Below are 523,222 nucleotides of genomic sequence, written 5' to 3'. Positions count from 1 at the left end.
ACACAAAATAATTTAACTGCTTGTGAGGAATACAGAGGAAAAAAATAAGTTGAGGAGGTAGAAAAATGGTAGCTAAATCTTGAAAAAAATTTTGTCAGGGTACACCAAGAATGCCCCCTCTTTCCTGAGTCAGCTCCTTTTCAGCAGGTGATGATTCTCACCTTCATTTAGTTCCCTGCTGACAAAGCACTATATGCAATGACCCTGATTGTGGAACAGCCATACAATCTCCTCCGGCTGAAACAACAGCTCCTTGTCTGGGATCAATGGACATCTAGAGCTGCTTGAAGGCACTGCACAGTAAATTCTCACACGTGCCGTAGGTCAGAGTTACCGCACACACACTGACTGTGTGAGTTGTACAGGTGAAGAAGATTCAGCCCATCTGGCACACAGAGCCATGTCCGTCTCGGATTTCGGAGATGGAAATGTGGAACCAACCCCCGGCAATATCCTCACACAGAGCCTTCAGTCATCCAGTCTGGAAATGTGTATATTATACAAAGACATCCAGGAACCAATGTTTCACTTGTTTCAAAATTCTATTTCAAAGTAAGTTTTCAAAATCAAGCAATGAGAAGCCAAGAACTTTTCTTAAACTCTTAAAGACCAAACGTGCAGAGGACTATTAATTTCTCTACTAACTTCATGCTTCAGGTGCCAGCACCACCTTTCAAGCCTCGGTTTTGTGCATGTCTGTGCTTATCTTGCCTGTAGCATTGACAGAAAGAAGTAAAACTATTTACCATTGGGTCTTAGTATCCCTAAAGGAAAATATAAACTTGATTGCTTACAGGAAGGGGGCTTAAACAACAATTAACTCAGACTAAAATGTGTGTGCTGACTAGGTCTTTTGTAGCAATATTTGTCTCCACTGTTTTGTATTGCACCGAATATACAATTTCAATAATTTGTTCCAAAACATGTTAGATTTGTTTCTTCTAGGTACATAGCAAGTTTACAGCTCCGTTGAATGAATGTATCTAGCTGTCCTTGCCTGTATTTGACTATGTCCAGCTGAGCAGTGGCACCGTACAGCTCTCAGTTGGATAAATACGCTAAGGGAGACGCCTAGCGTAAAACGATGTTCATAGCATCTTTAGCTGCTCATTCCAGTATCATTGCTGTGGAGTTCTTTTTCTGCTAGAATTAAAAAGCAGACACGCGCAGATGTATGCAACATTCATTCAGCACATTTCCACACATTTCACAGTGAATGGACAGTTCAAAAAAGGCTCCATTTAACACGTGCAATAATACCACATGAGCGAATACTGTGTGCTAGGAATGGTGAATAGCAATAGGATAACAGCAATAAAAGCAATATTCTTACCTGGGTAAGAATTCTATGGTTAATGTAAATATTGCTTAATATGATTAGTGGACTGCACACAGTCAGGGTCTGATCATACTACACCTGCTGTTGCTGCCGCTGCTGAAGATTATACATGTGCTGATGAGAAAATTACACAAAGCACCATTAGGCAAGTGTATCGCCCTCATTGAAGTAAATAAAACATGAAGCACATGTCATCGTGCCTTGCTGAAGGGAGCCATGTGAACCAGGTGCAGTTACAATTTGATGCAAGTCATGACTCTCACACTGCAGCAGCTGCTCTGCTTTCAGGGGGGGAACTTGCCAAAGATAGTCATCAAATTGGGTTTCCCTTGTAGCTGTGATTTTCTCAAAGGTGCCAACAGTGTGTACCGCTGCCTGGCACTACCTTCCTCAGAGTGGCACCCAAACACAGTCACAGATCATTAGATCCAGGTGTATCTATGGACTAGCTGTAGAGGCATTTTATTTCTCCCCTTCTAGACGCTATAATTTTTTCCTCTTTCTCCCCAAACTCTAACAAAGGCTTTGACATTTAGCTTAAGTATGCAGGTATTTGAAAGTTTTCCTTTTCTTCAGTAGGGAAAACAGTAGGAGCTACAGTTTGTACATCACAGCTTATCTTCTCAGGCAGCTTCCTGTCTGAAAGACCTGGGAGAAGGCAATACCCAAGAAGCACCAGCCTGACAAATACAGGAAGCCTCAGAAAACTGGCACCAGTGTTTGAAAGGGAAAAGGACATCGCCAGAGGAAGGCAGCCAGGATGATAAAACAGTCCTACCTTTGGCAAGCTCCGGTGGTAAAGTCCAGGCACCAACAACCTTCACATTTTTTGCCATGAAATGTAAGGTGCAAAGACAGCACCCAGGAGGGAGGCAAGGGCCAGATCTCCTGTTCAGTCTTCATGTTCTGGGTATGGGGCTTAACAGCAGCCCAGACTCTCCAGTTCTGTTAGAAAGCCACTTACTCTGATAAGGTTTACAATCCTGGACAAAGAGGGGGTAAAACCTATGCTCATCATGGAATTGGCCGGTGTGACTACATAACTGTTTGCCAAATTTAAAGTCAAAGACTTTGAGACTAAGTAAGGCCAAAAACATATTTTGACAAAATCTGTGTTGATTGCTTGAAAGCTTCAAATAATAATCTCCTGACATCTGTAAACAAGTCTTCCGCTGAGGCTGGTGCAGCTGAGACTGGTTTCTTCCCTGTGTCCCTGGCTAAATCTAGGATGATTAGCTTAAATCTGAATGGAGAAAGGATGTGAGAAATAAATTATTGGCTCTAATGGAAGTGCAAGTGATTTTCATGAGATACTGAAGAGTTTCCAACTGGATTCTTTGCTGAACTAATGAGGCCTTGGCAGCTATCTGCATAACAATTAGTACACCTCCAAAGCATGATTTAGAAGCAGTCATCTTGCCTTTAGTAAATTTTTTAGCTCAGCTACTCAGGAGCAATACTGATCTAGCTTACTAAGGAGATGAGTGCAATCTTAAAGAAAATTTGGTCTGAAAGCCAAGAGTCAAAGAATGACAATCTTCAAAGCTGGAGAAAAAATAGGAGGAAAAAAGAATACTTTCAAATGTCAAATCAGTTGAAGATTTGACAGATTTCTCTGACTGTAAAAGCAACTGTTGAAGTGGATGAAGTGACTCAGGAGTCAGTCGAACAGCTGACATTTTTTTCAGAGGCCAGTGTCAGTGAAGGTGCGATTAATTGCAGCTAACATCTCTCTAAAATAGAGGTTTCAGGTCTAAGCCAAACATGAGCCTCTGCAGTTAATGGAGGGAACAATTACCTCCAAGGTGTGATGCACCTCATCTGTGTAATGGTTACTGACACAATATAACACTTATTTTTTCCAGTGAAGACAGAGGAAGAATTTTCTAATCATCCTCTTCCATCCTTCTCCCCTCTGCATTGCCAGTCTGTATTCCCACCCCAGCTTTAACAGGTTTCTGCTTCATCCAGTGAAGCAGCATAAAACCTTTCTCTCACCTTCCCCATTGAAAGTACTGTGGTTTCTTGGTTTGTCTGTAGGAGCATCCTATTCCCAACTTGTCACTGAAGAAAATATATTGGGTAATTATATCTCTCCCATCTCAGAATATTGTTAATGGGAAATGCCTCTTTTTCTTCATTTACTACAGAGGGAACCTAAATGAATAGATCAGATAAGAAACCTGAATTTTAGATGCTACATAATGCAACAATCTATCTGACGAGCACAAACATTTACCACCGAGACAGTAACTGCCAAAGGTTAGTGCACAGAAGCTAAGCAAACTCTCTGACTGTATGAAGTGAATGGGCAATAACTGAGGCAGAGAACTATGTCTGCATGTTGTCTGTAGCATAGATGATATTGAATCAACAACTGCTAGGATGTAATTCTAGGAAATTGCATGCTACCTGGCCATAAAACCATCTGGTGATACATATTTTGTTGGTTTCAAGAGACCAGAACATTAAAGATCAGAGGGATCACACCGGCTGAAACCAGGGCTAGGAGCCTTGTAATCCAACTCCAAAGAGCGGAAGGTGGGGCAAGCGTTGCAGTGAGCTCTCCCCCACCCCCATAACTGTCTTCCAGCTTCCAGCAACTTGGAGCTTCCTTGGAAGCTTCTTGAACCAAAAACAGGTGTCATTGTATTTAGCAGCCCTTGATGAGTTTCTCTTGCATGAATTTTTCTAGGGGCTGTTTTCAGCAACTACCCATTCTGCAGTGGAGTTTCACAGTTTACTTACACATGGTGCAAAGAAGTGTTTCCTTTTGTTTTGAACTCACTTTTTTTTTTTCCTAATTAATTTGGTGCCCTCTGGTTGCTCTACTGGGACAGACATTAAACAATCATCCTCTCTCTGCCTTCCCATGCCACTCATGGGCTTTTATCATGCCCTTATCTTCTCTCTGCATCTTCCTTGAGTCATCAGTCTTCCGATGTGGGATAACTGGTAAGAATTAAAAATAAAACAGAAGTCCTGGGTTACTCTGCAACCTACATTCCTTGTAGAGAAGCCATTTGGGAATCTTTGATCACATTTGCTGCCTTGCCATGAATCTTTTCCTATTCTGCTACATAAGTCTTCAGATGGGAGTACTAAAGGAGCCTGTATAGTCTGAAGGCACACTGAGATTTGTATAATAGCATAGTGATATTTTCTGATTGCTCATTATCTCTTTCTCTATAACATCTAATACCATTTATTATAACTCTCAGATCTCTTTCCTGAGTGGCAATTGGTAAGACAACCCACAACTTTATACCTGAAGTTAGCAGTGCTTTCCCCTGTGTGCATCATTTTACATTTATCAAAACTAACTTTCATCTGCCATTTTAACAGCCAGTCACTGAGTCCCATGAAGTCCTTCTGCAGTTCTTGCAGACAGCCCTGATTTATTTTTTATTATTTACTACCCTGATTTATTAACATCAATAAACTTTTTCTCCTTGTCAGTCACATCTTTTTCCAGATCACTTACGAATATGTTATACAGTGCAGATCCCTGCAGGACTTCACTAGTGACTCCACGGTGAAAACTAACCTTTTACTTCAACCTCCTCTTTTCTAACTTTTCTCCAATTATTTATCCAAGCAAAAGGAATGACAGGATTCCTATACAATTTTGATGACTTTTTAATTTTTTTTTTTTAAGCTATTTAGTCAATTATCTTAAATTGCTAAAGAGCAATTTCCAACTGTAGTAGAATTTGAGGTTTTATATACAAAGTTGTTTGGGGTTTTTATTTTACCTCTTCCCTCCTCCAGAGAAGTTTCACATCCCCTCTCAAATCTGAGAGCTGCTGGTAGAGGGGGTTCAGATGATCTACTCAAGGCTGTTGCTACTTACACCTCTCAAGACTGAATTTCTTCTGGGCATGCATATATGGAAAGCAATATGGAAAGGAAGATTTGTTAAAAAAAGGAAAACCATGTAGTAAACAAAATAGCTCCCTATATTTTACATACATTTTTCTTTGTGTAATGGGCATTTCCCTCTTTCTTTTATTTACAAAGCAACACTAACAACAAAACCGCAACAAGCAGAGCTTAGTCTTACTAACAGACTGAAAGAGACATATGGCCAAAAGAACAAAGACATTATTTCATTAAAACTTGAGCAAAACAAATGTTTATATTGCCAAAAAAAGATTCAATTTACTTCAATCACTTGCCTGGTGCCTTCTAACAATTGCTTTGAGAAGAACTAATAGGAATGACAAAAAACCGCAACCACCACATTTACCTCCTAAGACCGTAACACACTGTTAGCAACCTGCTTACTGTGCCCGGTGGCTCCTCAGCCCGGCGGGCACATTATTTCCCCTTTGCCGTTGTCACCTGGTGGTTTGGAGCCACCCTCGGGGCATGCCATGCTCCCCAAGGAGTTGTCCTGCTTCCTCTGCTGAGCCCCTGAAGCAGCGCTGCTTCTGGAGATGCTCTGCTTGCTGCACACACGCACTTCCTTACTGCACGCATATATGGCTACAGCGTCTGTGCAATGTTTAATCCTCCCTTCTATCCCGTATACTCGCCCTGAGGCCAAACACTGTCTGTTTTCCCATAGAGCTGCAGTCACTCTATTTTATATCTTTAAGCTAAAGAATTAGTGATGCTTCAAAGAAAATCAAAAGCAAGTGAGCAGGATCTGTGTCTGGAGAACTATTTGCTCATGAAATGGCGATCCAATGCTGTATTTTACATCTAGATCCCCAAATCCTCTAAAAAGACAAATGCAAACCTTGTCTGAAATCCATTCCCTGACCGTTTGAAGCACCACCTGCCTCTTGCTAAAAGAAAACACTCCAGAAATCAACTTCATACTGAAAACGTTAACCATATCTAGGCAGGATAAATTAATTTTACCAAAATTCGTAGCAGATGGCACATAACATCACAAATCATTCTGCAGAAAGTTTACCAGTATAAAACTAGATACAATAGCAAATTATGACAGAAACCCTTCATGTACAGATTTTAAGATGCTATAAAAAAAGGTGACAAAATTACACTTATGCAATCAGCATATGACTAACTCTGCTTTTTTAGCACTTTTAAAGTGCTATTATTTATTAAGTACTGATTATCTCTTAAAGGTACAATCACAGATCAAAACTTCATTACTTCATTGCAATGTATGGTACTCAAAAATAGAAGAAATGATTGCCATCTATAACCCAAGGTACACAACCGCACACCTGGATTTATGATGCATGCCCCTGGCTTCACTGGGGAGTCCATGCCATCGTAAGCTGGCCATGCACAGAAATACCCTATGGAACTGAGATCTTACAGACAGATTTTCTAGGATATTCAGGTGCCTATAAGTAGAGGCAAGATCCAAGGACTAGATCCCAAAGGCATCACGGGAGCAAGGAAAATCCTTCCTTTTAACCATTTAAGATCAAAAATGAGATTTTTTTCAGGATAATCCCTCAGACATCAATAACCCTGAGGGTACCGACATTTACCAGTGCCTCAGTTTCCACGAAGATGTTTCTGGAAGCCTGCTCTTCCTGACAGCGCCCTTTCTCATCTCACCTTGTTTCACCCTCCCTGGTGACCCCAAATCCCAACCAGAGAAGCTCCCACATCACCCGCTTCCCCAGAAGAGGCAAGTGGCCACTGCAGTCCCGTGTTCATACCCACTTCGTGTGACCCTTTAGCCCTTGTGTAACTAGAGTTGCGGGCGTGGCATGATTTACCCTGTACTACTATCACACAGCCCAGCAAATGGATGGTTGGATCAAACAACTCGTCCTGCTTGACTAAAGCATTTCTGCTGTGGACAACTGCTCTATATGTTACAAAGATGCTTGTTTAATAGCCTGGCATGCGATCAGTAAATGCAAAGGGGATGGGAACAGGCAGTTGATGAAAGTTTGGGTGCAAAGTCAGGTTGGGGATGACAATTTCAGGAGGGCTGACCACAACTTTATCAATGCCATGAATCAAGTTACAAAATATGAATTCTTAAATTGATAAATTACAATTTAACGGGCTGCAGCAAGCCAAGAGGTCAGGACGGTCTGGGTCATCTCCAAGGGTGGGTTTGACACTCTATGCCCTTTAATTTGCCAATTCTAAAAAGATTTCTGTGCCTTTCTGTAGTTCCCCGAAAAGTGTCCCTTATTGACTGATTTCCTGTTTGCAGTTTTAAAACACAATCTAAACAGCCAGGTCTGTGATTTTTTTGTTTCAAATATTCCTATCATTTCTGGGGGTGATTTTGACTGGTAAGTTCTTTGTAGATGCAGACTACATATCTACTTCCTAGCTAGAGTGGAGCCATATAACAAACTTAGTTCTGCCCATCTTTACTCCAACGTAATTTCTAATACTTGCAGAACAAAGTCCTGGAAAATGTGAGAATGAGATTAAAGGACAGTTCAATCTGATGAAGTCCAAAATTTCAAAGTAGGACTGTGGAGGGAACCGTAATTTGGAGAGATGGTACCATTTGGTGTATCAGCATTATTTATAATTGAGAAGATTGGGAAGCAGCAGAAAAAAGGGCTCAGTTTAAATGCATGAGGACAGCATCCACATTCATTAATCCATTTCCCCAGTGACTCAGGTGGAAAACTGTTTTATGCATTTTGCTGCCACTCCACATAACAACTTCTGAAAAATATAAGCAGCAGCCTGGCTCTTTGTCATGCATTTGTAATAGCGGATGGATTTTTTAAGGCAGTGCACACTTTTCAGTTTTTCCTTTGGGGTAAGAGATAAGCAGGTACAAGCAGGATAAGCAGTTAGAAGCATCCTGTGTACTGCGAGACGGACATTGCTGCTTTCACATCCTTAAACATGCAAAATCCCAGGAATCTGACATGGGTGACTGCCACCACTTTAAGTCACTTCATCACAGGATTTTAAAGGATACAGGTTAAAAAAAAAAAAGACAAATGCTGGTGCCAGAAAAGTACAGGCATGTAGGGAATCATGCCAAATTATACTGCCTATAGTGCAGAGAGAGGAAAAAAAAAATCTGCCTGGACATTGCTGTATCCTTCAGCATTACCCCATGAGTGGCTGCCCACACACACATTCATTCTGAGGGTATTCAAGCCAGCAATTACTTGAGCATTGGAAAAAAGACCACTACGTGCTGTGCTCTGCTGCAGGATCCCAGGGTGCTCCCCAGTCCTTACAGCGTGTCCCAGCAACGCTGCGCTTTGCAGCTGAACTTTCTCAGTAATATAACAGACATAACACAACAACATGCTCCAGCATGTGTGCCTGAGCGAACTGCTGATGCCATTTCATCCTCAGTTCATTAAGCTGCTTCCCATATAGTCATCATTCAGTTCAACAACAGAGATTACAAATAGCTGTAGGTAACACAGATTTCTCTTTCTCTGTTTCTCATTGAATGGTCTGGGTTGCTGCAGCAGCTACTATGTGTGATAAGCAAACCTGTTCATCTATCTTGGACATGACTATTCAAAATACATGGTCACCACTGGAAAAAGACCTCCTCCAATACTTGACAAAGGCAGAGAATAAGTTATTATACATTGCTATTCCAGTATGTAGACTTGATATTTATCAGAAGCCTTGCTGCAATCATTCTAGAGCTCCAGCTTGCCTCAAGAGGATCAGGTTTGGCAAGGAGACCTCCTCTAGAAAGCAAGAAGGTCCAGAAATATTTACCTGAGTCACTCAGCAAACAGTTGTGGTGGATTAAGACCTCCCTGTAACTACTGCTCATACTCCCTCCCAGGCCGCAGCAGAGTCAATGGTCATTACTGCCACAGGGGCTCCAGTTCACAGCCCAGAATCCGAGCAAAGATCCACCTTCTGCAGCAGCCCAGTGGTTGCAAAGCTCTTGGCCCAGGATATCCACGCAGCCTGGTGAGGAGGCTTTCGTGGGCTGTAAGTCCTAACCCTGCCTATTCTGCACAATGGGAAGTATGCCGCCTTTGTGACCAAAATACATGTCTCATCACACACGGGACACACATGAAAGTCAGGATGAGCCTATTGCTCCCATCACATGCCCGAGCATACACAAGTGGTCTTTTCACAGGACTGAATGTGCTGTCATTGCAGGATGGAGAACACCAGCAGTTTAGCTATTTACCAGCTGCGCTTCCAACCATGTGACCAAAAAGATCCCACAGAGCCCTTCAGAAAAAGGGGATCATATGCCACACAATTCATCTGCCCCACAACCTGGGGAAAAGGGAAGCAGGAAGCTGATTTAGGGGCAAATTAAATGTCTGAGAAGCCAAAGCGAGCTCACTAAAGCAGGAAGGACAACCTGGTTTAGTCTGTGCAGTGGAGCAGCTCAAACATGCACTGAAGACACCGTGCCCCAAAAAAACCCTCTTCTCTCCTAATCAAAGCACTCCCTTCGATATAGGCAGAAAAGGGCACTGACTCGTCTTCGCTCATCAAGAGTGAGTGCTGTAAGTGATAACCTATTTAATAAAAGGGGAACAACTTCACACGCACCCTTCTACTTTGTAAATGAAGTGTTTATTCCTGCTTAGACCATGAAATGCAGGGCTCAGGCACATGAAAGAAAGAAAAACCTTGACTAGGGGAAGACACTATATTCCAATCCAGATTAAGACATCTAAGTAAGACATGTTCTTCATCAAGTTCTTCTTGCTATTTAAGCAGAGCCCTGCTTTGCATAATGAATTCCCAGACATCACACTGGGACCCAGGTGCCTCTCTGTATGTTGTGAATTTCCTGTATTTACAGCATTCTGTAAAGTTAGGCAATGCACTTGGCACTGGGGATCCCTAACCCCCCCTTGTGGCTCTGTAGTCTGATTCTCAAATATATTTAAACACCTAATCCCTCTGGAGAATTTAAGCCTTCGTCTGCTGTAGGATTTTGAAAAGTGCCTAACTCCTATAGATTTCAATGCTTTAAATAGTACAGTTGATTTTTTTAAAAGTCATATATTTAAAATTCTGCACTGCAACATTTTAGAGAAACGGGGGGGGGGGGGGTGTTAAATCCTACATTCTTTAGAAAAACTGTCCCTTAAATTTCAGAACTTTTTTTGGGAAAAAAAAAAAATCAGGCCTCGTCCTGCACTTCCTAATTTTTTTATCCAGACTAGAAAGATTTTTGCCATGATTAGAACTACTACTGGGCCAAAAACAGATTTACCATTTCCAAATACTCACCAGTGACAGCTGAGTAGCATAATGATGCTTTATCCCATGTTAGTGACAAAATAAATTGCTTTTCCAGCACACACACAGAGCTTTATAAAAAGAATAATCCCACTGGAAAAAGGATTCCTCAGCTTTGAATTCCCGCACTCAAAAGGGCCTCAGCTGAGGCAGCCTTCTCTGGAGAAGTCAGAGGGAGTGAAACCTCATGCAGGTGTAGAGCATCACTTGAAGGTAGGCACTTCTATTCAGACCAAAAGAAAATAGATCATAGCACTCATGTCCAAGTGCTGCTGAATTATCTCTAATTTTATAAGTACTGGTGCATTATACTTTCTGCTGGATCAGTGTTATGCTTATAAACTCCAATTTTCAGGCTACAGCTATTTGAGTCACATTTGGCTGGGATGTACAGCATATGCTTTCAATATGGATTGGATTTTTTTTTTCCATTCTCTTACCAATTGATTCATTTTGTTTAATTGCAGTGGGAGAATTACAAGTGTCAAAATTAATCCAGAAGCTCTACTCCCCACTTCCAGCTCTAAATTAGAGCCCAGGTCTGCCGGTCTGCCACGCAGAACAGCACTGACATCAGCTCAGGACCTGGCTGAGTCCTGCCTGAGCATGTATGTCATCAGAAAATTTTGAATTATCCGGGCAGAAAACCCCACTGCGTGTAGTCCTTGGAGTGGAGCCCACTGGTTTGGGACTGCACTGGCCCATGGGATTTAAGGAAGAAATTTTTTTTTATGATGAGGGTGGTGAAACACTGGCACAGGTTGCCCAGAGAGGTGGTGGATGCCCCATCCCTGGAAAGATTCAAGGTCAGGTTGGACGGGGCTCTGAGCAACCTGATCTAGTTGAAGATGTCCCTGCCCACGGCAGGGGGGTTGGACTAGATGACCTTTAAAGGTCCCTTCCAACCCAAACTATTCTATGATTCTACACGATGTATTGGGTGTTGCAGGTCTCCTGGGATATTTTAAAAGGCAGCACGGGGGTATTCCAAGCAGACTGAAATGCTACAGTTTGAAATCCCCGTCCCAGGTGTACATTCACTACAGGGTGACAGCGGGGAAGACCATGTTGTGTGAAGCAGCTCAGCAACTTCATGTTGTGTGTGATGGAAGGCTCAGCCAAGCTCCAGGACTGTTCAATGTTGGAGCAATGCTCGTTTGCTGCTGTAATTTTTACAATGCAGGCAGCTCTCAGATAACCCATATTTTCAACTGGGTTATACACTACTTTTCTCTTTTTCTAAAGGAAACAAGAAACAGGAACCTAAAAGCATTCATAAAACACAAAATATTTTCCAGGCACATTTCTTTCTGGAATTAGAGGAAGAAGAGTTGTAGGTGTTGCTCACAACTTTTGCCCAAGCGACCTTCAAGATCAGAATCAAACAAAGCTCTTCATGTCCATAAAACACGCAGAACGTCACCCTTGCAGAGCTACTGTCTGCCACGAGCCTTTAAGTTCTCTAGTGAAGCTCCCAAGCTTTCCAAAACAGTTGCCTGGAGCAATATGATAATAAAGCTACTGTGGAAAGGCTTTGCCAGAGACACTATGGACATTTACACCCAACATACCAGGATTATTTATAATAAAAATTAATTGGGGGTTGAAGAGTCAGTCAAGCATAGGGTGACCAATCTCCAGACAAAGTTGTCCTATGTCAGCTTACATAAATAATCTGGTAATACTTATATATTGTTTCTCTTCCTTCCCACAAATCACTATAATCATAAAGAAGGAACTCCTTCCCTCTATTTTTAAGCCTTGAACTTGCTAAAACTTGCATATGTAAGTATGCCTGTGCATAGATATTTCCACTGGTTCAAAAGGATGTAAAAATAAACTTGGTTGCATCTTACTCTAAGATCTTACACACAGTGATTTCTTTTTAACGATTCGAAGATTTGTTTTTAAAAAGTGGATGGTTTTATCATATGCTCAGCAAAATTTTCTCTCTTACTATACTCTACTTTTAAATATACAGATGGGCAAAGTTTGAAAAAAACAATTCGGCTCCAGCGCAAGATATCTTCAAGAATTCCTTGCACCTACTACCTATCCTGGTATTCAGTAAGAGCTGGTTGGCATTCAAGACCATCAAAAAATCACTGCAGTTATTGTGAGCATAATTTCAAGCTCCTAGTTCTGGAAATCACGGCCAAATAAAACACAAAACGTGATTGTACTTGATATTCCATAGTGTGTGAACAGAGTGTGGGCCCTGGCTCTCAAGCACGCTGCAAGCTGTGTGAACCGCTGTACCCATTATAATTGCAATAAAAAGCAATTTTCCACAGCACTTTTCATTTAAAGAAAAATTCCTCTCAAAAGGGGTTTTTGGGGGGCGGCGCAGCAAATCTCCCAGGGATTGCTGAGCTGAAAGGGTCAACCCACGAAGCTTCTGCCACAGGAGCAGGAAGGCAGAGCTGGTGGGGAGGGCGCTTGGCAGCCTTCAGGGCTGGGGCAGCACCTTAGACCCAGGCTCCCTGCAGTTAAGCCTCAGTATTAGCTAGGCTAGTCCTTATTTAAGCTTGAGTACTAAAGCTGTGCCCCTGCCCTTGTTTACCCTCAGCAGCAGTAGCCCCTTCCTTTTGAAAGGAAAGGAACAGTTTCGGATACCAGAGGATTTGGAGCAGAGGATCTGGATATTTTAATGTTGTTCAGGCTTCAGTCATCATGAATATCACTTTACAGCTTGGCGCATAAACAGTCCATTTCTGAGGCATGAGAAAATGAATATATTGTAACTATATTCTAGGCCTTCTGGCCCAAATCTGTTCCTGGTGAAACTCCAGGGGTTTCAGTGGAGTTGCGGCAAGAATAAATTTAGCTGTCTAGCTGTACTTTAGAATACAGTATTTCTGATTAAAGGAGAGTTTACGTGAAGATAAAGATTTGTTTCCATACACATTAAACCAAAATGGCATTCAAACTTATTCATGTAACCAAGTGCATTGTTTATAAACAATAAAACTTTTTATAGATGGAAAAAATGGGGAATAAAAAGCAGTAATAAAAATAGGACTATTCATTTTATAAATAGGAATGTAAGGAAGTATGGTATTGCTGAAATGATGTATTAAAGCAAGACTATACACCAAAATATATACATTTTTTTCTGATAGTCCTTGTCTTCCACAGAAAAGAGAGAGGTGGGGACATGGGTTGTGGGAGGCAGACATGGTCAGGAGACCCCTCAGAGCAGACTACTTCTGCTTGAGAAGACTAATTTCACAAGCACTTTTTTAAAAGGAGCTTTCACTGTCCTGCTTATTAGGAAGTTTAGAAATAACAAGTTTCACATTTCAAAGTTCAGTAATTTTTGCATTTCACCCAGGCGATAAACATGTGAGAAATTTGTACCCTGTGAAAAATGTGCATTTCAGGCACTGGTAGGATACAGCTGTCTCGGCCCTTGTTTACTTGGTTTCTCCTCTACTTCACGCTCGGCATGGGGGATTTTAGAGTTATTAAACTTTTTCCCAGTTGCCCAGAGTCACCATCCTTTTACTCCATACTGAGCAGCCGCGTATATAACCGTGTGACAGCAACTGCCCTCCCAGCTTTCAGTGCTTACCCTTCTGGCTTCGGCAGGCCCTTTTTCCTGTCACCAGGTGCATCTTCCAAAGGGAATTCCCAATTTATAAGACAGTCACTTTTCCCAGGACTTGGTGTTAAGCCACCCACATTTCCAGCAATCGAACAGTTTCAGACTACCAAGGTGTCCCCTTTCCCACTGCATGGGATGTGTCTTCCTTGGCCAGTCCCATGACAGGAACGAACTCCTACAGTACCCTGTGACCAGGTAGACAGTCTTATAGAGTTTGCAAGGAAGACGACAGTGGATGCTTAAACTCAGGGTGAGGCCCCAAAAAATCCCCATTTAATCGTGCAGGGATTATGAGCTCAAATCTTACTATTTTAGGTGCTCCTCAAGTCTTCATTACTGAGGTCCTGCAAGTGCCCAGGAGGAGGGTGCTCATCCGTTTGCATAAGCTTTGCAGCTACGCAAACCACCCACACATTTGGGAGCTCACAGCATTGTATATACCTGAGAAGAAGAGGCCTGAAGGACTCCCAGCTGCTTATTTTGGACACAACTTTAATGAAACATAGGAGTCATAGGGCCAGAACAACAGCCTTTGATGGGCATACACACAGGTGAGAAAGGAGTTTGGTGGTCTGCTCCTAGTAACAGGTTGATACTATCCAACGAAGAGAGAATAACAACTGTGAGGACCAGAGCAAAGGCACCCACCTCCCAGATGCCTGACTGACTCTACGCTAGCCACCTCTGAGGGGTTTTAATGTTTTTAAAGCTACTTTTTCAAGTCACTGAGATAACGCAGTTAAATCTAAGAAAGAATTTTTGCTGTGATATCTATTGTCTACAAAGCTGTTTACCACAAGTCTACACGTAAGCCTTAACTTTGAGGAAGAGATTTCAGATGTATACTTCGGATACATCTTTATCATGGCCAGCAGAGACATTTTCTTCTCTGCTTTTCAAAGCACTCAGGCAGCGAGTTTCAGAATTGCACTGTTAGCTCAATTTGAAGATGCTCCAAAACAGCAATTGTAGAAATAAATACTTTTCAAAATGGAAATACTGTTTGTCTTTCTATTTCCTCAAAGCATTACAAAATGGACAGGAAAAAAACAAACCTCATATTTTCTCATGCTAGTAAAAAAAAAAAGAAACCCACGACATCTTGCATATATGGTTACTTAAAACATGGAAATGAGGGGAACAGAACTGTTCTTCAGCAGATTCAAATACTTCCATTTACAAAAAAAGGAACCTCTTGCTGGAGCAGTGGTGCATTTGCTAATGAGGCGTTTGCACTGAGCTATACACGGGTGTAATTGAAGTTATAGTCATTGTTTGCTCACCATTAATTAAGGAGTTAGTGATTTACTCATTTAATAAATTCTGTGGAATCAAACAATCAAAGCCAATGGGCTGAATTCAAACTTGATTTAATCCACATTTTGGATCCCTATAACGTATAACAGGCACACCAGCTTGAGTTTTATATTCCAGCCAGACCTTTGCTGTCTTCCTGAGTCCCTGCTAGGTAGCTGAGTCCCACCGCAAGCAGTAGGATTTGGCACTGTAGAAAAAAAATCAGAACTAAAGGTTTTAGAGCTTTTTTGTGGGATTTAATTTTTGCTTAGCATACATGTTATATGGACTTTTAAAACAGAAAATATTATCAGTTCAAAAGCATGTATTCATAGAAGAAGATCAGAGAAATAAAGAGAAAACCCACACTTTTTTTCCTCTGCTGCTACTCCAGCTTTGAAGGCCTCTCAGAGAATATCAGATTCAAATGCACTTGATTCAATTCAGACACTGAACTACTTTTCTGATCTCTCACTGGACTTGCTGACCCTCAGATATCATGCCCACTATCACCTCCTTCAAGCACAGCTGAGCAACGCCTTTGGCATCATAGCCACCAACATCTTCCAGCAGATTGCCAGGCAGTCCATAAATGTTACTAAGGCTCAAATCGAAACCAGACTCCAGGACTGGATGGTGCGTATCGGCTGGTCTGGGGAGCAGAAAGCAGAAGACCCCTGAGAAAGTAGCTGGACTCTGCAGTACAGTGGGTTTGGCATGAGGTCCGTCAGCATCCGGGATGCATAACCTCCTGCAGGAAGGCAAGCGGAGCACCTGCCGAATGAAGAGAAAATGTATCACACTGTGTTTGGGAAGGGGAGTAACTCCCTCAGGCCAGCCCTGGTCTGGTGGATGGGTTTATCTCTTGGACTGAATGGAGAGAACAGCATGAGATGTAGTGAGGGCAAAGAAGGCCGCTAGCGAAGCCTAAGCTAATACTCAACCGAAAACTGAAATAAAGCACAAGAAAAACAGCTCTGCAGTCTCTTTTTCACTCATTCCACTAATCCAGTTGGCTGCAGGAGGAGCCTGGCCCTGGTGCCCCAGGGCAGCACGTGGACAGATGCGCTGCTTGCCCCCCTCCACATTTGGGGGTGAACTCCTCCATCCCTCACACAGGGTCAAATTAGCCAGCAGGATCCCAGCCCAGTCTCCAGCTGGCCAAGCTCATTAGGTCTTTAGTTGCCAGGAAGGCAGTTGTGGCCAGCTGTAAGGCTGATACCCCGTGCAGAGCCTGCCAAAGGTCAGCAGTCATCAGCTGGCCAGCTGCGGGTCCTCCTGCGGGACCCCAAGGTCCGGCTGAGAGGAGTAAGGAGAAGTGATGAGCGAGTCAAGAGCTCTGCAGAGGAGGAGGAGGAGGGGAGGGAGCAGGTCTGGGGTGGGGAGAAGTCGGCTGCCTGCTGTGGGTAAGTCTGACTGCTCCTGACAAACAGGCTGAGCTGGGAAGGCAAAGATGCTGAATTTCCCCCAAAATGCAGCCATGAATTTGGGGTGTTCCTAGACATATTTTGACAAACAGTATGAATTAAGACCCCTTCATCCTCCAAGAACTAATTACTAAAAGTTTATCGCTTTTAAGCCTTACCACAGGAGAAGAAAGAGGTTGATCTTTTCCTACAGAGAAAATGAGTGGTTTTCCACACAAGCAGCTCAGAAATACAAACATAGAGCAAGCAGGACTTTTGTCCTGATGTTGCATTTAAGAGATCTTTGCTAAGTTCCTATGTCAGTTTTGTAATGTACAGTGGGCCTTTTGATCTGAGATTAAAATATGTATTTCACTGAAGATCTCCGTTTGGTTTCTTAACAAAAGATAAAAGATACAAGAAGACCTTCACACACACACACAAAAAGCACGGCTGCCTCCCTCGGTCAGAATATAAGCCAAGAAAGCATGATTTTCAGAGGTGAAATTAAAATAAAAAATTAATTTTGTTTTTAAAATTGCACAGAATTATGCTTTTCATTGCAGTGAGTGATAGTCAGAAAACTTGCAGCTTCTGTGTTGTTATTCTGACACCATGAGGCATCCCTCCACCTGCCTGCCTGCCTGCGAGATCACTGCATGCCATTAGAGAGCCTGCAGCACTCAGCCAGGTAGTAGGAGTTGAGAGAGGTGGAGCTCAGGTTGTCTAGACTATCATCTTCTCGTGTATTTGTGGGCACAGCCTTCCTTAAATGAACGTGATTCACATAGAATACAAATCTTTCTTTTCAGTTACACTTATTATTATTACTGAATATGCAAAATCTGATAGTGTATCTCCCAAAACAGCAGCCTTTTACACCTTGTTCTTCCCAATTCGTGGGCTAAAGGTGGTTTCACAGTGCTAACTTCCACTCCTTCCGAGGATTACAGCACAGTGTGGCTCACAGGAGCTTTGTTTATAGATGTCCTGTAATTAAGAGCTTGTTTTCTTGGTGTGTATAACAAAACCCTCAGGTTGTAATCTAGTCTAGTAGGACTGAGGAGGCTGTGGACAAACATCCCACAGACGGGATACTTCTCCTCACTCTCCGAAAAGCTACTTCTCAGAAGTATTGACCTTTTTGCAACTCTTAAAATGTCTGCCAGCCAAAGAGAGGTGTACATTACCAACATGTGATTTGCTAGTGTTACTCTGCATACTTCACAGGCGATCGCTTGCCAAGGTCAGCACAGTGCAGAATGAAATGCTGAAAGTTCTCCAACTTAGGTCATTTTAAACCATCATTTAAAATGATCTGCACTGTATTAGATCCTGGCCATAAGCAGTATCCTTGGGACGGTATTTTGGTTGAGAGGAGTGAGCACTGCAGCACTGCAGCAATGTGTGAGAAATCATGAATAAAACCAGTGACGTTCAGAGTCTTGCGTAAGGATTTCTATGAACAGAAGGCTCAGGAAGTGATTGCCCGTAACCAAGAAAGGCTGTGTTAAGTTAAGGCACTTGCATACTCCTAAAGCATCTGTAATGACAAGAGTGTGCGAATACCTTGTTTGTACCTCTGCATGATCTCAATCCAGGGTTTTCAAACCACTTTTTCTACTCTATGACTACTTGGAACCTATCTATATATACAGAAAGCCCATTCTGGAAAAAGCTCCTCCTGAATTACTCTGCGGGAAAGAAAACACTTACCTCAAGGTTACACAGCAAGGGCAGAAAGTGATTTTGAAGGGAGCCGCGCAGGAGGGGGCAGGCTGGCCTTGCCCTGTGTCAGAAGCACAGCTGCCTGCTGCCCAGCTGAGCGGCTCAGGCAGGTAGGTGCCACCTCCCTTTCTCTGCAGCCCTTTTGGGGGGACACAGCCCCTCGGTGTGCTGCGAGGACAGGGCCATCCCTAAGCTAGGCTTCCTTCATCCTCAGTTCAGAGATGCTGCCAGGGAGCAGTCAGGTGGTAACTTTTGGTGCCATGACTAAGCTGGGCTGGGTTCTAGTGAAAGATTTATCAGAGGTGAAATACCACTTCCAGGCCCCTTGGCCCCCCAGTGCTAATGACATAAACACAAATGGCAAATAAGTCCTTATCCCACACTAGTGAGGTGTATATCCCTTCCCACTCAGAGTGTTATCATAGCAGACATTTCTGGATGCACTGAAGGAGCCCATCTCCCCATTTCATCTCTGTCTTTTTGGGGGGGCTCGAAAAGTTTTGGATTACAACTAGAGCAGTGCAAAGGGCTGGAAATTTTTCATGGTAGAAAGACTTAGATTTAGTGCCTGGAAGGAAATACTTGTTAACTCTGAAACTCATGAAGACTTGATCTGGCTGTTTCTAAACCCCTGTAAAAAGAGTAATGAATTTTCATCCTGGCTGGTGGGACCGAAGTCGTTAGGAGCAAATAGATCTATATTGCCTTCTGAATACTGTGAAAAGTACCTTGTGGATTGTGAAAGAGATATTTGTGGTTCGTTCTTGCAAACTTTACTAAATTTATCTCTGCCAGAGCACTGAGAGTGGCTGAGAGTAAAATTCCCCGACCGAGTATCAGAGCTAGATCATACAGTTGTTTTACAGAGGAGAGTCACCGTGCAATCTTAGGGCCAAATCCTGGAATACGTCTTCAGTCTTCATACCCAGGGAAAGAAACAAGGGCTTTGCTGGGGGCGGGGGAGGTGTGGAGAAAAGAAAAAAAAAAGGAAGACAACTATGAAATATTACTTTTACTCTTGCAGAAAATAAAGGAAATTCTGCCCATAGCAGCACAGGAGTGGAGGGAGAATTTGACCCTCCACGTTTTTGTTCCTCCATCAGCCGTCTCAGAATAATACCCGCCAGTGATGGGAGAAACAAGCCCCCAGGCCCCAGCCCGGCAAGACGCTCCATCTCCCGGCCCAGGACCGCCGTGACGAGGCAGGTCCCCATGCAGGCAGGAGCCGGGGGTGACCGAGTCTGGGCTGGGGCCGAACACGGATGCTGGCGGGTACCCCGCAGCCGGGTCTCGCTGCCCTCCCCGGTACCAGGGAATGCACTTAAAGAACCAGCAGGCCAGACAGCTCTCTTAACAGCACGTTTTATTTGCAGCGGGGTTTCCAGGGTAGCGCGTGTGTCCCGAGCCCCAGGGTCTGTCTGCCCCGGGGGGAGCCCGGGCCGGGGCCCGGCGGGGCGCTTCGCCCCCAGCCCCGGAGGGAGGCGGCGGGCCAAGCGGCGCTGGGGCTGCCCCTCTCGCCCGAGAAGCGTTTGCTGGACGCGGCTGGGCGAGGGGGACGGCCCCGGGGGGAGGGCAGCGGCCCCGGGGAGAGGGCAGCGGCCCCGGAGGCGGCGGCAGGCGCGGGGTGCCGGCCCCCCCGGGCCCCTCATAACGCCTGGTAGGTCCGTCGGGGCGGCGGCGTCCCGGGCGTTCCCGGCCCCGAGTCGATGCTGGCGCTGGGCGAGAGGGAGTCGGCGTCGCGGAGGGGCAGCCCCTGCTCCTCCGCCGGGGAGAGGCGGTCCACGATGCTGGAGAGGCAGTCCAGGCTGGACAGGGCGCTGCTCTGCTCGGCGGCATACCCTGCGGCCGGGGTGGGGGGGAGGGATATGGCAGCGCGTTACAGCGAGGTCCCGCGCTGCCCTCCCCAAGTGCCGAGGGGAGCGGGCCGGCCCCCCCGGACCCCGCCTCCACCCACCGCGCCCGCGGCTGCCGGCGGGTCGGGCTTACCGTGAGCCATCTCGGAGCAGTAGACGGCGTCGAAGCTGCTGCCTCTCGCCGACCAGACGGGGCTGCCGCAGTCGGCCTGCAAGACAGCGAGGGGCGAGTTGCCGGCCCGGTCGCCGCCGCCCCCCCGGGGGCCAGTGGGACGCTTCCCCGGAGGGAAAGCGCCTTAAAGGCCGGTGGGGAGGGTGCTCCGGCGCCCGCGGGGGAGTGGGGCAGCAGCTCCCCGGCCAGGCTGCCACTGGGCAGCGCCTTCCCCTTCTCCCCCCGCCCCACGCCTCACCCCTCTGCTGCGCCGCGCTAGGCTGGGCGGGGAGGGGAAGACGAGCCCTCGGGGGCTGGGGAGCTTGCTGGGTGCCCTCTGGCAGCGTTACCGTCCCCCCATGCATTCCCGGAAAGCCCATGTGCATGCTCAGCGTTAAATCTGAGAAGGGGCCTGTTTTAACCCAAACCGTCCGCCTTTTCCTGATGTCCGGCTGCATTCGGCCCGTCTCACACCCACGGGACAGGTCCCACGACGCTGGGCCGAGAGGGACCTGCCCGCGGGCCTTCCTGGGGTCCCCACAGCCCCATCGCTCCTGCCCCTCTCTTACCATCCCATCGGAGCAGCTGGAAGTGGGGCTGGTCGGTTCGGAGCAGCTCTGTCCCGGCAGGTGATAGTAGTTTTCTACTTGTTCCCTCAAGAGCTCCTGGAGGCTTTCGATGTATCTGATGGCGTTTCTCAGGATCTCTACTTTGGGGAGTCTTTGGTTGGGGTTGGCAGTGGTGCATCTCTTCAGGGTCTCAAACGCCTGGTTCACTTTCTTCAGCCTCCTCCTCTCCCTCATGGTGGCCGCCTTCCGCCGGTCCATTGTGGTGGATTTTCTCTTGCAGGCTTTGCAAGCCCACATGAGGCAGTGGCCGGCCTGGTGGTGGCCAGTGGGAGCTCGGACATGCTCCTCTTCCTCGGAGCAGGCGGGCTCGGGGGGCTCGTGGGCGCCGAAGGGAGGCAGGTCCCTGGGCTCGAAATCCTCGGGGAACTCGCCCTCCGGGGAGGAGAGGCAGGAGCTGTCATAGAAGAGCTCGGAGGGGGAGAACTGGCAGCTGTCCATCACCTCCATCCCTGCAGCGGAGGCGTCAGTGTGGGGCGGCAGCCACCGGCTCTCGGCGAGGCGCTCTGCAGCGCGCTGGGGCAATTTCCTCAGTAATTAGCGACCTGAGACGAAGTGTCCTTCGGCTGATGCGGGGGGCCCTTATATATACATGTAAAGGGAGGCTGGTCCGCGGCGGCCAGTCTTTATTAGCATATCCCACCACATCCCCTGCCGGGGGCTGTCTGGGCAAGCCCCCTCCAGCCTCCAGGAGACAATTTGCTCCGCACCGCTCCTTTGGAGAGCGGTGAGCTGGGCACTTCTCTAATGCACGACCTCCCAAGAACCGGTTGCGACCTCTCCGAAGTTTAAACCAAGTCTGGGAATTTGCAGTTGTGGTATGGCAAGAGAAAGAGGGGCAGTGGACGCTCGCGAACCGCTGACATTTCCTGCAGAGCCGTTCCTCGTCCCTACGTTCCCATCTCCATCGCACGCTGCAGCGGGAGGGACGCTGGCTTTCCCCGGGGGGGAATTAACGTAGACACACACACACACACCCCCTAGCACCTACAGTGTCTACTTGCGTATCTTCACTCCCCACAGCCCGTGGTCCAGGTCTAACCTGAAACAATTTATCCCTCTTTTCAGACCTAAGATTCGTTCGTTTATCTTGGGGAGAGCTTTGTCCTGTAATTAAAGCTGTGGCACCAACCGTTTAAATTTACAAACTAGAGGACAAAAATGCACAGCTTCGTGTGGCCAGGAGAGACGAGGAGGGGGGAAGCCCAGATTTTAGTGCTGTCGGATCGGGTGGCAGGGAAAGGTACTCACGAAAGAAAAGTGTACGTATTTGCTCCGAGACAAATCCCCTTCCCATTCTTTCTCCTACTCGTGTGACCTGGTGCTGCTAGAGACACAACAGTCGAGCAGTGCCTTGGGCTTGCTAATTTTCTGCTTTCAGGCAAACTTGTACCGTTACAGATGCGTCCCAGCTGCCAGTGCAACAAACCCCTCCTGGAAGTGTAAAATGTCTAACCCCGCAATCCCTAAGTAACTTTACACAAGTCGGGGACAAAAGCTTTGCAGAGCTCCAGCCGCAGCAGTAGCTGAGCGGAGCGGTGCAAGGGTCATTAGAGTGGTAATGAAGCCATTTAACAGGCATTTGCTAACGCGCAGGAATCCTTTGGTTTCATCCAGGTGGCTTTTGTAGTTGAGGAAAATATTATGAGAAGGCAAAGGAAACCTTCCCTACCTGGGAATAAAATTATGTGACCTAGGTTAAACTCAAACGGAGAGCAAGTGACCCAGCCGCGGTTCAAACGCTACGGAGCCGGTCTGTGTGCCCAGGAAAAAGGCGTCTTCAGTTAGCCTTTCTTCAGGAAGAGGTAACGCGGAGGGCATGTCGATCCGGTTGTCTCAAGGAGCCGCTCTTCAAGTGAGCAAGGCGGGTAGGGAACACCTCCTTAGAGAGGTGTCTTGCACAAGCGCACACCGCTGGAAAGCCTTGCGATCCGCCCGGGCGAGGCGGAGAGCGGTCGGGAGCTGCGGCCGGGGCAGGGGCTGCGGCTGGATAGACCCCATCTGCTCCCTGTCGTGTGTGTGTCCGTGTGTGTTCCCTCCCCCCCCCAAAAAAAAAAAAAAAAAAAAGCAGATTTCCACTCTTAGGCTAAAATTTTTCCTGAAGAAAACATGCACAGCACACACCCTTCTTCCTACGAGCGGATACATAATTGTCCAAAGGCTGGGGAAGGCTACATCTGCACTGCTTCGGTTTATTTGGGGCCATAAACGGGGGGAGCCCCCTTTGAAATGAATACTGTAGGAAAAGCAGAAAGTTGATAAAGGAGTAAAGTTACAGAAAGGGGAAAGCTCAGAATTTCAGGTTTCTGCCGCTCCGAGCTGCAGGTTGCTGTTTAGTTGGGCCACATCTGAAACACGGCAGTTCCCTGTTGTTTTCCTAAGAAACCGTCCCTCAGAAGGGCTTCTGCTCGGCAGTAACTTGAACTCTTCACTGGGCTGCGGCGTGCACAGACACAATTTGTTTTACCACGTTTGCGCTGGCTAAAATAGACCTGTTTACAGATTTAGGCTTTGTGCACAAATAAACTTCATCTTTAAAGTGCCGGTAGCAGTTCTGTTCGCCGTTAGGGGCTTTATCTCCAAGCGTGCACCGTGGACCTCCCGGTGCACAATGCCAACCCTCCGGGTCCCGCTCTCCTGGCGTGCAGAGCTTTAGCTCGCAGCTTTAACTCCCAATCCAGCGGGGCTGGGGTTGTTAAGAAACATGTCTTTTCCCAAAAGTATTTGAGGAGCTAGGAGAATTTGTTTCCTTTTTCCTTGAATATTTTGGGGGAAGGGGAAGAAAGGATGGAAGAGCCGGTCGCTCAGGAAGAAAAAAATCTGTAATTAGTATCCCTTAAGAGCCCCCGGCTCCTCTGGTAAAGTGATCTCAAAACAAATTTGCAAAAGTGCAGTAGGCGAGTGGAACTAAAGAAAGGGGAGAGAAAACACAAACTACAAGGTTGGCTAATGAGGCTGCTGGGGAGGACGGGGCGCGGGGGGGCGCGGATAGTGCTGCATTTCAGGAGACGGGAGGCTCAAGTCCGGAAAGCGGGAACAGCCTGAGCACCAGGCACTGTCTGCTGTTTTGGACGGGCAGGGAGAAAATGGTGAACGTGTCAGGACCTCTTTAAATGGTGTTCCTCACCCCAACCCTCTCCGCTCCGCAGCAATTGCCGTGCCGCACCTATTTCTGGAGGGATTCAATCCCATGTGGGGACCGCTTGCGGAGCGCGCAATCTTTTTCCAAGCCCCATGCCTTTCTATTTAAACAAAGAAAACCCGACCGAAACCATAAGTCACCGGGCCGGGAGGGGGGCGGGGGGAGAGGTGTTTGGGACCCACCTGAGCGCGCCCCGTCGTGCCCGCCCCCGGCCCTGCGGAGCGCCCTCAGCGAGCACCCCGCACCTCTTCAAAGCACTGCGCCGTGCCCCCGCAGACCGCCGGCCTCGCCGGGGTGAACGCCCGGGCCCCGGTGCGGGACAGCGACCGGCAGCGAGAGCGTTATTTAGGGGTGTATTTTATTTAATGGTGCGTGCGGGGACGGCGACGCCCGACACAAGGGGAGCAGCAGCCGCGTCGCTCCGTGCCGCCTTCGCCCCCCGCCTCTCCCCTCCCGCGGCCGGTGGGTGCCGGTGCCGGCGGCGAGGGCTCCCCTGCACCGCCCCGCCAGCAAAACTGTTTCCCAGTTGGGCTGTTGTGGCCGGGCGCTTCCAGCCGTGTGAGAAACGTTTGGTTCCCCCCAGCGCTGGGAACCGTGCGCACCTAAGTAAACACATTAGTACCTGCCAGAGGGATTTGTATAAAGACAGCTGAAGAAGGCATTGGCCTCTGCTGGCACTCTGGGACTCCCAAGAGAGATCAAAGGGACACGAGGGGGTTTTTAGCAGCCTTGAGACTGGGAAAAGTTGCTAGTTCCTGCTATCGGAGGGACGTCCCAGCGAGCACATGGTTCAATTATTCAACCTCCTCCCTCCCCTGCCCCCCACTCCCCAGCTCATTCTCCACAGAAAGGTGGAAGCTCTGGAAAAATCGTGCGGGTTCCCCAAGGCAGCAGCGATCCAAGCAGGAGTTTTCCCCGTGGAAATAGCTGCTGCGTCGGCGCCTGCCCGCCTTGCCTTCGACCTCAGAAAATAAAGCCCGCTGCCGGCTGCCCTCCTCCCTCTCCGGGTTGCGGGCGGTGTTACGGAGGAGAATAAAGATGCACGATAAAAACCAAGGCTTTAAACACTCGGTCGCGTCGCTTCAGAGGAGAGCGGTGACAAGGCAGCGGCACTGCAGACACCCCGTCTCCCCTCACCCATCGCTTCCCCGTGTGCAGCCGGCACAGCGGGGCGCTCCCGGCCCCGCAGGCAGCTGGGGCGGGCGGCGGTGCGCTGCCGCGCCGGGCCGGGCACCCCCGCGCCGCTGCGGCGGCCGCCCCTCACCGCGGGCCGCCGGTGCTCCCGCAGCCCTGCTCTCCTCGGGGAGCGAGCAGGTGGCTTCCTGGCGGAGCGGAGCAGGTAGAGGCGAGGGAGGCCGGTGTTTATCACGGGCTTTCCTGGAGCAGCGCTCCAGCCCGCGTCTATCGTGTTAAATAAACTGCAGCGGGAAGGAGGGAGCGGCGGGGGGGGGGGGGGGGGGCACTTGCATTCGTGTAAAAACTTCGATGACTTTTGTGCGCGGCCCCTCCGGAAAAAGACTTGATTAAATCACAAACCTCTTGTCCTTACCCAGTTATTACCCTTTGATTTGTGATTCCAGGGGCCTGTTTGCTTTGGCTCGGGACTTAGGCAAAGATTATCGTTATTAATATCAAACACAAACATTTTAATTGCAAACACACTGAGGACCTTCACTGGGAAGCCCGGCACGTCAGCCGCAGCCGCGGGGGTCACGGAGAGTCTCTTCGGGAGGTATTTTCTTTATTTAATGAAAAAAAACCTTCCTTTAGGCAAACTTACTCCAAACAATCGCTCAAGTTACCCTGCTGCTGGAGGAGACCCTGCCGTGGGGGTCCTGCCGGGCGGACGGGCCAGTTCGTTGAGGTTAATGCTGGGCTGAGGGCAAACCTGGCAGTAGGCTGGAGGGGTGTTGGCGTGACACTGTGGTTTCGGGGGTGCTTCAACACCGCTCCTCCCCTGCTGCCTGCGGCAAGCGGGTCCTGCGGGGCTTGGTTCGACCGGTGCCGCATCGGTAGTGAGCTGCGTGTAGCCCTTCTCTCTGACCCGGCGGGGGTCGGAACGAATTATTGAGGAAGGCGACGAGCTGCTAACCCGATCTGAACTACTCTGTCGCTGATCAAGTCCCTTCGCTACAGAAGCAAACTGTAACACCTTCGCTCTTTCGCTAAAATGCAGAGATTGCACGTAAAGACCCGCGTTCTCCGAAGCGCCGCTTTCTGAAGCGCCCCAGAGTTCCCTGAGGCAAAGGGGTTTATTTGAAACGAGAAAAAGGGGGAAACTGTCGAATCACTACGTGCCCACCACACTGTGCCGCCGCAATTACTCCTTACAGCAGAGCATCTCAGCAGAGAGCTTTTAGAGCCAGTACTTAACCGTTTTAAAACCCGGGCTGGCCACGGCGGCACAAAAAGGGAGAGCGGACGGCACCGCGACGAGAGCCAGCTCTCAGGGCAGTCTCTCGCAAGAGGCTCCCCTTCAGACGGACGTACCCGTGCCGGTGCCGGCCGAGAAGGGCGAGACCTTCCAGAAACGTGGCTGTGACCTTTCAAAAAACAAAAACAAAAAATAAATCAAGGGTTAAAGCTGACGAGGAGAGCGCCCGCGAGCAGAGCTGAAGTAGCGTCCCTTTGCTTTTGTCAGCTCTGGCGAGCCCCGCGTGTGCGTAGGGCAGAGCCGTGCCCTTTCCTGACGGTCGCCCCTTCCCGGGGTATAAACAATCCGTTACAAACCGTAACGCTCCGACTGTGAGCAGCTCCACTCCACCATCCTCGGAGAGGCTGTGTTTTTTCACATCACTGAGTGAAAGGCTTCATATGTTGTTACCCCCCCCCCCCAACCCCTTTTCGGCCGCTTAACTCTTTCCTCCCTGAGGGACCCCATTCTCTTCTCCCTCAGGCTCCAGGAAGTCAAGGGGAGTTACCTTTCCTGGGAAGAAATCACGGCCCCACAGCCCCCAAGGGAGCGGGCTCCTGTCACGGCCTTTTGCTGCCCCGTTAGGGTAGCAGGCCCATCAGTTTTGCCGCAGACAAGGCCCGGGTTCAAGTCCTCCGGTGCCGAGAGGAAAAGGTGAGAGGCGCTGAGCCTCTCTCTTCTCAAGGACCGGGGGGGCTCTTTGCGCTTCCCCTTTCTAAGCTCACCCACCATGTGCAGGACAAGGCCCAAGAAGCGTCCCTTGCCTGGCGAGCTACGCAACTGGCACTGTCGGACATTTTAGGGAAGCAGCACCGCTTTCCAGGGGCGGACGCGCTTTCCACAAGCTCAGCGAGGAAACGGGCCGCGGAGCGCTGCGGGCGGCCGGACAGGCTGCGGGGTCCTGCCCGGGCACCCACCCGTGCCTGCCCGGCGTCCCTTGGGAGCAAACGGGGGAGGCGGGTAATTAACACCGCGGGCGCGGTCCTAGGTTAGGAGGGACGCTCCTTAGAGGAGAAAACGAAGGAAAAATCTGTCCTGAGAGCTGCCTCCGGTCACACGGGTCGTGTCTCGGCTACGTATGTCTGACTCCTCGGGGCTTCATCTCGCTGAAGTCAGTGGCGGGTTTTAACTCCGGGATCGAGTTATTATTTAATTACGAGGGGAGGGAAGCACTGTAACACAAAGAGCTTTATTTTACAATCCAAGAAATCCGTCTGTTCTTATATACAATATCACATTCCATCATTTAAATATATATTTGTTATGTTTACAAAAGAAAAGACAGTACTAAAATTATTTACAGGAACGAAACGAGGCGGGAACTCTTTAAATACGACTAACACGAAATGCAACCAACAGCTTCACTCAGACAGGAATGAACTTTCCGGTGAGTCTCAGACAAAGCGGATCACCGGTACACAGGTAAGTATCTTAAATTAAAAAAAAAAAAAAAAAAAAAAAGAAAGAAAAAGAGGAGGGGTGGTCTATGCAACACAATTTAAAGAAAACAAAACTCGGGGAAAAAAAGGAGGAAAGAAAAAGGGGGAAAGTCTGTTTGGCTCGAGTCAGTGGGAGCCATTTTCCTTGGTGTAGGTGTACCTTGACTCGACCTTAACAAGGCCCCTGCCTGGGCTTTCCACTGTGTTAATTTGCTTCATTACTTAGTTTAGAGGGAAGGGGGTGGGGGCTCCATCTCCGTTAAATATACTACCAGAGCAACCGGATTTATTTCTCCACCACTTCCTCCACGCTGGGCAGTTTGGGCTCGTCGGAAGAAATACTGTCCACTATGGAAGAGAGACAGCGAAGGCTGCTGGAGGCCGACGACTCGGCGATGGAGCCTCCTGCTCAACGAGAGAAAAGGGATTAAAGAGCAAACCGCTCCTCCTCGCCGCGCCTGAGGCGCAGGGCTCGCAGCAGGCGGAGAGCCCGGGCGCAGGAGGGTGAGAGACCGTTGGGGGCCGCGGCCGTTTGGGCCGCGACCGTTTGGTTCGCGACCGTGAGGGGCTGCGACCGTTAGGGCAAGGGAAGGGCGCGCGGCAGCGGGGGCGGCGGGTGAGCACGGCCCGGCGGCGGCGGCGGCGGCAGCTCCGCCGCGCGTACGGAGGGCGGCGGCCGCGGTGCGAGTTACCTTCCTTGGGGCTGACTCCTAGGGCTCGGGAATGGTCAGAAACGCTTTGCCAGTCGGAGCTGCAGGTGCTCAGGAAGTCTGAACTGGGGATCTGCGGCACACACACGGGGGCGGGAGGGGGGAGACACGGGGAGAGGAGGGGTATTAGTAAAGTGGACCGCGGCTCCCCGGGGCCGGCCGGCTGCCCGCTGGAGGCCCGAGGAGCTCGCACGTTCCTCGAGGAGCCCCCTCCGCGCCCGCCAGCCTGCCCGGCCGCCCGGGCCGCCGCAGAGGCCGTGCCGAGGAGGAGGAGGGGAGGGGACGGGCACGGCGGTTTCGCAGCTGGATGCCGGGGCGGCGGGAGGAATCAAGCGGCGGTGCTTACATTTCCCTGCTTGGGGCTGAAGCTGAAGGGGTCCCCCCCGATCTCCTGCATTTTCTCCTGCTGATCCAGCCTGTGCAAGAGGTCCTGCAGCCTCTCGATGTAGCTGATGGCGCTCCTCAGGATCTCCACCTTGGGCAGCCTCTGGTTGGGGTTCGCCACAGTCCGCCTTTTCAGAGCCTCGAAGGCTTCGTTGATCTTCTTCAGTCTCCTCCTCTCCCGCAGGGTGGCTGCTTTCCGTCTGTCCGTGGGGGCCGACTTTCTCTTACAAGTTTTACAAGCCCAGATCAAACACTGGCCGGGGCAGTGAGGGGGTTGTAGTCCCGGGGGTGCCAGCACATGCTCCTCTCCACTGCTGTCACTGCCGGCCTCTGGCGGCATTTGGTCCTGACAGGGGGACAAGGTGCCATCGCTGCCTGGGTACAGTGGGGATCCCTCTGCCATCTCCAGCTGCTGCAGGGCTCCATTCTCCCCGTCCAAGTAGAAGAAATAGGAGCCAGTTTCAAAAAGGTCCATCATCATGCTGTCCCTCGGCCTCTCTGCCTGCTTGAGTTGGGTGGCAGGCTCAAAAACACCCCGAGGAACAACCCAGATGGAATTTAATTAGTGCAGTGACATAAGTCCCCCCTGCTTTATATAGGAGCTGCTGAAACCCTACCCAACTTTTAGCTGTCGCGGTGCATCACCCTCCAAAACTGATTCCAGCCAGTCTCCTGGGCGCTGTCCTGAGAACATCTCCTATTTAGAAGGGGGAGGGGGGGCACGAGGGGAGGGAGGCAAATTAGGAAAAAAAAAACAAAAAAAAACCAAAAAGGGAAACAAACGAAAAATAAAATTACAACCCAACTTCCCCCCCACCCCGAAATAATCCCGTGAGCTCGGGGTGCAGCGAAGGGACGCGAGGTGGGGGCTCGGGAGCCGCGTCCGGGCGCGGCGGGCGGCCCCGTCCCCGCTGCCGAGCCCGCGGGGGCACGGCTGGAGGACAAAGGCGCGGGGCTTCACAGGGAGCCCTCCCTCTGCCCACCCCTCACACCCCCCAGCGCACGCTCCTTGCCCCGGTGCTAAGTATAGATCTATAAGGAGAGATTTCAAAGGCAGCCATCACTCTCCAAATAGACGGGTTAATATTTTCAGAAGAAGCCCCTGCTATTCCCCGCCCCCCCCCTTGAAGCATGCCATTCCTGTGACCCAAGCCACCCGGGCCAGCCCAAGGTTAGGAGCCAAGCTTACTGTTCCTCCACACACAGCGGTAAGGCTATCAAGGCAGAGCCTTGCTGTGGTGCTGAAGCACCCACAGTTATTGCACCTCGGCTTAATCTTTTAATCTGAACTTTCCCACGTTGCCTGTGAGGTGACAGGAGTGATTCCAGGTGACTGGGTTACAGTCTGATGGGGCTCTCCGGACAGCCCCTGTCCTTGATGTTGTTTAGGGCAAGCAAGCCCAGGCATCTGGTGTAACTGCAGTTTAATCCCTCAGGTCTGGCAAGATATATAGAGCTTCCTAGCCCCTGAGACAGAAATGGAGCTTGTGATCACTGTTAGCCTATACTGTAATGTCACATCATGTCTAGGTATCTCTTACACCAAGAAAGAGAAGGTATGGGAAAATGGCCTGTTTGCCTCTTTCCCCGGACTGCCTTGTGTCCCTTAAATCCCATGTAATTTCTCTCTGCTTATGTAAAAATATATATGTGTGTATATGCATATATATGTTTCCATATCTACAGACACACACACATATGTATGTATATTTATGTGGATAAGTAAGTATATTTCTGTGTGTATACATATGTGTGTATACATGTGTACACAACTGTACGTGTGTATACATGTGTATACACACATATGTGTATGCTTTTTCATAGAAACCCACAATAATATACGAAGCGTGGATGAAGCCCCCGGAATACCACAAGATCTCTCAAACGTAGCTTCTAACTTCATTCTTTCTGAAGGGAACCATGGCATTTTTGCTCATTTCTTAAAAGCGACAATGAAATTGATCATTGACGTGACTGTTTTTCCAAAACAAGATTTTGACCAAATCAAGTGTTGTTGGAATGGATCTCATTTCTGCTTTAATGAGGCAGAACAGTATCCAGTTTTGGATGAGACAGAGAAATTCAGACTGTTCTCAGCGAAACAAATTTTGATACTAATATTCCAGCACTGAGGTTTTTTTCCTCTTCAGATTAAAGAAAGGGTAGTCTTGCAGTTAAGGAGCTGAACATAAGACACAGTTTCTCAGTTTCCATGCTCTGCAACTTGCTTTCTGTTTGACCTTTGACCAGTCACTTAATTTCCCTGTGATTCAATTTTCTACCTTTAAAAAGGGATGTAATGTTGACCTTTACCCATCCCTTGTGTTTCTCATTTAATTTGCTGACGATCCAGGGAGGAGTGTTACATGCTTTGGAGTCCTACAGCGATGTTTGTCCCATACCGTTAGTGAATGTAGTAATAAAAAAAGAAAAATCGTAAGTCTGCTGATTATTTAAAACATTTTCACATTTACTACAGTCATTTTTTCTTTTAATCTTTAGTTTCTTCACTACTGCTCTGGGAATGTTTGGAACAAGACAGAGACGAGATCAATCTACTGGTAAGGTGCACAAATGAAAATTTAGTTTAACAACAAACAAATTGTTGTTGTCCTTTCAAGAGTTTTAACTGGACTTAGGGAGTTGGGAAACTGGAAGTTTAGGAGCCAGATGCTCCTTCTGCTGTCAACAGATTTTTTTTTTTTTTAAACAGGAAACAAAATAAGTTCTTTTTTTCCAGCACTTAGTGCTAGAGTAAACAGATCTGGTTCCTCACAGTAATGTGGGCACAGCATAGTTAGCCCTTTATTGAGCAAAACTCCTATCAACTGTAACTGAATTTGAATTTGAATGAAGTCGTCCAATTTCCCCATCACATAAGCAAATTGAATTTTGCTGTAGCCATCGCATCTCCCATTCCAGCTCCTTGGTGAACATAACACAGCTAGCAAACAACCCTAGCAGATTTGAACAAAACATCCTCAGTCATGTTCTCCATTACAAAAGTGGACCAAGTGGAGGATTCAGAAGTTGGTGCTGGTCTTTTTTCTCTTCGTGCCTTGCATTCCAGATCATGTTAGAAATAAGCACAAAGACATAAGAGGAAGTAAAAGCACGTGAATAAGAACAACTGCACATAGAATTGGAAGGAGGATCACTGCTGAACTCTGCTTGTAACTTCAGTCGGCTTGATAGCTCCTTACAGAAAAACTCACTCTCAGTCTGTGAAGCCAGTTCTTTATTGAATTGTTACTGCTTCCACCAGAATACTGTGGTACTCTACTGAAAATCTACTTTCAGTATATTTACACAAGTAAAATATGAGAGGTACTGTATTTCACTGGTCTACCAGGTCTGTTATCCTACCAAAGAAGTATTTCAGTAAGTCAGTGAGTGGTAAATTCAGTATGTGGTCAGCTTGACCCAAATCCAAGAAAGAAGCACTGCATTTTAAGTCACAGCTGATCTCCAGAACTTCAATCCCTCCAAATTCACTTTTCCACATAAACTTTTCTGGATAATTGTGGTTGAATAATGAGCCTGCAACGGCCCAGGTCACTCTCGACACCTTATGGTTTAAGCAGAAGTTCAGAATTATAGAGAAGTATTTTGTCATCTAGGACCCACATAGCACTGCATACCACTCCAAATACCTCCTTTTTCTCCTTCACTCTCCTCAAGATTCTTCTAGCCACAGGCATTGTGTATTTTTAGTCTTTGACCTCTTTGACACTTCTTTGCAGCGGCATCGGTCATCAGTGGGGATCAGGCACATCCACTCCTATGTGGCACTCTGAAAGGGCACCTGGGCGAAGGTGAAATTTTCAGCCTGTCTTTGTTATAGTCCTATTCAACTCGTACAATACCCGCCTTGATTTGAGAGATGGTTAGATACCTTGGCTACCAGGTAGTGTGTTAAGTTGCTTCTTGCAGATTTCTGAAGTGCAGGTTACCAGCATAGGCCCAGCTGTGGGCATACTGGGGTTCTCGGAGTTTGTTTGCACTTCAGATATGGAAATTTTTCTGTTCACGTTCCCACTCTCCTTTTTTTCCTTTTCCACTCACGTTCAACAGCATCTTTCTTAGCAGAAACTTTCCCTTTCAACATATTTTATTGTTAATACGCAATGCTGTTCTTCTGCCTTTATTCATCTTTTTCAAACAGTTTATATTCCTCAAAACTTGTGTTTCACCAAGTTTCTGAAATCCCTCTAACATTTGACTTGATATCTTCTACTGATATTTCTAACGTCCTTTTTTTGTGGGAACAATAGCACCTCCTTTTAAAATGTTAGCATTTTTCATCTAATTTCTCAACAGAAAAAAATTATACACTGTCCCCATTATAGTCTCAAGGCAACCACTTAGAGTACCTCTTTGCTACAGAAGTCTAGGCTCTTACTCCTGTCCTGTCCTCTGTCAATTCCAATTCACACAGAAGACCTTCTCACCTGAGTTTGGTAGTGTATTCAGGTAAGGTAGGTGGCATGTCTGGGGATATGTGTTAACGACCATGTTTTGTTGTCACTTGTAATCTGTATGTTACACAGTTAGGACACCAGTCTAAGCTATTAGAGAGTTAATTGTCTGCCATTTCTCCTGATGTGTCAAGAGGTGCACTCAAATACTAACCTAGGATGTGTTTCCATTCTCATTTTAATTTGTCAGGAATGCCCTTGTGGAGCAAATCTCCGAATAGCTCCCGCTTACTGCATTTTTGATACTTGTTACAGGGTGTGTCATCTGGGTTCTGTTCAGGAGAAACTAAGCTAGAAGGCACCCTGAAATGTGAAGTGGATGCTAGGTCTTCAGCACTGCCAGTTTCCACAGATCTGCTCCTGATGCACCTGTATTATCTGCTAATGTATTCATAGTCACAGTTCATTGGGAAGAACTAGAGAAAACCTTGACATGTTGCTGCACTATGAGATTTGCTGCTGAAATAGTCTATTATGCCAAGGATTGCAAAAGCTAAGGGGTATGAGAGACTTCATCTTTCCCTTCAGAAGGAAATTTTAAGCAGATGGAAGGACTGAGATATCTTTACTTTTTAAACATGTTTGAAATGACTGAGGGATATGGAAACTGTAAGGGGAAAGTTGGTGCACAAAAGATAGGTAATCTGGTAAAGAACATGTATCTATCCCTGAACCTACAACTTACTACAGAAATGTTTGGTGAACAGAGGTTAGAGATTTTCCATGAGTTTTCTTGAAAGTCTGGGCAGTGGAGGCTACGGGGGACCAGCATTTCTTATGCTGACAATGACCTATAGGAAATTTAAGCAAAAGAACTTTACTGACATTCATGGAAGAATAATTCCTGCTACCGGAACAGAGCATATGGAACTTCATGGCTTGTGGTATGTAGGAGCACTTCTTTGCTGAACTTCATTATTTCTTCTTGCCTTAAAATGCCTGAATTTCACAGAGGTCTGCAGGGGTAACACGGACCAGCTTTAATTCTTGATTTTCATTTATATATGTTGTTAGACTACCAGCTGACTTTTGCTTACCTAGACTCTGTTGTTTACTTGACCGTATTCAAATTCTGCTTGTCCATGGAAATGATATTATTTGCATATCCACATTGTCACACGCACTCTCACTGGAGATTTAGGAACTGATTAGTGGAAGTGCGTGTACTGTGCATGCCAGTGCTTGTGTAGAAGTATGTGCCATTTCAGAGAATTTAAAAGCATGTGGGAGCAACCATCCCTCAAATGCAAGTTTGGCAAGTGGAGTAGTGAATGGTATAGTATATGCTCTGGAGCTGGGAAGCCAGAAAGGTAGAAACCTGGAAAAGACAGCTTCGTATAATTTTACGGTCTTTGTAGGGGAAGATTTAAAAATTCTTATTCGCAGATGCCTTTGCTGTATAGCTGTTCCAAGTTATTGCTGTTTTCCTTTGACTGGATATGGACTTTAGTGTTCATATCAGTTACAGTCCTGTTAGTATCTGAGAGGTGCAACCTTGCTAACTAAACAGACTTCTCTAGTTCAATATGGTAAGGTAGGATTTCATTACAGCTCTCATGTTAGGCAGTTATGAGACACAGTTCTAAATGGCAGATGCTTTAATGCCTGTGTCAGGGTCTACGGTGACAAATAGTCACCACTGCACAAACACATTTATTTTACTACAAGACGTTTTCCTGGGGAGGAGGGAGTGCCAATCAGAAACCGGAGGCCCGTTGCGCTGTTGCTGGCTGGGGCAAGCATTTTCCATGGTTCTATCCACAAGCAGGCATTCCTTGCAGGGAAAAAGGTAGTAATAATGACAGATGTCTTCTACTTGTGATTAGGCAAAAAATGGGGGACGTGAAATGCGACACAAGTACAAGACACATCATGTGCCATACAATCATATTTTTGCCATCACATTTTTTGTAATTACATGAAAGGCCATTTTTACAGTCATATACTTATTTGTCTGTTTACACTACAAACTCTTGGAAGCGTAAAGTGCATTTTCACACTACGTAGTTTCAGAACATGACGACTGTGACATCTAAACCCAATCTTAGTCAAAAAGGCAATAGTTAAACCATAGTTGCTACTACTAATTAAAATAAATAAATATTCATTTTAATTCTGCAAGTGAAAGGAAGGAAAGGGTGGGTGGAGAGCTAGTTTCTGCATCCAACACTCAGGCTAATCACATCCCTGCTGTCTATGGACAGAAAGAGCTTAGTGCTCAGACTGTGGAAAAATGACAGCTTACTTTTCTGGGGCTCACAAGGGATTTTTGCAAAGCCATGGATCTTCATGGAAAACTAGGATGATAGTGGCTTGGAAGTAGAAACTGTGAAGATACAGTGAAGTAATGGCTGTAGACAACTCCCTCCTCAGCAATAACATAGGGATTGTTTAAGACAGCACATCACAAAATCATGAAATGATTATGCCGAATGATCGCTGTTTATACATAAATTGTATTCAACTGTTTCATCATCCATTGCCAAATATTCTTTTGGTTTCCTGGTGTTAGCTCTCTGACATATGGGCGTACCAGTTTAATGAGCCATTTGATTACAGATACATAACATTGGATGATTAAGATAAAGATAATAAGCTGTAGTCAAATGCAGGCATTACTTGGTCTTGACTTATTTCCTGGTGCTGCATCAATTCAGTCCTCAATTATTCCATGCACATGTGGATTTAAAATGCAGAAACAACTCAAATGGGAATCTCTTGAGATATTACTGTTGCCAAAATGTAACTACAATATTGGAAGTAATGCAACCATGTCATAGCCCTATAGAATTCCCTGTTCCTCATGAGATTTTATATATCTTCTCTGTTGAATATAATTTCAAAATTTGTTCATTTTATTTTCAGTATTCTTCTGCCTTTGTGGACAATCAATTTAGCTCATAATTTTGAAGAAGTGTTGATTTCACCATGATTTGTACTTTGTACATTTTATGTGATTTGTACTTCAAGGTTTTGTTCTCCATGTGTCATCGTTACCTCTTGCTTTCTGCATCCTACGTTGCTCTTAATTGAACAAATAAAGCTTGTATCATGTACTTTGTTATGACTTGCTTGAGAACCTTTGGGTGGCATGCCATCAATCTTTTACAGTGTATGGTAAATACAGAATGTTGTTTTTGCTGTCCTGTCATATTTTCTGCTTTAGCAGAGATAATTGCTATGTCCTAAGTGTTTTCCTCCAAGTTCTTCCTTAGGTACAATGATTAGCTTTGCTGAGTCAGTCTCAGCTTTGAAAAGCGTGTATGCACCATCTTAATTTCCATAAATATGTTCCTGACTGATTTGAATGTAATGTTCACAACATGTACTTTGGGTAGTCTGATATGTGACCATTCCCCTGCCAAGCATCAGTCAGATTCCTTTCTTTGTGTAGCTTTTCACAAGTCTCTTGTTTGCTGTATATCCATAATCCCTGGGCTTTATTGGGCTTTAATGCAAAAAAAAAAAAAAAAAGGTTTTGTACATTCATTCTTAACAACATTTCCTATTTTCTCCCTCTTTTTCTGCATTGTAGCAAGAAAAAAATGTTTTCACAGATCTACCTTTCTTTATCCCTTAAGAATACACTGATCTTCAAATATTTTCATTTTCATTCTAACTTCTTCTTACCATCTCCACTTGGTTTGGGCTGGTGCACTAGTTGGTGTATTTTGGGGCCCTTTTGTGTCACTTACAGTTTCCTGCATCTGCGGGCTTCCTCTAATCATTGAAAGACAAATGTACTTCCATCCCTTCCTGGTGATAACCTAGTCAGTTGTCCACCTGGAAAATACCTCAAAAGTCCTTGAAGTTTTATCTCCCATCAAATACAGGGATGAAGTGCTCAAGGTGCCACACTGCTGTCCACTAAATCTGTCATCTGTATTTTCTGAGAAAGGCCCATATCAGACGTTTCAGTGGAAGATACAGGATGCTCTGAAGAGGTTGCAACAGAGAAGTTTCTTCCTAATCCCTTCAGTTACAGTCGTGTGAGCCTTCAAACATGACAGCCTGTATCACCTTCAAACTTTAAAAATAAATTCTGTATAATGTATCTGGGACTAGAGGAAATGTTAATACAGAATCCCCATGTATCTTATCTCCATGGGCTTTCAAAAGGAAAATAGCTGCTGCTTTTGAAAAATAGAAGCCATTGAGAGAAAGTCTTCCGGAAAGAAATTTGCACTGTATTAAATAGCAATAATGACCTTGAATCCGACATATATTGTATCATGTTGTTATCGGAACCTGTTGCACAGCTGCAAAACTGTTTTAGGCTGTGAAGGACATTCTGTTATTCGCTGTGTGTCATTTAAGGTACATGCTTGTAAACAAGGTTGGTTACCTGTGATCTGTCAGTACAAGAAATAACAGCAGTCCATTTTGTACGCCTTCAGCTCTCTGTTCTGTTCATTTCACATAATTTCACTTAATAACTTCTCTATGTTTATATACGAAGATTTCACTTGCTTTGAGTGGCTGAGCCTTTCCTGAAGGTTCAAAAATGTGTTCTTTAAAGTATACTGGGATCTAGATGTTGTAACATGGTCTCTTGAACGTGCCAGGGGTATGTGGCACAAAGAAAATCTGCAAATTTGTTGTCTGAGATTTTTGAAATAAGTAAATGGCTCTGACCATTTACTGTACCATGTTAAAACACCCTTGCGATGTTCCAAAAGTACACAGGAGTCTTACGGTCATCCTAAAAGAGAACATGACATTTCTCAAGGTATAGAAAGAACCTTGGCTGAGCTGACACTCTTCCTTCCCCATGCAATTCATCTGGCACATAGGACACAAGACAGGAATGAAAAGGGGATAGTATTCAGAAATTCTGTGTGACAAAATGGGTCTTACCCTTCTCATTCTAGCTAGATTTCACAAAAGCATGCTCAAAAAATGCTTGCATTTCATTTTTCACCAGACCACTCTGCAGAACATTTCAGAGAAACTGCATAGACTAAAAGATTGCCAGATGCCCTCTCTGCCTGCAAAAATCATCAAAAATAAGGCTTCAACTGAATTGATGTAAGTGCTTGGATTCTTGGAGAAAGTGTACTAATTATGCTTTTTGGGGAAATGATTTGATAATTAAACACTGAGGAAAAGTTTAGAAGAAAGAAACACAATCTATTCTGATTAGATAAATAATCCCTTGAAAAGCACTCTTAGATCTGTATTCTGAAACTGGTAACTGGACAACATATAACTATGTTTAGACTTAGAGAAAATAGTGAGAAAATATCTTTGTTGTGAAGTGTGAAACAGCTGGCTTATAACAGAATCTGTTGACCTGCAGTGTCATTATTTGGAAACAACATTTGTGTATTACAGCAGCCTAATAGAAATGTTTGGCTGGAAGTGCTAAGCATTACAATTATTACTTTGAAGTATTATTGATTACTATAATAACTGAAAAATAGAACAGACAGAACTAATTGTGCACCAGCAGTTCCTAAATAAACTCCAAATGACAAATAATAAAATAATTTTATTTTGCTAGGTCCATACATAGTAGCGTAGTCACGTTCTGTTCAATGGGAGCCGCTGAGTGCTTTGGACTTCTAAAAAGCTCAGTGTTTAAATGAGATCATAGAATCATAGAATCATAGAATCATTGAGGTTGGAAAAGACCTCTAAGATCATCGAGTCCAACCGTCAACCCAACACCACCATGCCCACTAAACCATGTCCCTAAGCGCCTCATCTACACGTCTTTTAAATACCTCCAGGGATGGGGACTCCACCACTTCCCTGGGCAGCCTGTTCCAATGTTTCACCACTCTTTCAGTAAAGAAATTTTTCCTGTGCCCCTGTACTCGGCCCTGGTGAGGCCGCACCTCGAATACTGTGTTCAGTTTTGGGCCCCTCACTACAAGAAGGATGTTGAGGTGCTGGAGCGTGTCCAGAGAAGGGCAACGAGGCTGGTGAGGGGTCTGGAGAGCAAGTCTGATGAGGAGCGGCTGAGGGAACTGGGGTTGTTTAGCCTGGAGAAAAGGAGGCTGAGGGGAGACCTCATCGCTCTCTACAACTACCTGAAAGGAGGTTGTAGCGAGGTGGGTGTTGGTCTTTTCTCCGAAGTAACAAGCAATAGGACGAGAGGAAATGGCCTCAAGTTGCGGCAGGGGAGGTTTAGATTGGATGTAAGGAAAAATTTCTTTAATCACAGATTATAAATGTCATTTTATGAGAATACAACTAATTGTAAAAACTTTATGTTGGAACTACTGCCTTCAGCTTCGGACAGCCATAGTGGAACAGCATTAGCTTTTCAGTAATGTCTGCAGGTGGTTTCTGAAACCAGATGGTATACGAAAAGGGAGGAGTTAAAACCAGATGAGTTCAGAGCATGGCATTCGCCAATTCATGTAACTGCACCTTATCTTTCTTTTCCTTCAGAACTGGTTACTTGCAGCCATGTTAATTAGAAAGCTGCAAATTCAATAGTGAGCAGAAGTAATGAGAGCAGTTGTGCCTACAGCAGGGAGGCAGTCTTCAGGGTACAAGTCTAATCGCAGGTTGCTTTCTTCTTGCATTCACATTGTTGTCATCAGGAAACCATGTCTTGCTTTGAGGAATCAGGATCTGTTGAATTAAGTAAAAGATATGCAAGACAGAACTTACATTTCAGAACTGATTACCGGTCTGCAAACTACTACAGGAAAAGAAGTAGTCAAACTGAACTGGTCAGCATAATCAGGAATATGACTATCACTGATAAAGTCGTTGGTGCAAACACTGAAAACTCAACCACATTAACATTCACTGGACAATACAAAATCATCCAAATTTCCGCTTTGGCTGTGAAGGACAGCATCAGTGGTTTTTGTATCAATTTAAAGATTCTGAGTGGTGTTTCTACAAGGTCAGTTGAGCCCACTCTACAATATGAAACTGAATCACCTAACAAAGTTTCTCATCTGCAAGTATCAAACAAGTATTTAACAACAGGATAAAGAAACTTTGTCATATTTGGAAGATACACAGTGAAGAATATAAAGGCTCTGAAATGTTTACAAGAATGGTCATTAGCAGTGACATGGGTAAGAGAGAAGTTGTCTCTGATGCTGATTGTCCCTGAAGATTCAATCTTTCATCATCTTTCAAGCTGCGAAGTCTATCCTGCACAATCTACTAACCTTCAAGGACATTATGGTAAAGGAACTGACATTACGAGAAGCCTTAGATGAACTTTTACTACAGTTCTTTCCAAGGAAATCACTTTTCATTATTACAAGAGAATTAGAAATCAGCATCCAAGATATCAGTGTCATTAGTGAAGAATTACCAAGAAAGATTGCCAACTAATTAATAACTAATTAATTGAAATTGCTTTTGGAGAAGAGAGCCCTCTGAAGGTTCTGGATCATCAGTGTTGCTCCATTTGGATCCAAAAGTCATGTCGATTTACAGAAAGACTTGGTGTCTCTCTCTCTCTCTCTCTCTCTTTTGTCTTGAGCCAGCTGATGCTAGGCCTGAGTATTTAATGGAACAAGGAGTTATTAAATGGTCACACAATTGGCACCATCTTTACAAACTGTATTATTCATTATACTGGCTAAAAGGTAGTGTGTGAGCACACTCAAGCAGCACCAATGCCTTGTGGCTGCTTATATTTAGCTGTCTTTCCAGGTAGAGGATGTGTCTTTGTAGAAGTTGATTTTACACAGGCAGCAGCCACAGTTTATAAACAAAGAGTCTGCAGATGCTCAGATTATCACCTCTCATTGGGGAGTTTCTCAGTCAAGCATCTCAAATTTGACATTTCCATGGTTCCAGGAATTTTGTAACACTTCACATAAACTATTTTCCAGAATTCCAACTGTTCAGTACTGTGATTATGTCCTGATGCTGGGTTCAATTAGCAGTGAACTTGCTTAGTGGTTTGGGGAAGTTTTGAGCCGCTCGCAAAGTCATATATCTGAAGTAAGATAAGAAAATATGAGACTGGAAAAAAGTAATGTCACTTTCTTGAGATGTATGACATTCTCTGACAGAACATAAATGTGTCTTCCCAGTGTCCCAGAACTGAAATTCAAGCAAGAATTTGATGATCAATAGAGAAACTGCCTAAAGTGATCAAACAATTTTTTCCTCATCAACATGTGCTATCTAATAAAAAAGAAATAGTAACTGTGTTTTTATTTCTGAAAAAAGTCACCGAGTCATCTTAGTCACACACAGCACATTCAAGAACTGCATGCATACATGTACAGACCAACATGAAAGTTACATTTGAGTTACATGCCTGTAACTCAAACTGACACCAGAATGCGGAAAGTTGTAAATAAGACTAAAGTTAGTCAAACTACTTAATGTGACTTTTCAAGAGCCCAAAAATTTCCGAGTAAGCCATGATCTAGAATGGTCTTATCAACTGTACCAGGCCCTTGCAAGGAATTAGCTTTCTGACTGTGATAGCTTTTGGTTTGAAATACCTTGAGATTATTTTCCTCACAAATATCTGAGGTAGTAACATGAATTCTTCATCACTTGTTTGCAACTTAGCAGTATCAGACAACAGAATTGATTTGTGTCTGATGAGTCCAAGTTATACCAACAGCTTTTTCATTTGAGCTGTCATTGCACGCTGCTGATCCCAACAAGCAGTCATGCCGAACTGTGGTGAAGACAACCGGAAATGCACTACAGATATTCTTGAAAGAGATCACATGATAATACTTGTCAAGTTCTCACCGTCCCGCATAGCACTCCTTGTCCAGTTTACTAGCATCAGTTCAGCAAGATGGTATCTTAGTTCAGATCTTTATGATCTTAAGTCTGTTGTACCTGAGGCAATGCAGTACTAGCAGGAACAGATCAGATTAATCTCAGCCATCCTTATGTTCCTTTTTGCCGTAAGAATTCATATGTGATCGAAACTATTGAGCTGAACCAAATGGCTTCCTTCAACAATTATCAGAGTCATCAGACCTGTCTTATATACGGTCTATGTCCACCATTCACATACTTGTTCTTTGACACAGTAAGCTTACAGAAGTAGTAATGGATTAGTGTAAGTGACTCTTCCAACTTCTAGTACAATGGAAAAAAATGTCACATGTAAGAAATATATAATATGTGAGAAATTCCCTGCTGGGTCAGCCCAGTAGTCCATCTAGCAGAATATCCTGACAAGCACATATGAGCCTGGCCACTTCTGGTCATCCATTCCCTTTGTACTTCCTCAGTATCAAGAACTGTCTAATCAGGGATATTATAGGGCACATCCCTGCCTAGTTCTGCTAATATCTGTTTACAGACATGTTGCCATGAATTTATCTAATCCCTTTCTGAACATCCCAATAGTGTCTCGCCTCCCAAAGTATTTTTTGTAATTACTTACATCTGATAGTGTTTGCAGGATCAGGTCCCAAAGGACAGGCCAGTGAAGGGAAACCCAGATAGATAATCCTTCTTGGACTAACCATGAGAAGGGTCTCAGAGCTGCCAAGAGACATCAGGAAATGCATAGGTTAGCACGTGCCAATTAGCAGTAGTGCCATCAAGGGCCTGATTCCACATGGGACTTAAGTGTCTGTGCCCCACTTTGGGTGCCTACATTCATAACATAGATTTTCAGGCCTTGCTGCAAAACCTTAGGGATGTCTGAAAAGTATTTTCTTCAGCCACGTTTTTCTTCAGTAAATTTCCAGAGGTATCTAAACTTCATCTTCTGGACATATGCAGGAATCCCTCACCGTTGGCACAGCAAAGCAGCTAGGTGCATTATTTTTAATGGGCTTCTGCCTGGCATGTTGACAGGACCTAGAACAGATCTACCCAGAACACACTTTCTAGATTGGACCTTGAACACAGCTTAGGCAGGGGCGTTTTATGTAGCAGTTCAGGACTCACCAGAATGTCATTCTTCTTGACGAGACTGTACCTACCTCTTAGTGAAACCATAAGATAAATGGCGATCTTGGCAGAACAAGACCCTGAGTAACCTGATCAAACTTTGAAGTTGGCCCTGGGCTAGATGACTTCCACAGGTCCTTTCCAGCCTACATTATTCTAATGTTCTGTTCTAAATCTGAGGAAGAGCAGTCATGAACAAGATAGGGGAAAAACAAAAGAAGACAGAACTAAGGCTGGACACTAAGAAAGAACTAAGAAAGGACAGCATAGACATGTTAGGACAAAATCAGAAAGGCAAAGGACAAAGAAAGGAATCATTATCAAAAGGCATAAAAAGTAAGAAGAAACTTTCATTAAGTATTGCAATAGCAAGAGAACTAAGGGAGCCTGACCGGAGAGAAAGCCCTTAACAGATGATGCTGTGCTTAATGCCTCTGTCAATTCAAATTATAATGAAAAGATGAAGTGCATTTAGCTGGTTAACACAATTATTAGCACTAGTAACAAAAGGAGAAAGAGTCAGGACAGGACAGGAAAACCAAGAGGTAAAATAATTAGATTAACTTACATGTTGAAACTGGTCTGGCCTCAGTCTACTTAGAGAACTGGCTGAACCGCTCTCAGTGCCGTTTCCTGATATCTTTGAGAACTTGTGGAGGATGAGTGAGATTGCAGAAGAGTAGAGATTGGAAATGTAATGCATATCCTTAAACAGAAGGAAAGAGGGACTTGTAGATGAGGAGTTCAACCTAACTTTCTGTGAAAATACTGGAAAATGATACAACATTTGTGTGCACCTGGAAGAATACAAAGGTGTGAATAATGCCAACATGGAGTATTCTTGTTCCTGCTAAAAAATCTTCAGGAATAAGCTGGGCCAAATCAATTTATTGTCCTGCCATAACAGGAGAACAATTATGGTGGTTATGGGATAAGCGGAAGTCACTTATTTGATTTTAATGAAGTTTTTTTATACAGCTTTACCTGACATCCTCATATGAAGACTAGGAGAATGAAACTCCTATGGGTATTCAACTCCTTGGAAACTCATCAAAGAACTCTCAAATGAGGGACTTCCCAGGGTTCTACTCTGGGAACTCATGTTTTAATTAATAACTCGGATGATGGAATAGGGGATATGCTTATCAAGTTTGCAGATATCACAGAGATGGTGTGAATTATCAGCTTGTTGGAGGACACGCTTAGATTTCAAACTGATTGTGATGAATAGAAATATGGTCTTTAACAGGTTTAAATTTGACAAGGACAAGGGCACCAATAAGCACTTAGGCAAGCCAGATCACTGCAGAAATACAAACTGAGTAACTAGGTAGGTGGTAATTCTACAAAAGAAGGAAACTGATGGTTACAGTGAATCGTGAGATGAACATATGTCATGCTGTTGAGAAAAAAACCCACACATCCTACTAGGACATACAGACAGGAAGGAGGCACATGAGGTAGTCCTTCCGTCCTGTTCTAGGCTGGTAAGACTTCAGCTGTAATTCTGTGTCCATTTTCAGATACTGCACTGCATCTCAAAACAGATACAGCTGGTACAACTAGAGAAAACACAGAATGCTAACAAGAATGATGAGAGGCTTAGAAACATTGTCAAAGTAAATGTTGAATGAATGTGGTGGTATAGACTAGAGAATAGAAAAGTCAAGAAAAAGTGCTGGCAGTGATCAAGCAAACAAGTAAGCAATTGCTGCAAGGAGGAACAGAGTAAAGTGATGCTGGTGATTATGTGGATAGAAAAAAACCCATGAAATTAGTTATAACAAGGCAGATTTAGGTAAGTCTCCTGATGGAAGGAAAAACACCAGACTGGCTTAGCTGCAGAGCAGCAGCTATGTAAACCTCCGTTAAGAGCGATGTAGCCTTCAAGCAAAATATGACAGACTATGGGACTTCCTAAGACTTTTTTTCCCTTATTTTGCTATGAACTATGCTGTCATTGTTCCCTATTAGAAAGAATTCTACTTTGTTTGGGATAACTGCGGAGAATTAAGGATGGAAAAAAGAAAGGCAGTCTAGGTATCAGAGCTCTTGCAGGGAGGAAGAAGATCCAGCCAGGCTCCTGTAATTTTTTTTTTGATACTGTACTTGGGTGTTTGAACAGCTGCCTTCCACATTTCATGTGAGAGCCTGCCCCCCTCAGGCTACATCCCTTTCTGAATGAATATTTGAATATTCTTGAAAGTGGCACTACTGGGGCAAGACAGATAGTGCACATGTAATTCCCTGGCAGCCTTAGGCCAGGGATCAACATACTTGCCTGAGATGTGGTAAACAAGGATAAACAGATCCCTGTTCTGAATCAAGCAGAGGATGAAAATAAATCAGTGTCTCCTACATGTTATTTGAGTGCTTAAAATACAAGCCTAGAGATTTACTCCTGGATTCTTTTTAGAAGGGGAAATAAGAATTGGCAATTCCAATTGAATTAGACAAGAATTAAATGATAATTAGATGATGATTCCCTAACAGGAGAGCGCGACAATCATACAGCTGTGTGGGCACGTACATTTTGCCATGTTTTATCTGCATCGTCAGCCCTTGTTTTCTCCTAAGTCCCATTCATGATTTCTGAGAGTGCCTTTCTTAAGTGGCTGTTTTTCTACATGCTTTGAGTTTGGGCACTTGTCAGCTAAGGAGTCTGCTGAACAACAGGATGTCCAAGAGTTAAGCACTGTAACACTTAAATGTCCTTGAAATTCTCTAGCACAAGCCAACTCCTATTGTATGTCATTACTCCTTTCTCAATAGCTCTCTCTGACCTTCAGACACACACACAGAAAAAAAAAACAACTTCACACACAAAAGGGCTTCAGGGAATATGGAGTGGATTGTAATCTGTCTGGTCTGTACACAGAAAACTTTCTGTGCCCAAGAGCCACAAGTGTTTCTAGTATACAGACAAGCAGGAGAAGAGCATACATTTGGAAAGGCTCGCATGCAGATGGCATTGATTGCCCTGTGATCTCACTGCTCCATTGTGAAACAGGACTGGGCTGAGTGTCTGGGCTGTTTTGATGATGTTGGCCTCAACAGCATCCGCGGGCTCACTTCTGCCCAGAGTCAGGGGTTTTGATTACCCAGCAATGCCAGCAGACCCTCATTGCCAGTCATGAGATATTTCTTTGGCATGGAAATTTTATTTGAATTGTGTGTAAGCTGTGTGCAACACAAGGCTAGCCTCTGCTGAAATATAAAGCTTAAAATTATTTTTGCAGTCCTTCTCTAAGAAGAACTATACATAGTTCTTCTACAGTATATACTCTAATTTCCTAAATGTGATTGAAAATATTCTATATAGATCATAAAGATTTATTTTAAAATAGTAATAGAAGTCTTGTTTCATTTCATTTGTAATCTCTTAGAAACAAAACCATAAGGGCTTGCTCAGAGATTTGCTTCTTTGGAAAGATGAACTTTTTACCAAAGTTCATCAAAATCCTGAACTCTGACTTATGTTTGGAATGTCTTTCTCTGGAAAAAAGAAAACACATCATATGATGTTGCATATCAGTAGAATATAGTATTTCCATATTTTATTAATACACTATTCTTTTCTCCTAAGCATTTTCATACATGCTGTTTCAAATGTTGTTCACAATGGATTTTTGTTAAGTACAAGGTTCTTTTCATACAGATATTGGCTCTATTAACATGGTTTCTTCAAGCTCATGTCTAAGTTTTAAATCCTTCTGGAATTGACACCAACTGTCCATTTTGACACTTGTTCATTAGTTTTCTCTCAATGGAAGCATTCTCCTTCTTTCAGCTGTCGTAGCAATTTTGTATTTCACGAAGTCTCCTTACAAGACCCTGCTGAACATTTTTCCTGGTTTTGGAGAACCAGATAATATGAGAGCCCAAAGTATTTCACAGCTCCATTAAAGCAACTTGCCACTTGTTCCAGTGCACATTCAAAAAAGGAAAGCTTCAGTCTGACCCCTTGCATGTTCTTCTTTTTAAATCAGAATAAATTACTTCTGTAGATCAAGACTTAATGGTCATAATTATTAATCCAAGTCGTGCTTCCCTTTGCTAACCTGAAGCAAGCTAGTCACACCTGACCTGACCAATTCAGATGTGCCTTTACTTTCAAGAGCTTGAATATCTGCTTGTGCATGCATGTGTGATAAAGGATGTGTGGATGTGGTATATCATAAGAGCAATCACAAGTTAGGAAAAATGTTGGCATCTTAAGTTAATTCTTGTCATTCTTCTATTATTCCAGACACAGAGCCAAGAGATTTTTGCCCATAGACTGAATAAGAAGGAAGATGCCTTTTGTGACAAATTCCTGCTGTGCTCCTGGGGTGCTCATCTGGAACCTTTCCAGAAAGATGAAGTTAGCTCTCTGCAAATGTTCTCTTAGCTAATGCCCTCCGTATTGAGAGCCACTGCCTACCGCTTGTTCTTTCTTGTCAAGATGAGAGAACCGAAGGGATGATGAAGGCAAAGCAAAGCACGAGCATTGTGTGGCAGCAATGCTGTCCATAGTGGCTCTTGACAATCTACTGGCCATTTGTTTGTTTTGGGATGACGTTGATAGGAGAAAGAATTTATTACTTTGAAAGTATTCTTAGTTGTGATAGGAGTGTGTAAAGACATTTTGGGAGAAACTGCTTTCCCCACAGAGCTTCCAAATATAAATAGATACGACACATAAATGCTAGGAAAAAAGGTGTAATACAATTTTTTTTTTTTTTTTTTTTTTGACATAGGGGGTTGAGATACACAGAAATGAAGTGATTTGTTTCAGGCATGCAAAGTTTGTGAAAACTTGGAACTAAGCACAGCTTTTCTCCCACACTAGCACAGGACCATCTTTCTCTGACTGCCAGTTGGCTCTGGTAGTGATGTCAGGGATCCCTTCTGGTTTCAGAGAGAGCACACCAGTATGCAGGAGAGGAATGTTTGTCTCATTAAATTTTGTACAGAGTTAGTATCGCTGACACAATTAATCTCCATTAACCAGCAACCTGATACATCCCCAAAACCTGCTTAGGAGTGCTAGTCAAGGATAAGAAGAATTGGAAGGGCAAAAAGAATGGGAAAATCAAGAAGTGATAAATGTATCTGCCTTCTTAAGCATTCAGTCACATTCTTAGTGTATGGTATATTTAGTAGATATGTTCTTAACGTAATGGCCACCCCACAGGAAGTAGGTGTATTTTTGAGGAATTGAAATAATATGGCCGTTACTATAGAACATTTTTTATCAAAGCATCCTCCTTTTGGCTGTTTTATCAGGTCAGCTCAGGATTTCCCTAAGAAAACCTGTAACTATTCCAAAGTCAGTATTTCAAAATTCCCATTTGGAAAGAGAAAAAAGAGATATAAATAAAAGAAACATGTCAAAACTTTGAATGCGAACCATGAAGAAGACAGTATGTCTTTGTAAGCTTAAGGCACTATTAATACCAATTAAATGAGAGGTTTTGCTTCTCAGTGTCCTAAGCAGCAAAGATGAGTTCCTGTGACTTACTCTTCTCTGCATAGGGATTTGAACCAGGAATTACGTGACTTATTTGCATAGATGCTCCATTTCCTACTGAAGTAAAACTAAATTGTACATTTGGTACAAAGGGTATATTTTGTTTAGAGGCTCTTCTCTGCTGAAATTTACAGAATACGATATTTGGCAGGTAGTTGAGTTGTCTAAACTCCTATAGCCAAAGCAGAGAGACACAAAGTAAATTCACTTCTGTATAGGTGTGCCTCTCTTAGACATCTGCTCTAGATCTGGCATGAACTGTCCTCTCTGTATGTCCATGTCTCCCCATTGAAAATAATAGAAGATGGTTGGCTTAAACTGTATATGTAACTATTATATAACTAAAACTAGGCAAGATTAATTCAACTCTAACATAGAGGAAGATTTAGAGTGCTGAACTAGGTATCATCATCAAGGTATTACGCCAAAGAAGAACATAAGACAAATCACAGATAATCAGTGATCTTTAGTGTTCAAGGTATAATGTCCAGATTGGAAAGGGGTATCTGTTTGCCTTATTGCACTAGGTATAGAATTTTAGCTAGTTGCATGATGATAAGTAAAGTTTTCAGTGACAATGCTAGCTCTGAATTTTCTTATCTATCCTTAGCAGAGAAAAGTTCAGATTAAAATCCTACATATAAATGTCAGTCAGCTTTGGGAACATTTTCTGGACTCCCTGCCTTGGGACAGTGCCTTGTCAGGTAACTGTCGTGTTCTCAAAAGGGAGTAAGATTACAGGCTAGGCAGCCAGTCTCCTCAGGTCAATTCCTTGCCCATGCCTGGAGTGCAGTATTATGTCATTGCAGCTCATTTAAGAATTCTTTGCACAATAGGCAAGCCCAGATTCACACAATTTGTATTGTCTCTGTAACACTAACACAGAATTAGTAGAATTCCATAAGAAAAGTCATTAAATGGACCTATCATGAATGCCAACAGAAGATTGGTAAATAAAAAGGCACAGAACTGTTTCATGCTGGATTCTGAGAAAGGGATTATCAATATATTAATCAAATTAAAAGTGGATAAATGCTATTTATCTGCAGTTATCCCCAACTGGTGAGCACACGCAGACAGCAGACGGAGGGAGAGAGAGACACGTACAGGTTTAATTACTTTTGTGCTTATGCCTCCGTTAGTGGAAGAAAATCCTCTTCCCTGTCTATGCTCTGTCTGCCCATGTTCTACACTTGTGGTGCCAAAATATTTCTTTATATATTTAAGATTAGTTAAAGAATTGACTAAATAGAGTCCTTTGGTTCCTAGCACTAACTTGAATCACAAAAGTTGTTACTCGCTGTCATAATAGGTGTTTCCTGTGGTTTGGTTTTTCAGGTGAGCTGGGGACATTTTATGGTAAAGCTTATTTAAGTGTGTTCCTGCATGGATGGCAAGAGTGCCCTGTATCTTGCAGTACTCAGCTCAAAGGTTGTGTTATGTTGTCCCAAATATGCTCTGTGTGTTCGAGGACACACTTCCTGCTCAGCAGGCTTCATGGAATGCAACTGTGAATGGCAGAGCTTTAGTGGCATATTAGGTTTCCAGTATCCAAGTATTCTTTTTATATCATCCAGATCTCCATCTCCTGCAAAATATTTTAGGAACATCATTGTAAAACTTCCTTCAGCTCCTTATTGACTGTAAAGAGTACTGGAATGGTTTATTCATGATCCACCCAGTGGATGGCTGGGTGCAGCTGTCATCCTACAAAAAGATCGCCTTGGTAACACCAATCAACAAGCAGAGTAAGATGATCCAAATATAACAGAAACCTTCTAAATGTTGCCTTTCAACTGAAATACAGAGGCACAACTTCATCCCAAACTTTGCCTGATGAAGTAGGATCTGTGAAATGTCTCATAGACATTGGTATTCAGTGCTGAAAAGCCATTGATTTTCAGTTTCCCTTACATAGTGGAATCTGAGAAAGGGCCTACATGATAAGGGAGCTGTGAGAAGAAATAATTAAAATAAGTAATTAGTTCAGCATCGTTTAGGAAAAGTTATTGGGAAAAGAGAATCGCCATGCAAAATATCAAACGTTGGATCCATCTTGCTGTCTTCAGCTGACACTGAACAATGACCAGTGCTAAAATTTATATCAGAATTTACTACAGCAGTAGGGGGAACTTCTGGATAGGAAGCCAGTTTATCCTTACAATTGCATACGGTGCCTATGCTGCACAGACATGCAACTGATACCACAGTTCAGCTCTGAGATCAGCACAAAAGTAGGTTTGCACTTGTCTCATACCTCGTAACCATAGCCACATAGAGGACAGGGCAGAAACTGTGTTCTGGGCAAGAGCCAGTGCAAAAATGCAGCTGATATTCCGTGATGTCATCTGGAAATCAACTCGCAGGGAAAGGGACAGACAGAAGGTTTGAAGTAAGACCACTACACACCTTACCTGAGAATGATGTATGCCTGTAGATCATGCCCGCAGTATTTGAATTCAGATGGTCCATATTACCGTTTACAATTCCTTCTAATACAGTCACATATCGACATGCAATACAGCATTAGAAAACAGAACAAAACATGAAGAACAGTATCGGGAGGACTGTTTTCAGCACCATACATAGGGTGGTGACACAACAGTCATGGAAAAATGGTGAAACAGTGGATCACCTTTCAGTACATTTTCTATGACTCAGTTCCTTAAAATCACAGATGACAAGGGTATGTCCAACACTATGTGTCAACGGTTTCCAGTTACAGTCTACTGCACTCAATGCATTGCAAGTTTTGCAGCACTGGATGGGCACGTAGCTTAATTATAAAACAACCCTGAATTCATTATTACCATATGTATATCCCCTAAAACAGAGAGCTAATGGGATACTTTTCATAGTTCTTAAAACAAAAATTAATTTGGATCTGTCTATTTTTATCGTTTATTTCCATGGATAGACAATGATCTTGGGTAATGCTTAATATACATGTAATACATACTCTGAAACCGCTACTTTTCAAGTTTTATTTTAACTTGCTGTCAAAATATTTTCAGAAAAAGATCTCTTCCGCCCACAGACCTCACAGGACATTGTGTCCCGAATCTCTGCAAACTCATGTCCACATCTAGGAGGCTTTGGAATTTCTGTATGCAACCAGGAAAGCACATTGTCACGTTACCTTAGTATGAAATATGAGCGATTCATTGCTCTTTGCTGCTTTGTCTTAGCAACTGCATATGAGCATCCTTTGTATTGCAGCAGTACACAGATGGTATTACACAGATTAACAGACGTTATTAATCTTTCACATAATGATATGAAATTAAATTACTGAATAGCTCCATGTATACAGTAAAAGAACAAGTTTGAATGCACAATTATTTTTATCAGCTCCTTTAACAGTATAAAAAAGTGCTTTAAATTCAACATGAATGTGATGCTCTGCTGTCTTTCTATTACTTTTGTAAATAGTTTTTGAGAGCACTGACAGTAGCCTCTTCTAATGATATCCAGCAGAACTGGCTATAAATATATATATAAAGACTGTTTCTTCTATGTATGGAGATATATCAGTCTCTATAGAAATTGCCCGAATAATTTAATACAGTATGACCTAATTTCAATACAATTGTAATCATCCTATAGAATTTGTGTATTCTTCTCCAGTTTTTATTCATTCAGTTTCTAATTTTGATAGAGTATACTCTTGCTATATTAGTAGCAGCAAGAATCTGTAGAAAATTGAGTGGCAAAATTAAAAATGAAAATGGTGTGCTGTGTTATATATATTCTTAAAATAGCAATTGGACAAATTCTGCTTGTCTCCAGATCTCCAGTTCTGTCAGTAGCACCAGCATAGGTGCCACTGCATAAAGGAAGGAGGGCTAGAAGACAAGAGACTATGTGGAAATTCTTTCTTCACGACTGAACAGAGGTCTGGGGGATCTCCTGATATACAGATGCTCCCCTATCCCTGTAAATCATTGGCAGGCACACGAGAAGGTCAGTGAACTACTGCTGTATTTATACTGAAAACCAGTTCTTGGAGAGAATTGCTTGGAGATATTTCTTTCCCTGACCATGTATCTTACAAGTTGTGGCCAGTTTACGCTGAATATTGGCTTTTACCCTAAAGACAATACAAAATGTGTCCAGGTAGCACGTATGAGATTGCTTACATCAAATTGTACAACAAACCACTTTAATTACTTTTCAGTTTTTCACTTTGCCTCTACAGGAAAGAGAGTCACATTTTCTAGTATCTTACTAAGTTGTCAAACAAGCATGCTACTGAATATCGTGTTTGACCACAGGCAGGTCCCCTAAAGGAGGATGTAGGAATCTTCATCGTGAAGTATTTTATAAAAGAAAACACTTAAGCACATTTGGAACTTCTGGAGTTCATCTGTAAGTTGCATAAGGCTTCTTAGCTTTTTCCTCCAATCGAAAGAGGAATGACACACATACAGATATTCCACCATTGTGGATATAAGATTATACAAGATTATGACTCTATAATGTCAATTTATCACAGTGCTGCATGTACTGCTACCAAGTACAAATACAGATCATGAAAAACATCTGTAAGTCCCTATAAGCAATTTGTCAGAATACTTTAAAGTACATGTATAATAAATGAAGAACACATGTTTCATAGGAACCAAATGAAACTAGAGCTGTACCGAATGCTTTGCCAGAGACTTGAACAGCTGTGGACATCACCTCTCTCTCCCTCTATCCAGCTTTAAAAGGCATTGTTTTCCTTTTAGCCTGACAGGTGATGTTTACAATACCGTCAGTCTTCCTGAAAGACAGAGTGCCCAAAATATCTCTGTAGACCATTTCCATCTCCTTAAATGCTGTCTTTTGATTTTCATTTTAGATATTTGGCACTTTCTGCTAAATTACAAAGGGTCCTCACTGCACCATCCTTGCCAGCTTCTAGAAAGACATCAAATACCTACCGTCATTTACTTATGAAAAAATACCAGGTTACATACTGTATAGCATCCTCTGTCTGGTAGCTGCAGTTAAGAGATGGAAAAGCTTTGTTCATTTACTATTCTGTTCAGAGGGCGCGCGCACAAACACACCCACACACATATGTCTGTCAAGGTTCTAAAGAGGTTTGTCTGACTTTCCTGAGCTTGATGCCTCAACAAGGCTATGGATTTCTTCCGTCTGAACAGAGTATAAGACGGCAACTCCAAAGTCTCTTTGCATCTTTGCATATTACGTTTTGCATCTCAGATTAAGGTCACAGCTTTAATACTATTCAGAATGATACATTTCTTTACACAGAGAAAAACTTAGCAACCCCCCCCCCCGCAATAATATCAATTGAATGCTGTCACTTCCATGTAAAACCTGGGCACGCAGTTTAATTCTCTCTCTATAGTCTTCCTACTCCACCAGTTTTTGCTTTGCTTCTCAGGTAACAGCTTCCTGCTTCTCTCATTCCTGTTTCAGATTTATTTCTGATAATGATAAGCAGTGGGAGTGGAAGACGTTTTCTTTTATTACATCTCCAAATACTAGTTCCCATACTTTTCAGTGTCTACAATGATTCGCCAAACCTGAGAAAGGAGCAACAACTTTTTTACTTGACAACTCTGTTATAAAATATAGTTATTAAATTTTGTGTAACCTTTCAAAATACTGAACAGTGTTATATTCGAGAAATGTGAATGAATTATAAACATTCTATTACTCAAGTCAATCTGACATGCATTACAATATATAATAAATTTATAGTTTTACTTTGTTTTACCTGCTTTAAAAAGTAGCAGGAATGTAAAATACTTTCTTCAGCACTGAACATATGCAATCACCATTGTATATTTAAAAAAACAACCCACTGATTATGATAGCTTAAATAGCCCCAAGTGTCCCTGAAGAGCTACTGTGTGCTGTGTAAAAGCTGAATAATCCTCCCCATGTCAGAAGGTGACTCTTCAGCTGTTCAGGATCGTGAGCTGATATGCTACCACTCGTAAAAAAAGATTCAAAACCCAAGAACATACATTTAGGTAAAGATCACTGCGATGGTATTGGAATTAATCTGCAAGAGCTGACAACACTGAAACCAATCTAGCAAGAATGATTCAAAGAACTGTAGCTTTTACTTAAAACCAAAACACAAAGAACACAGCAAATTCACACCAAAATAAGTTCAATGGGAATATGAAATTTTTACATCCTATTTGGCTCATTTTTCTTCTTTTACAAAGATAACTGGAAAAAAGGAATATGTTCAAACACACTTTCTATTTAAATACATACTGAATGCAGTATTCCTATAACACCAGAAGTGCAGTCTGTGCAAAAGTACTCCAAATCATTATTGCTCAGTGATCTGAATAAAATACTTTAACATATTTATGAAGGCACATTGATAGAAGAAAAGCTGTTTCAATCATCTGTGTTTGTTTTAATCATCGAAATAGGGGAATTCACTTTGGCCCCTGTGCTTAGAAAAATATGACTTTGACTTTCAAAATCGCATTAGCTTTAATATTTAGTCTCAGTATTTACATGGTAGTTTCTTCCCATTCAAGCTCCACATCACCTACAAAAGAAACAGATACATTACATTAACCTGCCTTGTAAACAAACAGTAACTAATGGCAGATAACTCTTTCGGCTGAATTTAAAAGATATTGCAGGGAAAAAAGTGGAAAGCTTGAGCAACGACTATTACCATGAGGGAGACTAAAGGGCAGCAAAATGCTAGAAAATTACACTTCTGAAGCCAAAAAATGCATGTCAAAGTATTTGTTTCTGCTTCTTAGTCTGGACAAGTCAATGCACCTGCTAGGAAAAAATAATATTTGAGACAATCTGTACCTCCTTACCTTCCATGGCATCCAGAGAGTCCATCTTTTGCAGTGCCGAATAATTTACAAAACATATGGGCTGACTACTTCCCTTGCTTGTCAACAGATCCAATACACATTGATGCAAAAATATATATTGCGCCTGTAAGATGTGAATTTAAAGATGCTTGATTAGAAGAAAAATGTAATTCCAATACCAAAAAACTTTTTAATTTTTTATATAACATTTAGATGTTCTCAAAGTAACTGCAGTTTAACTCAGCAACCTCAGCATTTCATATATGCCTGATGTGATTTCATTCATTATGAGGCATAATGCATTAAAATTTGTCAAAACATGTTAATTCTTATGCCCAGCAAGATATATGAAATTAGATGAATCACAACTGAGACTAATAGGCTGTTCCACAATTTTCTGTAAAGGTTTCTTCTACGAAAAGTTGTTTAATTACTTTTTGCCACTAGATTCAGACTGAAGAAACTGAACCACATGAATGTAATATTTAGATGAGAAAATCTCCCTCTTTCTAGCATAGAGAAAACCAGCAGGGTGCACTCAAATGCAAAAGTTCAAGTAAATCTACATGTTCTAGGAGCATGCACCATTGCTAAGAGCAAAAAGACACATTATTTTTAGTGATACTTCTTAGATTGTAGCATCATTTTTAACAGACTATAATGCAAAGAGTGGGCAACTAAAGTTAATCTGACACTTCCAAGGACATAAAGTAACTCTGGGTAATGATTGCTGAAAAGAGAGAAAAATTTAAAAAAGGCAATGTAAGAATGAAATAAAGAATGAAATAAAAGAATGAAAACAGACAGAAAGAAAATAAATGGATTAAGCATATCTTCACATAGGAGAAATACTGTGTATGTAGACGCAGAAAATGAGCCAGATCACAGATTCATTTGGGTTGGAAGGGGCCTCTTGAGATCACCTAGTGCAACTCCCACTGCTCAAGCTGGGTCAGCTAAAGCACGTTGCCCAGGACCTTGTCCAGACGGGTTTTGAACATCTCCACAGATGGAGATGACCAAAATAATTTTAATTTCCTTGACTTTTGCACGGATAAATACATTAGTGTACTTTTTCTGCTCAATAATTGCTATTTTGTTTCAGAACTGCCATCAGTTTTCAATTCAAGTGTCTCAGATTTATAAGAGAACTTTGTTTACATGGATATGTTTTAGGGTCACAGCTCCAGAGCCATGGGTAATTAAAACAGACTTTCACAGGCCCCTGGAGTACACAGTACCATTACACTTTTCAATAGCTTGCTTACTGAAGCAATAGCATGGCATTATTTCAAACTAGCCTTTGTACTTGTCTTGGCAAGATTATAAACTTTAACAGATCCACTGGACAAATATGGATTTCTAGAATGAAGGTCTTAAGTTTCAGTGGAGTTTAGATTGGCTGCTCCAATTCAGAAGGTTTCTGAATTTCAGAAGACTCTGAAAGCTCCATAATCTCTCGTGTTCATACAGCTACTTGTGAGCATGTAGCAATGAAAATCTTTCTGGGTTTGCCAGGGGAGAGTGAAGCAGGATACCTGGGGAATGTATGTGTGACAAATTATTTTCCCAGTTACAGTTAATGACATTCTTAATTATTTGAAAGTCTTTTTATGGTTGGAAGTGGGAGAGAGAATAAAAAAGTTCACTAAAGATTAGGTTATGCACTTCACCAGTAGTCCAAGGGCAGGCCTTGGTAATGTACAGGCCTCCAGGCAGAGTACCAGGATATTGAAATTATATCTACATCAGGGAATTAAAGTGTCCGGGTACATCGCCAGCCGGTGCAACTTGATCATCCAAACTACTTCAAATTGTTTGGATAGTCCCTCGCATAGTTTTGATCCACGTGAACCAGCACTATCTCAAATAATTTCCAGGTGTGTTTCAGGAGTTACTACAGACTATGGGTCAATCCCTATAGAGAACTTGGATGCAGCTGTCTTTTGTGAAGAGAGTGGTAACTGCAGAGGTGTTTAATTGCACAGATGTGGGCCATTCTGTGCCCATTGGCTACAGTAACAGAGAGTGACTCTGTTGGCAAAAGGAGAACTATTTTGAAGCTATAATCAAGCAAAAAACAGCTCTGAGAGCAACCAGGTTTTATTTATTTTACTCATAGATCTCACAGACAGTTTGACTGAGGGATCTCTAAACTGAGTTCTGGGAAGGAATTGCTCCTCTTCATATCTTCTGTGCTGATCACATAAAATCTGAATTATAGACTACTAAACAGTGTTTTATAACAGAACTGTCAGAATAGCTTGACTACTGAATCCGCCATAAAACTTTACAAGATTTCGTTCTCTTTGGGCAAGTTTTAGTGCTGATCTGCATTTTGTAGTCCTGCAAACATGAGCTAGAAATGGCCTGGACAGAGAACAACCTGTCTCAGGATTTTGCAGCTAGTATATAGATCAATACTTGATCTGTTTGGAAATCAGAACTATGAGACCATCGTTTTCTATTGCGTTTTGGCACATTTTTTTCTAGCCTCTGCCAAAATATGCAAATGAAGAAGTACGCAAAAATAATACACATTTTAAAAATGTACACTGATCTTATAAAATGTCTTACTGTTTTAAGATTTTATTTTGGGGGGCGTCCCTTTAATTTGTCTTCCAGCCTTTGCCTTATTTTCAGATGATTCTATTTCTAGTCAAAAGTGTAAAACAACAACCAAAAAAAGTATTTCCAGAATTCATCATCACAGGAAAGTCCTGGCAATTGTTTAGCTGCATCAAGACTTCAAAAGGAAAAATTGAAAGCAATTGGTAATCAGACAGCACCTTACAAGAAACAGCATGACACAGTATCACCAGAAGGTCTCAAAAAATCTGAAGTGCAGTTGCTGAAGAGAGGTTAACCTCGCTTTGTACATTCTGACACACTTTTCGTATATTCTGACATGATATAGAACAGCAGAATTGCATTCCTAATGGAACAAGTCTCCTTACACTAAAATCAGTTTGAATCCATCAGTCATGTGGAAGTTCATCCTGAAACTGCTCGCCCGTACTCAAAGGCTTCAGGCAGCAGCCTTGGGTTAGATCTGGCCTACAGGAGACTTACGGCCAGAAGCCTTATGCAAATAGAGCTGGATTTCCATTCCACTGGGTGTTTAGGATTAGCTTTAAATTCTGCTATCCTTTAAAAATACCCAGATCTCCAGGTACAGCAGAGGTCTTCCTTACTAGCTGGTCATCACTAACTTATATCCATACTCAATAAGTCTGCCAGAAATGCACCTTTTTAGACCCAAACCCCACCATTGCCTTGATTTTGCAAACTCTGAAGTCTGTGCTTAATTCTATCCATATGTGTTATTTTATTTGAAGCAATTTAAAAAGAATCAAGGAATCATTAATGAGGTCAAAGGTAAGTGAATATTGAAAAGTTTGGAGGACCTTGCTACATATACATACACAAAAAAATACGGTTAAGTAGTAAATAAAGTCAAATTAAGTAGTGCACGAGCAAATCCATTTTTTATTTAACAACTGTTCTCCACCCAAAACTGGAAATGAACTTTCCCAAAGTCTGAGAAATTATGATTTAGGTTCTAAACACTAAATACCTCAGCAGTCTTTTCAGCACTTGTCAAGACTTTGCTGGCCAAATATACTTAAATAGACAAAAAGAATACATTTGCACAATGCTTGAAATCCAAATAAAAGCAGGATTTGGTAGAAAATGTATTAGGCGGATGATTGTTATGAGTTTTCTAGTCTTGTTTTGTAGGAGATCAGATGACTAACTTTTTAACAACAGGAAAACAGAATAGATAAATATATAAATCTTACCAGATTCTGTACCATACACATTCTTTCACTTCTTAACTCAGCTACGAGTCCATAGATATCCACAAAATCATGGTCATTTACATGTTGGGTTAAATGGTCAAGTGCAATATAAACACCTGTTCTTCCAACACCAGCACTGCAAACATAATATACAAGATAAAATAAAGTTTTTATGTTAATTTTTTTAGTATAAAATATTTTCTTAGAATATTCTGGTTAAATTAAGTTTATTGTGAATAGAAAACTTTGGAAAAAAATCAATCTTTTTCAGTATTTACTTTTGTGTGTGTGTGTCTCCTTGCTGAATGGGATCAAGTGAAATCTAGATTTGAGCCACGTTCTGATTTTGATTTTACAAGGGGTTGCATGGGACAAATGAGATATAATTAAACCAAACCTGTATAAGTGGAAAAATGGTCCCACAGCTTTTCTGTGAATTTTCTGGAGCTCACTAATTCAAAGAAAAAAAAATCACAAGATTTTGTGAAATCACACCTGGATTCTGTGATGCTTTTGGTATTTGAGACAAAACAACATGGGATCTAGCAAAACATTGAAAAGAAAACACTTTTAAAAGGAGGATGTGTGTGCAAGGCATGCTGGTAGCTAGTGTTGTTTTATTTCAAGGTTTGAAAACAAATAGGATTTTCTCAAAATCACTATCAGACTTCTCTGCAATTAGTGTAATAAATGCAGAGTATATCACTGCAGATAATCAGGAATTGTATAGAAAAACTCTCTTGAACCTGCAAGATCTAATGAGCAGAAAGTAATGAATAAGCTTTCTGGATATGAGAACACATACTGCTGCTTTATAACACCGGGAATTTGAGCACAGGTGGCGTATCTGGCCCATGCTGGCCCCTTTATGTATCTGTGTTGTGAAAAGGGGACAGGATTCATTGCAGAGGGGCCCCAGAGCACAGAAGCATCCTCAAAACATGAAGACCATGTAGTTCTCTCCTGTAACAGTCTCTCTGGCCCCTGCAGTAGAGGGAAATGTCAAACTGCCAATGACAATGATATCAAATAAAATGAGGCTTTATCACCCATTGTGGGTGGCACCTGTAGGACACTGAGGACAAACAGAAAGGGCTCCCATGCATGATAACTGGACAGTTAGGGAAGAGATTTGTGGCACCAAACCCAGCTTTTCCTTCCGCATATTCCCAGACTCACACTGAGTGAGAATGAGGCAAAGAATCAATCGCAGGCCTCTGAGATGGCTATTTTGGAGCCTGCCCACTCATTTGGTGGGAACGCTGACCTGCATACGAAATTCAGACACACTCACCACCTTCCTGAAGACTTAGCCTTCCCCACACACTTACTCTTTGAAATAGCTGTTTAAGAGTGTTGAGTATGAAATCAATGGGAACTATGACAGCTGAACACCTCTAACCACCATACCATTTATTTAAGAGCCTAAATATAGATTTTAGCTGTTTACAGGCATCCAAGCTTGAAATCTCGCATATGCAAACCCTTATTCCTATTTGTCATTGTCTGTGGCTCCCAAATAGTTTCTTCCTCTTGATATGTGGCATGTACATTTTAAATACAATTTTTAATACTTATTTCTTAAGAAGAGCTATAATTATAATAGAAGTAATTAAAACCAACACGTCAGTTGCTATTCCTCTTCTTACGATAAAGAGGAAAATTGAGATAAATCCAGCAATACCTTACGGTAATTGTTGAAGTAACTATTTCACTGACATTACCTCAATGGGATTTCCAAGAACGGAAGATCAGACACACTTTGGCATTTTACGTCCTAGAAAGGACTATGGGCACTGCTAGAGAAACCTTCACTGCTGTCCATACTAGAGCCATACCTGTGCACTCAGTTTTCATCGTTCTTCTTCTGGCAACTTCCCTGAGAATTAATATGCGCTTCAAATTATAAGATACTAAATAATGATTTGGTGAATATGCTTACCTGCAGTGAACCACCATCGGTGTATTATCATGTGCTCGACTTGCACGGATAAGTTTTACAAAATGGATAATTGGTGCAGTAGTTTCAGGGACTCCATGTTCTGGCCAAGAAGTAAAGTTACACTGCCGCACCATCATGCAGTCTCCATGCTGAAAAATATAAAATAAGGCAGTTTTTGCAGAAGAAATGTGACAGAAGATCCAGTAAGCTACATGTAAACTTCTCAGCAATTTCACGTAAAAAAGAAAGGTAGAATAGCCTAATAATTATAAGATGTACTTGTGCCAAGGGATAATTTGTTGCGCACAGATCTTACGGCAGGTTTTTTGAGAGAGATGGCATCAAGTCCATCTTTCAGGAAGTACTAATGACTTCAGCAGTCACTCTCCACTTGACTTCAGTCACTGTATCAATGTAATTTGTAGATTACAGGTTGAAGTTTCTATAGCTCATTTAGAAGTTTAGTGAACTGGGCTGACAAACTTATTTAGGGAAAAGCAACCATTCTAAGACTGATCTAATGTAGTCGAGGCAAACACACATATGCTGGTAAACACAAACATATTTTCTAAGTGTTTGATGTCCTCTCAATCAGAGCAGCAGCAATAGTAACTCAAAGAAAAGAGCTGGTTATGATCTGATATCTAAATTAACTATGAAGGACATAAGAATAAAAGCACAGGATCATGCCAAAGGCCTGTCTAGACCAATATCCTGTTTCCAACAGTAGTCAAGGGAAGTTCATAGGGAAAATTATAAAACATGACAACAATGTATCTGTAGTTCCACAGAATATCCTTTCCATTCCTAATAGTTTGTTACTTATGAACTGCCTCAGTCAGAGATGGTATCTTGAAATTTAATAGTACTTGTCAGAATTTTCTTATACTAATTTCTCCAGATCTTATGAAGTCCTGTAAGTTTTTGGCATTCACAATATCTTGCACCAAGGAGTACCACAGTTTAATCAACTGCTGTGTAATGAACCAGTTCCAACTTTTTAATTTATTTTTAAACAACCACTTGCTCTTTTCATATTGCAAGAAACACTGAACAACTGTGAACAATTATGTGTAGCAACTACTTTGGGTCTATGTTTTTAAAATTGATCAACATAAAACCAAAAGAGAAGTGACCTTGGATGCAATATGGCAATAACTGTGAATGATTTCCCTCACATATGCTTTTTACCTTCACTGGAAGATCATCAAGAATCCATCCATTTGTGAATGGACGATGAAGTACAATCTTAAAGCCAGCAATATGGCACATTTAATGACATGCTTATAAAGGACATAGCTTCTTGTGCAGGGTAGTTCAGCTATAGTAAATGGATCACTTAGTCAATTCAGGTTATGTTTTCTTTTCTTTTCTTTTCAGCCTCACCCCGGTGAACATAGGTGACCGCATTTTGCTGGCATGCATTTTTACTCTAAATAGTCCCTTTTCCAGTCTTGTTTACTTTATGTCTTATTTTAGCTTAAAAAAGTTTATCTTCTCTCACTCATTTTAAAATGTTGAATCGTCCGGTACTATGTGCACAACATATCCTTACGGGGTGACCCCTGAGACAATCCCCTAACTGCTGTGTTCCTTTTGTGGCATGTACATGCCACAGGATGGTAATGCATGTATTTGGATAGCCGAGTTCAGGTCCTAGGATCTGGCTGCACCGCATACAACACAGGTCAATGTCGGGAGTGCAAGAAGGCTGACTTCACCTTGGGTCATTATGCCCAGATTGCTTTCTGAGCCCACCTGCTGGTCTGACTTAACGCTGGGTGATAATTTTTCCAAAGAGTGGAAACTATAGTTGTGGATCGTGACAAAGATGAACATCTATGCTGTACTTCCCACCCCCCTTCCCAGCACAAAGAGTGGGAGTAATACTGATGATTCTCATTTATATTGAATGAATCTCCTGGGGGTGGAGGCCAATACAACTGGTGGTACAATGAAAAACAGCTGCACTGCACCAGAGAATCTTGCCCTTTAATCTGAGAGGGATACATTCAAAGGGATTTGTCTGATCCCAGAATGGTTAGGATTAATCCTTTCTAGAAGAGACAACTGAGGTGTCCAAATAGAAACTTCACCTCCCACCAGACCAGAGGTTCAGTAACCTTGATAGGCCCTTCATAGCATGTCAGCCACATATCTGAGCAATTTGTGACAGAAACTGGAGAAAATTCTCAGAAAAAAACCCCAACACCCAGGAATGAAAACAAAATGCAGGAAAAGCAGGCAGTACAATGCATATGCATTAAAAGAGTAAAAGAATAATACTGAGGGATAGTTGGGTGGGATGGAGCACATCTGGTGTTCTTTGAGGTGTTGGATGGGTTTTATTAAATCAGCTTCCAGTTCTGGCTTACCCTTTCAATTTTTAGATCTCTGATGGTCCAGTCTATTTGAATATCTTCCATCAATTTAGTAATCACTATATCCCCAAACACTGTAACTGGTTTATTATCTTCTGGCCAGTACTGATGACATCTTATCTGCAGGGAGATGATTACTGATTAACAATGATCATATTATAATCTTGACAGAAGCTACATACAGAATTTCCAATTATATCAAATGCTGTTAATTGGTACACTGGCAACTTACCCGTCCTTTTTCAAAACATTGTGTAAGCATCACAAGTGTTTTTGCTCTCGTCTCCCACACCATTCTCCAGAAATCGCCCACTGTTCCTGGTAATGGACCCTGAGTTGCAATAAACTCATTTGGACATAAATAACCCTAAGAAAAAGAAAATATTTAATACATAATGGCTGGCAAGGAAAAAAACAGTTTGCATGTGACTCATGGTTGTGCCTGTAGCTATCATGCCTAAGGCTAGAACCTTGTCAGACATACTAAACGAATTGGCATAGGCCTGGCTGACCATTGCATGGCAGATGGCCTTGGAAACCTAAGGAAGTAATGGTATTTTTTCCACTGTGCAGATCAGTTATGAACCAATGCTCTAATAAAGTTTGGGAAATGCCATCCTAATAGAAATGCATTTGGCAGAGAAATTACAGGGACAGCAGGTCAGTAATTCCCATTTAAAAATATCTAAGCCTTCATATCTGTAGATCCAGCCAGAGGCCACCAAGAACTGTGTCAGGAGGAGGCCAACAAAGTAGAATTAAATAGGGCTAAGGAGCAGCGGAGCCAGGGAAACAACTAAGGAATGGTCTGAGAGCTAGTGCAAGCTATACACCACACTGATGACCTTGTCCTTCCAGTGATCGTCAGGGATCTGCTGTAACTTAGGGATGGAGCTTACTCAAACAAATGATCTCTGATAAAAGGTCTTTGAGAAACCTACTGTAGGGGTTGACTTCTATTTTAGTGTTGGCTTCTGCCGTTTAGTTCATTTATAAATTAATGTAAAACCTGTGGGGAAGGAAGTTTGTTGAAAAAAACCTGTGTAAATGTTGTCGGTGCATGGGTTCTCATGGATCTGTTTCCTCAAAGAAACTAAGCGTACCCGACAGGAACTCTTATGTACTACAGAAAGTCTAAAATAACAATAGCAATAATAGCAATAAATTTATGCTGTAGAGCTAGCAGTCTATAATATCACAGAGTTCTGCTTATTGCTCAAAACCACTGACACAGTGGTTTATAGCACCACCGAAGCTCCTTGTTGGAATTATAGCCCTGTAATTCACATCTGCCTGTTACTTACTCCATCTACAATATACAGAACAGGTGGCAGTGAGAAACTATGTTAATCCTCCCTAGTTTAAGAGTGAGGTGAGAAACTATAATTCAGGGATGCAAAGCTCACAGTTCAGTTACTGACTTTGTAAACTTGTCTTGTTTAACCAATGAAAATAAAAGTAGCGGCCAAGTTCCCATTTGTTAAAACTATATACAAGACCTCTCTTTCCCTCTCTTTATATGTATGCATATGTATATACACCTAGATAAATAGGCATGTAAACACACACAGAGATATTGTATATTTACAGCTATGAGCATTTATATATTTACACATCCACAAATACGGCAAGTGGGAGCATATAAAGGGCAAAGCTTTATCCCTGAGAAATGGTAACATTACGGTTGTCTGTTCACTGATGAACGGTGACCTGAAGCGAGATGCCTGTATGCAGTAAAGACAGGCAAAATCTCAGCAGGGAACACTCTCTGCAGCTGGCTTTTGCTGCAGCTTTTTGGAAGTTGCTGTTAGTGTTCCCTGCCTAAGCCTCGGCGTGTCAGCTAGTGGCAGGAAGGGTAAAGACGAGGCCATGCTCCAAGCTGTCTGGTCTCCTTCTCAGTGGTTCTGTGTTTAGCCCCAGCATCAAGTAACAATGTGGCATGGCTCTTCCTACCTGCTAACTGTCAGAATGAGGACATTCCATATAAAGGGAATAAACAGCTTTTGCTAATGAGAGAGGAAGATGCTCTCAGCTCTATTGCTCATTCTCTGTGAATGTCTCTTAGTTACCTGGAAATAACTATTTCTGCTTGCCATTGTGTCATCTGTTTAGACTACAGTCTGCATGTCTTGCTATGTGTTTGAATAATGCTTAGTGCAAATCAAGTCTTGACCTCATGTGAGACCACCAGCCACTGCTACAACAAATTAAATGCATGATTATTAGTCACACTTTGAGCTTCAACAGGACAAAAATGAGATGAAAATATAGATGAAGAATTTACTGAGAATACAATTAGAAAATGGAAGGTCTAGGAAGAAAGCCAAGGATGAGAAATATAATACTAGTTTCTTCTTCAGGAAGCCTATTTGCATTTTCCTCCATCATAACTTTCACAAAATAATAAGGGGCATACCAATCCCGCTCACCAAAACTATTAGCCATTTCTATGAAACTTTTCAGTTCAGTCATCTTTACATTGTCCTATTCATATACAATAGCTCCAACTCCTGAATCAAGACACCAAATAACGCCTGTCTAAACAATTGACCTCAGTGGGAGTTTCACTATTATCTTTAATGATAATGGTACGAGACAATTTATAGAAAGTAATTTGCTGGACGCAGTTTTGATTATTACTGAAAATCATTGCTTAGCAATGAAAATGGGTTAATTTATATTTTTAGCTAGTCATGTTCGATGCCACTGGAGTCACTTGAACAATGCCATGGCAACAGTAGCTGTTGTGAATGAAAGAAAAATTAGAATCCTGTTCTTCTTGCAAGTTATTTTTTGACTCTCTCTTCTACCAGAAAACAAATATAGTAAAAATGTGAGACACTTTCTACTTACAGACATGTAGCTGGCATTAATGTAGTCAGATCCAGGAATACCAGCATCAGGCATCAGCTTTACTCTGTTGTTATTATCTATCATGGAAATAATAGATAACATAGTTAACTAAAAGATTGTTCAAAAACCATAGACGCATGTAAGAAGTGTTCCTGGAGTGCTAAGAAATCAAAAGTACTGTTATTGTTGCTAATCTAACAATACTTGACATAGTAGAACACTAATTACAAAGGGAATTTAACCAATTTCCATTACTGTATGGTCATCCTTTAATGTTCCAGACATATTTTAATATAATACTTCTTAATTAAAATGGTGAACGTGCCGAAACCTCCAATTTGATGTATGTACCGGAGGATACTCTGCCTAAAGGTAGTCCGTGTCCTTTAAGCCGTGTTGTTCTAGCACAGACAACTTCCGTGTGAATCAGACAGCAGGGTCAGGGGTCTGACAGTCCTTCCTATATACTTGCTGTCCAGGTCACAGATTTGTGCCAGACCCTGGCACTTTTATATACTTTTACTTCTTTTACATAAGGTAAGCTCATTATTACAGAAAAAAAATAATGATTGAGGGTTTCTGATTGGGGCCCATGGTGTGTATGCAGGAATGACAAAAACCAGGAAAGATGTCATATGTGAATAAGTAAATGCTGAAAGCAAACATTCCAAATTTTGATGTTTGGTCCTCAACTTCGTGAAAAAAATTCCAATACAAGTTAAAGATTTATGAAACTCATCTGTTTATATTTCATTGTATGTTATGAATATCAATTTTTAGTGACTGTAACTTAGAGTATGTCTTGAACAAGGCAGTAGATAGCAGGAACAGCTGCTCTGAAAAGTTAATAGCACAGAATGTAGCATTATTAACCAAGGAATGCCATGCTCCCCATCTCACATCACAGCTAATGCCTAAAATAATAATGACATTTCTTGTCTTATTAACTGAAAAATGAAGCAGTGTTGAGTACAGAGAGACAGACTCCTGTCTCCTGTGATAAAATCTAGCCTTGGCTTATAAGTTATCATACAGTCACTCTGATCTTCTGTGGAACCTTTGCTGCACATGTACACATATCCACAAGAAAGCATACCCAGGCTCCTGAGGTAGCTGAATGCACAAACATGTGGATTTTATATGTTTAAAAAAATTACTTCTCACTAAAGGGGAAAAAACCAAGGAAGAATGTTAAAGAGTTTGCTACATGGCTTGAATTACAAAGCTAAGAAACTACTGAGGCTACAGTTTCTTGCACCTGCATATTAAAGCTTGTGAGAGCAAGTTGAAAGCTACTTGCAAATAAAACTGTCTTTAAAAAAACACAATGAAAAGACAGATTGCTTGACAGAAAATTATTTCATAATGTGGACATGATTGTTCTGCCGTTTCAAAGACAGATCAAACAAAAATACAGTTGCATTCCAAATATATGCTGCACTATTGAAGGTAGAGAGCAAAACGGAGGAGTTGATTGGTAAACACACATACATGGCTTTATGTTTGGGAAACGATTCTTAGACCTGTTCCAAGGCAGATCAGCATCAGTTGAAGCAAGGTCTTCAAGAAACTTGGGAAGTTCCTGTAGAGGAATAAATGTTTGTTGGCAAACCTTTGCATTTCACCTTCAGTGAATATAAAAAATCACACAATCACTCCAGTAAGAAGAAGAATTCTTTAGTTCTGCAACAGCGTGCACTTCTAGGAACAGCTGGAAGCATTACAGAGCATTCCACCTCGCTGTCAACCCCAGTTACACCAGCAACATTAGATGCAGCGCTGCAGACAATGCTGTCAAGTTGAACAATTAAAGCTTACATGAACTTTCACCTTTACAAGTCTGGATAAAGCCAGCCTATCACCTTTTGTAGTTCTTTTCTGTCTTTTCATGAAGTCACATGCTTGGTTACCGTGCCCTACTGACTCAGCCTTATTCTTGAATAATGCCTTTTCCTGACTCCTGTAGCTTGGGAGAGTTCTTGCCACAGCATGAGAACTGATGAGAATTTAATTAAGTTGAGACAACTGGCAATTAGCTATTGTTCACAGGACTGTTTGTGAAAGGGGTGGGAAGAGTTATTTTGGGTTGTACTGCAGTCTCATAACTGGTCATTAGTTCTATTACTGAAGGGCAGAGATGGATAAATAATTCATATTGAGGAACTTATTTGATGGGGGTGTTTATGTACATAAATAGGTATAATTTCCAAAGCTGAGTAAAAGAGTGGAGACAACTTCATAACTTGTTAATGGAGAAAACGTATTCATGTGATGATCTCGTAATGGTGATAAGAGAATAGAAAACTCTTAGAAAAGCCAGAATTCAGCCAGAATTTCTAAGTTAATAACTACATTACCTGTAATAGATTTTCCCTTTGTTTGACAAATGTTATATGCAAGTCTATTTCAACATCTAAGATACAAATGAAGAGATCTACCTATTGCTTTGAAAGAGTACAATACAAAATTTTGCCGCTTGTGCTGAGTAATCCCTTCAAATTTGTCTTTTAATATTAACAGTTACTCTCCACATGGGCTAATTCCAAAAGTGGGGCAGATAGCCCTACTATCAGATTCAATGTTAATTATTTTCAAGTGCTCTTTTCCCAGGTATTTGAGACAGTTTGTCTTCTATAAATAAAATCTAATGGGCAACTATTAGCAAATTAATAAATCAATAAATGAAAGAGGTAACGAAAAATGGAAAAAGCAGGAGTGTTTTTTATTCCAGTGTTTTTCTTTCATTGCTAATTCAAATATTTTGTCAGCTTTATTTGATGGGTTCAGATATTAAGAATAATTTAACATGAGCATTAGCAAAATGGGATAATTTAAAAACTGATGTAATAAACCAAGTCAGTAAATCATCTAATCTGATATCCTATTTTGTACAATGGATAATGTCTGACATAGAAAATAGAGCTCAAAACCCTTGAACTGTATTATATGCAATATTATCCCATAAGAAATTTGTTTCTTTCACCATCTGACAAAAATCCTATGGCCTGAAGTATGAGGACTACTATAGTTATATCCTCAATAATATAACTGCAGGTGCTTCTGTACGGAAGGGGAAAGATGGTTTCACAATGAAAGCAAAGGACTTTCAGACAAGGGACCTGACTTCTCTTCCTAGCTCTGACACCTATTTCCTTGGGGAAAGAATTAGGGGAAGAATTGCAGAGAACAACTAGATGCTCATCTCCCTTTGAAAATTAACAAGGGACTAGACCCCATCCACACCCTTCAAAATCTCTCTAAATATCTATGTTTCCTAGGGATGAAAAGTCTATCATTATGCACCTTCTAAAAAGAAAGTTTCTGACTTAAAATCACCTTACAAAGAATGGCTGACTTTACTTTTATATCTGTACGTTAAAGAATTAAAAAACATGGTTAACAAACATGAAGTAAATACAAAACTAAATGAAGGACTGTAACACACTGTAGAAAAATATCTTTAAAGGCACTCATTATTTTAAAATCTTGCCTTTGAATCAACCTCTGCCATAATCAAAGCACATTTCTTTTACCTATTCAGTTGCATCTGCCTTTTGCCTCATTAATCCCTTAGAGAAGTAAAGCCCCAATCCTACAACTGAACCTGGAGAAAGATCCATGTTCTCAGACAGAGTGCTGTGCATTCCTGCCAGGATTTGATAATAACAGTAAAACACAGCTAAGGGTGGAGCTGTTAAAATTCCTCTCATTCAGAAAGCTGAAACTCTCCCACAAAAGTACTGTCATTGAATTTTGCATGAAGGGGGAACATAGACAAAACGTCTATGGCATTTTGCAGGTGTTACGGGCCATGGGATCCCGTATCATGTGCATGTCATGTGAACTTTAACTTGCCTCATTTGCCTCACTCTTCTGAGTCTTGGCTTGCCAGTTAACTAGTATAGAAGTAGTTGTACAGTACTTTGTAGTAGAGAGGAAATAGAGAATCAGATTATGTTATTTTTGTAATGATGCTTCCATATCTGAACAAGTGCCCAAAAGCCTTATACCAATTCTTTGCAGCAGTATGGATTTCAGTCTAAATGATTATTTTCAGAACTGGGGGAAGACTGTTTGGATTCCCAGATTCAATAACAATTTGCTACAGAAACCATATTTCTTTGCAGACTCATAAAACTTTGAAATAATTAATTTGCATTTTGTTTACTGTAGTACTTTTATGGTACTGTGGTGACATTTGGAGGTATTTTACTTTCTTGTTCATGAACAGAACTTATCGTAAAACACTTACAGAAGTATTTCTGTTTCAGTAATTTGCCACTTACTAGAAAAACTTGATTTCCCAGAGGTACTGAGAGATACATGAATCATCTGGAAAGCTGGAAGTTTGAATATCAGCTAGGTGGTGCCCACCATCAGTTACTGTGGCTCCCTATGGTTTCTTTAAGCTTCTCTTTTCTGACAAGACATGGATCCAGATCCATTCCGACGTCTAGATTCTCTTCTCATCACATTTACACACAGGCCATGTTCACGTGTGGACCGAGATTGAACCCTGGAGATGTCCAGGCACAGCAGCGTGGTCAATCCAGCAAATTAGCTGAGACCAGGAATGTCCCTGGATTCCAAGACTAAGTGAAATGGAAAGAGCCACATTTATGCTAGAAAACTCCAAAACAGGTTTGCTGTCTACAAACTGCCTATTGTAAATGATCCCTAGACTACTTTACCTACCAAGACATATCTTGGAATTGTCCAGGAAGACTGCTAGCTGAAACAGTCCAAATTCAAGGCAGGGAATATACTAACAGTTTATTAGTGTAAATCATATCATATTCTCATGTCCAGTTCCTGGTATACTTGAATTTACTAGTACAGAGACGGCCAGAGAGCCCAAGCAAGCTCAGCACCATGCTTTTAGTTATGTGCTTCAGATATAACGGTCCATGGGTTTATACCTTGAGCTCCTCTCTCCTACACACGTCGTAGGAGCCTTGAGTCATTTATGTGAAAATAAAATGATGAATGTGGATGGAAACAATGCAGGTCACAAGGTCTGCTTGTTGTGTGTGTTGCCTGTTTCTGTGCATTGTCACTTCTGATGTCATTTCAAGCGCATTGTCAATCCTATTATTCATCTGATAAGACAGGTGCTACACTTACTATAGATATACTCTCAATCAGGGACTGGACCTACCCTCCAATTTTGCCTGCCCTTGGACAAGTCAGCCGGGAAGGTGTCACTACACCCTGAAACATGGAAGCTGAAGTTCAGAGAGAGAAAAAAAAGGAAGCCCAAATGACATATAAAACTGTTGATTATAAGTTGACTATATAATTTAGTTGAATGAGGCCTCAGCTACTTGTATTTCTCTAAATTTGAAATGGATTGTCAAGATTTTGATTTGATAAAACACTATTGTTTAAGTTTTAAGGCATTACAATGCTGTAAGGCTTACCCAATGTGGGTCACACCTAAAGAAAGTAATTCAAGAAACTTTCCAGTGGTGAACGTTAATATGTGAAAACGTTATTGCTAGTAAAACTTTTCATCTGTTCAGTCATGCATAATATAACTATAATCACTCTTGTTCAAGTGAAATAACACTTCTACTCTTGGAAAAAAAGTTCTCCTTGCTTTATTGCTTGGAGAATTTTATGGTGCTTTTTATTATTAAATCCAGACCAATTTTACCTAAGGAGCATAACAAAAAAGCTGTAGGAAATACCATTAATCTTTTCACACTTTTGTTGGTTTTCCCTCAGAGACTGAAATATTGTAATCTAGCAGAAGAAAAGGCAATTGTTGAGTCTTCATTTTTGTTAATCCAACTGGTAAGCAATTCATGGTAAATCTATAAATCCAAAATAATAAAGTCACTGGAGACTGACAAATTATTTTTGTGAGGGCAAATGACTGTATGTGTTAAAAATGATGATGATAAAGATTCTGAAATAACAAGAAGAGAAGATATTGTTGGGGAAAAAAAATATGATACCCGTAAAAATGTTACTTAATGAAAATAGTGAAAACTTTGAGATTCAAATTTGAAAGTATATATGCATTATATTATATGTAATGTGTATTTTGAAAGCTGGTCTCTTTTCAGAAAGAAAGACAGGCTTACTGAGTTCATCTACTCACATAAGGAGATGGAGGCTATTCACGTGGAGGCTATTCTCAAGAGCATGACCAGTATGACCTATTATTTGTAAAGGAGCAAAAAACAAAGTACCACGCACAAACTTTTTACTTTTTGCACTGAAACCTATGAAAGAAAAACATTTCTGAGTTCCATGGCAGTATGACTGGGGCCTGAACATTTCACAGAATGAATGTCAGCTGTGCTTTTGGGGTCATCATCACTCAGGAAAATGAACTTATTTAAAGCAGTTAAATATACCTGTATATATGTTAGAAAACTATTTCTAAATAAACTGTTCTCAGGTGAACTACATATGCATTGCTACGTATGTAGAAGCATAAATATTATGGTGTTCTTGCAAAGATCGGAGTCTAAAGAAGATCATCTTTTGCTGACACTTAAGTGAATAATTCTGATCAGGTTGCAGTGTAGCCTGCAGAATCCAAATCAGTGTAATATTACTTTCTAAACAATCAACCTGGTAATTGGGTATTGATTATCAAGGCCACAGTCCTTCACGGCCTTGCCTGCTTAAAATGGACATGAAATGTGACACATGAAACGACTGAAGGCCTTGCGATGTTGTGACAACTGCTAGCAACATACCGAAAATTCTTGCTGAAACTTTAGGTTGTTGTTTGTGCAAAGCTCTTCAACATGTTGTAGGAAGGATTTCTTGCTTATTGGCCTGAAAGTAATGACAGAAGAATTAGAAACCTACAGGGAATTTCTTTGTCATTCTTTGTATTCTTATTTAACTGCAGTTTATTAATAATGTTTTTCAGTTCAATAGAATGATAGTTATAGACAGAAAATTATAAATTGCTTACAGCATGCTTATCTGGTTTGTTTTCAGTCACTTACTTAAATTAGAAGAATTTTCTCCCCCTGTTCCCCCTCACCAAATTTTTAATGTTGCTAATGTTAACAGTTCTGTTGGGTAGGGTTGTTTTTACAGGTAACAGCATTCCAAGGCGAAGTTTTAACATTAATGGAAATTTGTAAAATTATCATTGCATTCTAAAGTACATAATACTTCTTTGTCGCACAGAAAACATTTTATACATTGCAAGGTTTTAGACATATAAAATATTGCAGTGACCTCATTCTCATAATGACATGGTTTTTAAACCCCGAGGAGTTTAAATATCCCTGTATTACTTCCCAAGCTAAAACACAGACATGCAGGCTTCACCCCAGAGAGAGAGAAAGCATTTCTCCAGTTACCATGCAATTAGTCATGCTTTTATGATTTATACGCAGCTTGGCGTTTTTTTCTAATAAACATAGAGGAGGGAACCACACATTGAGACTCACCGATGACCACAATATAAAAATCTTTAATCAACTTACTTGATGGATTTTCTATAACTAAGTAACCTGCAACAGAGATTTTTGTTAAATGTAGCATGCTGAGAGTTAACCAGTATTGTGCATGTTAATAGGTTTTAGATGAAATACTGAAGTAACTAAAGAACCAGATTTATTTCTCTCATGGATTCAAATACTATTATATGTCAGATATCTTGGGTGATTGTAATGCTTAGTTTTTATCTCAGGTATTGGCAGATATGGATATGGTAGTTACAGTTTCTATAATTCTCTTCAGATCACTTTACAGTGCTCTGGGCTCGTATGACCCTGGGAAATCCATACTTCCAGCACACCACTTCATATGCATTGACAGGCTTCATTTTACACCATGTACTCAGTATCATTCTTCTAAGGGCCATTTCAGAGCATAAGGATAGGATTCATCTGACTGAATACAGACACCTATTTCTGAGCTAGTCACTCTAGATTCTTTTTATAATCAATGAAGATAAATAGGTGTGATTTCATCTCATTTTAAGCAGATAGCTAAAATGTCACAGATGAATCATGCTATTGGTGTGCCTCTACAGAAACCAAACAGCTATGACTGTTTTTCTAAAGATTTAAAAAATGAGTGCCTGTTTTCGTGCTCATTTTTACATGTTCACTGCTGTTTCTGGTGCGTGGTGATTTTAAAAACTGTGCTACGTATTAAATCTTTAACTTGATCCCACAGCAGGTTTCATGAAGATGTTACATGAGCATCTATACTCAGGGGACTTTCAGATGGCCTTGAAACTTGGTCATCATCATCACCTCTGAACCCATTTTAAGAGTGTCTCAGCATTATGGATTTAGAAGCCAAACTTTGGGCACTCAGACTCACAAAACTTTTCTAAAAGACCAAGCCAAAAAGTTTGAAGTAATGTAGTTTAAAAGATAACTTGCCCCTTTAAAAAAGCTCTAAATATACCTTTTATGTGTCTGTCTCTCCAAAAATCATACATTCTTACATAAAAATATTACAAAAACTATTCTATTACACAAATACAAATGTCTACTGCTGCCATAATTTTAGTAGAAAAGACAACAATTTGCTTTAAAAATACTTTGGTTTATGAAATTATTCTTAAATATTTAAATTTTAAATTAGATAATAAAATGAGATTAATACAATTGTTGAATCATTTATTATTAAGCATCAGAGAAGTTAATTTCAAAGCTACTAAAGATGCCTTTGTGGTACATTCTTTGTTATGACAGTTCTCTTCAAACAAAGCAAACTGGCTATGAAAGACTTGGGTCAGTCTCACTGGAGTAAAAAGAAGTGTAAGAATTCACAGAAAAAGGCTCAAACTCAAAATGCTTACTAGGGCAACTGAAGGAGAGCTTTAGAATGAAAAAGAAAAAAAGGCGGCAATAAGACAACAAAGCACGCAACTCTATTTATTCAGAATGCTGAAACATCTAGCTAGTGCTTATTGTATCACGTTGTTTGCGTTACACGGCAGATGAAACTACCTTCTAGTAATACTGGCAACATCATAGAGCTAAAGTTTCCTGAAGAAAAAGTATTCTTAATAGCTGTGCCAATGTACTGCATGCAAATAGATTTGTCTTTGAGCAGAAAGCAAACTTTTTTTAGGCCTTTCTTCAGGACAAAATTATAAGCAGTCTCTGCAAAGAAATTATACTTGTTTTTCCTTTGAATTCACCTACCTCCACCATACAACAACAGAAAAAAGGTTGTCTCCCAGTTGACACCCCAGTAATTTTTTGAATACTGGTGGCTTTCCTCCTCTCGAACTGACAGCAATTAGGGGCTTACTGCACTGTAGTTTGGTCATTAGGGAATAAAAATTACATCTATGCTGCACATAAGCAACCTGGGTATGTCATTTAGTGGTTCAGTGCTGAAGGTACGTGGATCCAACAGCAAAGAACATAGGAGACAAGCGGCACCATTAACAATCTTATTCAACAATATTTGCTTTTTTTATTTTCACTCAAAGGAGGAAAGTAAAGCACTGAAATAGCACAGGAAACGAACTAAATATTTAGTGTTATGTACGTTGCTTTCTAGTTCATTTTTAATATTAGTAACAGGTGATTTTTTTAAGGCATAACCATATATTACCTTTCACAAGCAGTAAACATTTTTAAAGTAAGGCACCTACAGTTTGACACTTTAACCTATCTGTGGGCATTTAACTGAACAACTTGATTTTTAGAACTACTGAACTCTCACAGCTGTTGGTAGCAAGTGCACATTGCAGTGGCTTGGCAGCTCAGAAAATAAGATGATTTAATTTATATGCTTATATGTGAATTAATGTCTAACTTGAAGACTGTGGCAAAGAGGTTGGCTTTGCTGTGTAAGAATCTTCAGAAGGGATGAATATTGTCTGCTCACTATAGACTTACAGCTATGCTCAGTTTTAGCATCCTCAGGCTTCAAAAATCAGTACTGCATCCAAGTCTCTTGACTTGGAATATGTAATAATAATCTTACAGTATTTCATCAATAAACAAATACTAATCTACCTGTAATCTTGTTCTCCACATTTCCCAGTCTTTTGTATAAAACATAAGAATATAGATATCATTAGATCTTGATGAGCACAATTTACAATCAAACCATGAAGTTGCAAATTTCCCTATTTCAGCTGGACAATTCCAGATTCCCACTTGTCTGACTTTGAAACTAGGAAAGAAAAACATTCTCTAAGATAAAGAATGCTTTATTGCCTTAAATCTGATTTTCTTTTAAAACAGTGTATTGTTTCATGTGTGGGATTTTTTTGAAGTCTATCAAAAATCTGAATCCCACTCAGATTACTTATGATAGAGCTAGAAAGAAGCCATTTATTTGTGTTGGCAGTGGTAACTGAAGACCATATTGTCACACAGACTCGGCTTTCTCTCTGGGTCAATCATCTGAAATCCATAGGGAATTAAAACTTCGTCCAAATAGAAAACAACAGAAATGAGTATGTAGGCAAAAGGCTTAACTCATAAGCACCATTGACACTTCCTAGGAACAACGGAGGAACTAATTTTTAGCAAGTTAATTGAAAGCAATATGGAGCTTAACCCTTCCTAAATATTAAAGGCCTAAGGAAAGAGAACACATGGCCATTTCTTCCATTGTACCAGGACATGTACATTCATAAACCTTGTACTCCTGGGATACAAAGCTCAGGAAGCCTATTTTTGATAGCTGATTACTAAAGGGAAACTTGCTGAAGAAAAAGGCAAGGCAGCTATCCATGCCTATCCCCACTCAAAGTAAGAAGAAACAGGCTGGTCTAGAGAAAGTAATGTGTGTGCAGAAGTGTTACCTTGAATATAGACACCTTCTGAATGCACAACACATAGGAAAGGTGAGACCAGACAAGAATTTTATATACAATACTTTTCCATAAAGAGTTCTAATTGCCTGGTATTTGCAAGGGTTACAGTGCCTATAATTCAGAAATATTTCTTCTGAATCTGTGCCCCGTTTGCTTGACAAGCTGTCTCACATGGAAAGAAACAAAACCCTCAAAACATCCACCACAATGTGTAACTTTTCAAGGAAAGATTTTAAGAAACGGGTCCTACATGTCTTTATCCTTGCTGCAGAAACCACTGTGAAAGTAGGGTGCCAAAGAAGTTCTTTCCCAGGTGAGCATCTGGAACAGGGAAGAGTTACTTGTCTCTCACCAAACCCCGTGTGCCCTGAAAACTTATTGGCAGAGACTATTCACAGCAGATGAATGTCTGCTTTGAAAAGTAACCTGGCAAACCCTACGGACATGTTACAAAAAGTAAGCTATGAGAGGCCCCAGTATACGTATATTCAGCGTGCTTAATGAGCCAATGTTTAATCCAGTTTAGACTGATGGGCTACATATGTTTCAAACAAGGGTTGTTTTTCTCTGTTATTGCCTGGTTCATACCATCTCCACCATCATGGAGATCAATGTATGTCCCAAACATTCAAAGTTAGCATTTTGGCTTCATAAAGAGGATCTCATTTTCCAGTGAATTCAGTAGGACGTAATTCCCTGCGTGCCCTCTGAAGCTACATCCCATTAATCAATTGCCTAACAAAGACTTGCTGAGAGATTGTGTATATGTATTAGCCAGTATTAGTAATTTTCAGACACTGAAGTTTTTCAAGTAAAATTTTTTTATGCTGTCCATTATGTTAAAAAATTACTACTGGGAACTGGGATTTGCCATGAATTTCCTGATTTGAAAAAAATGTTGACCCTAAAAAAAGCTTCAAAATTGGCAAAATGGGGTACTTGGCACTTTTAAATTTGGTGTTTTTTCTACTTAAACTGACTTTTGTAATGCAAATAATTCATACTAAAAAAGTTATAAAAATGTGTGAAATAAAATGTTTTGGTTAACCTACACTGAACATCGGCTGAGTTTTGGTTCATTGAACTTTTCAAGCTTTTGAATTTTTGATCTGCTAAGAATGATAAAAAATATTTCCAGTCATATTCTTACAGAAAAGAAAAAACTTCTTCTATTTCTTTTTCTCTCTCCTGTGATACCAGCTGCACAAATTTTCTGAGAATATGAGTCACGATCATAGGCCACTAAATATGAGAGAATGTCTGAAGAGACAATGTACGAGAGAGTCAAGAAGGATCTCATGGAGCAGGCTAGGGTAACTTGATTCTGTGCATGAACTGTGTTGGCTGCAAGTCCATGCCTTTACTGATTTACAGTAGCTAACATGACAAATAACATACTGGCTGAGAAATGACAAAACAGTCGGTTTCCAAAGCATCTCCTTCAAATGAGCACTGAATGGGATGATTAATAGGTACAGAAAAAAAATCTATACTGCTCTTTTATCACCTAAGATTTTCACACAAACTCCCCATCACCCTTTCAGGTAGAAAGGGCAGTAAATCAGCTGAAATCTCGTCCAATTAAGGATCCCACAGTATATTTACTGACTTCCAGTGGAAAAGATGGCATGAATCTGGTCCTAAGGAACTCTCAGTTAGTGCCTGCACTTCAAATTTCAACAATTTGTCGTAATGTCCAACAAAGGACCTGGGCAAGGAGCCTGCTGTAGCTTCAGTGCAGCTACTGTGTGAAAAATAATAATCCAAAATTTAACAGCTGCATCATCTACCTTACAAGAATGGCAGAAGAACAGAGTCTTTGCTTTTGGCCATTAAAGGAGTGGGGAAGGAGGAAAGAGAAAAATACAGATGGAAGGACATGACAAACTGCAAACCAAAATGTGAGACTGACTCATTAAAATAAAGGTGATGTAACTAAAACTGCTGAAGCACTGTTCAGTAAAGGCCTTGCTGTGCATAAATGACATAATGAAGTGCACGTAAGTATGAAATATTATAGTTTGCAATTGCCCTGTAGAGTTTGAGACTGTACAAATCCAAACTACACATAATTTAGACAAAAAAGTGGCAGAATAGTTGTCTGCAAACTGATAAAGGATTTGACTGCGCAGATGTGTTGCTGAGATTGTAGTGGCGTAGTACAAAACAGCTGCAGTGTGAGTACAAAAGGCAGTTGAGAAAAAAAGAGAACTTCTCTTAAGTACATACATTCTAACTGCCGAAGGAAAGAAACAGCATGTTTCTTATGTCACATTTGCACTACATTTGCTTTGAGGATAGGTTGTAGGTATCAGTGCTATATTGTCATAATGTGTTGTAATGTAAAAATTGCCCTGATTTATTTCAAAATAGTTGTGGAACTGTTGTACCTTAACATTAGGGACTAAAAATAAACATGATTTCATCATGACAAATACCACTGTTTGTCATTAGTATAGCTGCAAAGATTGACATTTCATTTTGATTAACTATATCATTCAATATAGTATGGTAGCACACAGGTTAAGAGAACAGAATGGAAAACACACCATGTTGCTTCAATTATACAAAAACTTACTGGATGACAAATATCTCCTTGCGTCTAAAGAAAAATGAAGAGTATCTGGAAGTAAAATCCATTAACACTTTAGTATATAAACAAAATTAGTACTATTCTTATTCAGCTAACATTTTGGAAACAAGGCCATTTTGAAGATCCATCAAGATCATTTATACGAGTCACAGTTATCACAGTGCATTGGCAATGGTTCTATCTTCAGAGAATGTTTTCCACTGTTATTAGCAGGTACTAAACAACGCTATCTGAATGACATGTGCCCCACACAGAACATACCACATCCATTACGTCGATGATTTCCAGATGATTCATAGTATGTTTTCTCATCTGTTACAAGCAGCCGTTCCTGCGTGCACTATTTTGAACAGGTTTGTACATGGAATCAACTTACTCTGTACCACACACGTGACATATACACACTCAAACAAAACAGGTCAACAGCTACAACTTTTCATCTTCCTAGTCTGCAACAGTAGGATGCCTGACTGCTAGGGCAAGACTATTTTAGGCTTCTCATCTTTAAGGAGACTGCCTACCACAGTGTTTCATCCGTGACACAGCAGGGAAAATACAGGCAGGTAAAGAATGTTCACCAAACATTTCTAACTCAGTTGGATGTCACATATTATTGAGAATCATCATTATATTTATTCAGTGAATAATATCCGTATTTCTGGCAGTCAGAAAGAGCAGTTTTCCTTCTGATAAATATCTGTGACAAGATTCTTTGTCGGACAGAAAATATGAATAGCCTGGAATTGCTGCCTACACCTTAAAGGAGCAGATATCAGGATAGCCAGTGTGCTGAGCTCCACAGAAACCCAGATGTTATGCAAATCCCTTTGTGAAAAAAATGCTTTCCAAATGTCAATTAAACAATGACAGATTTGTTCTTGAATTAGTTGACCGGGACTTCTGGGATTTTGACTCTTTCAAAATGCTTATGCAGGTTTGCAGTCTACACAAAACACTGGGCCATCAAAAAACTCAGAAATTCTGCATGTTTAAAAATATGTAGCCCTTTTTTTGCTAACACAATTAAACAGTGATTTGCACTTAGATCTTTATCTTGTTGTAAAAAGAGCTGAAGATTAAGTGATTTTCTAAAAGCTAGTGAGAAGTGTCTTGAGGATGGAGGTCATTCTTTGAAAGAGGATCTCAGTGACCTGTGTAAATAAGAACACCACAAACACTTCCAAACAAGCAAAGGTCAGAAAGGGGTCATGGCTACAGCCCCTTTGGACTACTGTTTTGCCTAAGGAGTACGCTTACCGTGTAAATCTCTCATCCTTCAGCTCCAGGTCTGCCACTGTGATCAACTGATCCAGTTTGAACTTAGTGTCAATAATTTCAGCATCTCGTGGGGAGTACGTGCCTCCCTCTTTTTGCTTTTGCCGAATCCTAAACAGAAAATAATACTGAAAAATAAACGTGCAAAAGATTTAAAGACACGTATGTCAATACTTTGATTAGATAGGGTGAAATTGAAAAATGGTTGCCAGAAATCCTTCCTTGGCCTTTATTCTGCCCTCCCTTCCAATAGTGTAATTTAGTCAAATCCAGCACTTATGTTGTCAAAAATTCATATGGAAAGAATCGAGCTGGTATATTCTTTTAGTTTTCCTACACAAATTCTTTGGCAATGCCTGAATGATGCAGCTGAGGAAGAACAGAACTTCTGATGAATGAGCAAATTAACATCATGTATGCAGTATCCAGTCTGCTGCTTTACATGGGCATTTTGTTCACAATTTGAATTTAGAGGTCGAATTCTCTTTCACGTGAGACTTCAATGTATTTAATTGATAAATGTATTAGTAAGAAAGAAAACAGAATTTAGAGTATTTACTTCATATCAAGCTGTCAATAGGGTTAGCCATCACACTAACTTCAGCCAGCTGACACTCTGATCTGTATCCTCAAGTCAACAGAGAAGTGGCTCTGAAAGGGTAGGATAGGCTACTGCTCTGATTTACCCTCTGGAGAAGTTGTTTTTTCTCCTTCATCTATGGAGGTTACCCTCACTAGACTAAAGTTAGCCTTTGTGAGTCCCTCCCTAAGTTTCTACAAAAAAGAAAAAAAAAAAAGAAAATGCAATAAATTTTGAAATGACAGATTGGTTCCATTTATAGGACTGTTTCAACTCTTCTTTAAAACATTTTTGAGTGCTTGCAAGCATGGTATGGCAAGGATACATAAATCTCACCTTGCAAAAGCATATACTGCAGCCACCAAAAGAACAACTGAAAGTATACACAAAGTAACAGCAAGGATAACTTCTACAGATCTTCCTGACAGTCCTTCACCTGCAAGAGAAAGTAGAAATCTAATATTTCATAGATTCATTACAATTTTTACATTTCTGACAGGGTGAAATCAGGGAGCGATGACAGACAGATACTTTTCTCTTTGTACAACTGCATCCAGCTGCTCAGAAAGAAAAATATAACAAAACCAGAAAAAATTTATTTAAAGGTTCCTAAGCACTGCTGATCTATGTAATACATAATGCTAATAGTATACGTCTACAGCTATATGTGCAGCCATCCCCTGGTGCTTTTCCATTTTACCTGCTAAACAGGTTAAGGTAGGTCTACGCTGCAGTAACGTAAGTCTGAACACTAGCCTGGGCTGAGCTCCTGCTTCAGCTTCTGTGCAGCCGAGAACAGGCACACTGCTCTGTCAGCTAGGAATAATAAAACTGCAGAAGTGGAAAAGGAAGACCCACAACTCTAAAGCTATGAGGCTTGCAGCCATCACTCACATGCCCAAAATAAAAGATGATTTTTGGAGATACTCTCCTCAGGGTGCTGAAGGAACCCACCTAGTGATCGGATCTGAACTTTCTGGATTAATCTGCCTCACTGACCATTAACTCATGCTCTGTATTTATGCGGGAATTGGTGATATTGTTAGGAATAACCACCAGGAGGTCAAAAGTAATCATAAAGGCCTTTATGATAAAAAGGTAAAGGTGCTGGTATTCTAATCGGCCCTTCCAGGTGAGAATAAAGGCTCATTCAGAGACTGATAAACCATTTAGATTAGTAGTTTCTAGACCTCTTTTTGAACCTTCTTGGTGCTAAATTTCTGAGACTCATTTAAGTTCCCACCCTTCCTGGTAATCTTGTCCCTATCTCAAAAATCTCAGCCTCCTTTTTCCTTAGGAACACAGTGAAAATAAGAAAAGCAAGGGATTACTACTGCTGGTATTCTTCACCTACGCTGGTATTCAGCTCCACTTTATGATCCACTGTAGAAAACCTAGCTCCTGTCCAGCCTCCAGGAAGGACAGAAAATATACTGCTTCCTGCCATATGAAACTGTGTGTCCTCCCAAGGACACACCGGGAAGCACTGAAGTCTTGGCTTCATTTCTCTCAAAAGGCCCTGATTTTTGAATTAGAGAGTATATTGTAGATGATCTGTACTGCATGTACATTGGAGAACATGATTAAAATTCAAAATTATCCTGATTTAGCTGAAAAAATGATCTTAAAACAGTAGGATACAATTTTGTAAGATCAAGTTCTACACGTAGGCAGGAATAATCAGCTATAATAATATAGCTTATTAAACAGTAGGTTAGGTAGCGATTTATCAGAAGAAAGCGTGAGATTGTTGTAGACCACAAACAACATCAGTAAGTGTTATCATGCCTACATAAAATGATAGACATAATCTTGTGATACACAGAATGAAGTACAGTTTCCAAAACACCTGAAATAATTCTTCCACTGCATTAGTAAAGTCTCAGGTGCAACACTGGACACTACAAGGTAAGAACAATTTTGGCCAGGGGAAGACAATAGAGAAGAAAAGCAAGTATATAGAAGACTGTTGCAAAGAGAAAAGGAATGAAAAAGTCCCTGCCACTCACTGATTTCTGTGACAAGGTACAAATCTTTGTAATGTGGAAGAAGAACAGAAGAATTTCCAGAGGAACCTCTACAACAGTTCTATCTATTTTCCACCAAACAGTGAAGTCAATGTTAAACCCTACGGTTAACCAGTCCAAGCACTGCCAATGTTATTAAACAAAACAGTGCTGGCAGAATGCCCACCAAGAATAAAAAAATACATTTTCTCCTACTTCTTTGCAACAGGGAAGGACTACATGTCTGTAGAGATGATGATAGGCAAGGGGAAGGAGACAAAACAGAAGATTTGGCATAGTAAGAAAAATAGGTATTATAAAACTAGTATGCAGTCCTGACATCATGTTGTGTAATTCTGAGGAGCTGCCACTCAATACATGATGATAACAAACTGCAATAATAAAATATCATAAGGTAGGTTTCTATGCAAAAGGCAGTGTCAGGAAACCCCATTTTGATTATTCCTGTCTCATCAGCTTTGTATTTCACATGGAAAAAGTCTACACTTACACAGGACTACCAGCTGCCCCACAATGATTTGCTGAACTAGCTATCAGAGTTTATGAAAAGGCTATAAGCTGCCTTGATGTATTAGAAGTTTAAGCAGTATTTGTCACCGCATCTTAATTATCTCATGGAAAAATCCTGACCTTTCATTGCAGTATGGACGTTACTTTTGCAATGTCAGTCACGGGTTATGAGGAAGAAACTCCGCTTCTCCAGCTCAAGTGGAGAGTTGTGGTACTCCAAGTATGATTGAGTGGGAGCGTCATATTAAAATGTATCCTTTACTATAATTAAAAAATCATTATTGCAGCTGTGTATTCCAATAATTTCTGCTTCAGTGTTCCTCCCTAGCAAAATTCCTATTGTTTAACAAGAACATCTGATGTCTGTCACAGAGAACTCTCTCATAGGTTTTCCATATTGTTTTCTGCTTCAAACATATTTATCATGCAGTATTAAATTTCACAGATAACAAGGTTAGCTTTCTGGTTTTCCAGATGAAAGACCTACCTATTCTATAAGTAGATTCAGAATCCAAAATAATCTAGTCATGAATACCTCTGCCAAAATTCAAATTAGTCTTTTATCTACTAAAATGAAAATGTCGTGTTGGAAAAACACAAATTTCAGTGATTATTACAAAAGAAGATCATTAATTTAAAATGAAATTGCAATTCTGATCTCAGGCAGCATAATTTTTTTCTGAAAAGATACTATTGTTACAAGTGGAATAGAAGTCATCGGTCACAAAGATACCTAACAGCTACTGATCTTTTTGGTATGCTTTCTGGGTTACGCTTCCAGAGCAAGTCTGAAGTTCATATAACCAAAGCATCTTCTATAAGGAAACACTTTGGCAAGGTTCCTCAGGTTATGTGTCTCAAGAGAAAAGGTGTCTGAAAAAATCTATCTTCCTTTGTTCACCTAAGATGACATTGGTAATGGCATTGCCAGTGCTGCATCTTCAAAGCCACTCAACTGCAGTACCTGCATCACTTGTGATATATCAATTTGATGTTGATTTCACAACATTTGTAAGGAAGCATAGAAGAACCTTTTAATTATCTGTTCCACTTTCAGTTTTTTTCTTGTTGGATAGGCTCTGAAATTTAGAAGTTAAGGCCAGACAAGAGTTTGCTGTAGTGTCCATTTTAAAAGCAGTGCTTGATGTTAAACTTTAGCACAGAAGGTGCTGGATGGGTATGAGGAGCCAAGGATATCTGAGGAATTTATCAGCTCTGTTTTTTTTCCTATTGCATTTTATTCAGCATACAAACAGATCTTGCTTCTTTATAATCTACACCAAAGGACAATGTGTCACAAGTTTTCAGTAGCAATACAGAAGTGAATGAACTACACTATCTGCCTGCCACTAAAGCATGATTTCTTTGAGCATTGCAGACTTTTCTGCTAGAGAGGAGAAAGTTGCCCAGAGGATTGGATACAGTTGGAGTCATTTCCAGTAGACTTGTTTTGCCTGATTGGACACACTGTCTTTCCCTTACTGGGCAAACTATTTGCTTCATTGGCTTAGAACTTTTAAACTCAGAACATATAAAGACAACTTCTGTGTTGCACTTTCCAAAACATTCAGGGCTAGAGAAATAGTGCCAGATCCTTTCAGAACATTCAGGTAGCGAATTAGCATTTCAGGATCTTCAGTATCAGATCATGTAACAAATTTCTAACATGGATTAGATGAATAAGGGAGCTCATATCACAGAAGATGAATGCCAAATGAAAAATATGTGCCCACTAAAATTCTTCTGGGTACTCATCCAGTTGTCTTGGGATCCCTTTTCAGTAAGTCAGGGCTAATGCTTAGCTAAGTAAGTTTTGGCTTACCAATATATTAAAAGAACTTACAGATCTTATTGCTATCTGCTACGAGAGTCTTCAGTCCCAATTTTGGGGGTAGATTAGCACTGCCATGGAGGAATTTATGCTGGATTTGAGACCCCATAACAGCTGGCCTATTGGCCAATGACATCAGAACCAGATGGATTCTATTAGACAATATTAATTTATTAATTAATATGGAGCTTTGTCTATATCTAAAGGACGAAGGGTTAAAGGGTCATATCCTCAGATGAGCTGCCACTAGAAGGAATGATCTGCAGCCAAGAGGTTTCCTACACTAGGCTCACTGGAATAGCTCTACATGCAACAAAGAGGGAAACTGCACAAACACTATAGCTTCTAGCAGTTCACCGAGCAAGATGAGGTATCCTGGTAAAACGGTATTTTTATTGGCATAACTGAATCTCTGCTAATGAACTTCATCAATACTGCTTCCTCATTTAACAGTCCAGGCTGAGGTAAGACCTCTTGACAACCTCAAAAGGACATACGAGGGAATGGATATGTTTCCTCAGCCATTCTGGTTAAGCTAGGTCCAACAGAAATAGAGATTATTTACTTCAGGGAAACCACTCTACTAAAAAGAGACATGGAATCGTCTAGATTCTCTGGAAATAGAGAAATACTTTAGTAAATGACACTCTCCTTACCTAGTGTTTTGACAGGGTCAGAATAGTCAGAATCTGTAAACTGTCCTTTAACGTTAGTTGCTCTGAACTTAAATCTGTGAAATAAAACCAAGAAAACTAATTAAATAAAAGTTTATGTGCATTTTCTTAAATACTATTTCACTTAGAAACTAAAAACTATTTTTCAGTTTTAGTATAATATAAGCTGGAATCATTATTCACCTGCTAAAGTGATGTTACGACAGACATCAAGGACTCAGTGTCAATACCTTAAATGTATAATCAAACTATATGAAATACTTATCTTGAATTTGGGCTTATTTAATTTAAGAAGGCAGTAAGCATCTTTTGTTACCTGAAAGATTTAAAAAAAATTTGTTTCCCATATTTATGCTCAGCCAAAAAATTTAAAATTAGAGACACATGAAGATCATTTCAATCTCCACCTTTTCATAATTGAACTACACATTTTGTATGTTTATATAAATGTATATTTCACTTGAAGCTTTCTCTTGGACAAACAGAGAGATAAATGTACTTACAGGTACTGCTTTCTTGGCTTCAGTGGGCCATTACATATTTTGTCTTGACTGCCTGGTATCGTACATGTAGTATCAGCACCTATGACATATACCTCTTCTTTGCCACTCAGATCTTCTTTTCCTTCTATACATGGTGGGTTTGGAAACCCTTCATTTGTAAAATACGGCCTCGGTCTGTTGAAGTAGGCATCATACCACTTAGTAACATTCCCATCATGCTGAGCTATTGTCAAGAAAAGAAATAATCAGAAACAATTTACATTCTAACCAGACTGTAATTAAAGAAGTTAAATAGGAAATTAATTTTTTTAAAAGCTTAGCATGCTATCGGTGCCATTTACACAACTAAGTCTATAACTGTATTTGCACTTGAACCCAAATTTCCTTATTAACCATACGATCTATATTTTGCTAACTCTGAGTAAGTCAACTGAATCACAACTAGAAAATTTCAGGGGCAGTCTCGCACATGAGCTCTGCCTGTAGAGGAGATCACTTGTGCAAGCCACTTGACTTTGAAACTGAGCATGGCTAGCAAAGACAGTAAAAAGTGTTTACTCTACAGACAATAAAGGCTGTTTCATAAATGAAATTACTAGATTTCTGTAAGTGGACAGTACCCAGCAACTCAGGAGAAAAATCTTCAAAATGTTGCTTAACATGGTATTTGCGTATCTATCAGTTTAAGAGAATCTTCACAGCAATAGCTATGAAGTAAAAGTCTATAGGATTAGTGTTAAAATGCAAAATTCAGAAGAAGGTGAGAGGCTTAATGTGAATTCACTTAATGTGAATGCTTTGCTTCTACACTTTGAAAGTAAGCAAAACAAGGGAATTAAATACCTGGAATTTGTCCTTCTTAGGTAAAGTAAGCCTGACCATATGATGTCCTATCATGAAACTCCCACTCACAATGGTAGGCAGTTACTCAAAAGAGTATCATGGCACTGTTCATATGAGTAAAATGTTCATCAGTCCGTACAAGAGAATACACATTCTAACCCACAGTCTACAGAAGGGATTTATATAAATCCTTCTGCCCCCGTTATGAAATGGCAATATCAACTGCACATGACTGCATTCTTTTACAGGCAACACTAATAGCAACAGAAGAAAAACCTTGCCAAAAAAGTTTCAGCTTTATTTACCTTTCACAACTCCCAAATTTTTTTTTTTTTCAAAGAAATAGGAAATAAAGAAAATATAATGATAACAATAGGGCCAGAATAATATCGGTGACTTCAAAGGGCACAGATGACTCTTCGTTGGCAAGTGTTCCCAAAATCCAGTACCCAGCCCACAAGTATTGTGAAAGATACTTTGCTCTTAGTACTAATGTCACAGCTAAAGTGACTTTGTTAGCTGTTTTCTAACATGAAATTACTGAGACCCAAGAAAAGAAATAAAAGAGAAAAGAAAAACGGCCTGAAAATAAAGAAATAAAAAAACCTGAAAACAATTTTCAAGAGAACTTATAAAATTCTACCTCCGGCTTCCACAACAAGAACTTGTATCTTCTTGATAGGGCCATGATCATCACTGTAATAACATATTGGCATTCTGATCGTAATTGTTGTAGCTGTGACGAGTAACGCCCCATTGGTATCATAAACTGGTGCTGGTTTCTTTTTAGGCCGCGGTGGTTCTGTTTTTAAACAAAGATATACCACAGAGTTTTGTTTTAAAATGTTTTCACTACAAGTACTTTGTTCAGGCATATAGCTGTGTTATGCAAGACAAATCTTGAGCGTATTTTCAGGGACAACTTAATGTTCTACTTAATGCCTTAAGCCTCTAAAAACTGTATTCTGATAAATGCCTCTGCATATCAGTTTTCGGTTAAAAGAGAAAACAATAAAAAGACGGAGTCTTAGTTTCTCAATGAATTTCAACCAATTATTGTATTTATTTCCACAACTCTGATACTGTATATTTAGCTATACCTCTGTGATATTCTTCTAAGCTGTTCACTGATGGTAACTAAAATACTGAAGTCAATGTGATTACTTCACTGAGTCTGCACATGGTTTACAGTATCATTCAGATATGAATAGCAAATGATCAGCGATACGCAGCAATATTAACCACTGCAATTCAAGGCTATCAGTTATGTGTTCCTGCTCCTACATTATGCGGCCTCTAAATAATAGACGAAGGCGCACAGCTCTGTACTCACAGGTAGAACAGCAATTTCTTCAGCATTTATAGAGATTTCAACTAAAGGGGACTTTATGAGACATACCTTTGATATCCATGGTTATTTTCAATTGAATTTTTGGCCCTGCACCAGCACCATTAATTGCATACACCTTAAAAAAAACAAACACTTATTTTAATGAGTATTAGTAATAGCTTCAAATTGGCCAAATCTGGATATATTTGAAGAAACAACAAATGCTGAAACACTCCTTTTATGTCATTCACACTTTGCTAGAACTTCGTATTTCTTTACAATCCTCAGTACAGTAACACTTTATCGCTTGTAATGTAGCTCTTACAAAAAGGAGAAAAACAAGCCCACTTAAACAGTTATGTCGCCTCCTCTCATGTCCTAGTCTCTGATTATTTGAAAGGACTTGATGCACATACTTCTAGCAAGCTCCCCTTGCAGAATTGGACCTTTAATCGGAGCCAAATGAGCAATGTAAGTGATGGAATTAAGAGAGAGATTTTGTCTTGTACCTGTGACGATATGTCACAGGCTGCTTTGCTAGCACGTGAACTGGTGGTCCAGAGTACAAAGCTAACCGCTAATGATGTCTCCTGCTCCCACTCACTCCACCCTCTTCATTGCTGCCCTCGTTCCTCAGACTTGTCTCTCTTCTAACATTCTCAGCATGAAATGCTCATATTTCATAATGAATTAAATATTCATATTCATATTCATATTCAGCCTAGGTTTATGTTCCCTGTTCAGACTAATCTCTCACTCATATCAAAGAAAAAATCCAAAGAAAAGGTATCAGTTCTTACGCTGACATTATAGGTATGTCCTCCTTTTAGTCCTTCTATCATGGCAGTGACTGACTGATCTGTTTTATCGATGACACTGAGGTTGTGGATCCGGATAGCAGCGGGGTCATCTTCATTGTAAACCATAGCTTGATACACCTGAATATTTCCATTTGGTTCAGATGGGGGCACAAATGTTACTTGGAACTTTGTTACTTCGTCTGGTATCTTCTGAAACGTTATGTTGTTGGGTGGGTCTTCAGGCACTGAAATAAATATTTCAATGATCCACTTAAATCAGTTTACTACTATTACTATTAGAGTAAAACCTGAAAAATTACAAATTATTTTTTCACACATCAGTATTATTTCATTGGTATTTTCTGTTTTTACTAAAAACTTCTCAAATACTTATTGCATACGTAAATATTTATAAAGACAATAAAAAGTTAAATATTTAGTGAAATACTATTCTTAAAGATAGCATTTAATGCTACAAATATTAAAAATAATTATTAGATAACCCTCAGCAGTTTTGACTCAGAAAAGTTTCTTCTGATTTTCTACTCAGAAAGCCTGAGGGCATAATTATACCTTGAAATACATCTGGGATAAACAAATCTTTGCATGGGCTGACAAGCAAGAAGCAAGTGTTAGTCTTGAATATCCCTTTCTGAAAGCCCTCTGTCAACAGCAAGCTCCCTCCCAATGTATAAACAAGCCACTGTGCTCCTGAGAGTCTCTGCTTATCACAGCTAACTCTTTAGGAAAAAACTCCACTAGCCAATGCCCAGACACAAACACAACATGCATTTTTCCCAAAGACAGTTTTTTGTCAAACGCTTATTCCAGTAGCTTATTCTCAAGACAACAAAGGTATAAATCATTTTCCCAATGTTCCTATCTGAAAGAAAAGGCTGTAACATTCTTTCCAGGCAGCTAAATATTTATTGCTCTACCTGAGCAGACAAGTATGTAGCGTGACCTCTAAATAGTGAAATCAAGCAACTGAAGGTAAACACATTCCCTCAGCCAAGGATTTAGATGCAGTTGTCATACCTTCCAGGTTTTTTACACCAGCCAACAAATGCTTACTCAGGCTTCTCTGGAGTAAGTCTATGTAAACTGGTCCTTACTCAGCCATATGCTAGACTGTACAAACCAGATGAGACAAGATGAGACGGAAAAAATAACTGTTCTTCTCTAAGGTTACTGCACCTCGTAATGTGTGACATTTTTACATAAGAGAAAGGACTACCAAAAAAGATAGCTCACAGGACAGACCCAGCTACTACCTGATTTAATCTTCATTCATTTTTCCACATTAAAAGACCCTATCAGCCTCCAGGGATATAAAAAGGTCATGAAAACCTTAGAATTTAATGTATTAAAGGCATTAGAAAGATACATATATATATATACACACACACTCATATCATATCATATCATTAGGGACATTGGCTTTTCATACATCAAAGGAAAGATAAATGATAAATACAATCAGTGTGTAGTATGTCTAAATCTGAAATTAACCTGAGTATATAGCTAAAAAAGCTGACCTGCAGCTAACCTCACTAGAGATAAAGCAATTGTAGTTTATACACAGTTGATAATTAGTTTGAATGAAACAAAACTTCAATATCTTTTCAGAAAACATTTTTTGTCGGTTGGTTTGTTTGTTTGTTTAAATATCCTTAGTGAACAATTCAAAACCAGGAAAGAGAGTAGACAGAGCATAACCAGGAACTATGTATGTAAAGCTAGGACTATATCTCCCCCATGCACATCTGTTTATATTTTCCTAAGCAAATGCTATCTACTTTTCTGTAACATAGCCTCTCGGTGTCATGAGGTCCTCAGACAGTTCTTCACTCTCATCTCTCAGTTTTATTTCTCTGAGTAACTTAATAGCATCAGCAACTTTTGTCACCTTAGTATCTACCTCATTCTCCAGATTGTTTTCAAGCTGGGGAACAGCTGACTCAAGCATAGATCCCTGTGGGTCTTCACTAGCAACCTCCTTCCACTCAGAATACACAGATTATGTCAAGTCAGTACAGGTACCCTTTTTTAACATTAGGATTCACTTCACTTAATTTTTATATGTTTAAATTTTGCATCAAGACCAAGGATGTTGTATAGAGTTTTCAATAGTCTCTTAAGGGAAACGGGCACCTCCACAGGGGAGAGTCATCCCTTCCTAAGACAGGTATCTTACATATACATGCCAATAGAGATAGGACCTCTCTTCATTGACTATAGAAGTAATCTAGATGGCTGTGTTCCACACATCCATATTTTAGATGAAGCAAGTTAAGATCTCTGCATTACTGAAGGTAAATCTTAGTATTATTATCACCATCACTTTTTTTGTTGATTGCCACCTTTTTAAATATTAAAGAAAAAATATTGTGAGAACAAATCTGCATTAAAAGTGCACCATGTGTTCAAAACTCTCATTTATTTGTCAGATGAAAGAAAATCTGCAAAGTTTCATTCATATAAAGTAGAGAAAAATACAAACCTGCTTCAAAAGTGGAGACAATTACCGGAGAACTAGCCTTGCCTTCAATGAGTGCAGCATTAACATCCCCCGTAAAGGCAATGATTACTACAGAATACCTTGTAAATGCTTTCAAATCAGAAATTTCTAAGACTTTGCCCTCATCATTTGTCTTCAGAAATTGAGCTTTATAATTGTCATTATCTACCTGTAAAAGAATAATAATAAAAAACCCCCGATTACAAGACTTGAAACAGCCAAAAGCAGGACATTATTATTTCAACACCTTATTTAACTTTTATGTTTCCACTTTTCTAACCATTTACATAGAAGGGTTCACAAGAAGTCTCTAGCTACCAAGACTAGAAGGCTGCACAGGGGAGTACACTCCTGTCTCACCCATGTGTTGCCTCTTTAGCACTTCACGTAGTATGGGATTAAGGAAATGGGCTGTTTGCTTGGTGCTGTCTTCCACCAAGCAAACATGAAACTATTGGTAGAAACTGGGCCAGGGAGCTGCAGCGACCTGAAATCAGAATCAAACTAGGCAGAGATCCAGAAGATGAGCAGATATATAGTTAGGAATACAAAAACAAAAAGAAAATTGGGCAGCAATATATAATGTTGATATGACTGCAGAAAGTGCAGTTCCTCTTGGGATATATTAATAGAAGCACTACTTATAAGACAGTGGGGAGGGAGTAATTCTCTCACTAGAAAAGCTGGAAAGCAGAAATAATTGGGGTTCAATCTAGAAAAGGGAGGATGGTGGAAGACATAGTAATAATTTCAAAATATAAAAAAGGATGTTACTAAATTGAAGATAATCCATTGTTTCTAGTGTTCATTAAAACACAAATAGAAATTTTATTTGCACCAAAAAAAGATTAGAATTAAGTATCACAAAACCTGCAATGATATACCTAAATATGTAAGTAAAACTATGACTCTAAGTTTAGTTAAGAACTAGAACAGTCTATCGAGGGTTGCTGAGCATTTTTCAGCACTGGACATTTTTAAGAACAGGATAATGAATCATTTGTGAGGAAGACTCTAGGTACACTTGTTTCTGTGTTAGAGCAGGATAAGGGCTGGATTACTTCTTGGGATCCCTATCATCCCTACATCTCAAATAATCTGTGGTTCTGTAGAAAAATCTACAGTGTTGGGCTTTATATCCAATTAATCAATTCTAATGTTAGCTTAAAAAAGGAGAAAAAGGAAAAAATGGGAGCTTTTCTAGTGTTTGATCAAGTATCATTTACAAAATTCTTTTTATGTCTATTCCGACTACCTCAGTTAATGATGTTTTCATTATTGTTTCTTCAGTGTGTAATTTGAAAAGAGGATTAGGTAGCTGTACAGTAGTTTTCCCACTGGATGAAGTCTGTATTAAATGCAGCTGCTAAAACATTAGAATAGTTCAGGCATACCTTTTATTTGACAGATATGCATCTATCCCCACTGAGAATTAACCTGAACTAAACTTTCTGATGGACTAAACAGACATTCATTTCCTGGGATGGCCATGAAGAGTTGAAACACTTTTTCCCATTTGGCTATCAAAAATCTGGCATAGAAATATTTATACAAGAGCTAAAACACAATCACAGTACTACATCATTAAATTTATTTCTATTCTTCCTGAAGTTTAATGGTTCAGTTCCATCTTCCTTACTCATTTTCAGTAATATTTTATTCAGGACTACTTCTAATTATAGTAGGCAGCAGGACAAACTAAAATATGACTTGAAGGAATAGTAACGAGGGAGTACTTTTTAGTTTTTCTGATCTATAAAACTGCAAGGAACATCCTAGCAATTTAAACAGAACCCTAATACATTCACTAATAAATACTAATTACTACCTTTTAAGAATAAAGACATCACAGAGTAGAAATCTGAAATTATTCTGTTCTGGGAGCCTACTTTTATAAATCCTTAAAGATACTCAGTTGAGAACTAAAATGAGTAAAGATATACATATAGGAAGTTTGTGGAATTTGGAGTCTTCATAAAAATTTTCCCACTGGGACAATAAAATATACACTCAAATTTTTACTGAAAAAAGATTGTGACAGCTTTATTGGCCTTTAAGAAGGAATAGCCTTGTCTACTAAGACGATTATCTACAGAACTGACCCCTGTAGTTACTGATCATTAGACAGACAACATCTGATTACAAGGAATCCCTAAACATAAAGCTAGATATCTGAAATATATTTGAAAAAACCCGGCTTCATAAAAACAAAACCAAAGCCCTCCAAACTGAACATTTAAAACAGGTTTTTATGTTCCTTTTGAGTGCTGGCAGGCTCACATGAAACATTCCATAGTTCATCTTACTTTAGGAATTCTACTGTAACTTACATTAATAAGGTATTTATAACATTTTCATACTGTAGAATAAGATGACACCCTGTTTATAATTTAGTAACTATCAGACAGAGGAGAAATTGTTTAAATACAAATTGATTAAATATTACACACAAAAAAATCAAGCTTTGAAAATTGAATTTGGAAATTTTATCAAAAGAATGAAAATAATTTTTTTCTGTTGATGCACTATAATGCTGTTTAGTCAAAAGTGACAGGAACTTTTCACGAGGAAAAAGCCTTCTCTAACTTTAGTAAAGGAGAAATAAAAATTGTTATGTAGTTTCTAGCGACCTACCCAATGGGCCAAGGAACCATTCCTTCCCTGTTAGTATTCCCCTTGTTATTGTACATCATCCTGTCATACTGCTGCTGTGTAAGTGTGTTCAGAACTTAACAGATTGCACTCTACATACTGTACAATGAAGTTAGAGGAAGAGAAAATAGCAGGGCTACACATTACTCTCTTGTAACTTTACTGAGGAGCTTAAAAACATTTGGTATTTTTTTACTGATCTTCTTAGCAATTTTGATTGCACAAAAATCTCAGCATTAATATTTTAGCATATCTGTAATTCTTATGACCAATTCAGAAACATTGAAAATATACACATAATAGTCTTACTCTCTTCTCAGAAAATTGAAAGAACTTTCTATTTAAAGTCTTTAAATAGTCTGAAGTAGTCTTTAATTTTTTTTCCTATTATCTCACAGACTGACTCAGGATTTCTGAAGCTGCAAACAGCACGTTTTCCTGGGTAATTACCCAGTCTGGTAAACTGCTTCCCTTTTTCCCTGATAGCCCTGTCTGTACAATTTCTGGAAGAAGAGGGAACCTATATCCTACTTAAAACTTCTCATGTGCTCGAACTTAGAAAGTTTCATATCTTGCCACAGGGCAGGAAATGAGGTTTATTAATGGTTGTTTTAAGGAGTATTATAAGGGTAGTAGAGGATGAAAAGAGAAAGGCCACTAGAGCTTTTCTCTTATGTCAGCCTTTTTTTGCTTATAAAGATCAAGGAGAAAGAAGTGTTATTGCTGTGCTACCAAAATACAGCTAATCTGATGGACAGAGAACCAAGTGGAAAGTGGGAAATTTAGTTTGACTTTAAAGTTTGCCCTCTGATGCGCTGTGTAACTTTGTACAAGTCACTTCCTTTTGCTAGGCTCTCCACTCTGGTTTGTAAAATCATGACAATGAACTTTTTCTTCCTTTGAAGAAAAAAAAAAGTCATTATTATTTTTACTGGTAAACAGCATCATTATGGTTAGAAGGAGGTACACCTCCACAAAGCTCAGCTACTGTTTTCCTGTATACATTTATAGCTACACTTTTTTTTTCTCCAAGACCTCTTATTAGCACACATTTTTTAATACCAAGTAATCTTCTTATCTCCCATTAAGAAATTTATAAATGTGCAATTAATTCTTATGTGGAGTTTATGTGGAAATAGACGCAGTCATATTGTTTTTCAATCCAGTTTATGTCTGTCCTGCAATTTCTTTAAGAACATCTGCTGTGGTATTTATATCACCAAACTTCTGTATTACTACCAACAATAAAACAGAGTTGCCTTACTGAGGTAATGTCTATGAGGTAGCATGTTGGTCCAGTAATGATGACAGGTTCACTCCAGCTGATATTAATACTGTGAGGAGATGTAGCTAAAACAGTCACACTTTCTGGAGGACCGTCTGGAGCTGTAGAAAAAAATATGTACGTGAAACCTGGCCAAAGAAGTTCACAACAAATAACCGAGTAATTGTAGTAGCCAGTAGAGATTATTTTTCAATTTGAAAATAAAACTTTTTCACACATTTACCATTATACACTGCTTAAATAACTATAACATTTTTTCTTTCTCATATATAAAGCATGCAGTGTGATTTAGAAACACATCTTTCATTGCAATTACAACTTTTCTAGAGTATGAACTGCCTATAACTTCATCTTAAATTGAAATTATAGGGTTTTTAATGACAAGTTATTTATATGTATTTTACATGACACAAGCAAAATATATACAACTATTTAGACAAATAGACAAGGATAATATATTCATTTATGTCACACAAATCAAAGAACAAGAAATTGTGAAAACACAAGGTCTTCTGCATGCTAGAAAAAATTTCCAGCAATGTTGGAAAGTACTAGTACAAATAATTTTATACCTAAAAAAAATATTTCCTAGGTTTCATTTTAACTTATTCTTAACAAGTTGAGAAACTCTGAAAAACACATATGAAAAAGGGATAGGAATTGTAAGCGGGCAAGAATGTTCACATTAAGAAATGGGATTTTCCTAAAATTTCCTTTTGTCAAGGTGATATATGAATTAACCTAGTTATTTCTTATTCATGAATAAGAAATTAATGAAATCATAATAACAACACAGCAGTTCTCAGTAAGTGGTATTACTTTTTCATAATGGCCATGGTAAATTTCAGCAAAATAAAATTTGGAATAGAAGTGACACCAGATTTGTAAATAATGCCAGAACTTGGCTCCATGGTGCCTTTTTTTGGGTCTACTTTTTTTGCAAAAAAAGACAACTGTGATACGTATCAGCGAACAGCCTGTGATAGAAGCAACAACACATTTGTACATATTTCCAGAACTTTGCTTCATGGTGCCTTTTTTTTTAATCTACCACAAAAAAATACAACTATGATAACACGTCTCAGTGAACAGTCTGTTATAAAAAACGATAAAAGTGATCATATCTATCCTAATCAGAAGATGTAGTCTCTTTTCTCAAACATGATTAATGCAGGAATATGTATTTTTTCACCATTAATCATAAGGTAAGAGGGCTTAATGAGGAAAATTGGAGTGTATACAAGGCTACTTAGTTTGTCAGGTAGAAAACAGGTTAGGAAAAGGAAAAATAGCATGGAAGGAGGTATGTAGCTGTTGAAATTATGTGTGAAAGATTAATGAGGAGAAATCATAAAATTTTGCACCGTGAAGGTGAAAATTTTGCACCATGGCTGCAGAATAAAACAGGAAGATTTGGGAGTTGATAAGGTGCTACGAAGAGTTTAGGGTGTTGGATATAAGAGGTAGATTGCTGTGCTGGGATTAGCAGGAATATACTAGACTTTGTAGGCAGGATCAAATTCAACCATTGGAAGCAGTCCCCAAAAATACTGAATAGCATGGCACAACTGAATGAAGAGTGTAACTGAATGAACTATGAAAGCACATGAGGGGTGGTGAAAGAGGAGACGGCTCAGAGAAGGCTGGCTGTCGAGTGGGGTGCTAGAACAGATACAACAAAATACAAGGGCAAACATAGTCCCTAAGAACTAGAATTAGCGCAAATTAAGCTTATTTTGCAGGTAACGTGTGTCAGACTTGTTGCTCAAACAGTGTCTTTTAGTGTGAACAATGCTTCCATTAACTATGGCAGTGATATTCCTTTATCACCAGCTGAAATTTCTGAAAAACAGCATAAAATTATATATATAGCTTCTCCAGCCTTAGTTTCCAAACCAACCAAGTTTCCAAAGACAATTTTCCATTACTTTTTTATAGCATTAATGGAGCGTTTAGTCTCTCAGTATTTTTTTTAGAGGCCAATTTAGGTTTACACATTAGACAATGATGGTGTGAAATAATTTTAAAGCATAATTTAATCTACAAATTATCCAACCTGAAGTTATTTATATGGTTAATTTCCATACGCAGTTTATCTTTGATACATTTTTAGGTCTTTGCAAGAAAATTCTAATTGAGTATGCTGTATTTAAGATACTTATCTAAAATAAATCTAAGCTTTAATACCTGGTTTATTTTCATCCTGAAAAGTACAATATCAGACATTAACTGAATGATACTGAAATTTAGGAATATTTTCTGAAATAACCTGTATAATTAGAAAGAAAACTAGCAAATGAAATGTGTCTAACGTCTCATGTCTTACAAAAACCATCTTTTTAAAACCTGTGTTTGCTTCAGTGGGTAACTGCCACGTTCTGATTTAGGTTTGTTTGTGAAATGAATCTAGTCAATACGAGGCCGTGATATCACTATACCCTTTCTCTTATAAATCACAGCAATTTACTCAGTCGAAATGACCTAGTCTTATTCTCTCATTCCCCCATAATCCAATCACTTCCTCTCATAAGCACTTTTCTCCTGGTTTTCACAATAATGCATTTTCTGTAACTAATAACCATCATTTCCTGATTATCATGCTTCTATCCTTGCACAGGAATGTGGGTCTTATGGAGGTCAGGGTCATCTTTCCCATCCATCTGTGTCCTGATGCTAAGGCAGCAGTTAAGTGTGTTAGCTTGAAGATAAGTCTGGATAGCCCATCATTTAGCATAATCCTCAAATATAAGACTGAATACTCCAGTCTTCTAACAGAAAGTCATGCTTGCCAGTTGGGTTAAGACCAGCCCTTTTCTCTTCTTCCCAACAAAAATTAAGTGTGAGGTTCAGTTATTTCATTTTATAATCACCTAGGTTACTTTTACCATTATTTAAACATTTATATCTTATATTAGGCCATATTTACTTTCCAATATTTAGTTCTGAGAGAATGAAAGGAACAAAGGAAAACAACCTCCCTCAGGCAAAACCTGCCAGAAGAAAGGGCAGACAACAACAGATGCAATATTATGGCTTTTCACCACACAGAAACATTTCTTTAAGTATACCAAGCACCTGGGTATCAGCAGGGATTGGGAAAGAAGGTGCTGAAAAGAGAAGCATAACCCTCTGCCCCATGCGTCTATGTCCTAGCTTTCATGGGACATTCGAACGTCTGGGATTTTCCTTTCTATCTCAGTATAGACTGGCATTAGGAGATCTGGCAGTTTACCAAACAGCACTGCATTGTGTAACTGTACGAGATCCAAAAGGAGGTCAGTGATCTCACTGCCATTCATTTGCCACCTAACACTGACCCTCCAAAGTGATTTTCCTCTTAGAAAGCACAAGTTTGGCCAATCTTATTCTCCTTATAAATGTAAAAGTGAAACTCAGGGTAAGTGCAGGTATGAGGGAACAAAGTTTCCCTCGCTATGGAAAACATTTCTTGCCCTTTCCCTTACTGTGACACAACACTGTGATCTTCTGTACTGGTAACTATATAAATCTAGGTTATGTTGAAAATATTTCATCTTGCAGAGTAGATTTGGCTCTTGGGTAATCCATCAACTAAGTAATAACAGTGCCATCAAACTACTTTATGAGACAGTAGGACAATTCCTGCGAGGATAATCTGCAAGACAGAAGGCTGAATAGTTTATCTGTGTGATGTGAGAACTGGACTGTACTGAACAACTTCCAACATTTTCCACGGAGTAACGCTATAGCCACCTTCAGTACAGAACGCAGCCATTGCTTTTTGTTTGAAACTTGCAAATGAGTTAAAGAATCTTAAAAAGAATTCCTGTAGCCTTAAATTTATCTTCAATGAACAACTGAAATAAATAGCTAAGATCCCCACCTTAGTCACTGGATATTCAGAACTAGGAGGTATTTCTGCTTTAGCACAACAGACAAATCCTCAGCAATTGTAAAGAATACGTAGGGTTTCTGTTATGTAATTTTTGCGGTTGTTGAAGCTTCATTGCTTTATATTCTGGGAACTGATTCTAACAGTTTTCAGCTTAAATGCAGTAACTTCCTGAATATGTGTATAATAACTATAGTATTTTCTTTAGGCTTGAGAGAAACAAAGATTTCTGAGAACCCAATTATTTCTGAAGAAAAATAATTTGACTATTATTTCACAACCAAGGTAACTTTCCTTTTGGCAGAAGCAATGTCTTACAGAGGCATTTCTTGAAAATCAGAAACAGCGGCTAACTTCTGCCCTCAAATCTGCAAACACAACTCCCATTGATTTTATGGGCTAAGTACTCAGGCTATTTTACATAGCAGCTAAGCACCCTTAAGCCCTAACAGACCATGTATATTGGCTGTGTACCAGCAGGCTAATCCAGAGGATGCTTGACCCAGTCCACGAAGGAAAGGAGAGGGGGATCGACACCTGTTCTCTGGATGCACTCCACAAGGCTGCCCAGAGTGCCGGCTCAGTTTTTTGTGCATCCCGAATTTCTCTTCCCTGCTACAGGCAGTGCCCTTTGCAAAAGAAGGAGGGGGACTAAGGTTTTTTAGACTGTTTAACAATATTTCTAAAGACTAGTCTTTGGAAAGCGTGAGGTCAGGTAGCTAGAGACCTGCCCTTGCCAAAGACCAGCCGCTGCTCAGGGAGGCTCTTGGTGCTGCTGAAGCACGCTGGAGCTGCCAGCTGGCTACCCAGCTGTGACGTGTAGCGTTCCTCTTTTTTTCCTCCTCAGCTGATTGCCATTACCCCAGGAAAAAGACCAGCACCCAGCCATGATATCTGGAATAGTGCCCATGCTTCCTTGACTCCACGGCGGTGTATTTCATAGGCAGCTCATCTCTTGATGTGTCACTGATTTAGCTCACAGGAACTCTGTTGCTGCTCACTTCCCTCACCACAGACGCAGGCCAGGAGCCCCAGACACTTGGGCTGGAAGAACTGGCGGAACTTTTTTAACTTCTACCCCACCACCGTTTGTTAAACTAGCTAATAGAGCACACAGAGGACCTACTGCTGAGAACGACACTGTACTGGCATGGAAAGGGCTTGTGCAGTCTAATGAGATTTTTTTGTACTTTTAACTACCATCTCCTCAGCGGGACCGATAAGAAACTAGTTCTCTCTTAAACTAAATTATCACTGTCCAGAGAGAAAATGATAAAGAGGATCCTAACTTTATGTGATTATATGTGTTTTGATTATCTGCCTCTCTGTCCAGTTTAAATCCCTAACTTTCCTAAAGTCAGCAACAATTTTTTGAAGATAAGTATTTGCATATGTCAGCAGCTGAGATCTATCCATCTAATAGTAAGAAATCTCCCCGGAGCTGTTGGCTCAAGAGTTGCACAAATTCCGTTAGCTATTTTCTGCTCCATCTGGGGTTATATGGTTTTTTGATTTTTTTCTCCACTTTCATTTAAAATATTGCATTAATTTACAGGCATAGCATCCCCATAAGAACCACTGGGACAAAGAAAGTAAGTGCACATGAGAATGACTCTGCAGCTGATTCCAGTACTTCCCCAGTCCAAAGGACTGCTTCTGTGCTTTATGTGAAAAACGGGCTGTTGTGATGTTCACTATCACGGTGTCCAAATCTCTTTGCCCTTTGGGGCTTAGAATTTCTCTACTGCAATTTCTCATCTGCAAATGAAGACGACAATATTTCCTTACCTAGCAGGAAAATTGTGAGGTATTTAAGGATAGATGGCTGTATTACTGTACAGAGAGTGCACAGACACTATGAGGAGCATTATATAAAAGCCTCCTGGATTCACATCACATGACTGTAGAAACATAAATGGAACAAAATAAGTATGTGGGCCATTGCATAGTCCTTGGTACACAGCTGTTTAAGTCCTTGGAATCTCTATTATGGTTACTTTGGAAGGGGAAAGGAGTGAAGAAGCTGTGATTTAGTCAGGTCACTCACGGTGGTTCTCAGTTGTTCTACACAGGCCAGAGGCCGGATCTCAGATGTACCCTGACCTAGGCTGGCTGCGGACTGGGAAGGGAGGTCATATGTCAACATGACAACTTCCTAAATAATTTACGTTTCACGTCCCGTTCTCTCAAATATCTAGTGACAACTAACTCTTCTCTTACCTGGAAACTGAAATCCTCAGCTGAGGCATGACAGTCCTAATATGTCATGGCAGTCCTGTAGGTGTTACATGGCTGCTCTGATTTGTTATCTCTTTAGGTGGATATGGTATTGGAAAGAAATCCGAATTCCTCTGAAACTACTGCTTAAATTCTATTGTCAGGAACGTACAGCAGAATTTCAGGAAAGTGTTATGACATTAGAGAACAGACTTTTAGTCAAAGAATTAAAAAAAGGACTACTTTTCATTGACACACCCGACTTGTGGAGATGGATTGAAAATGGCTTATCAACCCAAAGTAGCCAAAATTCAGACTTACCAATTCTAGATGTGGAGTAGGGCTGAGGAATGAAATTGCTGTTGGGTAAGCAGTAAATATAGTAGAGCATCCAAAAGGCATTAAAATCCAAAATAGTGTCAAGTATGCATACCTACCACATGATTTATATCATGATATTTCATATGTGAAGAGTTGCAATAAATATTGTAGGTCTATGAAGAAATAACTTCTACCAAGTGTTCTTGCTTATTTAGGTGAACATCACATTGTTAAAGCATTATGACACATGGCAAACATCCTTACTTACAGCCAGGAAGTGTTTGTGTAGAAATCCAAGGTGAAGAACTGCCATAACCAACATTCGTACTTGCAGCAACTGCAAATCTGTACCATCTGTATTTTTTCAGTCCATACACTGTCTCTTCCATCCAGTCATCCACCACATTTTCATATAAATATTGATGCATCTCATATTCAATACATTCCTTAGTTTCCCAGTCACTGCAGTGGATGGACTGTAGCTGTGTGGTAATCTTGTAGTTTTGAAAGTAGCCAAGGACAGATTTCGGTGATCTCCAATTTAAGGTCACGCTTGTTGATTGCACATTGGAAAAAACAATACCCCTGGGAGCACTAGGAACTACAAATTAAAACACTTGTAAGATATCTTCATTTGAATGAAAAGTGATTGCAACTATAACCCTTTTATCCAGTGTTGAAAAAATATTTTAATAAACATGCCTAAAGACCAAGATTCAATTTCATATGGTTAATAAGGAGTAATTCCATAGGTGTAAATCACACTGTACATACATAGGTGGCGTACATTTACTATAGCTTTTGAAATAAAGAAAAATACTTTTAGGTGTGGCATGCAGGGGCAACTTTGAGAGGTGTGACATTGCTGTTGCTACATTTGGGGCTATGTCACAACTGGGGGAGGGAATATCAAGCAAAGTTATTTTTGGCCTACCCATAGCATCTTTTACTGCTGTTGCTAACTGGAATTCCTCACCTCTCACTTAGAAATACTCATTTGACTCCCTCTCTCTTGGTAACATATGAAATCCTCAAGCAAAACCTCAAGGTTTCATAAGTGTCCTGTTTCAAGTTCTGAATGGAAAGTATCCATACATGCAATATGTTTGTCTATCATAAGTGCTTTACAGCTGTTCAGTAAACAACAAATTAAAAGAATGCCAACAGGAGAAGCTAAATAATATGGCAATACAAAGTAAAAAAAGAAACGTCCCATAAATTTGCTTCCATGTATTTATATACATACATATATGTGGGTATACACAGGTTATATTCATGTGCATGGAGACAGTAATGGTGCATGGATGTACATACATACACACACACACATGCACACACATTTACCCATATCTATATTAAGCCAACAGTGTACTCCCAGCTCTCGCAGACTGGATACAACATATGGTTTTGTGCTATATCACATAGTCATACAGTAAGCTAATATTATCTCTAAGACTCTGTAAGATAATACTAATACTCTCTGTAGCAAAAACTGTGCAGAGAAATCAGCTCAGAAATCATTTTGTGCACTCCGCTTTAAAGAGTGTTTTAGAGTCTTTGGGGGAAGAAGTATCGCTGGTAAAAGAAAAACACAATACATCCTCAAACTGAAACTGAAGAAGCCCCAAGGCTTACATAAAGAATAAAAGGATCCCAGACCAACGTTACTGGGGAAGAAAGAGTTTTTTTCAGCCTTGTGGGAATATCTGATCTCTGCTTTCATCTGCAACAATCTGTTCATAAAAATCATCATAATATAACAAGCTGAAGCGTCTCCACTAAATATGAGTATTTAACAAGAAATGTAGATTCTGAGTCAAACCAAGCTGTGACGATGAAAAGGCTGAGAAATTCAAATCCCTTCAAATGAGCCCAAAGCAGGTGGAGCCTGCAGGAGAGGGGTCAGCCACAGGAACCGTGGGCGAGCTTCCCCTGTCCTTCCGCTCAGCTCTCACGCACGCGTACACAACAATCGCAGCATGCAATAGCCCCATACACTCCCACCCTGCTCCACACTGAGGAGTCTGTCTCCAAGACAGTCTGCAGACATATTGCTCTCCAAGAGCAAACTGTCTAAGAAAAAAAATCTTCGCTAGAGACAACTTTCATACTCCATACTATCAAAATTAAAGTTGTTTTGCTCTGTTGCTGTTAGCATGAAGAGAAGTACAGCAAGAAGTAAATAAAAACAAAACAGGCAGTAACCTTCTTGCTTGATCACAGTTTTGGAGATGTAATACTCAGTTTGCCCACTTTCAAAAAAATAAACACTGCAATATTTTCATAATAGCTCTATAAACTGTATTTGCTACTTGTGTAAATTACAAGAAATGGCTTAGTTTGACCATTAGTTAACAGAAAATAAATGTTCAATGGTTACTATAAAAAATCTGTATTTTTCCTTAAAAAATTCTCTATTGTAATATAAGTTATTAATATCTGTTAAGATACTGCAAAGAATATGAATCGTACACACTCAATTATTATGATGATAAGATGTGGGATAGAATGGATAAAATTATTTCAGTGAAATAAAAGTTACCACCCAGTCTCACCCTGAACTTGAATTAAAGTATTTTTAAGATCCAGTATTATATATTCCAGGAATTAAAAAATTAAGAGTCAGCAATTCCAAAGACATCAGAACAGATAAAAATGAAAAGAATTTAAGAAAACTCAATTCTCCTCCTTCTCACTCAGAGGGGATTACTCTTTTTTAGATAAGGAATATGACCTCACCTTCCCAGGCACATGACTCCAGGAACTCTTGCTGCGACAGGAACAGCCAGCATTGGCAGGTTTGGAATAAAAGTGTGAAAGTATGCAACATGGAGATGGAAACAACTGGCTCTAATGCCTCTTAGTCTACCATTACTAACTTCCATCTGCTGAAAACTGACTATTGGACTATACTCCAATTTAAATGAAAGACTGGATCAAATACTGAAACAGGGGCTTGGAATAAAGTAGATAGTAACTGGTTGCTTGCTGGGTGCCAAGAGGAAGGTGGAAATATATACCTTCACTTGCTCAAATGTGCAGCCGGTGGAGCCATGGCTGGCACAACTGCAGTCTCTGCACCTAAAACAAGACAGGTTAAAGAGGCTAGTCACAGGCAGAAAGAGCAGTGCCCATGTTCTAGCCAGCACGGTGGGCTTTTCTTCTCAAGGAGAGTATCCTGTTCCCTCAGTTTTAACGTGGATGATGCCATCAAAAAGAATTGAGAGCTAGCAATGTTGCAGTAAAGATGGAAAAGACGCTTGGCAGTTTCACAGAACTAGAAATGATATCAGGAAAAATAACAGTGGCTCTGATTTGTGGGCTTTCACACAGAACAACAAAAGTCTTATGCCAGCCTCCATGAGCTCTCCTTGTATTTGGTAGAAAGAGACAAACTCCCAGAGAGCAGTGGAAAGAACGGGGTGCAGGAAAATGATGTTTCTCTTTCCATCTGTCCCCTAGAGAAGTGTCCTTTTTCCCGCTGACTACAGAGGGAACCCATGCAAATAATTCTCACAAGGCTGAAGATAGTCTCTGTGATCATCCCAGTGAGTAATATTACATCAAAACCACCATTTCGAAAGATAAGCTTGCAGGTATCAAGATAATAGACAGATTAGACAAGTACTTCTCTCCCACAAGTTTTTACTTCTATTTCATGTCATCATTTTTCCAGTTTACTAAGACCCATATACGCAAAGTATTTCTAACCTACAAAAGAAAGGGTCAGTCAGCTGGTGTGGGAAAATTTTCTCCGTCAGTGCCTAGACAGATATTTAAAATGGAATCAGAGCCTTAAATATTAGTCAGTTTAAAATCCAGTCCATTTTATCTCATTGCTTACATAGACAAATCAAATGTAAATGTAATCCCTCATTAGAACAAATGAAAAGATGTGATCTGAATCCAGAGCAAATCAGAGGTTTTCTCTGAGGGCCACAGTGAGGAGCAGTGACACCCAGTGGCACAGTGTCTCTTCACTTGATGATTGTGTTCAACGAGACAATTTCAAGACAACTATGCTATTGGGTTACAGATACAAAGAGGATTACAATTACTCTAGCATGGAGAATCAGATTTCCATTCCTCAAGAATGACTAAAATCCCCCCAACTTTTTCTGTCCACAGATGGTACTGATTTGAACAAACCATTCCATGCTTCCTAGAGTAATCATGCAGCTTGTTTAAATTTTCTAAACATGACTCAACTATGATGAAGTGATCACTGTTCACACTAAAACCAATTAAAGCCAAAAATTGCATCTTTGTCAATTATTCTTTCAGATTAAATTTGAACTGTAACAAAGACTTAAGTATCTGCTCTTATACACTGCTGCTTTGATATGTGCCTAACAGGAACTTTATTATTATTCCTGGTTTCCAGAAAGGTGCACTTAAAGAAAAGGCATGAAAAAGGCTGTGTTTGTGGTGGCGTAGGACACTAATTGTCTAGGACTGTGCTCTGATTAGCTAGATGGCATTCTAGTGCTAAACCCACATTTAAATTTCCCAGGAATCGTGGGTAGAGCCCCTTAAGTCTCATCATCATATATCTGACAGTCTTTCCCTATTGAATTATATTGCATTTGCTATAATTCAGCTAGCTCTGGGAGTAGGGAGTTTTTCAAAGTCTGAAATTTTTGGTGCAATGTCCTCTATCGTTTTCCATTTAATAGCTTTTAATTCAGCTTCTGAAAGCCAGCCAGGGAGCTGGCAGAGAGGCTGGCCGTGAAATGCTAGTGAATTCAGTTTCTGGACTGGAGGAGGAATGAGGTATTTTCAGGTTCATCCACCATTGTTCACATGATGGCCAAACTCCAACAAAAAGTGCCTGAAGCCAGATCCACGTGGGATTTTAAGCTCCTAAAACCTATTTACGTGCCTGAACTCCCACTGAAGTTGACAGGAAACTAAGCACCTAAATAGAAGTTACTTTCACAGATCTTGGCCCTGGTTCCCTACGCTCGTCTGGCTGCAATGCTAATCAGCCCTTCCAAAGCTGGTGGACTGCTCTGAGATTAAGTTTTTATTTGAGAACCTAAATGAAAGGAAATTCCTGGTAGAAAAAGCACCAGGACTGTGCAAAGACTCAGATCAAGTTGAACTGGGCCAGTGGAACTGGTTTAAATCAACAGAAATACTCGGTAGAAAAAATCTTACTCACAATGCAAAGATAACCTAAGGGCAGCAAAGGACACACACAAAAAAATCTACTGAGAAAAGAGAGAAGTTATGGCTTTCTGTAAAGACTTCTGTGGAAAGCAATGACCGGGAACAAAAGCGGGCCGGGAACAGAAGATGGTAATATGATATGGCATAGTTCCTAACGAAGTTAATAAAAAAAAGTCTGCCTACAGAACAGCTGCTTGTAGCTGGAGTTTGGATTAAAAGAACAGCGGCAGCCTAGAAGTCTATTGGGTGGTATTAAGAGCATCAATAGGAGGAAAGTGAAGAACAAAGTAGAACAGATAGCAGTCGGCACACAACAAGACTCTTCAGAAAATGGAGGTATCTGAAAAGAAAATTAATATTCTGTATTGATTATCTCTATTAATTTTTGAAAGCTTAGTTACCCAAAGGAGTTCCCTGGGTTAAGCTGATATCCCTGATCATACTAAATAGTACTCTAGAATAGACTGCTAATTTCAGGGGGACCCATCATGATATAAAGTCCTGCTCAGTATGAACAAGGACATCACAAATAGGTCCCAAATGATTTTACTAACATAAAAATGTAAAAAACTGCAGACTGTTTTTCCCATGACTTGGGACTGATACTATCAGACATGCTTTAAAGGAAATTGCACAGTTGAGAACACGTCTTAAAAAAGCCTCCTTGGACTGTGTCTTAGTCCTTAGCACATTAGAAAATTCAATCTCTAACTATGGAATCTAAGCACTGAAAAATCAAATCCTGTAAGTCTAAGGAGAAATGCACACCTTGAAGCTAAGCTTAGAAAAGTAGTGAAAAGCTGTTAGTGTTCCAGTCTGCAATTAAATAAGAATGCTCAGCTTTCCGACAAACGGGACCACTGTCTACTTTCCAGCAAACAATTTATTTGACCTGTAAATGCTTTCAGTGTCAGCTTTGTATGTATATATTGCCACCATTTCTTATACATTAATCTAGAGTTGACCTAGTCCTTAAAAAAATATTTCTTTCATACTACACTATATGATTCTCCTATTTTTATCTACCTGCTTATAAAAATAACATCAATGCAATTGCATCGGCAGCAACGAAGTGATCATTGCATTTGTCTAGTGAAGATTTGCCATAAACATCAAAGCCATTAACTGACATTTGGACATACCAACTAATCAGAAAATCTAAAAAAAAAATCCACGATATATTAAGAAAAAAGAAATCTGGTAAAAAAAAATCCGTTTGGGTCACCTTGGAAAGAAGTGTTTCAAAGATTCTTAGCCATGATTCACTCCGCAATTTTTGGATGCTTTTACTTTAGTACAGTTTGGAAATGTGAACTTGCAGCATTGATTGAGCACGTGAAACACAGTGCTCTTATCTGTAGTAGTGACAAGTACACCGAAGCTCTTCCATTTCCAATGCTGTGGCTCTGCAGTAGGTTGATTCCTCTGGATAAGCAGACCAACACGCTGCACTGCACACTGCACTGCACATCATGCTTGGGGCCCTAAGGACCACTTTAGGGTACGGACTTAAATATTTCTTCCCGTGCATTATGGTCATCTGTAGTTCTTGTCACTAGTTAATGACGAAATTCATGTAACTCCAACTCATAGAGCTGCCATGAGCTGCCACATCCTAAGAAAAGGATTTATGGTGAAGAAAACAGAGCGTTTCCTTGGATATGAAGAAGGCTTTAAGCCCATGCTACGTTTTGTGCTCCTCACAGGCCTCGATGAAAAAACAGGCCCACTTTTTCCAAAGGACACCTCCATCCTGGAGGTACAAACCTAGAATCTTTAAAGGTTCCCCTGCGCAGAGAGTAAAGACATTTTGTGCACAAGTAACAACAGATGATGATAATTTGCCACCTCCATACCAAAAGACCTAAGAAACTTTCCCATTACCAATCCCTTTAGGCACTATTCTCCTTCACGCACAAGGCATACTTCTGTGTATAGCTACAAGTTAATATCGGCCAGCAAAATTAAGACAGATTAAATTAAAAAATGTTTTCTGGACAAATTCCTAGCCATATTTCTTTTAAATGTCAGTTATGAATGAATCTCTTTTCTTCTTAGTAGAAAACAAATGGTAAGGACTGTCACCACAGTACAATGGGGGCCTCAACCTGTTCCAAGACTCTCTATTCAGTTATAATACTAAGTAGGACTAGCAGTAAGGAGGGAAAAATCACTCTGCATGTCTTAATACTATAATCAATATGATTAATATTTTCAGAGAAGAATAAAAAGTCTATGAAGAAAAATCTAACTTAAAAAAATTGAAAGCAGCAGCAGTTTTCTTTTGATTATTCATGCTTTGAACCCCCCAAGTGGCTTTTTAGTTGTTTTATTTTTATTCTTAACTGAATGACTATTACACTTGTCCCAGACTTGTGAGTTAACTGAATCTTCACAGATTTAGTGTGCCTTTTGGAGAAGTTTCTTACCATTTTATGGCTCTTTCTCCCTTCTAAAAGCTCACTCAACCTTAATGAAATTTCATTTTAATATGTGCTTTTTCTTGAAAATAATCCAAGGATAGCTATTCAGTCATAAAATCCTAACTCATTTATGCATGTGTACTTGCTATATTATCTTTCATGCCCTGTATAATATATTTAAACACAAAGTAATATTACCACTACAAAGTCAACAATTTTTATAACATACTGCAACCCGGCAGAAGTGGTTTACCATGATAATGGAGATAGATTAGACACAAAACACTACTAATCTCCTGATGAATTTAATCTTCATGTTTATGAAGATTAATCTTCATGATTCATGTTTAATTGTACCCAGATACGAACAAATTTACCTCAAAGAAAGGCAAATAATCTTGCTAAGAATGTAAAGGTCAAACACTATGCAGTGAGACACGGAGCCAAATTCGATTTCACTTTATGTCAGAAATAAATGCATTGTCAGTGACTCAGTGCTGGCTACATATTCTGTGACTAATCTTACACCACCATAAATAAGAAGCTGACAACAGCTATAAAACTGTTTCCATTCCCAACCATGAATCTCCAATTCCGAGTACCCAGTCACCACAAAACAATTCATGCAAACGCACAGTGAAGGAAATGTCCTAATAATAACTAGTTTGTTGTAAATATGACTAAGCAACAACATGTAAGCCGATGCTAAAACAGCAAGAAAGTGTCTGCGCAGTGTATGTGGCAAAAAAAACATGTATTGTAGTACAAATCCTTCACTTAGGAAAACTCCCAGTGATAAGACACATAAGCCACATGTTGTTACAAAATAAAGTCTGGGTTTTTTCTCCTGCTAGTACAACTCCATGTAACATAGACCAGGACAGACTAGCAGTCTGTCTGTCAAGCCCAGGCTTAATACCACATCCACAGCTTCTCCAGGCTTTCCTCAAGTACTAATTAATAGCCAACCCCAAATTTCTCAGAAATCCCAACAATTAACTTTCCCAGGTGCCAGGCTTCTTTAACACTACTAGAAGCCTTTCCCCCATCCTCCAAGAAGTGAGGTATTTAGGAAGCCTCCTGGTCTCCTCTGTACCAGAGGGTAACATGCCTTCTATAAGACTATCTCCAAAACCTTTGGGTTTTGGATGAGTCCAGTTTTAATTGTGCATCGGCCCACCTGTCTGCACACCTATCCCCAGTTTCAGTTTTACTCGAGCTCTGAGTCAGGGCTGGCTGTTCACCAGCCCGGATTTAAAAGAAAGGGTGGAGAGTTAGGACTGCAGTTGAGAAGTGTATTGAGGTGCACAGCTGCATGCATCCACGTTCAGCACAGCAGTTAAGCTCACTACAGTATATCCAGCCAACGCTGTAAGATACAAGTATGCTCATCTCTAATATTTAAACAACGCTTCCTTCAGAAGTGGATTTTGAACCCTACCGACGGACAGACGTTTCTGAGCAAACAAGAGGGCGGATGACCCAGGCAGAAGTCTCAGATCGCCAAGGAGCCGGACCAGAGGGGACCAACAGGGATCAGAAAATGGCTGAATTTGTAGGGGGGCTGTTGTTGATCAGGAAGCCAATTCAGAGAGGACATTTTTACCAGAAACAGGTATGAACGTGCCACCTCATTGTTCAAATAGGGGATGTGGCCAGGCTTTAGTGGGATGGACTGCATTACGAGGAGGGGCAGTCATCAAAGTACAACCCTGGCTATTTTCACAATGTTGGCCGCATTGCGCCAGCAAGGGGCTGCTTTGCTTGTCCTCATTTGGAGCGCAGCCATTTGATCTGGAACCAAAGCAGTAGCAGTTCAGCTGACGATACAGACGTGGTCTAGATTCATTCAGACATGCACATCCGCAAGTCTAATTTTAAGAAGTGTGGAAATCAAAGCTCAGAGTGGGACACTAAGGCTTTCTGGATAGGAGAGATCCAAAGGCTGAACCTAAAGAGGTGCGTGCCGCTGAGGAAGCTACCAACAGGAAGTCTAAGCATAAGTCTGATCTCCTCCAAGTTTAGATGTCTGATTCAAGTCTGCATATTAGAGCTGCACCCCTCCACTTGTCATCCAGAACTTAAACCCTGTTGCTGACACGGACTCTTGTATCTATTATTTGACAGAACTGAGCAAAACTCACTCTATCAGTTGAAATATATGTGAGAATGAGTGCTGCAACTCATCTTTTAAATTATTCAATAACTTAGTAACTAAAGTATTACAAAAGCTAGGCTTGGTTTCTAAGCATCAGGGGATACAGCCGTGCCTCGCCATCCCACCCCCATGTTTCCTAATGATGCAGCTGTTCTGCATTAGAGAGTTCCTCAACTGCACTGCGTGAATTGATGTCACTGAAGAGGAAACAAAAAAGGAACTAAATGCAGTAATTGCTCCTGTAATTCAGTAGGAAGGTGAAGTCTTGTTCTGGATCCTACTCACTGAACATTATTTTTGATTTTTATATTAAACTATCACTGAAGAAGAAAAAAACGAGAAATAATCCCAAGAGTAGAAATCACCCCTAAGTGGGGAAGAGAACTGAAACAGGCATTTGCTTCCTGGATTGGGAGTCGGGCTCCTCTCCACTTCCAGTTTAGAAGCTAGGCACACAGCTATTTACACAGAAGCAATGCTATATTTTGCACAGAATTTCATCTCCGAGTGCATAAGGAAGTTTCAGGTGCCAAATGAAACCACAGCCAGGATTAGGTGAAGTGTGCATGGAGAGAGAAAGTAAGACAGACTTTGGTTAATCATTTTTTACTCCTATGCCAAAAAAACTGCCTACATTCTTCTTTGGATTTAGCTCACAATTTTCTTTCCTGTTAAAAAGTCCTATTCATCAAGAGTTATGACAAAGTCTGCTTGAAGAAGTTAAATGCTTCTTAATTGCACAAATTCTGAACAGCTCTATTGTCAGTCAATGAAGTCATAGCATTGGCCCCTGGTAGAAACATAACAACAAAAATTTTGCTGCCAGCAATGCAGGATTTAGCTGTCTGAATTAAAGCAGGTATTTCAGGCCTGCTTGTTTCACAGTCATCATTTAAATTAAACAAAAAAATTAACTTGAATAACTTGTTACCTTTTTCTGGAAGCGTACTGGCATTGCATATCTGTTCTTCACCATCACCAGCAGACGTTGCAGCTTTTATTTTAAATTGATAAGTAATATTGGAAAGCAGATTTCTGAAAGTATGCAGCCTATCATAAGATGAAAAATTTGTAGAATTTCCTTCAACTGTTATGATGTAATGAGTAATTACACCGTTGGATGAAGCAGGAGGGTCCCACCGCACTAGGATCGATTGCCAACTCATTGCAATACAATGAACATTCTGGACAGCATCTGGTACTTAAAAGATACACATGCACCAAAGATTAACATTCCCACACAATTAAAATGGTAATCACAGAACAATATAGTCAGAGAAGTAGACCCAATGTTCATAGTGAGGGGCAAACACTCCAGTGGCAGAAAAATTGATACCGTAAAAGAAACAACATTGAGAGAATAAAATACATCTTTGTCCTCATTAGATGGTTCATTTCCAATTACTATGAACACAACTGGTGGTAGTACTTGAAACAGAAGAGACCATCTATCTGGCTTTTTCCTAGCTGTGTGCTCCAATTTTATTTTCACATCTGCTTGTATTTTCCCTATGTTTTTTTAATAAAAGTGTAGTAAAACATACACAGTAGTGTGAAACTCACATACATATTCACAACAGTATCAACAGCAGAAGTTCCTCATTTATCCGTTAGCTTTGTTTCTTTTAGGCACTGTATCATATCTCTCTGTCCCTTCAGCAGAGGCACGACCTGCATAGAAGTCACTGGGCAGTTTCAGAGCTGTCATATCAATGCTATTACCCTGCTGTTCCCCACCTTCTTGCTGGTTCCAGCAGGAGAAATTTTTTTAAATGCTCATAAAAATTTAATGAAAGGTAGCAAATATTGTACTCATGGTGAAAATAGAGCAATTATCTGTGAACAATTGATTAAATACAACAATGAATTAAAGTACCTCAAAAAGGGCTAAAGTGCTGGCTGTACCAGTTAAGAGAAAAGGAATACATAGTGAAGGGTGCCCCAACCTGAAAATACTGTCAGTGAGGTACCAGAAATAGAGGGAAACATGTTCATTATCACTGCACAGGGGTAAATGAATCTCTTTAAAATGATTAATTTTCTTTTCAGAGTTCAAAGAAATATCTTTTTTTTTTTTAAAAAAAAAAAAGCAGCATCTGCAGAAGAAAGAAGATTAACTGGCACTTTTAATAAAGACTAGAGACAGAATCCTTAGATGAACTCAATGAGGAACTGATCCAGCAATTGCCCAAAATCTGGGTTGGAGGGAAAGGAAACAATGCTGCAACTAGCTGAGCGTAAAATCTGAGAAAAAGCTGTAAAATTACTAGACCACGGTCCTGTGGGCAATGTCTCTCCAGCACTTCTGAAGAAAGTACCATGAGTATGGAATGTCAGTGATGAAATGAGACAACTGATGGATGACTGTCAGTGATGAAATGAGACAACTGATGGATGACCGTGGCTCTTGGGCAGGACAACCTCCAGCTGCAGGGATCCAACAGCCAACCTGAACCAGTTCAGTGATGGTCCAGATTTCTCATGGTGGTGTAACTTCCGGGGACAATAAACAGCATAATTTTTCCCAGAACCCCTGTTTTATCAGCTCTGGAAAGAATATTTCACTGGAAATGTGGTCTTGAAAAACTGTAGTCACCATATGGGATCTTTTGATACCTTGTCTGCTCCCTTTGCTGTCAGTATAAAGGAACCTGGGAGTTCAGACACAGCCCCCTAACCCATGCTAGTCCCCTGGCACTGACAGACCTTATAAAGTACGTGAGCCTGGGGATTGCTCTGACCTGGCAAAGGAGCTACAGTTTTGCACAAAGGCCAGTTTCACAAACCCACAGAGCTTCTGGGCTCTCTTTAGTGAATGTTGAATATTCACTTTCACGTAACACAATTTTTCATTTTGAAACAACCTGCAACTTCAAAAGACATGTAGAAGGCACAAAAAACTGTACATAATTAGTTAATTAAGCCAGCTATATTGCATAGTCCTCCCCAGTTGTCAGGAACAATAAGATCTAACAAATTAGGATATTTAATTAGCAGCTACCTTCCCTTCCTAAAATAAATTATAAAAAATGTTAAAAATTTGTATTTGTTTAATACAATTTCCAGTTCATTTGCCAATCTTTTGTCCAGCTGCTTTTGATACTGCTAAAGTTTCAGTTATTTTCACAGGGATCTGAATTATTGCTTTGATCTGCAAAGACTGATATCTATCTAATTTTCCTCCCTTTATCTGTGATGCTATTAAAAGATTTATAGTAGCCATATAAGCCTCTCATTTCAGATGAGGACATTTCTAATTCTACACTTCCGACATCAAACTTCAAACCCAGCCTATCCGGTACAATAAGAATGTGAATCGGCATTACACAGGCAGAAGACAATGAGATAGTGTTATGTTACGTTTTCATTCGAGAGAAGAGGAAGACTGTTGTTCAGCCATACAAGGAAAATATACATAAACAGAACTGCAGCTTAGAAAAAGTCACGTCTAACCTGATTCCATCGTTGTAAACTGGACAGCATTACTGAACTGATTGCCATTCCCAAGCTTGGTAAATGCGGAGACACTGATAAAATAGGTGCTGAATGGTTCTAATCCAACAAGGTTTGCCTCATGGTTTGAACCTGAAATGTTCTTAAGGAAGGAAAAATTCTTAGTATGCAATTAATCTGTGTAAACATTGTGGGCCTCATCTTGAACCTAGTGAAATGAACAGAAGATTTAGAGCCATCGTCTTGCCTCTTCTACTCTGAGCAGCTTTCAGTGAAAGCAGTCCTTGAGCTCAATGAAAAAGAATGCAGGGTCAAATTCTTCCTTTCCTTTCTCCTCTCCCTCTTTCACTGTGGCTTGTGAGGAAGATATGCCAAAGGATGGTATCGTAATTACCATAGAGTTGTTAGAACAGATTAACTCCACATATGCCTTTTTTTACCAATACTGTAAACTCTTGTCACCTCCACACTGCCACATCAACCCTCTCTCACCTTCTACTTCCTTACTACACCTCTGCAGTGGAACAGGCCATGCATGGGTCATAGCTTCTCATTTCTTTTACTTTACCTGAGCCAGACACACAGACTGATGAAGAGTTTCGAAAAAAGCTAAAAATCACAGTTCAGTTCCTGGTAGTTGTTTTTCACTGAGCATGCAAGGCATATTTTGTGCAAATGTTGAGGACTATAATATCAGCAGGGAAAGAGCTGAATTTCAGCAAGAAAACATGGTGAATACTTTGTGGGATCCAAGTTATCAGAGAATTATGGTGCCTAACTACGATATTTCTATACAAATTGCTCTGCCTGTCTTGCTGCCACAACCTAAATCTAATTTCTTGCCCATATAACATTACAAAACATGAAGAAATGTAGGGCATTGCAGACGCATTCAAGCACTCCAGCCAGTTTCTGTAGTCTAATTGAGTTTGACTCTGCCTGAGATGGACAGTGGGGAATAATCTTTGTTGGCCTCCATGAGCACCCAAAGAAAGTGTTTCCAAAGGCAGCTGGCTGTAGAAAACACTGTTCCTTTTCTGTATGTGTACTGTGCTCCCCCTCTTCCAAGGATCATGGAAGAAACTGGGATGATGCCAGCACTTCATTCCACAATGGGGAGTACCAGCATAAGGGGACTGCATAAGGGCTAGCACAGTGGGCCACCTCATGGGGACTGAATTCCGCAATGCATACGCTTAACAACAGCACAAGCACTTTCCTTGCATGCTAAGTCTCTGCAATAAGGACTGTACTGCTGAGGGAGCTGGAGTAATTAAGCTGCTCACAGTCCCACAGCTTACACTGCATGTCTTAAACTCATAGCTCACTGCAGCAGTGCCTTTTCCCTGCAGCTTTTACAAGCGTCTTGGGTGAACAGAACTCACTACGTAGTTTCTTAAGCCTGAGATGCAATCCTGGCCTCAGCTTGCTGCCCTTACAGTTCACGGTGCATTTCTTGATGCCATCCAAGCATCCAGATTAAAGCAGATATAAATGCCTTGAGCAATTTCTCTATACAATTTTATAGCATCTATTTAAGTTAAAATTTATTCAGTTATTCTTATTCTGTAAAAATAAAAAAATGCAAGCCTTCTTTCTTTCTTTCTTTTTGAATCTTGAAAGTCCATGGATACTAAATAGCTAAACAAAAGTAGCCACAAAACAAGTCACTTCTGTCATTTTCTAACATCAAACTTACACCAAAATATGAACTAAAGATTAATAAAGCTTATCATTAATGAAATATTAGAAGCTCAAAGCAAATTAAGATCTAACCATTTTTTTTCTATCTAATTTTAAAACTTGAATTGCAGGCATGTTGAAAGTGAAAGTCAACTTAATGTTTGTCTTAACAAACAGGAATTTAGAGGAGCTTCATAATTCTAGGAGCATAACAAATATCTAAAATATTTGTCATATGTTTTGTTCCTAAAGCATGAAAAAAGTATTTAAAAAAATTAAACACTGTTAATTATAAACATACCTGATAAAATATTTTTTCAGTGTTGTTTTGATAAATCGTAAAATTATATCCCATAATAACACCATTTGGCTGGGGACTTGGATCCCATTTTAGCCACACAGAATCTGCAGTATAGTTGGTAATGGTCAAGTTCTGGGGTGGAGCTAATGGCACTGCAAAAGAGAAATGCTCTTGAGTTCCAAATTATATCCAAATAATCCAGGCAAAACCAAACACTTCGGAGAAGCAGGAGAACATACGTACGCTTGTTATCATTTGTATCTGAACTCATCTAAACTGTACTTCATTGCTATTTAAATATTTTTCTTTCTTTTTGGCATGAAGCAAATTCAATTAATTGTGAATACGTGTTTAGTCAGCAAGGGATCTTCTCAGAGATCTAAGATATCTATTCATCACTTAAACATCCCCATTGTCAGAACTAAGGCATTTAACAAAAGTCATATTACATGTATTGTTGGAATGTGACATACTTCGCTTCCTACATCTTACATTGAGCACAACTCGATATATATTTACAAGATACGTCATTTACCATGCAGGTGAGAGGAGGTCCATGTAAAGGAGACCTGTAAGAATGTGTCAGAAATATTTCCATGTTTTATCATTTTTCAATTACATGGGGGATGAAGAGAAAGGCATTGTTGCTTGCTTTAAAATCCCTGACACTTGGCAAACTGTGACACATTCCAAAGGCAAAAGACATTTCTCCTTGGAGTTATTTTTGCAATCCTATGCAGAACGTGACCTCCTTTTGCACACTGTGGCAGGAGAAGGAGAACTCGGAAAAGACTTCCCTTATAGTGTTTCCTTCTTCTGAAAACTCTTCATGCACAGACCAATGGAAAATGAATCCTTCATCTCAACTTTCTCCAGGTCTGATGTTCAGCTCTAAGGTGGATGCAATAACATAGGGCCAAAACTTCAAGTTGGTTACAATTGAATTTGCTCACCTGACTCATCTGTGTAGAACTGAAGCACGGCAGAGGGACCAGGTCCTTTTATTGTTCTTGCAGCTGCACAAATACTGTATAATGCGAATGGTAGAAGGTCTTCCAAGATGATAAAATTATTGGTGGTAGAGAACGAGTTATTCCTTTCTGGCCCAAATAAATTTAAATCATATCTTATTATAATACCACTTGGCTTAACAGGAGGGTCCCATGAAAGCATAACTGAGGTAGTTGAGAGATTTGAAAATGTTTTGATTATAGGTGCTGATTCTGGGACTACATGAAGAAATAAGAAAGAGAAAAACAAGGATAACCTCTGAAAAATATGAGTTACGATGAAAAATGTCTTTTAGCTATCAGTTAAAGTTGTGCTCTGAGTGGAAAATCCTATTTCGTGGTCTCAACACAGAATGGGTAGCAGTTGTTTGTGTCATTGTATAACAAAAAAGCTTTAAGTAACGTGAGAATAATAAACGCAATAATCTTTTTTTTCTTCTGGAAAGCTATTTGGGTTTTTTTTTACATTTCCTTAGGAATGAATAGAATATACTTATCTTACCATCTTCATCAGTTCTTATATGCAGACTTAGAGCATGCAGGTCAGAAGATCCTTTATCAGTGGCTGGTGTGATTTTCAGAATGTAATCAGTATATTTCTCCAGATTGTCAAAAATGATGCTTGTGTTGTAAGTAAGGAAAGACAATATCTTATTGGTTCCCAGTTGCAATAAACTTAGAGAAACATGAAAGAAGACTAAGCCATTTGGCTGGGATGGTGGAAGCCAGCTTACATTTACAGAAGATGAGGAAATGTTTTGATAGACCAGATTTTCAACAGAACCATCTGGGACTATGAGAGATAATAAGCAAAAAATAAATGCATGGATTACAGTAATAAAGCATCCAAAACTAAAATAGGAATAAATGCCCAAAATATGATTAGTCTGTAAATCTCATTTCTAATATTTTGTACAACTTTTTAAAATAATTTATGTTTCACTATCAAAAGCAAACTATTTTGAAGGCATATATGGATAATCATCTATGTTAAATTTGTTTAACAAAAGAGTCTTAATGATGGTTTAAGACAGTATTTTCATTGCTCGTATCCAAAAAGGAAGCTGGTGAACTATGTTCTTAGTATTACAAAGCAAAGACTCAGATCAAAATGACTTCCTTGCAAAGAAAAATACTGCAGTGTTGAAAACAGTACTTACTGGATTTTTTTTAACTTTGCCATAACAGCAAAATAATTTTAAAGTTAGAGAATATTTAATAAATGGAAGCACTGGTATACCCTGAGCATTAAAAAAGTTATTAACTTACTATCCTGATCTGTATACACATCTATTATTTCACTGGTTTTGTTTCCATCTCCAAAAGCTGTGCTTGCAGTTAACCATAGAGTATAATGGCTGTATTTTGCCAAGTCATCCAGAACAGCAGACTGGGACATACTGACATCGCTGTCGTTACCATAACTCGTGAAATTCTAAAGGAAAAAAAAGTGTTGTCATTAAAAATGTTATTTTTTCATTGATTTCTCTTTCTAGTTTCCCACTTAGCCATCACCACCAACAACAGATACGATTCACCGTAGTGTTCAGGAGACATAAACCTACACTTTGACTCCTAACGAGTCCTGATTTTTACTGAAATACTCAAGTAATTTATTGTTTGATGTCTATTGTTACTCCTTGTAAGTACTACAGAGTACCTGGTTGACTCCTGTTGTTGTCTGTAGTTGTTGAATGCCAATCCACCTTTTTAAAAACACATTAAATCTGTAATATTGCAATGTGTTTATCCATATTGCATCAAGAAAATGACAAAAAAGTATCTATCATCTGCTAATTGTTCATAGATTACAGGATGACACATGTGATTGCCTTGCCTGACCTGCATGAAGCAAATCAAAGGACTTCTCTCACTTTATTCCATTTTTATGAGAGTAGGTCTTACAGAAAATTGTCTGGTTTTGAATTTAAAACTTCCAGTGGCAGAGATCTCACCGCAACACTTGATGAACCGTTCCTTTTGTTAGTTGTCCTTTCCATTAAAAACATGCCATTATTTCTATTGCAAACGTCTATACCCGGTGGATTATGTTAAACTGAAGGAACCAACCGCATTTCTTTTCCTTGTGCAGTTACTTGCTAACAAAAGGATTGCACCAGAACCAAGTCCCACTTTCTTTTGAACTATATAAAAAATTCCACTAAAACTGTGACTGTTGCAATAGGTCACTGCTCTAGATCAGCCCCTCTGAGGAGGCAATTCCTGTTTGGAATGAACCATTTTGGAAACTGAAAAGAAAAAAAAATAAATCAGATTATTTATGTAAGGTCAGCTATACCACATAACTGAATGTGTCAAATCACTCACTGCTTCACGGGAACCTGACTTGGATGATCCAAAGCAGTTTGGTTCATGATTTGAAAACTGTTGAGAGGTCATGTACCCCATAAGCATATTCAGCTCCAGCATTGGGTAGGAAGTCAAAGCTCTGCTTCTGATTCGAAGAGTCAGTATCATTCCTCTCCAGCAGCCACATTGCCCCATTGAGCAGATGGCATGGGCAGCACTTCTCAGGACCAAAGAAGTCCTCCTAATTTTTCTACATAGCAACATTTTCATGGTGAGCTGGATTTTGCCCATCCCCGTGATGCATTGCCTTGTACACATTCCAGTTATTTGGCCTGCCCACGATTTTCAGTGTTACATCTTATTCGCACCCTTCCAGCTCCTTAAAATCAAAGCTGGCTTTAAATTAAATGCTTTCCTAAAAAAGAGAGGCTGTGATAGCAGACTTACTAAACGAGGAGGAAGGTGACTGTAATGTTTGCAAATTAAAATTCAGAAATACCACATATAAACACAGGCATACTAAAAAATGGGTTACATTTCTCTTGAGGAAAGTTTCTACTGAAGAAGTCACTATGATATGCCCTACCAAACAGTTGAGTCAGTACTGTGCAAATTGATAGTTCAGTATGCAATCTTGATGTCTGTCACCAATACATATCAATTTATACATCTAATGCAACACTTCACCAATTTTTTTGTACAGGCAAAATTATTTTATTTCTGCAGAAAACAATAAGTGACACTCTCATTCATTTCCCTGAGATTTTTATACCAATATCTGAAGACCTAGTTTTGCCTACAGTCACTCATGCTCACATAACATAAATAAGTAAACAGTTTGTTTGGCAATGAAAATGTAAACCTTTGTTTTGAATGCAGAACAGAAGCTGCACAAATCGGCAGTATAAATTTCCATATCCATTCCTACTAACAGACTTAAAGTACACTGTTAGGTTTCTCTGAAAGATTAGGTTAAGTCAACATTCAAAAGACTAAGAAATTCCACCTTAATATATGACTTTCTTCTAAACGTGGATGGAATCTCACACTATCTTCACATAACTAACTGAAAAAGGCTGGGAAGAGCTTTGCTTTACACTTGGGTAGGGTAAGATACGGGAAACAGGATTGAATTCTAAGATATTTAATTAAACTTTCTGATGCTCAAGCACAGTATGACAGAAAATACCTTCTGACACAGAAGCATCATTCTACTGCCCTCCTGTTATTATTATCAGAGATGGTAATTAATAATAATTTTAATTGATAATAATAATATCTAATAATAAGATCAAAAAAAGGACCTTAAATAATTCTCTGAGTTTTCAAGGTAAAAATGTCAGAGGTACCACATCAAGCTTGGATTCTAGATTTAATGGGAGTTTACTGGTATGAACAGCTGAAAATCCAACTCTTAGTTTAAAAAGCATACCTTTACAATTTAGTCAGCTGTCTGGCAGTTAAGGACTCAGTGAACCAACATGAACGCTGTAACAACAGGCTTTTTGGCGCTTCAGCAGAAACTGTTTTAAGAGGTAGTCCCCTCACTATGAGGAGCCCAAGGACTGGGGACTACCTCAAACTTCTGACATGACAAAATATTAGAAAAGAATGAACACATAATTAAGAGTAAGGGTGAGCAGGAAGAACTGTGTGGGTAGAAACTGAGAAAAGATGAAACTTGCACTAATTGTACCCTGGGGATAGAACACTATAGGAAGTTTTACAATTAACTGTGGCTGCAGATGAAAGCAAACAGCTTAGGATCTTTGGCTACAGCTGAAGAAATTATTCCTTCTGTCCCCTTCTTCATCCATACATGAAAGAAGTTTTGACATAGCAAAGTATCAGATTATTAAAAGCAGCTAAGTGTAAGCAATACACACAGGCCATGAAAGTGCCAGCAGAAAGTAGTATCTTCTTCACCCCAGGAAGCGGCAGAAATTTCCAGTGACATAAAGCTGTAATTAGTTGTATACAGACAACACAGTGCTGCTGTTCTTCACTGTTAACCTTTTTCCCCTGTTCTGTTTCCTTCTTTAGGTTCATTGTATTGCACTGTTGTTTTGAGTTAGAGTACCACATACTTGACTCTGGCAATCAGTTGAGAGTGGTGACACTGAGGGGTAATCCAAGCCTTCCCTCAAGGAGCATAGTGCACGCTGTTCCAGTACCAACCTAAGTGAAGATATTTCCTTTTTGTGTGCTGTACCATTCTGAGGCCATCTTTTAAAGAATTTGCAGTGTATTTTAGGGAAGTTCCCCTTTTGTCCCTATTTTGGTCACACTGGTGAAAGAAAATGTTTGATTGTTAAGTTAATATAGCACACTGCTTGCATCTCTTGTCTGCATCCTGAGGGCAGACCAAGCCAAATTTCACTCTGAACTGTATCCAGTCATGTTCACTTAGGTTGGCTTGAAGTACAGGGGTTGGATGATTTGGGGTCTAATGTTCAGTCTCTAGAGGGGAATGGGCTTTTTTTCTCTGCTTAGCTCCTGGTTCCCCTGTCTGGTTTGGCAGAGCAGGACAGTTGTCATCTGTACTGGAATTCCTACACTGGAGAACTTTCTCCAAGCATAAATTTGTATTTGTAATTAGCACCTTTCCCATCTTCTTGCTAATCAAAACACAAGTATAGAGGGATTGAATAAAAGAGTTTATTCAAGTCAATGATATCTCTTATAGATAAGTATTTAGCAATGAGACAATTACTTCCATAGATTCTTTGACTTCTTTCCTCGATAAGACTGAGAACGTGGGCAGAATGATTGCTTCAAGCATCATGTAAGGAAACCACAGAGCAAAATTTGCAAAGCTGCTATTGCAAATAGTGAAAGCTCGAACTGTAGGAATCCAGCAGCATCACAGAGAAGTGATGTCAACAAGAGGTACAGTGCCATGTCATCTGCGTAGGAAGTGCTCGTGGTCAGAATATGTCCCATCTTTACTGCAGTGGGGCAGAGTAGTGAACATAAACCAAAAAGTAGCACTTTCCCTAGACCTATGGCAGCAGAAGATGAACGATAAAGCTGGACTTCAACCTAGTCTAGTGCAAATGGTGGTTTCTTCTATTTGGCTACCAGTCTTTCCTCCCTCTCTGACACTTTTTCTTTTACAGCCTGTCAGCATCCCCATAGAAACAGCCTACTCAGATACCAAAATCCTCAAATCTAATCTCCATCACTAAATTTTTCCTTCTGCTGTTCTGGTTCTGAATCCTAGGTCTGAGCATCACAGGCCTTCTGACTGGACAGCCGCAGTGTGATTTTTGATGTAGACCTGCAAAGCAAAGAAACTATATATTATTTTTCTGCCCTATGAAGGCATGCAATTTTTTTTTTTCTTTTTAAAGGAAAACTATTTTTCCTGCAAGTTTCTGCATCATGTCAAGGAGTAAACTGCATCCTTTATCTCAGGTCTTTTGCTTTTTTCCCCCTAAACAAAATGCTTTACTCTGCTGCTACTGATTTCCTGGTTTTAACACTGCTGTTTGTAATCAGTGCTTTATACTTATTGGGTATTAATACGCCTGAGGAGTTTGAGAACATGCGAGTAGAAGCGAGAACTTGAGACAACAGAATTAATAGTAGTTTTAGTATGACTTCTATATCTATTTCAGATTATGACAGCATTGGAAGATGGTAATTTGCTTGAGATGCTTCAGCTGGGACGGTTTTTCAGGCATCTAGAAGATATACTTTAAGACTTGGACCTCTGTTGTTATGTTCTGACAAAGAAGCAGATGAAAGACTGGCAGAGAATGGCTGCCTACAGCAGAGTGCCTGAGCAGGTGGGGTTCCTAGAAATGTGAAAAGATCAACTACTTTTTTAGTTCTCCTATATCATTTCCCAAAGTGAAAATACAGTTCGGATAAAGATAAGCAGAATGGTGACCTCAGTGCAGAAGCATCCAACCAAGGGTTATTTCTTTCCAAATGTGTGCAATACAAAACTTACCAACAGACCCTGCAACTATATGGTTATACTTTTAAGTTGCAGATAGTTGTAAGCTGTATGTGTGCATACGCTCATACCACTTACAACTGTCTGTATATGTCATATATATATTATATATATATACATATCAGGCTGGCTTTCACACACATTTCTCTGTTGTAAAAAGAGTAATACAAAATATCTGACAGAAGGGAGCAGGGGAGAGTTGTTTTTTCCTCCTGTTTGAGACCTGCCTTGCACCTACAGGAATGCCAAGGTACAGAATAGGAGTGCAATGTAGATACGGCAGTTGCCATGCCAAATAGTGAACAGAGAGGCATGTGAAGGGCAGAGGGAGTTAAGGGAAGCAGACAGATTAGGAGTGGATCATGATTTGAGAGATTAATGGTGATCTCCCATGGCCAGTAAGAGACAGATGCAACAGCAGCTGAAACCTATCTTCTCATAGCTTTCTGCAGAGGGATGGGTTAAAAATCAAAGCTGAAAGGGTGAAAATGGTAGTTTCCACACCTAGAAGTGGAGCTATCATCAGCACTTTTCTGCCATCCACCACATAATATGCCAAAGCAGCGGTAACTTCCACCCATGCCACCATCCTGTCCTTGCCCAACTACATCACACGATAATGAAACTGGACCCTCACCTTGCTGGGCCAGTGCTTCTGTGCTCCATCTTCCCTATCTTGCTCCTTCATTTCCAGAGTCCTGGGCACATCCAGAGGGATTATAGCTCTCAGTGTACCAGTTTCACCTTACTCTTCACCTCAGAGTTCCACCTTCCTAAAGGCAGGAATAGCCCAAGTCTGTAGTCCTCCTCTAACAATCACCTGAGTTGTCCAAGAATTAGATAAACGTAGACACTCTTCATAGGATGGGCTAGTTCGGGTAATGCACTGGTATAAAGGTTTCTCCAGGGATTTGTCAGGCTAAGAAAATGCTGTTGGTATAGCAATGTGTGCAAGCAGAGCCTGAAGCTCTGAACTGTAGCCCTGATTTTAATCTCATCAGAATGTGAATTCATGGCACGGTCCTGCTTGCATCTGAAACTATGCAGACAGAGCCTGGCAACCACACAGCTTCACAGAAGTCAGAGAAGTGTGTACGCTGAAGTATGTCAGCAATTATTCAGTCACAGGTATTTGTAAAATTTGTGAATATTTTCTTCCAATTATCCTCAAACACAAGCATACCTCACACTAGACATATCTTGAGCATAAAGTTATGCAGTAGAAGTAATTTTTCATGCATTAGTTTCTTCATGAATTTATATTTCTTTCTTTTCTTCCACATGTGTAAAGCTTGTAACCGAAAACCTGTAAAGGAAGCTTACTTCTTCTTATTATATTTCTGTAACATAATATATTCTTAGAAAGGAGAACAGAAAACTATATATACAATTAATAAGTGTGGTGCATAATTAAGGATGAAAGTAGCAACAAAAGAAACCTACATGGAAATGTGTGGATCACCAAAAAACTATAAATAACATTTTATTTGTCTTTTATGCTTTAACTTAGGAACCTCAATATCTTTGTTTCAATATACTAAACAGTAATTTCCTTTTGAGAGTAACAAAAATATGAAATAATAATCTATTCACTGCTTTGACATTATCTTCTTATTTTCAGTACTGTACAAACATGCATAAAAAGTAAAACCAGAACTGTTACAGAAATTTATTCAAATTGATAGATTAGACTAAAACAGTCTTAAGGATGTGCAATGAATGTACTGGGTCTTGTGTTTATCTATCTACAAATGTTGTGCATATATATGTATTACAAGTATGTGTGTGTATATACATGTACATATAAACTTTGCAATATGGAGTATTATACAAAACCTATTTGCTTTAATGCTTAATGATATGAATGTCCAATGAGATGCACAATGCAACACATATGATTACAAGATGTGCTTCTGTCTTTATACGTTAAAAAACTGCCTTGTGATAAAGGAAATATGAAAAAAACAATATATTGATAACTATAAAATTGATTTAATCTTTAATGGATTATTAGAACACTTTATTGAATTCTACAAAAGAAGACTATAAAAGTAAGCTTACCTGTATGAATATTCCTGAATTATTTTTGAAATAAACTGAGTAGTACAGGATATTTCCATTAGGCTTTTGAGGAGGAGACCAGAATAGCATTATTGATGTGGAAGTAAGGTTTCTGTACACAACATCTTTCGGTGGATCACTTGGTGCTGGAAAAATGTTAAGTTTTAGCATACCTAACTCAAGGGTTTGTACATTTTAGTGCCTGAGAAACATCCACTATAGATTTGACAACATCCTATGTCAAATTAAATGTATTTCTGATTATGGTATAAAAAATGCTTCTGGAAATGATGAAATAAAATAGTAGATATAAATAAATTTTTAAAGCCCTATTTTTTCAGACACATTTGTATTTACCTGCATTTGTAAACAGATACTCTCTTCTTATAGAATTTGTCCTGTACTTACTGGTTTGGGCACATGGAAAGTCTAATTTGCAGACATGGAAGTTGACTGAGCTAGGCCTCTATGCTTCATATATAGTTAATAGGAAAAAAAAGGATTTGTTTCAGAAAACCTAAATTAAATGTCTTGTTCTCTCTTTGCTGATTATAAACAGAATTTAGGCTCCCAGCTCATGTAGATAAACCGGATACTTAAGCTTGGGCAGTATGATCATTTCTGGTTTTTCCTCTTTCCTCAGCCTATTAAACGTGCAGGAAGGACTCTGTAAGTCTTCTTCAATTAGCCTCTCCTCCTGTCCTGTAAAGAATAGCAGCGTATGGTCCTTCTCAGTAGCACAGTGATGTAGGAGACTCAAATTCAGTTCCTTAAATCAGCTTAAGAGCATTTAAATCCATGTTTCTCGCCATCCAAGAAAGTGCTCTACACAACATGCAGTAGAGTACTGAACACTGTAAGTTATCTCATCTCTCTTGCTTTGTGCTGTTCTAGTTTGTATAAAATACTAAAATATTAATTGGAGTGGGAACTCCAGGATCAGTTCCTAAAAATCCTGCCCTAAAAAGTCAGTTCATGTTTCCATAACAGCTTCAATAGCAAAGACTGGGAATACCTACAGCCTGATGATTTAGAGTCTTTTGAGGGATGGCTTGGATAGACGCTAATCCTGCCAGTGATTGTGTGTTGGGAAGTCGCTTTATCTGTGCAGAATGATTCCAAAATATGCCTGCACACTATCCATTTTGGAACAGATCGTAGCAATATAATTGATGGGAAAACCAGAAACAATAACTAAACTGAATGACTTTCAAAGCACAATATATAGTAAGATCATTTATAAAAGTCGTCTACCATGCTGGAAGTATAAAATCATTAAAATAGAATAAACAAATCAGTGTACACTTACAGATTTCATTTTCAAATTAAAACCATTTCAGACTTGTGAGAGAGACTCTAAAGAGTATTTTCCCTATCAGAAGTTGTGTCACAGCAAGATAAAGCAGAGCTATTAAAATATACTAGAAAATTAATTTCATTTATTTCAAAATTTAGAATTATTTTAATCTTACCTGTCTTGAAGGGAAATGCAAAGTTTTGCTCAGTAAATTAACAGAAATACCCATCATAATTTTATAGAGCCATAGATATGTGTACACACAAAGACAGAGACACATGCAAACAAACAGGTAGAATGTCTCTTCTTGACCAGTCAAATGCCAGTTCTACTTCAGCAGCTTTATTAACTGAAATAAGGCTGAAAGAAATTTAAGGCTGAATGAAATTCACGCTACATATAAGCTTACCTCCTTCAGAAGTTCTGAATGTTATAGTATCACTTTTTATGTTGCCATCTCCAAATCTTGTACTTGCTGTTAGGTAAGCACTATACTCATAGTTATTTTCCAAGTCTGTGAACTGCAATGATGTTTCTGTTACATTAACATTCCTTTTTGACATTTTATTCCTAAAGGAAAAGTATTTTATTAATTATATATACACACCATTTCTGTATGTATACAACTGTGGCATATGATATAAAATTGAAAAATGCAATAGTGTGGTAAATACAAATATTGTAGGCTTTAAAAAAAGACTGGGATAACTTTCGTCTTTTATGTTGAAAAGCTCACTTTTGTACTCTTGCATCACAATAGGCCTCTTAATTTTGCTTTAAAAAAACAACCAAACAAAACCCCCCACAGAAATCTATTTGTAAATTACATCAGCAAAGACAATGATTATACGGAATATCAAGGAGGAGCATGTTCATCTAGTAACTGCTATCAAATGGTTATGTGGTACCCTTGGGAAGGACACAGTAGGGCATAACTAAACTGTCTCCCCGGACAGGAATAGCGAAATATAAAAAGATTATAGCAGGGAGCATGCCCTACTGTGACTCTGTGAAATTGGTCAGAAGGCTGAAGTTATAAATGGAATAATAGAAGATGATATGGAACAGGAATTAGCTGGTGCTGAGTTAATTCTGGTGGAATGTAGCAGGGGATCAGAATGGAACTCTAGTCAGGTCAAAACCCGCCTAGAAAGACTGTAAGATGTAACATTAATAAAACGCTGGTATTAGCATAGGTATGAAATGATTATCAGAAAGTAAAATAAGATACAGAAATAACTAACTTGAATTCAAAAAGTCTGCTAGTCCTTATTAAATTAATTTGATCTTTTATGAAAAAAATAGCAGGGAAAAAAGCTAGCTAATGTTCCATTCTTGCAAAGATTTCTGTATGAGTGGGCGCCCTGTGTCTTTAACGGGATTTCATACAGGGATGATAATTTGACAAGTCAAACCGAATATCTTGCTCCAGGAGTCACTGTGGAGCTCTTCACAAACAAGAGAATGAGTTCTAATTCTAAAAAAGGGGAAGGCTGATTCAAAATTATTAGATGGGCTGATTTTCATCCTTTGATAAATGAATGAATGTCCCATTAGCAAAGACCACAATCTGATACTCCTGAAATAAAGCTACATTGACAAACAATTGGAATCAGAAAATGTATAAGAATGAAAAAACTAAACTCTCCCTATCCCTTTCAGATTTTGAGTGGAATGTCTCTTGACGTGGGAAACGCTCTTGGTAACAGAGGAAGTTAACAACATTTACATTTTTCCCAAACTTCTGACATTCTGAGTAGTCAGTAAAGAGATACAAAAGGTTGCAGCTGCAGTTATCGAATTCTATACATCTTTTCTTGGATCTTTGCCCAATATATTCTTAGCATGGAAAAACATAACTGGTTATAATTTAAGTAAGAAGAAAATCCACAGCTTAGTGCTGCAAACACTTCTACTCTGAGTAATTGCATTCTTATAACATCTTATTTGCCAAAAAATGTTTCCACAATCAGGCATAGTTAGGAAGAAGAACAAAAGCTTGGGGTGTTTCAAGAAAAGTTGATTTTCTTTTTAGAAATAGCTGAGATTGCAATCAAAATAATAAGAAAACACTGATCAAAGTGATTGCAGTCTTCACAGACAATGAGAAAGAAAGTACCTAGCAGAATAAGCTAAGCCAAGGAATTTTAATGAAGAACAATAACATTAAGTTTTAAATGAGATCTTTCAGAAACCCAGAGAAAACAGGTTCTAAGAAATTGCATACTTTCACTTGACAAAAACAAGTACCATATTTTCTTAAAAATCTGTACCTCAAAGTAGATCTAGTCAGTAATTATCTCACAAAAATTTGCTGAACAGGATAATGCCAAAAGACAATAGCTATATACAAGTTCAGCGATTTTGTTAATATGCCTTTAATACTCTAGAATTGCAGACTCAGGGAGCGTGAGTTTGTAGACTCAAGGCACGCAGAAAGTTGCTTTGCTACCTGCTAGCGCCCAAAACCACCTTGTCCTGTGACAAATTCCATGAAAGACAATAACAATGAAAACATTACAGATATTACCCTTTCTATTCTAGTAGTTGCGGATTCTTGTTCCCAATCCATTAAAGAAAGGTTACCAAATTCTTTATAACTGTTGCAATACATTTAAGAGAAGGAAAATTTATTTAACATCTGTATTAACCTTCCTCTTTCTGCTTTATTGAGAAGCTCTGGGATTAACAATCTCCCCCAAAATATATTGAATGCCTCACAAAAGTATCAACTACGGCATGGCAGTTTGCCTTGTCAAATCTCACCCTGCAATGCATTTTATGAAATTGTATAGACAATTCTGTTAAATACTTAAAATTCCCCTTCTTCCCCCCTGCCCCCCCCCAAAAAAAAAAAACCAAAACCAAAACCCAACCCAACTCCAAGGAAGGAGTGAAGTTGTGGCCCTTTGAAGGCAATGGGAGATTTTCTCCAATGTCCTCGCCTCAAGGTGATACCTAATGCCTCTCTAATTTTAGATATTGCACAGTAAGGACAGATAAGACAGAACAAGGAGAATATGGAAGGAAGAAGGACAAGGCTTACTGCAAAAAGTTATGTGGTTGCTTAATTCAAATATTTAGAAAGATGGGTCAATTAACAGTTTTTTCAAAATAATTCTAACTCATTTGTCATAACAAAAGCAGTAAGCTTTAAGGCAATATAAGGATGAAAAGTTGTATAACTTCAAGTCTTTGAACACAGCCTGTATCAAACCATAATCCTTATCGTGAAGTAACTTTTTCCTAACTAGAGGATAGTCTTTAATTTAATGTTTTTTGTGGTTAAAGAGCGCCAGACCTTGCCAATACAGCAGAAGTAACAAGACAAGCCAAATTTAACTTTTCTGGAAAGAAGAGCTCACTCCTGTTCATCTTATCACCAGCTAAACTAGAAGCTGTAATGTAAAAAAAATACAGTAGGAACTGAGGCCGAACCCTACCCCAAAACTGTCAAGTTACATTAAAATAATAAATGTAAGCTCAATAGTAGTGTGTTTATAACAACTACTGATTTGCACATCTGGTTCACATCTCATAAGGTGCACGTTAGCATTTGCTTTCCGCACCTTAGTGGTGGCAATAAAATGGTACAGCATAAATGCAATATATTAAAAGTGATCAATAACAAAATCTTTTCACTCCCAGTAGAAATTATACATAGATCTTTGAAGAGATGCCACATCACTAGACCAAACTATGTTATGCAGAGAATAGGACAGAAGCTGCAAGTTTTAAAGTGACAAAACTCCTTTTTAAAGGTGAAAAAAGATCCCAGGAGGGATGACAGAAAAAAAAAATTAGGGAAAAAGAAAAGAAAGAAAAAAACCAAACACAGTAAATGAAAAATATCTGTTAAAAAATACTTGTTTGCTATGAATATAATAAATACAAAATATAACAGTAGACATAACTGATAGCACATACAAAGACTCTTAACATTGCTCTTGCACACTTTCTATAAAAGGAAGCAATATTTCTCTATTTGAAGCCTATTTCAAATCTCCTTGACAATTTAGCATAGGCTTGTGCCCTGCCTTACAATAGGCCTAATCAGAATATAATGAAAATAGTCACCATGCTCTAATTTAAATTTGAATTCATTTACCATAACATAACCTTTAGAAAAATATTGAAAATGCTTACAAAATATTTCATATCCCAATTTTCAGCTACTACATTATATTTGAATTTGTATATACAAAAGGCTAGTATTTTAAGTGCTGGATGAATATTCGTTCTCCAAAAACGTGTAATCAACACATTGTGTAAGAAAAACCTAACATTCCTGATAGGTTACAGATTAATATTTATCCTCAGAACTACTTCCAGAAAATCTTACCAGACGTAAACTGTGTAATAGAGGATAATTCCATTTGGCTCCAGCGGAGGTTTCCATGACAACTTCACAGTGACACCCGACAACTGTTTTACGGAGAGAGATTCTGGAGGAGAACTCGGAGCTATAAAATGAGAGAACAGGACACAACATCTTGTTAAACAGCTAAGATCGATGGGATATGCAGCATCCTTAAATAGGTTTTTAATTATTTGTGATGGAAAGTGAACTTTGTACTACACTGGTACAGTATCCACCAACTAATGTTAAGGCGCAGCTTCTTTTCCTTTTTCTGACAGATGATAAAAGAAGATTTTGCATGGTGGTGTTAGAACATCTGTTTCTGTGATTCAATGGAAAAAGTACTTCATGAGAAAACAGAGCAACGGGTAGGTCACAGTGATTCACCTACTGTCCAAGTACATCGCTGTAATTTTTTTTTCCCCTTCTAATAAAAGCAAGAGCTTTATAGGTATGAACACATGTAAAATATAGCAAAATAGTTCCCCTGAGGAAAAGGAGGTGCTGTAAAGAATTATACAAAGCACCAAGAGGTGGAAAAATGGATAAGCATGGCACTGAGAGATGATAAAAATGTGGGATACTAGGCAGCAGTAAAATCTATACACTCCATCAAATAAGGACCACATTCATACATTTAACATGTTACAAGGGCAAATAAAGACAGGCATTGACTGAGACCCTTAAAATTCATTTTAAGGTGAACTCTACATGACACCATATCACAACTGTGTAGGGAAACAATGCAAGTAAATGAAAATGTTAGACCATGTTTGATCTCATTCTAAAGTTCATATAAATATTGCTGAGGAAAAATATACCCATGCATGCATAAGTGATACTGCTTTGTATTAGCATGTTATTGAGAAGTAAATCTTTTTCTTCATCTTGATTCACGGATATATGTATCACTATGAAGTAATATTAGAATTACTTTTGTTTTTCTCAAATTAAACCAAAGAGCATCATGCACTAAAAATTCAGGTCATAGCCGTAGTCATGCATGAAAATTGAGAATATGAGCATAGCTATTAGCAAATCTATGAAACATTTGGTCTGAACCTTGGAACACTGTGTTCCTGTGAATAAAGAACATGTGGTGTATTATAAATATTGTTGTTTTTCAGTTGTTCTTTCTTTCATTATCTCAAAAGTTGGCATGAAGGTTTTAGAACTCTGTACATTTAAGAAAAAAAAAATTTTTCATGAACAAAGGTTCACTAAATTCAGTGAATGTCTGTACTAGCGAAAAATGGTGACAGCTGTATTTAGTGTTTTACTTGTTACATTATCCTCAGTGGCTATATAATAAAAGATCTGTCATACTGTGAATGTCATGTCTTTTTGGCACGTCTAGTTCATTCTACAGTTCTTATTCAGAGGATATTTTTTCCTGAAGAATAGAATCTACATTGCTCTAAATAAAAATACTCTTTGCAAAAATGGATTTATCCAAATTAGCTGTTCCCAGTGTGCTCCAGCAACATTACTCTTGAGCAAACGTTTATTACTGATAGTGTGAATGTAAGCCCATCAACATCTTGGAGATTTGCAAAGATCCATTATCATCAAAAGCTGGATCTTAGGCAAGTCAGTGCTCCCTAAGACATGAAAAGAGACTTAATTTGGGAATAGCTGGTGGGAGGTTTGTGTCAATGCCGCTTCAGTCTAGGTTCCCAGAGACTCCTTCCCTAAGTAATGGAGAGGGACAGACACAGGTTCCTCCAAAACGTGATTCACAGCACCTAAGTTAAGATTCTGCTTTGAATTTTTTTCAGGATTCCCCCTCCAAAAACTATAGAGGGGACCAATGATAACTTCCTGCAACTAAATTGGGTACAAATATCATTTTAAGGTTCCTCTGCTGACTTGTGACCTACTGTACTAATTAGCAGAGGATGCAATGACTGTGTTCCACCCTCAGCCTGCAGTGCAGAACGCTCCCCTGCTCAATTTGGAAGTCCAGTACTACAGATGATGGACTTTGCGCGTTTTCATAATATTAATAATTTTACATCTATATATATGTGTGTGTGTACATGCATCTGTTTAGAAGAACCAAAAAATCTCCAAACAAAAGACCCAGAAATGTCCCTGGACCATTCAAGCTGCCTTTTGGTGGTTTTCCCCTTCTCCAGCTCTCACATGTCTGCAGAACCAAACACAATATTTAATTCTACCATGTGGTGTATTAGATTAAAATAATATTAGTAAATTAAGATTCTTCAAATTCATGATATTGGTAAGACCAAATGTCCATGCACAGCAATTGTGCCACTTCACATAGCTTGTACTGATAAGTATATTAAATAACAGATAGATAGATGTGTGTGTATGTGTGTAGGTAGATAGATACAGATATCAATACAGAGATATAATTGCAAAAAAAAGTATATAAAACCTACACATATCTGACATGAAGTGTAAGATTAGTTTAAGACTACAGGCAGACAATGATACATTGCAACTTCTGTTCTGACTTACCATCTTCATCAGTCAGTATAGGCAGAGGTGCACTACGAAGGCCCTCCCCCATTGTGGTACTAGCAGACACTTCTACGGTATATTCTGTATATTTCTTTAAATCTAAACAAAGAAGAAGAATTCATTAAACCAACCATTCAGCAGTTCAAATTAGGTTTTTTAATGGACCGTAAGTAGTTTTGAAGTGTTGAATAGGCCCATCACTTACATTGATCTGTGTCTTCAGAAACTGAAATAAGCATTAGGAAAACTTGAACACAAAGTATTCTTCATGACCAAAAGAACAAAGCCTTAATTACCAGTTTATACTTCATATTCCTAGAATGCTTTACAGTTTGTCCTTGGCTGTACTCTGAAAATTTACTGGTTAAGGCACTGAGCTCCCAGCATTAACTGCTGCGTCATGCCTCAGTAATAATGACAGAACATAGAAAAAGATGCAAAGGTGAGTGGAAAGGGAAGTATTTATTTTTATCCAGAATAAGATCAGAAAGACGTGTAGGTGACTTCAGTGTTTACTTTGCTACAACGATAGGTATGCAAAAAAAGCTACTGAAGTTCCTTGTACTTTAAACATCTAAAATACAATGAGATATATGTTGGAGTCTATACCAATCGTGGCCCATTCTACCACATTACTGCAGGACACAACAGGCTACTTCTCAGAACAGGTAGCACATAACTTTATGTAAGGATAAGAAGGATCATGTCCAACTAATGAACTAATTGATCTGCATCGGTCTGCTGATCCCTTCTCAGAACAACTTACAGTTGCCGTAAGTTCCAGATCATTATATACTGACCTGTAATACGTAGCGTCAGAAAAGTAGTGTTTATGACTCTTTGCTCGGTTCCATTAGTTCTCTTGAGATATATTGTGTAGGTCTGTATGATTCCATTAGGAATGGATGGTGGAAAAAATGATAATTCAATTTCCATGGATGAGATGTTCCTATAGGTTATGTTTTCTGGTGCAGAATCAGGAACTAGAAGACAAAATTTAGACTCACCAAAGATTCCAGTCAGTTTCATTGATGTGTTAAGCATTTTCTTAAACTGGTTTAAATGAAACACATTGTAAACATTTTGATTTTTATCCTATTTTTTGTACAAAATAAATTTTAAAAGAGGCTGACTTGGAAGATCAAAAACACATGACAGACACACACTGTAACAAGGAACGGGTCATTCTTTAAAAAAAAAAAAAAATTGATGGAAATCACCTTAACATGCCAGATAAAAAAATCTGGAGCATGATGCTAAACTTTCCTTCTAACACCCCATAACTATCACTGCATTCCTCCAAGTTAGCTATTGTTAGGAGATTTTCCATGTTGTAGTGCCATCATTTACACTTTGTATCAGCAACCTGCATTTTCTTCCTTTTCCCTGGGTGATCTATACAAACTGTATGAATACTTGTACGGAAAAACAAAGGGAGCCCAACATATTGCTGTAAGGGCCCTGAGAGCATCCCCCCTCCTGGAGGTTTGGCTGCTGGGGCTCAGGCCCAGCTTAGCAATAGTGTAGCCGAGGGCTGCCTCCTCCTCGCTGGTGACACGCTCCCAGGCAATGCTGCAGTGAGGCTGCAGCCAGGGTTGACCACTGGCCTCTGAGAGCTGCTTTCAGCCGGAGCTCTTGTGCTTTGTCCCTGTCTGAGCTACATCTCCTGCTGCATCGCTGCCATGGCTGTGCTTGGCCATGGACCCACTGATCTAGTCCCCGACTTACAGGCTGATCTCGCAGCCTGACCTCAGCTTGGCCCCATCACTACAGACCTGCCCAGCTGTCACGGGGCTCTGTCTGACTTGGTTAGTGTCACTGAACCTGCTAACTCACTTTCTTCGACCTCAGACCTGCCTCGTCACCGCGGAGTGTTTGTCAGTCTGGACTCCGGGCTGTCACCCCCAGACCGGCTCTGCTCCCTTCACTGGGGGTTGGTGGGACAAGTCCTGGCTAGTGAGGCCTCTGCCCTGCTGGCCCAGGAACTCCCTCGGCTCTCGGCTCCCTGTCCCTTACGGAGCAGCTGGCCCTTGCTGTGTCATGACAATTGGTTTTTGTATGTATGTGTCTGTCTGTCCCCAAACAAATACACGAGTATGTTTTCCATTATCCAAAATTGGTCTGAGAGCATAATATATCTTATTCCAGAAAATCAGAATCATACAATGACAGCACAATTTGCCCAAAAGGCCAAGTAAGGCATGGGTGTGCTTTAGGATGCCCTAAACTTTCTTATAAATGTACTGACATTTGATGAAACTCCACATTCAAAAATAGAAATAATTTTTGCTTAAGCAATATCCAGAAAGGGAATAAATGCCATGAGAGGCAGTGAAATCAGCCCACAATTCTGCCTAATTTCATGGTAGAATAGTAACAGAGAACTCCCAAGAGCTCTTCAAACACACCAGCCCATTAACAGGTTGTGTTTCACTCAAAAAGGTCTGTCCTCCAGATCCTCCCTTGTTTTTATTCTTCTCATCTCAGAAGATGTTTTTGCAGCTTCTCATCTCTATCACAGGCAGCTGGAGTTCAAATTTTTGTTCTGAGCATCAGGGGAGTTAGGCACTGAGAAAGAACTAACTGCCTTAAAATACAACTTTAACTTAGACATCCATCTTTTGTCTAAGAGAGCAATAAAAAAGGTTATGTCTAAGGACATTGTATCAGTTGGGCAGGTGCCTACACACCTATGGTACCTGACCAAAAAAAAATCCTCAAAAGCAGCACAATGTCTTGGCAGAGTTAGCTTGGTGCTTCTATTATGACTACTGTTGCATGCAATCTAAAAACTAGGTGTTTGTGTCCCCGTGCCTTAAGAGCTTGACTTGTTGGACAGGCCTAGACCACAACCACTTCACACAGGCAAAATCAAAGTTCATTTCAGAAACAAGGAGGAGAAGGAGCTCATAGTGATTCCACCGTGTCTTAACAATCAAGGAGCCAGAGCATCTCCCCGCCCCTTCTGGGAGACATCAGTATGTGCATGTCTTCCCTTACTGAGAAAAATGTGATAAACAGAGCATGCTTAGCTCCAGAGCTAGCTAGCTCTAGGTATAGATAAAGTAGGCAGTTGTCTGAGGTAGCAAATTGGTCAAGATGGCAAAAGGCCGCCAGAAAAGGATGATCATCATACCAGTACTACCTGGATATGGCCGAGTCCTAAAGGAAACTAACCTGCATGTGTGTCTCCCTAGGCACCTTTCATTCCTGAGTCTACAGCTTAACCCGAACATCCATTCCTCCATGTAAACCATTATCCTCAGTATTTTCTCCAGTACCTCTCCTGTTTAGGTCCACTGAAAATTTAATGACCCTCTGTCGATATTTTATATTCCTTTCCCTACCTTGTCCTACCTTACAGCTACTTATTTATTTCAAGTCTCTTCCTATGCATTATTACACCTCTTTAATGTTCGTCCTTCCCAATCCTCACTTCTAAATTTACTTTCCTTTCTTGGAAAAATTTCATCTATTCTAATCCCCTGCTATTTTGTTTTATCTGTACCCTCTCCAAAATATTTCTAGTAACATAAACAACTTTGACTGCTATAAAATAGCACTTATCTGTGAATTCTGATTTTTTTTTAACCATTAGGATTGAATTCTTATAAAATTTCAGTTCATAACTTGAATTCCAAATTGCACTCACTTTTTGAAACACCTCCTTTCCTACAAAAAATTATTTTCCTGCAAGACGCAAGGAATCTTCAAGGACAAATAGTAAAATAGATTAAGTCCATCAGGCATAAAACTTCCCACTATTTTCTTTGCTGCTTAATCTTCCTTACTATGTCCTTACTTTTGCTTTGCATATAAAAGAGAAAACAGGGTTCAAACTTACTGCTTTGCAAACACATACTTGTAAAATTAATTAAACTGATCTCCTGGGCATCAAAGGTCACCATAAAGCCATAAAGTTGATTGTGGAAAATTTACATTTTTTAAAAAAACTATATACTCACCAGTTTCAGGAGTTCTCACCAGAAGTGGGAAAGATGACTGGTTCCCATGGCCAAGTCTGGTGAATGCCCTTACAGAGATGTTGTAGAGAGTATATGGCTTCATTTCACTTAGTGATATACTTGTAGATGAGGCATTTTTAATAAATAAATTATTGGAATCACTGTACAGAACTTCATAGTGAGTTATGAGACCATTAGGCTGCTCAGGTGGCAACCATCTCAGATTTATTTCTGTTGCAGTTACATTTATTAACTCTACATTTTGGGGTGGGGAGTCTGGTTCTGCAATACAGAAATCAAAAAGAAAAAAAAACCTCTGAGGCTTTCAATTAACTGAATGTAGAACCGATCTCATAAACCTATTAGATCCTAACATTTAGATTAGCTAACTGTACCAAAAGGGCTTCACTCACTCACTCACTCACTCTCCTTCTCAAAACCTTACCACTTTTTATCTCAGTCAATTTCTGTATGTCTTCTTTTCCACTCATAAAACCAGGCATCTTTTTGCATCCCAGACACTTTAGCTTTTCTGGAATTTCTTTTCTCATTCACTTATAAATCTATTCAAAACTGCATTTATTAAGAAAAAAATCTCTTCCATCTACTGCTCTCATGCAGACTGATCCTTCAAATCCTTGCACTGTCTTCCTCAAATTCAAGTTATTTAAATTTAGCTGAATGCCATCTTACTGCTTTCTTCTTAAATAACCACCCACCTTATTTCAGTCAACCAACCACTGAACCAAGAAAGGGACTGTACGCGCTGTAACTAAATTCCCTTTAGTTTACTGATACAGCTGTTAATTGATGACCATGAAGACCCCAGTGAAAATCTCGCATGCACTGGTGTGAAGGTCATGCACAAAACAAGTCCAGCTCCGGGGTAGCGTGTTGGCTAAATCTACTGGCAACGTATGAGTTCATGTGACTCCAGTGAGCTAACACATGGAAGTGTTGAAGGAGTGAGTGGGCTGCACTTATGAATAAAATCAGCTCTGAATGTCAACCTTGATTCCTCTGAAGGCTTCATCACTTCACCCCTGAAATAACCTGTCTATAAAATTTTTTAAAAATGTACTAAGAACCCAGGATTATGTGATTCAGTTTGTGTACAAATACCTATATCCAGATTTTTCAGAATTTATTATGAATTTTTTTGTCCTAAAGGTCTCACAAACCGCTTTCGTTCCTGATTTCTGAGCCTGTGAATGAAAAGTGTTAACTGTAACAGATCACTACTCTCTGGATGACAAGACTGCCCACATGGATATTTCCCATGTGAAGAAGCTTAATTCTCAATTGAAATGTATTTTGCAATTTATCTGGCATGGTAAAATATTTAAATGCAACAGCCTAGTATCTTCCATCCTAACATAAGTTATCTAAGACAGATGTAGTGAATCTTTTATTTGGAGGTATGTCTCTTTTCAAGAGTCAAACAAGTTGTCAACTCTAGGTTGGCTAAAGTTAGGAGGCATGAATCTCAACCTGAATTACTTTAGGAAAACTAAATAATAATAATAATAGTAAGACAAAAGTAATTACACATAGCCTTATAAAAAGGCAGGAATTATTTCTGGTTTTCTCAATAGTTTCCTCAAGGCTTGCATGCATCTCTTACCAATGGACAAACTGTTGGCCTGAAACTCTACTCTGAACAAATTTCTGTAATGCCCAAAGGCAAGGAATTGTAAACTTTCCAAGAAAAAGATATTTGGATAGGTAATTTTCTGTTCTTGTGATATGCCTTTCCTCTGCAAAAAACTAACAGCATAGAAGCATGCAACCTTTAAAAAAATTTACAAGCACTTTAAGTTTCACTGTTTAATTTGATATTTTGGTTATTCAAATCAGCTAAGCTTCATAAATCCCCATGATTTTTAATCCTGTAATCCTTTGCTCTCTTTTATTCCCACTTAATTTTCCTGTATTGTAGCATATTTGGCAATGAGAGAGATAAATGACAACTGGACAATTATGTTCTTTATTACTTTGGTAAAAACTGGAAATAACTTTGCTGAAACCAGTGAAAATATAAACATGATATAAATGAGAAAAGATTAAGGTTTAATAATCATGACTCTGCTCTGTAAATCAAATTCCTGTGTTCTCTTTGCAGAGGCCAATGGCCACTCCAGCTACTGCTCCTGTGCCTTCATGGGTGGAGACTGCCTTGTAAGCAAGCAACGAAGATCCAGAAATCTTCATAAGGTAGTATTGTACCCTACATTAAAACTATTTGTCGGTCTTAAAATGAAAAAAGCCCCAAACCTGTACAAAAACAACTGCATATAATATCATTCAGTATAAAAAAACCTCGCTTTATCAGCAGCTTTGCTTATAGACAGCAATATGGCCTCTGAATTGTTGAAAGCTGCCATTTCCAGATGCTCCAAAACCAACCTAATTTCCATATGATAATGTTTTAAAAAAAAGAGAAGCTGGATTCCCAAAGATAATTCATTATGGTTTAGATGGGGTCTAGGGACACACTATTTTCAGTGAAGGAACCTCAGCTCTGCAGCTTTCTTCCCATTTGTCTATCAGAGTTGAAATTAGTTGATTGCTAGTCATGCTGCAGCTTTCATCACTATTTCTAGCACTTACCTAAAAATGGGCTGAATGAAGTCACTAACTGATAGAAGACTAATAATTTCAACAAACATTGATTTTATTTGTACACTTTCTTCCCCTCCTTATGTATGTGCCCAGTCTTCTGAAGAAGTGCAAACTTCAATACAGAAATCAAATCATCATTGCAAACAGTGTATTTACCATCTTCAGGGGTTCTCACGAAAACATCATTCTCTTCAGACAAAGCACTTTCTCCAATTGTGGTAGAGGCTGCGACTCTCATTTTATAATTTGTATACTTTTTTAAACCTAAAAAGATTAAGTAAAAAAACCTTGACTATTGACTTCTTAAACATATTTTTTTCCTCATAGCTACTTATAAAACTATAAAAGTGGTTACTGTTCTAAAAGCTTTTGATACACATTTGCCACCTAAAAGACAGAATATGTATAATACCATTTATTTGGGGAAAGCCAGATAAGCATTCAGTCAAATCAACAGATTTTTAAATAAGTCAACCAGCTTCAACCCTGCAAATAGCTTTAAGAATTTATTTGTCAAAACAAAGGATGTGTATGTATGCACCCAAATATGTGTTTTTATTCTATATGCATTACTCTGATTAGCATAAACAAATGCCTGAAACCCCATAAGGAATGCATTTTCTTCAATTACTATCAAAATTATCACCTTAAAGGAAGAAAACTATTATTAATGTCAGACAAATACTGTGAAAAAAATTCAAGTCTGAAAAAGAATTGACAATTTAGGAATATTTTTCTATGTGGAAAGAAGAGGCTGAGGAAAAAATTCCAAGGAAAAATCCATTTCACAAATTGCAAATTCACAAATTCACAAAGTAGAGTTCACGGATTACTACTTGGCACATTTCACAAATTACTGCTCGTCTTACCTAGTCCTCTCCTCCCATCTCACATTCCCTACATACCCCTCCACAGTAGACAAGTCTGTCAGTAGTGTCCCCAACCTTGCTTTTACATGCAGTGGTGTTGTGCGTGTGTGGATGTGTGTGGATGGGGGAGATTTGGTCCACCTACCTTGCAAATGGCTACATTACATAAAGTTGGAAAAAATAATTTTGTGTAATGTACTTGCAATTTATTATGTTTTTTTAAAATCAAATGACACTGTACCTGTCATAAGTAAGCTGTTGTTGGAAGTTGTTGTGTGGAATGCTCTTTTTGTATCCAGTTCCATCGCATAAACAGTATAATGAATGATTTTCCCATTGGGATTTGCTGGAGGATCCCAATACAGCAAAACAGAGGAAGAGCTAATATTCTTGTAAGATATATTTTGTACTGAGCTTGGAACTTAAACGAAAACAGAAAAATAGAACAGTAAGCAAAAAAATTATTAAAAATTTTTTAAAATGTTCAGTGAAAGAAGTCATGTATGTTAACTTTGATAATATCAGAGTTACAACATTTTACCTTGTTCACGTGTCCTGACTGTAAGAACTGATGGTGGTCCTTCTCCAACAGCAGTGAAAGCAGACACACTGATTGTGTAGTCTGTGAAAGGTACGAGGCCCTTTATAACATATGACAGTTCTTCAGCCAAAATGTTAATGGTATACTGATTATCTGTGATTAAATGGAGAGAAATAGTTACTTACTCATAAACTCTCTTTCTTCCTTTTGCATTCTAAACTCACTTTGACACAGCAACCTGGAACTATTTTATTGCAAAAGAATTGACTTTCACGGCAATGACAAAAATATGAAGAAAAGTTTACACTCCACCTCTTAACTCAATCAAGGAGAGGCTATTATAGGTCCATTTTCATGTGTACAACAGATAGATCGTCCTAGGTGCAAGAATGAATGGGCAAGAACTAAAACTATGAGGTTTATACTGACAGCTATCTACAAAAAAATTTGAGAGAAATCTCCTAGGAACTAGGAAAAGGCATACTTGTAGATGGCCTAGTCTCTCCAGTGACTTCAAGAACCACGGCTCCTAGGTTGATGGAGCTTTTAGTTTTGTTTTTGTTTTTTTTTAATTAAGAAAGACAGATGCCCTCTTCCTTGCCCTCCCAACAGTGCTATAATAACTATACTTGAAATGGCTCCCCTCACGGATCCCTTCACACTGGTATTTTTAGCAGAAGAGTTGTGGTCAGCAGAATGAAGAAGTCATACATGCCCACAAAGAGTTTTTGGTGCATCTGCAATAAAGTTCAAAGTCAGCTGCAACCCAACTGTGCTAGTCAAAATCATCTGTAATAAAGCAGCCATTATACCACTGCAACATGAAAAAGTGTGGGTGCTTCACATATCTGAGTATCAGGCTCAGAGTTTTGCAAGACCAGCATTAAAATGGAGGCATCTAAAAATCAGCAGACCCTGTTGAGAATTTGGCTGTCAACAGCTTTTACTATAATAACTACTATAAAATAATACTTGTATGCTAGATTACAACAGACACTGTCTGAAAGCAATTTTTCAGCAACACAGACATCTTTTAGCAACTCGATACCTCAAGTGGAATGAGGACATAAAAAGAAGATTCACATTTAAAGCACTCTACGTTTCTCTGACAAAGAAGATTCTTCAGGATTAATGTAGTACAGAAAAGATCCACTGTAGTTTAAACTAATGGATTAAATTCTGGTTTTAGATACTGGTGTATATGGAAGAATTTGGTGACTTTAATAAAAAAATCAAAAAATAAAAACTTGACTTTCTTCCTACTGTTCAAAACTCACTGTAAAAATTTAGAGTGGTATTTTAAGTCCCTGCCTGTCAACTGAGGCCTGCTTAATGATTTGTAAATATCCATACTTGGTAAAGAAACACTGGTCTATTGATAATACAGAACAAGTGTACACACTAATGACATCACCGTGTCATGGGGTCATCTCCACCTGTTTGTCACCCATATAGCAAAGTTGTAACTTTTTGACCTATTTACCTTTACTGACATTTGAAAACCTATTAGTCAAAAGGCTTAGAGAAATGAAGGTCTCTGAAGGGCTTGGAGATATGTTAATCCCTGACAATCACACCTGCTTTGGCAACTGTAATAACTGATTGTCTATGCAGCTTGGCTGATGGCTTTCGGGTGCTCCTTTCACTAGGAAGAAGGTCAGCTGGGTGACAAGGGGCTAGTTCCTGCCTGTGTGGCATTCCCATTTGCTTCAGAAGGTTATTTGGTAGTAAAAAAATCCGACTCCAGCAAATGACCCATTCATAATTTACTTGAACCATGTGCTAAAGATCATATCTGGGACAGTGATGGGGGTCCTTTAGAACAAAGGAGCAGATAGAAAAATATCCTAAAATATCTTACCCAAAGCAGAATGTAATTCTGCAGCTCCATTTATAGCAGGCAAATTATCACCAGATACACTTGTAAGTATTACTGGGGAAGCTGTCTGAATGCTGGGCAACATTTCAGCTGAACCTTCATATAATTCATCGGCTGTTTCCATTGAATTCCAAGAGGGAGAAGGTTTGATGCTTTCATTTGTCATGTATGGTTCCAAAGAATCAATCAAATACTAAAAATTTGAAATATAAAAATAAATCACAAACCTTGTCATCACTAAATTATTTAATTAAATTTATATATAATATAGAAATAGTGTTTGTATATTTGTGCATATATATACACACTATATAAATGTTGGCATACAAACATCTTTCATTACAACAATAATTAACTTTGCAAAATACAATATTTCTTATGAAAAAGCTCAGCTACCAGTACCTTAAAACCTTTTATTCATTTTTATTGTTTAAACAAACACCACATTCTTATTTTTAATTTCTTAAAATATGGATTTTATAGTAAAGTGGCAATTTTAGAGCAAGGCCTTAACTTTAATGCTATATCCTTGGAGTTATATTGAATAGACACATGTTTGAGTTTGGGAGATTCCATTTGTACCAAGCACGTTCTGAAACAGGGTTGCAGGCGCTGAAAACAGGAGGGCTTCGGATGCCCCTACTAGGCCCTGAAGAAAAGGAATAAAAGGTTGACTAGATCGCTGAGAGGGAATAAGGGGAGAGGGAGAAAAACAGAAGGTTTTTCTTAAATAAAATAAAGGGGAGAGGGCAAATAAGGGAGTATATATGTGAAAAGGGAGAGTGAAAGAGAGGTAAGCGATATAGAGGTCCATAGGACAGAAGGGGCAAAAGACAAATGTTGGAAAGGGATGGCAGCAGATATAAGGGGAGCAAGAACTACAAAGAGAGGAACAACAAAAGCAGAAAAGAAAAGAGAGACAGCCTAGAGCATAGGTACAAAATGGTGTGTAAGCACTAGATCATCATGCCCCTTCAGAATCTGGGACTGAATCCAGGACTCCAGTGTCTCTAAATTGTTCTGCTGTCATCTGTGAACACTCCCCACTCACACATATGGCCCACTTCACTGCCAGAAAGAGATGCTTTTACAGTGATGTAACTAATACACATTAGCTCGCTCCCTTATAGACTCTGGGTGGAGGGAGCAGCTTTTTTACTGCTGTAACTAGGGGGGGTTCACCACAGGCAGAGATACAGCATCAATCTCACCTAAGTACCAACAGGTAAAAGCTATATATGCCTCATCTTCACCAACATTTTATAGCAAAATAGTAACCCACGTGGAAATACTTTTTGCCTCTGGGGATTTTCCACTTAGAAGATAACAGCCTTTTATTGCTACTGTTAGCACTGTGGATCTGACAGTTCAAATCCTGTAGATGTTCTAAGCTTGGGTCAATGGGGTTCCAAATAATGTTTGTTATGGTTTGTTTTGTTTTTTAATTAGAAAATTACATTCAATAAACTATAATAAAGCAGCAATGATGCTAAACTAAGAAATCAAAAATTAGGAAATCCCATCATTAAAACGTCTGTGCAGACAATTTTCATTTTTTCTGTGTCTGTACTATGATACAGTCTTTAATTATAGAGTTATATACTTTCATTTTCCAAGGATGCCTGCTTGGTTTAATGAATGGATCCTTACTTTCATTTTTTCCCCCCTTACTCCTTATGTAATGTTTGGCTCCAGGGCTCTATTTAATGTATACCATTCAACTTGAAAGCAAACTTCTTCATTGAGCTCTACATCAAAAACTTAGATTCTGTGTCAGATTCAGAGAAGGACATAATTGTCTAAAAAAAAGAATTATTCAAACTTTGGGCACCTACGTTCAAAATTAAGACAAAAAGCCCTACCTCAGAAAGTACTCAATCTTGAGCTGAACATTTGCTAGGGGTCTACAGTTCTGTGCTGCATGCTCCGAGCTGCCCTGTCTAAGCATGTAGAGCACATCAGCACCCAAAATCCAGAAGCTAGACTGACTGACAGCCTAAGTCTCCTAAAACATTTGAGCCGGTAAATGTGGGCAGATATCCTTAATATACAACCATAGCATAGAGTTCAGCATGCAGTATCAGACATGTAAATTCAAGGGTATAAATGGGAGCAGAAAGTCTAGGAGTGTTTGCCTTGCAAGCAGAGCACTTGACCAGCCTTGGGAGACTTACGTTGAATTCACTTCTCCATAGGATTCATACCCACACCTTCTAGGAGTTTGCCTCAGTGGCTACGTATCGATCTAGGCACCTAAATCTGTACTCTTACTGTTAAGTCACCCTATGCTGCAAAGAACTCAAGGGCTAGAAGGGATAGTAAGACTGTGGGCTATGGCTTCCTACCTTCAGTAGCTAAGAAATTCTGGATCATTTCACCAAAATTATTTATTCTTTTGATGTTGTGGAAACAGCATTACTGGAAACTCTTTAAAACCCAGCCAGACAGAGAAAGAGGGTTGGGTGAGGAAGGAGGCTTTTAAAAGCATTGAAGACTCACCTGTGATGGCCAATTCCACATTCTGTATCTATTGGATAAGGCAGGGAAGCAAATTTAATCTAGCAAAGAAATCCATACTGAAAAAAACTAAATACCTTACTTTTTCCTTGGAGAATAGTGTTTTCCAGAGTCACCTCTGTTTCCTGCACATGTACTTTAACTCTATACTGGGTAATGATTCCATTTGGTTGTCGTGGCTTCCTCCAAACAATTTTTACGTATGTGGCTTCCACTTCTGCTAGATGTAAATCTGACACAGCACCTGGGACTAAATATTCAAGAACAAACTTGATTTAATTGCACATCTCTGATTATTACAAGCTTTTTCAGCACCTCATGCAAAGTACAATAGGCATTTTATCAAATTTCACATCCTTATCTTTTGAGTTGCTCCTGTGCAGGTAGGGAGTTACTTCACATGTTTTTTTAGCAAACAAGTTACAGTTCTAAAAATACAAAGACAGTTTTTTGACATATATGACATATGTACGAACATGGTCAAATCCTAAGATGATGTAAATCAGGATAGCTCTACTGAAGTCAGTGCACTGGAAGCAAGAAGACCTTTGCTAGCTTACTATATAGAACCTCAAGTATGTTGAAAATGAAAGCTTAATTCTAAATTCATCAAAACCATACAAGAATTAAGTAAAAAGCTGAAAAAAAAAAAGAACTTGATACATCTTGTTCATTTCACTTTTATAACAGGTTTTGGTTCAATTTCTACTTTAACTACGAAGTAGTAATGATACTGTACTTTACATAGGACTGCCAGAGATCAGAAACATTTATATTCAATAGAATGATATTCAGATTTGATATGAAAACTATTTTTTTCCTAATATACCACAGAAAAAGTCAAATTAGAAATTACTTGCGTAATGAAGGTTTGTAGATTTGGCATTATAAAATGAGACATTCTATGTCACTCTAAAAAAATAAAACCAACACCAAAATCCCCTTTGGCTTCTGATGGTGAGTTCAGACAGAAGATAAGCATGGCTGCACCGAAGCAGGCCATCTCTGGAAATTGTCTCTGAGAGCTGACAAAAGCAGATACTTTGGATACTTCAGGAAAGAATACTATAAATAAGGATAGGTGCTCCTCCTGCTGTTACACCTTGACAGAAAGCATTGCAGCAATCGCTGATTGAGAGGTTTTCTAAATTTGTGCTGTGTGGCATAAACACAACACAAAAGTAACCATCTGGAAACTGCCTGCCTATTACACACTGATTCTCAAATTTTTCTGGTTGCATCCTCAGCTGCAGACCAATAATCCGGCACAATCTCACACACATGTAAGATAAAACTACATTTCTATAGAGCAAAGAACTCTCACCTGGTGAGCAAACTATTGGGAGCCAAAACTCCCAAACGACAGAGTAGACAGCTCAGGGGCAGAACTAACCACTTGATTGCCCCAGGACAAGATCTCGATATTGGGTCTGCCTCAGAGCTATGGTCCGTGATAAAGGTGGCTCCACTAGAAACTGGCATGGGGCCTTGGATTTGGTGAAAATTAAGTCAAACGAGATGTTTAATAAGAAACATTCGGGGCTGAAGAAACCAGGCGAGCGGGCGGGGAATCCTGCGCTGTTCTTTCTCTTCCACTTGCTGCCATCTAACGGGTAAGTGAGGGACCTGCAACTTAATTACCGTATCTAAAAATAACTACTTTCATTCCGGCAGAAACTATGTTTCTTTCACAATCTCTGACAGCAAGTAAATTTAGTCACAGTGCATGAACTCGAAAAAAATGGAGAAATAAATCTACATATTAAATTTTCAGCTAATTTCTTTCATTAGTTTATTATCCCTCTCTTGTAAGACTACTATAACACACCCATTCTTTCCTTTGCAAAGTACCTAAAAGGCTTTGAAGGGAAAACTGAAACCAGTTATCATGTACAGCCCATTTACTTCACTTCTTTATGCTTACTTACCATCTGCAGGAGTGAAAACTGTAAGGTTAGTCTTTGGCCCCACCCCAGCACTTGTCTCAGCACCGACGTACACGTCGTATGTTGTAAACGGCACAAGGTTACTAAATACAAACTTAAGATCTTTTGTGCTGTTATCCAGAATATGACCTGGAATGAAAAATGAAGAGATTCTAGCTCAAAAATAAAAACAGTCCATTACTTGCTTATGCTAAATATAGCTACTTTCCAGGATGATGAACAATGAAAAGCCACATTTATTTGTGAAAAAGCTAGTTTGGCATCAACCTCATTGGAAATAATACTGAATGCCTGAAAAAATCCCCCCAAACCATCTCAAGAAGATACGGGTTTTAAAAGGTAGTCATTTTTTGTTTATAAATTAATTTCTATTGCTTTTCCTGTGTGGTCCCATAAAACCATTAGTATACAGCTCATTTACCTCTTACTTAACTACAGGCAGTTATATAACTTCTTTAGATATATGTATCTGAGTTAAAAGAATTACAAAAACATCAAAACAGACTCATACAGTTGATTGTATACTACATAGGAATGAAAATCCTCCAGAAATCTTTAACAGAAAGAGAAAAGAGTAAAGGTAAGATACAGAATGATTTGGATATACAAGCACGATAATTCAGCTGCAAGCTTAGCACGTTATCTCTCTAAAAGAGTGAGGAAAGTTGGTTTCCTCCACTCTTAAGAATATCTAACTGTGTACTCTTCCTCGTGATGAACAGACTTTTCCCTTAAAAGTAATCTCAAATCTATTAAAAAGTCTAATAGTAAAAAGGATACATAGCACTGCTTTCCAGTATTCATTCTTGATTGGCAGGGACACTAAGAATGCAAGTGCAAGGAAATAATCACAAAAAAGAAAAAGAAATAAAAATATCAATTCAGACTTACCAGATGGTCCATACAGCTCAACTCTGTAACTAAACTTTCCTGTTACTATGGTTGGTGGGTCCCACATCACTGAGAAAGACTTTGCTGTAATGTTGCTCTTGGCAAAATTTTGTGGTGGATCTTCTGGAACTTAAACAATATTGGAAAAAGTCTTTGAACATAAAATAATTTATATTAGGATTTCCAAGAACCACATATCAGACAATTCATTTTAAACATAAACATTAAATATTCTGAAGGGAAGCTACATTAAAAGCACATCTCATTAAAATGACTTATTTTTATTTCATTTCTTTATTAAGGTAATGCTTGCAAAATGTATCAAGAGAGCTGGTAGCATGCAAATAATCCTTAAAAGACAAAGGTGGCAGGGATCCTACCAAGTTTAGCGTGGACTTCATCATGATATAGATTACGTACAGAAGATGCTCAAATACGATTGTGATGCTCAGCAATACAGAGCTCACATTGGGTACGTTTTTCTTCCTTGAACAGGTTCTTTTTTCATATTGAAGATTTCTGACAGCGCTAATGATATACATTACCATCCAAAAAGATAAACCTGGAAACAATTAAGCTTGTAAAAACACTGCATACTTGAGTAATTTTCTATTTTCATGAAACTATTCACATAAATTAAATGAATCCCATACTCAAGTGATTATGGAATCCGATCCCTGTCCTTTCTAAAGTATACCTTACTGTATTGATAAGTTAATGAGAGATTACTATTGAGATGAAAATCTGAATCCAAAGACAACTAAAGGAGGTGCAATTTTTTACATCCATATAAAGTAAAAACAAACCTAATTTTAAAAAATGCTGCATACCCAAGTAAACTTATGGAAACTGCTTGATAGAAATTTCTACGAAAATCAGGTCTTAATATGTCATGTGTGAGATTTAAGCCAATATGGAGATACAGACTGATTCTGTAAACATGCACGTTAACTAACATACTACTCTTAAAAATACTATTGTCTTTTGTAAAAACTAATGTACAAATGAAAGAAATGAAAAATCCTGTCATTCCTAAAAGATATGCTATAGACTGGTCAGTAGTGACTACTTAATCATTCTTAGTTACGCAAATTGCATCAGCTACAATTGCACATAATTCTGAAGTATCATCTTAAGAGTCCACTTCTTTTTTTCAAGGTTTAAATCTTTTTCTCTTTGTAGAAGTACCCTTCCCTTGACAGCCATCCCAGCAAAGGAAATATTTGCATGCTGGGTTTTCAAAAAATATTTACAATGAAGCATTTTAAAATGCTTTAAAGAAGTAGCCTCTTTTTCAAAAATTAAAGCAAGCAAACTATCATCTTTGCCAAGAACACAGGAGAGCTTCAGTACAGCTCAGAAAATTCTGGTTGGAGGGGCAGAAATAATTTTCAACATTTTAAAATGGAACACCAATGAGCTATACAGTAGAGACATATATCATCTTCCTCTGTGTGGCGAAATGGGCATGATAACAACTCCGTGTCATGCTCCTGTGTGAGCAGGAAAGTGATATTTGAAATAAATGCACTCTCCATCCTCCCACCTGCTATCACAAACTATAATCGATCAATTCCTCTCCCTCAACCCTCATCTGAGACACTCCAGTGGAGGACTGAAATGTGAGGTTTTGGCCATACAAGAAACCGGTAACTTGGAGGGGGTGGCTAGTGTGACACTAAAGAGATTCTTGTAAGAACAGACATTTGGAAAAGGGAAATGGATTTCAGTAATTACAGAGAGACTGGATGATGGTGCTTGATACTGGAGGGGGGACCTGTTACAACAATTGCAAAGCAACACTCCTAAATCATGAATTTACTATATCACCAACCAACTCTATGGCCAGCCTCCGAACCGGTTCCTTGGCACACAGGCATGCGGGGCTCTCAGGGGAGCACTTTGACAAGCACCTGAATGCTCATAAGGTGAAGATACAATAGAGGTGGAACCAGAAGCTTGGGTGTGCCAGTGTGCTGCTAAGAGGAAGGACTTGTTGAGGCTTGGACCATGAGGGCTGACTGGGGGTGTGCTCTGGGCACACCACACATTCACCCACACCGACCAGTAAGATAACCTCCCTTTTCCCAGACCATGCTTTAATGGATGAACCCTGGCTGTACAGGCACCCAGTAGGCAAGGATTGAAGATCTTCTCTTTCAAACGGCTGACATCTTTCTATGTATTTGGCAGAACTAAACCCCATTGCATAAGCTTTTCATCACTTTCCAAGGTTTTCTTATTACCAGTGCACCTATCCTAGGGTGTTAACAGGGTGAAAAATAAACTGGAAATTAGCCCTGAGTTCGTTAGAACAAAAACTATCCAAAACCTCATTAACCCTAGACAGAACAGCAAACTAAAGGTATTTTAATTCTAGCAAAGCAATTCAAATGAACAGTGCTAGGAGGGAATTAAATTTCTTTTCATCTGAACAGTGCTATGAATTCTGGATGTATGAAAGAGGAACCCAGTTACACCAAACTGTGTCAGGCAAAAGAATGATGTACCAGCAAACAGAAAGCCAGAATAATGCTCCTCTAGAACACCTTTTTGGTATGGCTCTATTAATAATGTTGCCCACTACCTAAGCCATTATAAAACTCCTGCTCCTGGACAACCTTCGCTTCCAATTCTGATTTCTCAGTGCATTGCAGGTAATCCAAAACCAACTTTCCTAGTGTTTACAGATTTCTTCAGCACTGAACAACTTTCTGCAATAGGTTCAGATTGAGGAACCGTGGCACAAGAGTTCTCTTTATACTGCTTATTTTTCCACAAAGGCAAAGAAGCTTTAAGTGCATTGCTATGCACACAATACACATACTTTTTGAATACCATGCCTGACACCTTTTCTCTTCATCTGCATTTTTAATTCTCCTTCCATTGTGCCGTTAATTGCAGTTCTTAAATTATCCTCAGTTTTTCATAAAATTTGATTTGTCCTGAGCATACTTTGGTATCTTTGACTTTTAATAATAACTGAACTCCCACTCACTGTACATTATTAGATACATTAATAGTTATATACACTTTCAGTTGATTCCATCAGGTAAAATTAAGTAATCACGTAAATACAGGAGCGTGATACCAATAAAGACAGATTTGGACTGAAGTATCTTGCAACATAACTTCAAACTGATATTTTGAAGTTTTCATGTAAATCTGAGAACTTTATTTCCATTTGAAAGCAGTATATACCTGATTCTGGTGTCCGGACAATTGCACTGTCAATGTAACCTGCTTCAGTGGTAACTGCAGAGACTTCAAAAAGATAGGTGGTATGTGGCCTGAGGTTAGTTATAACAAAACTGATTGGTTCATTCCAAACAGAGCTCATTTGACTCGGTGCCTCTGTACTTGGTGTAACTGTAGTCCGTGAAGGAATTGTGGATTTGCCAAAAGTAGATGAAGGAGTGGTAGTACTCCATAAAAATGACTCACTGTTATCCTATAAAGACAAAATATGAAACATGATAAGCTGCATCTATAACCTGTAATTGTAAATACATGTAGATCAAAAAAGGCAGACCACCTGGGAAATAAAATTACCCAAAATTGGTTCTCCTTTTTATACTTCAATCTCCAAATTTAGGTTATCATTTCATTAGTTGATATTGCTAGTACATCCTGTTAGTGACAGTATTATAGTTTCCTGCCTTATCCCAAAAGTTCTCAAATCTGACCTAACAGAAGCAACTCTCTAGGATTCATTTAATTATTCCCAGATTCCATTTTCAGTGTTCTGTCTCTCTTTTAGCAAAAAAAGTCCCCTAGTGAGGTCCTTCTACATCACATGTATGTTATATGTATGCATGTATATATACATATATAGCATACATATATCCATATATAATGGATGAGACCAGACAGGGGTTTCCTAATCCAAACTGTCAGGAGACACCTCTGAAAAACTGCTAGACATTACAATAACCAATGCTTATGATGCAGCAGGTGGCAGTCTCTCTTCTCAGTGCTGAATTAAATTAGCCTGATGTTGGGAACCTTCACAATGCCTAAGATGATCTTCCAAATAAAATCTGAAACCAGAGCCCTGATAATTTTTATCATTTAAAACTGCACTTTTCACTAAAGTACTAACCCTAGCATCCTGAAAAAAACAAAAAGGAAAAAAAAAGGAAAAAAAAGTTAGGCAACTTGACATCCGAGTAATCACAACACTGCTCAGAATAAAGAGGAAAAGGAGAATAAACACTGGAAAAGAGAATTTTCTTCAACAAATTCTGAAAGGTATACATTGGTTACAGGTCTGAATCCAATGAATAGTCAAAATTCAGAAACTTTTCAATGAATGCTTATTTTAAGAACAACTCAGACTACAAACATTTTTTTAAAAAATCACTCTGCTTATAGTGGGTCTTTTTATTTTGATATGAAAATTATTTAAATAATGTTGAAATGTGATACACAGAATAAAGCATACATTTACAATACAAAAAGCATTATCATACTATATATAAAAAATAAGATATTAACATTACACTATGTCTGCACTGACAAAAAAAAAATTCTTGCCTTTTCTAATTGAATGCTGTAAAAAACAAAAATAAAAAAATGAAAACTGAAAAGAACTCAAAATTATCTATTTCATCATTTTCTGTTAAAAGGACACCAAATTGACCCTTTCTTAACATTTTTACTTTGATTAAACTGAGCTTTTCAAGGAAAAGTATTCCATTTAAACTATTTCGGACAGAAAGGTTTTTCTTCAACCATTATATCCTGCCTTGGGCCTAAGTCTGTAAAGTATTTGGGATTGGTCTGAAAAGCAAGCCTCCAAATTTTTTATGTCTCAAAATTCAAATGTAAAACTGTATTCTGTGGCTTGAGTCTATTTCTAATTTAAAAGGTTTATAGCACTTACATTACATTCTGGTAACCTCCCAGACAGAAGGTCCTCTACTTTAACCAAGACATCTTTCACTACAATTCCACTTCTTGCATGTTTCACACTAATCTTGAAACTAGTTATCTTTCCATTTGGTTGCCGAGGGAGAAACCAGATCAGATTTACAGCTGAATAATTTAAGGCTTCAACTGTGAGATTCACTACTTTACCTGGAGCTTGAAAACAAAACAAACAAAAGCAGTGAGACATATTTTTCTTCTCAGCACTGGAAAAAAAAAAATCCCTTTTTTTTTTTGTAATGCCATTTCTAGCTTCCAAACCCTGAAGCAAATAAATAACAACCACTGACAAACACATGTAAAGTAGCTGATATGCAACCAGCTCTTTTCCAATCTAGTTTAAGTGAGAAATATAGTTATTTCAGTCTCATAATAATATAGAAATTGGTTTGGTCAACTTAAAAATATTCTTCCTAGAAGCAACTCATCTACTGTGTCAGAGGTAGTTTTGTTGTTTAAGAGCATATAACAGCACTGGGTGTTTTATTTCACTTTACCTGTGTCATCTTTTCAGCTAGATATAGATTTTTGGTAGCTTTAAATAGCTCAATTTAATTTGAATATTCACTATTACTACAGAAATTGTGTTCTTTGTACCAGTGACAGTTTCCAGGTCCTTTTGTCAGAGCATCTGTATTAATCACAGCACAAAGGAATGGGATGCAGCATCTAAACAAGATTTTACAAGCTATATGAATTTTTCTGAGAATTAGAGCACTGTAGCTCTTTCTTAGTCCTGTCTGCATGGCACAGGCAGTAGAAGTTCCTGCGATAGCTAGCCTTAGTACTAAGGAGAAAAGGGTTATGCTGCCTTAAAAATATACACATATACAAGTGTCCACAATTACAGATCTTCCACGGCTGAATTGAGACAGATCCTCCAACCCTCATATTCAGCTCTTGCTTAGGCCCTGCTGAATCTTTTGCAGACCTTTCACCCCCTTCCCCCTCCTCCCAGACTACAGCCTTTATATTTAAATAATTATATCTTCTGTCTAACTTTCCTACTTTAAACTGTACCTCTGCATGCTGATCAGGATGTTGGGGTTTCTTTAACCACCAAAGCAAGAGTTAAAAAAAAAAAAGTTGAGAAGGTAAAAGTATAAATGTAGTATCAGTGACACAGAACTCTCACCTAGAATTTGAAGAAACCTTCCAATTACATTTATAATAAGGAATTTCAGCTTTAATAAAATGTGAGCAGAAATGCATCAAAAGGTAAAAAGCTAATGTTCTCATATGGAGAAACACTGATGCCTCTGTCAAACATGAGTAAATACAGCTCACGGAAACAAGGTTTTCTACCAACAATAACATACAAAGAATAGTTAAAAGCAATGATTTTGATAGCTCCACATGGCAAGTTTACTACACCTTCTCATATTTCATTTCATAACTCATTGTGTTATCCTGGAAATGTGATGCAGAGTGATGATTTCCTGCCATTAACAGATGTGGCACTCTGTGGTTTGCACAGCTACAGAAACCAACTAGGAGTCCTAAACACAATGGGATGGTCACCGCCATGGCAGCACAAATTCTGTATTCCACTAAGACTTGTTCACCCCAACGTAACTGGCCTGGTGCCAACTCTTCAGCCAAGGCTCAACTGCTCCTGGAGTGTGAGCAAGATTATAAATACTAAATTAATAAAGATTATGCAAATTCAGACTATAAGGATAACTTTTTAATCTTCAAAACCATCAAGTCAAATTTTCATTTCAGCCACGTATTATAATTTTTTTGTTGTTTGTTTTTGCTTCAGAATTAAGAAGTAAAAACTTAGTAAAATACATTCTGTGCTGGGCTTTGTAGAGAAGGCACTTGACTCCAGCACTAAATAAATATGGCTTGACATAAGTAGGCAATGCCAGAGCTGATCCCACAACAAAGTCTGTCTCCTAGTACTGCTCCAGGCAACAGCAGATGGGTCCACTTGATAGGTAGCTCTGCTCTCCTGTGACCTTGCTTTCTGGAGCAGCCTACCTAGAAACCGGCATAAGAAAACCCCAACAGAAACAGACTTTGCGTATAAGAAGCCCCCATATGTGCACAGCCTAAACATTGTTACTAGCAGATAGGACAAAATGCACCTTTTCACTGAGTGAGAGAATAAGAAAAGAATTAGGATTTTGTTCTAAATGCATCAGAATTTGTTCAAGTACAAAATGTGCCATGGATACTTTATTTGAACAAATTAGAGCAGCTTTAATTAAAATAATTAGCAGCTTTATTAAAATTACCACTTTCTGCAGTCTGAAAAAGAAAAGGATCGCTAAATATTCCAACACCAGCACTGTTCTCAGCAGCAACCTACAGAAAAAAAAAAAAAGCCACATTAGAGAATCTATAGGATATATAGTTTCAGGGACTATGAAAATCTTAAGGATACACAGAGATTCACCTTCTAGCTTTTAAACTATAAATATACAAATGAACATGCCTTTTATAGCTGTATTGTTTAATTTATACTCAACATTTAGATGTGAAAAAATAAAACGGAAAAATTATGAAACAGTGTAAGAAATTGAGAAAACCATGTGTGAATATTCACACCTCAAAAGTGCCGAGTCCCTATTTTATGCTAAAGTCAACAGCAAGAATAACATTAGTAACTCCTTTTCCATACCACAATTCACTTAATCCAGCTTCCCCATTCCTATTTTATTTGTTCTATAACTTAAAAAAGTAAAAAGGAAAATAGGTTCTCTTTTATTTCTTGAACTCCTGAAGGATAGCAAGAGCAGGTCAACCTCCCTCAGAGCAGAAACTCAAGGAAAGCATGTCTTTTGGCAGAAAGACAACAGGTCAGGGAACTGTGGATGCACTTTATGGTGGATGTGCCTCAATGCTCACAATCATAGCAGTGTCTTCCTGCAGAAGGGCAGTACATTGAGACTTTGGTAGAATTTATGGAAATAAACACAACAACGATGCTATTTGCTCTGCAATATAGGACTTATTGACAATTTGACTCAGTGATGGGCCGTGGCATGCAATACTTACAAAGAAGAGGAATGAAGTCTGACTCCTTATTTTGAAAAGAAGTGACAGAGACAACAAAAGGTAAAACATGAGCAAAATTCCAACGGCGATGGTGAGAAGAATGTGAAAGAAGAAGCAAAGCAAAAAGCTCTCTAGCAAGGTTAAAGTTGGCAGAGTCATTCCCTTCTGCCAGTGTCAGGTAACAAAGGTATGGCAGTGGTGCTGAGGGAGTTGACAGTGCAGACTGTGGCGAAAGCGGGGTGAGAAGGGGCAGATGTGCAAAATTATGTGTGAATCATAGTAGAAGTGACAGCACGCAGGGGATAACGAAAGGCAAAGAGAGTGGAAGGAGCCAGCAGGTCAGAAAGGAAGACTTCTAATCACTTCTCAGGACTAAACTGTGCATCTTTCAGAAGACTGTAAAGCTATTTAAACAAAAGCACTAAGCCACGGCAGACAAACTACAGCAAAGAAATAAGTGGCAACATGAAGACTTAATCTAGGACGTGAAGGGACACATATGCCTACGACCACTTCCCAGTGCAGCGCATGCTCTGCTTGGTGAAGGAGGATCTGTATCATTGGCCAGCTCCTCCCTAAGCCATGCAAACAGCCCCTCCCCATGCACGCACACCTCATGACTCCAGCCAACCCTACCTACTTCTGTGCCACAGAAAGAACGACTTGAAACGTCCTTAAGCATTGATGAATTCTACAGTAATTGCAATAGCTGAGGAAATTACCTGGAGATCTTCAGGGGGTTGACAGGCAATTAGAAAATTCTGACAGTATTAAAATTACATTATATAAATCTAAAGGTATGTCCTCACCTGAACACTGATTTTTTGTTATCTCATCTTAAAGTAGATATTGTAGAAAGGGTCCAGAAAGGAAAACTAGCATTAAGACACACATGGAAACTCCCATTTCATATGTGTATTTTCAAGAGAACTCAAAGGTACTATGACATAAGTATGCAAAAATTTGCATGGTAAAGGTGTCAGCTACACACACCGATTAGCTTTGAAGAGAAATCAAAATAAATGCTTACACAATGTACTGTTAGCTTCTAGAGATCACTGCCACAAGGAGCCATTACAGAAAAAAACGGAAACATTTAAAAAGGACAAGTTTACTATGCAGATAACGAAGTACTATCCAAAGTTCAAGTAGCTGCAGTTCACATTTGGAAGGAGTATTAATTTTTACGCTTTGAAGTATGTTGCCACTAATTATTTAAGTTTAGGAAAAAATCTTGAGTGCGTATTTTTACAAAATTATCAATGTTTAGATGTTCAAAATTATCCATAGCTCTCCAACATTTAACAAATTATCACTTGTAACTGCTATTTCTTTAAAAATGTTTTTTTCATTAGATGTAAAGAAATTAAGACCGGGCTGTTACAAACAGATTGGTAATCCATATTCAAAGTTTATAAGCTTTGTTGAACTGTACTGTCACAGTATTACCAGAAAGAATTTCACAACAGGACCAAGTCAGGTACCCTAAAACAATAAAGAATTTTCACCTATGCAAAAATCTTTTAACTACTACTTTTAAATGACACAACAGACTCCAAAAATTAACCAAAGAAACACAAGAAATCGCTCAAGAGAAGGAAAACATGTAATGTTTCTTTTTGGCCACATCTGTAAGGTAGAAAAAGTGTTTCCACCTGAGTCGTTACTGAATCTATGAGGTTGCTCATGGGTCAGGCAGTCAGGGCACCCACCAAAGCAGCAGGTAACGTAACAACCCTTAGCTTGCCAACAGACTTCTATTCACTCATGAAAAAAGCCGTGTGGTCTCTGCTAGACAGAGGTTGTTGGGTCACAAGTCACTTTCCTGAGTCAAATTCTGCTCCAAGATCAATGTTTCAGGCACCAGCAATGGGAAGGATTGCCTCCCATATATATCAACAAAGGGCAAATTATTGCTAAGTAAAACAAATGATTTAAAAAGTCCCACAGTTTTCCCAGGCAAGATTCATATATGGAGCAAAGAATGGAATTTGCAAAACCTTTAATAGTGAACCCACACAAGTGCTACTGAGGTACTCAGAATTGCAAATTTAATTCTCTTAATAACTTCTTTTGTCTGAGGAGATTAATCTACTTAGAGTCTAAGTGACAATAATTTTCTCAAATAGTAGCTGAACTTTTTTTGTAGGTTTGGTTTTTTTTTACCAGATGACTGGAGGCAAGAGATCAAAGGATAAACATTTCTCCAGCTGTGGATATACTGGCTTTTATCAGCATGGTCATCACGACTAGATTCACAGTGAGCAACTTTCCCACAATGGCAGGCATAATTACATTTTTACTTTCTTATACACACACACCACCTTTACAAAGAATCACTGCACAGCCCTATTCCTAGTCTGGTCAACTTCAATATTTTTTTATAGCTTTGCACTGTATGAACTTACATGATATGGAATGAAAGGAAAAAAAGGAGAGTTTACCGCTTGTGGAAGAAGGGGCAGGCGACTCAAGAAGAGTACAGGGATCTTGTTAGGTCGTGCAGAGAAGAAATGAGAAAGGCAAAAGCCCAGCTAGAACGCAATCTGGCCGCTGTCGTTAAAGACAACAAAAAAAGTTTTTACAAATATATTAATGACAAGAAGAGAGCCAAGGAGAATCTCCATCCTTTAATGGATGCAGGGGGGAACATTGTCACCAAGGATGAGGAAAAGGCTGAGGTACTCAATGCCTTCTTTGCCTCAGTCTTTAACAGGCAGACCAGTTATCCTCAGGGTACTCGGCCCCCCGAGCTGGAAGACGGGGACGGCGAGCAGGATGAACCCCCCGTAATCCAGGAGGAAGCAGTCAATGACCTGCTACGCCACCTGGACACTCACAAGTCTATGGGGCCGGATGGGATCCACCCGAGAGTGCTGAGGGAGCTGGCGGAGGTGCTCGCCAAGCCGCTCTCCATCATTTATCAGCAGTCCTGGTTAACGGGGGAGGTCCCGGACGACTGGAGGCTTGCCAATGTGACGCCCATCCACAAGAAGGGCCGGAAGGAGGATCCGGGGAACTACAGGCCTGTCAGCCTGACCTCGGTGCCGGGGAAGATTATGGAGCGGCTCATCTTGAGGGAGCTCACAAGGCATGAGCGGGACAACCAGGGGATCCGGCCTAGCCAGCACGGGTTCATGAGAGGCAGGTCCTGCTTGACCAACCTGATCTCCTTCTATGACCAGGTGACCCGCCTAGTGGATGAGGGAAAGGCTGTGGATGTGGTCTACCTGGACTTCAGCAAGGCCTTTGACACTGTCTCCCACAGCATTCTCCTCGAGAAGCTGGCGGCTCACGGCTTAGACAGGTGGACTCTGCGCTGGGTCAAAAACTGGCTGGATGGCCGGGCCCAGACAGTTGTGGTGAATGGAGTTACATCCAGTTGGCGGCCGGTCACGAGCGGTGTTCCCCAGGGCTCAGTACTGGGGCCGGTCTTGTTTAATATCTTCATCGATGATCTGGATGAGGGGATTGAGTGCACCCTCAGTAAGTTTGCAGACGACACCAAGTTGGGTGGGAGTGTTGATCTGCTCGAGGGTAGGAAGGCTCTGCAGAGGGACCTGGACAGGCTGGATGGATGGGCCCAGGCCAACTGTATGAGGTTCAACAAGGACAAGTGCTGGGTCCTGCCCTTCGGCCACAACAACCCCATGCAGCGCTACAGGCTTGGGGAAGAGTGGCTGGAAAGCTGCCTGGCGGAAAAGGACCTGGGGGTGTTGGTCGACAGCCGGCTGAACATGAGCCGGCAGTGTGCCCAGGTGGCCAAGAAGGCCAATGGCATCCTGGCCTGTATCAGAAATAGTGTGGCCAGTAGGAGTAGGGAAGTGATCGTGCCCCTGTACTCGGCCCTGGTGAGGCCGCACCTCGAATACTGTGTTCAGTTTTGGGCCCCTCACTACAAGAAGGACGTTGAGGTGCTGGAGCGTGTCCAGAGAAGGGCAACGAGGCTGGTGAGGGGTCTGGAGAACAAGTCTTATGAGGAGCGGCTGAGGGAACTGGGACTGTTCAGCCTGGAGAAAAGGAGGCTCAGGGGAGACCTCATCGCTCTCTACAACTACCTGAAAGGAAGTTGTAGTGAGGTGGGTGTTGGTCTTTTCTCCGAAGTAACAAGCGATAGGACGAGAGGAAATGGCCTCAAGTTGCGGCAGGGGAGGTTTAGATTGGATGTAAGGAAAAATTTCTTTACTGAAAGAGTGGTGAAACATTGGAACAGGCTGCCCAGGGAAGTGGTGGAGTCCCCATCCCTGGAGGTTTTTAAAAGACGTGTAGATGAGGCGCTTAGGGACATGGTTTAGTGGGCCTGGTGGTGTTGGGTTGACGGTTGGACTCGATGATCTTAGAGGTCTTTTCCAACCTCAATGATTCTATGATTCTATGATTCTATGAAGCAAATCAAATACATAATTTCATTTCATTCTTGATATTGAAAAGAAGCACCTCTCCAAGGTTCTTATGAAAGAGTAAGTCAGGCAAAGAACTGCTTGGCAAATATTGCCAAGAGGATAGTAGTTCATTTCTGTCCACTTGAACTCATTTATTGTTGAAGAGTTCAGAGATGGATCAGGAGTGCCTAATCTCAATGTAAACAAATTCCACATATAGAAGTCATCAAGATACATGTACTGATTTTGGCAGTAGATATTCACTGTGAATATCTAGGCAATAAAATCCATGGAAAGGGAATGGAGAAGTATGACATTTTTTATTTCAGGAGATAACACTAGGTAAAGCTCCCAGGCTTAGGGGAACCAGGCTAAGGTGTTTACAGGCTACATCTAAACAGATACTCAGGCAAGAAAACTCCTTCTTAAACTAATTAAGTTTAAAATCAAAGAAAGAAATATGTACCTACATGCTTTTCTGGATCTGGCTGAGATGATTTAAAAATCTACGTGTAATATCCAAAGTGCACCAGTGATTTGAAAGATTAAATCTCAATGAGGAAGGATTTAGATGTTTTTGAAAATTCTACCCTTTGCTTTTTACCTTTTACCACATAATGCCATATGTCAATAAGAATATCAATAGAAGAAACTACATTTTAGTACAATTTTGGTTGGAAATTATTTATAGTAGATTTAAAAACCACTACTGTAAACAAATACCTGGCTAATATATTTTGTTATATGCCACAGTAATTAGCAATGACCTTCAGAAAACACTATATGGACATACCATAAACTCACACAATTTACAATAAATCAGAATTCAAAATACTAGAAGGCATTTGTAAAGCTTTTACCGTAATTTCGTAAGTTGTTCCAGGGTTAAGACTGGTAAGAAGAACTTCCAAACTATCTGGCTTTGTTGTGACCTGTGTATAAGCTGTTTGCATCCATGGGCAGACCTCTTTATATTTAACAATATAGGAGAGAATTCTCCCATTTGGATGCAGTGGCGTATTCCATGACAGCAGAATCCCAGCAGAGCCCACTCTTTCACCTGCAAGGAGCACAGGGGGCCCAGGATCTAAAAAAAAAAAAAAAAAAAAAAAGTAATTGGTTTTTTTATACACACACACACACAAAAACACACACATATAAAACAGTTTTTAATTTAGTTTCCAGATAATGCAGACACCTTCACAGCTTCTATAAAGAAATTAAATCATCTGCCAGCATAAACCACTAAAACTACTGAAAACTAATGTACTGTTGAATAAAAAGCTTTTTTTCTGGCTAGAGTCCTGTTACAAAAATGATTAAATGAATTCTGGAACACCAGGAACATTCTTCTATAAGAATGCAAAAAATGCAATGCTCAAGATCTTTATGGACAAAACAGAGTTTAATGCCAATTTAATATTTGAGATATTCTAGCATGCTTAATTGCAGTTCCTTTCCCTAAAACCATTCAAAACCAAACTGCACTGTCTTACAAAACACATCTAATATGGCTACGTTTTTTTTGAAATGTCTCTGAAGTCTACCACTGTACATATAAACTGGAGTATGGATATTACTACATGACACAATAGCAAATTTTTCAAAAGCTTATAAATTGTTCTCCTTTATGCTTTTTTTTCCTTTTTTTTTTTTTTTTTTTTAAATAGCCAAGCTAATGGATGAATACAACTACAACTCACATCCAGGGCTGCTTCTTAAAAATATCTGATAGAGAAACTCTCATGCTGTCTGTCATAGAACACCGCAGATTCAGTGTATTCTTTTATGGTTAAAGAAGATGAAAAATTCTAATGACTATTCAAAACTGATTATCATTTCTCAGACGCTACTGTGCATATAATAAATACAAAAAAGCATAGTTAAAAAAATCCCAACCAAATTTCATCAGTCATTATTAACTCACTTGTCACGTTTGTTGTCACTGTTCTACTCGCAGGTGAACTGTAGAGTGAAGAAGAAACTGCAGAAACTGTAACATTGTATGTTGTTCCAGGAATAGTATTAGAAAAATCAGCCTGAAATAGGACATAGATGTATTTAAGTCTCTTACCAAGAATCATGAAAATAAAAAAAAAAAAAACCAAACCCAAAAGTTTAAGCATTGCATTACTGAAAGTGATCTGTTCATAAGCTTTTAGAAATACAACAGTATTTACAACAGTAAAAATAGTAGTTTACATCTGTTAGCTACAGTACAGTATTTTGCCACCTTATTTAACTACCTCCATAAGATCTGTATAACATTCAATATTAAAGAACAACAAAATTAACTATTAATTTTATCACAGAATCACCTATCAGTGTATCTATAGGGGGTTTTCTGCATCATCATCATTATCAAAGTAAATATGAAGCATTATAAAATTCCTTTTTGAAAGAATAAACACAAAAGCAGCCTGAAAAACTTACAAGTTTTTGACCCTTAAGCTAGCCCATCTTTTGAAATAAACATAATTAACAATTTTTTAGCAAGCATTTATATAAAATACCTGTATCTTTGCAGTTCCAATAAAAAAAAAAAGCAAAACAACCAGAACAACCATTATTTCTGTTAATATTATTGTATTTTCCAGACAGCAGTAAAGTGCTCCTATTTCTTTTCGATGGCTTAGCAGTGAAATGTTGCCTGCATTAATGATTTAAGCACAGATCTTCCTGGCAAGTACACAATTAATGAGCCTGTATTACTCAATAGCTCTGCCCTTCCTTTGTTAAACTATTCATGAACCCTTGGATGACTGGCCATATCCTTCTAGCAGACTTAAAAAAAAGTAAATTCACTACCTGTTGCTAGGTAATAAACTCTGGATGCTGAAATTTGTTTTCACCAGTTTTTCAGTAATACTTTCATATTCATATTTGCATTAAATATCTAAGGAGGCAAGCTTGAATTCCTCATCAGCACAGTGCGTAACGAAAAGCTAGCCATGCAAGTCCTCTAATAAAAGCACATACTTGATACTCCCTAACTCCAAGATCTAGGATAACAACAGAACCATGATCAGGAATAAGATCCACGTGAAATTTGTCTACATGTCCATACGGTAGTCTCCAATACAGTGAAAAAGAATATGATGAAATATTGAAGAATTTAAGTCCTTCTGGCTTTGCAGGTTCTGAAAGAGAATTGTGGAATAAAAGACATAAATAACCCCCTTTACAAATACATTAGTAGTTACAACTGATTATAAAAGCATGCAAGAACAGTTTACTTGCTACCTGAAGAATTGCTAATTAGCCTGGATACAGCAGTATATTGTACTACAGTTGCTATACTACCTCTGAGACTTGGTTGATCATCTCCCACCCTCTGCTGTGCAGACATCCCCATTCGCAGAGAGCAAGCTCAAGTATCTCTGCCCAGTGTTCAGTTAACAAAGAATCTCTGCACAGTCCTGGTGTTTCTGCTGTCCTCAACCTCAAAGTTAGCACTACCACTGTCAAAACTAGTGCTACTGTTGAAATTCAAGATATAGCTGGTGCTTGTTCTGTCGCTAGCCACAGGGTTGTTGACTCTTTTATACTTTTCGTGTATTTGGAATCCCAGTAATTCCATGAAGTCTAGTGAGTTAAGTCCCCAAAATTTGGATGTTTTACTCCTTTTATTAAAGCCAAGTTTCCACCTACTCCTGTCACATCATCTCACTTTCTTCTGCCTTTAAATCTGTATCATCCACTCTAAGCCTAATAATGAACCAGATTTTAGTTTCTTCAGTAGGTCATTAAAACATTATCTGCCTATAATATTGTATAATTTATCCACCTGTGCAATCCATAGCCATGTGCATCTGTCTCCTTTCTACTTTGGAAAGTACACACAGCTAACAGCTGTCCCTATGCTTATGTCCCAGAGCAAGCCCAGTCAGTGATGCTATTCGTCACATTTCAGATTCGCCACTACCCTTGCACTCAGTCCTGTCTGCTTTACTAACATGGTTCTTCAGAATTCAGACTAAATCTTCTAGTACTGTTTATAAACTAATATCATACTGTGCAGTCTGAATACCATATCACTTCCATCCTGAAAGAGCTCCACTCCTTTCTTATTTACTGTAAATCTGCTTAGACTATATATCTTTCATGAACTCCTTACACTGACTATCCGAAGTTGCAGAATCATTTAAAACAGATTACTCGTTTTGCCATCAAATAATCTATCTGAAATATTAATATATCCAAATATTACCTTTAGATTTTATATTCAGTCTGTATTTGTCTTATGATTTTTAACTTGTTGCTTTATTTTAATACTAACAGAACAAAAAAAAGTTTAATAATATATGTGGAGCTGTGCAAGTGTAACTGAGAGTGTAATTTCTTCCTTTTAGTATACTTTTATAAATTTTAAGTCCTACTGCTATCATCAGTACTATTATTTCCATGGATCTCAACTTTCTTTAAAGCTGGATTTTATGTTTATACAGGTCTTTTTATACAGACCCATGATTAATCTCTGAGTGTACAGTTATCACAATACTTAATCTCTTTACCTCAGTTGAATTAGTTCTGACTCAGCGGTAGAAGAGACCATAAAAATGTCCTCATGGAAAGAGAAATTTAGTTCCATGAAGCTAATGCTCTTCCTACTATTATCCCATGACTGAGAATTACCCTGCCCACCGATGCTGAAAAAAAGCCTCAGTTCTACCCTCCTGCAGATTTAACCACATCATTAGGGAATGTATATGTGAGTTCATATACATTCGAGGTTCACTCGAGCCTCATTGCACCTGCTCTTCTACAGTCCTCCTCTCTGTTTCATGCACCTGCATACACACTTACCAGCAGTGGTCAGCATATTTGTATAAAGTATATAGCCAGTATATTTGTGTATAGCATAGTCGGAACAATTTGCTGTAAATTTCACAATTTCACCTACAAAAATACTACTTAATGTCTCCAATATGTATTCTGAGTGAGTGGATTGAAAATTAGTTGAGGTTGAATAGATACATCAGTGAATATGGAGTGCAAAATACAACATGATGTTAATTTTCCAAAAATTAACCATTAGAAACCAGCAGGCTCAGCATGGCAATGCAATCTCAATACATTTAAGTAAAAGGAAGCACAATTAGGTCAACCAAACTGACTTAAATCTTCCCTGTATTAGAAAAAAATATTACTTGCAATTAAAGTATTATAGCATTGCAGTCCTCATTTAACCTTTAAAAGACATACAAGATTTTTTCTTATTAATTTTACCATCAAGACATTACTTCGAAACAAATGTGAGGATTTTCACCCCTACGTCACTTTATTTTAAAGGCTCTCTTTGACCTCCTGCTTCAGTCCCCCTGACTAAGGTAGAAGCACCAACAGTTTGTCAAGCACTGATCCCAAAAGCAGACATACAAATGTCATGACATTTGGTCAAAGTAGTCAATCAATTACAACTTCCAACACTTCTCAGGTCTCTCTCATACCACCATGTCATTGCCACAAAAAACCCTATAAAAAGTAGTATAAGAAAGTAGTAAAAGAAATTGGTTGAGGTAGTTCTGGTGCATCTTTCTGCTCTTAAATTTCATCTCTATTTTACATTATTACATTACAGTAAACTGCAGACGTGTCAAGATTGAGATTTTACCCCATTAAGTTGTAATCACAAATCTAATAAGAAACAGTCCTTGAATGGAGTAGATTACAATCTAAAGCCTTAACTCTGCAAACATTTTTTAACCTGTTTAACTTCACTCACTGCAAAAAACCTACTGAAATCAGATAAGGTAAAACTCAGCTTGTGCATAACTCTTCACAGGGTAAGACCTGAAAAATAATGAAAATACTAAAAATGGTCAAGAGAAACGCAGCACCACTAAAGAAATTATGTTTCTGGTAGCATATCACTACATGCAGGTAGAATAGTGTATAAGTAATGTATGTCCACAACCACAGCAAACTATTACATGCAAGATCTCTTGAAATTCCAATGTTATTCTACAAAGTGAGATGTACAAAGCTAAACGTGCACTGTTATTGGCAGCTACCATTCACTGGCAAGGAGAGAAAGCAAGAAACCATACAGACCTGTTACAATTTCAATGGAAGCAGAAGCTCCTTCAATATTTCCTCTTAGTCTTTGCAGTGTGAAATTATAAATGCCCCCAGCAGTCAGGTCTGTAACACTCAAGTCAGTCAGTGCTCCTGGAATGCTGAACTTGTTTATAAAGGTGTTGTTTGATAAAGATGCTTTATAAGAAGTGAAGTTAGTCTTGGTTGGATTCCACATTAAAGTGGCAGAGGAAGTATTTACCATTTTTAATGCCAGACCGCATATCCCAGCTGGTTCTACAGTAAAAATTATTCAGATTAATAAAGAAAAATTTAATGCATAGTCCTTAAAATATAAGAAAAGTACCATCTTTTAAAAATAAATGTTTTTTATTTAAATGATTTGAGGGTTCACAGCATCATGAAATACTCATACAAATTTTAGAAGTATGTTTGTATGGATATATAGTAAACAGTGCCATTATGCTGCACAGAGTAAAACCTAGGGCTGTACCTCCTGTGTGCACTGTGTAATTTATGGAAGAGAATTCCAGACTTATCAGATCTTATGTAAGAACAGTAACATTGCTCACTGGTGAAACAGAATGAGAATTGAACACTTTGTAAACAGAAGTAGAGATTTTATTCAGTTAAAAGTTTTCTAAAATACATCATAGGCCATATAATTTCAGAAAACTGTTTATATGTTAACTTAGGGATACAGTAAATCACATAGTCTCCGTGATTACCCCTTTTTTCCTTTTTAAATATTCCTTTTGGTTATAGTAAGATTCCTAAAATCACAGATGATTATTTACAAATAGCACCTCCATTAAGCTGTGCAGCACAGCTGCAGTTAGAAAGGAAAAATGTTTCCAGTCCTCCTAAAAATGAGTCTTCCAGATTATTGATTTATCTTGCTTAAAGCTTTCTGAAAAATACTAATTACCATAATCCCATTAAGGGCTGGATTATTCAGCATGAAAAAAATTCTAAAGGTTTGCCAATAAAATGATAGAGTAATCTCTCCATAATCTAGCCATATACTGGAGTCATCCACAATACTCTTGAAAGTATTTGCTTGAGGATAAAAAGCACCTTCAGGACCATGATGATGATTATTCTGCCGCACTTCTCATTAAAAAGAATCTGCAGGACTAGGTCTGGTTTTTTTCAGAGATTCACCACTCATCTTTGAATAACTAAGTGCAGGGCCTCCTTGACTATTAGCTGGGTTAAGGAGTTGTAATCCAAACAAGCCACAGAAAATCCATCAAAGGAGGGAGGAGGTCTATGACATGCATTTGTATAAACCTGGGAGTTGATTTATTTTCTGACTACACTTAGCTGCTCTTTATCTGCTTTGGCAGTCCAGAATCCAATATAAATCTATTCCTTCAAATCTCTGCCACCAAGTCTCCTCTTTTTATGCTGTATCACAGGAGCATTGGAAAATCCTCTTACTCTTTTAACCATTCTGTGGCCTTGTACAAGAACAATCCTCCAATCTTAAACCATGGGCTTGCAGGAATTCAAGAGATGCAGAAACAATTGTAAACAAAATGCAAGGCAAATCTTAAAGTATAGGATGTTATTCTGGCAAGATCTTGTTTTGCTAGAACTGCAAGAATTTTGTGAGTCCACCTCTTTTTTCAAACAGATATCTGCAACTATGTCTAGACTGCTCAACTTCAACCCAGCAAGTTGAAGGCTCCTGTTTAAACAACTCCCACAAGAGGAAGCAGAACTTGCTCCCTCAAGTTAAGTTTTCATTTTGAACTGTGTGACCCTTTTCAGTCACTTACATACAATGATTTAAATGTCTGAACATTTATTGTTTTTCAAAAAGAAAAAAAAGACAAGTTATAAGGTATTTCCTTACTTGTGATGACTTTTTTCTCCACAGCCACAGAGGAATCCAAGCCTTTAACTGTCCTTAACCGAAACAAGTATTCTGTCCCAGGGGCCAGATTTTTCACTACAGCTCTGCTGTCATAAACTGTTCTGGTAAGCAGCTTTTCATTATTCATCAGACAATATGAAAGCTATGGACAAAAAGTAATTTCTTATATCAGACTATTTCACTTCATAAAACTAATGTTCAGAGATTCAAACTACCTGTTTATATAAAAATATTTACAATATCCCTCACATTTTAAAGACAAAAAAATCAAGACTATGGCTTGTTTTATATTATGTTCCACAAGGTTGATCTACTACTTGCTCTAAGATTCCTTAATAGCCCAGTGGTGAAAGCAGTGACTTTAATCTTTAAAAGTAGACGGAGGAAGCGAAGTTAAGTCATGGTTTACAGGTGACATGTTTTTGCTCTTGGAGGAAGGATAATAAAGTGTACTCTGACTGCTCAGTCACACAGCTGTACTGATGAGCTGTACAATTAACTACAAGATAGAAAGAATGAGAATAGCCCAGGAGTAGAAGAGCAGCCTAAGGATTGATCAACAGGATGAGATAATTTTTTTTTCATTCTAAAATGGAGACGCTTCCAAAATCTCTGTACCTTTCTGGCAAAAAAAAAAAAAAAACAAAACCCAAACAAAACCAATGAACCAAAAAACACCCATGCGCTCTTCAGAGCTGAGATTCTGGAAAGCGTCCCAAGGAATTAGCCACTCAACTCTGCTCACTGGTATACCTTGAAAACTCACTTGTTTAGAGCCACTGCAGAGAATAAAAGTGCTGGAGATACCAAGTAATTGAAATTTGGGCACTTAACCCCTAGAGGCTCTGAGGATTCCTTTTGACCTCCCAGACAACTCTAAGGTGAGAAAACAAATTCCTGTGATAGTCCTTTCTGTGGACATAGAAAACTGTTACTGCAGGCTGTTTCATACCTGCACTAGTGAAAGGCGAGATGCACACTGTGTCTGCCCTGCGGAGGAGGGCTCTAGACAAGCATCTCCAGCACGCACACATGGGTTTCTCAGGCGTGCCAGTTAGTACTAAGAGATCAAGAAGGTTTGCAACTGCCTACATCAGTATGTCCTGTCTTGCCACCCGTTATTTCCTCCAACAGAAGAGGGATATTCTACACATTGCAGTGACCTGAAAGCACTTTGGTTTAGCTGCTGTTCATCTGGGGAGGAACGATCCAATTCCCCTCTGTATATTTTAGCAGCACAGTACCTGTTAATACACACTAAATCTTGGAGACTGTCATCACCTTATTAGAATTACAGCACTGCAAAATGCTAGAAGCAAAGCTATAGATTAAAGATTTACATCTAGTACAAACAAGTTAGGAAAGTACCTTTTGTGCACTCTTCACTCTACAAACGACAATATATTGCATAGAAAGTTGGTGAGCTGGGATAATTAATTTTAAATGATTAGTAAAATGATCCCTTTTATGCAGGTGCACCTTACCAAGCAACCAGTCTACTGAAGCCTATCTCATTAAAGATTTACAGATAAGCTCATTTATTCAGACAAAGCACTGTCTAATGTGGCTGCTTGCTCTATGAGATGCCGAACAATAATACTGTGCCATAAAGATCAATATTACAGATGACAATTACTTTCCACAGGATGGTAAAAATAACCTGACCACATACAAAAGTATATCTGAACTGGTTCAAAACATGAACAAGAGAATTGAATTTAATTTTAAAATTTGTAAAAATACTCCAGGCTACATCAGCAAATTGTGCTGTGGTAGGTTAACCAGCTACTCTTATTCATTCAGATCAATGCAGCTTTACACTAGCGAAGAGAGAAGAAATGTCAAGAAACTATACTAAGAATACTCAGATTTCAAGTTTTAGGTAAGGATATAATCGAAGTCATGGGGAAGGGGGAGGAAAAGAATTGGACACTGTAATATTGGAGTATAAACTGTGCAAGACCATTAAAGCAAAGTACTTTGTCTCACGGTAGTGCTACATACTAAAGAATATCCTAGTCAAGTAAGTTAACCGTACAAGAGTATACCTTGAAATCTTTACTGATTCAAATTACATGTCTAAAGAACAGTTTACTATCGCAAAGTTTTATTGACCGCGTGACCATGTTCATACAGTGACTGCAAAATGCAAAGGATAATACAAGACAGACTGCAAAAGACAGGGTACAAAAGAGAGACTGGTTGAATGTCGTAGTGAAACATGATCCACAGACGAAGTATTTAATGTCATACTGGATTGTTTCTGACCAGAGAACTGAAAGAACAGAAATAACTCTAGATTTTGTGCTAAGCATTGCAAAGGATGTGGTTCAAAATACAAATGCTGAAGAGCCACTCTGTAATACCAACCATGAAATATTGGAACTCAGCTTCTTTGTAAGAATAAATCCAGCATAATGACATTTAATTAGAAAAGGAGAAATACTTAAAAATGATCAAACAAATTAAAAGGAAATTATGAGGAGCACCCAAAAGTGTCATGGTATGAAAAACATTGAAATGCAACTTTAATACATAATACACCACTCAAAAAGTTTGTAGAGGGAATGTACAAATAGCAAAACCATTTGAACAGTAAAGAGGATTACTTTAAGAAAAGATATCCTTACAAACTGGAGATCGTGTCAAAACAAGAAAAATAAAAACTATAAACTTGTCCAATTCATGCAAGCTAACTTAAGATAGAACTAAACTGGCCGTCAAGGGGACGTCAAGGGCAACAAGAAAAGCTTCTATAGGTACGTCGGTGATTAAAGGAAGACTAAGGAAAATGTGGGCCCTCTCTGGAAGGAAACGGGAGACCTGGTTACCCGGGATATGGAGAAGGCGGAGGTACTCAATGACTTTTTTGCCTCAGTCTTCACTGGCAAGTGCTCAGGCCACACTGCCCAAGTTGCAGAAGGCAAGGGCAGGGACTGGGAGAATGAAGAACTGCCCACTGAAGGTGCACATGGGACTTGATGAGATGTCAAGTCCCTCAGGACTCCCGTGGGTCCTGAGGGAACTGGTGGATGAAGTTGCTAAGCCACTATCCATCATATTTGAGAAGTCGTGGCAGTCCGGAGAAGTTCCCACTGACTGGAAAAGGGGAAACATAACCCCCATTTTTAAAAAGGGAAAAAAGGAAGACCTGGGGAACTACAGGCCAGTCAGTCTCACCTCTGTGCCTGGGACGATCATGGAGCAGATCCTCCTGGAAACTATGCTAAGGCACATGGAAAATAAGGAGGTGACTGGTGACAGCCAACATGGCTTCACTAAGGGCAAATCGTGCCTGACAAATTTGGTGGCCTTCTACAACATGGTTACAGCATTGGTGGATAAGGGAAGAGCAACTGACATCATCTATCTGGACTTATGCAAAGCATTTGACACTGTCCTGCACGACATTCTTGTCTCTAACTTGGAGAGACATGGATTTGACAGATGGACCACTCGGTGGATAAGGAATTGGCTGGGTGGTCACACTCAATGAATTGCAGTCAACGTCTCGATGTCAAAGTGGAGACCAGTGATGAGTGGCGTGCCTCAGGGGTCTGTATTGGGACCGGCACTGTTTAACACCTTTGTTGGTGACATGAACAGTGGGATTGAGGGCACCCTCAGCAAGTTTGCCGACGACACCAAGCTGTGTAGTGCGATCAACACACTGAAGGGAAGGGATGCCATCCAGAGGGACCCTGACAGGCTTGAGAGGTGGGCCCATGCAGACCTCATGAAGTTCAACAAGGCCAAGTGCAAGGTCCTGCACCTGGGTCGGGGCAATCCCAAGCACAAATACAGGCTGGGCGGAGAACGGATTGAGAGCAGCCATGAGGAGAAATACTTGGGGGTGTTTGTTGATAAGAAGCTCAACATGACCTGGCAATGTGCGCTTGCAGTGCAGAAAGCCAACTGTATCCTGGGCTGCATCAAAAGAAGCGTGGCCAGCAGGACGAGGGAGGTGATTCTGCCCCTCTACTCTGCTCTCATGAGACCCCACCTGCAGTACTGCGTTCAGCTCTGGGGCCCCCAACATAAGAAGGACATGGACCTGTTGGAGCGAGTCCAGAGGAGAGCCACGAAGATGATCAGAGGGCTGGAGCATCTCGCCTATGAAGACAGGCTGAGAGAGTAGGGGTTGTTCAGCCTGGAGAAGAGAAGGCTCTGAGGACACCTTATAGTAGCCTTCCAGTAGCTGAAGGGGGCCTACAAGAAAGCCGGAGAGGGACTTTTTACAAGGGCATGTAATGATAGGACAAGGGGTAATGGCTTTAAACTGAAAGAGGGCAGATTTAGAAATTCTTCGCTATGAGGGTGGTGAGGCACTGGAACAGGTTGCCCAGAGAAGTTGTGGATGCCCTGTGTTTGGAAGTGTTCAAGGCCAGGTTGGATGGGGCTTTGAGCAACCTGGTCTAGTGGAAGGTGTCTCTGCCCATGGCAGGGGGGTTGGAACTAGATGATCTTTAAGGTCCCTTCCAACCCAAACCATTCTATGATTCTATAATTCTAAGAAGCACAGGGAAGCAGGGCAGAGCAGAAACACAGGTCAGCAGGTCAAAAGAGACTGAAGAGCAAACTGAAAATGGTAAAACAACTAATGAAAACAATAATTTAAACACACAATAAGCTTATCTGGGTGTTGGAGAGGCCACTAGCTGACCAAAGTACAAAGTGAGCACTCAGTATAGACAAGTCCATATGAGAAACAGTAACTGAATTATTTGTTTCAATGGTCAAGGATGTTCCCACACCAGAATAATTGTTAATGAACTATGAATTTTGAGTCAAATTGAGCTGTCTCAAATTGAAATGTCCACAGAAGAGGTTTTTTTAAAAAGTCTGACAGTAGTCAGAAAGGTAGGCAGCATGTTATTGCCTAGGAAAAGAATAGGAAGCAAAACAGAAAACACTATTAACCTTTTGATAACTCCATTATGTGCCCACATCCTAGGTGAACACCCAATCTCAAGAAGGATATCAAAGGCTTAGAAAAATTAAAGAAAAAAATAATAAGAGATGTAAAACAGCTTCCACATATGAATGCTGCACAAAAGACAACTGAGAAATTAAAGCTTATAAAATCATGAAAGGTATGGGTATGCTGAATAGGGAAGTACTAGCTATTTCTAATACCACAAGAACCTAAAGAATACCAGGTTTAAAATAAAAAAGTGTACTCTTTCAAACAGGGCATAACGAAATTGTGAAGTATAAAGGATTAAACAAATTCAGAAAAAACATTCACTGTTTTTCTTACGTATGTCCAGTTTCAGCCTACCACTAAACTACTTAGTGCCCAAGGTCGGGAGGGTATGGGAGGTGTCAAATGTTTGCAGTTTTGTCTTGTAAATTTCTACATTTAAAAAAGAAAGTTTTACTCTGGAACTTTCTAAAGAAAACATATAGAAGGATCTAATCCTTCTACACAGAATGAATTTTTTATTTTGCAGTTTAATGAAATTAATTTGTATTACAAGTTCGGAAAGCTAAGAAAAAAAATTGCATTGCAGTTGCATTCAACCCTTGATCTGTAAACTGTTTTTGCACACTAGCTGAAAAATCAGTTTTTGAAAGCTTTTAAAAGCATAATTTTACAATCTTTTAAAAAAATTGTTATGTCATATGAAATACGTATTTAGCTGATCTTCTCCCATAGCAGTATTTCCCTCCCATACTTATGTGGGTTATAAAGACAAATATTTAGTGTTCGGTTTGCAGTACATACAGGATGATAATTTCATTGAGAAATTTAAAAAAAAATTTTAAAAAGTAAAGGATTGCATTGGTTTCTTCCCATTCTTATCTTACCTGAAACATATCAAATCCTCCTCTTGGTAGTTTCCAAGAAAAATAGACTGTATTTTCTTCTTGCCCAAACACCTGTAAATCTGACGGTGGATCAGGATCTGAGGTAAAGACAGGAGTGGATGCAAAAATTAGTATCAAAATAATCTATATTAATTTGAAGGAAATTAACATCTACAGAAGACACTGCTGTAATTAATTATTTTATAGTTCAGTGTAGAAACAGATTTCATTTTGTACTTAAGAAGACTATAAAATAAATTAAATTCACCTCTACATATTAGCAATAGAATCAGAAATAAAATCAGTGTTTGTAAATTTTTATCGAAAAGTTGTATCATCCTAATATTACTGCTGATTCAGTTACTGGCAGAATCCCGTTAACTACAGAGGAAACTTGTTTGTGTTTTAAAAGCTTTTATTTACTTAGTAACTTTCAAGGATGTTTAGATTGAAAAGAAAGACATACATACGTTAATCCAGCCATTGTTAAGATGCATTGATTTAATAAGGAATAGCTTTTCTTAGACAATACCTTAAAATGTAACAACCCTAATTATCTGAAATCATGAAAAGTTATTAATAAACCATGAACGTACAGGTGCTAATCTGGAGGATGGTGGGGTGACTTCTTTTTAATCCATTGGTTGTCACAATACTGATTAAGTAATCAGTGCCTGGCAGAAGACTCTCAAATTTGTACATTCTACAAAGATTAAAAAAAGAGATTGTGTTCTTCAGGATTTTAAAAATGCATGTATCTTCATATGTTAATTCTTTATAGTATTATGGATATTATTTATACATTATGTGTGTATACATGTGTATATGCTGTCAGTCAAAAACTATTTTAGTATGATAAAATCTTAAATAGGATGCATCACACTATGGTTCACAGCAAGTTCAAGTACTAGAAAGTCTTAAAAGATTAAATTAAACATCCAGAATGACACACAGGTTCTACTGGTACTCACTCCATGCAGTATTTTGTTTGCTTTTCTTTGCACAAACACATCATATGAGATTTGTAATTTGTTAAAAAATGCAATTCTTAAAATGATCTTTTTTCACATGGGTATAGTAATGTATATCAACTAAAACATCAAATATATCTCACATATAAGTAACACTGCAGGCTACTTATTTTAAATATACAGTGAAACATCTGTTTTGAGTTCATGTCAGTTATCTTTTAAATGTAATCCTCATACCTTATACCAGAAGGTAACATTTTCTCCTCGTTGAAGACCTTACTGTTTATTGAAATAAAATATCCATCAAACATATTTTGGGCTGGTGGCCAGGTAACAGTTACCGATTCAGAGTCTCTGCTATAGTTCAGATATTTAACTGCACCTGGTACTGTGTGACAATAAAAAAAATGCATTACTTTTAAAATACATTTTAAATACATACAGGACTCATGTCATCAGAATGCAATAAAAACTCCAGAAAACTTATGTCATGTCCTTGCTTATCTCAAGGACACACAGACTAATAGCACTGCGGCAATGTGTATAGGGACTTCCGTTATCCACAGGATCCAGAGCCAAACTGCTTGCTGCTCTGTAATGCTACTTACCACAGTTCTGACATCACTGATGTGGAGTTCCTCAAAAACGGACAATTCCTCAAGAAAATAAATGTCAGTATAAGAGCTAACATACTGGGCTGAGACCGAAGTCCCCACAAGCACAGTATCTTGTATTCAACAGTGGCCAAAAGCATACATCTACAGAAAAGCAAGACTTGCACAGAGTGATAATTCCCTTCAGTAATCTCCCAGACTGCAGTTTGCAGCCCAAGGATTTCCTGAGCCAAAGGTGATTTCTGTGAATTTAGTAAACCTCAGCAGATTCCTCTTTTATGAATGTCTTCAGTCTCTGCTTGAACCTATGACCACAATCATCACACAAAATATCATGTGGCCAGTTCTGTAACTCATCTATAAATTTAATAAACAACCATTTCCTTTTGCTTGTTTTCTACTTGCTCTCTTCTAGTTTCAAGTCCTTAGTTCTCGTAAAGGAAATGTCAGTGAATTATCATTTCTTACTCACTCCATAATTACCTCTCCATGACTTATCCTCTCACAAATGATTTTACATTACATCATTGTTCCTGTATCAGTTTTAGCTCAGCTGTTCTTTAAATGCAAAACATTACATATCTTTGATCACACTTGCTGCCCTCCTATGAATGTTTTCGATCGCATCTACTATACTTTATTTTTTCACATTAGGGACCTGTTAGAGGAAAATACAACATGCCAGATCCAACAGCCTGAGAGGCCATGTCCCCAGCTCCAACCAGCAGCAAGGCTGAAGCTGTGTTTCCAGCATGCACACGCACACAGAGCACACATACACCACATATATACACATATACGTGGCCGGCCACACTGATCACAGACAGACACTCAGAGCACTGGCACTAACACAGACAGCACCAAAGGCGTCATCCTGCTCCCCTCTCCAGCTGAGAATGGAGGCCCACTAGTGAGAATACTTACAGACATAGGTACAAGGTGGATGTCCCCAGCAGCTGGGCTCAGACACTCAGTCTGCCCAGTAGATGCCCCTGGATCCCAGTTTCCCCAGTTGGTGGCACACACGCAGAGCTGGCCAGGACTTCCCAGGTCCCAACAGCCCTTGTGCTCTCGCCCTTAGAGATACACAGATGCTCTCACACCCAGAGCTGGCCCAACCACCCCCTTGCTCCCAGGCCACTTGACCTACCCACCAGTTCATCCAGCTGGATCTCACTAGCAGTCACACACTCACTCACACACCCGCACTTGCTCTAGATGCTGCACGACAGACAAAAGGACTCTCTGACTCATGGTCTGCCTCCAGTTGCTGCACTCACGCTCCTGTACACGCACATGCTCACAGAACAAGAAGGAGTTAGAAAGGCTTTTAGTAAGATAGGACAGATTGTGCTGATCAGGTGCAGGGCACAGTCAGACAAGCAAATCATTTACATGTGATGAGTTGTTTTTATCCCCTTAGCCCTCTATTTTCCCACATTTGTTCTTCCCCAAATCACCTAATCCCCTCCCTTTTCCTGCCTTTGACTCCTCCCTTAAGCACCCCATAATAAGTCCTGTGCAGTCCCAAACTGCTTTTCTCTGGCATCCCATAACATGTCCTACACCCCTAGGTTGTAAACCCCCTTAGTCCAAAAGGTGATCCAGAGAGCTCCTCCCAGTGACCTGTCTTGATGGGCTTCACGCCCCGACACAGGGGCTGAGGCTTTTCTGAGACAGCCCTGGGAAGGACCTGGGCAGGGTGTTCATTCCTCAGGAGTCTGTAATTTGGGTTCCTGCCTGCCACTGTGTTCCTCTGGACTTGTGGAGATGGGCCTTTGATGGGCTGATGGCTCCTGTGATGGGCCTGGGAGTAGCCTGGCGGGGTATTATTTGGGCTCCCCTTCTTGCCATTGCCTCTCTGCGCTTCTTTGTGGGTGCGCAGGTGAACTTTTATCACACAACCTAACAGGACCAGAACTGCATGCTGTATTCAAGAGGCAAAAGTACCTGGATTTTTACAGACAATACAGCGATGTTTTCTGTTTTGTCCTATAATCTCTTCTAACATCCCAGCTGCTTTTTACTTTGCTGCTGAGCTATATGCTGATTTTTCCATGGAACTACCCATCATATTCTCAAGATACCACTCCAGAGACATAACAGTCAGCTCAGAGCTGACCATATATTTGTAAAGTTTGTGTCATTTTTGCCTTGTGTATCACTTTGCACTTATTTAAACTGAATTGCATCTGACACACTAACATCCAGCCACTGAGGCATATAAGGTCTTTTCCACAGTTACTCTTTGTTAGTTCTCATCCTTACTATCCTGAGTAACTTTACATCAGAAAACTCTGTCACCTCTGTGTTTGCTCACTTTTCTAGATCATTTATGAACGTTTTGGACAGAACAGGTCCCAGAAGTCATCTGACAACCTCCCTCCACTGTGAAAACTACTTTTATCTTCTATTCCTCGTTGTTAGGTCAATTTAAAAGACTGGCTGCTTTTTTAAGAGCCACAGTACGGGAATCTCACTGATAGCTTTTTTGAAATCCACAAAGCGTATATCAACTGCCTCTCCCTTACCACATGTTTGATGACTCCTTGAAAGAATCCAAAGATGTTTTTGAAGCATACTTCTCCTATACTAGTAGGATCCTTCCTTGTTCTACATCTAAACTATAAGACACTACATAGTTTATTATTAGCTATAACTTTACAACCAAAAAGCAATGCAATAGTGGATATACCCCTAGAGTGAAACCAGCCTCAGAGCCACTGCCAAGTTACCCTGCTAGCCAAGAATAGTGACACTGCTAGTCTGGTCCAGGTTTTATCTAGAGCTAACGACCAAAAGTCTTTTCTCTCCACACCATGAATTCCTACACCCAAGATGAAGGCACCATTTTCCACTGGAGCAGGATATCTCAGTATCTATGGCACTGTACATTACTGGAGACAGAGAGCAGCTCAGAACTCTCTTTTAATGTAGTTTCACTGGAATAAGAACATCATGCTTATTGAAAGAAGGAGCAACAGTGAACTGATACGACTCTGAAATTATTATCTCAAGACAGTATGTGAATGTTACTGGCCAGAGTACTTATCTGAATAGACTTATTCACAGTGACATCAAAAAGAAGCAACATAATTGTGTTACGAGTGAAAGCCTGATATGGACAGAGAGGAGAAACATCATTCCAAAAATGAAAGAACCCTTCAGAATGAACATACTTGCTGGAGTGAGAAAAAGAAGCAGAAAAATCTGACTTCAAGGGATCTTAATTTAGAAAGGAAAAAAATAACAATGAAAGAATGGTTTTTAAATGTATAATGGAAGGAAGCCACTAGCAGCTAGGAGAAGAACTACAACAGAACAGAACTATGCTGCTGAGAATCAAGTGTCCTGACCCAAAGTAGAACTAAACGTAGAAAACCCCAAATTTAGTCCTGATATAAGGGGAGGCCAAGGAGAGAACATCATAAAACTAATTTAGTTCGGAACACCTAAGTGTGTTCAAACTCAGCACTGAAGTGAGAAATCAAACATTAAAGAGAAGTCTAAGAAAAAAGATTTTGCTTTCTGTAATGTTGGTAGCCAGACAGTGTGCAAGTATCAGTAACTGGACCGTACACCTGCTTGAGTCATTATGAAGTTAACATTGATAATTCATTGTACAGTATAACCATATTCACATTCTTAAAGGACACAAGCAGTCAAAGAATAAGGAAAATAACAATGAAAGAGTAAGGAGAAAATGCTGAAGATGACTGAATTCCTTTTCTCTATTTGAGATAAAAATAAAATTCAAGAATAAAGCAAGACATATAGATGGAGTAAAAAAAATGCTGAATTTGACAACATTGTGGTCTCACCTGTCTCTATTTCCTTTGTCACAAAAATACTGTCTCTGAAACCTTCCTTTTCTGTTCGAATTGTAAAATTGTACAGCTTACCAGGAGTAAGGCTGGAAAACGTTGCTGTTTCTTGCTTGACCTTCTGCACCTAGAAAACCAAATGCAGCTTTCACAGAACTGCTTGCAAAATTTGCTTATGTAAATGGTACCTCAACTTATTTTAATGGGAGATACAGCTTTTAATTTAACCTCTGATTACTTAATAGAAGACTTCGAAAAATAACTGCATTGCCTATACACAAGTCGTCTTTTAAAAACATACCCTGAAAGCACTTGCACAATTTGTACATGTAACTTCATATTGCTGAAAATCTCCATCAGCACGGTCCCAAGCAATCTGTATTGAAGTGTCTGTAATGTTACCTTCTCGTACATTGAGTGGAGCTGCCAGACCTACAGAAGGACATAAAACACATTACTGTTCAATCCAAGACTTCATTCAATCCAACACTTTTTATATCTCTCATGGAGACATAAAAGTGAAGACAATCAGTAACAGATTCAAACAAATAGAGGGCAAAATCTGATCTCAGGCATGCAAACACACAGACATTCCAAAATAGAAAAATTATGAAAGAACAAAGAGATAATATTGCCACTATCTAAAGAAAATTGCTTGCTTGTTTATCTTAAAATTACATGGGGCTGAACATGCATTTCTCCCTGAGGATAGAGCTGGCACTCCGAGGCGGGAAAGTCCTCCAGAATGAAGTTAATCCCCCCAATACCACCACCATAGTGCTCAGAATGGACCTAAATTTTGTCAAACAGCTCAGCAAAACTGGGTAGACCAAGCAAGACAAATACACTCTATCCCTAATTAGTATAGCCTTGTATAATACAATTCAGATCACATTACAGAGGAGCTTCCACTCTTCTCTGCATCTCTTTCATCCCCACCACAGCCGTTTCTGGTTGGAATGTACCAAAATTTACACTTTTTCTAAGAAAAACTGTATAGGTGTGAGGGGTCAGTATTTTTTTTACTTCCAAGTTTTTGGGGCCCCAGAAGAGACAGCCCGAAACAGGTTTTCTAAGGCAGTATCACACTAAATTTAGGAAATGCTTTCATAAGATTGATCAAAACCCAAGTTTTTATTAAAACTATAGTTTAAGATAAAATCAGCTTTCAATGTTTTCACTATTTGGGGAGGAATTTTTCTGTCTTGCCCTCATTCTACACTTCTTTCTTCCTTACTTCTTTTTATCCTATCTTAGTTTTTCCTTTTATAACATTTCTACTCTGAAAGAAACAGAGCAGAAAAGAATTTAGAAGGAAGAAGATAAAACAGGAAGAGAAAAACTTCTGGAAGTACGATTATAATAAAAAATAGGAAAGTCAAACCACAGAATTTCAGCAGGTATTTTTAAACAGTTTTTAAGTTCTTATTAAAATTCCTTTTTTAAAGGCCTTGCTAGAAGGAGTCCCCTTCCCACAATACTTTTTTTAATGTCTTTGTTATTGAATTTATTATCTTGAAAAATGGAAATCTCAATGCTTTTATTATTTGCTTAAAGATGCACAGGGAGGAATAAATTTACGAATTTCAAGACTCAGAAGTAACTCCATTGATACTCATCTTCTTGGCTAAAACAAATGGTCAAAATATGTCTTGTTTCCCACAAGAACAACAGCCTAAAATCCTGAAATACTTGCTAGACATTTTATAGACTTGATATAAAGAACACAATTTAGAAAGTTTAGAAATTATAAAGGATCGTTATAGTCTTGTTTAAAAAACAGCTAGTAGTGTAATTATTAATTGCTTACACAGATATATCAAGGTGATTTTTAAATAGCCTGTCTTTTCTACTGCACTGAAATAAAAAGTTAAAAGAGTTTACAAATCAAAATTTAATATGGTGCAATTTTATAGGAATAAACTTAAAATACTCACATGTTTTTACACCAGATACATGGTAAAAGGAGCTCAACATTTTTCCACTTTTTGTGGAGACGCAGAAATCATATTCTGTTCCTGCAGTAAGGTTTTCAAGTGTTATTTTACCATCGCTTTTTAAAACGAATGTCACATTAGGTCCTCCTTTACTTGTAACATATATGCCATCAAATACTCCAATATCAGGCATGCGAACAAATAATACCACAGCATTGCTATAAAGCACATAAGGAACTACAATTTGAACAGGCTTGGGCTCTAAAAGAAGAAAAAAATATTGCCACATGTTAAATCAGATGAAAATAAATTCAATGAAAACCACACAATAAATCTGAAGCAGCTGCCCTGAGAAATATGCTTGCCCAGTGCAAATGAATAGCTACCATAATATAACGTGTCATTGCTCAGAAAAATAAACAACCTGATCTTTTTAGGTGTTTATTACTGGAATCCTGAAGCATTTGACAAATGATTTATGAATCAAAGCAAGTTAGGCTTCCAAGGTATCAACGAATTACCTTTTCAACCACAACTGCACCAAGAAGGTAAGTCAGGATAGCTGAAAAAATATACAGAAATGTACATGTGGACAGGGAGATAAGCATGGAGAATGAGATACATTTGATGGATGCAATATTGACGTGTTTAGTTTTCTTCCCTTACAGCTGGCTCTGACAGCTGTGAAAAATCCCATCTAGAATTTTCTGTCATCTATGTCTTGAATGAGGTATTAAATCTAATCCTATATAAAAAATTCTGAAAAAGACTAAGCCTGCTACCCTCCAAAATACTGTAATCATTTAGAAAAAAAGACAACGCAGCATTTCATATATCTATAACCTGACAGCTGCAGCCTTTACATACCACATGTATAAGTGAATCCTGCCCATTCCTTTCACATATGCAAAAAATTTATACTGTGCCAAAAGCATTTCAACATCTTTGTAAACTAAGACTAACAGGAAAGGCCTTTTGATAAACAATGTAAAGCTTTTACCTTTCAGCTACTACTACTTCTAACTCTTAAAGTCCTTTCCCAGCACCCTCTCATGAATAGTAGGGTAATTTCTCTCTCACAGTTCACAGAACAATTAATGCACCTCCAAAAACAAATAACCTGTTTCAGCCATTCCAATACTTTCTTATTTCAATGCAAATCAATTATTCACCCAATTTCTTCTGTCAGTGGGAACAGGATTCCCAACTATGGTCCTGTCGTGGTTTAACCTCAGTCGGCAACTGAGCACCACACAGCCGCTCGCTCACTCACACCTCCCCGGTGGGATGGGGGAGAGAATTGGAAGAGCACAAGTGAGAAAACTTGTGGGTTGAGATAAAAACAGTTTAATAATTGAAATAAAATAATAATAATATAATACTACTACTACTAATAAGAATGATAATACACAAAGCAAGTGATGCACAATGCAATTGCTCACCACCCACCAACCGATGCCCAGCCAGTCCCTGAGCAGCGGCCCCCCCGGCCAGCTTTCCCCAGTTTATGTACTGAGCATGACGTCACATGGTATGGAATGTCCCTTTGGCCAGTTTGGCTGTGCCCCCTCCCAGCTTCTTGTGCACCTGCAGCCTTCTCAGTCAGTAGAGCATGGGAAACTAAAAAGTCCTTGGCTAGTGTAAGCATTACCTAGCAACAACTAAAACATCAGTGCGTTATCAACTTTGTTCTCATCCTAAATCCAAAACACAGCACTGTACCAGCTACTAGGAAGGAAATTAACTCTATCCCTGCCGAAACCAGGACAGGTCCTCATCACAATTATCAGTACTACCAATGTGTTTCCCAAGGCTGCACCCTCTTTGAAAGTTAACAGTATCTACTTTGCTGTTAACAATTAGGATTGGATCAGTACATTTCATGTTCTAGTTTTGATCCTTGGCTATTATGCAAATCAACTTGATCTACCAAATCTGTTAATGATAGTAACGATAATGAGACTAATGTTGTGTGTATTAGTCTGTAGTTTCCACCGTTAAAAGATGTCTTACTTAAAGTGCATTGAATGGTCTTCGGTTCACTCATATTTCCATTATTCACACTTGCCACCGCTATTTCATAAGCCATTCCAGGAATTAGGAGATCAACCTTAAATTCTTCTGTATTGTTTAGTAAAAACTTTCTAGCTTCACCTATGTCTGGATTAGGTTTCACTTGAATGTAGGATTCGTGACCCTCTTGCGGCAGCTTCCAGTGAAGGATTACACTCTCTTCTTGTACATCCTCTGGGTGAATATAAACAGCTGTAGGTGGACTGACAGCTTGATCAAAGAAAAAGATGTCAGTATGAAACCACAGATCAAACTTACTATCAATTTACAATCACTTCCAAATGATGCCTTCTGGTTTATTTTTGCTTCTAAAAATTTCGTTATTTTAAAACTGCTAATTCATTTAATTATTTCTTAAAATAGTTTGTAGTCAACTACCTGTTACAGGCAGATTCTGCTCTCTGTTTTCTCATAACAAATAGGGACTTATTTTACAAGCATATTCCGTTCCATTGGATATTTACAGAGTAACAAAGATGACACAATCTGAGTCACAGTATCTATGATTAGGAAAAAAATGAATCTGTCTTCTCTTACATAATTTGAGACATCATGGTAATGTTTCTGCTTTGCTAAAATTAAATATACAAACCATAAAGATTTATCAAATAGGATGTAGCTTCTTTAGCACATATTAATGTGCTGTAAGTAAGTAAGTGAATAAATAAATAAGGGGATAGGTATGTTCACTCTTTTGGAAGGTTCTGAAGGTTAGAACCAGTAAACAGAGAATACAGAAAAGAATTCCCCCAACTTTCCCCCAATACATTCCAACAAACCGCAATCTGTACATGGCCTTAAAAATATTTTTGTGCCTTGTATTTTCAATTTAAACTCTGTCTGGTGAAATAAAACCTCCAGAAAATGGATACATCACCTGTTGTGATTAATATAGGCTTTTCATGGCAGCTTAGAGTTCCTTTTTCTGCTACATTCTGTAAATATACCTGATACTGATGATAAGGTTTTACATTTCCTATTACTATTGAAGTCTTGCTTTTTTCAACTGGTAACTGTTCCCAAATGTTGGTTTCAGTATCCAAAATGTTGACGAGGTAGTAATGAAAAGAAGCACTGGATGAATGCTGTGGAGGCTTCCACTTTAAATGTATTTCTGCAGATGAAACATATGTAGCCTCTAACTTCTGGGAGTGCAATGGTCCTATTGAATAAGATTAGGAATAGAAATAGGATGATAGCTTCTGATATCTTCTACCAATAACTAACTTTTTTTTTTTTAAATACAGCCTGAAAAGCTAACAGTACACACTTACTTACCTTAATGGTAAATAGTATTAGAGCAAATCAAACAAAGCAACCTTGACTGTGTATCTATTATTGATATGCAGGGGAATATTCTCACTATCTAACCGAGGTTTTCTGAATCACCCAGCTCTTTATGTAGAATCCAGTCTCCTCACTTAGGTCCTCTCTCTTGTACTTCAGTCAGATCAGAAACATCATCTAAGACAAATGGTATGAATTACCCATGTTGGTTAAAACCTGGTCCTAATGAATTAAATGGCAAAATCTACTGAATTTCAGAAAGTGTAATTGTTCAATGTACGCTATTTTTATCAATCATTTTGAAACAGTTCTTTATTATGTCTCCTACACCTCTTCCAACAATTCAGTCACCAGTCTAATAATTAGGAAATCGTCCTATTTTTCCTTGCCTGGACAATCATGTTTCTGTAGATAGCTAAGTTGCAGCTGAAAAGCTGATTTCTGAGGCAAAACATGTATTTGCTTCTCATAGGAGAAAGCAGGAATATCTTTCCTCCATTATAGAGGTAACTTGCATTACAAGGTCTTATATACAGAAAACAAACCATCAGATTAGGGAGCAGAGAAGCTGGTAGGCACAGGTAGCGCACAGGTAGTGCACTAAAGCAGCCCAGGGGAAGTAGTGAACTGTACAAAATGTGCTTGCTGGAGAAAAGGAACAGTTCTTTCTCCTAAAGAAAAATCTGTATTTTGTTCTGACTTTAAGAAAATGGACCTCTGTCTCACATTTGGACTGCTTTGCCAGAATTGGTAAAAATGTTAGGGCAGGTATGTTTTCTTTAACTTTTGCAAATCTGAGTACATTCTGAGTACCACAAGAAAATCTGCACCTGAAATTGTGTCCATGAAGTAATTTTTCCTTGAGGACATGTCCATTTGATCACCTTTAGATGCAAAGGTATTTTTCACCTCTACCAGCTGGCAGGTTTCATTGGGCTTCATTCAGCTAGATTTTACCAGAACACAAGTTAATTGGTTCACGAATTTTTCTTATGCCATACTGCACCATGCAGTGGGTCTAAACACAGTGTATTTTTAAACCATGAAGCTTGTCTTAATCTTTACTGCAGAGATATAGGGATATCTGTTTATTCCAACAAAATCTTTTACTTCAGATTGGAATGTATACTTCTGCATTTCATCAACATGGCCAAAAAATACTTTACTGCTACTCTGACATCCATCTTTCCCTTTGGATGTCAGTAGGAATTCTGTGAGTAAAATGATGGTAAGAATAAGCTTTTAAAATATACTTCACAGAAACAGAATTTGTAGCTGGCTTTCTGCCTGTGGCCACTGAAAACTCCTGAGTTTTTCCTCATCAACCCCAATAAAGCATTTTAGCACAAAAGCAAAATGAAGACAACGGAATCCACTACACCAACTGGTCGATCCTGAATTCAGAATTCATGTTCAGAATTATTTAAATTTTCAGACAAAATATCAACAAAAGGAATAGCATAATTAAAGGAAAGATATAAAAACTGTACGATTATCTGGTTATTACTGCTATTTATTTTTGTAACTTACTTGTTTCTACCTTCAGAATTGGACTTAAGATAGTCTGTGCTCCTTCTGGGTTCCTTGTTGCTAATAGAAAACTATAGCAAAGGCCAGGAGACAACTGCACGATTTTTGTTTGAGTTGTATTCACAGGCAAGCTCAGAATGTATGGCTTCCACTGATCAAAATAGTACTTAATTATAAGTGCAAAGCCCGACTTAAGCCATATGTCCATATCACTCCACATAAATACAGCTTCAGTTGTCTTGACATCACGCACACTAAACGTGAAGTTTTCTGGTACCAGAGGTACTGAAAAAGAACACCAAAAATGAAAAAATCATTGAAAATCATGAAAAACTTTTTGTATTTGTATCTTCAAAGATAAACATAATCGGGGGAAGGCTTTTAAAAATAAATGCACAGAATTGGAAGAAATATAGTTACATTCATATTCACAAATATATGGTAGCTGTATATAGCAGAAAAATCCTGTGAAGAAATAGTCTGGACCAGTGGGATCTCTCTGAAGGGCATAGCAGTCAGTTTCATTTTCTGGTATCATTGACAAAGTTGAGATACCAGCCTTTAGAAGATAAGGAGAGCCATCTGTCCACAAGAGCTGACCTTCTTCCTACATTGAAAAAAATGAAATAAAAAGTCCATATATTTTTACATTCTATTGATGAATTATTAAGGCTTTTGTCATTGCAAGCATATCTCCTAAACATCCAAAATTTACATACTTCATTCATACAAATTAATTATATAAGAATGTTTTGAATGAAGTAAATATTTCAGTGTAAAATTCTATCCCTTCTATTACAATAGATTACAAGGTAATAATATAATATAATAAAAGCCACATAAGGCTAATGAAGTGTTTGATCATTACAAACAATCCTTTAAAAGTCACTATTAATCAAATAATCTAATAAACATGGAAGGATAATTTTCTAAAAATGTTATTCACGTAAAAAAAAATTCATTCAGACAAAAATATTCATAAATTTGGTCTGAAAGCAAAAACAGTTTAGCTGAAAAAACTCCAGGGCTAGATTCACAGATGAGGAAGTGCCGTCTTTTCTCCCTTCTCCCATGGGCCGGTAGCTCAGCTGTTAGGACACTCACTCACACCTGACTCCAAGTTTCTAACCTTTGAGGTACTTTCAGTTTCTCCAAGCAGAACCCTACAAACACTAGACTGGGGCAACATGGTATTTTGAAGGAAAGATGCTTGTAGAACATGCTCACAGCATTGCAATACAGACCCCTCTAGGGGGAGACAGGTTTCAGTCTGCACTGCACTAACATATACTAACATCTACAGGGGATTAACAAAAAACCCAACACGTTTATGCATGACATTGGAGCACTCTCGGGAGGTATACTAGCATAAGTGCTTTCAGGCATAGCAAGTCTGTGGTCCTACAACCTAAGTAAATGCTTTAAGTACTGTAAAGGAGAAAAGTTGAGGTACCACCATAATTTTAAGACTTCCATTACTTTTCCATTTTGTTAAAGATATTGAAAAGGGGGGATGGGGAGGAGAGAAAAGATTTTTTCCATTTCTCCGAGAAAACAACAAAAAATCATGTTTGTTGAGACTAAGCCTATTTTTATGAACTCATCCGTTGAATTGGAAAAAATCAAATAAAATACTGTGATGTTTTTCATTTTCCCAGGAGAGCGAAGAAGATTTTCAATGGTATGAAATAATTCAACTTGACTTTCAGGAGGACTTGCGTGTCTAGCCTGCCATTTCAAAAATACTATGTAAAAAATACTATGTAAATCAACGCATATCTTTTTCTTATACTGGTCTTCCTGGGCACTCGAGTTAACTGCAAGCACAGGAAGCCACAAGACACTGCTATTATACAAACCGCTGTAGCAGGGCTCGTAAGAGAAGCCTCGGCAAACAGTCTTTAGCTACCTTTTCCACTTCCTAACTCTGAAGAACTGCACAGAGCATCAGGACAGACGTGAGGGTATCACCAAAGCGCTCCATTCATTCTTACCCAGCTCACTGACTTACATCTCCAGGGTCCCTGTTGTCTTTCACAAGAATGCTCACCCTGATCAGGAAGGGTTTGAATGCAGATACAGATCAAAATAGGGTTAAAGAAGGAGAAACTGTGAGAATACAAATGCTACAGAACAAATGCTGCTCACAATGTCGCTAATTTTTATCAGTGTCACAATGCTTGGCAGTTTTCCTAAGGCTGCTGAAATTCTGAGTAGGTTATAGTCTCAACTTTCATTTAATTTCATAGAATATTTCAAGTCCCATGGGTACTGGGAGAAAAAAACCTGAAAACAGAAATTTAACTCCCTAATGGTTCAAATATGAAAGAGAAAGCAAAAATAATTGAATCTGTATTTTTTATCTCAGATTTTAAACAAGTCCTGCAATTCCTAGTATATGTCCCATGATCTTTGAACTCCTGGAGTAAGTACTATTTGGTGTAAGTACAATTTGGAGTTCTCGTAAGATGAGAGCAAATGAAAACAATGACACTTAGAAGGACTGTAACATGTTCATACAGTACTTGAACATGCTAATTAAATACAAATATTTAGGAAAGAAGTGCTTGAAAAACAACCATTTTATTATTATCCCTTGCTACTCTTAAAACAAGGTACCCATCTAGTTCATTTAAACTGACTAGACTCCCACAAACATAAAAATGCATGTAATGATTCAACAGTTGACTAACAGTCAAATTCCAAACTGGCAATTAACTATTTTCTGTGTAATCTGAGTTTAAAAGAAAAAAAAAAACCCTTTCTAGCACTCTTTCCAATCTGCAAAAATATTATGCTTTCATGGGACATCTATTTCTGACAGCCTCTTACAAATACTACCTTATTTCTAAAATACCAAGTTGGTTAAGATTAATATCACTATGGTGTAAAAATTACAGAATTCTAAAATCTCACGCATGAAACAATATTATATGTAAAATATTATATGTAAAATTATTATTGGTGCTTTACTAACCAAGAAGGTTACAGTGCTTCTCTAACCACAAACCTAGACAGGTTTGCATGTTATCCCACTCGGACTTGTTTATGTAGCCCCATTAAGTTCTTTAACAAAGTCTGCAAAAAAGAAATTTTCTGTCTATGACATGTTTATCACTTACCTTCTGCCCTTACAAATAAAGTTTACTTTGTTTTTACTGTTTTTCACAGCATTTCTTTTAAAATTAATTTGACCAAAACAATATTAAAATTAAATTTCAGAGTGTATTTTCCAAACCGAAAAACAGTGGCTTCCTCCCAACCTTCTGATACTTACCACAAAAGAAGTTTTCACTAAGCCTAATCACAGGAAGACTGGATCCCACATTTCTGGCAGAGCGCCTCCATCTTTCTGAGAGCTTTCCCAATACTTTTATTTAGCTCTGTAGCTGTTCCCAAATCACACACCACACCACAGTGAGTCATTTAATAACAGCAGAGCTGGCATTAAGAGCCCTCATATCCCAAATATGAGGAACAGAAAATTTTTTACAAGAAATACTTTGCTCCAATCCCTCCTTCCACTGGCCTATCCAGCATCCATCCATACTGGACAGACCTTGCTAAGCTCAACACTCAACATTTCAGACCTGCATCAAAACTGAGAAAGCCAACCGCAGACTTTGAGATCCGTAGTAAGTAACATATGTATAGAGTAAGATTTAAAATCTGGTAATGCAGCACCACCTACAGGCACAACAATATCCCTGTGAAGTACTCAAAAAAAAAGAAAAATTAAATGGGTTATGTATAAACTATGTCTTTTTTTCCCAGCTACGGCCTGCTAAATATTTTCAGTATTTCTAAATAGGAAGAAATAATGATTCCTCTTATAACTACTAACAACTACACAAAAAACCAACCTATGTACTGCATTAAAAAAAATAATTGGGCTCTATATTTCAAAATTCTCCTGCTTCCATATATGTAATAGCAAAGAAGATAAAATAGACTGACCTTTAGGTCATTAAGTCCCGTCCATAACATGATTATTCGACTAATTGTCTGGAGATAAGACAAAATAAAACCATGTTCTTCTTCACTCCCTATGTCAAGAAGATGCGCCCCTCGTGAAGACGTTTCACAGATTTGTTGTGCCCCCTTCCACGGCTTGCTCTCCTTACCCATTTGATAGCAGCTGCTTTGGAATGCCATCCACCCTTGGGAACAGGTGCCTATAGGGGAACAAGGACAGGATTTTTAAAGATATTCTGTACCATTTATGGCAGTGGCACAGTTTTAGATTTTTTATGATTAGACAGACATCTTGACAATGATAGCATTTAATTAATTCACAATTGCAAACCCCCAAAAATTCAGTAATTATGAATCAACCCTCCTTCAAAATCCTGAGTGTCCTAAAAAATCTGATTGACAGAGTTAGAAGAGTACCAACTACAACCCACTGAAGCAAAAAAAAAAAGAGATCCATTAATTTTTATCCTACTCTAGGAAAAAAAATCATTGTTTAAGCTTAGTTTCTGATGGTTCATTTTTTAAATTTTAAAATTGAAGTTAACAGATCGTTTGTTTTTAATAGTTTCCTGAGTTTAGGAAAATAATTATTTTGTTGAATTTGAGCCTATATCGTCCCTTCTTTTGTATTCCTAATTTTACAGATTTTAAGTTGCATTATCAGAGTAGCATATTTAAGGAAATGAAGTTACACAATCAAGCCATAACATCCACAAAATCCTGCCTCCTTCAAAGCACTTCTAACAAAACAGCGTAGCTAGGTTAGCCACTCAGCAGTACAAACCCATCACTTTGAACCTGGCAAAAAGTGTTCCAAATCTTTACCAAATTCAGGATTTTCCCTGCCTTTTCATTGAAACTATATAGCAAATTCAATCCATACACTCATCTTCATTTGACTGTATTTCAGACTGCAGAAAATGTAGTTAGCTTAAAATATTTGCACATACAAATCTGAATTCTTGCTCCTAAAAATACTAGGAAATATTAATTAGAAATAACCTTTCTATGTCATTAACATTCTATTTCTTTCAGCTTCCTAGAAATGAAACAATCCACACCTATTAAAAACTGTAAAATGGAATACAGGCTTTTCACAATTTACTCTTAACTCTTCTAGAAAACACACAGTGCTTCCTTGCATTCACTGTGACTACAACAAACTCTAATACATACCTGTTTCAGCTTGAACATCCAGTGATTGAGACACATTTATAAATTCCAGATGTAATTGTTCAAATATAAACTTAAATGTATATAAGGTGGCAGGTGTCAAATTACTCCATACAAAGAATCCACTGGGGTTTTTTATAATCTGAGAAGTATCATACAGTGAAACTGAAACTGAAAATTCTTTAGCCATTGTACTCCAATTAAAAGACACTGTAGTAGCTGTCACAAATGTTTTGATGTCATTTTCTGAAATCCCACCTAGTAGACCAAGAAAAAATAAATACTGTCTTTACCACAACAGAATAATTAGCTCACAGTTTTATTGCATTATTTTTGTTTTTCTTTTAAGAAGTTATGAGGGATACACACAGTAGGGAAAGAAAGGTAGAAAATGTCTTACTGAGCAATGAAGAAAGTCATGCTCTTTTTTATCGTCATGGTATGTAAAACATGTCTGAAGCAACCAGAAATAAAAGTTAAGTGCACAGTTTAAGGAGTATTTAACTGTAAAAGTATATACTTTGCTAGAATATCAGTTAGGTAATAGATGTTAAGTACATTAACACATTAGTAGCATAACCATGAATTATTTCCTGTAGCTTGCTAAACATACCAACTTTCAGCAGAGTCAATGGCTGCTGCAATGTTTTCAACTTACTACGTATTCTTCCCAATGATGTTCTTTGCATTCAGATCCTAGACAGTATTCCAAAGCTAGTATGAGCTCGTAATGTGTACAAAGGTAATGCTACAAACGATTCTAAAGCAATTAACAAAATTAAGATTAGAAAGCCCATTCATTCTAGTAATAGGTGGAACTTGTGGTCCTGAACAGATTTACAGCTATAAACGATGTTTTTATAAAGTTCAGTGGCTAGACTCACAAATTCTTATACTAAAAGTCTGTCCCATTTAGTTACAATATGGAGATCTTCAAGCAACTCATTAACCCTTTTTAAAGAGGGACTGTCATAAAGAAGAAACAAAAACATTTAATATTTAACCAATATATTTAATTTATGTAAGACAAACAATCACAACCCTACGTTGATATGAAATTGCCAGGCTTTAAGTAACTTTCTCAATGGTCCCCTTTTACAAATCTCTTCTCCTAGAATCACTGTAGTATAGCAAAGCCTGTAACATTTAAAAATCTCCCAGACTTTTACATCAGTCCCGTGTTGCAGAATTGTTACATTAACCAAACGAGTTATATAAAATTATTCCTTCTACTCTTCATGGTTGAAAACATACATTGATGCAAAGTTTCTAAATACATGAGTAAGCCCAGGATTTCAACCCCTACTTCTTTAATCTTCAGTATTAGACTACCTATAATGATACAAAAAAATTTTTGTGCTACACTACTTACGTGTCTTAAATGATTTTACACTTATGATTCGGCCATTTTTTAGGGATTCTATTGTAATATCATACTTCTTATTCTCCTCAAGCAGAATTGTAGTACTGACAGGTTTCTCTTCAACTTTAGAAATGTTTCTTACATTCTGCAAGTTAAAAGAATTTCCGGATATAGTGAAAGTAATAAAGATACAATTCATAAATGATCTATGAAGTTTTTAAAAGGGTAGCTTATATTGCAGCACGTCAAACTTAAGGCTGCAGTTAAACTGCAAAATACCCAAAGTATTTAAAACAAAACATTTTAGAAATCAAACTATTAACAAACACCTTCATATTAAAATCCTCATATTTTCTTTAAGTTCCAGAACATCCTGTGCTCAAAATAAGAACAGCGCTCTCCCACAGAGATCTGGGGGTAGTGTCTATGCCTTTCCTGGAGAAGTTAGGCTACTCCTTCAAACCACAGTACCTTGAAGAACTTGCATATTGTTAACTTTGAACATATGCCTATCTATCCTTATTCCACCAGGATACTCAAGGTTCTTTTAAGTCCCACTGGCTTCAATAGGACTCTGTAAGAGTGCACATAAACAACATGACTTACGGAATTCAGTACAATTTTTCCAAATTTTCTCATTATTTGCTATTTTACGTTATCTTTTTTAAACAAACAAACACACAATGCTATTAACTACTGGTATCTACAGCTTAAATACATTTGGAACTACTTATCGCTTAGACTGATGAAATTTACTTTTTGACTGAAAGCATCTGTGCGCTGGTATGTTACAATATAATAGTCTGGATCCTCTCCTTTGGGAAATTCAGTCCACTCCATCAAAACTACTCCAGCAGGTTTTTTCACCTGGTCACAGTCTAGACTCTCTGAACTCTGTAACAGAAACATACATGAATGCAACTTAGCAGGAAATGCAGAAAATGTACCTCTAGCTAAAGAACTAAATTCTGTCAATTTTAACTACTTTTACCTAGAACCCTTGGGTACGTGAGCATCTATGTGATGTACTTTTACAACTAGGTTCTCTGCCACAATGCGGCAGCCCAGATGGGTTTGCCTCTGCACTGCCAGTTGCTCTGCTTCCGTTGCTGTAACCACCCCCACAGGGCATTTGCCACCATCCATGAATCAGTATAGAGATAGAGCACTGTCCACTTCTCTCGTTCAACAATATCCAAAGCCAGCTGGATGGCTTTCACCTCTGCAAACTGATTCAATTCACCTTCTCCTTCAGTAGTTTCTGTGACTTGTCATATAGGACTCCACACAGCAGCCTTCCACCTCCAATGCTTTCCTACAAGACGACAGGACCCATCAGTGAACAGGGCATATTGCCTCTCATTTTCTGGTAGTTTATTACACAGTGGGGCCTCTTCAGCACGTCACCTCCTCCTCTGGTGATATTCCAAAATCTTTGCCTTCTGGCCAGTCCAAGATTCCTGGGCAACTGGGGTTTCCTATTTGAGCCCGCTGTGTGATCAGTGCAACCCACTTACTCCATGTAGCATCAGTTGCATGATGTGTACAGGGGACCCTCCCTCTGAACATCCAGCCCAGCACCGGCAGTCGGGGTGCCAGGAGGAGCTGTGCTTCAGCACCAATCACTTCCGAAGCAGCTCGAATCCCTTCATATGCTGCCAATATCTCTTTTACAGTTGGAGTATAGCAGGCCTCAGATCCTCTGTATCCCTGACTCCAAAACCCTAGGGGTCGACCTCGAGTCTCCCCTGGTGCTTTCTGCCAGAGGCTCCAGGTAGGGCCATTCTCCCCGGCTGCAGTGTAGAGCACATTTTTTACATCTTGTCCTGCCCAGACTGGCCCCAGGGCTACTGCATGAACTATCTCCTCTTTAATTTGTTCAAAGGCTTGTCGTTGCTCAGGGCCCCATTTGAAATCGTTCTTCTTCCAGGTCACTTGATAGAGAGGGCTTACAATCAGACTGTAATTTGGAATGTGCATTCTCCAAAAACCCACAATGCCTAAGAAAGCTTGTGTTTCCTTTTTGCTAGTTGGTGGAGACATGGCTGTTATTTTGTTGATCACATCCATTGGGATCTGACGACATCCATCGTGCCATGTTATTCCTAAAAACTGATTCTCTTGTGCAGGTCCCTTGACCTTACTTTGTTTCATGGCAAAACCGGCCTTCAGCAGGATTTGGACTATTTTCTTCCCTCTCAAAAACTTCTGCTGCTGTGTTGCCCCATACGACAATGTCATCAACGTGTTGCAGGTGTTCCAGTGCTTCACCCTGTTCCAGTGCAGTCTGGATCAGTCCACGGCAAATGGCAGGGCTGTGTTTCCACCCCTGGGGCAGTCAGTTCCAGGTGTACTGGACACCCCTCCAAGTGAAAGCAAACTGTGGCCTGCACTCCGCTGCCAAAGGGATTGAGAAAAACGCATTAGCAATATCAACTGTGGCATACCACTTGGCTGCCTTTGACTCCAGTTCGTATTCAAGTTCTAGCATGTCTGGCACAGCAGCACTCAGCGGCGGCGTGACTTCGTTCAGGCCACGATAGTCTACTGTTAGTCTCCACTCTCCATTAGACTTTGACACTGGCCATATGGGACTGTTAAAGGGTGAACGAGTCTTGTTGATCACTCCTTGGCTCTCCAGTAGACAAATCAGCTTATGGATGGGAATCAGGGAGTCTCGGTTGGTGCGATATTGCTGCTGGTGCACCGTTGTGGTAGCAATTGGCACCTGTTGTTCTTCGACTCTCAGCAACCCCACTGTCCTCAACTCTCTGTCCTCCAAGAGACCGGGCAGGTAGACAGCTGTGTAATTTCCTCTGCCTCCAAGGCAACTATACCAAAAGCCCACCGGTACCCTTTTGGGTCCTTGAAATACCCTCTCCTGAGGTAGTCTATGCCAAGGATGCACAGACCCTCTGGGCCAGTCACAATGGGGTGCTTTTGCCACTCGTTCCCAGTTAGGCTCACTTTGGCCTCCAATACGGTTAGCTGTTGGGATCCCCCTGCCACTCCAGAAATACAGATGGGTTCTGCCCCTTTGGCATTAGGGTACACTGTGCACTGGTGTCTACTAGAGCCTTATACTCCTGTGGGTCTGATGTGCCAGGCCACCGAATCCACACAGTCCAGTACACCCAGTTGTCCCTTTCCTCCACCTGGCTGGAGGCAGGGCCCCTCTAGTCCAGGTCATAGTGTTTGCTACTAACTTCTTGTAAATGCAAATCAAAAGTCCCCTTTATTAAGATTGGAAGCAAAATCAGCCCTTCTACTCTGTCTGGGGAACTGCCCACTGGAAACTGGAGCAACAATTTTCCTGGAAGAACCACCTTTTGTGATTGTTTTTCCTTGCAACTCACATACCCACGTCTCTAGGGTCGAGGCACATTTTCCATCCCACTTCCTCATGTCCCCTCCATGGTCACGTAGATAAAACCACAGGGTGGCCCGTGGTGTGTATTCACTATATCCTCTCTCTTGAGCAGAAGGACGCTTACTCCTAATTGCTGAGATACTGGTCTGTACAGGTGGGGAGTAGGACATACCCTCTTTGAATTGCTGGAACTCCCAGGACAGTTTCTCAGCTAACATGTCCAGCAGTTTCTCCACAGCTGACATGCAGGTCCATAGGGAGGAAGAGAGACTTTCTTTGTATTGACAGAGTTGGCCAGCCAATTTATCCACCGTTTGTCCCTCTCCGTCTTTCCAAGTCATTACTGCCAATGAGTTGGCATATGACAATGGTGCACTCTGTACAAACTTCTGCCACATGGGTTGTGTGCACTTGACTTCATCTGGATCTTTGGATAACTGCTTGTTATCCAGGTCATCATAAATCACCTCCAGCATGGCTAATTCCTTCAGGTACTGGATACCTCTCTCCATGGTGGTCCACTTGCCTGGGCGATATATAACATCTTCCTTGAAGGGATACCTTTCCTTCACACCTGACAGGAGTTGCCTCCAGAGGCTGAGGGCTTGTGCCCCTTTTCCAAACACTTTGTCAATGCCCCCTTCCCTGGAAAGGGATCCCAGCTGCTTGGCTTCCCTACCCTCTAATTCCAGGCTACTGGCTCCGTTATCCCAGCATCAGAGCAGCAGGTGACAACGTGCTCGCCTGGACAACAACTGAACTCTTTTCGCATATCTCGCAGCTCACTCACGGATGGGGATCAGGTGGTTACCATCTCATTTATGGGTTCTGCCTCTTCCTCCTCCTATTCTCGTGATGGCCCTGGTTCATCTTCATCCCTTACTAAATGAGTTGATTTTCTTGTGTATTTCTTCTTGTGTATAGGGGCGACTGATACCGGCATGGGTTGGTTCTCTGGTTCAGCCGCAGTGCTTGTCGCCGAGGTTTGAGTAGCCGCAGTGCCTGTCATCAGGGTTTGAGTAGCCACAGTGCCTGTCGCGGGGGTTGATCTCTGGATGGTATTCTTAAAAAATTGTTTAACCTTAAACAAGACCTGAACCACATTCAGGACACATAGCAATAGGACCATGCTGGCTTGAACATCCCAAGGATATTAAAAATTCTCAAGAGCTGTTGTAACTAGCCTGAAGGAGAAAGGGAAGGTGAAGGAGCAGCGGAAAGTGTCCCCCCCACCTCCCCCACAGATTGGTCCCCCAAGGAGAAAAGATAAAGAGTGTAATTATTAAGTTTCCAAAAGGTGGCTCCTGAGGTACAGAGATGACGGAAATGCCGAGTACAAATACAGAAGTAAAAATACAAAAATTAGTCTCACAACCAATAATTCTATCATATCATAAACCAGTAGTGTTACACAGTGCAGCAAAATTATATCCTTGATCCAGCTCCCAGAGGTCATAAACTGCACAACAGGGAACATATACAGCAAGTAAGGTGTTATATAGCACAACTTTGAGAGCAAGCGCGACAACTTTAAGAGTAAATTACTCAACATTGTGACCAGCGACTGTTAAACAAATATGATGAATGGTTATAACAAATTTGCCTTAACACGCTCTGGTCAGATCTGTCATTATCTGAACCCTTTGTGCCCCACGTTGGGCGCCAAAAGGACTGTTGTGGTTTAACCCGGCAGGCAGCTAAACACCACACGGCCGTTTGCTCACTCCCCTGCCCCCCAGTGAGATGGGGGAGAGATAGGGAAAAAAAGTAAAATTCGTGGGTTGAGATAAAGACAGTTTAATAGGGCAGAAAAGGTAGGAAAAATAGTAATAATAATAATGATAAAAGAATATACAAAATAAGTGATGCACAATGCAATTACTCACCACCCGCCGACCGATGCCCAGCCAGTCCCCGAGCAGCGGTCACCACCCCCCGGCCAACTCCCCCCAGTTTATGTACTGAGCATGACGTCACATGGTATGGAATGTCCCTTTGGCCACTTTGGGTCAGCTGTCCTGGCTGTGCCCCCTCCCAGCTTCTTGTGCACCTCCAGCCTTCTCAGTCGGTAAAGCATGAGCAGTTGAAATGTCCCTGACTAGTGTAAGCACTGCTTAGCAACAGCTAAAACATCGGTGTGTTATCAACATTATTCTCATCCTAAATCCAAACCACAGCACTGTACCAGCTACTAGGAAGAAAATTAACTCTATCCCAGCCAAAACCAGGACAATCTTAATGCTCAGAGTTTAGATCACACTTTCTAAAGTATAAACTTTAGAAAGTATAAAGTATATAAAGTATAAAGTATATAAAGTATAAAGTATAAAGTATATACTTTTATAAAGTATAAACTTTAGAAAGTTTATAAAGCCTTTAATCTCTATAAACCCTTTAAAAGAGGGTACATACCACCTCTTGGAAGGCCCTGAATTGACATACTAGACTAAAATTGATGGCATACACAGAAGTGTTTAAGGATATTAGATGTTTCCAGGAAAAGTAGCAGGCTTTTAATTGATGGGTGTATAGCTGGCTTGCATTCCCTGAAAACAACCTAGTCAAAACAATTGAAAGGGTAAGAAAATCTGCTTTTAAAGATAATAAAAAATATATATGTGCCAATAACTTAATTTCAAAATTTAATAATTTTCTACTGTCAGCAATATTGTATGCCATATTTACTGTACACAAATACATACTCCTAGACCTAAAAACAAGAACTAAATTTGCAAGTGTACACAGAAATTTTATCATACTTATATCTGATGAGAGGGATTTAGAATGTCCCTTTTCATTGCCAGCACCTTGCCAGTACTTTTTAGGCCCTTACCCAAATACTGCAGAAATTAAAAAAAAAATAATAATTAAATTGACCAAAGAGCTAAGGTTCAAATCTATCTTCAGGCTAGCTACATACCAGCTAGGAGACCTAAACAACAAACACGTATTGACTTCTGCTATTGGCTACTTCTCAAGATATGACTCAAGTAAGCTTCTCAGTCTGAAAAAGAGGCACTTGAGGGGAAATACAACAGAGGTCTATAAAATCTTAAGTAGCCAGAAGAAGTGAGCAGAGACTGATTTTTCATGTTCTTTTTTTTTTCTTTTTTTTTTCTTTTTCTCTTCAGGTATGAAGAAGAAGAGAACTGTGAAGGATGAAACGTAGCTACTATGCTCCAGATTCAAAGCAAACAAAAGCAGGCAGTTCTTCACAAAATAAATAGCTTATCTGACAAAGCTTAAAATAAGTACTAAAAGTTTCTATGGGCTTCAGAAAAGGCTGGACAGGTTCACAGAAGAGAATGACACTGAAGCTCACAAAATGCACTGCAACTACAGCTGTCTCAAGAAGTCCTTAAGCTGCAGATGGTGGGAAACAAACATAGTGTAGGTAATTCTCATATTATGCTGCTCTTACAGTCCTCCCCAGGATCTGCTTTTTGCCACTGCTGGAGATATGATACTGAACTTGCTGAAGTTTTTATTTCACCCCATACCACCATCCTGAAGAGTCAGGTACTCTCAAGTACTCTGTAACTGTCAGGAAACTTCCCTGACTAAGGCAGATCGCAGACTGCTGCACTATGGCTTCCACAAAAAACACTTGTTCTCAAGCTCAAAATTGGCCAGCGCAACCGGACACTATCTGGATATTCTCAAGGAATATACTGGGAGGCTGGGTACTGCAGCAACATTTCACCACCCCAAATACACAGCTCTCTTCTCCAAAGGAAGGGAGTGGTATTTGTACCAGTAATTGACAGAGCTTTGAAATCACCTTTGCTGCAAAGCATGTTAAGCTACATGTAAAATAAAGACTACACATACAAACTCTAAATATGGATAAATATGGACAACACTATTGCAAAGTGCATTAGAAAAGTAAGCAGAAAGATACATGTGGTTCCTACATATGTGGTTCTTTTAATAACAGTCAGATTAAACCCAAAGGCCTAATCCACAAATGGCAGTTTTGGCTTAGAAAGCAAAGCACCTCTTGCAGAAGTACACTTCCTAAAGGCATAGCCACAGAGTATACCCCTGGGTACCAGATAGTCTTGAATGTCCATCATCACAATGCATGTCTCCGCAGTGTTCAAAAGGTGACAATTTACACAGCAATATGAGCTAGCTTAGGACTTAAAGATGCTGGGGTCTGTTACTTCTTCTGGGCAACAACACTAAACACTAAGGATCTCAAGAGACCTCCCAACAATTTAAATAGAAGGAAGACTGGGAATTTTCAGTAGCAATAACTGAGAGCTCCCTGTGACTGCTAGAATGACAAAAAAGCAGTCCAAATCACGAAACATCAATTTTCAACATTCAATTAGAGTATCGATCCACCTTCAAAAAAGGGAATATTTTTCTTACCTTAAATAAATATTTTAATAAAAGCAGAAGAAGAATTGCTTGATCCATAGAGAAAGAAACGTTATAGTCCCAGTGTCTCTTGTGTTTGAATCACAACAGCTTCAAAACAAAATTGTGTTAAAAATTCTAAGACATAAGAAAAGAAAAACTAATACACGTATTTATACTTCACACAGATACAGCAGCAGCCAATGGCGCACCAGAGATTTGTGTCTTTGCCCTGGCCCTGCCTCTTCCCAGGCCTCTATATATATAAAGCTTCCAGAGATCAGCAAAAGGCTGTCCTGTAACTTCACTGAACTAGGGATGTGCTTGTTGTTCATTAGACAATTAAAACCCCCTCAGTGTAAAAAATGTCAGGGTTTCTTAAGTTTTACTAGTGATTACTGGACCGAACTTCATAGAAATCAGTGTAACCCCTTGCACTTTCTTCAAGAAACTCTGGCTGTCTTCCACAGTACACGTTTCTAGCAAGTTGCCCCTTTATCAGTGTTCAAAATAAGCCTTAAACCGATTTTCTGTGGAAGTACTAAGCACACCTGCAGAACCATTGATATGTCTTGCTAGGGTGTTCAGGAGTATTAAATATAGACAGTATAAGTTCATGGTAATTTCTGTTAAATTTGCTCATCAAAAGACAGGTGCACACCAGTATAGCACCAGAAACTGCATGAGCAAGTCTAAAATTGCTTATGGAAAATACAAAATCCTACCTCTGAATATAAAAGCAAAGCCTATGTATTTCCTAACTCGCACACAATCTATTTATTAGAGCACTTCTTACATTGCTAGTTAGTAACCACAGCACGCAGTTCCCGGGAGATCTTTACAGCACCAAGAAGACCTGAGCATTAACGGCAGAATGAAGAACCGCCGCCGCCTTCTCCAGACAGTTCCCCACCGCGGCAGACCCAGACCACGACGGCCGCCGCAGACATTTTAAAGCACCCCCTCCTGACGATGGCTCTCCAGCCGGGCGACGCTGGGGAAGCGCTGGGGGCAGCGCTCGGCCGCGGAGCCCAGAGCCGAGCAGGCGGCAGCGGGGCTGCCGCCAGCGCTTGCTGCCGCCCCACAGGCCCTCCCCGTGAGGGGAGACGACGCTCTCCTTCCCCGCAGGACGGGGGCGGGGGGAGGCGGCTGCCGCTGCCCAGGCACCGAGCTGCAGCCGGGCAGGCCCTCCGCTCCGGCCGTTTTCCTCTCCGCCCCCTCGTTTTCTCTGCCGCCACCCTGCACCCCCCATTTGTTCTGGCCTTTCCAGCCTTTTCCTTTACTGCGGAGGGAGGATCGAGGAGCGGGTTCCGCTGGGCTGCGGGCGGGGCCGTGCGGCGGGGCCCCGGCTGCCGGCTCTCGGATACCGTCACGCCCGTCGCGGGCGCTCAAACACGAAGCTTCTCCCTTATTTCCCGCTCCCTGAGGAGAAGCAGCTCCGCTCCCCGGGGCTCGCCAGGACGGCCCCGAGGCAGACGTCTCCGCCGGCAGCGGGACGGGCCGGCCTGAGGGGAAGCGGCGGCGGCGCAGCGCGGCCTGTCGCCCTCCCGCCGCCCGCGGTGAGGCCGCGCCGCGGAGCCACCGAGAGCCCCGCACCGCAAAGACTTCGTTAAAATTAAAAATCGGTGGAATGCTAAGATAGACGCATATGTATATAGGAAGTCACAGTCGAACTACTGCGAAATTATCAGGCTGAAAGGAAACGCTAGAAGGCAAATGGAGTGTTAAGGGGCTGGGGGCGGCAGGCTGAGTGTTTGTGTGAAGAGCTGTTGTGCTTTGTAACGCAGCAACCCCATCTGACCGGCTCCCGTACCGGCTCTCGGTGTTCTGTTATCCAGCTGGAATATGGGCCCATCTTAAATTCACTACAAGCAGATGTTCCTCAGCTCTTTTTACATGTAATAGCTATGTCTTTGGGGCTTTCTAAATAAATGTGTGCAAAATATGAAAGTTGCTCCCAGGAGTACTGGCTTTAATTTGCTTTAAGAAAATGCTTTCCAGTTGGGCATTATAGAGTTTCAGAGTACATCTGTGGGAAGCATTAGTAACAAACACAATCAAAGCAACTAGCATGAAGTACTGCATTGTATCGTTTTGACTAGCTAGACTCTTTTAACAGCCATTTATTGCATTCAAAATTCAACCCTTTTACATGAAAAGGGTTAAATTGGACCGCTTAGGAATAAAGCTGGTCTCAGAAATGAAGCTGGTCTCGGAACCCACACAACTGCTCCCCAGTGTGACACCAGTTTCCTGCTGCTGGAGTCACTGTAAGGATCCTCATCTACCTCTTCGGGGCAGAATTTCTCCTTGGGGCAGAGTTTCTGATTCTCCTTATCAAGCTGTTGGCCTCTGTACAGAGGTCGCACACAAAGTTACCAGTGCAAGCATCTATAAACAAAGAATAGACAAGAATATGTAACAGTAGGGCCACTGATTCATTTCCCAAAGGCTACTGAACAAGAACTCGGCTCAGACAAAAACTTTGGGTGACATCCGCCTTTGGCCAGATTTGAAGCAGCGCATTCAGAGGTAAACTTATCTCAATATAATTCCCAGTGGCCTAACCTTCCCCAAATTAACCTTTTTAATAGAAAATTAGTTCTTTGCTGTGCTCTTTGAAATTAAATCAGTTTAATAAGCTGATAAAAAATGTTTACCAGTTACTTCCAAAGTAATTATAAATAAAAATTAGTGCCACTGTATGTCTGTACCATAAAAATGAGCAACGCTCATTATTTACTGTGTATTTTCTTAGGTGCTATCATCACATACAATATAATTTCCATCTTGAGATAGTGTCTTGTTCTTCGATGGGTTGTTCCTTATTTTTCCTAAAACCTGTATGCAGCTGAACCTTGAATCGTGAAATAAGGAATACAATTTTTAACTAGAGCTTTATTTAGAAATTCTAGTAAACAAGGCAGGCTTAATCTCACCAGAAAAATACCATTTCAGACCTTTTATGTTACCCAGGCTCAAAGACAGATGTAGTAAATCAAAAGCTGCTGCAATGAAACCCCTGATCTCAAAACACTCAGTCTCTCTGAGAAACACACACACGTACAGAGCGTGCGTGGGTGTATCACCTGAATGCTATTTTAGCTATAAATGCCACAAGTTAGCTGATGCCTATTCAGCTGTTTTACAAAGCAGACATACTCTTTTTTTTTTTTCCCCCAGAGCACTTCGTAATCACCAAGCACAAAGGGAGGCTTTATTAATGGGGCGATTTTCAAGACAACAGCAGGAGCTCTCTCTTTTTTAACCTCATTAAATTAAGTGTGCGTGGCACATTCCACCTTAATCAAAAGAACACTCCCCAAAACATAACCACTTTCCTTTTATTCAGCATTTCTAGTGATTAAGTTTTAACATGATTAACTACTGGTTTTCTCCAGAATGCAACATCAGTACAGAAGCAGCTCTTTAAGTTCCACCCATTCTTCATACAAAAACTACTTGTGAAAGTAGAAACTACATGTATAAGACATTTTTTTCAGACTATCTCCTTCGAGTGAGATTCTCAAATCTCTGATCTTGGGCAATCTTTTACCACTGATTTCTATAGGCATATGACCACCCCATTGGTCTATACATGGAATTGTTTTTCAAAATAGGCAAAAAAAGGCAGTTCTAAAATGGTCAGTATGTGGCTGCCAAGAACTAGTCAATGAATCATATTTGCAGTTGCGAGAGTTCATTGTTCTTCAGCTCTGAATCTGGCCTTTTCCCCTAAACTGTGGCAACTTGTAATGATAATGGATAGATGATTTTTCACGTTTCCTTGTTCTATAGGCAGCTTGCACATTCCACTTGGTATTTAAAGAATGGTTAGAAAAACAGAAAATTTAGTGTACAATGTTACATATAGACCCTCTACATCATAACCTTTCCTCGGTAAAAGCCTTTTTTTCTTTTGCATTAATGTTAAGTGCTGACATCTATCCCTCAAAAGATTACTTACGTTCACCTCATGAATGTTTTTTAAAAATATATTCCCCAGAATGGTGGGGAGTGTGAAATCCAACCTAATATAGAGAATACAGTACCAATGTCCCACTGTAACTATAAAAACTTTCTGTTGGTGTTCTGGCCTTCACGCTGCTCCTCTACGATCACAATATTGCTATGGTTATGCGTTACAACTCATTTATGTTTTGTCCCCTGTACTAGAACACGCATCTGTGGGATTTTTCCATAGGACATACACCTGTTGGACTCGATGATCTTAAAGGTCTTTTCCAACCTAAATGATTCTATGATTCTATACATCATTACACCAGCAGCATAACATCAAGGTAACCTCTGGAAAAGGATTTGATGGGACAGAACTTGAAAAAATTAGTTCAAGTCAACGTTTCCCACTGCCACAGTATTCCTGATTGGTACCTACACATTTATTTGGCAGTGAGTTTTTACACAAAGTTGAACATCTGTAGTATTTGGAAATTGGATTTGTCCTTTAAATTCTTATGAAAGGAAAGATGGAAGAAAAAGAGGTGGAAAGAGCTATACAGAACCAATGCATAATCAAAAAAAAAAATTATCCAGGCTCTGTAAGCTGAGATTATCAGCAGTGCAGAAGGTCAAGAGAAAAAAATTGAATTTGTGTCAGGGAAAACGGAGTGCAAAAGAAAGGGGAAAGAAGCCACATCTGAAGAAGGATTTTGTGACTGCTTAAGTACTGTGAACAGCACAGTGACTATTTGTCATGCTGGAGTGTGTTCTTGTAAACGCCTCCAACTTTTAGTATCTTATGTGGCTTGTAACTGTGTTCAAACACCATACTTCAGGCCTGATCCTGCTCTCAAAAGAAACTAGTAACAAAGACCTCAGTGCAAATAGCTTTTTCACCAGTACACAGGCGCATGTATTTGGGAGGATGTCTGCCTGCAGTGTGGAAAAGTAATAAATCATGCAAATGTGTTAAGTTTTACTTTTGATTTTTAGTATACAGATTTGGCTAGCTAAAAATGAGAATATTAGCTGCCTGTATAGCTATACTCTAGGTCTTAGATTTTATTAATGAAAACGCACAGTAAGTGGTTTAAACCCATTAAAAGCTGTGCTTCAAATTCTAATTGCATATTGGGGCGAGAATCGGTCTTAACAAATGACCTGGTAATAAGGCAATGAAATTATAAAAGTCAAATATTATAAATAATATGGCCAAAGCCTTACTATTTTATAGAGGCATATTCAGTTACAATCTGATTCTAAGTATAGAGATATATTTACATTAATCCCTAAAAATATCTGCATAGTTTTATGGGTAAGCCTTTATATTGTGGAATTCCTTTTGCAAGCCCAAGCAGGAGAACAGAGCAGCAGAAATGTAGGAATGAAGGACAGGTGCAACCAGCTACGAACGGGGGAAGTGACAGGGCACGGCAGGACTGCAGCGAAGGCGCGCACTCGGCCGGGCACACAGCTTCTCCCCACTTCCTCACATTTTCCGGTGGCAGCGTGGGAGTTTGAGAGAGGCCTGCATTCCCAGCCTTTCTTCTAGGGGAGTAGAAATTATTGGACTCTTAGGTTTGGAGGGGTTAGAAGGGAGGGAACTCTGTGGGTATTAAAGTTCTTTTAGTCAATAACAAACAAACTAATTAATTTTGGTATTTAACTAGGTTAGGTTTGAGTTGGATCAGCTTTCCAAACCAGCTCACAAGACGCCTCCGCAAACAGGGCTACACACAATTTGAGGCTGGGGGTTGAGACAGGAATGCAGAGTTGAAGAGAGATGAGGAAACCGAGACAGAACCACGAGCTGCACCTACATTTACATTTAAGCTACAGACCGAGAAAATACGTGTGGCAGAACAGTCCTGCCACACTGCAGGCTCATTCAAACCTTCCATCCATTGCAAGGCCTGCGAGGGCTAGTTCCCACTATATAAAACATACCACATGATGCCAGCGTCACCTTCGTGGAGCTAATGGGGTGGGGTGGCTGTCCAGAAAATGGTTCACAAGTTTTAATAGATGTTCACTTTCTGACCAGGCCAAAACAGTCTGAATTTGAAATTTAATTGTAAAATGGAAGGCAGTCTTAGACCATATCCAGCTCCACTGAAGATGTAAGATCTTGCTGTAGGCTTCAGGGAGGATCCTAACACAGTTCCTATTGATTGTTGCACTTAAAAAAACAAATTGGGTCAGCGGGAAAAAGATCTTTTAATACCATTTTTGCTATTACAGGTTATCATGGAGTTAATTTTAACCATAACTGCTTTTAATTTCCAGGATCATCTAAGATTTTGCATTATCGTTCATCTTTAGTGGCACAGGTAAATTAATTTCATCAACACTGATTTATTAGCATTCTGCAAAACAATGTTTATTAATTTCTCTGTAATTACAAATACAGTTCTAAATCTTACAAAAGCACATTGCTTATAAAAAGCACAGCTGTTCAATCAAAACACATCAAGCGTTCAGTCATTATACGGAAAAATGCTATCTTGTAGGAGCTTCCTTAAGTAATTTATCAAATGCTAAATTGATTAAGAAGTTTTGGGCCAAACTCTCTTGATGCAAATACAGGATTCCTTTCTCTGTGTTAATAAATCAAAAGGCCCTAAGGATGTATTTTTCTTTTAAAAGTTGTCCTTTTAATTTGCTGTGTGAGTACACAAACTTTACGGCTACGACTATGATTTAATTTCCATTTCTGGCCTGCATGAAAAGTTTCTGTACACAAATTCCGACAGCAATATCAGAGAATATTTTGGTTCTAGGCCCTAGTATATAATAACTTGAAATATCTGCCATACAAATCATAAAAACGTGCAAACGAAGGATATGCTTTCTCGGAACAGCACGTTATTTTGATCAGTAAGTGATCACTATTTCTTTATAATGATTAACTATTTTACTGATAATACAATGGATTGTTCTTGAATTTTTAAACGAAGTTACTATTTTTAAGGAGATGGATGAGTACATGACAGTCTTATTATTACTGTATATGCTATTTTTCTTTATAAGCCATCAAACTGAATACAGCAAAAGTTTAAAGATTTGTCACACAAAGTAGCAAAATAGCCTTGGATTTTAAGTTTTTTAAATTTTATATTGCTTATTTTTCATTGTATAAACCAATGTGATAATGCAACCTTTTTGTAATTAAATGATGACAGCTTGAAATAAAAACTGTTTGTCAAAAAGTTTTCAGACTTTTAGACAAGATTTTTAATTCTGAAACAATTTCCATGATAAGGAAAATACTGGCCACACTGAGGTCAATGGCAAAACTCCCACTGTCATCATTTAAACCAGTTTCATTCAGTGAGTTTATAAAGCAAAGTAATCTTCTAAAAACAAGCCTAAGATTGTATCCTTAGTTTTTAAGATAAGATTATGTAGTATGTTTAGTAAAAGGGAGAGCATATTCAGCTTAAGGTGCTGAATCATGGACATTCACAGCCTGATTGAACATGAATAGCTCACCTAAGCCCTTCGAAACATATATTTAACCTGTTTGGGTTTTTTCCTGGACTCAAAAATTTTGAATCCTAAATTCAGTCAATAGTCCAAATCTCAATATTTAAAAAAAAACAATTTTTATGTATTTTATAAAACTATACTAAACACGAATCTTCAAACTGGAAAACAAAGGAAGAAACCCATTATGAATAGTTAAAATGTGCAGTATCCTGTTTTTTTAATAAATATATATACACACATAGAATCTTATTCTACAGCTAGTAGACAGCCAATTTCTTATTTGTGAAAACAGAAATGCATATAATATAGAATCCTTCATATCAGAAACAGCTTTTAGATACCTTTAATAAAGGCACAAAAGCTTGAACTCTTCAGCCTCTGCCTAGTCATGCTTCATATTTATAATATATATCAAAATTAAACAAATGTCAAATGTTTAAAGACATTATTATAATTCTACTATATGCTCTGGAGATTTACTACAGGTACTTACAGACCACAGTCATCGTGTTTCTCAGCGACTTACAGCGTGAGCAGAGTCCGGTCATTGACAACAGCTTAATGGACAAAAGATAGACCTTCCAGCAAGATAAAAAATGTTTCAGTTGAACCCACTATTTTTTTAATAAATTAATTCAGTCATTCTCAAAACCCTAATATTCTTCTTTCCCATTTAAACATGGGACCAGTGATGATTCTTAACTGGAAGTTTCTAAGTAAAAGGAAAAGAACCATTGAGAAATTCTGAACTTTGATAGGTAGCCACAATCCAAAATTTTAAAACACTGGAAACACAGACCTTAACCAGCTTTCAACAGCTCATCAGAAAGCCACTGAGTAGAAATAAATGATGGCTAAATTACACCTTGTTCTAAAGGATTTATATTTTTCTTTCTATACCTGCCAATATTTAAAAAGAAAATTTGAAGAATAACGTACAACATCATCTTTACTAAATTTGTGAGAAGTTACATTATAAAGCATAATTGAGGACATTCCCCCCCCCCCCCCCCCCCCGCCCCTGCAGAGTACTATAGCCATCCAAGGTCAAAAAATAGAGTCCGGTGAAAGGAAACTCATTTCAATTCTTCAGATGAAATCCTAACCACGGTAATGTTCAGTTCCATTGGCATGAGCAGTCTATAGGCTCTTGAATGACGTACATAATTTCACTGCCATTTCCTGAGCAGTATAGTGGCACAGTCAGATTACGTGTTCCATTTTCTCGACAACATTTACAGAATCTTAAATGGCTGTCAATATTGACATTGAAAATTGTTGCAGATGGGCATTTTCCGTCACAAGAAGCCACGTTTATCTACGAGTAAAAGAACTGAAGTTAGACATCTCAGAATTTGTTATAAAGATATTACATTTCAAACTTCTTTGTGATTGAAATCCATTTTTACATTTGAAAAGGACTCGTCTTAAAAATTATTTTATCTTCTAAAATTCATTCATTCTAAGTGTAGACACATTTTTGATAATTTTTTTAATTAAACTTTTTTTTGGTTGTTTAATCATGTATTCTGTCTTAACCTTGAGCAAAATGTTGTGCTGTGGATACCAAAATCAAATCCCTAGTTTACAAATCAATAACTTCAAAACAGCATAGATAAATCCATGTTCTTTTCATGTTCACTGCTGAAAAGTTAAATTCTTCTAAGCAAAATGAAGGAAAGTCTGTCCTTCTCCTTGAAGGTTCAAGAGGAAAAGCATATCAGTGCAAAAGCTTTTCCCTTTCTTATTCATACTGCTTGTGACTAAGGGCACACCAATATTAGCTGTGTTACCACTGTAACAAATATATCCAAAAAGTAGATGCAGTAACAAACCAGCAAGGGCAGAGACTGGCTATAAAATTATTTGGGCTCCAGACTTCAGCAGAGCAAAGCTTTCTCTCACTATTACGTTATGTGAAGAGTCGTCTTAGCCGATAACTCTGACAGAAAATAAATTGATAATTTTTAATTAAAACTTAAGCAGAGTTGATATGCTGGGAAATCGAGAACAGCCATACTAGATCTAGTTCTTTTTGTGATAGTTTTAAATCTGATTTCTTATGCACGTGAGGCGTATGAAAGCTGCTTTGATCCACTCCCTTCCAAACAGCCTGTGAACAAATGGGCCATATCCAAACAAGTTAGACCAAAAGGTTACTCTGACAGCTTTCCTGAAATTTGACGGGGAAAAAAAAATGGCCTTCTCCTAAACACTAATAATCTCCGTTATTAATTAAATGTAATCCAGCTCAGCCCTATCCAAAGTTTGACAGCATTAATGTGGCCAAAGAACACATATGTAGTTCCAAACCAGCCATAGCAGATACCACCATTTGATGGGCCAAAATCACGTGATTGAAATAGAGTGCCAGGGGTTTTGCAGTGGGGGAGCTGGCGAGGAAAGGAAGTGGAGCTAAGGATATGAATAGAGAATTTGAGGACATGAGAATCTGGAGGTACTTCTGGGTGAAGGGTGAGGGAATCTGCACTGTGGGAAGGGTGGGCAGCCATCAAGGAAATGGGGAACAAGAAGATACTGGGGAAAGGGGGTTGTAATACGGATGGAGGTGGGATGGGGTAGGTCTTTTTGGAAGGTGCGTAGAGGGGGAAGGAAAGATAAAGAATCTATGATAGAAAGTCATAAAAAAGGCGGCTTCATTTGTTGTGCCATTCATGGAATGACCTGGCCAACATTCTCGTTGCTCCTCTCTGAACCCTCTCTAGTTCTGCAGCAATGTAGAGGGACCATAAGTGCACAGAGCACCCTCAATAGTACTGCACCATTGGCTCGTAAGGGATACTAGAATGAGTTTGTTTCCACTCCCTATCCTATTCCCTAAATGTCATAACTCTTAGTTAGCCTTTCTGTCTGCAGGGGAGCATTTAACAGAGGTTTTCACAGAAGTGGATGCAAGGGCAAGGTCTCCTTCAGCTTGCTTAAAAACCTATGAGGTTTGACTAAATCTTTCTTTTTAATATTCTTTGCTTTAGTCGATACCATGTCTTTATTTTGTCATATTGCTGTCCCTCAATCTAGGTTGTTGAAGTAACTGTGAAGCTCTCCACAGTCTTTCCTCTTAACTATGGCAAATAACAGATTTCATCTACATATTTATACTCCCTCATTACCAGCCCTTCTTCTATAAATAAATACACCACACACTCTTACTCTACTATTAAACTTTGGGCATCTCACTGTTGACCTTCTATCAGGATGGAAATTAACGTTCTCAGCTTTCAATCTGTGATGATATTTTGCCTCTTTCCTTATGACTGTTTAGGTTCTTCAACAGAATCTTATCAGAGGCCTTTTGGAAGTCTCGAGATGCTGTGTCGATTGCTTCTCCTTTAAGTGCTACATGAGAAGCACATTTGCTGCTCGGAGATGTCCTGGGTTTTGTAGATGGGGCTACACCAAAGCTGAGAAGTAAGATGTCTTAAGCAGACCCATAAATAAATGGGATCATGAATTTATGATATGGAGACACATGCTACGTGGAAGAGAAAGGCACCCAGAGAGTAAAGGTCTTCAAAGAGGAATGCATCACATCCTAAGCAGAAGCATTTCTACTCCTCTTTTAGAGTGGGATGTTATTTCATGGTGAAGAGTTCAATGCCTTTGTTAGTTACGAGCAATTATGCTGTGTACTTTTCATTTGAAGCCAGATGGTTTTCCAGGTAGGAGGGCTCAGTCTTTCAGCCATAGGAACAGCTAATTTTACTCCATTTACAAGTAGGATAACATTCCTAGGGTCAAAGGTCTGCTTTTGAGAAGATAGCAGCATTTTTTGTTGCTTGTTGATAGCTATAACCCACTTCTTAATACTTGATTTGGTGTGTCATAGGCCGAGCATCAAACACAGGTCTTTTATGCTTACCGGGCTTTGACTTATACAGTCATTTTTTCTTATGGTTGTCCTGATCGTCATTTTCTGGCAAATCCTTTCTTCCTTTTTGCCTGATAAAATACAGAAAATGCATACTGAATCAATACACTTTTTGTACTGTGTTTGCTACTAAAAAAGTGAAACTATTAAAATAATTGTAATAATTATACTTTGCTTTCATTAATGTACATGCTGAAATTATTACTTCCATAATTAAATAATTTTTTAGAAAAAAACCCTCATATATTAATAAATACTTCCTGTGCAGAATTATCGTTTTTATAGCTGGCACATATGAGGCATCAGGTGGCCCATTAAGCTATACAGATTTTATAAATATTAAAATATTAATATGATTTTAAATTGCGCATATGGCAAGGCAAATACAAGCAATTAGAAAAAATATGTCTCAAGTAATTTTGAATAGTATTGGAATTAATTCTGTTTTAATAGGAATATTGAATGTAAATAAGATTTTGATTCTGCATTTTAGAAGATTTTCAGAACTTAACATTTGAAAAGGTAAATCTGTGAATGTGATTACAACCTTGATGCTATTTTGAATGTTTACAATTCAAATAGAATATAATTTCAATATATTTTTGAGAAAGATGTCCTTCAAGGAAGCTTTGAGAGACATGCATGTATTTGCTAAATGTAGTGCAGTTTTTACCGCCAGAACTGAAGCACGTAGCGCTGAGTTGGCATATGGATCTAGGATTAGGGAAATACTGCATTTTTAAGTACATTCTGGGAGATATTGATAGGAGGTTTTTTTCTTTTATTTGAAAAATAAAGCTGTACAGTGCAAAGCCATTTTTAACATAAAAATCATAATATAATACTGAAACAATTAAATGTACAATCTTTCATGCTGCACTCCATATCAGACTGTTATTACTATCTGTGTAACAGCAGTTATTTAGATCTCGTATTTCACTACCCATCAAAATCGTCTATTACTTTTACTACACAACCATTCTGGACATCCAGCATATAAAATAATAAGCATTATCCAGCAGAGTTTCTCCACCTTCAGCACATGCCTTCACGGTTGGGTGTACACAAAAAGAACACCTTTTCTGTTCCCCAGAAGCTTGTAAGCACTTTTATAAGATAAATGAGCTCTGAGTAACCAAGATATTCCACAACCACAGCTCCAGCGGGTATTTAAAAATTAGGCTGGCTGCAGAGTACAGCTAGATTTTAATCTATGCGTTGCAGGATCAAACAAGATTCTGTTACTGAACTAGCAGATCACTGTACGATCGAAGCTGTTAGCCTACAGCATCTTGGTTTTCCTTCCTCAGCAACACTTAAGAAAAAGAAGTCCTGTGATATTTCCATCAGAAAGCGCTTGCCAGCATGAATATGTGTAGACAACGCAATCTTTGTACTTCTACAAGTCATATAGAGAGATAGATGACGTTTCAGCGCATAAGGTGCTGAGGTCTAATGAAAACTCTGCTGCTATACTTTTCTCTCTCCCACCTTCAACGGTCAAGAAGATCTGCATTCAGTACCAGGGGTGCTTTTTTTACTCACTCCTTATTTGAGTAAGGAGTTTCTGTGACTTACCTATCCTTAAAACCAAAGAATTATGATCATAATGCAACAGTTCTGTAACATTCTGTAATTTCTGGTGTAAAGAGTATTTATTAATGCGTGGTTGAATTGTATGTTTTTTCCCCCCCGACATTTTCATAATTTTGTAAAACATGTTATTTGTGACAAAGAAGAAATACAGCATGGATCCATATCTGCAGAGGTGAGACCGGACAGTAATGCACACTCTTGCTCTATTTTAAGGCAAAAACAGTTCAGTCATTAAATTCAGAGACCTGGGATCAGATTTAGAATCTCTTGGTAACAGCATTCAGGATGATGATGTCATTTAAAGTAACATTTCTTATTACAACTACCTTGTACAGTAAGTTCATGTATTAAAATCAATGTCAGAAATGAACAGGAGGAAGAACCATCAGCAGCATATACCATAAATGGATGAACCTAATTCTGACAGGTGCTGAGCAGTGGACCCTAACCAGGCTTTAGAAAACCACTGATCTGGGAGGCCAACAGGGGATCAGCATCTCTCAGTATCAGGCCCAATACCATTAACTGCGTGGTAATATTTAATGGTGATGACAGCTATACACGTATATCAAGCAGTGCTTACACTATTATTAAAAAAAGAAAATACATTATTAAAAGTAATACCTGGTTCACAATTAATACTATCAGTAGGCACTACTGGACTAATGGCAAAGGGTAATAGACCCAATCCAGAACCTGGCAGAATCATTAGGAATATAAGTTTCTCATGAAATAAAAACATTTTTACATAAATGACATTTCATTAATTCTTACACTGCCAAATGCTATTTTTCTTTCAGCAAAAGATGATGAGCTTTCCTGTTAGTCTTCCAAATTTAGAAACTCTGCAGCTGCTTCAAGTCTCACTAAAGATGGCCTAAACTTTATTACTCTCCTGGTTAACACAAAACTGGAATGATGCTTCCTTGTAAACCAAACTTTTGCAATGAGTCTCTCTATGGCAAGGTAAGAATTAAATATATGCACTCACTTTGCATGCATTGAATCAAGCTCTTTCAGAAAGATTATTTGTTCCCATTAAAACCCCAAGGTGTTGCAAGCTCTATTTATAAGTACTCTTTTTAACTGCTTCACCACAGGGCACATGCTTTTAGTTAAAAATAAAACAAAATAACAATAAAATAGCGTGTAATTGTATGAACTATATCGGGTTTTTTAGCAGCCACCTCAGCAAGTATTTCTGAAGTATAACGATGCCTTTCCTGAGGCCACACAATACGGCCAAATTTATAAATCTTCCCGGTCAACGGAAAACCAGTAGCCATTAATTCTTTAGAATAATTTTCTAAATAAAGCCAACCTAATTTGGGGGGGTTTAGTTAAATATTTTTCAACATAGCTTATCTCATTAGAGAAAGAGTATTGATTAATAAGATTTTAGCACAATTCTGGTGTGTTACTTTTCTCTGCTGATTCTCATTCAAAAAAAAAAGTATTCTGTTGCATTAAAATAGCTTTTATTTTCTATGTTTTGGATACACTAGAACAGCAATACTTGCAGTTCACTTTCAAAGCTTTGTATAACTTGGAAAATTTAGTATTTTTCTGTATTTGATAAATATGAATATTTCCCTTTATATCGCCAAATTATTTACAATACATTGCACTTCTGAATTTTATTTAATAACTGTGCAATATATGGTTATAAGTCTGTGACTTCCTATTCAATATTACTAAGTAAAGGTTAGTCTAAAAAAATTCCAAAGACTAATTTGCTTATGTATATGTTTTTTATATATATATATGTTATAGATATAACTCTAATGTTGAACACAAAATAGGCCAAAAAAGAGGGCGGAGGATTTTCTGTGGCATTCAACAAGTTCTTGCTCTACACAATTAGTTTTACACAACAGTGTTTTATTTTTATGTATATGTAATTATATATCTTGGTAATAAAACCTTTCCTAGGCAAAACTGCAGAGAACATCAGTTTGTTCTCAATTGACTTTTAAAATTGCATAAATTATGAAACCTTTATATAAGCTTGCATCACAATTCATCATATTTTGAAGTTACACACTCAGAAAATGTGAATGTATTCCCAGATATTAAAAAGTCAATTTTATATAAGGGTTGCTAACATCAGTATTACTATAACTTTTCCTCATTTGGGATTTAAAAAAAAAAAATTCCAGTATTTTGGCCCTAGAAAATACATACTAGTGGTACAGAATAAATTGGTAAGTTTGGAGACGTATTTCAAAACATCATCGAATAAGGAATCAATTTTAGGGGGGCAAAATCCGTATCTTCTATGGTGAAAATCATACAGGCAGTATTTTAGAGTCAGCTTAGCAATAAAGAGTATGTTTTCATTGTTTTAATCGAGATAGATAACTTTTCATCTTCCACAGGTTGTATTTGGAGAGATTTGGTTATACTCCAGAACAATAATGCTAAGAATCACCAAGTCAGCAGCCAAATGAAGCAAGACCTTTTAATAGGAGTAGTTAGGTAACTATAACAATTTTATGTGATTTGTGGGGGGACTGCATGCTTTTTCCTTCTTTATGTCCCAGCAACTGAGGTTAAAAAACAAGCCCTGCAAAACCAAAGCCAAACTAGCACATATTGCAGCCTTCATCACTTACAGGTCTTGCAGCAGCCATCGTTATATGTCTGCACAATTCCTCCATTCTAGGAAAATAAAAGGAGAATATATCAAAAAAGACTGTGCCCAACGCAAAGGTGAATTGTATCTCAAGACATTCCATGTTTTGAAGGTATCCAACTAATAAAAAATAGTATCGCTGAAATCAAGAGAATTACACAGTTATGATCAGCTGAAGGTTTGGTTCACAAATTCTTTACAGCCTTTGACATTGAAAATGAACTCGTCACTGCTTATCTGATCTGATCTAGTCTCCTTTGAATAAGCCATTTAGTTTCTATAAGCATCTTTTTATATCATCCACTACCATCTATTTCCCCACCACTGAGATTTATTAAGATAGTTTTTAAAATTCATGTATACAACTTTGCTGATGATGTAAAAGGATTTACACTGATCATATGCCGAGGAGAAAATTAATACTTAATAAGTAGCTCTTTACAACATTAAATATATATATGTATAGTTACACATTTTTGAAAGAGAACGTTAACTGCAGAATTTCAGAACCATTGGTGTGCTCAATTCTTTTTCTCAATTATAGTCTTTGTTATTGATTTCTTCTAAAGTTGCTTGTTAGCTAGAAAGTAAAAATGTATGAAAGTGAAGAAAACATCCTTTTGAATTTAAAAGAGAGTGGGGGCGGGGGGGGAGAGGGTGTCAGAATCTGTCAGAATGGGTGCAAGCAAGAAACACGCGCCCACAATTTTACTGCATAGCCTAGAACTGCATATCAAGCAGGCAACTGAACATAAATAGCACTCTTACAATAACAACAGACAAAAGACATTTTTTAGCTTCCGTCTTTTCATGCTAGCATGCGTTTTTTATCTCATTACAGAAAAATTACTGAACGAGTTGTTCAAGAACTTCTTAAATGAGCACTTAAACTCAGCCTTTTAAATCCATATTCCTGAATTATCCCGAGCTGCCTGTCAGAAGAACTTTCTCCTCAGCTACTGGTTCAAGTCTATGCTCAGCATCTCTGAAAAACAGGTCAGACTGATTCAGGAAGTTAATTTTAGGGCTCCTTTCTTTAAAAACTTAACTGTTATTACTAAGGAAAGATCCTAATAGACAGTGACAAAAGGGTTCCAAGGACGAAACTCAAGCATAAAGTCAAAGTAGAACAGGCGTTAATTTTAGATAGAATTCCTTCTTCAGAATTGAAAGAAATAAGGACTTTTTTAAACAAACGCAATGGATAAGTAGGACTTGTGCTAAATTTATAATCTCTAGTCAAGGCAGAAATGGTACTTACCCTCTCTACATGTATATTTATTTGTAGCTTATGTTAAATATATGGTGTACTGAAAGTGCAAGAATTATAAGAAGTATTATAAAGTTGGAGAAGTATTAAATTAGGAATCAAAATTGTAAACAAACATGTAATATACATGAAGCATCCACATTCTTCAAACCGATTTATACGGGTATGCCAAATTTACATTTTTAGATATATGATGTAGGTAGATACCCTTTCTTGTATGATAGATATTTTTTGTTACGCTATACAAAGTTTAGTTTAAGAGATAATAAAGTTTATATATACTCTGTCATCTTTCTAATCTTTGCACAGCTTAAGGAATTTTTAATATAGCCCACTTTTATATGCGGCATTTCTGAATTGCTTGATCCAATTTATTTACTGTATGTGTACTACAAACTTGGCAAAGTGTTATTCCAAACTAAAGTAAGACATAGTGATTAGCACTTTATATAGTGGTATCTCAAGCGTGATTCCAATTCCACAATACTTTAAAATCACTCATCATTAAGACCCAAAACATTCATACTCCTCACAGACATTTTGTCAGTCAAAAAGCAAACAGGAACACAGAAAACAAGACTGTGAATTGCTCACTTACATGTTTTTACCTACCACTTTTTTAGTTTAAAGAAAGAGCATGAGGTATGCCTGCGTTGTCAAGTGTAAGCCAAACTCCAGATCAGTTACTGTCACTTACCTCACCCAAAGTACAAACCTTTGTACACTCAGTGTCATTAAAAGGGGGGCAGACAACACTCGATCCCAGTATGATGGCCCCCACAGCAGTCTTTGCACACTTGTAGTTGGTGCAGTTGGAGCTCCAGGTGCTTCCTTCCTGAATATATAGAACAAAACCATTGTCAGGAAAGACAAAACATTTCAGCTTTATCTCCAACCCCAAATGTCTGTAAAAGTGGTGCCCTTATGCTGTATTACCTACTGGAGTGGAAAGTTTGTTGCAGACCACCCGTAGGCAGCTCTACTCTCCAGCATGCTGCTCAGCATGGGTGTCCTAATTCAGAACAAAAGGGCTCTGTGCCAGAAAAAAAGTCCGATAGTTTCTTTTGCTTCAAGAGCAATGGGAAGCATGAACCAAGTCATGGCCACGTCTAAATTTCCTTGTTATGTGGATGCTGGAACACACCATCAGGATCCTGAACCCCAGTGCTTCAGGTTGCACACTTCCTTTCTGTAGAAACCGGAATGAGGAGAAGTATGGCCCTTGGAAGAGGGGGACATAAGAGTCCTGATGTTGAGTCGGAAGCTCCCAACTCATCTAAATCACAGTATATGATTTAGAGTTACAATTTGAACCCTACCCTGCACTTAGAGCGTATCCAGAGTTAAGTAAATAATGACATTCGCATATCTTTGTAGAAAATATTACAACCAATAAAATAAAATAAGGAATTCACCTAGTGTGAAATAGCAGGTCTTTAAATAAACACACTTTTTTCCTATCATATACCATAAATAGTCCCTAAGTACGTAACCACCAGTAAGGAGGTATGAAGCAAGACTCACAGCATGAGTTAACTAAGAAGTGACTGTCAGACACTTGTTTATCGTATCGTTATAGTTATTTTCTATCTCTGTCCAGAGGCATTTACCTCATACACAATTAGTGTTCCATTCTCAGTACGAAAAGAGCAGGACACGTTTTGACAGGTACCACAACAAGTATGGTGACTGGAGGAAGGCATATATATTTGATGCTGGAAAGGAAGTAAAGCAAAAAAAGAAAAAAGTATTTTTTAAACATACAGTATATGAAAATTCATTGATTTCTGAAACTAAAAATGCCGAGAGAAACAATATACGGATGGATGGATGGATGGATGGATGGATGGATGGATGGATGGATGGATGATGTTTATGCTACTAGAAATTGCCTCTCAAAATAATCCTGGAGATACAAGATACACATCATCACTGTTAAGTTCTCAAGTTCTTGCTGAGCAAACAGGACTAGCAAAAGTCTTCACTTTGGCTTTTATCCTAATGGTGTAGTTGTGCTTACAAATTGCATCATTCCCGTATTTTAAGAATACTCACAGCTTCACATTGCTGGGAACAGTTCACCATTGTAAAATGCATGGCATTGTATCCTGTGTTCTGATCTTTTTCTTGTAAACACCGTATAGTGTAACAAAGGTCTCCATCCAAGTACTGAATCACTGACTGTCCAGGATTCAGTACTGTGACCTCCTGGAAGATGCACACATCATCCTTCTCTAATACCAAAATAAATAAATGTTACCAGGGGAAAGAAAAATTCATCAAACAAATTAACAGAATCGCTGTGAAGACAAAAGTAGGGCAAAGTCCTATGCTCTGCAAAAGTTTTCTAACTTTTAGATTTGATTAGTTTGTGGTTTTAATTACCAAACAAGGGGGGGAGGAGGTATAATTCAGCTTAAGAAAATGCTACAACATGCAAAACTGCCTAAAATTGATAGTGTTTATTCTATGGAAGTAAAAAAAAAAAATCTGTTGTTCTTATTTTTTAAAGAGTTATAATATTTAACATTGGGGTAAGTACACTATAGGAATTATTCTGTACATCACAAAATGTAGCCTTTCTGTCAATTAAAATAATATGTCTACTATTACCTGTGGGACAGTAATATGCTCAAGCTGTACTGTGTGTGCTTTGCTCCCGGAGGCAGTTTAGCCTGGGCTGCAGTCAGGATTGCAGCATGCCTCAAGCACCCCCATGCACAGTACAGCTGAAATCTAGTCTACACGGGGTAGCTGAGTGAGGGAAGGGAGCAGAGGTCTGATCTTAAGACTGGGCACCTACCCTTGTGCTGGCTGGACAGGTCTGTTGCTGTGGTGTGAGATGTCATCTCATTTGTGCTCGATAGTGGACTAGGAGCAGTCGCACCGCTCACACTCAGCTAAGGTTCACAACCTGCTTCCTATCTGCCTCTTACCAGAGAGACAGTACCTGTCTCTGAAAGCATGGGCAGTTTCATGACCCTCTTATGCCCCGCCAGAACAGACACAAAATGGATGGGTTAGCAGACAAAGCATCATATTCAGAAAAGAAAGCATAACTGCATAACTAGGTAGACACCCGTGAAATCAAGATAAAAGAGTGGTTACATTTGAGAAGGTTATTATGGTTCTTTGCATGCCCTTTTTACTAAAAACTAAAACAAAACAGATGATAGGAATATGAAAAAGTTACCACAAATGTAGTGAGTGCATCCACAAGCACTGGAAATGCTATTATGTATTTTTTTAACTTCTCCCTGAGTATAGAAAGATAAAAGAGTTTGCAAAGTCATGCACAATTAAATGTAGTGCTAAACAGACAGTTTTTCTCTAAAAATGTAAAATAGTACTTTCATTACTTCCACCCCTGCTTTCATAAAAGAGAAAAATTGCAATGTACTCAAGAAACAGTAGTACATTCAGAGTTGTTCAATGTATTTATCTCTTTAAACAGGAGCAAAGCATGTTATTTTCTCTAGAAATGCATATAAACAGCAAAGTGGCTAAACAGCAATTTTTCCTGAGATACAAAGTTATTTCAATAATAAAGACATTAGCAAAAGACTGCCTTCTATGAATTTTCTTCCAAAAAATAGATGAAAACTATTCAAATTTGCAGCTCCTGTTTAGATTTTACATTACGCAGTCTTCACAGATGGGGAAGAGAAGGACAAGCTACAGGCATTTGATAGGGAAAATATCGCTATGGTAATAATGGGAGTTCAAACATTCACTCATAATTATTCTCCAGATCACAGTCCCTATTACAAGAGAGTATGTGAGGAGCAAAATATTTATGACTTCTCATACCAGTTAAATTCAGTAATGTTAAATCATTTTAATCAAAAGCATAAATGATTAACAAAATAACACATTCCTCCAGATGATACATATGATCATAAAGCTCATTCCTCATTAATTATTAAAAACAATTAGGAATTATTTAAGTGGGAAAACTTCCCAGTTATTGTTTCAAGTCAACATTGAACAGAATAATATTACAGTTGCTTTTCTTCTTTTGACATCTTAAAACACATAAAGTGGAATTTCCCCCAGGAATAGTCGCCAACACTGTGCAGAAACTTCATGGAGTTACATGCTTGAGCTGGGGACTGGAAGGCAGAGTCCCAGCCTGTCCCTGTTCAGCCTTACCACCCTTTACAACTAATTGAAACAAGGAATGGAAAGGGAGCGGTAAGAGGGCTGAACACTATTAATAAAAATATCTAAAGGACAGTGCTTACCAATTTACAGGTCAGCATAGTAGCGTTTTCACAGCTACATTCTGAGAAGAGAACGAGAAAAGCGTATTAGTCAGTTAGCTAATTGTTAGCTTTTGTTAACAGCAGTGACTAAGGAGTAAAGTTATAATTACCACAGTGCCATTCTGGACAACACTGCCCAGGTGGTTTTTCCTTCACAAGTATCATGTCATCTGTGCAATTCATAGGAGGCTCAGAACAGAGATTTTCATCACAAACTAAATGGGGGGAAAAGACAGGTATGAGAATTTACTCAAATTTCCTTTGAATTTTCCAGCTTATATTTCTCTTAATAAACTATTCTAAAAATAATGACATTTTTTGTAAATTTTTATTGTGTTTCTTAAGCATCTCAATTATACTTGGAACTGAAAAAAAACCCAAGATTTTCAAAAGTGCTTTTAGTTGCCTTAGAACAAGTTTAAATTTTCAGAAAACACCACACGGCAATCATTTAATATTTTTCCTACTTCAGAGTGACTCAAGCCGGTAACAAGCACCAAAGACAACTAAAATCACAGCTTTTGGTAAAACATGGTTTTTTAAATCTCGGCTTTGTTGTAAAGCACATTTCTGTAAGATAACAGAGAGCAACTGCCTCCTGGGATGACTCTCATAAGAGAATATTTGCCTGTCTGACTGGAGGAGGCTTACTGGGACTCTGAAAAAAGACCACATACTAACTGTCTAGCTGCTAGAAGTTGGCAAAAACAGTGACAAAAGCCTGGGTGCAAGTACTAGGAAAAGGAAAAGACCAAAATGTGGAACCACCTGAAGTAAAAATCACTAAGCTCCAAACTTACTGGAAGACAATTTAATTAATTGAAATTACCCAAAGACTGTAATAGGACAAGAGTTAATGCAGGAACACTCCACTGATCTAAATTAAGCAGTTATGCTTATAAACATTGGTTAAGAACACACAACACAATTTCTGTGTTTTATAAGGCTAACAAAGTGACTGTGTTACACTGCAAATATTTTTCTTCTGACTGCTCATTGTTTGAATAGTAGTTAACTCAGCAGTATTTGAAACCCTTGGCCTACTCCTTCCCCTAAAAGCTAACAGTGCAAAGAAACTGCCTGAACACTAATGAATGGTACAACAGAGGAACAACAACATGGAAGCTGTTTTATTACGGGCGTTTTAATAGATAAACAATTGTATATTTATACTCTAAGGATGGGATTCAGTTCCACATTAATATATCGGTATTTAGGTCACCCTGAAAGTAGCTATATACTGTCTGGTGAACTAAATAACCTCTCCAGACTCCATTGACTGGGTAGGTTAGACCACCACTGAGTATACCAAGAACTTTGAACCTACCTCAAATGCAGACGCCCTCATTTAGATCTCTTAATCTCTATCTGAAGCCCACCCTAAATGATGAATCAAAAAAAGCTCCACATACACACACCGTCTGTCATTTTTACTAAATTTGGTAACGTATTGAACTGACAACAGTTATACTCACCGCAGTAGTAATGTGGACAACAGTAATGTATGGTATTAAGGTCTACAGTGAGAATTTCCCCTTCATTACACAAGGGAACAGGCTCAATACAGGATTCACAAACTAAATTAAAAAAAAATCAGACATTTATAAAGTTTTAAGTACAAAAGTTAGCACATGTGAATTCTATTTAATAGATTATGTAACATCATATTATGTTTGTTACTTGGATAACAGAGCTTTTATGGATTGATATTCAAATAGAAAAACATAACAAAGTTCAAGTATGATGTTCAAAATTATGTTGGAAATTAAAGATCCCAAACCCCAAGAATAATTCATGCTCCAGTCAGCCTGACCTGTGTGAAGTCCCACTGAACTCTCCAAGAATTCCTGGCTTAACTTACTAGGTTTGGAACTATAGACTATTTTTGTAAATACTTAACTATTCCTTAGTTATCCATAAAAATATTAGAGGCTTCTTACCACAGAGATAAGAGAAACAACAGGGATCTTCCCGTTTTGCTTCAACAATAAATTGATCTTCTCTGCAGTCCGGCTGGGAAGCATTGAAACAAACTGAAGGATCACATTCTGTAGGATGTGAAATAAACAGTATTTTAAAGAGTCACAGGAACAATACTAAAAAGGTAAAGAAAAGATATTCTTCATCTCCTTAGTAAAACGAAATACCCCAAATTGACTGAAAATCAAAAGTGACACAAAACACAAACACAAAAAAATATTAGAGAGTGTGAAAAAAAAATACATCATTGCCTGGTGCTATTTACAATGTCCCGTTCTGTTAACAATCAAAACAACTTGTAAGGCAAATTTTCTTACAACACATAATACAAGTGTGGAAAATGTCCCAGTAACTGTGTTGGTGTATTTCCCTTACCACATCGGTACTGTGGACAGCAGGATAGGGGGTGGTAGCCTACCACTAATTTTTCACTGGGTTTGCATGTTGGAATAATGGTGTCACACAATGACGTGTTACATTCTGTGGGATAAAAAACAATCCATTTTGACATATTTGAACAGATACAAGTGCAAGTCCTAGAGCTCAAGATATTTATACCATCTAGTATAGAGACCCACAAACTAAGAGCAGCCCAAGTCAGCTTAAGGGGCACTCCGTACCATCATATAGATGTCCGAGCTCAACCCAGGGCTGGTATAGCTCCATTGATGTGGCACTGTGCAAGCACAGTTATATCCCTCTTAAAGCAGGTATTTACTTGCTCTGCTTCCTACACATGAAGCCAGCTAAAATGTCCCAGTGAAAATATTCCCTAAACAAGTTGACAATACTTCATTGTTGGTTGTTGGACAACATACAAGTGTTGGTTACAGGTATCTAACTAATGAGCAAAAACACCGTATCAGCTGGATCGTTTGTTCTCATTTTCCTTGAAGATGTTATGAAGAAATAAGTATCTTTTGCTCAACGTTTTAGGAGCAATAAGCTTATTCCTTTTTCTAACAACCATGGCTAGACAGAATATTAGTATTCAGTGATCAGGTCACAGAATACTGCTTCTGGGAAACAGTGGTAGGTCAGAGGATACTGCTCTTGACACCAAAGCACTAATAAGAAAAGCAAACAGGCTCTGTTGACTTCCCCAATTACCAAGGTACTTCTATCATTGAGTATCTATCAATTTCTTTTGAAATTCCACCCAAGAGCTTAACAATTCATTTTTAATAGAAGTTTTGTTTCACTAGTGGACTCCTAAGAAAAACAAATTATTTCAGTGAGTCAGTTCTTAGAAAGAAAAGAAGCCTGTTTTGCTGGCCCAACCAGCCACAAGTACCTAAAAATCACTTCTGAAAAATGCTATCTTGAACCCTGTCTAAAGATTGTCGTCTGCCAGTGAATGTCAAGCGCTTACCTTATACTTCTGTTACTGAAAACAAGTGTGGTACATACCACAAACTTTCTTTGGACAGCAAGCTCTCTCTTCGATAACATGGACGATAACTTCCCCTTCCCTTTCACAGACTGGTGGTGGATCCTCATTGCATTCAGGTTCTACAGCAACAACGCTTCCATTTTCTAAACACTTGTACATGCAACAGCCTCTTATGGACCCATTCCAGATCTCCCCAGCAGAGCGGGGTTGTCCTTTGTTATCTGTACATGCTGAGAGAAAAAAACATTATATCCCTTCAACAAGTAGAGAGCGCAGATTTCCTGCAAGCAACTATGAATGGCATAAAATTATTGCATAAAATAAGAGTGCTGTGGAGCATTGCGGTCAAGGAATCCAAGAAAAAATAATGACCTTAAAACCCCCAAATGAACAAATGCTTCACTATGGGTGAAAATAAATACTGAGTGCACGGGAAAGAACCTGCCCATGCTATTTCTTCCTGAGTATTCCAGGAAAGAAAGCCTGGGAGCTATGGAAGAATGACCATCATTTTTCCCCAACAGAAGTACATCAGCACTGGGTCTTGAATCCAAGTGAACTGCAAGCACAAACTGCTGTAGCTTGAGATAAAGCTAGGCTCTGTTGAAGGGAGCTGTACCAGATTCACACTTACTGAGGACTGACACAGAACTTAAGCATTGCTTACACTGAGCTGCAGTTAATATTAGCGTATCTGCAAAACCACTCTGTCCTGCTGCACTTACTACATTTTTCTTCTGGTATACAGAGGTCAGAATCTGTTCTATGCAGAATAGTGCCATTTTTACACACACAGTCTTCCCTTAAATAGGAACAGGGAGAATCTTCATAGAACCATTTATTCAAGCATGTCTTGGCTTCACAGGGTTGCACACAAGGCTGGTATTCTTTGCCCTCAGGACAACTCAATGCTGCAAGTCATAAAAATAGGACACTGAGTGCTGCTGTTACTCTTTCAGCATTTCATTGGATAAACAGGTAGTAAGAACAAGTGAGTGTATCATAGAAAGCATACATTTATATTTTTAATGGTACTTCAGGCAAGCAACTCATTCAATCAAGATTAAAACTGATTCATCACACTTTGACTAAAACAATACATCTTGAGAACTTGTACCCTGATTTACTAATGCTGTGATAGAATGAGATGGTACTTCCAATAACAATAGAAAGAAATATATTTTTAACTCCTCACTAAACACTGCAGCAGTGTAAAGCCACATTGGGTTATAGGACATGGCTGTCTGCTTACAACAGTAGTCAGGTGTCCTCCATTTAATGCAGATGTTGTGCTTGTTGCATAAAGCCACATATGCAGAAAGTGCATCACACTCATAATTCCAAAAATAAGTACTGTTGATCCACATCTTCTCACAAAACTCCTGTGGTGACACCTAGGAACATATTGTAATTGAGAATTAACAAGTAGAAGAGCTTTCGGTAATTAAAATAAATCATTAATTACAAGAAATAATACAGCTGCAAGGGAAAAAAATCCCAAGTGGTGTCTAAAGTAAAAAACACCATTTTTTTCAGAACACTCATTCTGCAGAACTCAAACTGCCAGAATTTTTTGTGCTCATTAGTAGGCACAGAACACAGTCCTAATGAGACTGTCACACTACTTACAAGAACTTTTGCAGTTTAGCCCTGTCAGCTAAAAGTCAACAATCTCAGATAAACACTGCTGCTATACCTTCCATAAATTCCTGATGTGAATGAATTATTACTCAGTCCTCTGTTTCTGTGTCTATAGGATCCAATAGCCTATGTTACTTGGTCTAAATGCAGGTGTTCCAATCTATCTTATTTCTGTTCTTATTTGCGTAAGCTTATAGCAAGGTGGAAAAAAATCAGATTTTGTTTCATTCTGCCTGTTCACTACTGTGCTGCAGCCCAGCTCTCCCTGTGGTTTCAGCAAATCTTCAAGCACTCGCTTACTTCTGCCATAAAGTTCATTACACTGATGACTCTGTTACCTATCCTTGTCCAGTTGCTTCATGCCTGTGAAGCACACAATACACTCCATCCACTCTGGCTCTGCCACCATCGGGTATACGAAAGAAAACAAATTTCATAATGGATGAACCAGTGCTTGGCAATTTTGATGCTATGTCAGGTTTTGCTATAAACCAGGAAAAGATGCAATTGCATTGTATCTAAGGCTATGAGAGTTCTCCTGGAAACATATATGAAGTAGGACTTCTGACCATTCAGATTCCCTTTGATTGTTTTAAAAAGAGATGTGTTTAAACAATTATGAAAAGCATCCTGCTACCCACTGGTGCTACTCTCCTTTCTTGATTCCAAACTGCTTACCACTGCTCCCTCCCATTAACTTTCTGTGGCAAATATCTATTAATCTTTTCTTTTTTTTTAAATCTCTTTAACGCCTTCCTTTCAGAAGAACTCCCTCCATTTTTTTCTACCTGGGGAAAGTGAGGAGAGGCCTTGGGAGTTTGAAGGAAGGGGCTCAGCTGCCTGCAATACCTTTAACAGCATTTGTCTGTGATGAAAACTGAAGAGTAACACAATGCAAACCGAGGGTGGAAAGACAGAACAGCAAGAAGTGAATCAGGAATCTGGACACATCTATCTCTGAGAAAGAAAGGGCCACTTGAGTAATTAATCCTTTTTATTTTGAATTAAGTGGGAAAAGTGTGTCAGACCTCTGAGATTTGGAGCTTCCTCATTTCCCATTCCGGGAAGCAGCTGTGCTGCACTACCCACCTCTAGTGGTAGTCTGCATGCTACAGCTATATTCCCTGCAGAAAGTACAGTGTCCAGAAACAAAAGATGATTTCTGTAAGAAATGCTACCAAACTGTCAATGTGATAGTGCCTATGGCAAAATTTGTTTAACTAGAAATTTCTTTAGTCAGATTAGTCTCAAACTGAATGAGTTGCTGTTGTATGCAGCAGAAGCATGAGGCTTTCAGTTCTAGTGATCCGTGCCAAGCATTTATCAAAAATAACTCTTTTGGAATGCGTTTGTGTTGAGATGATGATCTGATGTCTCTCCTTTGAGCTTTGCCTACTCAATAATTTAAGAAACAGCATAATAGCATAAGAATCCATATAGATGTGTGTTTACAATGGACAACATGACAAAAGTATTAAAGCCAACATGACAGAGGTATTAAAGCCACCCATCCAGTTGTCAACTCATGAAAATAAGCAAAACATAAAAATATGCATATCTCTCTCACTCTTTTCTTAACTATACATCTTTTATTTAATTTGCACCTGGAATGTCTCTGATCTTCGTACTCACTTTCTTGTGACAAGGGATGAAAATGCTTCTGTTTAACAATTCCATACAGTATGTGCAGTTATCTTCAGTACAGTTTCTTACTGGCCTCCTGGTTGTTGCATCAAGTGATTTCTCGATTTCCCAACTCTTAATGAACACTTCAATTTCCTCCATATTTGTAATTACGGTCCTGTTTTGCATTTTCAGGTCGTCAGTAGGGTCTCCATTACACACCCCTGGAGACAGAGCATCACATTCAAAGCACAAAAAAACATGCCACATTACTTCCTTTGGGAAAGAAGAGTACACTTGGTAAGATTAACATTGCATCAGGCTCACCTGTGAGACTTAGTCATCTGAATTTATAAATGAAAGCAGCTATATGTCCACTGTAGTTCCAACTTTCTACTTGTGATTTTAGTTGTCAGCTCAACGGCTTAGCAAAACAAGCAGACCACACGATACAAGTAATGATACTTTTCCCAACAATGAATTAACTTTTGAGAAAAACTGCTACCAAAATGTGCCATCGAGTGTAGCAAATTCACTGACATGGCACCAGATTCTGATCTCATTCTACTCAATAGCAATCGGCTCCATGGGAGTCAATGTAGATGGCTTTCAAATTAACTGCATGTTGCTGATGATTTGACACTGTATTGAAACTTAATTGAACATTCTGAATGCAAGAAGTTATCAAAGGAATCTTTTGATGAGCAAATTGCTTTCTCTAGAGAAAATATTTTTCTAACTCAATTTATTAATACAAAACCACTGAAAAAAGTGCCCCACACAAACCCCTGACATCCACTGGCTACCTGAATTCATTATTGTATGTATTCAGTTAATTCATCAGTGAAAACATATACTTCCTATACGCACATAACAAGTCATTAACGCCAAAATTTTTATCTTCATAATAGTGTTTTACATCCCAGGGACTGATCAGCCAAAGTTTCTCTATCCTTTTTTCACTTTCCTTCTGCATTTCGACCCACACCCTAAGTCCTTGCCTTCATGCTTCCAGCCCCGCATCCTGGTACTCTCCAGGGTCCCTTGTTAGACCTGGGCTAGCCTGGCGTGACAGGCTCTGTCATTCTCTCAGACAGCATAGAGAAATACAGAAGATGGTATTTGCATGATAAGAAGCATTTGACAGTAGCACCGCTTTCCAGTATTCTTAACACTTCTGCTTCTTGCTGGTGTCCTAATGCCATCCCACAAACTGTGCTGGCGTTACAGAATTGCAGAATCAATACAGCTTTAAAAAAAAAAGCCAATTTACCACATAGTCCTACAATTTTCAGTAGGAGAAGGAGAGGAGAGGACAATCCCAGACAGGAACAAATGGCATAGAATAGGAAAGAAGCACTAAAGGAGGCTTCAGACTTTACTGCAAAATGTCAGGCAGAGCAACACTTTACAGCGGAGGTTGGAGTTGTCTGCATAGTCTTCCTCTTTCTCTATTTTCATGGCACAAAGAGTAACAATTCTATAATCCTTCCTACAGTTGACCTCACCTCATCCCAATCTTTTCCAGCATGCATAGAGAAGATGGCGTGATAATGGGAAAAGATGCAGTACCTGCCAGGGCCAGCATTCACCTTCTCTCAGTAGATCTAGGAGAACTTTCCTTTTGTTCAAGCAGGATATAGCAATTGATTTTAAACACTTGATTTTTTTATATGTATATTTAAACCATGTCTGATTTGTTTCATTTGTTTCTAAAACTAAAAGCAGTTTAAAAGACTATAAAAGTTCATTTTCCTGTTCAATATGGGGTAGATTCTGTAAAATTACAATGCACCAGAAAGTGAACATTTATGGTAGAATTAAAATAACTCTAAAATACCTGCTTACACTTTTCCATATAATTCATATTGGCAGAGTTATAAAAAGGCTACCAGGGAGGCCTGAAATATGCTAAATTTACTATCATTGTAATTTAAGCCTGAGACACCTCAGCACAGTTTTGGACTCTAGATCCAACCTTAAGAGGTCTGAATTTGGATTCACCATCCTCAGGGGACTTGGACCCTTCCCAAGATACACCTTTTATCAGTATTTGCATAGAGATAAGCTGCCACTGCTAACATCTGACAGTTATTCTTTTCTCCCATAATCACTGAAATATACTGTCACTACCTGAACTTCTTCAGCAGCCACTTCTCCATTGAAAACTTTCCCCTTTTCTCTACTTGACTTCAACAACATTCTTAAACACAGGCAGAGATGAGTACATTTTTTAAAAGTTAATTAGATACAATGTATTGATCATTACTTGCTCTGAAAATTACTTTATTAGCAAGCAGTGCTTTGAAACAGAATTATTGATTTATTATTATTAATTAATAGAATTTCACAAGGCCACCTCAAATAGGATTATCAGTGTAGTTAATGGGGGTCACAAGGAGAGCTATAGGGACAGCAGGTCACAGACACAAAAGGGAGATGTAAATCTTAAATGGGAAATTATTAAATAAGAAAAAAATTGCCACCATAGCCTCACCACAAAGTCCTTCTGTCTTCATTGGTGTGTTAGAGTGTAATCCATACTGTATATCTATGATGCCTGTAATGTGAGCCCACTTGATGCTAATACCAGCTGGGGTATTAACGACGTACATTGCACCAGTATCCTGAATACTCAGTCCTTCTTTTGAAAATGGTAATGATTGAATTACAGAATTCACTACTACCTAAAATAAACCAAATACATTTTAGGGATAAAAACAGATTGTGAAGATGTATTTCATCTGTCTTTACATCTTGTAGCAAAAGGTATTTTTTACAGCCTCTGCCACATGCAATAACAGTCACAGTGCTTAAATCACAGAGCTTCTCGTCAGTGCCATTTCCCATAACTGCAAATGAAGTAGGCATGAGAAAAAATAATGATACAGAAATCTTTTTAATTAAGGAAGCAATAAACCTTATTTATCACACGTCGTATGATAAAACAACAAAAAACCCTCATCCCAATTATTCAAAGTTATCTGTTCTGACCTGTTATTGACTAGCAGGAAAGGCAGCTTAAGTATTTATCATGTCTTGGAACATTTCTGTTCGGTTCTAGGTTAGCTGGAAATATAGTCTCAAGTATAAATGACTTCTGCAGCTTCTTTAAAATTTCAAAAGAACTTTGAAGTGTCATTTTGGATAAATGACATATAAGTGAAACATGGTATCAGACATGTATATTGTTTGCTTCTAGCACACCATGAATTACTGGGAACCTGAACCGCAAAAGTAATCCTAATCCTGTAGTACCTTCACTGTAAGTCTGATCTATTGCATTCTACAACAGAATAGCTCTCCAGTTATCTTTTAAGTGTACACATGCTATGTACTGGTGATATATACTTACTTTTCTTGCTAAACGATTGATAAGTAATTTATATGTGCGTGTTGTTACATTTAATTTCTTAAAACAGAGCCCTGAAGTGCTTGCAGGGGGAACCTTGAAAGAAAAGTGACAAACAAGTTTAGTTACTATTGTTTTTCTAATTCTGTACCAGTGCTACAGCGAATTTTTTCAGTATGTGTAATATTAGTATTTTATAATTAGTAAAAGAAGAAAGTACTCACTGGTTTTCTTATTGAATTTGCACTCTGGAAAACATTAAAAAATAGATTAGAAGTGCAATGATAATCAGCAGCATTCTTATTTGGCAAAAATAAGTTGACTGCTTTCTTTGTGTTTGAAGAAGTTCTTCTACAATCAGCTTCATAATTAAACTAAGTTAGTATATTCCTTACAAATAATAAAAAAATACACATTTCCCAGCTAATGTAGTGCACCTTTCTATGAACTATTTTTAGAAACTTGATTTACGTGTTAAAGATTTAAATGAAAGGGGTTTATGTGGAAAATAATACAGAAAAGAGAACACAATGACCTGAACAAGTTGAATTAAAAATACATAGAAATACGATGGTCATGCCAATAAAATTCCCTGCCCTGACTTTGGTAAAACTGCTGTTTTAACAAGTCATCTTTCTGCACAAGATTGCAGCTTGTATATACCATACCTCAGCTAGCTTTTAACTAAAGAGCTTTAACATTGAGAGCAACTCATTACCAGCATCACGAGATTCAGCATATGCTGCAAAGCCCTTTCAAAAAATATTTCTTAAAGAACTACAGCTACAGACTTCTAAAGCTCATCTGCCTATGTGAGCTGCATTCACACCTTTAGACTGCAACCAAGAAACAGTGAAGCGAGCAATTTAAAAGAAAACCTCTAAAACAGCATAAGACTTGGGACTTAAAAATCCGAGTGAGATTAGATAAGAGACCAAACAGGGATGGGAAGGAAGGAAGCTTGATGAAGTTCCTCATCAGGAACTTGTTTATCCACAAACCAAAGATGGAAATACAAACCAGTTGTTCAAGGGTTGCATAAATTAGGACTATGGACAATGCAAAGGAAATGTATGTACAGACTCTAAGGATGAGACCGACGTGACCTAAACTGGCAGTCTAAAAATAAAGTGGCTGGATCCCCTCTGTAGGCAATGCAGAGAGATAGACAACTACACAGATCAACTCATCACACTAATCCCAAACCCATTAATACCTTCCTAAAATAACTACAAAATATTTTTGTGACTATTCAAAATATTTTAGTATTTTGACCGTATTGTAAAGTATAAATTCAGGGCCTCAAGGAGATTTGTGGGTGGAGAGCCTGAAGTTATTCAGAAGTTATGTCACCCCTGATAATTTAAAAGGAACCTACACTTGAATTTGCATATAACATAATACAACAATTACTATTTAACCTGAGATAAAATTATTTTATCTAGACAGCATAATGAAGCATGCTCCTTGAAAATTAAATAACTTGCCATTTTTCAATGGGTATGGCTTTTATCTGAAAGTTTTAAGTGATACATTTTTGCAGAATTTCATACCTATAACACAAAAATTCAAGAAACTATTACAATTATTGTGGAAATGCAAGAATCTTACCTGATTAGCAGGACATTTTTCAATATGAGCAACGATAATTTCTCCTGGTAACTTGACTAAAATGTAGGAAGCCATATTACAGAGAGCTATGTTGTTTCCATCGAATGTAATAACACTCAGTTCAGACAGTACAGAACATTGACCTAAAAAAGAACTGTCATTTAATGAGGTTACCACAAAACCGAATGCAAAGCATTTCTAAAAACTTTCAGTTTTAGCAATATTTGCTTTCATATGAGATATGTTCATATATATATAGATGACCTTGTTCTGCAGACAGCATACTGAGCCATAAGCAGAAGCAAGTATCTTACATTACTTAGTGGAAATACCGTAACCTACTGCTATGTGTCCAGGGTAGGGGAGAAAGTTTGAATTGGTGAAAGTTTTCACTTAAGTCAGTGTTTTACAGGCAAGGTCAATGAATCTGTACATTGTCAGATAGAATATATGCATATTTTTGAGATACTGATAACAAGAGACTGATCTGTCCTATCTTGAGACAAATATTTAAAAGTGCGATATTGGTTTCAGTAATGCTGCAAGGTTTTTAATATGACTTCTCTTTGGCCTTTTTGTTCCCTTGGCAAGCAGTCATCTGCCAGTTTCTGCAGCTTCTAAATATGAGTAAAAACTGCAGTTAGAGTTAACTGAAATTTGGGGGTTCTGTCTTTCAGAAAATGCCAGTATTTAATTTTTCTTCTTCACAAAATGTTGAAAACTCAACATTTCTACTGATAGAAATTCTGAAAAGTCTCAGCTGGAAAATGTTGATGTTCATGTTGCAGATTTCATTTCAATGTTTTCATTCAGAACAAAATATTTTGACTCTCTTGAACGTTAATTCAAAGATACCAAAACATTCACTATATTTCATTCTGTTTTGCTGATGAACAGCTCTTTCAAATTCATTCCAGTATTCAACCTCATATTCCCCCTGTAATAAACCCTTAATTTATTACTTGAAATTTACAGATCATGTTGTATTTAAAAATAAAACAGTGACTTACAGGGACATTCCCATTCTGGGCAACAACTATCAGTGTTAACTTGAACTGGCATTCCTCGAAAACCACAGTCTGGCTTCTGCACATCCTTAGGGCAGTTCCTTGAAAGGTTGTATAACATCCAGCCTGTGTTAACACATACATACTGGCTACATTTGTCGACAGGTTCAAGGTATCTTGGCTGTCATATAAGGAAAAAACAACCAGAATCAACATTCATTGCCCTTATGAATTCCAAATGATCACTTGTTTATCGCCCTGCTCTGAGACAGAATCAGGGTATCTACGTGACCCCTCATCAGTTATTTTGGAATTAATTGCTTTTGTGTGGTTGTAACAGGTGATAATGATGCACATCCATTCACCCACACCCTTCCTGTTCCATCTAGCTTTGGTGGAATACTCTATGAAAAGCATTATGCATTGAGGCTACATGTTATATTCAGTAATAATCTGAAGCATTTTAAGAAATACAGAATCATGCATTCCTATCATTTTAAACCCTATGACAAAGAAACAAATGGAAAAAAAGAAAGACAGGGTGCAATTATGCAGAAACCCAAAAATTCCATGGATTATGGCTTTTTCTGCACCTCAGAAATATATTTCGCTATCTAGAATCAGCACATAGCTTTAAAAGCCATTTTTTTCCAGAGCAATACATCCAAGTTGCAGAATATATCAGGGCAGTACAAGAACAGCGATACAACAATCCTCTAAGAATAATTGAGTATTTTAAAATATACAAATAAAAACAAAAATAGGAGATATTTAAAATCTCTGGTATTACATACGTAGCATAACAGAATGGATTGAAAAGCAATATATATTTTAACACATAGGGGCAAGTAAAACTGATCATACCACACATTCGGAATATGTAGACATCAGTGTATGCATCATTGTACCAAAGGAAGCCTTGTCAGCTATAGCTGTCATTGTTTCTGTGCTTGCCGGAGAAGTTTGTGTTTCCACAGGCTCTGAAGAGGAAGGCAGAGCCGTTCCACCACTAGAATGAGTTAAATCTATTATAGTTCTGTTCTGCAGCTCCGTGGGCTCCGTTAAACTGAAATAAGGTTTAATGGTTTTCTGTGTTGGGATTTTGGACCAATCTGATGTTGTTACATCTGGGAGTCCAGAAAGAGAGAGATTTTTTACTGAGGTTGTATTTCTTGAAAAAGGCGAACTCTGAACTGCGGATACTGTCAAATAAGGCAGGGAAGATTTCTCAGTTGTGGTTGACTTTGTCTTGGTAACATTTCTTTGCTCATGTGAAGTATGACTACTTTCTAAAATATCCACAGTTCTTTCAAATGAGGTTGCATAAACTTCTGAAGCTGTAAATAAGGTACTCTTCATCTGTGATAATGGACTTGTAGTACCAGTTGTTTTCATGATCATCACTTTTGGAGTTTCTTTAGTGCTCTGTGAAGCTTGAGTTGCTGCAGATGTAAATAAAGATTTGTGTGACACATCCATGGGTGTTTCTGTGGTAGTAGGAACTGAAGCTGAAGCCATATGAAACTCCAAATTGGCAACAAAGGAATCAGTGGTTTTTGTAGTAATCCTAGAGGCTACAGTAGTGCCAGAAGCAACTAATAAACTGGCTGAAGAGCTAGGTAGTATTTTTGCAAAAATATAAGGTGCTTTTAAGGATGTAGCATTCACTGTTGTGTTCGTGACCATTGGTGTAGTGGATTGAGTGATGATTCCAGCTGATATGGTGGATATTGTTCCATCTTCTTCTGAAGAACTTACCGAAGAACTCTGTTTTCCTAGAGAAACAGTAGAGATACGAGTGGTCTTAGGAGAAGGTGAAGACATAGAGACTCTACTGGACTGGCTTTCTAAAGTGGCTTCAAGATTTGTAGGCATTAGTAAAGAGGGCATTATAATGGATGTTTTTAACACTGCTGAAAGGCTGGTAGAAGGGCCTATGTTTAAAGTGAATGTAGAAAAATCTACAGAAGAAGTTGCAAAGTCTATAACTGGACTTTTTGAGGTTCCTTGTGTATCTAGAGATGAAACCAGTGTTTGGGTAGCAGTTATATTTTGTGTTAATGACAATGTCCTACTGAATATGGGAATCAATGAAGAACCTGAAGTATGAGATGTCACATAAGATGGTACTGATGTTGATAACAAGATTGTAAATAAAGATGATGACCTTGTAAGAGAAGGAACTTTAGGAAAGAAAGTGCCTGAATTTTGTGCCACAGGGTCAGTTTTCAGTTCTGTATGTGAACTGCTTGGGTACTCTGTAATTTCTGAAGTGGTTATTAATGTAGCATTTAGAGGTAATACCAATGTCCTAAGAGGGAACACTGTAGATGTAATGGATTTCTTTGGCTTTTTAGAAATGGATGACACTGAAAAGGAATCAGTGTGCATTATGTATTTATTTTCTGTTGAGGCTTTACTTGTTATAGACATATCAGAGATTGTTGGATTGAACAGAAGAGTGGAAGCAGTGGAAGGTACTTTATAAAGACTTTTGGAGGCAACAGTGACATCTGCCATAGCTTTGGGCTTCAGGGAGGTAATCAGAGAACGCACTGGTACAGATACTGTGTGTGTTACAGAAGGACTCGAAGAAGTGTTTATAGGGATTTGAGAAGCAACTTGAGGTGAAGATACAGTCATTATGGGTAGAGGAGCAGAAGTACTGCCTTTTATTAATGGAGATGTCTGCTTGGGAACAGTCACTGACATTTCCACTGAAGATAAAAATGGCTGTGGAGAAAAACTAGCTAAAGAACTTGCATTTAATGATATCAGAGAAGTTTTAGACAAGGGTTTTGCTGATTCAAAATATGGAGCTGTGATTAATTGAGGAAAACTTGTCTCAAAGCTAGAAAATCTAGTAGTCATAGGAATTTGAGGAGCAGTTGAAGTCAGTGCAGAAATGGGTGTTGGGTGGACTGCAGTTTGACCAACACCAGACCTAGTTCTAACAGACAAAGTGGATATAGGAGAAGTAGATGTGCTTAGTGTCAACCGTGAACCTAGAAGAAATACAGGTCTTGTGAAAGTTGCTCTGCCAGCCAGCAAAGCAGACAAAGACACTTCAGAGGATGCTGCTGCTCCCTTAGAATGACTTACTGAAGGACTCCTACTCTTCCCAATCCCTGCAGGCAGCTCAGAAGTGACAAAAGATGGCTTGGAGGTTAAAGTCGTTAATGCTGAGGTAAGGGGAACAGTTCCTAGCTGAGTGGTTGATGTTTCAAGTGGAAATGGAACTACCACTAGGGAAGTGGGTGTTAATAATGCAGAACGTGTTGGAATAGGACTTGCACTGAGCAGGGTTGTTGGAGTTGCTATTGTAATGGGTAAAGTTATAGACGCAGTAGAACTGACAGTACGTGATGTGACTGCTGAGGCTTGAAGAGCAGTTGGAAAATCTGTTGAAGAGATGAGTTTGGAAAGGACAGCAGGGCTGGCTGTGCTGTGAAGTACATCAGAAGGCTCCACTGTACTTGGTAATGAAAATGGTGAATGGGTGGCTGCATTAGATGCTTCCAATGAATAAAAGTCTGTAATGGACTGTGCCGACATATTCATTCCCCTTAAAGTTGTGTTTGCCTTCATGGTTATTTTGGCTGTCACACCAGTATGAGTTGACTCAGTCCCTGAAGTAACAAATAAAGGAGGTGTCTGAGGAAATCTCTCCATGGTAGCACCCGTGTGAGAGATTAACAATGAAGGTTTTGTTCCAATTGCTGATTCTGTAGGTGTCACAGGAATGCCTAAAAGGAAAAATGCATGTTTCACTGTCTTTTATGGATTATTGGTAAAGCAAAATAGCAACATCTCTCTCTACTCAAGTCCCATTTAAATATTAACAAATCAGCATCATTTTGCTGAGAAGATAACTTGCCAATGGTTCTAGGTTGCCTGATGACTTTGAGGAGCTCAGCTGACTCAAGAAGTTTTCTAATTTTCTTTGCAAATGGAGTAGCTATTTTTTTATTATTAGTGAAAACCTTGATTTTGCAGAGCAGTTTTGAAGCAACAAGGGAATTCCATGGAAAATTCAGTAAATCCAAAATAGTAAAATATTTGGCATAAATATAGAATATGTTATCTTCTTGTATATCTTTGGAAGGTGGTATACTATATGAGTAGTATAGTATATACTATATGAGATAACTTTGTACTAGCAAATATCAAACAATGTATTTAATTCAAAACTTGTAAAATAAAATAAGAGACAGTATTAAAATGTAATTGTTATGTTAAAAGAATACTGTATCCCCAAAATAAGCAAATAATGTGGTAACTTCACACACCAGAAGTTATGAAATAGATGAACTGAATTTGTTAGTGGTGGCTCATCAACTGAAAAGTCTGAACTTTTTGCCATGGCAGTATTTCTTCCATTTGGGATCTTTCTCATATATACATATGATATACTAGCAGCATATAGTCAAATACAGTTGTGATGAGTATAACACCATCACAAAAGGTTAAATTTAACACACTATTAGAGAAATGAAAGAATTCAACTTTAGATATGGCTTGTTTGGATGTAGGAGATGTATTTTGGATGACTGGGAATGGAGTCTATCTGTCCCAGAGAGACATTCTTCAACAGAAAGATGTTCTGGTAAAGCATTTAATAAAAAACAACGATGTACATTTGATTAAAACCTTTCCTGGGATCTCTAGAGTGATTTATAAGATTAGACCAATATAATAAAATATACTTACAGTCTTCTGGATAAACACATTTAAGTGTGACCTCATCAAGGATCATGTTTTTGGGACAGTATGGCAAGCATCCTTCAACCCTTTAAAATATTGTATAGTTAATTCTAAAGCCACAGTAGAAATATAAATTAATTTTAAATTATTTCACTTTGGCAAAATGACACATTTGAATGTCTTCCCCATCAGAGTTCTGAGAACCCTCCAGTGTAATGGTGAACACAGCATTTTGAGGCATTTTAAGGTCAATAAGCACAATTCTGTTTCTAAATTGTTAATAACCAATTCTTTGCATAGGCTGATGAACATGATAGCTTTGGACCATTCTGCTTCCACAACCAGGTGGAAGTTCAGATCCCTAAGCGGAAAGGTTTCCCATAAGACAAAGACCTTCACTGTAAGACCGCTGTTTTACCCACATACGTTCATTTGAGACATCAAAATATTTAGACTGACTCCGTAGAAAGTCTCATTCTTGTGCACTTTCAGCATAGGAGAGTGCAAACAAGTCCATATATTTCCTTACTTTTTCATTTGGGGGGGATTTCTAATAAGAAAATCATGACATCAACAACCGGTGTACCAATATGGAAAAAGCTAAGAATACCAACAGGCAAAATTAGTAATAGTAGTAATATTCCTAATCATAAACTGCATATGCCTAGGGAGGTAGTCTGAAATTTGAAATGTCATGTCTTTTCCACCAGATTTTGTGCCTTGAGTTTTTAGGCATTTTTCCTTTTAGTTTGTTGTCGTTCCATAGATGCTAGGGGAGATCCGTGGAGACGGGAAATCTTGTAACTAAGTAACAAGATAACATCAGCAGTATGAAATCCCTCACGTCATGCCAATGAGTCTCTCTCAGTATAAAGTTCCCTCCTCTTACAGGAGAGGGCGTAGTCCACCCTTACGATTCCTACAGTTTTTGATCTCTGTCATATAAACACCAGAAAGATGTAGTCATTTACAGCATCATGGGATGCTGGTTTAAGATGTGAATATAAATCCATAGGAGGGAACAGCCTTCATTTAATTTAATAGATTTCTTCTTAACCGTTAGCAGAAGCTAATCCCCTGGGCTAAGTACAAACTCTCTTATTCTTGTGTTGAAAGATCACATGTAAACAGGAATGTGTACTGTGGGAAATGAGAGGCCTGTTACAAATAGTTTCACATGACTTGTGAGAGTTGCTCACAAGGGTGATACTGAAATCTGAAAGAGTAAAAGTGAATTGATATTGCAGCTGCAGTAATTTTCAGAAAGCATATGGTAAGCATATTACAAAAAACAACACGGTAGCAATACTGAGCTTAATCTGACTTACGGAGGAAGGAATTTACATGCTATTCCTTCAGGATCACTACACGTTTTAACACAAGGATTAGCACAAGATTCATATCGCCATTCACACATCCTTCTATAAGGCACAGACGCACCGAGTTCTGAGAAAGAAGGAAAAGGTATTATTTATTGATCGTGTAGTCAATAAACTATAAATTGATAGTCTTTTCTATAATGTACATTGGGATTTTCAGAAAAAATAAAAAATGAAAACCAAGTAGAGAAATTCTCAAGAACTTTCAAATAGGTGAGATTTTGTTCATTTTCAGTTTCAAGTATTTTAAATTCAATCAAGCTAAAAGACACTGAAGCTTCCAAGATACAATTAGCTACTCACTTTTACAATATATTCTGTTTAAAAAACTTAAAAATCAATTTAACATAGTGAAGGTACTGTTGGTTGCAGAAGCAATACAGTTACCCCATTCATTTAAAAGAATAGATATCTATAGCTCACTAACAAGACGTTAGCATGCATCTTTTTGTGACATGCCACATTCATTTCGAAAGAGCAAAACAATGAAAATGTAGTTCAAAGACGAAGTGATCATCGTATCTGCAAAAATTAGAAAATAAATAGCATTTGGAAGTGGGATGGAAGACAAAGACAGAATAGTAATTAAAAATAGGATAAAAAAATATTTGTTACTATTGCTGATGAAAGACAGGTACTCTGAAGGCAAGCAGAAAAAAACCCATACTTATCCCTGGGGGTTATGCAACATTTACCTTCAATACTAAAGCTACTGAAACGTTTGAATTCTTCTGAATCATCGTACTTTGCCACTTTAACACGGGATGAGGTGAGAATGATGAAAAAGCCTTTTTTACTGTGCAGTTCGAAGGCACTGAGCCCTGGACTCCAGAGGCCCTGGTGATGGAAGAAGGTGGCTCGTCTCCGAAAGGAGGCACTTGCCTGCCACTGTTCCAACCCAACGGTTTCATTGTCGTGTACGTACAGAAAGTAGTTTGGTCTTTCAGCAGACTCAAGGGAAACAAGAGAGAGCGCTTCCACAAAAGAAAAAAGAAAAAAAAAAAAGTACAATTTTCACAGGAAACAACCTAAAAAGTAGATTACAATCTATATATTGGCTGTTAAGTGGCTCCTTTTAAACAACTGCTTTTCACAAAAAATATTTCAGTTTTATGTAACACAAAAAAAAATTTGAAATCCAGGGTCTAAAGGAGACTTCAAATGATCGCATAATCCAGAACCACCAGAGAGCTAATCAGTTAGATCAAAACTGCATTCAGCCTACTGCTACCAGCCTTTGAAATGATTCATAAGCAGTCTCAAATTGGGACTTGCCCAAATTGGGACAGTTTTTTCTCAAATTTGGACAAATGCCTGACAGTTCAGCTGTACCAAAATTTCATTAGTAAATAACATCACACAAATATTGTAGGAACATGCTTGACTTTACCTTGAGGTCAGACTTTTTTTTTACATTCGGTCATATCCAGCAATACAGTAAGAAAATCTGTGGCTAAATAAAAGACCTGACCCTCTATTTGCTCTACCCATGCCAGAAATCAAAATTGAAGAAAATTCTCTGACACTTCAAGAACTTAGAAGACTGACTTCAGATTTGGTTGTCAACTTGAATAAAATCTTGAACTGTCTTTAATCTATAAAAATACTATCTCATTCCTCACAGATATGTAAACTACCTGTGTACTGCACAGATATAATGAATATTTTTCTTACAATTTACATTGATTGGAGATTTAAAAGACTGAATTAATTCTTCTACGTAGTTTCTCATTTCAAAATCATATCTAAAAACCTAATTTCTCCACTGCAAAATTGTCAACTGTTTGTGAATATATTTTCAAATTTTACTGTGAAAACAGCCCCTCTCTGTGCTGATTTTTGAGAGTTTGGGATTCTTTCAACAAATTAAATGCTGTGAGAAAGCAATGACACAATCTGTATTGACTTAATTGGCACAAACCCAATATGTGGGAAGAAAGGAAAATATATGCAGAAAGAAAAATATTTAAACATATTTATTTTTGGCTGTATAATTCAGATCAGTCTCTGGTAAGTGAAAAATAGAGCTTAGGAATAGCTGTTCACCTAAGAAACTTCCTTCTACATTGTATTGAGAGGCTGCTCACTAATAACACAGGAGACAGGTTGGTTGTTCCAAGTTGTGTGTTTGATAGTCCATTGAAAGTCACAAAAAAGAAGAAAAGATAAAGCAGAAGTGATTTTACTGGAGACAAAAATATCCTGCATTTACCTTCAGAGTTGATACTTGTGAGATACATATGCAAAATTTTCCAGTTTCCAGTTACACAATCTAATTATTTTTTTTTCACAAAGAAATTCTATTCACTTGCATTTTGCAACATTTCTAAAACAAACTGAAAAGTCAGCTTTAAAGCTGGCAGTGAGCTTTACCAATATTTAATAAATAAATAAATAAATAAATAATCAGTATTCCTCCTCAAAAGTAGAACACTCAGTTTTGATATTGGCCACTTCATCCCCACTTATCCCAATAACTAAAAATATATAGACTATTTTAGGAGATTTAGAAGATGCAGCAAAAAACATTCATATAGTTTGAAAAACATGTATTCTCATTAGCAAAATTGTTGAGAACACTTACATAAATCTTTATCTTTGAAAAGACCTGGAGTTATCATGAAACTGAAAAATACATTTCCATATGCTCCGGTTCTAGGCAGGGGAAATATCCTTCTACTGGATATGTTAGCTCCTATAATTGTGTCATTCTCTCCATAACTTGCCAAAATATAGGGTCCTTCACCAAGACCTAAGGGAAGAAAAATCAAATAGAAAAAAATAAAATTCCTCCTTGCATAACATACAAAACTTAAGTCTTAGTTGACATAATATATTGCCTTAAATATTTCACCATACCTGGAATCAAAGAAATTTGGAACTACAGCTCAATGCCTCAAGGTATTATGCTGGAGTAGGTCTGTATCTATCTGTTCAATGTATTCCCTTGTTCTTTGCTTGCTGCCCAGAACACAACAAATACAAAGTGAGCACAAAAAAGTGTGGGTAGTTATCCTCACAAAATGACCTGTACAAGAAAGCAATCTGGGCTGCTTTTTTGTGGTATTTAGTCTTTCACATGTCCTTATTTCTAAACTTTGAAAGACCAACAGAGCAACTTTAATATTATTCCCCAAATAGACACTGAAGCTACTCTAAGATCTACAAGGCAATTCCCCCCAAAAAAACAGATTTCAAATTATAAGGCTGTAATTCAACTTTTGGCAGCAATATTGCTTAAGCAGTTGTGTACTTCATCCTCTCCCACAAACCACTTGCTTCTGCCCCCTTACTGCCCCATTTATTATGCCATCCAAAGTGCTTCAGCAATGAAGTGATCCAGCTGAAAAATAACCAGCTAATTTTTCCAGTCCAGTTCACCACATCATCATTCAAAATCTCATGCCAATATAACAGTGACAACAGCTTCAGCTGGTACCAAAATGGTGCTGGCCTAACCATACCCCGCAGCAAACCCCTGGAGCTATTTCTGCTGGGCTGGAAAGGCTCACAGGGATACAACCAGATACAACAGCATCCATCTTTGTCACTATATCCCACTGAAAGAACCAAGAGCAGCATACTTCTAAAACCTCACCCTGTGAGTAATAAACAAAATGTGTAAGTTTTGTGAAAGCTTTTAGTCCTTACAGCAAAAAGACTGAACCCCTTTCCCAGGCTGACAGCTCCTTTCAAATATGACTCTTCCAAGAGGGAAGGAATTCTCATAATAATGAGATTTGGCTCAGCTAGAAGTTAAACACCAATTTCTGCAGAAAACTGCATGAAAATAACCACTGTTTTTATATGGAAACTATGCTGGAGCTCATATGCACATGAAGCCCACAAGCTTGCCACAAAATGACCATTGGCGAGGCAATTTATCTTAAAAAGACTCTTGATTCTAAATCATTGAATGTTTATCCCTACATATTAACAGACATTTTGCCCACGACTTGAGCAAAAGCAGAAGTGAGCTGTAATTGATAAAGTTTCCATAAAGGTTCAACAGTTTGACATCATGCAGAACAAAAAAGAATCAGAGGAGGAGCCATCCTATGTCCCGAAAGGTGTTTTGCTGGCACTTGGTGGTGGAAACGTGTAATGCCATCCTTGACTTTAACCCTGGTAGGCAGCCAAGCAGCACACAGCTGCTCGCTCACTCCCCCGTAAGGCAACTGGAGGGCAAGAACTGAAAAAACTCGTGGGAAGGGAAGGGAAGGGAAGGGAAGGGAAGGGAAGGGAAGGGAAGGGAAGGGAAGGGAAGGGAAGGGAAGGGAAGGGAAGGGAAGGGAAGGGAAGGGAAGGGAAGGGAAGGGAAGGGAAGGGAAGGGAAGGGAAGGGAAGGGAAGGGAAGGGAAGGGAAGGGAGGGAGGGAGGGAGGGAGGGAGGGAGGAAGGAAGGAAGGAAGGAAGGAAGGAAGGAAGGAAGGAAGGAAGGAAGGAAGGAAGGAAGGAAGGAAGGAAGGAAGGAAGGAAGGAAGGAAGGAAGGAAGGAAGGAAGGAAGGAAGGAAGGAAGGAAAAGAAAAAGAGAGAAAGAAAGAGGAAGGAAGGAAGGAAGGAAGGAAGGAAGGAAGGAAGGGAGGAAGGGAGGAAGGGAGGAAGGGAGGAAGGGAGGAAGGGAGGAAGGGAGGAAGGGAGGAAGGGAGGAAGGGAGGAAGGGAGGAAGGAAGGAAGGAAGGAAGGAAGGAAGGAAGGAAGGAAGGAAGGAAGGAAGGAAGGAAGGAAGGAAGGAAGGAAGGAAGGAAGGAAGGAAAAGAAACAAAGGAAAACAAAATCAAGAAAAGTGATGCAAAAAACCCCAGTTGCTCACCACCAGCCGACTGATGCCCAGCTGGACCCCGAGCAATGCCAGCCCCAGCAAACTTCCCCCCTTGGTTTTTATTGCTGAGCATGACGTCACATGGTATGGAATATCCCTTTGGTCAGTTGGGGCCAGCTGTCCCAGCTGTGTCCCCTCCCAACTTCTTGTGCACCCCCAGCCTGCTCGCTGGGGGGGTGGTGTGAGAGGCAGAAAAGGCCTTGACATTGTGTAAGCAGTAGCTAAAACATGGGTGTGTTATCAACAGTTTTCATCACCAATCCAAAGTATATGACCATACTAACTATATGAAGAAAATTAACTCTATCTGAGCCAAAACCAGTACATCTTACTACTTTTTAAATAAGACAAAATTCCCTATTGCAAGGAAATTATGGAAAGTCAGCTATACCTAGCAAGATCTACATCCTGCTACTGTAGTAGGCCAGACTCCTTGGAGGAGAAAAAAATCATCTACTATATGATGCTCATTATAGGATGCAAATCGCTAAAAATGATGTATCAAAAGTCACATTCATATCACTGTATTCAGTCAAGCTTCCCTTCCTTTTCAATACCTTGCTCCCCACAAAGCACATGCACAGTATCCAAATATAAGAGGGGATGCCACAGGAATTAATTTTGTTAAATGAATACCACTCTCATTCTAAGGAACTGTTCTTTACAGTACAATATTTGTGTGACTTTTGCATAAAATCTTGTAACCTATCAATTTCAAAATATAACAGTCCCAGTTCTGAAATTTACAGTACAAGCACAAGCTAACATTCTTCTAGAGCTTCTCCCTGACTGCCAAGGTATGCTGTATGGTGCATTAATCCACCCCCACATTGAATATGATGAGGTTATTAATTGAGACATTAGGGATAACTAAGATCATTCAACACAACTGGGCCACTGACCTTCACCCATTAAAAATAGAAGCAATGTTAAAACTACATACACCAAGTCAAAGAAAAAGCCCATCAATTAATTCAACTGAGTTTTTAATTGAACCAGAGCAATCTCTTTTATATGTCAATGAAAGAAGGAAAAATAAAACAAAGCAAGCCACTTCAGAATGAAAACCTAGAAGATAATTGCATAGTGTGACAAATGTTCATAAAATTTGAGGCTTTTTTATTTTTTTCCAAAAATCATACCAAATTAATTACTATTCTGATTAACCTTAACTCGGTATCATCAGAGATGCATTATATCCACACCATTCATTTTTGGAGAAAAGGACTTGAATTTCCCTGTGCCAAAGGCAATTAGTTCAGTGAGATGAAAATTCAAATGGTAATAACCATGTATAATCTTCTAAGATGCACACTAATGTGTCTGTGTAGGATTGTCTGTGTTTATATAGGACAGATCTCAAGTGATACATGAGATATTGCACAGAAAAACAGTATTTTAGATATCCATAGCAGAACAGGAGGGAAGAAAATGTCAGTATGACATAATGATATTAAATACACAAGGAATATGTTGCAAAATGACATACAATACTCCAGGCTGCTCATAAAAGTCACCTCTCCCTTCTAATGGTTTTGAAGGTCCAATGAGCTCGAGCAATAGCAACTACGCGCTCCTACCCTAGGAAACAGGGAGAACGGAAAAGAGAGAACCTCCAACACTGCTGCAGCTGACAGAGATTCTTCTCAGCACAAGCTATGAAGGGTTTTATTTGCAGTGTGCACTGTATCATGCTTCATCTGAGATGCCAGGTGTGTTGTTTTGCTTACAACTACGATGTTTGTATCCATGCCACCACTGTCCCTGGACATAGAGCAGAAAGGCCCATGGGGACTTGCTTTGCTAACTTGCTGAGCTCATTAAACTCACATACCCAAATCCGGAGTACAAAAAAAATCATTCTAACCTGTGAAAGAGAGAAATTACCAAACAGTATTTTCTTCCAGGGTTAGTCTGAGTGAACTGATATAAGTGTCTCTTGGGTATTTGTTTTTAAAAAAGAAACAAAATAAGTGAAGGGGGGAGAGAGAAATATCTCAAAATAGCATCATACAGAAGGAAAGATGATAGAATAGTACATCAAAGACACCTTCCGTATTCTAGAGTGGTCGATGTGCGGAATTATCTGCAACTAAATGCTTTATAAAAATGGACTTCATTCTGGAACCAGGGAGTACCGACTTGTTTCTAGCACATAGCTAGCTGGTATGCTAGAAAACATGAAGAGTAAGTGTATTCAGCAAGGTATATAAATATGAGGATGAATCAAAGACAGTAATATCAAATACTACATACCTTGATTGTAATATTCACAGTCATAAGCTAAAAGAAAAAGAAAACAAGCACATTATTATTACAAAGTAACAAGAGAATCTATGTATATCTGCATCTTAAAAATGAAAAATTCACTTTCATCAGAGGAAGTTTCATTTCCCATAATGTATTTCAGTCAGTGACTATATTTCCTTAGCCTGTTATTCAGTGACATACAGCTGTTTTAATTTAAAACATTAAAAACATCTGTATTTCAGTAGATGTGCCAGGACAGCAGCCCTGAAGCATGAATTATTCTACAGCGGAGAACCCTTCTCGCTGTCAATGAGAAGTAGAACGGACTGAATCTCTTTGCAGCCCTACAGACAACACTGGACATACCCCAGATCTGGTATACTGGTGCCTTTCCAACAGTCTCTGCGCTGGCACACCCCGAGCACAGATCCTCTTCAGTAAGACAGCAATTTTGGGAGTATAAGACTAACAGTTAACACACAGACAGCTTGAAAAATGTGAAGAAGTACATTTATTATCCACCTGCTTCTGTCATATTTGTATTACTGGGCAGCAAAAGGGCAAAGATGCCTCAAAGATGAGCTCTGGTGCGAGGCCAGCCCAGGTACGTACCACAGAGCGAAGGAGATCGCCAGTGAATTGCTGCTCCTTGTTGGCAGCACTTGTGGGCATAAGCTGCAATACTGGTACACAAGCACTCGCAGTCCCCACCAAGATTGCAGTTGCACGTATCTGTGTGACAATTTTTGACAAAAGAAGTCACATCAATCTGGGGGGGGGAAAAAGAAAAAAATAAAGAGGGCTGGTGACTTAACTGCATGAGCTGTACAAAGTCCTGTTGCACCATTTTCAGCAGGAGTGCTACCTCTGGATTGACTGAAAGAATTTAACACAAAAATATGGTATTTTCTAAGGTTTGGGTACATTCCTATACAAAAAGTACACTTTGAACGATCAGCTTGTACCTTCATTACAGGCCAAGAGAAAATTTCAGTCAGTGACTGTTGACATGTCTGTCCACACACTTGCCGTTCATCGATTTTGGAGAGTATATTGAAGCTGGCAGTTCTGTTTTTATAAGGCAAATACTGCCATCTATAGTCATCCTGTCAGTTTTGCATGAACAACAACAAAGTCAGAGCTGCAGCTCTGATTATCAAGTAATTAAAGTAATAATTTGTGGAGGGAGTTTTGGTCAGGGAAAGAAAGCTTGAGCATGCTGGTGACATTTTGCAGAAAACTATTTCTGCACTTACCAAGATTTTAATATACTTTGCCCACAAACCTTCATTAGATCAGAAACCCTCGTCCTCACTCTAAAATCCTATCACATTATTTCGTGGTTTTACATGATACACTATTTCTTGGGTTTTAATCATCTTTTTTGTAATGTTGAGCAACGCTTCCAAAGCAGTCTTCTTACCGAATACATGGAATGTTTAAAGCGATGCTTTTCTTCAGTTTAGACTCTGGTCTAGCTCAGTTGTAGAGCACTCAAATGGCACGTGTCAGATTACAGAAATACCATCACAGTAACAAAGCAGCACTTAATCTAACACGGAGACAGCTTCTCAGCTGGCAGTTGCTAGAAGCTGGCAGGGACACGAAGACTGTTTTTCTGCCTTCAGTGGAGAGAGATGCCATTTTGCTTTCTTTCTTTTTCTTATTTTGAAAAGAGGGATACCACTGGGGTGGGGGCACAAGCATTAGCCCCATTGAAAATGGCTGTAATAGCTTCGCAGGATCCACCAAATAGCAGACTGGCTCCAAAGAGCTCAACCTGTCTCTCATGTCTGCAGGACAGCATCTCTCCATGGGTCAGCAACATCCTGCTGTTGTGACAAACTGGCAGCCTAGGGTCAAAGCTCCTGCTGAGTTGAGGAGTTATGAGGAAGACCTTTTTTTCTGTGAGTGTTGAGGCTCCTCTGCCCCTGCTGAGCTCAGCGCTTAGCTGGGCAACTGCAATCTGTCAGTCGCTGCCAGCCAGAGATGCAAGATTTTGTCTCCTTGAAAATGGGATTTTCCAGCCTCAGCTGAACTCTTGAGGCCGCCTGTCCCACAGGCAGGAGCTTGCCTCCATGCACAGCAGGATCCTCCGCCACCCGCACAGCAGAAGCAACTGTAAGAGCACTGCTCCAAGCGTGTCCTGAAACATCTACACTTTCTGTTCCTTCCATGCTCCTAGTGTCAGCTTTTTTCCTTGGCACCCTGTTCCCCACTCGTGCAGCCAGCAGTCAGCTGCAGATATCCTTGATAGGAGGTCACTTTACATTGCATTTGTAAGAGCTGTATTTTCACACGTTGATGAATAGGTTGTAAAAACACCTGAAAGATGTTTGCTTTACAGGCTGTCCCATACAAGATGGATATGTGCATGTGAAAATACTTGACTACTAATTAAATGACATGTTTTGCACCTGACATGCATTTTTTAACACAATTATGCTAAATCTTTGGCATAACGTTTGCAAATTTTAATCACAACATGGATAAGACATGGAAAATGAATGTTCAAGAGAAAACATCTTTCTTTATGAGTTATAATATAGCTCCTTAAAAACTCTCAAAAGTTCCATTTTTATTTATTACTTTCCACTTTGAAAATACACTCATCACTATGTTCTCAGGCACATGCTCAAAAAATTCTTTACATAGTAACTAAAGTCAACATTAATAAATCTCTTGGGTTAAGCTACTGCAACCTCCTCCTCAGGCAAATTCCTAACCATGTTGATATCAAACTTCAGTCCTGAAAGTCAAGAGGTTCAGCTGGGACATCTAATGATCTCATTTAGTATTAATAGTCATAAAGAAAATAAGAGACTGAGATGAAATGTCATAGTGGTTCTTGCTTGCACAGGTGTAAAGAAGCACCTTCGATAACTACCTTTGGGGGGCTAAAATCAGAAATAGGGAAAAATGTATAGAGCATGTCTTGCGTTGATAAAGGGTGGACTAAAATGGAATAAAAGATTCCCACACAAGCTATTGTTGTCCCCATCTTGTCTAGACTGATCTTAAGGACACTCTTGTAACTCAAGTCCCAGGCTCAGCCAGGTATTGGGAAAACAAGGACACCAAACCTCAGAGTTTTGATAAAAAGTACATGATAAGCTGTCAGCCAATTAAAAATACTGAAAGCTCTGAAGCTAAATTCTCGCTTTCTCATATTTCTTTCTATATTGAGCAGGACAGTTAACAAAATAAAACCATTTGAGATAAGCTGTAGGCACATTACACAAACGCTTATTTTAGAATCCTGTAGTATATACAAAAGCCTTAAAAATTTAGTTACCTATACAAATAAAAGATATAAATAAAACCTAAAGAGAACAGAACCTTGATTATCCAGTCTACTAACTACTAACTCATGGCTCCCAGTTATCACTATTATGTTTAGGCTCCAGTCTTGAAAGGAACAAGGAGCTCTGCACAAACACAGCCCACCCACATAGAGATACTTGCAGGGCTCTACTCTGTATCCTCCACAGCATTCAGACTGAGGGAAATGGCAAGAAGAAATTAATTACTGGAATTTTAATATTTTCCTACATGAGAGCACATCTTGCATATTTAATAAACTTACCACATTGCGACAAGGTGCAAAAACATCACTGTATAAAATTGAGCATTCCTTTTTGGCGTAAGGGAACTTGCTCTGATGTACCTCACATGGTCTTAATGTTTCATTTGGGCTCTTGCACTTAAAAACAAGCAAAAACACCACAAACATTTTGTACGAAGGCGTGTTTACCATAGACTCAGGTACAGTATAGTATCATATAATTCAATACCTGCATACTCAGAAAACAAAAATAAAGTTTAAATGCTATCTTCTTCATCTTCCCTTTCCCTGATTTGTTGTTGTAATTGAAAACATTTGCACAAAAAAGAATCTTTGTGTTTTGTTCTGAAGTACTGAAATGTTCCTGCTGTCTGCTCAGCGTATAAAGACAAAATGTTTTCTTTGTGACACATTATAATCATTACCAGAGCAACCAAATGTAACATCACAAACAAATACATGGTCCAAATCCATCCCTGGTGGTTTTGCACTGACTTTAAATGGAGTCACACTTTAGCCCTGTAAGTTCAAATAAAGAAGCAGCAGTAGGAAGAGAGCAACCCATAAAAAAAAAATAGAGTCAAAGATCATGGTGATAACTCAAAAATGGCTGAGATACAACTCCCTCTGTTAAAGTCTCTCTTCAAGAAGAAAAACAATTGAACAGAAAAGTATAACAAAATGACACTCAGCTCAGAAAACATGAGTTCATCCAAAACCATACTCTCTTGGTGCAGCAGGGAAGCCTGGGAGGGGGTAATGATGGCTCTGTAGGCAGCATTGGGGTGTCCTGACCCAGCCTGTGCTGCAGTGCAGTCACCCACCTACGCTGCCCTCCTGTGCAGATGCTTGGACGCCACCGTGGGGGGACATGCTGCCCCTCCCAGGAGGGAGAAACCCTGGAAGCATCCACGCTTCACGGTGCCAATGCAAGCACGTTTGTCAGTAGCAGAATTGGGTTCTAGGCCTCCAGCTATCAAATACTCCTTTACAGTATTTAGATTTTGCAGAAAAGATGACCAGGATACATCTCTACGAAAACCAAAGGTCCTTTCTGAAAAAAATCCCTAATGCCTACTGCAAAGGCAGATGAAGTGTCCAGTCTGGCTGAGCGCAGGCTGCCTGCGAGGCCAATATTGAACTCAGATCCTGAGTGCTCTGGCAGCCACAGAGATTGGAAGATTACATGAGATTTTACAAGTGTATATATATATGGCCACAAAAAGGCAAGTGCAAGTTTGGGCTGCTTAAGCAAAGGTCACAACATCCTAGAAGTTAATGTGCTATGCAAACACTACACACTTTTTTAAAGCAGCCACTGAACTGATAAATTGGAAAAGAAAAATTCATACACTTCACACAAAGTATTTACACATTTCTTTATGTACTACCTTCTAGATGAGCAGTATAACCACCAACACTACACATTTGCCTTGCTTGCTCACACAATTTAAACATTTTATGTAGAGTAAAATAGATTCAAAGGGAGATATTGAGGGAAAGAAGCCTCAAAATCTTTACTCCAAAGCAGAATAGGTATCATATTCTTTCATGAGGTGAGAGATTTTGGTTCAATTTCCTGCTGTGAGTCAAGGAGAGAACAGATTAAAAACTGGTTTTCACAGACATCCTAAGGGAGTGCCTTTACAAATACTGATTTTTCAGGTGTTTCACAAGGCTATAAAACCTTATATCTTCCCAGCACAAATTAATAAAATACCTATTCTTCTGTGTTTTAAAACACAGTTGTGGTCATCCACTCTCTACAGCCTCTCCCCTTCTCAGAAACCAAGTTTCCATACTGGGTTGTGCCTGTTGCTGTTCTGAGCCTTTTCTGTCTCACCCCTTCACCACCGCTGCTTTGTCAGTTTGTTCTCTGTTTACAAACTGCAACTAAAAAAAAGTCACCAATTTTTTTTCAGTGTTCAGAAAGAAACTTTTTTCCAGACCTTTTTTTCCAGCATTCAGATTCTATTTACTTTCAATATCCTGATGCCTCCAACACCAGAGAAATTACAATTGTTTTTAAAATTGGGCTGAATCCAAAATATCAGAAGCAATGTATCTAACTTTGTAGAAAATTGAAAGACAGACAGCTGTGATAATTATCTTACATTCTTCCCTAAAGAGATTGTTTGGTTTCATTTAAATTCAGTATGTGTGCTATGACGTAAGACATTATTAACACATTTCACATCTACAGACATAAAAATTAAAATGTCCTTTTATACACTGACCATGAGTTTAGAAAATCCCTGTACATCATGTGCTTATAACGTGTTCATTTATAAATTAAAATTATCATCCTTTTTTTCTAAATTTTTACTGGACTTGGGACTTACCTGTCCTAATACCCAGCTGTCTCCAAACACCTGTGCATTTCTCACCTCCATGTTGTTGGATGTAGTCAGATCATTTGAAGTATATTTGTCAAAATTTCCACACAAACCTGCCAGTTTACCCTCAAAGAGAAGAAGGATTATTTTTTTTACATATACTGACAGTCAATAATTGGTACAAATGACATACGTGGAATAAAACAATCTTAAACTGAAAAAGGTGAATACAACGCTGACTTATACTTTGAAAATATCTGACAGTCTGCTACGCTTACAGTTCCATATTGCAAATAACTTTTAATAGAAATTTATGTCTTCCTTTTTTCTTCCTGTTTTCCAGAACCTGTTCTTACTGTCTGCCTGTGAAAAGGGACTGGAATCTAGTCACATTTTTTTCTGACAGCTGAGTATTGCATCCAGTCCAAGTCAAAAGTCCAGGTGAATTACCTAATGATTGTGAAGCCTGACTAGTTGTTGTCATTAAAACTTGCTGCCTCTAATTTTAGCTCACAATAGCAAGAACATTTGTAATAGCAGTTACAAAAGAGACAGTTGCAACTTTCTTGTGTTGGGGCATGTGCTGCTGATGGAAAAAGTATATATACATGCATACACATATACATACATAGAGAAAAAGATATTTCTGCACAACAGTAAAATGTAGAGTTGGATTTCGAGGGTGCTGTGGCTCACTCTAATGAATTCTTTTTCCTTAAGGTCTGCTGCAGACATTATCTTACTGAACTGGAGCCTCTGGAAGAAACAGTCATTGGAAACAGAAAGAGCTTGAACTATTTGTGTCCCTACATGCAATCTGTAGAACTCAGCTCCCTGCTAGCTTCTGTTCAAAAACAGAAGAATTTTTTTTCACTATGTGTATTAATGGATGATAAATCAGCTTGTATGTGAAGTAAGCATTTTATGGCTATTGGGGAAAAAGCCTATAATAATGCTTTAAAACCAGATTAGATTGTCATTGGAACTTTGACTTACACTTCAAAAAATCTGATATTATATTCTAGCATAGAGCGCTTTCTTTTCTTTTACTGGAAAGAGCCCCCTCTCAATACGTGTGTTCATGGTTGAGATGAAGCAGGAATGTAATTATCGAATGTGCAGATAAGGTTACTCTGCCAGGACCCAAAGACTGAGTTGCAGAGACACCAAGGCAGATGATGATGTAGGAATGGAATAGAGAAGAGCAACTGGCAAGAGGAAGAGCCTCATATTCTTCCCTGCATCGTGGCTGAACCCTGTCACAATATAATTATTAGGTTTAAATGTCAGTTTTTATCTAGATACTTTCCTGTATCTTGTCTTCTTAATTTAAACCCAAGATGTGACTCATCTGTTCATCTCAGCAGCCTCTACTACATCTCAGGGTGCAGTTCCATCATCATCCTAATCCAATCTGTGCTGCAAACCTGCCGTCTTCAATGTCGTTAGATATGGAAGCTTCTTTTCCATTGACTTCAGCAATTATGAAAACATGCAGTGAACTGGGTAACTCAAAACTAACCCTCTCTTCCCACCCCCAAAGTAACTTTGAGTCAGAGCTGAATCACTGCATATCTGCAAGGTTGCAACGTGTGGAGCAACAGAGTAAACATGCATGCAGGAACCACCCCTTCTCTTCGGGAGTCCAGCCATTAAATCACATTCTCCGTCTCTTCTTACCTGGGAAATGCTAGCAGCTGAACACCGTGATAAACAGCTATATCACTGGGAAGGTTAGTCATGAAGAAAAGACAATCACAGATATTCAATAAGAGATCACATTAGCAACACAGAGAGCTACACAAAATCTCAGGTTTTTGTTTTGGCTCACCTTCCATCGAGGTCCAACTTTAACATGCATCATTGTCTTCTTATCCCACAGAATTGTAATGTCCTGTTCTGGAAAGTGTATGACGGTATAATATCCAGCCTTCCAAAGCTGATAGTTAGATTTGTTTTCCTGTCCCCTTAAGATCTTCTGACAGAAATGAATATTTATTAAGATCTAATAAAGTAATTCTACCAAGGTATGCAGCCAATTAATAACAAAGTGTATAGTGAAGAATACTTTACCTTTAGCATATAGCTGTATCAATAATATTACTAGAAATGTTGTTTAATACTTTGATATTTTGTCTTTTCAATCATTCAAGTTTGCTTTGATTTTGGACTTTGGTTTCCCTTTCAAAACCAAGTGGAAAGAAACAAATAAATGCCAATATGCTTCGACTGCTTGAGGCTTTTGAGCAGTCGTCTTTGTAGGACAAATACAACTCAAAAAAAAAAAGAAAAAAGATTTTTTCCTGGGACCTGCTGCTTTATCCAGGCCTAAGCACTTGTACTATGCTAACTCAGACTGAGAGATGTTTTCCAAAAACCTGCTCCTTTAGAGTTGTAACTTTACAATGCTTATCTTAAAGGACAACCCGAAAAGGAAAGAAAGTAACTAACCTGCTTCTCAGAAGGTTCACTAAAATAAATCTCAGTGTCTCCAACAGTGATGAAAACATTCTTCGAGCAAACAATATCATTGTCAAAGCACTTTTTGTTCTGAGCAATTATAGATATATTTGAGTTATCTGTGCTCTGCAATATGAAGAGGAAATCATTTTACTTATAGATTCAATTACATTTCACTCCTGCAGATTTATTCCAGGCTTACCATCACAAAAAGATGGATAACTTAGTATTTACACATCTTTGAAATTAAATTTAAGAAAGCTACCAAACAAGGAAATGCATTTTTAAATTCAAAGCTGAACCCACAACCAACTCAAACTTCAGAGTTAAACACAAAAAGCCATTACGTTCAGCTGCGAGTCCTCTTTCTGAGGGCTTCACAAACTCAGAGGATCAGCCTGCCCCTAAAATAGGAGTCTGGTTTAGGCTTTTAAAATGTGTTCATACGTGGAATCCAATATTTACTGCACAGTATGGTTGTCAAAATCGAGACATGCTATAAAAAGAGCTTTATTTTTAAACCAAGGTACATGAGATCAAGTTGTTTTCATATTTTTAAAACCAAGAAACCTACCATCTGTCAGTAGTAGATAGAACAATTTTTGTACCACCACCCATCAAAATTCACAAACCCATGAGTCATGCTCAATGTTATTGGAGGGGGCAAAGGTTTCTGCCGATATTTTTGTTTGTGTTTTTTTCTTTAACATTTAGAAGATTTGTCTACTCTGTTGTCTTTTGATTTGCTAGGGTTTTAGTACCCAAAATTCAAATTTACTGCCTTCCCAATCCCATATCTGTTGGCTCTCCAGCCTGTAAATTGATTTTGCATTCTAGGCACATAAAATCACTTTTGCACCTTGGCTCAACATGTCTGTTTATTCACCTACAGCTTCTGTGGTTCTTCTGTACCCTGAGGGAAACACACGTGCACCTTGTAATTCCCCGTGCTAGGATTGGTACTAGAACAAAGGAGACCAGCTGTATTTTCAGAGTTGATAGCACTACCACAAACAAAAATAAAGTTGAGTTACTCTTATCAATTCTTATTTTAATTTGTCTTTCAATTCATTTCTGTACCAATCCTCGCAAGTCAACCTGAAGCCATAACTATAGAAAAGACTTGAGAGTTAACTTCATAACATTAATATAAGCCAATAACAGTGCTTCTAAATCCAGTTTAATTTTTTATCACATTCAGTCCTACAGTCATTACAAACCTGAGACAGACATGAAATAAAAATCTTGGAGGTGGCAAGCTATATATCTCACCTGCTGAGTCATCCAGTCTCATAGAGACACTTGGGTAGTGCTGGAAACAAAAAGGTGTTTAAACTTCTCTTCTTACTCCTGCCCTCCTTTAAACACTCTCTGAGACTATGACTAGCTGAAACTAATTGTAAGTGCTAATGGACACGGTGGGCAAGATGGGAATGGTGGCTTTCAGCAGTTCCCCAGTCCTGGGAACTCCTCTTGGCTCCCAGCAATGCTCTTGGAGAGCTCCACTTGGCCACAATGGGAGGGATCCCTTGCCTTGGTTTGTGTCCACAGCATCTCTCCCCAGAGCTTTGCTGCCTCCTTTGGTCGGTGTACCTCTCCCTTGGTCAGTGTACCCCGAAAGGTGCTGGGTACATACTCCTAACTACTCCTTGCCTGTCTCACATTTGTACCCTTATTTGTTCTGTGCTCAGCAGAATTCAAGAATAAAAAACCATATCAGCAATTTTTCCTCATCAGTGAGAAACATTGCATACAGAAAATATGGGTGCTACAGGAAGCAGCTTTTTTTTTTCCTTAATAAAAGTCATAGTGACCAAACTGTTTAAAGAACACTTTCAATCTAAAAAAAAACCAAACAAACCCACCCCTAGATGATGGGAAGTGTAGAGGTATTTTTGTTGCCACACAGAGGAGGTGCTACAGCTTTGCTGCCCTTAGTCTAGCATGGCCCACAAGCCAGAGGATGCTGCTACTTGGCATCGGAAACACTCTACAGCAAGCATGAGCGAATGCAATGAACATAAGGTATGGGAGACTGTCTGCAAGCTTTACGTTACCCTGATGCCGGGGCTTAAGGAACAGGCGGTATGTGTTAGCAATTAGCTTGGAAGACCGCAGTTAAGGTGGGTAAAGTTAGCCTCTAGCTGCTAGTGGTAAGGGAGTGTAGGAAATCAGCTCTTCATGATTTAGCAGGAGAACTCAGTTTAAAAGTACTGAAAGCTTCAGGGTAAAGCAAAGTTCATCTATTCCATTCTGTTGTAAAGTTGTTTTAGGTTGCACTCAGAATAAAATTGGTCACTACCATTTTGGGAAATACACTGTGTTTTAATTAAGCCAGTCTTGCTGCTGGAGTCAGTCCAGTAGTTATTTCCCTCCAAGTCAGATAACAGCCCAGAGCATTTTTGGATTTATTGGAGGTGATGTGGTAAATTAAAAAGGAGACAAACTCATTAGTTTGGTAGATAGGATGCAAGCTGTGCTGGCCAAATGAAAAGTGAGCAAGGAAGCTACCTCCCCACCATGAGTCAGTTCAGAAAAGGACTTTGCTTGCAGTCTATGGGTCTATTTGATGCCTAGGACATTGTGGGCTGTTTTCATTGCAGAGTTCATTCCTCTTCAGTTAGCTTAGCCTCAGCAAAAGGGGACACTCTGAGTTAATAGGGAAGCAATGTCTTCACTGTAAGAAAAGAGGTGGAGGGCTTTTTTTAAATAAGGATAGTTAATTCAGGCTAATTAACCCACAGTAAAAATACACCTTTTTTGGCAATGAAGACAAGTTCTTGGAGCAGCACCGGGTAACTGTATTAGCTATGCTAATTGAAGCTGCTGCCTGTGCCTTCTGACAGTCCAGGCCAATCCCTTCAGCTGAACAGCATCAACATACTCAAGTCAGAAGTTTTTGTGTATGGTTGGGATTTGAGCCAAGGGCAAAAGTTGAGTTATATTTCAAGTTAACTCTGCAGCATAGAGAAGCCTGAGGACAGGGAGTGTTTTGCTGACCAAAGCCAGAACAGGGAGTCCTGAAGACATGTGAAGTACTTCCTTACTTGTAGGACTGCATGTTGGTGTTAAATTACTGGAAATGGTGCAGGATGGAAATGCAGAGAGACTGTGGTGGTGGTTCAGTAGAGCTATCAGCAAACCAGACATTTAAGAAAAAGGGGTTTGCATTAAATCCTGAGTCTTCTATGCTTTTTCTCTTTCCAATTAAATCTTAGACCTAAACCCAAGTAGAAAAACACCATTATGGATTACCTATGTCTTGTGGCTGAAAGCTTTCACGGTAAGATTTGCTTTACATACATACCCTTGCCATTCTCTCCATACACCTCAGTAAAAATTGAGTCTTTTCCCACCCATACAGTACCACCCAAATTCAAAGCTGAATGACAGTTTCTGTCATGGCGTTCAAATTATTCTGTAACTGCTACGTGTGCCGCCTCTTCTTTCAGCAGGGAAGAAATAAAGTGCAATTGAAACTTAGCACTTAACTATTGCCAACGCAAAAGAAAGAACAGGGACTATTTAGATAAAGTGAGGATCATCTTTAAATGTTTGTATAAGACAGTGAGGTCTTGGTCAAATCTCAACAGCTCTTAGGGACTGTGATAGTATAAATGATAATGATCGAGTTCCATCTCTCTAATCTGCACTGGATCCACACAGGTATGAAAACAAGCTTTTGTCGCTACCACTGGAAGAAATGTCTGAGTAGACGTTAGGATCAGGTCTAATGAATAACAAGGTGGGGGGTTTTGTTGGTTTTCTTTTTTTTTCCTGCACAGTCTCTTTCCAAGGCAGAGTCACTCTTTACCTTTTTAGGTAAAATGCACCCAACAGGGGATGTACTACAGTTCATCATGTGAAACCTACTTACGCTGACAGAAACTAGAAATAAAATGGTTTTCCCACTGCAAGAGTATCTTCCCACGTAAATTACCATATCCAGCCTGTTCCAACTTAATATCAGTTTCTTTGTGATAACATGGAGTTGCTAAGCAACAGGGAAGACAGAGTCACAGCTCCGGGCAGTCAGTCAAAAGCTCATTGTCAGTCCCGCTTCTCAGGACATTCTTTTTCTAGACTTCACTGCACTTTTTTTCCATATTTCTTCCTAGCCGAAAAAGCAAAGCACTGCTTTCCTTTTTTTTTTTTTTTTTAAGTAGTGCTTGGGAATGCTAGGGTTTATTTTTGTTAGAAACTTTCTATTTCAATATCCTGTTAGACATTTTCTATCGCTATTAACCAATAACAACACTGTGCAGTGTGTTTACATAGTCAAAATGCATCCTGGGATAAGACAATTTAAAAGTGGCTGTATTTATCTTCTTTGAAAGTTTCATTAAAATTTCTCTAACTGTTCAGTGTAAACACTCATTCTTTTCCATTCTTAATACCCTGATTTCCCCTTTTTTTTTTTGTTTTGTTCCCTACAATACGCTAACTTGCAAACTAGGGTGGCCATAAAAGCATCTAGGGACATACTGGGAACTAGATAGAGATAGATTAGTCCTATTTTCCTTTTGGTTTAATGACTCTTTAGAGGTTTTCATATACAGCCACACACAGAAACAAATCCAAAAGCTCTAAAACTACTGAAAAAAATGTACAGTAGTTTAAAAAGTAGAATTTGATTGCTCCTTCCTACATATTTTCAGAGAGATACCATTAGCTCTGTTCAGACTTAATGTCTCAGGAAATTTTATGGAAACTCAGAATTAGTTTGGTGGGTTTTTATTGGGCTCTGAGTTTCTTCTCAAGGAGCTTAACATTTGAAACTATTACTTCCAGTGAGCTTGATCCTAGGAGAAGTAAAGCATCTTAGCCCAGATTTAGTGAGCGTTTAGGCATAAATATTTAAGTGTTTTTGGAGAGCAGACAAATGCCTTGGCACCTGGCATGATCTTGCTCTGTTAATTTCTTGTGCCGTTTTACGGGGGGGTTGATCTCCAGATAATCAGTGAAAACACATGAATTATGCAAAATTCATTCACAATTTACACCAAGAAACATCTCTTATTGGAAGGCTTTTTTCATTTTGCTGGTGTGATAATTTCTTCTGTACCATTTCAAAATTTTACATATACATATGTATATATGTGTAACTTTATTTAATCCCTGCTTTTGCATCCTGTACAAATTTGTATCGTCAAATGCTTTTCCCCATAGCTATTCAAACATTGGAGCAATATTGCTTGGAGTCAGCAGGTGGCAATGATACACACTGTCTCAGTTTGGGAAGAAATCCACGTGAAAGTTGGGAAACAATATGATAGAAAAGATATTAGGTGATCCTCTTACAGAAGAGGGAAAAGGAAGAGTAAGAGTACTTATTTTTCCACTGATGTTATGTATTTTTATACAAGTATTTTAAAAAAAAACCCACACAATTGGGAACTAAGAACCTAAGAGCTAAATTGCTCATGCACACACACATGCACATAAATTCTCTTTTCTTCAGCATCTTCTAAAGAGCTGCAGATTATGTGATTATTTTCACTTAAAATATGGCAAAGAAACTTGCAATACACTTGTAAGATATGACACATTTCTAGCATTGTAGCACAGTTGAGTAGAAATGGAGGAGAGCAACATGATTGAGCAGATTTACTGATGCAAATTCAAAGGGAGTGAGATTATTCCAGCTACTGACTCACCCTCAAACAACTTCCAGATGTCTGCTAATGCATCCATGATAACTCTTCCCTATTTCTTTAAAAGTGACTTCCCAAAAGGATACACCTCAGGCAGAATAAACTCTTAACAACTCTTGAGAAAGATGCATTACAAGTATCTGTGCGTATGTATACAAGCAATAGGAAAAATAAATCATTATATCATATTTTCTTTATTATACATAGGTTTTTTGTAGTAGATTTTATGGCAATATAGAGTTGTTGGGTGTTCTGAGGTTTTGTCAACAATATTTTTTAAATCCAAATAATTTTTTAAAATCTACCGCTAATAATGAAAAGTACATGACAGGGAATATTTTACTTGATATACTTCAAAACCTTGTTCTAAGTCAATGTTTCTTAATTGTGAAAAAGTTGATTAATCAGATAGAGATCACTGGAAAGGCTTTGTTTTTCTTTTTTATATTTTAAGAGATCTATATTAAAAGGTTTGAGAAAAGATCATTGAAAGCAGATTTTCTTTTGTTTTATTTACTTAGCTTTGCCTGCTTGTGTATCAGATTTGGCTTTTGCACAGGTCACATTACTGCAATCCCTTTCTAATTAAAAACAAGCTATTCTGAAGATTAAGGATTTGGGAACATTTGTATATTTGTTTCCAAGTGACACATTCTGCAACACAAGCTATTCTGAATTGCAAATCAGCAGCACAGTTGGTGGTGTTAGTTTTAAATGTCTGAACAGGTATTTATATGAGACCTATTAGTATTGTTTTATTAATAAGTGCATGATAAATGTCAATATTTTGTCATTGTTGGTTGTAATGATAAAGCACAACATAACAGGGAAAAAAAGGACAAGACATAGTGGTGATAAATTTGCATTTTCTGAGCTCCAGCAAATGATGGCAGGAGCTAGAAAGCTGGAACTTGCACAAAGCTTTTATTTTTTTAAATATAACAAACGTTAAATGTGTTCATTTACACTGCTGAAGTTTAGTTTCTATGCATTCAGAAACAAAAATACTCATATCCTGACATAAACCAGAGTAAATTTAATTCACAGTTCTCATAGCTCACCGACAACACCGAGTCAGAGGCCATAAACTGCTAAGCAGCATCTACAGGTGACCAGCCTGAGCATCCTCCCACTTCAAACACAGCAAAAGGCTTTCATTTTACTGCTGCCAACATACTGTACAGCTTCCTGAAACAGCGGTATATGATGCTGGTTTTTGCTCATCTTCTACCTCCGTATCAGTAGAAGATGGGCATCAACAGCCCACAAAGCTGTACCCACCAGAGGTGATCCAACTCAGGCAGTCATTCTTACAGTGAACTGCCTTTTCAGGCAGCCATCAGATTATAACATTTTAGAGTCAGTATAGCCAAAGGGCTGTTGGATGCTGAACATTAACCCAAAAGCAGAAATTCAAGGTGAAAAGGTCACTTTCTTCAAGCTGTGTGGTCGCTAAATGGCAAGGGCCTCAGAAAGAGGATCCAACTTCTGAGTCACACCATGCACACTGCCTCCAAATTGCCATTCTCATGGCAAGAAGCTTTTCCCCAAGCCTTTCCTGGAAGCCCTCCATGCTAATCTGCACAAATTGAAAGAAATATTTCCTTTGTTGGAGAATAAAAGTGATTCATTCACTGCATAATTTAAAGGTCTGGAGAATCAGGTGGTGGAGATGGAAAGGCATGTAGAGGTAATTGAGTCTGAAATCATTGATCTGGAGAAAATGGAACCAGAGCATAAATCCATTGCCAACTGTAATCAAATCTTTTGCTCACAGAAGGGGTAGAACAAATGGAAAAACAGGTACAAGCCAACATTATCTGAGCACTGTACTTCCCAGCTGACGACAAGGATGGAAAGGGATGTCTCCCACGGGGAGCTCACTACTGACCCTTACAGGACTTCCAGAGACCCAGAAAAAAGAGGGCATCCAGAAAGGTTTCCTCTGAAATCATGGGACTGATGAAAAGCAAACTGTTGGTATTCTTTGCAACTAGAGCAGGGCAAACTGTTCACAGTAAATAATATTTTCACTGAAATGTAGTCTCTCTTTTTTTGGACACAAATTTGCACGCAAATTGTCAAGAAACACATCATTATCTCTACACAGTTACTGTTGCTATAAATTATTTGACAAGTGTTTTAGGTGGACCTATTTTGGCACATCACTCACTCATGAAACTATTTGCCGGAATGTGGCTTTCAGGATTAGATATATTAATGAAAAAATTAAAGGTATTCTGATTGGAAGCCCATGTTACAGTTTTATTCCCTGAATAGATGAAAATTACTTTTAGAGTCAGGTTTCCAATTTAAAACATTTGTAATTTCAAATTCAACATTATTTACTTTCCCATTAAAATCTTCAGAGTCTATTAAAAGAAAATGTTTGTCTTAACTATGAACAGTCAGCTTGACAATGTTGGTTAAGCATGAACCTGCAGCTTTAGTCCTCCACTGGGTGACTAACAGCAAGCAGAATGTATTAATTTTACAAACAGGCTATGAGAGAGACCATGCAAAATACTATTTCATTCTATAGGTTTGCCAACTTCATGGATCTACAGACTGGCTATCTGGCACAAATGATGTTGACAAAAGCTGCACAAAAAATTACAGATATTCAATAAGGGGAAATGGGATAAAGGCTACTTCTGCCTCCTCAGATGTGACAAATCAGTAACTGAAGAATGTGATTGCTCCAGCTTATGCCCAGTCATCATTTAACAAATTTACTAGTCAAGATAAATGTATCAGCAAGTAACAGGTAAAAGATTATCAGTGCATCAACCAACTTCTGTATTAAGCACTCTAATAAAAGCATCATAAACTAAGAGCTTTGAACTTGCCTCAAGTTACAAAAGAAGGGGTACACAAGAGCTCCCTTGCTGTATTCCCTAGGGCAGACCAAGTATCTAACACTGGGGACTGCTCATCAATAGGATAATCATTTGGGAAACTGTAGTGCTGGTTCACCAGATCATGCATATTTTGTTAAACGAACATCTGCCTTACCAAATGGGCTCTCATGTGGTGTCTCCTGACATAAAAGAGTTACATCTGCACTTTTAATTGGCATAACAGTTCAATTATTTGATCAAATGTCTGGTTGTTGCTTTCATAATCCTCCAACACACTAAATCTGGTGATAACTTTGGCTTTAAAAGAGCCTTCATGGTTGCATCAAAAAGAGTAAAAAGGTTACTTTAAAATGGCCAAATCCCCAATGTCAGATGAAAAGAAGTGAAAATATTTTTATCGCATACTTTAAAGTTAGGACTATTCCATAAAATGTGTATACTTGAGGATGAGGGCTTAGTTCTGCTGACCTCCATCTCTCAGGATACAGGAATAAAACAGGCCTTCTTTTTCTTGGCTTTAGGACCTTATTGACAACCTATGAAATTTAATGGAAAGACTTCAGTGGATTGTTTTGTGGGGGTTTTTTAAAGGCAGACAAGCATTACAACAGAGCTCCTTCTCATTCAAGGATATTCTGATGGGTAGACTATCTCTCTAAACTCCTGCTTGGAGACTCCCCCAAATCAGAGAAAATATAATTCTGCTTCTCAGAAGAGAACAACTCTGCGGGGCTCCAAGGGCACTGACCCTACAAGCCTTAATAAACGCACTGAACTGCAGGACTGAAAATCACTACAAAGCTAGAAAAAGGCCAATACATGTGATAGAAAGACAAGAATTTTACTATAAAAGCAGAAGTCTATGAAACAGGCGAGTGGAAGAAGTAGACTGCAAGTACAAATAACACACAGTAAAAGTTTGCTAGAAAAATAACACCATTTTGTTAGGGAAAGTATGTAGCATCATCAAAGAGAAGACAAGCAAGAAAATGGAAGAAAGCAAGCCTTTGGTGAGCCTTTTACATGTTATTCATAAAAATCAGCCTTATAACAGCACTGCAAACTACCATTAAGTCAATGGATTGTGTACTAGCAACTATCAATCAGATCTATGATGTTCTGTAATACCTTACAGGTGGGGAACATGAAGCACACAGCACATACCCACCATGGCAAGGGGGTTGGACTAGATGATCTTTAAAGGTCCCTTCCAACCCAAACCATTCTATGATTCTATGATTTAAGTTAAAAAAAAATATATGTTGGTTTGTAGAACAGGTAGCATGGTTTAGGCAGCAAAACTGCCCTGGACAGCTGTGCCTGCCAAGGTGTTAGGCAAGGCATTTAAACTTTTGCAACTACATATACTTTCCCACCTTTCATCTGGCTTGTTTATTTGTATAACAGGCTATAAGAGGCAGGGCTCTCTCGCATACCTTCTGAACAAAAGGTAGCTCAAGGGAAACTCATTATATTACTCTGATACTACTATCAAAAAATGTCACTGCACATGGCCAAAATGTAGGGGAGGATGATTATGAAGAGACAGCAGTGGAAGCCTCTGCTCTAGGAACAACAAAATGTATTTCAAAAAAGAGCAGCCTCATCATGCTATCAAGTCTGCACATACAACATAGTTTAACCACATCAGTATGTGGTACAACTGCGTACGTGTATGTGGTACAAGTGTGGCGTAACTGTGTACATGCAAATAAAAGCATATGTGAAATTGGAGAACGGATGACACCTTGGATTATCACTCAGGCTGCCACTAGGAAGACGCCAATTACATCTGTTTCATGTATTTTTATCACGTAAAATTCCATTCTTGCATGGTAGTAGCTAATTTAGTGCCTATCTTCATGGTAGCATAGTTACAGTTATTTTTTCTGTTCACTGATTTGCATATTTCATTGTTGAATTTCATCCTCCCTTTTATCATGCAGTGTTTTCTGCCATAAGATCTTCTGAACCTTTTGGTGGTCTGTCTGTTTCAGCGGTTCAGACTGATTCTTTACCGTCAGCATACTCCACCTCAATCCTCACACCACCTTTTCAAAATTGTTTCTGAAGATACTGAATGCAGGTCTCAGAATGGATCCCTATGGGATGTCACTGGGATTTCTCCATTCTAAAAAAAGGCCATTTATTCCTATCCTTTAACTTCTAACTTTTAATTCGTGTCTCAAAGAATCTTCACTCTCATCCTATGAGAGACTAGTCTCTAAAAAATATTTCTTGAAATCTGTCTCCAAAAGGTCTTTAAACTAAAATACACACATATTGACCTGATCATCCTCATCCATATGTTTATTGTCTTCACGGAATAACTCAGAAGATTCATCATGCATTATTTTCTTTTACCAAAAAAAAGAGTTCAACTCTTCCCCAATATCATGTCATTCCTCTTTATTATAATTTCTATTAATTTCCTTCATATGGAAATCAAACATATTGGTCTGTTCCTGCCAAATTCAGCCATGGAGTCCTCTTATAATATTTGGTTATATTGCAATTTTCCATTCCTCTGATTCCAGGACTGCACATCACATAGTTCATAAGTTCTGTGTTTTGGTTCCCTCAAAGCTCTCGGGCATCTGCCATATGATCCCATCCTTTGTTTCTTTTTCTTTTTCCCCCTAAAACTTCTCCAAACATTTCACAGTCAAAAATGAACCCACAGATACATCATCTGTTCCAGACATAATTATGCGGTGCCTAATTTTTAATAAAGTCCTTCAATATAGATAATGAAAGTTTTCCATATACTAAAGAGAAAAGAAAAACAATTAACAAAATAGGCCATACTTTCTCACATTAGCTAAGTTTGGGGAAAAAAACAGTCTGAAAAGCTGAAAAAAGTTGAAAAGTCTGAAAAGCAGATCTACATAGGCAGCATTTTTGTCATTTGTGTCATCATGTTCACCTGAAGAAAGGCCTGTTGGCAGTGTGTCATATGCCTTAATTATGTGGCAGCCAACTTTATTCTTGGACTCCAAATGCTCCCCATGGTTTATTTCCAGGTAGGTACTTTCTTATGCAGTAGAGTGGCAGGTGACATTTGATTGTAAAAGCAAAAGATTCCAGTATCATACTAAAGTTTGAAAAGGCAGCATAGATTTGTCTTACACACCTCTCTGGCTGGATGGCATAAGAATTAAGAAATGACAACCCACCTTTCCACCTCATCATACAGGCAAGATGATTTTACAGGTAAAGTAACCCCTGTTTTTTGCATCTTAAAGGAGGAAGGTTTGTGCAAAGGTCCATATACCTCTAAGAGTAAAAGCTCTTTTATGAGACAATATGATACATGCCAGGAGTTTGCTATGAGCTATTCTTATTATCTTTACCAAACCTCTCCCTTTTTTTATTTTTTTTTAACAAAGAAAAAAATCTGGAACCAGTCTATTTTATTTCACAGCTCTGAATACTCTACTAAAGTGTACATGAAATAAACTATTTGCAGTAGTCCTTGTTGAGCAACCATGCTTTTTCTTAAGGTTAGACAGTCAGAGTTGACAGAAAATGAATATTCTTCTAAACGCGTTACTGTAACTCAGAAGACAGACTCTTAGCCTTAATAACAGCAACAATGATAATAAACAATAGTGTTGTTAGTAATAGAATATATTTCTAAATGTCAGTAATGGTATTTTTAAACAAAAAAGGCTAGCAATGTACTGTAAATGTGTGCTATGAGGAACATTAGCATGTAGCTGCCAGACAATCTCAATGAAGGATTTCATTGTTGAATTATGAAATCACTGTGTTTGATATTATTATACACAGACACTGCAGATCTGATGCAGATCACAGTCAAGAAGGATTCCAAGCAGCCTCAGAGGTCATCATTAACCCTCTGCCAAGCAGAGTTTATAGATAATTGTTAAATAAATCTATAGATTATACCTAGTTCTAGAACAGTTTCTATAGTGTTATTTGCTCATTGTGATGAAAGCATGGTTAAGGTAGAACAGAAAACGTTGTTTTCTGTTTTTCTCTAGACCACATAGATACGTAACGACACACCCATGTACCATTTTCAAATGGCTGAGCACAAAATGTCATTTACAGATTCTTCCTTTCAGACACATCTGTTCTGCACCTGTTTTCTTAATGTTCGTTTCTATAGATCGTCTCCCGATATTCAAAATACTTGCCCTCTCACAGAAACTTTCACTTGGACACATGAAAATGTATGAACAATCCTCCTACCTTTAGCAGGTAAGCTTGGCAGTCACTGACATAATCATACTCCAATCCATCAAAGGTATAATAATGTCGATCTCCATAAATAGTGCATACAGCAGGACAGGGGTAACTAGTGCAATTGAATATCCCTCTCCGACAAACACTGTAAGGAAAATTAACAATCAGTATCTTCTCATAGCAGGGTCATTTTCTTTTTATTTTCAAGAAAAAGCTTTCTTGGGTTCTTTATTTCAAGTCGTACAGAAATTCATGAAAGGAAGAAAATTCTTAGACCTGGAAACACAGAGCTATTCTGTGGATTACTTCTGAAGTTATTGGTGATGCCATGGCAGAAAAGTGTTGAGCATTTTGCCATCAGCGCATATGTACAACAAAAATGCATAAGAAATGAATGCAAAATCTTGAAATTTTTATGGCTTATGCAAATATTTCCATCACTGCCTCCAGTATAGATAAGACACCATGCCACAACACGCTCATTCATAAAACATCGATATTCTATTTTTTCTTAAGAAATTTTGATCTGCACATATTCAATGCAAAAGACCTCCAGTTGCTAACTGTAAGATTTCAGGGTATCAGACAAGTATGGAATGAGTTTAAGAAATAAATGCTGATATTTTGTGGGATTACTTTTCCTGTCAGGTACATTCAGTGACTTACATGCATTTGTATGAAGGTAGTACTGACAGCCTCTAGCTTTGCTTGTGTAAGTGTATACTGGTCAGTTGATTTGCCAATGAAGTTTTTAACTGATTAAAAGCTGCCATGCCAAACTTTTTTTATTATTATTAAATATATACTTAACTGAAGATAGATATTTTGGCTAGCAAATTATAATGGATGAAAAACTGTTTTGCATCAACATGAGTCAGGTAAGGCTCCTTAAAAAAGATGCTGGGCGCTAGCTCATTTTCCAGTTCTAATGCTTTTTTATTTCCTTTGGGTTTTTTTATTGCTCATCTTCTTCCTATATAGTCGCTCATGCTGACTGGTAACTCACACTGCAAACAGTCCAGCTCCCAAAGGAGCAGACTATTTTCCGCTGTCATACGTTTAATTTCTTTTTTTTTCTTCTTGGTTGTCTTTCAAGATATTCTGTTCTCCAAAATGCCAAATGTCTTTTCTTTCAGAGATTAACTGATATGTGTGGAATCAAGCATTTGTTCTTGACTGCTTTTTAACTTGGATGCCTTCTGCTTCCTTTTCAGACCTGAAGAAGCACTCACCCAAAAGTCTGCCTACTCTTCCAAGTCTGTTAGTGAGCCTAATAAAAGATATAACCTGTAACTGACTATGAACAAGCATATACATTTTTGATTTTCAATGTACTCAACATGTTTTCTGTATCAGTTTCACTTTGTGGCTAGACCCAGATGATTTGGAAGTATGCAAATTGCACGTCACTCACCAGGTGTAACATGGTGTAGCTATCACTTCTCCTGACAGGAATTCCCTGTCTTTCCAGGTGCATGGACAACTGTCAGGAATATAACATTTCCCTCTATGCTCAGCCATCCTTCAAAATAAAAGAATTATTAAGATGAAAGCATAAATTCACAAGTAGATCAACATAACTGAATGTGTAGTGTATTGTCTAAACCCTGCCAAGGGCAACCAGTCTTCCATCCAGCCAAGGACAACTGTTTCAGCAACAAAAGCTGTCTGTATCAAATGATCTCCACTGTGCACAGCTGGAGACCTCGCAAAGCTCACAGCTGCGGCTCTCCTTCTACCTCAAAAGGGGTATGTTGGTGTGGGGCAGCAGCTCCTATCCAAGAGCGCAGGTAGTGTAGGTATTCCTTCCTGCAACTGCAGAGCATCTGTATGTTATGCACGCTGCTGAGGCTGCAGCCAGGCTGCCCTGCCCTTCCCTCCCTGCTGCTCCCTCGTCCTCCTGTCCCAGGGATGCAGCCGGACTGATCAGGGATGTGCCTGCTCCTCTGCACAGAGCAGCAACCATTCTGTTGTGAGCACAGGATAGTGAGCTGGGCTATGGCAGCTGTTGCAGAGTTAGCAGGACAAAAGAAACACAGTTTACGAAGTAGTAGTCTAGGTGAGACAATTACTTGGGCAGTAATCAGGAACACAGATGGTTTACATTACGATTTTTTTTCATGTTTGCTTCTACACTCAGATAAACTATTCTGTGCAAGTAGTGGGAGTCATCTCCTGTCCAGAGGGTCCCAAATACCAGCCAATCAGACTGGTAGCAAGCTGGATATCTCATGGGATAGTGGAATCATGGTCTCAGGATAGAGAAACTGTGGGACTCCAACTGAGGAAGCACTGTAGCATGGAGCCTCACACCAGCAGGAAAGAGAAGAGGGCTCTCAGAGACAAAAGAAAGAGTTGACCTTTTAACTGTGATTGTATATCTGCAAAAATTTATAGAACAATAGCTTCAAAATTAGAGGGGTGATACCACTGGAATTTAAAAAGCAAAAAAATATGCAGAGTTAAACTGTGAAAAATATGTATATGGCTTGTGCTCCAGCTTGTTCTGCCAAAGCTTACCCAGGGGGGCAAATGCAGCCACTTGCACAGGGTGGTGAGGGGACACAGGAGAAGTTCATGGCAAGGTTTGCACAAGAGATCCCGCAGTTCACACCCGCTGCTGGTAATCCAGGGACAGGAGATTTGCAGTCATAGTAGATTTTTCCTTCAGGGCATACGTGAACTTCAAATGCAAAATGCAGGTTAAATGAGATCAACTGCTCTTTTACACTGAAGGTTTTCTATTTGTTTTTGTTTACTATCTATTCATTTTAATGCACAGTTATCCTACATTACAGTACATGTAAGAATACAATCTGAATAAAAGTCTATAACTTCATTTGTATTACAGAGATATAAAATTAATATATGTTTTAATGTTAAAAAAAAAGACCAAAACTTAATATTAAGCATCTGGGTCTATGCACCCTGGATCTGATACACAGCCCATTCTTAAAGATGGAGCAATTATGCCTTTAATCTTTAGAAGAGTGGCATAATTTTCAGTGTACTGAAATCCCTTCTAAATCCATTAGAAATTCATTAAAAATTTACTTTCTAGAAATCAAGATCTTAAGGCTTCCTAAACATGGCTAGTGAGCCTAATTTTATGTATTCCCATGAGAACATATTGACCTACACCTCACATGTAATTATTTATTTTTTTAATTTCCCAAGTGACTTAGTAGTACAACGTGTGCTACAGAAAAAGGAAAAAGAAAAAAACAAGACAACTTGTGTTCCTAACATCCTATTTTAAATATGCCATGACGTTAACTATCTCATAATGAAAATACACAAGGAGAAAACCAAATGACTATTCAATGTCAAAAACTTTCTCTGTGCAGCTGTAATATGAGACAAGACTATAAATTACCTGTATTTTCTGTAGTTGCTTCAATACATTTCACTGTTCCATTCAAACACTGACTGGAAAAGAATAGCAAACCCATCTTTATTCAACGGGAAAATGTTTTGTAGCCACCATTTTAAAAAAGATAATACAACTTAACCCAATTTAAAGAACAGAAATCAGGAGGAGAAGGATTAAAATCCGAAAGCATGAGTTCTGACTAACATTTTGTTGGTGTTTTCTAACCACTATTCTGTAATGAGGGCCCAAACTCACAAAGGTGTTTATGTACTATTTAATTGCCTAACTTTCACTGAAATAAAAAAGAAGCTGGGTATGTCAGCCTCTGTGGGAACGTAGGGCCAGGTGATTCAGGATGCCAGCAGTGTAACACAAAACCTTATCCACCTTGGTGAATATGGAACAATACAGTATGCAAATTTCCTGTTGCACAGACGTTAGGATACACAGCTTGATTCTTTTTATGATAAAATACAGAATTGCAGAAAAACACATTTGACAATAAACCTAGTCCTCATTTTTTCCTTTTCCTTAAAAAAAAGTTGTGAAAGAAACAAAGAGGCATAGGCATATGCAGAGGCAGGCTATGCAGAGGCATAGCAATGGCAGAAAAATGAAGCCCCTACTCTCACCTCTTGAACTACATGATTACCAAGCTTCAGTTATAACAACTATAATATATGAGACCTCAGCAAGAATCAACCTTGGCAGTCAAGTCACAGACATGATTTTAAATCAGCAGGTTGAGAGCATTTCTTGTAAAATGAACAAGTTCGACCAGGAAACCTGTGAGGTTTCCCCACTTGTTTCAGTGAGGTCAGGATTCCATCATGAATTAATAATACAAAATGACACAAATATAACTCCCTGCAAGCCTTTGTTTGAAAGACTTTCCAAAATAGAATCACATTGTTTATTCTTCCAAAACCAGCCTCATATTGCTATCATAATGCCCCCAGGTCTAAGAACAGGACTGCAATCTTAAAACACACAATGTGTGTGTTTTGAGATACTCTTTAGTCCCTGGCTTACAGAATTTTCCAGGTATCTTCTTGCTAAAATAAGCAGGTACATAATCCAATTTATATTAGGCTCCCTTTTACTAAGTGTGTAACAAAAATAAAATCTTCATACAATAGACCTTCATTCTATGTGAAAAAATTCTCAAGGCTCTTGAGTAGCATCCAAACTATGATACATGAAAGATCTCTTAGTGCTCAAACCTACCAGGAGCCTGTTGGCGTAGGGAGGATTTCTCCAGGCTGGAGGGCTTTGCCCTTGTAATGACAATGACAGGCAGATCTGTTAAAAGAATATTTAAGCATGTAGATACAAAAGCAAGATGAAATGGGATTTAAGGGCAATCTGTTTATCAAGCTATTATGATAAGCAAGCCTTATAATTCATTAACTCATTCTTTATATTTACAATATACTTCTAAAGGCAAAAACTAAAGGATGACACTCTGACTGTATTGAAGTCAGTGGCAAAACTCCTAGCATCTTCAACAAAGCCAGGATTTTCCTCAATCTCTGTATTATTTATTTGCTGTTTCTATGCATTAGTCTTACAGAAAGGAGCTTTTCTTCCCAGTTATGGGAGTAGAATGGCAACATGTAGTTCCTATTCAAAGTACTGTCAAAACCATGGGACAGAGGAATTACCATAGCAAAATCCATTAACTCTGTCTGTGATAACAGCCAGATGGGATAGAAGTAGCAACAGAATTCCCTAGAAACCATGCAAAAATATGGGAATACCAAGTTACCTCACACTCTTTAATAGTTTGAAACAGTCTTTATCCCTACAGTATGAACTTTACTGATCTTTCCAAAATACATGTCACAATGAACAGCAATAACTCTGTACAATCTTGAAATTTATATAAATACTCATTCCAGTTTTTAATTCAGTACCTGAACTCAGTAACTCCCCATGGTCGTAAGCTGTAAAATTTTGGTACACAATGTACAAAAACTATTTCCTTTCATTGACCATTTCCTTCCATTTAACTGAAGGGGTTTGCGTTGTGAGACAGAAAAAAGACACTCCTAGCCACTCTCTCCATACTATCCCTGACTTTATGGATTGCTACGACATAGTATCCTTCTCATTTTTTCTTAAGTGTTAAAAACAAGGTTTTCATGTGAAAATGCTTTCCCATGAATTAAAAAAGTTTCATCACCCTTCCCTAAAGCACTATGACATATCTTCTCTGAAGTGCAGTAGATGGCTGTACACACAGTAGCAGATGAGGCCCCACTATTGATTAGTACAAAAGGATATGAAATCTTCACATATTGCTTGCTATCCTGTTTAGGCAGTCTACATCTTGAGGGAAACAGCAGAAAAACTGCTTTAAATCTTGATGGAAAGACGAAAATGTGCCTACGCATATATTCTATTTTCTTATGACTTACATTGATACACAAAAGTTGACCGACTCTTCAAAATATTTCCCATCAGGACAATTACATCCTTCTGCACAGTCATCACCACAGATATTTGCCATAGAAAGTGAAGCACAGGAGTGTTTACAAAAAGAAGAGCACTGATGATAAAGCATACCACTGTGACATATCACAGCTGGAGGAGAGAGAGGGAGAGAGAAGGGAGAACAACATACTCTTAAAATGGGAAAAATAGAAAACAAAGCAGTATATCATGGGAGTGCAAAACAGCAAAGCAAACTGGTCTTTTGCTGCACTGGGGTGAGTTAAAATGCATGGGAAAAATATGCTATTTTACTGATTTATAGAATCATAGAATAGTTTGGGTTGCAAGGGACCTTTAAAGTTCATCTAGTCCAACCCCCCTGCCATGGGCAGGGACATCTTCAACTAGATCAGGTTGCTCAGAGCCCTGTCCAACCTGACCTGGAATGTTTCCAGGCATGGGGCATCCACCACCTCTCTGGGCAACCTGTGCCAGTGCTTCACCACCCTCAGCGTAAAAAATTTCTTCCTTCTATCTAGTCTAAATCTACCCCCTTTAGTTTAAAGCCATTCCCCCTCGTCCTGTCACAACAGGCCCTGCTAAAAAGTTTGCCACCATCTTTTTTATAAGCCCCCTTTAAGTACTGAGAGGCTGCAATGAGGTCTCCCCAAAGCCTTCTCTTCTCTAGGCTGAACAACCCCAACTCTCTCAGCCTTTCTTCATAGGAGAGGTGTTCCATCCCCCTGATCATTTTTGTGACCCTCTTCTGGACCCGCTCCAACAGGTTCGTGTCTTTCTTATGCTGAGGGCTCCAGAGCTGGACACAGTACTCCAGGTGGGGTCTCACCAGAGCAGAGTAGAGGGGTAGAATCACCTCCCTCGACCTGCTGGCCACGCTTCTTTTGATGCAGCCCAGGATACGACTGGCTTTCTGGGCTGCAAGCGCACATTGCTGGCTCATGTCCAGCTTTTCATCCACCAGTACCCCCAAGTCCTTCTCAGCAGAGCTGATCTCAATCCCTTCATCCCCCAGCCTGGATTGATAGTGGGGGTTGCCCCGACCCAGGTGCAGGACCTTGCACTTGGCCTTGTTAAAACTCATGAGGTTGACACAAACCCACTTCTCCAGCTTGTCCAGGTCCCTCTGGATGGCATCCCATTCCTCTGGCATGTTGACCGCACCACTCAGCTTGGTGTCATCTGCAAAGTTGCTGAGGGTGCACTCGATCCCACTGTCTACGTCATTGATGAAGATATTAAACAGTACCGGTCCCAATACAGACCCCTGCGGGACGCCACTCATCACCAATCTCCATCTGGACATTGAGCTGTTGACCACTACCCTCTGGATGTGACCATCTAACCAATTCCTCACCCACCGGACAGTCCACCCATCAAATCCATACCTCTCCAGTTTAGAGAGAAGGATGTTGTGGGGGACCGTGTCAAAGGCCTTACAGAGGTCCAGAAAGATGACATCCGTAGCTCTTCCCTTGTCCACTGATGTAGTCACTCCATCATAGAGGGCCACTAGGTTAGTCAGGCAGGACTTGCCCTTGGTGAAGCCATGCTGGCTGTCTCGAATCACCTCCCTGTCCTCCAGGTGCCTTAGCATAACTTCCAGGAGGATCTGTTCCATGATCGTCCCAGGCACAGAGGTGAGACTGACTGGCCTGTAGTTCCCTGGGTCTTCCTTTTTTCCCTTTTTAAAAATGGGGGTTATGTTTCCCCTTTTCCAGTCAGTGGGAACTTCACCGGACTGCCACAACTTCTCAAATATGATGGATATTGACTTAGCAACTTCATCCACCAGTTCCTTCAGGACCCGCGGATGGACTTCATCGGGTCCCATGGACTTGTGCACCTTCAGGTGCCTTAGCTGGTCTCGAACCTGATCTTCTCCCACAGTGGGTGGCTCTTCATTCTCCCAGTCCCCACCCTTGCTTTCTGCGGTTTGGGCAGTGAGGCTCAAGCACTTGCCAGTGAAGACCGAGGCAAAAAAGTCATTGAGTACCTCCACCTTCTCCATGTCCCGGGTAACCAGGTCTCCCATTTCGTTCTGGAGAGGGCCCACATTTTCCCTCGTCTTCCTTTTATCCCTGACGTACCTATAGAATCTTTTCTTGTTGCCCTTGACATCCCTGGCCAGATTTAATTCTATCAGGGCTTTAGCTTTCCTAACCTGATCCCTGACTGCTCAGACAATTTCTCTGTATTCCTCCCAGGCTACCTGTCCTTGCTGCCACCCTCTGTAGGCTTCCTTTTTGTGTTTGAGTTTGTCCAGGAGCTCCTTGTTCATCCATGCAGGCCTCCTGGCGTTTTTGCCTGACTTCCTCTTTGTTGGGATGCATCGCTCCTGAGGTTGGAGGAGGTGATCCTTGAATATTAACCAGCTTTCTTGGGCCCCTCTTCCCTCCAGGGCTTTGTCCCATGGCACTCTACCAAGCAGATCCCTGAAGAGGCCAAAGTCCGCTCTCCTGAAGTCCAGGGTAGTGAGCTTGCTGTGCGCCCTCCTTGGTGCCCTAAGGATCTTGTACTCTACAATTTCATGGTCACTGCAGCCCAGGCTGCCCTTGAGCTTCACATTCCCCACCAGCCCCTCCTTGTTGGTGAGAACAAGGTCCAGCATAGCACCTCTCCTCATTGGCTCCTCGACCACTTGGAGAAGGAAGTTATCATCGACACATTCCAGGAACCTCCCGGATTGCTTATGCCCTGCTGTGTTGTCCCTCCAACAGATGTCGGGGTGGTTGAAGTCCCCCATGAGGACCAGGGCTTGTAAGCATGAGGCTGCTCCTATCTGTCTATAGAGGGCCTCATCCACTTGGACTTCCTGGTCAGGTGGCCTGTAGCAGACCCCCACCGTAATGTCACCTGTCCCTGCCTTCCCTTTAATTCTGACCCACAAAGTCTTGGTCGGCTCCTCATCCATCCCCAGGCAGAGCTCCATGCATTCCAGCTGGTCATTGACATAGAGAGCGACACCCCCTCCTCGTCTCCCCTGCCTGTCCTCCCTAAAAAGCCTGTATCCCTCCATCCCAACACTCCAGTCATAGGAGCCATCCCACCATGTCTCCGTGATGTCAATAAGGTCGTAGCCCTGCAGGCGTGCGCATGTCTCCAACTCCTCTTGTTTATTCCCCATGCTACGTGCGTTTGCATAGAGGCATTTAAGTTGGGCCCCCGATGAAGCTGTCTCACTGGCTGGAGTTCCTTTGTGCTGCTCTTCAGGCGCTCTCCTGCTGACCTGTGTTCCTTCTCCAGGCTCTGGGCATCTATTGCTGGCCCTGGCATCAAACTGGTAGGAGTGGGATGGATTGAGGTTCCACTCCCCCAGCATCTCTTAAGTTTCTTAAGGTAGAAATGTTTAGATTCAGATGGGTTTGTGTTAGACAATTCCTTGGCTGGAATTGTCTATTTTGTAAGCAGTAGGTGTCTATTCTTTATATATGTTAAGTGTGTGCGTGTGTGGTGGTTGTGCCTATCTAGTAACTCAGGTTTCCAAGAGAGGAAGAATGGTGCAGTTAAGGTTGAGGCATTACTCTATGGTTTAGAAATGCCTTGTTTTAAATCATTGCTATATCCTACTTGGCAAATCACTGCCCACCTTGCCCTGCCCATCCTGGGGAGCGCCTTCCACCCCAGCTTGCCTTCCCTTAGGGAACAGCCCTGATCCTGCAACTCCCTGATTACTTTAGCCTAATAGAGGCTTCCATATGACTTAGGGGTCCAAAGTCAGAAATTTAAATTCTCTCTGTAGCCAACAGAAAGGGACAGGCACCCCTTGTGAGGTAGCTCAGGGTCCCCAACTCAGATGCCTAACATAAAGGCTATTAGCATTCTCCCCTCAGTATGTCATTAGCCCATGGCACCATTCTAGTTTTCAGCAAAAAAGGCCAATCCCTGTATTTTGTGGAGCGAATGATATTTGTAGAATTTTACACATTTCTAAAAGATACTCTGTTCTGCAAACATTACTCACCACAGTAAGAAATATGAGATCTGAAGTCAACAATGATCCCGTGCTTGCCACAGACGTAAGCATAGTGTGCCAAAGCATTACACAAACAGCTGCTTCCGCATTTGCATGCGTCAAAGCGGCATAGCTGGTAGTATAATCCTGGACTGATGTAGGCATGGCAGGGAGCAAAAACTTCTTGATTGATGATATCACAGTGAGATGCATACCCAGCTAAGAGAAGGTGACATTGTTTTAGCCAGATCCATTTTAATATAACAGTTAGTCAAATTAATAGCACAGAATATTAAAACCAAACATAGCCAGTTGTGCAACAAAAATTTGTATACAATGTCTTTCTGCAAAGTTCTATAGTTTAAAATTGATATTGTAAGCAACTCCCTCAACAATAAAATCCACTTAAGATAAAAATAACTATATAAAAACAGTTATGCCTTCCTCTAGTAGTGCAGGAAACTTAAATGGCAAAAAAATATATTTCAAAAGAGTTAGTTAGAAGAGTCCTCCAAAGCTTGGAATATGTTTTTTCCTACTTGATGTTTCATTTAGCTTTGAAATCAGCAATGGCCATATACTTCTTGGCATGTGGACTCAGGAAGCATTACAAACTGGAGCTCAAGGGCATGCAAGTCCCACGCTGGCCATATACCTTCTAGCACCAACAGACCCTCCTCTTACCACTGAAGCATACTACCACCACAGGTGGTGGAGTATCTCAGGAATACCATAGTGTGGATCATATTTAAGCCAACTTTGCTGCTAAAAGAGTGTCCCTATCCTTCATCTTCCCTGTTCATTCCCACATACACACACTGACACAAGGATTTCTGGAGTCCCTCAGTAAACTAGATTCAAGAAGTGAAGTTGACTTTGTTGAAAAGTAACGTGACAAAGTAAGTAAACAAACAAATAATTGTTTCTTTTTCAGTTTCATCAGATTAAGATCATCACAGACCTGGAAAAATGCTTGTGCTGGCTCAGCACAGGAGGTAGCGTGGGGCAGGACCACTTACTCAGGGACTGCTTTTTCCAGTGATGATTACAGGATCACAGGAAAATTCAGGCTGGAAGGGACCTCAGAAGGTCATGTAGTCCACCCTCCTGCTCTAAGCAGCTTACATTTATGTCAAACTCCACCTTCACTGAGGAAGCACAGAACTGAAGGTGAGGCATGAAGTATCTCGGAGAGTGCTAACTTGGCTGAGATGTACTGATTTAGAAGACAGCCAATGCTGAAGGCATAAAAAGTCTTAGAATGCCCCAGATTCTTAAAGGTTTATGGTTATTCTAAGCTTGCTCCCACAGGCTCTAAATACAGCCAAATCCCACATCCTTAGTGAGGCCTTATGTCTGAACCATTAAAAACATTAGACTAAATTCTGTCAGAATTGGCAACTACTGTCTGCCCATTGTCTTCATTAATTGAAAAGGACAGCAACATGGAAAGGAGGAGACAGTGAAAGTTCAATACAAAACATAGGCACGTTAACCAGCCAAAACTAAATCTTTACTCAGTAATTGGAACAAATCCATGGATCTCAGATTGTTTGCATCAGTTTGTGTCAGACAGCATTGATGGACGATAAGGAATCTTTTAATGCAACAAGCATGGAGAAGCCAGAGACGGACTTTTGATCTGAACACTGTCTGGGCAAGACACTGTCTCCTGTACTTTCTTTGTCAACCTACAAACATGCATCACATCGTTCCTCTTGACTGGCATAATTTACAGGACTACAGATGGTGTTCTGCCTAGCACTCTGCATGTGTATTAGCAGAATTTAGGACTCATGGCCAGTACACCCAGCATTAAATGATCAGCTAGCTTGTATTTATGGAGGACTAACTTCATTTTACATGCTAAATGTATGGAAAGAATGGTCTTTGCCAAAAAAGAAAAAGGAAAGAAAGAGTACACATCTAAAACTGAAGTTGAAATACATGTATGTGCAACTCATTCACAGAGAAAACAAAAAGTGTACCATAATAATAAGATACAGGTAATTCCAGGCTCCCCTGTGAAAACATACCATTTTGCTGATTAACGTTGCAGGGATCAACCATAGGAATATTGATAGGCACCGAACAAGCTGAGGAAACCTTCCACGCATTGGCATGAAGTTGTGGGGTCCCTTCTATCATCCCTGCTGGAGAACTGAAAAAGCAAAGATCAACACTACAAGCATCCTGCTGACCTTATGGACTACATGGGTGAGGATGCAAGTACATCAAAAAGCCTTAGATGCATAGTCACATTGAACATTCAATGTGTTAAAAGAATTTCCATCTGTGAGGTATAAAACAAGAGAGGGCATGTGAAGCTTTTTTCTCAATATTTTACTCATGCAAAAATATTCTTACACTCAAAGTCTGCCCTCATGCTTAATTCAAGTACTCTGAAATCAGTTGGAGGAGGTATTAATGAGAGGAGAATTTGGCCTTTATTCGAGTACATACATTCAGTGTGTTTGACCTGTTAGCTAATTTCAGTGTTCTAGAGGGGGGCTGCTTGCATTTGGATGCTGTTTTTCACCAAGTATTTCAGAAGAATTTATTATTGCTAGAAAAGTTTTGTGATATTATAGCTTGAGGAACTTTGAAGGAAATGAAGTAAAAGAATAAGGAAAGTGTGCCCTTCTAATTAAACTATTCCTGTGGTTCAGAATTACATTTTTTTCCATTAAATCTTGATGTGGGAAAAAAAAGTCAAGCAGTAGTAAGTGTTAATCAGGTGAGGATGACACTAGTATTATCATCTGCTCTTTTTTGTCACTGCTCCTGTATTTGCTGATGATGATAAGGAAGCAGCAGGGAGGAAAAAAGTGCATTCAAGCAATATCATCATCTAATAACTTCTAGAAATAACATGGTAGTTTTCTAGAATTACTTAGGTAAACATCTTAGAATGTCTTAGCTAAATTTATGAGTTTCATGTTTTAAAAAGTGACTAACATTTTAATTAAGAGATTTTATATTGGTTAGTTTAATAAAGTATGAGCATGGTAATGAAATGAAATGAAATAATCAGATGATTACATTCAACAAAACTTTTCACTTGTAATTAAACACAGTCTAAATGTACAGTATGTAACTTACAGAAAATCATCTCTTAAATTCCCATTGTAGGTTCCACATAGTCCTAATGTTCTTCTCTTCCAGCCGACATCAACTTGAACATAGATCCTCTCTCCATCTTTAGCAAACAGTATCTTCAAACCAAAACTAGTTTTCAGTTGAACAAAGAAAGAAGATATATTCTGAATTTCAATAGCCCCTGCACATAGCAATAGAAAAAGAAAAACAAAGCCACTGAAATCCAACTTCCAGGTTGTGTTGGTTTAGCCCTCAAACAAAATAGATTTTGAAAACTCAGAAATAAAATGAGAAAATATGCACAACCTCATCGGCAGCCAAATAACCTCACCCATTCTCCATCTGAACTTATGAGACTACATATCTTCTTCATTAGCAACACAAATCAGGAATTGCAACTATTGTTGACAATAAAAAATCTCTCACCTTCCTGTACCTGTGAGTTATCCAGAAACCATTCTCGCATTTCTTTTTTTTTTTAGAAGAAAGCAATGCAACAGCATGCCTCTGGCAATGAGAAGAGAAGACAAGAAACCACTTGTTTCTTAGTCTCCAAGGATGTTATAAGATTAATTAGCAGATGTCTGTAAAGTGTATTGCAATCTTTAGATAGAAGGTTCTCTCTTACTACTATTGATATGACATCAGTATAGCTCCTTCCTTAGACTGTATGTGAACTAAGGCCCTATCAAATTCCCAGCTTCTTTCCCAGCAAATCCATTATGTGAGGAAATGGAAATTTCACAGTCACAGCATTAATTTGCTACACATTGTTGGGCTACTTGCAGCTGCAGGCTTAAAGCAGTTCTACCTTCACAAGCAGCCTCCACACATGCACATACACACACTTAGGTGCATAAACTGAGAAGAGGCAGATAAAATGCTTATGTGAGCTTAAAGCTGTTCTTAACTGATAAGACTTACTAGATACACCCAATTATCAAGAATGTGACACAAAATATTTGTCATAGATTATATTTGTTGCAGACTACGGAAAGAGACAAAGTGAATAGGGATTGATTCAAAAGACATAAAATGAAATTATCAATTAAATTATGAAGCAGAACTGTCAACATAACTGAAAGTATAACTAAGCTATGAAACTTGTTGCCATAGGAAGCTGTGATTGCCAGAAGCAGAACTGTGACTGGATAAATTCAGTGAAGAAAAGACATAGCTGTAACCACCAGCACAGAACTCCCTAAATTCTGTTTTGCCGGAAGCTGGGAAAGGAAAGGGAAACTCCCACTTTACTCTTTCAGAAAGAGACTAAAAATTCAGTAAGAATTTACTACTGATCACTCTAAGGTACAAAATTTAGCAATATAATTTCCACCTTCAGTGCTTAATTTTATAACATCCTTTTAAGGCTGATTTATTTTACTATCCTTTCCAAAAAGGTGAAGTAACCTGCCTGAAATCACAACATAAGTCAGCACTGAAAGCAGCGTAGATCCCACAGAGCACATGGATTCTATTCCATGCCATTTATTACAAAAAGCTTTAATCAGGCTAAACCTTAACATCATCAAGATGATTTCCAACCTCTTTTCACCTCCCTTCTTTTTCTTACCTCCTCCCCCCTAAACACAAACAAAATAAGTGGAATCTCTAGGTACTCTGCAAGATAAGAAATGCAAAGAAATGAGGGCATAATGGAGGACTCTATTTCACAGGCTGAAAAAAGTACATTTCTAGAACCATTACTAAGGTTATAAGAAGTAAGCGATTGTACATTTCATAAGTTATGTTTGAAGAAATTCCTTTTTCATAGACAGATATTATTATAAAAGCTTTGGAGCATATAAAAGAAAGAATGTGAACCCTGGTAAAATTCTACTCCATGCACTTCTTACCATTAAGGTATAAAACTTGGTTAGGGCCAGTTTGGACTTGACCATATCTCGTGAGTGTTACTTGTTTGCTCACATCATCTTCAAGAACTAGTGTTATAGACTCAATGCAGGCATGGTCAAAGTTCTAAGTAGAAACAAGTTTCACCATCAGAAACAGGCAAAGAAAGACATTAATATCATCACCATGGAAAGCAAAAACAAACAAACAGGGGGAAAAACAGTTGTATAGAAAGGAAATACCAGAACTGTCATCAGGTAAATCAGTTGTAAACTATCACTCAAAGCATCAAACAGAGCACCCAAAATTGTATGTAGAACAAAATAAAACATTTCATATGCATATAAGAGCAAGGAGAATGCATTTTAGCTATTATGGCAGTCTAGTAGTAAGTGGGCAGAGGTCCCCAAGTACTGATACTGGGGTTCAAAAGGCCATACTTGCATGGCCACCCTGGGTACTCCTCATTGCTGGGTTAACCAGTGTTTGAGCAAGGGTCTGACCCTGTCTACATCAAGCTGGTACGACCAGAGCCCAAATGCAGCAATGCAGGAGAAAGAAACTATTACGCACATGAAGGTGCTTCTTGCCTTCAAACGTAGTCATGATCTCTGACTGCAGACCAAAAGGATATAATTTCTCCAGAATTATACTACAATAATTTATAAATATCTGACTATCAAAAAATGGTGACTTATAAACTAACTCACACCCATCATTTTAGAGTGCTATCCAGGCAGAATTTATGAACCTAAGTACAGGGTAAAAAGTGACACATAACCAGCTTAAACCAAGCATCTTATGCTCCCCGCGTCCCCTATGTTTTCACCCAGAAACTTTCCAAGGTGCCTAGAGTTGTGCTAAGGGTCATTTCCAGTAGCATCCTTGTCTCTCAGTGGCTACCTAACCAACCATTTCATGCTTGAGGCCACCTGAAATGCAGAAACAGGAGTCTCAACACCTATGCAGGAGAAGGAGGTGCTTACAAAAAAAGCAGAGGCACAAGTTCATAGTCTAGCTTTTGAAGGGACATGAGAGACAGTCCCATAGTAGGGCAGCTTCAGTGCATCACTCCCTGCTGATGAGTTCAGGCATCCCAGCCCTCAGCACATGGGCAGCTGTGAGTCACTGTCTCAGAGCCCCTTCTCCTGAGAGCCTAGGTGACTAATAACATCATTAACTCCAGTCTCGCAGGTAAGTACTTTTTATAAGCACCTCTATTCATAAAGCCTGTTGTTGCATACCTGCCAAAATACTTTCAAACAAATATGTGTGGTGGCTAGTCTCTTCAATAGTTTTCTAAAAGGCATTGTTCCAACAAATTAAATATGTTAAAATATTTAAGTCACAAAAATGCGACTTACCTGTCCACAAGGTGCTTTCTGTAGAGTGATTGTGAATTTGTTTTTCCCAGTGCCTTTTACCAAAATGTACTGGCAGATCCCAAGAAAGGTAAAATGACGTCCATCAAATGTTGTGAAATGAGAGCTACCTGTGACGGAGCACTCAGCTTGAGAGAAAAAGGATAAACAAGAATGTTCACTTGCATAAGAATGTATCATTGTTCTGTAAATGATGGAAGAGAGATAAATAAGAAACTTTCTCCTTATTTCTAAGCACATAATCCAGGCTAACTTTAATCTGTCTAGCTATTACAGCATTTGGAAATAAAATATGTTATATACACCTATTTCCATCAGATACCATCTCATATTACACACACCGATGTGCAGCATCTTTTGGTTCTAACTAGATGAGATGCCTTTGAGTCACAAGTTCTCTAAAATGCAAAAGAGTTTTCTCTTTATTACAACTCTGAAGTTTCCTAGAATCTTCTTCCTCATCATCTTTTGGCATAACTGAAAGAGGACAAGCTTCTTTCTCCTTCCTTCTAGGGTACTGTGGCACTGCTTGCTACCGCAGGTATGAAGAGGCTGCAGGTGTCTGTCTTCAGGGCGCATCTATATCATTTTTCAGTTCAGATCAGGAGTGCACTGTTGAAGCAAGTCTCCAGCACATCCCCACTTACTTCACTTTCATTCACACCATGGGGCAGTGTCAGAACACATGAATTAGATTCATTTTGGCTGCAACTACAGCAGGAGGTGCTCTGTGGGAGCACATCTAACTTGCTCCCGCTACTAACAGGCATTCAGTCCCTAGGACCAGACTAGAGTAGTCATAATTACCCCCCCACATGCACACACAACACACACAAGACATATGGAGTGGTTCCCAGTATCAACTGTTTTACACTACAGATCCACCCTGTCAAGCCTTGCTTAGTAACTGTGAAGCCTTGTTTATTACCTCATTCAGAGGCAGCTCCTTAATTTGTAAAAAATCCTCTGTCACAAGTTTCGTAGTATAATCTTGTCTAAGATACAGAACTGTCAAGGGAGTTTCATTACCCGACTACTGCATGTTCCTCTGAGTAACTCATTACAGAGACATGTAATCTTTAAAGATAAGGATCATTATCCCAACATGAACTGCTGTTACAAGGGAGAAAATACAGCACACTGAGCATCAGAATGATGTTTTTCTTATTATTTGCATTACAGTTGCACCTAGAAGTGAGGAGATCCTTATACCTGGCCTAGGTGCTGCACAGGCAGTAGAAATAAGCCACCTGCCATAAAGAACATAGAGTGTAAACAGGAGATAGAAAACAAGACGTGGATGTAACACACTGAGTTAGGGAAGCAAATGGGAAAAGGTAAGATGAGCATGGTCAGGCAGTTAACAGCTTCACCCCAGCTGGCCCACTGCTACTCTCAACATCCATCTGCTTAATCTTCTTAAATTAGCATCCCAAGCCCTTGGATCATATTTGGTTCTGTTGTCTTCTGAAAAGTTTATCCCTTACGTTCACTGAGGAGAGAAAAGAATAATGAAATACAGATACCTGGGCAATCATGATCAGTGCAGTTCCAAACGCCACCAATACAAATACTAAAAAGAAAAATCACAAAACACAGAAATTCAGTGTTCTGATCTTTAGCAAAAAGAGCAGCTTTGAGCTAATTAGTATGTCTTGAATTCACCCTTTCCATAAAATAGCCTGCATATTTTAGTGATACACAGGGCCCAGACTGTAAAACATAGATACTAACTATTCTTTAATATGTAGGTGTGACTATGATGTTAAACTAACTATGGGCAGCAGGCACAGAGAGAGGAAACACAGATGTGAGGCTTTCACATACCAGTTGCTACATTCTTGTTCAATTTTTGAGCCTACAGGGAAGGCAGTTCCATGATAAATACAAGGGCAATTTGACACAGAGATACAAGTTCCATTTTCCATAATGAGACCTATTGGGAGGGAAGTTAATAAATGAGATAAAAAACAAATTAACGAACTCCGGATCACTGCTTTCCCCCCACCTGACTCAAACATTCAAATCTGCCAGAAGGTGATCTCACCAGTCTTAACCAGGGACCAGCAAAAAGAGTCGCCCAGCGAGTGCAGAGAGCTCAGAGTGATGAATAGTGAAGCTCCCTCAAAGCCGTTGTCACTCTGAATAATTGCTTTATGAAAAATGTCTGCCTTAAGCATGTAAAACTATACAGACTCAAAAATGAAAAGATTCTGAGATCACATAATCTTTAGTCCTTCTAGAACAGGACTGTTCATAGTCCAAGCCCTAATTTCTATTGAGTACAGGTCTCAGGAAGTTTGTTTTCTTGTACAGAGCATGAGACACATTCTGTTTAAACAAAACCTCAATAGATTTTGGAATATTTCAAATAAAGTGGATTAAATCTATGCAATATCTTATTGTAGCAAGCATTAGTGATGGCTCCAGATTTTAATTGATATTTCATTCTAAGCCACCTTTGTATTCTAGAGAAATGTTTAGAACACAATAAAAGGAAGAATCACAGTGAGAATAACAACAGCTAGAGCAGAATTTACAATATTCATATTTTCAGGCTTTAACTTTAAGCACAGTCTATTTAGACAACTATTATGATGTTGGATATTAGCTTTACACATATTTTTTCACATAAAATTGACAGTACTTACCATCTGGACAGTAACAGCCATCTAAGCAGTGTAGGTTGCTGCCAAGACAATCTTTTTCAAATGTGCAGGTTGGTGGACAACAGCTGATACAGTCACGGTGTACAAAGCTGTCTTCACACTTCTCAGCTAGAAAAAATACATGGTACATTGAACATTAGTGCAATTTCTCTTTCCATACTGGAGAACCCCTCTCTCTCAAATAAACAGTTGTGCAGCACTTCTGGTATAGGTAATTATTCAGATCAGGTACAATGGATTGTTTGGAGAGGTTTTAACTGAAGAGCTGTGGTGAATCTCTCATCAGTATTTAAGTCTGTCTTTACCAAATTCTTACATCACCCCTCCAAAAGAAGTTATAGTTTCTGTGACAGGGGAACATGTGCTCATATCTCAGCTAGTTCAAAGTCTTGTGCATGAGACTTAACGGCGATTCATGGGTGGTGGTGATAACTAGAAGGAGCTGGATTAACTGTATTAATTCTGTTATAGGGCCAGTAGAGGCTGAACGGTCGGTCATCTAGGAAGAGGGGCAACATCAGGTCTCCACAGATGTTTGTTCTTTGTCCTAGAATATGATCAGCACACATGATGTTTCAAGCAATCTGAGGAAACATGAATTTTGTATGGATCTAGATCAAAACACAATGGAATTAAAATATTCCTCTAGCAAGTCATTGACTTCATTGTTCGCCAGCAATAGGGAAGCTGGCTGATCTATTTCAGTATTGGGTTTGAGTCCTATAGTGACAAATGTTGTCAAGATGGAATTATTTGAAATGAATACATGGGTATCTCAAAGGTCACATAGTATGCTTTATTAAAGAGTCTTACTACAGGCAGGAAAGTCATCCCTCCAGTCCCGCACCGGTGACCCAGCATGAGAGCATGCTCTAGCATACTCTGTCACCGCCCTGCAGTATGTTTCATCATCATCCACTCTGAAATGATAAAACAAGAGAGTAATCAAGGAACTCAAATCCCATCTACAAATCTTTGCCACAGGACACTGCACAGGATACTTCACACATAGCTGACACCACTCAGTCATAACGGTACACCGTGAAAATACTATGAAAAGGAACGAGCTATACTGAATACACTGTTGTGTTTTTATCATTTGATCTCACAAAAAGTTATTTCATTTTAATGCTACCACAGTGAACAAAACTACTCATTTATTACAAAAAAGATAAATGCTGCTTATGGTGAAAGAGAAACATGACCTTGTCTTGAAGACAATAGACAACTCAACAGTCTCAAGATCCACGTCTCAGGCCCTCTCCTTCCTGCATGATGTGGAAACTCCAACCTACACTGATATTGGACATTCTGGTCCAAGTAGCAAGTTCAAGTTTCCAGTTGCCTCGAACTTAGGCGAGAAGAACTCTGTTGGTGGACTCCTGACCTTGTGCTGAAGTGCTTGGTGCCAGAAGCGTTATCCACTGAATACTGTGGACAGGCTTAGGGATTTACAGCGTGACCTTGGGCAAAGACATTATCTCTGCCTTAGTCTATACAGAAGGAGCTGTACAGTGCACTTTTGCCAGGATCAAGTAAAGAGACATTCATCAGTGTTTAGGTAAGATCAAATTTTATTCAGATGTAAGTGACATAAGGCAAGATACCACCAACCTTTTGTTACTGTGAAAGTCCAACAATTCCCATCACTCACTGTGGAGGACTTGATGCCAAAATGAACTAGTCATAACATGACATTTCTATTATAAGCATGACTGTGACAGATCAGCTGAGTTTGTCTTTCAGCACACAAGATCATGCTTCCAAATTTAATGGTCTTAAGAATATATTATATTGTGTTTGTATTCTGCTTTCAACACATCTGTTATCAAATCAAACACCACTATACTCTTTGTTACAGTGATCAGAGTCTCTCCAGCTCTCCTTATCTAATCCAATTAAATGGGTCTTAATAGAAAGAATACTTGGCATATACTATGGCCTCACAAAAAACTTCATAAACTCACACTAAGCCACAAGAAGAGAGGTCTCTTTTATAAACAAAATAAGCCTAAATTAATGAGGTTCTGAGACACAGAAACTTCCTTCAAGGTTTTTAATATTCACACAATTCACATCAACGCACATATGCTGACAAAAATCAAATCCGCCTTAACACCATGACACTGATTCAATATCACATTTGAAAATTTGCTTTTCATTATTCTTCTTTGGCTAAGAAAAAGCCACAATAAACTCCTGACTTACAAAGAGACCATACAGAGGCAACTCACCTCTTCCCTGAGCAAAATCAATGTACAGATCATAAACTTCAGGAAGCACACTTCGGAGATTTGCCTACAAACACAAATTCTTCCATCTTGACTTTATGGTAAAGCAGAAAACTAAGAATTCATCAAAAATGAACTAACAAGTTGTATTGAATTATACTGAGTGATTCTTACTTTTAGTCTTGTGATCCTTTCTGTATGTTTTTGATTAAATTGATGATACTCTGAGAAGGCCATAATAGTATCTGGTAAAAATCCTGCTATTTATGACAATTACTTCTTAATTTCAAAACCCTACTAAAAAGGAAGTGGTACACTGCTCAGTCATCTATTCAATTACACTCTGGAGCACCAGTTTAACTTGAATGACAAGAACTAAACAGGAGTCTGGAGAGCTAAGGGGAAAATACCAGGTTGCATATAATGCCAACAGCTGAGGGGGTGTAACTCGCACCCAAGCCAATGAGAATTGAATTTCTTTTGACAACTCTGAATTTACATAAATAAAGCAATTTTGAAAAGTTCTATTAATTTGAACCATAGTGATTGCTCATAAAAACAGTCCAACTGTGTCAGACAAATGGTCCAGCTCCTCCAGTACCATTGATATTTCCCCCTAGTATCATCTCCATGTATTTTTGATTCAGGACCTCCGTATACAGGTTTCAGGGTTTTTGTGATTAGCAGCTCCTCTTTTGTCATTAGTGATTCTCCATGGATTTTCTCTTCCAGGTCTAGTGTTTCCTTGAATCTATGTAAACCTTTAGCAATCAAAATATCCCTTGGCAGGCTGGTTCTGTACCCTTTGTTTCCATACTAAATCACCCTTTGAGAAACCCCTTCTCTTTTGCTTTGAACTTAAAATCATAGAATCATAGAACAGTTTGGGTTGGAAGGGACCTCTAAAGGTCATCTAGTCCAACCCCCCTGCTGTGGGCAGGGACATCTTCAACTAGATCAGGTTGCTCAGAGCCCCGTCCAACCTGACCTGGAATGTTTCCAGGGATGGGGCATCCACCACCTCTCTGGGCAACCTGTGCCAGTGCTTCACCACCCTCAGCGTAAAAAATTTCTTCCTTATATCTAGTCGAAATCTACCCCCTTTAGTTTAAAGCCATTCCCCCTTGTTCTGTCGCAGCTTGGTTCCTCCTAACTTCCCTCAATGCTGCTCAGTTCTGGTCTCAAATGAAACAGTGAGCATTCATTTCAGGCGTCAAAAATAAATACACAAGAACTCCAGTCTTACCTGCAAAGATCATTCATACAGCTAGAAATATAAGAATACGGATCTATGCTTTCATGACAGCTGAGAAAAGGAAACTGTAGGAATATTTGGCACTTGAAGAATATGTCCTGCACATTAAAGAGAATCAGTAAACAACAGTTAGCAAATACTTTCTGAACAAGCATAATCCTTTTTAGCTTTGTTTCCCTAATCTAGGGTCCTTTATATCCCCATTTAAATCTGAGAATCTTACAGTCTCAATTTATTATTATGTCTCCTTTATTATTCTTTCTAAAATTTGTCCTCTCTGCCTAGGCTGGCTTGATTGCATGCTGCTCCTAAACCAGCTGGGATGAAAGAGTGTGAAATGACAAAAAAAGCATTTTGTGTCAATGCAGGAGCTAAGCATGTTACTTCTGCAGTATTTCACAATTTCCAATATAATGAGGTGTAAGATGCCAGGACTGGAAACTGAACCCTAGTTTAATGCAGCAATGAAGAGCTCTGCCAGCAGACCTGTGCCACTTGGCACATCCTATCTGAGCCTTTGTACTTTTAGGCTAAACTTCTGAAGATCTTCAGACATTGCCTAGCAGCAGTTCTGATCTGAATCTTCCCTTTCTCAAAGCCTCAATGCATTTAAGGCTTTTTTCAACGTGGTGTATATTGCTAGATTCTTGTACTATCACCAGGCAGTGAAGATTAAGAATATATATATATACACACACACACACATATATATTAAAAAAACATTATTAATTTACCTCAGTGGATTCTGCATCAGCTGAGCAAGGACTGGAAAAATCTGAGGCAGCAGGTACACAAGCTACATCATCTGAGGTTTGCACAGCCCAGCTATTTGCAAATTCAGCAATGTCTTCCGTATATTCACCGACTGCATGAAAACATTGGAAGAGCATCCAGGAAAAAAAAATTGTCAACAGAAACACAAAAGACAGCTTGGAAATTTCTGGTAGTTTTTCAATGTGCTCATTACCTCAGTTACAGATCTGTTCAGAGTACGGGTGGTGTAGAAAAATGTTATTTTTCTTTTTTAATTTCAGGTAGTATTTTATACTACATTTACATGAAAAGATTAAAAATATATGACAAGGTTGGGATTTTTTTTAAGTGCAATCACTGACAATTTTATAACAAATACACAAATAAGGACAAACATCATGCATTGAATACTTAAGAAAAAATACATTTCTTTAAAACAGTTTAAGGCTTTCATCATGTTTCACAAAGGTCAGTTAGCACTATTGTCTCCCTCCTTTTCCCTTGCTGCAGAAGAGCCCTGCAACAAACACACCACTACATGCCCAGCTCTCCTCACAGCATGAGCATGGGAGAATTAATGAACAAGATGCATGACTGGAAGTCATGGCAACAGGCTGAGGAAGATACACGAACATACAAGAAGGTTGGCAGTAAAGAAACAGACCCAAACTTTCCATATCTTTGCAGCAAGACCTAAATATTACATTTTCTCTGTGTTCATAAGTACGTTAAAAAGGGTACATTGCCCCAGCCTTGAAGAATCTTACAGTAATCGGTATCTATGCTATGCTTATCTATATCTATGCATGGTTAGGAGATAGGGTATTGAAATGAAATCAGCTACAGTTTTTTTCACAGAGCTGTACTATCCAAAACTTAATCTAACTTCTTCTAGCACAAGATGTACAAAGTTTGACACTCTGCAATGTGGAAAGCCCCCAAGCACACTAAACAGATATTTGTACTTGGATCTCCACAGATAAACAAAGATAAGATCCTAACCACCAGTCTATTTTACTTAAGAGCCAAGGATACTTAAGACATTTCTCCCTCTCTGACAGAATAGTTCTTTATGCAGAAAATCCTTCCCAAACATAAAAAGCTGGGTTTTGGTCTAGAGGTAAACCTGTTGACATAACTCTGCTTCTGCAAAAACATTAAAAACATTTTATTTACATTTTGACATGGCTTGAAAAAAATTTCTAAGTCCTCAAAAAATGCCACAAAATAAAATGTCCTTGAAACAGTTCTATACACAGATACAGCCTTGTATATTGAAGAAATACAAAGATGCCGTTAAAGATGAAGATAAGGAAACAGAAAAGGAGTTTGTTTTTAAACTGTGCTTTGAAATGGATTATTACCTGCCTCTCAGCAACTTATTTATTTGGGGCATTGCAAATAGAGAGCATTCAGACTCTGGAAGACTCAGGATTGATGTAAGAGCTTCCCTTACGCTCTGGGGGGAAGTAGTTTAGCTGGGGGAGATAAACCATCATCCCAAACGATTTATAAGGTTTGGAAACACTTAGAAAAATGTTGCGGCTTAGAAGTAATTTGAAGTAGCAGTCTATTCTTGTGAAGGTATCAGAACTTCGTGCTTTGTATTTGCACAGAGTCAAGGTACCATGTTATACAACTGGTTCAAGGTTAAAATGATTCATAGCACTCTCAATCGTACACGACAATAATACTATCACTTCTGATAAAGAAAAATGCTAGAAGAAATGACGATGGTGAAGAAGTGTAGCTCTGGAAATGAAGAAAGCTAAGAGCTGGAAATCTTCTATAACAGATAATACATTTAAAGATATTGAAATTACTATTTTTTAGAGATCGTGTAAATTAATGATCTCATCCAAACTCCATTTTTCTCCATTGTTACAGATCACAAGTTTTAACTAGTTATTAAACATACTATACTCTGGTGTGCAGAAGTTCATGCATGAAATGGGGAACTTGCTGCTCTCATGGCAGAACAGGTATGAGAAATTTATATTGGGCAGATTTTTAAAGACTATACAAAGATAGGTACACTGCATCTTCCCTCACTTAGAAAGTCAAAAAGCTCCGCTATCAACCATAAAAAATGGGGAAAAACAGAGGAGGGGAAAAAAGTTACAGTGAGACAACTTTTGTGACTTAAGAATATGCTGGGCCATGGGACTAGATTCTCTCAGCAATTAATGGTAACAGTAAAACAGTCCTATCTTTGGTTTTATCAGAGACTGAGAAAAATATTCCTCATATTCTCAAGCTTGTTCTTTTTTTTTTTTTTTTCACATTAGTTGCAAGTAGGACAAAAGTCCCTATAGAGTATTCTCTACATAGACTACAGAATATTCTACCAGCTTTGCAAGTCATCTCTGCCTCAGACGCAGCACTGGGCAACTCCTCATCCTACAGGGTAGTCGGAGGCCCATGATACACCATACCAACAGAGAGATATAAGGAACTCCCTGGCAACAGTTTTGAAATTTACATATTTCAACTAGCATTTTTATGTTGCTCATATAAACGAATGACTCGAGATGGTGCTTTTTCCAAATGTTAATATTTTGGCTCTTCTCTCCTTCTCCCTCCATCCTTAAACATAGAGAAAACCACAAGCATTTGTTTATTTATTTATTATTTGAAGGCACTTTCATCAGCTAAGATAAACATACCCCAAGTGCTTTGCTGAGCAAGAAAAGGCTTAAGCATACATATAAATACTTTCTTGAACTGGGACCTTTTCCCTTAGCATCTTTAACGATGAGGAAAAGTAGAGCAGATATTCTATTCTCTACTGAAATAACTGAAACAGAATTCTGCCTTTTTACAGTATTATATTTAAAGTGAACATGGAAGCTGTTCACACAAGGTAAGGGTGTATTTCTAAGCTATTTACTTACTATTTTGCAGTATCAAGTCATCATATTTATTGCCATTAAAATTCCCACAGAGGCCACAAGGTTTTCCCTTATGATCTTCTGTCAGCTTAATATAAATACCAGAGTTTCCATCCCAAGCAAGAGAAAAGCCAAAGGTAGTCTTCACCAGAATATAGTCAGCCAGTCTCTCAAGGAAAGCATTTCCAACTGTCTGAGGCAACATTAATCTGGAAAAATAAACAGCCTGCTTCAAAGATCTCAGATGAGATGAGGTTAGTGCTAGAAAAATACCACATAAAACATCACCTTCTAACTCGCTAAGTCCTTTCTCACAGGTGTATACAGTCACTTCCATTCAATTCTTCATCATGTTTTTACTATCTTTTCTTCTGTTTCCTTCTCTATATCGACCATCAAAAATGAATGCTTTTCTGCTTTATACCTCTATCAGTTGTACCAATAGTTTGTACAACAAACCAAAAGTTTGTACAACTTTTTCAAAGCCCAGCATGGGCACGTTGAGGAATACGTGATTTCATGAGCATGCTGTGTTGTGCAAGGAGCTATGTGACACTGTGACCACCAGCAGCCCTTCTGGGCACAGGGTCCTCACTGGGTTAGACGTCTGCAAATGGAGGAAATTGCAGTACAGAAAATCCTATTGACCAAAATACTATATATTTTCCTTCTTTGGCCAAAGACCGCTGGACAATAATATTGCAGCACAGATCTAATCCTAATCTTCCAAAGTTGCTTCTGTTGGGATGAACAGCATCACTGTAGCTATCAGTCTCAGGTGCTAACGGCTATAGCATTACATCAAAGGGGATGGCAAGAACACCTTAACAACTCTTTGAAATTTTCTGTACTTTATCAACCAGTAAAACATACTTCTGATAGCCTTGCACTCATCTTTTTACTTATTAAACAACTGGTAAATTTGGGAGTTTGATGTACCTTGAGATGTTTTGTGGAGTTTTTGCCCCAAAGGGGCAAAGGGGACTTAAGATCTTTGATTCAACCAGTTCATACTTGTCTAGAAGTAGATTATGTCTTACATTAAGTACAGCTATGAAGAATAAATAAGGACTGCCTTGTTCAAAATGGTATCAGGATGCACCAAGAATTAGCTACAATTGTCTGATGCAGACTTTGTCTATACAAAGTAGGGATGGGTAACTGTTAGGTTACAGCTGGGAAGTTGAACACAAGTTTCATGTGGGGAGTGTATGCTATCCTCACTCAGGTATTACATCAGCACCAGCACATCTGCTCACACTGGAGCTCTATCAGCCCCAATACAGAACAGCGAGGGATTAATAAAGATATATATCAAATTATTTTCTCTGGCTGGTGTAAAAAGCATCAATTTCCCAAACTCCATGCTATCTTTTTGCAATAAAATCTTAAAACCCACATTAGAACACTTACTTGATTCCTTCTTTTCTTACTTCATGTCCTGAAATAGTTATTTCTTCTAGGTTTGAAAAAAATAAGCTGATGGACCTCTGACAAGTATATACCGAACCATAACAGTGAGGACTGTTATGAACCTTAGAGGTGAAAAATATACACACAATAAGAATAAATGTTTGTTCTCAATAATTTCATGCAATTTTTTATAAACTCATGTATGATATTTTACATTTCTATGCACCAATCACTGAAAGAGCTTTACAGATAAATACTTAGAATATAAAAAAAATCACAATTACAAAGATACGCAAAACTAGAAGTTCACGCTACCAAATACTACTGAGAAATACAAATACAGCAACTGTTTAATAGCACAAAGCATCACAAGATAGTGGTTTAAATACTGGATAAAATACTCAGGTATTTTACGTAGATGAACTTCACACTGTAGTGAGCTATCTTATAACTGCCAACATAGGAGCTTGTTATTTGCACTGAGGAGACACCCCTGTTGTTCTCTTTCTAGAGGTCTGATCTACAAGAGGGGACTACAAACCAATACAAAACCTCAGAGTAATACCAGCATTCTCCATGCCAGCTGAGACTGGCACCAGATGAACTGCAACATGCCTTCCTGAACCACTCAGGATTTGTTGAGATTTTGGAGTGTTCCCATGGATTACTGCAGGCATCTAACTTATGTGGATCTGTTGAAACCCACTTCGCACTGGCTTTCTAGCCCCGCTAATGGAGAAGGGCAGGCTTTTCTGAAGTCTGCCTCTCCCCATTATGCATATATAGCATAGTGAGCCAGGGCATTGGTTTGAATCGCGTATCAGCTTCCGTAGTTTGAACACAACAATGGAAATACAAGTTTCAGTCAGCCAGAGAGAGATTTGCAAAACTGTGGCTCAGATATTGGCAATGTATGACTTCCATGACTGCCCACTACCAGAGAGAGGTGTTAAACAGATCTCGGATGCATGCTTCCAGAAATGAAAACCATGCAACTCCTATCTCAGCATGTCTACAGTTTTATGGCATAAAACTAGATCTCGCACAAAAAATGTGTAATCAGACCTTGGAACAGGCATGATAAGCCATCACTCTTCCTTTTTATAGTTTGGCAAAAAGGAGGGTACCCCTGAAGTCAGACTTCCTTTGCATTCCCAGCCTTCGGCATGGCAGAGTACGACTCGGGCAGGACGGTCCTTTTCCCCAGAGACCACACAGCTTTCGTTGGCCAGGGCATGCTCTCAGGACTTGAAAACTGTGGGTTCAGATTTACTCTAACTGATGATAGGGATATAGGTCTCCAACTTTCTGTGCATATGCTCTAAGCAATTAACTACTACACAGTTTTGAATTAGACTCACATAGTCTAAGTGAGTTTTAAGCACATACCTACCCCAAGGGCTTGAGCAAAACTTCAACAGCTTTCATTAATCTCAGTGGGGCTGAGCCACCCAAACCTATGGGATGCCCTAGACTACGGTGCTTCAAAAGCATGTGAGCTGGTTTTAGACACCACTGAGGAGACAGGGGAATGTGTTGTGAATCTTAGATACCTACCATTATCTAAATAAAAATGTAGACAGAGTTTAGATAGCTCAAATATGACTCCTATGACTATGTGTGTCACCATTCTCTGAGAAGGATGGGAGTTGCATTACCAGTTTACTTGACAGTGCTGTAAAGCTAAATAGATTAGTAACTGGGAAATGTTTTGCCAACATAAGTAATGGAGGCTGTAAAAGTAACTAGAGCTATCGGTTTTGTAGAAAAGATCTGTTGGCAAACACATAATAGTGCTAACACGTACTCGAATTAATCTTCCTACACTGACACTTCATCCTGGAAGTAAAAACCAGTTACTGTCTCTTTGAGTGAAATAAACCAAACCAGGAAAAGCATTAGAGTTTTTACATGTATAAAGAAAATCATAATTAAAGACATCATAAATGTTACTAGTATTGACAGATGGTTTCTATGTAAACCTGGCCCAAGACAGAAACACAATCAAGGAAAATCAAAATAATTCCTGTGTTTTCTTCTCCTCTAGAGAGGTGGATTATTAAAGCCAGAAGGACCATAACGTGAGGATTTGGCAAGGGTCTTGGCTCTCTCTTGCCCAGCCTGTAGTGACTGCAGTGCTTCAACATTACTTAAGACTTTTCTGAGTAAACATTTTCAGTTTTTAGCAAAACATGACATTTGTTCCAGCAATTGAATGTTAGTTTCTCTCTTTCCAGAGCAACTGGAATCCACTGAAATATTGATTCTAGATTTTAATATAATCTTGGGCTTTGTTACAGCATTTTCTGAAAACTCTTAAAAGATCATAGCTGCACACAGAATCCAAAGAATTAAAATGAAATCATGGAAGGAGGATGTAACAGCATCTGTCTATATCCTGAGTGAATAGAAATGGCAGTTTTAATGGCAGATTTATCTTCACTAGATGCCATTATCTGGGCGGAGAGGAGGTCGTGTTTATAAACAAAAACTAGTCCTTGGAGCAGAAATCAGCATCTAGGTCTGCCCTTGCCCCTGCAAGCACTGTGACCACCACAGCTCAGAATTAGGACCCCTCTTGTCCCCTTTCCCCTGCCCAATCACCACCAAACCCCAACCATTGTGTAAAAAGTAACATAATGAGCTCATATGCTCTCCCCACAGTAACCAATAGCCTGAGAAATAGGGCATCTTCCTTCAAAGAGGGTATAGGTTTGAACTCTCCCTGACCCAAAGTCATTAACCATGGATACTCAGCAATTTGAGGAAATTACTAAAAAGAGTGCCTTCCATACATAGGTCAATATGAAGGCTTTTGAGCTGTTAATCTTCTCTGCATGATGTAGAGGTAATCCAAAATTAGAATGCAAATCCCCAGAGGGGACAGAGTTTTCCATGGGCCAGGGAGGCAGCTCCCCGTAACGTGCTGATGGCTGTGAATCAAGGCCCAGTACGCTCAGGTGCCCAGCTATCAGGCAGGTGACAGCTGTTTGCACTTTACTCAGCAACTCAAGTTTTTGTACAATCTGACAGCTAAAGTTTATTGAAGTTTCCAAGGTCTGCTTTAAGACCCACTTTTGCTCCCAGAAAGGAGAGATCAGAGATCCTTTTTAGGATAGGGGACGTAAGAAATACTATTTTTAATATACTGACTCTGTTGATTATCATTTCATCAGTGTTTTGAGTTACTGCACATAGGCTTAGACATTTTCCAGCAGCATAGTCTTATATTTAAGTAAGCAATGCAATGGTTTGATCCATTTATTGTCTCTCTACTTATTTTACTTACGATGAAAGACATATTTATGTGAGCTACAGACGTACTTACCCAAACAGTGTACTGGGGTGCTGGAGTACTGCAGTCTTTTGCAAAAATATAGGAGCAATTTCCTGGGAAGTAGTAGTAGATGCCATCAAATGTTTCAAAATGATACTGTCCCCATGATTTGCAAATCCCATCTCGGTCCTTACCAGTGTTAGGTACTGGAGAGAACACACTGAGTTTACAACAAGCACGATAATCAAAAACTGACAGGTGTCACAGGCAGCTACAAAAGTAAGAGCTCAGAAAGGAAATAAGAGCTTACAAAGGAAATACATAGCAAGGACAAAAGATAACCTCATTTCTTCAACTTTAAATGAAGTCTACTTTTTTTTTAATCTTTAGGCAGCAGTTTTAGTCACATGCGATCATCATAAGTTTTTAATTTGCTTCAGTGGAGACATTTTAATTATAGGTAGAGGCAAGGGATTTAGATCTACTGCAGATCCTGGAAAACAATTCTTCTTGTTGATCCCTACATACAGCAGCTTCCAGAAACCAGTGCATTGAAATAGTTGGTAATTTTATTTGCGGTAAGTCACAGTTTGTTAGAAAAATGCAGTGACTTTTTGGTTGTTCAGCTAACTATAAAAAACCTGGCTAGCTACTGATGTACGAGACAGTGATCTATCTGTTATGGTATCTATGTATCATTACAGCCCAAGTGCTAAAATGTAGGCATTCCTGATGTTGCTCTATATATATCCCTAACGCATATCATTTTAATCCTCTTAGCTACTAGTGGAATGACAGTCCTATTACAGAGGAATCACAAATATGCTGTTAACAGTATTATTTTAAAAACCTGCACCTTAAATCTCACTTGAAGCTGAAACTTGACTCTTTTGGCCCAAAACTTACCAATTTGGCACCTGCTTCCTTGAGCCTGAAATAACTGACAGTCACAGTCACCTGACTCTGTGCAGGCTGCTCCATTAAGGCACTCCTGAGGACATGAACCTGTAAGGAAGCATAGCAGCCTTTTAGTAGATACAGTATTTTGCAAACAGGCTGAGAGATCCACATTAAATCTGTTTATTTTTAAATCATAAGCAGCTATATTAGCTAAGAAAATTAACACCAACAATCTTCAGGTTTTAACATTTACTTAATTTTACCCTTTGTGTTCCTTGGTTAAAAGAGAAGCAAGGTTCTCTCTCGTTTGGTTTGAGACTTGTAAACTAACAAAGGAGCAAAAGGTCAACCTCCTCCCAGCAAACAAAAGGTCAAGTTCCCATGTAAAGAAACCAAATCCCAGCCCTGCTGATCTCGAAATACACAGGACACAGATTATTCTAATTGACTAAATTCAGCACAATTTATACATATGTTCAGCTCCTCCCTCCTAAGCATTACAGCAAAGGGTACATTCAGCTTATAAGCAGCCCAGAATATATAATTTACAAAGTCAAAACCAATCATAAATAACCTTCCCCCCCATGCTAAAAAAAGTCAGTTAAAAGGTTATTTCTGCTTAAGAGGTGACTGAAGTCAGAGACTTACGATTCCATGGGAATGGCTTGTTTCATGTTATAATTAGTAATTGTTTCCAAAAGCAGTTTCATTAAAGGGTTTTATAGTCTGTTTGGAAGCTAAGACCTCACTGTCATCTACTAACCATTCGCTGAGGTGGGTCTGAATCATAGTTCTCCAAAAGTGGAGAAGAAATGTAGTCCCAACCCAAAATTTCATCAGGTTTTGCAGATAGTTGCTTTCCTTCTTGGGGGAGGATTAAAACCCTCGATACAAGCGCTTACAATCTTGCTGACAGAGATTAAAAAGCATTGCAAAATGCAGGAAGTAAATGAAATAAACGGGCCCTTCCACTCCCAATGAAGCCATGGTAAAGCTGCTAGGGACATTAAATGGGAACAAAATGGGACCTTTACAGTAAAGTACACATAGAAGTTACCAACGATTAAGAACATCAGCCTTCACTGTGGAAACTCCCTTCCATGCTTAGTTTTGAATTTTTTCCATTTAAGAATTGCTTTCCAAATATACACAGATACTCTGAAAATACCGACAAAGCAGCAAATACTGTTTATAGAACAGCACTAATGTGGAAAACTTCTTTGTCGTTGTTAGAATTGTGAGCTGTAAAATTACATATATTCAATTACATGGAAAAACACAACAGAAAGCACCTACCCAGGCATACAAATTTTCCAAGAAGGATACCAAAGTTCGGTTGCATACAATGAACTTTTCTGCAAAACAACTTCTGTAACTTGGACCTGCTTTACATGTTTGTACAATGCTTAAAACCCTCCAGGAGCAGCTGCGTGCTCATTGCCTGAGCACCCCTGTCCTTTCACATAACCAGTTACACGCCTCTCAGACATACTTACACCCTCTGCCAAGGCTAGAAAAAGTGGCAGAGAAGAAAAATTGCAATGGAACTAAACTTTAAAAAAAAATAATCAAAGGATTGGCTTAGTCAGCTGTTCAGATTTGGTTGTAAGGCATTATTTTGAAAGTACAATTTTAACAGGTATTTTCCATGATTTAACATGGATAAAAGGAGAAAATGAGACAGGGCAGGGTTTTGTAGGGGACATAATGAGGAGGGCTTCCACAACTCATGGTAACACAGGAGAGCTGGTAGCAAGGCAGCATTTTCAGGACCATCTCTCCTCCTGCGGGTGAGGAGCACGTCACTGACCTCCTGGCAGACTCCGCGTCAAGGGCCCATGAAGGTGCGACCAAGGAGAGGCAGCTTGAATCTGTCAGAGAAACATAAAAGCAAAATCAGGGTGTTTGTGCTTTACAAATGAGCTGATACGATCCTGAGGCCTTGCAGCCTAACATTGGGTTGGGACTTTTAATACAGAAGAGTAATTTGCAGCTCAGCCAGCACACGGCACAGCCCCTTGCGCTGCAGGAGGGATCGGCAGCCTGGGCCAGTGGGGAAGGCAGTGACTGCAGTAACCAGCACAGTGGGGAGGAGAAGCATGGCTTCTGGGGGAATTGGGAAGGATACAGCTGTGCTGTGGGATCACCGCTGGCCTCTTCTCCATGCCCTGCAGTGCCAATGAACCAGCGGGGCTCCACCTGGGAAGTTTTGCATTTACATTTGGAAGGAAGACTGAGGGGACAGAGAGCACTCCTGTCCTTTTCACTTTTTTCAAATACCAATAGTTGGAGAGGTCGAAGATGCAATATCCCTCCATTTTATCCACTCTCTTAACTAATGCTCTGTGCCTCACCCCGATCATCCCACTGTGGCCACTCCAGCTGCTATGGATTTCATGTTCTCCTTGAGATCCTTCAGAATTGCATTTCAGTTCATCCCAAAAAAAAGAGGAGGTGGATCTGCCTGATCTGCTTCCTGTCTTGTTTAGGAACCAGGGAGCATCGGACTATAAGAAGCCCTGGATCTGACCCAGCACTCTGCTACTGCAGCTTGTCACGTCGCATCGTCCCTTCCAAGAACTGATCCCGTTCCAGGCTGAAAGCACTCTGGGGTTTTTGCCCCCACTAGTCTGACTGGAAAATTTACCAGGGTGAAGTGCTGGGTAGTTAACTATTTCCCTCTTACATTTATTCATGGCCAGTTTAAATCCTTTTTTTTTATAAAGCTTGGCCCTTTCACTTAAATAGCTCTTCTTCCCTGTGGTTTTTATTTATTCCCTCTCTGATGTTCTATGAGAAAACAGTTACCCTTCTGTGCTCCCCACAGACGTATACGCCAGCCTTCAGCTGCACGACTAAGCAAAACAAATTGTTTAAGTCTTCGCTGGTAAGCTAATTTCTTTCTTCCCTCCTGCCGCCAGTCATTCTCCATGTCTGGAGTTTGAACTAATGGATCTCAAAGTGAATGGCACTGCGCAAGGAACAGGTTAGGTTAAGTCTTACTAATGCCTCATACAGTGACATAAAAACTTCCCTTTTCCAACTGGAAATACTTTGTGGGATGTATCCAAGTAGCACAATCTCTCTAAAATCAACCTGAAATGGACTGCATCAAATCACCTGGAAGGCCCCTGCACCAAAACTATTCCTGGTCCCCATGACCGTGCACAACAAGACCCATTTCCATTTCCCCTGATAGTTACTCTGAGCCATCCTCCTCAGGAAAGCGGCTTTTGGCCTTTGTGTTATTTCGGGGAGGTAGAGCGTCCTTGCTGCGACAGCACTTGCCTGCCGAAGGCCCTCCTGGGACACCATCAGTCCTGAGGGCCCATTTCCCTCAGAGGCTCAATTCACCTTAGCGCAGCGTTTCACACCAGCTACCTTCTGACTTGGTCAGGAGGCACGTATATCTCAAAGGGACTCGGAGAAAATCATCCATGGTTTGGCTGCAAGCTCCCCGCAAGACCATGAGGAGGGACCGCCTTGGGCTTCCCGCCTGCCCCCATCGAACAGCCCTTGCTTGGGCTCCGTAGCCTAAGACGTGTACCAGCGGGGGAACAAGATTCCCCCATTTACTATTAAATTGCAGCGCAACATTGCCAGAATGCAGTGTTGAGGCAGCGGTGGGCCAGGGCGGTGGGAACCAGGGCCAGGCCGGACCTGCCACCACACCACGTGCGGGAGGGAGCCTTGCCGGTGGTGCCGCCATTGTGCCTGTCACCAAACACTAACAGCTTTCCGGGGCTCTCTGCTCGCCCTCACAAAAGACAGAGGCATCATGGTTTTATTTCCCATGGTGCGCGTCAGTCGGCTCGTCAAGGTGGGTTGCCCACTAGGTGCTTTGCTGAGAGTGAATGAAGGCATGAGGCCACAGGCTCAGGCGGGGGGCGAGCAGGTGGGGAATAGCTGCTCCTCCTCACTGTCCTCCTGTTACCGCAGCCCTTCTCCCCACAAAGGCTCCTTTGTAAGGACGGCAAAGGCCCAGAGCAGGAAAGGGGGAAGGGTTTCCCCTCCCTCCCGCTTTTGGAGGTATAACCTACCTCGGCTGTTACGAGATCTCTTTTCTGCCGAGTTGCATTAAACTCATTTCTGGAAGAAAACAAAAAGGATCTTGTATAATCAAAGGTCCCTGGAGCAACCTGAATAAGCAGCTCCCTGGAGAGAAGTGTTTCTCTCTGATTACCATCACTTTATCAAAGAGGTCTTTCTTGGGTTAACATTTAAAAAGGTGATTTTTTTTTTCTTTTTTTTCCTTTCGTGGTCTCATTTTACAGAATTGGGCAGCACTCCAATCTCTGCTTGGACAGGGAGGTACCTGGAGCTTGTGGGGGACATGTAGATAGGCAAAATAGGCTTACATGATGGGATACAAAATTGTAAAGCGGCTTCGTATTTACTTGACGCTGCGTGTGAGTGGCTGCGAGTTCCCCAAGTGTCATTTGAATATACTGTGATGGTACTTTTAATAGCAAGAAATGACTGTCCAGCTGTAGCTGACTTAAGTTTGTGATTAAGTTTAGAAACAAGGGCATCAAACTGTAAAACATACTTAGTTTTATCAACAGTCCAAGATGGCATATCATTTGACATGCGTGTGTGTTCGCTAGATGTATTAGAGGTCATTAGACATCCAAAGCTATGTCCGACTGGATGCTTCCATTGAAATTGATGGCATAGTTCCCATTTAATTCAATGGGATCAGGAACATTCCCTAGTTTGGGGTTTGTTTGGATTTCAGCTTCTACATGAAAACTTGTATTGAAAATGTTTATTTTAAGGCTGTATAGCACTTACTTTTCTGCGCTTCAAATAGCAGCTAGGATTTTATCATGCAATTAAAACTGTAGAAGGATACTCATTTAATGTATTTTTCCAGTCATGAAAACATGATCTCATCCTGGTTTCATTCCATTATTCCTCTAAGCTCTCTTGAGACCATAGAAGTATAATTTTTCATAAGGACCTTCATTTTTCAAACAGAGGACCCATGCCCTTTATGTAATTTCTTTGGAAAGAGTCGTAAACATTCTGAAAGTGTGTTTTACATCCAACGTACATGTACATGACATTTTACATGTCGAATTCAAGGCTGTATTTTACTTTCTAACTTGCACTGCGTCACACTTATTCATTCTTGTTCTGTTTGTAGGACTTGACAAATAAGGAATAAAAACTTACCTTGAAGTTCTTCTCAAAAGAGAAAGCTTGCAATAAGATCCTGTAGATTAAAAAGTCATCAAGTTAAAATGTTTTTTCTACAGCCTCACTCTGCACTTGGCAAACAACAGTTTGTCAAGTTTAAAACACCACTATTGAATTTTGTTCTTTAATGATCCTAAGTTTTCCAGAGCATCTTTACACGAACTTTTTCGATTTCCAAGGGATGTAGCACTACATGCTTTCCTTTCTGAGAGTTTGATTCTCTCAAGTACTCGTCACCTGCAAGTTTCCACGGTCTCAGTTCCGGTACGTGCTACCATGAAAAAGAGCAAAGAGTTCATAGTTCTTCAGAGGCTCAGAACAAAACTGATAAAATACAAGAGGTGCTCAGAGTATTCCAGAATCAAACTTCCAGGGTGGTTACCTGTAATCATTTTCTGAATGTTACTTGTAAAACTCAATTGAAGTCCACTTAAAATGCTCTAGAGTCCATGCTTTAAAAGAAAAACAAACCAAACAAACAAAAAACACCCTTCTTTCTCATATTGCCTTAGAAATCTTTATAATTGCTGCAGGAAAACTGTCTACAAGATCCATTTGCATTACATAGAAAGTAGGATCGTTTCTATAACCAGAAGAGTGATTATTTACCCTAGCATTCTAAAAATGCTTAAACAAACTGCAGGTGCAGTCTGGTCAAATAAAATCATACCCCGCTGAAAATCATTATATGCTTACTCATCTGGCAATAATGGCAAGAAAGCCAAGAAACTTAAATTTCATTCCTAAATAATTGTTTTGTAACAAATTCAGACGTAAAAATGTATCTTAAAAAAAAAAGTAAGAGCTATATTTTAGTTTCTACACCTGTGAGAGAGAATGGTGATATATAGTTTTCTAACCTGTGTTAAAAAACTTTTTTATTTATGAATTCCAGCAAGGTTCAAAAAAATTGCTTTATAATGATAGAAAAATAAGAAGCCGTATTATTGAAATATTTAGAAAAATCTTTTTAAAAGTTAGTATTATTACAAAAATGGAATAAAGTTCTTACCTTGCAAAGAGGACAGCAGTGAATGAAGCAAGAATATACTCCACGGTATCATTAAATTGAGCTTTCCCACAACGTTCATTTCAGTATAACTTAGTAATAGGAAATTTATCCAAATTAATGGCTTTGATTACGATGGCATCTTAGAACTGTGTATTTCTACAGTGTGTTTAAATCCTCTAAAAGTTAGATAGTTGGATGCATTATTTCAAATAATGCAATGCAAAAAAGGAAAAGAAAAGGAGACATCAAGCTTGGTAGCTACATACACCTTCAGGAGCTTTGCAAGCGTTGCATGCAACTTTCTGGCTGCATGTCTCTCATTGGTAATGCATGGTAACTCCTCAGCAGAGTCTGTATTAGTTACACTTTCACCAGACCTGCGAGTATTACTCCTCTGTTGAATTGAATCGGCCCTTTATAACATAGCAGACAATGACATAGAAATGTTGCCATGTCACGATGGTTTGAGACTTCCTTCAGTCGTCACACACCTTTGTGTGCTTTGAGACTTGCACTGAGTGCTGCCCTTTACTGCTTATTACAGTGAAATATTTTTGCAAGACCCTGCAATGATGCTACTGTATGAATTATAACCAGATGGTCTTAGAGATTAACATATTAACGTTCCTTATCTGTTCTAAAAGGAGAGATGTGAACTTCCATTAAATAATACACCTGGATTTTTAAGAATATTTTAGATACATTTTTGTGTATAATTTGCTTCTATCACAAAAGAAGGCTTCGCAGAGGATAATTATATTTCATTTTTAATAAAACATGTTATGAAAATTTCATATTAGCAAAAAGGAGAAAGAAGTCAACAGGGCCAATGGGTTTTGTTTCTAATTTTCATTAAAATACAAAAATATAATTTCAGCAAAATTAAAAATGATCATATTTAAAGATAGAAAAATCTTACCTGCTTTACCCTAACATTAACAGAATCATTAAAAAGTGCAGTTTTAAAGACACATATAATGCTAATTGAAACTGCTACTACTCATTTTATTTTGCGAAGCCTATCTTTTGCCTAACCCTCCATTCTTCCTAGGATGTGCTTTGTGAGACCCCCTGCGCATGCTACAGAAGGTGGGTTTGGACCAGAATAAAATTCAGAAGTTGACAGCCTGTCTCGGGTAGAAGTTCTCCCATCATTTCTTCTAGCCCTTTCTCTTCCCCACTCCCCAGCTGGATGAGAAGAGAAGGCAAAGGAAAACACAACCTCTCCAGCCACAGACGAAGACAAAACCCTGTGTCCATCTAGCAGCCAACAGTACTCATGCAGGTTCAGGATCACTGGTGGCCCAAGGATACTTACTGCAAACTGGTATATGTTATAACACTACACTGTGTTTGGAGTGTTGCTTAAGAATTATTTTTATTACTGTTGGATCTGAGAAGCTGGCATTCACATAATTCGCATTTCAAGAGGTTTTCTGCTTTGATTTTGCTTCTGACTAGCTATGGGCTGGTCCCATGGACTGGCTGCTTATCTGCAGCTGGACTGCATCTCCCAGCGTAGTTTCGTCTGCTCCGTGTGGTCCAAAACCACTCCAGACTGCAAACAGAAGCAAAAGAAGCGAGTTCCTGATCCAAATTAACACACTAGTCACAGACTGTGAACTACTATGTGGGCATCTATCTTATAGGAGGAGGCAGAGGCTACTCAACATTTCACCCTTTCATAAACCTACTCTTAGAGGACAATGCCTTAGGTTGCTCTCAAGCTGAGATGAACCCAAGCATTAGAGATTCCAAATTCCATTACCAGTCTCCGTGTTACCTTACTTTCAAGCTAAGTCTGGTTTAGAAACTGTTTCAAACTCTTATGAGAAATTGGGATTCTTCCCTTCTTCAAGACCATATTTCACACCATGCTTCATATGCAGCTTCACAAATAAATCTTTCCATTAATATAAATGAATTCTTTTGGTTTAACAGAAACTATCAAAAATAACCTTTTTTTTTTTTTTTAACAATTTTTCTATAGCAAAGTTCAGGGAATATTTGGTGCATGTTACTATTTCACGGTTGTTTAACTCCTAATATTTAAAAAGTAGGCCAAGCCTCATCAGCTGCAAAGGGGCTTTGTAACAGTTAGAGCAACAGGTTTCATTAGGTCTGGATATCTCCACTCAAGGCAGGGTAGGAAACAGCACAGTCCCAAGCACATGAAGGATGTTAGCTAATAAGGGAAAAGAATTATTCAGCCAAGTACACTGAACTGTAACTCAGAGGACTATATTAAGAAAGAGATTAAAAAAATGAATCAAATTATATCGAGGCAACGACACACATTATCTACACAAGAAGTAGAATACTCACAGATTGGGACTTCTGAAAAGTTTGAACAGAAAAAATGCATTAGCAAATAATCACTTTTGTAAGAAAACAAACACAATACAGAACACACTGGTCCATACTTTAAAAATGCTAGTGTTACATTTTTAAGTTACAGATTTTTCTTTAAAAATAAAATCTAAACATTTCAATGTTAATATATTTATTACAGTCAAAATTAATTTGCCCCAAATTTTCCAACATAACATTTGAGATGACTTAATTTTCTATACAGGTTACACAGTTTATCAGGATTATAAACCATGGGAGAGAAAATAATTGCTTTCAGTGCCACGGGTACAAGCTTGCCCTGGTTTGGAATTGGATCCCCCGTCATCATTAACAAAACATGGTGCTTTTTAGAGCTCACACTCCAGCCTTCATTGAACTGGTATTTTCAACGAAGAGTTCAAGTGAGGTCACATTTTGATGCGCGCACCTGATCTTCCTAAGCATTAGCATCAGTGAAACTAATGAAAGAGCTGGACAATACGAGGTTAGGGGCATTTCTTCTTTTCCAAGAACCACCTCCACAGATGCTGAAGAACCTCGCTAGGGGCTTGAAGATCCAACTGTCATTATTTCTCTGTGGAAGTGTGTCCCTGGCCAGAGCGGATGCTCAATGACAAGAGCTTGATTGCCATCCCTGCAGAATCAGGACATCAGGAAAGGAAACATTTGTATGAACAGGTTTTCTCCTTACACCTTCAAACTTCACGGTAGTTACGCTTCCCCAGTGAAGTTAAGCCCTCTAGTGGGTGATCAGTAAGTAACTGTTCAGAATAAAAATCTTCAGCCACCCAGGCAGACACCAGCCCGATTCCATGAACGTTTCTCATTTAGAAAGCAAGTCTGTGGGGATGACATCACTCTACAGGATTAATGGGGCATTTTTATAGGATCAGAGTTCAGTTCAGAAAGCATTTTTATTATGCTAAGAGCCTTTTGGTTGAAGAAATGACATGCAGATATCATCTCTGGATATATTAGTAGCAATGCGAGTTTTATTTTCAGCATTTCCATAAAAGAACAGCAAAACAAAAATCCCCAATTGCTGCAAGCTGTTCTGTGGGCAGAAAAACTGATACATCAGGTTTCCCGCTAACTGCAAAATCCACCCCTAAGGTTACTGGCATCAGGTATTGCACCTCCCCCTGCCTCCCTGAGTTTCACGCCACAGTAATTTTGTGTCCTCTCTTTTTCCCGGCATCTGACTGCTCTAACAACTAGGCAAGAATCAGTTTTGGACACGCCACGGCACAGGGTACGTATGTGCCAACTGGCAGGCCAGTACACATTTCCGAAGCAATGAGTGAGCCGTTGCTTTTCAGTCACCGCATGAGCCAAACAACTAAAAGGATTATTTTTCCTCAGCTGAAGCTAATTAACATCTATCAAGATGCCAGTTTTCACAAAACTCACAGGAATTCAAGTAATCAAATTTGAAGTTAGCCCTGCATAGCATCTTTTCCTTAGAAAGCCAGGCTAGGAGGCAGAACATCGCAGTTTTCAGCAGCCCAAGAGCAACTCTACTACAAGGTAGAAACTCTGAGGAACTCACTGGACGAGAAATGGGTCAGATCTAAGGGTGCAGAAAGGGGGGACTGAGGAAAGCAAACTATGCATCTTGCCAAAGAGACAGCAAGTGTCTGGAATAGAATATCTCATTCACTTAGTGTAAGACAAAAAATCCTGGTATGTAAACTGGCAATAGAATATACAGCAGTCCCCTCCATTTCAATGGGAGTGTGAGGGCTTTGAATAAGTGTTCTACTTCTATTCAGGTCATGTAATGCAGTATTTTGTGGCAGACGCTGACAGCTAAAATGGGAGATGGATGAAGAATTCCTTTTCAGAAGGAATTTGTTCAAGTTACACATTTAACTCTTGAATAACTACACTTCAGTGAAGATGCCTTAAATGCCTTTCTACAGAAAAAGCAGAAACATCACAACAAATCATAGAATCATAGAACAGTTTGGGTTGGAAGGGACCTCTAAAGGTCATCTAGTCCAACCCCCCTGCTGTGGGCAGGGACATCTTCAACTACATCAGGTTGCTCAGAGCCCCGTCCAACCTGACCTTGAATGTTTCCAGGGATGGGGCATCCACCACCTCTCAGTGTAAAAAATTTCTTCCTTATATCTAGTCTATATCTAACCCACTTTAGTTTAAAGCCATTCCCCCTTGTCCTGTCGCAACAGGCCCTGCTAAAAGTTTGCCGCCATCTTTCTTACAAGCCCCCTTTAAGTATTGAGAGGCTGCAGTAAGGTCTCCCCAAAGCCTTCTCTTCTCTAGGCTGAACAAATATTAACATTTATAGAAAGCCACGAGCACCATTTTATCTAAACTAGAGCAAAAGGGCAAAATTGTACTATTCTTTCCAATTCCCCAACCCAACTCACAAAGGAAGCTGGTTTAACTTTGTGTTGACTGGGTACGCTGAAATGACCTACCGTTAAACAAGTGAGAGAAGAAATACCGCATTAATAGAAAGCCCAACAAAAATCTCAAGGATCAAGGTGCTCCTATAACAACTTCACTATTGGTGTACAATGGTAGACACAAAAATAGCAGGCTTTGAAAGCAATACAGCAGAAGCTAGGCTCTCAGTTGCTTAGTCTCCAATGTTTCTTCCAGTTCCTCTCCAAATTGGTTTTCAAACATAGGAAAACAACAGTCCAGGACTGTTCCCATGCTTGGTGGGTCAGCTCACATCCAAGGCCTCAATTACTTACAACTCTTCCAAGGGACAGAATTAGCCTTTCCAGCAGCCTTTTCTTGGCACATCCCATGTCTTAATCAGAACTTTACCCTTCTTTTGTCCCCGGGAGATCACTTCCAGAACGAAAATCTTCAGTTTCAATGAACGAGAAGCTGGAACTTCCCCAACATTTCATGTTTGATGCAAACACACCCTAGCTAGACCTTTGAAAATTAGTCATATTTTCAACTCCAGGTTTTTCCCGCTTACTTCTCCAAGGTCTTCAAATTGCCTCACCTAGCTCATGACATAAGCAACTGTCTTGACTTCCACAGGGATTTTTCTTTTTATTAAATCATTTAACGTTGTTCTCCAAGTCTACATCCCTCTGTGCTTGTACTGTGTGAACACGTGGTTGAAGGATGAGTAATTTAGACCCAATCTTATTTGTAACACCAAATCCTTTTTACATTTTACATTTACAAAATACTATTTTTGAAACAGAATATATGGGGTTTGTTATTTGAAGAAAAAAAGTTTCCTACATTTAGACATACTAATCCAGAAAACTCGTCTCTGTATTATCTGGTATGGCAAGAGTCCAATAAGCCTCCCTCCCCTGCCCCCATAATTACTTTGGTTTTGACAACGTAAACTTTAAATACAAACTTTAGAACAGCTGCCTGAATACCCACTTCAGCACTACGTTGAGGGAGTTACCCTCAAGGGGATAAATTCCTTGCCACTAACTACTAAGCAAGCACAAACAAAAGCAGTTTGTGCAGACGGACAGTACTCATTGCCATATAGTATTCCACAGCGGTGTTCAGAACTTCACTCTCAGTGTGGTATTTCAGGTGAATATTCAAGGACAAGAGAAGTCCTTTGCAGGAACACGAACTGCCAGCGCTGAAGTGTATGCGGAAAGCTGCTTAATATGCCGCGTTACGCTAGGACGGCATACTAAAGCAAGTCACATAACACACGATATACAAGTTACCAGCTAGGAGTCAGATCCACACTCTCGTGCATTATGGACTGTCTGTAACCAGGCTGAGACAGACGTTGTCACGTGGGAAGAACGTGGGCTACTCACGTCGGTCCACACCACCATGAAGAGTGGCCATCCAGGTACTGGAAAAGGTCCACCTTTGTTTAGATTTACCAGAAAGGCGAAGATTGAACTCCGCTTTAGTGAACTGCTACACTGTTGCACATACCCACAAAAAACAGGATGTAAGCCTTCTTTATGTTCTGATAACCACATATTCATCATCAGGAAAAAGCTTTTCTTTATTCCCAAGACCCTATCTATCTAGACTGACTTACTATGAAAGGATAAAAAGAGAACCGCCAGCAGCCCTCTGATTTTACCTTCATACCAATCCATTTGTCTATCAATCTTAACACACAGTGAAAAATCTATTTACCCACATAGAAAAACGCAGTTTAGAAACATGAAATGTATCAAATTCTCTTTATGTTTATTGACTGTCACATGACTGTAGAACAGTTTTAACGGTAAGACTTCTGGTAGCGCGCACGAGCACCAGGTCCTCCAAATTTCTTGGATTCACAACGGCGAGGATCTGCCACTAGCAGAGTCCTATCATACTGGATTAGAATATCCTTGATCTCTTTCTTGGAAGCTTCATCAACATCTGTTAAAAAAAAAATTTAAAAAAAAAATCTTCAGTTTAAGAAGTTTCACATGGAACAAACCCATATTAACATTTTTTGCACCAAAACTACCAGAAGCCATACATTTCCACTTAAGGCTAATACAACAATCAAAACAACTTACATTTTTGATAGTAAGCCACCAATGCTTTGGAAATAGCTTGACGGATAGCTGTTAAAAAAAGATAATGGATCAGTAAGGATTGCAAATGTATTTAAAACTTAAACACAAAGTGCCAGTTATCTGAGAAACTTGCTGCCTTGTTTTCTGCCAGATTGTCCTTCCCCTCCTTAATCTCCCCTCCCACATACTCCACGTGAGCTTTACTTTGGCAAATCTGAAGAAATCTGTGCCAAGAGGCCACCCGCAGTTCACTTGTTGATTTGACAACTGCCAGCTAGCCAAGGAACTGTACAAAGGCAGTCCTGATCACCTTCTCTTCAGAGTACTAACGTAGGTTCATCTTCTACCTACAAGCAGTCAACTTTCAAAATCCTTAGAAACACAATCCTCCGAAACACCTGTGCTTTTCAACAAGGATAAAATTGATCGGTGTGTTCAAAGACTAAGGAGGCAAAAGGGACAATAGGATGGTATGAGCAGTTCTTCTAGCATATCTCAATAAAGCAAGACTGTAGCATAGTAACACAGGAATCAGAACTCAAACCAGGAGTACGGGCATAACCGTAAAGATTTTGTTAGGCTGTTATCTGTCAGAATGTGAAGATCAGGACTTTGGTGAAAATCTGAATTTTCTGAAAAAATGAATGCAGTCAACTTTGAGACTGAAAAACGTCGCTGCTCTTCATGCAGCTTCAGCTCCGCTTCACTAACCTATACCCGAACTGTAACAGCAGAGCAAATCTACCATTTGTAAAGAGCAACTCTATCAACAGCTAATGCAAGTACGTTCTCAATCTGCTCTGCAAGGGAAAAAACTACCTAGCTTTGCAGGTCAGCTGAAAGATGCTTCTGAACAACATGGAAATTTAGAACTAAAGGTAAAATTTCTAATAATAAATCCCCTTTTCCCCTCCCAAAATCTTTCTGCTCAGCTCCGCTTCAACTGCCCTGTCACACTGCAAGACGCAAAGATCATTTCCTCATATTTCCTCAGAATTTCAACAATTTATTCTAGATGTTATAGCTCTGCACATAAAATATAACCCATAAGCCCTTAATAATAAGTGAAAAAGAAACAGAACATCGAGATGTGCAAGTTACTATTCTAAACTCAAGCCTCGTAAGTATGTGGCTTGACTTGTTCTAGCCCACACCGAAGATCCCCCACAAAATCGTACCGTAGATTTGTGCTACATGGCCACCACCCTTTACACGGACTCTGATGTCAACACCAGCAAACCGTTCCTTCCCCAGGAGGAGGACAGGTTCAAGCAGCTGAGAAACAAAACGCAGTAAGAAAATTCACTTGTGATCAGAGACAACAAGGATTTGAGCCTGCAGTAGGTTTACCAAATGTGAAGTTATCAAATGTTCTGAAAAACGGAGCCTTGATTTTACAAGCACACACCCAAGTTAAGCACACCTCTTGCAGAGTTCTTTGACATCTACTACTACTGTTGTAAAATAAACTTACTGAAGTCTTTTTTTTTTTTTTTTAAAGTTTCAAAAACCTTAATAGCAAAGCGTATGTACACGGGAATTAAGAGCAAAGGAATAGCTTAAGCAGAATGCCATAATTACAACAGCACTAGAAAAATAAATCAAGTTATTAAAATTGAAGATCTGAAGTAATTTGTGGGTGGTTTTGTCCACTATTTATTACACTTTATATTTATCTAGTCAGTTTTAGATTCTCTCAGCAGTATTCAAACAGCTACTGTGTTAAGCCCTAAAGAATCTTTTTAAAAGGAGGGGTGTAAGTCACCCATTTCAATTTAAAAAGCGGATGTGAAGTGCTGAAAATACTTCACGTTACATTAATACACATTAATCCAATTAAGGGAAAAAACCCCACCCCTCCCAACAAGACAATCATAAAAAGACAGTTTTCTGAATTTTCGTAACAGTGTCTACATTTCAAGTGATCAGGTAACACACAACCAAAAATTTAGTACTGTCAATAGGGCAAGCAATTCTTCTCCACCGCCAAGCAATTATCTGCAAAATAGTATTTTAATATCCAAGGGTGGTGGGGGAGGCTGGATGGATGCTTACTTTATACTGCAGAGTTCTGGGCTCAATCATTTCCAGAGGTCTTCCATTCACTTTAATGAGGCCATTTCCCCTCTTGCAGTGGGCAACAGCAGTTGCTGTTTTCTAAAAAGCCAAACGTGTATTAGTGCAGCACCTCATTTTTGCACTAGTGAATTTCTATTCAATTTTAACAATCTAAAAGTCTTAGTTTCATGCTCAAGATTAACATCTCACACTAAACAAAACCATACCACTCCTTTCATTCTCAGGCATTCACTCAAAATCTTAAGGCACCATCTTAAAAAAATTATATTTAGTTTATAGTTATAAATGCTATATAGTTATAACATTTAGTTATAAATAAGGGAAAGATACCCTCTCCGTTCTGCAACACGGTATTTTTGTGGCTCATTTCCCCACAAGAGCCCGTTACCGAGAATTAGTCCAGCCGCTGGATCCCAGCAGTAGGGATTTATCTTTATTTTCCCACCCCCACCACCGGGTAACGTGGCTCTCGGACACCGGCAATGTTGACCCAGGCCCCTACGGCCTGAGGACGACGGCCGCTCACGAGTACTCCCGAGAGAGAGGGCAGAGCTCCGACCCAGAGGACCCGGGCCCACTCCCGAAGAGAGCTAATCTTTCCCCCCACTTCCGCACGGCCCCGGGGGCACGACGCGCTCCGGCACCTACGGAGCAGGACACGTGGCTGCCGAGCAGGCCTCGCCACCGCTGGCCTTCCAGCCCCGCGCAGGGCCCTGGCGAGGAGCCGGCGCCGCTGCTCCCGAGCTGGGGCCGAGAGACCCCGAGCGCGAAAGGCCACGGGGCGCGGCCCGGACCGAGAGCGAGGAGGACACGGAGCGGGCCGCGGCGCCCCGGCCTCACCTTCCGCCCGAAGACCTGGACGCTCTGCAGGGGGCCCTTGGCCGGCATGACTGCTCCTGCAAGAGAGAGGGAAGCGGCGTTAGCGCCGACCGAGGGAGAGGGCGCGAGCAGGGCGGCAGAGGCCGGAGCCCCCCGGGCACTCACCCTCCCGTCAGCGGCGGCACCGGGAAAAGGCCGAACGGGGCTTCCCAGCCTCTGCTCAGGGGCAGCCGAGCCGCAAAGCGCAACGCCGTCTTCCGGCAGTGCGACAGAGCGCCCGTCTGCGCTTTGCGGCACCCCGGAGGTGGGCGGGCGGGCGGGCGCGTCCTTTCCGTTAATCGCCGTCCTTCGGGCCGGAGGCTCCGCGCGGCGCCCCAGGGAGGGGAAGAGGGTGGGCGGGCGGGCGGGCCGGCTGACTGGCCCCTGGCGGGGCACGGCGGAGGGGCCGTGCTTCTGTTTCTCCGGCTCCTTCTGGCGGGGCTGTGTCTGCCGCCTCCCCGCTGGCAGAGAGGCGTGGCCCCCGGGCCCTGCGGCCGGCTAGCCGGGGAGGTTGGATAGGCGCTGGGGAGGGTTAAAGGGGGTCGACCGGGCCTTTTGTAAGGCATGGAGCTGGGGCACGCTGTGCCCGCACGGTCACCCCCTCTCTTGCCCCCCTCCTCGGTTTTGCTCCGGGATTTTTGTTGTGGGTTTGTGGAGTTTTTTTAAGTTGCTTTCGTTGCACACAGAATTACCTCACTTTCTGCTTTTTCTGTAAAGGGATGTTAAAGGGAGTCCCGTTAGACCCCGTAAGCGCTGGGTAGGCGTTGTGCCCCTTGCAGAAGCCAGCTTCTCTCGCCTTAACGCTGCTACTTTTGAATCTGCCCGTACAGGACTTCCCGCCGCTCCGCAGGAAGGACGCGGCTGCCTCTCCCCGGGAGGGAGCCCGGGCGCCGCCCGGAGGAGGCCGAGCGCCTGCACGCCTTCTGCAGGTGACCGGCGCAGCACCCGGGGAGAGAAGCACAGCCCGCGCTGAAACGGGTGAAGTTAGAAGCGGTGGGGCGGGGGGGAAGGTAACTCGTTGCCCGAGCTCTGACATGGATTACAGCAGCTTGAAGGGCTTCTTGAGAAGGATAGTGAGGATGCGCAGCCTGCGGAGAGGTTTTTTCTTGAGTTACTTATGAAACGTGTTGACACCATAGCATACCATCTCTTGGGTATCCCAGTCACGAGCAGAACCCAGCTGGGGTTCTGCTGTAAAGAGAACAAAGTGCTGCCTTCCCCAGAAGGCTTACAGTCACTCTTTGTACCTCTTTGAGATGTAGCAATACAAGCTACACAGCATTTTTAGTTTTAAAGTTTGGTAAACTGTTGGAGTAGCTGAAGCATTGAACCTTGTATTCTATTCTAGCGTCGTACACTGGGGCATATTCAGGCAATTCTTTATACCCACTTAAATAGTCAGGGACCGTTATGTTTAAGATCAAGCCAAAGAGTTCTTACATTCAGAGCATCCACAGAGCACCATCAATTTGAGCTTTTATCTTGGTTTTCCTTGTTTTGTATCTGTCATAAAACATGGAATTTAAGTAATGTACACACTGAAAATATTTTACTTTTAAGGCTTGGTATTTAGAATGCAAAATTTTCCAGAAGGACAAAAGCGGAATCTATTGATGAAGCAAGGTCATGCTTGTTAGATATTTTAAACCGTAGAGATTTAAATTACTATGATTAATTAGAAAGTTGACTGCTCAAATGAAACAATCAGTCCCTTTGTCTTTGGACAGGATTTTAAATACTGAACATTAGTCATCAGTCATGTGAGGATTTAAACAAGCACTTAGCTTTCTGCAATTTGAGTGATTAGTTCTATTCAAGTGAATAGTACTGTGCAGAGCGTGTAAGATTTAGCACATCTCAAACCCCCAATTGTACAGAGCTTTAACATGTGACCCAAAAAGTGGTTTATTTTTTTTTTAAGGCTGTTTCTTAAGGAACAGTGTTTATGCAGTCACACGTGTCTATCATCCACTCTCTCCCCATCATCGGGGGAAGGGGAATGGTCACCAGCTTGTTGGCCAGTTTCAGTTGGTTTTCACAGAAGAATGGAAATTTCAAAACCAGTTTAGCTTGTACGTACTTGGTGAAAATAGGTGGCTCTGTACAAGAGAGATCTTTTACTTGCATAATGAAAGCAGCTGCAGGAGCTGAAATATTAGACATTACAAAACCTTTATTTAGATGAAAAAGAGAAAACATAATACCTAATTAACCCACTTAGACAAAAAGGTTCAACTAAGACTTATGATCAACCCAAAGGTGAGCCATTAGTAACTGAGTTTTGTTGGGTGTTCAGGGCGCTTTTAAAGGAAAAGAAAACAAATCTACATCTGTTCCTTTCGTGGGCGTTAACTGAGGTCTGCTAATGAAGACCTGTGTTTTAATATGAAGTACACCATTAAACGGGGGGATCAAATGTCTGCATGTGTAAAGCTCACCTTTTGGGAGTGTGCTTGCTTAGGTCCTGCAAAACTCATCCTCCTCTGCTGCACGCTCATCCTGGAACTGAAAATGTTCATCCTAGAAGAACCTGTATATAAAAGCAGTGATATGCCTCCCCGTATGTATCTTTCTGTTTCCTGTTAGCAAAAGAAGACAACCAACATATATTGATAGTATAGCCTAGAAAATAAGGTTAAAGGCTTTGTGCTGCTTGTTTCCTTTGCTTTCTAGCATAAAAATGGGAATAGAAGCTAAAAGGCATTTAGAGACCACCTACCATAGAAATTAGGCCCTAACATGGGAAGAGACAATTAGATCATAAATATCACCATATACAAAAGAACAACAAGAGAGATACCAGAATGGGAAAAAAACGTCAGGGAAGGTACTATGTTTTTAAGAAAAGTCCAAGCACTAACAATATCCCTACTTAGTTTTACTGAGCACAGAATACTTTAAAATGGTAATACATCTCTGATTTCAAAAATAATAACACAGTAAGAATCTCCAAGCACCGCCTACAGACTCTTGTCTTCACTTTTTATTTGTAAAATAATTGCACCTGTGGAACGTAAGGCACTTCTTTGGCAGCCTTGGTTTTTTTTAAACCTTACTTTGCACCGGTGTGAAGAGTTACATAGCGTGCAAAACAGTGAATAATCAGGCCCAGAGAAATTAAGGCGCCTTTGCTGGTAAGCCACTCTTACCAGAAAGAGCACTTCAAGAGAAAGCTGGCAGGTTTGAACCCATCTTGATAGGGCATTTTTATTATTTCCTAACAGGAGGGAAAATACTTGGATTTGACTCAAGTCTAAGTCCTTGATTTCACAGTGATTCTGTGTTGTACTAACAGATGATCTCTTGCGTATCTTTGTACCAACAAGTATCTTAGAACTACTAAATCTTTTACATGGGCGTTTAGTGAGGCTTTAAGGGATTGAGAGTCTCTCACTGACTGACCGCCTCCACTGGAGCTGCTTTGACCTCATTGCAGGCCGTGGTGTAAGATGCTGCTTGTGACCTACTCTCCTCCCACCAGGAGGGACCTGGCACATGCGCTTCTGCTCTGTCAGTGTGCTGGAAAAAGCTAGGGTATAGCAGCAGGGTATAGCGCTATAGGGGAACGTCTCCAACAGTGTCTCCAACCGTTTCCTCACTTTGGAGCAGGAGCACAAACCTTGCGTAGGTAGCATGGCTCCATGGGGAGGAGGGCAGGAGGGGAATGGCAGGAGATGGGCAAAGGTGGACCAAGCAGAGTCAGTGAGCTGGACTGAGCGGAGCAGCGTTGTATCTGTTCATTTGGAAATTTGCCAGCGTGGAGCATATGGAAAAGTGCAGTACAAAACCTGGGTGTCAGTCCACTGCGCGCCAATACCGTCGGGCTGATGAAGTGCAACCAATGAATTTTAAATGTATACTTATTTGTTACTTGAATGCTAGCAGAGATTTTATTTGGTGTCCCTATGCAGGAATCAAATCTATTGAAGATTTTTGCTATTTATGTGTTTGTGTGGGGTGTTTTTTCTGGGATTTTATGTAGTTTGGAATTTAAAATAGCAAGTGACTGGACTTCCATGTGAAATCGTGATGTTGGTTCTCCACGTGGACCTTGTCATCTTTCAAATCAAATTCACATGTAAGTTCGAAAGGTAAACATTCCAAGACAACGGCATTTTAGCTTCCACTTAACACAGAAGTATGTAGCTACTGAGAGTGTAAGGCAACAAAGAGTCACGGTCAATATGTTAACAAGGCCAGCTGTAATGTGACTCTAAATTTCCTCCTATTTAAAGGAGAGAAAATGCTCTCCATGGAAAAATAGTGTGAGAATGTGAGATTATCTTCCTCATGTATTATCTGAAACATTAATAGAAAGGTGAAAGCTATGGCAAAATACGGTCAGTTACTTCTATGTATGTTGTCACAGAAAATAAAAATTCGTTGTAAAAGTAAAGGGGCATTTAGGGGAAGTACGAAAAAACATTTCTTCAACATAGTCCATAATCACATTAAAAAAAAAAAAATCCATGCCTTCTACCAAAATGTCCCAATTTGCAATTGAATTATACATTGTAGGATTTTTTTTTAGCAGAGTGGATAATTTTAACCAGGGAAAAGATTTGTTCATATTTCATGCATGATAAACAAAGCATATTCCCTGAAGTTTTTACTTCAGACAGCAAAATCATCTCTGTACGCTTCAGAAAGCTTCTGTCTTGTACAGATTTATACCTTTTGAAAATCAGTGGGTTCCTTTACTGAGAAGTATGAAGTATTTCAGGAAAGAAGATACTGACGTGCTTTTTTTTTTTTAATGGCAGCTCTTACAGTCTGCAAGATCTGGGATACCAGAATATAGTTCTCATATTACATTTTGGAGCTGATGTGTGTTTGATGATAAAGTGTAATTAGGTAATGGATCCCATTATTTCTAATGCTTGCTTTTCACAGATCATATTCATCCAGGCGGCAGCTGAAGAGTTTTCTAAACTCAATTAGTGCAAGAATGCTGTGACCAATGGAAAAATGTTTGATGCGTGCCAGAAAACAAATCTTCCCAGCTCTTGGAAATATGTTCTGAAAACAAATAAGGATCACACAAGATTTTCATATTAATAAATATTTTTTTCCTAAGAAAATATTTAAAATCTAAAGTGAAATTTTTTGTTTAATTATCCTTCTCTAAGGAAGCTCTGGAACATAAGCTCTGGAACATAAGGATATGGATTATCCTGATTGGTGTGATTGCTGACTCCCATTTGCAGATTATAAATGTTAATGTCACATTGAGATTGAAAACACAAGCCAATTTGTAATGTAGAAATTGACACAGTGACAGGCATATTCACACTGAAATTTATCGCATGTAAATAATTATCAATACAATAGGTCACTCAGGACCCACTCTTAGCATTGCTACTTGGAAAAATCACAATTAACGATTGTCTTGACTTTTTAGTTTTGAATGAATAGGATAGCTCTTTCAGTACAATAAACAAAAGAAATACAAAGCCCATCTTGGATCTGAACTTTAAGGCTCGTTGTTTTAGCTCTGTTACCTGACTTGTTTCAGGAATCTGATAAGATGTCATGACTTAAATTTACAACTGCATCCTATTTACAATGGCTGGAAATGCATATATTCAGTTAACATAGTTTAGCTGGAAAGTGATAGTGTATTAACTGCTCATTTTAGAATCCGTCCATATATTAAAGGCTAAAATCTAAAAATCTAGGACTTAGATTTGGAATATGACTTCATCTATGTTTGACCTCTCTTGCAGCGTACAAGGCTTTAGTGAAATTTATTGACAGTAAATTAGAACTACTTAAAACTCTTCTCCTGTACATCTACAGAAGCTGCTCTTAAGTATGTGTGCGTGAGCTCGTACACTCACACTTCCGTGTATCAACGAGAATCAAAGTTGCAAGAAGCTGACCGGGCAACAACCCAGTGCCCCCAAGCTACACAAATAAGCTAACAAGTAAACAGAATCACACACATGAAACAATTTATTTTTTTAGAACAGAACGGCATCTCCAAGCTTCCTGCTGTATTTTGCTGCCCCTGGAGGCTGCTTCTCAGTTCAGTTCCCTTTTTTAGAAACTAAACACAGCAGGGTCCAGTGGGATCCGGCTGCCCTCTCTCAACTCTTCTGCAGAAAGAGGATTTGTCCTGGCTCTTAGCTTCCGCAGGCCTGTTGGGATCCTTTCTACTTTTCCACGTTAAAGAAATTTATGGAAGAGTGGCCATAGAAATGGACACCTATTTTGCACATCTCTAAAATACAGACTTCTTGCCCCAGTTGGTTTAGTTATGTTCAGATTACAAATACGATGTCGCACTCCATGATCTGTAGGTCTACATTTCTCTTTAAATCTCACTTTTGATGTAACACATACGGAAAGTTGCTATCTTCTAGGTAGGTGAAAAGGTATTATTACTGTTATTGACTGCAGAAATATAGACTATTAATTATGCACGCGCTTAATTTGCTGAAACATGAATCGTGGTTTAGAGCAGAAAGAGGTGGGTTTCTGTGAAGTTATATTAATCTCTACTGAGGTCATGTCTATTTCGGATTTTGAATCTGTTTGTTGTTTCAAGTGAAACATTTTCCATTGCCTGTGGCAAGAGGGCAGATAAGGCAGAAGTATCAGAGCTCGTGAACTGATGTGTACTTACTGACCTACCAGAGAACTGAGGCATTTTCTCCAGAAATTGGAGCAGTCGAACTCTGAAGGAGAATGAACCTTTTTGGCAAGGCTGTATAAGGGCTCGGGGTGGAAAATCTTGTGTTTATGAAGCAGAGAGAGTGAGCAGAAACGTAGTGACTGCCCAGCTTGTAGCATTAAGGGACAATAATAATGCCTTTTATTCACACGGGGCTGAGTACGGCTCGGTTATCTGGACGCTGCATGCTGCCAGGAATCGTGGAATCATCAAAGCCAGCAGAGTCCCCGTCTGGTGTAGGGTTGTCAAAGTGGTTGTTAACCTGTTACCAGCTGTAGCTCTTGAACTGAGACAGAGGTCAGTTCTCAGAGCCTTGTTACATGTTAATAGCTGAGCATTTTAAAGTAATCTGTCCACCCTCACCTAGCCCTTTGTTCAGGGACAGCGGTGAAGAAGCCGTAGGATCTGGTACCTCCAAATGGCTCTTTTGTCATTCTTTCCTCCGCTGTTCCCAAGAGAATCTAGCCTGTAATATCTGCCCACTAGGAGATCTACACCCAGTTCACAGAAACACAAACAGATGCAGTATTACAACACACGTATTAAAATGACTCTTTTTTTACAAGATCAAAAACAGATAGAAAAAATAAAGTGCTGTGGGAAAGCTTTTACCAAATAAAAATGTCTGTGGAGGCTTGATCATATGTGGGCCTGTGAATAACACTCAGGAGACTATAAACTTTAGACAAACCAGATGGTTAGACAACAAACCAGATGGTTTTATTTATGCAGACAAAGTTCATATTTAGGGAGGTACTTTGTTCTTCTAGAGAAGGTTTCACACACAAAGTAAAATAATTATGTACGTGTCCTATGATGCTGGACTGGAACATTCAGACAAATTTCAGTCTCATCAAGCAGTGCATTGTCCTTTCGATAGAAATATCATCATAATTACATCATTGGGATACTCGTTGGCTGCTCTTGTACGTGGTGTTGCTTCTTTTTACTGCAGTAGCATCCAAAGGCTTTAGTGAGGATTGTGAGCAGCTTTTGTTAAGTGTTGTAAAATTGCATAGGAGGATACAGTCCCTGCTCAGAAGAATTTAGTCTAAGGAAGGTGAAATGCAATACGGGAGTTGACCAATGATAGAGGAAAGTAAAGGGGAGATAATAGGCTGTTACTGACAGAATTTGGTGGGTTTCAACTGGGAACTAACTCTCCTTTTCAGTATCTATGAAGTTAACCACGCTGACCTTCTAGTCCTTTGGTTTTACTTTTACTGCAAACCCAGAGAGTACATTTGTATTAACCGTAAAGTATATGCACACCTACTTTTCCTTCCCCTTTAAAAGCTGCTTCATCAAAACCTGTTAAAATCTCAAGGTCCCTTGAAATGCCCTGTTTTGTGAATTGTCATCTATACACATTCAGCTGGCCTTCAGCCACTCCAAGAAACTGTTGCCCTGTCTGGTGGAGGTCAGTTCTCTGACGGAATGGCAAACAATAGGTGCATTCCAGATTATTTCAATGCAAAGTTAACATCTTGGGTTAAAAACTTTACACTGGCAGCAGCCTCCAGCAACACAGCAGTCATAGCAGCTGATGATCTATAATGTCTTAACACAATTCTTTTTTGAGTGTTTATCTACGTCATAATTTCACAGGAGCTTTTGACCCAGATTTTTAATTTTGTTTTCCTGATGGTGCTACCTATAGCTTCTTGCTGATCTTAGGAAAAAGTATTTCTGGAAAGTGTTATCTACAACCTAATGTAGGTGTGGCATGTAGTGACACATATATTGTGCTTAGCAGATTAAGAAGTGAGAGAAATTGCTTTGGTGACTTTCTTAATATAGTTTTAAAAAAAACAGATGCATGAACTTTTAATATCCATTCCTTATGAAGAATCGCACCTTAATTGTAAACGCCTCTTGAACAGAGATCCGTTCTGGACTCTCTTCATATTTACATTCCATCCAAATTTCAGCTTTGCTGAAAATTTCATCTTATCCATATTCTTATTCAGCTATTGGTTTTATAAAAGTGTTCTTTAAGGGTTATGACTTCTCAGTAGAGCTACGGAGATTCAGAAAATACAGAACAGATAGATAAAATATTTCTTTTTCACTGGTAGCAAAAGTGTCAGGCTGATCTAAATGTTGCAAAGACCACCTCATGATTTTTCCTGGAAAGTATTATCTTTTCAAAATAAATATAGAAATTATAGCACTAGCATTGCATCTATGAACCACAACAAAAGGAAAATATGTATTTTTAAAAATCAAAAAGTTATTTAATTTTATGGCAATCAAAGTCAAGAAAAACATACAATATCTCAATTTGAGAAAAAAATGAACTGGGAAAAAACCCCCCAAACACTGGGCATATCAACACGGAAATGATAGTTCCCCTACAGAACAGGAGACCCATATGCATTTGAAACTGTAAAAGAAATGAAGTAGGATTTTCCTCTAGTCATAGAATACAGAGATTGAATGTACACTAACTGGAGACGTAATAATACCCTTGCCATAGCAAGACACCTCTCACAATGTGAGAGGTGCTTTGTACGTGGCCCTTCGTGCTCTTACAGGCACCTCGGATGCCGTTTCACTTCTGTAGGTCAGATGCTGCTCTGGGCTCCGTGGCAATCCCTGCGTTTGGCACCTTTTCTTCATGAGGAATAAAAATACGGTGTATCAACTATACAGCATCAAAGAGAGAGATTACTCAGAACAGCGAGCAATAATCCTCCCACACTGACCATCGTTGCCTGTAGTCTTATACAGTGGACGATACTGTTGATGCAAGCTTGCAGTCTTGTCAAATGAAGGAGTTTAGAGAGTAATATAAGTATGGAAATACGGACTCTGGTGATTTTATACCACACAGAAATCAGTAGTTAGATGGGAAATGAACCCCAGGTTTCAAAAATGTTTAAAATGTATATGGCATGTAGGTGCCTAACTCCCAAAGGAATACAAAACCCCTGCCTTTAAGTAACTTAGGAGCCTGAGTTCTGTTTGCAGAATGACATAGATTCATAGTCTATATATAATTGAAAGTTAATTAGATTAGACTTTTTAAAGTATCTGTAACTTTTGTAAATAGGACCTCTGATCATTATCACTGGAAGCCTTTGGAACATTTATTTTCTACCCAGCATGCTCTCTCTATCGAGTGGAGTTGCCCTCCCTCTCTGTTCTAGCAAATCCATTATTTGGTAGGAGCTGAAAGCAAACAGGTCGAGTTCCTCACAGACAGGCCAGGGTTGTGCTTGGGACAAATGCAGCAGAGTATTAAGGCCTGAAAGAATGTATTCCATTGGATTTAAAGATACTCTGAACTGTTATTCTTATATAAACACTTTTTCTTTTCCTTTTTTTTTTTAAAGATTGGAGTTAAAAGCTCTTCAAGTCTGTTTATTGTGCATTCTGGACTCAGTTGCTAGTCATTTATTTTAAGAGTTAAAGTATTTTGACAAAAAAGTCCCGTATAATCTCTACTATGTAATTCCATTCCATGGTCAGTGACATTTTAGATAGATAAGCCATTGACGTAACTTTTCACAATCTTCCATCGTCCCAAAATCAGTTTAATGATAATTAGGTATTTTGTCACATCATATGGAGCCGATACCGATATATTTTTTTAATCCATAGACCGCATCAGGTTTCAAATCTGTTGGGAGTTTGATTTTAATGTATGTGGTGTTTATACCTTTTTAATTAAAATAATAGAACACTTGAGATTTTCCATATTGTATTAATTTTTAAAACATCATTCATACAGTTCACATGTAATAGAAATAACGTTAATCGTGCTTCAATAAAATATTAAAATGCGATATATTGATTTATCATTTTGAACATAATTTTTTGCAGTTAGTTGTATCTCATATGAGCTTGACAGGATACTTGCCTTTCAACAGCCCAAAGAATCAAACCATCATTTGTGGAAAAAGAAAAAAAAGACCATCTTGTCTCTGTGTGATCTCAGCCTGTGCATGCATGAATTTCCTCTATGCAATTATCAAATCCTCCGAGTACAAAGACTTAAACAAACTAACCAATAGTTCTGGCTGAACATGCACAGAGCCCTTGCCTTCAGCATCAGAAGCTGTACAGTCCTCATCAGTCTTCCCGATGTAATTTTAATTCAGTGCCGTTACTGATTGCTTGCAAAATGTGGTCATTTGGAAACTGTAGCAACTGAAATCTTGCTTTCTATAAAGCAGTGTCAGTGCAAACTTCTCTGCTTAGAGTTTGTGATGCACATTTTATCTAAAGTCTCCGGCTTCCTGTTAATGTCTGCATCTTCGGATTTCAAATTTTGTTGTCATACGTCCCTAAGTAGTGATGTGACAACTGTTCAATAGGTAGCTCTGGTCCAAACAATGTAACTCTGCTCTAAAGAATATATGTAGTTAAAGAATATATGTAGTTATTCTTTCCCAAACATCCAAAAGAAACAACCACTTTGTGGGCTGTTCTGAAAATGAGAGAGTAATCGTGAAATGTGCTTTCTTTCTGCTATTCCTGCACCAACTCTCCAGAGGAAAGACTGGGCTCAGGTCAGACTGAGGGTTTACATCTTTTACAGTGCCAGCTCATACCACTCGAGCTAGGCTATAAGGACCAGCTGATGATTTCACATGTGACCATTGCATAACTATCTAGCGATCAGACCTCCAGTCCTTCTAATTTGAGCTAGATTTAAAATGAGTTCACTTAAAGTGACCCTTGCCACTTCTGTCATCTGTTTGGGGTCCTGTAGAAGTGCTCGTTACTGAAGGCCTTCTCAAACACAACTGAAAACCACAGTAGGGTGGTTTTTTCAGCTAATCATCTATTCATCTCTTTCCCACTCCACATATGTATTCCTTCCATCTCTCCCCTCCTTATCCTTTACCCCTTTGTCTCTCTTCACGTCGTCAGAGGATTGTGACAGGCCTGCAACAGACTCAGTGCTGCTCTAAGTGCGTGTGGGTGGTAGGGGATGGGGAGGGCGAAGTCGGGCTAGCACGCAGCCCTTCATAGCTGTCAGTGCCTTTGGGACACGGAAGGGGGGATCACACCGGGTTGGCATTACTGCCGGCTGCAGTGGGGTGAATGCTAAAGCTCCCTTAGCTTTTCCATCACCATCTAGCGAGAACCATACCTCAAACCCCATCTTTACACACTGGACAAGCTAAACCAAAGTGTGTTTGCACTAACTCAAATACGACTAGAAATCAGCTGATTTACATTAGTTTCACTAACTCAGAAATAATGCTTGAAAAAATGTTGTAATAAACTTCAACGTGGATCCAAAAACCAACACTCTTCAGGCTGACTTTGTCAGGGAGCAGGAGGAGCGGGGCTGCTCCTTGAGGTGAGATGAGCCAGGAGCTGAGGGTGACCCCAGCGCAGGCAGTGCCCCACCAAAGGGGCACCATCCCACAGGGGCTGAGCTGGGGGCTGGTAACAGGGTCCGTTTCACAATTTTTTTTTTACCTTTTTTTTTTTTTTTTTGGCAAGTATGGCTTTCTTTTTGATTTGTCTGTTTCTGTGAAAATCCTGCAAGCCCTGGATACCACCTACTTATCAAGAGAAATACTTACTGCATTAAACTGTTGGCGTTTTAGTATAAAAATATTGTGAATTGATTAACTTTTTGTGAGCTTCAGTCCTTTTGAACTCTCCCATGGCTCCTCTGATAGCTGCAGCTGGCAGTCTGAGAAACACGGCTCTAGCCAATAATTTATATTGTCAGCAAACTGCTTTGGTAAATTAAAAAAAATATTAAACTGGAAGTAATCAGGCAGCTTTCTTGAACATGAAGGCACTTTTACTGAAATGCCTGCTGGTGTTTAGATAACCGTAGTATTTATTTGTAGCGAAATTGTCTCTAGAGGCCTCCACCACCCTGAAGTGTTTGCTGTTCTCCTCTCCTTAGGCACGTGCATCCGGCGTCACCCCACAACCAAGAGGCTTGAAAAGAAACAGGAACCCGCCAATGGTGGGTGGGGAGAAAAGCTGCGGGGCCACCGAAGGGACCTGGTAAAGGACGAGCAGGCGGTGAGAGGCAGAGCTGCGGACTCAGCTGGTCTGAGCCCTCGCCTACTGCCGCCCTCACTGAACTCCACTCCCCGTTGAAGTTTAGACTCCTCCATTTGCAAATTGTCCTTGATGCTTATATGCTCTCCCCCCCCCCCCCCCGCCCCGCCTTTTCCCATGATTCGTTCTCAAAAGGTTGTTTCTGCTGCCCCGGGAGGGCGGCAGGAAGCCCCAGCCGCTCTGTGTTTCCCCATCTCACAGGTCCAACAGAGCCATGGCTGTGCCAGCTTTACTTGCACATCCGGGGCTGCCTCTGCCATCTTGCAAAGAGAACAGGAGGGATTAGGGTTCTCGCTTGTAACTCATTCCACAACACTGAAACACATGCCTTCCTGTACAAGCTATACCCACCTCTGTATTCAGGTTACTTTAGCCCATGTATTTTATGTTTTGCTGACAAAAAATAAATACGGGCCAGCTTCACCAGTTTGTTCATTCTGCTTTGTGGCACTCCAGCAACGCAAAGCAACTGTAAACCCTGCTTAATTGGGCAATTAAACTTTATGACTGCCCTGCATCTCTGAAGCGGTAAAAGGCAGCCGAATGCACCAGGAAATCTCACCTATCAGTTGGAAAAACTAAGGATGCACAAACACCTCCTCAGACCAGCCCCCAGCCCGTGCAGAGAGGCTGAGCATCGTCTCTGGCCCAGCTGGGCCATGCTGGCCGCAGGATGTCTGGAGGACAAGCATACACAGAGTTTAGGCAGAGTTTACCTTTGCAGGAATGCAGGCATAGCCTCTTCTTCTTTAAAATGTACTTTTCATTGTTTATAATGTAAGTCCACTAAAGATAATGGTGCTTGAGGCGTAATAATTGGACCCTGATCTCGTCAAACCCTTAGGCTGTGTGTGAGCAGAAAACCCCCTGAAATCTGTGGTGATGTTTTTAGGATCAAATCTTACTTTTTAGGAGCACCACTGATGTAAAATTTTGTCTTTGCTTCTAGTAACCCATCTGGAAATAGAAGAATAACTTTACTGCTAGCAGTCTCATGGCCATTTTGTTAGTCTTTCACGGAGACTGTTGCTGTCGCTAGCATTGTTTGTTTAAAAAATGAAAATAACAGAAGTGGTTTGAGCACAGGAGGCAGGTCCAGGAGCAATGCTGGTCCCAGTCTGCACTCTGAGTCTGCTCCTGACCCTCCGGGTAACCTCGAACCGAAGTCCTAGGTCTGAGCCCTACCTCCTTTGGGAAAGCTGAGGTCTGGGTTTGAAGCTTGAACTATAAACCTACCTCTTCAAATGTTTTCTGTAACTATCTGGCAGTATTTGCTTGCAACGCCTCTTCCAGAAGCGAGGTGTTAAATATGCCAGGAAGGGGTTAAGTGGGTCTGGCTGTTTCATAAAGGCAGGCATTTTGTTATTCCCTAAGGAAATGGGAGCTACTTTCTAGAGAAAGAGGGGACATGGACTGTGGATGGTTCTGAACTACCCACAGAAAGGCTCAAGATGAATTACGTAGAGATTGTAACAGGAATTTGAAGTTATTGCTAATATCCTTGTCAGTGAAAACCATCTCTAGGAAAAAGAGTTTTTATTCTAAAGCAGGAATATTTAGTTTAAGATTGTGTAAGTAAAGCACCCACACAAAACCTGCTATTCCTTTTCCTCAATCCATTCACATTAAAAAATATGCTTGTTCTGTTATAAAAGACTTGTTTTGCACTTACTCTTAGCAGTGCAAGTAGCTGGGAAATGTCCCTTTTAGATTTTGTGGCTGCTTAGTTACCGCAGCTTCTTGCTATCCAAATAGACTCGCTCTGTCAGGACTGCGAGATGGGGAGAGATAAACACAGGGAGCAATTGTGGCTTCCTGCCACCAGCCCTGCTCAGAAAGCAAGAAAGCAATAGCAGATGAACTGTTTCTGCAGCGGCGGTGGGAAGCTGTGGCCTCACAGGAATAGGGCAACTGAAAAACACAACCGAATATCCTGAGAGCAGGACAAGTAATGTCAAATAATGTGCAATAGTTTTGAGGCAGCCGTTACTCTGCCAGGAAACAGTCCGTGTAGATATGCATAGAAAGTACCGGGTTTGAGGTAATGCAGTGGGATGCTCTATATGCAAAACCTACGATGGTGGCAGCCAAATAAAAAATGATGTGATGTAGTCATTTGTCAGCTGGGATCGTTGCATCAGTGTTGCCTAAAAGTAACTGTAAGTCAGTGTAAGTAAGTCAGGTGTTGAGTTTTGTCACCTGACCATACATGTTCCTTGTTTATCCAGTTTTGGAAACTGTGACTAGAAAGGAACAAAAAGAAAATTAGCTGATGGGAGAGAAAACGAAAGAAATGAAACAAAACCAATAAAGTTGAAATTAGAGAAGCACCAGCGGTGCGAAAGAGGCAAGATCCAAAAGACGAACAGCTCTCAAGCAAACCAGCCTTTCCGTTCACTTTGGTGAGACGCGGAGCGTGGAGCAGGCAGTTTTCCTATCAGAAACTGCAGGACTTGTTTCTGCTATCGTAGGGCTTTGTAACAGGAGTTTAATCACACCCACTTTTGCAGAGGGAGGGAAATAACATCATCTGTTTGTTGTTTTTTTAACTTTCCGCGAGGTTGCATTGGGTGCAATTAACTGGTGCTAACATAAGCCCAACCGTGTTTCATGCTAAAGGAAAGTTACACAATGCTGTGGGTGGCAGAGTATTTCTGGGAGGCAAACTTCACTGCGGACTTTGCTTGCATCACTTCCTGAAATAGAGATTGACTGATGTGATATATTTTTATTTTTATTCGGCTTTTTTCTCAAACCACACATTACACTCGCATGCTGTTCGCAGAGTTAGGTTTTGAAGAGAAGACCATAAATGCTCAAACCAAGGTGCACTGTATTTTAACTCAAGCTCTCCCTGACTTCTCCATTTTTTCCGTTTTCTGGCATCTCAGAATGGAAACTCTGCTAAAGCATTGAATAAAAAGGGAATGGCTTTATTGAATTGAAATTATATTCCTTGCGATATTTATCATCATTTTAATTCACTTTACTTTGGGCTGTCCTCAACTTGTGCTTTCTTAATGTGCCGCAGATTTCTGAGCTGACAGCGGGTAACTGTGAGGAGCCAAGAGCTGGTCAGGATGCACTTGGAGTTTTAACTCACAGGAAAGTGTAGGAGGTAGTTTAGAATTTAAGGGGTTTTTTTCCATGGGAAAAAGATACCTCTTCTCTGTCCCCTGTGCATGGGAGAGATGTGAAAGAAGGGAGGTCTGGCGATTTCCTGCTTTCCTACTTAGCAAACCCATGACAGCAACTGTCAGCATCCTACCCTTTAGCCTACTATTTACCACTGACTGAGTATTTTTGATGAAATGATTAACAGAAATTGATTTAATTATGATATATTGCACACTCAGATTCAATCTCTACCAGGACTAGAGGGCAACGCAACTCTGGGAAATGGTGTTTCGATTTGCCTGGTGTTTCTGCATGACATTATTTAATAAAAACCCATTTGTTTCATTGAATTAGTCTTGAGTATGTTTTTACTATTAATGTGGACTAGGCAACAAGTTTAGCTTTGAGAACTAAAATTTATTCTTTCTTGCGCTACAACAGTGAAGGATATGGGATGACAATTAAAGTAGACATGGTTCATCACTCAAAAACGACACCTCGTCAGCTCAGCTGTGTGAGCACTCTTAACTGTAATGAAAATACAAATGTGTTTTTTCTGTAGTGGTTTAAATCCATGTATTTAACTTCTTATTTTCAACTCAGGTATAGCTAATGAAACAGCTCAGAATCCTATTTCCAACAACCGTTGCTTGAGAAAAAAAAAAGTTGGGAAAAAAGGAATGAACCAACAAATTTCCTCCCTTTCCTGACCTATCCAGTGAACAGCTAGCAGTTAGCTCTTCCTCCAATATAAACTGCATGTGGATTATCCCGTTTAATAGGCAGCTTTGGACCTACACTCCATGAATTTCTCTCACCTATTTTTCTTAACTCATTTGTACTTTTAAGTCCAAATTCTGCAGTTCAGTTACCTCTGCATTAAGTAAAAAAAAAATCAGTTTGTTTTCAGTTTGCTCTCTACCGATTTCATGGGATGTCCCTTATTGTAAGAAATAATGCGTCGTAATTCTATTCACCTTCTTGATCCCAACCATGGTTTTTTGTAGGTCCCCAGCTTGTCTTTTTCACACGCGTCTTGCCCAAGGTGAAAAATTTGATCCATACGGTGTTCTCACACAGGAGCTGGCCAGTATCTGTTGTTCACCTCTAAGACATTTCTACCGCTTCTTACCCAATACTGATCACAGTATTCACATTTGGATCGAGGTGGCACGGTCATCTTTTTTTATTTTGTTTGGCTTTTGACCATTGCTGACCATTGCGGGCATTTCTAGGTGAGTATCTGCTAGGTATCTTTTCGATTACCTTTAGAGATACACGCATCTCCCTGTGTCCTAAAGTGGAAGCCTATCTTCCAGACATGGTTTTGTATTGCACTCTGATGGCCAGGTCCCTAATCGTACATTGTCTGCTCTGAAATCGGTATGTATTCAGAGGATGGAATAGTGATCTTCAGTTTAGGAAACAGTGGGTCATTAGAGATCTTTTTGACAGCAGAAAACGAGTTTGCATTAAAAATTAACCTGCTTTAAGTCTTTTGCTCCTCTGCTCAATAATGCGTCGTTTCCACAAAGGCTATGAGACGTTGGAAAAAATAACCAGTAGGCTATGATATTTATTAATTAAAAATACAACCTTCAACTTAATTATTATGGTCTTTTATAGCAGCATTGAGGCATAATATTAAAATCCTTAATTTAACGTAGTGAAAATACCAGATCTCTAACAGGGCATACTAAGCTGCGTTCCGTTTTTTCCTGCTTGGTGGTGGTCCACATTGATCCTTACTTAACTTACTGCCTATAAAAAGAAACTCTAAGTGAGCAGCACCTGGGAAGGTCAAAGAATGGCTCTTTGAAAACTCTTGTTCAAATATGCCAACAAGAAGTAGAGGGAAGTTACTGTAGCGCTAGCACAGGAATTTCTGAGAGGTACGGAAGGCTGGCTGTAGCCATATAAGGGCTTTGGAAAAGGCATGATTTTGCTTCTTCAGTATTGATTGTATCTGAAAGATCCTGTTTCTCTTCTCCTGCACACGCCTTCTACAGGGTAGATGGATATCTGTTTACACAGAAAAGGGGGTTTGCCCCTACCTTCGCTCTCTGTCTATCCTGCATAATAACAGCTGCTAAAGAGAAACATACATTTCTTGCCACTCTGCTCTGCAATCGTTGGTGGAATCTGTCTTATTCCAATTAAAATGATAAATCATGGGGCCATGGCACATTTCCCATGCTTTAATAGAGCCTCGCTTGAGCCAGTTGTGTTCAGTTTGTTGTGTTGTGCGGAGGCTCGTTACTCAATATCTCTCAGTTTAAATGAAAGCTCCCTTTGTATGGGAGCAGGAGCTGGAATGCCAACACACGGCACTGCCGCGGCACGCAGCTCCCCTCGCTGCTGTGGGGAATAGGTGCCGGGCTGCTCAGCCACCAGCTTCCTTCTGCTTTAAATCAAGTTCTGTTGAAATAAGCACACCTCTCTCAGACGCTTCATCGCTCTGGGATTCCTGAGCTAAATTCTTATCAACCTGTTATTTTGCCTTTTATAAATACTGCATCTCTCTCCAATGATGGACGGAACAGTTTTGGGGGGCATCCCAGGACCATACTTTGCCTCATCTTTGCCCAGAATGGTGCAAGTATTCCCCAAAATAAACAAGCAAAAATCTGGAAATACTTAATGCTGCCATTGCACATCCACAGATGCAAACAGTTTATGTCATATTAGAAATAATTTTTGGTTCTGGTCAGTATTTTAATTTCAAATATCTTCTTTTCATAAAAATACTGATATAGTTTCATTTTCATCAAAATACTGATTTTGAAAAGCATGCTTTTGCACTTAGAAATATTCACCCAAATTTTGCTCAGAGTTTTGGGGATGTCAGTCCACGTTTTGCCTGTAATTCTTTTTTGACTGAGAAAATGAAGAGAGGGAGATAAAAATATTGCTTTGTCTTCTCTTCTAAACATCTTTTGTGTTTTTCCTCCTTGCCCATGAAGAGAGGAAAATAAATAAGACGTAACAGTCCTCTACTTCCTCCATTGTTTTTCATCTTTTCCTAGCTCTGAACTATGCTTGTACAGAGCACCAAATTGCACCAATAGTTTGGTAATTTGTTATTTATCATAATTTGTTATTTGTTTGTTAAGCTTTTAAACTAGTATGAATTACTCAGAAAGACAGTGAAGCTAAAGCTAATGCTAAAACACTATTATTTGTGTTTTAGAGGGATATTTTAGACAGTCTACATTTTACAAGATCCTTGCACACGACCATTAATAATTTTTTTTTTTAAGAACACTCTCTGCTTTTTATAAAGCCAACAAAATAAGAGATGGTAATCATAAACATAATAATATTATGGATATAAACAATTAAAATTATCCCTCCCAATTTTGATTATTGAGATTTAACTTAAAATATCGAACACCTTATTTTGCTCCATACTTTCAGTCGTAGCTACAATCCACCAATGAGTACCAGAAGTTCTCCATTGGTTTCATTGGAATGCGGGTGAGATCCTATAGATTTAAATTATTGTGCAGTTTTGAAGAGAATCAAAGTGAAAGTATGAACAACTTCTTTAAAAGCTGTCTGCAGTTTTCATGTTTCCAACAGATTGCTCAATTAGAATGCAAGACCTGAGAGTTGTATTTATCTTTATCTTTGAACTGTGAGTCTATTGTACTAAGGGTGACTTACATTTCTAAAAAATAAAATACATTTTTCTGTCCTCTCATATGCTAACACATCAGTGAGCTACTGTTTCAGCACACAAAAGCAAGAGACATGAAGTTTAGTTTGATTTCTGAGTGCTTTTACATTTCTACATCCAAAGGACGGGAGTGGTAACGAAGTGCTTTAAGTACTTGGAAAAATAATACACCAGGATTAACTATTCAACAAGTTTAGAGATCACGATGGGGACAGCCTGGGCTGTTTCTGAAGTTGCGGAGTTCCCTATTTTCTGAAAAGAGGAAGAGTATGAGGCAATAGATACTCAAAATAAGCAGATTTCACCAACCTCAGAGGGTGACAGGTAAAGTCAGAGGGAAACAAATAAACTGGGAGACCGGAGGATGGGAGAGCGAGCCACCACTGCGGAAGGCTCTGTTACCCACCCGGGTGCAGAAAAAGAACGCTAAAAACCCCAGCATGGCTGCAACAGTAAGAGAGCAACTTCCCTGCTATTAGAGAGGAAAAAAGCAGAAAGTCTGTGGCTGTAAGGAGTAACAGGAAATCCTTCTGTAATTGCACTAATAGTAAGAGGAAGGCTGAGAAAGCTTTGGTCTGCTGCACCGAGGGGAGGAAAGATATAAACAGATGATGCTGAGAAGGCTACAGTGTCTAATGCCTTTTTGCTGCAGAACTCTCTGCAAAGGACATCTGCTACCAGATGGCTGGCACAAATCACCCAAGTGACAAAGGGCTAGGGTAAAGAAGACACAAGCACTTAAGTAAGTTTAAGATTCCCAAATCAGCTAGTGAGAACGTCGCCTGATAAAATTCATCCTGAAGCATTATACAGAGTAAGCCTAGATCTGCTATGGGGGATTAACCTCATTTAAATGTAGCCAACTGAAAGTTTGGCATCCAGTGTAAACTGTTTCTTTATTTTAGGGGTCCCTGACCCCTCTCCGGGACTCCCCCCACAGCCCAGGACCCCATGTCAGTCCCCTGGGACCATCAGTCCCTGCTCCAGTGACGCTGCAGCAGGGCTGGTCTCCAGCTCCCAACAGCCCTGCCCTGCAGGAATACTTAAGCTTAAAAATACATGACCAGGTGGTCTCACTCCCTTTCCAGTCAATATGTCTAAATAGGGAAGGGAAACATCCACCGACCCCTGTAACAATGCAGATTAAATCTTTTCCCTTGCATGCTCCAAAGTGTGGAAGAACCATTCCGAAATATCTGCGTCTGCCACCTGTTCCCTCCACATCCTGACCTCCATGCAAAATGACTTTGTTTTCCCAGCATGTCATTTAAATGAAGGTATTCGCTCCGCACATATCTGTAATACTTGCTCAGCTCTTAGAAACTGCAAGTATTCTGCACCTGGCAGATTGCATAATCCGGCCCAATGAAAGAGAAATATGGTCAATAAGTCCTTAACATAACCCTTTCATCTCTCCTCTTGCCAGCAGCTTGTCTCTCTGCAGTTTCCTTTTACAGGGTGATTTGGAAGTTCCTTTTGAGTAGCTTACATTTTATCTCTGGTTGGACATGAAATAACTCCACACGCTGTACTGGAGGGAACATGTTGTTCTGCTACCACAGGCACAGCTGCCTGGGCAGAGGAGACTATTAACAATGAGACATCCAGATAAAGGGAGTAGATACCTGCAAAAAAAACCTGCTACCTCATTAGAGATATCCTATCTTGCAGCACAGCTCTTTTGAGATCTCATTTGGTTAGTGAAATATGGAATGAAAGGACAAACACGTAGATGATCCTTTTTAATCAGTTTAATTAAAAAGGAAGGCTAGTACCTACTTTTACTTCCTTTCATTTTAATCAAGCAAAAAATGTAATGTAATTTGTGTACCACAGGCAGCCAAAATAGTAGAAAAAACCTGCTGCACAGTTTTATCAGCTTAATCTTTTTCTTCTGAATGTCATTTGGCATTTGCGCTCGGAGCTCATATGGACAAAATCCTTAGAAAAATATTCAAAGGGAACACTGCCAAATTTGGTGGCTGTGCCCTAGTTAAGCTCTCTTTCCTCTTTTAGCTTTGTATTGCAAATGAAAGACACCCAAACAAGACTGTCCATCTGTGGAAAGGTTGATTACAAAGGTGCCCGACTGCTATGTCAGTAGAGTGGGAACTGTGATTTTTTTTTTAACGGAAAAGTGCACTTCTTTTTCAGCAGATGTGATTGCAGTAGCTACTGCAGAACCATTGCAATCTCAGTCTCCTCTTTGCCCCTGAGTCAGGAAAGGAGCCACTAGCACTTGTTCAGCTGCTTCCCAAGTCCTCTGAGTCTGCGGCTGAGTGTTTCTGCTAAAGAGGCACAAGCTGGAAAGATCGAGGATATTTATATTTCTTTAGCTGTTCTGAAGGAACTTCTCTCGCTTCCTTACCACGCTCCTTTCATGTGATTTTTCACTGGCAGTCTTTCCGGATCCAGATTGTCACTGCTCAAAATGTGTCTATTCTAGAGCCTATCGCCCTTGAAAGAACTCAAAAGAGTTAGTGTTTTACTAACTTGTCTTCAACTGTTTTTAAAAGTTATTGAATAGTGACAGGCCTTCTCATTTAGGTAAATCTGAATCCCAAGTGAAAATTGATGTGACAGTCTATTTGCCTTTGAAACAGTCTCCAATATGATGATTAGAGAACTCTCAGAGAGGGAGAGAGAGCAGGTGGGAAAAAGTGACTACCTCAGGTCCTGGTTTACTAAGAGAAAAAGGTGACTCTGTGGTGGTATTTGGATAGTCTTCCTGTTACTAGGGGTTGCTCCAGGAAAGAGGACAAAGCAACTGCATAGGCTTTCCTCCTTTGCGATGCCTCTTGCTCCCGTCTTCTTGATTATCATCTTTCACTGTTCATTTCCTTGTGTGTACAACCACCTTTTGATAGTATTTTTTTTCTTTGTCTCCTCCCATTTATTTCTGGGATTTACTGTGTGTATTGAAAGCCTTTAGTACCAGAAGGCAGAGGTCCAGCAATTGAAAACTGCTTACGTCTAGTCTCTTCATAGAAAAAAATGAGCAGTTCTGGAGAGAGGTGCATTAGCAGAGTTATATGGGCAGGTTTATCCATCTGAAATCAGTCTTGCTTAAGAAGGCAGGACAAGAGCACACTGCAAAATAGTTTGGGTTTGCAAAATGTCATAGCCTAGTGCCTCCCTGCCTGCCCTGGTTTCAGGGTGCTGATGCTCTTCGCTCCTTTCCATGGGGGTTTAGGTTCCCTCCTATCACTGTTTGCATTTGAGTGGTTCTTCCAATTTTGCTCAGAACTGCAAACTGCAAACTGTTGGTTTGCTGCATGGTTCACTCCTCGCAGAAGGAACTTGCCTACCATGGGGCTTCATCATGTCCTAGGAGATGATTAGCACACTGTGGAATCGGGACCTCTTTGCAGAGTGGTCTGGGAAATGTTTAGGCAGAAGGCACATCTTATCAAGATCATTATTTACTCACATTTACAAAATTGCCTATAAAATGTCTACACTTGCATTGATCTAATTTTAGAAAGCAATTACAAAGCATTCCTTAGGTTCAGTGTCAAGAATGAAGTATTCAAATCCTTGTGAAGTTAACCTTTCTCCTTCTTGACCTTATACGCAACCTTTAGATGCTTTCTTACTCACTGCGGTGTTATTGAGAACCTTACATGTTCAAACCAAATTTGTTCACCACTCTATCACAATGATTTTATTTTTTAAGTCAAATTATAACTTTATAAAAGAGGCTACTGAAGAGCAAATCCATGGAAGTCAGCAAAGAAGAGGAAATTGTCTTTGAAAAATTCTGCAGTGCTTTTGTAATATGAACTCCAAACAATCTGTCTGGATTTGCGGGCCACTGGATGTCACTTTTGCTTTACACTTATAAAACAAAACCTTGATTTTTAAGGTCTTTTGCTTTTTATGTATAGATACATTTCTGATGCAGTGCTTGTGATAGTAGAGGATGGCACTTGGTATCTTCTACTTCTTGATTTCCAGACAAATGTCTCTGAGGATTACCCATTCCTCTGTGTCATATCATGGTAACCGAGGACAATGGTGGTAAAACAGCTTGTAAGAAAAATATCCAAAAGCAGGGAAGGTTCTGTGAGAGACCTTAATCCAGGTCCCTTCCTATGGGGTATTCGGTGAAGAACGGTATGTACATGGGCTCTTCGATCACATTGGAGGTGACTGTAGGCCCTCACTCAGGATCAAGTAGGAGGCCAAACAGAAACACAGCCTGAAATACCATTTTAAGGACCCCAGTGATACAAGATGTTGGATTCTTATCTTTGAATTATATTAACAAAAGACAGTCCTAGGAGAAAGCCTGAAAGACCCTGTTGATGGTGAATTCTTCAGTGGCTGAGAAAGAAGAACACTAGTGAGTAATTATTACCTTAAAATCATTGTGTCATGAAGCTCCTTGCATGGATATTCATTTTTTCTGACAAGACTCTTGCCTGTATTTCCCAGGAAGAATTTGAATGTTAAATTTTAGTAGTTGGCTACTGAGGTGGAAATAGCCTGGGACAAGGGACCAACTGAAGCATAAGAGAAACTTTTTTTTTTAACTTGCATGAATTATAAAGGCTTGGTGCACAGAAAAGCTAAAGATGCAGAGCAAAGATCTATTGTGTTGGAAAACAGCAAATCTCATGAGAGCACAGAGGGAAATACACTTCTAGAGATGGATTAATGTGGAAAATTCCCTTCACCTGACCCATAAGACAAGTGCCTCTCACTAAGCACGCTGCCGGATGGTTCACACAGAGTGAGCCAGTGGGATCTGGACAGACGGCAGTAAGGCCGGACCATGGGGCTGTAATCACATACCCTTGTCCACGTACGAGTTAGTTGGAGCAGGCTCAAACTTGCAGGCTAGCAGCGCGCAGGCATTGGCAATGCATCTACAGGAAAGCCATACGCGCATGGGTGCTACCACAGTTGCTGCTGCTAAGACTCCAGCTACCGCTAGAGCAAGGACTGATCACCCTCAGCCTGGATCATCCCTATGGTTTTGTCATATGATTATTTTTCTATGTATTTAAGTGCTGTGTATACAAGGAGGTGTGTTAGTGAACGAAGACATTACCTCGTAGCAAAGAGAACTGCTGATTACCCTGCCCTCGCTGCTTTGTCCCCTCTCCACCAGGTAGGACCCACAAGCAGGACCGGGCTGCACCCTGGTATCAGGGCTGTGCAGCACCTCGAAACCAGCCCCGTGCAGAGGGGCTGAGCTCGGCCGGACTTATGCCAGGCATAAGAGGCAAACCTCGAGTTTCACATCAGGCTCCTGGACCAGACCAGGACTTTCTGATCTATTGGCAATGACTGTTTCAGAAAGTGGAGGCAACTCACACAGGAAAATACATATAAGATTAATTTTTTAACTAGATTTATATACTTATAAAGCTGTTAAGAAAAATAAAGGAGGTTTTTAATCCTAGGTGCTTACATTTCATTAAAAAACTTAAGTTATTCCAGATAACATACTGGAATATGTACGACTAACATCTCCTTTTTTTAATATTAACATGATTTGATTTTATAAATCCAGTAGTAATGAGATATGGCAATTGACATCCCAAAAGCATAATTAAAAAATGAATTAGTCATGATATCAAAAGAAGTCTGCTCCTAAAAATACATTTTCATGTATGTCTAGGAAGTTTAGCAGAAAAAAATGGTATAATATGGTATTTTTATAATGATCAGCATTTGCAAAAATGCCACGCTTGAAAACTACAAGAGGTTTCATATACGTTCTAGTACTTCTGTAGGCCTCAGTTGCCATAGGAACAGCTTTGAGGTGCTAAGTATTTTTCTAGCATCTGTACTTTATGATCTATTTCCTCCTGCAAACATCATTCTCAGCAGCAGTCAAGGAGGGTACGTAGCAAGCAATGAAAAACGGTCGGACTATAAAGTAGGAACACAGTATATGAAAACATCTACTTATAAGGTGGATAGAGTCACCAAGGAGAGCAAATTTTTTTAAGTGCAATGAAATAGTACCACAATTGAACCATAGCTTCAGTTTTAATATGAAATGCTAAAATATGAGGTACCTGATAATGTCTTTTAAGTTATATACAGTATTTGACATAAAATTAGATTGGAAGCAATTGCGCATGAAATACAACACAGGACTGCAGATTCAGGAATTCTTTTCAAGATCAGTAAACGAAAAAGGAAATAAGTTATGCCATTTTTAGTCTTATTCAGTTTCTATGGCTACTGAAACCCAAGCTTAGAAACCCAAGCTTAGAAACTGAATGATGCATATGTTTAATATGGCAAATGAATAAATGTGTAAATAACAGTTTACTTCCAAACATTATTCTGGCTTCCTGTACTTGAGGTTCCTTTACATGAGCTAGAGATGAGGTAGAGCATAATTACTTGTTAATTGCTTTTCGGAGAATAGACTGCAAGAAGAGATGTACAGCACCAGGAAAAGTTAACAGGCATGAAAATATTGGTTTATATTTAAGCTGAACCTTCCATGGCACAATAATACGTTTATGATCAGCTGTTGAGGCTCAATCCAGTTACCCAAATGTAGGCATCTTGTGTAACTTCACATGAACCAAAGGTCATCCGCCCTCGTCTCTACCTGCCACTCGACAAGGGTGTAGGTCTCCCACGGTTCTCGTGTTATCAGCTCTGATGGGTGGCTTAGATACCCTAGAGCTTCTCAAATAGCATCAGGCACCCAAGTTAGGCAACTGAATTGCTTTCTTAGTGACTGAAATAGCCTTTGGGCTACTAGAACGACAGCTAAACAAATTCTGGGGTTATGCTCAAGTGGCAGGCAATGAACTAAAGGAATTATGCTGGGACATGTTAATTGCATCGAGGAATCAGCAGGCAATGCATCGAAAAGTTCATCTGGGAAGGGAACACAAGAAAAATAGTTTGGGAAATGATGCATTGAACACAAAAAAAGACACGGGTTTTGTGTTCTGATAAGATCACGACAACTGGTGTAACCTGCTTGCCTCTTGACGTATCAGATCATACTGGTACAACTTACATGCATCAGAATGATTGTCTGGCACAGAATACTGGAAATGATTCAGTATTTAAGTACTGTAGCAGGCAAAGCTCCTTTTTCCTCACAGGCCTTACACCTTGGCTCTCTGATTAGTCCTCTTGTAAACACAGGCTTTGTTTTTTAAGGTGCTATGCGAGCCATGCTGAGACTTTGTTAAACACGTGCATTTTTTAGTTCATAGGAACACACACAATTTCTTCACTGACAAAAAACCCCACCCCAATATATAGTTAATCGCTTGTTAAAATTAAGGCAATTTGATCTCTTCTGGTTTGGCCCTGCTCTTTGCTACTGCTGCTCTTCTCCCTGCAAGGCCACCACCCACTTTCTAATTCACAGAGGTATCCCCCTCCTCAGCTCCATCCTCCTGTTCCCACATGCTTTGCCTGGAAGGGCCTCACCTCCGCTGGCCTTGTGCCTTCATCAGCCCTGCCACACGGCGCTGAAATGGCAACCGCGCCAGCATCACAGCAACACCTGTGGGTTTCTTCCAGTTGCAATCTGTTTTCTCCCAGGTAGCATGTTTCTCTTTTTAGTAATCGCAAAGTTTCTCTTTTAAATCACAGCTATAAGTAGAAGTCAAAAGATGCTGCTTAAACTGAAATTATGAACTTGCAACGATTTATGCTTTAGGAAAAGTCTCTCACATCCAGTAGTCCTTTGGATCTCCTCTTCTTGTGATTTTCACCTTCCTGAAAACTTGGTATAAATCCAGCAGCTCATTTATATCAGTATTCAGCTAAGGTGGTGTAAATGGCACTAACTGTTTCCTTTTTTCCATGTGGGAAATGGAGAGGATTTTGTGTCAGATGAGTTAATTCAATTAAGACATTGTGCGAACACCAAAATCACCTTCATCATGCATCAGTGTATAAAATAAATTAAGAGTGATAGGCAGTGTAGTGCCCTGCCAAGTGAAAGTATTCTGAGAGTCTGAAACATAACAGGGTCCGAACACAGTGCATCACATTTGTTCAATTTGCCAGATTGAGATTTCCTTTCATTTTCTTTTTTAATCTTCATCAGTTTGATTTTCTTCTTCTTTTGAAGCCATGTAAAGTTGTCCTGGGTTCTATCCTCTGATTTCTTTTGGTTTGTTTTCTTTTGTTTTGCTTTGTTATACATACAGTTTGTGAGGATGGATACTAAATTTTATCAGGATGGCTTCAGTCATAACAGGAAAAAGGCATGCCTTCATTGGAGGCTTTACTGTAAAGTGTGAGTTCACAGGAGAGTGTTCATTTATAAACAAGTGATACTTTATTTGAATATTCATGGAGGTATCCAGCTGCATAAGCATATAGCTCATACTGTCTTGTGAGCTGTTCTGTGAGCTTTGGGCTGTTATAATGTGATCAGTTTTATTGCTGTAGATGGGAAAGACTTCTTTGACACTTGCATTCACATTTCTTGTGAAATGGGGGGGATTGAGTGCACCCTCAGTAAGTTTGCAGACGACACCAAGTTGGGCGGGAGTGTTGATCTGCTCGAGGGTAGGAAGGCTCTGCAGAGGGACCTGGACAGGCTGGATCAATGGGCCCAGGCCAACTGTATGAGGTTCAACAAGGCCAAGTGCTGGGTCCTGCACTTCGGCCACAACAACCCCATGCAATGCTACAGGCTTGGGGAAGAGTGGCTGGAAAGCTGCCCAGCAGAGAAGGACCTGGGGGTGTTGGTCGACAGCCGGCTGAACATGAGCCGGCAGTGTGCCCAGGCAGCCAAGAAGGCCAATGGCATCCTGGCCTGGATCAGAAATAGTGTGGCCAGCAGGAGTAGGGAAGTGATCGTGCCCCTGTACTCGGCACTGGTGAGGCTGCACCTCGAATCCTGTGTTCAGTTTTGGGCCCCTCACTACAAGAAGGACGTTGAGGTGCTGGAGCATGTCCAGAGAAGGGCAACAAGGCTGGTGAGGGGTCTGGAGAACAAGTCTTATGAGGAGCGGCTGAGGGAACTGGGGTTGTTTAGCCTGGAGAAAAGGAGGCTGAGGGGAGACCTCATCGCGCTCTACAACTACCTGAAAGGAGGTTGTAGCGAGGTGGGTGTCAATCTCTTCTCCCAAGTAACTAGCGATAGGACGAGAGGAAATGGCCTCAAGTTGCGCGAGGGGAGGCTTAGATTGGACATGAGGGAAAATTTCTTTACTGAAAGAGTTGTTAAACATTGGAACAGGCTGCCCAGGGAAGTGGTAGAGTCACCATCCCTGGAAGTATTTAAAAGATGAGTAGATGAGGTGCTTAGGGACATGGTTTAGCGGACATGGTGGTGTTGGGTTGACGGTTGGACTCGATGATCTTAGAGGTCTTTTCCAACCTTAATGATTCTATGATTCTATGATTCTTTCCTCCAAAATATTCCAGAATGCTAATTAACAGGGATAGCACTAGCAAGCAAATATGATGGAGGAAAAGGCAGTAGATGTAAAGCAACACAAACATTTTGTCCAGTTGGTTTTGTTTGGGACATGTTTAAATAAAGAAATGCACACTGTACAGCGGGACATGTACACAGCTTGGCAGACGTTTTATACCTGAAATTAAACTACTCTCCAGCTACAAAGAACGGTCCCAAACAAATCTCTTAAAAGCTCTTTTTGCTCTTCTTTGCATCAACATAAATTTACAGGAGTGCATCTAAGACAGCCATTGCATTAACATTTTTGCCAGTATTTACTGTGAGAATTAACTAATTCTATCACGTGGTGTGAACGACAGTGTTCTGCTTTTTAAACTTTTTTATTATTATTATTTTCCGAGAGTACAATTATGCTGGCCTCCAAAAAGGGATTGGGCAATTTTCCCTGTTTGAAGGGAATGACGAAATGTTGGAAGTATTTGAAGCCCAAGGAGCTTCTGAAAAGATTTATAGAAGTTACTGCTATAACTGTCCAGCCCTGGAGAGCTGCCACTTGGAAGGGCCCGGCTAAGACTTTGAACTTAATTTGTCAGCATCACGTCTTTAAAATGTAATCTGCAGCACTTCAGCTGTCTCCCCAAAACTGTAACACCAGTGCACTGGTAAATCAGGGCAGATCTGTGTGAGTCCGGGATCCCAGAGGAGTTGGTCATGAAGAGACACCCTGAGAACAGCAAAAACCTCATATGCTATAAGCGTCTTCTGTTGCTCCCTCGCTGCGTGCCATTGGCACAAGGCAGTCAGAGAGCAAGGGTTTTGTGGTTCCTTTATGCTCCAATAATCCTGGCTACTAAAATAGCCCTTTTCAGACTGCTGGCATCTATGCTACCCTTTAAACTCTCTGCTATATACCAGCCCCAACAGGGTTCCACAACCAGGAGAAAATAAAGTTGGCTTAAAGCCGGTTTTGCACAGCCTGGGTGCTGCACTGAACACTCTCTTCACCACTCCGATGATCCGAACTTGCTTTTGTGTTGAAAAGTTTATGCAGAAATAGCAAGACTGTATTTTTATGTAGTGAGCTTGTATTATTTTCTTCCTGCTCCAGTTGAAAGCGTAATGGTTATGGGGATAGCATCTGTGAAATGTTGTGTATTATTGTGTAGTACACATAGGCTATAGTATTATTGATGTAAGCTCCAAATTCAAGATGCTGTTGTTGGGTGTATTAAGAAGTTACTAATCTTCATGCTGTCAAGTGGCAATTGAATTTCTTTAGCTAAAGAGCACTACTGATCAGCTGTCACTGAAGCAACGCATTGCTTTTTAAGACAGAAATCCTTGGCTAGTGTATTCATCTGTTTTGTCAGGAAAAATGCCTGCGTGTTGTGCCGTCCACAGAACCTTATGCACAACTATGCGTAACTTGATGCATAACCTTCTAACACAATTAGAAGGGCTTCTAAGACAACCAGCCTGTGACATTGGCAGCTTAAGCCATCTACTATAGACTGATGCGTGGTCTAAAATAAATCATAGCTATGTCACAAGCTAAGTATCTGGAGTCTGTTTCTCTCTTAGTGAAAACAAAATCTATTCTAGATGTGAGTTGCTGAATTTTTAGCAGCAAGTAAAAGCTTTAACCAAGCTTAATTTAACTGCCTCTGGGTATTGACCAAGTCATTTTACATTAGGATAGAAATGAATGCCTTACATACTTGTAAGTTGAGATTTCTCTCATTTGATTTCTAACACAGTATTTAAGATCTTCTCCAAGAAATACTCATTGAGTGAAATCCTGGTCCCAATTAATGTCATGGCAAACCTCCCATTGACATTTGTGGGGCCGAGATTTAACTCATAGCCTGAAAGCTGAGAGTAACTCTTGAATTCATTGGATAGAAACCTGAGATCCAGCAGGAAGGGCATATATTAAATAGATAATAAGTTTATTTCTAGCCTGTATGCCAACAAGGAAGTAATAACATGTTTATATCATTTGCAATGATACAAGGAAAGCAACTACTCCCTACAAGTAATACAAGATGCAGCAAATATTTGTCGCACCCAATTTTTTCTATATACAGATAGTCTGTGTTCTGAAGTATTTTATTTACTTCCTGAACCAAGATAATAGTCACTGCTTTTAAGAAAAAGAAATCCCTAGGTTATATCTTTAGATAATGCCATTCACATTTAATATGCAGAATTTTAAAACACACAAAATGGAAGTAGGAGTTTTGATTTTGTTTACTATATATATATACACATTACTTTAAAAAGGTTCATGTGCATTTATGAATACTTTCCAGACCACTCTGTGAGTGTAAATTATAGAATAAGAACAATTGTTCTGCTGCCAACTAATAATTAAATGAAACACAAAACAAGGTGATTTCTAAACAGTTTTAAAATCAACCATAGAGATCTTGGGAGACACTTCATTCTCTTTTTGAATATTACATGTCCCTTTCTCAAGGGCATGGTCTGTCAAAGCAGCAAGGAGACAAATCATTTCAAGTGTTTTCCCCAGATTCCCAGTGCAATAAGCAGCATAAAAGTAGATAGCCAGCCACCTACAAGTACTTACAGATGAAATTACCTGTGGTGAACTCGGAGGGAAGAGCACATGTTGCAGGAAGGCAGAGCTTGGAGGCAGCACAGCCAGGCAAGTCGTGTGCCTCTGATTTGCTAGCTCAGTGTCCCGGGAAATGAAGCTGTTTGTTAATAAAGAGACAGTTCAATTTTAGAAACAGGGAGTCCTCTCGTGCTGATCTGCAGCATGCAGTACATGAAGCAGGGCAGTCAGAGGAATGTTTCCGGTGTCCATTAGTTTCTTCACCAAATGAGCTTGGCAAGAGAAGCTCGTGGACACAGAAAACAGAGGGGCTGCCTGATAATAAAAAAGAAATGTGCTCTGAGGCTAAGAACAGTGAAGTTCTTCAGAGGCATTTCCACCCAGAAAGGGAGGTCTGAGGAAGAGTTAGGCCTGCCTACCTTGTCTCGTCTTACGTTAACGTTTTTCTCCCCGGGTGTAGTGCTCTGTTCCTATAAATAAGTCACATTTTGCTTGAGAGAAGTCTTTCTCAGTCACTGCGCTTATCTTCTCGGGCCCAGCTGCTGAAGGGCAGTCTCTGGCAGACGTCGGATCCAGTCGGACCTGTTGCAGAGCGGTGGCTGAGTGCCGGAGGAGCCGGGGCCATGGTTGGGAGAACACCGCGTCTCCACCTGGGGAGGGACGGAGGGCACAGCCAGCCGCGGAAAGGGTGGGTGTGGGACAGGCCGGCGAGGCGTCACAGGGGCGGTTTAGCTCGTAGGTATGGAAATAGCTGCTCTTGCACGCTGCGCTCCTCTGAAGCCGGGGTAAGCAGGCAATGGTTATCCTGAAAGAAAAAAAAAAAAGAAAAAAGCTCCAGATACGTAAGCTATACCAGCACAACTAACCATTCTGTAATGCACATACACTGGTTCCTAGCTGATAACCGTAGTAAACAGGACAGTGAGTGTCCTGGCCTCTTTCTTCAACATTGTGCTATAAATTAGATTTCCAAGGAAAGGAGCTTTTCAAGTACTACACCACTTCCTTGTTTAATCTTAATATTAAAATTAGCCATAGAAATTTGAATTATGTCAAAACTTACTCCAACTTCCATCCTTGAATGCAAATGGAAAATTAAGTTTTATTGCTGTTTAAACATCCTGAATGAAATGGCTACCAAAGATGTTCAAAGATCCGTGGTCAAATAAGACATTTAAAAAGGAAGTCCCAGTAGGTGCTTTAATTAATGTACGTGCCTTGACCCACTGAAGTTAATAGTCAGATTTCCATTTGCATGACTGAAAAAGACATCAGTCAATTTGCCATGCAATTTCCTGTTCTAGGGCTGGACCGAGAACTGGTCTAGGGCTATTCAATCTGGTACCTTAGCAGATTTGCATTCAGCAGGTCTTGTCTCATTGGAGCAACAGATAAACGTTTACCAGGGAGGAGCCAGTTTAGGAAGCTTCCCAGTCACCTCACCACCACTCCCCACTTGCCCCTCCTTGCTCCCCCATCTCTTAACAACTTCATAGCACATACTGCCCCGTCACTTCCCTACAAAGCCCCTTCCAAATAAATCGGGCATGTATTCAGTCTTGAATGGAAAGGCAGGCCACCGGTTATTGGTTATCACTGGACAAAATATTTTATTTGATATTATTTGTTTTCAGAAAAAAAAAGCACCGCCTGTAGCTACAAGGAACAGTCTCTGCACTTGCTTGTCTTTTCTAAGGCTGGAAGCTGAAAAAGGTTATCTTTCTGCTTTCAGAGACTCCCACAGCACGTGTGTGTCCTTCTGTGTTCACGTCCAAAAGATCTCACCATTTTCTCTCCACCTTACAGCAACTTCTAATCATTCTGTCTTCAACAGAAGTCAGCAACTTCTAATCATTCTGTCTTCCTCTGAGCTCACAAACGTGGTGAATCAGTGATTTAATTTCAAGATGGAGCCTCCCATTTCTGAAAGAATTGCTCAGAAAAAAACTCATATTGTGTTGCTTTTTTGTTTAACTTTCCAGTAACAACTTCTTAAGAAAGATCTTACGTTCCCTTACTATACAGTCACAAGCACACATAATGATGCATTACTATCTTTAGAATATTACGTCTCAGATACACATTACTTTAATGACACACACGTAATTGCTGTCAGTCAGGAACATCAACCACTACAGTCTCAGAACTATTACAAATTCATTCACACACGTGAAATTGGAGAAGCAAAGTACATTCTCTGGGTTTCAGGGTTGGTGTGAATATAGGTATAGTCTTTGGGGTCAGGCAAGAAAGCCCCAAGTATGATTCTGTTTGGCCACACACAGAGGGTGCATTGATTTTCTAACATGGCACTGGAAAGTAGTCCCAGCTGAGCTTGAAATTGTGGCCTAAGCTGTAAAAGAAAGAAAGAGCTTCTTAAATATCTTTTACAATATTTAATTAACTCAAGTAAATCAGTTGAACAGCATCATATAGGGGAAATATCACCTTCATATATGAGGTGAGTTTCCTTAGCTTGCATTGCAATAACATTTGTGATTTCATGTGAATAACTGGTGTAACAGAAAAAAATGTGCCAGACTGAATTTATAAAATGTAAAGCAGGCAAAACCTTTATGTTAGCTTTTAAGTAAAAACATGTGATTGCAGCAGTACTGTTGATGTTAACCGAGTCAAGATTATGAACAACAAAGGACAGAATGAGTAAAATAGGTTTATGGCATGAATCACGCCGCTGAGTTAACACTAAGAGGAAGCAGAGATGATACATTTGTCATCGTAATGTGCACTTCATGACTCGCCCAAACACAAAAAAATAAAGTATGTGAATGATTGGGCAACGGAGATAGGTGTTAAGGAGGGAAGGACAATGGAAAATATTATTAATCTTATAAAAACAACTTGACCTATTCATTAATTCGAAGATAATCTGTTGCTTTTCCAATTATCCTAAAAATAAACAGATTTTTTTTCTGTATGTTCCAACCATTTGGATGACAGTCAAATATGTTTGAATGACAGCCTGCATAAAATGATTTAAGGCTTTATTTGGCACATACTTTTCATGTGAATCAGCATGCTTATTTTTCTTATGATTCCTCACCTCCACGCTTGTAGGGCCAGAAATCCAATCTTTAATGTTCAGAAACTGGATGAAGAGTGGCAGCTGTAACATCTAAAGCATCAAGCCAAACCTGTAGTGTAAAAGGTTTTTTTACCAGATCATTTTGGGGATTACAGTCTCTGTTGATTTGGATTTTGTTGAAACATTGTTTTATGTATAACATACAAATTGCCAACTTAAAAAGGTCAATTGCATGAAAAGCATACAACAGTAGATAGTTGTTTGGTACTGCCAACTCAAAATTGGTTTTTTTTCTCTTTAGAGCTGGAATTGTGGTTTTCACCATCTCCCTATTTCAAACTCCCTTTGGCTTCCTCCAGTCTACATGGGGTAGGACAATTAAAGATCTGTCTGACCAAATGTAAGTATCTGAAATGGGGCTATCGGCTCTTGAGCTAGTTATCTGGGCTACCCTTCTAGTCAGTGGAAAGAAAGAGGGTCTTCCAAGATTCAAGTAGTTTCATCCAAAGGTAGGAATCTAAAATGCATGAGATGAATCATGTCTCCGAACGCTTCTTTCTTTCCGCTGTAAGGCAGGATGATGGGAGGCTGGCTCAGGGGTTCATGTCTGAAGTCAGGAGAGATGAGTTCCACCCTGAAAGTCTGATCTGAGACTGAGTAACTGGGGAAAAGCTACAGAGGGAGGACACAGTAAACACATCTCATGGTTAAAGGGCATGACTACGCAATATGCGTGGATTTGACAGGTCTAATTCACTTACCTGTTTCTTCCAATGTTTAAAAAACAAAGATAAAGATACTATGAGAGAGAGTGGCAGGAAGCAGGGAACTGATAGCAACCGACATCTGGAAATGCAAAGGAAGAGATATATGAGAGGTAGGCTGGGAGAGAAGGTGACGAGGGACAGAAGATGTAAGGGAAGATCTTACTTGGCTGTTATCATACAGGGGCTGATAGTTTCCTGGGGTCTTGTCACCCCAGTCACTTCAATGGATGTGCACAGACATAGCTGAGGGAATCACATTGCTAAGTGTGGATAAAGCAAAGTCGAATGAATCCATGCAGATAAGATCAGAGCTTCTCTGAACCAAAATTCCGGAATGAAATGGGAGACCTGGTTAGCCGGGATACGGAGAAGGCGGAGGTACTCAATGACTTTTTTGCCTCGGTCTTCACCGGCAAGTGCTCGAGCCTCACCGCCCAAGCCACAGAAGGCAAAGGCAGGGAGTGGGAGAATGAAGAGTCGCCCACTGTGGGAGAAGATCAGGTTCGAGACCAGCTAAGGCACCTGAAGGTGCACAAGTCCATGGGACCCGATGAGATCCATCCGCGGGATGGATCCATCCCTGAGGGAACTGGCGGATGAAGTTGCTAAGTCAATATCCATCGTATTTGAGAAGTTGTGGCAGTCCGGTGAAGTTCCCACTGACTGGAAAAGGGGAAACATAACCCCCGTTTTTAAAAAGGGAAAAAAGGAAGACCCAGGGAACTACAGGCCAGTCAGTGCCTGGGACGATCATGGAACAGATCCTCCTGGAAGCTATGCTAAGGCACATGGAGGACAGGGAGGTGATTCAAGACAGCCAGCATGGCTTCACCAAGGCAAGTCCTGCCTGACTAACCTAGTGGCCTTCTATGATGGAGTGACTACATCAGTGGACACAGGAAGGGCTACAGATGTCATCTATCTGGATCTCTGTAAGGCCTTTGACACGGTCCCCCACACCATCCTTCTCTCGAAACTGGAGAGGTATGGATTTGATGGGTGGAGTGTCTGGTGGGTGAGGAATTGGTTAGATGGTCGCATCCATCAGCACCAAGCTGAGTGGTGCAGTTGACATGCCAGAGGGACGGGATGCCATCCAGAGGGACCTGGACAAGCTGGAGAAGTGGGCCCGTGTGAACCTCATGAGGTTTAACAAGGCCAAGTGCAAGGTCCTGCACCTGGGTCGGGGCAAGCCCCACTATCAATCCAGGCTGGGGGATGAAGGGATTGAGAGCAGCCCTGCCGAGAAGGACTTGGGGGTACTGGTGGATGAAAAGCTGGGCATGAGCCAGCAATGTGCACTCACAGCCCAGAAAGCCAGTCGTATCCTGGGCTGCATCAAAAGAAGCGTGGCCAGCAGGTCGAGGGAGGTGATTCTGCCCCTCTACTCTGCTCTGGTGAGACCCCACCTGGAGTACTGTGTCCAGCTCTGGAGCCCTCAGCATAAGAAAGACACGAACCTGTTGGAGCGGGTCCAGAAGAGGGTCACAAAAATGATGAGGGGGATGGAACACCTCTCCTGTGAAGAAAGGCTGAGAGAGTTGGGGTTGTTCAGCCTAGAGAAGAGAAGGCTTTTGGGGAGACCTCATTGCAGCCTCTCAGTACTTAAAGGGGGCTTTTAAGAAAGATACACAAACTTTTTAGCAGGGCCTGTTGCGACAGGACAAGGGAGAATGGCTTTAAACTAAAGGGGGTAGATTTAGACTAGATATAAGGAAGAAATTTTTTACGCTGAGGGTGGTGAAGCACTGGAACAGGTTGCCCAGAGAGGTGGTGGATGCCCCATCCCTGGAAACATTCAAGGTCAGATTGGATGGGGCTCTGAGCAACCTGATTTAGTTGAAGAAGTCCCTGCCCACGGCAGGGGGGTTGGACTAGATGACCTTTAAAGGTCCCTTCCAACCCAAACTATTCTATGATTCTATTCAGCCTGGAGAGGAGAAGGCTTCGGGGAGACCTTATTGCAGCCTTTCAATACTTAAAGGGGGCTTATAAGAAAGATATACAAACTTTTTAGCAGGGCCTGTTGTGACAGGACAAGGGGGAATGGTTTTAAACTAAAAGAGGGTAGATTTAGACTAGATATAAGGAAGAAATTTTTTACGCTGAGGGTGGTGAAGCACTGGCACAGGTTGCCCAGAGAGGTGGTGGATGCCCCATCCCTGGAAATATTCAAGGTCAGGTTGGATGGGGCTCTGAGTGACCTGATCTAGTTGAAGTCATGTCTCTGCCCATGGCAGGGGGGTTGGACTAGATGACCTTTAAAGGTCCCTTCCAACCCAAACTATTCTATTCTATGATGCTATGATTCTATGAAAATTGCAACTCTCACTTTTAGCATTTCTCTCTTGCACATCTCTACTTACTTACAGAGCCTGAGAATGGTAAAACTGAAGCTCCCAGGGCCAGTGCTGTAAGAAATCTTTCTGATTTCTTCATAACCAAGAGGAACCAGAAATCACTTCCAAATACAGAAAACTGATTTTGGGAGATTTCTAAAGCAATGACACCAAGATGCATGTCTTGGAAATGTTTCTATCACTAGCTTGGAGATGCTTGCCATAAGGTTTCCGAATGAATTTTCAGGATACTTCTCTTTCTTGCACTTAGCTAGGACAATAGGCAGAACTGAATGAAAATGTGGTGACTTTGCTATTTCAAGATAGGTTTGTGTTGTGCGTTGTTATGGAAATAAATGTCTTCTCTGTACAGCAGCATGCATATTGATGTACGTAAGCAACAATCAAGAATGCATTGAAGCATAGCTTCCATCTCCTTTGTAAATGATGAGCTTTGTTTATACTTACAGTCTTAAGTTGACATGCTTAGAAATCTCCAGCCTGCTAGTGAATTCAACAGACCACAAATGCTTTTATAATCCAGATATAATCTGGATTATATCATCTGGATTAGGTAGAAATTTACCACAAAAAAATGAACCTAGCTGTATACTGCAATGCTAATCATGCAGGATAACACCATGTCATTAGAACATTTCCAATGCATTTTCAAGGATTAGTATTTGCATGAGTAATGGTAGGAGAATAGGGCCAAGAATAAATGTAATTTTTAATAAACAGCAATCTGGAATCTCTTTATCTAAAAACGTTACCTGGATAGTAAGGAAAAAGTCACAATCCTGGGATATTAGGCATGTAAATATTCAAATTGCATTGCTTTTGTAAGCATTAAACTCTCCTATGTATTTCAGTGTTTTAAAAATTTAATTGAAAACAGAAATGGCAACACACAATGGTCATGAGAGGAAACGAATACATCATACGTAAAGTTTCACCTGAGAGATCTGGTTAGCATAAACCACTGATGAACTCAGCTGAAAACCTTTCATAAACTGCTGGGTTCTCCATTTAATATCACAATATTTGTATCTTGTACTGACTTTTGTTGACTAAAGGGAGACTAATTAATCATTCCAGAGATAAAACATTAATTGGGTGCCATCGGATTAACAAACCAGCAGGGAATAGGGATGAGCTAGACAGAAGTACTTTCTATGCTTCTTTTAGGAAAATACTTACTAATCAGTAGTATTATCAGGAACGATAATTACTCTGTCAATTCTCTGGACTGAGAGCTAGGGGACTGAGTTTCGTTCTGGGCTGTGTCCCAGACATCACATGTAATCTTGTGCAAATCTTTTCAAAAGTGGCCTTTCATTCCTAATTCCTTGATTTCTGAGTAGTTGGCCTGAATTTCAGACCTGCTAGGTGCACACAGATCCTGTTGACTTTAACTGAAACAACAAGTGCATAGCCGTCCTGAAAATGAGTTTCCAAAATGTGTCAATTTGGTTAACCAGAAGTTAAACAGCTCAAAGCTAATGATTGCTTGGAAATGTGGTCTTAGTGATGCTGTCTCAGTTTCTTCTTTTGCAAAATGGACATAACATTTTCCATTAATTACTTAACAAGAAGCCTTTCATAAAATGACTCCATCCTATATATTTTAATGTTAATATATCAGCTAAAGGCGTGGATGAGGAGTGACTTATAAACATTTTAGATAGGCAATCGCACATTGATTGCTGCATATGGAAACTTATTCCTTCCAGATTTTGGTAATGAAAACAACGTATGTGTGAAAAATGACTGTGGAGCTCCACTACATCATTTACCCACAGTGTTTGAATACTGTTTCCCATAAAGGAGCAGAAACATTGTCAGTCTTGTGACTACAGTACAGAGGAAGGTGAAAGATAGCATCTTTGGCATGAAACTGAAGAAATATGACTCATCCTTTTTTTGTCGCTTGCCAAGCTTACCTTGACATTTATTTCTTTGCTGGAGTGCAGAACATGTTTACAGAAGTTTACTCCATGCAAATGTATCTGGATTTCTTCCTAACTGTCAGCAGCTTGCACAATGAGAAGGGAGATTCACTTTACCACCTCATGGAATATTCTTTGTTCCTGACGGTAAATTAAATGGTAATGCGGGTCTGAACATTGACAGCATACATGGGCAGCCTTGTATTTTGGAAACTTCGTATCCCAGTGAGAACTCTGTAACCTCCCCCTGTCTTTAGAGGATGAAAACAGAACTTAGATGTGAGCTGGCTCAGACCTATCTGGGTAGGAGCTTTGCATCTTAGGCCACGTTTCCAAATGACAAACACTGCAGAATTCCCGCAAAGGCTGTGACTGTTTAACACAGTTTATAGGGCTTTTATTATTTAGGCCATGCCTGCATGAGAAGAGTTGAAACTATGTATTCCTGATGCATTTCAATGCAAAGCAAAATGCATTTTGTGATCATCGTTAGTGATTTACTGTGTACAAGGAATACACACGCAGTTAGGGATCACCTCTTTGGTGAGGGAGGGTGATTTTCTTAATTTCTCTTTTACTGGAGTGGATATGATGGTACAACTAAACCAAAACTTAGTTTAGTTTAATATGGTAATGTACTGATACAAGCATAACCAGCTTTTGCATGGTTTATGCCTTCTGAACACACGTTTGTAAGGGGTTTATCTTTGTAAGTAGGCAAACATCTTAAATGTAGTTAGATTCGTGCAGTTTTTACAGTCTAGACAAACTATCTTGGTGCCATACAAATCAAGACAATTCTGTTTACCTTCATAGGCATTAAATGCAATTGTTGTGCAGTCCCAGCAGTCACCAGCGCAAAACTAAGGAAGAGTGTCCACAGTCTAAATGATCCGGAGCTCTAAAATGCATTCCCATTTAGACATTTACAGTATTCGCAGATATGTTTTTTACTTCTTCATCAAGTATTTTTGTCTTGTAATCACACTGTTAAACCAAAACCTTTTATATTATTGCATATGTTATAGAAGAAATAGCATAGGTAATATTTCTGTCATTTAAGCAGAATATAGTTCTCATGGACAAGCATCTAGGCATTAAGCAACATACTTTGCATAATAACATTTACTTGTTACTATGTTGTGATGACATCAGAGAAGTAACCTACTTTTTTTCCACGGACTCTGTATTACTTAGAGAAATTATTTACTCCTGCCTACTTCACATTTATAAAATGAAAGAGAGGAAAAAGTAAGAATTGTATTATTGCAAGAGCAATCTTCAGTGACAGCAGCATCACAGGCATATTATATCATCACTTTTGTAATTAGTTTAACAAAATTTGAAGCTGCTATGATATATAATTTAACTGAGCCAAATAATTGTAGCCTGGATTGTATCTCCTGTTATTTGTTGTGTTTGGTAAAGATGATTATATATGTTTAAGTTCTCTATTTTGTATACATCTGTTTGATTTTAATGTTGTATATAATTGACTACATAAGTTGCTCTTTATTTGGTGTTTTTGCTGCATGGTCATAAGCCGAACTACCCAAATAAGTAAGCCAATGAGCCCAGAGGGTTGCATGAATATATGATACCTGACAGTCCTCAGGGACCCATAGTCCAAATGGGATATGTTTTTTCATCTGTGAAGAGTGGTGCCAGGCTTCTTGATTTTGAACATCACCACCCTCTTTGAAGAAAATTATATGCATAATTTGGGTTAATTTTTTAATATTTATCCAATGTTTCAACTTTGAGAAAGTTAATGGAGAATGATAAGGAGCTACTTTAAGGTGTATCACTTCTTTAGAGTAGTACCAAATAGTTTTATGTAAAGTTTGTTCCTATCTCTTTCTATGCTAATCTTCTCCAGGAATGTATGGACTAATTCAGATTTTTCTATGTGAGATCCTTCTCTCACTTTCAGCCAGGTGATCAGAAGAGCCGTACTGCTGGGGATCCAAACAGATTAAGGACTAATTCTCATTGACATCTCCTTCTGCTAGTCAGGATCAAAATTCCGCTATGAGCTATGAACCTGCTCACTTAATGGAGCCAAAGAGAGTCGTATCTCCTCAGACCATTGCTTGTAATCACCAATTTCCCAGAGACTTTAAATGCAACTTTGGGAATAGTATCTGACCCGAATATTCTTTGACCTCTGTACACTTTCAAAATGTCCTGTACAAACACAGCAACTGCAGGAACTTACTGATGTACAACGTGGTACTGATGTTCCCTTGTATTTTGGGAGTCTTGTGCCCTCATGCCATTTATTTCATTAACAAGCAGAGGACTAAGAGCTAGTTTTGATTCCTGCATCATTAGACCAGCTGAAAGTTTCCCACTATGAATCAGAACCAACCTCAAGACCTCATTTCTCTGACCTGAGTGTACTGTCACCAAACGTGCCTCCAACACTGGCTCAGGAACTTCATCTTCAATAATGTCCTCTTTCCTTTTGTTCAAGATTTGACCTAGCAGACACCGAAAAGCTAATGCCCATTTCAGAAGGCATGAGTGCAATGACAGGAACAGTGTAGGTAAATCTACCTTTTGGCATTTCCATTATCCATGCTGAAGCCCTTATTTTTAGGTTCCCTGTAATCTAAGTGGAGGGTCCTGACTTAGGATTTCACCGCAGAGGGCATTTCCAGGCTAGAAACACTTTTCATCTGGCTAGGACAATCACAAAAGACAAGGAACCCCCTCTGTACTCTGCCTACCTGTTACAGAATTGCCTTTTCCCAGCATTTAGCAGCAGAATCTTTCTTTAATGGTGTCATCAGCTCTCAGCACTGCCACTGTGCCTGACACAGATCACCATGCCATCAATGTGGACAGCTTTACTCTGTCCCCGAACACCATCTACCTAGGGCATCAGAGAGCAGCTAATAGACATCATCTCTTCAGCAGATACCCATCTCCTCCCTTGGTTCAAGTAGATGATTTCACTCAAAGTGATAAAAAAGCCATTTTTTATCATACAACTATATGTAAAAAAGAGTTAATACTTGTGAGATGGTTTAAGGTCTTAGTCAGGAACAATCTACTTTGGAAAACCGTAAGAATTTACTTAGACCAAATGCAGCATGTTTCTCTGGCCAGATGTGGGCTAGGGATCAAGCTGTGACTGCTGGTTAGTCGTAAGAATCAACCTCTTCTGGGGAGTGAAAAAAATCCATCTTAACTTCCAAGCTTCTCTTTGACAAGAAGCCTAAAGGGACTTCAAATTCAGATGATGGTATCACTTAAAAGAAACTCAGGTGAAACACTCCAGAGAAGCAGACTGGCTAGAAACTAAGCCACCAGAGTCCTACAAGGTTAACAGCAATACATTGTTAAAACAGTTGCTATGAAATATTTTCCGTATGGGAGATGATATTAAATACCGAAATATATACAGTCACTCCTAACATAAGTCATGTAAGCCTAAATAATTACAAATGCGTGGTGAGCAATGAATATACTAGAGCTCCAGATCACTAAACTCAGATTTCTCTATGAATACCTGAACTGAATCTGTGGTAAACCACCTTTACAGCATTCCTGATGTCTATTGCAGTTCTAGATCAGATAATTATATCAAAGCCTTATTATTCTGGTAGTTGACTAACATCTGCTCGCTTGCCACAACAAACAAGCTATATGATAACAATGTAATTTCTTTTGAGATAGCTTAGTTGGTGCCTCCCTTGGGACCAGAAAACTGCATATCAAACTTTATAATTTCTTGCTAGAAGGAAAATGTTGAGAGGGGTGTTTATTAGATTCCTATTATCCATTTGATTGATTCATTTTTAGAAATTAAGAGGGCCATATCAGTCTGTATTTACACACCACATGAACTGTATTATTCCACAAATAGTCTCACTGAAGTGACTGACATATTTGCGATATGGAAACCCTTGTTAAGAGGAGGGATGTTACAATACATGGTCCAGCTCTTGCCTTCTCAGTTGCTAAGAAGACTCTAATCAAAGGAGAATCATTGCAGTTGCTTTGGGGTGAAAAGACACAGAAAGTCAAAGGAAATTTTCCAGTTGTACTGTGGATTTGAAGATTGGACTGTTTTTCACAGATCTCCCAAGTACTCACTTCTCAATAAAGCTGTGAACTACAGATGCTCTACCAATTTTTAGGTTTGGGTCTATAAAGAATCTAGAATGGTAAATGAGGTTCCAATGCAGCATGTAATTCTTGCTTTATCACTGGTACAAGGCATATACACATTTTAAAAATAGAGAACAGTATTTATTATCATATTTTAAAGTTTTCTATTTGATAATATCTATTATATGTAGTGAAAAGAGCTGCTGATGGGACTCATCACCTCCCTATTTAAATGCTGTTATGGCATAGATCTATCTAAAATTCTAGTGATGTGTATAAAATTTGATCCAAATACAAGCACATGAAAGAGATGTAGGAAAAGTTAATTAAAAATCTAGGCTGTAGCCATTCTGTATCTTTTGTGTACCAAAAGCATTGGAAACAATGGTGTCTTGATGAAATCCTCTGATTTTTAGTATACAATAGCAACTACTTTTAGAAATCTTTTTCTTTCTAAACTGTCATATGGCTTAATACCTATCATTAATTGTCTCCCACAATCCATTGACCTTACTGATGTAACAGAGTAAGAATATACTCTATCAGTTCTTGGCTTTAGTCAAGGCGGAGATAAATAGCGTCAGCAGTGTTGCCATTCCACTGAGGTAAACAGCACACAAAGTTGTTATGTCTTCACAAATTTATCCTGAATCGATACCATAATGACCTACGCCGCCTTTGCAGTTCCTGAGCTGAGCAAGGTTGAGCTAAGCCTGTACTTGACTGGGAGTCCTCCAAGAAAAATATACGGTGCCGTGGAAAGCAGCATCAGTGTGTATTGGACCCTTCTTTCTGACTCATTATGAAACACATTCCCCAGCCAGTTGCTAGGAGGCAGTGTGCAGTTCCAGATGTCTCTTCTCATGGACCTGCTATGTATTTCCTACTCTAAATTTTTGTGTAGCCTCTAACCACTTGCCAGCTATTATCCCAGAATTGGGAGAGCAAAGTGATGCCTAGTTAGGAAATGTATTGCTTTAACTATGACTGTAGGCATCACGAAGTCTTAAAAGATGTAGATGCAGATATAATCATGGAGAGAACACAGGATCAGGCAGTCTTATCCCATCTAACAGCAACTATTAGGAATTCCATGAAATTTGCCATATCCTTTATGTGTTACATGATCACTTGTGATGATACCAGAACAAAACTTAAGCTTTAAGGCTCTTTGGTCTCCTGAAAACAGAAACCCTCTGCTGCTGTTGCATTTTATGTTGGTGGAAGCCATTCGTGTAGCTGAAGCCTATGGTGTTTCCATTCAAAACACAGACTGAGGAATCCAGATCCAAATCTATCCTAGTGTAGCCAGCATAATGTACCTTATTCTTTGGATTAACTGGTTCAAAACCTGTTGAATTTAATGGCAGTCTCTCCATTGACCTCAGGGAGTTCTGGGCTGCACTTTGCATTTGGAGACTTGTTTGCTAATAAGCCCGTAGGGAGTAAGTGCATGCTTGCCAGCAGCTCACCTCAGCAAGAGTCTAACTTCTTGTGGTTTAACCCCAGCCAGCAACTAAGCACCACACAGCCGCTTGCTCACTTCCCCCCGGTGGGATGGGGGAGAGAATCGGAAGAGTAAAAGTGGGAAAACTCGTGGGTTGAGATAAAGACAGTTTAATAGGTAAAGCAAAAGCCGTGCACGCAAGCAAAGCGAAACAAGGAATCCGTTCACTCCTTCCCACCGGCAGGCAGGTGTTCAGCCATCTCCAGGAAAGCAGGGCTCCATCATGCATAACGGTTACTTGGGAAGACAAACGCCATCACTCCGAACATCCCCCCCTTCCTTCTTCTTCCCCCAGCTTTATATGCTGAGCATGACGTCATATGGTGTGGGATATCCCTTTGGTCAGTTGGGGTCAGCTGTCCTGGCTGCGTTGCCTCCCAGCTTCTTGTGCACCCCCAGCCTACTCGATGGTGGGGTGGAGTGGTGTGAGAAGCAGAAAAGGCCTTGACTCTGTGTAAGCACTGCTCAGCAATAACTAAAACATCCCTGTATTATCAACACTGTTTTCAGCACAAATCCAAAACACAGCCCCATACTCACTACTATGAAGAAAATTAACTCTATCCCAGCCAAAACCAGCACACTTCTCTGGAAAGGGAAAAAAAAAAAAAAAGTAATCCTAGCATGGACTCCCTAAAAAAGGGGGTTTGTATAGAGCATTAAGGAAATACTGTTTACCTTTTCATAAATGAAAGCTTTAAGATTCAGTCAGCTGTGTCTTCTTTAATAACTTTTCTTAGCAAGTATTTATGAGAATGGTAGGAACATGAATACACTGTAATTCAGATAATGGGCCATTGCTTCATAATGTTTGAAGATATTTTTCACGATCTAGTAGCCAAAGAAATTATAGGCAAATGTACCTTCGGGAAATTAAATTTTGCCGTATTGCACAGTTTCAGATAACGGAAGATGAGCAGCTGAATTTATGTCATCTATTTTTTCATGATTATTTGTATGGAAAATAGATTACTAACCACGATTACCTCCCCGTCAGCACACAGCCTCTTACTTTAAATGAACTGTTCAATGTCAGAAAAGTGAAACACATCAAATAACGTTCTGGCAAGACTCTCCATTACATCATTAAAATTTTATATTCAGATGAAGCTTTTTGTGTGAAATAGCTGTGCGTACTGATGTATCTTGATTTTTAAATATGTGACAAAACCAGCTATTACATAACTCTCTGGGGTGGGTTTGTCCTCACTTAGGAAAACAGGACAAAACCAGCGGAGCTGGTACATGCTGTGAGTGAGAATCTCACACCCGTGTGCCGTGTGGCACCGTGCTCCCTCCAGGAGTGCCGGCCGCTGGAGCTGGCGAGAGACCCGTCTGGGAGGAGGGGTCAGCACCCAGGCCAGACAAAGCAGTAACAAAAAAAATCATTCATACACATTTGTGGCAGGTTGTTTCGTTCGTATGCATTAGGCGCACATACCCTTACAGCAAAGGAAGGCTATCGTTTAAAATGATTCCCGTGTATCCATGGAAAAGAGAACCAAGTCTGATGGTGAGGAAAGACCTTTTCCACAGAGCACTGCCATGAGCCCTGGCAAGGGATCTTCTTTATGGCAAGGGCACTAGGCCAGGGTACATATTACGTCACACTTGAGATTCTCTGATTTTGAGTCAGCTGGTTCAGGCAGAAATAAGTCAGAGCACTGTGCAGCAATAATTGCTAGCTGAGGCACTAATTGGAACAAATTGCCCTTAGGGGGGAAATTAAAAACAAAGGGATACAGCTTCCCATGATCTTTGCACTGCTGAATCCATTTACAGCAGTGAGCTCTTTGTCACCGTGGGCAGGGGCAGTGGTGGGCTCTGAATCAGCGCTGAAATCTAACGGCTCTCAGCAGGTGCCACAAGGCCACTCTTCAGGAGGCAGAGAATAAGACAGGCTTAAAGACTTGTATTGTTTCTAGGATTATATGGCTGGAGAGAAAAAATTAAACCTTTAACTTTACCATTCAATCCAGAGATGATAAACAACATGCCGTAATAATAGGACCTTTCCTGTGCAAGGAACATACTCCAGTAAAGCAAGAAACATTGTTTGGTTTCCTATGTTCCCTGGAGCAACTTGTAAAAAATATTTTTGCACGTTCTACTCATACCATTTCCCACTCCTAAAATGATGGTTACTGAGACCAACAAATTGCATCTTCTTCTGGCATGGTCCTAAGACTCAGAAGTGCACGGAGTATGACTTGTGGGGCTAAACTCTTCTCTGGGAACTTTAGGCATATTCAGCCTGCTACCTTTCCATTTCAGTCTTTTTCAAAATGTATGTGAATAATCTCACTGGGAGATTTTCTCCACTGGATTGCCTGTGGACAATACATTCTGGTTTTCTGGGAACGAAATCATTTTTAAGGCTTATTTTCCAGGTTCTTTCTTGAATATATGCAAGCTTGTAATGACACTAGATAACTTAGCCCATGCTGAGCTCCATAATACTGTACATATGCGGCAATAGGTCCCATCCTAGTTTGTTTATCCTACCCTGAAGAGCAAAGAGTCAGTTACTGAAGTTGGTGTGGTAGTGTCTGAAAGAGTGAGTTCAAGTAGCAGCAGTGTCAGGCACAGCATATTTGACCTGTAAAGCACATCCAGACCAAATTCCACTGATTTGGAAATTTATGGATCTTTTCCCTGGGAGGTTGAAGCATGCTCCTTTTTTTAGGGAGACTATATAAAGCAAGACTTCAACACTCCTCCGAAGCTAGAAGTTAATATATTCTGTTTTTTCTGATGGCTGAGTATAGAGCTGTAGGATTGAAAATCTCCTTAAATATATATACCCCTCTCTCAAGATAGGATCAGCTCTATGTATGCCACTTCTGGCAGATGTTTGTCCAACAATTTCTAAAAGTTTTCCTATTATAACAATACTGCAGCCTCCCTAGCAATCCATTCTAGTGCTCCATTCATGTTTGAAAATGTTAGGTATTTCTCTAATATCTAACCTCAATTTTTGTTGTTGACTACCTTTTCTCTTATGCATTGGATTTATCTACTTTTCAGCAACTTTTTTTTGTGTACTGAAGACTGTTACCATCATCTTCTTATATCTTCTTAGGTTAACAATATCAATAGATTCAGTTTTACTCCTAGACTATGATCTTTTGGAAATCTAAAAAGATTTTATTGCTTTAATTCTGATTCCCTAAGGGTACAAAAACTGAACACAGAGCCAACACACCGAACACAGAGCTCTAGCTGAGGCCATGCCTGTGCTGGGCAGAACACGGCTATAGATTTTATTTTGTGTTTATACATCTTAGTTTGCTATTTTCCTTTTTTCTGTAATAGCCAGGCATTGTTCAGTCTCTAACTCACCATAATTTCTAGTTCTTTTCCTACGAAATTGCTACCTGAACAGCTGTTCACCATTCACAAAAATATAAATTGGTAAATAATCAATGGCTGAATGGGCTCCAGAGTGGATGGGGGCAAGGAGCCATAAACTTTTATGTCTCGTTCCTGAACTGCATAAACATGAAAAGGCAATAATTAGAATCAAGTCAACAGGCATATGGGCAAATACAACGACTTTTGCAGAGGGAATTCATACCTCAGAAGTCTTTTAGCATTCTCTGAAGGCCTCACTCAATGTGTGTCCAGGAGGGGCTCTGATTTGTAACAAAAGGTATTAACAACACTCCTCACAAAAACTCTTTAAAGAAACTAAACTCTCCATTCCCATATGTTAATAATGGCTTAAAAGATAGGAAACTGTGATTAGAACCTGTGATTAGTCCAGATTTTACAACAGAGGGACTTCACTAATTGTTTTCCACAGGGATCTGTGGTAGGACTTCTGTTGTGAAATATATTTATATATGACTTCGAAAAGGGAAGAGAATAAGGTGATGAAGTTTGCTGACTAAAATTATTCAGAGTAGCAAAAGAAAAAATATCTTTTTCTTTTACTGTCACTAAATGACACTGTGTTCTTGCACAATAAAACGGTAGATGATGTTAATAAATGCAAAATGATGCACAGGAGGAAAACCAGACAGTTTATATGCACAGTGACTCAATATTATGGCCTAGTAATCTCTAGGTATCTTGGAGTTATATTAGATGGTCCTATGAAAACATCAGCTCAGTGGCAGTCAAGCAAATGAGTGCAAAAAAGCAAATCAAGGGAAGGAAGCCGAAAACAGATCAAGAAAATGCTCTTATGCTATAGTTTAAATCCATGGTGTACCCACCTCTTGAATCATCCCCTTCTTCTACCTCATGAAGGATATTTTAGAACTGGAATGGTTACGTGCTGACCAAAAAGAGAGATGAAAGGTATGGAACAGTTTCCATACAAGAAGAGATCAAAGAGTTGAGTTTGAAGAAAGATGCTGGGGGTGAATGCAATAATCTATATAATCATGAGTAGTGTGGAGAAGGTGAGCAGAAAATTATCATTCACCATAACAGAAGAAACAGGGGGGACTCAAATCATAAGACACAAGGAAGACAAAAGGAAATACTTTTTCACACAATCTACAACAGGATGTTGTCAATGCCAAAAGATTAGATGGGTTCAAAACCAGATGCATTTCTGGAAGAAAGAAATCACTAAAGAAGAGGAGATAAACATATCACCTCTCGCTCATCTAATCCCTGAGCCATGGAGTGCTGGGAAAATTAAGAATATACCAAAGACACATCATTATGTGTTTGCCCTGTTTTTATATTCTTCCATAAACAACTGCTTTGGCCATTGTCAGAGACAGGATACTGGGCTAAGTGGACTCTCTGGTCTGACTCAACCTCGTTATTCCTCTTCTCTTATGTTCTTCTGATGCATTTATTTTCTGCTTCATTGACTCAGTCTGCAGTCTGCAGGACCCATTACCTTGTTATAAAGGAAATTAGATAGACAAATTATTCTTGACAATTCCTCAGGGGCTACTACTCCTCACTCCTTGCTTTGTTATCCTCTCAGGATGCACAGAGACAGACTGGGATGCCTCTTATTTGGGCTTGCTTTTGTCAAAACCTCATTTTTTCCTATGACAAAAGCAAAATTAAATTTTACTTTAGATATGTAGGTTACAGCAATACAGACTATTCTGTATTTCCTCTAATTTTTATTTTCAAGCCAGCAGACCTTTCTTTGCAACAATTCTTATTTAGCCTCTAGACAAAATGTGCTAAATTATTGCTTAAATAGTTGCTAAAGTCAGTAAAGATAGATATGAGGCCTTAGCATTTAGTGACCTGGTTAAGTTGCCTATCTGAAAATGATGGTGTATGAGTTACATTGGAACCTAAATAACATAGCTGAAAAGCAAAGTGAACAGTGTCTTTATATGTTAATCACCACAGTGAGGAACTGAATGTTGTTCGATCATCATCATAATCACATTTGTTTCATACTGGCAAGATAAAAAATGAAATTCATTATTCTGTCTCTAATAAATATATTCTCTGTTTTACAAAAACAGGAAGATCTTTAGTGGCATCAGCTATGGCTTTTTGTATGTAAAAAAGATGCTGTTAAAAACTGTTGGAACACAACAAATTGGTGAAATTTGAAACATGACATGCACATGATCCACTTTTAACTGTCTCAGATGCTTTGCATTTGTTCGTTATGCTAGTTGGTTGCAACAGCATGACATAAGTCATTAACTTTGATCATGATGTACCAGAGCAGACTGTGTCGTTTGCTTCAGTAGAGAAAGGAAGTTACTAATATTGCTACTGCATCTTCTAATCCATCCTTTGACCTCCATTTCACAGTTCAGTTGCAGCACGCTGAAAAATATTGCTTTCAGCAACTGTCCTAGCAGTTGCAGAATAGGCAAATCGGGAATCTCAAGACGCAGGGTAAACAGTACAACAGTCACAGATTTAGTTCTGACTGAAGGGTGTTGTATGGGGATGCCAAATCCCACATCGCAAGTACCAATGATACAACAAATGACTCCATTCATCAGTTACTTCTGACACGGCCTTCTTGCAACTCAATCAGCTCAAGTATATTTCTCATTCAAAGACAGTGTTAGGTCTTCAAAGTCCTCCTATTTACTGTTGTTTAGATAACTACAAGATTTTTTGACATCTGTTACTTCTGGTTTAGATGAGGCATCAGTAACATTCTTAACTGGCTGGGTATAATTTGCTAGTTTTGTTTATTTTAATTTGGTGATTACACAGCTGCTAATTTCAAAGAAGTCATGGTCAATGAGAGTTTATTTAAAATTTTTTAATAATTTTTAATTCTCTGAATCTCTGGTTAGATGTCTGTGCAGCTTTCTTGACACATTTTCACCAGGTCTATATGCTGTAGATGAGTATATGGCTCAACAACATACAGATGAAACAAACAAAATCATAGGTGAAAATACGATTTTATTCTATGTATGTCATGAATTTCTTTAAGCATAATGTATTCCTAAGACTAGGTTCATGAGAGAGATTCTGAGGTTCTCCTGCAAAAAATAATGATTTGAGGTGATTAACATCCCTTGCTACTTTTTTTTCCAAAACTTGAAGTGTTGCTAAATGTCTTGGCTAAGTCAAAATTCAGCAAGTTAGAGGGGTTTGGTATGAGCACTGAACATTCTTCTTAGCATGAATGGTCTCATTCAGATATAGTTCTGTAATATGTGTGCAAGAGCAAGTGCTGCTCATCCTGTGTGCTGGGCATGCTCCAGAACTGAACATAGCAAGACTGAGTCTCTCCAGTGCTCGTTTTGTAGGAGCTCGCTCCACCCCAATGAAGTTGTGATGCAAATGTGCAGAAGATTCTTTCCTCGTTGCTTTTCTGAATATTTTTCTTGTTTTCTGCGTATGTACATGTCAATGCATGTGGGAGCAGGGGACGGGGAAGGAGTTTGTATGTACACTTCCTGAATTCACGGTACCTTCAAAACAACCATGTTTTCTGAGGTCACCAAAAAAGATCAAAGTGGCACTACTCTTCCTTGCTCAATAGAGTTCTGTCTCAAATCCACCCCTCACTGAGGACAGCACATACATATTTTTACACTGCCTCTACATTGTCCCAGGAGCTTTCTGCAGTTCAGAGATGCCCAAGATCCAGCTCTGTGTGTTCACATCACCCTCAGAGGCTTGAGTTTGGCCTGCCGGATCAATCCCACCTGATGCTGCAGCAGTCAGTGCATGTTGGGACCATGCTAGGTGTCAACCTTAACCATCCTTTCTGTCCAGTAGTGACCACTGCAATGGCAGACAGGTGCTTGGAGAAGGCTGAGCCAAGCGCAAGCAGAGCTTCTCTGCATTGCAGAAAAGAACATGCTTGAGTATAATTTAAAGCACGGGGCATAGCTAAGGGTTTCCTTCAAACATAATATATAAGTATCTCCAGGAGCACACCAGTGAGTGAGCAGTGTGGACCTGTCAATACGCTTAGCCTTTGAGCTCAGCTTTAACGTTTTTCTTTTAATAATATGGCTATAACCACCACTGACTTCAGTGGATCTTAACTGATCCTTGTATTTTTCAACATAGTTATTTTCTCCCTTCTTTCATTATCGTTCTTCTTATTTGTATCTTGTGAAGTTAAATGTGGAACTTGTTTATATCAACATTGTTATTAATAGCTTGTTTGTGCCATTTAGCATATTATCATGACATAAATTATATATTTCTATACAAATACTAAGTTTTGCAGAAAACCACATAACTCATCAGGATATCCCTGATTCTGGGATGACCATTTTTCATTGTGCAGCTTAGATAAAATTGAAAAGTTAAAGTCTTCTCATTCAAGAGCAAAAATTGGATGAACGGGAAAATAATGGATGTTAGTTCTGTAAGTTAATGATTAAATTTAGAAGATTGAATTATAAAGTTAAATATCCTTAGAAGAACTTAATGAATCTCAGATGCTTTTGAAATTGAAAAAAAAACCAACAACCAACATTTGGACTGACCCAGAGCCCTGGTATCAATTCACTGTTGGGAGCTTGATTTGCCAGTTCATTTTAACTTGTTTGTTGTTTTAGTTTTACTGAGCTTACCTGAAGGTAGAAATATACAATATCAAAAGCAGAATTATCACGCTGTTTCTCTTTTGTTTGTGTCTGTTTTCTTTGTTGCTAGACAACATATTATTTTTTAGTTGATTTCCCATAATTTAAAAAATACCACTATAGTAGATAATATTAGAGAAAGCAAAATAGAATACTGTCTCTTTTGTCCTAATAATGGGAAGGTATTTGTCTGGATAAGGTCACAGTTGCTTCTAAGTATAAATTACTTAATTGTGTTCAGTAGGGCTGTTGTGAGCTCCAGGACTAGGCAATCTAATCTAAAGCAGAACTCTCCATCTTTGAAAGAATGTTTCCGGGGACGATCTTTGCAGGATACAGGGACTGGTAGGTCGCCAGGGGCTGGACAGCTTGGGTTTTATTAATACTTTTAATGCTGTTTTTGAAGAGAACATGGATAATAATGAAACATCATTTTACTGACTTTGTTTTCTATGACCGTATACTTTTAATTCTTTGTATTGTTTAGGCAGAGAAGAGGCCACTGCCAAAACAAAGGTTATCTTCACAATAGCTGAATACACCAGCTGCAAGCATAGTTTGTGAGATGTTTAATAACAGCCTGTTTTATAAAAAAAAAGATTTTATGCTATTTATGTTATCCATGTGGTAGCAAGTATCAGCAAATTAATTAGCTATACATTCCAATGGTGCATTTTCAATGGAAGTAGGGGGAGAGTGCCTCCCCATTAGTACCACCTGCACGTGTGCCTGATGCAGCTGGAACCGTGTTGCTATGCGCTCACAGGGCAGCTCCATCTTCCCAGATAAAAATAAATTTCATTCCATTTAAGTCTGTATATGCCTCGAATATGGATGGACAAGCCTGTGTGCACGGCTTTGCAAAGAACTCTCCCTCTGCATAAACACTCTCTCGCAAAGCCAAAGCTGGAGGCCAGTTCAGTCAAGAGATGTACCAGTTTAACAACAAATTGTACTCAAGATGTTTTTTTAATTGACATATCTGTGGACAGTCTAATCCCTACTTTAATCTGGCTTCTATCAACTAACAAACCCACAACTTTTGTGGGAAAACAAGCCCTGGCCCTACCCAAATCTTGTGCCTGTGCACAGTTTATAGAAAACTATGCAGCAGGCCGCATTAGTTACAGTGCAATCAAGGATTCACTGGGATGGAAGAAAAGGACTTGTCCTTATGTGAACTGTGCATAAGATGCATTTAATTCCTTGTGGGGGCTTTTGTGGTGACATAAATGGGAATGTTGGAGACAGAATTACAACATAAATTTATGTAAGTTTTAGGAGCGTGTTCGAGATTATTAATCAATTTTTTAAATATCCCTTTTATTAGCCAAATGCATGCAACAGTTCTAAGATGGGCAAATGCCAATACTGCAAGAATAAATTTAGCATGCACCACTATGCTAATAAACAGTTATGCAAAACACAAGGCACAAGGGGGGTTGGATTTCAGGGTGGGTTGGTTGGTTGGGGTTTTTTTTAGATTTTCCTCTGGAAAGCTAGAGTAACCTTCTTGGGAGAAAAGAGGGCTTGCTTAGGAGCTTTTTCCAGGGCAAGCAGTACACATACACAAACCTACACCTGCAAACACACAGAGATATATACCCTACATTGCCTCAGCACCATTATGTCCAGCTCCAGTGGAAGAAGGCCTGTGGAATGGTCTCTCACTGGGCATGTAAGGAAAGCAGGAATAGAAATAAATATGTGAATAAATATTCAAAGTCCCACTGCTTAGCACGGATTTTCAAGTAGCTTACTTCCAAAGGCTTGTTACATGTTTGCAATATGATGTTTGACTTTCTTTTCTTGTCTCTGTCTTGAATCATGTTCTGTCTTTTCCCTCTGCCTCAATTTATTTGGTCCTTACATCCCTCCAGCTCGAGGCTTTTTTTGTAAACATCATAGTAAACTGAAATGTGGGAGCATCGATGACTTCACTTTATTATGCTTTTGGTGCTCAGCAATACTAATATAAACATTTCTGGTTTTACATTTTTATCTGAATTGTTTAATCTTCTGTGTGTTTAAATTGGACATCAGCATGGCTGCAATCCTTAGCAGGCAATCCCATTCCTTCAGTGAGGACACCTATTTTGTATAAAACATGTGATGTTAGAAAGGTTTGTTAGCATATACAACGAGACAGCTAGGATGCCATCTATGGTTTTTGCTGTAGCCGATTATCTTATACAGTAGCTACAACCTGATAAATGTTGTTTAAATGCCTGAAAGTGCATCTTTAGCATGGTGTGAGGCATTTATATATATGCAACTCCTGTTATTATCAGTAGGATATACATCTGTGTCCTTCACTCTTGGCATGATACATTAACTATGGATTTATAGCTGCACTCTAAAAGAGCAAGGATTTCTGTATAGGTGCTGCTGAATATATACAGGGATATCTTTTTTCACCATGTTCCACAGAAGAAAAGTTTGCTAATATCCTGTATATCTTGATGTAGAGCTTCAAGAGCAAAAAAGGAATAATGTATAGCTGAAAAGCCTCGCCGACACTGAAAGGCTCTGGAAAGCTGCAGCAGCACATAAATAAAGAGCAGCCCACCGCTCTGTGCCAGCTACTACTTAGTTGGGAAACTATGCAATGATTAAACAATGAAATTAAACACATAGGACCTGGTACATTTAAATATTTAAATGCCACTTTTCATAACAAATCATACTGTGAGTCTGACTTTGCTCTAGGACGGCCTATAACACTGCAAGACAGCTAACTTTGTGCATTCCTCTACATCTTCAGTTAAGATCTGTGCTCTCACATAAAGGCAGGGCTACCTACATGAGATCTTGATTATGAAACATCTTTGTTCATACATATTTATCAGATATGACTGTCATTTTTAAGTGAAAGGAGGCTGCTTTCATATAAGCATAAATCTGAAGCAAAGCCATTGACCTCAGTAGTGCTACAGGAAAATGTGAGTCTGGTTTCTTGATGGCTGCTGCTTACAAGTTTCCTCATAGCATTTTAACTACTACTTACATTACCTTGTTGAATAACTCCATAGCTTTCTTCAGTGGAGTTACCTCCCCCCTTCATCTGCCATTCAGGTAAACTTCATGGTGGAAGGTCCACTCGGGTGTCCTTCAGGAAAGAGGGTTACAGGCAGGGGGAAACCTCCAGCAGGAGGAAACTTCTGTAGCAGCTGTGCAACGAAGAAAAATATTGCTATGTGTTTCCAACAGAAGTTTATACTCCGAAAGGGAAGGGTCTGTAGGAGTCCATTCAGTGGCATACTGAGCAGTAGTTCTCAATTTTTTAGTGATTTTATTTATGTCAGCAAAGAGCTGGTTGTAAGATGTTGGCTCCTCCTTGTTTCCATGTCAAAAATGTATTATAAGATGCATGTAAATACATTAAGTGCTTTCCTAAAATTAATTTCCCTTGAAAGCAATTGCATGACTGTAACAATATTGCGCATCATTGAGAGGGCAATTTGCTACTCTGTTTGCGGCATGTCTACAGGGGAAAAAGAAGTGCCTTGTCAACAGCTAAGCTCACTTAACAGGTTAAAAAGGCAAGAAAAGTTAAAACAGCAAGAAAAACAAGGTAACTTGGTGTCTAACTCTGGATAATAGCTCGAGTTCAATTCGGCATTTTCCACAGACTCAACTCCAGGTGCCAAGCAGAGCTAAACCAGACTTGCACTGTCACTGTCTTAGCCAGGGCTTTGTGTAGAAGAAGGGGGTGGGAAACAGCTCAGTCTGGGACTATGCTGCTCTAAAGGTCACTCTGCCTTGCACAGGCAGCCTGCAGCAATGTGAATTCCTGAGTCAAGATGGTCAGGAAATGTTTTTTAGCTGAAACTACCTTTGAAACCATGTTTAAAAAAAAAAAAAAATCAATAAAAATGGAGCATTCTCACAGAAGTCTCTTATCATGGGGGCATTTTCTCTTGGAGGGAATTTATCTTGATGGAAGTTTTTTAACCAGCTTTAATCCTAAAAACATAGTATTTGTGGAACAGACATGCAATGGCCCTCAGGGATTATTATTGTAGCCCCACCCTGACACCTGCACATCTTCTGTTTGTTCAGGTTTTGCCCCAGGGAAAACATTTGCCCCTACATGCAAACCTGAGTTTGAAAGGATTTTCTATCACGGATGTTCCATCTCACAATTCCAACTCATATTTTTGAAATCTGTCAAAGTATATACTAAGTGTATGCTAAGGCCTACTGACACATCCAGCTTCAGCTCCATCATTCGTTCTTTTTCAGTTATTCTTGTGGGGTGCTTGTATGTGTGTGCGCATGTGTGTGTGTGTATCTAGCCCACCATCCATCCATCCATCCATCCATCCATCCATCCATCCATCCATCCATCCTATCTACCTGTCTGTATCTTTTCCCTTTCATAAGATAAATACATACATAGATTGAACAATCTTTTCACTTTCTGTTCACATCAACATGAAAAAAAATATCCACATAGGTGGATAATATGGCTTTAGAGATGGCTAAGATATAAACAATTTTCAATCATAAATGACTGGTATATGTTATGCAAAATTTCTTTAGGGCCTTTCTATAATATGAAAGGCAAGTTCTTTTTAGCCAAAAATACAAGAAGTTTTTTATTCCTTTCATTTCTTGAAGTCTGTCTGTCTAATCATCTACCAAAACATTGCTCTACCCATTCAGCAATTAATTTATTTTCTGGTTTATGATTTTAAAATAGCAAAGACTTCTTTGCCTTTATCCATATCCACTATAAAATTGATTTTTTCCCTTTGATTACTTCTGATTTATTTATCTATTTCACCAGTTCTTAACAGTGGGCTTAGAGCAACGTGCTACCTTTAACCTTTTAAAAAGCTGTTCTTGTAATGGTACAGAAAAAGAAGGGGCAGACTTAGTCCATAAAAAGCAGGACTAAGTACTACATCATGCAGATCACACGATGGCACTGAGAGTGGAGGCAGGGCTGTTGGGCAGCAAGAGTGGTGGGGACGTGTCAGCGTGGCTCAGGCTGTGCCCCTCTCGCCCCTAGGCTGAGAGGTCATGTTCAAATCTCATTTTCTGATGCTGTGGACAGAAGTCTGAACAATTAGTGGCTTCATCTCTCAAACAAGATATTGACCTAGAGTTTCTGGAACTTGAGGATTTCAGGGCATATTTTGGAAAGAAAAGGGGAGTAACCCCAATGCTTTGGCCAACATCCCAGTGTTCAGCATAACTAGTATCAAGACAGAGTGTGATTAATGCTAAGTGGATAATGGCTGCCACATTTGCCTCTGCAAGCAGAAGGTCTCCTGCAAAACGGCTTTTTATTCTTTCTTTCTGGTTCTGGTTAAAAGTCACAAACTTTCCTTAACTGCAGGACAAGCATTGTAAAATATGTTGGTGCTCTAACATTTTACAAAGATTATCTTGACTTATGAATATGTTTTCACTGCCAATTTTAAATTGATGTAATTTAAATACTTTCAGAAGATTTCCATTCCTCTTAAAGACAACAGTCTGCGGCCTGAACTTATTCTCTTCAAACTCAACACTGCTGCTCTGATAATCTCTGTAAAGACAGAATGGTACTTACTGTTCAGAGATGGCAATTTTGAGTGAAATAAAAAGCTTTTCCCGTTCCTGTTGCTCTTGAAATTTGATGTAGCTAATGCTGGAGAAGCTTAAGTGGCCAAGTTTAGTTTGATTTTCAGAATTCTACTCTCCCCCAAAATATGTTTAGAAAATCACTATGTTTTTGCTAACATGTTCTTAAGCACATAGGAGCTCAGGCTGTGGCTTAGTTCCCATGCTGATCACATATGCTTCGAACTTAGCACGTAGAGAAACTGCACTAGAAGCAAATGTTACAATAAAAAATTATCTTAAGCCATATAAAAATTCACTTTTCCAAGTGGTGAAGTTGGACTGCAATAGCCATTTGGGGCAGTCAGCAGCAGCTGTACAGCTCCTGGCTGGGGAGAAGAACAATTCCCTGAGCTACCCAGCAGCCTTGCCCTTACAGGAATTAAGTCTCTAAAAAGTAGGAAATGAATAATTAAAATGGTGGAAACTCGTGCTCCTAAAATGTAGGAAGTACAAAGGTGAAATACATCCACTTCTGAAACACAGCCTTAACTCTGCCCTGAGGCCTATGAGGCCAACACTGCGTGTACAAGCAAGCTGCAGTTGCAGATGCACTTTGGAGAGAAACCATATGACTATTGTAGTAAAGTACTTGTTTTAACACCTTCTCTTTGCTATGGCAGAGCTCAGCTTCCCAGTCACGGCGAACAGGAGCTACATATAGTTGGCTTATTTTCAAATACAGAGGGTCATGTCGGCATGGGGACATTTACCTGCCAGGGTTACTTCTGGCACGCAACTGCCAGCATCGCAGTTTGGATAGACCGGGTGAACAGCCAGTGCTTTCGCCTGTGGTGGCCTTCCTCGGGGAACCCTGCAGGGTGACATGCCCCAGCATCCCTCACCGCACTGCCTGCTGTGGTGCTGCCCCGGGGGGCAGCTTAGCGCTGTGCTGTGAGTCCAAAATCCCTTTTTCAGGTTTGTGATGGGACTTACGGGGAAAAGTTCTTACATACCAGCCTACATGTCCTACAAGCTTCTCTTCTCCTGTGTTTTATTTTGCATTTCCTCTAACATCCATATTCTTTTTCCTGTCACGGTTCATTCTCTTCATTAATTTGCATAGAAATACAGATACTATGCAGGTCAATAGATGTTTTGGTATTAAAGACATAGAGCATCAGTTTGTTTTGTTTTGTTTTGTTTTGTTATTATTTGCAGAATTTCAACGATTACTAAAATGACTGGTTGTAAAGCAGTGAGAATAACTGGCGTGGACAATAAATTAGTTCCTGAATGTTACTGGCATTTAAATAACACCTACACTTGGTAAGGTAAAGCTACAGGGATTGCAAAACAAGTAAAGAGAAGGGAGGCTAAACTGTCATATAAGCCTTGACGATCACCAGGAGAAGAGAGGCTATGGAAGACAACTCTCCTGGAGAGTTCAGCCCCAGCCCTCCAACTTCGCATCCACTGAATGATGAGAGCTTTGATGGAGGACAAAGAGATGACACTTACACTGCTGAAGACTATTATTTGGCTTTTCAGCAACTATGTGGAAGCTGGAAGATCTGAGGCATTTCATCCAAGACTGCAAAGCTACCAAGTCTGCATGGTATTGTGACCATGGGAAATATAGGGAAAGTAACAGAGGGACACAATGCAATTTGCCTCCCAAACTGTGCTTTAGAGGAAAGTAGTATCACAACTTTGCCACCCACAGACTCTTCTCTACTTTGCCAATGAAAGAAAAAGAGCTAATTTGCCAGGGTTGTGAAAATGTTATTGGGTCACTGGGGACACATCATTACTGTGAACACAACTGGTTGGGGAGATCCATGATAAGTCTTCAGAATGAAAGGATCTTGGTTTAAGCTTTTTGAAAGTCCTAAGGGGGGACATCTTCCTAGACTGGCACATTCACATTGGTATTGTTGCCAGACTAACAGCTTCCTGAGGAACCACCTATTTTTCCTGTTCATCATGGAGCCACTGGGATGCAAAGAAGGATGTGAGCATAGCTTGAACTTTTTGCATTGCCATGCAAAATGACTGTTTAATGTGTATTTGTAGACTGATGCTGGAAACGCCTCATAATTAGACTGTGTCTAAGTAAGCCAAAATATTTTTGTTGTGATATTTGAATGTTGCATTTTACAGAATATTTGTAAAACACAAAGGAAAATGTTACCAGAAAAAGGGGTAGGGACAGAAATACCTCTGCTGATTTTGAACTGCCAGACACAAAGGCAATTATCAGAGCAGACTGTGGAGATGTGCACCTGAAGGAGGCCTTAAGGGCATGCTTTGACGGTATGTCAGAATCAGAGGAATATCTGCTTTGTGCTAATTTGTGTCATTGTAGTTGGCTTGCACATAGACTTTAAATGAACTGCTGATTTTAAATGAATATGTCAGTTTTGAAAGCCAAAGTAAATCATGATCTACGTAAGAAATCATAGCAGAGACACTTCTATGAAGATTTAAGCCATGAACAAAGAAGATTCAAGGTACTGACCATTCTTGCATGAATCACAGATTAGAGTATCATTCCCCTTAGTGTACGCTGTGGTCAAGTGAAAAGACCTGGTTTGGCCATAATATGTTATCATGTGGCAGAAGATGGCTGTAACCTAGATCACAAAACCATCCGTACAGTACAGTAGCTCCTGGCACGTAAGTTTTAGCTTCTTCTGCGTCCTAATGCTTTGTTACTATTTGCAGAATTTCAACAATTACTAAAATGACTGGTTGTAAAGCAGTGAGAATAACTGGCGTGGACAATAAATTAGTTCCTGAATGTTACTGGCATTTAAATAACACCTACACTTGGTAAGGTAAAGCTACAGGGATTGCAAAACAAGTAAAGAGAAGGGAGGCTAAACTGTCATATAAGCCTTGACGATCACCAGGAGAAGAGAGGCTATGGAAGACAACTCTCCTGGAGAGTTCAGCCCCAGCCCTCCAACTTCGCATCCACTGAATGATGAGAGCTTTGATGGAGGACAAAGAGATGACACTTACACTGCTGAAGTGCAGTGAAATTAATTAATTTCAACAATTACTAAAATGACTGTCCTAATACCAATTCTTTTGGTATTTGAAGGGCTGCAAAACATCTTCTAAGCTTCCTGAACCACCTTCTGGTTCTTCTGCCCTCTCTTGAAAAGATACTCCCTTCACTTCTTAGCTTCTGCTCACTCTTGACCAAGTTAGAGATCATGTCCTCCTTTTTTCTATTTCTTCTTTCTTCTGGTTAAGTTTCTATACTTGCTTTTCAAGTATAGCACAGGAAGGCCACTGAGAAGTATCTGATGAGCAAGGAGAAAACCATAAATGAGAAAACTCTTTAAAGTTTTCCATAAGGATATTCTTAGAAGTATTTAATTTGCTTTAGTTGGCTCATTCAGGACAGTTCAGCAAATCCCATTATAATGAATACATGAAGGATGTGACCAATGGACTTCTGGATGTCAATAGTGATGAGATAACTGACTATACTTGTGATTCTGACTGATATTTGGCCTGTCAGCGTGCCAAAGGATCAGTGGAATAAACTGAAATGGATTAAGGACCTGTGCTATGGGATATTACTGAGTGATAATTCTGCCAGAGTTTCATCGTTATTCCTGGGGTTGTTCTGCTGCCACGCTTATCACTGATTCTTCATCACATGGACTGAGGAAGTTCAGGGCTTCTTTCCTGAGAAAGTCGAGGAGCTAGGCTTCGAATGGCATTTTTTTCTTTAGAACTGCACCAAGTCATACCTTTATGCTTTAGAGGTGGAAGTACTGGGAAAGAGGCATTTTAAAAACACACTGGGAATTATAATGGAGGAAAAGGAGGGCTTTGAGATGTAATTGCTGTGACTTTGGGCCATGGAGTTCAAGTCAATAACATGAACAGTCCTAGTTGTAGGAACATAGGCATCGTTGGTGAAGGACTGCTTTCACTGAGGATTAATGCAGCATCCAGACATGCACTAATAAAAAAGGATGAAAAGGGAATACATGTCAGGTAGTTTTATTTAATCAGCAAACACTGGAGATTTTACCAACCAGACTTCAGATTGCAACATGGAAGTAAATGCCAAACCAGGGGTAGTTCTACTGGTAAAATCACGGTGGCTAGACCTTGCCTATCTATATTCAACAGTAGCCACATCAGATTTGCTAAATGTTAGCAGTCTTCATCATTATTCTGACGACGTCTTATAAAATATGCCAATCTTTACTCATCACCATACCATAGAAACTATAGTTATGCATGCAAACAGGCTGCTGACAATCAAATTGATAAGATATCTTTCTGCTTCTGCTGTTTGCAGTCTACAGCCTACAATCTGGTACATTAATTCCATCTATCAGGAAACCTGTCTTCATATCTGTTTATATAGCCACTGCTCAGGATCAGCCTTAAGGCTCTCCTTCAACAGTGCAACTCAGAGAGAATTTTTTCCCTGCCTTTCTTTAGGTCCCTGAATGCCTGAGTGCCAAAGGACTGGTTTATGAAACAAGAAAAGGCAGTGTGTATCTCATGTCCCAGTTCAACAGAGTGGCCAGGCTGGAAGGCACCAGAGGGCTGAGCTGGAAGAGTGATTATGTCTGGCTTTCAGGGCAAATACAAAGTCCATGCTAATTATCAGCAAAGACATACCAACATAATAGCAATTCTTGCAACCTTCTCTAATTTGAGTCTGCATCATTCAATAAAGACAGACTTAATTCCACAAACCCATCTGGGATAGTTGCTAAAATTTAAATCTGTGGAAGACAGCTCAAATAACGGCCCTTTTTTAAAAAAAATTATTATTCATCTCTGCTTATTATGAAACAGCAATTGCTGAATCATTTTGCGACGCTATTGCCATAACTCCATGGAAGCAACTGACGCTTCTCTGCACTAATGGCATATACAATACCTCCTCAACAGTAGTTTCTTTATAAGTAATTGTTTTTTACCCAAAGACTTTTTCCTTAACAGACCCCTCTAAAACACAACTCATCTTTGGAATGCTGGAAAGACTTTGTTACACCAAAGACACCAAAAATACTTCTCTAGCTCTTTCTAAAGCGAAACATCCAAATCTCTGCAGTAAGCAAGCACCTCCAATGCACTATAGTCTAAAGCAGGATCTTCCTCTCCTGCCAGTTACTATAGTAGTAATATTTTAACAGATTTAGGACACTAACTACCAGCAAAAAGGCGTATTACTGTTATCACACCTCCCTTGAACACCTCATATATATTATCTAAGGAAAATGGGGTAGAGAAAACTAGACTGATTCATTTTACAGCATCCCCAGTGCTTATGAACACTCCTCAAATTATACTCATGGATGCTGTTTCTAAATAAACTTTGCCAGTCTGGGTTATCTTAGTTTACACCTGATTTTCTAAAACCTCAGAAATTTTACATGCTCTATATTACTAACTCGAATTATTTTAAAATTAACCTTCTTCTGTGTGCCTTCCATTTTATTTTTGTTACTCTTCTTTAGAAGTTCTCAGTAAACTCAATTTTTTTGGTAAAAGCAGAGCTTTTGAGAGAATATATTTTTAACCTGAATTTTCGAGTCTCTTCCCAAGGATTTAATAGACATGATAGCTTTTGTAAAGCAGTTATCAAATGTTACAGAGGCTGCACAAGGACCAGGTGTTTTTATTATTTACATTAAAATTTTAAAGTTACAGAAAAATAACTTTTATTAGTAGCCAAGTTAAATAACCTCTTTTAAATCATTCATCACTATGGCATTAACACATACTTTTGTTGCCAGACCTCTCTGTTCTGAACTGGAAGAATGTATTTAAAGTGAGCTAGAGATTAAATGCTCTCATTGTCAGGCCGAAAAGTTCATGCCTTGGGACAGCAGCAAATTGTTCTGAAACACTACAAATGTAAGAAGACTAAGGGTGATTTATTAGGAGCATATTTAATGAAATACAAGTTTTTAGATTATTATCATTCACATATTCACGGTAACTTCTGTAATGTCGTATTTGCTTCTAAAAAATGAAAACAAGCATCTATCTTCAGTTCTTTAAAAGAAAAGTGAATTCTTCCTGCATGTAAGACCCGGATAGCTGGTTTATATCCACTATACACAAATGAATGTCACATAACAAAATAAAGTGAAAAACTGCAATTCTCCAGTTGTTTTCCATTGTTCCAAACACAAGCTTTAGCAGTGCCGGAATAGCAGAGTGATGTAGTTCATCGCCCAGATGTGCAGTAATATTATGTGCATTTGAAGGCAGTGGTCCTGATCCTGCTGAGGATTTGGTCATTGATTTACAGTGGAGCAGGAACAGTCTCAGCAAGCAGTGTTCAGTACCTAGAAGCTGCACCTCCAGCAGGGTTTTTGTTCGGAATAGTAGTGAGGTTTTGAAGTGAATCCCACTCACTGCGTGTTGGCTTGGTTTGCAGGGTGGGTTTGGTGCATACAGAAGATATTCCTTCTGGGGGAAATGAAACTGTAACTTTCACTCCAAAAGTATATCTACTGCACTCCAAGCCTAATTAGGGCAGAAGGATTTTGAACCACATGTATGGTAGGCACCACTCACAATATAAACCTAGAAATAGTTCAAGCATCACAGTAAATCTGATCTAAGCTAAGATGCCCATACATACAGAATATAAATGTAGGACTTGGTACCAGCCATTTCCAGCTGCTGATCTGCTTCTATTGCATTGAATTACTTGTTAATGTAGATGTGACCATGGTGCTAACATACGGTAGCATGCAGCTGATTACTGAGTATTGAATACAGTCAGGTTCTGTAATGACACACATTTCTAAAACAGATCTACAAAGCATGGGATCAACAGTGAAAGTTGTGGAAATCCAAGAGCTGTAGCTAAAGTTGTGAATAATAATTACTTCTTACAGGTGGTTCTCTGCAAGGTGAGCCTTTGGATTCTGCTTCCTTTGCTCATATCAGTTGCATATAGTCAATGAGACTCTTTGCAGGCTGAGATGTAACTGAAAGAGCTTGATTCACTGTCCAGCCATTTACAGGCGTGCAAATAAAATGTAATGGGAATGTTTAAAATTATCCCACCAGAAGCCCAGTCCTTTCATTCCACTTTGCACTTGCATTTTGTTGGTTTAAATGAGTGTGACGTGGGGGATAGTAATGCTGCCTGACTTCAGGCACTCATCTTAGGAGAGCAGTCTCCTTGGACTCTATAGTCACTGGAAAGAGAAAGACCTTTCCAGAGCGCAACTCTGACCACCTAACTTTGATGACCAAACTCGGACTGTGGAAACACTCTCTAACACGTAGCAACAGAGAATCAAGCCTACTGTCAATAGAATTAGGACCTCTATAATGTAACAGTGCATTAAAATAATGAATTAATGCGTTTTAATGCATTAAAAATGATGGAAAATCAATGATTTTTGTACAGTATAGAAATGAAAATAAACATGGTTATTTAATGAGAAACCCATGTGATTCTTAAATCTGATGCGATAGAATTTTAGTTTGTAGAACCAGAGGAAAATAATCCTAAAGCTTTATAAAATTTTCCTTTTAAAACTACTTGATAAACAGCAAACAGGAGAGTATGTGCTTCAAAAAGAAAAGACCTGCCAAAGCTTGCAGCTAGAGCAAGGATAATACATGATTACAATCTGTTTACTGGGACATGATAAAGTCATCTGAAAAAACACAAAGCACTGGAGACCTCACATTTGCTTTGGATACATATCCTAAACATAATGTAAGGTATGACATTACCTTTTTCATTTCCTTATTTAACATGGAAGAAGTACGAAAATGATTTGAAATTGTTGCTTTTTTTCCTCACTATCAACAAATCCAGAAGATAAGTTACTGTGAGTGCATTTTACAATCTTATGTATGTCACTGGAAGAAGAAAATTCTGTTTGATGAAGGTATCTGACAGAAACAAGCAAATGTGGATAATTCAACATGCAGGCTAATTCCCTTTACTTAGGCTTTGTCATGTACATTTATAGTTATGTAAGAACATCCCATCTTGAAAAACCCATCTCATTGCTGACAGTAATTAGTCTTACTAATAGTTTATAAGTCTAAAGGTGAGCTGGGGATGAACTGGTGCACTGCCTAAAAGGCAAAGGCCAAAAGCCTTTTGTTTTTGAAGGACCAAAAGCTGGCATGGTGTCAAATGGCACTTTGGCAGAAGCCCAGCTTCTTGCACGTATATGTAAGCTTCACAGCTCTCCAGCTAGAAGCAGATGCACCAAGGGAAAAAGGCTCGCACCCAGTTCTGCTGCACTGCACGAGAGCAATGGGTGCTACAGACATAATTGTTGTTGTATCTCTTCGGTTAGGTTCACATAAATACCGTAATTATCCTGGCAGTCGTTTCACAGGCACTGTGCAAAGATGTACATACATCTGCAGCAAAATGTTTTATTATAATGACTGACACACATGCCAGAAAGCTAACCCATCTTCTTGCACCACCTTCAGCCCTACGGGTACTGAAATGCCCAGCTCCACTGTTTATTACATCCTTTCATCCCCTTAAAAATTAAGGCTCCTGCTTATATTGAAGTAGAGGCCTTAGTAAGTATATGCTTAATAAGTGTACATGTAAGCATATGCATACCTAATAGGCCTTATAGGTTTCAATGGGACCGATTACATGATTGCACCTCATTATACTGATTAATATTGTGTGGAAACAGATGTTCCACAGATTTCTTTACAGTCCTGCTCTAACTTCATTAAAATTAATAAATGCAGTCCCTTCTAGGTATGACTATGCAATGACTAGCCAAGGAAGATGACTCTTTCCTCACACAGCCAGTCATTGGGTGCTGCGTCCTCAGAAAGTGGACCCAGCTTCCAAAACAGGTGCTATAGCCAGCAGACAGATGTCATTAGATGCCGGTAGATAGGGTGTGCACAAAAGATGTCCTGAGAACAAGTACAGTGGCTTGAACTCTGTTCTCTGCCTTGCCTCTAGGCCTGGTCTCCGTTGTTGTCTTTGGTTTCACCATTCAGGATCCAGCTCACATCTGCCACCTGTTCAGTCATAGTTCTGGCCCAGGCCATCTGTCCTTGCTGCTGCTCTGTCTGCTCCTTCTCCTGGACCCACCTCATGAATTGCACTCCCCGGCTTCCTGGCTCCATCTGAAGTTTAGCTATGCTCTTGTCAAGGTGCGTGCAAGTTCTCTGGCTTCTGGGTGCCAAACCCTACCTCCTCCGTGCTTGCCTTGCCCTGTTAGGCTAATGAGTATTATATGTCTCTGGTTCTTGATTTCAGATTGCCTTAATTACATCACCTGGCTCCTGCCTCCACCCAGACTCCAGCCTGGGGCCTCACTCTGAGGCTTACAACACCCATGTCCCGTCATAACACTACACGGACAGGTGCAGTCAGACAGCAGCTTGTTTCGCTAGTGCTCCAAGCTGGGTAGAAACAAGCTAGCTTTGGTCTAGGAGCTGTACACCTACATTACCTGAAAGGAAGAGCTCTTTTATTTCCAGACAAGATACACAGCAGCTTGGAGCACAGACAAACTGAATCCATCTCTGTCTATACATGCTCAGTTAGACATACTGTGTAAACCTATACTAACTTTTAGGGTACAGAGTAAATTTAAATACTAAATAGAGACAGACTGTGTAGATGTCTCAAATGGTTGCCCAGATGTTGAGCAGCAGTCCCTCATGACACACAGGTAGACAGAAATCGACTGTGTGGGTCAGAGGGGACCAAGGCAAAAAGATTTCTACTGAACTTTCTAAAGGCTGGTTTTAGCTTACCTGAGAACATTATCTATGTTCACCATGCCATTCAGGAGAAGCATAGCAACTGTATTTCATTACATTTGGGTATCAACCAAATTCTAGTCTCCAGCACACTTTTGTGAATTAGGTGTCTCTATTTGTTTCAGTAGAGTTAGTCTGGACTTTCTCAAAATACGTATTTCTATAAATGAAACCCAAATCTTATACCTAAAGTACTAAAATTTGTCATTCAGGCCTTTATCCAGTGTAGTTACAAGAAGTTTACACCAGCTGATGATTTGATCCTGTGTAACTTCCACACCAGCAGATGAAACATCAACAGATATAGAAGATGCCAGAAAGATGTGCTTGAGCTACCTTAAAACTAACTAGCTTGGCTACTGGTAGTAGCATACCCAGAGCTGCACTAAGCTCAAGTGTAAACTAAGTTAGGCTAGATTTAATTTAGACTACCAGAATTTTGCAGCTTAGGCTGAGCTCTGTGCTTGCATAGCTTGTACCCCAGCCAGGTAACACAAACCTAACAAAGCCACTGTACACTGGAAACATTGAAGCAAATATTGAATCTAAATGGTGCCTATTTTATGGCAGTTTTAAAAGCAAACGAAGCACTTGTTAACTTCCAAATTGTTTCTAATACCCTAGTACCTCAATGGGACCACTCGTAAGTACCGTACAACGTGAGCAACAGTGGCAGGATCTGACCATAAACGCTTTCAGGCATGTGATAGAGACAGAGACTTTTGTGCTTTTGTTTCCAGGTTACTGCCTGGTTTTGTTTAACTATGTTTTGGTTATGGTATGGAGCTCATTTAACACTGTATAGGCAAATGGCATGTTTTATGTTATATTTAGCTTTATCTCCCTACGTATGAGGACCGCGTGGGGTAATTGCTTCTTTGAGGCCTGATCCTCATCTCCTTTCTAAAGCTAAAGTGTGAATCTGTGGGAGCCTTATATAAACAGGGGAATGTGATTCCAGATCTGCTATAATATGTTTAACCTGAATAAATAGTTGGGCTGGAAATTGTCTGTGTGTTATATAACCCCATCATAAGTTAACACATAATTAAATTTCAGATTTTGGAACTTATACTGGAAATCATTTACTTGCGTAAGTAACTCCAGTGGGATGCAGTGGGATATTAGTGGAAGCTAATACAAACTCACTAAAACAAGTAGGATTTCCTAAATTGAGCCTTGACTGTTTTAAATAAACTAATGCATCTAGACATTCTCTAGACAGAGCAAGTGTCTAATGTGACCTATGTGTGCATCACCTATACAATTATTATACTTCTAGAAGAAATTGTCATTAAAACTACTGCATATATTTTGGATATAAAATATTAAGAAATGTGTTTTCCTTTGTGCTTACTGCTGCTGCAGAGAAGCGTGAGTGTTATATGACAGTGATTGTATGCAGGATATGGTTGCAGGATATTCCTGTTTTGTGCGGGGAACTGCCTGGTGTCTCTCTGAAAGTAAGGATCTTCTGAAATACGCAATGCAGAAAAGCAGTGACACAGATTTTGAATTTTAAGTATGGATTAGGTATTTTTTACAGAAAGAAGACATCAGAGTGGTACTTCAAGCTCTTAATTTTTTACACTGTTTCCTTTCTATAGTAGTTAGGCCTCTTCTCCAATCTTATCTAATTGTAAAGTGATGAGAGAGTAGGGCCAGATCCTTCTCCTTTTGAAGTAATCGTTTGCCATTTATTTTCCTGGGAGTAACACTGTGATTTTATCAAGATCGTAGGATTTAATATTATGCACAATTTCAAAATTATACAAAACCTAAGTTTTTTAAATATAGGAGCCCACAGAACTGTAAGGCAGACAGAAAGGTCTGTAAGGTAGCACAGAAATTGCTTTAGTGTTTTCTAACACACAAGAGTGTGTGTGTTTTTTCAGAGCGCTCCTTGCTCAATCAAAATTCCCCCTGCAAAAGAAGCTGCAGCATTGGGTGCTTTATCTCCAGCAGACTTTTATATCTTTATTAGGGCTTTAATTTAAATCTTTTAAATCTTAAATTGTGAACACTGGGAGTGGAAAGATTCTAATTAATGTGATCAAAATTCTTTATTCAGCTCCTGAGTTTTAAATACAAACCGAGGTTGGAAGTGCAAAATTAAGAACTTTGTTTATTCCATGTAAAATCAAGATTCAGACGCAGAGCCAGAAATGTTCCAACTTCCTATTAGTTATTCTACTTATCAGCCCACAGTCCTAAATAAGTAATCAAAATGTTAATAATCAAAATAATCAAACCAATTCAATTTTAAAATTGTATCTTTAAACTATAATTATATACACAAGTAGAAAGTTAATTTTACTGTTATTAATCTAAGTGAAATAATGTCATTTCACATCTATCTATCTATCCACCCATTTGTCTTAAATAAGTATAATGTAGAACTTTTCTAGGACTAGCCTTTACTTTCTTGAGCCAGTTCCATTAGAGGGACAGAGCAACAAAGTGCACATAAATAAAAATACAGATCAAGGAATGCTTAATGCAACCTGGAGCCAAGTGTCTGATCTCAGCAAAATCAGTGTTTTAGATCTCAGTTAGTGCTTGAAGTAAAAGTATACCATGACTGTTTCATAATCATAAAGAAGTAGCTATACCAGTGGTGCACCACGACTCAAAGATGCCTGAGAGAAAGGGGCAGGCAGACATGGGAGATGAACCAGCATTGCCTTGTTGTGGCTGGGGGGTGAGTTTCAGCTGGGGTCCTGGCTCGCTTCATGCCGCTGTTGCTGTACTCCCAGGACTGAGTGTGTGCTACGTGTCAAGACTGTCGCTTTTTAAAATGAAGACTGCCAAGAATGAGAAAGTTATTTTTATTATTTAATATGAAAATGATCTAGCCCTCTACTCACTAACGTGTTTGCACAGAATCCTATTTGCTAGCTGCCACGTGGAAACAAACAGAAAGTGAAACGAAGACAGATACATTACCTCCATGGAGAAGACAAAATGGTGGGTAAAGGAGCGTGGGGAATTAACTTGGCAGCGCTCGCTTCCCTTACTCTAGTTAGCAGATTTCTTTTCCACAAGACAGAATCCAGGTCCAAAGGACACCAAACCATTAAAGAAACCTTCCCAGGGAGGGAAAATAATGACTTAATGGTCACAGCTAGAACTATGGGTGAGATTTCATGTGATGGTTGAGACTACATAATGTCTCCCTGCTTCTGAGGAGAGTGACTCTGTCCTTCCTCAGGCCTGGCCACGCACTCCCATCTCTTTTGGAAGCCTCCTGCCACCCTTTGATGAGTCTGCTCAGTTTGCTAGACCAGCAGAAAACTAGCCAAGCCAAGAAGTAAATAGTCTGCCAGTGCAGACAACTCACCCAGGTGTCAAATGAACACCGAAGCCTGGGGAAAGGTTGGGAATGGTGTGTGTGCATCCAGGAGTAGGGAATGGGCAGTACAAAGAAAAGAGGCCTGGCCCTTTCCACGGCAGCAACCTGCCTGAATGTCTCCGTTACTAGTGAAACCTCAGCCTAGGTCTCTGAGAAAATGCTAGAAGAGATGCCTTTCTCTCAAGTGAAGAGAAGGCTGTGTCATAAATCTAAAATGTTTAGGGAAAGAACAAATTTTGGCTAAGATCTAGAAGTTACAGCCTTTTCCTCATCTTACACTAAGTGACTAAGTAATGCTTGGTGGGAAGAAGTTGGTTTTGAGTTACTTTAAGCATCTGCTAAAGGAAAAGGATTTTTATGGGTCCCTTCTCAATGGGGCCTTTTGAGTTATTGTGATGACTGAATGGGGGAGTTGCAGGCCAGCAAGCCAATTTAGGAATGGTTAGGAAATGTGATTTCATCAGATGAGGGTTGAAAGTCATAAGCCTGTCAAACCATTTAAGAAGATTCTGAAGTGTACATCTCTGTGCATTCATGATATAGACGTTAAAGCTTCTGGAGTACCTTAGCGTTACATTAGTGGTTGCTGCAGATTAATGTTGCCTCAGATTAATTGTCTCAGTTAAGTCACTCTTTTGAACTGACAGGATGAAGCAATTCAATTTCTTTATGGTCTTGTGCTAAGGAACAATAGGAGGCCACCAAAGGAGTCACTTGATGGTTTGGGATGCAGTCTGATCAGTTAAGCTGTAGCCTGAGGAGTTACCTACAGAAGAAGTAACTTTCCGTAGCAAACACAGGGCTAGTAACAAATACAGGGGGACAGAAAAGCAATAGTGGAAGCGTTTGTTAGGACACTGAACTACTAGAAAAAGTGATTTCTGAGCAAGAAAACTGCTTTCAGTTGCTTGTTTCTGTTGTATTCAGGGAAATAGGTCTTTATGAATATTCTTATAAATAAGCATTGCTATACTCTATCAGCCAGTTCTCTTTTTAAAAAACCCACTTGGTTTTCTTTTTAATGGCTGTCTGAATAGGCTAAAGGATGACGTTATTTTTGTCAGTGATATAGGTGTGTTACTTATGTTACTACATTGCTAAGACTAAACATGATATGAGCATGCAGTTATGTCATATGCTCTGCTGGCTCATAAAAATAGAGCCTGTAGGCACCATGAGCAGCAGGGCATACTCCTAGATGCCCAAAATCCAAGCCAAGCCAATTGTTCAGCCACACAGAGATTTTAGTATTTTTAAACCCCAAGTTAGAGAAAGGACACTTTTATATACCAAAACAAATATTTAAAAAGGAAATTCATATACCTTCTGGTAGCAGAAGGGCAGAAATCCAAGTGTCACGGCTGTCAATAACCCCTGAGTGTATGTATATTTGCATTGTGAGTGAGCAGCTAGAACAGGATGTCTTTCATTTCTCTTTGTCCAAATCGTCCTCCTGGAGCCCTGGAAGTATGTTTCTCAGCTGTGATATGTTCAGAATGCAGCTCACAGGGAACATCTTGCATGCATTTCAGAGGGACAGGTCATTCCCTTCCCCCTCGGTATTTAAATCATGCGTTTCAACAGTACGCTCCTTGACTCGAGCGACACACAATAGTGGAAAAGAAACACTTTACCTGCAGAAATGCTGAACAGAGGTTCATAAAAGCTACTGTAATATTATGTGGCCTTTTGGACATCAGAATAAAGCAAAGATACTTGTTTTCAACAGCAAGAGGCCTAAATGGACAACTGCCAGGGCAGAGTGTCTAACACCATGTCCACATCCATATACATGCAGCATTCCCAGGACTGCACAGCCTGAATAGAAACAGAGCGCCTGTATTTCTGTTACACAACATACAGCTCAGTTCTGTTTTTTCATGAAGTGACTAGGCAAAACTTAAATTTAATTGAAAGTAAGAATGGTTTTATAGAGTCAATTTTATAAATAAGTGTATTTCCCTATTTCTAAAGGACATCGTGTTACTTTTTACTAGCCAAGACAACTATTTTTAGCTTAACCCATGCACTGTTGAAATTGTCAGTAGACCGAATGCTGGTTTAACAGATGGGTACACGTAGAAGTATGTGAGAGCATCTCTATGTGAATCAAGTTTAAATGTTAGCTTGCATTGCCATCCAAGAATACGGAGAGAGCAACCTGTGTAAAACTCATGAAAGATGCTGGGAGAATACACCATTGCGAATCTGATTCAGAACTGCATAGTTTATAAATATGTGCCCTGGTTGCTATGGTAGTTTTGGTTTTGGTGACTCAGGATTATGCAGCATCAAAAAGTAACCCACCTTGAAATGTGGGGTTTCTGTGTAAGAATCAGTCAGAACTGACAAAATCAAAGAGCAAGAAGTCTGCTTCTTACATGATTTACTTTAAAATTTTGATAGCACTTTGTGCATAGTCTTCTTACTCTTTTTTCTGGATAAGGAATGTACCAGAGTTTTCACTGTTACTTGTGTGGGTTTGTCACACAAGCAGAGTAGAGAATACACCAGATTTAAAAATAGAAAGGACTATGACTATGAAATAAAAAAATGAAAGAAACACCTTATTCTTATGGTAAGTATCTCTGTCATGGCCTTTTCATGTTGAAAAAGGCTTTTATATTTTCTTATCCTATCTCTTCTTTTACAATCCATGATTCTTTATAAAAATCTGGAAGATTTGTTAGAAAGTTTTGTGACAATATATACAGTATTTGTCACTATCTCTTCAAATTATTCATTTTTCCCAGAGTTGGAGTTGATGAAATTAACTTTGATATATTAGTTTTCTTCACTGGGGAGAGAAAAATGTTAGGACAAAATTTTTAGAAGCCACACTGTGTCTGTTGCTGTTCAAGATGAAAGACAAGACAACAATTACCCTTAGGAGGTCAGAACAAAAATTCTACATCGCAGAAGCTGACTATTTTGGGTAGTACAAAAGCTTCATCTGGGTACTTCTGCGGTCCAGAAACCTGCGTGAAATAGCTTTGAACGATGGTTATAATGCTTTTAAGAAAAAATGGAAAACCAGAAAGCACGCTGATAACAATCTCATTGCTAAATCATTTTATTGATCACTTGAAGCCTGCCATTAAATTAACTGAAAATATATATACACAGATACTATCTCTGCAAATGTTTACATGGTTACCACTAGAGAAAAGTAGTCCTACTGAATTCAGTGCTAGTATTTGTATGTGGAAAATTACATATTCAATCACCTTTAGTGCTATGTATATACAAGCAAACAAGGGATTTTACAGCACATCTAGTGTGTTGGGTAGTCTGGTAGAGATACATCAAAACAGCCCGATAAAACTAGGTCTGCTTAGTGTGTCCTTAAGTTGCACACATCAGGTACTTAAAATTATAAGTGTCTCTTGTTAGCATACTATTATTATTGTAAACACACATGTACACTTATGCAGTTATCTAATTCAATCTTGTGATACTGTCTTGCAGTAATGACTGTTTTAGGACAAATGTTATACTCACTTTCAATATGGTCTTCAAAGTGAGCCTTAATATATAGGGTTTGGTCTAACCCTCTCCACAGATGAATTTCACCCTCCATGCTTAGGTAGATAACTGGAAAAAAAAATCAGATTTCTGCAGCAAATATTATTGCTAATTGTATATGTTTATCTCAATTAGTACTGAATTAGAAGCTGTAGACAGTCTCATCTCCTCTCGGCTACGCTGATTTTACAATGAAATTGAATGACATCAAACTGGTAGGATTGGGTAAAGAATATGGCCCAGTATGCCTTTGCTATTGAAGTTATAAACTTTCATGTGAGATATGAGATAGGAAAAATACAAAAATTAAATTAAAAACAAGTTTTAAGAATTATTATTATTACTACTATTTATCATTATTCCCTTCTTGTTCTGAATTTTGTTGAATACAGAAAATGTGAACAATTGCAGAGATTAACCAGTTTACATGAATGACAGCTCTACTTTCTGCTTAAGGAAGACCATATGCTTTGCTAGATCACATTCAAGGACCACATATAATTCACTGCAGAGCACACAGCTATCTGGGAAAGGCATATATACTCCATATATATGGAATATCTGAATTTCAGCTGGCTGCACAAATGAATTATGTTGCCTGTGGAGTCTGTAAAAAGCCTCAAACATAACATAGCTCCCAAATGAGGTGAACCCAAAAAAATTTAAAAAGTCAAGGAAAATAAAGTCAAGGAAAAGTAAAGTCAAGAACGTAGAACATACAAATAGCTGCAGTGTAAGGAAAGATATTTGGTGAAGTTCTCTGAAAAGCTGGAGCTGAATCAGTTAAAAATGCCCTGGAGAAAGGAACAAAAGGAAAAGTATTAGATCTGGTCTTTAAAACCAGACTGTATGATACTTAAGAACAGAAAGGGGCGTGCTTTCTGAGCTGTAGAACCTCTGCATTTCACTAACAAGCCAAGGCGAGCGAGCTGAAGGAGTTAAAGGAGGATCCATGACCAGAAAGAAAAAGCTGAGCTGGAGGAATGAAGGCAAGGAGAGGGGACTGGAGCTCTGATGGAAACCTAAAAACATGCTCCATGACAATGAAATTCCTAAGAGAGTGCATTTTGAGTGTCTAACAATTTGCCTAGAATTACTTTGCTGCTAATAAAGCACTTGATTTAAATACTGCTTGCTAAAATCAGTGTATTGCTAAAATCATTCTTCAGCTATGTGGTTTCTTTGAAGAGTCAAATTTTCAGACAGCCAACTGAGAGAGAGGAAGAAGCAGCATGTTGGGGAGGGTACATGTAAAATATTGGAGACGTCTGGGGAAGGAGGACTCGGCTTTTATCTTGTGTTACCTTTTTCTGGGTTATAGTTTTCAGCTCCTTAGGAAACGGCAGTGGATTGAGAGTCTGTCCCCAAGGAAGTTTGCCCATGAGGACAAGACCACAGTAGGCAGCTGGAGCCTGCACAAATCCCCTCCTTAGACGTGAGTCAGTCGATGCAGCCAAGCTCCCGGCTGGTAACTGCCCATACTGGGCCGATGGTACCAGCGCTATGTCAAAGCACAACTCAGTCACCCGTGTGAGTAATAAACACTGCAAAGACTGCTTCTGAAGTGCATTATGCAGAGTCAGCCATACTTTCAAACCCAGGAGCCTAAACTGTACCTCTGGATAGTCACCCAGGCTGTCAATGGGAAGGTATAAATTAGGTGCCAGGTAATCGTTCATCCACCTACTTAGACTGCAGATCTTTCTCTGGCAAATCTTTCATCTTGACTACAAGATACCGTCTTTTGTTCACAATCACATTGTGCCTGTAAATTGTCAGTGCATTGCATCTTATGCATTGCTGTATGAGTAAGTCTGATGGATGCTATGCAAGTATCTCCAGATGAAAATCTGTTCTGAAAGACATTAAGAACAACACATTGCTGCAGGTTCCTTACAGCTACTACTTCTTGCGAAATGCCAGACATTTTTATCAATAAAAATGGAAATAAGAAGCCTGAGTAGGCTGTGAGACTGCCCACCGTAAGAAGGAGACATTATAATTACAAAAGAACAAACCATGCAAAATTTGAAGTGTATGAGGTTTGGTGACCCTCTCAAACTATACTGTTTCCTATAATTAGTTGAACATAAAACTTTTTTTCCAGTAAGTTTAAAACCACATTTTATCCCCAGAGATGATTCAATTTAAAACAAAACACATATTGCTTTTAGCTAAAGAAAACATGCTATGCATGGAAAAAAATTTACCACGTATAATAGCTTGGTTCCTAGAAGTCGCAACTCTGAACGAATACATTTTAGTCTTTGCATCTTCAAATGCTGTATTTTGTCGCTACTTGTTTTCTCTCAACAGAAGAAGTGGATGTGCTATCCCAGGTTTTCAGATAATGGAAGTGAACTTTAAGTAAAACAGACAATAAGCACAGGGATTTGTCCACTGCCACGCAGAAGTACCAGGGCAAATGGGAGATGGTGCTTTTGTACAGCAAGCTGCCCTACCGCGGACACATCTGACCTCCCAAAACAACGGATCCTCAGTAAGTCGCCCCATTTCTTCCCTCCTTTCCTCCAAGTGGCTCCATTTGCCCCGTTTGCCAACGCAGGCAGAAGCGCTGATGTTGTTGCACGTGACACGGCGGTCGCTGGCAGGGACAGGCAGCACCTTTAACTAAGGTGCCCGACAGAGGTGGAGGAGCACTGTGCTTCCAGCCACAGAAGCCCCTGGGAGCCGCACGCCCGAAGCCTGGCTTAGGTTTTCGGGTTTAAGGCCTACCCCAGACGCCCCAATAAACCATAGCGTTCCCTCTCCCCACACACTTCGTTTTGGAGAAGTACGTCCCCGGTCACCCTTCGGTGATGGCCGTTTTATTGGCGAGGCCCTCATCGCTTTCTGGGTCTATTTTTTCAGCCTTGACAGCAGACCCAGGCCGCAGCGGGAGAAGGCCGGCACCCCGGCCGTCCCCGAGGCAAGGCCCGGGCAGGCAGCGGGCGCCGTGCGGGGCCGCGCCGCCGGACGCCTCTCGGCCCGGCTCTTCCCCTGCGGTCGCGGGGATTTCCGCCCCGGCGGGGCAGCGGTGGCCCTTCGGCTGAACTCTTGAACTCACGGGCCCGGCGTGAGGCAAACCGAGCCGGCCTCACCCCAGTCACAACACAGGCGACGGCGGCGGCGGCACTCCCCCGCCCGGCCCCCCGCCGCCACCCCGCCCCCGCCGGGCACGCCGCCGCCCGCTAGCGACACCGCCCTTGCCCGCCCTCCCGCATCGGTTCCCCCCCCCCGCGGCTCCTCCCAGCCCCGCCTCCCGCCCGCCGGGAAATCTCGCGGGGTTATGCTAACGAGGCCGCCGCCGCCCCGCCCCTCCGGTTCCCTCCCGCCCTGCGCCCTCCATCTGGGTGGGTGAGTGAGCGAGGGCGAGTGCGGGCCGCGGTGCGCTGTGGGATACTGGCGGTATATAGTCTATCCTCGGTGCGGCGTTAGCTAAGGGGGCCAGGCAGGAGCGGGGTATGAAGATGGCGGACGCCAAGCAGAAGCGGAATGAGCAGCTGAAGCGCTGGATCGGCTCCGAGACCGACCTGGAGCCGCCCGTGGTCAAGCGCAAAAAGACCAAGGTGAAGTTCGACGACGGCGCCGTCTTCCTGGCCGCCTGCTCCAGCGGGGACACCGAGGAGGTGCTGCGGCTGCTGGAGCGGGGCGCCGACATCAACTACGCCAATGTGGACGGGCTCACCGCGCTCCACCAGGTCGGTGCGGAGCCGTTTCCGCCGGCCGGGGGGGGCCTGGCCGGGCTCGGCGGCGGGACCGGGGCTTGGGCAGGCAGGGAAGGGGGGGCGAGGCCGACCGGCGAAGTGCCCCCCCCCCGGGAGGAGGTGGAGGAGGAAGGGACCGGAGGCGGCTGCTCTCCCCTCCGCTGGGGGGTGTCGGGGCGGGGAGGGGCCGGGAGCGCGGGGCGGGAGGCGGTGGCGACCGGGGTCAGGCTTGGGGGCGGCCGGCCGGAGGGGGCCGCGGGCGAGCGGCCCGGGCCGGCTGGGCTGGAGGGGGCGAGAGGCTGCGCCCCCTCCCCGCAGGCTGGGCGTCGGAAGGGGGCGGTTGGGCCTCTCCTGCGGCGGGGAGGAGGTGCCCGGTGACCCTCTTTCGCTTTCCCCGTTCGACTCGCTTCCCCTGTTGGCAGCGCCTCCCTCGGGAGGGACGGGGGGAGCGGGCCCTGCCCCGAGTTGTCTGGGAGGCAGCCGGGGTGGAAGGGGACAGGTGCCCCCCGGCGGAGGGGTGGTGGCCGGCAGGTGAGGGAGGCGGGCTCGCCTCGGGGGGCGCTTCCCCCGGTGCCGCTTGCCCGGGATCCCGATAGCAGTTTCCTGCTTCCCCCGTCTCCCCGGTTTCGCGGCAGTTGAGCCGATTAAACCCCGCTCGTGTGTGCGTGCGGGCGCGTGGAGAGACGGGCCGTCTATTTCTCTCCGGTTTCTAAGGGGAACCAGTGTTTTGTTCCTAATACAGCAACGTGTATCAATAACGGGCGCTTGCTTTCTTTAGTGATGGCTTCTGCCGCAGTGTGAAAGCTGAACTTTAAGGGGAGCAGGGCTCTTACAGTTTTCTTTCGTGCGTTGGAGAGCAGTAAAAAACCGAATCCATATTGCTTTGTTCTGGTGCGGGTATGCGGGAGGGGGGCTGGTGCTGAGGGAGATAACTTTCACTTGGGGCAGGGGGGGAATGGAAAGGAAACTGGCTGTGAAGTTTCCTCAAAATGGATGCTTTGTGCATGTTGAACTTCATAGCAGTCTGATTGGAATCTCAAAACGTTAGCCAAATAAGGAAAGGCTGTGGCAATCCGAAGATAATGCGGGTTTGCCTGAATAGTTTTTGTTTCTCTAGAAGGCCAAAAGCTTCCACACAATATTAAATTCACTGGATATCCAAAAAGCAAAATATTATCTTTGACAGGCTAGCTTCTTGTTCTTAAGTTTAGAAGTTGTTCAATAGTTTAAAAAAAAAAAATCTTAATGATTATGAGATGTAGGTTGATCAAGTAGAAATCTTCCCAGAATGGTTAGGTGAGGTAATTAGGACATTGTTGTTATACAGTGCTTTTCTTAAATTCACCACCTCATTTTTGTTTAGTGTATTTTATCCATCCCATATAGATTTTTTTTCAAGGATGTGAGGCTCTACAAATACATAAGGTGCCCCATAATAACGGATAGAATCCCCTCCTGAACATGAGATGTAAAATTCTACTACTCTTTGCTCTATTTCCTGTGTATTAGTTGTCACTTGCTCCCCTGTAAAGGGTATTGGTTTACTTTCAGTTGTGAACTGAACTGGAAGAATGAATGTGTGTTGTGGTTAAGCCTGTCAGCATGTTACTGCAGCATGGTTACCTAACTTCAGGCTAGCCTGTCACTTCATAGTGAGGTTTTATGTATTTATCCTTCTCTAATCAAGTTATGATTGCTTCGTGCTTCCAGGGAGCTCTGTGTTAGAAGTCATACCTTAACTGGTTAGATCGTTGGGTCTGCAAGTTACTGTACTCCAGTGATTGGTAGGAAAGCATGACGTTTGGTTTAACTCTATTGTTAGAATAAGAGATGAATGGTGGTGTCTCTCTTCATGAAGTCCAGATGGCATTTTCAAAATGTCTTTGATACTATATACAACAAAGCTTTCATCAAGATCATTCTGAGCTTATTCTCCCTTCCTTTTTACCTGTAGTCAGCTTGCAGTTTGGAAGGGCAAAGTCTAAGGGAACAAAGGTGAAGATTTACATCACTGCTAAAACTCTTGCTCACTCTCCTCGTTCCCCTCCCCCCTCCTCCAGTGATACCGAAGAGCCTTTTCTGGTTTTATGTTATTAAAAGCAAATACGAAGATCAATTGTGAAATTATAATCCTCTTGAGGCAGTCCAGTAAATGAATGTTGCCTTTTGCTATAAAAAAAAAGCATATAACAAAAGCCTGCCCATGACCAACTCCGTATGGTTTCACTTCATTATTATCAATAAATCTTATTCTCCTTGAATGTGCCATATGAAAGGTGCAAATCATACATGATGCAGTCTATAACATGAGTTCATTTAATCAGATTTGGCAGTGGTGTGGAACAAAGCTGTTCCCAAAGGAAACTCTTCAAAAACTTGTCATTCTTCCTGACAGAGTTTTGTCTGACTGATGTCAATTGTGTCAAAGTCCATGTTGGTTGTGTTTAAGACTGCCATGGTTTGCTGTTGCTTTATGCTTTTTGTTTGTGGTTTGGTTTTGGGGGTTTTTTTGTGTTGTCTGTCAGATCCCATGTAGATTTTACTGCTTCACAGGAATAAATTTATCTCGGTAAAGATAAAGTGACTCTACCTCTTTTGGGTTGTGTCCTTTTGGTCTTGCATCTAACTTTTTTGCAGCTGTTGAGAAGAAATGCATGGGTCTGCAATAGCAGTGGAATTAAATATTTAATATACTATTCAGCCTTTGTTTTTTCCAGCTAACTATGACAGTTACAGGAAGAGATTTAAGCTGTGTTTTCTTTTCCATAGCCCAGGTGCTGAGGGGAAAGTACCATTAATCCTGAAATTCTGGCGAACTTCAGATCTGGTCTTTAATGGAGCATCAAGCTTTGTTACTAAAGCCATTAGCCAAACTTTTCCTATATCAGTGGGCTAAAATGCCATCACCATCAGAAAGCTTTATGTAGAATCATTTCTCTTAATGCATATGGGAAAGAAAAAATAACAATTGGCTTGGTAGCTTAGAGAAGGAAGGAGGAGAGCATATGCAGGTACTTTCTTCATCTCTTGATGCTGCCAGTGAGTGATTTTGTCTTATATTTGTATGCGCATAAATGAGCAGACTTGAGTGCATCATATCTGAGGACATGTCAATTAAGTTTCTTTGAGTTAAAAATCTCACAGAAGGGGAGAAAATTGTTATTAGATGATGATTATTATTCCTGTATGTAGTATTGGGTTCAAATGTCATTCTCCTTAAAAACTTGTTCTAGCATACATTCAGGTTAGGCCTTCAGCACAAAGGACAAAACTGGGTATGCCATTTTTCTATCTATGGGAGATACATGCAGTGTAGGATATTGCAGCAGGATAGTATGTATTCTGCTGGAATATCCTATGTTATATATGTTGTGTGTATATATCTGTAAGACCAGAAAACTTACTTTTAAATTAGACCTTAAATTTACAATCAGATGTCTGTTCCGTTACTTTAGTGGAGGTTGAAGTTGATTGTTTTTAAATACTGCGTTCACGGGCAGTTTTCACGCAGGATGGATCTAACTTGCAGATAGTGCAGCTTTTCTTGTCTGCCTTAACAATTGAATGCAAGGAGAAATTAAGAGGAAAAACAGAGCCCAGAGGTGAGCTGTGACCTCACAGATTCATAGTTTCCACAGAGTGGGGGGGGGGGGGAAGTGGCATATTCCGAAATAATGTAAAGAAGAGACTATCTACTGTTTTCAATAAAACCTGGTCCCTTCTAGGGCAGTCATATTTATTCGGAGTGGGATTTGGTTCTGTCAGCCTGAAAGCTTAGCACGTATCCTTCCTCAGAGTTTGGATTCTCTCTTCCTCTCTTTCCTTGCCTTCCATGAAAGAGGGCTTGGTTCACTAGCTCTGATTGGAATTTATTGCTTAAGTGACTGAAAGTAATTTGCCTAAAAGTTACGTAGAGCTTTTTATGGGAAAGAGGAGCTCACCCTTTCTGGGCAGCACCATGGGAAGGCTGCATGTGGTGGGGAGGGATCGTGATGTGACCAGCTTCCTGGAAGGCTGGATTTCCTATGCACGCTGCTCCCCTGGGAGCACGGGGTGTGCACTGTGGAGTACCTGCATGCTCCTGATAAAGAAGGCGGCTGAGATTAGGCTGTGGTTAGGTATGGCAATTTATGCAGCCTGCTTTTTGGCTGTCCTTCTTTGAGGTTGCTCAGACTTAGGAGGTGGTAACCTGGTGTTTGGCCTCATTCACTCTGGGTGAGGAAGGTGGGTGCTGTGGCTTAATTCCACCACATAGTATGAAAGGAGCATGTCCTGCTGTCTTGATCTTGCTTCTTTCTGGGGAGGGTACTGCTTTGGAGGTAAGATAAGGGAAATTGTCTTGGCTGTTTGTGCATGGGGATCATTGAGTACTGTAGGTGTTGTCACTGGTGAAGGCTGAACAGCAAGAGAGGCTCCTTAACCTTAATGAAGGATTCATGTGCTCTTTTTTGTCCAGGACAAGTACAGTTTAATTAAGCAAAGTTCCCCAAAGGCTATCTCTCTGTTGCAAATATCAGTGTTTTTCTGCAACTCTTCAAGTACTAAATTGAACATGAAGGTGAGACTGTTTTACTCACATTATAGTTATGTATTAGTCTGCAGGCATAGCAGTATGCCGTGTTAAATAGAAATTTTGATTTGATGCCACTGCTGTAGAACTCTGCTGCTTTGATCCCTTGGTAGTAATTAAGATGCTGAGAAACTCTTCACAAGTGTGTCTCACTGAACACTTACTCTTTCTAACTGATAAAGCATAGTTATTGCTGTCTTAAATCCCATAGAACCCACAGGAAACATTTCTTGGATAAAAAGTACCTTCCTTTATGGGAGTTTCTGCAGTAGTTTATGTGAAAAATTCTGTCAGGACTCCGGGTGGCATGCTTATAGTACCTGATACAGTAATGGGTATCGTTACAGTAGGCATCAACTGTCATCCTTGTTACGACATCCTTTCAAGCAGCAGGGAGTGATGAAAAAGAGACACAAAATCTAGCAGCAACGGATCCCTTTGCCTTAGAACTTGATAGAGGGCATTAAGGCTGCCCTGTCAGGGTTCTTTTTGACGAATGATAACACAGGTCATGTATTTGAGCTGGTGCCACAGCATGTGGAGCATGTCAAGTCATAAGAGCAAAGAACAGGTTGCTACAGTCTTAAATCTCTAGGGTATTTGCATCATAGCAGCAGCACCCAACAACCAAGGGTAAGGAAGGTATGGAAATAGCTCAAAGCTATCTTAGTAACCTCCTAGCTATGACTTCTGCGCTACCTCTTTTGGAGAGTGAAAATACTGGTGTGTATGGTAAACCTGTTAATTTTTCAAGACTGTCAAGTAAGAGGACTTCCTTTCGTACAGAAAGGTTTGTACTCGGTTATGAACCTGATGCCTAAATCTCACTGTTTGGAGGGGAAACAACCTCCCAGCCACCAAAGTCCCTAATGCTCTTGTTGTACATGATACACAACTGAGAATTTTGGAGTCCTTTGCTCAGCTTGTATTATGTTATCCTGATTTATTTTTTTTAATTCTCCATCTGTACAACAAAGCACAGAGAAAATGAGTCCTGAAATAAGTGTAATGTTGACTTCATACAGTGATTAGACTACAGAGGCTTATTTGTTTAAAATCCCCTTTGTAATAGAAGTTGGTTCTTGTGTGGGCTATAGATCTTTCTCTCCGTAGTTACAGTAGCTAGGTTCAGATTCTACAATAAGTACTTGTTAACTTCCTACTGATCTTGTCATCTAAGATTTTTTTTTTTGCCCTTTGAAATGGAAGCAAGAAGAGGAAAAACAGATGTGATTCTTCATAATATACTTTAAGTATAATAGTGGAAATTTAAATGCTGCATTCAAAAGAATTGTGTTTTGCTTGGTGTTTTATAAAAGAAACAAGTAACAATCTTTTCACCTTTTTAGGTTTATTATCTCCAAGTGTCTCTTGGCTTCTTCATGGTCTGTCAAGTTTGAACCTGGGATTTCTATGTCTGGTTACGTAGCAGTTTTCATTGCTATGGATGTTTCTTGTGCAGAAATAGAACAACCCAAGTATATTCTAGCATATAATAATTTTAAATTCTTTAAAGCAAGTTTCCATGTTAGTGTAACTGACAGATTTCTTACCTAGTCATGGAGGAAGAGTTCTACGTTCAATGTAAGGATGAATTCAGCCGTTAGGGCTTTAGTATTTACTGAAGTTAATGTTTAGGGGCAATTTCTGCTGGTCTATAGCTATGAATTTCACTGTAGCATTAATACTGCTTTTACAGTAAAGCTTTATCCATGGTATTCTGGCATTTTCTTGGTATTGTTAGAACACTTTTTTCATGATAAATCATCAAAAGCACCTTGTAAGAGTAGATGAGATGTGCTCTTGCATGTATGAATAAAACTGATGTGAACACACTTGATTTGAGGCCTTTTTGATCTTGGCATTGTAGTAGCAAGCGTGTTATTTCTTACTAAATTACTAAATTTCATTTTGTTAGCTAAATTTGAGGCTAGGAGACAGAAGCAGTCAGTATAAATCATTAGTAGCGATAAAACTTAAGTCTTCTAACTGAGGATCTGTATTCCAGGCTTAAGGGTATATGCTAAATTTTAGATGGAACAGATGGTTTGACAGGCTCTTGGCCAGTTCTTTATTTGTTCATCTCTTTGCTCATACTCTCGCTTGCTCTCTTTCACTTGATTGTTACTTGGGCTAGTAAGACACTTACTGCAATCTTATCAAAAATTGAGAGCCCAGCAAATTGCTTGCTGCTTTGTGTAATTGTGACACTTGAGGCTGGACTGACAGGACGTGGAATGGAGGAACATGCATATGTTCTTGTAGATACTTAAATTTTATCCAAGAATACATTCAGACGGGTTAGACTTAGACAAACTAACATGCTCTGAAAGGAATGTGGTGGTAGTTTTGGACAACTGTAGCATGAGTACATCCTCTGGGACTCTTGCAACCAAGAAATTGTAAATTATGCTTTGTTGCTGCCATACTGTAGTATCAATATGGAGTATATGCATATAGGACATGCAACGTATGAGGACATTTACCTAACAAATGTTGTACCAGTGCTTAACATATCTTTCTTCATTGATCTGGGCAACTGTAAAAATGCAAACTGGAATGCAGCTGCAAGACAGTGGAGCTATTGGTAAGCTGGGCAGCTTCTGATGCTGCTGGGTGGGTGGAGACATTCCAAGCTGCTTTACTTTCCTATATGCATTCCTGAAATGACAGTCAATGGAAAGCATGGCATAAGAGTGGCAGCATTCCTCAGCTGTTTCCTTTCTAGTAATTTCAAGACTAAGGATAGAACAAGAAGGCAAAAGATGATCAGGATACTTGGGGGTAGAGGGGGAAGCATTTCTGGATTTATTTTTTTTAAATGCTTTGTTTTGACAAGACCTGGTACCCAGCTTTTCTGTCTCAGTTGTTTTTTTGAGAACACTGAATCAGCCACTGTGCTTATCCTGGAAACACTGAATCTTTAATGATTCATTCACAAAACCAAAATTAGAGCAATATGATGAAGTCTTTGAACGAGACTGTTTCCCATTTATGCCTGACTGGTGTTAGCACTTACCCCATTAACAATATATTTCTTAGACTAATGGCTTCTAAAGGTCTGTTAAACAGAATGAAGAGTGAAGTTGGCTTTAAGAAGGGGATGAAACCCCTGAAAAAAACTTGACCAGCAAATGTAGCCTCATTTTGGGCCTACACACAGAAGTAGGTTTGTCTTGAAGGCTGCAAGAAAATAGTTCTTATACTACTGTAACTTCTGAATACTTTAATTCTACATTTGGTCTGTAACTGGCACATAACCATCTATTTTGATACTAAAATAACTGTAAGCTGTGGTTGTTAGAAGTGGTTCCAGCTCTAAAACGTTCTGTCATGGACCAAGTCTCACTGATTTTTTTTTTTTATTTAAAAAAATAATCAGTGTGAAATATCCTTTGATTTATTTTCCCATGTTATGATTGTAATTCATGGTCTTGAGGTCAAACTATGACAGCTTGCTTTGACAGGATCAGTGGGCCAGCCAGTGGTGATTACTACGCAAGTTTTAGTTCTGGGGTGATTATTTATTTAGTTTTGCTGTTGCTGTTTTACCGTCCTTATAGTGAAGCTAAAAGAGTAACCAAAGTATCTTCTATATACATACCTGAGTATTTGAGGTTTCTTGTACATCAGGGCATTACATGCAAGTCTTGGCCTGTGTCATGGATCTGAAATATATATATGCCACTCTTCATGTGAATTTCATTTTCCTGTTATTTTTTTGGTTCTTTCACAGAATGACTAAGATGAATGTTAGCAACATGAGACCTGTTTGTTAATAGTTCTGCTTCAAACTTAATAGGATGAACTCACAGTATTTTTCTTAAAATTTCACACTTGAATTTGAGTATTTGTCTAAGGCAAAATAACAATATCTTCATCCGGTAACAAAGGTGAACACAGCTGACAAGCGTGTACTCTGATGTATGTGTGTGGTCAATGCTACCTTTCCGAAACACTTAACTTGGATGAAGCTTTCACTGAGAAGCTGCATTCCTCTGTCAAATCTGGGATCCTTGTGGGCCCCTTTTTGAAACCAAAATACTGTCTTGGACTTCTGGCTTTGAAACTTTTGGCTTACTAAATTGTCCTGAAATTTGCTATAGCATTCTTGATTGAAAACCTATGCTTCCATTACTGAAGTGGAAAACTTGTTATTTTAAAGCTGCAAAGCATGTCATCCCAAGTTTTAACAAAAGCGTTGTCACTTGCAGTATGTTCACAAATGTATGCAGTTATACTTGAATGATTAGGCTTAATTAAGTGAATAATCTTAATGAAATCAATGAGAGTTTTCCAAAAGTGTGCCCCCATCCCGGAGATGAAACAGTCCAAAGCTATTGGTATTATCTCCTCGATCAGTCTTTTGACTACCTTCCCTGTATTCTATAAAATATAAGTAACCCTGCTTATTGTTGTTGCAGCATTAAGTTATTTTTTTATCTAGTTACAAAAAGTCAGTAACTCTTAAACTTGTTTCAATAAGCTGTTCTTTTGGAAATGTTTTCAAATCAATCCAGCCTGGTGCTTTAGGTGCCGAACTTACTGCAAACTTGGGCAAAAATGCATTGCCTAAGGTTTTAATCAAAGTGAAAAATGAAGATTGGGGTGACAGCATTGTGCCTGTGGGCCAGATTGGGACTCCTGTTGTTAAGTAATAATCTCATTTCTATCAAACCATATAAAACAATGTTTTTAGAAAGCTTGCCAAACTTCACAATTTGTGACCACTTTTATTTTGTTCAACTACTGCAACTTGAATTATTTTAGGTCCTAATTATAAAGATTTTTTTCACGAGGAGTGTATGCTTTGTCTCCTACTCAATGGAAAATAAGTTTAACACTTTATCTCTTTAAGAATAATTTTTGTGTAACATCAGTTTCTTTGCTTCTGGGTATAGCAGAGCAGAGAGGGTGGGTTGTACTAATGCTGTGGCTGTCAGTGGGTTTTTGTTTGTGAATCTCTCTGGATGTAGCTTTCTGGTCACTCATTTTCTACTTGCTTGCAGACAACCTAGCCAAATGGTTGGCATTTGTATCTCTGTACAGTTACACTTGTATGTGTGTAATAGTGGTATTGAATGCCAATACTTGTATGTCACAGTGCTTATCGGGTATTTGTATGCCTAGGAAGAGAAACAACTTTCCCCCATCTCTGTAAAGGAGTAACTTAACAGATGCAGTGGCTCTTGTGCTTAACACTTGCAATATACTTGTAAAATACTGAAGAAGGCTACTGACAAGTATATGATTGCCCTCTGTTTTAGTTGAGCTGTCTTCACACTTGGGTTTATAGGAAATAATTTCTTCATGCTTTTACCTGCAATTTGCAATGTCATACCTTATCCACAGTCTACCTGGCTTTGGCCTGATCTGTCAAATGTGACTTCAAAGAAAGCTCATGAAGTTATTGTATAAACAAGTTTTACCTGTAGCTGTAGGTAAATGTAGCAGTGGTGATTTAAAAACTACTGTGTCAAAGGAAAGTACAAGGCAACTTAGTGTGAATGCCAGAAGACACTGCATATTTTGTAAAAGTGTTTTATCGGTTACTGACCCATGTAAGAAGATGTGGGGGTGGGGGAGCTCTTTTCCAATTGCTTTCTCAGCAATTGAAGAGGATGCTGTACTCCATAATGTAGTAAAAAAGTGTCGATTGTAATTATAGGTCTGCGTTTGCAAGCTCAAGTGGCGTTTGGATTTTTAGAATACCTTCTCTACTGTTTGTTAAAGATTTGACTGCTGCAAATAAATACTACTGGAAATGTTGCACTTGCTGCTTATAGAATAATGAGAAAAATTTTCATTTTGGTACACAAATAGCTGCGGGTATAAACATCATGAATGTAAAACCGGGGGCGGGGAATCTAAATTAATTTATAGGCTGTAACAGCTTGTGAAAAGAAAGACCTAAGTTAGAGAAGCTGCAGTTGTGATTCAGGAAGAGGCTGTCTTGAGAAATTTATGCTTTGGCAACATATACCGGTGCTGGATGCAGCTGTAGATACTGATGTGACGTATGGAAACACAGGCAACCTCTGGCTGCTTGTATATAGGAAGTCTTGTTTAAAAGACGTATTACTTGCTTTTCTGAAAGTAGGATGAGAGGTGTGGAGGGATTTTATCCTTTCCCTAATTTCCTCTAGAGAGTTGTTCTTGAATTAGATTATCCTAGTGCTAACCTCTGTATGTAGTTATCCTTCACTTAAAACTAGTAATTCCTGACTAATTCCTTGCTAATGGGCTAGCTTTGCACTAATGAATAGCAATGATAATCTAATTTCATAAGGCTGTCGAGTTTGGAATCCATGTGCCGTTCTAGTGTCTAAGCAACGTTAAAGACAATGCTGTCTTATGATAAGGTTAGTTTAGAAAAGCTAAATGCGGACTAGGTATTTTTTCCTTTTTCTCCCCATAGAGGAGACTGAGCTTCATATAGTGATAATTGTAGCTAGTTGACTACCATTAATTGGGGAAAAATATTTAGTGTCAGATACTCAGCTTAGATGATGGTGTGGTAGATTACTTCTGCCTCTTTGGTAGTACCAGCATGTCAAATGTAACTCTTCCCTTTTCATGAAGGGAAATCTTCAAGAGAAGGTATTTATGTCACTGGGAGGAAAAGCCCATTTCCATTTAGCTGTCCCTTTGCCTTTTTTATCATGCAATTCTTTTGTGGCAGCTTGAGATACTGCTTTTTATATAAAATAAAAATCTTAATTGCTAGAGTCCATTCAGTATATCTAAATTCTTTTCCCCACAGTCCCTAGAAAAGGAAAACTACTATATTGATAGGTGTGAGTATACAACAGATGACGGAAGTTCTGTTTGGAGAAACGTTCATTGTAGGCTTGAAGCGCCAGGTGATTCTGTGGTACTGTCTTAGCATGCCTGAGAAGGACTGTTTGATTCATCTTCTTGATAGTTACAGATTAGCTAGTATTCAGGTTTAGTTTGTTGGCTTTGGTCTTGTTTAAGGCTAGAGACTTCCCCAAAGTATTTGAATGTCACGTTGCCTTCAGTAAGAACTTCATGCTTAAACATGTCATTTCCCTTCTCCCTTCAAGAAAAACTACCACCCTGAACAAGCTTTATTAAAGACTGGTACAAATATTTAATATGGCTTTGAGTACAGTTGGATACAGTTCTTCAGTAAAATAACTATTGACTTCTGAGTTTCTTCTTAATCGGTATTTTCAGTTCACAATTCTCAAAGATCATGTAAGGTAAGCATGAAACCTAAGTAGTAGCTACAACAGTCAGTACCTGGTTGTATTTGGTAGGATGATTGGAGTCCTATAACTGATTAGCCAGTCACTTCAAGTAGTTGCCTTATTTTGTATCTACCAATTGAGATTTATATATATGAACTCAGTTTGTCCAGTTTGAGAAGTGTGCTGTGTCCAGACTGCTATGGTAATTGCCAGTTCCTGATGCAAAGTGCCATTAACTAGACTTCTTTTCAGAACCTCCCAATTTCTGCCTAGGATTACAGATTTTCCTATTGAAATTCAAGTAAGCCTACTGTAACCATTTGGTGACTTGAATTTTTTCTTGATTCTAGCATAATTGTCCATCCTGTCACCAAAGCAGGAATGCTACAGTAACCTGAGAAGATGCTCATCTCCACGTTCAGTGCAACAGAGGAGAGAAAAAATGTACACACAACTCAATGAGGAGGGTGCACTGCATTGGGTGAAGTTTTGTATTTTGATGCAGCAGATGGATTGACTGGATGACATGTTTTGTGAGGGATTAAAATCAACTTAAATGTGTCTGGAGCAGTCATCTATTTTTGCTGCAAGAAGCCTACCCATGTGAGAATTGCTGTACCCGTGAATAAGTTACCATAGCTTTCTGGAGCCTAATCATTAGCAGATTCTCTGGCACGAGGAACATGGAAATAGGGGAGTTTTTCTGGATGTGTAGGGAGCAGTTCCTGAGGGAAGGTCAGCTGTTGGGTATGAACTTCAGTTTGACTTACAAAAACTTCACAAAAGCCAGACAAGCCTACTAAAACAAAACACTTGATTAATAAGATGGTGGATTTCAAAAGCTGTTAATTTTTTGGCATTCTTTTTTAGAGTGAGTGACCTGTCATGTCAGGTGTATATGCTGGATTAAAACATGAAAACAAGAAAATTCTGGCATGGAAAAACTTACATGATAGTAACATAAAGATGTTTTTCCATTTAAGTTTTTTCGAAATACGGCATATAAATAAAAAGCATCAGTAAAAGTTGGAGGCATGCAAACTATGGGGATTCCAATAAAAGACCAGGCAGCACTTAAAAGTAACTTTCTATTAAGAAGCCTTGTTGACATCAGAGCCATAGATACTTCAGTGACACAGTTTATCATCAACTACACAGAGATATGACTCAAGCATTTGCTTGAAGAGCTGATGTGTAATGTTCCCATTTTTGGAGAGTCTCCAGGGACTTTGTATCTCGGCAGCTGTTTGCTTACCTGCACGTACAGTAACAAGTTCTTAATCTTTTCAAGACAGAAACTCTTGTGACTGCTTTTGGGAGGCTTTGCTGTCTTAATTTCTTTCTTCTAGGATTTCGAGCACTTTTCAATTGCTCTCTATAATTATCTAATGCTGTTTTCTATAGCTAAGTTTAATGTATTAAATATGGGGAGATTTTCTTGATGTTTTTTCCTGTTCAATTTGCTTTGTCATGTTTCATTACTGATAATGTATTCGATAACATGCTTTGCATTCTATTACTACTTGGAAGGTAAACAAGTAACAGCCTAAGTCTACTGATTTGGACTGCTTTATTGCAGCTTAAACTATAAATAATACTTGGATGTTAAGACCATTTAAACCTTAAGCCAGAACCTTCAAATTTTAAAACAAAGATGGCTAAAAATCTGGCTTCAGGTGTTTGGCAGTTGAGCTCATGTGATAGGCTGTAAAACTGAGGAGTGTCACTAACTAGGAATGACATCACTAACTTTTTTTATCAATACACTTCTGTACTTACCTCTGGTAGCTGTCTGATCATGAGACCCATATTACATCGTACAGTTGCATAAGCTGCTCTTTGAAGAAGTTCTTTGACCTAGGCAAAGGTGGGCACAGTGAAAGATAGGGTGGAAAATATTTCCCTGATCATAAGATAGAACAGTGATAGAGGTAGGAGTTTTTTCTAATCCAGGTAAATTGCCCCTTTTTCTGTCCTCCTGTCTCCTTGCTTTTCTTGTGTTATAGAAACTGGATCTTGGCAATTGAATTCTTTTGCCTCATAACTTAATAAATAAGCCTCACTGGTTAGTTGTTTGTGCTTTTAGAGTTATAAAAGCAGGCTCTGAATTCAAGTCTGCATCTGTAGAGAGTTAAACAAGGTGCTGATGCTTATGGAAACCCAGCATTTGCCCTACTTCGATTTCTTGCTCCAAGAAAGGTCTGTTGTGGGTTTGTTTCCTTTCTTTGGTAGTATCAGCAACCATTGAGACATAGGATATTTACATCTCTGCTCCTCTTGACTTTGTGAGGATACCTAAGATGACACCCCATCCCCCCAAACTCATGATTGCACTATAAGTTTATCTCTGGAATGTTTTAACTCTGCTTGATGCAAGGAGTAGCAGAATGCGAGGAGTTGTTCCTGTAAAGCCGATTACATGAACCAAAGATTTCTCTGAACTCTTGCTTTTGTCAGTCTCAGTGTTTAGATTGTGAAATGCTTCTGGCACTTTCAGTGAGTCTTGATTCACTGAGAATATTGATGACTCTGTTAGGCTATTTACCTTCTTAATCTCAAATATTTCTGGGTGAAGTCCAATTTTAGTAATGCTCTGCCTTTAGAAGTTGCATATAAGAATCTTTCTTAAATTCTTACCTTAAGATGCAGATAATTTGCCTGCTTTAGGTACAATGTGGCATGTAGGTTTTCTGCAATTTTCTTGATTTCTGAATATAAGACTTAAAGTTCCAGATACTTCAGTGACTGAGTTTTATCAGTTGGTGGAACCTGACTCCATGATAACACAATGCTTGGAAAAGTTATTAACCACTTCAGTGAAAATTGCAAAAAGTTGTCAGTCTCTTGGAGGAAAATATGATTCTCTCCTTCCCGAAACACTTTAGTCATACAACAATAATACTGTTGTCAGTTTGGAAGAGGATGCTGAATGAAGGGAAGTTGCTGTTTACAAGATTATGCTGAAGGGTGAGTAGCAGACTGTTGGTGGCTTGCTGGAATAACTAGGGAAAGGTAATTTGTCTGCCCCATCTGCTTTGTGGGGGTGGAGGGGATGAGAACAGCACTTAATTTGTAAAATTACACCTTCAGGTTGGCACAATGTCTAAACTGAAAAATACAATTAGGCAGCAAGTTACTGGCTAAATGGACTGGTCCATCATGCCAAGAGAATCCTCTCTTTAGCCAGCAAGGCGTGCGTTTCTGCAGTTGAGTCAGTAGTTCTGGCTACTTTGCTATCTTGTATTTGAATGTGTATTCTGAGGCCTGTTTAACCTGAGGCTTTTGTCATGTCATCAGGTTTATCCCTTTGGCTCTGTCACAGCTAATGTCCACAAAAGCAAGAATCAAAGGGAAGTGCTGCATCTCGCTGAATGAGCGAGTGCAAAATGTCAGATTGGACTGGTTATGGTAAAGGCTGTAGGAGGTGCAATATGAAGTAAAGCTCACTGAAAAACTTGTGCAGAAGATGCTGTAGCTATAAGCAACTGTGGAGAAGAGAAGTTATATTTTTTTCAACAGAAATAGGTATCCTTTATCAGCAAGTATCAAGAGGTTATAGGTAAGAGCAAACTCATAGTGGTTTTGATTTTTTGTCTAGTTTTAAAAGTATTTGGAGGCATCTGACTTTCTGATCTGTCTATTCCACTTAAAGAACTTTTAGTTTCTAGCCCAAAGAGTGGTAGTGTATTTTTAAAACAGGCTGTTGTGATGGTTATGGAGTAAGTGTATATATTTTTCTCCCCTCCCACTTCAAGTGTAAACTACATTTACGGTTAATAATTCTTAACATTCTGAGTGGCTTTTCTTTGCAGCTATTAGGAGGAGATGTTTCCATGCCATATAGTTTATTGACTCCTGGCATCCCTTGAGTTCAGGGTTGAGTAGACAGGTGTGCTGTAGAACCTTCAGACGTATAGTAGTGATGTAATTAACCTGTAATATCTCCATGTTATTACTAGGTCTTCATACTGTTTTTACTAGAGTTTTGGCAGCCTTGATTAACCAACAGTACAGGTGCTTAGCTGGTTGACAGTACTCTTCAGTCATGAAATGAATAGTTAAAATTTTGGCTTTATGTCTCTGAATCTTTGGTGCAATAAACTTTTACAGCATTCTTTTTGAGCTTGGGAATTCAAGCGAATATGTCAGCAGTAACTTTTTTTAGAAGAATGTTCACATTGGCAAGCTTTAACTTTGTCCTCTCTAACTTATGTTTGCGTTGGGCTTGACCTGTGACTTCAATATACATACCACACACAATGAAAGAATTGTGAATTTTCTGTATTGTCATAATTCTTTCCTATATTATGCCAGTAGTTATAACACTTTGTACTTCCACTAAGTGCTGTAAGCCACTAAGTGCTGTAAGCCAGTAATCCTTTTTTTTTTCCTCAGTTCTTTTGAAGGACTGCAGGGGAGGAGAAGCATGGATGTTCTGCGCTTGCTAATCGGCAAACATATGTTGAGTTCTATGTGGCCACTGAATTTGAAGATAGAGAAGTCTTTGAATGCGTGAAGCCAAAATGCTTACCCACCATTACTGTGATATGGGATTATTGAATTTGTAATTTCATCCAACACTTGAGCTAAAACTGCTAGAAGCAGATGTTAAATTCTCCAGTAGTAGCTGAATCTCATAGTAAAGTGCCTCAGCTGATGAAGTTCTAGTACACTTGCTTTGATGAACTTAGATTATATTTTGTGCATGTATTGGCACAAGTAGGTCCTTCAGCTTGTAACCAACCATGATGTGTAATCAAGGATAGCCAGATTGCTCTGACCTCCTGCAAGTTGGTCTCCTAAAATGGAAATTACTCATTTTGCAGATCAAAATTGGAGCCAAGCAGCTGTGAATTCCTGGAGACAAATACTGAGGCAAATTCATAACTTTGCTTTTCTGTTCGACAACCAAATGACAGTTGATTCCAGTATTTGCCACTTGCTTTCAATCTTGATTGAGATCTTTTCCATGACGCCAGCAAGTATTTGTATGAGGACACTGCTTAATATCCAAAGTGCTTTGTTTTTTTAGATAAGTCTTTTTCCTTCTTAATCCTCGCCTTCTCTAGCCTTCCTCCCCTTTCATCCACTAAAATAACAAGCTCTCGCTATCCCCCCAACCTTTACATCTGTGGCTGCTGTTTCAGGGAGTTATTGTTAATTAGTGTTTAATCAGCTCAGACTGAATGGCAGGAAGCTAGGATAGTCTGACAACTTCGTGTGCACATTTTCCTATGCATGCAGCAGTGACTTTGACTACCTGTGGTCTGCGAGGTTGGTGTGGAACTGCTGAACTAAAAGGGCTATTACAAAAGTAGAAGTCAGAAACTACATGCTTATAAATGACACTTCCATAAATCTGTGCTCCACTGAGGCTCAGTATAAATGTTCTTGCCTGGATGGAGGGTTTACTGTTCCATCCTTGGTTTAGTTTTGGAAATTAAAGACAAAAACTGGGTGAAATTGTATTACTACTGTTGCTAGTGTTCTGTGCTGTTCCCAGGGGACTACTTATTTAAACTTGCAAAACCATCATCTAACTAATGTAGAAATTTTCAGTCTTGTGTGAAAACTTGCTGTATATTTTGGGTTTTGATGGAGGCTTGCAAAGAGGACTACTTCAGGTTTTCTTTTTGACAAAAATCTGACTTGTAAGCAAAAGCAGAGCTGGGAGTATGTGCAAGCAAACTACCAAACAGTTCTGCTAACATGTTCCCAAGGGGTCTTAATAAACTGGGAGAAAAATGGTGCAGCCTCCTTAAACTGCAGTGCTGATAGCCACATTCAAACCTTGCCTTTAAAGAAAGAAGGCTCTTGTAGTTGTGCCCTAGGGCTGCAAAAAACCTAATACAATGGCATACATATGCAGAATGGTTAGGATCCTTTCCCAATAGCCAGGTCAGACTAGGAATTCTTTCTGGTAGAAAGTGCTGTTTTGGAGGACTATTAAGAAGGTGAAAGACAAAGTAGAGCTGTGGTTTGCTTAAAATTACTTTAAAAAAAAAAAAGTCTTCTACTGGGCCTTGAAGACAAGAACCTGCTGTTGCATGGGTTTCACAACCTTCCTGATTCAGCTGTCAAGGAGTAGACACTGAACATGGTTCTACTTTCTGTTATGAGGTGGGCTGTATTTAAAGTATATAAAGTACCTTTGAGATGCCAGCTGTTGAGTGCCTAGTGGAAGGCTGTACTACTTCTACCACTGAAGTATCTGGAAGATATTTGCTTAATCTTTGAGCAATTTTAGGTGAGATAAAAATGGGAGGGCTGTCTTCTACTTTTTTAAAAAAAAGTCTTTAATCTGATTTATGTGGCTTTTAATTTATAGGGTCTACGGAATTCTAACTTCCTCAAGTCCTTGGCCATGGAAGGCAAGTAAATATATGGAGACTGGGTACTTAACTGCAGTTGGGTACCAAACGGTCGTCTGTTTCCTGCTATATTCTGGTTGGCCCTTCTTCCCCAACCCCACCCACCCCCACCCCCCCCCCCCACCCCCCCCCGCAAGGTTACCAGAAGGAATATGATGATCTTTGCCCCGCTCTTCTTTTAACTATGTATATTTAGCCGACAGACAGTTTTAGAATGCTGTTTGGTAATATATTGACCTCGATAGCTTGTGGTGTGGTCCTTCCTGTTTCGGTCAGACCAAGCAAGGAGTTTCTCTCCAGTCTAAATGCAAGCTTCAGTATATTTCTCCAGTCTAAATGCAAGCTTCAGCCTATCGAGAAGGGAAGGGATATGTCTCTGCTCAGCCTATTCCCGGACCTAAGAGCTTATTTCTTTGGCAGGTAGGTTTGTGTTATAATCTTCCCACTACTGCAAAGTTAGTCTGGACAGAAGTTGTGCTCATCTTAAGTGGTCTTAGTTCCTGAAAAGCATAACACTGGAAGCAGAGAAACTAGTGGAGAGCAGGAATGGCAACAGCATACCAGACAGAAAAGATTTGATGTGAAAAGAGAGTAACAAGTTTTGTTACAGCGAAGTATTCTTTGTTCCACAAAGCAGTGATATAAAATGCAGTTCTTAACTTCAATGCTGTATAAGTAAGTGAATATTTATTTAATATATAGGTTATTTTGCAGTACCTTTCTAGATTTTGCAGCAATCTATGCCTTAGCTTGGCTTTTTACTTTTTTTTTTCAAATGTGACAAATGTGCAAATAGGTGAGTAAGAGAAGAGGTGAGGGGCGCTGGCTTGATGAGAAATCGGTTTGAACAAAAGTGGTTTTTTAGTGACAGTATGGTTTAGACTGTCTGCTTTGAATAGTCATCCTTAGAATTGGAGGAAGAAATTTAGATACCCAGGATAGTTCTTTGGCAGTATTGTTTGTCGAGTTCAGGACTTTTGGTGGCATGCTAACTAACGCTCATCTATTTATTTTAATTTTTTTTTTCTTCCTTCCCTTTTTGGAGACTCTCCTGTTTTTGCTACACTCAGGCAGATTTTTGGCTACCAAAGCAGAAACCTTTTCCTGAAAACCTGAATTGCTCCACAGGTGTGGATATAGAAGCTTCTGGAGATCCTGGTGTGTGTCTAGAGCTCCTAGGTGGTACAGTAATACAGGGAGTTATGTGGTAACTGCTGTATTCAATAGCTTTTATCCCATAATCTGCCTGACACACAGACCCAGCAGAAATTCCTAATGAAACAGTGGCTTCACTTGTGCTAGGCTATGTACAGACCTCTGAAGATGTCATTCCTGCTCTACAATGCATCGTAGTGGAAGATGTATATGAAGTTTGGAGAAGAAGAATACAATCAAACACAAATTATGCTAGCTTGCATTTTAATGTCAACTTCTTGTTGAAGAAAAATAAATTTTTGACTTACTATACTATTTTGTCAAAGGCAGGTTGTACTCCATTAGTATCTGTACCTGCAAACTGAGGGGCACTATAGTAATACTGGAAGAAAAAAAAATTGTCCACTGTTCCTGTGCTGCTCAGTTTTTGTTTCATGGGTTTTTTCTTCCTTACCAGATGAATTTAATTTGAGTAGTTGGGTAGGAATACTTACTCAGAACTTCCTTACAGCAATTATACTCCAACTTTTAAATGTTATTTTTTCTTTGAAAACTGGAATACTATAAAATATGTGAAATTGTCCAATCCTGTAAACTGTAAGGTTTTTTTTGTGATAGTGTATGCATGTGTTTAATGCAATAGCTATTAAAGAAACAAATACGCAATCTTGCTGTTCAGAGACTTTACTTGTAATGCGACAAAGCAGAGGATCTTTTAACAGTCTGTAGTTTTTATTAAGTTTTAATTTATGTAAACCCAAGATCCTAAAGTAAGAAATTAAAACTGTGATAGTAGAAGTTATGATCCCTGGTGATAAAAATCTATATGTTGGGTCCCTAACATCCATCCAAAAGGTGATAAAACTGTTGCTATTTGTTACTTGGTGACAAAGAAGGGATGGGTTAAATTTATATTTTGGTATGTAAGTATTGTACAGGGTTTTTTTAAAGTAGATGGGCCATAACTCTTGCTTCAAGCTCATTTTAATTGTTAATTTCAGCAAATTTTATCTTGCTTTAACCATAGTTTTGAAGTTGTGATGTTCTGAATATGCTTAGACTGAAAGCATCCAATAAAAACAAAGTAACTTGCAGTAATGGAAAAAATGACTCAGTACAAGTTGAGAACAGAAATTAGCTAAAAGGCAAACAGTAATCCTTAGAACAGAAGTTAAGTTTAAGCACTTCATAAACTACATTGAAGATCAGTCTATTCTGCTGCTTTTCCAGTTACACAAGCGCTTCAGTCGTGGTGTTCGTGTATAATTTTTACTAAAATTTCCTAGTTTTGCCAAACAGATTTCACACTTTGGTATTCTAGGGTTAGTCAATTATTACCTTATTTCAAGAACCGTAAGCCAATGCAAGTGCAGTCATCTGAGATTACGGTACAGTTTAACTGAGGAAACTCATGCTGTGCAGTTTAGAATATCACCTGAACAATAAGGATAGTACCAGTTTCCTCATCTTCTGCTGGTTGTGCCAATAAGTGCATACTTCATTGGAGTAATGAGGAGGTTGCTGGTGACACAAGAGCCATCAACCGTTCAGCTTGTCCAGTATACGTCTACATGACAGAGTTCTGAGATGTAGAACAAATAAATCTCAAATGAAAGAAATAAGCCACTTCCTTATGAGCAAGAAAAATAATGTATTGCAGTTCCACATTTAACCTTCATTTAGACCTCATATCTTCAGTTCAAGACCTTTAGTACAGGCTGATTTTAAATATTAAGCATTAATAGGGAAGATTGCTGCAATTAGGGAGTCATTACCTCATAGTTATGAATGAGGCTAGTTCATAGGCATCTCGTATAAAGAATGGTATTAGTCAAATTAAGAATAAGGTGCTTCTTTCCTTGGATTCCTGTCTAATTCAAGCTGTTCTAACTACTTTTGCCCAAACTACAACTAATAACTAGAATATTCTGCTTAAACTACCTAGTCATGTTCTGCAATGTTACACTCTGCATTGCTAGACACGTAGCAGGCACCTACCAAGGCAATACCTGGAACTTGTGTTGTAATACATGTTGCAATTGGGTAGACTTTTATTTTATAGGCACTTCTTTTGTTACCTCAATACTCCCTAAACATGCTTAAACATGGGAGGAACTAACTCCTGTTTTTATGGCATCCAAATGAGCTCCAAATTACAAAAAACTGGCTTTGTCACCTGGTTTCCCAAGAGGAAGTGAAAATTAAACACAACTTACTCTTAAACATCTTAATCACTTTTTCAAGGTGATAATTCTCAGTTTTACACTCCTTTTCCCTTCCCACACCCAATCTCTGATGTTGGCTCCTGCATGAATGATGTGTCTATTTATATAGGTGGCTTAAGGCACATGCATGCATAGACTTCTTCCCTAGATAGCATTAACTTTCCCAGTAAGAATAGGGAAATTCTGAACAAGTGCTTTGGGTTACCTTTGTAGGCATTGGCCAAGTCTGAGTCTAACATTTTCTAGTCTCGCTGTTAGAGATAATGACTCTACAGTCACCTGAACGCAATGATTTAAAACACCAGGAAAATAAATACAATTCATCCTTTTTTGTTGTCTTATTTGTGATAAAATTGATTCAAGTTACACTTGATAACTGCTTAACCAAATAATATTAATCTATGTCTGACACCTTCATCTGAAAACCTCAATTATCAATGCTTGTCTAAGAAACAATGATTAATTTATTTACAAGTCTTTATAGAGTTCTACTGTAGACAGTAGTGAGCACAGACTCAAGAACTGGATGTTGCTTCTACACCTGGAAACACTTAAACTCCTGTAAATTCCACAGCTTTAGTAGAATTATCCATAAGGCTTGCCCAGCTGGGGCCAAACTCTACAGCCCTTTCTTGGTATACTTGGAGCATCCTTTTGTCAATGCTCACATTTAAAATCATATATTCTAGATTCTCCAAAACTGTAGCTATAACTTTAATGCAGCTTTCCAGTTTGCAAAGGCATTGTTTTCCCCATCTCTAGAACAATAAACAACTCTTATCTAAGCACACAGTTTGCATCTGTTTTAACTAAATAAATTGTTTAGCGAAAAGAGCCATCTATGATAATACCTAAACCTGTTTTACTGCAGACAATATCAAAGTACTTTTTTCTTGTCTGCTGGATAATTATATACTCTGCTTTGGAGTAGTGTGGTTAAACACAAACCCCTAGAGCAGCAAGGTGGTGTGAGTGTCTTCTGTCTCACCACTGTTTTTGCTTGCCATCTTCATGTGGGGGAACTTTGGGTTTGACATAACTCAGCTGTTTCTTCTACTTAGATAATAACCTTATTCATTCATAAGTGTGCTGCTGCTGGTGTCCCTGATATCCTGTTGCTTTTCATTAGGGCTGAGAGAATTGATTCTCATAACCGTCTTAAAAACAAAGCTTTTTCTTCTGAAACTCAACATCTGCATCGCTTTTAATGCAAATATACACACACACTATTTTGTTGATGAATATATCAACAATACGGTGGTGTATGACGATACAAAGAACAACTGCAAAGTTACTGGAAGCTTCTTGGCCAGAAAGTGACTGAGTTGCATTTGGATTCAGCTAGTCTGGATCTGTCCTTTTCTTCACTTTGATCTCAGAAAGTAAGGTTTGCATTCTGCAACATCGTTGTCTTTCACAACTGTCCTCCACAGTCGTGAGATGCAACTTTGTGATAAGAATGAGGATGAGTAGTGCCCCAGTGTGTGATCAAGGTCAGCTGCTTGCAGGTTTTGAAAGAGGAGTGCTTATTATTCTTTGTGACCTTACAAGGCTTAAGACTTCTAAATTGTCACTCGTTAAGCTAAGAAGGATGTATGCTTTTGTTTTGCCCTGGCCTGAATTTCCATTCTTTTTCTAAGTGATCATAAAGACTGCTGGGCTGAATTTTGTTGATAAGCAGTTACCCGCTCCTCTCTCAGTTCCTAGGCAGCAGGAGGGGAGTGAGGAAGGGACAAGATGTGAACTGATTCTAAAATTTTGACCTATGACTGCTAGTGACTGGGTAAGAAGTTCCAGAGTGACCGTGCAGCATCAGCTGTTGTCTGTGTAGAACCCCACTCCTTGTACACCGCAGCTTAGGATATTTAGGTGCAAAGTACTTGGCTGTTTTAGCAACCCGTTCTGTCTCAGACATTAGTTATTTCCATGGGAAGAAAGTAATCTATGGCCTAGACTAACTTGGAAAGGCAAAATCTCACCTGCGATCTCATTTCCCTCTCCCTCTTGCCTACTAGCACATTGCAGAGGACTTTGACTGGCTCATGGTATTTGTATGTCTGCAGGCATGCTACAGTTGTGCTGTGTTTTTTACCTAACCTAATTTAGTCTAACAAGAGTTAGTCCTCAGCAGAGCATTAAGTATTTTCTGTGCCATTCCTAAGGCCAGCAGTCTATTAATGCTGTATTACTTCAGTGTTAATCTGATGTTACTTATTTAGTGCAGGACTGTTAGAAAATAACTTTGCTGGATTCTAGAAGCGTCTCAGTACTCAATACAGTCCTTCCAAATGAAAGCTCACCATCCCAGCTGCCACAGAGGCAATCTCTGGGATGCCTATAGGAATTGAATGAGTACGCTTCCTTAGATGTTTCTTCTAGGGAGAGCCCATATATGTGGCTTTTTGAGTCCAAGGCCACATAAAACATGCTTTTAGCAAATTGATATCCTGCAGAGCAGAAATATAGTTACTGCTATATACTACTATAAAGTTATCTGAAGTAGCTTGGTATAATGATACTTTTTTCTGAACTAAGTGTGCATTTACTTTAGATAGTTAGGGATGTGTAGATACTCTGAACTACAGTGCTGTCATTATTATAGACTAAATGCCTACTTAAGCACAATACTTTTTGGTTGACAGCTCCTGTACATTCCTGTGCTTGTTCACTCTTGTGTAGAGAAGTTCAATTTGTTCACTTGGCAAGTCACATGGTAGAAAAGCTTGCAGTTGGAGTGCAGTAACTCCTAAAATATTGGTATAAGAACTAATTGAGCAGTCCATTAAATTACTTCTTGAGACAACCCAATGATAAGATCTTGAGAACTGGAGTCTTAGCTCTCCTCTGTGAATAAAATCACACATATCTAAATGCTTTACAGCTCCTTAAGGGATCTTTTTAATTTGGGGGAGTGCTAGCCAAATGAATTCCGAACTTGAATAGAGATGGCTCTGATTCCTAGTGCGGCACACAGGTTTCAAAGGTGGTTAGCGTTGGGGGCAAATTTAAGAACAGACTGAAATTTCATCTTACACACAGATGTAGTTGGCATCTCTCCTCTTTGTGTGTGTATTTATACTGTGGTCACATATGTACTTAATTTCTGTAATAAAACTGATTATGCGTCCTGTTTGGCTACACACTGCTTCTTTTTCTACTTTTTTTTTTTTTAAACTGGTATAATTGCCTATACTATTTATCATATGAATCTTAGTGACTATGAGATTTAAGACTACCTTAAACATCACACTTTTTTTAAAATTTTATATATATTCGAGGCAAAATTGAGACATAAAGTTCTTAGAGATCTGGCCCGTAAAATTTTCTCTAGGTTCATTTTTCTGTCTTTATTTGTCCAGAATGATCTCTGTTTCCTGATAATTAGATTTTGATGTTGGACTTCCATGCTAAACTTAGTAAGTGTGAAACCATGTGAAACCATGCTATATGGTTAAGTTCTCTTTAGTTATGAACAAAATCTTCAAGTCCATCAGGGTAGGAGGGGGAAACTAAGTGAAAGTTTATTCCTGGAACATCTGGACTTACTGATTTTTGAGACTTTTGCCAGTAACTCACACCTCAACTGGAATAGAAGAGGCATCTTCAGGAGATCTATATGTATATATAGTTTAATAGGAAAATTGTCTCTTAACAGAAAGTTCTGTTCTGACTTAAAGTGGTGGCCATCATTTTATATTAAATGACTGTGAAAAGATCCCCCATGCTAGGGTGTATTAAATCATTAAATTATGAGAAGAGAAAGCAGTGGTTTTGTTAATCCTTTCTAAAGCTTAATGCATAGAAGACCATAGTGCCATTCGTAAGTATTAAATCTATAGGTGAAATCTTACTCGGTCAAAGATGAGCATCCCGGCTGCCTCATAGACTTAGAGCTTGAAGAGTTTGTTCTTTGGATGCCCAAACTAGCCTTTCCCCAGAAAGAAGCCAGATTTCTGAATCTTGCTGCTTTTATGTTCTATCCCAAATCTTGAGGACTGTCTCTCTAAATAAACTTCGTATTTTGTCAGCCCATCCTGTTCTGAACCTGTTTATTTGCACTGAGGAAAAAACCCCACCTGTTCTTTTAGTTCTTGGAAGTCTGTGCTTAAAGTTCTTAATAAGCAGAGAATTGTTTGCATTTATTAATTATGGCTGTTGTATTCTGGTTATGGATACAAATATAAATCAGTATTGTACTTGGAATAGAAGGTTCATCCTTCTGTAAATGGTTTTGCTTTTCCGAATCAGAACCCTGTCTTTTGACTGTTGCCTTAACTAAAAATGCCAGTTAATGATTACATAAAATTCAAACATTGAGGGAAGTGGAAACATAGTCTTCCTCTTTTCCTCAGGAAATAAAAAAAAAAAAACCCAGAGCAAACCTAAGGGGTGTAAAATTTAAGAAAAATCTTTGAAGTTTACTTTCATTTTCGAATACAGGAGTTGTTACATCTAGGGGTGCCATAGTGATGTGATGGCTGGTTAGATATTAGAGCGGGTGGTGTATGCGTTGATAGTTAACATAATTTTCCAGTGTGCTTGCAGGAAAAACTCAGATGCTTTTGTAGACAATATAATGTAAATGGTTACATTAATCTGAAACCCCTGTATTTTTATGGAGGATATATGAAGTTGATCTCACTACCTGTCATTTTACAGATTCTTTGATGTGAGTGACTGGAATAGTAGCTAATAGATTGGTGATTTTGTCACTCAGTTTGTAAGCAGTTGGGTTGTGGGAGAGGGAATCCCAAAACAGCTATTAAAGATGAATAGCATAAACTATATGCAATGGAGGAAGCACTTAAGTTTTGAGTATTTAATGGATAGAATTGTTGGTGACCGATACTAATTATTATTTGTTATTACTGCACATTGTTTCACTGAACGTTATCTTACTCCCGTGATAGGATAGCAACAATCTAAAATTTCACTTCTGTGTTAGGGGAAGGGAATTTTTAGGTAGAGAATTCTGCATTGAAAATACCAACTTCCAGCATCATGCTACATGAGCCTGTGTCATACAGGCAGTTGGTAACTAGTGCGTATAGTAATGAGGAAGTAGGGATGCTTTCAAAAATTGCTGAGTATTATTTTTAATATTAGTACAGAGAGTAGTGTCTGTGTTAGGTGGAGTATATTCTCTGAGGTGCAAGAAGGCAGCTAGACCTGGCAGCAGCTTGAATTTATCGGATGGAATGTGTTCAGACTGTATTAAACTACAGACACGTTTTTTGTCCTTATGAATCAATAGACTATGTGTTGATTGAAGAATTATATTCTAGTCCCAGCTAAAGCAGGTGCAAATGTCCTAGTTAATTTAACAGATCGGATAGTGTGGTATACAGAATACTGTGAGGTTTGGATATCTGTTTGAAAAGGAAACCCAGTGTTGACCAAACTGTACAGTGTATTGGCAAAATTGAGTTCTCATAAAGCATTAATCCGTGTTGTGAAATTCATACCTAAAAAGATATTAAATTAATTAATTGACCTTTTAATAAATGCAAAGGTAGGATCCAAGAGGAATGGCAGAGTTCTCTAGTAATTTTGGTACTGTGTTAGAAGTGTTGCTTCCCAACATTTAAGTGCTTGATTCCTTCTGAAAAATAAATCCTAGAGTTGGAAGATACTGTCGTCATGCTGGCACATACCTCTAACTAAGGCTTTTTGTATTCCTATATTTGTCTGCCTAACCCTAAAGTCTGTATATATTTCTTTCTTGCCCCTTCTTTGAGAGTGACAATGTTTTCCTTCCACCATCTCGAAAGCTCCTCTGCCCTTCTGAAGCGCAAGCCCTGCAGTCCTCTTTATTTTGCACCCCCGCCTGTTCAAGATGGTGCTTTCTTCAGTTCTCCCTGCCCTTTCTCTGTAGACTGTGTATTACCATCTCCTTATAAGCCCTTGCTCATTAGAGTTATTCTCTAGGCTACGAATAATCTTTCCACGCAGCAAGTTGCTGCCTCTGATAAATGCAGGCTGCAGCCAGCGGCTGGCAGGGAGATTCATTTGCTGTCAGACCCCTGAATTGTGAATTAGGCTTTTCTGGTACTTTTCATTTGCACCAAAATCAAGGACGTTGTTTTTATGAATGCTGCCTGCGATTTTGAAATTGATCTAGTCTAACATTACCTAAATAAACATATTCAGTTGAATGTTACGCTGTCGATTCTTCTGGAAGGCTACTTACATGAACTCAGTTAAGGCAAAAGTAGTGCTATATCTGTAAGATTTAATTCTGAAGTATCTTTTAACAATTTACTGCAAATGGTCGTATTAACTACAATATATAAACTAAAAAGACTGTGTGGATCTGATTTGTGTAAGCATTTTCCATGGGAATCCCAGTGCCTTATATGGTCAACTTGCTTTGTAGTGTTTCAGTGAAATGAAGGCAGCCATCCAACAACAAAAAAAAAACCCCAACAGCCCAGCTGGCTTTAGCTTTGTCTATAATACCCTCTTTCTTGGCCTCCTTCAGTAGCACAGTAGCTAATTATTAAAACTAAAAATATGGCAAGAGCCTATGTAGCTAGTAGAAGAAATTCCTTTTGTGGCAGTGACTGTATATCAAAGATTTAATGCTAATTTAATAAAGAATATTAGCATATTGATAATACAGCTTTGTTGCATAATGAACTTTTGCCATCAGGTGAGCTTTACCCAAGCTTGTAAACTGGTGATGATCCCTGTAGCTGTTACAAAGTTTAGTCGACAGAATCCAGTATGCTTTTTTCTGTGTTTGACCTGTTTATTAACTGCTTGAATAGATGCTAACAGTTTAAATAAGCGCCTGTTGAGGCTTGCATATTAAGGGATTCCTTCAGAGAGATCTGATTCAGGTTCCTCTGGGAAGAGCATCTGAGTATGGTGGCACCAGTCATTGAAAATGACTATGTTTGCAGTGAGGTAAGCTACCCTGTATTTACTCTCAAATATTAGGATGCACATAAGCTTTACTGTAATTCTTCTTGTGGTAACTTACATACCTATACTTTAAAAAACCCTCCTGAATGAGAGGCTAGACTGTTAAACTTAGTCATATCTCTTTATTCAGATACACAGAATCCTGTTTTACAAGAAGTATGATATATTGAGAACGCAAGAACGTCAGTACCTTTATTTGGAATACTAATGAAAAACAACATATGTTCTACTGCAGAAAAGAAAAAAAACAGAGCACTTTGTCCTTTACCTACTGTGATGAGAGTAGTATGCAGTAAAAATGCTATAGTGTTCATTTGACTTGCAGTAAGAGAGTTTTTTTCTATATCTGGGCTGCCTAAGGCCTTTAGGGCTCTTTCAGTTAATCACATAGCTCCAGTGCCTGATTTGTGTAAAAAGGAAAGGCCAATCTACTGAGCTCAGTTATAAGTCATCTCTGCTTCTGCTGATATGGGGCATTCCGATCAGCTTTCAAAAAAGCAGCTTTTGTTTTTTGATGTCTTTTGGTCTCAACTCTCACTAGCTTCATGTAGTGACTTCAACTCCTTGTACTAGCAGAAAGGGTGAACAGCTGATTCCGATTTACTTTCTCCATATTACTCATGATTTTGTAGTCCTTTATTATATGGTCATCAATATATATTTTGTTCTAGGCTGAAGAATTCTGGCCTATTGGGTTCTTCTTTCTCCGGAAGATAGTCCATACCTTTGATCAAAAGTACAGATCTCTACAAAGTCTGTTCTCTTACTGTTTTCAGCTAAGAGCTGTAAAGAAGGATGATACTGCCTTTTTTCTTCAGCCAGTCAGGGTTGGGTTTGCCACCATGGTAGGGCATTCTGTCAATTGTAGCTGCAGAATGACAGCTGGATGTTTTTATACTTAATCAGGTTGGGAGAAGCAAAGAGAAAGTCTTCTTGGATGGATCTGTTTTTAATATTCTAGCATTTTGGAGGCTATTTAGGATTTTTCGGAACTCCTTTTTTCAAACATTTTCAGATTCACCAGAAGAGTGCTTCAGAGAAAAGCTGATACCCAGCAGAATTTACCAAGATCTAAAGAAAAACTACAGTACTGTACGGTGATATATCTAAGTTAATTTTGAATATGGTAATTCAGTGCATGGAAGCAGTACAGATACCAGGTTGCTGTGGACGTCTAAAATCAGTTAGAGACACGCTGGTAGTATCTGTGCTGTGACCTCTTTGCCTCCACTAGCACAGAGGAGGAAGCTGTAAGATGCAAAAATAGAGTAGGGATGTAGGAGTGAGTCAGAAGAGTGGAGGCAAAAGCGAGCTGTCAGATGTGGGCTGGCTGTCAGGATGAAACTGAGAGTTAGGAAAATTAAATGGTGGTGTGGGAAAGAAAGACTGATACTGGGAATACTGAAATAATGGAACTCAGGTGGTGGTCTATTGGATATCAGGTAATTAATGTTGCCTGTGAAATCTGTACTTGGACTTAACACGCATTAACCTTTTAATACTCTATTATGTCATCATACCTAGATTATAGGGCCTGTATAGAGGATTTGCTCTTGGGATAGTTCAGGACATCTGTTAAAAGATGCTGTTGCGTGTGGGACTTCTGCTTTATCAGTGGGGGAAAAAAGAAGAGAATGCTGTATGGGGTAGGAGACTGCAGGGAAATCTGTAGAAACTTTATGCACTTGTGGCTGTAAGTGTAATGAAAGGAAGCTTTTCTTTACACACATGAAATGGTGTATATCCTAAAACCTCAGTTCCATGGTATTTCAAATTGTATGGTTAAATCAGGGCATATGGCTTATGTTGACCTTTTTGTCTGTTTACCATCTGTAAAATGATAACTTTTGTCGTGGAGGTTTTATGAAAATTCTGCTAATGTACCTAAATGGTGGCAAGTGCTGATAGGTAGAAGAGCCCATGAGAAAATGAGTTCCATGTGGAATAAGATTTGCGTAATACAGCTGAACACTGAATAGTGAAGAAAAATCCATAATTTTGAATAGCTGCACATTATGTAAGCACTGATCATCTGACAGATTGAATGAATGAAACAAGTTGCTTTGGCCACAGGGAAATAGAGATCATTTAGGACTTACACAGGTGATACGCTTAGGCAGCATGAATTAAAGCATTTCCAAGTCCTGGAATATTTGGCTGTTCAGCCTTACTATTGCTTATATATACGTGTGTGCATAAATGAAAATTTAATGTAAAAGTGGAGTCTGTAGAGAAGCATAAAGCTTAAGCACGTTTTGGTAATTTAATAGTGTAAATTAAGCTGGCAGAACAGCTTTCCCCTCCAGGAATTCTTGTAGAGGTGTGCACCATAGAGGAGAAAAGCAAGCTCAAGGCAGTGAAGGTAGTCTTTTGGCATGTCAGGGAGTGGGTTTCTGTTTTCTGTTTAACATGGAGGCAGTTTCTCACTGTGCCCTCCGAGGTATTTGGAGCATAGCCCCTAGCCAAATGGATAGATTTTTCATGAAAATAAATTGAGAACCAGTTTTAAAAACAGTTTGTGTTGCAGGAGCTTTCAGTTTGCAGCGTGAATGGTGGATGATTGAATAGTAGAGAAAGCCAGATGGGCCTTTGTCCATTTGTCTGAAACGGGGAAACTTCAAAGTCTTCCCTGTCAAACCCTAGCCCTGCCCTTGCTGCTGCTCTGTCCCTGCCAGGGCCACTGAACGGTTACCTGCCAAAACTCTGCAGTGCATAGACTTTCTCCATGCTCAGGCAGTGTGTATGCTTTCTCCATATAATCAAATCTGTTTCATTTTTTTGTGTTTTTCCACCTGTTTAGCACTTGTTCTTACGTATTTGTGGGGGAAATGCAGACAGTAAAGTCACTCACATTGCTATGACTGACCTTGAAGCCAATGTGCTTTTCAACCAGGGTTTCATTTTTCTCCTCTTTAATAATAATCATCTTTAACTAGCATTCTGATGTACAAGAAGCAGACTTTAAAACATTTATGATTAATTTCATGATGACGTGCATACTGCTAAGGTCAGGTAAACTTCTGGGTTCTTGTTATTTCTGTCAAGCTGACAGAGTCCTGGTAAAGAGGAGGCCAGCGTGTTTTCTGTCCTGGTGCAATTCAAAGATGTCAGCAGTCTCTCAGAAGTTAGAAGTCAACACAAATGAGTTACTACATAATTAGAAGTGTAGGCTTTTACCCCTTTCTCCAGAATCCTTTCTGAGAAGGAAGGTCAGAAGTGGCTGCGGCTCCAGGTGCAACTAAGCCAATACTGTACTTTGCTGCCTTGAAAGGGCGTGCTCTTGCTTCTTCCTCCCACCATGCTGTTTTCTTTCCCTCCTGTTTTTTATTTATTTATTTTAGTGGGAGTGGGTGGGGAGGGACAAAGGGTTGTGTCTGCCTTGCTGGTGAGTTGAATTGGCTAATGGAGAGTCTGACAAATGCTTTTGGGAGTGTGCAGTTGAGAATGAGGAGGGAGACTGGGACCTCCCTGTTTGTCAACAGTGAGCTCCTGCAGAATCATGCTCTGAGTGATTAGCGTATGTGAGCTCAAAGGAGTTAGGGTTTGCTCGTTTTATAACACTACGTCCTGCAGGGAACAGAATATTGCTTAAAGCTCATCTTGAAACATAGAAATGGAAATTATCCAATACCAATATCCATGGTATTTATTAGTACTTTGAAACATTGTCATCTCCTGAATGTTAGAAATTCTAATGCAGAATATTTGGGTGAGGGTCCAGTTATTATCAGCTGGGATATTGTTTTTGTATAACTACCCTAAAATCAAGTGTAGCAGGGGAAGAAGATCCTACAAGCTCAATTAGAATACTTTCTTAAAGTGTGTGTTTTTATCAGCATTTGACTACAAGAACTTTTACCAAAGGTATCTTTTGCTAAATTCTGAAAAGTGGTATTATGTGCTGCTAAAGGCAGTGGAAGAAATACGTCAGTGTCTTACTTTGACTCAAGTGAAAGCTTCCTGCAAAGTGACACCGTTGATGAAGCAGTAAGCATAAGTACTTAACCTTTTTTAAGCAATATTTTGGTTTTCTGGCAAGTTTCTTTAATGCCTTTTCTCCTTGAAACTGATGTCTGAGCTTCCAAAATCTGGCATGCAGGACTGAGAAGCTAGAGATGAACTGCTGCACATGTGTAAGAATGTATGAATTCCTTGTGCTCTGGCAAAAGAGCAGATGACACGAGTGCCGTAACGGCTATGGGTTACAATTGCTCATCTAGGTACAGTATTTTCCTGTTGCTTGCTTGCTTAGATAAAATTGCTCTTCAAAAGCGTAGCGAGAAGTGGAAGATTTAGAGGTTACTAGGCTACAGGTTTACCTTTACACACAAAGGGAACTTGTTTTGTGAGGACCTAAGGCTCTGTAGGTGATGGGGAAAATACAGCTGTATCCTTGCCCTTTTTGTAAGCTCTTCCCTAGATGTTTGCGGAGAATTTGGGGATGGCAGGCGCAACCTCTTCAGGCAGTGCAAGTCGTGCCACACAGAATAGGCAGTGACCACAGCTGTGATTTGGAGAGTCCTTAAGCCCTGCTACATGGGATGCTTCAGATGTACTGTCCAAGTGTTTGGTGGCAGTGGTGAAGGTGGTATAGTGTGACTCATAGTATACAAATATGCCAGAATGAGTCTGGAGACATTGGTGGTAGTGGAGCACATGCAGCAATTCGAAGAAAAAGAAGCTGCTGCTTCCTTTCCTCCTGTATCAGAATACATACGGAGCTGAGGAGTCTGGTTTGCTTTTCCCTTTAATGCTGTGAGAAGAACAATGATGCTGATTGCAGATGCAGTCTAGAGACGGGCTTCTCAAAAATACTCAGTTTCCGCTGGCTTTTCATGCACTGTGTGCCAAAATGATGGAGTTAGTCTTTGATACTTGGTGTGATGAGAGGCTACTATGGCTAAAAAAAAAAGAGAAGTCTGTTTAATTCAGGTTTGGGGGGGACATGCTTAAGGGTGTCCTCTGATGAGGAAGCCTGTTCAGGTTCAGAACCTAAGGTGTCTTTGCTGCATGAAAGCTAGTAAGCTTTCATGAACATTTATGAACAGTTGCCCTGCGTGGAGTCAGCTTTCATCTGGCAAGGCTACAAGCTTAAAGAGCCTTGATGGACCTATGTTGGTTCAAAACTGTGTTTGCTGGTGCCCCAGACCTTAGGAGTGCATGTCAGTTGCGGTCCTTCCATGTTGATCAGGTCTGGCCGCATGGTGCTGTTGGTGAAGCTAAGCAAGCCTTTGAAGCAATATAACTGTGCTGGCATGGTATTGCCTTACTGCTAATAAGCCTAATGAACCTCAGTTATCTTGATATCTGTGACATGGAATTTTTTTTGTGTGTGTTTTTAATTCTTTTATCCAGTATGGCTGACAGGCTAACTCATTTAGGCATCTGTGTTATTACTCTGTAGTGCTGGTGTCCTCTGCTGTTTCCCAGGTATTTCAAGATCTATTTAGAAAATAAATATCGGCAGACTTGAAGCTGCCTTAAGTTCTTGAATAGTGGCTAGAGAGCTGCCTAAGTATAGTTGTGATTTGTATTACCAAGACCTACTGAGTTAAATAGTGGTCTGTGGGTTTTTAGCGGTTTTCTTTATTACTAGTAGACTGGAAGGTGGTATATAATCCTCACTATGCAAGACAAATAAAACTTTCTGCTTCCTTCAAAACACAAAGCAGAGGTATTTGTTGACCAATTCTCTCTCTCCTATATTATTCATATATATATGCCCTATATCACTGGTAGTTTTTTCCCCATTCTTAATATATTTAAGAAATGGCTTAGTATTCCTGCCCCTGCCAACTGTGTTTTTTCACTGATATTCATAGCTTTCCTTTCCAAATTTCTACTCTCTGTTACTTAAAGTTTATACTGATTTATACCCATTTTTAAAATTCTGATTTTGTGTTGGTTTTCACAGTTTTATTTGTTAAACATTTTATTTTTAATTGCTGCCATTCCTTTGCTTTATCTCTGTACTACTGTAACTTCCTAATCAAATTGCTTTGTAGAATAATGGCTTCTGGTCCATGTGATACCCATTAAAAAAAAAGAAGACTTGAAAATTTGCCCTTTTAAAATGCCATGTATTGTGTATATATAGTGGTATATACTGTTGTAGATGAGTCTATATAAACTTAGATTATTTTACTTTTTGGCTGTTGTCTTCCTGTCCATTTTTCAATGTAATTGGGATGTAAGCGGTTTTCTAGGAACTTGTGATTACTTGCAGTTTCTTCGTTGGTCTGTCATAATGAGTTTCTAATGGGACAACTGTACCAAAGTATTTCCTGTTTAGATAGACCAGAGAGAGTGAGGTGTCGAAGCTGGTACTTCTGTCGTGCTCTTTTGGGGGAGAGAAAGTTCACAAAGTGGATGTTGGTTTTACGGTTGTGGCTGGAGATAAATTGTTAGATGTCTCTGTTAAGAAGTACCCACGGCTGTTTTCTTGTGCTGGTGAAAAATTTGGATACCGTCGAAAGATAGTTGTTGGAGGTGGGACTGGGACTGCTGCTGGGGCAAAGTACACACAAGTGAGCGCAGGTTTCCTCTTCGTTCCAGCCAGTGAGGGTTTGCTCAGCAAGTTGCACAATGTGGCTAGCCTATTGAAGATACAGTATTAAGTTACGCTGTGGCAAAAATGCCTTTTTTAGAAGTTGCAAACCATATCTGTGTAGATGAACAGCTGCATAGCTAGCCTTTGAGAGAGAGGGAGTTTGGTGTTGAATACTTTTTTTTATTCTTCATATTTGACAGAGGCTTGTAGTGCATTTGATTATCATCTCCTTATTTGTTTGTACAAACAGTTTTGTTATCTATACTAAAACATGGCAATGTATTTCATTTAAGTTATTTTAGAAGATTATTTAGCAAAGGCACAGCATGAGTACACCCTTCTTTAAGGGATTCCTGAAGTGCCTAGTCTGACTTGAATCTTGGCTTTAGGTGTAGTCTGAGTTGATCTTATCCTTGCAGAGGATTTACTTGAGTCTTGGTGACCTTTGTCTGTTGCAAGTACCTTACCTTTTGGGGATCACAGTGACATTTTTTTGTGCAGATTAAATGAGAAAAAAGGCTTTGGACAGGTTGTTCCAAGTGATGCTGTGTGTTTACCTACAGTGTGGAGTATGAAAATATATATGGAAATTACCTGACACCAAATTTTTTAGCATTATCTATACCTTACGTGCTCCCCTGAGTAATTCCTTCAAACTTTCAGCGGATCAGAAAGCAAACCTGGTCCCAGTTTCTTTAGGTTTTATGCTGAATATATTTCTGAAGTCAGAAATGAATTGAGCTATTTTAAAATGTAGTTATGTATATATATGTGTATATCACAGGCAGTCTTTTCTAAAAAGGAAAATTGGAGAGCTGCTTCTTGCTTTTTCTGTTGAAAAGTGAAGTTAAAATGCATATACATTACTGATGAGTGTAAAACATACTGTGCTGTCTTTACGTGTTTAAAATGCTAACAGGATTATCCTGGAGGTTTATCAACATGTCTGTGTTGCCCTGCTTCGGAGCCAGGGCTGCCCTGAGGAGCACTGAGGTGTTACTTCTGGTACACCTGGCAAAGGTGTTGTCTGACACCTGCAGGGTTGCGGGGACTGGAAGCTGCAGGTTTCTCACCTTGTTACCATCTGAATAGACAAAATCTGTATTAAAAATTATAGTTTTAAGAAAGAGCAACTGTTTGATATTTACTGTAACAAGTTTGGCTGATTTGCTTTTGGATAATTTCACTAAAACTCTATTTAATTGGGTTTTAGACAGTCCTTGGTGTTCTGCTAAAATTTCAGTGAGACTGTCAGAATACTCTGCTTTCATCCTGAACCTGCTGATTTGCAACCTACGTCAGCTTCGAGACTTAATAGCATTTTTGAAGAGCTGAAAATGCTTTCCAATTTATCCAGTCAATTCAGTGAATCATAAGTTTGATCATAAATCGAAAAATTTACTGGGATTTCTATTAGAGAAGAATAGCTTTTCTTTTCCCAGTCTAGGAACAGAAAGTAGGAGTGGCAATATATTCTTTCCTTAAAAATGGAAAATGATGAGGAACAATTAGTTGTTTCCTGTTTATAAGTAGTACTACCTTTGTTTAATTGGTTTTGTGTACAAAATGCAGTTTTGATAAACTAATATATTTACCACATTTAAAATAATTTTATTAATGTTTAAGCAATTCAGAATGCCACTTTTACTTCTAATTTAATTCTTGTTTCCATCCAGGTATGACATGATTATATTAATTTTTTACATATAAAATGTATATAAATCTAACAGACATATTCATACTTCACATGTACTTTTTTATTCTATTGTGTTAAGTTGAATTATACAATTTAGTTGCTTATTTACATAGATTCCCCTACTTAGGGAGGAAAAAAGCCCTGAACGATACCAGCCTTATCCGCTTACTAAAAATATGCTGTTACTTCTAATATAGTGTATAATGATGAGGATAAAACCACGCATGGCAAGTGCTAATTGAATGACGCATTCATAGGTGTGTAGCTGCAAATTTGAGTGTCTTACTGCCTTTTTGTACCTGTAGTCTTGGTTTCTTCTGTTAAAGGTGCTTTTTACTGTCAACAGTAATGTGTAGTAGGAAAGTGAGCACACAGAAAGTCTGTCTTGGTTAGTTTAGTATGCTCTATCAACATGTATATTTTTTTTTTTCTGTGATGGGATGAAGGGTTATAATTGTTTTTATTGAATTCAATGTTATTACTTTTATTCTACTTAGCTTTGCCACTTCACTTGGCTAAAATTAGAAGGCAATGAGAACTTCCCCTAGATTCTGCTAAAGCAGAAGATTAAATGTCAGTTGACGACTAGATCACTAATGTAGCCCATAAGAGCTCACAGCGGAGTGCTGATAGATGTGGTCAGGTTTGCTTTCTTGAAAGGCAGCGCAGTTTTCTTTTCCGAAGAACTCAGAGCTGTATAGAGGTGATAGTCAGAAGGAGAGGAAAAAGGGAAACTTGGCACACGTGGTTTAAATTTAATCCAAGGAACATAGAAGTGAACAAACCTGTTTGTTTATGTAAACAGATTCTTCTAATATGTTTTCTTCATGGCTTTTTGTTTTGCTAGCTGATTAATTTGGTTAAGAACATGTATTAGAGGGTATCAGTATGTTAGGTATTTTAAATTGAAAAGCTTCTTTGGCACATGAACTTGTTTAGTTGCCCATACTAAAAGCAGATTATGTTTACTCATGAAAAAAATTACGTATTTGAAATATGATTGGCATATTCTTAAATTTGACTGGGGCAGAAATACATATACTATATGACACTGCCGCCTTCTTCTGAAATTTAATAATTACACATTGTGTGACCATGAAAACTAATCACTGTCTGCCAGAATTATAACAATAAATGCTTAATGAAAGCATAGCTGCATAATGGCACTGTATTTTTATAGTATGAAAATTTTGTTTACTCCTAAAAAACATTTCTTTTAAATGAATGAAGACTGCTTCCATACCTGTCAGGAGGTAGATGTGGAGGGTTGTATGTATGTGTTCTACTGAGCATGGTGCATCAGCTACAACTGTTGAAATTGCCTCAGAAAGCAAACTGTGAAGGCACAGGCCAGAAGAGTGAGAAAGCCATTTGTGAAATGAATGAGTCAAATTCAGTTCTGGATTTAACTCCCAAATTCAATGATTTGGTGCTGCTGGACAAATGGCGTAGGTTTCAACAACGTGTAGCTAAAATGAGAATCTATTATACGTAATTTGTACATACCTACCTGCCTAAGTCTTCAGGGTTCAAGACAGCTTCTGAATTTGTACATCGTACTAGCTGCAATACCATGCTGTCAGTCAGATCTTCATTTCTCCATTTTGCCCAGTAAACTCATGCTCTTTCACCTGCAGTGTGGTTATAAAGCTGACTAAGAAATCTGAATCTACATTTAAAAGCAAGTTCTGTTGTTCCACAGAATGTACTAGTTTCGTTTTTAAGTTGAAACAAACCAGAAGGAACAGCAGTAGTTGTTTCTCAGATGCTTAATACCATGAGTTTAAGGGAGAGCCTCATTTGTGTGAAGTTTAGGCAAAGGTTGCTTCATAGAGTCCTTTGTGTCCAGTATCTTCACCAGCTTCATGTCAATATATTGAGCCAGGAGAAGAAAGGACATTCAGGCAAATAGATCTGCTCCAGTATCAGTATTTTAATCTTTGAATGCTGTTTGATTTGATCTCTTCTAAAATAATTTTGTAAGGGCTAACATTTTTTTCCATGACATCTCATTTTTCCAGAATTGTTTGGGGTTTTTTGGCAGGCTTTTTCCGGGTATTTTTTTGGCAGGTTGTCTTGAGATTTTTCTTTGAGTTGAAATAAATGAATACCATTAAAGTTTAATACTAAACATTTAGTATGGCAGTTTTAATTAAGAGATAACTTTTAGTGTGAGAATTTCAAGTGTTCCTGAAAATAGATTTGCACGCAGCTAAAAAAGAAAACAAATACTTATTTGAAAGTAGATTTGCATGTAATACTAGGTAGCCTGGAATAGCTAGGGGTTTTTTGAGCAAAAACAGGAAAGCAGGCATTAGATGGGATTGTTTTGTCCATATAATGTCTGTCAGAGTGAGTCTTGATCCATTGCTGGGATTGCTAACAGGAATGGTAGCGTCTCTGGTTATAGTAAATAACATATTATGGCCAACTGTCCTCTTCCCCTTATTTATCTCGGCAGGAGGTTAGAGGACACAAATAATTCTATCACTACTTGAAACACGCTAAAACCACTTAAATATATGTATTATATTACAGTCCTGATTAAGGACTATGGTTAAGCATTCATTAGGGTTTAAATAGTGGGAAGTCCCTATGAAATAAGTTTTATAACACGTAGATTGTATCAGTCTCAACAGTGATAGATTTTAGTGTTTTTCATGAATTGTGCCCTTAATTAAATTTACAGGTCTAACTATAAATTATAAACTAGCAAAGCTTAAGGGCATGTAATTAATTTAGTACTTCAGTCTAACAGAGAGAACAAGGCAAAATTGTAGTATAGAAATTACATTATGCTCTTACTGAATATTTGAGCTAAACAGTTATCGATTTTGTGTAGCTCCTGGTTTGATCCACCTCTTGGAGCTGAAATGAAATCTAAGTGAACTTCTGTTGAGATACACTCATGCATATGACAAGGTGTTTACATGAAGTGGAATTAATAGCTAGAGAAGTTTGAGTTCTGGAATGATTTGTCTATTTTTGTCAATGTTTGACAGCTCTGCAGCATTCGAATTAAGTAATGATGGTTAATGGGTGCTCGGTTTCAAGAGTCTCTGCATGCCTTCCCCATGAGACTTGAATGGACATGAAATGTTGCATCAGCCTCAAGTAGTGTTTTCTCCTTTAGGAGAAAGTGTCTTGCCCACCTGCTTTTGCAGGTGTCTAAAAGGATTCTCATTTTCTACACCTAGAAGTGAAACGTTTCCAAGAAATTTCTCCAGAGAAAAGTTTGCTGCCCTGCAGAGGGGGAAAGGGTTTGACACTGAAATTTATGCCAAGATTGACTCATATTCTGGGGTGAGGGGAATACAGACAATAAACTTGAAACTTCCAGAACTTGCAGAAGCAATGAGATGCTCTTGAAATGATTTGTTAATGTGAGTTATTGGATATGGCAGCTATCATTTTAACAATTTTGTATGGACCAACTCTGCAGGATTTTAAATAGTAGGCCATTCTTAACTGAAAATAACACACTCATGCATCATACACACAATATTAACAAACAAGTTAAACAAAATAACACTAGTGTAGCAAAAGGGTAATATTGCTAGTTTATCAAGGATATTTGCATGGTAAACTGTTCCGTTTTTACTAGTAAGTATACTTTAAAAAAGTAAAATATTCAATCCTATAACTAGATTTTGTCACAGTGCAGAGATATCCAGTATTACTCCAGCTCACTGAAAAATAGAAGCTGTGACTTGGGGGTTGGCTAAATGAACACTGGAAAGATTATACTTAATTTCATAATTGAGCAACATTTGTCATCTGTAATACTAGATTAGTGCCTGAAGTTCTGTTACAACACTAAAACTGTCCTGTTTATTACTGTAAACATGAACATCAACAGCAGCCTTTCCACCCTGTATGTACTATATCAAAATGAATACTCAGCAAATGTAAAATACATGCTTTTATAGCGATTCCTTAAATATTAAGTAAGTGTAATAATCACTAATATTTCATGACCTAATTTGTTGGTCATTCTTATTACCTTCTATCTTGGAAGTGTTCCCAAATATTCAGTGACTCTTAGGACATTGTCATTACTAATATTAGACTCCTAAGATGTTATACTTCGTACGAAAACACTGAATTAATGACCTATGAACAAATTTAAGGTGCCAAAAATATTCCTCCTTTGTTCTAGTGGCTGTAACTGCCAGGTTGCTGCGAATCTGTAGCTTGGAAGTTAGATAAGGCTTATGTTTTCACTTCATACGCCTTAGTGCCACTTGACTTGTTTGTGCTGCATTCTTAATTGATGTGCAGCATAAATATGTGATCTACCGAAAGTGGAAAGTGTTGCTCAAGCTTGCTTTGGATCTTTTGACCAAATTTCTTTTTATACCTTCTCAGTTAGTGGTTTACTGAAAGAAAAAAATAAAATTGAGAATTGCAATGTGTAAGCTTATTCTTTTTTTTCCCAAGGAGAGTGGAGATGAACAGAAGATGTTCATAAACAGTGTGACTAGTGAACTGTGATGTCCTCTGTCCTAACAAAACCTTTCCTCATGAGGGCAAAAATCATTGTGGACTGCAAGTGGTGTTCAAACTGTGGGGATTATCTGGTGGTGCTGAGCTCACTGGAGGGCCAGAGAGAGGACCCAGGTTGAAGTGGTAATTGTCGAGTTCACACTGTGAACTGCTCTGTGGCAGCATTATTTCAGAGGAATTATCTTTTAACCGCCTCTTCATGACAGGTAGTGAATTGAATTCTCTTCAACCTCTATTCCTGTTGAAATTGCTGAGGGGAGGGAGAAAAGCCAGGTAGACAGAGGAAGTAATATGATTTCCTTAGGAATTCTGTACAAAGAAGAAAGTAGGCTTAAAATGTGTTGTAAATTTAAAAGTGAGAGTGGTAGAAGTGGTTGCAAATTTAGAAATGTGTTCTTTGAAAAGTGTTGGTTTGAAACAAGAAGCTTTAACACAGGTTTTGTAATGGGTGAAATTTCACAGTAAAACAAAATTTTGTTTCTCTGATAGTGGAATTAGGACATGAAGATGAATTTCAGAACAAGGCTTCTTCTCTGAATATAAAAAATATTTTAATATAATCGAAGCAAATAATTCTGTTTTAATCAGATAAAGATAATAGTATATTGCTGTCCTTTTCTTATTTTATGTAATTTTAAATTCTAATTGCTTTTCTGATCTACTTTAGATCCAGTTCAGCAAAGTATGTCGGCATAGCTATCAGGGTGTGGTATGTGATGGCAGAGGGAACAAGCAATCCAAGGTGAAGAGAATAGGAACTGCTTTTAACCAGCTCTCTGCTAGGTGTGGATGCCTTCCCTTAATTTGGTTCTTGGGGACGTTAACAAAGATGTTAATGTCCTGCTTAGTTCCATTGGACTCACTGGACTTGGTTCACTAGATAAATCAAAGGAAGGGATAAACTGTTCTCCAGGCCACTGTGTGAGGTCTTTCTCCTGTTTCCAGCGTTCCCCCAGGAATTCAAAATGGTTGTTTGGCTTGTTTTATCCCTTTAAGTCTAATGTATTACTCTGTGTTCATATTTTTGACTTCTTTCTGTACTAAGGGTAAATAAGGAAAAATGAAGTGTGGTGACAGATTAAATAGACAATGTTTATTTTCCACTATTAGAGGCAAAATATCTTAATTTGTGGAATAGATCAGGATACTAATCAGGTAACAGTAAAAGGTAGGTTTTAATCTCTCTCTAGAAAATACTGGTAAAAAATTGAATGTCTGAACCTCATTAGATCTTATCATTGATGAAAAACAATAAAAATTGTAGTCCAATGTAAGGTACATACTGTATAGCTTTGCTGCATGTATATGGGACAGTAGTCTAGCTGATTGCTTGTCTCTTTCCCAACAGGATTTCTATTTTTTTTAAAAAATACACACTTGTTTTTCCTGTCTTTTGGGGAGGAGTACTGTCTGCTGAATTCTTTGGGTGGTTACTCGCTGAGGTACCAAGCACTCTAGATATCTCTTTTAAAGCTATCTATTTTAAGGTTACTTACCATCTTAAGTCTACCCTTCACCTATGTACTTAACACCTGATAGTAAGGAGAGCCAGCTAGATCACATGCCACTTGCACTGGGATACGAAGTCATGGTGAATACAGTTAAAATCTAGCATGTTCAGCAGGCATCTGGTTATTCCCTTCCGAGTGATCAGAAAGTATTTCTGGGAAAAGTTTAAAACTTTGTTTCACTTAACATTGGCATGTTGTCTCCAGGACAAGTTGGACCTACCTAGGGCTGGTCTGTGTGGGAGCCAGGTGCTGTTGATCTTTGCTGGTCTTTGCAGTCCAGGTTTCAGGCTGTTGTACAAATAGAAAGCGGTTTTTCTTTCCTGGTCCTTAATATACTTCCTTTGAGATTTCATCTCTGTTCTTATCAGAAAAGGTAACCAGACTTTGTATTATCCACTTTGCTTTGTTTTGCTTCCTTTATGACTAATTAGCCTAGTTTCTAAATTAGTTCACAAAGGAAACGAGGTTTATATGATTGCACTGTCCAGCTGTTGTTCTGTTTGGGACCCGTTGGCTAACTTCCATCAAATTTGGCAGGGTAGTGAGTGCTTCATGCAGAAATGCTGCCTTTCTACCAGTTTGTGGAAGCTGGGAACCAGGGTTGAGAGACAGAACCAGTGCATGGGATGAAGGGAATCTTGAGCGTGAGCTCCCATGCTCTTGTGCTTGCCCCAGGAGCTGGCTGGTGTGTGTGCTTGACAGATGTGGTGGTTAGCAAGCACTCGGAAGGAGCTTTAGGGCGACCTGGTGTTTCACTAAGTGGTAACTGAGGCTCTAGGTGGGAACTAAGGACCGTGAAGGGAGAGACTGGGGATGGGGAGATGAATGCCAAGAACCAAGATTAATCCTAGAAAGACTGTAGCAGATGTGGAAGAGGAAGGCCTGTGGCTATCTATCCTCTGTGCCGAGACTGGGACAGAAGTCATAATGGGAAGTTATCTTTTTGAGTCACTGTAACATCAACGGAACTTGTTATTTACCTCTTGCATGTACATTGCTTTTTCCTTTGTAATACTTTCAGGCTGAGGTCTAGAAGGGCAGACTTTTCAGAGGCTGTTGCTTTAAGTTTATCACGCTGTTCTGACAAGCTTTCCTTATGGGGTTGAGATGTCAGTCTTTAACAACAGAGGCACTTCTGGCACTTGATAAATACTGCTTTTAGAAGTGACTGCGAAGATAGCGCAATGACAATCAGAGTAGAAATGGAAAAACATTGAGATAAAATTTCTTTTATAACATTTGTTTCTTGCCTTTCTGACTTAAGGTACCTGCTGATAGTCAGAGGTGTCTTTTGTATGGAAAGTACTGAGAATGACAGGGTCCATTAAACACCTGTGGTGCTGTTAAAGTGAAAAAGGGTGACAAGGAGAAAGAGGACGTATTATATACATGTTCTTCAGCAATAGGATCAATTGCATTTGCTTTTCTTCACCTTAAGATAGGTAATAACCTTCTTGGAGGCCACAGTGGGTTTTCTATAAAATATTTCAGGTACAAGGCTCATTTTTAAGTGATCTTTGTTTAAGGAAGCTCAAAGGTCATATTTTTTAAATTACATAACTGTCTTCCATTTCATCAACTTCAGCTTCTGTGGCTTCTGTTGTCCCATAATAAAATTGTTAGAACAGTTGTTCGGATTGTATAATCAGTTATGAGGAACATTATTGAAACCTCACAAATGTGATCACTAGTAATGCCAGTACTTTCCCATTTGCATATGCAAGTAAATTCTTTTATTATCTTAATAGTCACTCTTCTATCATCCTAATATATGTAATCTCACAGATTGTTTATCTTTGCTTGTCATGAATGTGCAATCTCTGATAATACATGAGAAGTGTATTTGAGCTCTCCTGATTCTTACCATGTATGGCACAATAAACTGCCCAAATTTGGTCAAATATTTTTAGCCACTTAGTCATATGTCTTTTAATGTGCTGCATATGTAAGCTTTTGATTCACTTAGCAACAGTATTTTTATGAGTATGTCTTGCCAGTTTTTCTTATGTATACTTGAAAAATGGGCAAGGATTGTTCTGTGTTGTGTTCTGTCACAACCAGATGGTCTGGCTTTTTTTTTTTTAATAGTGCTAATCAATTTTAAGATACCCTTTTTTCACAGATCATGAATTTTAGAGGATTTTAAGATATATGAGTATGCAGCATATTGAAATGTAATATTAAAAGATATTTAAAAATGCTTAGGCAATTTCAAAGTTTTCTGATATAAATTTATTTTCCTTGTAATAAATTGGTGAATATTATGCTATACGTAGGATATTTGATGGTCAGGCAAATTGGATATCCAGAAAAAATGGATATATGGCATGTGTGAAATATGGCTAGGTTAATATGTCTGTTAAGTGTAAACATCCGTGTTTCTTGAATTTGTTTTCCTCCTGAACTGAGTTATGATGTCTTGCATTTAGTTCCTTTTCATTTAAGTAACAAAATGCCTTGCAAAGAGAGCAATTCTTTTCTTTCAGAGCTTGTTACTAGCCTGTCAGCATTGTACACTGATGATAAGTGGAAGAAATTGAAGACAATATGCTTGAGGAATTTGTAGTCTTTATTGTTGGAGTATGTTCATAAATTATTTTATTAAAAGAATTGCTGATTGTAGGGATGGATATGACTAAAAAGATAATTCAGAAAATCCTTTAGGAAGGCAGTTGTCAAGAATACCTGAAAAGGTAGGAAGGTTTATTAATGTTTTCACCCAAGAATGTGGTTTTGTTTTTAATTGAAAAACAGATAATGCAAGCAGTGTACTGCAGTCTAGTTGCAGTCTAGCTGCAAGTTTATGGATGAACAAGTCTAGATGAGACTCGTTGTTAAAACAGTTCTGTGTTACATTCTAAACAAAGCCTTAAGTTCGTACCTAACTCTAAAGCAAATGGGGTCAATGAGGGATAATTTCTTGCTGGTTTTGTTTGGCTGGTTAAACGGGGCAGCAACACATCTCCCTCATGGTGTAGCTGTTGCCTCAGCACTACAGAATGGAGGAAAGCTTCGGGATTTGTCTCGGAAGGCACAATTGCTTAAATAAGGAAATCTGAGATTTTTTGCCGTAATAAAGCAGTATATAATTTGCAGTCTTTATTGCTGTAGAAATATTCTGAAAAGTAAAATTTATACCTTAATTGCATTTAATTAGAGGCATAATTCTCTAGAAGGATTTAGGAGCCCAGCAGTAAAAGTTCTCATTTCAGCCTTCTGGTTATGTAGTATTGTTGATTTATTAAGCTAAAAAATTAATACCAGTCTTGTGGGGTCTAGCTGTTTTGAGTCCTTGCTGTCCTGAAATACAGAGGGACTTTTCTCTCTGTTGCTCTGCCCTTTTAAGGGCAGCAGTATGGAAGTTGGCAAGAAGACTCGCTGAGCACCCTGTGAGAAAAATACTCAAACGCAGAGAAGAAAGGCAAAATAGGAGCCAGTCAAGATGGAGATCTGGAGAGCGGCAGTAGTTCTGCATCTGGGCAACACTGTTTGCTTGGTCATTAAAAGATGTGCACAAATGATAATATCTTTGCAATGTGCCAAATTGATACTCAAGTAATTTTATAAACAGCAGTGATTAATAGACTGTTAAAAGATGTATGATGATATATAATATGCTGCAGTAGAAAACAGCAGGGGGGTGTTGAAATGCAACGTAGCATCCCCTTCCATACTCCTTAGTCTTGACTGCATTATAATTAAAACCATGTTACAGTATTGTTTTCCAAACTGTTCCCCATCTCTTGGTCACAACAATTCTACTTCATGGGGTAGCTGTTTATTGAATTGTAATATCCGCTCAAGTGAGTGAGCTGGGCCTGGGATGGAGCGAGGGCCTGGGGGCTTTATAAAGGGAACCACTGTGTACTGGAGAACAAGGTTGCAGTGGGGATTGTAAATGGCTTCTCAGAAAACTGGAACAAATTTGCCTGAGGAAATCATATTTGTTGGTTTTGTTAAACTCTGTTTGAATTCGTTTATTTAAGGATTTTTTTACAAATCTGTAACACCTGCTGCTTTTCTCTCAAATTCTTCCCGTCTTCCTGTCAAACCCCAACAAATAAACCCTACTCCCTCATCAGACCTGGAAGTACTAACCTTTTTTCCTGAAGATGTTGCTTAAAGATGCACAGTATTGTAGAACAGCTTTAATATGAACTTATTTCTTAAATCTTTCTTTCTTTATAGGCTTGTATAGATGATAACGTAGATATGGTGAAATTTCTGGTGGAAAATGGAGCAAATATTAATCAACCAGATAATGAAGGCTGGATACCTCTACATGCAGCTGCTTCCTGTGGATATCTTGATATAGCAGAGTAAGGCTTTTTCCTCTATTTTTGAAATACATGTATTTTGCTAATACATTGTTAGAGGGGCACTAGAAGCAGATGGCATTCATAAATTGTCTTTTTAGTTGCCTCTGGGACGTGTAGTGAGAGAGAATGCTTTTATATTGTGTGCTGGTTGTGAAGCATGCTGTGTGCATAACTATTTGTGCATTGCATTTTCTCTTTCTAGCTTTCTTACATTGTATTGTAGGTAGCTGTAAGATGTAAACATTTAAGACTGTTCATGACTGTCAAATGATTTTTTAAAAATTATTTTCTTCTGTAGAAAGGTTGTTGGGGGGGAGGCACGGGGAGAAAGTGCAAATTTACATTTTATTAGTAGTCTGAAACATTATCCTGGGATAAGGCTATGTGTAGGAGATTAATTTTGCGATTGTATTTGCAGTCTTGAAACTTTTGTTTTTCAGGTGTGGTATAAAGTGGTGACTTTTGCTAATTATTTTGGCTGTGGAGCAAAATCTTACAGTTTAAGTTAGATGCCTGTTATGGTATTAGTTAAAGCTTACTCAGTACTAAATTCCAGGAGTGGTTTTGTTGTTATTCTTGAAGCCTGTTGAGGACCACTGAAGATATGCTAAAATCAAATTTTTCCAGAGGTTGTCTGTTTTAACCTGGAGTAATGATTGATTTGAGAAAATGTGTGGCATATGTTGTTCAGCACGCTGTTCTTGCAGTAAAGAAGGTAATACTGCTGTTCTAAAGACCCTTTGGGTAAACACAAACTTCATTAATTCTGCTAAACTCTCAGTGTGATGTCTGATCCAGTGTAAGACTTGGATAAAATAAAAAGTAGTATTTTATCATGTAATTATGTTACTGTACTAATTACAGTGGTGAAAGATGGAAATTGTAAGTTTAGGGGATCGTTTATTGATGTCCTATGAGTTTGAGAGGTTTAATTGCTTGAATCTTAAGGAAAAGGAAAAATCCTGGAGACTCTTGTATATCGTTTTCACTGGGAAAATTTTTTTTTGGGTGTTCATGGAGTGAAGTGCTTTGTATATCCTTTTTATAACTGGGATGCTGTGTGACCGCTAACTTCTGTAATCTGCCTTTCTACACTATGCAGATGTTTGATGCTGTAATCTCCCTTGCATGCACGCTGGAAGTGTTTACTTGTTGGCTATACTATGACAAGAATTTCCCTACAAACTGAGATAATATAAGCCTTTCTTCAGTTTAGTGGAGGTAAAACACCTGCCTGTTTTCCACAATAGGAAAAAGTTGAATAAATGTTCTTCATTTGGCATTGCAGCCTAATGTAGGCAGATGTTCAGGGAAGAAAGAGCGTTGTCCCTTGTCCACAAGACAGTTTTTCACTATTGACTTGTGTATCTGAAATCTATAATACAGCTGAAGACTGTCATCTGTTTTTTATTCTCAGACTGGGACAGGACCTGTCTGCATATTTTCTATAGATACCCTTTAAAGAAATGAGACTATTGGAGTATAATCCTGTGGGATGTGGGACGTCTAAGCTGTTGGAAGAACAGGGTTTCTAAGGTGCAAGGAGTTTTGAAGATAAGCTGTTGAAACAAATTTCCACATATAGCTGAGAAGGATAACCTGACCTGAATGGGGCAATATTTGTATCTGATGAGGCCCATAGAGTTTAGATTTTCTTCAAACTGCTTCTCCAGGAGCTCAGCTTCAAACAATTTACAAAACTGACAGCAGAATTGGCAGCTGAGGTAAAACTGGGGGAAGACGGAAGGATGATACAATAAATTACCAGAGGTTAGAAATTTATTTTTATTTGGCCCATAGTACACGCTGGGTCCAGCATCTGCTTTAGTGAGGATGCATCTTTCTTGGGAAGCATGAGCGTTTGTGTGTGTCTGTGGCTGAATCTGCTATGTTTCATTTTTAGCACTAAATTTTCTGGTTCATGGAAGGGAGCTTTCAATTTGGGTAAATTATGGAGCTTATGTATATAGTTCTGAAAAGATTACAACTAATAGCTTGTCATCTTTCTGTCCTATATGATATGGACTAGCATTTTTGTACAGAACATCTTCTATTCATTTCCTATTTTCTTGCAACATGCAAGGGGCAAGAGAGTTAGGGAATGGGTTCTGGTGTTTCCTAACTTTGTTAATGAAGAGCTGGGGAGAGTCTGACCTGTGCTTCCCTTTCTCCTCCTCCTGTGGAACTGCCTGTTGCACAGCTTTTTAGAGCTTCTCAAATTGGAGCCTCAGCAATCTATTTCTGCTTCCTCTGCTGCCATCTTAAGTCTTCTTAGGGCTTCCTTCAGCTGTAAATAGCTGGAATTTATTTCTCTTGAAATAGCACAATCTGTAAAATCCTCCAAATATGCAAATTTAGTTAATATATTGATTTTGTTTACAGTGCTTATATTTTTACAATGCATAAGAAAAATGTGGCATGATAGCATACTTTCATTATTTCAGGTTTTCATGTCTCAAAATCTAAAATTATGTCTAAGAAAGCAACAGAGCTAGGAGATGGAGATATTTTTCTGTTATGAAATGCATTTCTATGTTTAGAATGTAATTTAGGGACTTTCTAGCACTACGTATGTCCTCTGTATGTTGACTATGTTCACCTTTCAACCGTAACATTCTTCACGTACATCACTTTCTAGGCTTAAAAGAGGGGGAAAGAAAGCAGAAGTTCTGTTAACGTTGCATGATAACTCTTGCATAATTCATCACTAGGGTTAGAGTCTATTAAATATGACTGGGATGGGGTGTGTTGGAGTTTGCAGATCTGTTAATAGGATGTGAAACCTTGGTTCTGCTTTCAAAATAAAAAAAAAAGTTTAATCATTACAAACCTTTATAGTATAAACTTGATCATAGTTTTTCTTCTTCTGATGCTCATTTGACTTTCATAGGATTATATTTGGCATGGTTAATGTACTTTCTTACAGAGTGAGAAAGGTTTCTGTTCAGTCTGCTTTTATAATTGGATCAGTACACAAACAATCTCACAGTTCAGCTGTTCTTTCTATGTGTTCCATCCATTCGCTACTAACACCCATTTCCTGTTATGTACAGTAAATAGGAATGACTGGGAGTCACTCCGGGTAAATACAGAATGGTGCCTGCCTATTTGATCAATGCAGGAACCTTCCCATCTCACTGTGCTTTCACTGAACACCTGATTCATTCTCTCTCTCTCTCTCTTCCTTGCTCTATAATGTACACGTTCTTGTTAAGTAGCACCTGCTGCTACTCAGATGTTCCTGAGTGAGTGCACCCATGGGCTGGAGATCTGGGAGAAGTGCAGAGTTATGTAGGTGGTAGGGAGCTTTTCCGAAAAAACTCTGGATGTCTCAGGGAGTCACCACTTCAGCCACGTTTTGGCGCTGGTCCCATGCTAATTACTAATGGGCTGAGTGAATTTGTGGCATGGCTCCCACTCGTTGGGGTTTATGTTAGTCTTGTAGAAGCCCACTTCAGGTGAAATACAGCAAGAGAACATAGTTTAGTGTGAAATAAAGTGTCAGCTGGTTGCAGGTGGAGAGTTGTGCTGTAAAAGCAAAAACTCTGCCGTGGAGGGCAACTGCTCCTTTTGTTTCCGTTGTTTCTGAGATCTGTAAATGCTGGGAGTGCTTCAGCTTACTGGGAATTCTTTGAATAGTTTAATTTTAGAATTGCCTACTTAAGTTAGTTTATGATCATGTGAATTAGCTTACAAGTAGTTGTAATATGAACATGCTTTAAATTAAAATTCTTCAAAATTGCCAAAACAGGATTTTGTATAGCATGTTCTCTTTTTCTATTCTTCTCCATTTTTTTCGTATACAGAAACCTTTACACAAAGGAGCCTTTTTTTCTCCAGTGTGTTAGTATGAATTAAAAGGCAGCAACAAATGCTTTGAAAAATTATAGTTATGTGGAAACAAACTTTAATGCAGGAGGACTTCAACAGAAATTTTGTGTATATTCTTCAAGGTGGTATTTAATGGGTAGGATCCTTAAATTAACCTTTGTAAAACTCTTGTAAAACTATTTGGGTGTATATAATGATTTTTTTTTATCTGATCTCTTCTGCAGTTTAAAAGCTTGTCTATTATTTCAGTATCAGGGAATAAACAAACTTCTTTTTAGAATGCAAAAAATGTAATAGAGGAAGAAAAATAGTGCAAAGTGGCATTTAAGAAACAGAATTTTAAAATACTTACTTTTTTATTTCTCTCTGCTTTGTATTGTACCAGATTAATGTAAAATAAATCTGAAATGGTAGAAATTTCTTTTCTGTTCAAGAATTAAAGTTTGTGTTAAAAAAGTATTTTCTTGTGTGCCTAGTTGTGAGTGCGTAGTTGATGTATTTTGAAGCTTGTTTGCAAGTATTTAGAGGCTACGATACCGTTTTACTACTTAAACATGAATGCTTTTTCATTTTCCCCAGAATGAAAGAAGGTGCATCTTCCAGCAAGTGTAAGAAAAGCATTTTTCAAAAATAAATTAGAAGTCAGTGACAGTTACACTTTTGTGCAAAAAACCCGAGGCGGGGTGGGGGGGGAGATGTCTCCTGAGGGCAGAATAGGGTTTGTATACCTTCATGCAGTGGGTACTACATCTGAGTAACAGTTTGCCAAATCTTTCCAGGTTTTAAAGACTGAAGCATATGATTACAGTAAGAAAGAGAATAACTTCTGAAGTTCAGAGCCTCCTCACTCAGTTCATTTAGGAAGAGAGTAACAGCTTGACCAACTCTGCTGCTTTAAGACCCAGCTTACCCGCTTTCCTTCTTGCCCAGTTTCCTATGTTGTATCCCCTCTTTCCCTAATATTTAAAGCAGACTTTAAAAGGCTTGTGTGTAACCACTGCCTTGCTGCTGACGCCCATCTGTTTTTCCAGACTCCAGACACCTGAAAGTGAATCCAGCCAAACTAGTTTGCTGAAGCCTCAGCAAGCCATTGTCCCAGGATCTCTCTATTTTAGTAACAGTCCATTAAGACTAAATGAGCGATCATTGTCTGGTATACGGAGGAGTGAGAGACAGTCCTGCAAACCTGTAGTTGAATACATAGAAGTTCAGTGATCGGTGGTTTACTTACAGCGCTAATTGCCTTGCGGGGAGTGCTGCGGGTGCTGGGTGGTAGTGATTGCTGCCCGCGGTACAAGGACTGGACCAGTGCTCGTCTGGCAACAGTTAGTAAATGGAATTCAGTGCAGTTTCATAATAAGCTTAATGTGATCTAACTTGAGACTACTGCAGAAATAGGCAGTCGTTCCCTTCTCTCCTTGGTTTTCCCTCCTCCACAGGCTCTTGCCCCCTCTCTTGCATTATCTAATGATCACACAACAATGTGGGAACTATTAGCATAAGACTAGCCTTCAGGGGGTTTGGAGGGTTTATTCTCTTTTGGATCAGTGAGCTGCTCTGGCTTGCCAGCAGCAGTTGGCATAGATATGTGGGTATAAAAAAAAAAGTCTGGACTGCTTTTCAGACATAGCTTGTACCGCTGATCAGAAGCCTGGCTGTGGAGAGCTGCCAGTGCTGAGGTGGAGTCCTCTCCTTCATCTCCTGAACCAGCTGGTACTGTTGAATGTTCTTCTGCGATATCTGAGGGTGGTGGTGCCACAAAATCTATTTCAAAGCAGTTGTTTCTAATCCATTTCTCTCCAAGTTGTAATAACTTGCTGATCTGGAGCTATTACTTACTGGAATGTTTTTAATCTAAACTCTTTTGCCATAACCCATTATAATCCTAGAAGAGCAAGGCATTATTTAGGCAAAGCAGACTGATAAAAACATCAGGGATGGCTCCCATCTCCTTTAGCTTTGTTCCCAATTATGGTTTTAACTAACTGAGTATGAAGTGATGTTATTAGTGATACATTCAGAAATGGATCTTCAGAGGATAATCAGAGGATAATCAGAAGTTTGATTGGTGAATGACAAGATGAAGTTGGTAGTCTGATGTAAACCACATGCAAACTGATTATGCAAACTGATAGAGATGCCACAATGTGAATGAACGTTTTTGACAGGATTCAAGATGTTACTTTAAATGACACAAGGAAATGTTAACTGGAGGAGTAGAATTAAAAGGAAAAAGGACCAAAGATGAAACTTGATACAACCCACTCAGAAAATGAGAAGAGGACTTCAGAAGGATGTGTTATAAAACAAGCTACGTGACAAAATAAAAGCAGGGAAAGAAGATTTATTCCCAGCCAAAGAAGAACAGCTCTTCTAGAAGAATGACTGACTTCTTACAAGTTGACACTGGTAAAGATATGATGTTTGTTTTGAGAGCTGTGGAAAGGTCACTGCAGGCTTTGGAAGATTGTTTCAGTTAGTTCATTTCTATTTGCTGCCTTGTTTCTTTCTGGAAGAACAAATTGGGAAAAAACGTTAATGGGAGAGAAAATATGCTAGTATGGTAGTCTCTTCCCTCACCCCAAATCAAAGTGCGATGCTCGTTCTTTATCAGCAACATAAAAGTTCCTCCTCCTCCAAACTTGTATTAGATATCTGCAAGGATGAAGTTAAATTCCATTAAAGAAAATAATGGAGAAACTTGGAGAAAATCAGTGAGCTAGTATCAGTTGACATTTTCTTTTTATGAAGATGTACTGTGGCAGTGTACTATTTTCAACATGTTTTTGCTGTATGTATGTACATTCGAAGAATAATGAAACACTAATTAAATTGTTTAGGTTGATGGTGAAATTCCCTTTTTAAAATCATGTCATTATGTGGTAGAGTTTAATCTTTTCTACTGTGTGATCTGATGTTTGGATAAAAACGAGCTGGCAGAAATACACAGTAAGATATGGTTGATGGGTTAGAGGAAATTATAGGACCTAACTGATTTGATACCTGTTTGTTCAACTGAGGGACTCTAGACCTGGTCACTCTAGGATGCACAAAGACAGTGTGTGCGCTATAGCTGCCTTCTTCAGATTGGATTACTGTGTGCGACTCCACTTGAGACCCTAAATATTTGTTAGTAAGTGTATTGCATTTCTGTTCTTCTAAAGGTAAATCTACTAGACTTTTAAGTTCAGAGGTATCTTCTTCAGGGACATACGATTTAGTGGGAAGTAGCTTTTTTCTTTTAATATGCTTTAGCAGTTCATTGGATCTAATGAAAAGTCAAGGGACTGATGCCCAATGTAAAGCTCAGAGCACTCTAATTTTTGGCTGAAAAAGAATTTGAAAGTGCAGCTCATATCTAGAAAAAACATCCTGCTTTCAGAAGTGATGTGCATAGGAAAGATCTTACTTGTTTATCACCAAGCATTGGTTTTATTGGTATCCTGAGAACAATTTAGAGTAGATATCTTACCTATGAATTCTGAAGTTGAATGTGATACATATGGAAGAGAAGACATATGGAAGAGTGATACATATGGAAGCCTGGGAGCTCGGGTAGACTCCCAAGAAATGTAACACATCAGGTCCTCCCTGGATGATGGCTTGTAACTGCCCGTTGGCTACCGATCTAGGTATGACTGGAACATGGGAGAGCAGCTCTAGATACATGAGCAACCAGGTTTTGAATTGAGCAAGTGCTTGGTAAGTATGGCATACTGTCACTTGTTAAGGCCTCATCAACTAAGTCAAAATTGCTGTTTTAGAGAGAGGCACCAATAGATTCTTCTTAGACTGTTGAATCTGTGGAATTAGTATTTATTCAGTTATCTGATATAAAAATAATTTAATTCACAATAAAGTTGGTTTTGAGTGTTGTTTTCTAGGAGAAAACATGGGTGTGGTGTAGATTGTCACTTCTGTGCATCTCAGTTTTTATTTTCTTTCAGCTTTTACTTGAGTGTTTTTCTTTATTGTGAGTTTGACCCTATTCTGCCACATACAGTAGACTTTCTAATGACACTAAAGCAACTTATGACCTACTTATCCTTTCTTACAGCTGTGTCTTTTGTTGGATATCCCAAACTACGTCATTTCAGTGCAAATGACCTTAATCTGTGTGTATTTTTCTAGTCTTATCCCTGACTGAGGCAGGATAAAAGCTGCTTGAATTCTTCTGAAATCAGTGTAAATATAGTGTGGTGTCTCTAGAGACATAAGGCTGCTGTGCATTGATGAGAGTGAGTTATTTGGATACAATTCAGATACTAAGACACAAAAATATAGGGTTTATTTATAAACAACATGTATGACAAGAAAAAAGTATAAAAAAGGAATTTCTTGAAACCTCTTGATTACAGATGAGGTACTGCTTATCAAGTTTGAATAAGGAGTGAGAGTTTCTTTTGAAAGAAATGTGTTTTCAAGGAAGTTCAAAGTGGACTGGACAGGTAAACAACTGCTATGAGTTGCAGATTGCTGATACCTAACAAGGGGTCAGACCGAGTTCAGTACTACTGGGTGATGCTAAAAGCTGCACTGTGATAGTAATGTTGCTTCGTAGAGAGATTTGGTCACTATATTATGGCATAATATAATTATAAACAAGATGAGTTCTGTGACGTAGTGATTATGTCTATGCTAGTGTCTGTTAAAGCACAGTAAAAGAATTGACCTTGGTTTAAATTTTTCTGATATAAATGCCAACACATGGCTGTTGGAGGAAAATAAGCATGTTAAGTTAGGTCCATACTCATAACTTCCACTGAAATAGAAAGCAGCAGTTAAAAATCAGAATTTGTGGTGCTACTATAGCCAAATATAGCAATGCTACTCTTGGCACAAGGTAGGAGGGACGGTGAGCTAGTGGTGTGATCACATCTTGTTGGTGAGGAATTAGCTGAGGAAGGTGGGCAGCAGCATGGTTTTCCTTCTTCCTCCTCCTTTTCTGCCTCCATGCTGTTGTTACCTCTTCTTTTCAGCCAGTGTAACTCAATCCCAAGTATTCATCTTGCTGACACTTCCATAAATCACCACAAATGCTGGGAGACTTGCTACAGGAAAGCATCCTGAGCACAGAGGGTGTTGTGAGCTAGAGTTACTGTATGTACTGTGTGTACTCTTCTGCAGCTGCAACAAGGTATTTTTCAAACTCAACCTTCATTTTTGCACTATAGGGTGCACACTTCAAAGTAAAGGAGAGAAACACTTGTTCACAAAGTGCATAGTGAAATTAACGTTTGATATACACTTCAAAAATACTTCTTGTTTCGCTTTTTCTTTCCTGCTGAAGTTTTTGCCCTGTATTCATCCTGGCATTACCAGGCTCCAGTTCTTTCTTTTTCTCTTTTCTCTTTTCTCTTTTCTCTTTTCTCTTTTCTCTTTTCTCTTTTCTCTTTTCTCTTTTCTCTTTTCTCTTTTCTCTTTTCTCTTTTCTCTTTTCTCTTTTCTCTTTTCTCTTTTCTCTTTTCTTTCTCTTTTCTCTTTTCTCTTTTCTCTCTTTCTCTTTTCTCTTTCTCTTTTCTCTCTTTCTCTCTCTCTTTCTCTTTTTCTTTCTTTCTCTTTTTTCTTTCTCTTTCTCTTTCTCTTTCTTTCTCTCTTTTTCTTTTTCTTTTTCTTTTTTCTTTTTCTTTTTCTTTTTCTTTTTCTTTTTCTTTTTCTTTTTCTTTTTCTTTTTCTTTTTCTTTTTCTTTTTCTTTTTCTTTTTCTTTTTCTTTTTCTTTTTCTTTTTCTTTTTCTTTTTCTTTTTCTTTTTCTTTTTCTTTTTTCCTTTTTTCTTTTTTCCTTTTTTCTTTTTCTTTTCTTTTTCTCTTTTCCTTTTTCCTTTTTCCTTTTTCCTTTTTCCTTTTTCCTTTTTCCTTTTTCCTTTTTCCTTTTTCCTTTTTCCTTTTTCCTTTTTGTAAATAGGTTATAGCATATGTTTCCCTATATAGCTTTCTTCACATTTCCTACTTTCCTCTTCTCAGTCACTGTTTACTTTCACCTAAACATTGCTCTGCCACCTCTCATATGTCTTTCCTCTATATGGATACAGTAAAATATGAAGGCTTAGTTGCTTTTCATATGCTGCAAGTAGGAATTTTTCCTGTTCCATCTTTGCACCATTAATGTTTAGGTGGCTGCCTACGTGCAAATATTTCTAGAGCTTATTGCTGGCTTTTTTCAGAGGTTTCTTGGAACACAGGGGGACTAAGGCTAACCAGATACTGTTATCTACTCTGTTTCTTCTATGCTCCTGCATACCAAAAAGGAAAACAGATGTGATTCTAGTTACTGTGCTTCTTTGGGCCTGCAAGTTGAGGAGTGGAGCCTCCAGTGGAGGCTAGGGACAGCCAGCTATGTGCAGAGCTCAGTGGTGTGTTGGTACATTGTGGAGTGTTGGCTTCATAAACATAAATATGTTTTTCATATAGGTACAATATTTAGAATTGATAGAAAGTGCTGTTTGCTTAGGGGGAATATTTTTTTCTCATCTCTGTGGCATACTACTTTGATAGCTTTGGGAGTATTTGACAATTTTGAAGCAAAGATGTGTGTCTGTCCAAGATGCCTTCCATAACAGCTTCACGAGGGAGAATCAGAAGCTGGATTTGCTGCTATCTGGAGGAGCTCTTGCATATTGAAGGATATAAAAAAGTCTTTTCAAACTGTTCCATAATTTAGAAAAACACGTAGGCCGAAATCTGGATTAGACTGGTGAAAATTGAAAAGAAATGTCCCTTCCCATTTGCTTAAAATCATTTGGCCATTTGTTTCTCAACTTTTTTTTTTTTTTTTAACATCTCTAGCTATCTGAAATTCTCAGCTCTTGTGTTCTGCAAGAGGAAATCATAAATTCACCTCAGATATCTTGTTGATGTCAGCTGTCTTAAAATCATCACTCGTATTTCAGGAGAAATAATTATCTAGTTTTGCCAAATAATCCTAATTGGCCTTATTTAACTTGGTGTTTTGTGTAGCTGCTGGCTGATGATACTGCTCATAATGGGATCATTCCTATTTAGAAAGTGCTGCAGCATTTTTTTTCCAAGAGAGAAAGATGTGAGAGAGAATCTTCTGGAATTTGCAAAGAAACATAACCTTAGAAGTGCCTGAGTTTTATCATGATTTGATTTTAATTTAAATGCCATCACAGAAGCCTGTCTTCTTATGTCAGTCTCTATTCAGTTCTAAATGTTTAGAGGCAGAAGGTTGAGGCGCAGCAGCGACTGACAGCGTGGGATGGCATTTTGCAGAGTGATTTGATAAGACATCCATATGAGTTTGACTTAATTGTTTTTCAAGTCATTTGATTTATTCTACATCGGTCTTAAAATCATGCAGGAGAAAGTATTCTTGGCCCAATTGAATTTGTACAGTTTTGGTTCCAGTATTGAACATGGAGCCTTCATTTTCTTCTGTAAATCATGGATTCAGGAGAAAAGAGAACTGCAGGAGTATCTCAGCTGTGGAGGAAGGAGGACAAGGGAAATTATCTGCAGATTGTCGCTAAAGACGGCAGGGAGATCCCCCGTTGTGCAGAGCAGGGTGCTGTACAGGGTGCTGCCTGCCCGAGCAAGCAGGGCTCCTCCCTGCCTTGTGAGACCTGCCAGCCACCTGCCCTGTGTTGCACATGTTTTAACGCTCTCCACCAAATGCTTACAAGCATTAAAATACATATTTCAAAAATAGTGTAATTGTGACCTTCTTATCATTACATTTATATGGGCTTTGAAAATGTGTTTAAAAACGAGCGTGACAGTGTAAGGGTGCATGAGGGAGTATTTGAGGGGCAGCTGGGTACTGGCTGTTCACTCATATTCAACCGACTGTACATTTTCCTTGAAACTTGCCCACTGACAAAGGGCATATGCGTACTATGTACCACAACAGAATTTAGGACAATGTTATTCTAATGCTCTTGTATTTGCTTCAAGTTTGTATTATTTAAGATTTTTAAAGAAAAAGGCTAGGCCTGCCTTTAATTTGTTATTTTGAGAAGTGCACCCTAAAAATTCAAGAATCACATAGAAGCTGTAATTTTATCTCTTGAGATGTTGTAACTGCAGGTAGGTATACCTTTGCTTGCCTGGCCTTTAAGTATTATTTTTGCTGCAAATTTAAACAAACCAAAACCAGACCCAAACTAAAACCACTTTTGAGAAGGGCTAGGGAGCTTGAGGTAGCATTTCTACTTCTGTCTGAGTTAACAACATTGTTAAGATTTTATATGTGAAGTGAAACTCTTCTGCAGTGAGAAAATATTTAAAGAAATATTCCCAGACACTCAAACCAATAGGTCTGAAAAGGATCAGGTGTTACAGTTTTAGTGTACTTCAACTTTAAAAAAATGAAATTGGAAACAGCAGTGTTAAAATTGTGTATTTTTTTTTATTTGTTAAATGTCTCTTGAAGGTCTAATTGTTTGGCCAGATTTATAATGGATGTCTTTTTATTACTAATTTGAACGATTTACAAAGATGTACTTTTAAAAGTGTATCGATACTATGTATTTCAAAAAAATCAGTGAAATAATTCTGAAAGGCATTTTAAGAGAAGGCAATTAAAATACATATTCCAAAGATGTGTAAGTTCTTAATTTGTTTTTACGTCCTGTGGACTGTAGGGCAGATTTTTTTTTTCATTATTTGTTTCTACAAATGACGGCTTGCACAGCTGCATGAACACAGTGACACTTTTTCTGTCTTTGGCTCCCTGTTATCATTCAGTCAAGACACTCATGGAATTAATTTGTACTCCACCATCTATGGATTTAAAAACAACCAGCTGGGTTTAGCTGGAATTGGTAATTAGTTAAAAGCTGCTGGGAGGCCGGTTGTGGTCTTGACTGGTGCCCCCGCTAGCAATTAAGCCATGTTTCCCTGGAAGGCCACACTGAACACATTTATTTTAAATGTACCTACAACACGTTGAACCTCTATTCAGCAAGAGATTTTTTAGGAAGGTCCCTCTCCTCACATTTTAGGAGTTAGAGACCGACTTCTAGTCTTCTGTCTAGTGTGAAGGGACCTCTTGTTTTCACTAATGAGTCTCCAGTGAGTTCAGTAAGCAATTTTTAATGAACTGAATCAATTCAGCGGCCACTTCGCTGCCCTGCCTTGTGCTTGCCACCATTTTGGTGACCTTCAGGTTCAGCGAGTACTTAATTATATCCCTAATGGCTTCGCAAACTTGTTTCCAGATATTGTGAACTGAGGCAAGGTTCGAATGTAAACATAGGCCACTCTTTCTGTTGCTGAGATAAATAATATTAAACTGTTATCTGCAGCATATCTTGTCTGCAGCTAACAAACTTTAGTAGAGCCAAAGTTTGAGTGTCTTCCAGATTCTTAAGTAAATGCTTCCTAAATTCAGAAACAAGACTCAAGTTTGGATATAACTGTCTTCAGAGAGAGGTGTCTTCCTCTCCATTTACTTTGTGTCTCTATATGCATTTTGCTAATAGACTTCACACACACACAAGTCAGCTGTAAGGGGTTTTTTGTTTGTTTGGGGTTTAATTCAGAGTGTAGGCCAAGTTGCTAGATAAAATTTTTACCTTCCAGTTCCTTCCACTTCCAGTTTTGGTGTGGACTGTTTGGCTTTTGTACAGTAATCTCAGAGGGTTGTTATTTATTGTCTCAGAGATACTGAGATTCCAACCCTTTATGAAAGGTATTGAAATGTATTTTTCATAAAATTATGGGAGAGAGTCTGGGTTTCATAATAATTATAGAAAATAAATGTTTCATGGTTTTTTCAAGGTTGTTAATTTCAGTCTTTAATAGCTATTGAGGAATATACAGCAGTGATTCCTAAAAGACAAATTTCAAATAGAAGTATTTTTGCTTTCATAAAACAATGGTATCACAAAGCAAACTTGTTCTTCCAGTCTTACCCAGACTGCGTAATGCTTGCCACGGAAACATCAGGGCAGAAGGATCAGGAATGATGTTATTTTATTTTATTGCTCTTATCTTTCCTAGTATTCCTGGGATACTTGCAATTCTCTATACGTAGACCACAAGAGTATCTAAACAAGGTACCTTTAGCTTCAATATCAACACTTGAAAGCTTTAGCTCCAAAAATAAGCATGGTATGGATCAAGCTACTGTTTCCTTCTCATTTATTTGCATTTTGAATGAGCACCTACCAGAATGTTATATAAATTATCATCGGATTTTCTGAATTATTCTTCTGTAGCTGTCTGTTGAACATGGCCATTTTGTAACAAGTGACTTAAAAAAGACAGAAATTTAAATGCTATACCAAAAGGTTTTGTAAGTAGGTGGAGGTGGGAGTCCTGTATGTTTTTACTTTTCCACTCCATCCAAGTTTGCAAAAAGCACCTTTTTCTGGACATGGTATCAAAGGGCATGGTTCTGGACTTTTTATTACACACCTCCAATTTCTTTTTCACCACATACATGTAACTATCAATTAAATATCAGCTGAGGAAATGAAAGTTATATTATGTTTACTTGCTTTAGAAAGATGAGATTTCAAGATGAAGGTAGCACCTACTTAATAAAGATAAAATACAAGCAATTATTTGCAGGTTTTTTAAAAACATGGATGACTTCTTTAATATGCATACATACTACTTACACACAATAATACGCTTTTGCATGTGATTTAGTAGATGGTACCAGATTTTAGTATATGGTATCAGAATAACTGAAATGTCAAATACATCCATATTTGAAGTCATACTATAAGTTTTAATTAACATTTAGGTTGAAGTACAATTTGTTGGGAAAGTAATTTTTAAAAAAACCATCAAAACCTTCTGATTTTTCCGTTTATTCCGGTACTGGCTTCTGCTCAGCTATGCCTTACAAACTTAGGGCATCGTTCTCTTTGTCTCGTTTACCAAATCCATTTCCTTTCTGTATGTGATGCAGAATGAAGTTACCTACACGTCTGAAACGATTGCTCTCTTTTCCCTTGGTAGCACGAGGTTTTGTAATTAAAGCTACGATCCTGTAGGCACCGGGGTGACTTCATGCACCATCTGAACCCTGTCATTGCTTCGCTGAAACTATTTTTACTGTAAATGAAGATAAACACATGCATAAACTTTTTCAGGACAGGGTCATCTGTTACTGAATGATATGGAAAACAGAACAAATCTGGATTTCATTACCAGGCTTAAAAGGTGTCTTTAAAATAGTCAGAGTTTGAATAATTTGGTTTAGACAAAGTATTGCTCTTTCGCTATTAATTTACTTGAAGAGATCACTGTTAATTTTTTGGTGTGGATAGCAGAGGGGAGGCCTAGTTGGAGTGGCTGAAGGAAGGTTGGGAAAGGACCGTTCTTACTTCCCTGGCGAGGAGCGTGCTGCCTTTCATCTTTCTCCTGTTTCTCCCATCCCTTTAAATCCTGTGAACTCGGGGCAGGTTCACCCATCCTTCCTTTGCTGACCCAGGAAAACCAAAGACCTGTAAGCACATGCGAAGGGGAACTCAGATAACTCTACTTCTCCAGCCCTGATAATCCCCCTAGCTCTGCTGATCTGATTTTGGTCTGCAAGCAGCTTCATTTTTGGAGTCTTACTTTAAAGGATCACAAAGTTGTTCATATATCTAAATAATAACTTTCTGAAGTGCTACTGTAGCCTTTTGTTCATTCCCTGCACTTTCTTATGCATTGCTCCTTTTATCATGTCTAGAAGTTATTGACCCGGTTGACCTAATACAACCACTTCAATGAGATATGTATTTTCCTTACAAAAGTAGCTTAATTTTTCCCTATAGGTATTACGTGGAAACAGGTAAAAATCAATTTTTTAAAAATTCACTTTTTTGGTGTCTATATTAGAAAAAACAAGTTGAAAGAACATCAATGTTGACTTGGGAATTTTTTATAAAGATATTTTTGTCAGTGGTTGACTTTGGGTTTGAATCAACGTTTTGACTTTGTAAGAAAGTTCGTTTCCCCGCTGCTGTTTTTGCCTGTTTAGCAGATACCCTGCGTAGCAATTATCTGATCTGTAACCTGGAAGGCTGTGTCACTGTTAAAACAGTACAACTGGTATTGCTGAGAAATGTTGTTACTTTGTATTAATTTTTCATTCCTGCAGAAGTTAAACTGGAGAGGGAGATCAGAGTCACAGCAGCACTTTTTTAGGAGGAAGAGAATAAAACCGGCACTGCATACCAGCATCAAAGTTAGTGGCGACAACTGATGATGCATATCCCAGGAGATATGGTTACATTTCTGGGAATTCATTTCCATTTTGTGATCTGTCAGTTCTTACCTCTTCTTGACGTAATTACAGAGGTTTAATAACAAGTGCTATTTAAATTATTAAAAAATAGAAATGTATGACAGTGCTTGATGCTGAGTTATTGAATAAAGATATGGAAAATATGATCCTAGATCTGGAATCTGTTATTGTTAGTTGGCAGTAGTTAAGCAGAAATACTTCAAAGCATTTGTATTAGTGTTGGATTAATTTTGTGATTGGCTCCTGCATAATTTGGCATTTTGCAATAGTGAGGTTAAGAAAGCACTTTTGATTTCATATACCTGTTACCAAATGGATAGCTAGTTCTTCAGGTTTGAGTATTTCCTGATTTTTTTTTTTCTCAAATATATGGGAAGTGTAAATTAAGCTCTGCAAGGCAGGAAGTATGTTTGCCATTTTTTGCTTGTGTTGAGTCCTGTCGTGGCTCAAATTGTTAAATTTGTTAGGGAAGTGGAAATGTTATGGTCAGAAGGTGTAAGACTGATCTGTATTGATGTTTTAATTATTGTTCATTGCCTGCTTAGAAACAGACTATATATTAAGCTGTAGATTCTCAATAACTTTATAGCCTTATGGTTTAGTACAATGAAATTACTTAATCTTTTTGTGACTTGTTGTTGGAATTGATCCATTTGACTTGATTTGAAATTCAGAAATAAATGCCACTGAGTCTGGATTATTGACTCCTGAGACAGTAGTACTTTAAGTAAGAAAACGCTTAGTGGGGTTGAAATACAGTGTGAAGTCCTGCTTCCTTTCTCCCCTCGCCTCTCTGCCCACCAAAAGCTGACCTTATGAATACTTAGGAGCAGAGGCGATTCTGGTTTTATTAACGTTATGAAGCTGCCTCAGAGACCAGGAGTCATCATTCTGGCAATGTATAGAAACATAATATGCCACTGAACTTGGAAGTTCTACAAAGGGTGGCCTAATATGAGGAGCTCATGGGAATCGGTGGTTCAACCCCATTAGCCTTGTGTTTGCTTTTGTTCATCATCTAACCATTTTCTTCTTTCAGTTCTTACAAGTATGTATTCAAATGTGTCAGGATTCTTTGTGGCAAACTGAAGAGCAGAGTGCTATTTGTATTAATGTGTATTATGGTGAAAAGACATACGGGTATTCAGGGATTGTAGACAGTCATGAGGTTTTTTTACTTATACCTACTACAGTTGTTTCTATGAATTGTATGTGTGCATGTATATACCCATTGCATATGATATCCTAGTGGCTGCTATGTTTTTTTGCATCAGCTTTACTATGTTGCTTACAGGTTGTTTTTTTCAATTGGCAGGTATTTAATTAGTCAAGGAGCACATGTAGGAGCTGTAAATAGTGAAGGAGACACTCCATTAGATATTGCTGAAGAAGAGGCAATGGAAGAGCTGCTTCAGAATGAAGTAAACAGACAAGGTAATTTTGAATATGGAATTTGAATATGGTGATTTTGTTTATTGGACACTAAATATATTTTTGAAAACTTATGCTAAATTAGGAATTTTAAAGTCACTCAATTTATTTTCTGAAGAGAATTGTCAATACAATGTACAGTGCTCAAGCTGTCTTCTAGGCATTTTTACTCAGCCCAGCCTCTTGTGAAGAAAGAGGTCAGAAGTATTGAACCCAGGTGTTGACTGGATTCCTGCATTCACTTAACTCAATAGAATTTAGGTGGTATTCAGATACTGTGGATGGTATTCAGTGCATCTGGGATATAGACTTCTATATCCCAGCTTTAGTCTATGTCTAAAGAGATTCCTGCCTTAGAGAGGAGAGAGATAGGTACTTTTAGGGTGACTCAGATGTTAGGTTTAGGATGAGGTGAATCCAGCCCTAAGGTAACTGTTTCTTTCCATTGACTACAAGAAAGCCTAGAATAAATAAAACAAGAGTAAACAACCATACTATATTCCATAAATCACCCTTTGTGTCTAGTTCTGACCTTTTGAATGCCTTTCTACAATGCCAAATGTCTGCAACTACTTCTTGGGATAAGGAGTCGTAGATTGCACTTGTTTTAGGCCTGAGAACCAATCATGAACCTTTAAGTTCCTCCCGGTTTTGTGTACTCTTCTGAGAGCACTATATAGGTGAGCATTCATGTGACAGTTAATGGATAGGTATGAAGTTTTGACATTATCGTTTAAAAATGTATACCCTAAATACATGCACCTTGCTCCTAGAAAATTGCTGGGGCAGTACTGGCAGTGGTGTCTTTGCAAGAGAAGATGGCCTTTGAAAAAGCATATTGATTCATTTTTCCCTGCTTTTTTTCCCCTCACACTGCTGTTTTCCATGTTCCAATCCTCAGGTGGGTTTTCCAGTGAAAGGTCTTTGGAAGTTTCTAGTTTTTCCGTTCCACAGAGGAAAGAATATTCAGTTGTTGTTGTTGTTGTTGTCTGCTATCCCAGAACTCCCAGTAGAAGAACTGGGGTGATGTGGTCTGAGTTACATTACATATTGAAGGAAGATGACATTCAGAGTGAGATGGAACCTTTGTGGGGGGTGTGCAAGGGAACTGCATCCACATTACTCTAGACCCCTGCCTACCTCTTAAAAGGCTTCTTTCTCCTTGAAAATGTTAATTTTTTTGTAGCGTTGAATTTATATCTCTCAGAGAGATTTACATAATTTAACAGTAAACTGTTAATTGCTTCAGGCCTTGCCCTGATGTAATTTGTATGGTTAAACCCGTTTAATGCTCAAAGCAAATGGTAAAAAGAAAGTGGATGAAATGATTGATATGCAGGGAAATAAGATACCAACTGATATACAGCAGTAGACTGTAGATTTGACAAAGGCTTTGATTCAATTATTTTGTAGTGTTAACTGAATTTTGATTAACAGTTCTTATCGTTAACAGACAAAGAACTTGAGGTTAGATAGCTGCGAATATTTTTTTTTGTCTGTGCTACCATTTGTCTATTTTAATTGGTTTGGAAAAAATACAGTTGTTGTTCTCTTTTCTAACAGTACTGTCAATCTTTGCCAGAGAGTTGTTTCTGGAATGTGCCTCAGCCTAAAGTCTTTAAGGTTGTTTTTGAAATGTTTGACTTTACTGATGTGCTATACTAATTGACTGTAGTAGTTCTTTGTAAAATTGACATTATTTGGGAAAAGAACTCTTTTCCAAAATCTCTTATTTATATGTTACTGCTTTTTTTAAAAGAAAAAATTATTATTTGTTATATGGGGTTTTTATGTACACTTATTTTTACAATGCAGAGATTCAACATTACACGCTAATTTTTATTCTTTTGCAAGTTTAACTATTTTGAACAGCCCAATTGTAAAATTAGCGTTGGCAACCTAAACTAAATGCCACAGTTCACTGAGAATTTCAGTGTGGTTTACATATTTCATATTTAAAGCTTACAATAAACTATGGTGCTGTCTTTATAAGTCTGAGAAGAATGTAGGTGTTCCCACGCTACAGCTGTTAGCTTCTAAAGGGATAATTCAGGTTGTTCTAAAATACTACATTTCAGTTATTATGGAAAACCTATTTTCCAAGCATTCCTCTTGCATTTTTATGTCAGTTGGCTTGCTGCCTAGCTAAAGGATTTTCAGAAGATTGGTCTTTCTAAGATGATTTGAAAAAAATATTGGTTGAACGAGGCACCATGTCAGGTGAGAAAAAACTTGCTAGGGCGGTGCTTCAGAGTGGTTTGACCTCCCTCTGTGGAGAATAGGAACTGGATGCTGTCCTGAAGAGTGACCACACTCTGAACATCCCTGACAACATTTCTGCCTTCCTGATCTTAACAGGGCACTAAAGCCTGTGGTTATATATGTGTATATATATAAATTTTTATTTTTTGTATATATATGTACACAAATACATATGAATGCATTTATATATATGTATTTTACCTAGCTTGTTTTGCTGTTAGACCACTTGGGAGTTTCAGTTTCACAGAAGCGGGGAAGAAGGCATGCAACATCCCTCCTTCTGAATTTGTGTCTGAAGGTGTAAGAACTAAGGGCTTTTACCTGCAGGGATGAAATCATAGGAAATGTTTAATGATTGTGGGTGAGAATGGAATAGAAAGAGTATGAATCTAGATGTGGACTTGTAGTGTATAACTTACTAAATCATGACACAGTTGTCTCAGCAATAAGGTTTTAATCATGTGCTTTTGATGGCATCTTTAACTTGCATATAAAGTTAATATTATATACAGAATGATTATTTAGCCATTATCATGATCACTTGAAAAGTGCCTAATTGTGTGTATGTTGTGGCTAGAGAAGTAAATAGCTCTAAAATAGGAACTTAATTGTTTATGTTAATGTGGAATTAACACTGATGCATTGTGACCGTTTCATCTTTGACTATACATGTGGCTGAATGCAATTATCCCTCTAGCTTTAGCATTGCTCCTCGTATAAAATAAAGCAGTGCCGCAGTTTTGATAATGCAAGTTAATTGTAGGGTCTGTGGAAAGGTCAGCCCTGTCTCAGTGTTACTGGTAGTGGAAGATCAGCCAATTTATTTTGAAAATAAACAAACCTGGGTGCCAAAAAAATTTACCTCTGTGTAGGTAAAACATGCGGCGTGAAAATTAAGTAGATGTTTTCTGTAGCATTCTTGCCTTGCAACCTTTTCACGTGTATTTATTCCAACATTCATTATAGTTTCATTTTTGTGTTGCTTAGTTAATGCTGTAAGTATGGCTCCCTACATATTGGCGTCAGCAGTCAGAGTCATTTGGTGGCAAAAGATTGCCTGGAAAGATCAGTCAGGTTCATTGTGATTTCAGATATGTGTCAGTGATGACATTTGATGTTTGTTTCTGGTAGAAATCTGAGGAGAATCGCCGTGTTAGCTCACCCTTTTTACTGCTTTTGCAGACCTTCAGTCTTTATAGGAAAAGTTCAAACAGAGCCTTCCAGTTGTGCAACTATTGAGCCTCCTACAGATCATCAATTGATATTTATGCCCAATTTTCACAGGTATCAAATTATATTTTAAGGACATGTCTAACTACAGGGCAAAAAATAGGAGCCTCTGGAGACACTAAATTCATGGAAGTAAATTATAGAATGGAACACAATTCAGTTCTATGTGATATTACAGGCTTAATACAAGGAAGGATCTGCAGTGTTCGCTCATCCTGTTTTAGCATTCAGACTCCAAAATCTGACCTGTCTGGAGAGGAGATGGTCAGTGAACCAAATTAGTCTTCTTGTTTTACAAGTTCTGTTGTAAGGCATGTTGGACATGAAAGAAGAGACCTTTTGTATTACTAATACCCAATATCTTTCTTTCTTCAGTTACTCTGATCTCTATATGTGACGCTTCTAAATTGTGACCCTTGGTTCAGGCTGTGGGCCACAGATCCCCAGACAAGGCCACCTTGTGTTCTGCTGAGAATACAGCAGGACCCTATTGATACAATGAACTATACAGTAGTTCTGAACTAATGGACTAGCTACCCTATAAGTGAAGCCATAGCACTCTGATAGTAAGAAAAGCATTTTCCTGCAAAGGGGAATTTCTTGTTTCATTTTTCTTCAAAGGCAAATTATTGGCTTAATTATTTTTTAAGCTTAAAACCTAGCTTAGTTTTATATTTTGTGAGAAGGTAAATTACATACGCGGTCTAGTAAGGTATAAAGATTTTTTGACACAGTTATGAACACTTCACAAATAGAAAAACTAGGTATTTTATGGAAATTATTCCACAGTAGTGCTGAACAACTATTCTCTTTGCATGCCACGTGTTTTAACTATTTCTTGTGTTACACAAAAAACTTCTCTTAGGACTTGTTTTGTTGTTTCTCCATATGGCTGATATCTTTATCATGGGCCAGCCCCATGTATATAGATGCCACTGCAATCCACAGAATTCTGTATCAGTGATATCTTTATCGATTTAAATTCATTTAAAATAGTTATTCCCAGCTTCTTGATGTGATCCCTTATGTTTCTACTCTGCAATGTTTCAACTTTTTGTAGTTGTGGAAGTTGTCTTTCCCCAGTAGTGTGAAGTTTTCATTTGCATTGGTGAAAGCTAGCAGAGTTGAGAGAGATGTTGCTTGGCTATCGCTTTAGTTCCAGCTAGCCCTGACCAGTTTTAAACGTTGCCTCTCCTCAGGTCTTGAGTAGGGTTAAGTGTTATGGTTTGAAGTGATTTTTTAGTTGTTCATCATCAGATGTCCTCTTAAAATTATTTTTAACTGCTTAAGCAGTTACTTTGAATTATAGGAAACATTCTCGGGAGGTGAGTTAGTGGGGAGAAGTGACGTGAGGTGAATCAGGAGTTCATGATCCAGCATGGTAGCTCTTCAGTATTAGAGAGATTACTTCTCCTTTTCCGAGGAGAAGCAAATGTTCCTCATTCTTAATTGTAGGTAAATGTAACGAGACTCTCTCGGATGTATTGCTTAACTCAGCATTGTTTATGTGGATAAAATGCAAACTATTACATTTGTATATAAACATTCACTACATGAAGTAAAAAGTGGGTTGATCTTCCATGCAGTATCTAGGAAACATGCCTTTATATGGCTGAGGAGTCCTGAAACAATGATTCAGCATTTAAATTTATGCTGAATTTCATTAAATGCTCACTGAACGGCACACTGTTTTCAAACCTGTTTGGAACTGTTGAATAACACTTGTTGATCAGAAAAAATGAAAGCATTTAGCAATAAATTATTAACGACTTAGGAAGTTGTTAGACTGCCAGAAGTTAAGTGTGGTGGTGGTGTGAGCGAATACTCCAGCTGAAGTTGAGCTGGGAGGCAGCACATTGCCATCTATGGGCCGTATGAAGAAAGTGTTTGAAATGTATGACGAGCATTTTCTTTTTCCCTGATATCTTAATAGAGTCTGGAAAACAAAAGCAAGGAGAAAGGTCCGTACAAGGTATAATAAAGGCTGTTTACATTCCATTTTCTCTAGTTAATAGTGGGAATTGTATTTAGCTTATCTCAGAGAGGGGCTTTTTTTCTATGACACAAAGTTCAATTCCCATTTTCATGCCAGTTATTAATGTGGGGTGTTTTATTTAGATTGCCAAGATTCTCCTACTTTCTTCTGTTGAAATATGATCAGAAATTTACTGTCTTGTAAAATAATGTATTAATGCAGCCATTAGTCTTTTGCAGCCATTATGTCTTGTTTGGGCTTCAGAAATGCAATCGTCTGTGATAATGATAGAAGTCTATATTCAGTATTAGTTACTTTTTCTGCAAAAGCATTGCTATTTTGACATAATTCTTTGGGTCTTTAGGCATACCTGGAAAGTATGCTTAGACATGAACCGTTAGAAGCTCAAGATCAGGGTTTGGGAAGAACTTTTTCTCTGTTCTTCCTTTATACAAAAGTGCCTCAAAACAACCAGCCACACACATGAACAGTTTTACACTGAGAGGAATTTACGTCGGATTCTTCAGGTGGAGAAGGTTACTCATGCTGATAAGGATTCACAGTTAGACCTCAGGCATGCAAAAAGGGGATGGACATAAATGTGACTAACAGATGATATATAAACTATTTATTTGCATAGTAGTGTTTTGCAGGCAACACTGACATGTAAATGACTGTACTCTAGAGAATTATTTTCCCAGGATCTGCTGATCTGCACTGCTGTGTCATTCTGAAAGGCAAGCAGATGAGAAGGCTCGAGGAGGTTACAATTTGCAGTAGTTCATACATCAATATCTAGGAGCCTTCTGGAGGAATGAGAATACGTGATTATCAATACGTTACTGATTCAAAGTTCCTGGTTTTCATTCTTCATATCTGTCAGAGTTATAAAGATTATTAGATGTGTAAAATTTAATCTCTGTTCAGATATATTTAGTCATGGGTTGTCTTGAGAGAGACAGTTTTAGAAACTTCCATGTATTTAATTTTTACCACAGCTTCTTTCAAACAAGTACATTTTAGCTTTTTCCACCGCTTAGTGCTTCAGCAGTCTTTTGTATCTTCCTGCATCTTGCAGATTTAGCCTCCAGATTAATGGGATTTCATCAGTTTCTGATAAAATGTAATTCTATTAATTTTTGTTAAGTTGCCAAGACTGAAATGATTGTTTTAGTTGATTAAGTAGATGAGTCTAGGAATTCAGTCAGCTGCTTAAAATACTTAATGTATAACCTGCCTCAGTTATTTTATGATACTTCGTAAAGTTTTATCTTTTCAGCTGTACTTAGCATAATGTTTTACCAGATTTGCTTAGTGAACAGAATCTTTTCTCCAACTGATGTTTCTTTGTGGTTGGGTTTTGGTTTTTTTTTAAATTACATGCCCCCTTTTTTTTTTTTTTTTTACGTATTTGTAGACATGGAATATCTGTTATGGTGTGAATTGACAGAAGAATAATAAAAAAGAAGTGAGCTCTGTTGTAGCACTGTCATATGCTACTGCAAACCAAACAAATAACTTGTTATGTTTCCAAAAGCATGTAATAATTACATTCCTTCTTTCTGCATTTCAGGAAATTTAGATTTCGGCATGTCATTTTCAAGGCTTTTCTTGCTGTATAATTGGGGAGTTGCAGCATCTGTGAAATACTAATTCATACGTAACGTAATAGATATATCAGCCTGGTATCCACTGCCTTAAGGGTATTTCAGCAGTGCCCAATAAAATCGCTTTCAGTTTGCCAGGTTGTTGCTCTGGCTTTAGTTGCCAGTGGATTGATAAGAGCTTGATGAATCTGTTTTATTATAATCTGTTTTATCATGTTTTACATAATAGAATGATGCATTGCACTACATATGATCATCTCTATGTTATGTATGTCTTTTCATTTTGTGATATTGATAATTTCTTTAATGAAGGCCACTTCATCCCTTAGCTCATTTTCTGCTGCATGTCTAAATGGGCAACAGTCAAGTTGGATTTAATTTGGTTTCCATATTGTGGGGATCCATTCACCCTGTAAAGGATTAATAGCTCACAATTTCTTTGAAGACGTCAGAGCCTGAAATTGCTGTTCATTATAAAGACTTTGAAAATTAATTAAAACTAATTAATTATGTAGAGTAGTTTTGAAAAGAGGTGTTCTAGCTTTGCATAGTCTTGTTTGCAGTCTGCTTTATATTGTTGTGCTTTGATTAGTTAGGAGAGTTATGTGATAGAAACATGTTTGCTGGAGAAAAACAGTTTGAGGACAGAAGAAGCTGCAGCAGGAAATACTGAAAGAAGGCAGAATTAGATTTGAGTCAAGGGGCATCTATCTCAAGTGTTTTAAAAATCATCTTAACCTCTATAGGCTATATAAGGATGACTGTTGAAGTTTGTGGTTTTATCTAGTAAACCAGTACCTCTTCCTAGATTTCACTTGTTTTTATTATGTCCAAGTTAACGCTTTACTCCACAAGAAATTAAAAATTCAGAAGAACAGTATATATTTCCCAAGTCCCTGCATACCAGTGTCTAAGATTAGACAAATCATACACATAAAATAACTTTGCTGAAGGTTGGCCGACTGATTTTCTGTTGGAGGTCAGCCCAGATGCAATTTGTGCTCTTGATGACCACAATTCCTAAATCCCTTTTCCTCACAAAGCTGTCACTGTTCAGTCAGCATAGCTAGAGCAATGCTCATGCATAGTTCTCTTCAAGACCCCTTTTCTGCTATGTTCTTTAGATCACTCCATGTGATAGTAATTAAGAAATGCTTGCAAATACATGCTTTGCTTTGCTCATTCAGGGTCTGGGGTTTTTTTCCAATCTGTTTAACCTGATGTGTATACTTGTAAATGTTATATTGTGTTCCTCCCTTTTCATCAGTGTATGATAATTTTTTGTGAGACGTACTATTAAAAGGTTTCAGTGGTTTTGTTTTTTTCACCTGAGATATGAAGGGAGATTTCCAAAGGCTTGGAAATCTGAGTATGAGGTTTCTGTTTCTCGGTGATAAAAGACAAACTGGTTTTAACAAGATATTCTTTAGAAAGTATAAAAAATATAGCTCTGTCTTTCTTGTAAGTATTCATCAGTGTTGAGAAGCTAGGCAGTTCCTCTTCCCATAGATATCTCCTTGTAAAAAAATTGTAGCTGTTTTCTACTTTCTACAGATACATCAAACCAGACTTATATTTTGGTGCTTAGAAAGTTAAAATATAATTTTTCTCATTTTTTAACAGGTCAATTCAGTGATTATTGCTGTGATGGTAGACATGCTTAAAATTGAAGAGCCAGTTTTAGTAGCTTTCTTTTTTTTTTTTTTCCCCTTCTTTTGGAAAAAACTGCATTATGCATGCAGAGTGTCATGCAGTAACGGATGTTTCCATAACCTCTTGGGGTTCATCTTCAAAAAGATATTCATATCTAACCATGAACTTTATTCATATTGTTTAGCTGTTATTTTATTGTATCACATAAACATGGTGTAAGATTTGTTACATAATCAAATTGAAGTATTTGAACTAAAATATTTTGTGTCTTCTCTTCCACTCTCCCCCTCCCTATCCGAATTAGGCGTTGATATAGAGGCAGCTCGAAAAGAAGAAGAACGAATAATGCTAAGAGATGCAAGACAGTGGCTCAACAGCGGCCATATAAATGATGTCAGGCATGCAAAATCTGGTGGTACAGCACTTCATGTAGCTGCTGCTAAAGGCTATACAGAAGTCTTAAAGTAAGTGTGGTTTAAATGGAAATTTTTCATATTTGATTGTCTTGTTCATGTAATGCTGCTTGGAATTGATAAGATTGGACAATTCTGACTTTTAGGGATTGTATCTTGGAAAATAACAATCTCTAGAACTATCTTTTCCTCAAAGTTCGATTTTATGTTTTCAAGCACTCATATATCATGATGCTGTTAGCTTTCTGTGTTAAGTCATTCAAAATGTGAACACAGTGTACATATTGAGCCTGAATACTTATTTAAAAGAAGAAAGTTGACAAAAAACTTGCCCTGTTTCTAAAGCCAACTGTGTAAACAAGCTTAATACCTTTTTATAATGTCAATTAGCATGCTGGTTGATGCATGTTTTCAAGACACCATATTTATATGCATACATAAAGCGGAGTTTGTAATCCAGACTAAAGGTTTTTAGACCTAAAGAACAGAGAATTTAATTTTGCTTTTTTGATATTGTTGTTGAAAATCATGACTCTTGAAATCTTTCCTGGAAAGCTTCAGGCATTTGGTGTCCCTTAATTCACAGGAAGCTCTTCAGTAGTACAATACAATTCGAGTATATACTGTAACAGATGTTTAATTTGTTTTTCACCAAAGTTCTGCTTTTATTGAAGTAAAGCATACTTAATAATACATTGCTTTACTGTGTAAATGTATTTGACTGCTTTGGCAGTACTAGGAACAATTCTATATTGTAACATGTATGAAGATGAGCACACACCCTGACTCTGTAAGTAGTGCTACCTTTAAGGTCTGCAGAGCCTTGTAATGCTTTGTCAACACAGAAGTTGAACGACAGAGCTTTTTTAATCATTACGTAGAATTTACTGAATGGGAGTTTGCTTCAGAAAACCCTGATGCTTCAACATGATGAAGAGAAATTACTCTGTTGGGAAAGAATAATTTTTATTTTAGAATAGTGTGTGTCTGTAAGGGAATTATATCTATAACTGGGGGTTTTTTTTAGCTCTCCCAGTTAGTGTCTTTTTTGTAGTCCAGACCATGTACTTTTCCTAGGAGGGGAAAAATATATGTGCAGGCAATTTTCGAGATGGCTTCAAATCATCAAAAATGTGTGCTCTGTGTAGGATGCAAGACTGCAAGACTTTGCAGCTGAGCATGTGTGAAAGTTGACTCATTGCAGGATATTACTATAAGCATATTGGCTCTTGCGAAATGGAGATAATTGTTTGAGAGTATTTCACGGTTATGTGATTTTTAATAATTACAGACAGTGTTTCAGAGAGCTGATAGCCCTTTACACAAAACTGTTTGTCAGGTTAAGTGTCCATTGTCACTTTGACACTCACGTCAGAACCATGCTGAATTTGAGTGTTGAACGCAGGCTGAAAAGCAGGTCCTCTGAGGAGCTTTGCTCCCTCTCAGAGAGCAATTGAAGCACGTAAATACTAGATTGTTAGAACATCAAATGTTAATGACAGGAGGAGATGCAAGTTTCAAGCAACCAATATTAGACTTAACAGCTTGAAGCAACTAATATTAGAACAGGAGGCGGTTTTAATAATTTACTAGGTAAGAACACAGTATCTAACAATTTTTGACATTTTATAGCTTTCCTTTCGTAAAAGGGCTTTTCTCTATTACTGCACATGTAGAGAAAAATATCTAACTATAGAAACAATGGACTTTGAATGAAGAGGAATTGAATAAAGAAGAAAATGGAAAAGGCTCTTTTTCTTGGATTTTCCTTAAAAATACATACACCTACTGAACAATGAAAAGGCAAATGTTTCTGTGAGGAAATAAAATTAATCAATTGTCAATAGCCCAACTAAAATATGTATGATGAAAAAGGAGAAGGATATTATTGTAGAATAATTTCATGATTTTACGGCAGTTTATTTATCCCTGTCAGCAGTGTCAAGATCTAATTCTTTAAATTTCTTTAGGCTTTTAATACAGGCTCGCTACGATGTAAATATTAAAGATTATGATGGCTGGACACCACTTCATGCTGCTGCTCACTGGGGTAAAGAAGAAGCATGTCGCATTTTAGTGGAAAACCTATGTGATATGGAGGCTGTCAACAAAGTGGTAGGATTTTTATGTAATCCTTGTCAAGATACAAAGTTCTGGTCTCTAAAGTGACTTTAGAAGCCAGGGTAAGAAAAGTGATGATAAACTGCTGTTTACTGTACGTGGAGCTTTATATAATGCATGTTTTGTCAAAACAGCATGTTTGTGTTTCAAACTAAATTCTCTTGATTGTCTAAATTAATTTCTAGACCGACTTTATGCTTAGTTTTATATTAAATGATACATGTAATCTTTGACAGGGAAATTCAAAATAGAATGGGTTTATTGACATTTCAGAGGTACAAAATTAGTGACTTGATGGATTGCATACAGGCTTTTATTTGATCACTGAAGACGATGATGCCTTTGGGTAGTGTTTTAACTCTTAAATTGTGTTGGCATACTAAAGAGTTATCACTATATGCTGGTTTTGGTGCGCTGGAAGAAACTTGTAGGCATCTCTGGACTCCCGAGACATAACTTGAATGCTTCCTAAGCTATATTTTCTCGACTTTTACGCAAAGGCCTGCGTAGCTTGCTGGCTTTGCAAGATCTTGCTCCCAACAGATATAAATATATTCATGATTCACATAGGCATCACAAGGATCCAAAACTTTTCATTCAACTGTGTAAGTGCTGAAGCTCTCTTTCTTCTCTTTGCACCGTGTTTTACAGATAGATTCTGATCTGCTTCCAATTTCTGTCAATACCGTATATGTAAATTACTTGCCCAACTTTTAAGATTGAGTCTTCACTGAATTTTTTCATAAGCTTTTAAAAATAAATTAGGGAAATATGCAGATGCAGGTCATGAATTAGCAAGTATTTACTCTATATAAGGGCAAAACTGCCGCTTAACATGTTTAGTCTTTGCTGACTTTTTCTTCTTTAGAAATCAAGGTTGCTTATAATAAAACCAATGAAACCTGGCATTAAATTTCAAATAGCTTCAACTCTGTCTCTGTATAATGCTTATAGAACTTTTAAATATCAGCAGTATAACTGTATTTTGTATCAGGCAATCAAAAGCTGGTGCAATTAATTGAAGCCAGTTTATCAAGTTATCTGTTAGACTTTTTACTGGGGTTGTGAGAACGTGGAGGGTGGCGTTCCAGAGAGCACTCTCATGAAAGTATGTTCCACTCAACTGGGGCAAGAATAAGAATACGGGAGGTAGAGAGAGATATAAGCTGTTTCATTTGGTTTATGGGCTTGTCTGTGCAAGCTGGGAAAGTTTTGCCTGTTGTGTTCTTAAGTAAGCCAGTAAGCATTTTTGCTTTTGGAGATATGAAGATTGAAAACTCCTCTGGATTTGGTTTCAGTTGTAGGTGCTTAGCATCTCAGAGAACTCAGCCATTATTTTTTAGGCACTTGACTTCAGGTATTAATTTTTATGGATTGGGTTTAGAGATAACCTTCCAACTACAACGGGTTTTTTGCAAAGTAATTTTTTGTGGTCAAGGTAGGTCTAACTCATACGTTCTGGAAATAAACTGACTTAATAGCTACCTAAAAATAGAAGGCTGGATTAAAAACTGTAATCATAATGCAAATATAAACTTGAGATAATTTCGTTGTTTAGTTTCTGGGTTAGTGCTGTGTTATACTAAATGGAATAGTTCACATGTCAGAGGACCTCATGCTGTTTTGGGTAGTGCTTGTTGAAAGGTGCATGTGCTTCTGCTGTATGGTCAGAAGTTTTATGGATGTGAAAATTAGTGGTTTGAAGGTCCATCCTTTCTAACCAGTTAAGATAGCCTTCACAGTGTAATTAGGAATATGTTTGCCCTTAGTTAATGTTTTGAGAAACTGAAATAAGCAGAGACAAATATGAACACCTTTAATTATCTTTATAAGCTGCTGTGACCACTTTTAAATGACAGCTCTGTCTTTATTGCTGGTTATTGTACAGAAGCACTTACTTGACTGATCTTGTCATGATTCTCCCAACATTTCAGTATATCCACCCAGCATTTTGATGCAGCTGCATTTATACCAATGGATCTAGGACTTTGCCTAGATTCCAGCCTTCTTGTATTTGAATGCAAACTTCCAAATACAAAACATTGTCTTGCAGTATCAAAGTAAGTCAGGCTTTCTTTGTGAAACTGTGTGAGCTTCAGCCCTTCTCGTCTTCAGGTAGAGATGAAGAGGAGGAATTTTTGAGATCTTTACCAATTCAGACCTTAAAGATAGAATCTTATGTCCTGTGGGCATATGGTCTAGTCGAGAATTGCAGTGACTATGTAGATGTAAGATACAGCAAGCTGAAGAAATTCCAGCTGACAGCATTACTCTGTGTTAATGATTCACATTATGATCTGTTTATTCAAGTACATGTCCCATGGAAATCATACACTAAGGGAGGATAAGAACAAATGGTTGTAGCAGATCTCTTCTAAAATGGAACGTAAGATGTGAAATACAGTTTTACTGTAAAAATGTGAAAGTGTGACTATTTAAATTTAGTACAGCTTGCTTAAATAATTTAAACTTTAAAAAAACAAGCTGTATATGGTAGCCTAAGGTGGACAGGATACTGAACTGCTCAGTATCCATCCATACGACTGCCATTGGAATAGCTGTTTGGGACTAGTATTGTGAGAATCATATTCTTTCAATCTATTTTATTTTCCTTGATAGCTTTTTCCTTCAAAGGACAGCAAAATTTTATTGAGGTCGTGTTTTTCTCTCTTAAAAAACGTGTTTACTCATCAGGTATAGATGTTTCTGTTTCAATTACCCAAAAAAAGTAATATTGCAAGATTGTTTTCAACTACTGACAGACTAACAGTTTGTAATAGAGCTTGGCTTATACTTTCTTATTTCTCTCTTTGAATGTGCTCCTTACCTGCATCATCATGTGATAAGGCATCGTAATCCGTTATACTTGAATTCTGCTGTACAATTATGGTGTTTTACTTCTTCCCCTTCTCCAGGGGCAGACAGCGTTTGATGTGGCAGATGAAGATATTCTAGGATATTTAGAAGAATTACAAAAGAAGCAGAATCTGGTAGGCCTTTTGTATATAAACATATATATATATATATGTTATACTTTATTATACATATGATTATGGTACACAGCTCAGAGGAGCATATAGATTAAAAACAAAGGCTTGATTTGGGGCTTCAATTCAGGTAATGCCACAGTCATCTCAAAAGTTATTTCATGCCCTTACTTGATCAATTACGGTGACCAAAAAGCCTTGGAAGAAAGAAGGTGCTCTTCTACTTGCCTTCTCCAGCAGGTTTTTTGTGATCTGAAGCATCAACAATGAACAATTTACTTGGAATAACAGTTTCTGAGATTTTAGAATTTTGAGCTTTGACACTTCGAAAGCTTATGCACATTCTAGTGTTTGTAGTAGTTACAAATGGAGGGAAATCTTCTCTAGTTTTGTCACGCTGATAACCATTCTGTCAATTTAACTGCATCATTCTGTATGTTTTGAAGCTTCATAGTGAAAAACGGGAAAAGAAATCTCCCCTAATTGAATCCACAGCCAACATGGATAATAATCAGACACAGAAAACATTCAAAAAGTAAGTAAACTAGGAAAAATAACAAGCTCTTAATAAAAAAGATAACTTTAAAAGCTGTTGCAAAGTCCTACTTGACAGACTTCAGTAAATTTTTTGGAACTTAGTAAGTATTTTTCTTTTCAAACTCAGTAAAGAGACATTGATTATGGAGCAAGAAAAGAATGCATCTAGTATAGAGTCTCTGGAGCAAGAAAAAGCAGATGAGGAAGAAGAGGGAAAGAAGGATGAATCCAGTTGTTCTAGTGAAGAGGAAGAGGACGATGACTCAGAATCTGAAGCAGAGACAGGTACATTATTTGGAGTATTGTCTGTCTTTAAGTTTTTGCTTTATGAATTTACTTATTTAATATCATTATTTAATATACAGAGTTAAGTATCTTAAGTTTCACTTATTCTTCTGCATTCCACTAAGCTTCCAGTCATTTTAAAGCAAATTTATATATGTCTAAAGTCAAGGCATAACAGAGATATCAAAAAGATGTTTTTACTGGTGGCTATTTAGATTAAAGGTATTAAACTACTTATTTGATTGGCTATTTAACAATTGATACTTTTAATCAAATAGTTGGAATAATCTAAGCCTTAAGTAGCATGTCAGAAAACACTGAAGAAGTTAGAAGATCAAATCAGAAATGAAGCGTTTGCTTGTGGAACTGGTATAGAGATTGGAACAGCAGAAGTGCAAACATTCTCATTTGTTCTTCCCATCCTGAAGTAAATACCAATTAGTCTGGCAATCTTAACTCAGGTACTCATAAAGTAACGGTGCATATATTTACTGTTCAGTGTGTATTGAAATAAACTTTTAAAGGTGCTATTTTAATGTTAACAGTTACTTCATATACAATTTCATTTCAAGAGGAATGTTCTTTGAAAAGTTTGGAATTGTATGCAAAGAAACACATTATTCTGTACTTCTCTCTCCAATGGAATTTAGCTTTTTTTTTCCTTGAACAGTTATCAAAGTCTTAAAGCAAGCAGTGATGTAAGAACAGCATAGCATCTTTTTCTTTCAAATCAGAAAACAAATGTCAGACAATCAGTGTTTAACGATGTATGTTCAATCCTAATAAAGAATTTTAGAATTACAGTGCAGCAATACAGTACATAGACGTAGATGTCATTAGAAATATCTTGTTACTATTTTATACTTACACTTTTAAAATAAGTAACCCTTTTTGGTGAGCTGTCAGTTCTCATTTTAAAACATTCTTTCCAATTTCTTCACCTGAAAAGGTAAGGCTAAGGAGGGATTTTAGAGCTAACCAATGTATCATAAATTTTTAACATAGGCAGAAGTAAAAATAAGTTGTGAAACCAAACTCTCTATTATGTTTTAATTATTTTTGTATTTTGAAATAAACCAGCATTTCAGTGTTAAGCTGGAAAAAATGTCTGTCAAACTTTGTAATCAGTCTTTCAACTTAGTATACTTGCATCCCTTATTTACAGAGATTGAGCTTTGGTAAACTCAAAACACTTGTAATATATAACATGTAGTAATTTCTCAGTCACTGGACTAACTGTAATGTCTCCTGAACTTTGTGACTCTGGTAACTGTGTTCTCTTCGTTACCAGTAGATAGTTTGTGCCAGGAAAATTTGACTGTGACACAAGAATTAATTTATGTAAACTTTGGGGTTTTTAATATCAACAAGGTTTTATCATACTTTATTTGGCAAGCTAAACTTTAAGCTTTTCCCTGTAGAGCTGCATCTCTAAATTCCAAGCTCGTACTTTCTCTTTTTTCCCATTATTCAGCTTAAGGTAGTTTTCTAGCGAAAAATCTTAAGATTATAAGAAGCATTCTGGTTGTAAAATATTTTAACAGTGTTCAGTATTCTGAAGTACTGGAAACTGTGATTTCTAATCTATTGGGATGTTGGAAATGTTTTCCTAAAACTTACATTCTGTTTCATTGATTATGTGAGAACACAGTTTAAAAATAAATGCATTTCTGTCTGTAAGACCAAGAAGGGAAGTACGAATATGAAGGTATAATCTCCTGGAGGACAGGGAAACAAGCTGAAAAATAAAATTTTCAGCAGTTCAGGTTTTCTGTATATTTTAAAGCTGTATTACTCATTTGCAAATTTACAGCAGAGCTGCCTGTGCATCATCTCAAAACGTACTGTCAGTCTGCATTGCCCTCTTGAACTTTTTATCACCATGACCTAGAAGTTTACCACCATTTATTTTCACTTGTGTTTAAAATGAACTTTCCATTAAGTGCACAGTTAGTCATGTAAGCTGATTTTTTTGTATTTGTATTTGTTTACTGCATAATTAATTATTCAAAACATCTGTTCAACTATGTCCATAACTAAAACAAGTGTGTAACAGCAATACCATTAATTATATGATTTCCAATCATAGATTGATACTTTGCTGAATTTGACTGTTAGATATGAGAACGCTGTATGAAAACATTGCATACTTTCTCAATTAACTGCTCCTGTGCTGTATGGGTAGTGTAGACATAAAGGTATGTTTATAGTAGGACCAAAACCAATGGGGGTTGAACCCCATGTTGCTCCATACTGCACAGATAGGATGTAGCATCCTACTCCAAAGAATATGTAATTTGAATAGGTGAAACAGAAGTGAGGTGTAACATTATGAAGCTCAAGCAAGTGCAGTGGCAACAGCTGTTGTATCACAACCGTGACATTTTCTGTATGCTTGTGTAAGAGGGGTTAAGGTACACAGGCGAAGGACAGAGGAACAAATATGGGCAGGAAGGACAAAGCAGAAGAGGATGGAGTAGGTGGACAGTGAAACTTAGGTAGGAAAAACAAGGGACAAAGAACGAATGAAGCAAAATGAAAGTCAGAGCTCTGGAAGGCAAGTCCCTGCCTCAGCTCATTTTACTGAGTGGAATCCCTGGCTGGATTCTCTGTTCAGTTAATTATTTCTTTGTACTCAACATACACAGTTATCCAAGAATAAATGTTTTACTTTGATTTAGCATGTTCTGTAGTTCAAATTAACTATTACATGCCAACATACCTCCTGCTGTTAAATTTTTACGGCCATTAGCCATCTACTAAAATACAGTCTGTCTGGGGAGGCTGTGGAATCTCTGTCTCTAGAGGTTTTCAAGATCTGACTCATCAAAGCCCTGAGCAACCTGGTCTGTATGCAATACTGACCCTGCTTTTAGCTGGAGGTTGAATTAGGTGACCTACTGAGGTCACTTTCGGCCTGAATGATTCTGTGGTTCTGTCTCTGCATCTCTGAGTGTTTAACACTTGCTGAGTAACAAAAAAAATGTTATATGCATGAGTGTTATGGAAAAAAGATGGACCTAAGATACACATTGGGAGTGAGGGGGCAAACACTGAGACATTTTATTATAAATAATAAAATGCTGTTGGGAAAGTTGACTGTCAAATCTGTTCAAACGAAATTCAACTCTGTGTTGTAGAAGTGAAGAAATTGTGAATGAAAAATGAAAATGAAAATGTTGTAAATATTTTGCAGATAAGACCAAAACCTTGGCAGCTGTAACTAATAATGCAAATACCACAAGTACACAATCAGCATCGGTAGCTATGACAGCGCCTTCAGTAGCCGGTGGCCAAGGGGCACCTACATCACCTGTTAAGAAGGTAAAATAAAATACCTTTCTCATGATTTTAGATTTCTGTTCTTCTGTGTAAGCATACGTTTTTTGATTCTTGTATAAGAAGTGGATTGGGTTATCCAGTGAATTGATGAAAATATGCACAGATTCCTAAAATATTTTGTGTTTTTCTGCAGAAACTGTTTCTTTTTTTTTAAATTTTGAATGGTTTTGATTCTAAACAGGGATCTAAAATACAGAACTGTGACATAGCTGAACATAAGACCCTTTTAAAAAAGCAAAAATCTGTTGCACAGTGACTGGAGTTCTTGTTTTTCTGAAACTAAACTTCATCTTTTGAAAGTCTTTTCTATGCCAAACTCCTCCAAAATTTTTGGAAACTACAGTTCTAGTGTCTCTCTCTGTGCCTATATTTGTGATGCACTAAAGACAAGGGAGGCAGGCGTGACTAAGGTACTTTCAGGAGTCCTTAGAAGCATTCAGCTAGTGCTTAGGCACAGAAGTTGAAAGTGATACCTGAAACAAGAAGTAGAAAGTGCTGTAGGTCCCAACCCTGATTTCAGTATGGTTAGGACCTCATGGATAAGCTAGAGAATTGGGACACGTGATTTATTCAATGCACAGCTCAAAAACACACCTAGCAAAGCCATATTGCATGCAGGAAGCTTTTTACAGCTGTGGAAAATTAATTGGAATAAATTTTAGTTTTGCTTGTCAAAGGGAAGATATGTATGCCTGAGGCAAAAAATTATAGTAGATAATAATGCGTAGTCAGAAGGTGGTATGCAAGTCAAACTTTCAGAATATCTAAGCAAACTGGATAGTAAGCCAGTAAGGCTTCCTTTGTCAATCATTACAACTTTTCTATAAACGTCATAATCAAAGCGTAACCCTCTACTGATGCTTCTGAAAAGCGTGTTCAGGAGAAATGGTAGCCATGATATACTGAAGCCACAGTAGAGAGAGTAGACGTACTGCTGGGCGAATAGTATGTATTGTATTTAGCTCATGGGAGCTTATTGGAGTTACACTTTCATATTCACAATAGAACCTAATGATGAGTCATCTTACAAAGCATACTTTAATATAACAGATGCAGGGAATGTGTTACCCAACTGCATCATATTATGTGATACTGTACAACAGGGTTGGGCCAACCTTCCTGATCCCAAGAGCTACTTTACAAAAATCATTGTGACTGATGTCCGCAAGATCTATCTCAAAAAAACATGAGAGCAAAAGGGGAATTGTGGGCATGGCTCACTGGCAGGAATGACTACTGTTTCCCCTCGCTGAGCTTTGTGGCTGGGCTGTCTAGCTGTCTGCTAGATTCCAGGGTGATCTTGCAACGTTAATCTAAACGGTTCCTGCTGGCTCAGTAAGGAATTACGATTCTCTGTCATGGGAGCTGCATTTGCATTGCTCAGGAGCTGCACAGAACTCAAGAGCCACAAGTTCTCCACATAAACCATAGCAAATGCGTGAGGGAGGGAAGACAGTGTGAGTAATTGCTGGTTTGCTAACTGTGCCTAACTGGAATGAATACAAATATATAGTGTGAATTTTACTGCAAGAAAATAGGCCTACTTCATATGGTTTATTTTTTTTAAATTACTTCAGCAATGCAAGCATTTGTGACAGTTGGGCATTTTAACTGATGTGCTCTCCACCCAGTTTTCTTACTGCACTTAATTACCTTTGCACGCTGGAGATTCTAAGATACTCATTTTTCTTGTAATTGTCTGAACTTCATCTTGAAGTCAAAAGTTTCCTAGCTTGTCCCTTCCAGTCAATTTATTTATATTATGCAAAAGCCTTCTAAGCTATATGACCTTCAGCAATAGGATGTTACCAAATTGTTGCTAGCTGGGGTGTGGCTTGATCTTCAAGAGCTGAATGATCAAACAGGCATGATTTTTTGGTACGTGATTAAGTGATGATGTATGGAGGGGGGAAACTTTCTTATAAAAAGAAGAAATAAGTATGATTTTAAGCTGATTGATAACCTTTTATAAATCATTAATACACTGGCATTTAATTTGTTCTAATTTTATTATGTGGTAATTAATGGCTTATCTTTTGGTCTTAAAGGTAAAAGGTGCAGGTTAAAAGTAAACGGTAGTTATCTTTCTAATACTGTATGTGAAAAATTCAGGGCCTTCTGTAGCTACAAAATAAATGCACATTTATATCAAGACTGATCATCTTGTAACATAGCATGTATGTGTGATCTAGAGAAGCAGTTATAGCTCGTATCAATGAACAAAAAAGCTTTAAACTGGTTTTACTAATGAAAGTAAAACACCACTGTATGTGTGATCTTGCACCTACTCTTGCACCTGCCTTTTCAGGTTTGTACCATCTGTGCTACTGCAGCTGCTCTTCTGCTTTTACACCGTAGATGGCCAAACCGTATGTTGCTCACATGTGGTGCAGATGCAGTGTACTAAGCTTAAATTTAGGTTTTCTTCAGTCTATATGGCATTCAGTAATGCTGCTTTCTGTCTGAGGGTACTGAAGTAAGGCGAGTTTGGGAATGAAGATACGGGTTTGATAGCTAAGCTAGCGTGGGATGTGATTAAGGCATATGGATGAAATATGATAAGAAGGTAAGAAGTATGTTAGTGTGAATCTCCCAGTATTCTCAGCCATAGGAGGATTTAGGCCATGGACCTTGTTAGGTCAACAGGCTTTGCTGTCCTCTTCTATGCAAACTGTAATTCTGTCTCTAAATTAGCTAAACATGCTGTGTTGTGTTTAATAAGAATCTGTTACTAAGGTTTTCAGTCTCTTACTGCTTTTTGGTATTTTGTGCTGTAATGAAGAGCTACATAACATAAACATAGGAACAAACCATGTGGTTTTAAAACAACCTTTTTTTTTTTATTTTCCATTCTTTCAATCTTCATCTTTGTCTTGTCTTAATTGGCTTTAGTATGATTTCATTCCTCCTATCATGCCTGTCGTGGAGTCAGTAGATCCTGCATCATGGAGGCAGGGCTTGCGCAAAACTGGCATTGTTCTTGTGCCCAATAAGGGTGAAAAATCTATGGTGAGGTTCTGGTGTGCACAGGTTGCAAAATAACATATTTAATCAAAATGTTGATACTGGATTTGCATGTTTCTAAGTTTGCATCTCATGATCACAGTGTGTGTTACAAAGTGTGGGTTTTTCTAAGCTAACTTCTAGAGGAGTAGTATACCTTGACCAGTCTTACATTTCTTATCTCATTAACTAATTTAAGAGAAGAGTGTGTAGGTTGTCTCTCACCACAACTGCCCTACGAATTCAACACTTCTATGATTATTAAAAACAGTTGTGTTTTCAAATCTCCGCAAGGAGCATGAATTACCACAGATAGTATAAATTAATAATGTAAATTCATTTACATATATTTTATAGTTTCCAACATCTACAACCAAGGTTTCTCCCAAAGAAGAAGAGAGGAAAGATGAATCTCCTGCTTCATGGAGGTTAGGTCTTAGAAAAACTGGTAGTTATGGTGCCCTTGCAGAGATTACTGCTTCCAAAGAAGCCCAGAAAGAAAAGGACTCTGCAGGAGTTATGCGTTCTGCTTCAAGTCCTAGACTTTCCTCTTCATTGGACAACAAAGAAAAGGTAACAGTTTTCAGTGTGAAACAACCTTTTGAGGAACTGATCTACCTTACTTAGTATAGGTGTTTATGATGTCTTGTAGAAGTAAGACTGTACTACACATCTATTCTTTACCAAAATTCCGAAAAGTTAAATTACGCAGCTTCTGCATAGTCTCTTTAAAAGTGTAGTATGCACCTTCATTGTCTGGTGACTTCGTACATAGGTCTGGGGCTTCTCCCTTTTTGGGACTTGCAATGCTAGTAGTAGTTTTTACAGTTAAGGGTGTTCAGAGGTTTGATAGTTTCAGCATCACTTGGAGAGTGATGTTGAAAGAATCTTACAAAAAAGGAGTCTCTTTCTGTATTCCATAGTAATTTTTTATTTACAAAAATTTAGTTCTATAATTAAACATGGATACACTGTACAAAGTGAAGGACTACTTTGGAACAGGTAACTGAACAGCATAGAACTTGTGGTTCTGTTTCAAGTACAAATGTTTAAATGTTTTCAGGATTAAGAATAATACTATACTATACTATGTAAAAATACTAAAACAGTTGCTTTCAGTAATCAGTGTTGGAACTGCAGCGAAGCAGAAAAAAGAGAAATCAAGTCATTTGCATCACTAGAATGAAAACATAAACAGTTTCCTTTTCCTATTGTAGTCCTTATGATATTTAACTAAAGCTTAAAACTCATTTGTATAATCGGGTTACAATAAGTACAGCTGAAGTTGTCATAATGATGATTTTCCAGCCAATAGCAGTATAATCAATAAGAGTAACACTTAATAAAAAATACATGTCTTTCAGGAGAAAGATGGAAAAGGAACTCGACTTGCATATGTTGCACCTACAATACCAAGACGACTGGCCAGTACCTCTGACATTGATGAAAAAGAAAACAGGTGACTGAAGTTATAATATCTGTTAAATATAAAATTACTTGATTTTAGAGTGGCTGACAAACAGAGATTTTAAGACGATGCTAATTTATAGCATTATCCTACGGTATAGATTATGCTAGTCCATAGGGTGATCCAATTCCTGAAAGTTTTTGATCTTGTAAATGATAATGACCCTTTTTAAAATCCAAATTATTATATGACAAGAGCAGAACTGGGCAATGAGCGTTGTCTTCTTGGGGGAGAAAATAAATAAAATCCAAAATACGGAGTCGTAAACTTTAAGCTACTGAAGGGTGCTAAAAGCATTTCACTGCTTTGTTTTGAACCATGGAGTGCTGCTACTGGGCTCCGTTATTACTTTTGATAATAATAAAATGCTGTGTTTCTTACAGTCTTTGCTTAAAACCATATCATGCAGCAGCAAGGATTTACAAAAATCATAGTTAAGTTACAAAAGCAGTTCTTCTATTTTTCTTGTTTAAATGTTGACTTTTTGTCTTCTTTTGGAGATTTTTACTTTCTTTGCTGATAGTTCTTCTGTAGCTTTCAGTATAAAAGAAACAAAAAGCTTAGGTGCATAGGCTTGTTACCTGTTAGGATTTGGGGTAGTTTCATGGCATATTTACATTGTCAGAACCTTCCCATTTTTCACTTCTCTCCTTTACTGAAGTTCTACTCAGACATTTTCTTGAATTAATATAGAATGCGTAGTACAAAACTTAGAAGTCTCCCTAATGTCTTGTTTCTGTTGGAGCGTATCTAGATAGCTGAATGTTGGATGACCTGAACTGAAAATCCTCTCATTGCTCAAAATGTGCTATTGTAATCATTGTCTGTAAGACTGGTAAATTTCCTTAGGTCTGAAGAGGAGCTTCTTTGTTGCTACACTTGAGAATGGTTCATTTCAGCGCAAACACAAGATAAATACTGGCTTTTCTTATGCTTGCAGAATACTGTTGCCTAAGTTTAGTCTCTGGGTGACAAGTTCTGTTTCGAAACAGGGATATTCCAGCTCTCGTGCTCCCCTGAAGTTCAGCTTAGTTTGTTAACATCTCTCATGTTACTTGGCTAGATTTTTTTAATCTGTATTTCTATAACAGGACAGTTTGGAGTTTCTGTTCATGCTTATCATTCTCTGGAGTACTGTATTCTTTGAGGCTGAGTTTGTCAGTTTTGGTTTGTTTATAAGAGAGATTATTATTATTTCAGTTTTTATTCTTTTGAGATCTTCCCAAAAACTCTGACCAAACAATTGAGCTGAGAACTTTCTGTATTCCTTGGTGTACCAGAGACAAAGCCTGCTTTTAGGCCAGCCTATTTAGGCACCAATACTTTGCCTAGTGTATGATGTGGCAGACAACCCAGCTTACTTACTTAAAGCCATAGGAGACTTTTGACATTTAGTCTGACCTTCTTTACATGTAGAATTCAACCATCTGCCTTACAGGTACCTTAATAAATTATTAAGGTTTCTGACCTTTGTCCCAGATCTTTGTCCTTGTTGCTTAGCTTAATGCTGGGTTCTTGTTCTACCTGCTTCTCTAGCTTATCGATGATGTAGTGTAATCCAGCTGACATCCTACTGTGAGTAATGGAAAGGACTTCCAAGATGAATCCCAGCTGGGCTTTTAGATTAACAAACCTCAGACATCCAGCCTCAGTCAAGTAGCCAAGGCTACAGCCAAAGTGCTGAAGTCTATAGTGTCTTGGCAAAGTGAAACCTTCAGTAATTATGAAAAATTTGTCATGCAGCAGGACCCTTCTGTGGTAGATGATAAGTCAGAATTTGTGTTACTCTTTGGTGGTAAGAAATAACACTGCATTGGCCTGTGTTTGATCATTTTCTAAAGTTGTTCCTGACCACAGAATTGCTAGTGTAAATTTTTGTGCAAAAAGAGGTACATTCTGAAGGCCAAAGTTATCTGAACGTAAAATATATCTTTACAAGTTTTTTTTTTATTTGCCCTCGCCCACCTGGTTGCCTTTTATGTATAGTTTTGTGAAAGACTTTTTTTTTCTTCCTTCTATCTGAACTTTACTTCAAATCTTGAGCTGACATTTTTATTAGAAATTCACTTTTTTGCATCTCAGTATCAGTTTTCGTGGTAGTTTTTCTAAGTAGATTTTTGCAAGGTTATTTCTTGCTGCTATAAACTGCAACAACAGGCTGGAAATTCCTTATGACTAAAGTAATGTCAGCCAGTGATACATGACAGGCCACTCAGGAATGGCTACTGCAGGCCTGTTTACACTAGTCTACAAAATCATGAGTTCTAAAGGCTATAGTCAGCTTTTGAACCTCTTCTTATAACATCCAAGAATGAAAAAAACCATGAAATTATTGTCTTAAAACCTGAGTACTTTTCCCTTTATTGCATTGGGTAGTCTCAGGAGCAAACAGAAAAGCCTCTTGTTCCTTTTTTTGAGAAAAACAGAGCCAGCAATGGTCACAGATAAAAGCTGATGATTGATTTCATGTTGATTAAATCCTCTTTAGCAGTTTTTCTTTTGATGCTACTTTTCTATTATATTTCTAACAGTGTTAGTATGAACGTAGTATTTTTCCACAGGAGCTTGAAAATGATTGTCCATAAAGGTCATTTTATTCCTGTTCTGCGCGGTTATGTTTATTTTAAGTGTGTTATCCAGGGTTTTAATCTTGAATTTGAAACTCCTTTTCAGCTCCCATCGAGAACAACCTTCTTTAATATGAGTTTGCTAAAAGAAAATCTTTTTTACAGAGACTCGTCTGCTAGCTCAATACGTGGTGGCAGTTCCTACACCAGGAGAAAATGGGAGGAAGATGTCAAGAAAAACAGTTTGAATGAAGGTCCTACATCATTAAACACAAGTTATCAAAGAAGGTGTGGGATTTTCTCTTACCTTTTTTTTATCAAAATAAGCTTACAAATTAAAAGAAACAAGTACTGAATCACTTTGTAAGGACAGTTTAAAATTGAATGGTGACGTTGAAATGTTGTTCATAATAATTGCAAAGTATGTACTTATGCTGATGCAATGCTCATGCTGATTTTAAAGCTACACCATTTTTCCTAGCTTAGAGTGTTGCAGCAACTACTATATAATTAAAATTATATGCTTCATTTTTCCTATTGTTTATTTCAGTTTGAAGTTCATTTGACTCTTTCCAGATTAGTTCAGTAGCCAAAGATAACTATTTTAAATGTTGGAATAGAAGTAATTCTGCTTGGTATCTGAAAAGGGGAAAAATATTGTCTCTGTTGAATTTTGGTTTTGCATGACAGTATCAGAGGTTTTGGGCTGCTCTCCATAACGGTAGTTTATAGCCACACCTACCTTGAGTATCAGCATCACAGAATGCATACATAAAACTAACTTGAATGCAAAGTAAATGATGAGTAATATGAAAATAATTTTCAGGTGTGCATGATTCCTATCTTGCAGGATTTTCTCAGAAGGAATCGTATCCTGCAAATATATACATGCTTAACTTTACTCCATTGTGTAGTTTCAGTGTAGCTATGTGAGTAAAGTTCTTCACTGGAATTAGTGGAGCCATAAATATCTAAAATGAATAGCTCAAAAGAAAAGATTGTTATTCAGGTAGCTAAGCTGCATATTGATATGTGCTGATGATGTCTGTGGTGATGGGTACTTAATTTTTTTTTTTGTCTTGATGTTGTCAGTGGCACGTAGTCAGGCCGTTTCATACAGCATAATACATCTTACATCTTTGTTAACCTCCTGCCTTAAAAAGAAAACTCAATTTTCCTTACTTCAGGTTTAGGAAGGATTTTGCACAGGTTTCCTGTTCTGGATGGAAAATATCAACGGTTGATAGATGAGAACAATCTTTGCATGTTAGCTTTTATCAATATTTACGCTGCAGTCTTCAAACAAAACGTACTCGTCACTTTTAAATTGCATGTGGTGCTTTAATGGTGTACTTCCTTAGTTGTTCTTGTACAATTGTTTTTTCTTTGTCATTTTAGAATTGATAGTAATACAACAAATTATCAGTTGCAGAATGACAAGCATCTTTCCTTAAATCTTTTGCAGTTAGTAATATGATGCTCTGTCTGTCCTAACTGTGGATTCTGAGGTTCAGTCATGGGCAAGCATCCTGACTTGGTAATGCAAAATTTGTTCAGCCAGAACCAATGAATAAAAATGTGGAAAACACTGGATCTTCTTTACAACTTGAAGAGCAAGGGAAAAGCATGAGTGGGAGGTTAATCTTTCTGGGAATGACTAAAAAAAAAAAAAAAGCAGTACATTTAATTGGTTGAAAATTATAAGAGGAGTGACATTGATGACATTTTCTTTTCTGACAAGCTGTGGAGTAGAATTCTGCATTTTCTGAGGTATTCAGTGTGGGTGAAACAGCAGTTTAAAAATGGGACATTGGGAGCCCTATATGAATACTTCAGTAGATGTGATCAAGATAGTCGTACATAAACCAGTGAGATTCCATTCTTTATATTCTCTTCCTGTGGAGAAATGGTCGGGACTAAGGGACACTTCTGCTGCCCTCTGAAGTCATAAATTAAAAGTCCTAGTCAAGGAAATAGTGAAGAAAATGGCTTTTGAAACTGCTTCTTTTACCGCAGAAGTTTCCGAGACTCAACCGAGGCACACAATACACGGGCAGGAATTTAATGGATCATTCACAGCTTTGTGATATTTTAATGAGCAAAGATAAGTAATGCAAATGCATCCATTGTACATGTCTCTCCTTCAGTGGCTCCTTTGGTAGAAGACAAGATGATTTGATTAGTTCTAATGTTCCAAGTACTGCATCAACAGTTACCTCTTCTGCTGGTCTTCAGAAAACACTGCCTGCCAGCACAAACACTACTACAAAGAGTACAACGGGTTCTACTTCAGCAGGTGTACAAAGCAGGTAATGGCACCAGTACACTTCTTTTTTTCTTTTTTTTTTTTTTTTTGTCAGGTCTACTGTGTGCTTACGTATGTGCATGCGTTCTTGTTTAGTAGATCCTGGGGCTCTGGATTTTTTCACTTTCCTGTTAAATTTGTTTTAATTTTATACAATTTGGCTTGAAAATTGTGAATGGCTTTCTACTGTAAAGTGACAGCCATGTTGGTATAAAAGAATAAATCAAATGTTAGAAGGGTGTGAAGAATAAAAGTTCAATTATTGTGAACTGCTCAATTCTTAATTTATTCAATTTAATAGCTCAAGTTGAGCTTTCATAGTAGAGACATTTCTCAGTTTGCTTTTAAAAAAAAATCCATCCCTCAATTTACATGTTATTAGTTGTTTAGTAAAGTGCTTTCATTGTTTAGCTGTTTCCTTTTCTCTTTTTTTGTGTTGCTGCTTGTTATGCTGTAGTACCTCAAATCGTTTGTGGGCTGAGGATAGTACTGAGAAAGAAAAGGACAGTGTTCCTACAGCAGTGACCGTTCCTGTTGCACCATCTGTTGTAAATGCTACAGCCACTACCACAGCCATGACTACAGCTACTTCTGGCACTGTGTCCTCAACATCAGAGGTCAGGGAGAGACGGAGGTGTGTAAAGGTCCTAAGAGTAATGTTGCTCTTATACAAAAGTTATATTTTTTTCTTATTTAAAGGAATGTGTTGGTTGCCGCAAATTTGGATAGTATAGTATGTAAAGCAGTGTTGTTTGCTTCCTGTGTATTGAAACAACTAGCGATGTGCCTCAGTTTATGTAAGAGCTTAGTACTGGTAGAGACCATTCATGAAATTTAAACTTTGATATTGTATATTTTTGACTGGCCTTGAGTTCTCATTTGGTATGTAGTATTTTCATATTTGTTAATAGATTAAATGAGTCCTCTTAAAAATACCCATAATGAAACTGCAAAAACACTGAATTAAAAATAAGAAAATCAATAATTAATTACTTTCTACAAGTGCATTGCTGCCGAGTGAGCTACTGTGCCACTGGCAGTGTGCTAGTAAGTCACAACGTAGCATTTTTTCAGTCATTTTGTATGCCTGGCACTACTGAGAAAAGAGTGTTGAACCCAACACATTCTGTTTATTTCATTGCATCATTTAGGGTCTCTTCTATTTGAAACGTAATATACAGTTGTAAATGCAATGGTTTAAGAGCTATTCAGTATGAAGAATGAGTAAGAATCTGATGTAAATCTCATTTTAAGAATACAGTGTTTTTTCTGTTATAGTTACGTGGAGGATGAATTAAGATTGGTGCACATTTATGTTTCCAGAAAGAGTTGTTACCTGCTATTTATAGAAGCAAAAATAAGATTTCATAAGGTTGTTAATTCCTGATAGCTTTCCCTGGGTTCTTCTTCTTCTGGATATTTGTAAATGTTTATCCTTTAACCCTTCCACTGAAATGCAAGTTCAGATTTCTGTGTTGCTCCGCAGTGGTTTTGAAATGTAACTCCTGTGTCAGTGCCAGATGTGTGTATCTCTGTATGTTCACAGAGGTAATGAAGCTGTTCATTGTTACAGGAGAAACCTGGATTCTTTTGGTTCACTTAGGGCAACAACATTTAAAGATTCCTCATAGCTTTAGGCCTATTTAGGATAGTCTGTTTTCTTCCTTTCACACCCAAAACTGAGATGAAATAACTTTTATGAAATGGGGATTTTTTTTCTTTCTTCCCCACCGTGATTTGGGAGGTGCCCACAAGTGCTTACAATCCATTTCAATAACAACCATAGTCAGAACCTGCATTTTCCGTAGCGAAATTTGGCTGAAACTGACAAAGCAAAAGCAAAACCAACAAAGTGCCTCTTTTTTTCAAAAGTAGTTCCAATTTTAAAATGCAAATGCTATTTCAGTCTCATATGAGCTAGAAAAGCAAGGAAATTTAGAATTAAGGCTTTTGCTGTCTCGTTTGCTCTCACTAGTGTGTGTATACTAATGCGCATATACTACATACGTTTTAGATACCTGCAATTGGCCTGAAATGCCTTGCTTTTATCTGACTCTGGGCCCATTGTGTAATACACTGTTGCAGATGCATTCTTGATGGCATATTAAAATATCCATTAAGCCTTAGAAATGAGCAAAACGGGAATAATTACTGCATGCATGTGAGAAGGTAGTGCTCTAAATATCAGCACATGCATATCTATCTGTATATATACAGATACATATATATATGTGCGTGTGTGTGTATCTATGTATGTTTATATGCACATGAAAACTTGTCTGTATATGAAATATTATATGCTAAATATTTTCTTAAGAAATGAAGTTGGTTAATCCATATTTGTAGACTGAAAGTGTGTATTTAGACAGTATGTTTGAAATAGTATTTCAAAGAATATTTGAAAAGTAAACACATTATAAACTACTTACAGTGAAGAAGCACATAATGGTGCATCCTTTTGGAATAGCTGAAGAAGCTATATTCTTTATCTAATTTTTAGGATTGGTTTAGAGAAACAGGGAAGAGAATGATGAACTTGAATCTTTAAATCTTTGTATCATGAATAATACTGCATAGGTAACCTGTGTGGCATACGCAAGGGATGTTAAGGAAGGGCACTTTCCACTCTGACAGTAGCTGTAGTGTGCACCTGGCAAGTTGAGAGTTTTCATTTTCCCTCAGTGAGGTTTAAAGTATTTCAGATTTATTGGAGGGTAGGAGTATGTACACCAGGTACTAAAGAGCAAGTTATGTGGAGTAATCTGTAGCAATTTTCAAGCCCTAAAGATTACACCTGCTCTGCAATCAAAGCCTCCTAGGTAGGTGGTATTTCAGGTTATGTTAGCTAAAGCAGCTAACAGGCACCCTTTTCCTAATATAGTAGGGCCTAGGGCTCTAGGAATATCTATAAAAAAATGCTGTTTGCAAGAGAACAGGATAGAAAAATCAAATTAATATAGTGGGTGTTTTTTAAGATGTGTCTTTTTAAGGTAGGGGATGTTTCTATATCTATATATATTTGTAAATATAGCAGCTATTTATAAATATTTTCCTGTGTTTTGGGGCTAATTTGTTTAGTAGAGCTATAGAACATGGGCAGTACTCCATAGGTCTGTGTAATCGAAATTTATTTTAGAAGCTTAGAATTGTTTTAGAACTGTTTTTAGTGTGTGCCAAGGCTGACGAATACCATAATTATGTGACCAAAGAACTGCTCTTTCCATAGTGTCGTGGCTTAATCTCAGTCGGCAACTAAGCACCATGCAGCCGCTCGCTCACTCTCCCCCACCCGGTGGGATGGGGGAGAGAATTGGAAGAGCACAAGTGAGAAAAAACTCGTGGGTTGAGATAAAAAACAGTTTAATAATTGAAATAAAATAATAATAATAATAATAATAATAATAATAATATGATAATGATAATAATACACAAAACAAGTGATGCACAGTACAGTTGCTCACCACCCGCCGACCGATGCCCAGCCAGTCCCCGAGCAGCGGCCCCCCCGGCCAGCTTTCCCCAGTTTATGTACTGAGCATGACGTCACATGGTATGGAATGTCCCTTTGGCCAGTTTGGGTCAGCTGTCCTGGCTGTGCCCCCTCCCAGCTTCTTGTGCACCTCCAGCCTTCTCAGTCGGTAGAGCATGGAAAACTAAAAAGTCCTTGGCTAGTGTAAGCATTACCTAGCAACAACTAAAACATGGTGTGTTATCAACTTTGTTCTCATCCTAAATCCAAAACGCTGTACCAGCTACTAGGAAGGAAATTAACTCTATCCCTGCCGAAACCAGGACACCATAGATAAGTGGTTTAAGTGTTAATAGGTGATGGCTTCTCAAACATAATCATTAGCCAATTATTGAATCATTATCCAATTATTCTTAACTAAAGAAATGTAAAAAAATAGACAATCATAAAATATTACAGAAGCTGACTCTACTATTTTTAATATAGCTAATTTTATTATCTAAAGAAGTTCAGAGAGGTTTTGTGTTTTAAGCAACCTTTTAGCAGCCTTTTGATTTTGCTTTTTCAGATTTTTCTAATTTTTAGCTAATCTAAGGATTTTTAAAAAATGTTAAATTATAACAGCATTCCCAGAATATTCTGTATTAGAAAATCAACAAATGCATTAAAAACTTTAAAGTTCTTTAATGATGGTTTTACATACATATATATTACATACATACATATATATATATTTATGCATGTATATGTATCTCTGTAATTTTTTTTACCCCAGTTGCCTGGGTTGGAGAATTTCTTTAAAGAGTCCAGACCTTGTATGTCTACTCTAGTAGCCTTTTGGCTTTGATTACAGTTACCTGCTTACTCTGCAGGATTTTTGTGGGTTTCATGAGGATTTATTTTTAAGCACAGTTTTTTCAAAGGGAGTTGGATTACTCAAAGCATGGATGATTCTTGTGAAAATATGGTAACCACCTCCTCAAGGATTTTTAACCTCTGATACAATAGATGGTATAATCAGGTTTTCTGCATTAGCAGTATGTTTAGCATTTTCTAAAAGGCTACAAGTTGTGTTAAAAGTTAATACGCACACACACATATTTTATGCATAAATGCGTAACTGGCTGAATCTCTGAGGTCTTCTATCCCTATGTAAGTAAAGTAGTGAAAAAGCTTAAGTTATATTTAGAGAAAATGGTAAAAACAAATCTAAATTAAGTAGGAAAACATTGTGTATTTTAATTGAGTTGTAAGGCTGCTGTCTTGATGAATAGATCATTATGATATGGATGAAATGTCTAAAATGTAATCCATCATATAGTTTAAGATTTTCTTCTAACTGCTTTGGTTTTCAGTCATATCGTGTTGTGGGGGTTTTTCCTGACCATTTAATGCATTTGTACAAAAATTATCATTTGCCAATTTTGTTTGTAATTAACTCTTTAGATCATACCTCACTCCAGTACGGGATGAAGAGTCAGAGTCCCAAAGAAAAGCTAGATCCAGGCAAGCAAGACAGTCTAGAAGATCTACGCAGGTATAGTTCTATTACAGCTTCTACATTTATGGAAACATACCCATGTAGCTCCCCGACTACAGTGAAGTTTTAATTTCCCAATAAAGCTCCAAGTAAACTGATGGGTCTTCCTGGTATAAAACAACTTGTACCAGATGAAATAAAGCCTCTTTTTTTTTTTTTTCCTTTGTTCCCTGAAAGCTTTAGGACCCTTCATTGCATACTGAAAGGTGCTTTTTCTAATCACTGAAGAGTGACTTAATACAAATTTGAAAGCATGTACTCCTCCACTGAAAGGAAGTTTTTCATTGCATTATGGTAAAATCGCTTACTCAAGTAATTGTATCTGATGTTATGTAGAAGTTTAAGACTTTTAATTCTTCAAGAACTAACAGCTATATGCTTCTGGCTGAAGACTTAATACTTTAGAAATAGGCATAGCGTACTGTATTTACTTCCATTTCTAGGTCTTTTTTCTGTGCATGGACTATTGAAGATAATGTGATTGAGCTGACCAACATATTGATAGCTAATAAGGTCCATGGCACAGAAAAAAATACATTCAACCTAGTTTGTGTGGACATGGAAGAGTACCACGGAAGAGTTTTTTGTTACTTGCTAATAATCTAGAATCTAACTGCATGTCTCCTTTCAGTGTTTCTCTCTCTTAGTTTACATACTGATATATTTGGTGGTTCTTCCCAATTTCTATCAGAACTACCTCATATTGAATTGCAACCAGTGCAATCCTGACAGAGGCAAGGATGTGACAGTAGCAAAATAGATTATCTCTAAACGGTACTTGAACACTCTTTGGGCAGTGGAGCAATTACCAACCACTGTCCTCTGGAGACTGTCTACCCATCTCTTCTTGTGTCAGCTGACAAACTGAGAATAATCAGCAAATAGTCCCTGGATAAAACAGCACAACGAAATACTCCAGCCATCGTCCTTATCTGCTTTAAGGCCAAGTCTGTACCTATGTGGTTTACTGATGTTACTTTCAAATCTTTGCAGTTTTAAACCCCTCAGGTATTTCTGGTTATCTTTCCTATTGAGAGATCCACACTGCTTGATGCCAATTTATCTTACTGGAGTTCTTTTTTACCTCTTGATACTAATCCAGAGCCCTGAGAGATAGTCAAACCACAGGCCAACTATTGTTGAATCTTTACAGTGGAGAAGCTACAAGGAATTACTGCACTGAAACATTATCAACACAAAAAGCAATTAAATAACTGATAAGCTGCAAAGTTGGCTTTGAAGAACAGGTTGTGAAGTGTATTGAGAAGTATCTCAGTAATACACTGAAAAGTGCAGTAGAGAAAAGTTGTCTTCAAAAATTGTTTGCTTTTTGGGCTTATTTCAAAACTAGTTTTTAGCCTCAGAATAACAAGGAAATAAGGAATGAGTTGCAGCTTTCTCTGGTGCTGTCAATGCAATTTTTTTTGTGTTGACCTAAAAATCCAGTTGCAGTGAGTGAATTTGTAAAATGTCAACATTTCTGAAAATTTGATAAGTATTTTATTTTTAGCGTTCTTCAAAAAATACTTAGTATGCTTATGATGATATTGGAAGGATCTAATGGGTTCTTAAATGATTTCTATATGATTTTCTACGTGATCTGTATGTACTAGTTCAACTAAAAATTGTGTTGCTGGAGAACCTGTGGTAGATCACATTAGATCAAATGCTTGCCAATAATTGAAGAGGGATGTTTGGTTCCAAGATTTGAGAGAAAAGCTCACAGGTAGAATGTATAGGTAAAATTTATTTCTTAATAGAATTAATTTTCTTAAGATGAATTTTCTGTTTAAGATATATATTTATATAATGTGACCAATACAATCATACTACAGTAATACGAGTGATATATTGAGACGTTGTTTGCTGACTGCTGTATTCACAGGGTGTAACACTGACAGATCTTCAAGAAGCTGAAAAAACTATAGGAAGAAGTCGTCCCACGCGAACCAGAGAACAGGAAAATGAAGAAAAAGAAAAAGAAGAGAAAGAAAAGCAAGACAAAGAAAAACAAGAAGAAAAGAAAGAATCTGAAACTAAAGATGATGATTATAGACAAAGATATTCCCGAACTGTTGAAGAGGTATTTTCATGATGGGTCTCTTTAGGTAGAGAAATTATATGAATCTTAACTCAAACTATAATATTATAATTTTGGTACTACTGTAAGAATTGTTTATATATTTAAATATTTTAATATCCTGTGGTTTATATTTGTTTAATCTTTGTAAATTAATTTTGACATTTTTCTGCTGAATAGCCATATCATCGCTATAGACCAACTTCAACTTCAACTTCATCATCATCCACCTCTTCGCTCTCCACCTCCACTAGCTCTCTTTCAACTTCAAGTCAACTAAACAGACCAAACAGCCTTATAGGTATAACTTCTGCCTATTCTCGGAGTGGAACAAAGGAAAGTGAGAGAGGTAGGAGTACTGTTTGTGAAGGGGTTTTTTTGTTTGTTTCAGTTGACAAAGGGCAGCTTATGTTTCTAAAGATAGTTCAAAATGGGGTGCGATATGTAAGACCACTGGGAATGTATCTTACTCCATCTTCCGTAAGAAATTCCAAAACTTGCGTATAGAGAGGAAAAAAGATTTTCTGTGCTTGGTGGTGTTTTGCAGCTGTTTAGTATGTGAATCTGGGTTTTCCGTTGGTGGGTCATAGAAACATCAAATATACTGCCGTCAGTATCCACATAATGCTTTCATTTCTGCTTTAACACAGCAACTATAATAAAATATCACATTTCAGAGTTTAAATATTTGCAGGTGTTGAGGAGGAATTTTACTTGATTAAATAATTGCTAAATAACTGGGATTTTGTTTCGGTCCTTCCACATTGAAGGACTGGAATGATGCTTTAATGCTTTAAGGACCTCTCATGGTTTCATGAGCAGCTGAAAACAGAGGAGGGAAGGGGGTACTTTTAGTGGTAGTGTGGTGTTAGTTCAGAATATTTAATGTATTTAACCATACTTAACTGGTTTATCTAATCTTAAGCTGAGGATCAGATGTGTGATTCTGAGGTTAGAAAAAAATTTTTCTCTGATGTCACAGAGTTTTTGCCCTTATTTCAAATGTGAATCATCTGCTATAATTCTCAGAAATACTGTGCGTGATTAGTTGCCTGTCGAAGGAGGAGGCTGTTGACATACAGAGTGATCTCCTGTTCTCTTTCGGAGGCATTCTGCTGTTGACTTGGGAGAAATACTTCAATTCAAGTTACTTATTCAGTATAGGATTACTGATTGAAATTGATAATTTTATTATATAGAGGATAAGATTAAATCATTCATTGATCAAATCTCCATGAAGTATATAGCAGTATTGCCATGTTCCCTAGACTGGTATTTTCTGAGGAAGTTACTGGAGCTAAGCTTCAGGGATATGCTTTCTGATTTTTTTTCCCTCTGTCCTAACATGAACTGAAATTTAGATTAAGATTTTTCAGTAATGCATGCTTACTGTAGGCAACTCTTTCTAGACTGTTCTATGGAAAAGATTTTCATGGGTAAATATTAGCTACAGCAGGTTTTTTTCAAATTACGACTTTAGGAGGAGAAATTCATTACCGTCTGAAAGCCCAGAGGTAAAATCATCATTTATTTAATCAGGAAAGTTGTATGTTCACCGTGAATATTTATATTTCTTTTCTGTTTAATTCTTGCTTCACGCTAAAATGTTTATTTACCTCTGAAGACCAGCGATGGTAGTGATGCTTCGATCTGAACTCAAATCTATGGTTTCTTTCTTTAGTAAAAGAATAGCAGACTGAGTAGACTGCATGATAATAAGTAAATAACTTTGGTTTGGGCAGGTTTGTTTAAATTTTTTTTTTTTTTTTAACAAATTACTTGTAAACATACAGGGGAACAAACACAATCCTGAGGTATTATGTCGGGTTTGAATTGCAATTGCATTTCTTTTAAAGAAAAAGGAAATCTGTAATACAGTATTAATCTAATCTAGGAGATCCCATTTTATTCTTCCTTAGAGGGGAAAATGGAGAGGACCGTGATGAAAAGGGGGACTCTAAGGAGGACTTAACAGACTTTTAAAAGTGGGGTTTTTTAATACAGAATTCTTGATGTAAGCAAAAAAACCTTGTTTGATGAAGAATGGTAAAGTTATCTTCTCTTATTTTGTACTTTTATACATCTACTGACACATGTTGTTTGAATTATTATGTGACAGTTTTGAAAATTCAATTTTCAAGTCCAATTTGTAGTGTATTACTGTTACATTGAAACATTTTGTTTAGGTGGCTGAGATGGAATTAGTATTTTGCAGTTGCTGTTTGCCAATTGGAACAATATTTACAGTATTTTAGAGCTATGTTCCGAGAAATTTGTATTACAGCAAACCCTGTATGTGGTAAGAAGCTCTTTAGTGAATTAATTTCACATAAAAACGTTAATTGTAAGCATTTTAAAGACTGAGAAGTATTTAAGAAAATTTTTAGAAAATTAGGTTGTGTCATACTTAAATGAACAAGAAAGTTGTTATTAACAGAAGGGGGCAAAAAAGAGGAAGAAAAGGAAGAAGATAAGTCACAGCCTAAGTCTATAAGGGAAAGGCGGCGACCAAGAGAAAAACGACGATCTACAGGAGTTTCTTTTTGGACTCATGATGTAAGTAAATGACTGCTACTGCTGATTCATAGCCTTAGCTTATAGCAATATGGAATGTGTCCAGTGTATACTTAAAATAGAGAATAGTTTAGAGTAATACAATATATTACTAATTGTTCTGGAAAAACTGATGCTTGTTCAAGTTATGTATTCTCTGTTTCTCTGTTCTGAAGCTTTCAGGAGCAAAATCAAAATTAAGTCTAAGTTATGTTGATAATGCTAAAAAGAATTCTAGAATACTGTAATAACCATAACTTAATAGGAATTAATCATAATCTAAGGAAAAAAATAATCACTGAAGAGTTCTTTTCTATTGCATGCATACCAAAGCTGTAAGAATGAGATTCGTTATCTGACACATTACAAGTAGCCATGTACTTAAAATTGAAAGAACTGCTGTCAGATTAGAAGGGTTATAGTTGACGTTTCAGCTGATTCCCTTTTCCCTTTTCTTTGTCATGGGATCAGTATGTAATTTTGTAAAAGCAAGATTCTCATGTGCCAAATGCAAAGTTCTGTTTTCCTCTCCTTCTGGTACTGAAAACGTATTTTTTTGAGAACTTTCATCATATATCCCATATATTCTCTATACATTTTAGTTAGGTAGAATTCTACTGCTCTTAGATTTTCATATTAAAAGTCTAGAATGCCTTAAAATCTCAGTAAGCTTTAAACAGTTTAATTATTTTTCCTCTCCCACCTTTTTTGCCAGAGTGATGAAAATGAACAGGAACACCAGTCCGATTCAGAAGAAGGAACAAATAAGAAAGAAACTCAGGTAATTTTAAAAAGACAATTAATTTATCAACTTTCTAACAGATCATAAAATTTTTGTTGCAGTTGGATTCAATTAAAAGAGTACCTATGGTAGAGTTCTTACGAGTGCTTTCTGATTCATAATTTGTGGCTATGGTTCAGTGCCATTTCCTTTGCAGACTTTAATAACAATTTTTAAAGTATTAACAATGGCTAAAACTGATGTTTTTCTCTTCCATTCTGATCATGTAGATTTAGCATCCAGAAAATATAGGTGAAATTTCTGACACATAGGTCAGGGACGTGTTGCAGCAAGTTACTGGAGGGAGCTTTCATTTCTACCTTGCAAAAATCTTTGTTCCATCTGCTCTGTTATTTTCAGATAAATCATGTCCAGTGACTTATGCACACTAATTAAAACCTTTCAAAATTAAACTCAGTGCTGTCAATAATGTAATTAACAAATAATATGAGAAGTTAATATGATGAAGCATAGAAAGTTGAAGAGCACAATTTCTCCATTGAAGAAAATGGATTTCTGAACATCCTAATTCAGTATTATTAGTCTTGTTAAAAAGTCAGTAGAAAACACTATAATAGGCTTGATTTGATGGAAAAAGTCCTTATAAACTGAATGGTGAGTGACAGTGGGATGAAGAGGGGTTAAAAAGGAAGTAGTGACTTAAGCCATACTGTAAAATGGTATAGCAGAATGTATTTCTTTTGACCTAAACCCTGGAGTAACACACTACAGAATCAGCTTCATTACTGAGGAATAAAACTCAAGTGATGTTTTGCTCCTTTTTGTAAAAGCTTCCATTACACATTCCTTAAATATTTTAGTTAAGAGATTCATTCTGTGCATCATTCTGTGCAATTTTGGTTTGCTGTATTTTTTATTTCCGTGTCACGTTAACATAAATGCATAGTCCTGTTTCCTTTCCTCCCACTAGTACATATCGTTATCCTTAGATCTGTAATTACTCCCTATTCAGTTCTGTAGAAATTCATTTTGGTAGAATGTGCATGTGCTGCTTCTGATAGAATAGACTCATGTCAAACTACAGTGAAATAGTGGGAAATCAGGCCCAAAATTATGAATATGATCTATGATTAAAAGGGTGGGTGTGTTGGGGTGGGATGGTGGAGAAGGGTAGAATTGGCTGCCTAATCATGGCTTGACTTAGGAGTCAAAACATTCTCCTAGCCTGTATGCTTCCTACAAAAGATTTTGGTAGTTTGATTTTATTATAAATCGTAATAATATCAGATTTGAGTTCATGGAGAGCTCTGAAATAAATTGAATGTGTGAACCAAGTTCACTGTCACCTTGCTACATAAATTGATTTTGCTTTGTTGATATAAGCTCTTTTGTCATATCAGCTGCAGAAAATACAAAAACAGAATGAAAGTGAGTTCAATATCACGTATTTCATGTGGTTTTAAGTTTTCTTTTCAAATGTGGTCAAACCTACTATGGAATTTCCAGTGTAGTATCAAAATTGCAGAAAACGTTCTAGCCTTGTAATTGTTATAATCCTGTTAACTATGAGATACCTTAAAATTGGTATATAATAATTTCATTGTTTTCATATTAAGGTGGTTTTTTCCTTTGCATACAAATGGTTTATCAGAGATTGAAAACATTATGTAGATTTCAAGTGACTTCCTCTCTTTGATAAACAACTATTTAGCATTTATCAATGAGAAACTGAGAACTAAATATATTACTTTTGACAATGCAGTATCTTGCCACCTTACAAAAATAACAATGGAGTAGATCTTGAACGTTCTAATAGGCAATTTGTTCCCAAATCCATGGCAAAAAGTGTATTTTTTTATTTTTTAAATGCCTAAAGAAATTGCACTTTCCTTTTTGCAGTTGCTAGATCTCCTTTCACTTTGACACAAATCTTCCATGCTTTATTGTAGAAATTCATCATTATTTGCTTATAAATCCTCTTCCGTTCTAGGAAGATGAAAGATACGAATAAACTTGAATTATAATGAAGGACATTCAGAAAATATTTATGCTTTTTCAGTTGTGCTGATTATTTGATGTATTGCTATTCAAAGACAAACTTTGGAAATAGTGAAATTCTCTGTTACTCCCTTATGTGGTGCTGCTGTTGTTTTTTTTTCTCCTTGGTGAAGCTACAAGCCAGAGGTAGAAGATGGTAACTCTAAACTTCCAAGGGCTTTGGCAGTAACTCAAGAATTTAAACTAAAGAGAGGAGGTCAAGAACAAGCCTTGCACATGGGTGCATGCTACAAAGAAAATTAAAGGATCTTGGACAAAATAATTTCTAGCCTGAAATCTTTAAGGAACTAGAGAAATTATCTTATTCATCTCAGAGGTCTTTGAAAGAACTGTCTTGTAAGATTTCAGTTTGTGCTTTCTTGTTCTTCAGTTCTTCAGAACTCTTTTGACTTCTTAGCTGATCATTTGTCCATACAGGAGAGCTGTTAAAGAGAAGTCAGACTTTGCTAAGCACTTTGACAATTGGAGGTTGTTCTGATGAAGTTTTGTTGAGGCTTTTCAAGGTTAAGAGCTGAGAATTTCTTCAATTCACACAAAAAATGCCATGTTACTTAAAGGAAATTGGTGTTCCTGCTAGAATGATAGTCTTAGAACTAAGTTGTATGATAGCAGTTCAAAAATAAGGAAGTCGGAAGATCACTTTGGCAACTGAAGGATTCCAAATAAAAAAGTCTTTCCGTGAAGCCTGTTTTTCAGTATGATGTATTTAAAAAAAAAAGAAGAATTTGAATAGGTACTACAACTGTGATTAGGTTATAATTAAATGGACTGAAATTCTGTTTTGCCAGAGATGAGATATGTGACTTCTGAAAGGTGAAAGCTAGCAATATTAGGATAATAAATGTCATTAGGTCTTCTAATTCTGTGGGAATAAACGTGAGAAACTGGCATTAATAGTGTTGATTAAATGCTGTACTCAAATTTTGTTTCTCAGTTTCACTGCTGTGGCAGTTGTACAGAAACACTCATTTTATAACAGTACAGAAAATTCCACCTGACTTTGATATTTTATTTCCATTACCGGTAATTATCCTACCCTCACTAAAATGTAATGTGCCTCTCTAGAAGCTTAATGTACATTTTCAAATACAGAGTTTCTTTTGGGGCACCCTTATGGTCTGTATAGACTGATGGCATAGGGTTAGAAGTAAGTGTTATTTCAGGTTGTGTAGATAAGGATACATATGTTTTAATTTTTTGTTACTGCTTGTGTGCTGCCAATGTAGCTGTGGCTGCTCAGTCTGCTCAGTTTTGTGACTGTACGAAGAACATCCATCTCGTGTGATTTGGATGCACGGGGATATGTGTGTTGGCATCAGTTCTTCTCAAGCTTTATGCAGTTTGTAGACTTACACCTTTTCACAATTTTTTTTTTGTCATATGTTAAAAATTGTGACTGAGCTGAACTGGCAGAAATTGAAGGGGAAAATAAAGAAAGAAAACAGCTAAGACTGTGCTAAAAAAAAAAAAAGAAACAAATGTGTTTTGTGAAAAGTGAGAGGAACAAGAACAGGCATGTGCTTGAGAAATGTGCTGCTCTTTCAGTGAGGTGTGGAGGCTGGATGGTGCTTGAGCAGCAGGAGCAGGGCTTCACAGCTTTCAGGGAACGGAAACCGCTGATGTAGAGTTTTCTGAAGATTACAGAGTCCTTGTCCGGATTCTCAGGTTCCCAGCCTCAGCCAGGAGAACGGGAATGGGCTGTGCCTGTGTTTTCCTGCCTCTAGTAATTAGTGCTCTCTTACCTCACCAGTTCATTTGTTGTCCCCCTGTGTAGCTGGAAAATTTTGTTTTTAAGATGGTCTGTGTGTGACTTAATAACTTGCCTTTCCATTCAGGAAGCTATAGTGCAGCAGGGGAATGGAGATCTGGGAGGTTTTCACATTCCCACGGCACCATGGGGAGTCCACTAGAAGCAAAGAAAAACAGCCTTTAGAAAGAAATAATGTAGGAATGGTTTACTTCCTTGTGGTGGCTGTCCTACATTGTAGGTAAAGGTTAAAAGCATTCCTTCAAGGTAAAAAGAGAAAACCTAAAGTCTTTACGGACAAAGCTTCCTCTGTTTTGTTGAGGTGAGAAGGAAGCAGTGGAAAAGGGATTTTTGTAGGTCATTGATTACGTGGTGGAATTCTGTAATCTCACGCTGATCTTACTTAAACATACGATAATGCAAGATGAGACTTCTACTTAGGTGGAAGTTAATCTTATTGTGGCCAGTAGCTTAAAAACTATCCATGCATAGGTGTGCACCACCTAACTGTGACATTTTCTACAAAATCTCTTAAGTTCTCAGCATTATGCGTGCTCTTAATAGAAAATAACAAGGTTTTATTAGGAGTGGTTAGGCTACAGCACATACTTTTGATATCCTATATGTAGTAAATGCACTTCAAGGTGTTAAAGGGGAAATTGAGTGTATTATGGAGAATGTGGCTATTTTCCTCAATGCAAGTTGAAAAAATACAGTTTCCTTCTAAAAAAGGAAACGAAACAAACCACACCACCCCCCAAAAAACCCACCTATGGGGAAGGCTTCAGCCACTGCTAGGTGAATAATGTTGGAGGATGTTCAGGTGATGATACATCAGTAGAGTTTCTTGACTGAAGTGTCTTCACTCAAGATTGTTATTATAATTGGAATAAATTATGAATTTGTATTGACCACCCAGAGGGGAAAAAGGTTTGCATGACTGATGTAATGCTTAGAGGGCACTCCCTCACTCTTAAGTCATCACTTCTAATTAAATTTTGCTTGTCAAGTAAAGCGAGTGAACTTTGTGCTTGTGGATTCACCTGGAATGAATGAATGAAAGTAATATAAAAAATGAAATTATGTCATTTAAACTAAGTCTAATAAGTTGTTGGTATAGTGGCTTGTTTCCCATCGAGCTATGTTGAAATGATGATCTTGTAGCTTATATTATTATTTTAAGCTGAAGTCATTATTATGTTGATCTTTCAAAACATTATTGCTAATGTTAGAGAAGAGGAAGGAGGAGTAGGGAATTGAGAGAACACAGTTCTGATGCTTTTGATAACAGGCAGGCAAATTGCAGAATGCAACGACTGCTGAAAGGACAGTCGAACTTCTAGAGTGTGATGTTAACATCCTTGTAAATCATATTTTGGCAAGCACGTTCTAGCACATATTTCTTTTCTGTTCCAGACATAACAAAATTGAAGCTTGACAATGTTCAGATAATACATGCTGTTGGACAGCGTGTGCATTTAACATAACTGTTTGGCTATACTTGTGCACAGATTGTTATATATTTTATTTAATTAAATTATTGACTTGATCTATTCTTTTTCTCTCTTTTTACCCCTCCCCACCTCAGAGTGATAGCCTTTCAAGGTATGTGCAATTTAAACAAATGAATTTAAAATTGTTACACTTTTTGTTCACGTATTTTCATTTTAAGTTCTTTATGTACAAATTCAGCTTAACCCCAGTAGTCAGCTGGGTTGAGCTTTAAAAGGTGTTAATGATATTTAACATTTGTATGAAATACGGTTGTAAAGCTACAGTTCTGAATATTTTTTCCCATGTGTGGGTGGGATACTCCGTTCTGGGGAACGTATTGGACTCTGTATTTGTAGCGCACTGAAGGCAGGCTGGGCATTTTGTAGAACACAGTGGATACAGTACCATTCCCTACAAATTTTTCAGTATGAAGTCAGCTTTTACGAAGAAGACAAAGAGAGGTTCTTGTCCCTCTTCTAGAATACCCTACTGAAAATTTTCTAAGTAATCTCAAGAAAAGTACTACAGCCTCTGAAAATCAGATTTCCTTAAGATTTGTTAAAAAAGAAATGCAGAAATATCAATAATTTAAAAAAACAGTTTTCATTTGTTTTTAGACCCTTAGAATTAATTATTAGATTTTATTATGTTCCGTCTGTGCTGAAAATCTGTTAAATAGAACTCCTACAGCACTTGATCAGTGAAGAGTGAGCAGTGTGAAATTATTCTAAATTTTATTAATACTGGTTGTAATTTAGTGATTAATAGGATAAAGACTTTGCTGAAGATTTGTTTCATAAACTGCTTCTGTTGAAATACTGGAATTCACAACAAATAGTTTTGAAATCTCTAATAAAACTTGGAGAATTCACCTAGGCCGATATTTTAGAGATTACTTTTTTAAACCCTTCAATTAAAGTAATACATTTTTTAAAAATAGGTCTTCTTTATAAATAAAGAGGAATTAAAGTATCTAAGCTAATATCAAGTCCTTTAAGACATGTAAATATTTGCTTGAATTAAATATTTTAATCTAATTTAAAAGGTTTCTCTGCATACAAGGTAGACACTTACTTGGCAGACAGCAATTTGAAAACATTTTCACACAGAAAATCTTGGAAGTACTGAGGGAATGTAAAAATTAAATTTGCATCAAATGAGAAGACAGTGGCTTAACTAAAATACATAATTGCATCTGGTGGTTTTCAGCTGGGTAACGGCAAACTCACAATGTTTGATACAGTGAGTGGGTCTCAGTTTGAATGCGAAGGCAAAGAAAAATAAGAACTTTTCTTTTACAGGTATGATACGGGATCCCTCGGCATGTCTTCAGGTGATCGTTACGATTCAACACAGGGGCGATCGGGGTCACAGAGTTACCTTGAAGATCGAAAACCATACTGCAGTAGACTAGAAAAAGAAGATAGCACTGATTTTAAGAAGGTATCTGATCCAATAATTTTGGTGTGAAAATAGAACTTTATTATTGTTTTTCATAAGTTGTCTGGAAATAATCTCACATTGTATCACAAATGCTGCTTAAAGCATCTCAGCTGAATGGAAGAGCAGAGCAACCACTACAGCGGGGGAAAATGCACGTTACAAAACAGCTTCTGGCTTTTGCACTTTTCTCTTCAATGCAAGGGGGAAATCCAGAGGAGCCAAGATCCATTTTTTATGACAAATACTATCATATTATTTTTTTAGTTGACTGTATCATTAAAATTGCTTTATACATATGTGAAGCCTTTTATTTCATATGTTGGCTAGCTTACATACGTATGATGTCAAAATTTGTTTAGATCTTGCTTTAAAATAGAGGAGTTGTTTGTCAGAAAGTTTACTGTGGTGTCTAATCTGTGAAGTCTGAAGCAAAAAAAGTGGCAAGTATGTTTTTTTAATACGTGTAAGGTGAGTTATGTGCTCCCTATGCAAAGTTGCTTGTTTCTAGAAATATTTGGTAGCAGTTCTGTAAAGTGCTTGCTAATTCTAAACATCTTTAAAAACTATAACTGATTTTTACTTTTTAGGCTATTAATGTATCTGTTCATTTTACATGCAGTTTAATCATGGTTTTTAAATTTTTCAGCTAATCTCACTGAATTATTATTTGTTTTTTTTTTAAATGAATATTTTCTCTTAGCTTTATGAACAGATCCTAGCTGAAAATGAAAAACTGAAAGCACAATTACATGATACCAACATGGAACTTACAGATCTTAAGCTACAGTTGGAGAAGACCACTCAGGTTTGTATAAAACAAAAAGCCTGTACTTAGCTGACAAGGTAGATAGCAGACTAGAAGCACCCCAGGGTATAGGCTTCTCTTTACTAGGCATCAGCTTTGTTTCTTATCCAAAGTTGGGAGTGAAGAATACCACCTCTCTGTTTCTAAAGAGAAAAGAGCGCAGGATTCTGGTCTTCAGCTGTGAACAAAATGTGTGAGACTGCCTCCTGCCTATTTAAGTAGTAGTGGTTCTTGCCAGCATGTATCTGTAACTTCTTTGCAGGGTAGGGATAAACACTTTCTACACTGTTAAGCTTATATTCAAACTGTCAGTTGGGATTGATTGATTAATTCATAAACCTGCTGGCAGATTGGCATAACCTGCCAGTTCTTCCTGGCTGGTTAGATAGCTTTATCTTAGAACTGAAGAGCAAATAGTGCACTCCAGTTACAGATAACAGTGCTGCATACAGTAATACCAAATATGTACACAAAAGTTAAATTTGTCTTAAATTGCTGTAGAGAGAGTATTTCCTATTCTCAGATCACATCTGCCACAATTTACCTGTGTAGGTACTTAAGTTTCTTCCATGCGTACCCTGTAAATATCAGTGAAGTACATTAAAAAGATGTTTGTTTTGTAATGCTTTTAGATAGAAATACTATATTACTCCTATTTGCCAAAGGCTATGTAGTGATTGAATTACTTAGGGATGGTCACAGAGGAAGTGCGTGATAAATCCAGTTCATTCTTTATTATTTATTTCAGTGTTACTTCCCTGAACACACTTTAAAATGCTTTTGAAGACATACTTCGGACAGAATACTAAAATGTCCAATTGAATTGTTTTTCCTCAGTTTTATGTTGTTTAAGAACGAGTACCAATGTCTTCACTAATTTTGTTTTCAGAGACAAGAAAGATTTGCTGACAGATCACTCTTGGAAATGGAGAAAAGGGTGAGTTTCTGCCAAAGATCTCTTAAGTACTCCAATTCAGGCTTTGTTTTAGTTTGTTTTGCAACCCCTGGCTTGGATATATTTTAGTGGGAACAGAAGCCTTTCTTATAACTTGCATTTTTTAGAAGATTTGGGGATTTTAGGTTTCAAAGTGGCAATGAATGTGAGACACCGTAAGATGGAATTACTCTTAAGAATTGCCTTCAGGCTGCCTGTTGGTTCGTGATAATCAGGTTCTAAACCCCACTGCCCTCCAGGGATCTGCCGCTTGTTCCATCTCATCCAAAACAATGTTGGCACTCCAGAGGGTTAAGCAGGTTCAGAGCGTCTCATCTTCTAATCCATTTCCAACATTCAGAGACTTTAATTTCCTCAGAGCTTTCCAGAGGCATGTGTGTTGTTTTACCAATTATTGTTGGTAATGAAGTAGCTGCTTCTACCTCACAGACAGGAGACCTTAAACCTGCTAAAGATATAAAATTAATCATAATCTGTCTCTTTCCTTGTACTGTAACTTTTTCCAGAGGGAATATGATACTGGAGCAGGAGGGGAAGAATGAGTAAGCAGTGTGGGAAGAGGGGCATCAGGGTCAGAGACAACCCTAAATTGAATGGGAAAGGAGTCATGTAATAAATCCATATGTGAGATAGACTACAGGAATTATTTCAGAAGTTGGACACGTGATCATTTTAGGCTGTAGTTTCATACTAGTTTAAAATCCATCCCTATAAAAGTTTAGTTCCGCAGCAATGTAAAGCAAACTATGTTGGTTTTGTTGTGGTCCTGGCTTCCTTCATGACCCTGTCCACATGTTCCTTTCTCCTCCCCTGATCCTGGAGTGACACATTAGACACTTAAACGGGAAGAAAGCTAAATGGACTTTGACAGTAATAAGTGATACGGTATACGTTTATTTATCCCTGGTAAACTTCACGTTCACTAGCCTCCTATGTTTACTTTCCAGTATATGAGGTTTAGAAAACAATTTTTAGTTCTACAAACCTGTCTGGAGTATAAACAAACACTTGGTAGATTTTATAGGAGCACATAGAGATGTAGAAATGCTCTCAGGCACTTCCTGAAGTTCCATTATCTTTATCTTAATAATCTCTCCAGATAATTGCAGCAGCCTTTTAGCACCAGTTTCTCCTTGATTTTTTGGCATCCTGCTGTAGACAGTGATATCATCAGTAGAAAAGTTTCATCAGCAGCTTTAATTGGCTTCTTGCTTGCTATCATGGCCACACAGGTGGACATTTAATTATTTAATAGGTTTAGCTGTGTCCATTACTATATAGGTTCCATACTGCAGAGCATTCAGTACTGCATAGCTAGACATTTTTTCAGTTTTAAATTACTGCTTTGCTTTTTCCCAAAATAGGCCATTGCATTAAAGCAATTGGCTATGTTAGAAATTTTTGCACCTTTTTTTTTTTGTAAAGACATTTAGTCCAACAGCAAAATGTCTTTCAGAAATGTTACTCTTCCTAAATGTATTAATACTAAAGCTAGCAGGTAAAAAAATAAAATTAGTGATAATGCTGTATGGCTGAAACATGACTTACACAAGATGTAGGAGATGTTCCTTGTATTTTGTAATTTTAAACTTCTTTTCAGACAAGAATTTAAAACAGGAATGTTTATATAAATTACATAGAGAAAAGGGGAGGGGGGAAAGAAAAGTGGTGAGAATAAATTGGAAGACATAAAAGGCTGGCAGAGAAAAACCTGAAGGCATCTTTGAACTATGAGATTTTCAAGCTGAAACATACCTTTTCAGTAAAGAAGATGGGAACTTTTATTAAACCTAGAATTGCACAGTGTAATAAAATTTAGAAAATACTGGCTTTGAATTTTATTTGAACTCAGCCTTCAGACGTGGGTTTCCATGACGTGATTTGGTGATGCATTGTCAATATTGTTCATTTGAGAACTGTTTACCAGAAAGGGGCTATTTCCATGGGGATAGGGCTACAGATCGGATCACAGATGCAAGGTCCTAGCAATACATAGGCAAAAATAAGGGTTTCATTAACGACCTGTCACTCTGAAAAGTATATTAAAAGTCCTTTGCAGAATTTCATATGATGTGATAATAAAACTCAAACTGCAAGGTTTCAGTCTGAATCAGAATTCAGAACTGTAGGTACCTTTAACCGGCTTCCCCCAAATTTAGAATTCATCATCTGGGAATTTGGGTTGTGGAGAGGTATAATTTTTGGTATTACTGAATTTATAAATACATGTAGGTATATACATCTGGTTTTACTTCTTAATAATTTTATAACTCGGGGGGTCAATTTTTCACCTGTGTATATCCCTGTACCTCAATCTCACTGCACCAAGACTGTGGTTCCTAGTTGCTTTGATAAATACAAACAAGCTATTGTATTTTATAAGCTGAGAGAGTAGCGTGTACTTTTTTCATTTTGAGGGTTACAAATGTTCCTTGGTGTACCTTACAGAGTTGTTGAAGTATATAATAAAATTTTAGACTGCATAAATTTCAAGCCCTTTCTTTGAGCCCAGGGACTAATCAAATAATACTGGCAAATCTTCCCAGTGAAACTGCAATGTGTTGTTTTGTTGGCATTCCTCAAGCCAGTTCATAAAAGAGTAAGCAGTTCAGGAAAAAGAGAAGCATAGCTTCATCTAATCAGAACAATACTCTTTTACAATAAATCTTATATCTAGGCCAGTCCATTTAAATGTTTCTTTTATAGAATGTGAAGTATACAAAGTTCATGAAATAAGGATTTTATGTAATTGGCTTTTATTGCTAATAGTTGTTCTTAGACAAGCTCAACATGCTAGTTAAGCAAATGCATCAAAAGGACTAATGATTTTTAACCATCTGAAATTTTGAGATTTATTTGATCATTCATCTCCTGGTAATCGCAGGAATTGTCAAGTGTTGCTTAATATAAGAGCACTGATAATATATGTTGTTCTACAAGGCTAGCAGGTAACTGATACAGTTCTAAGTAATGTAAGATGGTGTGGGTTTTTTGTTAGTCGCTTACTGCAGTTAACTCGCTGGTACTTACTATGCCCATTACTATCAGTCAGTATCATTATGGGAGAAGTCTTAACTCGAAGGAGTTAAGTACATTAAGTGCTAACAACTGCAGTAATCTATTACTTTGATAAACCTTTAAAGTTGTTTGCTAAAATGGGAAAATGTTGGGGTATAACTGTACTATGATTAAACTAAATTCAAATGATTTGTATCTGAAAGGTGACCGGCAAGAGTCAGTATCTACTGGGCGGTATGATCTAACCAAAGTTTTACACACCTCAGTCAATGCTGCTTGCTGTTTGCATAACACCATTGTATGCAGATGCATCATATGTCCACTTTGCAATAATCTGTTGCTTTTGCCTTTCACACTTTGGAAAAATCTGAATGTAGAGTACTGATAACCGCAGCTGCTTTTAAATGAGACACACTGCATTGTCTGACACAGGAAAGCAAGCAATTAAGCTATAAACCCCTGAAGTCTATTGCATTAGCTCTTCATCTGTCAGATGTGTTGAAAATTAGGTTTAAACAAAATAATGTCATTTAGAAATATGGTAGTGTGTCTGCACTGCAGACTGCAGCATAGTATAGAAAACCCTAAGCTAACTTCCAATAAGCTAGCTTGGGTACTGTACTCAGTGTAATCAAAACAACCTGAAGTTCTCTGCCAAGGATAATTTCTCCTGCTTCTTGGGTAAAAAGAAAAAAAAAGAAAATAAAACTATACTAGAAAAGCAGAAAATATTCAGGAAGCATTTGCTAAAGAAGCAGGTGGTCTTACGTAGCTAGATTTCTTTGGTACTCAGCTGAACTCCTTTAATGTAAATTTGGGTGTATCTACACTACGTTGCAGTTTATAGTGTGGACAGATCCCACTGAGCTGAGACAGATGTTTCAGCTACTTCTGCTTGTCTAGGAAAGCTTATGTTTTTGTGCTTGTTTCTTTTAATACTCTTGTTTGTTTCTGATAATTTTCTGCATTTCTTGTATATTAAGCTGTTATGAAAGCCTAGCCCAGAAACATGAAAAATAAATCCAAACAAATGGTACTTACAACCTGTCTAAATATGTGTAAAGGAAGGGGTATATTTTGTAGGACTTGATGTACATTTCTGTATCTCTTCCTCCCCAGATATTAAAATTCCATATTGACAAAATTTCTATATATCACTGCCATCACAAGTTTCCTGTCCACACTATGCTTTTGGTTGTATGATCTTTGAAACTTGAATTATTTCACTGTTGCCACAGTATTTGCAAGCAGTAATTTTTTAAAAATTGTCTTGTTTAGTGTTAACACACATCTGTTGATTTAGGAAAGAAGAGCTCTAGAAAGAAGGATATCTGAAATGGAAGAGGAACTGAAAGTAAGTAAACTATTAATAGCAAAGTGTATGACTATGTCAGGGCAACATGTAGTCTGGCAGTATTACTGGTCTCTATAATTTCATTAGAAAATAATTAAGTTATAGCCTCATTTCGAAGTCTCTCATGTTACATAGCTTGTAGCGAAGCTGTTACACTGGCATAAGCAGTCATACATGTAGGACTTGTAAGAAGGTGCTGAGACTTACGCTTCTATAACATATTGGCTAACAAGAAACATTCAGAGATGGTCGGTGTGAAACGTATCTTGATTTAATCAAGATGGAATTGCAGTCTATGTTTTTGATGTGATACTCTGTATTTTATTAACTTTAAAATAATGGTAGCATATAATTCCATAGATATTTAAGCATTAAATGTTGCTTCAACCTTTATCTTATGCTCTTTAAATTATGTATTAGACAGCATGTTACCAATACCAAACCTTTCATTTGTATAGAGTGAATAGTAATCAGTTTTTAGTTAACAAAAAGCAGTGGATAGATTTCAGACATTGACAAGTAAGTACCCTTTAACACATGCATTGGTTTCTGTTTTTTTCAACTATGTATAAACTGAATCCTAGAAGGAAAATACTTTTTTAATACATTTCTGGCTTTTTTTTTTTTAAACCAGTCATGGTATGACTTTTCTCATTTCCTGGTTTATCCATGTGAAGTCCTCTGGTATGATTAAGAAGGGTGAGAAATTTGGCAGGTTTGTTTTGTATTATGTCCTTGGATATAATACTGGACAGGGTCAACCAAACTGATAGAATTAAAGTGTGACCAGAAAATTAGTGGAACATGATGAAATAGAAAACATTTTTGCACTCCAAAATTTTAAAGAAATACCACTGTTATGACATTTGATATTTGTCATTGAGTAATAAAAAGTTTCCTTTCAAGCTCATTTTTGAGCTCCCTCTGGTGCTTGGAAATGGCATTAACTTCCAAATACTTTTCATCAAAATACTTGCACGAAGTTTTGTTGAAATAATTGAAGCTGACAGGCAGATCTAGGCAGAAGGCAACCACGATGCCTCTAGCTCCCTTGGATTCAGGCCAGGATAGTTTGCTGTAAGGGAGGACACAATGTCTGTGGTTCCTTGAGGGGTCTTCAGAAGTGAAATATGTAGAAAGCAAACTATGGTATAGGAAAATAATTGTCTCTAAGAGTGGAAGACAGGATGTGAGCTTCTATCATCAACCTGTAAATTTCTGTTAGGAAAGGTTGGGCTTCTGAGAAAAATAGAGAATACAAATATATTGCCTTTTTTCGAAAGCTTACTTTCAATAAGCAATATGTAAAAGTTTTGAATTAAAGATTAAATATTCTTCCTATCATGTGTTGCACCGCTGTGTAAAAGTATATGTTAAATGCGTCATTATTTACAGACTTTTGAACAGGAGATTTAGTTTGTGCAATTAGGATGTTAAGTAAAGAATTCCAGGAATAGCTTTCATTGTTAACGTATCCTGAACTGTTTTGGAAAGCTGTGACGAATCACTGCTGGTTCTTAGATTGCTTTTCAAGAATGTGCCACTTGTTTGATACTTTCCTTTCACAGCGACTTACCTACTTTAAACAGGACTGCCTCTTCTAAGTTTTCGTTCAATTCTGTTCATCTCTAGTTCTTGTAAGCGTAATATACATGTGTTTTTTCTTGTTTTCACTCCTATTTCTTTGATTCCTGCAGAACCTGCAACAAATAAAGCAGATTCAATCTTTGAGACACATAAATGAGCGACTGGTGACTGAGAATAGGGCCTTGACCCGAGTGGTTGCCAAGCTGTCAGGGTCCCGTAGGCAACTGCGTTCTGTGGACTTGTAATTTCTGCCTTCTCCTTTGTGTAGCCAGGCAGGTGTTGACATTCAGTTTGTGCTTGGGTAGAATTTTACTATTAACACTTGTGTGTCAGAAACTGACTTACTGCTGCTCGGTTATGGAAGTGTGGCTAAAGCATGGTGTCTGGTGTACCGACTACAGGTGTCGCAGATGTGTTGGTATGGTGTGGTGTCGTCCTTACTAGCACTGAAGCTTGTCCTCCCTTACTTGAAGATAAATTGGCAGTGATCCAGGAGACCTTTGACATGTTAAAACCTTGGCAACAATTGAAAGGATTTGAGTTCCCACTAGGATAAGCTGAAGTCACTCCCTTGTTTTGATGCTTGAGTAAATGCTCAAATAGATAGCTCTGCCTCTAGTTTTTTAATAAATTGAAATTAAGAATTGAGCTTTCTTACTGCAGTATAATTGAAGTGCATAGAATTGATACAAATCTAGTCTCAACTAAAGAATGTTTGAGCAGTGGTTTCAGTGCTGTGCATTCCTCAACAGTTGCATTAGCAACTTTGTTTCTTACATTTGTGTGTTTTAGTGTTCAGAGGGGACCAAAGTCTTTCCTTTCAAAAAATGTATCAGAGTTTCAAGTTGATTAATATTTTCACATATTTAACTTCCCGTGTGGTTCTGGCCAATCCTTATTTTTATCTAGACAGCTTAAAATATCCCATTTTAGCACTGAGTTAAGGTTATTGATTTCTATTGCTATATATGTAGGCATTCCAGTCGTGGCCCAGAATCCTATCATGCAAGGACTGTACAAACACAGACATAAAAAAACCTGCCTAGTGTGTCAGATTGGTTCATACTTACTAGGTCATCTGGTTCAGTCCCCTTCTGTTAAAGGTATGAACTGTTTTGAGTTTCATCTTGGAAAAACAATACCAGTTTGTTGTCCCTAGTGTTACTGCAGGGCTGTTTCAGAAACCCACTGAAGAAGGGTTTCAAAACTTCTATGAGGAACAAAATGTGGTTTCATTCCACACCAAATCTATATGCCTTTCTTCCTCCTCTTATATAACAACTGTGTAGGGTGGAGGTTTCAGCGAGCTTTTAAGATCTGTAGGTGAAAAAATATTTCCTTCTGCAGAGTGACTCTTGCTAAACTGCTTCCCTGCACTTACCCCCCTTCCCGCTTAGAAGCAAGGCAATAAGCGTACATTTTTTCATTCTGCTCGCAGAGTCCGATCTCAGGTTTTCCCCACTAAGAGGCATGAAAAAAAGAGGTTTATCCTTTGGCTCCGTGTCTTCCTGGAGTTGGTCTAACAATAGGATGTGGATAGAAAGGTTGTTCCTGGTCCAGGCCCTGCATTCCTCAACGTTCCCTTGTGTTAACCCTTGCTGAGTGAGTTAAGTCAGCTCACTGACCTGGCTGAAAACAAATCCCTTTATTTGTTATATTACTTGATCCATCTCACCCCAGGGCTGTTGAATCACTAAACTGACACGCAGGAAGCAGCAGGAGCATACTGCTTGCTTGCGAAGGGAGAGCTGTCCCTTTAGGGCAGCCCGTCTTACATCAGCTTCAGCTAACAATGTGGTTTTTCAACACAGCTGAGCTAATCTAATGACTGCTGTCCACAGCCACACGTCCATACCATCTTTTTTTGCTAGCACTGGCATTCCTTTAACCATGGTAAGCCAGTTCAGGGTGTTAACCCACAGAAAACTATTCGGAACTCCTTTTTGTAGGGGGAGTTTTCAGCGGCAGATCGTTGTGGAGTTTGAGGAGCTGGGCTAGCAAAAGAAAAGCAGTGGAAACACAGCAGGGAGGCTTGACATTATGATGGTAGCTTAACCATAGCAGTGTGCCTGATTAATATGAACAGGTACCTTAACAGTTCATGAGCTTTTTGTAATCTTAACTTACAAAGCTGTTTTGTGTGTAAAAACTGTTAAATCCTCCAGCAAACACAGACATTATTATTACTGTACAGATCTGTGTTGGCTCCACATATGTCAGGTGATTATTGAATAATTATTTGCTCACCTACAGCACTGCAGGGTTACTAGCTAGTCATATAATACAGGTAGGCAAAATAGTGCATTTGTAATCTTATTGAAGAATCTCATCACAGGAAGATACTTTGCTATTTTAGGGAGAAGCAAATTGAAATTGTTAAGTACGGCCTGTAACTGTAATTTTACTGAATTTGCTGCAAAGCTTTTTTTCCTGCTTCTGCACATTAAAAGTGCGTGGTGTCACCTCATGAGAAGTTTGAGTACCATAGGAATGCACTGCTCCAAGAAAATTGTATAAATGTCTTTGGCTAGGTTTAAAGTATGTGGGGATTAGTATAGATGAGAAGCATAAGTATTTTAGGTTACTTGAGCTTATCCTTCCTGATCAATCTCCTATTACTCATAACTGCTTTTATCTCCTACCAGTCTTCCCCTATTCTTTAGCAGACTCACAACAAAAGAGAAAATACTTTCTTAATACCTATTCTACCTATTAGTTTAATCCGGATTAAAATCTATCTACAGAGATTTGCAGACATATAATGGTACTGGATTATGTTAAAGCTCTAAATTTGAATAGCAGCTGTTTTGTTGAAATAGTTCACCAGAAAATATACCACTCTGTGGGTCTGCCTGTATGTAATTAAGCATTATTGGCTGCAGGTCCCTAGTCAATGAGTTGAAAGACGACTGTGACGTTCCTGGAGTTACTTTGAGGTTTCATTGGAAGGCATACACGACAACACTTGTTGAGATACACAATTAACACGAACCAAATCAGACTCCCTTGCTTCCTTGTGCGTGACTAGATGAAGGCTGTTGTGGTTTCCCCCAGGATCTTTGGTATGAAGTCCGTAACTGAACAAAAAGGAGAAAGGAAAGGTGTTAGTTGCTTTCCCTGAACAAATGGATGTTTCGTTGTTTGCAGATACATGTCAGAGAACAACCCCAGGTTTATCCTAATATTACGGGTGCATGCACAAATGCATGGTACACACGCCTGTTACCTGGGTATGACCCCTAGCACGTTTATCTCAGACAACAGTAGTTGTTTTTTACAGCTTAGAAAACTTAACACAGATAATACATGAAAATTGCCAAATGATTACTTGTGTTGCCCAATTTCAAACTCAAACACCTTGACATGGTTTTTGAAAGTAATCAGCATTTTACAGCACTTTCTGTTCAGAGCAGAGCTCTCACTTGACTATAGTGGAAGCTTCCCTCTGACTCTGTGAAGAGCTCAGTTTAGGTGGCTTGCCCTAAGCTCCACCATGGAGCAGAGCTGGAATCCAGGTTAGCAGAATGATTTTTACTTACTCTAACTGCGGGGACCACCTTTTTTCCTCTTGTGAGCGCCTGTCATCTTCATTTCACATACTCTGATATTGGCAGGTAAATAAACTAGAGATCCTATAACCTCAGTCATCTTCAGTGTACTGTTGTGTTTCACTCTGTGAGAGGGTCTGCTGTTTGGTGAACTGAGTGTGGACGGGACTCCTTTGGAGGAAATGGGTAAATGAAGCCTCTAGTGTAATGCACAGTTAATTAACCTGCATTTTTAAACTTCTCCGTTCTTTCTGTTCCATTAAAATTTTCTGAATATAATGGGTTTGAAAGTATAATCTTGCTTGAATAAAATGAAAACAAAACTAGTGGTGAGGAGATTTCATCGTGAAAAATTATGTAGCAGTTTTTACATAGGTCACCAGCTGGACTTAGACCTCTTGCATGCACTTGCACCTGAGGTTACTGAATAACCACTCTGCAGGAATAGGCTGTTAACTCCTGTGTAAACCTGCTGCTAGACACCATACATGTAATTTAGCCATGAGTATTACAGATGGTTTGTTATCAGTGTGTGAATGTAGATACGGAGAACTGCTGAGATTACTTCTGGTTTCTCTGACAAGCACACGTTTTCCCAGTACAAACCTCTGTGCACTGACTTGTCCTCCTTTCCTGTCTGATCCTGTCCAACTCTCACCTCACTTGGCTTCTGCCTTCCAGCTTTTGTGCTTGTGTGTCACCCATCTCCTGTGGCAACCTTAACTTGCCATCTCCTAACTTGTGTGCCTGAGTATGCAGCCTGCTGTTTCAGTGATCTCTTTCAATGATCTGATCTTGCGTGAACCAAGCTATTCAGGGATATGATCTCAAATTATAGGATGTGTGCTTCAACACGAGTTTGGAAGTGGTTGGAAGATTAATGCTGTGAGCTAACAAGCTGAATCACACTCTATCTGATCAGGATGAAATCATCCAAGAGCACAGTGGTAGATATGCTTAGCCACAGCATGTTTTTTTGAAACTGTGCAAGTGCAGTATAGACGAGCCTCTTTAAATCGTTGGTAATTAACATTTTTTTGTTTTGCACTGAAATTTGAAGCGTTTAATTACTTTCCTCACACTACTATAAATGCTTTTGTTAGAGGCTTGTCATCTGCACCACCGAGATTTAGTGCCTCTAATCCAAGCAAATGAAACCTCCTAATCTATAACTCTTCACTGCGTCATGCTAAAAGGTGAGATTTTTCTGAACTGCTGATAGGAAGGGGGAGAACTGCCAAGATGCTTCAGCTGAACAAAGATTTTTATCCCCAGTGCTTGTCTAGTCTCGCTGCTTTTACTTGGGGTATAATAGCAAATAACCATCGTGTTTCATTTTTCATAGATGCTACCAGACCTGAAGGCGGACAACCAGAGGCTAAAAGATGAAAATGGGGCCTTGATCAGAGTTATAAGCAAACTTTCCAAATAAAGGGTTTACTACAGCAGCAAATAACGGTATTGCACATCACTAGTAACTCCAGTGGACCATAGTATGGCAGTCACTGGAAGTGTGGGAAGATCCCTTGGAGACTGTCATTTTCAGATATCCTGCCAAACGCCCTCTTACCTGTGTGTTTTTTTGTATCAAGATCATTGTTTCTGTTAAAATGCAGCTGCTGAGAAGATAAAATGACTGAGAAATCTTGTTTACAGCTACAGCATAATAAGGAAAGTGTTCAAGGCCAGATACGCCTCAGATATTTAACCAGTAAGCCTTAGTTGTACATAAACACTTTTACATCATCAAAAGCTTTCAGCTCTCACAGAAGACAGTTACTCAATAATGTTTTTGTTGTGCCACAATTCCCAGTTTTTTCTATACTCAGTTTTTCTTTAAATCTTAAGTTTGGATTTTTTTTCCCCCTCCTAATTATTCATGTACCAGATTTTCTTGTACAGTGTTTTCACAGCTTTACCATTTGCAGAGACCACACACCCTTTTAAATTACGTATTTGTGTAGCTACCTAGAGTTGTATTGTCCAACCACCTGGAACAGAGATGTTTGGTGGAACATTTGCTTTCACTGTTTGTGCAATATGCATTTATTTCCTATACAAAATGCTTTAAAAGTCAGTTGAAACTAGAAATATTTTAAGAGTCCTGTTTTCTGCCTTTATTGGTCACTTTAAAAAAAAAAAAAAGAAGTTTGTAGTGAAAGATGTTAGATCCTGTAATCGTCACATTCATTTGAGCAGGTACTGAGTGATGCTGTATATATAAATGTGTACTGGTTTGATTTTTCAGACCACCACGTGGCATGCTTGAATATATTTCCCTATTGCAAATGTCTGTTAATGCAAATTAGGCTACTCCAGAATAGTGTGTTTAACAAAGTTCATTAATTTTTATGGTATAAAGAATTTAGACATTGTACATTGTATGGAGCCCTATCTTTACAAAAGGTCTAAACTATATAAAATACTTTATTATCTTTTCCTCCCATTTTTTTTCATTTGATAGTGTTCACCATAATAAAAAATTGCATAAATATAACTGCTTCACTACATTTCACATACCTGTATTTATCTGAGTGCTGTCCAAAACTGTTGTGCTAGCCAAAGTAATGTACTAAATCATTTGGAAAACATAACCCATTACACTCACGTTAATGTTTATATGCACTGTTGTTGCCATGTGAGAAGGCATCCAATTTGATAACGCCATCGTGTCAGACCATTTTATACATTTCAGTGGCCTTTAAAAACAAAAAAAGTACTCAAGCGAAGATCGCTTTTGTTAGAAACAGCTTTTATATTTTCACTAAACCATTCAAAATACGACATCCTATTGGCACATAGTTTATTGCCTAAAACCACTGAACAGATCAGCCATTAAAACAAATTGTACATTGTAAAGCTTGTAGTAGCTATTGTATTATTGATTATATTGTATACTATATTAAATGTGAATTTGTACCCCTTCATTTAAAAAGGTCATTGTGTTCTACTGCCTACGTGGGGGGTGGGGGTTAGTTTTACGGGGGTGGGATATGTTTTGGTAAGGAAGACATGATGTCCTCTCTCTGTTGATTGGTTTTTTGAAGATGTAAGGTTATGCTCTTACTACCAAGCTCAGGATTCTTGATTTTAAAGGTACACAGATAGTTTGAGATATCTTATTGTAATTGATCTGTATGAGAGGTGGGTCTGAACCGTAGGGACTTCCATTGTCTTACGCTAACGTAAAATAAAGAATTGAATGGCTGCAACGTATTGAGTTCTGTTACAAGACAGTTAGGCATATTCTGGATTATATTTGGTAAAGTTTGGGTGCCTGTGAATGATTAAATACGTGTTTCTAATATTTTAGTGTTTTATATTTAGGTTATTTATTCTTTATATCTAAAAAATGAATGGCTACTGTGCTATATTGATTTTATTGGTAGTACTGAGCAGACCTTGTATCTGCATGAAACTAGTTGCAAAACCCACTATTTTGGAAAAAAAAAAATTGTATTTTGACATATACAAATAAAATGAATACAAACTATTTTAAATGTGTGAAAGTTTTACTGAGAAGACATTGAAATTTGTTATGAATTTAAACCATGTTATAAGTTTGCTATTTAAATTCTTTGGTGGGCATTTTTCATTCATTGCGTTACTTGGATGCAAAGTTCAAGTACCTTTCAAAGATTGTAATCAAATTGTGATTATTTGCACATCATTGTACATGCACATCTGTAAATGCAACAGTAAAAATGCCATATTTATGCAATCTGTAACAACTTGGACAAATGTTTATATATTTTACATAAACCTGTCTGTGTGCAGAATCTGAGAACCATTTTTTACGTGATATTAACCGCATCTCACAAAGCAATTGCTGAACTTGTGTCACCGTCTTACTGTACTGATCGTGTTGCAGATCAAACACATCCCCAGAAAATCCAGCTACCACAGAGAGAAAATGGGTAGTGGAGGACTATCCCATTATTTAGGAGGCAGTTTGCGTACGAGAAATACATTATTGCTGGTGGCTGACTCTGGCAAGCTTCCTTGAGCGACTGATGGCTTAAATGGTAATTCACAA

General features: G+C 39.0%; 6 protein-coding genes and 1 long non-coding RNA gene across 14 annotated transcripts; 1 reads left to right on the top strand and 6 right to left on the bottom strand.

Annotated features, from left to right (window-relative positions):
• Positions 1 to 19,884: 19,884 nt before the first annotated feature.
• On the bottom strand, positions 19,885 to 21,740 carry MYF5 (myogenic factor 5). The gene is made up of 3 exons (XM_076328666.1): positions 21,112 to 21,740; positions 20,525 to 20,600; positions 19,885 to 20,377 (listed from the first exon to the last, which is right to left on the bottom strand). Exons 1-3 carry the CDS (start codon positions 21,616 to 21,618, stop codon positions 20,184 to 20,186), a joined length of 777 nt encoding a protein of 258 aa, XP_076184781.1. The 5' UTR covers positions 21,619 to 21,740; the 3' UTR covers positions 19,885 to 20,183.
• A 6,153-nt stretch (positions 21,741 to 27,893) lies between these two features.
• Positions 27,894 to 30,049, bottom strand: MYF6 (myogenic factor 6). Its single transcript, XM_076333641.1, has 3 exons — positions 29,219 to 30,049; positions 28,855 to 28,945; positions 27,894 to 28,567 (listed from the first exon to the last, which is right to left on the bottom strand). The coding sequence occupies exons 1-3, from the start codon at positions 29,735 to 29,737 to the stop codon at positions 28,449 to 28,451; spliced, it is 729 nt and encodes a 242-aa protein (XP_076189756.1). The 5' UTR covers positions 29,738 to 30,049; the 3' UTR covers positions 27,894 to 28,448.
• A 9,809-nt stretch (positions 30,050 to 39,858) lies between these two features.
• Positions 39,859 to 51,941, bottom strand: LOC143155703 (uncharacterized). Its single transcript, XR_012994460.1, has 3 exons — positions 51,522 to 51,941; positions 43,081 to 43,181; positions 39,859 to 40,319 (listed from the first exon to the last, which is right to left on the bottom strand). It is a non-coding gene; the product is annotated as an uncharacterized LOC143155703 (long non-coding RNA).
• Positions 51,942 to 55,171: 3,230 nt separating this feature from the next.
• PTPRQ (protein tyrosine phosphatase receptor type Q) lies at positions 55,172 to 204,025 on the bottom strand. Of its 4 annotated transcripts, XM_076333599.1 has the most exons (63): positions 203,961 to 204,025; positions 196,970 to 197,107; positions 196,223 to 196,358; positions 194,854 to 195,108; positions 193,660 to 193,877; positions 190,123 to 190,309; positions 189,703 to 189,987; positions 187,763 to 188,047; positions 186,826 to 187,095; positions 184,813 to 185,073; positions 183,177 to 183,307; positions 182,873 to 183,002; positions 178,675 to 178,825; positions 178,063 to 178,169; positions 177,467 to 177,564; positions 171,635 to 171,797; positions 169,789 to 170,049; positions 166,714 to 166,874; positions 165,662 to 165,773; positions 164,595 to 164,821; positions 158,590 to 158,659; positions 156,303 to 156,502; positions 154,619 to 154,868; positions 151,418 to 151,546; positions 150,509 to 150,655; positions 148,658 to 148,830; positions 146,046 to 146,256; positions 144,185 to 144,337; positions 143,885 to 144,064; positions 142,931 to 143,038; positions 140,153 to 140,434; positions 136,988 to 137,170; positions 136,185 to 136,286; positions 133,683 to 133,803; positions 129,750 to 129,910; positions 128,044 to 128,189; positions 120,978 to 121,143; positions 120,211 to 120,501; positions 119,652 to 119,927; positions 118,699 to 118,850; positions 116,715 to 116,856; positions 114,193 to 114,462; positions 103,777 to 104,109; positions 97,079 to 97,200; positions 93,145 to 93,331; positions 90,642 to 90,886; positions 89,911 to 89,977; positions 89,155 to 89,313; positions 87,669 to 87,891; positions 87,148 to 87,221; positions 82,460 to 82,559; positions 81,526 to 81,654; positions 80,254 to 80,298; positions 74,362 to 74,388; positions 73,615 to 73,696; positions 68,393 to 68,483; positions 66,902 to 66,978; positions 64,281 to 64,415; positions 64,043 to 64,168; positions 61,668 to 61,816; positions 59,726 to 59,861; positions 55,923 to 56,046; positions 55,172 to 55,636 (listed from the first exon to the last, which is right to left on the bottom strand). In XM_076333599.1, exons 1-63 carry the CDS (start codon positions 204,006 to 204,008, stop codon positions 55,599 to 55,601), a joined length of 10,206 nt encoding a protein of 3,401 aa, XP_076189714.1. In that variant the 5' UTR covers positions 204,009 to 204,025; the 3' UTR covers positions 55,172 to 55,598. The 4 variants fall into 4 exon arrangements, with proteins under 4 accessions (XP_076189714.1, XP_076189725.1, XP_076189734.1 ...); XM_076333610.1 differs by lacking the exon at positions 80,254 to 80,298; XM_076333619.1 differs by lacking the exons at positions 74,362 to 74,388; positions 80,254 to 80,298.
• An 8,486-nt stretch (positions 204,026 to 212,511) lies between these two features.
• Positions 212,512 to 309,701, bottom strand: OTOGL (otogelin like). The gene is made up of 57 exons (XM_076328578.1): positions 309,623 to 309,701; positions 308,587 to 308,626; positions 307,449 to 307,497; positions 305,219 to 305,279; positions 303,415 to 303,513; positions 302,560 to 302,714; positions 299,232 to 299,353; positions 297,822 to 298,027; positions 294,909 to 295,039; positions 294,166 to 294,272; positions 291,502 to 291,608; positions 290,671 to 290,796; positions 289,847 to 289,955; positions 289,546 to 289,592; positions 288,002 to 288,147; positions 286,640 to 286,763; positions 284,787 to 284,964; positions 283,721 to 283,845; positions 281,694 to 281,903; positions 277,696 to 277,861; positions 276,503 to 276,577; positions 275,279 to 275,331; positions 274,423 to 274,585; positions 273,317 to 273,424; positions 271,909 to 272,047; positions 259,167 to 259,301; positions 258,547 to 258,690; positions 256,722 to 256,841; positions 254,401 to 254,517; positions 251,427 to 251,583; positions 250,821 to 250,847; positions 246,327 to 246,494; positions 244,438 to 244,716; positions 243,692 to 243,809; positions 242,370 to 242,449; positions 238,524 to 241,405; positions 237,663 to 237,840; positions 236,653 to 236,795; positions 235,266 to 235,289; positions 235,045 to 235,137; positions 234,187 to 234,376; positions 231,699 to 231,913; positions 229,678 to 229,819; positions 229,151 to 229,336; positions 228,443 to 228,655; positions 227,408 to 227,512; positions 226,993 to 227,100; positions 226,528 to 226,629; positions 225,163 to 225,267; positions 225,032 to 225,072; positions 223,981 to 224,044; positions 222,843 to 223,021; positions 222,398 to 222,502; positions 221,503 to 221,622; positions 219,498 to 219,543; positions 215,278 to 215,357; positions 212,512 to 212,715 (listed from the first exon to the last, which is right to left on the bottom strand). The coding sequence occupies exons 1-57, from the start codon at positions 309,699 to 309,701 to the stop codon at positions 212,515 to 212,517; spliced, it is 9,792 nt and encodes a 3,263-aa protein (XP_076184693.1). The 3' UTR covers positions 212,512 to 212,514.
• A 6,428-nt stretch (positions 309,702 to 316,129) lies between these two features.
• On the bottom strand, positions 316,130 to 319,610 carry RPS16 (ribosomal protein S16). Its single transcript, XM_076333584.1, has 6 exons — positions 319,534 to 319,610; positions 319,390 to 319,445; positions 318,526 to 318,627; positions 317,649 to 317,745; positions 316,471 to 316,518; positions 316,130 to 316,327 (listed from the first exon to the last, which is right to left on the bottom strand). Exons 2-6 carry the CDS (start codon positions 319,435 to 319,437, stop codon positions 316,182 to 316,184), a joined length of 441 nt encoding a protein of 146 aa, XP_076189699.1. The 5' UTR covers positions 319,438 to 319,445; positions 319,534 to 319,610; the 3' UTR covers positions 316,130 to 316,181.
• A 78,551-nt stretch (positions 319,611 to 398,161) lies between these two features.
• Positions 398,162 to 522,965, top strand: PPP1R12A (protein phosphatase 1 regulatory subunit 12A). 5 transcript variants are annotated; one of them, XM_076333531.1, is made up of 27 exons: positions 398,162 to 398,519; positions 445,439 to 445,569; positions 462,923 to 463,041; positions 472,070 to 472,229; positions 474,149 to 474,293; positions 477,215 to 477,289; positions 477,733 to 477,821; positions 477,951 to 478,108; positions 481,305 to 481,432; positions 484,343 to 484,459; positions 484,811 to 485,026; positions 485,818 to 485,912; positions 488,654 to 488,776; positions 490,636 to 490,797; positions 491,251 to 491,427; positions 495,709 to 495,799; positions 497,688 to 497,885; positions 498,063 to 498,231; positions 500,320 to 500,438; positions 501,151 to 501,216; positions 506,571 to 506,587; positions 507,778 to 507,919; positions 508,620 to 508,724; positions 509,614 to 509,661; positions 514,001 to 514,051; positions 515,749 to 515,910; positions 520,532 to 520,609. In XM_076333531.1, exons 1-26 carry the CDS (start codon positions 398,283 to 398,285, stop codon positions 515,881 to 515,883), a joined length of 3,273 nt encoding a protein of 1,090 aa, XP_076189646.1. In that variant the 5' UTR covers positions 398,162 to 398,282; the 3' UTR covers positions 515,884 to 515,910; positions 520,532 to 520,609. The 5 variants fall into 5 exon arrangements, with proteins under 5 accessions (XP_076189646.1, XP_076189656.1, XP_076189685.1 ...); XM_076333541.1 differs by lacking the exon at positions 515,749 to 515,910 and having other exon boundaries at positions 520,532 to 522,965; XM_076333570.1 differs by lacking the exon at positions 491,251 to 491,427.
• The last annotated feature ends 257 nt before the right edge of the window (positions 522,966 to 523,222 follow it).

This window comes from Aptenodytes patagonicus, chromosome 1, assembly GCF_965638725.1.
Source record: "Aptenodytes patagonicus chromosome 1, bAptPat1.pri.cur, whole genome shotgun sequence".
Taxonomy (NCBI): domain Eukaryota; kingdom Metazoa; phylum Chordata; class Aves; order Sphenisciformes; family Spheniscidae; genus Aptenodytes; species Aptenodytes patagonicus.
Note: the sequence above shows the minus strand (reverse complement) of the source record. Positions and strands in the feature narration are given on the sequence as shown.

Coding starts and splice junctions, on each gene's coding strand:
- RPS16 (XM_076333584.1), bottom strand. CDS start 319,437: ATGCCGGCCAAGGGCCCCCTGCAGAGCGTCCAGGTCTTCGGGCGGAAG. Junction 317,746..318,525: donor CCAGAACTCTGCAGTATAAA/GTAAGCATCCAT, acceptor TTTGTTTCTCAG/CTGCTTGAACCTGTCCTCCT. Junction 316,328..316,470: donor GGTGGCTTACTATCAAAAAT/GTAAGTTGTTTT, acceptor TTTTTTTAACAG/ATGTTGATGAAGCTTCCAAG.
- MYF6 (XM_076333641.1), bottom strand. CDS start 29,737: ATGATGATGGACCTTTTTGAAACTGGCTCCTATTTCTTCTACTTGGAC. Junction 28,946..29,218: donor TCAGCCCCAAGCAGGGAAAT/GTAAGCACCGCC, acceptor TGTGTGCCGCAG/ATCCCCAGTTCAGACTTCCT. Junction 28,568..28,854: donor AGGAGTCAGCCCCAAGGAAG/GTAACTCGCACC, acceptor CTCGTTGAGCAG/GAGGCTCCATCGCCGAGTCG.
- PTPRQ (XM_076333599.1), bottom strand. CDS start 204,008: ATGGATCAAGCAATTCTTCTTCTGCTTTTATTAAAATATTTATTTAAG. Junction 140,435..142,930: donor CGTGAGAACCCCTGAAGATG/GTAAATACACTG, acceptor TCTGTATTGCAG/AACCAGACTCCCCACCCCAA. Junction 89,314..89,910: donor AATAACCATGGATATCAAAG/GTATGTCTCATA, acceptor GTTTAAAAACAG/AACCACCGCGGCCTAAAAAG.
- OTOGL (XM_076328578.1), bottom strand. CDS start 309,701: ATGAACGTTGTGGGAAAGCTCAATTTAATGATACCGTGGAGTATATTC. Junction 295,040..297,821: donor TGACTTGATACTGCAAAATA/GTAAGTAAATAG, acceptor GTTTTCATGCAG/TCGGTGAATATACGGAAGAC. Junction 243,810..244,437: donor CAGTAGCTTTAGTATTGAAG/GTAAATGTTGCA, acceptor CTTCTTTCTCAG/AACTCGGTGCGTCTGTGCCT.
- MYF5 (XM_076328666.1), bottom strand. CDS start 21,618: ATGGAGGTGATGGACAGCTGCCAGTTCTCCCCCTCCGAGCTCTTCTAT. Junction 20,601..21,111: donor CCAGCTGCTCCGATGGGATG/GTAAGAGAGGGG, acceptor GCTGTCTTGCAG/GCCGACTGCGGCAGCCCCGT. Junction 20,378..20,524: donor CTGCTCCGAGATGGCTCACG/GTAAGCCCGACC, acceptor CCCCGGCCGCAG/GGTATGCCGCCGAGCAGAGC.
- PPP1R12A (XM_076333531.1), top strand. CDS start 398,283: ATGAAGATGGCGGACGCCAAGCAGAAGCGGAATGAGCAGCTGAAGCGC. Junction 478,109..481,304: donor AGAATCTGAAGCAGAGACAG/GTACATTATTTG, acceptor AATATTTTGCAG/ATAAGACCAAAACCTTGGCA. Junction 508,725..509,613: donor AGTTGGAGAAGACCACTCAG/GTTTGTATAAAA, acceptor TTTTGTTTTCAG/AGACAAGAAAGATTTGCTGA.